The sequence below is a fragment of the Delphinus delphis genome, chromosome 8 (assembly GCF_949987515.2).
Source record: "Delphinus delphis chromosome 8, mDelDel1.2, whole genome shotgun sequence".
Classification (NCBI taxonomy): domain Eukaryota; kingdom Metazoa; phylum Chordata; class Mammalia; order Artiodactyla; family Delphinidae; genus Delphinus; species Delphinus delphis.
Genome location: NC_082690.1, coordinates 68,795,094 through 69,355,060, shown reverse-complemented (window position 1 = coordinate 69,355,060; position 559,967 = coordinate 68,795,094). Strand labels below are relative to the sequence as shown.

At 42.2% G+C, this 559,967-nt stretch overlaps 3 protein-coding genes and 1 long non-coding RNA gene across 4 annotated transcripts; 3 read left to right on the top strand and 1 right to left on the bottom strand.

The window, feature by feature from the left end:
* Positions 1 to 67,246: 67,246 nt before the first annotated feature.
* On the top strand, positions 67,247 to 141,258 carry RRAS2 (RAS related 2). Its single transcript, XM_060018541.1, has 6 exons — positions 67,247 to 67,642; positions 122,794 to 122,881; positions 123,796 to 123,898; positions 124,071 to 124,179; positions 134,494 to 134,612; positions 136,825 to 141,258. The coding sequence occupies exons 1-6, from the start codon at positions 67,535 to 67,537 to the stop codon at positions 136,910 to 136,912; spliced, it is 615 nt and encodes a 204-aa protein (XP_059874524.1). The 5' UTR covers positions 67,247 to 67,534; the 3' UTR covers positions 136,913 to 141,258.
* Positions 141,259 to 150,057: 8,799 nt separating this feature from the next.
* SPON1 (spondin 1) lies at positions 150,058 to 426,715 on the bottom strand. Its single transcript, XM_060018539.1, has 16 exons — positions 426,343 to 426,715; positions 406,587 to 406,693; positions 344,862 to 344,995; positions 310,537 to 310,610; positions 305,318 to 305,440; positions 264,521 to 264,669; positions 172,930 to 172,994; positions 165,167 to 165,368; positions 164,041 to 164,181; positions 163,514 to 163,589; positions 162,357 to 162,539; positions 159,916 to 160,086; positions 159,665 to 159,832; positions 158,641 to 158,805; positions 156,363 to 156,626; positions 150,058 to 154,502 (listed from the first exon to the last, which is right to left on the bottom strand). The coding sequence occupies exons 1-16, from the start codon at positions 426,578 to 426,580 to the stop codon at positions 154,339 to 154,341; spliced, it is 2,424 nt and encodes an 807-aa protein (XP_059874522.1). The 5' UTR covers positions 426,581 to 426,715; the 3' UTR covers positions 150,058 to 154,338.
* Positions 154,509 to 160,078, top strand: LOC132429792 (uncharacterized). The gene is made up of 3 exons (XR_009520393.1): positions 154,509 to 154,910; positions 155,770 to 155,898; positions 159,955 to 160,078. It is a non-coding gene; the product is annotated as an uncharacterized lncRNA (long non-coding RNA).
* On the top strand, positions 348,317 to 348,700 carry KANTR (KANTR integral membrane protein). Its single transcript, XM_060017315.1, is given in 2 exon segments — positions 348,317 to 348,369; positions 348,371 to 348,700. Coding segments are annotated over 2 exon segments (225 nt in total). The 3' UTR covers positions 348,543 to 348,700.
* Positions 426,716 to 559,967: the final 133,252 nt, after the last annotated feature.

The following is a 559,967-nucleotide window of genomic DNA, read 5'->3' as shown; positions in this document are numbered from 1 at the left end:
AGGCTTCTGTCCTCCCAAGTCCATCACTTCCCTTAATACTTCCCTTCCTTCCCTACTCTGCCTAGATTTTAGAGCACAGCATGAAAGCCAGCATTATCCTCCTTCTTCCATCATACCTCTTTTGAAAACTCTAAACTTTATATCAGTGCAACCTTCTGCTTTCTCCACCTCTATACCTGTGGTGCTGAGTTCAATCACACAGATTGGGTCTAAAGCAATTCTGTGGTCTTCATCCTTGACAAGACTCTCAGAGGTATTGCAACCTTGGTCATCTCGTCACAATAGATATGAATTCATTAATTAACAAAACTGGTTTATTTATCATCTGTTATACACCAGGCAATGTGCCACATGTTAAACATATAACAGTAGACAGAAACAGCAGACGCAGTGCCTGCCTTCATAGAATTATAGTCTAGAGGAAGAGAGAGACCTTGTCCACTATATACAAACATATAATTATGGTTGTGAAGAGTGCTGCAAAGGAAAAAACTCCAAGTACAAGAGCATACTATAGGAAGAGGTACCCTAGTCTGAAGGGTCAGGGAAGGTCTCCCTGAGAAAGTGACATTTAATTTCCGGCCTAAAGGAAGAGTTCAAATTAGCTCACTGAAAGGAGCAGAAGCAGAATGGAAGGGCTTTCCAAGTAGTGGGAAGGGTATCTGTGAAGGGCCTGAGACAAGAGGACGAAGTGAATGAAAGGGGACCTTGTGAGAGTGTACGAAGGGGATGGAGGGCAAGATTGGAAAAGTCAATGTGAGCCACATCTTTGGGCCATTTTAAGGATTTTTGAACCACTGTAGTGTTTTATGCAGAAGATGGCATCCTCTGATTTGTCGTGTCTTTTAAAAAATGTCAACCCACTAGTAGTATGTTAACAGGGTTGAGTGCAGGTAAGTAAACCAGATAAGAAGCTATTGTAATTGTCCACTCAAGGGCTGATGGAGATAGATTTAAGAGCCTCCAAACTCCAAAATGCTGATAACCTGCTTCTGATTCCTCCCACCAGTATCACCACTAGCACCACTTTTAGCAATTGACTTGCTTCCTACTTCTTAGGAAACTAAAAATATCAGGTGTGAACTTCCTCAGTTTCCTGCTCATGCACCCACATATAAGCTAATTATACTTCCTTCCCTTCCTTCCTGCCAATCTCAAAGAAAGAGGGCCAGGTCTTCTTTCTGAAGCCCATCATTCCCCCTTCCACCTTCTCCAGGACCAGTAGCAGGCTCCATTGCTTATCTACTCCTGTCCTGTCAACAAACTCAATTCTCTTGCAATCAGAAAAACAAAAAACAAAATCCACTCACCTCCTGCCACCCTAGCTACTACCTTATCTCTCTCCTTCCCTTTTATAACAAATTTTATATAGTCTACACTGCCTGTATCAGGGATAGTGGTGCTCACCCCATATTCCAGGTACTCCCCACATTCCCCAGCTCCTTTGACTAGGACTGGTATCTCATTCTGGACCAAAGCATAGAGTAGCTGGCATGTGACCTTCCAGTGAGCTCTTCAATGGCTGAGGCAATTGTGGAGGGGGTTCTGTCTTCCAAAAGTTACAACTGCAAGGTGATGGAGCCTTCATCACTCTGAGCTCCTAAGTGACAGTGTAGAGCAATCCGTCCAATATATAGGGTGTAAGAAAGAAACACCGTAAGGTGCTGAAATTTAAGGGTGGTTTGTCACTACGTCATAGCCTAGCCTAACTAATACATTTACTGCCTCTACCTCCTCACCTCCTGTGTGCTTTTTTTTAAAAGAATTACTTTTAGCTCTCAGACTTCTCCTCTCTATCCACATTTTAAAAATATATTTATCTGACATGCTTTTAGCTCTCAGACTTCTCCTCTCTATCCACATTTTAAAAATATATTTATCTATTTGTTTATTTATTTTGGCTGTGCTGGGTCTTAATTGCAGCATGTGGGATCTTTTAGTTGCGACATGCGGACTTCTTAGTGGCAGCATGTGGACTCAGTTGTGGCATGTGGACTTCCTAGTTGCGGTACGCTTGAGGGATCTAGTTCCCCGACCAGGGATCGAACCCGGGGTCCCTGCATTGGGAGGGCAGAGTCTTACCCACTGGACCACTAGGGAAGTCCCTCCACTGACAGTTTACTCAGACAAATGGCACAATTCTTTTATTGCTAAATCATGTAATTTGATTTCTCTGTATCATATGACCTAGTTGGCTACTCCCTTCTTGAAGCTTCTTCCCTTCTGGCTGCTATGATACTAGCATCTCTTGGTTTTCCTCCAGTTTCTCTAGAACATAGGCTTTGGAGGTCAGCTTTTTTCTCACACTATCAAAGTGAAATCGAACGGCTCTTATCAAGTCAAAACCCCACTTAAAAGGCTTCTATGGCTTTCCAAATCTAAGCTTAACAAACTGACATTTGAGACCGTCAGCGATTTAGCTGCAATCTATCTTTCCAGATTTACCTTCAAGTTTTCTTCTTTACACAGCTTACACTTTACTCAATACAAGATTGATGAGCTCTCCTCCTCTTTGACCTTCATCACGCGTCTGTCACGTGCCTCAGTCTTGGTTTCACCCATCAAGTAATTTAGGCGTGTATGCAAAGATGCTTGTACAAGGATTGCTTATAATAGCAAAATATTGGAAATGACCTAAATGTCTATCTCTAGGCAACCGCTTAAACAGACTGTGGTAAATTCATGCAATGTATACTATGAAGCAATAATGATGTACAGTCATGGAAATTGTTCACAATTTATTAAGTACATAAAGCAACGAAGTATACATCATCTCATACTTGTTCAAATACATAGAAAATATCTGGAAGAGTACATGTTGAAATGTTATTTATTACAAGTGACAAAAAAATAGACAAATTAGGCTTCTTCAAAACTTAAAACTTTTGTACCTCCAAGGTCACCATGAAGGAAGTGAAAGGCAACCCATGGAATGTGAGAAAATGTTTACAAATCATATATCTGATAGGGGACTTGTAACCCGAATATATAAAGAACTCTTACAACACAATAATGAAAAGGCAACCCAATTAAAAAATGGGCAAAGGATCTAAATAGACATTTCTCCAAAAAAGATACACAAATGGCCGATAAGCACATGAAAAGATGATCAACATCATTAGACATCAAGGAAATGCAAAACAAAACTACATTGAGACACCACTTCACACCCACTAAGATAACTGTAATCAAAAGGACAGATATAATAAGTGTTAACAAGGAATTAGAGAAACTGGAATCCTCATACACTGCTGGTAGGAATGTAAAATGGTGCTGCTGCTTTGGAAAAGTCTGGCAGTTCCCCAGAAAGTTAAACATCAAGTTACTATATGACCCAGTGATTCCATTCCTAGGTATAAATTCAAGAGAAATGAAAATACATTCACACAAACACTTGTACATGGATGTTCACAGCAACATTATTCATAATAGCCAAAAAGTAGAAAGAACCTAAGCATCCATCAACACAGATAAGCAAGGGACTTCCCTGGTGCCGCAGTCGTTAAGAATCCACCTGCCAATGCAGGGGACACAGGTTGGATCCCTGGTCCAGGAAGATCCCACATGCCTTGGAGCAGCTGAGCCCATGCACCACAACTACTGAGCCTGCGCTCTAGAGTCCGAGAGCCACAGCTACTGAGCCCGCATGCCACAACTACTGAAGCCTGCACACCTAGAGCCCATGCGCCGCAACAAAGAGTAGCCCCGCCTCACTGCAACTAGGGAAAATGCACTCACAGCAACGCTGCCAAAAATAAATAAATAAATAAAAACATAGATAAGCAAAATATGGTATATCCATACAATAGAATATTATTTGGCAATAAAAAGAAATGAAATCCTGACACAGAGTGCAGCTTGGCTGAACCTCGAAAACATTATGCAAAATGAAAGAAGCCAGTCACAAAATACCACTTATTGTATGATTCCATTTATATGAAAGGTCCAGAATAGGCAAATCTATAGAAACAGCAAGTAGATTCATGGTTACCTGGGGCTAAGTGTGGAGGGGCATTCAGGGGAAATAGGAAATGACTGCTAATGGGTACAAAGTTTCTTTTGGGGTGATGAAAATGTTCTACAATTGATTGTGATGATGGTTGCATCTCATTAAAACTGTTTTAATTAGAAGGTGTTAATGGTATTGCTTTTATAAAGCTTGGAAAGGGTGGTGGCATCAGTAGGGAAAAGGGGAGAAGGGTTTATAAGAAATGAGCATGCAACTCTGGCTTAAGCAAAAGAAAAAGAAATTTATTGGAAGGGGCTGTTCATTCATAGAAACTAATGAATTACTGAATAACCAAACCTTGTAGGGAAGGAATGAGGGCAGCTCTGGTAATTTTGATGGTCCAACTTTCAAATTCCCAGGAGAGTATTTGATTGTCTCAGGTTGGGTTAGGTGCCTATCCCTGGATCAGTCAGCTCTGGGTGAAGGGGAAAAAGGCTCAAGTAGCAAGGACCTGATTGCAGGAGGCCTTCACTTGTGTATCTGATTCATTTGCATAGTAAGAGGACAACAGCTGTAAGTGGGGCAGATAAACAGACAGTAAGCGGTACTTACTAAAATTAAGTGAAAATGCAAGATTCAGAACAGTTTGTCTAGTAAGACTCATCTTTTTTTTTTACTACAAATTTATAAAATGTGCAAATTAAAACAGGACCCAGGCAGGTAACATATATGAGTATAACAGTAAAGCCTAAGATGTGCTGGGACTGTAGCAAACTAGAGAGAGGGTCCCACATTTAAAGGGAGCAGATGCAACTCCATTCCATCTGATTTTGTCCTGCTGGAATGCAATCCACTGTTGCCAGATCTTTGGGTTTTTCTTTTTCCTTTCTTTTTTAAATTAAGTTATTTTATTCATTTATTTTTGGCTGCATTGGGTCTTTGTTGCTGCGCACAGGCTTTCTCTAGTTGTGGTGAGCGAGGGCTACTCTTCATTGAGGCACATGGGCTTCTCATTGCGGTGGCTTCTCTTGTTGTGGAGCATGGGCTCTAGGCGCGCGGGCTTCAGTAGTTGTGGCACGCGGGCTCAGTAGTTGTGGCTCAGGGGCTCTAGAGTGCAGACTCAGTAGTTGTGGCACACGGGCTTAGTTGTTCCATGGCATGTGGGATCTTCCTGCACCAGGGCTCGAACTCATGTCCCCTGCATTGGCAGGTGGATTCTTAACCACTGTGCCACAAGGAAAGTCCCGATCTTTGGGTTTTTCAAGCAAAGCCAAACACTTGATTTTTTTGCGAAATTTCCTGGGTTTAAAAATCCTCTGGGGGCCAAACAAAGATCTCTATAGGCTTTGTCTGTCTGCAGGTTTCCAGGTTGCAACTTCTGTTCTATATACTTGTATATATTTTATTTTATTCATTTTTTTTTTTGCGGTATGCGGGCCGCTCACTGTTGTGGCCTCTCCCGTTGTGGAGCACAGGCTCCGGATGCGCAGGCTCAGCGGCCATGGCTCACGGGGCCAGCCGCTCCGTGGCATGTGGGATCCTCCCGGACCGGGGCACGAACCCATGTCCCCTGCATCGGCAGGCGAACTCTCAACCACTGCGCCACCAGGGAAGCCCTATATACTTGTATATAAATAGAAAATGTTTAAGACAGACCCGAGTCTGTACCTGCTGTGTGATCTTGGATAAGTTATTTCTCTCTAACATGTAAAATGGGGACAATAATTCCAGCCTTCAGAGTTGCATCCATGAGTTAACATAAAGTGTTTACGAACTTTCAGTTAAAGATGGTGGATTGACTGCACACATATAATTTTACTCCCTCCTGAAAACCCATTAAAACCACAGTAAAGGGATTTATAATAACAGAGATTCACAAGGTTAGGGGGAAAGGAGACAGCAGGAATAAAAATTTGGAATCTGGAACGCAGATGGACAAGTAGTAAACTGACTTGGCAAATCTAAGAAACGAAATCCTACACATAGAGAGGGAAAAGCAGACAACTAACCTCGTCTATACCACAGAATCTTCAAAAAATTCAGGAACTGAGGACAAAGGAAGTGAGAGATAAATTTAAGAAAATTGATTGAACACTGCCTAAGAAATGGATTCTTACAGTCTCCTTCATGTTTTATCCCCCCGAGTAACTGCCTTTACTCCACTCTAGAGGAAGACTGCTGGGTTATTTCAGTCTAGAAAGGATTTTTTTAAAGAGAAGAAGAATGAGACTTCCCTGGTGGTTAGTAGTAAAGAATCTGCCTTCCAATGCAGGGGACATGGGTTCAATTCCTGGTTGGGGAACTAAGATCCCGCATGCTGCAGGGCAACTAAGCCCGCGCGCACCACAGCTACTGAGCTCTTGTGCCTCAGTGAGAGAGCCCACATGCCACAAACTACAGAAGCCCATGCTTCCTGGAGCCCATGTACCACAACTAGAGAAAACCCGCACGCCGCAGCTAGAGAGAAAACTGCATGCCTCAGCGAAGATCCTGTGTGCCTCAGCTAGGACCCGACGCAGACAAAAAAAAAAAGAAAAATTAAGAAAATAAAAAAAGAAGACTCCCTGTATTAAGGGCTGCATGGTACAGTTGTGGCCTAATAAATATATGTCTAGTGAAGCTGAATGCTGAGACCTCCTAGCTCTCTTTCCCTTCCTGGCTCCCAGAAGACAAGCAGCCAGGTATCTACCCTCTGAACAGACGATTAAAACGTTTTTTCTGAAGGATCTGATCAGCCAAAGGGGAAACAAATAGAGCATGCTGGCACTGGGGGGCTGCCCGACAAATGGCCTAGTCAGATCATTCCACAGTGTAACTCCAGCAAGCCTCACCCATGTGCTCAAAGCTTTGAATCTATCTTGTGTCCCTTCTTCAACCAGAGCAGACAGTCAAAAATTAACAAACATCTGAATGAAACCTCTAACAGGAAAGATAAAGACCAAAACGAACAAGCAGATAAAAGTAACTTAAAGGAAAGAAAGATAACACAGGAAAAGGAAAACTTCTAAATCACTATCATTAATATGCTCAAAGAGATAAGAGAAGAATTGCTATTTTTCAATAAAGGAACATTCAGAGAACAAAACAGGGCCTGTGGAAACTGAAACCATGATAGCAGAAATGAAAAATTCAATAGGAAGGCAGGAAGTTAAAACTGAAAAATCCTCCCAGAAAGTAAGGGGAAAATTCAGAGATGGATGGTGGGAGAGAAAAGATAAGAAAATTAAAGGACAAGTCCACAATTCTGACATTCAAATAATAGGCACTCAAAGAACAGGAGTAACTGAGGGAAAGAAATCATAAAAGAAATAATTCAAGAAATTTTCCCATAACTGAAGGTCTCATTTTTCCAGAATGAAAGGACTCACAGAGTATCTAGCACATTGACTGAAAATATATCCATATGTGGAAACTGGAAACTGGAAATTCAGAACATCATTGTGTACTTTCAGATTCTAAAAGCTTCCAGTAAGAAACAACAGGTTACATACACTCAGGAATCAGAATGGCTTCAGGATTCTTAACAGCAACATTGGAAGCCAGAACAGAATAGAGCAACGCCTTAAAAATTCTATAGGCAAATAGTTTCTGACTGAGAATTCTATACCCTGTGAAACTATAATCAAGTGTGAGGACAGAATGAAGACATTTTCACGCATGCCATGTCTGAAATCACCCTTTCTCATTAAAATAAGAAAATACTAGCCAAGAAAACAGAAGTTCCAACAAAGAAGAAGATTAAGAGCACCTGAGAGGTGACAGTGAAGAGAAGTCCTAGGATCACAGCTTTGCACTAGGTGTAGAGGACAACCAGTCCTGATGAGAGCAAGGTGATTCAAAAGAGCAACATTGTGGGCTCTCACTGGGCTAAAATTTGTGAAGCCATTGGTACCTGTGAGCTCCCAAATAGGGGTGTAACCCAAGAAAGAGGAAGATACCAATTCTAGGCAACAGGGACTCCAACTCAGGAAAAGTTAAAAAAAAAAAAAAAAGAATTCCCAGGATGACAGGGAAGGAAGGTCCCAGGAAGAGATCTGAGCATGAGGGCTAGAGTGCAAACAGTTCCCATAGGAAAATGAAGGTCTCCAAGAGGGCTGTCTTCAGGAGAAAAATTTGAACTGATAGACTACCTGATGACATTGACCACGAAGAATACTGTAGTGAAAGATTATTGGAATTTATCAGAAGAGTTAGCTATAGGTAATAATTACAAAGAAAATTAAGCATTTGAAAAAAACAAGGCAATTGTTAACTTAGGAAAAGCAAAAGTAGGAAGAAGTATATAATTTTGGTATACTTCAACAGTCAATTGTAAATAGCATTTGCATAGGCACAATGACAACTGATTTAACCAAAAATTGTAATAAAATTCTATTGGAAGGATGGGGGAGAAGAAACAGAAGGGATGGAGGTGAAGAGAGCTAAATCCTGTTAAAAAGGAGTCACTACCCTATGTCTAAAACTGATTAATCAAAAGGTAACAATAAGAACATATTATTTAGGAAAAACAGAGATTTATAAATGCCAGAAGAAACAGCTAAGGTCTAAAATTGTTACCTCTGGGGAAGGAGACTTAGGGGAATGGGGAGGGGAGAGGCAGGGCAAGGGATTATTGTTTTATATTAGGTGTCTCTCAAGAGTGGGATTGGCAGGGAAAGGGTTTTATTTACAACTTTATATTCTCTATTATTCAAAATTTTTATAATAAGCACATATTAGTTTTATAATTATAATAAAAAATAATAAAACCAACAAGTTCTCCTTATTTTCTGCCTTCTTGGAAATTTCATTTCCAAGCTGTTGGGACACCCAAGGATGTTCTCACCATCACTGGTGTCAAGACCTGTCTGTGGGTTTGTTTCCTTTAAGCTTGAATGACAGTAGGGCAATGGCTCTGTGGGTGCCACACTATGGTTTCTCTTGTCACACAAGGACCCATGGCAGCTTTTAGCATAATCCTATCTTCAGGTCATCTCCAAGGGACAGGAAGCTCTGGTTCCCTCAGCTAAGTTAGCCACAGTCTTGCACACCAAAGAGCCTTTATCAGACCATGTCCTGCTATGCAGTGTATTTCTCTACTTTGAAGTTCTCTCCTCCAACATTTACCCTTGCTCCCACTAGACAGTCTTTTCCATTTTTGTACCCCCCAGCTCCTGGGATAGGTATTTCTTGGAGCATAATAACATAATAGTAACTATTTAAGTTTGTGTTTAGAGCGCACAAGAAAAAACATCCTGAAATCAACTTTGACATTCATAGTGTATGGTTAAAAGCTGGAGGCTGCCAGCAAACCAGCTCAACCTTTGCCCAAGACAAAGACATTTTCTTATTAGATGGAACAAGAAAAAAATCTGCCCTCTGCCATGGAGGAAGACACCTTCTCCATCTTCCTAGGCTCTTTACTATACAAACATCCTTAAAAAGATAGTATGGAACAAAGTTGATACAAGATGTGCAGATATGCAATGGAGAATTGTCTCCCAAGACTGACCCATAGAGACAGTGAGATAAATGTTTGTTGTTTTAAGCCATTAAGGTTTGGAGTAATTTGTTACACAGCAATAGATAACTAATACACTCATATATTTTTATTTCTACTACTCTTTATTCCTTTATGTAGATCCAGATTTCCACCTGGTATGATTTTCCTTTTGCTGGAGTAGTTCCTTTAACCTTTTTTCTAGTGCTGGTTTGCTGATAATGACTTTTTTCCACTTTTTTATGTCCAAAAGTCTTTATTTCTTCTTTGTTTCTTTGAAACAGGTTTATTGAGGTGTAGTTTAAGTACCACAAAATTCACCCATTGGAAATGTAAAATTTCAGTGATTTGGTAAATTAGGGGAATAATCACCGTAATCCAATTTTAGAACATTTCCCATCACTTTAAAAAGTTCCCCAATGCCCATTTAATAATTAATCTATACTTCTACCTCAGACCTAGGCAACCATTTAATTTACTTTCTATCTCTTTAAGTTTGCTCTTTCTAGGTATTTCATATATATAGAATCATATAGGTAGTTTTTACTTCTGGCTTCTTTCACTTAGCATGTTTTTGAGGTTCATCCATGTTGTAGTATGTATTAATAGTTCATTCCTTTTAAATAATAATATTCCATTACATGGATATGCCACATTTTGTTTATTCACCAATTGATGAACATTTAGATTGTTTCCATTTTGGGCCTTATGAATAATACTGCTATGAAAATTTGCATACATGTCTTTGCGTGGACATAAGTTTTCATTTATCTTGGGTAGATTTATAGAAATAGAATTTCTGTGTTGTGTGGTAAGTTTGTGATTAACCTTTTTTTTTTTTTTTTTGTGGTATGCGGGCCTCTCACTGTTGTGGCCTCTCCCCTTGCGGAGCACAGGCTCCGGACGCGTAGGCCCAGTGGCCATGGCTCACGGGCCCAGCCGTTCTGTGGCATGTGGGATCTTCCCGGACCAGGGCACGAACCCGCGTCGCCTGCATCGGCAGGCGGACCCTCAACCACTGCGCCACCAGGGAAGCCCTGTGATTAACTTTTTGAGAAACAGAAAAACTGTTTTCCAAAGTGGTTGTACCATTTTATTGTACATTCCCACCAGCAATGCAGGGGGTTCCAATTTCTGCACATCTTCCCCAACACTTGGTGTTGCATATCTTTTTTATTATTGCCCTTTTGGTGAGTACATCATTGGCTTCTCATTGTGGTTTTAAGTTTTACACGATTGACAAATGATATAGAGCATCTTTTCATGTGCTCATCAGCCATTTGTTTATCTTCTTTGGTAAAATGTCTCTCAGAATTTTTTGCCAATTTCAAAATTGGTTTGTTTCTATTATTGAGTTCTAAGAGTTCTTTATATATATATATATATTTTAAATTTATTTATCTATTTATTTATTTTTGGTTGCCTTGGGTCTTCATTGCTGCATGCGGGCTTTCTTTTTAGTGGTAGCGAGCGGAGGAGGCTACTCTTCGTTGCGGTGTGCAGGCCTGTCATTAAGGTCGCTTCTCTTGTTGCAGAGCACAGGCTCTAGGCACACAGGCTTCAGTAGTTGTGGCACATGGGCTCAGTAGTTGTGGCTCACGGGTTCTAGAGCGGAAGCTCAGTAGTTGTGGCACACTGGCTTAGTTGCTCCGCGGCATGTGGGATCTTCCCGGACCAGGGCTTGAACCCATGTCCCCTGCATTGGCAGGCGGATTCTTAACCACTGCACCACCAGGGAAGCCCCGTTATATATTTTAGATACAAGTCCTTTATCAGATGTATTATTTGCAAGTATTTTATCCCAACCTATGGCTTGTCTTTTCATTTTCTTGATGGTGTCTTTGAGGCACAAAAGTTTTTTATTTTGATGGAGTCCAATTTATCAGTTTTTCGTTTAGGTTCATGATTTTAGTGTCGTTTCTAAAAACTCTTTACCCAACCCAAGGCCATGAAGATTTTCTCCTACATTTTCTCTTAGAAGTCTTATAATGTTAGCTCTTACATCTAGGTATACGATCCATTTGAATAAATTTTGTGTATAGTGTAAAGTAAGTGCCTGAGTTAATTTTTTTGCATGTGGATATTCAATTGTCTCAGCACCATTTGCTGAAAAGACTATCCTTTCCCCCACTGAATTGTTCTTGACCATAAATGTAAGGTTTTACTTCTGGACTATTATTTCAGTTCCATTGATCTAAATGCGTATCTTCGTGCCAATACCATCATCTTTTTTTTTTTTTAATTTATTTTATTCAGGTATAGTTGATTTACAACTAAATGTTTTATTAATTACTGTTGTGTTCATTTCTGCTGTACAGCAAAGTGATTCAGTTACACACACACACACACACACACACACACACACACACACACACACACACATATATATATATATATTCTTTTTCATATTCTTTTCGATTATGGTTTACCACAGGATATTGAATATAGTTCCCTGGGCTATACAGTAGGACCTTATGTTTATCCATTCTATATATAATAGTTTGCATCTGCTAATCCCAAATTCCCAATCCATCTCTCTCCCACCCCCTACCCCCTTGGCAACCACAAGTCTGTTCTCTATGTCTGTGAGTCCGTTTCATAGATAAGTTCATTTGTGTCATATTTTAGATTCCACATATAAGTGACATCATATGGCCAATACCACCATCTCTTGATAACTGTGGCTTCATAGTAAATGTTGATTTCCTTTATTTTTGAGAGATATTTTTTCTAGGTGTGGAAGTCTAGGTTGACACTTTTTTTTTAGCACATTAAAAATGTAATGTTACTCTCCTGTGGCTTGCATCATTTCACATGAGACATCTGTTGTCATTATCTTTATACCTCTGTATGCAACATTTTTTTTCTCTAGCCATTTGAAGACTTTTTTCTTTATCAGTGGTATAACTATTATGCTGTACCTTAGTGTGTTTTCTTTTTTTCTCCAGATTTATTATGGTAAAATTGACAAATGAAAATTGTAAATATTTAAGGTGTACAATGTGATGTTCTGATATGCATATATATTGTGAAATAATTACTACAATCAAGCTAATTAACAACTCCATCACCTCACATAGTTACCTTTTGTGTGTGTGTGTGTGAGAGTGATGACAACACTTTTAAGATCTACTCTCTTAGGAAATTTCAAATACACAATATAGTGTTATTAACTATAGTCACCATGCTGTACATTACATCCCAAAAACTTATTCATCCTGGTACACCTGAAACTTTGACCCACATCTCTTTTTTTTTTTTTTCAATTTTATTTATTTTATTTTTGACTGCGCTGGGTCTTTATCGCAGCACGCGGGCTTTCTCTAGTTGCGCAGAGCAGGGGCTACTCTTTGTTGCAGTGTGCCAGCTTCTCATTGCGGTGGCTTCTCTTGTTGCAGACCATGGGCTCTATGCGTACAGGCTTCAGTAGCTGTGGCACATGGGCTTAGTAGTCGTGGCTTGCGGGCTCTAGAGCGCAGGCTCAGTAGTTGTGGCCCACGGGCTTAGCTGCTCTGTGGCATGTGGGATCTTCCCCGACCAGGGATCAAACTGGTGTCCCCTGCATTGGCAGGCGGATTCTTAACCACTGTGCCACCAGGGAAGCCCCTGACCAACATCTCTTTATTTCCCCCTCTCTACTCTGCTTCTATGAGTTCAACTTTTTTAGATTCCACATGTAAGTGATATTATGCAGTATTTGTCTTTCTGTGTCTGGCTTATTTCACTTAGACTAATGTCCTCCAAGTTCATCCATATTGTCACAAATAGCAGAATTTCCTTCTTTTTTAAGGCCGAATAATATCCCATTAATGAACATTTTGGTTATTCCCATATCTTGGCTATTGTGAATAAAGCTGCAATGAATGTAAGAGTGCTGATATCATTTTTGAGATACTGATCCTTAGTGTGTTTTCTACATATTTCTTCTGCTTTGGGGTTCATGAAGCTTCTTGGATCTGTGTGTGGGTTTACAGCTTTCATCAAATGTGTAAAATTTGGGGCATTCATTCTTTAAATATTTCTTCTGTCCTCTTCTCATCCTTTTTCAGGATTTCAAATTATACATATATTTGGCCCCTGGAAGTTTTCTAGTAGCTCAACGATGCTCCATATTTTTTTCAGTGATTTTTCCTGTGTTTAATTTCTATTGTTATGTTTTCAAATTCACTCATACGTCATTTTATTGTGCTTCACTTTATTGTGCTTCACAGATATTGTGCATTTTACAAATTGAAGTTTTGTGGCAACCTTGCATGAAGAAATTCTATTGATGACATTTTTCCAACAGTATTTGCTCACTTCATGTCTGTGTGTCACATTTTGGTAATTATCACAATATTTCAAAGTTTTTCATAATTATGTTTGTTACGGTGATCTGTGATCAGTGATCTTTGATGTAACCAATATGACTTGCCAAAGGCTTGGATGATGGTTAACATTTTTTTAGCAATAAAGCGATTTTTAATTAAGGTATGTACATTGTTTTTTTAGACATAATGCTATTGCACACTTAGTAGACTGCAGTAGAGTGTAAACATAACTTTTATATGCACTGGGAAACCAAAAAATGCATGTGACTCGCTTTATTGAGATACTCGCTTTATTGTGGTGGTCTGGAACTGAACCTACAGTGTCTCTGAGGTATGTCTGTATTTTCTTCCTCAGTGTCTAATCTGTTAGTCCTATCTAGTATATATTTCTAGTATTAGGACTCCTTTTTTTCCTTCCACTTTCAGGAATCAGTGCCCTGCATTGCTTGTTGTCCAATATCTAAAAACAGTCATTTCATATATTTTGTCTTGTTTTATAATTATTTTAGGCAAGAGGTTAAATCCAGTGCCTGTTATGCCATCTTGGCTGGAAGTGGAAGTCATCTATTCCAATAGCCTCCAGAATTTCCCCCAGGTATTCTCTCTTATTGTGCAAATTTGGTACACACTCATTGGATTGGTCTGGGAATACTTAGATAACACATGTGAAAAAGAATATAAAAACTCCCATAATTCCCCTATAGTAATAACTCTGGTTAGTGTTTTGTGTATTTCATATTTCCTTATAGTTTTCTTTCTATCTTTTGATTTTGCATGATTTTAAATCAATCTTCCCCTTACTTGACTTGTTTCTAGCCCTTGACACTAATGATCACTTCCTCATTTAAAAAATTTTATTCACTGTTAGCCTCCAGGGAATCTCTCTCTCCTGGTTCTATTTCAACCCTTCCAGACCCTAAGCATTCTCCCTCCCAGAGAGGTCCACAATAGGCTTTGGAGGGCCCCTTGAGCTCTCTATATTATATGTGAAATTATATGTTTTGAGGATATTTTCCTTAAAAGGAGATCCATTCTAGTTAACAGATTTTCAGAGGGGGCCGGATTCACAAGAATTTAAGTACCTCTACCTTCGAGAGAAACCGTAGCCAGGAAGTTGTTTTCAGAAACCTGAAGCTCAGTTCAGAGCTTAAACTTCACCTTGGGAATGGGATGACTTCCCACTGCAACTCATGTCACTCAGTTCTGGGATGAGGAGAGAGCTGGAGGGGGCTGTGTGCAGGAGCTCTCCACTGAAAGCAGGGACGTTCAAAAGGCTGACTTCTCAAGGCATAGGACCGTCCTCTCTCTCTTTCTCTCCATCCCTCTCAACATTTCACGTTCTTGAGCACACATACCAGAATGAATGCAAACTCAAAATTCAAATGCACACACACACCTCTGCATACACACCCAGAAACATGCAGCCAGGCACACACATACCCATTCATCTGCATGCACACAGATACACATGCCCACACAAACCGGCCACATACAAATATGCAGCCTAGGTGGCACACAGCCTGGCCCACGCATGCTCCATATGTAACCACAGGCGCGCACACCAGCCACGCATGTGAGAATCACAGGACCTGGCGCCCACCCTCCCCCCTGCAGAGAGCGAGCGCTGCCCCTGGCATCGGGCCCGGGGAGACAGCCGAGTGGAGCCATCTGTCAGGCTGAGGTTCCTGCACCGCCCATTCTGCCTGAGCTCAGACGATGGGTATGCCAAGCATGCAGGCTCGCTATTCTCTCTGGCTGAATCATGCTGAGTGAGCTGGCCCGGCCAGAGTTTATCAAATCAGAACAGAATTTTGGCAAAACAGATGACTTGTGAGCTTGGCATTTGTGGGTTGGGGAGGTGGAGACCTGTAGGGGGAGGAAGGAGGAGTGGAAGTGAGGAGAGAGGAAAATTACTTGTCAACACACGGAGAGATGGTGGAGAGTGTAGTTCAAGAGGCAGTATAGCAGGGGGACTTCGGGACTGGCTGTAAAGTCAAAAAACCTAATTCAAATTCCAGCTCTGGCTTGTAATAGCCATGTGGCTTTGAACACATTAAAGCACCTCTTTGAGCTTTGGTTTCTTCTATAAAATTGACCTAATAAAATTATCTCATAGAGTTGACAACAGGATTTTATGAGATAGGACTTATCAACTAGCACAGTGCCTGGCAGCACTGTGGCACTTAATAAATGATGGCTATTATAGTTAGAGAACATGAGAGTTCAAAGAAATCAAGTAGAGCAGCAGCCCAGCCTGACCAGCCCTTTTAACTCACCATCCCATCCCCACTGGGCCTGGGTACCCCAGCGTTGTTTCCAGTCTTCATCTGAAAACCAAATGCCCTGATCCACCTTGCACCCCATTGGCTTCTTGTGTGGCTTCCTACTGCTCCTCACACTCCCCTCCTGAATCTGAGAATTGACACTGCCCCTCTGATACTTACCTTCACTTCTGCACACCCCCTCGGGCTGCTTCTGCCTCTGGCACCTCAGCCCATGTGGCTCCTACCACCCCTATTATCTCATTTGGGTAATAGTCATAAAGGTAGTAGCAATACATGGAATTTATTAAGCCCTCACTATGTGCCAGAAATTTGCAGAATAAATCTAATTTACCCCTCCTGACAACCTTGTAAATACTATTGTTATCCCCATTTTACAACTGAAAAAACTGAAGTACCGAAAGATTGTTATCTGCCCAATGTAAGATGTTGATTTTAAGTCTCACTATTGTCTCTTGTGCTGCTAAGAGACATTGGCAATTAAACCATGTTACAGTGCTAAGATGCTTTGATGCAGAGATGTTTAAAATAAGGGGGTGGGGGTGGGGAGCATACATTACAGAATTAATGAAATACAATAGTTGTACTGGAGCCAGGATTTGACCTCTGGAAGTCTGTCTGACTCTAGGGCCTACATCACATTGTACCACCCTCAAACTCACATTTATGGAACGCTCTCTGGAATAGACGTTGTGCTAAATTCTTTAATAAATTTATTTATTTATTTTTGGCTCTGTTGGGTCTTTGTTGCTGTGCACAAGCTTTCTTTAGTTGTGGTGAGTGGGGGTTACTCTTTGTTGCGGTGCGCGGGCTTCTCATTGTCATGGCTTCTCGTTGTGGAGCACGGGCTCTAGGCACGCAGGCTTCAGTAGTTGTGGCACGTGGGCTCAGCAGTTGTGGCTTGCGGGCTCTAGAGCGCAGGCTCAGTAATGGTAGCACACGGGCTTAGTTGCTCCACGGCATGTGGGATCTTCCCAGGCCAGGGCTCAAACCCATGTCCCTTGCATTGACAGGCAGATTCTTAACCACTGCACCACCAGGGAAGCCCTGTGCTAAATTCTTAATATGTATTACATGACCTCATTCAGACCTCATTAACCATCCTGTGAGGTAGGTACTGTTCTCCAGTTTGTTTTACAGATGAGGAAACTAAAGCTCTGAGAAGTTATTTAATTTGTCTAAGGTATCATCCGAGGTCATGAAACAGATTCAAAACCAGGCCTGTCTGACTCCAGAGTCTTTGCTCTTAGCCATCATGCAAGTCAGATACCTTCTCTCAGCCTGGATGGTTGTTCCCAGAGTTCCCTCCAAAGGTTTCCTTGGGGGCCGGCTATGCGGCTGAGTCACAGCTGTTGTCCTGGTGATTTCTAACCGTAGACTTGGTTTTGCTGTGGGTGGTTGCTCAGTCCGTGGGGGGCACAGTCCTTGGCAGAACACTGAGCGTTTTGTGCTGCTCTGTCTCTGGGTGGGATGACCCCTCTGCAGGTCCTTCTTGCACTGGACCTGGGTTACCCCACTGGTAACGTGGGGAGGATAATCCTACGCCTGGACCTATCAAAATTAGTATTCTCTTCTTTGAGTTCAAAAATGGAAAAAATCTGAGTAAAGGATTAGTGCTTCAGCAGACTGTCATCTATGGATCTAGCCCCCAGCTAAATTCCAGATTTAGTTCCCAAAAGTTCCCACCAAACGAGGAAAATCTCCAAAGGACCCTCATGTCCCTTCTTTTGTTCACCCCTTTCCATGTATTGGAAAGGCCTTCTTCTCCTCACCTAACATAATCACACCCATGCATCAAGGCCTAGTTCATAGGCTTCCTTCCAGGAGATGTTTCTGGACAGATGTCCTTGAAGTGATTCATTTCTCCCACCTAGTCGTTGACTATAAGCTCTTAAGACATGCATCACTCATAGCCTTGTCATGTAGTTATTAATGTGTAGTACATTTCCTCCATGGAGGACTTGTGTTGGTTTTTGCCTCTCCCCCTTTTGTTAGCAGCAACTTGATTTTCCCCTGCCTCTTCCTCCGGCTTCTTCACATAACCCTTCCTCTTTTTATTTCTCTGCCTTGCATATTGATTGAACTATCATAGTGATTATGAGTGCAGGCACTGAGCTGTGAAAAATTTTGCTTCTGCCACTTACTAACCATATGATCTTGGGGAAAGTCACATCTTACAAATAAGGACATAGTTTTATTTGCTTCATAAGATTGCTGAGAACATTAACTGAAACTACAAATTGAAGGACTGGGCCTGGCACAAGGTAATGCTCAAGAAATGCTAGCTGCTATTATTTTTATTGTCACAGTTAAGAAACCTTTAAGTACCAGGGAACAGAAAACTTAACTCAAACTGGCATAAACAGTAAGGAGATTCTTCATCTTCTATAATAGGAAGGCTTGAAGTAGAGCAGCCTCCAGGCATGGGATAATCAGGGCTCTGACTCTGGTTTCTCTGCAGTTCTAGCTCTGCTCTCTCCTTTGTATTGGCTTTGTCTGTAGCCTGGCTTCCCTCATTGTCTAGAGATGGCCGTGTCACCATGTCCTGAGCAACTGTGACAACATGCTTCCTTGTTCACATTCATCACAACAGAGAACAAACCTCCTTCCCCCCGCCCCCAACAGAAGTATAAATCCCTTCTTTCAATCTGTTTAGGCCAGCTTAGGTTATGTGCCTGCCCCTGGACCAATGACAGTGACCAGGGGGATTCCCTGTGTTAACTGGCTTAAGCCTGGCTTCTTGAACCGGTCACTGGTAAGTGAGGTTGAGTTGCCAGGATTGGCTTAGACTAACTGGGATCCACCTCTGGATTTAGAGATGGAGTCCAGCTTTCTCCCGATCATGAGGTTGCATCCTGGCAAGTGGGGAGGGGTTCTGTTAGAGAGAAGGGAGGAATATCTGGATGTTGGCTGGACAACCAACAGCATCCTCTGCAATGATAACTGTTTCATTGTTTGCATGCTAGCTCACAAGGGTCTCTTCAGGCCTTTGCTCAAAAGGCTCCTTACCAGTGAGGTCCTTCTTGACCATGAGACCAGTTACGTAAAAAAACACACACATTCCCACCTTACATAAAATAATACTCTTCCACTCCTCTCCTCTGCACTTCCTACCTCCCTCACCCTGCATTAGTTTTAGCTAAAGCACTTCTCACCACCTGATACATCCTATACTTCCGGCTTCATTTTTTTCTTGTGTCTCCTTCTTCTAGAAAATAGAGATTTTGGTTTGTTCAATGCTGTATTTCTAGTGCCTAGAAGAATCCTGGCCTGTAGTAGACACACAATAACAATTTGTTGAATGAATAAATCATTCTGGCCAGCCCAGATTTCTCTGCTCTTCCTCGGAGACTATCACCTGTTGGGGGTCCTAGGAATGGTTGCATCCTTCACAGATCCTCCTTTCTTTCTCCCCCTGTTCTTTCTCTCCTTCTATTCCGTCCTCATCTGACCCCCTGTCCCTCCAGTACCCATCCGCAGAGCAGGCTGGCATTTGTAATTTTGCTTTCCTTCTACACAGTGTTGATTGTAAATCTTTTCCTTCTCCCTTTCATGCTAAGGATTACCTCTTATTCACTACATGCAAAATTTTAAATAATTTGTGTTCAAACAAAATTAGAAAATCTGAGTGGTCTTTCCATCTGGCAAAGAATTAAGACATGGCATCTCAGTTTTTTGAGAACTACCTTTATGTTTTTACACATGTTGTAAATACACTGTGTATTTATAGAAATGCATATGGAGTGTTTCCCTATAGGTCTTTATGAGTGTACCACTCCATAGCTTCCTAAATTTGTATCCTCTCTAAAGTTTCTTTTGGTACAAATATTAAACAAATTTTTAAACCCCATTTGAATTTATTGATGATAGTCCTTAATGTACAAGGTTGAAGTGCTTGAATGCTTTAACTGAGTTACGACCTTACAAGTAAAACGCACATGGTGAAACACTGAAATAGGGAAAACTGTAATGAAATGAGAAAAGGAGAGCAGCTACCAACAAACTTGCCTGGTCTTTTGTGAAAAAAAAATTTTTCCACTATTCAAAGAACATTAGAAACATCTTGCACTGAATTATAGTAACAGTTTGGAGAACACTCTCTCCTCCATGATTGAATCTGCAGATCAAAGCATGTACTGAAAGCCATTTGCAAAATATTTTCCATTTTAGCTTCCTTGGGAGGTGTTTCCTACTATGCCTTGTCTTCAAAAGTTTAAAAGACTTAGGCTCTCAGGTTAACAGGTAAGACCTGCTATGTTGCATTCAAAATGATTCTTCTGTTTCCATCAAGCTCATCACACTTCCCCCAGGAGCGTCCATCAGCACTCCAGGACAGTGCTGCCGTAGTTCAGAGGGTCCAAATTATACCAAAGAAGTTTTAAAAAGTAATGCTTTCTAACACCAAAACAGGGCGTCAATGTCTGGGGTTAGGTGTAAAAGTCCTTTATTTTTTCTTTTCTTTTTGGAAGTGTGCTCTACAATATAGGTGTGTTCTATCTACATCTATGCCGAGCACATATGCCAATTATTTATCAATGAGCCATTTTCTGAAGAGTTTGGCTATAAGCAATCTTACGTTACTCAGAAACATCTCTAAATGCTGCCCCCAGTGTATATCAGGAATGGATGTCACACAGTAGGATCTCTCTACGTTTTCCTTTTTAATGTGAGGATCTGGTAAGAAATTCAGTTATCGCAGAAAAGGTGGGGTATTTCTCGTTAGCCAAGAGATAGTTCAGGTTGCAAAAAATTCCACGTGGGTCTGGACTCAGATTTGGGTTTGGATTCTGCTAGCTTCATGACAGTGAGCAAGTCACCTAACTTTAGAAAGAAGTTTTTTCCTAATTGAAGTATAGTTAATTTACAATGTTGTGTTACTTTCTGGTGTACAGCAAGGTGATTCAGTTTGATGTATCTCTATCTATCTATCTATCTATGATATGGAGTATAGTTCCCTGTGCTATACAATAGGTTAAACACATTTTTAAGGGAAAAAAACCTCTGATCTCCCCCATGCCACCCCTACCCTAACACCTGTCTGCCTCTAATGAAGGACATGTAAGAGGGGCCTTCTTTCCTTGTGTGGTATTTTCTGACTCTAGGACTGGACAAGAGAACAATAATAAATGTAACAACACATAACATGTATTTGCTCAGAAATTTCCAATGAACCTGCCCATCATCCTTTTCTTAATTATATAATTAATATGTGTTCATAAAATATTACTTGTTTAAAGTAAAAAGTGAAAGACTCTCCATCTTTTCTAATCTCCCTCCCCAGAGGTAATCGCTCTTAATAGGTTAGTGTATATTCCCCGAACTTTTTCTTTGCATACTTGGCGTTCCCTCCAGAATTTCAGTTCCTTCTCCTCGATACACATTGTTGCCAGGAGCAGCTACCTGGGCAGGGATTACATTTTCCAGCCATCCTTGCGCCCAGGTGTGACCATGCATATCATTCTTTGCCAGTGGAATGTAAGCAGAAAGGACGTGTGTCATTTCTGGGCCAGAGCTTTCAGGAAGGGAGCGTGACTCTTCCACACACCCTGTCCTCCTGCCTGCTGAAGCTCTGGGGGACCACAGAACCACAAAATGAAAGGAACGGGTCTTTGAATCACTGAGGGGAAAAGGGCCACCTGCCAAACAACCATGAATTTAACGTGAGTGAGAAATGAAATTCTATTATGTTTGGGTCTTTATACATTTGCGGATTTATTTGTTGCCACAGCTAGCGGTACGATAATTAATAGAGCATATACAAACACAAGTTTTTTAGGTTACATTATATTCACGTATACAAAAGTTTAAAAAATGGGATCACACATTCGAGCATGATATCATTTGGCTTTCACAGCTGAGAGAGGTCATCTGAGAAGTAGGGCCAGGAGGTGAAAGAGCCAGAGCTGGAACCTGGGCCTTGTAGCCCCAAAGTCTGTATTCTTTTCAGCACCCTCAAGCCAGCTATAAACTGGCCTTCACCGACCTCTTTGATGGTGTTAACATGCAAGAAGGTGTTATTTTTTAGGCTTCTTTGATGACTCAGAACAGCTGCGCTCCCCTCTGAGGTAGGGGGTGAGTAACCCAGGTAGGCTCTGCCCACCCAGAAGCCTGTGGCTTCCTGCCTTCCTCAGTTCAAGGGTTTCTCAGAGAAGGAGCCCTCAAGATGATCATATTTCTCAGAAGACGCAGTTTGATTTGACAAGCACAGGTTGCAAAGACTGCCCAGGGCGCAGGGGTGTGGGGTTGTAATGACCAGCAGTGAGAGAGGAAGAGCTGCAGCTGAAAGCCTCCTTCTCCAGCCCAGCACGAACACCCCCAGGGCCTCAGCATTTACAACTAGACAGGTTATGTCCCCAGAGGGGCCTCCCTCCTCCAGGTTCCAAAACACCACCAAAAAGCAATCTGTAGAACGCCAGATGGCCTCAGCTCTCATAGGCTTCCAGGAAACCTCGACGGTTCTAAGAAGCCCCTGTTTCCTGCCTCCCAGGAGTCAGGGAGGCCCTCACTGGCTGCCCCCTCCACCCCCAGAAACATTCCCTGGGGGATACATCCATGTGCACAGCTGCTCATAGAAGCAATGTGGGCAGCAGGATGGGGCAGGGAGGGAGGCCCCTCAGCTTATCCAGACTCTGGGTCCCCCACACCCTCCATACGCACGTCTCCCAGCTCAGCATCCATCTATCGCCTCCTGAGCTAAAGACAGGTCCAGAGGTGAGCCAAAGCAACAGATAACTAAAAAGGTACTTCACTGTGGTTGTGAAATTTTAAAAATTCAGTGTTTCCTAGTATGGTAGCCAGATAGCCTTGGTGGGACATAAAATGATTTAATGATTCCACATAAACACCAGTATTAAATAATATTTATTCCTCTTTTCACCCCTTTTCAACACTCTTGATTACACCAAAAAAGAATGTCTGTTGGGTGCTAGTAGGTCTTTAACACCTTTCTAACACCAGTAAGGCTCATCAGGAAAAAGAAAAAAAGAGAGAGAAGGCACAAATAAATGTTAAACATAAAAATGGGGTCATAACAATTGACACAACAGATATTAAAATGATATACCAGAAATAAACATTTTCTAATGTAATGTAATTTTTTTAAAAAAAGATACCCTTTACAAAAGCAACATAATTTTATGCATCTAGAAACAAATCTAACAAAAGCTGTGTTCCTGGACTTTATCAAGAAAATTGTAAAACTTTAATGAAAAAAATAAAATAAAACCTAAACAAATGAAGAGATATAGCATGATAGGAAGAAGACTCAATATTATAAAGGTGTCAGTTCTCCCAGATTACTCTAGAAATGTATGCAATCCCAAACAATATATGGACAGGGTTTTGTTTGCTTATTTGTTTGTGTGTATGTGTGTGAAATTTTTCTGACTGATTCTAAAATGTATTTGTAAGAGCAAAGAAGGCTGCAATTTTATAAATTTATTTATTTATTTATTTTTGGCTGCATTGGGTCTTCGTTGCTGCACACGGGTTTTCTCTAGCTGCGGTGAGCGGGGGCTACTCTTCATTGCGGTGCGTGTCTTCTCACTGCGGTGGCTTCTCGTTGAGAAGCACTGGCTCTAGGTGCGTGGGCTTCAGTAGTTGTGGCTCGTGAGCTCTAGAGGGCAGGTTCAGTAGTTGTGGCGCACAGGCTTAGTTGCTTCATGGCATGTGGGATCTTCCTGGGCCAGGGCTCGAACCCGGGTCTCCTGCATTGGCAGGCTGCTATTTTATATAAAGTGGTCAAGAAAGGCATTTCTGGGAGATGAGTGTGAGGAGTGAGGCTTCCTGGGGAGGTTGAGCAAAGGCTCTGAGGCAGCAGCTGGCTTGGAATGTTTGAGGAATAGGCGGGGGTCAATGTGGCTAGAGTGGACTGAATGAGTGGCAGAAATGAGGTCAGAGAAGGATCCAGGAGCGGGACTGCACGGTTCTTGTAGGCTGTGGTAAGAGCTCTAGAATTAACTCTGAGATGGGAAGTCACTGGAGTTTTTGAGCAAGGAGTGACCCAACCTAATTTAAACATGTTAAAGATTTTTTTAAATTTATTTTTACTTTAATTAATTAAATTTTTTTATTTTATATTATAGTTGATTAACAATGTTGTGTTAGTTTTAGGTGTACAGCAAAGTGATTCAGTTATGCAAAAACATGTAAGAGATTTTGAAAGGGTTGGAAATATTCAGTAAACATGTTTTCAGGTGGTATGTAAATGCAGTAAAAACTGCGAAGGAGGCACATGATTGAATGACTGAAATTTTGGAAAATTCTGCTTTGAGTAATCCCTTGGGTCACAGATTTAGTCTTTCTACTTCACTCAGTCCAAACAGAATGGGAAAGGATCTAAGTTGTTGGAGCCAACACTGACAAATGTACAGTAGGGCCAGACCAGGCCCAAGTCCTCTTCCTGCTCCTTTGGTTCGTGGCTGATGCCCCAGGGAATCTCCCCCATGGCTGGGCCTCTGATTACAGCCTTCCAGGGAGTGAGTCCAAAAAACGCTAACTCTTCCGGCTCCTGAAAAATATCACTGACTTCCAGACTAATGAGGCTTAAAGAAGGCTAAAGGTGAAAGGGACTCCAAAGAGAATAACAAAAATAAATTATAGTACAACTAGCATGTCCCTAAGGGAATTCATTATCTTCTCTAAAAAATTGTTCCTTCTCTGGTGTTCCCTAGTCCAGTAAAGGGCAATACATTATCCATTCATTCAGTCAACAAATATTAATTAAGCATGTGTTGTCAGTATGGAATTCACTGTGATGAGCAAAATAGACACAGTCTCTGCGCTTACCTCATGGAGTTTATAGTCTAATGTGGGGAGAAAGACAATTCAAAGCTAAAGTAATTCTTACAAAATGCTTAGTGCTGTGAAGCAAGCAAATAGGGTGACGTGGTAGATAGAACAAGGGTACTACAGGCAATGGGAGGGCCAAATGTGGCCCACTGCCTTTTCTTTGTAAATAAAGTTTCATTGGAACACAGCCATGGTCATTTGCTTACATTTTGTCTGGCTGCTTTCATGCTAAAGTGGCAGAGTTGAGTAGCTGCGACAGAGACCATATAGATTTCAAAGCTTAGAATGTTAACTATCTGACCCTTTATGGAAAAAGTTACCTACTCCTATGATAGAGGATAATGGACATCTCATACCAATGTCTTATGGAACTTTCTGCAATGATGGAAATGTCCTCTGTTTGTGCTAACATTGTAGCCACTAACCATGTGTAGCTATTGAGCACTTGAAATGTGGCTAGTAACTGAGGTACTTAAAGTTTACCTCATTTACTTAATTTAGATTTAAATTTAAGTAGCCACATGTGGCTAGAACAACATAGTTCTATATAATGACACAGGTCAGAAATGTAGAGGTCTTCCCTGAATCCTCATTTCTTCCTGATGCTTCTCCTAAATACCTCCTAAAGTCCCAATAAGCCAATAAAAGTCAAAATAAAAATGTATGTTCACCATAATTGCAGTTGTGTCCAAATGTGTACAAGGATATGCCGAAGTATGTGTCTAATACTTGAAAACTCCTACTATTAGTAGTAGTTACTTTATTAAGTGGAGAAGCATGGCAAGTGGTCTTATTTTGCTCCTTCAACATTGCCCTTCATTCTGTTGAATCATTCTATCTATTAAAAATCTGAGATCAGGCTGTGCTTCATTCTTTTGGTTGTTGGGAATAAAGAAACATTCAATTCATCTCAAGTAGTGTGTCTGACGTGAGTGTGAGAGACAGAAATGAAAAAGGAGACAGATTTCTTATTGACTCTAAGGAGAGGACCCCTGTTATGTCATTGGGCCATAAAGTCTGGAAAGTTGCTCTGGATCTAAAGAGGCTCAAGGGAACCTTAACAATAGGGTTTCCATGGCCCTTCATGGCTCTGGTCTGTGAATGTGACTCAGGTAGTCTGTACACCTACATGTCTGTTCCATTTTCTCAATACTATCGCCACTCATAGCTTCTTATTTAAAATTATCATTTATTTATTTTTGGCTGCATCAGGTCTTAGTTGTGGCACGTGGGATCTTTCATTGCGGTGCATGGGCTTCTCTCTAGTTATGGTGCACGGGCTCTCTAGTTGTGGCGCTCAGACTTAGTTTCCCAGTGGCATGTGGGATCTTAGTTCCCCAACCAGGGATCAAACCCACATCCCCTGCATCGGAAGGAGGATTCTTAACCACTGGACCACCAGGGAAGTCCCCACCACTCACACCTTCTTATTCTTCATAATTTCTGTTTTCTTACAACTTTTGCCTGCTCATCATAGTTGCCCCTGGTTCTCTCTAAATCAGAACCCCTGAACATCTGCTCCTGCTGCTAAATATCTCATTCTCTCAGCGTTTCTCTGTTTAAATTCCTAACTGGGGAAATGTAGTTATCCCAACTCCTCTTTTTGTGCCATCACATTCTGTAAGTCATTGGCCAGCCTGTGGATTTGTTATACTTGAGTTCAGCTTTCCGCTTCCCAGTCAGTTGTAGCCAAAGGGGGGGGGGGGTAGGATCAAGTGGTAAAAGTAGGGCTACCCTTGGCTGCAGCTACAATGAGCAGAGGGACTGTGGGTATAACAGTTAAGTGACACGTTGAATACCGTCCTATAAAGCCTGCACTAGCTGGGACCACCTCCAGGGGCCTGAATCTGTGGTACTATGATTCTCCCATGAGGTTTTGGGCCCTGGGGAGCTCGTTCTGTGACCTGAATTGACTCTTTTTACAGCCAGAAGTCCCAGATGGTTGCTTGGTTGAGGCAAACCCGTTCCTCTCTCTCCTCCCGTGCCCCTAACTCAGACTTCCCCTATCTGCTCCCCAATTTAGAAATGCTTCAGCAAGGGAGGGAAGGACAACACTTCCCCCGTGTGGGGCTCAGAGTCACAGAAAAAAACTGCTGTCCCTTGGGAGGAAGCCTGCTACGGAGGCTGCTGAAGAATTTCTGATTTTCTGCTTTGGGCCTTAGTAATTCAGGGATGATGTGGTTGGAGCCTGAGGGGAGAAGTTTGCAATTTCACCCCTAACAGCATTGGCTTGGGCTCTGAAGCTTCCTTGGGCCACCTCTGACTCAGGGCTGAGTTAAGGAATTAAATCTGCTGCCTCCCAAATTTGGCAGGGATGGTAATGGGCGGTGGCTGCATAGGCCCTGGGAATCTCCTAGGCAGGCAGAGTGGGCTTTACTGGGCCATATGTGGGTGGGAGTTAGAGGGGTCTAGAAACTTTTCATTCCCAGCACGCCTTCCCCAGCTGCTCTAAATGCCTAAAATAAGCCAGCAGATCTTTCCTTTACCTTTGGAGGCTTTGACGCCAATTAAAATGCAACTTTAATGCTCAAGACTATCCTCAAAGCTGACCTCAGTCCCATGAGCTTTATGGAAGACTGAGTTTCACATCCTTCCTTCTTATCTGGTTTGGAGAGGGAGACAGCGGGAGCAGTGGGAGCCTGAGGGAGGGAGCGTGTGTGTGTGTGTGTGTGTGTGTGTGTGTGTGTGTGTGTGTTTTGGAGGTAGATGTGGGAGGTGGAATTCACAAAGAAACATGCTCAGAATTGGGGCTGGAGCCCTCCTGAATGCAGATGTACCTCTATTAAAGACCTAGGTCTATCCCTGGCTGTGCCACTAATTCTCTGTATCCTTCAGCAAATTGCTTAACCTCTCTGGACCTCAGTTTCCTCATGTGTAAAATGAAGAGGTTGGGTAAGGAAGTCTCTAAGGGCGTTCCCGTTCTGAATCATTGGACCTGAAGCAAATGCCTTCTGGAGGAGAAAGCCAGTGAGAGGAGGAAGTTTCCACTGGAATCTCTCCTTTTAGGCTTTGAAATAGTAAGAGCAGCAGCAGTGGCTCATGCCCAGAAAGTTGGAAAATGGGGATGGTCTTACAGCTAAGCTCAGACTGCTCCAGCTTCCAACCTGAAATTCCAGAACCTGCCAGTTTCACCTCCAATCCAATTGGAAAAAAAATGTGTCCCTTCTTCAAGGTACTTGACTACTGTCTTCCAGGAAATTGTCTTAATAACTCTACAAATCTAGAATGTCTACAATGTGAAGGGCACTCTCTGGAGCTGTGCAAAACACATCCTGCATAGTCTTAAGCAGCAGGCTTCCACACCATCACGCATTCTGCCAGGAGCAGGGTGCAGGCTCTGGAGGCACTGGGTACCATAGAGACCAGACTATAGAACAGTGGTTCACAGACTGCTAGGCACCACCCCGGAGCTTCTGATTCAATGGGTCTGGGGTGGACCTTGAACATTTGCATTTATAACAAGTTCCCTGCTGCTTGACTGGGAACTAAACATTGAGAACCCCCACTATCAAGTATTAGAGCAGAAAGGGGTCTTAGAGGGGAAGCCCCCTCCCATTCTACATCCTTTCTTACAGATTAGGAAACTGAGGGAAAGTGATTTGTCAACATGATGGATCTATAACCAGATTTCCCATCCAGTTTTCATTCTACTGCATCATCTTGCTGTTCCCTGGATAGCGATATTGATGGAAAACCCACCAACCTCCTTAGCCTTCCTGGAGATTTTTGAGGAATGGTGAGGTTGAGTTGGGGCTTCCTGGAGGCTAGGGGAAAACCTACATGCAGCTGGCAGGCCCTGGGAAATTCTTTCTTAAACTCAGGCTGCACCAGCAGTGGTGAAGCCTGGGCTCATTAAGGGATGCTGATGGGGCACGTGGCAGCAGTTCTGGCCTCAGCCCAGAAGAGGGGAAGGTCTTAGCAAGGACAGCCAGTTCAGAATTAACTGTGTGAAGCTGCTGTTTCCTGCTCCACCTCTGCCACCCCTTGCTGACCTTGAGTGTATTGTTTGGCATTGAGGCCCCAAACCTTGGGTTCTATCCCTGAATTCCAAATCTAATTTCTCTATAAGGCAAAAACCCTGCTTCTGCTTGAACACCCTCAGTGAGCAGAAACTCATGCCTTCCCAGTTAAGTCCCCAGCCTTCACTGGAGAATTTCCCTTTTCCAAGGATTATGTACATTGATGCCTAAGGTTTTCCTAAGACCTAAGCACTTTGTCTTCCCAAGACCAGAAGGACTCCCTCATGCCTATCAGCTAATTAGGTGATTAATAAATACCTGTTAAGTGAATAAAATGGGATGAGGATGTGCGGGCAGAGTCAATCTGACCAGAAGACTGGCTTTATCAGCAGCTACTTTTTGGTGCAGACCACTCAGCCTTACCATGACCCATAAGACCTTGCATGGTCTGGCCACTGACTTCCTCTCCAATCTCCTCTAACATTACTTTCCCTCATACTCATTACTTTTGTAACTTTATATTTATTTGTGTGACTGTTTAAATAATGTGTCTCTTCCACCAGATTGGAAAGTCCAATGAGGGCAGTGACAGTGTTTGTTTTGCTCACCAGTGTATCCCTAGCACTTAGCAAAGTACCTATTATATAGTACGTGCTCAAAAATATTATAAAAAGAAGGAAGAAAGGGATTGCCTACTCTATGGAGGGTCCTTGCTTAGCCGTCTTAAGTTCTCTTAAACAGGCAGAATATATATAGTAAATAATTTGGCTTAAATACTGAGGGTAACACTCCAAGAAAGAGCCTATTTCTAAAAAGAATATTGGATGGATGTTAGAGTAAAGGCTAAGTTGCTCTAACAAAGGGGCCCAAAATATAATGACTCAGAGAAAATGGAAGCTCATTTCTCTCTCACAAAAGGACCCCAAGTTAAGCAAGCCAGGGTGGCAGAGCCCCTCCGATATGTATAAGCATTAAGGGTCCCAGTTCTTCCATCTTATTGTTCTGTCATCCTCAATGCCATTGTCTTCATCTGCATGGTCAAAGATGGGCCATGCATGATCCATACATGTTTCCATTTGTGAGAAGGGGATAGAGTTGAAGCCCAGAGCAAGTGATTTTTTTTAAACAAATGAGACAAAGTGGCATCCTTCACTTCCACTCACAGTCCATTGGTGATGACTTAGTCACAAGGCCACATCTAGCTGCGAACTAGCTAGAAAACAGGTGGCCATTTGTCTGGCTTACCCTCTACTGCTACGAAAGAAGGGGAGAATGGATTTGGGAGGATACCTGCCAGTATCTGTCACAATAATAAATAACCTTTACTCAGGAGATATAATGTTAACCCAAATGTTTAGGCCTAAGCCACTAAGTCCTACCAATTAATTGCCAGGAAAAAATTTTCTTTATGGGCTCTTCCAGTTATCTCTTTTTTAAAAAAATAAAAATTGGGGGCTTCCCTGGTGGTGCAATGGTTGAGAGTCCGCCTGCCGATACAGGGGATGCGGGTTCGTGCCCCGGTCCGGGAAGATCCCACATGCCGCGGAGTGGCTGGGCCCGTGAGCCATGGCCGCTGAGCCTGCACGTCTGGAGCCTATGCTCCGCAATGGGAGAAAAATTGATTGATTTATTGATTGAGCCATTGTCTTAGTTGCGGGATGTGGGATCTTTAGTTGTGGTGTGAGGACTTGTTAGTTATGGCATGCAGACTCTTAATTTAGGCATGTGAACTCTTAGTTGCAGCATGCAGGATCTGGTTCCCCAAGCAGGGATTGAACCCAGGCCCCTGCATTTGGAGCACAAAGTCTCACCCACTGGACCACCAGGGAAGTCCCCTCCCAATTATTTCTGAGAATGTTTCAGGGTGCTATTCCATATGTGGTCAAGAATAGGTCCCTCCTCGATTTGGTAACATATATTAAAATTACAAATGTTCATACCCTTTGAATCAGCAAGTCCACTTCTAGGAATTTCTCTGATAGATATATTTACCAACATGGGAAATTAAACATGCACTGTTGGTGAAAGGAAAAGATTAAATAAAATATAATGTTCCCATACAATGAAGTACCATCTAGCTTTTTTTTTTAATGAGGAAGCTTTTTATGTACTGCTATGCTACAATATCTAAGGTATATTGTTAAATGGATTTTTTAAAATACAGAACAGTAAGTAGATTATGCTACCATTTTTATAGAATAAGGAACAATATAGGTATTGCAGTTGACGCTTGAACAACACGGGTTGGAACCACACGGAGCCACTTACACAGGGATATTTTTTAATAGTAAAAAATACTACACAGTCTATTGTTGGTTGAAACCACGGATGTGGAGGAACTGTGGATGTGGAAGGACAACTATAAATTATATGAGGATTAACCCCTGCATTGTTCAAGGGTCAACTGTATGTATATTTATACTTGCTTTTGTGTTCATAGGATATCCCTGGAAGAATTGAAAAGACACTAGTAATGAGGGTGGGGAGGGGATTGGTTGACAAGATATCTGGGGTATATACTTTTTATACTTTTTTCATTTATACTTTTTCATTTAGGACCATGTGACTACATTGCCTATTTAAAAAGAAGGAGGGAAAGATGGAGGAGATGGGTAGAGGGAAAGGAGAGGAGAGGAGAGGAAAGGAGAGGACAGGAAGAGAAAAAAGGCAGAAAGAGGAGAAAAGGAAGAAAGAAAAGAGAGGGAAGGAAGACAAGAGGGAGAATTATTCCTATTCTTTCTCTCTGTCCTTCCCTCCATGCAACCAAACTGCTGACTCTCTTATAATGATCCCTGAGGTTGCTGCTCCGCGGGCCCAGCTGTCCGCTGCTGGCAACTCCGGTTGACAGTATTTGGGTTTCACAGAGGGCGTTGCTCTCCTTTTGGCTTCTCTGGCCCAAATGTGAGACAAAATCTTCTCTTCAGTGTCCCATACCCCAGCAGAGACCAGCCCATAACATTTAAAGAGTGATGACTGATGACTCCAGAATAAAGAAAGGCAAGAATAACAAAAGACCATCACTTCCCATGACTGCACAAACTCAGATTCTTCCTCAGGATCCTCTACTGGTCCATCTCCCTGCCATGTTCCAGACCTGGCCTCTCGGGAGGAGTCAATGTTCATCATCACCAGGACCTCTCCAGGAATATCCCCACTTCAGAGACCAAGCCAAACTCGCCCAGAGAGAGAAGGAAGTTTCTCCCTTACCCAGGTCTGTGGGGTTGCTCACCAGAACTTACTTCCGGCTAAAGGATTGAATTCCTTTTTTTTTTTTTTTTGGCGGTACGCGGGCCTCTCACTGTCGTGGCCTCTCCTGTTGCAGAGCACAGGCTCCGGACGCGCAGGCTCAGCTGCCATGGCTCGTGGGCCCAGCCACTCCGCAGCATGTGGGATCTTCCCAGACCAGGGCATGAACCCGCATCCCCTAGCATCGACAGGCGGACGCTCAACCACTGCGCCACCAGGGAAGCCCCCAAGGACTGAATTCTTGCCAGGAGGATTAACAGTGGCAATACCCATTCCCTGCAGGAGCTATTCCCTGCGTGCCCATAAGGGTGTATTTTGGCCTTATGGTCCTCCAAAGACAATTCCAAGAATCTGACTTGAATACAGTTCAAATACCTTGTCAGTGGGCTTCAGAAATCAAATTAAAATCAAATTAAGGTATGTAATCTGGGATATCAGTTGCTGACCCAGGCAGAAATATACCAAACTAAGTCCAGTTTCAGTTGGTCTCTCCTCAAGGGCTCAAAAATCCTGGGGTCCAGGGTTTTCCAGAATCAACTTATTACATAAAGAAACAACAACAGCCAGATCTTAGACACAGTATTAGAGAAAGGATAAGCGTAATGGTACCAAGAGCCTGGGATGACATCATTATGGCTATTGAGCTCTACACATAGCTCTAAGTTTCACCACTGTAAGAAAGAATGATGATGGATTGTATAATTGTCCTTGTGTGGTGAGAGGATATTTGTCCACAGATACAAACTTGTAATTCAAGGAGAAATTCAGCACAGATTCTTATATAAAGGATAGGGAGCAAAAACATAAGCAGTGTCTTCCATGGGAGTGTAGCAAAAACCTCAAGGGAAACACAAGCTGTGTCCCTGGGGCTGATTCCAGAACTCAGTGGGGAGGTGGGCAACAAGAAAGAGAGAGGGGAAATGTTTTGGGGGAGAAGTCCACATCGGAAGGGAGGGTAGTGAGAGCAGCCCATGTCTCTTACAGAGATTGCTGTCTGGCCCAGGCTAGCAGATTAGAATTGCAGTGTGCTATGCCGACAGCTCCATGGTGTGTGAACCCACAGAGGACACTGTGTTGCCTTCAGCTTCCATTTTAACAGAACCATGATTTTGTTCTGCCATCCACTTCTCCCTCATGCAGCTATGTGCATCAGGGGAAGTGAACTTTGCTCCCAGCTCCAAGGGAGAGGCCTGGCTGACCGGTCTAAAGGCAGTCTTACCCCTTGCCTGGGATGAGTGTAGCAATATGCATATGACCCAATTCTGGCCAATGAGAATGGAGAAGCCTGCTGGAGGATTCTGGGAAAAGTTTCTTTGTTTCAAAGAAAGAGCCGTAGAGAGTCGCTCTTTCTCCTTCCTCTGCATTTTGTGTGATGCCTGGAACTCATCTTGAAGTCATCTTGCAGCTTGAAGGATGAAGTCAACATCGAAGATGACATACTGAGAGCTGGAAAGAACCAGAATTCTTATGACATTGTTGAGCTTCTGTACCAACCAACCTGGGAACCTACCCTACCTCTAAATGTATTGGAAAGCAAATTTCAGTTGGGGCTTCAGTCACTTGCAATTGAAAGCACAAACTACACAAATATTTATTGGAATCCAACTATTTATTAGGTGCTGAGGAAACAGCTTTAGATGACAACACATCTGTACTTCATAGAGCTTATCTTATAGTGGAGGAGGGCTAGGCATCAGACAACTGACTTCACAGTTGTTTAATCGTGATATTGTAAAATGCTACACAGGAGAATGTTGTGTAAGAGAGGATCTGACCTTGTCTGAGAGTGCTGCATTTGTTTCTCAGTCTCTCTCATCTGGGCTTTTTTATTTCAACTGTGCTTCTTGTAAGAAGATAGTCTGCACTCAGTTCTAAGATTTGCTTCTTGGTAGGGGCTTGTGGCATCCATTTGATAACTATAGGGCTATCCACAGACTTAAATATAAAACCATCAGGACCAGAGCTGACATGCTTCTGTGAAAATTGTGGACCTGTAATGTGTTCCTTCTTGGATGGAAAGAGCCTAACCTGTGGTTTGCCTCGGATGAGCAAATCCCACTTCACGGGCCAGCAATGCCAGAGAAACCCTGGGAAATGAGAGACCTAGGAGAGCTGGGGACAATGCTTGGGAACTTCTTACAGCAGTGCAAGTATTGAATAAATTACAAGCATCAATTAGTAGACTTCTGATTACAAGATAGCAAAATCAAGGCCTTTTTCTTCTTCTTTACTCAGAAATTAGCCCACATAAACAATGAGGTCAATAAAAACAGAAACTGCATCTTTGATGACACAGTCTGAACTAGAGAAAGCAGGTGGCCTTTCCTTCTTCCCTTGACTTCTTTTTCTCCGCTTCCTTACTCCTTCTTCCTGGAATCATCTGCTAGATAAACTTCTGCACTCAGGTTCTTGCCTCGGGCTCTGCTTGTGGGAGAAGCCAAACTAAGGCAGAGGAACTTGTAGAGGGGACCCTGACAAAAAGTAAATTGATTTTCCCTGCCATATCATACAACGTACCCTCAGGAATTGGAAAGACACCAGGAGCTTTGGAAGGCAGGAATGAGATCCTCCAATGAACAAGCCAGTTTTCTGCCTATGGGGAAGCTACAGGGAAGTCCTCTATCAACAATCCTGCCCCTAGGCAGATTCTAATCAGCATTTTAGTGCCACATTCTTTTCTTCCTCCAGAAGAATAGTAATTTTTAAAAACAATCTCAAACTTACAGAAAGTTTGCAAGTATAATACCTATGTAGGTGTTGGTGGAAACTGATGAATTTCAATATACGTGGAATAACTTTTACTCCCCTGAACTATTTGAGAGGAAGGCACTGACATGATGAGTCAGCACCACTGAGTCTTTTAGTGTGTATTTCCTTAAAGCAAGAAAAGGGACTTCCCTGGTGGTCCAGTGGGTAAGACTCCACTTTCCCAGTGGACGGGGCCCAGGTTTGATCCCTGCTCAGAGAACTAGATCCTGCATTCATAACGCAACTAAGAAATCCACATGCTGCAACTAAGACCCTGCACAGCCTAAACAAATAAATAAATATTTAAAATTAAAATAAGATAAAAGCAAGAACAATCTCCTACTTAACCACAATGCAACCATCAAAATCAAGAACTCAGCATTGACACATTACACCCAGGCAAGTTTCACCAGTTGTCCCAATGAGATCATCTACAGAAAAGCATGCCAGGTCAGAATCACATGTTGCATTTTGTTGTCATGTCTCTTTAGTTTCCTTTAGTCTGACAATGTTCTTCCATCTTTCCTTGACATTCCTGACCTTGACACGTTTGAAGATTACGGTCCAGTTATTTTGTAAAATGTCCCTCAATTTAGATTTGCCCGAGATTCAGCTTTGGCATATATATCACAGGAATGATGCTGTGTTCCCATTGCATCCTATCAGGTGGTATAGGGTTTCAATTTGTTCCATCACTAATGATCACTTTGATCACTTGATTAAGGTGGTGTCTGCCAGACCTCTCCACTGAAAAAGTACTCTCTCCCTTCGTAACTAATAAGTATTTTTATTGTGGTTTTAAAAAACCACACATAACATAAAATTTAACATGTAACCATTTTTAAGTGTACAGTAAGGTGGCGTTAGCTATATGCACATTGTTGTGCAATAGAACTCTAGATATTTTTAATCTTGCAATACTGAAACTATCCATTGAGCAACAATTCTCCTTTTTGTAACTAATAAGTATTTTGTGGGAATGTGTTTTGTAACCATACAAATATACTATCCTTCATCAAGTTTTCAATTTACTTATTTATTTATATCAGTATGCACTCATTGTTTATATATTTTTTGTTTGTTTGTTTGTTTGTTTTTTGTTTATATTTTATATAGTGGATTATACTCCATTTTTTAAAAATAAATTTATTTATTTATTTTTGGCTGTGTTGGGTCTTCGTTGCTGTGCTCGGGCTTTCTCTAGTTGCAGCGACCGGGGGCTACTCTTCGTTGAGGTGCGCGGGCTTCTCATTGCAGTGGCTTCTCTTGTTGCGGAGCACGGGCTCTAGGTACACGGGTTTCAGTAGTTGTGGCATGCGGGCTCAGTAGTTGTGGCTCACGGGCTCTAGAGGGCAGGCTCAGTAGTTGTGGTGCATGGGCTCAGTTGCTCCATGGCATGTGAGATCTTCCTGGACCAGGGCTCAAACCCGTGTCCCCTGCATTGGCAGGCGAATTCTTAACCACTGTACCACCAGGGAAGCCCCCTATACTCCATTATTATCATTATTTATTTTGATGTGCAAATTATTCTAGATTTGCCTGGTGGGGGTCCCCTCAAGCTTGCTTCTATGTCCTTTTTACCTGTCCCCATTGTTTTTTGAGCATTTCTTTATTTTCCTTATACAAAAGGAGGTTCCAGGTTCATCTTGTATATTCCCTCATTGAGCCCTTCAATCAACCATTTCTCCAAGGAACCCTGTTTCCATTTGGTGGAGGATGGTTTTTAGAAACCAAAAACTGAGTGCTAGCTATGCTCATTGTGTTTGGGCTATCACTCCTTCCGGACCCTAAGAATGGGCAGTTAGGGAATATACTTATGTATATATGTGTGTGTGTGTGAGTGTAGGCACACATACAGACATTTATATGTACAGTATATTTATTTCTACATATGTTGAAATTCATCAGTTTCCACCAATCCTAATTCAACACTACATTCTGGTTTTCCCCCTTTCAATACTTTTTTTTTCTTTTTTTTTTCTTTTTTGTTTGGGGTACGCGGGCCTCTCGCTGCTGTGGCCTCTCCCGCTGCGGAGCACAGGCTCCGGTCGCGCAGGCTCAGCAGCCATGGCTCACGGGCGCAGCCGCTCCGTGGCATGTGGGATCTTCCCGGACCAGGGCACAAACCCGTGTCCCCTGCATCAGCAGGCGGACTCTCAACCACTGCTCCACCAGGGAAGCCCCCCCTTTCAATACTTTTAACTCCATACTCTGACAGTGAGAAAACTTATGAATGTCTAGGATACTCTGTTGAGTGAAAAACAGGAAGTTACAAAATAGTATTTGCACTATGAGATCCTGTTTTTTAAAGTTAATAAAGTTTATATGCATTGTAAAAAAAAAAGTCTAAAGGAATTTTATCAAACTGCTAGCACTGGTGTTTTTTCAGAGAACTGTGATTATGGGAGCTTTGTACTTTCTATATTACATCTATATTTACAGTATTTAAAATTTTGCCAAGAGCAGGAATTTACTTATTTTTTCTTTTTTTGGCCACACTGAGAGGCTTGTGGGATCTTAGTTCCCTGACCAGGGATCAAACCTGTGCCCTCTGCAGTGGAAGCGCAGAGTCCTAACCAGTGGACCGCCAGGGAATTCCCAGGAATTATTTTTTTAATAGGATGTTAGTAGTTATTTTCTTACTGCCCTGTAGTCACACTAAAGCTGAAAGCTGGAGGAAAAAAAAACAGAAAATAACTAAATATCTCACCTTCTAAAAAGAACAGCCTACATTTGGAGGTATACCCCCATACCTTTCAATCTTCTCCTGGTACAGAATTTGCCCTGCTGCCACCATCTATCACTCTCCACTACTATACCCTCCTTTCCAAAATATATTAAAATATAGAGTAGGGAAGACAGCAGAGATTTCTTGAGGATAGTTGGCCTGTGGAGACTGTAACATTTCTTCAAGGTGAGTGGGTTCTTTCTTGTCTGCCTGAAGCCTCATGCCGGGGCATGGAGGGGGAGCCCCAAAAGAATCATTTGTAAACATTACAGTTGCCTGCAAGAAGAGACCAGAATTCTATTCTACAGTTGGACATCTGCCTAGGCAGTAGATTACTGAACTATCTCATGTCTAACTGAGCAGGAGAGAATAAAATTGGAGAGGGATGGCAGGCCAGAGAGAAGAAGTGGGGCAGTGGAATAGTCTGCACACCCACTGCTCAGAGCTGAAAGTTTCTGTGAGTTCCTTGAAGGTCAAGTGAATATCACAGAGTAAAGGGGCTTGATCCTTTTTATTGTTGTTCTACCTAAGGGGGCCATCTTCCAGACAGGAAACCCCAGCATTAAGAAGCTGTAAAGTATGCTCAGGGTTGATATTCAAAGTTGGATGGCATGGCTGCTGCTTAATCAGAATATGCACTAGACATAAGCACTTTGACAGCAGTACTGCTGCTGTCACCCTGATAGTGGTAGCTGAGGGGTGTGGAAGAGCAGAGCCCCACCTCCCATGTCATATGTGCTGCGTTTTGTCCACTTGCCTCTCCAGCTCCATTCCCTACCCTTCCCTGCCCTGCTCTGTGACCTGGGAGGTTTACTTCTATGGACATTATCACAAGTCTCCTTTGCCCTCTGGTTTCCAGTTGGGTCTGGGCAATAGGAGACACTAGCAAGAGATGAGAGGATGGGAGGAAAGAAAGATATTTTCCCCCCTGTCCCAATGCCCTCCATGCTGGGCCACTGTTTTACAATAACTTCCCTCATCTTCCTATGGCCGCAGCATTCGGGTGTCCCCTCTCCCATGGTTAACAATTCCTTCCCCATATCCCTTCCCACCTAGTGGTGGTACAGGCTTCCCCCTGACTACCCTTGGGTGCTTCAGCAGTCCTGGTTGGCTCCCTTAACCTTGTCCACTCCTCTGCCAACAGTCTCTTCATTAAAGTCTCTTCAGTTACTCTTTTGAATGTGGGGTCTCTTTCCTGACTGGACTCTTGACTGATTTTTCAGACCACTCTCTAGTGGGGAGGTTCCTGCAGTTCCCTCCAAGAACTCCCACACATTCTCCATGAGAGAGCCTACTTTTAGAAATCTGTCTGACAGAGGTCATCAATGGACCATCACTGTCAGCCAGAGAAGCAACAATAACCAACAGAGGGAGGACTATAGCTAGGGCCAGTCAAATTAAGACAATCTCTCCTTCCTTCTTGCCCACCTCCCAATACTAGAGGCTTAAAGAGGGAAAAGGATTATTAGAGTCTCTGATGTGGCCCAATCAGAGAACCCGTCCCATTGTCTGGATTCTAAACAAATTGAGTAATTAAACAAAGAATAAGTTAGATAGATGGTAGGCAAAATATCACCTTTTTGGTGATAAAGGCTAAGTTGGGACATACAGCTGACAGTGAGAGCCAAATAAGTCTGCTAACTGAACTCCAAAATTATGCAGACTCACCATTCAGTGGAGGTAGTGCTGGACCACAGCTGCCTGCAGATATGGGGTGCTGCCCAGGTAAGACATACAACAGGGAGGAGCAGAGGAGAACTCCTGTTCCCTGCAGGCAGGCTCTCACCCAAGAAAAATGAGGAGAGAAGATGTCACTGAATCAAACATATCCAGATTATGAATCACTAAGTCATTCCACTTTCTGTGGACAGAATAAATAAATGGAGAATGTCACACTAACCAAACTCTCCCACTTTGAAAGAAAACACTGATGCTGGAGAAGCCTTCCCCCTATTCAGGAGAAGAGGTATCTTCACGCTAGATTTCACTCCCCTACTTATGCTCTAAATGATCAAGTTCCCAACCTATAATCTTAAATAATGAGTTTAAGATTAAACCTTTTTAACTCCAAATGGATTAGAGACTTGAACGTAAGAGTTAAAACTATAAAATTCCTGGAAGAAAACGTAAGAATAAATCTTCATGGGACTTCCCTGGTGGGCAGTGGTTAAGCATCCGCCTGCCAATGCACGGGACAGGGGTTTGAGCACTGGTCTGGGAAGTTCCCACATGCCACAGAGCAACTAACCCCGTGCACCACAACTACTGAGCCCGCGTGCCACAACTACTGAAGCCCACGTACCTAGAGCCCGTGCTCCGCAACAAGAGAAGCCACCACAATGAGAAGCCCACGCACCACAACAAAAAGTAGCCCCCACTGGTCGCAACTAGAGAAAGCCCATGCGCAACAACGAAGACCCAATGCAGCCTAAATAAATAAATTTATTTAAAAAAGAAAAGAAAACAGGGGCTGAATTTGAAAGATGGCCCTGGGTAATAAAGAATCTAACTCCATTTAAAAAAAAAAAAAGAGAATAAATCTTCATGACTTTAGGTTAGGTAAAGCCTTTCTAGATGCAACACCCAAAGCACAGGAAACCAAAGAAAAAGTAGATAAATTTGATTTCATCAAAATTTAAAACTTCTGTACCTCAAAAGACACCATCAAGCAAATGAAAAGACAACCCACAGAATGGGAGAAAATATTTGCAAAAATACATCTGATAAGAGACTTACATTCAGAACACATAAATAACACTTACAATTCAATAAGTGTTATCAAACACTTATTGAATGACAAATAACCCAGTTTAAAAAATGGGCAAAGGACTTGAATAGACATTTCTCCAAAGATATACAAATGGCCCATAAGCAAATGAATAGATACTTAACACCACTAATCATTAGGGCAATGCAAATCAAAACAACAATAATATACCACTTCTTTTTCACTAGGATGGCTATAATAAAAAAGATAATAATAAGTGTTGCCCGAGGATGTGGAGACTAGAACCCTCACACCCTGATGATAGGAATGTACATGGTACAGGGCTTTAGATAACAGTCTAGCAGTTTCTCAAAAGTTTAAACATAGAGTTACCATATGACCCAGCTATTCCAAGAGAAATGAAAATGTACATCCACACAAAAACTTGTACATGAATGTAAATAGCAGCATTATTCATAATAGCCAAAAAGCAAAAACGAGCTAAATGTCTATCAACTGAAGAATGAATAAATAAAATGCGTTATATTATTCAACAATAAAAAGAAATGAAGTACTGATACATCGTACAACATAGATGAGTCTCAAATACATTAGGTTGTATATCTATCTACCTACCTACCTACCTACCTACCTATATATCTACCTAGCTATCATTTATCTATCTAGAGAGAAAGAGAGGACAAAGTAGCAGATGAGCAAGAAAATATTTGCAATACAGAGTGCAAAATTCTACCTCAGAGATTAGCTCTGAATACTACAGTACAGATCAGAGGTGGGGAATCACTGAAGCTTTCATGGGGTTGATGATGTTTTGAGTGAACTTGGAAAGATGTGAAGGCATTAGCTAAATGAAAATGATAGAGAAAAATCCTTCCTGGTAAAGCAAATAAGTTAGATAGATGTGGTATAGGATGATAGATAGATAGATAGATAGATAGGATGTGGTAAATGCAAAGGTAAAAATGAATTCAGGAAATATTTGTCAAGCTCCTACTCTGTGCTAGGTACAGTGGTGAGCACTGGAATTCTACAATGAAAACGATTATGGGAAAAGTTCTTGGGCCCAATGTCCACCCTGGACCAATTACCCAATGATGGGGATGATGAATAGGATGATGCAGCAGTAACATGGCTTCTGGGAGTAAACTCCTAGAGTGAAGCAGATGGTTTCTCTAGAGACGCCAATACCTCAAAATATGTCCCACTGAGGCTGTGAAGGTAAGTGTTGGGTGTCCCAGGCTCTGATGGGATCTCTGCAGTGTTGACAGCTTTTCTGTGTCTCTTCCAGGTTACATACTCCTGATCCTCCCAAGGTACAGTCCCCTACTCTTTGCTTCTAGTCCAAGTTGTGCCACCAAGGGATGGACAGTGAGTGACTGGCCAGGGCAAAGGGCCCTCTGAGTCTGAAGGAAGCAGGGAAGCTGAGGGTGCAGCACCCCCCCACCCCGAGTCTGGCCTGGGGACAATTGATTCGGCTGGCCCCAAAGGAGGCAGAGAAGATCTAGAAGACAGATGCCTACCATAAAAGGCTCCCTGCTGGGCAGCCCAACTTTGCCTCAGAGTCATTTCCATGAAATTACCACCCCAAGGCACTAATGAGGTGATCTGGGAGACAGCTGGTATTTTGCATAATTCTCAGTAAGCCAGTATTAAGTGGAGACCATAATTGATTCCCGTGTATCTTCCAAGAACAATACAGGCATGTAGATGAATGTCATCGAAGGAACAGAAACTGAGGGACACCTGGCAGCCCCCTGTTGATTAGCCATCCCTAGGGACCCCTGGAATGGCCTTGGGAGAGGAGAAAACTCTAGCTTTTGGAATTCTGCTCCAAAATTGTCCTGTATCTGGGTCAGGCAGGGCAACGATAGCATCTCCCTGGCTCTAGGCTCCTATGCTGAGACTATAAACATGCTCAAGCCTCATTCCACGTTTATAAAATCCTCCCCCACCTGCCTCAGTCATCGCATTATCTCTCCACTCCCCTTCACAGCCAGACTTGTAGAAAGAGAATGTATCAGTGTTATTAAAGCTTAAACCAGTCCCCTATCTTCCTAGCTCCTCTGTAAGATGTTACACTCTTTTGGGGTCCTCTTCCTTTAGCTTCTATAACACCACCCTCTCTGCTTCTCTTTCTACCTCTCTGATTTCTCTGGATCCATCTTTTTCACTGAATTCCTGTCCATGGCCCTTTCCTTAAATGCTGTTCACTCAGGGTCTGTCCTTGGCACCCTTCCCTTTTTGCTCTGGGTGACCTCATCCATTCCTTTGATTTACACCAACCCCTCACATACTGGTGACCCCAGCTCCCTATCTCTTTTCTGAGCTTCCAGCCTCTGTATTGTCCTGCTACCTGGATATACTGTGGTCCCCCAACTCCATAGTTACACAATTGAGCTAATCATCAGTTCCCTCAAATTTGGTCCTGTGATGTTCTTCAGCTCAGTTGGTGGTAAGACTCTTTTACTCAGATACAAAAATAAGAAATCTAAGTAGCATTCTAGCCAATCAATCTGTGTCTAATATCATGATAATCTAACAGCTCCAACTCCCTCCGTTTATCTTCCTATCTCCCACCTCAATTGCTACCATCACTAACTTAGTTCAGACCTCATCATCTCCTATATGGATTTTGCAACAGTTTGCTAACAGGTCTCTCTGCTTCTCATCCATCCATCCCTCTATTGCATCCTCCATATGACTCTCTAAGTGATCTATCTATGACTCCATCACCTGGCTGAAAATCCTTTAATGGTTTCCCATTTTCTGCAGGATAAAAATCCAAATCCTTGACTTTGAATCCATGATGAAGTAATGCCATTAGGACCTGAGAGGAAGTCTGCAGGGCGAGTATTGGGAGAGGTTTTCCTCACTACACAAAAAAGATGCACGGGAGCAAATGCTCTTCTTCTTTGGAGATGAAATGTCTGCTTGTGATATCTAGAAATGCTTTGGTTATCTCTTAACCGTGAGGGGACATATTGCAGATATTGCAGACATGCTAAGGAAAGACAGAAAGCACTTGGATCCTGGTGATATTCCGGAGCCACTGAATTAACCAGCCCTGGAAAGGCTTACTGCTAGATTTTCTGGAGCGTGAAGATAACAAATATCATAATTATTTAAAATGCTCTAGTTAGGTTTTCTGCTACTTGCAGTTGAAAGCACCCTGATACATTTAGAGTACGTTTCTTTTTTTTTTTTTAAAGACCTCATTTTAACAAATGCCAAAGTTTTTGTTAAAATGAAGTCTTCTTCATTCCTCTTAGGGAGAATTAGGTCTGTATCTTTGTTTGGTTCACATAGCAATAGGTACCTTCCTCTGTTGTGGCATTTAGAACCCAATTTTTGTTTCAGATTTCTTTTAACTTATTACAGCCAAAGCATTTACTGCTGCAATGGATAGCCAAATGCATTCCCAAATTCAGTCTCTTACTTATGCAAACACAAACTTCGCCACCCCTCAGAGCCATATCTAGCCTGCTTTAGCCCTTAGATCAATGCAAGGAATATAATAATAGCTAGTCAGCTACATTCTGTGGGGAGCTGGGTGTAACAGCTCATCTCTGCTGCAACATCTAGTTATGCTGGACTGGTCGTCATGGAAACACAGCTGATGATGTGAGCATATGGCCTAGAGCCTCTGTCTCTTACATTCCCGGTGAGGGAGGGGAGCTGGTACTTGAGAACAACGTGACAATGTCCTGTATTATCTGTTGTGCTTGTTGAATGAAGGGGGAGAATAGATTGCTGCGGAGAGAGCTGAATTCAGGGTGCCGTGAGGAATTAGGACTTAGAGAGCTCTGGTTCTTCTGTAAGCAGACACTGCGTAAGGCCTGTGCACCTGAAATGTGTGCAGATGGATGTGTGGAGGGTGGAGGAATGGCGAGGAGGATGCGGGGGAACAAATGTAATGAATACTCACCGTGTGCCAGACAATCTATTACAGATAATAATAATAATTGGCATGTTTTGAGCACATAGTAAATGCAAGGTACTTTACATCATTATTTCATTTAATCCATGCAACAAACTCATGAAGCTGATTCCATTATTCTCCCAATTTTTCAGAAAAGGAAACTCAGTAAATAATTGCTCAAAGTCACGCAACTTGGAAGTGGTAAGTCCAGGCTTGAATCCGGGTTGTCTATCTCTAAAATAGCTGCGGAAACCTAAGCTATGCTCTCTCTCTACTGTGATAAGTGCTTTGGATATCTTATTTTGTTAAAAAAAGCATTGTTTGGGTATTAGAGTTCACACCAAGCTTTTAACATATAGTACAAGGTGCTTGTCTGAAATATCCTCACATATAGCAGATGAAAGTCTTTTGAACTGTTAATTGTATTATAGTGTAATTCTCATGATAATTTGGTGAGGATGCTAAAATCATTTCCATTTCACAAATGAGGAGTCTTATGCTCAGAGAGATGAAGCAATTTGCCCAAGGTCACATGGCTGATGGTAAAGAGGGAGTGGAAACCAGTGAGTGTCATTCAAAGCCTATGCTCTATCTACTCCCTATTCTGTGTTAGGGCCAGGCAGGCTGCCTCTCTCTGTCCATTGTGGCTTCTGTTGCCATATTGGGTTGACTCTGAAGCCCCCTCCTCTCTGACTGAGAGGCTTACATATCTAACTGCCTTCTCAATTTCACAGGCAAACTTAACAAAACAACCAGACCAAAACAAGCAAAACAACCACCATCACAACAGGAAAGCCCAACACCACCAAAGTTGAACTAAAGGTCTTCTCCCCCAAAAGCTGCCCCTCCTCTCATACCCCAATCCCAGTAGATGGCATCATCATTTACCCTATTGCTCATTCCAGTAACTCAGGGTACATCTTTAACATTTCTTCTCTCTTCCCTTTTTCATATCAAATCCGTTATTGAGTCCTGATGGTTCTACCACATTGGTCTATTGTCCTCACTACCCTAACCCATGCCATTACCATCTCTTGTCTGGATTATTGCAAGAGCCTCTTAACAGGTGTCCATGCCTCTACTGTTGTGTCTTTCCAATCCAGTCTTCACTGCAGCATACTCTCACCATCACTGTTTTGCTTAAATGATTTCCTATGACTCTTTGGAGAATGTCCAAAATCTTTAACATGGCTTCTTTGTCATGTTATAATCTGTTTCGTACTCTGGCAGCATCCTCTGTTTTTCATTCACAGCACCTATCACGTTTATAATTAATTATTCCATTAATTATTTGTATGATTATCTGTTAGATGTGTCTTTACATTAGAGTCCAGATCCTTCATTCTAGTCCTCACTCTGCTACTGACTGTCTATTCAGGCTTGAGCAAGAAGCAAGATTACTGCTTTTGTGCCAGTCTCTATTGTCTGTCTTTGTCTATGTCCTCTGCTGAACTCTGAGCTCCTTTGACTAGAAGAATTTGACTAGAAACCAAGTCCATCTGACCTCAGAACCTAGATTTCCTAATTCTTGCAACAGGACAAGAATTAAGAAAATAATCGTGCAGATGAGGAAACGGAAGCCCAGAGTGTCAAAGGGATTTGCCTGACATCACACAGAGCTGGAGCAAGAACTCTAGCCTGCTGGCTCCTAACCCAGGGCTTGTTCCTTCATCCCTCTGTCTCCCAAGAGCAACACCTGCCAGAGGCCAAGTAGAGCCGAAAAGGCACCTCCATGTCCACCTTGAGCGTTGGCAGCGTGATTACTAGACTTAGTGGAGTCTCTGTACCCCTCTTCCCAGCCCGAATCTGTATTAGAGCTGAGCTCTGGATGAGCTCAGCAGGTTGTTCTTACTAGTCTGATGCAGCACTGCTCACTGGCTCTGCAGGGGTCCTGGGGCGGGGGCATCTGAGTGAAGGGGACATGTCCCCATCTGGCCCCAGGGGACCTGCCTGGGTTTCATATCACCTTGCAGTCCTTGATAAAATTGTCCCTGGGACCCACATGGGGCTCTGCTAGCTCATATAGCACCGTAGGGCATATGACAGCAGGCATCCTCTCAGGTGGACAAATGGGGAAAGGGAACCATTCTGAGAGCCCAGGTTAAACAGCCTCCCTTTCTCAGCTAGCTCAGCCTCAGCTGGGGACCCTGGGCTGCCTCCTCTGCTGGGTGCTTTCCTTCGGGACACAAACTTCTGAGCCCCGGAAATCCTTCCCCTCCTCTGGCCATTTCTCTTCATCCTGTACGATTTGTTCCAAGCTCATTCACCACCCACTTGTCAAGAGGTCTAGAGGACTCCACCTCCACTCCTATTGTTCTGCACCAACCGCCTGAATCATGGCTGTTCCCCTCCTGGTTCTCATGATCTAGGGAAAGAGACCAGGAAAGAATCCCAGGTGGTTTTGGGAGTCACCGAAATTGCATCAACTCACCTTCTTTCAGAATCAGACATGGGCTCATTAATGGGACCTCATAGGCACAGACCCTGACTGAGGGGTCAGTTAGGATGGTGGGGGGAGGGACTCAGAGAAAGGCAGTGGGTAAAGGGGAGCCAAGGGCACTGGCCTGGAGGTCAGGAAGCCTCAACCTGTCCCTCCCACATATCAACCTGATATGTGACCTTGGGCAAGTCTGGTCCCTTTGCTGGACCTTGCTCTCCTCGGCATGGTCTGGGGAGTTATCTCCAGTGATCTTTGGGATCTAGGATCTTGGGCAGTGTGGACATGCCACGATGGGCTCTGTACAGTATATTAAGGAAAATATAAGGCAAGCACTTAAAGGAGTGTTATATGTTTTCTTAGGAAATTTTTTTGTTAGACTTGTTTAAAGTATTCATTTACTAAAAGTACAGGTGGCATACAGATACAGCAAAACATGGGAGAGTGGTACCTCAATGACTGCTACTTGAGCAATGTGGATTTAGGGAACATTCCATTTCCCCTAAATGGTTCCTTTTACATCTTCTCGATTGTAAAACTCAGAGCTGAATTCAAACCTCAGTCTCAGAAATTGTACTGATCTTTATATTAGCAGGTATGTGTTCTCCTTTGCTTGGGATCTGATTTCCTTTCTACGTCTAAATTATCGTTTCTCTGTGGAGCTTTCCATCGCAAGCTGTGGAAATTGGAAGGCAGTGAGGTACCATGATATATACAAATCACATTCAGAATTAGAGAACTAGAAGGCATACATCTGATGAACAGGGATTGACATTAGCTTAGTCCTTCATAATTTACAAAGCAGTTTTCACATATCCTTTCTTACACCATTTCTTTGTCTTCATTAATAACATGCAGAGTTACCTGTTGGGGTAAATATTATCATTATTCCCATGTCATAGATGGGAAACTGAGGCATGAAGCAGCAAGAGGACCTGCTCATGGTTGAATGAGTTGAGAGTCAGACCTAAATCTGACTTCTGTTTCCATATTTCTTCAGTGTGTGGATGAAAAATTGTCACTCATCATCTTCTTCTACGAGGATTAGTCACTAGCCACTGCAGTCGCTGACCTTCAACGCATCCTGAAAGGAGTTCAGGGCTCAGATCAAGAGTGAGGCACTCTGTGCTCTGGGAAAAACTGGCAGAACAGGCCTTCAGATAGATATTTTCAGGAGAAGAATTTATGAGCTCAATTCTTGCATCTTGTCATACCTAGAAAAGCACTAAGATCATTAATGAAGACATCTGCTCCTCATGAGTCGCAGCAACTCTCTGCCCAAATGCATGCTTGACTGCACGTAACCTTATTCACAAAAATCACATACATACTGATCTCCACCCCTGCCTCCTCCCAGCAGTTCCTCAGAGCTCTCTGAGAGGCTGTTTCCCAGGCTATATTCTTCATTTTGCCCCAAATAAAATTTAACTCACAACCCTCATGCTGTGCTTTTTTTTTTTTTTCAGTTGACAAGTGTCACCATAATTGCTTTGCTTTTGTGTTTGTAAAACTAGACAGATACCCGCCTTGGTGGGGAAGGAGGGGACGACAGTAGGGAGTGAGGCATGCCCCAGGCTCTGAGCTTGCAGCACATGGTTCCCACCTCCCAGGCTCACACCTGCCTTACCAGGGGCCTGGCCGGAGCCCCACTGGGTTTACAGCTCTTATTCGGGCTCTGAGCGCTCAAGACCATCTTCAGCAGGTTGGGGCGCTTGCAGAGCCGCCTCCCCTAGTTGGCTGGGCTTTTCACAGACTTAAAGCATCATACCTCTGTGAGCACAGCCTGTTAATAGCCCAGGTCAGCAGCCCTGAGTCCTTCCAGAGCCACCCTTCCAAGTGCATCCCCGCCATCCTGCGGCCTGCGTTTCCTCTGACTTGCCCAGCCTCTGTCTCTGTCGTCTGTTCCTCTCTCCTTGTCATTACCTGCGCTCTTGGCTCTGGGAGCAGTTCCCTAGGTTTCCCCAAGCTCGAGAGCTGTGGAGAACGTTGGGAATTGTGGCAATGGTTTCCTAGGCATATGGGCAGTCAGCAGGTTTTTCTTAAAAAAAAAAATGGGGGAAATAAAACCCACCTCCCTAATCCTCCATAATATTTAAGGGAGGAAAACATGAGAAAAGCATGAAGGAAACATACAGAAATTTCTTCTAATTATCCCTGCCTCCCAACCTGAGGACCGACCACTGTTAACATGTTAGCATCTGTCTTTCCATATTAATATATTTTATGCTTATAATAGCATACATTGTTTTCTCTACAGAAAAAAAAGTCACCAAAATAGTTACTATTTTGTAGGGTTCTTTGGTTTTTGTTTTTGCTTGTTTGTTTTTCTTCTTCTTAGCAGTAGATCATGAATATTTTCTATGTCAACCAATATTCTTCTACAATATGATTTTTAATGATTGTACAGCATCCCATTATGGATATATCATAATTTATTTAATCAATACTCTTGTTTGGCATTTTAGTGGTTTACATTTCTTTTTTCTGCCATGCTGTGATGAGTATTCAAGAACTTAACATTCTGATGCATTATCTCTGATTATATTCTTACATTCTTGGAAGTAGTATTGCAGGGTCAGACAGCACGCACACATATAAAGCTTTACTCCAGTTCTACAGTGCTTTTAAAACTCAATTTTATTTACTGTAAAAACAATATTAGAGCAGTAATAATGAATTCCTCAAAAGAAACATCACCCACAAACTTCCTTCTCTGACAAATCAGTTGCTTTTTTTTGCTCACGTTCCTGTCCATATTCAGAGAGGAGTTTTACATGATTGTGTTTATGCCTGTGTTAGGCTATTATAATTCCCAGGAATGCACACTCATCCAGGCTTCAGGGTCTAATTGAAACCATTTAGCTAAAAGGGAAAAGAGTCCCACCAAAATTCAGCAAAAGGGGTTGGAATCTGGTAAGTCTGTTGGACTGGAGCTGGAGAAGCTGTTCTAGATCTCAGGCAGTTTTCCAGAACTTGGTCGGACCTCCTGATATCCATGCCAACACTCTGTCATTTACCTCAGTTAGCTACTCTTTGTGCTTTTGCTTCTTTTTGCGTCTCTTTCTCTCCTTCCCCCCCCGCTGACTTCCTTACACTCTGCTCTGTATCTTTTCTCAGCCTAATATTTTCCAGTTCCAGACAACACACATGTTCACAGCCTTTCATTCCCATACTTGACCTCGTGATCTACATGTCCTTTAAGCTTCAGCCCCTGATGTGGTTTGCCTGATTCTCTTAGTATTCCCCCGATTCCAACTCCAAAGGATGAGAAACCTGGACAGAGACAAGATGGCGGAGTAGAAGGACGTGAGCTCACCCTTCTTACAAAAACACCAAAATCACAACAAACTGCTGAACAACCATAGACAAAAATACGCTGGAACCTACCAAAAAAGATACCCTACATCCAAAGACAAAGAAGCAGCCACAACGAGATGGTAGGAGGGGCACAATCGCAATAAAATCAAATCCCATACCTGCAGGGTGGGCAACACACAAACTGGAAATTAATTACACCACAGAAGTGAAGGTTCTGAGCCCCACGTCAGGCTCCCCAGCCTGGGGGTCCGGCCACGGGAAGAGGAGCCCCCAGAGAATCTGGCTTTGAAGGCCAGGGAGGTTTGATCGCAGGAATTCCACAGGACTGGGGGAAACAGAAACTGCACTCTTGGAGGGCGCACACAGGGTCTCATGCGCACCAGGACCCAGGGATGAGAAACCTATTGGTCCAGTTTACTCCTGTTTGAGCAGAGTTTTACACAAAGTATCTCAGTGGATGTTGGCCCCTTCCCCGCCTCCAGCCATTGGGCTGTATGGAGAGGAGGGGTCATAGAGCCAAATGGCACAGAACATGGTTGTTGGGCTACTCTGCTCAGCAGGTGCTGTGGGTGATCCAGTTCCTTAAAAAGTGATAGCGGTAATGGAAAATAATCTGAAAAAGAATATATATATATATATATAAATGAATCACTTTGCTGTACATCTGAAACATTGTAAATCAACTGTACTTTAATTAAAAGTAAAAAAGGTAAGGAACCTGAGCTCCAGTGAGACTAAAAAAAAAAAAAAGTGATAGCAGCTATTATAGGTAGCTGGGTTTTTATGTATAGTACAATAACATAGATAAATTATGTGTTCTAGTGTTTGAATTATTTTGTCATAAGCATATAAAGACTTCATATTTATCCAGCTTAACATGGGCATAATAGTTCATCCAGTGGGTAGACTGCAGTTTGTTTAAACTATCTCCTATAGTTAAATATTTAAATTTACTGGCTTTTCTAAAAAAAAAAAACAGTTTGGAAAATTCTGTAATGAACAGCTTATCAGCATATATATTTAGTTTTTTTAGATTTTTCTCTTCGGTGTTCAATTAGTAATGTTTTTAGCAGCAAGGAAAAGAAGGCTTCTCTAAATGGCCTTTCAAATAAGGGGTTATCGTTCTCATATAATAAGTTACTCAAAGGCAAAATACTGCTGGCTTTGGTTCCCTTGGCCTTTTTCTCATGTCAGTGTTCTCAAAATGGCTGCTGAAGCTCTAATCATAAAATCAGTATACAAGGCAGAAAGGAGGGAGAGGTAACGCTGGTTCAGGTCTGCATTTTGTTTTTATCATTCCAGAATCACCACCAGTAGACATAGACTTAGGTCTGTCTGGCTAGAATTGTGTTACAAGGTCACCCCTACCTGCAAGGGAGACTACAAAAGCATCTTTCCAACCTCTTTATTTGGAGGCAGCAAAGAAGAAAAGAGACAGTAATGTGCCTTAAACCAGCCTTCCTGGTGTTGTCACAAGGGCTTCTCAAATGTGCTGAAGCTTCAGAAAGCTTCCTGCAAATAACATCTTGCCTGGAAGCCTATTCGGAAAGCAGATAAATGTGGAGTTGCTTTAGTTGAAGTGAGGATGGGGGCTTAGAGCTTTATGTGGTCAACACCCCATCACCCAGTAGAAGGTATTTCCTGCTTTCCAACTGTCCAGCACCTATATCATCTTGCAATTCATACCCAAGTTTTCTGTTTGGGGAGACTCCCCATATGTGTGGAGACTTGGGAGAGAATTCCCATCTCCCACTGGTAAGCCAAAGACGGATATTCTTCACCCCCACCTCCTGCTTTCTTGCAAAACCCAAGGCATGTGATTCAGGCTCAATTAGGCATTCTTTTCTATGTCTTTGAATCAGGAGCATGTGACAGTATGGGGGTGATTGAGGTCATTTTCCTCTCAGCAGCAGGGCCGCATGCACCAGACTCTGCTCGCTCTGAGACGTGTAGTGTGGTTCCAGCTCCCTAGCCTGCTGGAATTGTCTTGTTTTCTGCCTGCTTTCGGAACCTGCTTGTATAGCTTCCCACTGATTCTGTGAACCTCTGAGTTTTTTCAGTGCATTGACTTTAGGCTTAAGATAGCCAGGGTTAATTTCTCTTGCTTATAGATCCAAACCCTGCCTGAAACATACCTTTCCTAGCAGTCCCATGGACAATTCTGTGGAATTTCTAGGGTTGCAAGGAGCATAGTTTAAAATCTGCTGCCTTAGGAGTAACCCCTTGGAATGGAATTAAGGGACAAAGGTACAAACAGTTTAAAGTTTCTTGATAATTATTGCCAAAGAGCGTTCCAAAAGAATCGTGTAACTTTACTTAACCACAAGCACTGGGTATTCTCATTGTTTTAATTTTTGCTAGTATAATGGCAGGGAAATGGTTCCTATTAGCGTTTTAATTTGCACATACTTGAAAATATGAAGCTAAACACATTTCCTTATGTTGATTTATGGTTGTATTTCTATTTATGGAAGGGATCTGTTTATTCAAGATTTAATTTTTCTTTTTAATGATATCAACTTCATATAATTTATATATTAATTCTTTGAATATTTACTGCAAACATTATTCTATTTTATCTTCCTTTTGTTACTTTTCTTTGCACAGAAGCTTCACATTTTTACATAGTAAAATCTGTTCACCTTTTCCTTTGTGATTTCTTCTTTGCTTCAATGCTTGAAAAGTTATTATTCCTCCAAAGGTCTGATAAATAGGGAATTCAATTTCCTGCCAGTTTTTCTGTGATTTGGCTTTCATCTATTTAACTCTTTTATCCATCTGAGATATATTTTTGAGTATTGTATAAAGGTATGAATCTAAATGATCACACTGAGTTTTAGATTGATATGCTTTTGTAAATAAGCCAAGCCTCTGCATCTTTGATTTGAGTTTTAGTAATACAAAGAATATTGTGCAGGGAGCCGGGGCTTGTGATTGAGACAAATGTGAGTAAAATGGAGAAAGAACTTTAGACAATTGAGTTAGAAACAGAGGGAGAGGGAACGACTGAAACAGAGACAGAAAAGCTGAAATAGATACTGAAATAGAAACAAAGAGAAGTGAAGACTCATGGAGAAAGGACAGTCTCTTCAACAAGTGGTGTAGGGAAAGTTGGACAGCCACAAATAAATCAATGATGTTAGAACACACCCTCACACCATACACAAAAATAAACTCAAAATGGCTTAAAGACTTAAATATAAGACATGACACCGTAAAACTCCTAGAAGAGAATATAGGCAAAACTTTCTCTGACATAAATTGTACCAATGTTTTCTTAGGTCAGTCTCCCAAGGCAATAGAAATAAAAGCAAAAATAAACAAATGGGACCTAATCAAACTAATAAGCCTTTGCACAGCAAAGGAAATCATAAACAAAACAAAAAGACAACCAACGGACTGGGAGAAAATATCTGCAAACGATGCAACCAACAAGGGTTTGATTTCCAAAATATACAAACAGCTCATACAACTCAATAACAAAAAAATAACCCAATCAAAGAATGACAGAAGACCTAAATAGACATTTCTCCAAAGAAGTCGTACAGATGGCCAATAGACAAGTGAAAAGATGCTCAACATCCCTAATTATTAGAGAAATGCAAATCAAAACTACAATGAGGTATCACCTCACACCAGGCAGAATGGCCATCATTAAAGTCTACAAATAACAAATGCTGGAGAGGGTGTAGAGTAAAGAGAACCCTCCTACACTGTTGGTGGGAATGTAAATTGGTGCAGCCGCCATGGAAAACAGTATGGAGGTTCCTTAAAAACCTGAAAATAGAGTTGCCGCATGACCCAGCAATCCCACTCCTGGGCATATATCCAGAGAAACCTATACTTCAAAAAGATACATGCATCCCAGTGTTCATAGCAGCTCTATTTACAATAGCCAAGACATGGAAGCAACCTAAATGTTCATCTACAGATGAATTGATAAAGAGGATATATATATATATATGTAATGGAATACTATTCAGCTATAAAAAAGAATAAAATAATGCCATTTGCAGTAACATGGGTGGACCTAGAAATTATCATGCTAAGTGAAGTAAGTCAGGAAGAGAAAGACTAATACCATATATCACTTATATGTGGAATCTAAAATATGATACAAAAGAACTTATTTACAAAACAGTAATAGACAGACATGGAAAACAAACTTATGTTTACCAAAGGGGAAAGGGGGTGGGGGAGGGATAATTAGGAGTTTGGAATTAGCAGATACACAATATTATATATAAAATAGGTAAACGACAAGGTCCTACTGTATAGTGCAGGGAACTATATTCAATATCCTGTAATAAACCATAATGGAAAAGAATATGAAAAAAAATGTATATATATATATATATATATATATATATATATATATATATATATATAAAACTGAGTCACTTCGCTATATGCCAGAAACTAATACAACATTGTAAATCAACTTGCTTTATTAAAAAAAAAAAAAAGAGTGAAAAAGGAAAAGAAGTAGAGACTCAAAGGGAAAGATGACAAGGAAAAGAAACGGAGGTCCAGTGCAGGAGAGGGTTTGGGTGTCTCAGGCCAGGCCTGGAGCTTGGCTTGGTGACCCCTGGGGCTGGGGAACTGACTGGCAGAGGCTCAGATGATGTCAAGGAGCAGCAATGGGGGATTTCCTTCTGCTACAGCTGCTCCATCCAGCTTGAGTCTGTCCATTGAGAACGCCAATTCCCATTCATTCTCCAGTTGGCTCCAGGTCTGGGGGATCTCAGGGGCCTAGAGGAAAATATCTTTCCTTTCTCCTATTCATAGTCTTCCTTCTCTCTGGTCTGGCTTTAGGCAAGCATTCAAGGAAGGACAAGATCCTGAAGACCAGTCATCTAAAATGACCACCTGTGGGGGCTGTATTGTCTGAATGTCTCTGCCTGGTCCTGAAGCCCATTATTATCCTTATTAGAGGGGTTGAGCAATTGTACCCATCAATAAAAGATAGATGTGGGATTTGAACCCTGGTCTTATCTAATTCCAAATCTTATGCTTCTTTCCCGTGCATCAAGATATTGGGCTTATCCCACATCTCCACTAAAAATTGTCTTCTCCAGAACGCCCTTTGTCTCTGCTTATCTATATATGTCATCTTCCCATCACATCAGCCTAAAGGGCTGTTTCCCACCTCTGATCTCCTATAGCTCAGGCTTCCTTTGGCACTGAGGCCTTACTTTTAGGCCTGTCTTCTACTCTTACCTAAATATTGCGGTATTTTTGTCTTGTCTCCTCAACTGAGTTATAACTTGGAACTGTATTTTACCCCTTTAGACTTCCTTGCATCACTTCACACTATGCTGTCCAGTTAGTGGTTCATCCATTCACTCAACAAGTATTTTATCAGAAACTTCTATGTGCCAGGCACTGTGTGAAGGACTGAGAAGGCAAAACTAATTGTCAAAAAATATTTTCCAAATTAGTTTTAATACATTGCTGCCCTGTAGTATGGCCCCAGATGCTGGCATGCTCCAGTCACAGAAAGGTATGAATCAACAACCCCCTTGCTGGTCCCTATGCTCTGGCTCTGGCATGAAAATCTGTGCAGAAAGGCCAAAGAGGAAACGGCTTTCCCTATTGCTCACTAGGGTCTTTTCAAGCCTGGACCTTGGGGTATTATGACTCTAAAATATGATTCCTTTTTTCAAAGCTCTTATCAAGGTTTGCATCTTTAATAGGTAGCACTGAGAGGATGTTGGCATATATCTTTCCCTAGGGTCAGAGAGACCTGGGATCAAATTCAGGTTCTACTTATGTGGCCCTTAACCAGTCCCTTCAGTTCCCCAAGCCTTAGTCTCCTCATCTGTAAAACTAGGGTGATAGTAGCTGCAGTGAACACAAGAGAATGTGCATATAAAGCTCCCAGCTCATAACAAGTTTGAAGGATAGGGGAGATGTTATTTATAAAGAGAGCTTCAAAATCCCCAAGTGTGACTTAGGGTTCTTCAGTACCTTCCCTGTCTTTCCTTTCCTTTTTTTAAAAAAAATATCTCCCTGGCTAATTGACACATTGTCTATACATTTTAAAGCTCTAGGTGGTTGTTGATAAACATTTTCTAGACATATTGCAATTTGTAGTGTTTGTAGTTAGAGTATCTAACTCTAAAAATAAATGTGTTTCTGAAACGAGTAATAAGTAATTTTCTGAGTGTAAAACTCTTTTTCCACATTCATTTTAAAGAAGTTTTTAACTAATTAATTTGTTTTTCTGAATAGATAATATAAGAATAGTCTCCCAGTTTCTTGTTTATCCTTCTAGAAATAAAAAAGTCAATGATACAACTAACTACACATTTATATACGCTCTCGTTGTACACAGATGGTGGTGCATTATACGTACTGTCCGTTATTTCATTTAAGTAAATCTTGAAGATTGTTACAAGTTAGTATGAATTCCTTTTTCTTTTTTTTCTGCATAGTATCTCCTTGTATGAATGTACCTTGATTTATTTGACCAGTCTTGAATTAATGGACATTTAAATTGTGTCAATCTCTTGCTATCTGCTATCACAAATAGTGCTTCAGTAAACAGCCTCATGTATGTTATTTTCTACATGCATATACCCATTAAATAAGTTATTAGAATCAGATTTGCTAGGTCAAAGGGCATGTAAATTTGTAATTTTGCTAGATATTGCCCACTCCCAAAGAATGTTTACGTCTTGGTTGGGGTTCCCCCAGAAAAGCATATCTCTGTGACAATAATTCTAGTGCAAGTAGTGTATTTGGAAGGCTCAGGAAACACCAGAAAGCTGAGGGGAAGGGGAGTGAAATAGGGAAAGGAAGGCAACCATTGAAGGGAGGTATCATGAAACCAGCTAATACAGTATGTGACTGAAACTTAATCCCACTTGGAAATGATGAGAAATGGTGCAGAATACTTGCTTCTGGATTTTCCTAAACAAAGGTGAGGAAGCTGCATCTCCCCAGAGTCATTGGCTGAAGGCTGCTCTGGGAGCATGGGGGTGTGAGATACGAATAGCGAATAGCGGGGTAGGTGTTAATTCCCTGGTCTGGCCTTCTGGTGGCCAGAACGGACTTCCACAGTTCAGAAAAATTCCTCAGGCAAAGAGATGAAATTTGGGGGGCATTGAGTCCCTGAGTACATTGAAAGTACAGGCTATGGACTGGACTCAACTAACAATGAATGAAAATTACTGTTTCCCCTGACTTTTGCTCCATGAAGTGTTATCAAATATTTGATCTTGCCAATTGTATAAGGGAAAAATAGTACTAATAACACAAAAAATAGTGACTCCATGTAGTTTTAATTTTCAGGTCTATTATAATCCACATTGATTTTTAAAATAAAATAATTTAAAACTCACCGTCTATCTAACACTTCTCTAAATATAAAGGACTCTTACATGTTCCAGTAAATCAACACACCCTCATCCTACCCTATGAATAGGTGTCACAGTTATTCCCATTTTAAAACAATAAAGAGAGGAGTAAAGAGGTTTAGTAACCTGCCCTAAACTACTCAGTTTATCAGTAGGGATTTGATGTCAGATTTTCTTGTTTCAAAACCAATGTATCCTTGGAAAAACTGTTCTCTTCTAAATGGGATAAAACAGACCAGCCACATAACCTCTCGGTTTCTTGATCTGTAAAATAAAGAGTAGTGAACATCTATTGTTTGAGTCTTTCCAGCATCCATTCTCCATTCTTGAGATAGCATCAATATTATCACCTGGGAATCTGTTAGAATTGCCAATTCTTGGGCTTTACCCCAGACCTACTGAATCAGAAACTCCTGGGTTGGAGCCCAGCAATCTGTGGTTTAACAAGCCCTCCAGGTGATTCTGATTCATGCTGAAGTTTGAGAAACACTGACTCAGGGGAAGAGAAATAAGTGGAGCCATCTTGCCAACACCAGGGCAAATCCAGCTTGAGACTTGAGTCATATGGGACAAACACAGCTGAGAGATACAGACAGTGAAAGAGTCCTGACGATACCATCTGCGTCTCTGAGTCTAGCCGTCCTTAAAGTTAGATCAACAGCTGTATCATTTAGTTACATGAACCAATAAGTTCTTTTTATTTCAGTTTGAGTTGGGTTTCTGTCACCGGCAACCAAACAAGTCCTTATGGTCAAGGGAATCATTTATTCCTCCTTATATTTCCAAGTGGAGAGATTCTCTCTGAGCACTGGTTCTCAAAGTGTGGTCCCAAGATAAGCAGCATCAGCATCACCAGGGAACTTGTTAAAAAATAAGACTTATCAGACCATACCAGAGACCCAGTGAATCAGGGTTCTGGGGGTGGAGCCCAGAAATCTGTGTTGTAATAAGCTCTGCAGGTGATTCTGATGCCCACTAAAATTGAAAATCACCAGAGTAGCCTCTCTCCGCATCCCTTATTCATCCTTCTCCACAAAGAAGGTATGACTTCTACTTGACTATCCACTTGAGTTTGGAAGAATGGTGTGGGCATGCTCTGTTTAACTCCTTCCTTTGTTTTCTTTGGGAGTCAGCCTGACTAAAAGGGGCAGTTATTCTGTGTTCCTCTATGTGCTACAAGTTTTACGGAGGTAGAGCCCCATAAGATGAGGCCTGCAGTTTTTCCAGCCCTGCCTATAACTCAATGGTACATTTATTCTGGGAACAGTGTAAGCAAGCCTACTTGGCCTCACGTCTAAGCCATATCCTCCAGTCTGTGTCTTATCAGCAACAAAGCTGACCTTTGGATCTCCATCTATTGGTTTTCTGTGTCCTATTTCCCAATTGGTTCAAAACTTGGGTGGGGAGGAGGGCTGTTATTTATTGGGTCCCCTAACGCCCCCACACTGACTAATATAGGAGGTAGAGTAGACCTGTCAAGTCCCTTCCCTTTCTAGCATTTAGGATGCCATGTCTCACACTCTCACTCCAGGGCTCCTGAGTTTTCCAAAAAGAAAACCTTGTTTGTTCTGACCAGACCACTGGTGTTGCAGCTGCAGGAGACAGAAGTATCCCATGTCCCATGGGGCACAGGAGGGAAGATTGCAATCACAAAGCATTTCCTTTCAGTTCTCTCCTGAAACAGTGTAATTCTGTGGGGACAGGAACAGGGCTTAGAAACCACTGCATTTTAAAAAGCTTCCTAGGCGCTGTCTACCTTGCCTTATTATCAGGTTCTACCAGCTGTCTAACCTAAATCCATATAGCTGCATTTGAAGTTGTATCTTTTTGTTCTGGAAGCTAGAGATGTCTTAGCTTATTCAAAAGAAGAAAGGACTTCGCTCTTCTCTCTGCCACTCTTTCGGTCTTTCCTGAGTTCTTCACAAGTCTTTAAAATAGCCATAGTCACAGTCCTGGTAAGGGGTGTAGGTGAAAGAGAGAGCTGTTTGGAGCCCTATAAACCAGGCCTGGGTGCTAGAGGAAGCTCAATTTTCAGGACTCAGTCCCCATAGAGCAGCAGGCATGTCTCTCTTTGGAAAGCTGCTGCGGGGAAGAAAGAGAGAAAGCAGCCATCACTGTTCAACCTGACTGATGGAGAATGACATAAGTAGTTTCTATATATTGACTCTGATTCTCAATCTTCCTGGAATAGTTAAGTCTCCCAGATTATCTAACTACCACTTATTTTTACATAGTTCAATCATATAGGTACAATTTTGGCTTCTGCTTTGCCCATATCATTAAAAATTGTTCATAAACATAATCTTATATTTTTCTTGACTAAAAAGAAATAGAGGTTGGACTTCATTAAATTAAAAAACTTGTACATCAAAGAATACTATCGAGAGGATGAAGAGCCACAGAAAATATATTTGCAAATGACATATCTGACAAGGGTTTAATATCCAGAATATATAAAGAACTCCTACAACTCAACAACAAAAAGGCAAACAAACCAGTTAAAAAATAGGCAAAGGGACTTCCCTGGTGGCACAGTGGTTAAGAATCTGCCTGCCAATGTGGGGGACACGGGTTTAAGCCCTGGTCCGGGAAGATCCCACATGCCGCGGAGCAACTAAGCCCGTGCGCCACAACTACTGAGCCTGTGCTCTAGAGCCCGCGAGCCACAACTACTGAGCCCACGTGCCACAGCTACTGAAGCCTGCGTGCCTACAGTCCGTGCTCTGCAACAAGAGAAACCACTGCAATGAGAAACCCGTGCACTGCAACGAAGAGTAGCCCCCGCTCACCGCAAATAGAGAAAGCCCGCATGCAGCAACGAAGAGTCAACACAGCCAAAAATAAATAAATTTATTTAAAAAAAATAGGCAAAGGACTTGAATAAACATTTCACCAAAGAAGATATATAAATGGCAAATAGGCATATGAAAATATGCTCAACATCATTAGTCATTAGGAAATGCAAACCAAAACTATAATCAGATACCACTTCATACCTTTCAGGATGGCTATTATAAAAAAGGGAAGATAGCAAATGTTGATGAAGATGTAAGGAAATTGGAGCCCTCTCACATTGCTGGTGGAAATGTAAAATGGTGTAGCTGCTATGGAAAACAATTGGGCAGTTTCTCAAAGAGACATAACATTACCATTTGACCCAACAATTCCATTCCTAGGCATATACCCCAAAGGTCTGAAAACAGGAACTCAGGTACTTGTACACAAATGTTCATAGCGGGTGGTATTATTCACAATAGCCGAATAGTGGAAACAACCTAAATGTTCATCAACAGAGATGAATGGATAAACAAATAGTAGTATATCCATACAATAGGATACTATTCAGCCATAAAAAGGAATGAAGCATGCATATGTGCTATAACATGGAAGAACCTTGAAACATTATGCTAAATGAAATAAAACAGACACCAAAGAACACATGTATACTTACACTTATATGAGATATCTAAAATAGGAAAATTCATAGAGACAGAAAGTAGACTAGAGGTTATCAGGGGCTGGGGGTAGGAGGGAATGTGAAATTGCAGGAAAAAAAGGTAAAAAATACAGAAAAATGAAAAGTGGCAAATAACCTAAGATAACTGAATATCCTGCCTTTCTTTTTTAAAAAAATCTATTAATAATGATTAAATACAAAGCTTTGGAGCTCAGACCTCATGGGTTTAAATATGTACTCTTCAATTTACTAGCTATAGGACACCTCTGTGCCGAAGCTTTTCTTTGTAAAATACAAACAAAAATAGAATCCACTTCAGTTGGTTGATTTGTGGATTAAATTGGATAATACGTTTTAAGTGATTAGCACGGTGCCAGGTTCATGGTAACTGCTCAGTAAATGGTAGCTATTTTATATATATATATATATATATATATATATATATATGTAACACTGGAATCATACTGTATATACTGATTTGTATCCCACTCTTTTCATTTTCCTATATAAATAAAAAATATTTTTAATGGCCACATAGTGTTCTATACTATGGCTATAGCATTATTTATTTCATCAAGTCCCCATTGTTGAATATTTAGGTGGTTTTTGATTTTTCATTATTTAAAAAAATGCAATAATGGACACCCTTGCTAGATTCTTCCTGGCAGTTATGCCTGAGAAGGGTGGTGTGACTTTGGCCCTTCTGGACTCTTGGGCTCCCAAGGCAGTGTACTACATTAAGTCAGGCCACAGGCTGGGAGACAGAATCTGAGTTCCAGTCATGCTTCTGCTCTATCTCTAGGCAATGGTGAGGAGTGCTCTTTTCTCTCTGGGCCTTTGCTTCCCCATCTATAAAAGGAGAGCATTAGAGGGAATGACTTCAGGGTCCCTTTTCTGCTTTAAGGCTCTGATTCTCTGATGATCCTCCACTAAGCTGTGGATTCCTCCAGCTCTGTTGTGGCCTTCCTTAGGGCTGTGTGTGCACACGCTCCAGCCTGTGTTTCAGCTTCTATTCTTAGCAGCATGATCTTTAAACAAGGAATAGACTTGTGCGTCTGTCTCATCTCAGATGCATGCAGCTCCTGCTGGGTTGTTTCATTCTCCACCAGCCATTCATTCACATTAGAAGCAGGGGCCTATTAAGGAAATAAGTGGATGGTGCTCTTCCATTAACTGTGATGAGATTCGAATGCTCTCTGATCTGGGAGTTTGGCCCTCTTTGGTCACCAGGCCTGGGTTCTGTCTGACTCAGCTGTAGATGAGGTCAGGGGAATCTTAGTTTCAGCACCTCCCTCCCCACTCCACCCCCAAATCCTTTCTCTGGGATGGGCCAGGAATGGTATTTCGGCAATGGTAATTTTTAGAGATGATGAGTAACCAACATTCCAGATGAGAGGGTCATTGTTTGTCCTGAAAAAAAAAAAGAGTGGACATGCGTGAGTCTACTCTCCTCCAAGAGTTCCCAACTGTGGTGGTGTCTCAGAGTCACTTTGGGTATTTGTTTATTTATTTTGAATTTTATTTTATTTATTTTTTTATACAGCAGGTTCTTATTAGTTATCCATTTTATACATATTAGTGTATACATGTCAATCTCAATCTCCCAATTCATCACACCACCATCCCCACCCCCCCCCCACTTCCCCCCTTGGTGTCCATACGTTTGTTCTCTACATCTGTGTCTCTATATCTGCACTGCAAACCGGTCCATCTGTACCATTTTTCTAGGTTCCACATATATGCGTTAATATACGACATTTGTTTTTCTCTTTCTGACTTACTTTACTCTGTATGACAGTCTCTGGATCCATCCACGTCTCTACAAATGACCCAATTTCGTTCCTTTTTATGGCTGAGTAATATTTCATTGTATATATATACCACATCTTCTTTATCCATTTGTCTGTCAATGGGTGTTTAGGTTGCTTCCATGACCTGGCTATTGTAAATAGTGCTGCAATGAACATTGGGGTGCATGTGTCTTTTGGAATTATGGTTTTCTCTGGACATATGCCCTGTAGTGGGATTGCTGGGTCATATGGTAATTCTATTTTTAGTTTTTTAAGGAACCTCCATACTGTTGTCCATAGTGGCTGTATCAATTTACATTCCCACCAACAGTGCAAGATGGTTCCCTTTTCTCCACACCCTCTCCAGCATTTGCTGTTTGTAGATTTTCTGGTGATGCCCATTCTAACTGGTGTGAGGTGATACCTCACTGTAGTTTTGATTTGCATTTCTCTAATAATTTCGTTTTGGGTATTTAAATACACAAATTCACATTCTTGGTCTGCAAATAGAGATTTCTATTTACTAAGTCTGGGGTGGAGCCTAGGTTCTTCATTTTAAGATACTACAGGGGACTCAAATGTGCATTCTAGGTGGAGAACATTGGCATATAGTAGTAGGATTTGCAAACTCTTAAAGCCCACAGAGGCCAGACAGGTAACATCAAATGGGTGGGGTGTGATACAAGGGTGCTGATTACTTTGAGGAGCAGGAACATCCATACTCTTCTCAAGGGCAGCCTGTACTTACCTTTAGCCATTGTCCTATGATAATGCTGGCCCAGTGTTGGTAGATGTTCCATTTAATTTTTTCAGGAAGAGTTAGAAATCTAGATTTGTTTGTGAAATATTCTAAATTAAAATATCAGCAACCAATTCAAAAATTGTATTCAAAACATATCTTTTGGCCAAATCTGACCCTGAATCTGCCCACTGAAGTCTCTTGACACCCCTTTAGCCAGACCATCACTCCACTGAAATCAAAATGGTACATTCAACATCTCTTTTGATGGGCAGCATCATGCTGTCTCTGTGCTATGAGGCTTTGTGGGATTCTGGGTAACACCCAGCTTGGCATGGGGCATAGTGCTCTGAGCATAGGAGTCAGGAGACCTGTATCCTGCTAACAACTTGCTAGGTGACATTGGGAGAGAAATTCCTTCCCTAGTCACAGGATTTCTTTCGGTAAGATTAGGGGCATGATCTCTAGTGTCCTTTCCAAGGTTCTGGGTCATTCTTCTGATGAAGATTTTTGTACTTCCCTGTTATCTCTTAGCTACTTGAGAAAGAAACTTTTTAGATTAAGATGAAAATTCATCTTTAATTGGCATGAATGACAACTAGTTCTTTCTCTGCCAGATACTCCTGTCTTCAGTGGTTTGTTTTGCAGGAGAATTTCTTTTTGCTGTAGGCTTTTGGGATATTTTGTAAGGGCAAGAAAGCATTTTGGGACAGAATGTCTACGTGGAGTTGAACATGTGGGCTTCTTCCTTGCTGAACACTTGACTTTGAGTTAAATTTTTTAAAAATAAAGGAGTAGAGTTGACATGAGGAATATCTTGAAGTAAAAAGACATTTCCTTAGTAGCTCAAATAAAACCCTGCAATTGAATCTTTCATCCTCACAGCTTTGAGATTTGATTCATATGCCATAAAACTCACTTTAAGAAGTATATAGTTCAATGGTTTTTAGTATATTTACAGAACTGTGCAACCATCATAGATATCTAATTCCAGAACATTTTCATATCTCCAAAAAGAAACCCCATACCCATTATCAGTCACAGAGCATTTCCCCCTCAGTCCTGGCAACCACTAATCTACTTTCTGTCTCTATAGATTTTCCTATCCTGGACCTTTCATACAGTGGGAAACATATAATATGTTGTCTTCTGTGACTGGCTTCTTTCACTTAGCCTAATGTTTTCAAGATTCATCCATGTTGCAGCATATATCAGTACTTTATCCCTTTTTATTGCAAAATAATATTCCATTGTATGAATACCCTATATTTTATTTATCTGTTCATCAGGTGATGGATAATTGAGTTAATTCCACTTTTTGGCTATTATAAATAATGCTGCTATAAACTTGCACTTTCAGGTTTTTATATGGACATGTTTTAATTTATCTTGGGTATATACTTAAGGCTGGAACTTCCAGGTCGTATGGTAACTCTATGTTTAACTTTTTTGAGGAAATGTCAGATTGTTTTCCAAAGCAGGAACGCCATTTTACATTCCTACCAGCAGTGTATGAGGGGTTTAGTTTCTCCAAATCCTTGTCAACGTTTGTTATTATCTGTCTTTTTGATTCTAGTTATCCTAGTGGGTGTGAAGTGGTATCTCATTGTAGTTTTGATTCTGTAGTTGAATCTGTCCTTGATTGGCTTCACCTAGGTCATACGCCCATCTATCAGCTAATTACTGTGGCCAGTGGGGGCTGATAATCTTCAGTGAATTAGGGTAAATCCCTGGAGCTGCAGGTGGGAGTCAGTCACTCTCAAACCACCGAGAGAAAATTAGGAGGCACTGTATGAAAGGAAGGAGAAACGGATGCCTGGGAGGCAACCAACACATGGTTTCTACAGCATGGGTTTGCTTGCTTGGCTGCAGTGTTGGAATTGTCCTGTACACAGAGATTGCAGTGGTACAGAGTAGGAAGGAAAGAAAATCTTGGTCAGGACTCAGGCAGAGAAGAAGCTCAGCAAATAAGGATTGAAATAGGTTCTACTGAAAATAAGTTTCTCCCTGAAAACTCTAGTCACTGAATATATATGTGCACACAAGCTTGTATTCATTACCACCTTATCCTCTTTTTCTTTTACTGATCAAACTATCATCAGGCTCAGAACCCCCTGAGTGCTCTTATACCAGACGCAGAGGCACAGAATACTAAGGAATTCATTATAATTGCTTTAGGACCAATACCTTATTCCCCCAGTCTAAATAGTCAGTCTTTATACTTTATAGATTGAAATTATTCCCAAAGAAAAAGTTTAAAAAAGCACAACCAGTTTACTGTTTTATTTTGCTCATGATTTTGTAGGTCAGGAAGGGCTGACCTGGGTAGCTCTTGCTTGGGGTCTTTCATGCAGTTGCAGCCAGATACCAGCAGGGGCTGCAGTCATCTGAAGGCTGGACAGAGCTCCGTGTCCAAGGTGTCGCACATGGCTGGCAGTTGATTCTGGCAGTCAGCTAGGAGCTCAGCTAGACCTTTGACTGGCATGCTTACATGTGGCCTCTCTAGCATGGCAGTCTCAGGGTAGCCAAACTTCTTACGATGTTTCTCCCAGAGTGAGAATCCCAAGAGAACAGGTGGAAGCCACGTGGCCTCTTCTGACCTAGACTTGGAAGTTATACAGCATCTCTTCTGCTGCATTCTACTGGTTCCAAGAGAGTCACTAAGCTGTTTCCAAGAGCTTGCAGTCATGTTCCAAAACTGCCATAAATGCTTACTACATGCCAGGCACTGTTTTATGTGCTTTATATGTATTAACTCATTTGATTCTTACTAAAAACCCCCTTAAGGTAGGTAGTCTTACGGTCTTTATTTTAGAGAAGAGAAAACTGAGGCACATGTCAGTAAGCTTCCAACAGGATACCAGTAGTGAGAGAGCTAGGATTTGAATCCAGTCTGGCCCCAGAGCCCATGGTCTTATCTACTGCCCTACACTGCCTCAGTATACAGCTGTGATTCCTGCTACATTTGGTTAAACTGCTATACACATAGATAATCACTTTTAATTTACAAGCACACTCCCCCAACACAATCAAAATCATGTGACACATGGCTTACCTTCTCCGCTCTGACTTCTTCATATGCGGTTTGCTTTCCCTGGAATACTTTTCTTCCAGTTATTCATCTCTCTATATTATTTATTCTTCAGGTCTTTTAGGAAGCCTTCCCTGACCACCCAGCTCTGTAGTGAGTGCTTCTCCCATGGCCACACGGAGCTATTAGTTATAGCCCTTATCATTATGCCTGACAACTTGCCTGTTGTCCTGGCCGTTTCCCCATTGGATTCTTAGTTCCCTGAGGGCAGGGAACTGTTCATAAAAGGATCGGTAGCACTGAGTACAGTGCCTGGTATGTAGTGTGTAAAAAAGCATAAATTAATCTCTCACACTCACACCCCTCAAATACAATTACCGCACATGTTTCACATATACACACAGCCACTAAGACACTCTCCTGATACAACATATGCCACATATACTCTTGTCCACTCACCCTCAATCACTGTGATTAAGTCTCTGTGACATCCCTCACACACCGCAAGCATATCACACACACAATTATTGTGACAGCTCTAATCTTCAAGCACTGTCATATACTGTTTTTCATACAGTCATGGTCACCATCTGTACTCTTAAAACAGGATATTTACCCTCCCACAAACTGAATTAAGATGACAACAGCTCTATTTCTCACACACGCCTTCACATACTGTATTTTTTATCCACACAATCCCTGACCATCCCTGACATATACAATTATGGTCACACACTGTCTACCATCTTCTTCCCACTCCCACACTCTTTGTCACACACACTCACTCGCACACGCACACGCGTGCACACACGCACTCACAGTCAAGGGATTGCAGGGGCACATCTGAGGGGGTCTGAGCCCTCCGTCAGCGCCCGAATCTCAGCCCAGGCCAGCGCGGCCCCGCCCCTCCCCGCCCCCTCATGCATATGCAGCACCTCAGCCTGGCGGCCCGGCCCCCAGACGGCCATTTGTAGCTGCGCTGGAGGCTGCGTTCGGCAGGCGCTGCGAAGACGTGTGCAGGAGTGCGCCCCCCGGACGCTGCAGCCCCTCGCCGCTGCGGTCACCTCGCTTCTCCGCGCCTCGGTTGGGACCCGGCCAGCCCGGGCGCCGCGCTGCCGCCCGGACCGGCCCTCCAGCAGCTCCCGGCGCCCGGGACCCCCGCCCGGCCGCTCGCCCGCAGCCCGCCGGCCGCACAAGTCCCCGGAGCCGGGCCTAGGGCGGGCGGCGGCTCGGCGTGGCCGGGCTGGGCTCGGCGGCGTCCCCATGGCCGCGGCCGGCTGGCGGGACGGCTCCGGCCAAGAGAAGTACCGGCTCGTGGTGGTCGGCGGGGGCGGCGTGGGCAAGTCGGCGCTCACCATCCAGTTCATCCAGGTGCCTGGAGCGGGCCTTCCCCGGGGCGCCGGGGCGGCGGCGGGCGGGGGCTCGCGCTACCTGTGGCGGGGCGGCCGCGGGGACCCCGCCCCGGAGGTGCCGCGCGGGCCGGGGGTGGGCGGGAGGCGGGCGGGGGGCTCCGGCCGGCTCTGCCCTACTGCCCTGCGGTCGGGGCGCCCCGCTCCTGCCTGCTGGGCGCCCAGCTCGGCGTCCCGGGAGTCGGGCTTCTCAGGAATGTGTCCGGGAGGGCGGAGCTGGCGGGGTGGGAAGCGCAGATCCACCTTCTCGCTGCGGCCGCGGCCCGAGCCCTTCGGGAGAGGCAGCGCTGCCGCGCCGGGCTTCCTGCCCCGAGGCTGGGGCGCCGGGCGTAGGGCGTGGGGCTGGAGCCCCGCGCGCTGGGTTTCCAGCCGCCCCGGCCGCCTCCTGCACCGTGGGTGCAATCCCGGTGGCAACTTGGCCGCGGCTCCGCGTGATCTTCGGGCTTCTTCGCGCACGCCGAGCCGGAGCTGCCCGCTTCAAGCAGTGTTTCTCTTTGTGTGTGTTTGTGCTTTTCTTTTAAGTAATCTCTTAGGTAATGCGTCCGGGTGGGAGTGTGTGATAATGCCCCAGGGAAATGGTGGCCTCGAGGAAGTTAAGAATGTTTTCCGATAGGGGTGAGACCATTTCCTAGGTATTCCTGGTGCCTTCCTGCCTCTCGCTGTGCCAAGGTGAAGTTTGGGGTGGGCTAGGCTGGGAGATGACCGACCGAGTCGTGCGTTCTGTGTCCGTTCCAACCTCTCTCTCCCCCACCCCCAATCCTCTCTGGTAGCTGGAGGCGGAAAGTCGGGTTGTAAAGGAAAGGGCGGTGGAATTCTTGATTCTTAGGATTTGCTCTTGGTAGGAGGTTTGAGTGATCTTTTTTGGGACTATTAAAAGAGAGAAACCCAGCTATCTCTCTGCTTTTGTCAACCTGCAAGGTGTGGCATATGCTGGGAGAGAATGAAGGTATCGCGTTATAACAGGTAACAAAGATACTCTCAGTATTGTTTAAGATGCTTTGGTGAAATATTTTTGTTTGACCCATTTGTTATCAGTTGGCATACTTGAATAGCGTATTTCGTTTCACTTACTGTTTCTAGTGACATTAAAATACCAAGTACTGTAACATAAATGTGATTGTTACCTTTCACATTGACTAAATGAGCAATAATTGCTGTTATACTATTTCAAAGTATTAAAAACTGCTGCTAAAACCTTTGTATCCAGGAAGAGATGTTTATGTAGTGAGCATTTACAGTATGCTCATTAGTGGGTTAAAAAAAAAAATCACACTAAGAGGTGAGATGGTCAACTTGTCCTTTCAGTTTAGCTGCAGTTTAGCTGCAGAATCAGAGATGCCCGTCATGTTGCTATTTCTCATAGGGCCAAGAGATACTTTAAGTAACTGATGGCAAAGCAAAACAATTTATAGCCAAGTCTTTCTTTGGAAACTGTAGTTAGAGGGAGGTGGGAGGTTGGTGAGGAGTGAGAGAATAATCCTGGGTTCCAGTATTAATAAATAGTGTTCAAAAAAAACATAGTGTTACCTAAAAGATTTAAACCACAAATATTTCTTTAGTGTTTTGGGGGGAGGGACCATCGAAATGTATTTGAATCTGTAAGTTAATTATTTAGTTAAGGTATTGGAACCTTTTGTTTTTGGAAATAGTATTAGAAACCATTAAGATAACCGTAATTTCTGTCTGCTTAATGATTTTCTAGAATTCATTTGTTAAAGAAACACCTTTATGAATAGTGTTGTATCTAGGTACTCTAGATTTAAAAGAAGTAAAAGAGGCGTGTGTGCATGAGAGACGTGTATTTATACATAGAGAAAGAGTGTGAGCTTTGAGTCATACAGACTTGAGTGTTAGATCTTCCTGTGTTATTTATTTACTGGGAGAACATTGCGAAAATATTATTTAGCTTCTCTGAACCTCAATTTTCTTTTCAGTAAAATGGGTCTGATCGCAGTCTTCATAATCCTTTAAATTATGGGAACATCCTTAGCATGTGTCTAGTATGTAGTATGTGCTCCATTAATGATGGCTATTATAAGCTTATGTGTACACTTCTGTTAACACGTTTAAATGCAAAGGGAATTCAGAATCGAGGAAAAGTCAGTTTGGGAAGGATTGATGAGAGTACTGTGTAGACGTGATGGCAGGAAGAGAGGACATGTCTTACCTGAGTATGGGGAGTGGGGGAGTCATTATGCTAGCTTGGAGAGAGGAAGCAGGCAAGGAGGGGAGTGGGATAGGCCCGTGACCTGGGGCCGGTGAAAGGGAGGAACATGCCTCTGGCTTTGAGGAGGCTTTCTGGAGAGGTAGGAACCAGACCTGGATCGAGTCTCATCTCTACCACTTGCTGCCTGTGTAATCTTAGGTAAATTACTTAACTTCTCGGTACCTTAGTTTTTCCCATCTGTGAACTGGGGACATACAAAGTACCACATACAGTTGTGAGAATTAAATGAGTTAACATATGTTCAGGGCCTAGAACAGTGTCTGGTACATAGTAAGGCTACAAACATTATTATTATTGTTGTTACTATATTAATCTTAGCTTATGGAGCTAAAGTGACTATCATCTACACTTAATAGAGCTGCTGTTTATTGTCTGACTCCTGGGAAATTAAAATTCATTCTGTTATGATTGTCTCGCAGTAGTAATTGGAAGGAGAGGAGACTGCAGAAGGATAGTAACCTTAATGAGCGGAAGCTAGTTCTCTCTGTAGGAGATCAGGATGGTACAAATTGGTTTTATTTATTTTGTAAGACTCCTGAGATATGACACTTTCTTACAGTGTTCAGTATGTATTTTTCTATTATGTAATCTTGAGTAGAAAAAATATAATGAACACATTTGGGAGTGGAGAACTTGAAAAACAACTTTGCCTTTAACCCTGACTTTCCTTCACCTTAAATTTACTTGTTGCCTTTTATGCATATGAAGAGCTACAAAATTAGGAAATTAAGGCTATAATTACTTAATTGAGATGGCTTTTTCTCTTTAAAAATGAATGTAACACATCATAAAACATCCATGATTAAAAATGTAAAATATTATTAAGAGTATATGTGTGTGCATGACCTCCTCGTTTCTGTTCATAGTTTTTTGAAAGACGTCTTAAGTTTTATTGGTGAATACAGCCCCTAAACGATGAGTGGATTCTGTCATTAGGAAATGATCTTAACATTGTACAAAGTGAAATGGAAAGAGCCTTGACTATCTGGGTTCTAGGTCCCCCTACTCAGGTGATGCTGGGGAATCTTTTAATTGTCTGTAATCTCTTAAGGGCTTAATTTCCTCCATAAAATGTTGGGTTTGGGTGAACAAATCTCTGCACCTTTGAAATTCTAGGTTCTTTCTTACTCAGTTAACAAACTAGGTATGTGTCTTAGGTCAAGTTTCTTAAGTTCTCAGAGCCTCAGTTTCCTGTATGGAAAGGGAGACTAATATTAGTACCTTTAGGGTTTCTGGAGTAAATAAAATAATTTATCCAAATCATTCAGCACAGTGCCATCTAAGAATAAGTAAAATAATAAATTTGCTGCTTTTACTTCTGTGTCTTGTTCCTCTAAAACTAAATTTGTAATTTATTCATTTTTTCTTGACATGTAATCTGATCTGTTTTAAGTCTTCAGCCCCTTTTCCCCTCAGCCTCATACTCCTCTCTCACATTTGTGTGATATTTAGGTAATGAATGTTGATCCCATTTTGAGTTGGGGAAATTTTATCAGTTGAGCGTTGATTTTTGGAAATAATGGAGTAACCATTGGGGTTTCTGGCAGCTCTGAGAAAAGACCATACGTGTTTTACAGAATTAAGGAGAGGAATTTCCCAGCCTCTGTTCTTCATTTATTTAGCATCCTGACTTATTATTCAGCAGTTTGTCAGATTTTGAGCTATGTAGGGGGTAGCTGATTTCTCAATTATTGAGTTTTAGTCAATCTTACAACCTGTTAGCCTGGAGCTGACTCAGACATTGCTTTTTACCTAATTTGCATTTTGGTGAATGTTTTTCCATTGCCTTTTCCTGGGGCAGAGATCCTAGAAGAGATTTCAAGGCACATGCATTTGTGTTAAAGTTAGTTGATCTTTGTGTGAAGTTTGTGAGTTTAGATTCCTGAATTTCTCTTCTGTGGCTACATCTTGAACATGTGCCCTGCATTAGAAATCACTTAAAATAAATTTTATCTGTGAATTTGAAACTATACTGTAGACTTATTTTTAGTGTGCAAATTACTGTTTTATATTTTCGGAGTAATTTACAAATGAATTCTTAGCATTGAAAAATAAGGTACCCCTCCTAGTGGTGGTACATACTAGAGATTTCCTCATTTTGGTAGGAGTTGAAATGGTTCTTGTAATGATTTTTTTTTTCCCTAGTCTTTTGGGCGCACTGTGTGTCCTATGGGATCTTAGTTCCCTGACTAGGGATTGAACCCACGCCCCCTGCATTGGCAGGGCGGAGTCTTAACCACTGGACCACCAGGGAAGTCCCAAGGAGCTGAAGTGTTTCTGATGACTCAGACATTGTAATTCCTAGATACAAATGTTAGGCACTCAAGGAAGAACACTTTCTTTTAGAGGATGACTGCTTTTGTCAGAGGAGAAATTCTAACCTAGGGTTTCTTAAAACTCATTCGTTTTTAACGTGTGTGTGTGTGTGTGTGTGTGTGTGTGTGTGTGTGTGTGTGTGTGTGTGTGTGTCTTGGGATGCAGAAGTTGCAGGAGTTTAGTGGGGATACTTCTATTGAGTAGATTAAGAATTCTGCTTTCCCTTGGTACAATACCATTTGAAGGCAAAGTGATGACAGGCAGCTACCTACTGGGATGGGATTTTTAATTCATCTGTATTGCTGAAATGTCAAGGGTCATTCCTAAGCTTTGAAATGAAACTAGTCTGTTTAATTCAGTGAGGAAAGTAAATTGCTAACTTTAAAGTGGGGGAGGAGTGCAGAAAGAGACTTTCTTAAAGCTGTATTATTTAAAAAATTTTAAAGTTTCCTTTTTCAAATTAAAATTGATCTCATAAAATAGAAACAGATTTTGTGATGCTGCATGAACGTTTATTTATTTACTTATTTGCCCCTTTTGGTGAGGAGAAATATTAGTGTCTTTAGGGTATTAGTTCCTTGCTGAAAAGTGATAATGAGTAAAAGACTCTGCTTGTAAACAATGTAGAGTTAATTGTCATTGAATCTTCTTGAAAGGCCTTGATCTTGAATTACTTTGGGTAGAGCCGTGAAGTCTGAGTTTGGGATTGAAACTTAGTGTAAAGTGATGTCCTTGGTAGCCATTTGATTTATTTCTATTTCGCAAAGAATAATGTCTCTCAGGCCTTTATGAAATAGACAAAGATTTTATATATATATATATATATATATATATATATATATTTATTTACTGTGTGGTTCTGAAAGAAGCAAAGAAATAGAAGTTGACTAAAATTGTGCTACTGGAGCTATATTGGACTTGAGTTCCTTCTAAATTATATTTTAGATTTAGTATTTTATAAGATCAATGTGATAAACCAGTTGTTTATTGGTTACATAACATTAAATCATAGTTTAATTAAAAATATTATAGTTACAGAATTGGTTGTTTGTATATATTAGTAGTTTAATATTGCCAGCCAATTTATCTTGTCACCTCATATGATGGTGTTTTTCCTAGGAGAAAGAATTTATATACAAGTTAGTAAATGTTCAGTACTGAAAGTACGGATATACATGCCAACATGATATCTGATGTTGCTTTTTAAAAAAACTTTACCCAGATTTCCCACATGCTACCATTTTACTGTATTTGTTTTATTCCTCCCCCTCCATGTATAGGCACTGTTTTTTTCCTCAATCATCTGAGTGTAAGTTGAAAACAATGCTGCCTTATTTTTAAATACTTCCATGTATATTTCCTAAACACAAGGGTACTTGCTTACATAAACATAGTGTATAACCAAAATCAGAAATTAATATATTACTAATGTAATATGCAGAACTTTTTCAGATTTTGCCAATTGTCCCAATAATGCCCTTTATAGCAAAAGAAAATCTCAGATTATGCAGTGCACTTTGTTTCCATGTCTTCTTTAATTTGGAACAGTTCTTTAGTCTTCGTGTTTTATGACATTGACATCTTTGAGTACAAGTTAGTTATTTGTAGAGTTCCCTCAATTTGAGTTTGTTTCTTCATGGTTAGATTCATTTTGGGGGCAGGAATAGCACAGAAATGATGTGTTCTTCTCAGTGCATTATATCAGGAGACATAAAATGGATTTTGATTTGACTACATAGGTGCTTACCTTTTGACTCGGTAATCCCAGATCTAGGAATTTACCCTGAAAATGTACTTCCAACAGTATGAAAATACATGTGCATGAGGTCACAGCATTAGAAACAACCTACCGGATAGAGAGAAGTTGAATAGAATATGGTACATTCACCCAGTGGTGCAGCTATAAAAAGAATAAGAACCATCTCTATGAACTGATGGGAAATGCATTCCAGGATAAATTGTTCAGTGAAGAATACAAAGTGCAAAAGTATCTACTGTATTATTGATATACTACTTTTAGTGTAAGAAAGAAGAGGAAATGAGAAAATAGGACTGTAATCATTGGGGCAAAAACAGCACAGAATGGATGAATTTGAGATTAAAGAGATTATTGGTTAGCTATGGGGGTAGGGATATATATATCCCTACCTATACCTACCCTATAGGTAGGGATAAGGAGAAAGCGATGGAATAGGGATAGTGACTCTTCTGAGGATACTTTTCTGACTTGTGGAACCATGTTTAATGTTTCACATACTCAGTATATAAACAGCAAGCACCAATAAAATCAAAAGGTGGAATACAAACAAAACAAATGAACTGAACTTTATATCGGATGACTAACATAACCACACTGAAGGAGGGAGAGAAAAAAAAACTAATGTAAGTAATTTTTGAACCCGGTATTTGGACTATGTCCTCAGGATAAAGACAAAAAGAATTCGAAATAAACACTGAACTCTGGTTAACAGGCTTTTTTTTTCGCCCCTCCTTCATCACAGAGGCATGGGTTTGTAATTCTGAAACAGTTTTCTATACTAGGATTAAGTAAATTAGTAAATGTGTTGTGGAAAATGGGAGCCAAGTTCCTCACTATTGGAGAAGGGAGTTATAATTGTGGAAAGGGTGAAGGCTAGGAAGAACTCTTGATGCTTGATTGGAATTGAGCATACTGGCATGAACTCATGGTTTAAAAAGAATAAAGATAGATCTAGAAATAGGTGTATGTGGATACTCATAAACACATCTATCCATACATCTTTTTTTCCAGCTCTGTCTGTTGAGAGTGCATAGAAACAGTGACACCCTATTAACAGTGAGAACACCCAGTGCTGGATCTTGGTTTCTAAATACCATTCTTTACTAAAAGGAACCTTGGAGAAATGACTGATCCCCGGGCTGGGGCAAGGAAAAAATAGAAGATGAGCTTGGAGCATCTTATAGTGCCAGAAAGTAAAGAGCTGCTCAGAAAACAAAATGATGGTGACATGTCAAAGAGACACAGCCAGCCTGGAAGAACTCCCATTGGCTAACTCTGGGACAGTATCATCATCAAAATAAATAATGACAGTAATTGATTATTGCCCATAAATAATGTAAGAATCTAAGAATCCATAAGGATAAATAAATGAAGGAGGAAGGGAAGTTCTTCCTTAATGTAGAATTCTGACTAATAAACATAGAGGAAATGGTAGAATTAGAAAATCACCATTTGGCAGTCAAGCAACTGATTGAAGTAACAATCATAAATGGATGTTAAAAGTAGTATGTAAAAGTTTGAGAGTAGCTGGATATTAACATAGTCTCAAAGTATCTGCCCGTAACGTATTGTTATCAAATTGGGAGTGCATAATCTTAACCACTGGACCACCAGGGAAGTCCCAAATATCCTTATTTAAAGCAACCAAAAGTGTGTGTGACTGCAGTGTTTTTAAGAGATTGTTTTTTGTCTTTTGCATTTGATTTTGTTATTATAATTGTAAATGCACTCAGTGGTATTAACCCCTTTCTCATTAGGAGCTGTTGCTTTTATTTGCCATTTCTTTCATTCTAACTGGTTTCAGTGCTTACAAGCAGTCCTCATGAGCAGCTAGTTTTTACTTTGAATTGTTATTTAGAGAACACTTTCGAGTACCTTTTTAGTCTAAGATTAAAATTTTACTTTTGCATGATACATGATGACTTGGCTGAGTATAAAATTATTGGATCCCGAGACTTGTATTACAGCAGTTGGAGGTACTGCTTTATTTATCTTCCGTGTCTTTGCCTTTATCTAACCGGCCTCAAGTTTCTATTCTGCAGGAATAACTAGTTTTCTATTTGTATGCTTGTAGCCTTCTCTTATCACTGGAAATGGAAACATTTATCAGGATATGACTAGAAGTTTTTCTCTGATCACCAGTTTTCTCTGAGAAATGATGAAACACTCTCAGGTCTAGGAAGGTTTTCTTCTTCATTTTTGAAGTCATTTTCCCAATTATCTTCTGAAATACCTACTTGTGCATTGATTCTTTGAAATCATTGTTCCATATTTTCTTAAGTTAATCAGTGAGAAGGCTAAGATAGACTCCATTCAAGGATTTGTCAAATTTGCCTTCTGTATCACTGATGAAATTTTCTGGATGTCAAATCAAATTACTCTCTTAAACAGATTTAATGCCCTTGATATCTCAGTCTAATATTAATCAGTGGTGATGTTCTCTTGTCTTTTCTTAAGGCCACAAAACTGGTATTTTCTAAAGCTTGGTACTGCTTAAGGAAACAACTCCAGCCAGGGAAGGGTTTTTTCTTGAGTGGCAGAATGTAGTTTTTAAATTTATCCTCTTATGATGAGTTGATCTTAGCCATTCTTGGTGCTGGAAGTAAAGAACTGGCTGTCCCTCAGAATTACTGCAGACACTGAGATTCCAGTTGATCTTAGCCATTCTTGGTGTTGGAAATAAAGAACTGGCCGTCCCTCAGGCAGGACACTGAGATTCCCATTTTTTTTTTGATGCTGATGGGCAAGTTGATACTAGGGAGCTTTGATATTTGGAGTATCAACAAATATGAAATTCTGTGAAATCTGCTAAGACATTCAGCCAAATTTATGTTTTGGTTTTTTTTTTTTTTGCTGAGAGGTATAATTTTGGAGAATTAGAGGTGGTTAAAAGGGATAGTTTCCAAGTTTATTAGTACTTCAAATCTAAGCTTTCTGAATTGAGCCAAGTAGAAGAGGCTAGGGAAGATAGTGGAGGGAGAGTGTGTGTGTGAAGCTGTAAAATGCAGATCAATGCAAAGATTTTTCTTGTAGGTATAGAAATTAGAAGGGCCTAGAATCAAAAGTTGGAGTCCTTTCTTTAGCGTGTGTGTGTGTGTGTGTGTGTGTGTGTGTGTGTGTGTGTGTGTGTAATCTGAAGTATGCTTATTTTATGCTGTATTTTACGATTTCATATATAAAATTTATTGTGCTTTCTCCTTTCTTTAAAAAATGGGATTGATCGCCATTTATTTCTCACAGTAGTGCTTTAAGTAACTTATCTGCTATAATTTATATTTGAAAGGTATTTGAAAGGATTTCTAGTAAGAGGTTTTCTAGAATGTTTCTTACATTACCATCATCACAAAGTCTGTAGTATCCTTAATGACTTTTGTAAAAGCATTGTAAAACTGATTTTGATTTCTTTTGTTATGAAATCTTGTACTTTTTATTAATTCTTAGATAATTTTAATTTCAGTTTGGATATGCCCTTAATTTTTTTTTTTTTCGCGGTACGTGGGCCTCTCACAGTTGTGGCCTCTCCCGATGCGGAGCACAGGCTCCAGACGCGCAGGCTCAGCAGCCATGGCCCACGGGCCCAGCAGCCCCGCGGCACGTGGGATCCTCCCGGACCGGGGCACGAATCCGCATCCCCTGCATTGGCAGGCAGACTCTCAACCACTGCGCCACCAGGGAAGCCCTATTCCCTTAATTTTTACATGATTTAAATTTGAGGAAGGATTGAGTGGCTGTCTTTGTAGATTTCTAGCTTTGTTGGGCTATGGTCAAAGAATGTGACCTGTAAATTCCCTGTTTCGGAACATTAAGAATTTTTAATGGCTAAACATACCATTGATTTTTATAAATACTCCAAGAACATGAGAAAAGAATGAGTATTTATTTGTAGCTTATAAGGTGCAAAGTTTTACATAAATCTGTTAAAATGGAATTTGTTGATTGTATTATTCAAATCTTCTGTATCCTTTTTTCTCGTGTATTTTTAATCTGTGAAGCTCTGAAATTTTTATTAAATTTGTTTTAATTTTTTCCTTGCATTTCTAATTTTGCTTTGTTTTGATGTTGTATAATTTGGTGTATAAAATGTTATGATGATTACATCTTTCTTATGATTAAGTAGTACCAGTCTTGTGCAGAATTCTACTTTGAATTTCAACCTGTGATAGTAGTGTTACCTTTTCTATTTTTTGTTTGTATGCATTTATTTCATTTATGTTTTACTCTTTTTTTTTTGGTCATTTTATGGTAAGCTTTTCTAAATAATACTAATGTGATCTTTAAAAATCAAGCCTGAGAGTCTTTGTCTTTTAGCAGTGGAATTCACCCCATTCACATTTATTGTATAATATGATTATGTATTTATGAAGTAATCTAGATAAATTTGCTTTGATCCTTTTTACTCTTTTTATATTTTATATTCTTTGCTTTTAACCTTTGTTTTTGCAGACTTAATTTTGTTTTTGTTGCTTTATTTCCCCTGCATTGAGAGTAAAACAATAAGAGATTATTTTAAAAGTAGAGGTTGTGTCTGAGAAGCTTATTCCTTGTGGTTGCCTTTGTCATAGTCATAAGTAGTCTGTGAAATTAAACTCCACAGCTGCCATGTTTTTGTTTTTTAAAAAACAAAATGTTTTTCTAGATGTTCTAGACCTGGAAAAACTCACACTGCTTATCTGAGAACAGGCAGTTTGACGTAGTATAAAGAATCCTTCTTGCAAGTTAAGATATTTCTATAGATCTTGATTTAGCCACTATGTGACTGTGGCTTTGGATAAGATAACCATTCTGTTTGATTCACTTTGGCACTATTTTAAACTCTAAACAGTAGAATGTTTACAAGTAAAACAAGTATTTTAATAGAGAATTTTTATAGGCTTGGAATTTTTGCCTGAATGTCTGCTCCTTGGTTATACTTGTTTGTACATTTTATTCTTCATATTTAGATTTTGAGTGTCATAGACCAGGAATACTTTTGTTACATAGAAGTAAGCATATAGCAAAATATTTATTAGTATTTATTAATTGCTAGTATTGGGTCTTGAGCAGGGCACAATAAATAATTGGAAAAAAGAGGTCTTAGGAAACATGAGTTGTATCTATTATGGTTCCATAGCTGCTGGTCACTGAAGAGGATGTAGAACTAAACTGTTTTTGATTTTGGATTTCAGAGTTTCTCTGTAATTAAAAGATTGTTTATATGTGACATATGCACATTTGAATCTTGAGTTTTAGAAGTTTTAGCAGTTGATCCCACAGCATTCAGTTTTATTCAAAATAATCTTTGGAGAAGATTGTCCTATTTTAATTTCTCTCTGGAAATTCTGACTCAGGAAATGTAAAACAGCTTGAGAGTAAGGTCTTAAAGATTTATTACTTTTGTCTTGTTTCCTGGTGGGTTTTCTCTTAATGCCTTGGTTAAATGATGACATGTGGTTGAGATTACAACAGTCAGCAATTTGTTAGCTGAAAGGAAAAGAACAGTAAGCAAGTAGTTGAGTCAAACTGCAAAGGAAGATTTGTGATAGATATAACATTTAAGTTTCAAAAATCTTGTGGAAAAGATATGTAAATATTAAATTTATAATTTTGTCTCTTTTGCCTCTGAAATTAAGATATATCAATTAAATAAGGTAGGGAAATTTGCCTTATGTATGTATATGCATGTGCGCAAGTGCACACAGGTGTGTATCTTACTTAAAATGAGAAAGGAGTGAATTTAGGTGAGAGAAAGGTTCATTGTTTTTGGAATCAGAAAATGGAGATAAAATATAAAACAAAGGTGTAGGTCTGTGATAATTTAATGACTTGCAGACGTTTAAATGAATAATAATAGTAGCTTAATTGAGTACTACATGAATTTATTATTTTCAGATATTGCCATGGTCCATGCTAACAAGTTGGTTTGAATTAGCTTCTTTTTAATTGTTAAGTTACTTAATGTTAAAAATTTCTTATAACCATTGCAGTGTTTTATGGTAAACATAAATCAAAAGTGCAAAGTTGAAAGTTAAGAATGGAGTAGAAATTGGTGAGCTTGCATGTTAGTAATTCATACTTCATCAAATGTTGGGTTTTGGGCTTATTTCCTTACCATCATGAAGTCTGATAGGTTCTATGGTCATAATTTTAGCAGGTGGTAAAATAGTATGGAAAACGTTGTCTTCTGTTACATTGTTACAGTGTGATTCTCAATTTTTAATTTTACATTTTAAAGACACAGACTGATGTTTTGTTTATTTTTTTTCCTTCCTCAAATTGCAAATTATGTATTTAGATTTCTTTATAGCAGATAGTTTCAGGAAGGAGCCATTGGCTGAGCTGATTAGTCAAATGAAGTTGTCTGACATGGGTTACTTTAGTTTGTGGTTTTAGATGAGAACAGTACATGGTGCACAGCTGTTGCTCCAACAGCTTTGTTCCAGCTGTCTTACTGGCCTGTCACAAAATACCCCACATTCCTTTTTTTTTTTTAATGGAACCCCTTGTAATATTCTATACTTTATTACTTAAAATGGATCCTGCCAATTGCTTTAATGACTTTTCTTCACGTTTATGCCTATCAATAGCTATTTATTTAGAATGATGCTAAAATGGATTATGAGTAACAGATTTAAACTTTGTCACCTTTGTAATTTTTTGTTGTGAATTAAAGTTGGAGATGTAAAATATTTATACAAGTTGTGTTAAACATTGAAAAAGGCACCAAACTTAAATAATGCCCCCAAATAAGTAGTTGCATCTGGATGATGAGACTGGCATCTTCTAATTTCTTTTTTTAACCTTGTGTTTGTATTAATAAGCTTCAATAGAATTATAAGATGAAAAGCTGTGATTTTGTGTTTTATAAAGTTTGTACAGAACCTATATAGGTAGACTTCAGTTTATGTTTTTTTGAGCAGATGGTTGTACTTCAATTCATTTTACTATCTTACACAGTAACTGAATTATAATACTAAGGGCTTCAAGATTTGTTTTTTAATAAGGAACAAGGACCTATGAAGAGTAGTTTGAATCAGTAATGACTAATATATATTGAACATTTTCTCTGTTAGATACCATGCTAAAAGCTTTACACACATTGCCTTAATCTTTACAATTGTTTCTTTTTTGCAGACATGGAAACTGAGGCTCAGAAGTTAAATAAATTGCTCAAGATCCCACAATAATGACTGAGATGGGACTTGAAGCCATATTTTCTTGATTACATAGCACCTAAGGGGACTATGCTCTATTACATTGCCCAGATAAAACATGTTTTATTAAGTGAGTTACCTTAACAATGAAGTCTTTGCTGAAGTTTTTCTTTGATTAGGTTCATGAAGCACTTTCCATTTAGTTGAAATTAGGAAACCTGGGATTGAATAGGCAGTGAAGGGTTGTTAATAGTATCTATTGGCCTCCCTCTCTGCTCCCTCCTGCCTGTCTGTGATCAGTCTCCTGTTACTCCTGCGCTTGCTGTTTTGGCTACTGCTCTCCCCTGACCTGGCAACCCCCAGACACCTGCCCCACACCTATTTGAAATTCCTGCTCTCACGTAGTGCATTATGACTGGAGAAACACAGTCTGATCACACTTAGTCACGATCTGTGTGAAGTGTACATCCATGACTCTAGCTGTATCCTTTACCAAGTAGGCCCTTTTAATCTAATTGTTAGTCATTTTTCTAGATGTGACTCAGGGTTCATCTGAGCCTTTCCTGAGGGAATATTCAGATTGGATGAGGTGTCCCTCCCGTGTGCTTCCATAGTATCCTGTGCATTTTTTTCCTGAACCTTTTCAGAGTAAGTTGTGGAAGTAATGCCCCGTTAGTGTTTGTTTCCTGAAGAACAAAAAAGAGAGTCTTTTATGTAACCTTTGTACAGTTATCAAAATCAGGATATTATCTAACTTACATTATTCAAACTTCACCAACTGTTCCAATAATGTCCTTTATAACAAAAGAAAAACAGTGTTTTTTGCCCAGGATCCAATCCAGGATTGCATGTTGCGCTTATTTTTCATGTCTTTTAGTCTTAAAAGTTATCTGTAAAATATCCCACAATTTGGGTTGTCTTGTGTTTTCTTATCATTAGAATCAAATTGTGTAGTTTTGGCATAAATATCACAAAAGAAAAGTCTTTCTCCAGTACATCATATTTAGGAGGCAACATTTCTCCATAACCTTTGATGTGAAATCTGATGCCTTAGTTAATTGCTGAAAAATTGCTACTGTTCCCTTTGTAATTAACATCTTATGGGTAGAGATCCTGAGGCCAGGTTAATAACTAGTTATTTTTGAGCTTTTGGGGTTGTGTCTCTTACTCTTTATTGAATGCCCCTCCTTTCTCCCTTCCTTGTTTCCTTCTTCATTTCTTATTTAAACTTGCTATCTCCAATTTGTGTTTTGTGACAAGAGTTTTTTTTTTTAATGCTCAAAGAATGCTTGTGTCATACTTATATTTTCTTTAGGGGCAAAAGCCCCCAGTTACTACATTTTCTTTATTCTTTAGAAAGATCTATACTTTCTTGGCCTTGATTTTTTTTCATCTATAAAATGAAGTGGCTGAAACAGATTATATCTAAGATCCTTTCAGATTCTAAAGCACATGAGTTTATGAGTTTTAAAAAATTAGATTGTTACATGCTGTTTGACCTTTTCCACCCTAAGTTTTCTAAAAAATTGTTTTCCTACTTCTTTCTGTATAATATATAAATGTCTCATTGCTTTGGATTATAATCGACCTGTTCCTACTTTGGGGCCATGATATTCTTCACACGTAGATAATGCCTCTTGCCAGACTGAAAGACAAAGTGGTATTCTTCTTTTTTTGATAGGGTGAGAGTGGGAGTGGGGGACTCATTCCCAGAACAGTCAATAAATAAATCTGTCATTCCTTGGAGTTTTCTAAATTACTTAGAAGAGAAGAAAAAACCAATTCGGTACAATAGTGTTTATTACCTTTAAAAACATGATTTATGTATACTTCCTTTTAGAGGGTTTTACAGAGTTTCTAATCATTATATCATGATTTCTAAAGAAGTGAGAATCTTGATTCATTGTGGAATTTAGAACAAATTATTTAGTTGTAGAAGTTACTGTGCTATAAACAGACTGAAAGAATCGAGCCTTATTTCAACATTGTTAGTAATTTTAAGTTCTGTAGTAAAAGTAATAGGTTATTTAGTGAATTATTAAAAATTAATTGGCCACATTTTAACTTTTAAAAATAATTCTTCCTTAAGAATTTTGTCATAACTAGCATTTACCTTTTGTGATGATTTACATTTATGTAATATTTGTTTTCAGAGGACTTTTACGTACATGATTTCCTTTTATACCAGCACCAACCCTTTATGATTGGAAGGCGGCATGACATTGTCATGGGCATCATTATTTCCATTCTGTAGTTGAGGAAATGGAGGCTTGGGAAGAAGTGATTTGCTCAAGGTCCTATAGCAGGTAAACAGTGAAGTTGGGATTTAAGTTGGTTTTCCTGATTCCTAAGATACAGTGGTCTTTCTACAGAACTAGGAATGTTAAGTTGGAACAAAAATGCCAACACTTTCTAGAGGGGAACTGAATAGAGTGATACATATTCATTTAATGAATGGAATTCTGTTACGTGACTGTTACCAGTATGAATCTTGGAGGAGCACTGAATAGCGGAAGGGTGGAGAAAGGGAAGAGTAAGTGAGGTTTCAACCAGAAGCACACTTGATGACTTGATATTTCTGCTAAAACTGCTCATGATGGCACCGATGAAAGCTAGTGTGGGGCCCAAGCTGTGTAATGGCATCCTCTCTCTAACGTGTAGCTTCACGAGACTGAGGTATCTGTTTTACGAGTATCACTGTGGTATAAATGCGTGAAAATGGCAAACACCAAATTTAGGTATTTATTACCTTTTGGGGTGAGGAAGGAGAGGAGAGGGGAGTATGATTGTGGAGGGACATATAAGGGTCTACAGTCATATTGCTAATGTTTTATTACCTAAGTTGGGAAGCAGGTATAAATAGTCTTAATATTTTTTCTTCATAACATTTTCTGAGATATTTTATAGTTAATTAAGAACAAAAATTTGCTCTAAATTGACTTAACTATGTAGTCAAATGGAAACTTTGAGCCTTTCATTTGGTGTTCAAGGTATCATGACTTGGTTGACAAGACACAAGTGTGTTCTTTAGGGGTTTTCCTTCAGGGTGGGAAACTATTTTCTTCCCTGTCTATTCAAACAACAAATAAGACTTTAAGTGCGATTCTAATTACGTTAAAAAGTTGATAATTGAGTTTGTGAGTAAAACTTTTGTATGAATGTGTGTGTATAAGAGTATTTGTTGTGATTTGCTTTTAAAACTACTATACCCAGTTTCTGAAGATTTCTCCAAAGCACAGTATCTGATTTCATCATGGTGGTTACAGGAACTGATGATTCATTTTGCCTTAAATTTCCTGTATGAAGAACTGATACCTTTACCTTTTCCCAGAATAAAATTCTTAGACTATTAGTAGATATAAAAATGAATGCTCACGTAATGTGGTTTTAGATAGGTGTGAGTAAGGATTAAAAGAAAATCTAGAGTATTATATACTAGACCTGTGCTGTGTGCTATACTGTTAAACATTTTTGCTTATGAAATTCACTCATTTATAAAATGGATAATTCCTGGAGTATTATCATCAAAAATTGATAATTTTGGGGGGACAGGATTATCTATTTATTTAAAAATATGCTACCCATTTGATGGCCTTGTGAATGAAAAGGAATCATATTTCCAAGTTTGGGTGATTATAGGATTAGAAAAAATGCTGTTGGTGGTTGTTCATATGAAAGCTTTTTATTTGCCTTTATTTGGGTACTTCTGCATTTTGGAGAGGTAAGATGGGAGAGAAAAGGAATTCTTTGTTCTTCGGTGTGAAAGTATGTACGGTTAGATGTTGCTAATTCCCACAATAAAGAAATGGATTGAAAACGTGATTAAAGGGCATCTTTAGATTTAAAGATTATAATGTGTGCTTAAGAGGAAGTGGGTGGGGTAGAGTGGGTAAGAGGTAGAAGGTTGGGGAAGGTGGAGTAAAAATGCTCTTGTTCTTGAGTTTAGAGGTTTGAATGATCTCTTTTGGGGGGGTGTGTTACCTACAAATGAACTCATGATGTAAGTTGCAGGGGTCTCTTGGTGATTTTGGATGGATTCTGAATGTCATGGAAGGACTGGACTCTTGTGGTATTGATTTTTGGAAACTTGAAAAAGTGTTTTGCTTCTAGCATGGTTTACTTTTATAGGTTTTTTTCTTCTGGTGTCTTCTCATAAGGAGAGCCATTCTTCCCATTCCAGTGGCAAGTAGAAGCTGTGATCCATTAAGACTTTTGTAGTAGACAGAATTTGGAAAATGTTCTACATGCAGGGGTTCTTTGACCTTTTCTTTGGTACAGAGGACTCTTGGGATTCTGGTAAAGCCTCTGGACTCCTCAGAATACTGTTTTTTAAAATGTATACCACATAGGTTTATAAAAGAACCAATTACATTTGATACAGTTATCAAATGTTAAAAACAGAAGTCTTTTTTTTAACACATGTTGAGTGTAAATGCTATTCTGATTTATCTGCAACAGCTGCTATATGAAATACCTGTGATTTCTATTGGTGACAGTCACAGGTACTGTTACAGTGGTTTATTGAAGGAAATGCTAAATTTCTGGTTAGCGGTTAGTGAAAAAAATTTTCCCCATCCACGTTTTTGAAGTTTTAATCCCAAGAAACTCTTTTTAATGCAGAATGAATGAATGAATGAATACAGTAAGGATTTGGATCCAGATGACTGTTGGATTGAGTCTCGTTCACTACTTACTAGTATCTGCATACTTTCTCAACTCTGAGCCTTTTATATCCTCATCAATATAATGGAGATGGTAATAGTACTTGTGGGAACACCTACAAAACTAAAATCCTAGAAGTACTGTTACCATTTCCATCTACCATCACAGTCGACTGGTATTGTCATTCTACCAGTTTGAGTGAAGTATAAAAACCTTACCTCCCTTTATGTCCCTTTACTCTCCCCTGTTGATAATATACTTTTTAAAAAAATTTCTTCTGCATACGTATAGAACTGCATCAGACCATATATAATTTTTGCTTCAACTTTCAGGAATACTTTAGAAAACTCAAGAGAAGGAAAACCTGTTGCATTTATCCATATTTTTGCTAACTGTTCTTCCTTCCTGAGGTTCCTTCTTTTATTGTTTCTTTTCTGTTTAGAGAACTTCTTTAGTCATCCTTTAAGAGTAAGTCTGCTGGTGACAGATTCTTTATACTTACTTTATCTTTTTGCCATAAGACAGTATTTTTTCTGGGTGTAGGATTCTGGATTGATAATTCAGCACTTGAAAAATTGTGCCACTTCTGGTCTTCATGTTTTCTGATGAGATATCTGCTGTCATTCTGTTTTTCCCCTATAGATAGGTGTTTTTCTCTGACTGCCTTCAAGATTTTTTCTTTGTTTTTAGAAGTTTAATTATGTGTCTTGGTGTGGATTTCTTCAGGTTTTTTACCTTTTTAGGGTTTGCTCATCTTCCTGAATGTATAGCTTTATGTCTTGCCAAATTTGGGAGTTTTTCAGCTATTATTTCTTCAAGTACTTTTTAAGCCCTACTCTTTTTGTCCTCTCCTTCTTGTATGCTGATAATATGAATGTTTAATCTTTTGTTACCCTCTCACAGGACCTTGAGGCATCATTCTTTTTTTTTTGCCTATTTCTCTCTGTTTTTCAGATTAGGTAGCTTCTACCTACTGTCTTCCAGTCCGTTGATTATTTCTGTTCTTCCATTCTGGTTATTTTGGTTATTCTATTTTTCAGTTTTAAGTTCCCATTTGGTCCTTTATAACATATTTGTTTGCTGACTCTTTGATTTCTTTGCTGACACTTCTTTTTTTTTTTTCCCATTTATTTCAAGCATACTTGTAATTGTTGAATCATTTTTGTCCAGACTGCTTTAATGTCTTTGTCAGATGATTCTAACATCTCTGTCATCTTGACGTGGGTGTCTGTTGATTGCGCTTTTATCATTCAGTTTGAGGTCCTCCTGGTTCTTGGATTTTTTTCTTTCTTTTTTTTTAAATATTTATTTGGCAGTGTTGGGTCTTAGTTGCCGTGTGCGGGATCTTTAGTTGCGGCATGTGGGATCTTTAGTTGCATGCAGGATCTAGTTCCCTGACCAGGGATCGAACCCAGGCCCCCTGCATTGGGAGTGCAGAGTCTTAACCCCTGGACCACCAGGGAAGTCCCGGTTCTTGGATTTTCTGTTGAAACCAGAACACATTTTGTTCTGAGGCTTTGGATCTTACTCAAACCATCTGTGTTAGCTGACTCTTTGATGCTGCTCTGGCAGAAGGAAGGTGGAGGTGCTGCCTTATTACTGCCAGGTGGAGGTAGACATTCCAGATGCTTCACCAAGGTTCCACTGGAACATGAGGTGAGGGGAGACACTCCTTATTACTGCTGGGTGGGGTGGAAGTCCAGACTCCCCTCATGTTCTTCAGTGATGCTCCTGGGTGAGAGAGGTTCGTTATTGGTCGGTGGGGATGAAAGTCCTGGCTTCCTACTTGGCCTTCTCTGATACTATCCAGTGGGGTGTTGGGGTGCCTCTTTATGGCCTTGAGAGTGTGGGGTTAATTATAGGCATCTCACGGTTGCATATTTTTAAAACATTGGCTGATGATACAAACAATTCCTATGTTTCAGAAGAAAAATGGCAACAGGTGAGCAACAGACAATTAAAAAACAAAGTATGATAAATGTTTTAAATTGTCACCCCTTACTGATAGCAAAAAAAAGCCATTTTAAGAAACGAAATTGAGTTATTTGTAGTGAGGTGGATGGATCTACAGTCTGTCATACAGAGTGAAGTAAGTCAGAAAGAGAAAAATACTGTATTTTAACACATACATATGGAATCTTAAAAAAAAAAAAAGGTTCTGAAGAACCTAGGGGCAGGACAGGAATAAAGACGCAGACATAGAGAATGGACTTGAGGACACGGGGGGAGGGGGGAAGGGTAAGCTGGGACGAAGTGAGAGAGTGGCATGAACTTATATATACTACCCAATGTAAAATAGATAGTGGGAAGCAGCCTCATAGCACGGGGAGATTAGCTTGGTGCTTTGTGACCACCTAGAGGGGTGGGATAGGGAGGGTGGGAGGGAGACATAAGAGGGAGGAGATATGGGGATGTATGTATATCTATAGCTGATTCACTTTGTTACACAGCAGAAACTAACACCATTGTAAAGCAATTACACTCCAATAAAGATGTTAAAAAATAATAAAACAATAAAAACCTAGTTAACTTTTTTTAAAAGCCATTTTAAAAATTATCAATTGACAAAGATTAATAAAAGGTTATCTGTTGTAGGTTAAAGATATAAGGATATGGGTACTCTCACATTGCTACTGAAATTGTAAATCAAAAATCTGAATTAGTCTTAAATGTCATAAATTTTGACATAGTAGTTAATTTTCAAGGCATTTTTCCTGATGAAGTAATTTGCTATAAGGTGCAAAGATTTATATACAAAGTTTTGAGACAGTGTTACTTATAATAACAAGATTTTGGAAATAGCCTATATCAGGGCTCCCAAACACCTGGGCTGTGGACCGGTACCAGTCCGAGGCCTGTTAGGAACCAGGCCGCACAGCACAAGGTGAGCAGCGGGCAAGTGAGCGAAGCTTCATCTGCTGCTCCCCATCGCTCGCATTACCGCCTGAACCATCTCCCCCCACCACTGCCCCCGGAAAAGTTGTCTTCCATGAAACCAGTCCCTGGTGCCAAAAAGGTTGAGGATCGCTGGCCTATATGATGAATAATAAAGATGGATTAAATAATTGTCCATGTCATTAAAATTAATTTTTAAGAGAGTATTTGGCAAGGAGGAAATACGCATTAAGTAGGAGGTAAATGCAGAGTATAAAACTGGACATTCAGTACAATAGATTTAATTATATTTTGCTTTGTTTTTGGCATTGTGGCTAGGGACCTGGTTTTTGTTTTGTGTTGTTTTGTTTTGTTTTAGCTGCACGCGGGCCTCTCACCACTGTGGCCTCTCCCGTTGCGGAGCACAGGCTCTGGACGCGCAGGCTCAGTGGCCGTGGCTCACGGGCCCAGCCGCTCCGCGGCATGCGGGATCTTCCCGGACTGGGGCACGAACCCGTGTCCCCTGCATCGGCAGGCGGACTCTCAACCACTGCGCCACCAGGGAAGCCCGGGACCTGGTATTTTTAGACATTAGAGACGATATTTTTCTTTAGTGTAGGGACAGATCCAAGTGTTGAGGGGCCTGAAGCCTATGTGATTTTGGGGACCCTCTTTAAGAAAGAATACAGAATTATGTACACAGATGAATATTTTTTAGAATGAGAAAAGAGGCATTTGTGTAAATGAAGGGCCTCAAAACCCAACATTCATTTTGTGGTGAATCTGCCTCTGCTCTAAAGTATAAAATTTGGTATATGTACACTGAAACTTCATTAATTTTATTCATATCTTTTGTGTTCTATTTTTGATTACATGCTGTAATGTTTTCCTAAACTTCCCATGTTTCTAATAGTTTTTGCATTGACTTACATACTTTTTATGTAAATAATTTTGTTTCCATTATTGCATAAAGACATTATAAAATCTCATTATAGCTCTTGCCAAATAAATTTTACCATGTTTGATAATGATGTTTTCATCGTTGCTTTCCTTTATTGACTAAATTTGATACATTTTTTTTGCTCACCCTTTTATTGTTAGCCTTCTATTTTTTTGAGCACTGTGTTGTTCAGTTTTATTTAAAAAGAACTCCTGTTGAGCCTCTTCTTTTTTAAGGAAGCCTCTTAATTTTATTACGATTATTTTGGTCTCAGTTTGGCCTCTTTGTATTTTTCCCTCCTTACTTCTGTTTGACGTGTGTTGTAGTTTCTTTATTTTACAGAGACTTTTAAGGAGTAACATCTATTTTTATTACTGGCTGTGTGTGTGTGTGTGTGTGTGTGTGTGTGTGTGTGTGTTGGGTGAGGGGAGAGTAAATAAAATTTTCATCCGTGAAATTCTTACTCTAACAAGCTGTGGTAGTGAGTATATATGAATATGTGAAGAGTCGGTTGGAAGAGATTAAAATTATGTACTGCACATTTTCTTTTTCCTTAAAGCATTTAGAGGTTCCTTAAGTAGGGGAGAATTTATGTGGCTTGGATTCTGTTGCGTGAATTTATATTGTTATAATTCTAGTTGCAATTTGATAACTTGTCTTTCAAATGAAATCAAGTGAATTTTAAGATAACTGGTTATTCTCTGGGTTTTATAATCCCCACATCCTTGTGGGGTCCTTTTAGGTCGAGTGTTTGTGTGTGTGTGTGTGTGTTTGTGTGTGTACACTCAAGCAACGCAAACTTAGTTTGCTTACTTTTTAGTATATTAGTGTAAATTAAAAGGCAGTTTTTCTAGTACTGATAAAAATACTTCTGAACCTAATACAACACTGCTTGCCTTTTCTAGTGTTAGTAATGACAATTTGTATTTGCTCTTTAAACATTTAGGAAGGCCCTGGAACTGATCCCTGCCCCCCAAGTTGAATAAAGTTAGTGTATAGAATGAGACTCTCTTCCCCCCCCCCTTAACTCTGAAGAAGACAACTTCCTTTATTTTGCATTTTTGGGTGGTGGTTATAGCACTTGTTTTGAGGTTTGACCACCTTTTGTTTCAGCTATTTTTATTTTTACATGTCACTTTGAGTATACTCAGTAGTGTTTTAACTACAGTATCTTCTGTAATGAAATTCATGCATGCATATTATGTCTTAAAACACCACTGTTGTTTTGACTTAATTTGGCTTAATTGTTTTATGCTATTTCTGCTTTATCTGAGTTTTTTTTTTTAACCAGTGAATGCCTGTTTTTCCACAGCCGAACTCATATTCTTAATAGATTTGTAATGTTTGTTTTAAGATATGACATGAATTTCAGCTGCTTGGTTTGCTAAGTGTCCCCACCCTTCCAACCCCCAGCAACTCAGTAGAGGACAGACTTTTTGCTTTTATTGGAAGCTGTGTCCTAAATTGAATTGGAACTCCTGATTTATATGCCAACGTCAGCTGGCATATAGGTATAGGAGAACTTTTACCCCTTAAATTTGTTTTTCTTACCCACTATTTAGCTTTCACAGGGCTTACTAAACAGTGAAACTTAATATATTATTTTATGTTGAATATTTACAGTCTTTTCCAAAGCTTTATTAGCATTGGAAAGCATATATTCCCTGAAATAAGTTTCAATCTCATAACAATTGGTGTAGTTTAATCTAGTATGTGCCATAACCTTTTTTTAAAATTAATTAATTAATTAATTTAGTTTTGGGTGTGTTGGGTCTTCGTTTCTGTGCAAGGGCTTTCTCTAGTTGCGGCGAGCGGGGGCCACTCTTCGTTGCGGTGCGCGGGCCTTTCACTGTCGCGGCCTCTCTTGTTGCGGAGCACAGGCTTCAGACGCACAGGCTCAGTAGTTGTGGCTCACGGGCCTAGTTGCTCCGTGGCATGTGGGATCTTCCCAGACCAGGGCTCGAACCCGTGTCCCCTGCATTGGCAGGCAGATTCTCAACCACTGCGCCACCAGGGAAGCCCCATAACTTTTTATTTAAAATAGAAGCATCGGGACGTCCCTCGTGGTCCAGTGGCTAAGACTCTGCGCTCCCAATGCAGGGGGCCCAGGTTTGATCCCTGATCAAGGAACTAGATCCCACATGCCGCAACTGAGAGTTCATATGCTGCAACTGAAGTTCGTGTGCCACGACTGAAGATCCTGCATGCAGCAACGAAGACTCTGTACAGCCAAATAAACAAATATTTTAAAAAATAGAAGCATCACGTAAAATATTAACAATTGCATACTTCCTGGCACAGAAATTCAATATACAGAATTACTTAGTAGCAGCAGCGTTTTAGAAGGTATATAATCTAGTTACTTGTAGTTTTAAGTTATTACTGTTTCTGGTTTTATGAAAAATAAGTAAAGCATTAGGTATATGCCCTGAGCTTTTTAGATTTGCACATATTCTTTTGAAGCCTTCACTAATGTTTTCATGTTCCATGCCATGGGATAATGAGGTCATTTTTAGTGCTATTGAAGGAAAGAAAACCAAACTCTCTTGAAGAGATTCTAATATGTCTGTGTTTTGCCTAATGCTTTCCTGTAATAGTCCCAGACAGAAGGTCTCAAATTTGAGGAAGTAGTCGGGAGATGCCTAGTGAGATTCTAAACTCCATCTTCTCTCACAATGGGATCAATTGCTGCTTCTTCCCCAGCCCCCACTCCATTTCATAATTGGACAGTGGTATTTTATGCAAAAATTATCATTTTCCAAACCAAATAGAAGTTATGTTGGAAGAAGAGATCTGTTGTACAACAGCGAACAAAGAGACAATTCTTCCACATACTTAAAAAATGTATAACATCTATATCAGGAAACCTGAGAATGCTACCACATTTCACATAGAAGACCTAATAGAAAAGCACACTATAGTCTTGGATTTGAAGATTCAGGTTCTTAACTGTGTCAATTCTAGAAGTCAATCTACAAGTTTAATGGCATTCTAAAAAAAAACAAAAACAAAACTCCACCAGACAGTTAACTCTGTTGAGGTAAGTATTAGTGTAAGCTCATTTTGTAGATGAATAAAATGAAGCTCAGAAATCAAGTAACCTCTCCAAGGTCAGAAAGCTAGGAAGTAGTTGAAGCAAGGCATCACAAGAAGGTGTTGGAGGGCTCAGATGTAATAATAGCTAATATGTAGTAAGCACTTACATTACTAAGCACTACTGTTCCAGGCAAAGTACTATGTATTTTCTATTTAGAATAGCATCTAAATATATTTAGAAAATCAAAATTGTGAGGCCTCTAGGGTGGTTCTAGAGCTAAAGCGTGCTGTATTTATAGATTTTATAGGTCTTTTATAATCTCCTCCTCCCAATTTCACTTTTCCCCATATGCATGAGCAGTTGTTCCAGCATCATTTATTGATTATTCTAACTTCCCCTATGATTTGTTATTCTGCTTCTTTATATATCAAATTTCATATATGTGGAATTTTTCTTTTTTGGCCTTCTGTTTTATTAATCTTTTTGCCTATTCCTGTATCAGTTCCACTCTATCTTAATTTCATGAATGGTTAGGATGAGCTTCACTGCTGTGTTCATTCAATGCAAGTTTTTTTTTTTTTTTTAACATTTTTATTGGAGTATAATTGCTTTACAATGGTGTGTTAGTTTATTCCTTATAACAAAGTGCATCAGCTATACATATACAATGCAAGTTTCATTGAACAAATACTTATAGGGCAACTTCTTTGTGCCAGGAATTGTGTAGGTGTTGGGAAAATAGCACTGAACAAAACAAAAAATTTTCATGGAGATCACTCCTGTAAAGAATTTCTTGGGTATTTGTCTTGCTTATAAGTTTTAGAATCAGCTTGCAAGTTCCATGAAAAACCTGAGAGCTTTTTCAACTTTAAATTGTATCAGATAAGGAAAAATTGACACTTTGTCAATTCTATCCATGAACATAGAATGCTTTTCCATTCATGTGTATCTCCCTCCCTCCCTCCCTCCTCTGTTTTGACCTTTGTTTGGCTTTATAGTTTCTTTTCATATTTTATTAGGTTTATTCCCAGTTATCATATATTTGCTGTTGCTATTGTAAATGGATCTTCTATTTGACTTAAGTTTTCTAATGGCTTGTATACAGAAATGGCTTATTTTTGGCTGGGGGTTATGTAGATTTAGTTTTGGGTATTCAAGTATCCAGATACCTTGCAAGGTATCCATATACCTTGCAGAGCTCTATTTCCCATAATTATTTTGTGTATTCTGTAGGGTTTTCTACGTAGATAATCATATCATCAAATACAGTTGACCCTTGAACAATGAAGGGGTTAGGGGTGCTGACCCTTCTTGCAGTGGAAAAATCCAGGTATAACTTAGTTGGCATTCCGTAAAGGTGGTTCCTCCATCAACCAACCATGGATCATGTAGTACTGTAGTATTTACTATTAAAAAAAATTCACACATAAGTGGATGCATGCAGCTCAAACCTGTGTTATTCAAGGGTCAACCGTTTGTGTGTGTGTGTTTAAGAAAGAAATGGAAAATTTTATTCGCACCAATCTGAGGATTATAGCCTGAGAGAGAGTCTTTTCAGGAAACTCTAAGGACATTTCTAACTGTAATCTGTTTTTAATTCTCATATCATTTTGTTTTCTTGACTTATTGCATTGGTTAGGATCACCAATATAATGTAGTAACAGTGGACATTCTTTTTTTTTTTTTTGGCGGTTCGCGGGCCTCTCACTGTTGTGGCCTCTCCTGTTGCGGAGCACAGGCTCCAGACGTGCAGGCTCAGCGGCCATGGCTCACGGGCCTAGCCACTCTGCAGCATGTGGGATCTCCCCGGACCGGGGCACGAACCCATGTCCCCTGCATTTGCAGGCGAACTCTCAACCACTGTGCCACCAGGGAAGCCCTCTTCCTTTTTTTTAATTGAAGTATAGTTGATGTACAATATCATGTAAATTACAGGTGTACAGCATAGTGATTCACAATCTCTAAAGGTTATACTCCATTTATAGTTATTCTAAAATATTGGCCATATTCCATGTGTTGTACAGTATATCCTTGTAGCTTATTTTATACCTAATAGTTTGTACCTCTTAATCCCCATCCTTAAAGCCCCTCCCCCCTTTCCTTTCCCCATTGGTAACCACTAGTTTGTTCTCTGTGTCTGCTTCTTTTTTGTTGTATTCAATAGTTTTATTTTTTAGATTCCACATATAAGTGATATACAGTATTTGTCTTTCTCTGTCTTACTTCACTTACCATAATACCCTCCAAGTCCATCCATGTTGCTGCAGATGGCAAAATTTCATTCTTTTTTTATAGCTGAGTAGTATTCCATTGTATGTATATACCATATCTTCTTTATCTATTCATCTGTTCATGGACACTTAGATTGCTTCCATATCTTGGCAATTGTAAATAATGCTGCTGTGAACACTGGGGTGTATGCATCTTTTTGAATTAGTGTTTTTGTTTTTTTGGATATATACCCTGAAGTGGAATTGCTGGGTCATATGGTAGTTCTACTTTTAGTTTTCTTTTTTTTTTGGCCACACTGCGTGGCTTGCGGTATCTTAGTTCCCCGACCAGGGATTGAACCTGGGTCCTGGCCGTGAAAGTGCCGAGTCCTAACCACTAGACCGCCAGGGAATTCCCTACTTTTAGTTTTTTTAAGAAACCTCCATTATAGTGGACATTCTTATTCTTGATTTTAAAGAGTTTCACTGTTAAAAAAAAATGTTTGCTGTAGGTCTTTGGTTCCCTTCTAGTCCCCCTTGCTATGAATTTTTAAGATAAATGTGACATTTTCTCATGCTTTTCCTGTATTTCTTATGATCATATTGTTTTTCCTTTAATCTGCTCATGTGGTGAATTATGTTTGTAATTTTTTCAAAAAGTCTGTGTATCCTTATATTCCTGGATTCTTGGGATACATCTGTCATCAGTCATAATGTATATTCTCGTTTATGTACTGTTGGATTGATTCTGCTTGCGAATATTTTGTTTACAGACTTTTAATTTTTTTTGTATCTATGGTTTTTTTTCTGAAGTTGGCCTATAATTTTCATTTTTCTTAATGTACTCATCTGGTTTTGGTATCTAGGTTATACTGGCCTCATGAGTTGGCAAGTATTTCCTCCTTTTCTGTTCTCTGGAAGAATTTGTGTAATACTGGAATTACCTGCTCCCTCAAAGTTTGGTAGAACTGGCTTTTACAACTTCTGGACCTGTTTTCTTGTGTCTATGTGTAACAAGGTTCTTTTGTTTCTTAATTTTTCCTTCTTTATTGGTCCTAGAATTATTCACGCTTCCTAATTACCCTGTCCCCAAGCTAGGGTGAGCTCAAGTAAGAGAAGGGAGCATTTATTGATAAGAAAACAGGAAATGCAGAATTTCAGGAAGGAGTCAGAATTCCAATTAGGAGCAAGCTGGAGGGTGGAAAGGGAGCTAAATCTGAGACTTCCCTCATGAAGAGGGGTCCCTCCAGCCAGGCCGAAGTGGTCATAGGTGGGCTAAAGTGGTCTTAGCAGGTTGACGGCCCCCTGCTCTCTCTACTCCCACTCGCTTCCGAATGATCAAGCAAATGTGCACTAACAGAAGACAAGACAGGGCAGAAATAACAAATAACAGATTTAGGCTCCACCCACACCCTGAGCAGGGACATCAGGTATTTTGATACTTTTTGATAATTCTTCAGAGTGTCAATATAAAGAATGAGGGACTCCACTGCCATCCTTGCAGAGTTCCCGGCCACATTCCACCACCCTTCCATGAAGGGAAATTAATTGAGAGAAAATTTAGGTTATCTCATTAGTCATGCTAGCAGAAGGAGAGATGGTATGGACATTCCCTAAAGATTTTAAAGTATCGACGTTGCATTTACTTGTTTACAATCAGTTTATCTTTTATCATTAAGTTGCTTAAGTTACTACAAACATTAACTCACATTTTCAAAGTATTTTTCTATTTTATATCATGCTTCTTTTCATGATTGGTTGTCAGGGTCATGAGAGATGAATTTTAAAATAAATTTAAATCATTTGGTATTTTTATTTTTGCTAATCCATGATACTTTATATAAACTGACAGTATATTTAGTGCCTTTTAGAAAAGTTCCATTCCTGTGCTTTTATCTTAAGCCATTCTTAGCTAATGTTTTTGCATAACTTTTTCTGAAAACAAAAATTTGATTAAGGGGAATCTCTGGGGAATGGGGAATCTCTTTTAACTATGAAAGCTAAGGTCTACAGAAAAAAAAACTTTCTGATACTTTTATTTTATTTACAGATTGAAATTAGCTAAATGTTGTAAGTAAATAAGCAAGAATTGCTTAAAAGTCCATTTAAAATTTTTAACTGGATTAATTTCCAGTCTCAGTGTCAATTGACTTCTGACTTTTGGTAGAGAGCATGTGACTCTAGACAAGCCTGCAGTCATTCTAGGTATATTGCCACTTAAGAAAAGGGCTTTTTAAAAATCTGTTAGAACATGGGAAAAAAAGCTCTTTCTCTCTTGTGGTTTTACAGGGTGCCAGAGGTTTAGTTGCTTGTATGTTTCACTCAGTTGCTTTCTGTTCAATGAGTAGGATCACCACCATGCATCACAACTTTGCAGACTCACTGCAAAGGAAATAGCAAGAGATAAAATGACTTCAGATGAGTGTGGCTTTTTTGTGGGATGGGGTGGGTGGGCAATGCTACAACTAAATAAATTGAATTATGCAAGAAGGCCTTTATTTAACTCATCTTTATATTCTTCTCACACTGACTCTTTTTTGGGTATCATTTCTTAAAACATTTTCACAATGACCAGTTCATTGTAAATATATAACAATTACAATGAGGTGTTTAGTATTTTTATAGTCGTATTTTGTTATCATTTCTCTAGTGAGCTCTTCGTTTTTCTCTTTTGGGCGGATAGCTTACGTATTTTGAGCGCCTTAAGGTAAGAGATCTTAGGCCTCACAATGTGGAACTAACCCCCTTTATCGTGTCATGTTGGATTCTTTTACATCTGTTTTTGTTAGTTTATCCAGCAAGTTTCATTGTTTTACTCACACAGTTATTTTGCAGTAGGAAAAATAAAACTAATACTTGCATCTCTCTACCATAAGCCTTTTGGATAGGATCATGGCCTTTTATCTGTTAAGTGTTGGGTGTGAGATATTTTGATAATACTTTAAAGGGGAAGGAGAAATCCTTCAATATGTGTGGTAAGCTTGCAGTTTTCTGTGCTCTTTCTTAGAAGGCAGAAGGGCGTCTGGATAGTTTATATCTGTGTTTATTGCAATGCAGGTCATACTTACGTACCTAGGAAAAACTTCGCCTGTTTGCCAGCTTATTGCCAATGTCAGGGTTCACTGAGGTCTGTGGGGAGAAGAATATGAGGTCTGGACATTTTACTCCATAAATATAGAGAAAATAGGGGTAATACATTTGTTTTCTGCAGGTAGCTCTCAGTGTAACGTAGTGGTTTGGGACATAGAATCGAGCCAGACTGCTTGGAATCAATCTCCACCCTACCACTTACTGTCCTGTGGCTTTGGGCAAGTTACTTAACCTCTTATGTCTCCCTTTCCTCACCTGTAAGATGGAGACAGTAATAAGAGTACCTGCCTACTTCATGGACTTATTGTGAGGTTTCAGTTAACATATTTGTAAAGCACCTAGTGCCTGGCACATAATAAACTCTATAGAGGTATTGTGACTTAAGGTGTACAGATGTGTTTCCCTGAAGGAGTTGGAAGTGTGAAACTTAATTTTTCTAAAAGTCTGATTTAAAGTTACTTTTGAATAGCCCCCAAAGTGGGGAATGTAAGAATCAATAAAATGTCTGCTTCGGTTATCTTTACTGTACACTGTCTGCCTTCCTCTGGAAACATTGCTTCTGTCTTAGCTGCTCCATGGCCTGGCTGAGCTGGGCTCTTTGCTGGGATAACCACAGGAGGGGAGACTGAGTGAGGGCCTCACCTGGCGGGATACAGGAGTCCTGCTATGAAAGAAGGGTTTTTACTTCTCTCATTAGGGCACCTAATTGAACAGGTGCTATCTCATCTCTGGGCGCTTTAGTGTTAAAAAGAAGTAAACATCCAAATAGGACTTATTGGGCTAGTGATTTCACTCATTCAGCAAATACTTCTCCAGGATTTATGTGCATAACCTTAAAGGAGTTTTTGCAAAAACGGTTTTCCTGTCCTAAAGTAGAGCTTTAGTCCTAACTGAAGGGAAAAACATCATGAAAATGTTTTGTTCTTTCTGCTATCTCTGAAAAGAACCCAGTTCTCTTTTAGAAATGTAGTTTATTTTATGGTTGTCTCCCTTCATACGCTAAAAGCTTTACTGTGATTTGTTTTATAGCGGAAGATCAAGAGGAACAACTGTTAACTTCTCTCATCTTCTAAGTATCTCGTTGATAAAAAGGCTTTTCTTCTTAGGTAAAGAAATTACCTGTGAATTTTGTTTCCCAAATAATTTAGTGAAATGTCAGTATGAATTTACTCATGTTGGCTTTAATAATTTTTATTAATAAAGGTATTCTGCATCTTTACAGGTCTGTCTTGCCTTTTATAAATAAAGCTCTTCCTGGCAAGATGTATAAATTTTGAATTCTATTTTTCCCATTGATTTATAGGACTAAGAATCTGTGGAACTGCTTATACCTAACCCCCTCCCCCCTGCCCCCATAAAGATAGCAATGTCAGGTGGTAGAACATTCATATCTGTGCTCCCATATAGTTTCTTATGCTAACCTACCTAAGGCTTATCATTCAGAAACTATAGTATCTTATCCATTCTAAGACACATTAAAAAATTCTTATTTTAATATCCTTGTAAGTAGGATGCATCTTCCAATTGATGGCATCCTTGAGTCAAGAAAAGATTGTACTTGTTTTCTTGTCTTGCCTCCTACTTGAGGATGAGTAGACTCCTTGAGGGTAAGAACTGATACTCATTTATTTCTGTTATCTCCAATGTCTGATTTGCATTTAGAGCCTCTGCTTTTGCTGAACTACAGTGTAGCAATTTTTAAGATCATCTCAATAAACATTAGTTAAAATGAGACTTTCACTAGGACACTTTTGCAGGGAGAAACATCTAAAAGGAGGGCCTGGTAATTGCTGATAAGTAGTTAAATGCTACTTCTACTTCCCCTCCTTTGCACCCCTTCTCTTTTGGTTGATTCCCTTGCTTAGTACTGATGCATACCTCACAGACAAAGTATTACATACATTTTACCTGAATTGGTTGCTTTTAGCAGATGCCAGTGATGTGTAAGAGTAAGAATGTTATATTTTTATGATATACTGTTATTTTTTGAGCATCCTTTGGACATTGCATGGTGTCAAAATCACTTTCCATTATGTACATGAGGAAACGGTGGGGGGAGAGGGGGAGGGGGAGTTAGTTGCTTAGGGACATAATGTGTAGTCCCTGGTGATGGAAGGCCAGACTTCTTGCTCAAGGCTTGTGCTTTAGAAGAATCCTCTTCTGAATACCTTTCTTTTGTTATTTTCATTAGTTTAAAATTATCTGATTTACAAATAGCTCTGTGATTATGAGACTTCCGGGTTTTCATATCCTTACCATAAAAAACCAAACGTTTGGGCTTCCCTGGTGGCCCAGTGGTTGAGAGTCCGCCTGCCGGTGCAGGGGACATGGGTTCGTGTCCTGGTCCGGGAAGATCCCACATGCCCTGGAATGACTGGGCCCGTGAGCCATGGCCGTTGAGCCTGCGCGTCTGGAGCCTGTGCTCCGCAACGGGAGAGGTCACAGCAGTGAGAGGCCCGTGTAACGCAAAAACAAAAAAACAAAAACTAACCAAACGTTTGCTTGAGAAGGTGGGGTAGATCTAGCCTCCCTTTATCTTGCCCCTGAGCACCTTAATTATCAGTCTTGCAAAATCTAGATGTAATCTTGGTGCTAGAAGAAACTGCTGGGACTTCAGTGGTGACACAGTGGTTAAGACTCTGCCTGCCAATTCAGGGGACACAGGTTCGATCCTTAGTCCAGGAAGATCCCACATGCCGTGGAGCAACTAAGTCCATGTGCCACAACTACCGAACCTGCGCTCTAGAGCCCCTGTGCCACAACTACTGAAGCCTGCGCACCTAGAGCCAGTTGTTCCACAAGAGAAGCCACTGCAGTGAGAAGCCCGCGCATCACAGTAAAGAGTAGCCCCAGGGCACTGCAACTAGAGAAAGCCCATGCATAGCAAGGAAGACCCAACGCAGCCATAAATCAATCAATCAATCAATCTACTCATGCTTCTTCCGTTAAAAAAAAAAAGAAACTGCTTAGTGGATCTAGTTGTTTCCTTAGGTTAAGCTTTTATGTGTGAGGGATTAGAAAAATCTGATCTAGGACCTTTATTAGTATTTTTTCTGGAAAAGACTGCCATGTAAAATTTTAAAATTAGGCTTTATTTTTTTAAGAAGAGTTTTAGATTTACAGAAAAATTGAAAAGATAAAACAGAAAGTTTCCATATACTGGCGGTCCCCCGGTCCCCCATTGTTAACATCTTATATGGAACATTTGTTGTAATTATTGAACCAACATTGATACATTTTTATTAACTAGAGTCCATACTTCATTCAGGTTTCCATAGTTTTTATCTGATATCCCTTTTCTGTTCCAGGATCCCACCAAGACACCATGTTACATTTAGTTGTTGTGTTTCATTAGGCTCCTCTTAACTGACCTTGCTTGTTTTTTGGTGACCCTGACCATTGTTTTTTTTTTTTTTTTTTTTTTTGCGGTACGCGGGCCTCTCACTGTTGTGGCCTCTCCCACTGCGGAGCACAGGCTCCAGACGTGCAGGCTCAGCGGCCATGGCTCACGGTCCCAGCTGCTCCGCGGCATGTGGGATCTTCCCGGACCGGGGCACCTGCATCAGCAGGCGGACTCTCAACCACTGCGCCACCAGGGAAGCCCAACCCTGACCATTTTGAGGAGTACTTGTCAAGTGTTTTGTAGAATGCCCCTCTATTGGAATTTGTCTGATGTTTTCCTCATAACTAGACTAGGGTTATGGGTTTTGGGGAGGACGACCACAGAGGTAAAGTGCCATTTTCATCACGTCGCATCGCATCAAGCGTACATACCATCAGCTCGGTTTATGACTGTTGACGTTGACCTTGATCATCTGGCTGAGGTAGCATTTGTTTGGTTTCTCCACTGTAAAGTTACTCGTCTCCTCTTGCTTTTTTTCCGTATTCTTTGGAGGGAAATCATTATGTGCAGCCCACACTTAGGGTGTGGGGATGCTGTGTGATATTGAATAAACGTATTTTAATGGCACAACAGTTTAAAAACGTTCCTGGAGTTAGTGAAATTTTTGTTTTTAACAAAAACATCACTGTTTAAATAAAACATTAAGGAATGTGCCTGCATTCAGAGATTTGGTTTGGCAAAAAGTTTCAAGCTTATTTTCATTCTCAGTGTTTCAGCCTTTGCTATCGCATGGCAGCTGTTAGGTGTTCCTCTTTACCTGCTTTTTGTGTTGTCTCTTTGATACTTTTGAGAAAATAATATGAAAGGGAAATACGGGAGATCATTAGTCAGAAACTCTTGAATAAAATTTGTTGATATTTTGATCTTCATCTATTGCTTTTCTGCACATGAAAATATTATTTCTAAAATTGAGGGCTTAGTTGATATGTAAATTATGATTAGAGACCAGAACAGTTCAGGACCCAAAATGATCAAGGGAAAGCACCTTGTTGGAAACCCCCATGACAATAAAGCTCTCCTTGTAGTTCCCATTTGTGTGTTTCAATTATAAGACTTATGTTAAAATTAGATCAGAATTTCCATTGTAGACTCTCAATTTCATAGTTGTGTAACTGCCATACAAACTTGATTGTAAACAAAGGCCTTTAATGATGGGCCTTATTCGAGCAATTTAAGAAAGGGTTATTCAACTTGCAGGGTAGAAAATACATGTCTGGTTTCACATTTTAAGTTGAGAAATCGTGAAGACAGGCTTTGATTTTAAAGAGGAACTTAAAATTCTTTTTCATATACTTTTCCAAATTTTCTACAATGAGGATGTATTATTTTATAATAAGGAAAAACTTAACTGTTAAATCTTGGCTTATATTTTTAAAAATAAATTTATTTATATTTATTTTTGGCTGAGTTGGGTCTTTGTTGCTGCATGCAGGCTTTCTCTGGTTGCGGCGAGTGGGGCTACTCTTCGTTGTGGTGTGTGGGCTTCTCACTGCGGTGACTTCTCGTTGCGGAGCTTGGGCTCTGGGCGCACGGGTTTTAGTAGTTGTGGCACGTGGGCTCGGTAGTTGTGGTGCATGGGCTTAGTTGCTCTGCGGCATGTGAGATCCTCCCGGACCAGGGATCCAACCTGTGTCCCCTGCATTGGCAAGCGGATTCTTAACCACTGTGCCACCAGGGAAGTCCCATTGGTTTATTATATTTTAAAAGAAAGTATTATTTTGACTGCTTTCCCAAAACTACTAGAAATTTGGAACTATTTAACTTAACTCCATTTACCTTCATTCACTTTTTGTGTTTTTGTTAAATAACTGAGTCTCTCAAGTTTAGAGAATGAAAAATAGTTATTACATGTGTCTGTGTATATATCTTTGTATGTATCTTTGTAGTAAGTTGTAGTGCCAGTACTGTGAAGACGGCTCAATATTTGAGTTCCAATAGCTTGTGAGTAGAAAAAAATTCTCTTTTGTCATCCACCCCTCTTGGGTTTATAAGCTACATACAGAAAATAATTAGGAAGATTGGGGAGGTCAGATTTTATAGGTCAGTGTATTTCTTTCCTAGGTCTGCTATAACAAATTACCACAAAGTTCATAGTTTTAAATAACAGAAATTTATTCTCTCACAGTTCTGGAGGACAAAATCCCCAAATCAAATTGTCTAACAGGGTTGGTTCCCTCGAGGCTCTGAGGAAGAATCTCTTCCATCCTGTCTCCCAGCTTCTGGTGATTGTTGGCTACTCTTGGCTGCTCTTGGCTTGTGGACGCATCACTCTAATCTCTGTCTCCACCTTCACGTGGTCTTCCCTTCTGGGTCTGCCCTTCTGTGTCTCAAATCTTCCACTCTTTTCTCTTATAAAGACACAGCCATTGCATTTAAGTCCTGGATGATCTCATCTGGAGATCCTTAACTTAATTGCAGCTGCAAAGACCTATTTCCAAATAAGGTCATGTTCACAGGTACCAGGGGTTAGGAGTTAAACATATCCTTTTGGGTGCCACAATTTAACCCACTACAGTGAGTAAACCCCTTCCTGAATTTGCTAATAAGCACTATGAAGCACTAAATTTGCTAATAAGCACTGTACTTTTACTAAATGGAATAATAGTTATAGAATCTGACTTATATGTATATAAATGTGATTCAGAATTTAGTTGCATGTTTACTTTCTCTTCATGTGGTTTGCAATTGATGTGGCATTCTTTCACTGTGAAATTAGGCTGTACACATACAGACAAGTTATAATTTGTGACTTTAAATGGTGTGAGCAAAGTCTTGAATTCTGTGAGCATAGGCCATTTAGCTCTTGGCTTTTTAAACCTTCCTAGTTGGGTATTTTTGTAAGATGAATGTTTATATGGTTCTTTTTGATATGAATCATGTCTGTCTCCACTTAAAAGAGTTTAAATTTATCCAGTGATCTAGTCTGATTTAAATTTGTGTGCCACAAGGAGGGACTTTACAGAAACTACTGAGAATTGCTGGGTGGATAAATGGGATTAGATAATCAGAAGTAAGCAAGGTGGTTCTTGGTGTGAAGAGACAGAGCCACTTTCTGAGAAGTGCTGGCCCAGCCTCCTGGCATGTGGTTTGTTTGGAGAGACACTCTGGTGAGAGCATTCTCTCCTTCTTCTCTCCCATTTTGAGATATGAAGGTCATGAGGAATTAAGTCCTTATTGTTTTTAGGATGAAACAACAGCAATATAGGCTCTTTCAGGTAGTTTTTTAAAGTTTAGTTGTGCTATAAACCCATAGCTATAATATTTGACGATGTAATTTCTAAAAGCCCCTGCCCGCATTCTCTATCCAGAAGAGTCTGGTTTTTTGGTAGCACTTATTTCAAAAATTGTCACCTTCATTCTGCTTGCTTATGTATTGTCTCCTCCACTAAAAAGTAAGTTCTGCAAGTGCCAGAACCATGTCAAGTTTTATTCTCATTCAGGACTATGTTCCAGTTTCAAAGTGGCAAAATACTTGTTGAATAAGTGAACTTAATGTATCATGGACACTTAAAAAACAATTATTTATTTATTTAGTTTATTTTTTAAATTTTTATTTATTTTTGGCTGTGTAGGGTCTTCGTTGCTGTGCACAGGCTTTCTCTAGTTGCCGTGAGCGGGGGCTACTTTTCGTTGTGGTGCTTGGGCTTCTCATTGTGGTGGCTTCTCTTGTTGTGGAACATGGACTCTAGGCGCGTGGGCTTCAGTAGTTGTGGCTCATGGGCTCTAGAGCGCAGACTCAGTAGCTGTGACCCTCAGGTTTAGGTGCTCCATGGCATGTGGGATCTTCCTGGACCAGGGTTCAAACCCATGTCCCCTGCATTGGCAGGTGGATTCTTAACCACTGTGCCACCAGGGAAGTCCCTAAATTTTATTTTTTATACATCAGGTTCTTATTAGTTATCAGTTTTATACTTCTTAATGTATATATGTCAATCGCAATCTCCCAATTCATCCCACCACCACACCCACCTTTTTAAAAATATTTATTTCTTTGGTTGTGCTGGGTATTAGCTACGGCAGGTGGGTTCCTTAGTTGTGGCTCACCAGCTCCTTAGTTGCAGCACTTGGGCTCCTTAGTTGTGGCATGGGAACTCTTAGTTGCGGCATGCATGTGGGATCTAGTTCCCTGGATCAAACCTGGGCCCCCTGCATTGGGAGCGCGGAGTCTTATCCACTGAACCACCAGGAAGTCCCTCATGGACGCTCTTGAAATTCATACATAGAGACTTACCTCATTCCCTTTAATGGCTGTTCACTATACTATTCTATAATGTACAGACTGTAATTCATTTAACTGTTCCCTATTATGGATATTTAAGTTATCAGTAGTTTTTCACGATAACAAACAAACCTGCCTGAACGTCTTGTTTGTGTGTATGCGTATCTGCATGTGTATCTGTGGTAGCTTACGATGTTGCTTTCCTCCATTTATAGTATGTTCCTATAAAACAATTTAGCACATTTTAAAATATACTATTGAAATAATTTTCAGGCATAATTGACCCTCTGTGGGACGGATCTTGGCTTAATCTCTTTGAAACAAAGTATCATAACCGTTCTGTCCATTATGTATAGTAAGACTGGGAAGGAAAGCAACAGCCAATAGAGGATGAGATTAGAGCATCAAACTCTCTAGTAGTTTTCATTTCATTTAGAATAAAATCCAAAATCCTTACCAAGACTTTCAAGGTTCTGCCCGCCTCCCTGTGAACTTTCTGAACTTGTTTGCTTGTTGTGTTGTAGTCATGCTGACCTCCTTGCTGGTCCTCTGACGTGTTACACATCCTCTCACCTCACTGCCTTTAACTTCGTGTCCTCTCTGCCTGGCATGGTCTGCCCCCAGGTAGCAGCATGGCTCACTCCCTCAACTGATGCAAGATTCTCTCAGATGTCACACTGTCTCTGACGCCTTCTTGGCCATCTTTTGCATTATCACATCCTCCCCTCTAGATCCTGCTGCTGTCAGCTCCCTTGGTTTTTATTCAGAGTTTTCATCATCTCTGATACATTATGTTTGCTGATTTGTTGATGGTCAACCGCCAAAAAACTGCAGGGTCTGTGAGAGCGGGGATTCCATCCTTAGCTCCTGACACATTGTAGGTACTCCATTAGCATCTGTAGACGGAGTGCGTTAGTGAGTGAACCTAAGGAAGATTCATGTGGAAGTTTTAAAAGTTTAGTAGGATGTGGGCTGGGAAAGTCATCACCCTCCTTTACTTCTGGTTTTTCTTCTATAGGCCCCTTTTCTGATCTAGAAGAGATGAGAAATGAAAATGGGGTATAGGATATTTGTAGGTAGCAGTGGATAGAGGGGAAAGGAAGTGAAAAAGGAAGTAACAACCCAGGCTCTGGGGAGCAAAAGTTACAGCCAGAGTGAGTTGGTCAGCTCCCTGCTTGCAGGGCAGCCTTTTGTTTCTAAGTCTGGAGAGGAAGAGAACCAATTTTCAAATGCCCATTTTGAGCTAAGCAGGGTACTGGGTACTTTACAGTGTCGTTTCACCTGCACAGTAGCTCTTTCAAATAAGAATCATTATGGCCATGTTACAAGTCAGGAAATTGAGATTTAGGAGATTAAATAACCTTCCCCAGATCACATAGGTATCATCTCAGCTTTACGGGTAGTAGAACTTGGTGTCAGTGATGTGATTTGCTACAAATCCTACAGCTACAAAGTAGCAGGAGCTAGGGCTTTAAGCAAACCATCCTGACTCAAGATCTGATATTCTATTATGTGACAAACTTAAAACAAAGACATTTTCAATAGCACCTACAAATTATATTTGACACACTGTGGGAGCTAAATATGTCATAATAAAATTAGAGAGCTGGAAAGAATCTTTTGAAAGATCATGAAGAGGAAATTGCTCATTTACAGCTAAAAGCCAAGAAAGAGGTTGACTCATCCAGGAACACTCATCTAGGTGTCGAACTGGGACTAGAATCTAGGTTTCCTCACACTCCTGTGCTCTGCTTTCATTACTAAAGGGCTTATATTTAATCTGTCTGGGTCTTTTCCCTTAGTTCCTTCTTTTATTCACATGTTTCAGATTTCAAAACCTGCAAATTAATTTTCCCTCCCACTCATGTCTCCCAGCAACCCAGTTCTTTCCACAGGTAATCGAAGTTAAATAAGTTTCTTGTGTATCTTTCCAGAGATATTTTATGTATACAAAGCAAATATTTAAACTGTGTGTGTATATTTAATGACGTATCATGTGGACTATTCCATATTAGCATGTGAAGTCATTCTTCTACTTCTTTATTGGCTGCACGTGAAGTCATTCTTCTTCTTAATTTTTTTTATTGGCTGCATTCATATTGAATGAATGTTTCATAATTTAACCAGTCAATTATTGAAGAACATTTTAAGTCCTTCCAGTTTTTTATTTATTTTTTAATTTTTTATTTATTTATGTTTTTTGCGGTACACGGACCTCTCACTGTTTTGGCCTCTCCCGTTGCGGAGCACAGGCTCCGGACGCGCAGGCTCAGTGACCATGGCTCACGGTCCTAGCCGCTCCGCGGCATGTGGGATCTTCCTGGACCAGGGCACGAACCCGTGTCCCCTGCCTTGGCAGGCGGACTCTCAACCACTGCGCTACCAGGGAAGCCCCTTCCAGTTTTTTAAAATTAAGAACAGTTCAGTAATGAATGACCTTGCACAGGTCATTTCTTTCATGCACAGGTGTATCAATAGAATAAATTTCTAGAGGTAAAATTGCTAGATCAAAGAGTATATGTTTTTGTATTTATTTTTTTATATTGCCATACTTAGACCTTTATTTATTTTTTAAAATATATTCTTTCAATCTGTGGCTTGCCTTTATTTATTTATGGCCGCGCTGCTAGGCATGTGGGATCTTAGTTCCCCTACCAGGGATCGAACCTGTGCCCCCTGCAGTGGAAGGAAGTGCAGAGTCTTAACCACTGGACCGCCAGGGAAGTCCCATTAGACCTTTATTCTTTTTTTTTAATAATAAATTTATTTATTTATTTATGGCTGCGTTGGGTCTTTGTTGCTGCGCGCGGGCTTTCTCTGGTTGTGGCGAGTGGGGGCTGCTCTTCGTTGCGATGTGCAGGCTTCTCATTGCAGTGGCTTCTCTTGTTGTGGAGCATGGGCTCTAGGCACGTGGGCTTCAGTAATTATGGCACATGGGCTCAGTAGTTGTGGCGCACAGGCTTAGTTGCTCCGTGGCATGTGGGATCTTCCCGGACCAGGGCTCAAACCCGTGTCCCCTGCATTGGCAGGCAGATTCTTAACCACTGCGCCACCAGGGAAGTCCCTAGACCTTTCTTCTTCTTTTTTTTTTTTTAATGTATATTTATTTTTGGCTGTATTGGGTCTTTGTTTCTGTGCAAGGGCCTTCTCTAGTTGTGGCAAGCGGGGGCCACTCTTCATCGCGGTGCGCGGGCCTCTCACTATCGCGGCCTCTCTTGTTGCGGAGCACAGGCTCCAGACGTGCAGGCTCAGTATTGTGGCTCACGGGCCCAGTTGCTCCGCGGCATGTGGGATCTTCCCGGACCAGGGCTCGAACCCGTGTCCCCTGCTTTGGCAGGCAGATTCTCAACCACTGCGCCACCAGGGAAGCCCTAGACCTTTATTCTTAATGTAGAAATGGAGTGTTTTCATTTTGAATAAAGCTGTTTTTAACTGTCTTTCCTATTTGGCAATAGCAGTTTACAGTTAAAAAAATAACTTAAGAGTAATAGGATTTCTTTTTTAAACTGATGTATGCTGATGCTTTGATGTTAATATGGTGGGTTAAAGAAAATGTAATGGAAGCAGTATTGCTTTGGAGCCAGACCTGGATTTGGATCTCACTTCCACCAGCCTACTGACCTTGTGACGTTTGGCAGGTCACTTAACTGCTGAGTCTAAATGATCTTATCTGCAAAACGGGAATAATAACATCAGCCTTATAAAGTTGTTGTCTAGAACTACCGTCTTTCATTGATTCTAACCCACATTTTTTCTCCTCTACATTTTAGTGTCTCTGACATTAAGCTGCTTCATAATCAAAGATGTGCCGTAGTTGTTTTGGCATATAAGATGATGATGGTCTTCAGATTGATGGCATCTTGGATTTGATGAAGTAGGGCAACTCCAAATACTTGCACAAGGGAACTTTGCTAGGGCATTTCATAGGCAGAGGAAGTTCAGTGTGATGGGGAAAGTTCAGGGTTGGGGTAGGTGTGGATGGGTGTTAGGGAGGTGGGTATGGCAATGGAAATTTTGTTCTAGGCAAACATCACAGCAGATCCACTACACAGTGGGAGGATAGTACAAATGACTGATGGAACACAGGAGCAGATATTACCCAGAAATGTGGGTGTATGGAAGTTGGAATTACGGCAATTTGTTGGTGGGTAACAGGACTTTGGCTCATGGTTGAGATTTAGGAACTGTGTATTAATTTTTGGCAGGAAGACTTTATAAAATAATGGGACTGTTGGAGAAAATATTTGCAAGTTGTACGTATGACAAAGGATTTGTATGAAGAATATATTAAGAACTCTTACACTCAACAATAAAATGACAACCCACTTTAAAAGTGGGCTAAGATTTGAATAGACATTTCTCCAAAGAGGACATACAAATGACAAATAAGCATGTGTAAAAGATGCCCAACATTCTATTAGGGAAATGCCAGTCAAAACTGCAAAGAAATAACTGCTTTATACTAGGATGGCTAGAATCAAAAAGACAGATGTTCAGTAACAAGTGTTGGTGAGGATATTGAGAAGTGAGAGCCCTTGAACACTGCTGATGGGAATGTAAAATAGAACAGCCACTTTGGGAAACAGTTTGGCAGTTCCTCAAAAAGTTAAACATAGAGTTACCATATGATCCAGCCATTCCACTACTAGTTAGTTATAGACCCAAGAAAAACAAATGTTCACACAAAAGATTGTACATGAATGGTCATGGCAGCATTGTTCATAATAGCCAAAATGTGGAAACAACCCGAATGTCCATTACCTGATGAATGGATAAATATAGTATGGTATATCCATATGATGGCATATCATAAAAAGGAATGAGAAATGAAGTACTGCTACATGCTACAACATGGATGAATATTGAAAACATTATGTTAAGTGGAAAAAGCCAGAGACAAAAGGTCACATATATTGTATGATTCCATTTATATAAAATGTCCCTAACAGGCAAGCCTATAGAGACAGAAAGTAGATTAGTCGTTTAGTGGCCATAGGAATGGGAGGGGATGGGGGAAATGGGAAATTACTGCTAGTGGGTATAGGATTCCTTTTTGGGGCGGTGAAAGTGTTCTGGAATTAGATAGTGATGGCAGCTGCATAACCTTGTAAGTTAATAAAAACTATTGAATAGTCTACCTTAAATGGGTGAATTTTATGGTATGTGAATTATATCCCAATAACACTCTTAAAGGCAAACAAACAAACAAAAATGAGGCCCTGGTTCTAGGAAGGGCCTGAGTTACTTAGCAGATTATCAGTATAAGAAAAGAGTTCAGAGTAGAAGAAACCCAATTATAAGAGCTGGAACACATGTTGATTGGGAAAGTCTATTAAAAGGGAGGAGAAATGGTGAGATTGGGGTTTGGGAGCAAAATAGAAGCAGTTATCAGCATTGTAGTATCGTGCCAAGGCCAGACGAGTAACAGAGCTAACAATGCTGAGACTCTGAATGTGGATCTTGTAACAGTTGAAAATGTTTCTTGCGTAAAGCTGGTCCTGAGGTCTGTGTGGTGGGGCTGAGCCTGCAGAGAGGACCTAAGGGACTCCAGTGTGGGGAGGACCCTGATATGAAGAGGAAGGATGCAGAGATGGGACCCAGGTTAAGCCTGGACAGTTTTGTGCCCCTAGAGGTTAGGCGCAGCCTCGTTCATCTAAAGTGTCCCACTGAGGGCAGCATAACGTTGTTTAGGCAGCTGTGGTGCGCATGAGGTAGAGGTAAGAAAGGCTAACTTAACTAAGGTAATAGCTATGGGGATGAAAAAGATGGGGTGGGTGTGGAAACTCCCTAGGAGTGCAAGGTTCAGTCAAGGCAAGAACTGAAAGACACAAGACTTGTGCCTTGGTGTGAAAAAGGGAATGTCTGAGATTTACTCAGATTTCCCATGGGGATGGTGTGAGGTACATATGATACACAGGCTTATATGGCCCTCTTTGTTTATCTGTTACTCTTTCTGTGCCAGTTATCGTTGTGCTTTTAAAAAATTGTTAATTCTTATCCTTAAAACTTCCTGTAGGCTTTATATGTTATCTGTATAAGACTACAGTAATTGGAGGATGAGAGCAAACAACTATTAAGTTCAAGGAAGTGAAATAAACTTTATCATGTTACATGATAGAGGCCACTGGCTTATTGTTGCTCAATGGTTTGTAAATATGATGCCAACACTAAAGGATGACTGTCCAGTTACGTCAGGTAGCTCCTGAGTCAAGCTTGACTTACATGCAAATGGTTTATATATATGAATCGTGGCTGTAGCTGTGGTAGCCCTTTTCCTCTTGCTGACAGTTTTCAAAATCACTCACTGGCATTGTGAATGGAAAATGTTGGATGATCTTGTCTACCCTATAGGTTAGCTTTACACGTTGTAGGGTGTGGAGGGCAGGGAAAGTGGAAAGAGGACAACCTTTCTCTTTTCTTCTCCCCTTTTAAAGCCTGTGGGTTTGGAAGGATGAAAGCTGTGAAGAATACAGGGAGCTGGCATCATGAAATGGCGGTTTACCCCCCGGAATAATTTTCCCTTCACAGAGTCTGAAGCTTTTCTTTTTCTTTTTGAACCGGAGGTAAAAATGTTACTGAAGATTCATTTTGGTTTAGAATTTTGCTTTTGAAAAAGAGCAAGCATTAGCAGGGTTGGGGTGAGCTGTCTCATACTGCAGTGTGCTCTAATTTGGACTGATAGTTGTCTATCTAGCGCCTCTGGGTGAGAGCTAGCTTTCCTGAGGGAATTGCTAGTTTTACTTTGAGAGTAGAAGGAACAGTGGGGAGAGAGGTAAGTGGTTTCGTGCCTAGAATGTGTTCAGGAAGAGGCTAAAGCTAGGGTAAGAGTGTAGTAGTGGGGAGTTGGGGCAGAATGAGGAGTCTGGGTGTACAAGGGGTGCCCCAAGACAAGCTTTTCCTCCTTATAAGTGTGGCTTCAGCTGGCTCTGTACTCTGGGAAAGGAACCAAAACTCTTCCCATTTCTTCTTGGGCCAGACGACTCTGCTTCAGAGGTTAGACTCAGGGTTAATACTGGCTCAGGACCAAATTTCAACGTTAGTTTTTGTGGTCTGGCCTATGGACCTAAACACAGATTAGAACAGTTTTTCCCTGGGAAAATGAGCACCAAATAACTGACTTTAGAAACAAACTTTTGTAATAGAACCAGTTTGTAAGTTGACTTCCTACTGTACTTTTCTTAGTGCATACTGGACCCATTGATTTGCAAGCAGTTACTTTGCTTGAGGTATGTATATTATCGCTGAGATTGCACAGAAGTCACATGAAAGGCACATGGTGGCTTTAGACAGTCTGAGACAGCAACATTGAAGGCCTAAGTTTTGTTAAAAAGAAGCTAAAAGATTACAGGGTTTAGGGTAGCTTTTATTATTCTGCATTTGAGTTCTGGAGGATAAATTATGGAGATCTCTGTAATTATACATGTTAGATTAAATGAAATACTCATTTCAATCAGGAAAAAAATATGTACTTGAGTGAAGGAATATCAAGCATATTGGAAACATTTGACAGGAAAGTAAGGGAGGGTGTTGCAGGGAACAAAGGTTCTCTGTGACTTGACAGCTGCTCTTAAAAAGTGACACCAGGAAGCGCCCGACTCTGGCTCACAGCTGCCTGAAGTTGCTGTAGTCTTCTCTAGTGTTACCAGAGGAATTTGCACTGCTCCTGTTTTAGCAAACAGAGGCTACTGATAGCTACCCAGGTCCTTATAGTGCTCTGGGAAATTAATTCCTAACTCCTCATTATGATCTTCCTAATTACTGGGTTTTCCAACAGAAAATATTTTGAGGCTCCAAGTATGTTTGTGCAGAGTACCTTGCTTAATGCCAAAGAAATTCTGAAAGGCGTGAGGTAGACCTTGGATTCATCAAATCTAGTTGGACATATATAACAGGATTTTAACTGGAACTCTAACCTATTTTAGTTTCTCTTGAAGCCCCAAAGGCTGGGAATAAAGCAGTAGTTGCCAAGTGACTCTCATATTTCAAGGACTTGCATAGAAGGTGGCCGTAAGTTGCTATTGCACATTTAGCCCATACTTTATCTCCAGGAAGTGAAAGTGTGGAGAGTTAAGGGTTCTGAGACAAGGATGTTTTTGGAGAGAGCTGTCAGTAGGCTGTGTGTTCTTTATCCTTTCCCGCCTCCACACTCTGCAGAGAGGAGAGGATGCTTCTCTTAAGCCCCCTTCATTGAAGCCTAATGATGGGGGAAGCTCTAATAGAATCATTCTAAGAACTTGACATGTATCCCCAGGTGTTTGGAGAGCATAAGGATTAGTATGTGAATCTGTGGATTGATAGCAGAGAGAAAGGAAGAGGGCTCTTTAGTTAGCAATATGCACTTTGAAAGACAGTAGGTTTCCCTGAGTTTCTGGATGGAACCAGCTTAAAAAGCCTTCTAAAAAGAGACACTGTGCATGGTTACCTAGAAGAGGCTGTGAATCAGGAGGTGCCCATGGGAACCCCAAGGATTGAGAGTTGGAAGTGTAAATGGCCAGGACTCACTCATGTCCTGGGAATTGCACGTGGAGGGTCTCACTGGTGTACTCTTCCAGGAAGCCTGTAGGCCCTCATGAGAAAGTTAGCATGGACATCAGATTTCATTGGCGTGGTCTTTTCAACCACCCTTACTTCTCCCCATTCCTTCAGCTCCAGCCCTTAAGGAGCCAGAGCAGAGGCAGCCTTGCTGAGGGTAGAAAAGATGCATAATAAGATGGGGAAACTGAGAAGATGACTGGTCTTAACTATCCCCCCACCCCTGTCCTATCGCAGACGTCTCAGCTGTGTAGAAAGGGGAGAAAGAAACTTTAATTTAGATGAGTATTGACTAATGCAATTAAGATGCTGTACTAGAAATCTTAATTATTATGTTTTTTCTTGTTTTTCAGTTTTTAAAAATAGAAGTATAGTTGATTTACAATGCTGTGCCAATCTCTGCTGTACAGCAAAGTGACTCAGTTATACACATACATACGTTTTTATATTCTTTTCCATTATGGCTTATCACAGGATATTGAATATAGTTCCCTGTGCTATACATTAGAACCTTGTTGTTTATCCATTCTAAATGTAATAGTTTGCATCTACCAACCCCAAACTCCCAGTCCATCCCTCTCTTTACCCCCCTCCCCCTCCCCCTTGGCAACCACAAGTCTGATCCCTGTGTCTACAAGTCTGTTTCTGATTTGTAGATAGGTTCCTTTGTACCATATTTTAGCTTACACATATAATTGATATCATATGGTATTTGTCTTTCTCTTTCTTACTTCACTTAGTATGATAATCTCTAGTTGCATCCATGTTGCTGCAAATGGCATTATTTCATTCTTTTTTTATGGCTGAGTAGTATTCCTTTGTATATATGTACCACATCTTTTTTATCCATTCATCTGTTGATGGACATTTAGGTTTGTTTCTATGTTTATTTGCATTTGTTATTCATAGACTTTTTAATGGTGGCCATTCTGACCTGTGTGAGGTGGTACCTCATTGTGGATTCGATTTGCATTTCTCTAATAATTAGTGACGTTGAGCATCTTTTCATGTGCCTACTGGCCATCTGTATAGACATCTTAATTATTAAAATCACAATGTTCTTGGGGTTAAAAGTAATTGAACAACTATTTATAATTGAAGAATGATTGGAAAAAATTAGGAGATTTGCCTTAGATTTCATTCAGGCGCAAGGAAGAACTTGCACACAGAAGGGCTTTGAAGGAATGTTTTATGTGTATAACCTGTTGAGTTTATTAGCTCAGTGTTTCATTTATATCTTCATATATGCACATACATGAAAAGATGAGCAATTATAAAAGGAAATTGTTAAGTACCAATTACATGGTATACATAAAGCTTGATATACGTATTTTCCAAAGTCACAACTTTTAATGATAAGGTAGAATATTTGAAGTTGGGAAAATCCAGACTATCATCACCTTAAGGGTAAGAGGAATTTATTTTATTTTATTGATTTATTTATTTTTTAATATGATATCACTTTTATGTAAAATCTAAAAAACAATACAAATGAATCTATATACAAAACAGAAACAGACTCAAAGATGTAGAAAACAAACTTATGGTTACCAAAGGTGGGGGGCGGATAAACTCAGAGTATGTAATTAACAAACTACTATACATAAAATAGGTAAGCAACGAGGATTTACTGTATAAAACAGGGAACAATATTCAATATCTTGTAATAACCTATAATGGGAAATAATCTGAAAAATATATGTATATAACTGAATCACTTTACTGTACACCTGAAACTAACAGAATACTATAAATCAACTACACTTCAATTAAAAAAGATAAAATAGAGTTGTTGAGAAATGAATACCTTTTTGCAAAAACAAAAATTGAGTCTAGGGCTTCCCTGGTGGCGCAGTGGTTGAGAGTCCGCCTGCCGAGGCAGGGGACGCGGGTTCGTGCCCCGGTCCGGGAAGATCCCACATGCCGCGGAGCGGCTGGGCCCGTGAGCCATGGCCGCTGAGCCTGTGCGATCGGAGCCTGTGCTCCGCAACGGGAGAGGCCACAACAGTGAGAGGCCCGTGTACTGCAAATAAATAAATAAATAAATAAATGAGTCTAACCTGGTGAAGAAAAAAGGAAGGTATACCCTGGGTTTAGCCAGTGCTTAACTACTCTGACTTCCTTTATGTCCGGTCTCCCAGTGCTGGACCTCTCCTCTTCTAATCAATATGGATTCTTGTCCCTCCTGCTCATTTCCACTCACCAGTAAACTGTGACCCTACACTACCCACTGGTCTGCAGTGGAGGGAACAGCCTGAGTTACTGACGGCAGGCATGGCTCAAACAGCTTGCTGAGAGTGAGCCATGCCTACCAGACCCACAGCGCTCCACTTGGCCCTCCCCCATTTCACTCACTTGCTGGTTTCTGCTAAACAAGGGTAAGAGGAATTTAGAGCATACCGAGATCATTTTCTGGTTGGAGTACTGGAGGCCTTGCAAAGAAAGTAAGATGTGGTTTGGGCTTCATTAGCTATAACTTAAGGCTTACTGTGTATCATAGGCTGTGCTGTAAAAATACTCCTCATATATTATTTTTACTTTTTACAACAATCCGGCAAGGTTAGTATTATTTCCATCTTACAGACAAGGAAACTGAGGTTCAGGCAGGTTAAATGAGGTGCTCCAGTTTCCCACATCTGGTAAAGGTGGTAGAGTTGTATCCTGGTCGGTGACTCACACCTCAGGCTCTTCCCACTTCACTCTGCTGCCTCCCTGGCGGCTGCACGCCAAGATCCAGTGGTGGGATGGGCCGGGATGAGCAGGAAGAGGAGTGGTGCACACAGCATCACTGGTGATCTGAGCTGTTCAGTCCCTCGGGGCAGCTCTGTGAGCAGCCCTAACCCTTCACCGTCCCCCTTCCTTGTGCCCGCTTTCTGCCTTCTGACTTTCCTTTTCCCTTATCCTTCAATGCCACATCTGAAGTGGGCACTGGAACATGCCCTCCTTAAATTAGCCCTGTTCTCACTCTTTTCTGTTGAGAAAATGGGCTTTAGAGATGTTAATCAAACTAAGAGGAAGTAGAATGGCATCTGTGTTTGAATTTCAGTTCTCTCAAACTCCGTAGCCCATCCGTTTTCTTCTCATCCTGCTGCTTCTGGTGAAGACTTTATAAATGCATGTATTAATAGAAAGCAAGCCCTCCTAAAACCTCCTGTTTGGGTTTATTTTATCATAATTTAAAAAACAATACAGGTTTTGTGGCTAGAAGTAATAATAGGAAAATACTGACTTAAAGTGGAGGGGAGCCAGAGAACCACAGAATTTTGTGTCTAGAATGTTTCATGACCTGGGTTCTGTGTGTCGCTTGGGGGAAAAGGGAGAGGTGAGCAGGATCTCAAGGAAGGTAAGAAAGGAACATGAAGTTGTTAGTCTTAGTTTTCCTTGTTTCTTATTTTTCATGGTACTTTTACTCCTTATTTATAGGCCAATAAAGGAATGAAAGATTTGAAATTTTATGAATTATATTAAACAGCAGGAATTCTGAAACATTCATGAGGATAAGACCTGAACTTAAATTGTAGTTCTCTTCCTTATTAGCTGTGTGACCTGGAAGAGGTAACTTAATTCTGTGCCTCATTTAAAAAAAAAAAATCTGTTAAGAGGGAAATATATATCTAAAGGACCATTGTGAAAATTAATTGGGAAAATTTTATATGTATCAGTTATAAACTGTTTGTCCCATAACAAATGCTCTATAAATGATGACTCCTGTTATTGTGATTGAGAATATTTCATTTTTTAAAATGGGAGCAATGGAAGCAGGAATGGAGGATGCGTGTGAGTGTGCTTTAACTCCGAGAGTCAGGGTGAGTAGAGCAGAAGGAACATTGGCCAAAAGCCTGGAAACTTTGCTTTTAGCGCTGGATCTGCCGCTGATTTGCTCTTTAAACATTAGGCAAGTCATTCTACCTCTGACAAAAATCTCTGTCCTCATGGATCTTATAGTCTAGTCGGGTTGGGGGAAGCATGGACAATAAAAGTGAAAAGATAAAGCATAAAGAGAGCTGCAAAATAGTCTGGCCAAGAAAAAAAATTCAAGTTTCTAGGTGAGTTAGTTGGTCTTGAGTAGAGTGAGGAGAAAGCTCAGGACTAAAAAGGATCCAGTATATTCTTCCCTTGATTTGACCCTTCCTGTAGTATTTAATGTGCTACCACCAGATTTAAATTCTTTTAAATAATATATGCAAAAGTAGAGAGAATAGTATAATATACACTCGTATACACATTACCCAGATTCAGTAGTTGTCAAGGTTTTCCCATACTGTTTAACCAGTTTCCTTCCTCTGCTCTCTCCCTTTCCCCTCTTCTTTTTGCACCCTATGTGTTTAGAGGACTCCTAAGAATCGTGCTATGCTCAGAAATGCCCTGTCATTTGTTTACAGCTCCCCAGTGCCACCTTAGGTCTAATCTCCTGTCCTTTTTGTATGCAAGCGTGGTGGACTTTAACCAGTGAGCTGGATTTACTGAGTTTCCCAGAATCTCCAGTAAATTACCCATCCCAAAGTGTAGACCACGCACCGCTCTGTGGCAGTGCTTGGGAACTACACTTTCACCAGCAGCTCGGTGTCTGGAGAGAGTGACTTGTCACTCCTGCCCACTAAATGCAGAAGTTGCCTCAGCTCCTCCCTGGGCTCCTCCTTAGCTTCCTTAAGGCAACTTCTTTGAATGGGAAGAGAACGAAGTGGGAATTCTCTTAAGCCAAGCGGAGCTCCTGTTGTGCAACCTAGTGGCATATATGCAGGAATAACATTCCCAGCTATCACTATTCTGTTACTGAGAGCTTTGGACAACCCTACTCAGACCAGAGTTTATCAGGGAAAAGTCTCCCTGTCTGAATGGGAAACTTCCCTAATCTTAAACTTTTCTCCAATAAATCCTAACAACCTTAAAGAGACTTAGGTCCACATTTGCCCTTCTTACTACCTGGAAGGCATCCCGCTCATTGAAAGGAGGCATTCCATTTCTTTCTGGCTGAGATTCTTCTCCATGTATCTTTTCCTGTGTTTTCAAGAAAGCACATTACTTTCTCCACCCCCGACCCTCATTCCCCCTTTCAGTGGACTGAACTCTAGTCCACTGTGCTTTCCTACCCTTGCCTGAGCCTCTACTGTCTTCCACAATGCAGTGCTGTGTTTTGTTTTGTTTTTCTTGCTTTCTGCTACAAAATATCCTTTCTGGGCTGTGGTTGGTAACTATTTTCAGTTTCAGGAGAGAGGCTGTTTTCAGGCACATTGCTGGGGCTCTGTGTTCATAAGTGAATTGTACACATAGTTCCTATATGTGACTGCAGTATTAACTGCTTAAATTTTGTTGCCTTCCGAACAAGCATGTTACTCGCATTTCATACTGTTTCTGTTCTTTGGCCAATGCAAGTAATACTCCCCATTCCCCTTGCCCCCAGTCACAGCACAATTGCTAGATGTGTAAAAAGCAGTGGGTTCTGTGAAAGTAAGGACCTTGTCCCTGTGATGCCCCATAAATAATTGTTGAACAAATGAATGAAACCAAGAGCAAGAGCAATCAGCAGAAGGGTTTCAGGTAGTGAAAAATAACACTTTGAATGGTGAACGACACACATCAAACTGGAGGGCTTTGTGAACTGTGTAAAGAAAGAGCTGGGGCTTCCCTGGTGGCGCAGTGGTTGAGAGTCCGCCTGCCGAGGCAGGGGACGCGGGTTCGTGTCCCGGTATGGGAAGATCCCACATGCCGCGGAGCGGCTGGGCCCATGAGCCATGGCCGCTGAGCCTGCGCGTCCGGAGCCTGTGCTCCGCAACGGGAGAGGCCACCACAGTGAGAGGCCCGCGTACCGCAAAAAAAAAAAAGGGCTGGATCCTATAAGCAGTGGGGAACCATTTATGCATTTTATAGAGGTATAATTTGTATATGTACAAAAAAGTGCACACATCTTAAATGTACTGCTTGATGAGGTTTTTACATATGTATATACTTGTGTAATTACTGCTCAAACCCAAAAAATATTTCCAGAACTCCAGATGGGGAGCTTTATCTTGATACACAACATTTTGGATACCAAGTTTGGTCTGTGGTATAACTAGGGTTGGAATTATAACAGCTGTTCGTGGTATTAGCACATCTTTTTGCTTGAATAAAAATGTTAGTTCATACCATTTAATTACATGACCAAAACAATGCACTGACTAACATTTATTAATCATCAGCATGTCTTGGTGCTTTATATTCATTACTTCATTTTATCTGTTCCATGGGGTTTTGTTACTATCCTGTTTTACAGATGCTGAAGGTTAAAGAGGTAAAGTAACTTGCCTTAGGTTCTACAGCTAGAAGGTAGCAGAGTTAGAATTAAATCCAGGACTGCCCATTGTCAGAGACTGATTTCTTGTTGGTGATCTGCTGCCTCAAATGTCTGGGGCCCAGGTTTAAGTAACAAAAATGTTATGTCTTTGTGGTAGGAGGTAATGATTATCTTTCTTACCTGCACACGATGATTGCTGTTTTTAGGCACATTATAACCTGTGCCTTATTAGAATTTTGAGAGGGAAAGGGATCTTTGATTCTGTGACAGTCAGGCCTCAGAGTAATGTTCCTTAAGATGGATCTTCATGAGGGAGGATGATGCTCTGAGGATGGCTCTTTATATGTAGCAAGGCCTCTACAAATTTTGAAAATAGGACACAACAAAGATGAAACGTAGACCTAAATATCTAGAAATTCCAACAATTAATTTGTCTTAAAAATTAATGACTGGAATAAATGCATGCCAGTGGTAGTGAAGTGGCAAAATTCTTATAACATTAAGATTGTATTTCAAGAGCTAAGACATCCAAAGAAAATATGAAACTTCCACAGTCACAGAAAGGAAAAACAGTTTATTTTAACTGCCCTCAAAGTTGCTCAAACCAACCATCCTCTGTACGTGTTATTTTTTTAAATTTGGTATCACAATGCAAAAAAACCCATCACATTGCAAGAGTTCTAGCTATTATACATGACTTGGACATTTGAAAATATATATTCAATATTTGTCCGTTGTGTTTTCAGACACAATGGGAGGGACATTTTGGCACGTTTAGGCATAACTTGGGGGTAGTCAATGAAACTTAGGTTTTACAAGATGAAAGCATGGCAAGAAGTGTCAGATTACTATGGAGAAACATGTTGCAGGAAACTAATCTTAAGATATAAATAGCATGCTCTATCCAGCTTGCTTGGTGAAAGACTGCTGTTTTGTGTTGTTTAGAGTAGTGAATACAAAGAATATTGTTATTGCCAGTTGTATTTACTTTTTGAAGAGGTGTGGGTGCCGGAAAGTCAGTTCAGGATTGTTTTGATATCTGTGTATTTTTAACTGGGGCTGGGGTGGTGATGGAGATGGCTTTCTACTCGAAGCTGCTCCTGTTGGTAAATGTTTCTGTTTTTAATAGACGTTGTTTAATAAATCATGCATTTAAATGAAGCCATCAAAAGGGAAATAGGATTATGGATACCGAATTCTGTAATCGAAGTTAATCCAAAAATATAAATAAAAAATAGAAAGTGTCATTCACAAATAAAATAAATATGTAGAGTCATGGTAGGGAGCAGATCAGTCTCCCTCCCCCCGCCAGACCAGGAGTTTCTTAGCTGTCCTGTTCAGAGTGCCTACTTCTGAGTAGCTTTCTGGTGTTTGTACAGCTCACCATGCAGACAGAGGTTGTCACTTAAGAATGATGTATTCCTGGAGCCAGCAGGTCCGGCTTCCAGGAGCCCTTGCCTGAAGAGTGACTGAGCACCTTTGGTGCGTGTTCCTAGCATCAAGCTGCCTTCTTCCAAGTCATCCCTCAGATTTTGTAATGAGCCTAGTGGCAAAACAGGCTGTGAGGAAGTGAGAGAGAGAGAGAGAGAGAGAGAGAGAGAGAGAGAGAGAGAGAGAGAGAAGGAGACACTCAGAACTGATGTCAGTGTCCTAGTTAGTGCCCTTTTGTATGAAGGGGGAAATAAGTTGTCTTTCAGATTCTTTTTAAAACCTTTAAAAAAAGATTGTGAAATGTAATATACAAACATTAAGTGGTTCGCTAAGACTCTTCCCTTCTTACTCTGCTACCTTAACTGCCCTCCTTCTGGTGATGATATCATAAGATAACAGTGGGGTGGCTTTGCTAACAGAAGAAGAAATAGAAGTTAAGATGAAAAACTAACAAAAATATTAGTGAAAGAATAAGTTTGAGATCCACAAAGATGAAAAAAAATCGTGAAATCATTTCCTTAGGATAATACACAAGGCAGCTGAAAGGGAACTCTAAGACAAGGTGTGCGAAAAGTGGAGAAAAGAAGATGAGGCATTGAATCAGGCAGACTTTGTGTTATCCTGTTTGTTTCAAACTACTTTGTTCTAAGGACTGATGCCTGCCATCGGGTTGCAGATAGACCTGAATTATAGCTTACTGTGTTTTTCTAGTTTTTCTGGAATTAGAGATCTAGAGTCTTAGGTGTATATAAGTTATTATGAAAAAAAACAGATCTACTGCAGTAGATCTTTTACAGTCTTCTTGCATATTTCACGTATGAAAATTCAGAGATACTTAGTACCCTTTCTCTACTTGAAACCTGCTCGGAATAGACTTCATTTAATGGGGAATTGACATAGTAGGATAAACCTTAATACAATGAAATTATTTTGATTAATTCTGGATAAAGTTACATTGGTACTTGGGCAGGTAAACATAAATTTTAAAATAAGGTTCTTTTTCTTACAGTCCTATTTTGTAACGGATTATGATCCAACCATTGAGGACTCCTACACAAAGCAGTGCGTGATAGATGACCGGGCAGCCCGGCTAGATAGTAAGTAATCTTCCTTTATTTGATGGTTCACGTATCATATTTTTAAAAGTAAGCTTTGATGTTTTGCTAGGTTAAATACTACAATTGAAATGTTAGATGATCTTGAATATAAGCCCATCTCTTTCATTAGTTTTGATTGATGAATCTGCATACTAGGCAATTTAAATATTCCTCAGTAAATGTTATGTAAAATAATTGGATTGAGCTTGTCCTGGTGAAATTGGTCATGTCACTGTAACTTGCTGAAGTTGTGTTTGTTGGGACATTTGGAAAAAACATGAGGTTTCGGCTCTTCCTACCTTTTGATGAAGGCTGAAATGGGTGAAGTAAATATAGAAAGGCTTCAACATTTGCTAACTTGCCTAGAGTTTATAGCACAGAGGCCTTAGCAAATAGTGTTTTGTGCTTGGCTAAACTTTCCACCTCTCCACAAAAGAAAGCCCTTTTCTTTTAACTTGTATGATTCTTTTATTCACAGAGATCAAGAAATACATTAGCATCTGTACATTCAGTATGGTATTTGGGGGGTGGGGTGGACCAGCATTTCTTTCTTGAATTTACAGGTATCTTTTTCAGTTCTTTTCATGGAGGAGGTAAACATCCAAGAGACTTCAGAGGTTATCTGACTGTCTGCCTAGGTGTATTTGATATTCTTGACCTTGTAATTGCTATGCTAATATAGTCTAAGTACAAAATCAACCTGCACTGATGAAGATAACTCTGAAACTGTCTGCCATTAGAATATATTTGTCTTTAGCATTGAATAAAGTACTAAAAGGAGAATGCCATTTTTTAAATTATACTAAGTATGGTGTGCTCCAGAGGACCCAGTTTAACTGGGCCTGCCCTTGTAAGGAAGCCATTTTTGTAAGATGAAAACACGAACATAATTACATTTCTTGTTTTTTCTTTAGTTCTGGATACAGCGGGACAAGAGGAGTTTGGAGCTATGAGAGAACAGTATATGAGAACTGGCGAGGGTTTCTTGTTGGTCTTTTCAGTCACAGATAGAGGCAGGTTTGTATCAATATTCAATTGTAGGTCTCCTGTTCATGTCTAGATCACTGTTTCATTGAATTTGCATTCTTATTTTTATAGAAAAAGGAAAAGTAATAAAGTAGTAAATGGAGCATGGGACTCTGAATTCTGATAGTTGACCAAATTGATTAATTTGTTTTTGTGTTTTTAGTTTTGAAGAAATCTATAAGTTTCAAAGACAGATTCTCAGAGTAAAGGATCGTGATGAGTTTCCAATGATTTTAATTGGTAATAAAGCAGATCTGGATCATCAGAGACAGGTGAGAAGGAATTTTGCTATTGGGAAGCCAATTATTTGTAATCATGTGAGTGAACAGATATGTTTAATGAGAAAGTGCCGTGATCAAAAACACTGTGCTGAGTGTGGCACACTGGATTTCATAGAGGTCCTATGATAGGTGACAGATAAAAAGGAAGTAGATCTGGGGGCGTTACATTTTTACATAGTATACAGAACTTCAGTGGACTCTATAAGCCAGCAAGTATTTGCACCAGCTCCATTCACATGTTGTAATTTCTTAGGTAACACCCACAGCTCTAATTTAGTTCGATACTCCTAAACTTACCTGTAATTCAGTATTAATGCTAAATTACCTCATTTAGAGAATGACTTTGATTTAAATTACAGTATTTGGATTTTTCCTAAGTCCCATTAATGACTGAATTTTCCGTTAATTCTTCACATGGGCAGCTCTAACACCAGTAACCTGCAGGAAAATAATATTTTTAGTATTTAGTTGCAGGCTTGTTTATACTCACTTGTTCTTTACCCACTTATTTCACATACAATTTAAAAAATTTTGGGTAAATATTGGCCTCCTCTTTCTGTGAGGGAGGGGAGCAAGTTCAGATATAAATTAATGGAGGCTCTGCATTATTTGGGGGTTCTTTTGGTGTCTTCATTTCTTTTAGGTCTTTAGTCTCTATCCCACATCTGGAATACAATTGTTTAAATACTTAATTTTTGCCAGTATTTAAGTTCTCTTGTTTCTATATAACCTTGTGTTAACAGATTTTTGTGTTAACAGATTTTGATTGAAAGTGCAAACATCAGGAAAAATTGGTTGATAAACAGCATTGAGGATAGCCTTCCATTTTGTAGTTAACTATTATTTAAAATATAATCTTTGATTTGTGTGCTCTATTTGTAAATTTTGTTGAAGGTATACCAAGTTTAAAGCATGAACTTAAGAGAATGATATTGTTCTAATGCTAAGGTTTAGAAATGTTTACCTGTTGTAGAATGAATTTTACTGTCAGACCTCTTTCAAATCTGAATTATTATAAACTTAAGGTGAAAACATTCAGTCTTCATTTCAAACCAGTATAAGCTGTTGGAAGTAATTTAGGATATGACATTGCTCACATATTAAAACCTGGAGTAGACAGTCCCATTTTTTTTTCTCATTTATATTTTATTTTTGGGGGACCATTTCCTTCAGTGTTTCTGAATCTAATTATGTTTATTAAATATTGCCCAGTAGAACCTTTTTACTGCTCTTCTCAGTCCTTTCTAGTACTAGAAACACTTTTAGATGTCGTTGGATCTGGGGAATAATGGCAAAGTAACTCTGCAGGGAGCAAGCAGTTCTTGCCCTATCTAATGCTAGATAGATATGTTTCCTGCTGTGATTTTTTTCAAACTTTTTTACGGTGGTAACTCCAGTAAAGGAATAAGTGGTAGGCCTGGGGTGAGGTGGGAGCCTTCTATAGTTTAGGCAAGATTAGGGAGAACAGAGGAAAGGGAGTATGTCCATCAGAACTAAACAAGCCTTGCTATGATTAGCTTGGGGGCAAGGGGTCTGTATGAGTTACTTTTAAGTCATTTATATATTGAAGATTGCCAGTATTTGGAGTGTGGTTTCCATCTGTCTGCAGATATTAACATATTGTGGCACTTTGGCTTTGTTTTTACCATAGATTTATAAATTTTTCTTCTAAGTTTTTTCTTTTTATAAAAGTAATAGATTTCAGAGTAAAGTAAGAACAAGGTGGTAAAAGAAGCAATATAGGGGATGATAAGTGTAATATTTCCATCACCTTAAAGATAGGCAATTAGCTTGGGGTAAGTTCTTAATTTCTCTGCTTTAAAACATATACATAGACAGTAAGTACTATGTACATGCTGAAAAGTTGAAATGTATATATATCCAAGGGAGAAAAGCAAATGGCGGAAAACTGACTGCTTACTTTTCTGCTCCTTCCTATAGATTCTCCTCTCTGAAGGATAGGCACAAAGAAACATTTTATTCCTCCCATGCTTTGTCTTCTCTTTTCTAGGTTCCTTCACCCTGCACTCAGGCGTAAAGGTCATCATCATTACTCTTATGTGAGAGCCTTTAGTGCTGACTGGAAATCCTACTACATTTCTCTAGTCTATTCATTTCCCACTTGTTTGGATGATTATTACTTACTTTCTATTTTTAAATTAATAACACTTTCTTCCCCTTCCTCATCCTCAGCAGATTGATGATGAGTGGTATTTTCCTAGTTCACTGAGATATTTTTACATGTTCCCACTTCCACATGCACTAACCTAAGGGCACGTATGTCCCATTAATTCTGCTTCTTCCCACTTGCATGGATAAACTTCACCTCCCTGACCAGCCTCTCTGATAGGCACTGAAGCCCATCCATTGCTCCTCGTGGGCATCACCCCAGCAATTGTTCCATCCAGGTGTTCCATTTCTCTCCTGCATGATTATTCCCATCAGCTTGCGACATGCTACAATGCTCTCACCTTTAAAACAAAAAGTAATAACCACGGCAAAAGCTAATCTCACATTCCTCCCTGAGAACCTTTTTTGCTGCTCCTCCTAGTAAGCAGAACTCCTTAGAAGCGTTATCTACACTCTACTTCCTTTCCTTTCTTTTTCTTGTTTGCACTGACTGCAGGCATAGCACCTGGTCAAGGTCACCACTTGCACAGATGTAACATTTGACACAGTTGCCCACACTTTCCTTTTGGAAACACTTTGTTTACTTAGCTCTGGAACTCCATTCCCTATGCATCCTCCCCCCTCCCCTCTCCTTTTGTTGGTACTTCCTTGTCTTTCTCAGGTGTCTTAGGGCTCAGGCACACTCTCTTCTGTGTACATTCTGTGTCCTGGATGTACAAAGACAAACATGCCTTACCCCTCCAAGCCTTGAGGGCCATATTTGGTGCAGTTGAAATTGAGATGCTGTACTAAAGGTTTTTACCTTTTAGAAGTCTCTTCAGAATTAAAGATGATGTTCTGTAATGCCTTGGCACCCTTACTTGCTCTACCAACTGATCCTGGACAGGCCACAGGCACCTCATAATAACTTCTTCTACTTGTTTGGAAATGCTGACTTTTTGGTCATCTCTTTAGGTCAGTGACCAGTCTGGCTTGCTCTTAGTTGCTGATCAGCTTGTTCTTTTCTGCCTTTGTCTTAGGCTCTACCCTTTGGACTTTCTCTAGCTTCTAGCCCGTTTTCTCTTACATAGCAAATGCCAGTTCCCCATGTTCTTTGAATTTGTGGGTCAGCCCTGGGCATTCCTACTACTGCTCCTGAGATTCTGAACACATCAGGGACGGGAGATCAGCCAGAAGAGACTGCCTATTTCCTTTTGACTTCTGTATCTATGTGGACTTGCTTCTTCCACCCACCTATTCATCCAGTTTTTTTATAGAACATTTTCTAGGCACTTATGACAGAGCAGTAGAAAAAACAAGGTCACCGAAATAAAGAGAGATCTGTAGAATTTGAATGGCAGTGTTACCACATACCTGGGCCCTTAGAGATACATTGATCATTTTGTTTATTCTGTCAGAGGTATAGGAAGAAAATATGGGTAAATGATTTACTTGCCCTTGCTAAAATGTAAACGTAGGTAAATATGACAACATATTGATTCTGAAATTTCATACAGCAGCTGTGTGTGGGCTTGGACTGTGGACTTCATGATAGCTCTGATTTCAAGTTCCTTGTCCTTGACTCAGCCTCGTCTAGAAGTCAATGGTTTTTTGCCTTTTTTAAAAAATTTGTTTTTGCTTTTCCCCCTTTTACCTCTCCTGGCTTGCCTCAGTTTCTCCCTTTCCTGTCCCCCTTGTTAGGTACTTAATTTCTACTGGCCACCATTAATTCGAGAAAGGAGCCCATTACACTTATAACAATAGATTACTTAAGTGTATTAATCCCCACTCCTCTTATCTGTCAGTACCTCGACCACAATGTGCCCTGCAGCCTCCCAGGAAAAAGAAGCCCCTCCCCCCAACAATAGAGTAAGGGTCTTCTCTGGCCTCACCTGTTTGTGCCTTGTCTGCAACTGATTCACTTTGTTACAAAGCAGAAACTAACACTCCATTGTAAAGCAATTATACTCCAATAAAGATGTAAAAAAAAAAAAAAAAAAAAAAAAAGAAAAGATTTGTAAGCGCCATGATGGCTTCTCAGTTTTGACCACTTAGTTTTGTTCATGTTTTGTCCTTAGCACAGAGAACAAAGGTATGCACTCAGTATACAGTTGCTGAATGAATGAATCAAGGCATCAGTGAATCAAGATGTGGTATTAATATGTTGACTCTTTCTACATAATAGATATTTTTGAAAAACAAAACAAGTTTTGCTTCTGTAAACTTAGGTTATTCATTAACTCAACGCATCCCTAAGTGACTATTGCAGATGTTGTACTCTATTCTTATTAAACTTAGTTTGTTTAATAAAGCTGCCCTCATCATTCCCATTTTGCTCTTCTCTATTTAGAAATAGGTAGTATTAGATAAACCCATGTTATTGTGGATTTTCACAGATATTCATTTGTGCCTTAGAACTGAGTCCCACTGGAGGTTCCAAAATGTAAATCTGAATTTCTTGCATCAGGTTCACCTTTGTTGTTGAAAACAAAACATTTCTGGTAGCACTCAGACCTACTAAACCAGAATATCCAGGCTTAGGATTTGGTATCTTTGTAAAATTCTCTGGGTTGGGGAACCTCTGGGAAATCCTTGTTTGTGTAGCTTTCAATCTATTGTTGATTTCTGGCTTCACAGTGTTTTGGCTTTGGTACATGTGGTGTTCTTTTTGTCATATTTTTTTCCTTTGGTGGTAGTGATGCTATCTTCGTTAAAAGTGCTACACCAGTAAGCTCATAAGCAGCTTTATGTGTGGTTAGAGATTTCTTGACCAGAAATGTGTGTATGAACTTTGCTGACCTCGATTCCTGGAAGACTGATGTAAGACCGTGCTTTAAAAATAAATAAATGAAGCACATAGACAGTCTTAGCCGTGGGATTGTTTTGTCATCTAGACCATTAATTCATTAATTTTTCTCAATTGTATAAAGATAGGTCATTTGCTGTTTCCCTCTGGCCGAATTGCATTATGTAGGTGGGATAGGGCAAGGTAGCTTTCTAAAGAATAATTGAGCAGAAATACAAGGAACAAAATTCTTAAGGATATATATTTCCCTCCCCCAATCAAATTATATTAGTAAAGTAAATAATTGATTAAGACTGACATGTCACAAAAATTTATTTTTACTTTTCTTCTTTTATATCTCTTTCACTTCAAGATGTAATTTTACTTCAAGGAATTTTATGTCAACTTTTTTTTTTTTTTTTTTTATGTCAACTTTTCTTAGAAAGAATTGTCCTTTCTAAATTGGTGGCTCTGTAAAGATTTACTTTCCTACTTGGCTTCCTTACTTATTGTTAATTGCTTGCTTGATTTGATTGATTGATATTTCAAACCATAGGCCTTATGGTACCTGTGCTGTTTTGAAGAGAGGCAGGGTAGATTTTAAAGTTACATAAACTTGGGTATACTAATACTATGTAGAACCTGCCTGCCACTCTTTCAGAATACAACAGAGTATAAACTGTTATGAAGTAATTGTTAGATGTATATGCATTAATGTAATGGCCTAATGATATTGCATTGAAGGTGCTGAATTTTGAGAATATAAAATTAAATTAGGAGAACAAGCTACCTGAAAGGATTAGAGGGAATAATACCTTGAGCTAAAACAGGGCCCAGGAATATTCTAATCAGCCAGAGTGTCAAACCTGATAATCCCTGGGGTATTGAATAGTGCATTGAGAAGGGTTTTGTTCTAGTAGTGGGGCAAAATCAGCCTTAGATGTAATGCTGTTCTGGTACTGTACAATAGAAAGGATCAAACTTTCCGAATAATTGCATCCCAGAAGAAAGCTCAGGAATATTTATAGGAATACAAATTATCCAGAACTCAATAGATAAAAATCTAGTAGCCACGCATCCACTCAAAACTTACCCAGCATGTAAAGCAGCAGGAAAATATGACCCATAATAAGGAGAAAAGACAGTGAATAGAAACAGATCCAGAGATGACACAGATGATAGAGTTGGTGAGCAGAGAAATTAAAATGGTTATTATTACCATATACCATATGTTCAAGAAGCTAGAGAAAAGACTGAATATTGACTATGTTAAGTAGAGACATGGAAGATGTAAAAAGATCAAAATCAAACTTCTGGAAATTAAAACTACAATGTCTGAGATGAAAAATACACTGGATGGGATTAACAGCAGAAGTAACGGCTGAAAAATTTCTAAATTTGATGAAAACTTACAAAGCTCAACAAACCCTGAGCACAAGAAATATGAAGTAAACTACAAGGCACATTATAATGAAATTGCTTAAAAGCAGTGATAACGAGAAAAAACTGAAAAGTAGCCAGAGGGGGAGAAACATTGCATACAGAGGATCAAAGATAAGGATGACAGCAATCACACTGTTTCTCACAGGAGACGATGCAAAGAAGATAGTGGCACAGCATCTTCCAGGTACTGAGAGAAAAAACTCATCTGATAATTTACTTCAAAAACAAAGGTGAGGGCCTCCCTGGTGGCGCAGTGGTTGAGAGTCTGCCTGCCGATGCAGGGGACACGGGTTCGTGCCCCGGTCTGGAAAGATCCCACATGCCGTGGAGCGGCTGGGCCCGTGAGCCATGGCCGCTGAGCTTGTGCGTCCGGAGCCTGTGCTCCGCAACGGGAGAGGCCACAACAGTGAGAGGCCTGCGTACCACAAAAAAAACAAAAACAAAGGTGAAGTAAAGACTTCTCCTAGATAAACAAAAAGTGAAAGAATTTATTACCAGCAGACCTACATTAAAAGAAATGCAAAAAAGAAGGAAAACCATACCGAATGGAAATCTGGATCTATACAAAGAAATGAAGAACACCTTTACCCATTTATGTGGGTAAATATAAATTACTTTTATTGTTATTTAAATCTCCTGAAAACGTAATTGGATGTTTAAAGCAAAAATAATAACAATGTATTCTAAAGTAATAGGTAACAGTAATAAAAAGAGAAGGAGGGAGAAACATACTATTGTTATAAGGTTCTTAAACTATACATGGATTGACATAATATCATTTGAATTAGACAGTGATGAGTGAAACATGTATATTATAAACTCTAAAGCAATTATAAAAATAACATAATAGGTACATAGTTTATTAGCCAACAAAGAAGATCAAATGGAATCATAAAAACAATACAGTTAACCAAAAAGAAGGCAACTTTTGATAAGTAGAACAAAGAATAAATGGGATGGTTAGGAAACAAATTTCAAGATGACCCAACTATAGCAATAATCACATTAAACTTAAATAGTGTGAACACCTCAATTAAAAGGCAGACATTGTCAGATTGGATAAAAAGCAAGACCCTACAAGAAATCTACTTTCAACGTAAAGATACAAATAGGTGAAAAGTACAAAGGATGGGATAAGGTATACCATGCTAATACTAATGAAAGAAAAGTTGAAGTGGCAATATAAATATCAGACTAAGTAGATTTCGGAGCAAATATTATTACTAGGAATAAAGAGGATCATTTCACAATGATAAAGAGATTAATTCATCAAGAGAACTTAACAATCCTAAACATTCATGTAATGAATAACAGCTTCAAAATTCTTAAAGCAAAAATGGGAAGAACAGTTATAGTCAGAAGTTTCAGCACCTCTCTCAATAATTGAGCAAGTAGAAAGAAAATCAGTAAGGATATAGATGGTTTGAAGAACACTGTTGGGCAACTTATCCTAACTGACGTTTAGTAAAAACTCCACTGAACAACAGCAGAATATACATCTTTTGAAATGAGAATGGGTCATAGAACAAGTCTCAATACAGTTAAGGGGATTCTAGTCAGATGGTGTATGTTCTTTGACCACAGTGGAATTAAATTGGAAATAACAAAGATATCTAGGAGATCTCCAAATATGAGGAAATTAAGATACTTTTAATTTACCCTCAGTACAAAGAAAACACAGGACATTACAAAGTATTATGAGCTGAATGATAACTAAAACAGCATATCAAAATTTGTGGGGTGCTATTAAAGAAGTACCTATAGAGAAATTTATAGCATTAAATATTTGTATTAGGAAAGAAAAAAGGTTTCAATTCAGTGACTAGCTTCTACCTTAAGAACTGTAAGGAAAAGAGCAAATTAAAACCATAGTAATCAGAAGTAAAATAATAAAGATAAGAATGGAAACCAATGAAATTGAAAATAGGAAAAACATAGAGAAGTAAAGAAAAACCAAAAAGGGAGAGATAACCATCATTTCAAATCTTAGTAGATATTTAAAAGATAATAAGGAAATACTATAAACAACTTTATGCCAATAAATTTAGCAGGTTAGATGAAATAGACCTATTCCTTGAAAGGCACAAACTCAAGAAAAAAATAGATAAGCTGAGAAGTACTATATGTATAAGATAAGTCCAATTTATTGTAAAAACCTTTCCTCAAAACTCCAGGCCCAGATGGATTCACTAAATTTTACTAAACTGATTTTGCTGAAACTATTCCAGAAAATTGAAGAGAGAATTCTTTCCAACTCATTATATGAAGCCAGTATTACTCTGATACCAAATCAGACAAAGATATAAGAAAACTACAGTTCAATATTTCTCATAAACATAGATGTAAAAATTTTTTTTGATGTAAAATTTTTTAATTAAAATTTTAGTAAATAGAATTCAATATATGAAAAGAACAATGCATTATCACTCAAGTGGAGTTAATTCCAGGAATGCCATGTTGATTTAACAGGCGAAAGTGAATCAGTATAATTTATCATATTAACAGACTTTAAAAAGGAAAAATCATATGATCTCAACAGATGCAGAAGAAAAAAATTTGACAAAATCCAGCATCGGTTCCTGATAAAAATTCTTTATAAATGGAATAGTGAGGAACTTTATTAACCTGATAAAGGGCATCTGTAATAAAACCCTACAACCAACAGCTTACTTAATGGTGAAAGACCAAATGCTTTCTCCCTAAGATCAGAAACAAGTCAGGAGTACCACCTCACCACTGCTGTCTTGGAGCTTCCAGGCAGTGAGGTAAGGCCAGAAAATGAATGAAAAAACCTCCACATCAGAAAGGAAGCAACAAAACTGTCTTTATTAGCAAATGACATGATTGCTTATATAGAAAAGCCTATGGAATTTACAAAAACAAAACAAAACAAACCTAGATAAGTGAGTTTAGCATAGTTCCAGGTTCTAAGATAAAGATACAAAAGTTATGATTCTGTTTTGCAGAGAAAAATATATATCATTGAAAAAAGATGAGAAGAATGTGGTTCTGTATGGATGATAAGTTCCTAAATTTTCTTTTTTTTCCTTTTTGCCCATCTGTAATTTTCTAACCTTGTATAAGTGTTTACTTTCGTGGTAATGACAGCAGTGAGAGTCACTTTTTCAGAAATATGAATTTTCAGGCCCACTATATAAATATAAATGTAATATAGTTTAATAGTTGTAGGTAATTATCACTATTCCAACCCTCTACATTTAAAATATTTATAGGGCATCTACTATATAGGGCTAATATTCAATTAGCCTTTTCTTACTCTGGCCTACCATTTATATGTCATCAGCAATGCCACCCTTCCCTGCCTACCTTCCTTCATTTCTTCATGTAAGGAAGGCATTGTGAGGGCTTGTGGTTCTATTCATTATTTTTTTCCCACATATTTATTGAGAGTCTTCCAAGTACCAGGTACTGGGGAATGCAGACGTGAAGAAGACCCCATGGCTTCTTGAGGCCTGCCCCGCTCTCCAGCCTCATCTCTTGCCATTTTCTCTCTTAGCTTATTGTATTCCAGCCACTCTAGGCTTCTTTCAGTTTCTGGAACTTGGAGTGCCCTCATGCCTGCTGTTTCGATTGTCAGGGATACTTCTTCACCCTGACCCAACTCCATACACTTTACCTAAATATCACTTCCTCAGGGAAGCTTTCCCTGACCTGCTCAGCAGGGTTATACACTCCCATAGCACCTTGTACTTCCCAGAATTTATCACTGTTGTATTTAATACTTTTTGAGTAATCACTAGACTGACATCTTGCTTCTGTCATGTTCTGAGTTTTTCTGCGGAGGTGGGCTTCAGCACTATGAGTTAAGCTATTAAGTGTTTTGGTTCGTCTTAAGGCAAACCAGCTTGGTCTCTGGCTGGATTAACAGTGCAGTGTGTGGCCAAGCAGTAGATGGAGCAGATCTAATCGTTAATACTGTACCTCAAACACACCTCTTGAAATTTCAGGTAACGCAGGAAGAAGGACAGCAGTTAGCACGACAACTTAAGGTAACATACATGGAGGCATCAGCAAAGATTAGGATGAATGTAGATCAAGCTTTCCATGAACTTGTCCGGGTTATAAGGTAAGCAAAACACATCCCAGAAGTTTGTTTTAGTTTATTGAATTTGATGGTTAGTCACATTATGCTTTTTAAAAAAATTAAGAAAAAAAATTGCCATTAAATGTTTTTCGTAAGAAAGAGGAAATTGTATGTAGGAGTGATTCTTTTCTGGGAATCATTTTTGACATGGTATGTTAAAAATTTTAATTACGTACATAATTCTGGTTACTTCCTACATAAAAAGCCTAATTTTATTATATTGAAGTAGAGTACACATAGAGATTTTGAAAAGAATTGGTGCACCTTCCAAAGGTGGCAGTGGTGTGAAGATAGTGACGACAGCAGCTAACACTTGAGTGGTAGGTAGCCTCTGCCAGATCCTGTGCTGACTGCTTCCCGTGCATTACTACATTTAATCCCCACCACAGCCCAATAACGCCCCTACTCTCTGATGAGAAAACAGATACAGAGAGGTGAGATAATTTGAACATATTAAATGGCAGAGCTGGGACTTAAATCCAGGTCTCTGATTCCAGAGCCTGTGCTCTTAGCTTTGCTTCCTACCCACTCCTCCCAGGCCACGAGGAAGCCAGGCAGTAGGGATTCAGCAGTCCCACAGCATATGAAGTATGATATCCAGACTTCATAGAGGTTTTCTGTTCGCTGGCCTAGGAGGCCTCTGTGGTTCAGAAAGTACTACTGGGTTCCAAGAAGCTGGAGGCGGTGAGTGAGGTTGGCTGGAGTTGGTGTGTGTGAGAAAGAGTGAGTTGCTTTAGCAGGTGGAGTTTTGTGAGATTATTTTGGGTCTTGGTGGCTTGGCCTCTGTTTCATCCTCTGTTCTTAGTTCTGCTGGTTTCCCTGCTAGTTAGTTTGACAGGTATATGCAGTTAGTTCCTGTTAGTTGTACGTCTAAGGTGAATTGACATTTTGAGCTATGGGCTTCTACTTGTACTTTTTCTTAGCCCGTTACTAGGGCATTCTCTTTGTGGGTTGGAAAGAAGATTGCTTTTTTTTTTTTAGTAGTTTGTTAAAAATGCAAATTCGGTTATTTTTTAATGAATACAGAGTTTCAGTTTTGCAAGATGAAAAGATTTGGGAGGTGGATAGTAGTGCACAACATTGTAAATATACGTAAAGCACTGAACTGTACACTTAAAAATGGTTAAGATGGTAAATTTTATGTGTATTTTACCTGCCCCCCACCCCCACCCCGAAACCAATGCCTTTTTTTTTTTTTGGCCATGTTGGGTCTTCATTGCTGCATGCGGGCTTTCTCTAGTTGCGGCGAGCGGGGGCTACTCTTCCTTGTGGTGGGCATGCTTCTCATTGCGGTGGCTTATCTTGTTGCAGAGCACGGGCTCTAGGCACGCGGGCTTTAGTAGTTGTGGCATGTGGGCCCTAGAGTGCGTGGGCTTCAGAAGTTGTGGCACGTGGGCTCGGTAGTTGCGGCATGTGGGCTCTAGAGCACAGGTTCAGTAGTTGTGGCGCACAGGCTTAGTAGCTACGTGGCATGTGGAATCTTCCCAGACCAGGGATTGAACCTGTGTCCCCTGCATTGGCGGGCGGATTCTTAACCATTGTGCCACCAGGAAGTCCCACCAGTGCTTTTTAAAAATAATTTTTATTGCTTTTTTGAAATATTTAATCCTTGGTTTTGATCCTCAGAATTGATCCACATCCATCAGTCAGTCAGGAGTGAGGAAGGGGGTACATGAGACTTTTTTGTGCCAGAGGCTGTTAGACATTTGAACATAACAAAATCTTCTTTAATCCTCGTAGCAACTGTGAAAGGTAGGGTTTTATTATCCCTCCTAAAAAAACACCCCTCAGAGAGGTCAACTAACTTGTTTAATACAGATTTGTAGTTACGAAGTGGCAAAACCAGGATAGGAATGGCATACCTCATAAGGGCAGGTACTTTAGTGATGGATGTTCATTCCTAAGGATACCTTAGAGTCATGGAATTTCAAACTGGGAAGGGAATTTAGAGGTTGTTGAATTCAGCATCTCACCTAATTGAATACTCACCCATAAATGAAACTCAGACAGCTTTGCTTATGCTCATGTTGAAGCATTTGTACCTCCCTGCCCCCAAAGATTTGCTTTGACTCCCTAGCTGAAATTTAACATTGAAAAGCATATGCACATAAACCAGACTCATCCAACAATAACCTGCATTTATAATAATGTATTACCAAAAAGTCAATTATCTATAGGTTTTTCTATCTTACAGGAAATTTCAAGAGCAGGAATGTCCTCCTTCACCAGAACCAACACGGAAAGAAAAAGACAAGAAAGGCTGCCACTGTGTCATTTTCTAAGAATCCCTTGAATTTTAGCTACCAACTGCCAGGAAAAGCCCTCATCTTCTCCTTCTCTCCTTACAGTTTACATCATGTTGGTACCTTTCTAGCCTTAGATAAATGATCACCGTGGTAGCCTTAGACCAAGAAGCTGGCTAATCCTTTCCATGAAGCTGATCCAATGGTCAGTCAAGACAGATTTAAAGGAAACACTAAGGCTGCTTCAAAGATTATCTGATTCCTTTAAAATGGATATCTATATACATAGACACATTCTTTTTTTAAGGGCTTACTTTTAATAGGGATGGATCAGTTTTGGAACCTAAGCTGTTTGCCAAGCTGAAGTCATAGGTTGTGAAATAACTTTTAACTTCTGGAATCATATTGCCTACTGTTACTCTAAATAGAAACATAGGGAGTTTTAAAAAAATGTGAATTTTTGCCTATCTCTAAAAATTTTGATGTCAACTTTAGTTAACCTTAAATACACTGAATTGAATCCACAAAAGTGAGACATCTCAGACCTTTACTGATGCTATAGCCTTTTGTTTTCCAGTGGCCAAAATACCAAAATGCCTACTGTATTTATAGGTTAAAAACTGCGTGTGAAGCCTTTACTATTATTCCTAAAGATAATATTCTGTGTGGCCAAATATTTGGACTCATTCTGGACTTAGGCATTTTAGTGTTCTTGGTTTTTTAATTTAACTCTTTTCACAGCCATGTTGAGAGTAAAAATAAATAATTTCTGTCTGTCTTCCTTTTCAAGTATTTCTGGATAAGGGATTCAAAAAAACTAAAACTGTTTTTGTTTGTAATATAAAATATGGAATTGATCTTTCCAGGGTCAGAGATGATTAATGTTTTGCTATATACTTTTATACATTATTTTCTTATCAAACTAGTTAACAAGTATTTTTATATGTTTGTAAGCAAATATGCTTTCACAGCATACCTTGTGTATATGTAAAGATAAGTATTTAATTCTCACTTCACTTTTAGCTGACAAAGGAAAAAAAGTGAAAACTACAGAAACTGTGGTAGAACCTTACATGCTGTTCTGGTCCTGGTTGTACCCACCTTTGGCCAGTCACATAGCTACTCAAGAAACCTTCCCAATAGAGTACAACAGGATGAGAATCTGAAATCACTTCCGATATCCCCTACTAGATATTGACTGCTATATCAAGTAGTAAATGGTAAAACTTTTAATTGACAATTAGTATAACTGTGGGTGACTTCTGATTTTGTTTTTAATTCTGTGGATTGTGTTTAAACAATTCAAAAGTATGTTCCTGATTTTGAGATACTAAGTGGTATTGCACAGTTGTCACTTTATTGAATGTGTACAACAGTTCCATGAAGATTATAAAGCATACCCTTGTATAGCTTCAGGTGCTAGAATTAAAATCGATCTGTTATCACAAGATGATGCTTGATGACTTGTTATTTTGGTGGTTTATTGAAGGAATGAGTGTTGGAGGAAACTTATTTTCATAGCTCTATGCCTTTTCCTGAGGATTTGAATCTAAGATCAATACTGGATATTTAGTAGGTGAACTTGAAGTGAATTGGCTTGGTGTTTTTAGTGATTTCCTGAATATTTTCTTAAGTCATTGTTTCTTTAACTTTTTCTATGAAGTGCTCCTGACAGAGATTTCTCACTGTAGAGGGGAGAGGAGGGTGAATACATACACATATACTCTCTCTGAGTATGATGCCTAAAACAGCTGAAGCAAAGCACACAAATTTATTTGAATGTTAATTAAAATTACTGCCCAGGAAGATACCACATTTATCCCCTGGCTTTTGGTGCTATAGCACTATCTTGTATCCTTGTTAGTACTTTCAGTTGGGGAAGTTTTTTTTATTTATCGTTGGTAACTTCAGATAATAAGAGATAGTCTATACAACATTCATATTTAGTGGGAAACCTTTTATTTTGTTCTGAGTAGATGATTTATAACAAAGCAGCCTAAAAGTTAAATTTTGTTATCTCAGTTTACTTTTTTTCTCTCTATGCTTTACTTTGGATAATTTTTATTCCTACATCTTCAAGTTCCCTAACGTTTTCTTCTGCAGTTATTCAATCTGCTGTTAATCCCATCCAATGAATTTTTCATTTCAGACCTGACGTTTTTTCCTCCTGTAGAAGTCCTGGTTTTTAAAAAATATATCTTCTGTTTCTTTCCTCATTATGTTCATGTATTTCTCTTATCCAGCCCCTCTCAATTGAGTTCCCAGAGAATTGGGTCTAATGCCTTATCTGTTGTATGTAGTGAATTAACTTCTGTGCATCTGGAATGGTTCTAGCTGTGTACCATCCTTGGGAGAATTGAGAAAATAATCCCTCAAATAACTTTTTGTACTGCTTAATTCTCTCGCAGAACCCTGGTTGAGAAAGGCTGCTTTGAATATTTGAACATGGTTACAATAGCTGTTTAACATCCTTGTCTGCTGATCATGTCTGTAAGTTTTGGATCTATTTCTATTGACTGATTTTTCTCTAGTTATGGTCTCATTTTCCTGCTCGTTCACATGTCTAGTAAGTTTTTATTGATATTAGATGCTGGACATTGTGTATTTTATGTTGTTGGGTGCCTAGATTTTGTTGCCTTCATCTAAAGATTCTTGGGCTTTGTTCTGGTAGTCAGTTAATTTATTTGTAGTTGTTTGATCCTTTCAAGGCTTGTTTTTTAAGCTTCATGCAGACTCAAGTAGCTTTTTTCCCAGGATAGTTTAGCTCCACTACTAAGGTGTGGCCTTTTTGGGGTCTCTGCTGAATGCCCTGTGTAATCACTGAGGACTCCAGTTTGGCTCATGGGAACTCAGACAATTCCCAGCCTCATATGAGCTCTGGGGAAACCATTCTATTCGCAGCTCCTGTGTCATTCTTTCCCTAGCCTCCTGGAGTTTCACCCTATACATGCATATGTTAATATTTAGCAAAGCCTCGTTGACCCTCTGCATATTTTTGGAGCTCTTTCTCTGTTTGGCTCTCTCTCCTCCAGAACTTTGTCCTGCAGCTTTCAGCTGCTGCAAACTCCCTGATCTCCAGTGTCTGTCTTTTTAGCTCAGGGAAACATTTGTGACCTGCTTGGAATCCCCTATCCCCTCTGCAATCTGGAATGTGTCTCTAGGCAGAGAGCCAGGACAGTCTTAAGGTTTAGTTTATTTGTTTTTCTTCCATCAGGGATTGTGGTCCTGTGCTGCCTGGTGTATAATGTTTGAAAACAGTTGTTTCACATATTTACTCTAGTTTTCTGATTGTCTAAGGTAGGAGGATAAAATGTGGTTCATGCTACTCCACAACCGGAAGCTGAGGTCGTTCGCATTTGATTTCCATCATATAATCAGAGGTACCTTGTAGCCATCAATCTATGACTTGAAATCTTTTCTCACAGAGAATGGCCAGTCTTGTGACACGAATAGTCCTTGTCTGTGTGGCCATTGTGTTTTCCTCTCTAGCTTGGGGGCCGGCAAACTTTTTCTCTAAAGGGCCGGTTCGTAAATAGCACCTTGGGCTTTGCAGGCCATGTGGTTTTTGTCCCAGCCCCTTAGCTCTACCATTGTAGTGCCAAAGCAGCCATGAACAATGTATAAATGAAAGAATGTGGCTGTGTTCCAATGAAACCTTATTTGTGGACACTGAAGTTGGTATTTCGTATAATTTTCTTTCTTCTTCCTTTTTTTTTAAAATTATTTATTTGGCCGCACCAGGTCTTAGTTGCGGCATGCAGGATCTTCCTTGCGGCACGTAGGATCTTTCAGTTGGGGCCCACGGGCCCACACGATTGCACATGCGATCTTTTAGTCGCGGCCTGCAGGATCTAGCTCCCTGACCAAGGTTTGAACCTGGGCCCCCAGCATTAGGAGCACGGAGTCTTAGCCACTGGACCACCAGGGAAGTCGCCATGTCATTTTCGTGTGTCATGAAATATTAATCTTTTGAATTCTTTTCAAAAATTCATTTAAAATTGTAAAGATAATTCTGTACAAAAACAGATGGCAGACTGGATATGATCTGTGGGCCATGGTTTGCCAATCCTGCTCTTTAGCACATTTAGCATTTGAAATTACACTCCCAACTTCAGACTCTCTTATGAATGTGGAAATTCTTTCAAGCAGGATTTCCTGAATTAACAGTCATGAATTTCTGTCCTAGGAATTTTCTCCCTATATTGTTTGTTTAGGGCTTTACAGTGTTTCAGAGTTGAACATTATGCCCTATTGACACACCTCTTACACTGATGATTCTCTAAATTTGGGACTTCAGAGTTTTGTTTTATATATATATATACTTTATCCTTTGACTATTAAAATTCAGTGTAACAGGGCTTCCTTGGTGGCGCACTGGTTCAGAGTCCGCCTGCCAATGCAGTGGACACGGGTTCGTGCCCCAGTCCAGGAAGATCCCACATGCCGCGGAGCGGCTGGGCCCGTGAGCCATGGCCGCTGAGCCTGCGCGTCCGGAGCCTGGGCTCCGCAACGGGAGGGGTCACGACAGTGAGAGGCCCACGTACCGCAAAAAAAAAAAAAAAAATTCAGTGTAACAAAGTTGTATATACTTAAGGTCTAACTTGTTTCTCCTCTAACTGTTCGTCACCACTTGGTTTAATTTCTTTCTTTCCCATTCCTATACATAGTGATGCCATTGAACAGGTAACTGGCAGGTAAATGGGAGATGATGATAAAGTGATCACTTTTCAATATCATTCAAACACTTAAAGGTACTTAACCAGTGACTGCTTATAAAGTTTCAAAGTACGTTTTAGAAAAAAGGCATTTTAATTTTTTTTTAATTTTATTGGAGTATAGTTGATTTACAATGTTGTGTTAGTTTCAGATGTACAGCAAAGTGATTCAGTTACACATACATTTATTCTTTTTTAGATTCTTTTCTCATATAGGTTATCACAGAATACTGAGTAGAGTTCCCTGTGCTATACAGTAGGTCCTTGTTGGTTATCCATCTTACATATATCTTACACAGTGTGTATATGTTCATCCCGAGCTCCTGATTTGTATCTCCCCACCAAGTTTCCCCTTTGGTAGTCATAAGTTTATTCTTGATACCTGTAAGTCTGTTTCTGTTTTATAAGTAAGTTCATTTGTATCATTTTTAAAAAATGAGATTCCACATATGAGTGATATCATATGATATTTGTCTTTCTCTGTCTGAATTACTTCTCTTAGCATGATAATCTCTAGGTCTATCCATGTTGCTGCAAACGGCATGATTTCATTCTTTTTTATGCCTGAATAATATTCCATTGTACATATGTACCACATCTTCTTTATCCATTACTCTGTCAATGGACATATAGGTTGCTTCCATGTCTTGGCTTGTAAAATAGTGCTGCAGTGAACATTGGGGTGCATGTATCTTTTCGGATTATGGTTTTCTCTGCGTATATGCCCAGGAGTGGGATTGCTGGATCATATGGTAGTTCTGTTTTTAGTTTTTTAAGGAACCTCCATAGTGTTCTCCATAGTGGTTGCACCAATTTACATTCCCACCAGCAGTATAGGAGGGTTCCCTTTTCTCCACATCCTCTCCAGCATTTATTGTTTGTAGACTTTTTGATGATGGCCATTCTGACTGGTGTGAGGTGATACCTCATTGTAGTGTTGATTTGCATTTCTCTAATAATTAGTGATGTTGAGCATCTTTTCATGTGCTTTTGGCCATCTGTATGTCTTCTTTGGAGAAATGTCTACTTAGATCTTCTGCCCATTTCTTGATTGGGTTGTTTGTGTATTTTTTGACTTGGAGCAGGATGAGCTGTCTGTATATTTTGGAGATTAATCCCTTGTCGGTTGCTTCATTTGCAGATATTTTCAACTCATTCTGTGGGTTGTCTTTTCATTTTGTTTATGGTTTCCTTTGCTTTTAAGTCTAATTAGGTCCCATTTGTTTATTTTTGTTTTTATTTTCATTACTCTAGGAGGTGGGTCAAAAAAGATGTTGCTGCGATTTATGTCAGAGTGTTCTGCATATGTTTTCCTCCAAGAGTTTTATATTTTTATAGTGTCTGACCTTACATTTAGGTCTTTGATCCATTTTGAGTTTATTTTTGTGTTTGGTGTCAGGGAGTGTTCTAATTTCATTCTTTCACATGTAGCTGTCCAGTTTTCCCAGCACCACTTATTGAAGAGACTGTCTTTTCTCCATTGTATATTCTTGTCTCCTTTGTCGTAGATTAATTGACCATACATGTGTGGATTTATTCCTGGGCTTTCTATCCTGTTCCATTGATCTAATATATTTCTGTTTTTGTGCCACTACCATACTATTCTGATGACTGTAGATTTGTAGTATAGTCTGAAGTCAGGGAGCCTAATTCCTCCAGCTCCGTTTTTCTTTCTCAAGATTGTTTTAGCTATTTGGAGTTTTTTGTGTCTCCATATAAATTTAAAAATTTCTTCATTCTAGTTCTGTGGAAAATACCATTGTAATTTGATAGGGATTGCATTGAATCTGTAGATCGCCTTGGGTAGTATAGTAATTTTGACATTATTGATTCTACCAATCCAAGAACATGGTGTATCTTTCCATATGTTTGTGTCATCTTCGATTTCTTTCACCAGCGTTTTACAGTTTTCAGAGTGCAGGTCTTTTGTCTCCTTAGGTAGGTTTATTCCTGGGTATTTTATTCTTTTTGATGCAGTGGTAGATGGGATTGTTTCCTTAATTTGTCCTTCTTATCTTTTGTTGTTAGTGTATAGGAAGATGCAACAGATTTCTGTGTATTAATTTTGTATCCTGAAACTTTGCTGAAATCGATGAGCTCTAGTAGTTTTCTGGTAGCATCTTTAGATTTTCTATGGGTAGTATCATGTCATCTGCAAACAGTGACTGCTTTACTTGTTCTCCAATTTGGATTCTTTTTATTTCTTCTCTGATTGCCATGGCTAGGACTTCCAAAACTGTGTTGAATAGAAGTGGTGACAATGGACATCCTTGCCTTGTTCCTGATCTTAGAGGGAATGCTTTCAGCTTTTCGTCGTTGAGAATGGTGTTAGCTTTGGGTTTGTCATATACGGTCTTTATTATGTTAAGGTAGGTTCCCTCTGTGCCCACTTTCTGGAGAGTTTTTTCATAAATGAGTGTTGAATTTTGTCAAAAGCTTTTCCTGCATCTATTGAGATGACCATATGGTTTTTATTCTTCAGTTTGTTAATGTGGTGTATCACACTGATTGATTTGCGGATATGGAAGAATCCTTGCATCCCTGGGATAAATCCCACTTGATCTTAGTGTATGATCCTTTTAATGTATTGTTGGATTTGGTTTGCTAATATTTTGGTCAGTATTTTTATGTCTGTGTTCATCAGTGATATTGGCCTGTACTTTTCCTTTTTTGTGGTATCTTTTGTTGTGGTATCAGGGTAATGGTGGCCTCATAGAATGAGTTCAGAAGTGGTCCTTCCTCTGCAGTTTTTGAAAGAGTTTCAGAAGGATAAGTGTTAACCCTTCTCTAAATGTTTGATAGAATTCACCTGTGAAGCCATCTGGTCCTGGACTTTTGTTTGTTGGGAGTTTTTATTTTTAATTAATTAATTAATTATTTTTTTGGCTGTGTTGGGTTTTCACTGCTGTGCGCGGGCTTTCTCTAGTTGCAGCGAGTGGGGACTACTCTTCATTGTGGTGTGTGGCCTTCTCATTGTGGTGGCTTCTGTTGTTGTGGAGCATGGGCTCTAGGCACGTGGGCTTCAGTAGTTGCAGCACGTGGGCTCAGCTGTTCTCAGTAGTTGCAGCACGTGGGCTCAGCTTGTGGGCTCTAGAGTGCGGGCTCAGCTGTTCTGCAGCATGTGAGATCTTCCCGGACCAGGGCTCAAACCTGTGTCCCCTGCATTGGCAGGCAGATTCTTAACCACTGAGCCACCAGGGAAGTCCCTCTTGGGAGTTTTTTAATCACGGTTTCAGTTTCAGTATTATGATTGGTCTGTTCATATATTCTTCCTGGTTCAGTCTTGGGAGATTGTTCCTTTCTAAGAAATTGTCCATTTCTTCTAACTTGTCCATTTTATTGGCATAGAGTTGTTTGCAGTAGTCTCTTATGATGTTTTGTGTTTCTGTGGTGTCAGTTGTAACTTTTCCTTTTTCATTTCTAACTTTATTGATTTGAGTCCTCTCCCTTTTTTTCTTGATGAGTCTGGCTGAAGGTTTATCTATTTTGTTTGTCTTCTCAAAGAACCAGCTTTTAGTTTCATTGATCTTTGCTATTGTTCTCTTCATCTTTATTTCATTTGTTTCTGCTCTGATCTTTATGATTTCTTTCCTTTCAAAACTTTGGGTTTTGCTTGTTCCTTTCTCTAGTTACTTTAGGTACAGGGTTAGGTTGTTTATTTGAAGTTTCTTTTGTTTCCTGAGGTAAGATTGTATTTCTATAAACTTCCTTCTTAGAACTGCTTTTCCTGTGTTCCATAGGTTTTGGATCGTTGTGATTTTTCTCTGGTATTTTGTGATATCTTCTTTGATTTCTTCAGTGATCCACTGACTGTTTAGTAACATATTGTGTAGCCTCCATGTGTTTGTGTTTCTTACAGCTTTTTTCCTGTAGTTGACTTCTGATCTCATAGCATTGTGGTCAGAAAAGATACTTGATGTGATTTCAATTTTCTTAAATTTATTGAGGCTTGATTTGTGGCCCACGATGTAATCTGACTTGGAGAATGTTCCATGTGCTCTTGAGAAGAAAGTGGATTCTGCTGTTTTTGGATGGAATGTTCTATAAATATAAATTAAGTCCATTCAGTCTAATGTATCTTTTAAGGCCTGTGTTTCCTTATTGATTTTCTGTCTGGATGATCTGTCCATTGATGAAAGTGGGGTGTTAAAGTCACCCACTATTATTGTGTTACTGTTGATTTCTCCTTTTATGGCTGTCAGCATTTGCCTTATATATTGAGGTGCTCCTGTGTTGGGTGCATATGTATTTACAATTGTCATATCTTGTTCTTGGCTTGATCCCAGGATCTTTATGTATTGTTCTTTTTTGTCTGTTGCAACATTCTTTATTTTAAAGTCTATTTTGTCTGATAATGAGTATTGCCACTCCAGCTTTCTTTTGATTTACATTTGCATAGACACCTTTTTCCCATCCCCTCACTTTCAGTCTGTATGTGTCCCTTGATCTGAAGTGGGTCTCTTATAGACAGCATATATATGGGTTTGGTTTTGTATCCATTCAGCCAGTCTGTGTGTTTTGGTTGGAGCATTTAATCCATTTACATTAAAGATAATTATCGATATGAAGGTTCTTTTTGCCATTTTGTTAATTGTTTTGGATTTGTTTTGGAAGTCTTTTTCTTCTCCTCTGTTTTTGTGATTTGGTGTCTGTCTTCAGTGATGTGTTTAGATTGCTTTTTCTTTTTTGTGTGTGTATTTAACATAGATTTTTGGTTTGTGGTTCCCTTGAGGTTTTGATATAGCAGTCTATACATAAACAAGACTGTTTCAAGTTGTTGATCTCTTCATTTCAAACGCATTTCCAATATCCTGCATTGGTACTCTCCTCACGATTGCTGGTTTTGAAACTATATTTGTGTGTGGATGATTTCCTACCTTTACTTTATATTTGCCTTTACCAGTGAGCTTTCTCATTCATAATATTCTTGACTCTAGTTTTGGCTTTTTATTTTCCGCCTAGAGAAGTTCCTTTAGTATTTGTTGTAATGCTGGTTTGGTGGTGCTGAATGCTCTTAGCTTTTGCTTGTCTGCAAAACTTTTGATTCTCCATCGAATCTGAATCAGAGTCTTGCTGGATAGAGGATTGTTGGTTGTAGTTTCTTCCCTTTCATCACTTTAATCGTTCACTCCCTTCTGGCTTGTAGAGTTTCTGCTGAAAAATCAGCTGATAACCTTATGGGGGTTCCCTTGTATGTTATTTGTTGCTTTTCCCTTGTTGATTTTAATACTTTTTTCTTTGTCTTTAATTTTTGTCAATTTGATTAATATGTGTCTTGGCATGTTCCTCCTTGGGTTTATCTTGTGTGGAACTCTCTGCACTTCCTGGACTTGAGTGAGTGATTCCTTTCTTATGTTAGGGAAGTTTTCGACTCTAATCTCTTCAAATATTTTCTCAGGCCCCCCCCCCTCTTTTCTGGGACCCCTATAATGCGAATGTTGGTGTGTTTAATGCTGTCCTAAAGGTCTCTGAGACTGTCCTCATTTCTTTTCATTCTTTTTTCCTTATTCTTTTCTGTGGAAATGATTTACACCATTCTGTCTTTCAGCTCACTTATTTTCTGCCTCAGTTACTCTGCTATTGACTCCTTCTAGTGTATTTTTGATTCCAGTTATTGTATTGTTCATCTCTGTTAGTTCTTTAAATCTTCTAGCTCTTTGATAAACACTGCTTGTAATTTCTCAGCCTGTGCCTCCATTCTTTTTCCAAGATCTTGGATCATCTTTACTATCATTACTGTAAATTATTTTTCAGGTAGGTTGCCTGTCTCCACCTCATTTAGTTGTTCTTGTGAGTTTTTATCTTGTTCCTTCGTCTGGAATATATTTCTCTGTCGTCTCATTTTGTCTGAGTTTCTTTGTTTGTGGTCTCCTTTCCGCTGGCTGGAGGATCATAGTTCCTCTTGCTTCTGGTGTCTGCCCTTTGGTGGGTGAGGTTGGTCTAGGGGCTTGTGCAGGCTTCCTGGTGGGAGGGACTGCTGCCTGTGGGCAGAGCTGTGTTAAGGGATGTGTTTATAGGTAGCTGTGAGCTCAGTGTGGCATTAGGCACCCTGTCTGCTGATGGGTGGGGCTGTGTTCCTATCCTGTTGGTTGTTTGGCCTGAGATCTTGCAGCACTGGAACCTGAGTAGGGCCAGGTCTTGACGCCAAAATGGCAACCTTCAGGAGCGCTCACACCTATCAGTATTCTCTGGGGCTTCTGCCACTGGTGTCCTTGCCCCCCGCAGTGAGCCACAGTGGATCCCTGCCTCCCCAGGATACCCTCCAAGACTCGTAAGTAGGTCCAGCGTCGGCTTCTATGGAGTTACTGCTTTGTGCTGGGTCCCAGTGTACGTGAAACCTTGTGTGTGCCCTCCAAGAGTGGAGTCTGTGTTTCCCCCAGTCCTGTGGGCCTCCTGCACTCAAGTCCTGCCTGGGCTTCAAAGCTAAATGCCTTGGGAATTCCTCCTCCTGATGCCAGACCCTTAGGCTGGGGAGCCTGATGTGGGGCTCAGGACTCTCACTCTTGTGGGAGAATCTCTGTGATATGATTATTTTCCAGTTTGTGGGTCGCCCATCCAGCAGGCATGGGATTTGATTATGTCATGAAAGTGCCCCTCCTGCTGTGGCTTCTAAAAGCATTTTAATTTGAACAGATTTCTTTGTGTAAGGCTTTATTGGGTGTTCTGGGGAATGGATAGATTTCCTTCCTACAAATTACTCAGTGTCTAGTGGAGGAAGATGCAGAGTGACAGAAACAAATGCCGAGAGGGTAGAGTTAAGGCAGAGTTTGAGGAGTGTGCAGAAAGTTCTCAGGTCCAGCAGAAGTGATACTTTATATTCCTCCTAGAAAATCTGAGGGAGCTTTGCTTCTTAATTAGAAGTGATGTTTTCGCTGGAGCTTGACAGATTGGTAGGCTTTGAGGTGGGAAGAGAGGAGAAGAGTGAGGTGTGGAATGGCTGGGAAAAGCCTGGGCAGAAGCACAGAGCTGGCAGCATGCAGGGTGTATTCTGGGATTGGAACCTTAATCTAAAAGGATTTTAATGCAGTGGGGAAAAAATTACAGAGTAGACTGGGCTTGGGTTGTGGAGGGCTTTAAATATGACGGCCCTTCTGTATATAATGGGAACCTGCCAAGGTTTCTGAACAGGGAGTGCCCGAATTCAGTCTAGTGTAGTACGCATGATGGACAGGTATGGAGTTAAGGAGGGGTGGTTAGATGAGAGGTTATTGGAATTACGGAGTCTGTTCTCTTTCCATTTGTTCTGCTACTTTTGTCTAACCCCTCTGTCTCACACCCATGTTATTGCAGTAGTCTGTGAAGTAGTCTTTATTTCCACTTTGCCCCCACAAAGCCGTTCCTTCAGTAGTCAAAGGGATCTTTTTTAGACCATAAATTAAATGTTACACTGCTGCTTAAAATCTGTCATCATCTCAATGCACTTGGACTAACATCTGAATCCCTCCCCATAGTGTACAAGGAAACCTTCTGCAGGATGTGTCATCTTCCTGCCTCTCACATTCAAGCTGACTTGCTCTCTCACACCCTAGCACTGGCGGAGTATTTTCCAAGTCACTTGCTTCCCTTGACTGTTGCCATTAGCTGTTTCACCCTTTTGCTCCTGGCTTAGGTGCCACCTCAGAGAGCCCTCTTTGACCACCCCATTCTAATTCCACACTGCCCTGTATTTACTTCATGACACTTACCCACCTGTGATTATTTTGTCTGTCTTGTCTGACCTGTACCTTAATATCATAAGCTCTGTGAGGGCAGAACTGTGTCTTTTGGGTTTACTGCTTTACCCACTTTGCCTGGCGTGTGCAGAAAACCATTTGATGAATGGATAAGGAGCACAGGCAACCTTCTGGTGATAGAAATAAAATATATGGTGATTGTGGCAGTTACATACAGCGTTAGTCCAGAAGGCACTGGGGAATGGGGACTGGAGCATGAAAGAAGAGGCAGGGGGTAAAAATGCAGATTTGGAATTGATCTATTTTGAGCTAATGATTGAGGAGGTGGGAGTGGATTGAGATAGAAGGTGTGTTTGAGAGGTCCAGGGTAACACTTTTGGGGAGAATGAACACTTAGGAAATTAAAAGATGAAAAGGCAGGAAAAAGCCAAGAGAAGCAGCCCATAATTGGAAAGACCCAGGAGACTATTGTCAAGGAAGCTGAGGGGTGGTAAAGAGCTTTGAGTGCTGTGCAAGGACTGGGGGGTAAGGGGCAGCAGTGCAGGTTTAGAGGTTGCTGATGAGTTCGAGAGATTTGTTTTGGTCAGTCTGCTTGGGGGACCAGATCATAGTGGGTTGTGGTGTGATTGGAGGAAAAGGAAGTGGGGGAAGTAAGTTTGGGTTACTACTCATAGAAATTCTGTGGCAAAGTCAGAGGGTGATGGGGCAGTTGAATTGCTTGATAGGGTAGGATGTTAGAGGCATAAGAAGAAGAGCCAGTGCAGGGCACTCGGTCATAGACACGTAGGTATGCGAGTCTGGAAGCAGCTATTACTGTTTAGGTACAGAAGCATTTGAGAGATTCAGAAGCTTGTGGTTCGCAGGCTTTCTGACTGGTGTGGCGTCGTGCAGTGCCGCTCAGACTGAGGTAAAGGGCCCGTTTAAAAAATGTTTAACCTTCACCATCGTGGAATGATACAATTTCCTAATGTAATACAAAACATGAACTGTTAGAAAAATAATCATACTCTCGGATATTATGGCAATATCAAATTACTATAAAAGTTTCTGAATGCTTTTAATTTCTGTCTCTCATTGTAGGATGGTAACGAACAGTTTGTGGATGCTCCCAGGCTGCGGTCTCTCTTTCAGTAGCACTAATGTAGTAGGTGAGGGAGCAGGAGATCCAGGTGTTTTTCTTGAGTGGCCCACCTGAGTTCTTAGATGGGCTAGTGAGTTCCAGGTTAAGATCACCCAGTAGGAGTCACATGCTAACACTAGTAAAAAGTAGAGACTCTACTTTTATAAACTCCAAGTGGAGTAAACAAGTCAGTAGCCTTGAATAAGATGTTGGCCCCTTTCCCTTCTAATACTTAAAATTACTTGAAGTAAAAGAAAACTGTATAAACACATAACAGTTAAACTATGAGGATTATTACCTTGAATAGGAGTACTGTTAAAATACGAGAACTTTTACCAATCAGTTCTAAAGCCAGGAAGTAGTTAAAGCACACATTCTGAGTTTTATGAAGAATTCAGAGCAATATGAGAAAGTGATAATGATAGATAACGAATGCTATCTTCCGTTACGACATTACGTCGAGTGAAAAGTCTGGCATCGCGTTTTGCTCTGATGATGGCTGGGTAGAAGTACTGCATGTGTATTTTATTGGTCAGGACACTTAGAGTCGTAAGTGATAGAAATGCAGCTCAAGCCAGCTTTAGCACAAAGTGGGCATTTCTCGGTTTATGAGGAAGCAGGGGACTGGCGGGGTAAAACACATTCAGTGAAACTACTGCCAGGTTACCATCAGAACTCACTCTCAGGATGGGAACTGGCTAATTGTGGAGGTGGGGGAGAGAAACCCTTCAGTGTAAGAAGGCTTGTGACCAAGCCTGAGGCCAGAAAAGGTAAAACAACAGTAGTGGTTTGAAGCCAGGCTACCCGTGCTTAACCGTTGTACAACTCCTTCCTCGGCCCGACAGAGCGTACTGACAGTATTTCTAAAGCAGGGATGCCATCATTTAAATTTGGCATTTTAGTACAGACCTTTTGCTCACAGATTTGAAAATATTTAAATTGGAAAATTGTCTTCATGCTCACTAGCATTCAGCTGCTGTTTATAGTTTGTTACGGTATCTCACTCTTTTTCAAAAGGGACTATTTTCATTCATTCTCCCTGCTTTGGGCAATATGAAAACAAAATGAATTGTCTGTTATGAAAATTAATAGCACCAAAGAGTGCAATGTCTTGTCTTCCGTGACTCTGTGTTGTGATTAGAGATTAAACATTTATATTTAGTCTTATTTGGACAATACTGTCCATTTCTTTAGGATATAAATATTTAACTCGGGGGAAAAAGGACTGCACAGTCCTACTACAGTTTAATATTTAACTCCTTTAAACTGAAACATGGGCTGTTAGGTCACAGAAGTAATTTGACATTGCGAATTTTTGTCTTGCCGTTTTAGCCATGGACTTGACCTGGACTAAGTTTCTGGAGAATTGTTGTCATGTGAGAATGTGTACGTATCCTTACTTCCTGGACGAAGTACACAGACCTTGACTATGCCTAAAACACGTTTCGTACACAAAGTTCAAATTAAAAAAAGCACAAAATTGTTTAAATTTTTTCAGTTCTGGGTCTGAAGAAGCCCAGGCTTTATTCTTATTTGCTACAACAGATTTCCTTCAAATCATGCATTGGCAAGGTGACAGGTGAGTGACCCCATGTGTGGTGGGGAATATATTGCTGAACTTATTTTCATCTTAAAAATGTGGATGTAAATTGGAGTCCAAGTGGTTTGGCATTGATAAAAAAAAATATACACAACAATTATAGTTCTTTATATGGCAATTTTAAACTGGGTGTCTTATGATCTGTTTACTATCTCAGGTATCTCAAGTCCAAACAAATTTCATTTTTGTAGTAAAAAGTCTTTATTTCCAAAATGATTGGTTAGCCGGAGAAACTATAAACCACCTAACACAAGACTTTGGTAAGAAAGATCTGATGTTTCTTAAAAATTCCCCCTTGCAAACAAAAAAAGAGTTAACACTTATGTAACAAGAAACATGTTACCCATTCTCAGCCATTAACCAGGTGCCTGGTTTTAAGTCTCCAAAATTTGGATTAAAAATGGGACCAAATAAGAACATGAGATACTAGGGTGGCTTGTCCTTAGAGTTACTTAGGAATTGCCATTATATGGAACTTTGATGATTTTCATGGGTTGAGAGGAAGGATGCGTCTGGGTAGCTAAGAGTAGTGTTGCAAAAGCGAGCAGATTCTGTATCGGGACTTTTTTTTGTCCAAGTAGAACTTAAACTTCTTAGTTCTTTAAATTTTGTGCTGCTTTGTGGGAGGAGAAAGCAGTTCACTTAAGGATTTAAAAAATAACGTTGGAAACAACTCAAACCTCCAGAGAGCTCAGGAATTGGTAAGAGTGGTCCCTCCAGAATGAGGGTGCAAAAGGCATATCCTTTGCTGACTGTGATTGAAATGGAAACAATTGTTAAAAAGACCCAACCCTCTGAACACTGAATTAGTTTAAAACTAAAACACAAAAGACAGACCCAATGAGTTTTTTATTGAACAGTCTCTCTTGTGTTAAAGAAAATAGTACAGATTCAAGGCTATAGCATATATATATGTCGTGTTTGGAATGTCCTGATGTGTTTAATGCAGAGTCTTAAAGTAGTGTATTCAAAGCAATGTATGCATCTCATCCATGGTACATATTTGGATTAAGCACGATAAAGGCGGCCGGCAACAGAAATGAAACGGTAATTTCAACAATGAATGAGTAACAACTGCTGATGGACGCAACTCGGTAAAATGACCTTTTACACTAATGCTTGATAGTCAGTCTCCCTGAATTTGGTGTGCTTATGAGTGCTCGGAAGGGGATGGAAAACCATGATCTTTCCCTATGGTTGTGTCAGAGGACCAGACCCCTGGTGTGGAGGGCTGACATAGGTTTGACTTCCCACCAGATTTTACGGCCAAGCTTGATTCTGCAACATTCCTTCCTCCCTAGATTTGTCGTCTTTCTTGGCCTCTGAAACACTTTTTCTAAGAAGCCCTCTCAAGTACAGAGATAGTATTTCTGTTGAAGGACTGGCTTGGTGGGCTGCAGACAGATTTAACAAAATGTTTGCATAACTGAAAAAATGTTTTCTTGTTAAAAACCGGTTTGAGAACTTAAAAGTCTGTGTTGGAAGATTTTAAAAACTCAGGTTTGGGACTGCTATAGAGGCTAGTTTTGCTGCCTTGGCCTTGGTTCTAATCAGGATCTAATATCAGAAGGTTCGTAAGGCTGGCTTCCTAAGAGAATTGTGTCCAAAAAAACCCCAAAAAGAAGGGAAAAATGATTTCTAGACTTAGTACCTTTTACCTCAGGTGTAAGAACTGGTTACCTTATGTTCAAATAAAGCAGCCATCATTTCTTTCCTCTGGGGCATCAAGAACCAATATTAGGGGTTGAGATACATACGCATTTCTCGGTGAAAGAAGAAAAGCCACCCACCATCAGTGCTTCTCTTCATGTCTGCCAGCTGTTTTCCCCAAGAACTGTTGATGACTGAGGAGACTCAACAACAGGCCCTAAAGTTCCACTAAATGAGAAGAGACGAGCAAACAATAGTTTCCTGCAAGAGGGAGCAGGCCAGACGAGAATGAGGGGAATCTGCACTCCACCTGACGGGGACTGTCTCCCCCATGCTGCGCCCCGGCACCAGGCACAGAGTCATCTGCAGACAGTTGCCTCTCCGTGTGCAGGAGGCCAGGGTCTCTTTCCTGCCACCCAGGTGGGTGCTCCAGAGGGACACGTTTCCATTCAGTACAGGTGGCTGACACTACTCGTGCTGGATGAGGGCTGGCTGAGGATGAGGGAGCACCCCCTCAGTCTGTGCCCACCAAGAAGTGTACAGAAGGATGTCCCTGGCATCCACAAGACTACTGGGCAGACCACACTGCAGAAATGAAAACTAGTGTACACGATTTAAATTGCCTTAAACAAACAAGCAAACAAACAATCCAGCCGTTGGTGACTCTGAGGGGTCTAGAGTGCAGCCCTGGGAAACGTGTACCCTTGTTAACACGGGTGGACATGGCATGCTCTGATCTCCTTCTTGTCTTTGCAGCTGGTAAACTGGGAGCTTTTGAACCTTTTCTTGACAGTCATGTAGCGTTCCTGGATCCCGCCTCCACACAGCTTGGTGCATTCTGACCAGGCAGTCCATGGGCGCATCCTGCAGCCTGAAAGCATGAGAAGACCTGGTTAGGCCAGCAGACATGAGGAAAGAACAAGGAAGCTGAACTCTAGTAAACAGCTGTCAAACTTAGTTGGTTGTCTGGGCTTTTCTGCTCTTGTATGTAACGATTTGTTGAATTAAATAATGGCTAGAGTCCTTATTAGGGACTGTTAGCTTATACGTGACAGACTGCAGAAATTGGCCATAAATACTTTGCAGCTTTTCCCCATCGAGGGGCAGAGTCTGCTTCTCCACCTCTTGAATCTGGGCTTGGCTCTATGACTTGCTTTTGGCCAATGGGACATGAGCAAACATGGCTTGAAAAAAGTTGTCGGGAACCTTTCCACCACTATGTGAGCAAGCCTGGCTATCTGCTGGAGAGACCGAGTGGAGAGAGACTCCAGAAACACAGGTGAGGCCAATCTAGACCTTCCAGCCCCAGCTGAGCCACCACCTGACAGTAGCGACTTGTTTGTTTTGGGGTGGCTTGTTAATGCTGCAGCCACTCACGGAGCAGTTAACCACTCTCTCTTACGCTTTGCTCCCCCAGGTACTTAGCCTCTCAAGTACTAAGTTAACTCAGGTACAATTGATTATTTTTCCTGTGTAAATAGACATGACTTTCTCAAAGAAAACTTCCCTGACCCCAAGGTTAGATCTTTAAAAAAAAAAAAAACAGTGCTTCCATAGCACTCTATACATTACTCCATTGTAGATCCAATTAATTACATTTATGATTATCCAGTCAATACTACGCTGAGTTTTATGTCATACTGCCTGCCTGGAACATAGTTGGGCATAATGTTTGTTGACTGGCCAACTGACTGCCATGTGTAATAGACAACTTTTTTTTTTTTTTTTTTGCGGTACGCAGGCCTCTCACTGTTGTGGCCTCTCCCGTTGCGGAGCACAGCCTCCGGACGCGCAGGCTCAGCGGCCATGGCTCACGGGCCCAGCCGCTCCGCGGCATGTGGGATCTTCCTGGACCGGGGCACGAACCCGTGTCCCCCGCATCGGCAGGAGGACTCTCAACCACTGCGCCACCAGGGAAGCCCTAGACAACATTTTGATATGGGAACTGCTCCCTAGTGGAAAGATAGTGAACTTCAGGTAGCTCCGCATATCTGCACTTCTCTAGTCCTAGATGGAGCTGTAATGTCTTAAGGAAGAGAAGAGAAAAGAAAAAAAAAAGGGGTAATTTGAGCTGCACCTTTAAAAATAGAAACCCATTAACCTTCACTTATATGCGGCACCTTCCTTACCCACTCCAGGGAATCCAAAGACCATCAACTGGCCTGGACCCAAGACTGAGCGCGGATCTCCCCAGCTACCATTTCACCATTTTGCTGATGACGTTGCACTCTTGGCTTGGATCAGCTTATTCAGCAGTGAAGCTCTAGGTGGGATCTTTTTTTTTTTTTAAAGTCCTGGAACTCCTTCAGTTATGCAGGAGGAGGGGGACACACAATCTCTCTCCTGGGCTACAGAGAAAACTTAACCAGCCTCTGTGCCTCTGTTTTTGCCACCTCCAAACCACTCAGCACAGGCCTGTTAAAGTCACGCTGTTGCTTAAAACCTTCACCTACAGAATCAAGTCATCAGCAGGCCTTTCATGGTCTGGTCCCTACCCTACCTCTCCAGCTTGGTTTCCTGCCCCCCCCCCCCCCCCCCCGCCATACTCTGTGTTCCTTCTGCCTTCCACTTACTACTTGAACATATCTTGTTCTTTGGTATCTCAGTGCCATTGTAATGACTACTCCTGCTGCCTGGGATGCCCTTGTTTTACTGGCAAACTCCTACAAGTTCTTCCAGACCCACTCTGCTTTGACATCTCCCTGAACGCCAGCCTCACACTTGGCAGTACCTGGAAACTGGTCCCCATCGGACTCCTCCCTCAGCTGCTCACTCCTCCGGCTCTCTCGGGCCTCCCTCCAGCGCAGCTTCTGGATGGATGGATTTCGGAGGCATTTCCGGATGCGGCACTTTTTCCGCTGCACAGTCTCCGGGCAGGGTGCACCTCCAAACTGAGGCTCCATTTGGATCATGCGGGTTCGAATCATGTGGCCTTTCCCACATGACTTGTTACATTCCGACCATTGGGACCACTCGGTGAGCTCACAGTCAATGGCTGGCAAGACACAGATGGGCGTGAGTATATCTCATGTCTGAAACAAGATATGGTCACTTATACTCTCCTTTGAACATCTCAACTAAAGCCTATGGGAAATGCAAAGCAGGTGCTGTTACCCCATTTTACAGAAGAAGAAACTGAGGCTCCAAGAGGCAGACTGACTTTATCCAGCCCACACGGTTGGTAAGCAGTAGATGCAGGATTGGTAAGCAGTAGATGCAGATCAAAACCCACATGCTATGCCCTCTTTATGATTTGAGGAGGCTTTTGGGGGGACCTTGAAGATTAGTTCAAAGCCTCTTGCCTTGCTCTCTAAGCTTCTAGAATATTGTCAAATTAGCCTCAAGTGGCACAGACTAGCTTCCCACAGCCAAGGACCCTGATTTTCTGAGGGAAGGCACAGTTCACTGGTGCCATTTTCCAGAGCTGCCCCCGTGGACTAATACTAAGGACATTGTGACTTCTGCAGTAAGACCCAGGCAGTGTTTCTTGTTCTCGATATCATCCTGGGTCTTATATATGGCAGTCTGCAAAAACCACAGGAGTCAGAAATAGGAAATTCAGTAGAGAAGAGGGGCAGTAGCAAGTGGTGTCATGGTTTATCATGGAAGAGATCCAGCAGAGTCTTCTCATTAAGCCAGCATCTCACAAATGTGGACAAAAGATAACCCATTAGAGTGATTCTCAGGATGCTTCCTAGGGAGGCAAATGATTTTCAAACTCTGCTTCCCTTGCAAAGTGAGGGCCCGGCTGGATGGATCTAGGAAAAACTCATTTTGTTCATGGTCTTAGGCCTTTTCTCCCTGTGGGAGCTCAGGCAGCTTTCCCATCTGCAGCATGGGGATAATGTTATTTTTCTCATTAGGTTGTGAGAATTAAGTAATGCTCTCAGCCCAGTTTCTGGCCCACAGTAAGTGTTCCATAAATGTTCTTTTTCTTCTCCCTTCATTCACTGGACCCTGTGGATATAGAGTTTTGTTTAAGTCAGTAACAGTGTCTCAGAACATTCTGGAGCCCCAGCTCTGGTGAGCTGTGTTGAACACGGGGTAGATCTTAGTAAAAGCCCAAGGCTTTGTTTAGTTTGATGGTCTGGGTCATCTCCACACATGACTTTGGCTAAAACAGCTCAGGAACTGTAATATGTAACATTGGTGGAGGTCTGCACTTCCCAAGTCCAGTGCTCGGCACTTTGTACCAATTATGTGGTTTAATTCCCAGAGCAACCTAGGAAGTTTTTCTCACTATTTTACAGATGAGGGACAGGGATGCTAAGTAGTGTGCTGAAGTTTATGCAGCCAGTAAGGGACAGAGCTAGGACCTGTCCCCAGGCATGCAGCCTGAGTAAGGGGAGGAAGCACAGAAGGCTGCAAGTGCATTTCAGAGAAAGCCCGAAAACAGATCTTAGCAAGTGTGTCTGACTTTCCACCACCTGAAAGGGAAGCTCTCATGGAAGACTAGCCAGAAAAATGGGCTCTCTCCTTGGAAATTAGTCCCCAGATAATAAACTCACCCTCATCTCCTCTCAAATCTCTGTGAGATTTGAGAGGAGATGAGGGTGGGCATGGAGCTTTTGAGCTTGTTGACTTGCTGGCCTGTCTTCTTATCAAGGCTGCAGAGGTGCAGGAGTCACTGGTTTAAAGTCTACCCTTTGGTCATGGGTAAATAAACTGGTCACAGGGAGGAGGAATAGAATTAAAAAGCTTGGAAAACCCCATGGGCCAGACAAGCCTCTAACTTGGAGGGGTGGAGAACTATGAAATACATTTTATCGAGCGTGTACTGTTTTCCATCTAAGCCTCCTGTTTTGACTTCACAGCCATTTACAATTTGGGTGTTTTGTAGATGGTTAGTGGGATCCCCTTTTACTACTGAGAAGATTGAGAGTTTAAATAACTTTGCTAACACAGAGATGCAGGGCCCAGCAAACAGTCATAACTGTACGAGCTAGCACAGGGCTGGTTAGCAGGAGGAGAGGAGGGGAGAGGTGGCTTCCAGAAGCTCCAGGACTTACGGCACTCGGGCAGCATGCACTTTTCCACTTGCTCCAGCGCCTCATTACAGTCCCCAAGTTCGGCTAGAGACTTGAGCATCCGCTGGCGGGTCCGCATGCCCTTCCCACAGGTCACGCTGCAGTCGCTCCACTCGGACCACGGGGAGAGCAAGCAGGGGATGGTGTCTAGACCAAGAGCCAGGTTTGCCACTGAGAACAGGCTCCCTTTGCTTTCTTTGATCTGGTGCCCTGTATCCTTTGTCCCCCACTCAAGCCCCTTGAGTAAAGTGAAATTGACCAATGGGTTCGGATAACCGAAGTGACCCCCCCACCGGAACCAGGAGTGGCTCCACAGGCCACTAACTGCTGCTCTTGTCACTCTCCTGCATCTCCTCTGATCCAGCTGGTGCTCATGATGTGGCATCAGATGTGGCTCAGTAATAGGAATACAAGTCCCACCTGAAACACCCGTGAGGGTCTGAGTAGGATCTCACTAGAGACAGAAACATCCCACGTGCCCCAAGAACCATGCACTAAAAGATAGGCTCAATGATGTGTTTTTGGACACTTTGGTGCTGAAATCGCTAGAATGTGTATGTACTTGGCTATGTGTGTACATCTGTGTAGTGATGTGTGGGCCTGTGTGCATCTGTGCATAGAGGAGGGGTTGTAATGCTTTATGAGGCCACAGGCAAGTCCCCACATAGAACAAGAATGAGGGGGTCTGTGATGACTTGAGGAATGCACAACCTGCCTACATGTATTCCCCCCCCTCCAAGAAAAAGATACTATGGGGCCCTATAAAACACAGCTACAGGTGAATTCTATCCAGAGGCCACCAGTTTGCCACCCCAGCATTGCTCAGAATGCCTCTCAAAGGAGGCCACTCTCTGGGTCTGGATGATGTCCTCACACCTATAGCTCTCGCTCCTAGAAGTGCCCTGCAAGGATGGGGGGGGGGTCCATATTTCCTCTTGCACCTGCCCAGCCTTGACAGTGGTAAGGGCTCCTGTGGTCCTCTGTCCCCTCTCCCACGCCCACTCACGGCACTCGGGCATCATGCACTTCTCTGCCTGAGACGTCTCCGCCTTGCACATGGAGCCGTCCGCCGGGCTCATCTTGACCATGCGGTGCCGCTTCTTCATGCCCATCCCGCAGGTGGCGCTGCACTCGTCCCACTCGCCCCACTCGGTCACCAGGCAGCTGCTGGGAGCTGGGAAGTCCGGCGGTGTTTAGCGTCACCTTGGCAGCCTCGGGAGCCCCGCGCCCGCCCCTCCCGCCCGGCCCCCCACTCACAGCACTCCTCGTTGACCGTGCACTTCTCCGTCTCCTCAGTGGGCAGCGTGCACACGGAGCCATCCTCCGGGAACTGCTTCACGTACCTCTCCCGGGACCGCATGCCAGTGCCGCAGGAGATGCTGCAGGGCGACCAGGTGATCCACTCGGACATGGTGCAGGTGGAGCCGTCTGCAACACAGGAGCAGATACTGCAGACCGGGCGCCACGACGCCGGGATCCGCACGACCAACGGAACTCCCCCAAAGGCGGGTGTCAAGAAGGCCAGCTGGCATTCAGGGGCAGTTAGGCAGTTGAGGATGGAAGTCGACATAAAAGGCACACATCTTTAAACTAGGAATTGTTCTTTAAAGGAAGTGCTTTTTTCCAGGTGCACGGAGCACTCGTGATTACTCCTTGTCTCATGATGACACATTTGAAAGATGGTTGGATGGATAGGAGTGTGTGTGTATGTGTGTTTGCCTGTTCTAAAGAAGAAGAGGGAAATGAAGTCATCCATCCACCCATCCATTTACTCACGTCAGTAACTCTTTACTGACTGCTTAGTGGTATGTACTGAGGTTGAAGAGATGTGTAAGGTACGGATTTTGATCTACTCCAGAACGAGAGATGGGCACGTGAACTGCAAAACAGACATAAGCCCAGTGGATTGGAATGGGGATGCTCCTTGGAGTTCTGGGTGAGATTTCACAGAAGAGGGCACATCTGAGTGCACTTTTGTTGGGTAGAGAATATCTGTATTTAAGGTGAAGGGAACAGCTCCTGCAATAACCTGTACTGAGTGTATTGTGTGTGGCACTGGGAGATGAAGCTAGAAAGGACTGAAGTCAGAGTGTGAAGCCTCCTGCACATGTCTGCAGGCTGTCACGTGCACATGGGTGATGCCTACACATTGTTATTGAACCTATGGACAGTGTTGCTAGACAGTGCTTGCTGGCAGTGCAGTGATAAAGATGGCTGGAACCCACATTAGACACAGGGAAATTCTGACACGTCCTACAATGTGGATGAACCTGAGGACATTATGCTGAGTGAAATAAGCCAGTCACAAAAAGACAAATACTGTATGATTCCACTTATATGAGATACCTAGAATGGTCAGTTCTTAGAAAGTAGAACGGTGGTTGCTAGGGGTTGGGGGAATGGAGAGTTAGTGGTTAATGGGTCTACAGTTTGTTTTGCGAGATGAAAGGAGTTCTGGAGATAGAGGGTGGTGATAGTTGCGTGTGTGTGTGTGTACACAATACCACTGAACTGTACAATTAAAACTAGTTAAGTTGGTAAACTTGATGCTGTGTACCACCAAAACTACACCACCAGGCAGAGCCCAACATGTTTCAGAATTGTCATTACCTCCTGGGAGCCACCTGAACTCCACCCCTGTAGAGGGGATGGTTAAAGATCTCATTTCCCACTGCAGGCCACAGACAGCCCAACCATCTGCCTCCCCTCAACCCCAAGAAAGAGAAAGCCTCCAGCGTTGTCAGTCCTGTCACAACTTCCTGCCTGCCTGTTCGTAGGAATGGCCTGTGCATGCAGGGTTCACTCCTTTCTGAAGTGCCTTATCATGGGCACAAACAGCAATAAACCACTGTGGAGTGCAGCCAGGAGAGGTATTTAAGACTGTGCCCCAGGAAGAGCCAGAAAGTCAAGGACCTGCAGTGGTGGTGAGCTTTCTTCAGGTATCCTCAGCTTGGAAATGGTTTTCTTCCTGCCATAAACCAGCCCAGCCTATACATCCCTTCCTATTGCCTTGTTACACCTCTGAGACAGTTAAGATCAGAGCACAGAGTATAGATCTGTTCGGTCAGAGAGAGGAAGTGTACCCTGGGAAGTAGGCAGCTGGCCTTTGCACAGCAATCAGAGTAGTGCCATGCTGAAGCCTGAGCCATCATGACATGGGTGGTTCAAGCTTATAGTTCAAGCCTGACCTTTGACCAGTTACAGAATTGCTGCAGTCAGTCCAAAGGTCCTGACGCAAGGAACTGAGGGCTCTGACCCAGGCTGAGCTAGGACATGCACGGGGGTCCATGAATGACACAGAATTAGGGCAATGATTTAGATTCAATCTTGGCCAAGCTGTTCACCTGCTTCTTAAAAAGAGGTTGAAGTTAAGGCCCAGAAGCAGGCAGCTTGCTATCTGTTGTTTGTCATAAGTGAGATGTGTGCTAGCTCTTCGGTAACTTGTGTCTATTTTCTTCCATGGCTGGGGGGTATGGGGGGGGTCAGTTAAACTCAAGAATTCTTTTGATGTCATAAGACATGTCTGTGTTCACAGCCCTCAAGATACTGTTGGACATGGGAGTCTGCCCTTGGTGGTTCCCACTGACAAATACAGTCAGGGTCCTAGTGCCCCACTGGGGGGGTGCTACCTGACCAGGTATGAGAGGCTGGCACGGCCAGGCAGGACCCTCCCTTCCTGAGCCTGGGTGTCTCGTCACCTTCATCGCTGCAGCCCGGGCCCGTGCAGGGCTGGAAGTCCTGGGTGTCGGGACAGGGGACACTGAGGTCCAGCTGCGCCTTCAGCATGCGCTGCCGCATCCTCTTGCCTTTGTCGCAGGTGGAAGAGCTGCAGGCGGACCACGGGGACCAGTTGGAGTAGATGCAGGTTTCGGGGGTGTCATCTGGGAAGAGTATGTGACATGGTTTTCCTGGGAGCCTGTGGAAGCTGTGACTGGCCCTCTCTCCCCAGACGAGCTCACGCGGGGACAAGAAAATCCCCACTGTCTGCCCAGCCTCCGGGAGCCTGGGTGCTCCGGGGATGCAAGCAGCCATTCACTTGCCTTCCAAAATTATAGTTTGGGCATTCCAGTAATAAAAATCTAAGTAACTTAATAATAAGGAAAGATTCTCTTACTGTCCCTTCCCCTCAACACATGAACACAAACGATGGCAGACATCGTTTCCACACAGGTGCAGGCAAATCACAGGCAATTTGGGGGAAACACAGGTTTTTTCGTGTGGTGTTGCTCATCTTCCCAGTGAGCCAGACAGTGTCATGATGAGAATAAGGGTGGCCATCGTTCACTGAGCACTTATCATGTGGCAGCATCATTCTAAGAACCGTATTTGCCTTATCCCATTAGCTCCTTACCACAGCTCTCTACAAGGCGGGTTCTTCTATTGTCCCCATTTTACAGTTGAGGAAACTGGTAGAAAGGTGGGCCTCTTGCCCAGGGCCACAGGAGGAGAGCCCAGCTTGTCTGGCTCCAGACCCTATGAGAGAACTTGAGCTGAAGTCAGGGCTCTGCCACTGCCTCCTGACTGTAGGGTCTGGGCTCACTTTCCTTGCTGGGGAAGTGGATGGACCCACTCCTGCCTCACAGGATAGTGTGAGAATCAAAGCAGAGAGTCATCTGCTGCAAATGCCATTTGCCTGATACTAGTGTCATACCTTCACCAATTCCCTTAGACTTTGTGCCTAGCCTTGGCCTTGTTTTGAATTATATTTCAAGCAGAAATCCGCAAAGAAGGGGTTACCAAATCAAAGGATATATTTGTGGCTTTTAAAACATGTTAGCAAATTGCTTTCCCAAAAGGTAGTTTATGTTTAGTTCCCAATTTATGTTGCCACCTGCAACAAAGGAAGATGACTCACCTTCATCTTTCTCTTCTGGAGCCAGGTCTGCTACAATATCGTCAACATTGTCAGGTACAATATTGCACTGTTCCCCCTGCAAAAGGAATTTTACTTGGAGGGCTCACATTAAAGAACGGAATGTGTGGGGGAAAGATGAAAGAGGATATAAAACCAAATGCCCACCCTGTATACAAATCCTAGGCCATGGCGGAGTTCTGGCTCACTTTTACAACCTGACCGGTAAAAGAAATGGCAGTAAAGCCACAACTTCCCACTTCCTGACCCATGACAGACATTAGCAATTGATTATGGCATTCATGATGAAGCCCAGTTACCTAGAGCAAATCATTTGGTTGAGCGTCAAACTGTACCACCATGTTCATTTTGCTCATTTATATCTTATGAATAATTTGCATTCTAGAAACTCTGGTAGGCCCAGGAATTCCACATCCTGAATATGCCAGGGACCGCATGATTCAAGAGCTGAAAGGGGTCTGGTCTCCTGATGGGAAGGGTCTGTGCCAGGGTGAGCTCTAACCCAGTACCTTCCGAGCGATTCTCTCAATGACAACTCTGGCTACTTGAGTGATGGACCCGCCCTCTGGATCGTAAAAAGGACTCTGAGGATGGTCCAGGCTGGTCAGGGGTCGGATTTTCTCCTGGGGAATTGTGGGCTTGTTGGGTGACTGCAGTGGAGAAAACACAGATACAGAGAGTGGGAAATAAAACTGGTTAAAAACCACAAAGATTTGATATATGATCAGAACAAAAACCTTGAAAGGAATTTAACAAGTATAACTGCTATTTATATTTACAGAATTTTATTCATGCCATGTGTTGTGCATGAACATTTGTAGATCTATACTTTCAAATTCTCCCATGTACACAGTAGGATTATGCCCAGATGAAGATGCCGAGTTTTAGAGAGCCATTTCCAGCTAGGAAATTGCTGAACCAGGTTGGTCTGAATCCAGAGTTCTTCCCACTAGACCAGGAGTTGGCAAACTTGTCTGAGGAGGGTCAGATGGTAAATATTTTAGTCTTTGTGGGCCAACTGTGTCTGTTGCAACGACTCAACTCAGTTGTAGTGAGAAAGCAGCCCCAGACAACATGCGGTCGAATACGTGAGGCTGGGTTAGAAAACTCCAGGTTGCCCCCAAACCATAGTTTACCAACATCTGTTCTAGAATGTTCTACCACTGGTTTTCTGATGATTCCAGATTTCGATGCAGTTGCTGTGCCGACCATATCTGGAAAATATTGATATTCACAGGAGACTCCAAACTTCTTAGCCTGGCCATCCGGAAACCTTCGGAATCTGGCCCAGCTTAACACACGTCAACTTCCTGCAGTTCCCCATTCTCTCTCTCTCTTTTTGCCTCCATGCCTTTTGCCTGCTGTTCCTTAATGCTTATCTCTGAACTGCTCTTCAGCAGAGTCCCTTCCTGTACTCTCCTGACCAGCTGCATGGACACTTCCCGGAGCCCGAGTCACACAGCATGTGAGTATGTGATGATGGGACTGTGCTGGGCTCCCCTACCAGACTGTGAGTTCATCTGGTACAGAGCCTGGGCCAGACTCACCTCCATGGCCAGGGCATCCAGAACAGGGCCAGACAAGGAGCAGACGCTCGGGAAGGTTTGTCACTCACCACTCCAGGCGCACACGTACCTCATAGGTCACCCCACTGTCAGTGCCAGCGTCCCAGGGAATCAGGTCCTGCACCACTTTCTGGACCCAGCCGCACTCTTTGGTGCACAGATCCTCTGCGGACAGGCCCACGTTCCAGTCGGGACTGGGGCCCATCATGGTCAGGAAGGACATTAAGTGGCGTGTCCTGTCCACTGAAAATTCAGCCGAGGGTGCTGCTCTCCTGGAAACCAAATACAGAGACCTTTACCTTTGGGGCCCTGGGGGTGCATGCTCTGAGGGACATTTGGCCAGACGATGGCTAAAGGATGAGAGGGAGAGAAAGAAGGGGGATTCTCCCACTCGTCTCTGCCTTTGGCTATTACTGGTTTCTCTCTCCAAGCCCATCCATTGGCCACATGTGGAAACCATATGCTACCACACTATCCTTTTTTTTTGTGGTACGCGGGCCTCCCACTGTTGTGGCCTCTCCCGTTGCGGAGCACAGGCTCCGGACGCGCAGGCTCAGCGGCCATGGCCCACGGGCCCAGCCACTCCACGGCGTGTAGGATCTTCCCGGACCGGGGCACGAACCCGTGTCCCCTGCATCGGCAGGCGGACTCTCAACCACCGCGCCACCAGGGAAGCCCATGCTATCCATTTTTAATGTGTCTTCAGCACTTACTGTTATTTTGTGTTTTCTTATTTATTTGTTTAGCTGTTTACTGACTCTCATTTCTCACTGGAGCGTAAGCTCTGGGAAAGCAGGGGTTCTGTTTGCCTTCTTCACGGCTTTATTTCCAGTGCCTGGCACATCGTAGATGCTAAGCCAATGTTTCTGAATAAGCGAATGAACAAATACTACGGGCTACCTGTGCGCCCAGCCGTATCGGAAGTGACAAAACTGCTTAATGATGCCCCAAGCCTTTCCTTATACATTTTCCCAGATGCCTCAGAGCAGACCTGGGGTAAGGATTATTGACTCCAATTTATGGATGAGGACACTGAGGCTCAGAAGGGTTATGTGATGTAACTTGTCTAGAGTCACAAAGTGAAGTGGCAGAACGGAGACCACAACCGAAGTCAATCTTAAATTCAAGGTCCAAGTTCTTTTCGTCAGCAGTTTCTAAGTCCCCGCCACCCCCAGCCCCACGTCACTCTCTAGAGCAACACTGTGCCATCAGAGGGATTATCTGCCCAGCCTGCTGCCTCCTGTGCCCCCAGAGGCTGCTCAGAGCAACGCCCCGCCCTGGCAGCAGAGCTCACCCATCGCCTCACAGCTGGTTCCTTGGCCGTTTCCTCCAGTAGGCGAGCAGGGACCCAGCTGTAGAGCCAGACACCTTTGGCTGACGGCCCCCAAGCTGTGAGAGGCAGTTCTTCAACCTCTGTGTCCTCGTGTTGCTAAGACAAGGTCCTAGGAGTGGCCAGAGCTGTATGGGATCAGCGGCAGCAGCCCACTGAGAGGCGTGGTGGGAGAGCTACAGTCAGCCACACCTGGTGGCATTACCTGCGTTATTTTATTTTCTCTTCATGATACTCCTGTGGGGGTTAGAATTATCATCTCATTTTGTAAAGAAGAAAGCGTATAGAAGTTAATAAACTTTGAGACGCAGCTGGTGAGGCTGAGGCATGAAGACGGCTCTGCCTGACTCTCCGCCCAGGCTGCCCATCATGGGGAATCCTTAGCTGGGGACCAACGCGTCTGTTCAGTCCGGTTGGCAGTTGTTTGGGAGTCTCTGTGCCTGTCTGTTGGGACCAGCTGCTTCCGGCTGCCCTCATCTGTCCCCAGAAAGCGATGACTCCAGGCTTGCTTGGGCCCTGTGGAACTGGGCCCCTTGGGCAGGCCGGATGGGATCGGGCAACAAGCAGAGAAGGCGGGAAGCCTGGGTGTGCACCATCCCATACCACCTCTTAGAGCTGCGTATCCTTGGACAAATGACTAAACCTTTCTGTGCCTCAGTATCCAAATCTACAGAATGGGGATCCCCATAACTCCTACCCCAAAGGGTTACTGTTAGCATTTAATGACAGAACTCGCATCCAGTACTTAGCTCAGTGTCTGGCACCTGACCAGTTATTCTACAGTAAGTCCCCAACATATGAACCTTTAAGTTGCGAACTTTCAAAGATGCGAATGTGCATTCCATTAGCGTCAGGTGTGAGTGAAACTGCAGCTCGCCCTCCGTCTCCTATTGCTGACGATCCTTCAGCTCTGCCATCTCCCACCTCCTCTCCCTCCTCCAGGCAGTAACTCTCCTTGCCTGTTCACTCGATGCCAGTCCCTGTATGCCAGCTGTTGTACTGTACTACTGTACTTTTCAAGGTACTGTACTATAAGATTAAAAATGTTTTCTTTATTTTTTTGTTTGTTTTTTATGTATTATTTGTCTGAAAACTATTATAAACCTATTACAGTACAGTACTATATAGCCGATTGTGTTAGTTGGGTACCTAGGCTAACTTTGTTGGACTTATGAACAAACTGGACTTTAGAACACAGGAACGGAACTCATTCGTATGTAGGGGACTTACTGTATTACTGTTACTGACTAAAGCAGCACTGAAGGGTCATATGGAGATCAGAAAAGAGAGGCAAGGGGAGGGAGGCCTTCCTGAAAGCACTTCTCACTTCAGCCTGATGCCAGTGTAGGTTCTGGAACCTGAGTGGAGGAAGAGCCCGGCCTGAACCTGGCTTTGGCATCAGGACCCACGTGCACGTGCATCTGCTGGGAAGGCTCTCCTTCAGCGGCCTTCGAAGTGTGGTCGTTGGACCAGAAACATCGGCGTCCTCTGGGAACTTGTTGGAAATGCAAATTATTGGGCCTCACCCCAGATTTACTTACAGACTGGGGGTAGGACCCAGCATTTTGTTTTAATAATCCCTCCAGGTGATTCTAATGTGCCTCATATTTGAGAATCACTGGTCTACTCATCTTCCAAGCCTCAGGTCATGAGTCACCTCATCCAGGAGCCTTTCTGATCCCCTGCACTGAGACCACTGCCTTTGGTCTGTATTTCCACACACTCTGTGTAGGTCTCTGAGCTGTACCCTTCGATTGTAATCTCTTCCTCACTGTTTGGTCTCCCCCACTAGACTAGGAGCCCTTTGAGGGCAAAAACCTGTTTCACAGCCATATCCCAATACCAGGTTTCCAGTGGGCCAGCTGAACAAGTAGATGTAGGATGACTTGAGCTCCACTACTTACTAGATCTTGGGCAAGTAACTCTCACTCATCCTCTTCCAGTCTCAATTTCCTCATCTGACATTACCCTCCTGCCGTGTTGCTGTGAGGCTCAGATGATATGTTAGGAGGCCTTTATAAACTGCTAAAGTCCCACACTTACATAGTCTGCTATTTAGTTAGGTACAAATTGGGGGATTTCATTTCCTTTTCCCATGCATGCAGTTTCTGGCATGTAGGTCATTGCTTTTAGCAGCTTCTTTAAAGACCTGGCTTCTACAACAATTGCAGTCTGGGGAGCTGCAGCATTGCTCACCTAGGGATTAACAGGACACCGTCTGGGGTCTGCCTTCCAGTAACTGCCTGGCAGAGAGCACGGGCGTGTGGGCAGAGCGGGGCTGCTTGGCTCTGGACCCCTCGGGAGTCCAGCAGTGCCTTGGAGGAAGGCTTCTCTTCCGTTGCCATAGAGACCAACCACTACACCTGTTACCTGCCCGTCTCCCTGAGCATATGGTTGTGGGTCTGGTGGTCTTTCATATCCTGTACCCCATGGATGAAGCTATTCATCATGACAACCTAAGAGGACTAAACCAGCTCTAACAGCTGGAGAAACGAAACCAACCCCCATCCAACACACCACCCTGCTACTCTGCCCAGCTGAAGGATGTAACCATCTGAGAACGTCCTGTGTTTTACAAGGCTTACACAAATCATTTTCTGCTAATGCATTTTGGCCAAATCTGTAACCTGAGTGAGGTTATCCCCCAGACCTTGGTAAGTGTTTCAAGGGGTAGAAAATTTGGGGCAGCTGATCCCTGCACAAAACGCCTGACCTTAGGTTGGGTGATATGGTAAATTTGGCTGTAAAAGCCTGGGAACGATTTTATAACATGTTCAGTTACGTGCTGCTCTTTTCTCGTACCCTTGACTGGAAAATTCATCCTCAGGCCCCCCAGCTTCAGGGGAGGAAATGTTTCCTGCCCTCACCTCTAATTGCTTAGGACCCCTGGTGTACCTTCCCAGAGCATGTTGAACTCACTCTTTCCTTGGAGTTCCTTGTTTAATTTCCATCTTCCCTGTTAGTTTCCAAAAGAACAGGGACCATTTTTGTCCTGTTTACAGCTATATCCCGGTGCCTGGCTTAGAATTTGGCATGCTTTAGATTCTCCTCAAGTATTTGTTGAAATAAATGAGTTAATCTAGGAAATGAATATGGAGCTCTTAACACTTCCTTTGGCCTTCAGACCTAATTTTAAAATTACCTCAAAGTATTTATTACTTCTATAATAAAAATGCTATTTAAAATAATGAAATGGATAAGAATATATGTGAGTTTTCTTTAGGAAATGCTAGCTATGACTGGAATTCTTTAATTTGTCCAAACCATAATAAAAATTCTTATTCATGCCTTTCTTATATGCCATGTCTTCCCATATAAAGCATTTTATTAATTTGATCTTATTTTTCTATCTCAGATTTAAATTTTTATCACTTTTCTGGCAAAGAGAATTGATCTGGCCATACCATATAACAATGTACTATAACGTATGATAATGAAAATGGTGTAATATCCAGGATAAGATAGAAATAAAGATCAGTGGCACAGGCTGAAGATTCCAGAAACTTTAGATAAGGACTCATATAAAATTGAGGGGGAGAGGAAAGATCATGCAACAAGTGGGGTTGGGCTAACTTAATTGCAGTTTAAAAAAATACGGTATTCACACGTAATATCACACACACTCACACACACACACACACACACACACACATCCCCCCAAACAGCAAAAACTCAGAGTTAAGTAAAAAACAACCAGATCATAGGGAAAAAAAGTCAAGTTTTTGATCTGTTAGAGAAACGTTAATTTTCTCAGCTTTGAAACAATAAAAGCAATCACAAAAGTCATTGAATTATATACCAACTAAAAACATCTGCATAATGGAAACAACAGTGTTGAATTAGAAAGGAAAAATGACATGTTAGCAAAAATGTATCCCTCTAGTTTGACTGACAAATGTTAATATCTATAGTATGTACAGAGCTAGTCCAAATCTGTAAAAAAAAAAAAAAAACCAACAAAAACCACCACAATCCCAATAGGTAAAGGAAAGTTATGAACAGACAATTCATACCAGAAAAATGAAAACCAAATGAAGACACAGAGATATCTTGTGCCTTTTTTCATTCAGAGAGGCAGCGTGATGTGGGAGAGAACAAAGGGGACTGGAAGAGACAGCTGGATTTGAGCCCTGGTTCAGTCACTTATTAGCTATGTGACAGCAGCTTTGACCTCGTCTCCCTTTACAATTACTAATCTGCAAAATGGGAGCATCCTCAGACCCACCCCAGGGCTTTTAGTGAGGAAATGGCTTATCATCGTGACTGGCACCATAAAAGGACTTGGTAAATGTTGATTTCCTTCTCACTCCGCTTTTCTAAACAAAGCTTTCAAAACACGACGAAAGAAAAGAGGCAATAAAGGATTTTTATGGTCCTTCTAGAGACTTACTATACCATTCTAAGTTACAGATCCATATCTGTGAGACTCAGGTCATTCATATGCTGAGTTCTGTCCCTCCTGTTCGTTTCAAATCATCCTCAATAAAGAGCTTTCAAAGTTGCAGAAACTCAATCTCGACACTAGGCGGTGCTAGAGCCATTCACTAGGCTGAAGTCTGTGTGGCTGGAGGAAGGTTTCCGAGAGGTCTCCGCCTTGGACAACTCTGTTTATAACCTGGAGGCATCTAGGGCTCCGAGTCCATCTGGCCTGTTAGACTTCTGCGTTCTCTAGTCCAAGGCAAGTCTTCCTCTATAGTCCTGGGGACATCAACGGACCTGAGCAGGTTCTACAGGAGACCAGGAGCACCCTGAAACTTCCAGCCCTGGTTTGACAGAAAGATGCCTCTGGCCCCCTGGGAACCATGGCTGGGATGATTAAGGGGGCACAGCCCCTCCAGAGGCATGATTTCTGGAAAGGGTGACCATGTCTCTATTTCACCTGCCTCTCATCTGTCTCACAAACAGATCTGTCTAAACAAAGGTTAATTAATCAGAATGGCTGGGAATAATTAAGGAGACTACAGTCCTTTAGAGGATTCATCATAAGGAAAGGAATAAAATTTATTTTTAAAAGTTCCAGTAATTCCTAACAGTCAGACTTAACTGGAGGAACTAACTGAGTGGTGGAAATTCAGCATTGATTTGCAGGAACCCTGGGCATTTTCTACTCAGGCGCCGGAAGAACTTGTGGAGGATGTGGCTTTTGCTCCGAATTTGTCTTTCCTGTCTCTACCTGTACTCTGGGCTTTTGGAGCCACAACTTGATTTATTGAGCTAAACAAGTCAGCAGCTAATTTGTTCATTCATGGCTGTCCTTTGAGAAGTGGTCCTGGGGATAAAGATGGAAGATCATTGAAAAACAAGTCAGTTTCTCTGGGCAGGACCTCACAAAGTAGGTCACCCTGGCTTTCCACTGGCCTGAGGGAGGCTGGAATCCCATTAACCTCAATAGAGCAGGCTCACAAGGAGGGGCAGGGCTGTTTCTGCAAAACAAAACTTGGCTGCATGTAGGCTTCCTAATTTGACTTCCTAATGAGATTTGGAAGAGGAAAGGGGAGACTGGGGTATGGGAAAACCAAAGGAAAATTCCTTTCCCTTAACAAGCTGATAGCACTCAGTGGAGAGGCTTTGGGAATTTGGGAAATCTGATTGTTTGCCATGGATGAATTCTGTTCCACTGGGGTCTCAAGATATCTGAGGGATGGGTGAAGGGTGGGAAGGTGTCCCCAGATATTTTTTTCAAATCTTCAGAAAAAAAAAAAAAGCTCCATTGACTCTTTCATCCTCTTGGAGCTACTGTCCAGTCTCTCTTCTTTCACATCAAACTTCACAGAAGAGTTGTCTGTACTCACTGACTCCATAACCTCACTTTCTGTTCACATTTCACCCTGCTGCAGGCTGTTTACCCTCCCCCCATAACTCAGCAGAAAGGATTCCTAATAAGGTCACTGATGATCTTCATGTTGATCAATCCAACTGGCATCGTGCAACTCTGGTCTTCCTTGATCTCTCAGCTGCCCTGGACACAGCTATCCTTCTTGAATGCTTTCTTCCCTTGGCTTCCCTGTTACCAAGCTTCCTTCCCCAATCTCCTTGCTATTCCATTTTGCTTCCTATGCAGGCAACTCCTCCTCAGCATTAGATGTTGGAGCTCCTCGGGACTCAGTCCCAAGCCCTTGACTCTCATTCTCAAGCTGTCTCTCAACCATGTCCTTGGTGTTGATTGTCTCCCATTCCTTGGTGACCCTCAATTTTATATCTCAGTTTAGAATTCTCCCCCTGATTTTCAAAGCTTTATAGTTAACCGTGTTCTCAACACCTCCAGTGTCTGAGTGGGGTCCTCTGCAATGTTAAAGCCATGGGGGACACAGAGACCAAGCCTGCATTCCCCGAGGAGGTAGGGGCGCTTGGTACTGCACGCATGAGCAGTGCACCTCACCTGCTCAGCCACCTGAGAGGCAGTGCTGACTTTTACGACATGACTGGCATGCGGCGGCCAGGAGGCGGGTGGCTCCACGTACAAGGCCAGGCCGGGGGCTGGACAGGGCCCTGTTGCTACTTACACGTTGAGAGGCTGCCAGGCTGGCCACTGAGCTTTGGCTTTGATGACAGTGAGGACCTCATCGCTCTGTAAAAAAGGACCACAGGTATTTAGTGAGGAGAGCTGGGCTCAGGGAGCACGAGGGTTCTGACATAGTGACGCTGTCCACCCCCCATGCCATTACCTGCTGCTGAGACTCTACCTGCCCCCGGGTGAAGAGCCCTGGAGTCTCGGCAGTCCCAGGAGGTGGGGCTGCGTCCAGGGTGCCTGGTGTGTGCTGGACACCGAGGGGCCCACTGAGCCACACTTCAGGGTTCCAGCGCAGACCCTTCTCCACAGGAGCCAGGCTTTAACTTGCCCTCCCCCTGGGATGGCCAGACCTGCACCATCATGTCCAGCCTGGAGGGCAGGTCATGCTGTGTCCAGGCTTCCACTGGGGCCTGCTCCAGCCACACTGCAGCCACCATCTGACCCCAAGGGTTGTCACCCCCGAGGCCTCTCCTGCTGTCGAGACTCACATACTGGATCAGACTCCCTTGGAACAAGGAGGGCAAGATGAAGCCTGGGGCCCACACTCCTGGGCCACTCATGTAATCCTGCTCTAGTTTGCTTTGGACAGTGTGTAGGGCACCCTTAAAGCCTGGGGACCTAAAAGAATTTTTTGAGGAAGAATTTGATAATTAACATTTAGAAGGAAAGCCTTAAGTCACCATCATGGGGAAAAATCAGAATTTTGTTAATCTTGCTTAACTTTCCTTCGAGATTTGTTTGGGTTTTTATTTTCAATTACACATTGGGGCTGAGGGCTACCATAGGCTTTTCAAGGCTTAAGCTTCCACAGGTCCAAATTCACTTTTGGCTGGGGTTTCCCCAGAGTGGATTCAGCTGGTCCTGGAGCTCCCCTTCCCCGGGGCCGGGGCCCAGCAGTGCTCAGACACCACTGTCCATGCTGCACGGAAAAGCCCAGGATGTCACCAGCAGGGGCAGCAAGAGCTCTGTTGCCGAATGAACAGGTTTCTGAGTTCCCGAAGGGCAGAGACTGGCTTGGATGGCCCACAGCTCTGCCCCAGTCCTTAGACTTGTTCCTGGCAGTAGGTACCTAGCATATATTTGGGATGAATCGATGAACTTCTCCTTAGTTGGTGGGTACCTTGCCCAGAAAATCCCATGCAAGGAGGAGGTCAGAGGTGCCTCCAGGCTCAGGCCGCAAGATTAGAAAAAGCCCCTGGTCTGGAGCACCTCGTCTGCAGCCGGGGAATGGGTTGCTGGAGCAGGGTGGGGAGCTCAGAGGGGACAGGAGCTTAGCCAGACCCTGCTTGGCCTGGGCACCTACTGATGGTCCTGGTGGGGCGAGGGTAGAAGTGAGGCCCACAGAGCACCCCATCCCCCAAGACGCTCGCAGCCTGCTCTGAGCTCAGGCTTCCTTGGGGGTTCCCCCTTTTGATCACAGGAAAGAATCTGTGGATGCACAGACACCCCCCAGCTCACATGTCTGCAGGGAGAGCGTTTCCAAGTCCCAACAGAGCGCTTTACATTTCTCATGGGAGATTTTTTTATTTGTTGAGACTGTATCCCTGACTCACTCCTAATACGCATCTGCTGAGTGACTGAGAGAAGCTGCCTGACATGAAGTCACATGTAAGACTCGAGCTGGTCTCCTGTGACCTGGGTTTCCTGTACTTAGCTCATACGTTCCATGTCCCACAACGAGTTCTTCATCTGCCCCTAGAGCACTGCTCTTCCTCAGTGGACCCCGTCGGGCACATCCACCAGCTGCCTGCATTCCTCCATCTCTTACCCCTCACAGCCGTTGGGCCCCAAGATCCACTGCATTCACAGCCTTACTATCTCGAGTCCTACACAGTCTCCTCACCAGTGGCCCCGGGCTCTAGTATCTTCTCGCTTTTCCCCAGTCCACCCTTGACATTGCTGCAAACCTGACCATACCTATTGCCCGCCTAAACCCTGCAACAGCTCCCCACAACTTCCAGGGTGATTTCTTAATCCCTGAGTTTTGCCTACGTGGCCCGCATCAGCTAGCTTTTTTCTTTGATTTTTAATTTCAGAATAATACATGCTTTTTGTGGAAAAATTTAGCATCACAGAAGCACACAACGTAAATGTTGAGCATTCTGCTTTAGCATGCACCCTGGCTTCTCCCACCTCCTTCTCCAGAGTGTTACAGTTCAGTACATATCCTTCCAGACCTTTTACTATACTTAGGTATTATGTGTGTGTGCGCACATACATTATATAGAGCTTTTCCCACAAAAACTGCATCGTATTGAATATCTTATTCTGCACCACGATTTTTACATTTTCCCCTTACTATCATATCATGGGAAACTTTCCATGTCAGTACCTATGCCAATATAACTCCCCTTTTCTTGATTTTTAAAGTGTTAGAGATCTTCAAATTAGGGTAAGCCAGGTCAAGACTTAGAAAAAAAGAAATCCAAGTATGAGATCCAAGTAATGAGGTACTGTCTGAAGACAGTCCTTTTGCCCTTGAAGAAATACTTTACTAGAAAATAAAATCAATGTGGGTGGAGTTAAGGGGGCCACCAAGTTAGCTGGCCCTGCAGATGCACCTTGTATTACAATTAAATCTTGGTTTTCAAGTCCCAACTAATGACATTGATTTTGCTTTTGCAGCATATAACTCAACAGAAATTGTTGGGGCCCTCCACTAGTGTTTGTGGTGCTGGCATTCCATCTGTATTTTTTAGAGCCATGGAGGCTCCAAGGATGGTGGTTCCACGTCTGCAGGCACTAGAACAACTTCTTCCTGTAAACTGTTTCATCTCAAGGTTACGCACCATCTGCATGATCGACAGTTCCTTGTTGTGATCTTTTATGGTAGCCAATGAAATAACACAGGAACATTCTGGAAAATATATTTAAAAAACTAAACATTTTTCTTGAAGCATCAAAATTCTCTAGTAGAACCAAAGCTCTATAGGATTGGAGAGGGTCTGGCTTGTTCATGGCCATATCCAAGTGCCGTGGATACTCAGTCAATTGGTGAAAAAGCAAAGCCACACCATTTGTTGATGTATGTGTAGAATTCCATAGCGTGCACGTTCTCTTATTTAACTGGCATTATTGCTGGATATTTAATTGTTGATATAAATGATGCTATAATGAACACTTGTGTACATATTTCTTTGTTTACACGTTCCCGTGTCATAGACTTCCAGGAATGATCAAACGATGAAGCAAATTGACAATTTTGGTAGTGCCTACCAGATTGTCCTCCAAATGTCTGTACCAGTTGGTACTTCAGCAAGAATGTGTATGTGCCTATGTCTTTACAACTTTGGGCACACTGGATACTATCAATCTTTTTCGTCTTTACTAATCCAGCAGGCAGGAAAGTAGCATGGTTGAGAGCCTAAGCCCTAGAGTCACACCTGATTTCAAATCCTGACCGCACCGTGACCAGCTCTGTGTCCTTTGGCAAGTCTCTGACTGCCCCTAGCTTTTTCATCTCTGAAATAGGGTTAAAAAGTATATCTACCACATGGTGTTATTAGGGGGACAAAATGACATAATTCAAGTAACGTGCTAATAACCGTGCCTGTATCAGCATCAATACTAGCTACTACTCTTATTCTTATTCACATTCAGGCCAAGATGGGATTTGTACTGCCTGAGTGCAGAGAATGGAGCACACAGTGGCATCAACAAAGCCACAAGGCCTCAGGAGGATGTCCCCTTATTTAAAGGTTAATGTAGCCGGGTGAGCTTTGGATGGGGGCACTGGGGTTCCAGGTACTTCACATTCTGAAGACTGAAGAATTTAAATTCAGAGTAAGCAACCCAACCTTCAGACTTAAATGAAAATCTGTTTTAACAAGTCTCTAAAGCCCAGAAAGGATCTTTCAAGATCCTTAAAGCCCTTATCCATCCATCTCCCATAGGACTGTTTTCAAAGTATTTCAGGGCACTCAGTTCACGCCTTGTTTGCATGACGTTAGCACTTTCCCAGAGATATGCCAATTAAAATAAAAAACCTCCAAGAAACTACAGGGTACTCATGTCCGTCTTCCCGGGGATGAGTTCTTCCATTTTGCTTTTGGTAAACATATTGTGAAGATGTTACAACTGTACTCAGACTTCCTCAGGTAGCAAATGAAAATTGCACAGCCTACTAAATCAGGCCATGGGCTGAGGTCAGGTCCAGAGGAAGGAGGACTCCTGTGGAGTGGAAACAAGTCTGGGACAGGTCAGGGGCAGAAATCACATGGATATCAGGAGATGTCACGTCTAAGCAGAGCAGAGGGGCAGAATGTGAGTCTGGGGGGCCGGGTGAGGGCTGGTGTCTGAACATCCTTACCCCACACTGACCCTCCCATGCCCCCCCAGAGCCAGCTCCCAAGGCAGGAGAGCTCCGGCATCTCAGCTGTGCTCACGGCAACAGGCAGTCTGTCCCCTCCTCCCTGCCTTGCTTCTCGCCTCTTCTCTGTTCCTGCACCTTCCTGGCTCTTGAGCTTTCGCCTTTGTCTCGCAGTCCTGAACCACAACCTGTTTCTTCATCCGAAGGCCCCTTTTGCTCCGCGTGGCACTGAAGCTGAGCTTCATAGCACGTCCTGCCCCAGACCAGCAGTCTGGGAGTCAGCCCAGCCAACTTGCCTCCTGCCCCCCAAGGAGAGAAATGAGATGCAATCCATGAGGGGAAGGAATCAAAACAAGTTGAAACAACAGCAGCAACAATCCACTGTTTTCATGTGCTGGGCACCTTGCTAATTACCTTATATATAGTATCTGATTAAATCCTTACGAGGCGTCTGAAAGGTCGGTATATACTTTTTAATCCTCAGCAATACATTTCTTTGGCGAAATTAGTTACACCGTTAGTCAAACGGCATGTCTAGAGTTTAAACCTCAGTCTGGAGACCACGTTTGTCAGCCTGTGAACCCAGGTGGAGGGGGCTGGGAGGGTAAGCCGTGGGACAGGAGGGAGGGGTCTCCTGAAAGGTTGGGCCCCACCCCTCCCCAACCCGTGCTTCCGCTGTCCTTCAGGGCGTGTCCTAGCCTACCCTGAGTTCTGAATATTACAGCCATGCCGGGGGGATTATCATACAGTGTTCACGATACTGCTAATGGTAATGCTGTCCTGAGAACTGGTTTTGATAAAGAGGGGGGAGCACAGGGTCCTTGAATTGGAGAGAAACTGCTGCTACTAAAGAGAAGGCAAGCCGATGACACTAAATGCAGGGGCAGTGATCCATGTGTGTGCACACAGAGACCCCCCACCCCACCGTGCATTTCCCCATTTATCAGCTTGTTTCTCAGGAAAACCTTGGGAATAGCTGCCATTTCGTTTTGCAGATGAGGAAACTGAGGGTCAAAGAGGTCAAGTGCCTTGTGAAGACTGCGCAGTAACCATGGTTCCAATACAGATGTGTCTGACCCCAGAGCTCATGCTCTTTCCACTTTCCCTGACGATTCTTCTTCTCCATCTCCCTCTTGTCCCTCCCCTATTTTGCTTGTTTTTCAGCAAGACCACGGCTGCCCCTGGCTGACAGTTTTCTCCAAGGAGCCCTTGCTTTGAGGCACAGGGTCACCCAATTCCCTCTGGAAGGGCAGCACCTGTCATCCTGTGTAAAGACCCCAGTGAGCAGTGTCTGGTTCCATTATTTGCTCCTACCGTTTCCCAGAATTCCCACTGACCACCCATAAAAAATATCAGCCCTGATGGCTTCCACCTCGGAAGGGGACTTTTTCATCCCTCGGTGAGTGTCCTGGTGACGAGCAGCAGGAAATGAGACACTTTATGAGGCGATGATGGAGATTAAGCATCTTTAACATCAATTGTGCCCAGGATGCCTCCCCTCATTTCAACAGCCTCTGGTCAGAAATAAAAACAGCTCACATTTAGTGGTGCTCTACAGTTTGCCCGTGGTCTCAAGTGGGCTGCACCGTAGCCCTCTGAGGCAGGCAGCAAATGGTCCTCCTTTCCCAGACGTAGTAACTGAGACTCACCTCTCTCTGTGCCAATGGTCAGCGCCCAGCTCTTAGCTTCCGGACCATTTAATGCAGCTGGTCACTCCCTCTGCCTTGAATCACTTTCCGCCTGGCTCTGGCACTCGCCGCCTCTTAATTTTCTCCTCACCTCATTCTTCTTCAGTCTCCCTTGCTGACCCACTTCATCTTCCTCCAAACATTGGAGTGCCCCTGTACGCAAGCCCTTGGTGCTCTGCTCTTTTCTATTCACACTGCCTTGGCGATTTCCTCTTGTCCCATGCCTTAAAATACAAGCTGCGCATACACCGATGACTCCTAAATTGTCATCTTCACCTCAAGCCCGCCTCTGAACTCCAGCCTGTACGTTAACGGTCTTAACACTTTCATCTGGATGTCGAATTGGTATCTCAAACTCAACATGTCTGAAACCAAACTCCTGATCGTCTCCTCCCCAAACCTGGCCTCTCTCATTCTTCCCACTCCATGAAATGGCCATGCTGTCCTTCTAGTTTCTCATCCTTGATGTTTCTCTCTCTCATACTCCACCTTGGATCCTTCAGCACATCTATCAACTCCACTTCTAAAATGTATTTATGAGCCAACCACTGTCTGTCACCATCATTAGAACAGGGCCTGAACTGTATCCTCCCTGTGTCTTCAGCACCATCTTGGTCCAAGCCACCATCATCGTTTGCCTAGATTATTGCAACTGCTTCCTGGCCGGTCTCTCTGCCTCTTCCCTCGCCCTCCTCCAGGCTCCTTCTCACACAGCAGCCACATCATGCCATCCCTCTGGTCAAAATCCTCTAATGGCATCACACCGCACAGCCAATGGGGACCTCGCCATGGCCCCCTTGGCCCTTCATGATCTGCTCTGCCCCCCGTTACCTCACTAGCTTCATCCCTAACTTCTCTCCCCCTTGCTCACTTTGCTCCCAGCCGCCCTGGATGTCTTCTCCTCAGACGTGCCAGGCACACTTAGCACTTGCTGCCCCCTGAGCCTGGGGTGCTGTCCTCCCAGACACCAGAGCATGCATTCCTCTGTCTCCTCCAGGTCTTTGCTCAAATGTCACCTGCTCAGTGAGGCCTCTGCTGACCACACTGTGCAAAAGAGCAATTCCCTGCCCCTTCCTCGACCTGGCACACCCGCACTACTTTATCTGGTTATTGTTTCCCCGTAACATTTGTCCCCATCCGACATACTATGTACTTTGCTTTCTTTTTATCATTGATCTCCCCCTGCTGGAATAGGCATTCCACGCGGGCAAAGGCTTTTGTCTGTTTTGCTCACTCACTGCTGTACTATCAGTGTTTAGAACGTGCTTGATCGATCTTTGCTGTTTGAATGACAGGCTGTGCTGAGGAAGGGGCTGGCGTCCTTCTGAGCCCCAGGCCACCAGGACTCCACAGCGCAGGATGGAGCCACAGCTGGGTAAAGTGACACTGACGGACCTGCGCGCTGAGCTGGCGGGCACTGGAAGAGCCAGTGGAGAGTGCCAGCCAGAGAACTCTGCTAGACCTGCCTGATAGTAGAAGGAGGGGGAAGGGACAGGACGTGGAGGCCACCTTAGGAACCATGGTGAGGCTCACAGGCTCTGAGCCTGCCTCCGATGGACACCCCAGTGACCTGGGCTGGCTGTTTATAGGTGCCTATGCCCCACCTTGCTCCTAGGAAGCAGATGCCATCTCAAGTGGCCGTCTGATCAGCTATTTCAAAGCCAGAGAGCGTATCTGAAGCCCATTAACAGATCCACAAGAAGACGATGTGGTTTCACAGAAGCATTTCAAATTCAATTTCTTTTTATTTCTTTTCAAACACAGCCTGTAATCCTGATGGGAAAATTGCATAATGCCCGTAGATAATAATTTTCCCATGAGATGGTTTTGTGAAAGCAGCTTGACGTTTCTGAAGCTGGAGAGGAAGAGGGCGCATCAGAGCTGCCTGGGCCTGCCCTGCTGCCCCTGCACCCACACTTGTCTCTGGCAGGTGGAGAGCTCTGAGACGGGCATCATGCCATGACCTCACAGAGAGGGCCAGCCTTCTGTGTGCCTCTGTTACCCCAGGCATTGGTTTAGCTCGTTTGGTAACCAGCGTGCCAATCCTGGGCTTAATCTCATTTTCTGGACTTTCATCGTATCCTTCAGAATGCTTATGGAAGTCTGCGTCTCTTCGGAGTCAAACAGGGAGCTGAAGGGGTGGATGGGGCACGTCTCTGCCTCCCAGCCCAGCCCCTCATGACCCGATCTTCCCACGCTCTCCTCCCCACCTTCTGCCCTATCTCCAGCAATTAGAAAGACGTTAGTGCTGGGGTCAGAGCAGAGAAGTGAAAGAGGGGCCAGGCCAGGCGAGATTCTGACATCACACAGGAGAGGGCACGCTAAGCCGGGCCGTCTGCCTCCCAACAGGCGAGGGCTGCAAGGAAGCCCAGCTGGAGCCAGGGAGGGAGGATGAGCCAGGCCAGGTCTGGCTGAAGGTGCCTGCAAGGCAACCTGTAGGGGCAGCACCCCTAACCCTGCCCCTTGGGAGCATCTCTGGGGGTCTTTTTTTTTTTTTAAGCTTATTTAATTAATTAATTTATTTTTGGCTGCGTTGGCTCTTTGTTGCTGCGCGCAGGCTTTCTCTAGTTGCGGTGAGCGGGGGCTGCTCTTCTTTGCGGTGGCTTCTCTTGTTGCGGAGCACAGGCTCTAGGCATGTGGGCTTCCGTAGTTGTGGCACACGGGCTCCAGAGCACAGGCTCAGTAATTGTGGTGCACGGGCTTAGTTGCTCCGTGGCACGTGGGATCTTCCCGGACCAGGGCTTGAACCTGTGTACCCTGCGTTGGCAGGCAGATTCTTAACCACTGCGCCAACAGGGAAGCCCATCTCTGGGGGGTCTTAAAGGCGCAGCATTCGACACCCCTTACCCCTCTTCCCTGTCTCCCCCTCCCCACCTTCCTCCGAGGGCAGATTCCATCCAGTCCTGGAAGCCATTGTTAGGGCAGGGGTTGGACTGTGTCCCCCCTGTCTCGCCAGCACTGGCCTGGTCTGGGGAGGTATACAGGGAATGATTAAGGAATGAATCATGGGTTAGTTAATTAAAGAATGAATTCATGACAAGCTGGAGGAAGCCTCTGGCCTTCACTGCCCTCCCAGGGAGTCTTAGGGGAACTCTTGCGAGTGCTACGGGACTCAGATGCTGCTGAAGCGCTTGTGAGTAGCAGTGTGAGGACCTGATTTATGTATTTAGAGGGTTCTGCTGACTGCAGTGGGGGAGTAAAGTGCAGGAGGGCAGGGGGAAGCGGGAGACCAGACACTGGACCACGAGAGAGCAATGGAGCGGGTGGAAAGATGTCGGACGCAAGACATTATTTTAAAGGGAGAAGCAACAGGATCTTCTGATGGATTGAATGTGGGGTGTAAAACAAAGAGGGGTCAAGGATGACTCTGAGGGGAGGTGTCATATAGGCAGTTGGATAGATGAGACTGGAGTTCAAGGGAAAAGTCCAGGCAGGAGATAAATTTGAAAGTCATTGGTGTATAGGTGCTAGTTAAAGCCACAGGCGGAGTACCTGGGCAGTGAGTGGAGACAGACAAGAGGGCGGGGGAGAGGGAACAGCCAGCAAGACAGGAGGACGCTAGGACCTGCCCCCAGGACCTCTTCAGAGCCCTTGTGCTGCCCCACTGTCCCCTGCTGCGCCCCCCTCCATCCACACGGTCCCCTGCTGTCCCCATTGTCCCTGTCTGTTCCCACTGTCCCCCCCTCACTGCCTGTACAGCCCCCGACTGCTGCCAGCCCTGCTACTTGCTCACTGCTGCCAGCACTGCCCTGCTGGTCACTGCTGAAAATTCAACTGAAGCTGGTTTAGGAAGGACAAGAAAGCAAGGTGGTGGAGCCAGCAAGCCCAGACAGCTATTTCTGAGGAGTCGGCTGGGAAGGGGAGTCGAGAAAAATACCAGCGGCAGGAAGGACATGCGACTGTTTCTTAGAAGATGAGCGACATTAGGGCGAGTTTGTTTGGAGAAAGGTATAAACCAGTAAAGAAGGAGAAATTGCTGTTGCAGGAGAGAGAGGAGGTGCGCTTGCAGGACTAAGGTCCTTGAAAAGATGGGAAGAGGTGAGATCCAGACCCACGATGGAGGGAGGGCAAGAGGACGGAAGAGGAAGGCAGAGGACAGTAGCTACTGATGCTCCATTACAGGCATTGCTGGGCCCACGTGAGGATCCATTCATCCAGCAAATAACAACTGAGCCCCTACTCTGTGCCAGGCGCGGCTCTGAGTGCTGGAGATAGAGCCCTGAACAAAAGAGACACCAATCAATCCCTGTCCTCGTGGAGCTCTCCTCTTAGAGCAGGAGGCAGACCGAAACAAAGGAACGGTGACGGGTGTGCAAGACTTGAGTGGGTCTCTGGGGAAAACAATGTGGGGGGGTGGGGGGGCGGTGAGAGGGGGGCCAGAGTCGGATGGGGAGGGATGTGGCAATTTCCAATAGAAGTATAAGTGCTAGTGCATATGTAAAGGACCAGGAAAGAATTCTAATAAGATGAAAATATACCTTACATACTCAAGTAAGGTCTTCAAAATTTAAAAAATAACGTAACCATATTATAGGAAGTTAGAGAGAGACAGAGAGAGACAAGCAAAAAAGAAATACCCATAATCCCACCATCCTAACCCAGCAGCTGTCATCAATTAGTATGTTTATTTCTATATTTGTGTGTCTTCATCACATAGTTGAGATCATAGCTTACACACAAACACACACACACACACACACACACGCACATTTTCTTTATCCCTGCCATTTCCTTGTAACAAGGGAGCTAGACTATTATACAAACAGATTATTAAACAAACCATTCCGTACCTTGCTTTCTAATTTAGTTATGTTTTAGAGATAATCTCATTACTGATATAGCTCTTTTAATGATGAACCCAAAGACCACACAGCAATATAAAAGTACACATGTATATACTTTTGTATCTTTATTTTTTACATTCCTATATAATCTTTTGGGCTCATCATCTATTTGTATAATAATCTAGCCATCACGTTACAAAGAAATGGTAGAGATAAAGAAAATGTGTATGCGTGTGCGTGTGTGCTTTTATTTCTATTTGCCTGAAGTGTCTCTGGAAGGAACATAAGAACTTCACAAAGACGGGGTGCCTCGGGGGAGAGGAACTGGGCAACCAGGGAGCAAAGAAAACAAGACTTTTCACTGTATAACTCTGCATTGCTTTTGAATTTTGAGCCACGCAAATATATTGCCATTAAAAAAAATGGGAAGAAAAAGCCACTCCAAGGCTGTTCCCCATGGTTTTCTCATCTGGAGAAATATCCACGAAGGCTTTGGAGGAAGTGTCTGTGAGGCCTGCACTGTGGGCGAAGAGGGGCAGAGCAAACAGCTAGAGGTAATGGGCTGGGAGCCAGAGCAGCGGCTGAAAAGGTGGGGAGAAGGGACAGAAGCCCAGGGGCAGAATTGATAAGACATCTGATGGATTCTTTACTTGACAATTTTAAAGCCTGTTAGGCTTCGTTAGGTTTTATTTTCTTTGAAATAAAAGCCGTTTCAAAAAGAAACCAGAACTCCTCTGCACACCAGCATCCCCCTCCTCCTTCTCTCTTTTCCCCAAAGAAGCTTCTGACCCAGGTATTCTACTGTCAGCCTGTTTTTCTGGGTCCTTATATATAATAACATTTCGCTTCATCATCTCCCTCCATCCACTGATTTCCATAAAAAGCTTTCAAATTATTAAGTAATGAGGCTCTAAATGACCTGGACGAGGGAGAAGTAAGCAGGCCTCAAGGTGCTCAGCACGTTAGCATCAAATAAGGTTCCAGAAGTGCTGCTTTCTTCAATGGTGCCATTTAAATGCAAAGGAACCGCTTAATAAACTGTAAAAGCTTAACTCTTCTCATTCCTGAGACTCCCAGATACCCACGGAGGTTTGGGGAGAGACTGGGAAGGGAAAAGGAGAAATTGTGTGTCCAGATGACCCTGAAGAGGTGTCCCTACCAGGAAGTTAAGGTCACACACACACAGGCTGGTCTCTTGCCAGGCTTCCCCTGGTAACAGAAGGCCCCCGGACTGCGAAACTCCCCTTCTAGTTATTATTGTGGCATCACGGAGCAGGGGATAAAGAGTGGTGTGCTGGAATAAGGCAGACCCAAGTTCAAATCTTGACTCTGTCATTTATGTGCTGTGTACGTTTGGGGAAGTCACTCATCCTTTCTGAGCAGATTCCTCAGTGTGTAAAACATGTATTTATGGAGCTTCTTCTAAGGTCAGAGACTGTGCTAGGCAAAGGGCATAGGGCAGTGAGTGGACAAGGTGACATGGCCTCAGCTCTTGTGCGGTATGTCCACTAGCGGGTGTGGAGGATGACAGGAGTGGACCCATTTAAAATACAGCCATTCCAGGGAATTCCCTGGCGGTCCAGTGACTGAGCTTCCACTGCAGGAGGCGTGGGTTTGATCACTGGTCAAGGAACTAAGATCCCGCAAGCCGTGCCGTGTGGCCAAAAATTTAAAAAAAACAACAAAAAAACAGATATTTCAGAGGAACTGTCCTGCACGTCTTATGTCTCAACCTCTGAACTGGACCAAACCGCCCTGCCTACATTCCAAGAAGTCAGCAAGAATGAGACTCTCCTGTTGAAAGGCCTCGTTCATTTTTACCTAGTGACCACTTCACCTGAACTAGGAATCTAGCTTTGCTTGTCAGCCCCAATGAACTCTTCTTAAAAATAACTTACCTCTTCTTCTTTTTTCCAGTAAAAACCCTGATTCTCTCGCATGTAATCAGGACACAACTGGGGTTTCTACCTGAATCTGTGTACCCCAAATTACAATTCTTTAATCCTAAATAAATGCTCTGCCTCTTGAACGGGTTTCTTGTTTTTGAGGTTGACACTGGGCACGGGGCATAGGGCAGCAGACACAGCAACACAGTCCCTGCTCTTGTGGGGCGTGTCCTCTAGTGGGTTACTAATAACACGTGAGGAATGAACGAGATAAATGTAAGTAAAGGGCCAGGTGAATGGAAAGGAAAAGGGAAGCTGTGATTACTTAGTTATATTCGAATGTCGCCACCCCCCTTCTTTCAGTGTAATCTCCCACTTCTGCCTGACCTACCTTTCAGCCTAATCTCCTAGTTCCCTGCCATGCCCAGGGACGTCTCAAGACTTTCGAGTCCCTTTGCCTGGAATGTTCTTTTCCCAGCCCCCTGAAGTAACTCCTTGAAAAAGCCTTCCTTCCTTTTTTGAATAGAAATTTATATATTTAAAGTGTACAACATGACATTTGTACATAGTAAAACAAGATATACATAGTAAAACGATCACTACAGTTAAGCTAATTAACATGTCCATCTCCTCACATAGATGCCTTTCTTCTTTGTCATGAAAGCACCCGGAATCTACTCTCTTAGCAAATTTCCATTATACAAAACAGTACTGTTAACAACAGTCATCGTGTGGTACATTAGACCTCTAGATTTATTCATGCTACCCATTTGTACATCCAACTGCAACTCTGTGCCCTTGGACCAACATCTCCCCATTTCCCCACCTCCCTGCCTCTGGTAATGCCTTCTTGATGGCCCAAGGTTCTCAGACTATCCTCTTTCATGACTTCAATCATGTTGCATGATTTGGCCGCCTGGCTTGCAGGATCTTAGTTGTCTGACCAGAGATCGAACCCGTGCCCCCTGCAGTGGAAGCGTGGAGTCTTAACCACTGGACCACGAGGAAAGTCCCCATGTTGCATGATTACCTGCTCACTTCGTTTGTTCACTTATGTGTCTTTTCCTCCAGAAGGTGTCTAGTAAAGCACCCATCTTATAGTAGATACTTGATGAAATATACTGAAGGAATGTTCAGTAAATCGAAGTGTTTATTCCCAAATGTTACGTGTGAATTATGAGAAGATCTGGAAATTATTACTGCCCCCTAAAGAAGCATTCATAGAACTTTGTGATTTTCACGCCATGGACATATTACAGGTTTACACAGTAATTCACAGCAGAGGTAAGTGGACGCCTCCTGATGCTTTTCTTTCTCAGAGTGAGGTCTGAGGAGCCCTAGGGTCTGTGAAGACATTGTTAGGGTCTCTTAGTTCTCTGTGAGATTGTAAACATTTTATATTTTTATGACAATTTTAAAAATCAATTTAAGCGTATTATAGATGACCTTGAAGATCTTATAATCGAGCACCGCCAGGCAATTTCAGTGGCCGGGATGCATTTGTGTTTACATCCTATTGCTGCTCTCTACAACTTTACTGTGCGCTAGTGTGGTGGACTGTCTTTCTCTGCCCAGATCCCTCTTCAGCTGCTGAAAAAGATGCTAAAAGTTGGCCCTTAGCTGTCAGTTCTTTTGGGGGGATTGTGTTGCCTGGATAAAACCACCGCATGTGATGTTGGCAGATGCCTTCTTTGAGCCTGCAACCAGCTCAACTTCTCCCTCTATCTGTTTCTCCTTCCTCCTGCTTCGTTCCACAGGAGTGGCTCCTGAGAGCATTCCCCAATTACTTTGGCTAATCTTCACTCAGTCTACTGCCCAGAGACCTCAGCTGCTATAGTTAGTGGATAGAAAGAGAGGCAGAGTTAACAAATCAATGACATTCTCACCAGGTAAAGCCCAAATGCTATGTGTGATGTCGGTGGATGGAAGAACAGTGGGAGAAGTGAGTGAGGCCCAAGGACCACGGTGCATGGCCTCACCAAACCCTGAAGGACCACGGCAGGGCAGTCAGCATCGAATCTAGATTGTGAACAGTCATTTAATTTCAGCAAAACAGTATCACCCACCACATTAAAGCAATGCTCCTAATTAGCATTTTAAAAGGTTTGTAGTTTTATTTGTTGTTATTATTATCGTTAGTTTGCTTTTATGGTCACAGGAGAGCTATAAGCATAAGGAGTTAATATCTAGTTATCTTTTCACATATTTAAACAATAATATGATGAAAATAATTATAATTCAACCCTGAGGGTTTGTGAGCTTATTATATGTGCTCTTTAAAAGAGGTCCATACACTACTCCAGTTTGGGAATTATCCAGTTTTGCAACAGCATGGTATGAAGAGCTTGGGTTTTGGAGGCTCTGTGGCTTAACTGTGCAACCCCGGACATGTTACTTAATTCTGTGAGCCTTAATTTTCTCATCTCTAAAATGGGCTAATGAGATCAACTTTATAAGCTTGTTGCAAGATATAAATGTGCTATCACTGAATGTGGAATGCTTGCACAATTCCTGACACACAGTAAATGCTCAATAAAAAGCGGCAGGCAGGAGAGGCCTAACAGTAAAGAATGCACCTCTTTCCAAGCCCTTTCCAACCTGGAAAAACTCTTGCTGTCTGCCTCCATCCCTGCAAGACAGCTGGAGGATCTGGTTTTAGGTAAGTGACTTCCAATAGGGAGTCAGAGTTAAATTTGCTTAAAAGCTAGCAAGCAAACAAACACTAAAGCCCCAAGGCCTTCAAGTAAAAGGTTAAAAATAAAGAACTAAGAAGAGCTATGGCCTAAATTGAAATTCAGAGAATTTTACATTCAAGGACCACTTAATTGATGAAATAAATATTCCTGTGGTAGGCTAAATAATGGCCCCCAAAGATACCCACGTTCCTGTGAATGATACCCGGAAACCCGTGAATGCTGCTTTTTATGTCCAAAAGAACTTCACAGGTGTGATTAAGTTAGTGATCATGAGATGGGGAGATTATCCTGGATTTTCTGGGTGGGCCCTAAATCTAAGTGTCCTTATTAGAGGGAAGCACAGGGAGATTTGACTACAGAAGACGAGGTGGCAATGTGAGGACAGAAGCAGCGACGGGAGTGATGTGGCCATAAGCCAAGGAATACCAGCAGCCACTGACGTCCTAGAAGGGATGAAAAGCCTCCTGGAACCTCCTGAAGGAGCTAGTCTGGCCAACACCTTAATTTTAACCCTGTAAGCCTCATTTTGGACTTCTGCCCTCCAGAACTGGAAGAGAATAAATTTGTGTTGTCTTAAGCCACTAAATCTGTGGTAATTTGTTATAACAGCAATCAGAACTGATACAATCCTATGGGCCCTACTTGCCCTTTCAATTAGTGAATCTAGTGAAAATGAAATAACTAAGACCAGTCGTTGGATGGGAGGAGTGGAGGGGCATAGCTGTTGGATTCTGAAGAGCTGATCTGCATCCTGTCTCTCCACATTCTGGCTGTGTGACCTCAGGCCTGTCAGTTAGCTTTTCTGAGCCTCACTTTCCTCCTCTGTAAAACGGGACTAATGGTAACTCATGTTGTGAAGATTAAATATTTATTAACCATAAAACCATGTGAACAGTTTTCATTATTATTATTACTGTTTCAAAAAAAAAAGTCCAAAATGAAGATTGTAATCAAGATTCCACCTCTTAGGAAGATGGCCTAATGAAGCCTAAAATGTATATCTACGGAGACCCCGTGCACGTTGGATTTAGGCCTGGTTTTGGAGCACAGTGCTGAAAAACTCAGTTTTTAGACCCCTGTCTGTAGTTCCTGCTGCACTTCACCCACAGCCCACCTGCAATTCCTTACTTTTGCAACCCAGGCTGTGTGTGGAGAGAATGCCACTTAGACTTCTCTCTGATGTGATGCTTTCTTTAAAAAGAAAATATCAATAATCCAATCATCTCTAACTATTAGGCAATTTTTCTGTAGTTTTCGTTTCCTGAAGGATAAATCATGGAAATAATCCATGCTTGAAGCTATAACAATAAAAACAACTATTATTTTTCAAACTCAAGACCATTCGCATGTATCCAGTCTATCTTCCAATCTCCCAAAGCAAAAGGGAGAAAATAAATAGCTGAGCAGTTTGAAGTTGGAGCCTATCAACAATTTTTTTTTCCCCATTTGTATTCAGTTGAGCATTTCCTTACTCAGGTAGTAAGAAAAGAATTGCTGTTTTGATTGAAACTATGTGTAGTTTTGATATAAAAAAAAACTTTATGATTGATTTTTCCATATTACAAAAGTGTGTTCATTGTAGATCATTTACAAAATAGAGACGGGGAAAAAAGAATAAAAACAACCTGTAATCCCACCACCCACAGATAACCACTGCTACTTTTTCCATTTTAAGCCGATAAAAAAACCCACTTCAGTGTACCTGAGTGTGACATTTACGGAATCACCAAAGCAGCTTAATTCCAATGATAATAGGAGCCTGGATTCTATCTTCTTCCATGTCATTGGGCCTGCTGCGAGTGAGTAGACCTGGCTAATTAAACTCACAGCCTGTAGTCTGAACAATCATGGGGAGGAGCTTCTATCAGTTGCACTCTGAAGAACCTCACCCCCACCCCAGTCCACCATGCTTTTAGATTAGTGCAAGAGCCTTCTAACTCCCGTTTTTTTCTCCCACTCCCCGCTCCAGCCCATCATGGCGCCCTTTCTAAAGCATTCATTTGACAGGCCACTCCACGAAATTCTCCCTCTGGCCTTAGGGATAAAGTCCAAATTTTTTAGCATGGAACACAAGGCTTCATTCTTTGGCACTACCTACTTTTTCAGCCTCATATCTACCCTTCGTCCCATTCACCACCATCCTCATCTTCATCCTCATCACCAAACCAGTCACCAAGTACTGGGTGTGGTCTATGCGCTAGGTACCATATTGGGCATGTTCCATATGTTATCTCATCTCTATGCCAACAGTCCTATAAGGTGGGGTTAATGGATGAGAAAACTGAGGCTCGGAGAAGCCCAACAATTCTCTCCTGTGCACACAGCTAATAATCAGAGGAGCCAGAATCTGAGCCCAGGTTCCTCTGATGTCAAAGCATAATTATCAGGATACCTGTCTCCCTACTGAACTGCTTGCAGTTTCTAAACTAGATATGCTTTATTTCAAACTTCCATACCTGTGCATAAACCACCATCTCCCTGAGGTGTCTTTAGCCCTTTCTCACCTAGATAATGCCTCCCTGTCGTTTAGAATGCAGCTCAAGCCTTTGGTTTAGCGTAGCTGCCCCCTCCCTGTGCTTCGAGGGTATCCTATGTTGACTTCAGTCATGGGACCTACCTCACTGAACTGCAGTTACCCTTTTCCATATCAAGTATTCCCTCCCTCCCCTTTCCCCCACGGAGAGTGCCTCAGGGGGGAGCAACTGTGTCTTATTCATCCGTATATCCCTCTTCCCCCCTTCTCTAGCCCAAGATTTGGCACAAGGAAGATAATAAATGTTCGATTAATAAATGAATGAACGAGCAGCAGCTCCTAGAGCCTTCAAACAGGCTTCAAGTGATCAAAATCTGCTTATATAATAATGTTCCTGTCGGAAGGGGCTCAGAGATATAAGGAAAATGAAACCCAGAAAAAATTCTCTGCCAGATCCCTTGCTGGATGAAAGAGCCCATCGTTTGTAACTAATTGCTGATCCTCAGTTGTGCGGAAGGGAGCTGCACAGATCTTTTTTTGTTACGCTTAATCCTTGTCACCTATCTATTCTGTGATCCAGATAAGGTCCAGTGGCAGGTGAAGTACAACTGAATATGCCACCCCGAAATACGCCTCTTTGGCATAAGGATTATTTTGAGCTGATTATTTTGAGAAACTGCAGACACGGGAGAAGCTCTAAAAACAGAGTAGAGGTTACCCTTTTGTAAGAGAAATCTACATTATAAAGGGAAGAGCTCCATTACTAGAGATCACTTTTTTATCTGAGGACTGATCTGCATGGCAGGGCTGATTTTGTTTACCATACATTTCCTCTTCTCATCTTCCAGTGAATTGTCTCCGCCGCTTTGAAGCCCCAGACCCTTATCCTTTTCCCTAGCTCAGGATAGTATATAATCCTCAATCACCTGGCTGCCTTCTGAGTCTCATATCTTTGTGGGACTCCTTTTATGTATATACTTGTATATGTATGTATGTAATTACAATTTTTTTTTTGCTCCTGCTAATCTGTCTTTTATTATGGAAAGTGGGGAGGGTATGGGCCAAGAACTAGAAAAGTAGAGGGAAAATGATTTTCCTCCCTTACAAAGGGAAACTGGCTTTAGGCAGCATCTGGATCCCTGGGCAGGGGCTGTCAGTGCTCCCCAAACTGGTTGTGCTTCAGAATCCGTTGAAGACTTTTCAAGTCTATTTATGTTCAAGTCTGACCTCAGAGCTACTGAATTCGAATCTCTGGGTGGGGCACAGGAGGTTTCTAAATGTTCTCAAAATGATTCTGGTCCATAGAATGCCACATGGGATTCTCTGTCATGTGTCTCAAGACATTAAGAAACCTCAAAAAGATGATGATGAGGTGCAATCTCTGAAGACACATTTCCTAAACAGGTTCCCTGTCTCTTCATGTAATGCCTCTGTCACCTGTCACAGGTTGGTTGGATCTGGGTTATGAGGGTGATGGAGAGAGTGGTGCAGGGCCTGAACAAGGAAGAGATTGGGAATGTTATAGTGGGAAAAGGTGTGCTTTGAAAAGGTTCTTTTGTGCTTACATAAAGCTTTACCAGACATACTCCTTTGATTTGGGTTTAGGCCATTGTATCACCTGCTGAGTTCCCAACAGACTTCACGGGGCAATAAAATATCTTATGGGACTCATATGACTCCAGCACCCATTGCAGCTGAAAGTGATCCAAATCCCAGCAAAAGCGGCTGACTTGGGTTGGAGAAGACAGTGATCCCAGGGCCAAAACCTTCAGTGAGGGCTGGCAGTGATCAGAAGGCTGGTAGGTGGCAGAGACTGGGTGGATAGAGGCTGGTATGGCTGGGTGTGAGTGGCATGGGTCTTTCCATAAGATGGGGTGTGAGGAGGTGATGGAAACGAAGTAGAGCCTGACGCCTCCTGTTGCCTTGTGTTATGTGGGATGTGAGTGGACAAATGCCCTTCCCTTGGAAGGGTGGGGAGGGGCTCATAGAGACCAGGTGTTTCATAAGGGGGAGATGGAGAGAGAGCTGTGTGATGGGCTTAGGGATGTAGAAGAGCTTTGGAGGACACATTAGGACCATCCAGATATTTTCCACTGCCCTGAAATGTCAGTAAGTCCCCCCAGAGCGGGGATCTGCCTTTCCCCACCATGGCTGTCCTGCTACATATGATTGTGTATCAGTTGCATCGTTTATCACACTGTACTGTAATGTTAAAAAACTGTGTTTATGTTCTATGTCCAAATTCCAGGTGTGGTGAAAACAGCCTAGGCCTTGAAATGTGACAGGCCTAGGTCTGAATTCTGACTCTTTCCTTTTCTAGCAGTGAGGTCTTTGGCAAGTCATTTCACCTGTCTGACCCTCAGTTTCTTCATGTGTAAAATGGGTACAGTAGCTCTACCTACCTTTTGGGTTGCAGTGAAGAATAAATCAGATATTGTCTGGAAGTTCCCACTATATTGTCTGAGATATGGTAGGATCTCAATAATACTTGACCCTCCCTCTTTAACTGAATCATCTTTGTTTCTTCATGATCTGACACCATTCACGGTTTCATGAAGGTGCACAAAATATGTTGGCTGATGAATGAGTTGGTTGAAGGAATGAATGGGGTAAGTGAATAAATGAATGAATGAATGCTAATTTGCAGAAAGATAGGTTGAGAACATTTAAGGCACTCATCCATGGCTGAAAGGACTTCTCTTGCAATTCTTTTAAGTATTTAGCCAGGCCAGATCCTCTGTCCTGTTTAGAGGTCAAGGCCATTCCTTTGTCCTGACCTTGGCATAAAGAGCCGTGAAAAGCTTGTAGTTTTTTTTTCTATTTTAATCCTTCTCTCCATTTAAAGGACTCTATTTTCTCTGGAAACAGTGGGGTGAACATCTCCAAGATAATGGGTGGTAACATTAACATTACCACCACGGGCATGATCCAGATATTATTCAATTAAAGTAATAACTCCTAATGCAGGATGGATTGTTTTTATCTTAAGAATCCAATTCAGCCATTGGCTCACCATCATATTCAGATGCCAGAAATTACCTTTAAGTCAGAGATCTATAATGTGATGTTGAAATGGATTTGTAATTATACTTTATGATGCTATATTATAGACTTTTTAAGGTCGGAGTGTCTAGCTTGTTGTGTTTTCATTTTCTATCACCAGGCAATTTGAAATCCTTTTCAAATACATAATGAACAAAAATTAGAAATTTGGGGAGCAAAGTCACTTCAAAGGAGTGCTTAAAAAACCTAACAATGTCACCTCAGTAAGGGTAATAATAAAAGACTATCACTGTTACTTAACTTTAATACTGCCTTCTGAAGACAGATATGGGAAAGAAAAATCACCTTCCCCTAGTGGAATTCAAGAGCTTTGTCACCTAGGTTGTTGGCTGGACCATGTCCAGCCCTCTCCTTTCCTGGCTCAGGACCTTGATTTTGGTGGTGTGTGCAGGGGGGTCAACCAGAGGAACTGGCTCCTACTACCCAAATTCTCAAGGTGTAGAAGAAATGCTCAACAGTGAGAAATAGAAAAGTCAAGTGGACTTTATGTAAACCCATGAGTGCTTGGGTAGCATGACCTCCACATGTTGGAAAGTCCTTTTGAGAAGCCATAATCCTAACAGAATATTGACTGGGAAGCACAGAGTTGAGGCAAGGGGTAGAGCTGAATGGTTTTAATGGACAGAGTCATGGAGCTCTCTCAGGCAAACGCATTCACCCCCATCAGGAGGATAGACCTGCCTTGTAGATCAAACATCATGTCAGCTAGCCACTCTCTCTAGACACACAGACCTTCACAAACTTCTTCTCTTTGACCACCCTCTTTCTAGAGGCCTTGCTGACCACTCCCTCTCATGTACATCTTCTTCCTTCAGCCAGGCTACAATACGATACAAATAGCCAGCAGTTCTACAACAAATATTTGACTTTAGAGGACACATCCTAGTTGTGATGACTGGAATTTGGCCATCACCCACTCATAACCAGATCTCAGGGATACTTTTTTTTTTTTTTTGGCTGTGCCGCATGGCATGTAGGATTTTAGTACCCCGATCAGGGACCGAACCCGTGCCCCCTGCAGTGGGAGTAAGGAGTCTTAACCACTGGACTGCCAGGGAAGTCCCTTAACAGCACTTCTGCACATGGTTTAACCATGACCTTCTGCACTGGTTCATCCTCCTTCGGCTCTTAGGGAACGCCTGCCTGCTCTCCCCATGGCCGTGTCCCCTCGACATTGCCCAGCACATACCGTCCACCCTTTCATTTAGGGAGAGTGACTAGGAATAGGAGAAATTCAGACTGAAGGCAAAGCTATAACTGTTCAAGTTTTCTAGCGAAGGATGAATTTCCTTCTGCTTTTTAATAAAGCTGAATGCAACCGCAGAAGGCAGGCACATTGCAGTGGGAAAGAAATAGCGAAGTGCCATAAATTAATATGTGGAAGATGAAATCTATATTTTTTCGGATTCTTCTAAATGCGCTAGATGGATGGCATCCAGCACAGGTGGCAGTGGGTTGGGGACAGGATGGGGAGCAGGACGGCTTTCTGCACCCACCCAGCACGAAAAGCCCTAGCAGGCAGTAACAATTCAGGAAAAGCCCCAGAGGAGGGCAAATTCCTCCTCAGCTGAGATGGGGCTCAGTTGCCACCCATCCCACCGAGTGCTTCGTTCCCTTTCCACAGCCCAGAGCAGAATTCAGTCCTCCACTGCCGAGAATTCATGAAACAGAAAAGTTATTCTATCCAAATTGCCAACAGACAGAGCTCATTTCAACCTCGCCTGCAACTGGGAAAACAAATTACGATAGAGAGAAGAAATGGATATTTGCAGTTTGCTTTGCTAGGCTGTTCCTAATGTGGTTCTGATCTGCCCTGAGACCGTCACACAGCCTTCTTTGTGGCAGTGAACCGAGCTGGTAGATGGAGGAGGCGTGGTTCAGGTAACATTTCACAGGTCCCTAGGCCACCCTGTTGCCCACTTGTCACCAGGGCCAGAAATAAATTGGTCGTAAGGGCACGCCTACCACCCGAATGCTCCCAGAACAAATGCCCCCATCCATCCAACAAATGGATCTGGGACTGACACTTCACTCATTCACCACCCATTTATTAGATGTCTATTAGGTGGACCAGGTCCTGAGAACACAGAGATGATTAAGATGTGGTTCCTGGGCTTCCCTGGTGGCACAGTGGTTAAGAATCCGCCTGCCAATGCAGGGGACATGGGTTTGAGCCCCGGTCCGGGAAGATTCCGCATGCCGTGGAGCAATTAAGCCCGTGTACCATAACTACCAAGCCTGCGCTTTAGAGCCCACATGCCACAACTACTGAAGCCCACGCGCCTAGAGCAAGTGCTCCGCAACGAGAAGCCACTACAATGAGAAGCCCGCGCACCGCAAGGAAGAGTAGCCCCCGCTCGCTGCAACCAGAGAAAGCCTGCGTGCAGCAACAAAGATCTAATGCAGCCAAAAATAAATAAATAAAATAAATTTATTTTAGAAAATTAAAAAAAATAAAGATGTGGTTCCTGCCCTCAAGGAGCTCGTATTTTATCAGGGGACAGACGGAACACATAATGACAAGTCAGGGAGATATGGGCCCCTGGCACTGGGGCTGCAGTAAGGAGGAAGTATTCGTTCTTTCTGGAGTGGCTGAGTTCTCACCAGGTATTTCACAGACTGCTTGACATAAGATGCAAACCCTCTCGCGGAAGAAGAGAGGACCTGGGAGGGAGGAGGATGTCAAATAATTGGCTATCCCAAGTCTCCTACCTTCCATCTCCTTGTAAGGAATGGTTCTGAGAGTCATAAATGTCACAGATGTGACTAAGTCAGGAAGACTCTGGGGCTATCATCAAACAAAACGGAAGAGGGCATGTCTGTATTTCTTTCAATACAAATTGTTAGCTGTAGTGCAATGTGGATGAGAAAAATTATATTTTTCATTTCTTGAACATCTAGGCCAGTGCTTTGCAAACTGTAGTGTGTCAGAGTCACCAGAGGGCTTGTTAAAACAAACTGCTAGACTCCCACCCCCTGAATTTCTGACTCAATGCGTCTGGGGTGGGGCCTGGAGAGAACCTGAACTTCTAACAAGTTCCCAAGGGCCAACCACTGACCTAGATAGCACCTGTCACATAGAAAGGGTTTAATAAATGATAGTTATGAATAGTATTAGGCACTGTGCTTAGTGCTTTTCATAAACTAGCTAACCTAACCCTCATAATGGCACTATATTGCAGAAATTATTACTACATTCTTCTGTTACACATGAGAAAACGGAGACTCAGAGGTTCAGAGGTCTCAATATTTTGCCTAGGGTCACAGAACTAATAAGTGGCAGGGATGAGATTTAAACCCCCGTATTGTTGAGTGGAGAACCCACGTTTTTCCTGTCATTCTATTCTGCCTCTTAACTAGAGAAATTTCTTTTCCTTTTTTTTTTAATACAGAAACTAAAGAGATTAGACTATATATAACTGAATTCTAGAGTCATAATGCCCTTATTCCATTTCAGATACGTCCCCAAATATATTATTAAAATTGTCGCTCAAGAGCCAGTGAAAAGACCATTTATTTCTTGAAAGTAGTTGTGAAAATACATGAGAGAGCATGAGCTGGCAGTGCCCTGAGCCCAAGGAGCCTCATAAGCCAGTAGTTATCAATCCTTTTTTAAAAGTAATGGAGCACATTTTGTTAAATAAAAGTATATTCAGAACCCCAATATATAAGCAGACAGGAACTTTCAGGATTGTGAAATAGGTGTTGTGCTGGCAGAAATGACTAAACCTTGAGCACTATGGGCAGAAACTGAGATCTCTTCCCATAGAAGCATCAGATCTGATACCAACAAGAGAATCATCCGACCTGCTTTGGAGTGGGATGCAAAAGTCAATCCGTGAGTTTCTCAAAACAAGGAAGAAGGCATAAGAAATCCCAGTGGGGCTTCCCTGGTGGCGCAGTGGTTGAGAGTCTGCCTGCTGAGGCAGGGGACATGGGTTCGTGCCCCGGTCCGGGAAGATCTCACATGCCGCGGAGCCATGGTCTGTGAGCCATGGCTGCTGAGCCTGTGCGTCTGGAGCCTGTGCTCCGCAACGGGAGAGGCCACAACAGTGAGAGACCCGTGTACCGCAAAAAAAAAAAAAAGAAATCCCAGTGGACCCAGGACACGTGCCCCCTTCTCCTAGGAAGGGCTTCACAAATACTCTAGGGAGGTGGGGTTGGTTGGTTAGATGGGGCTGTTGTTAGGCCTGTCTCATAGGAATGGTTTTAACACTAGCTAGATCTGTTTCAATATTTACGGTTGATAAACCATTTAGTGAACTCCTTAGCTCATTCCTTGTCAGTTAATTCTTTTGTGGTCTTTGTGAAGTTAAGATACCACATCAGATATGTCTAAAAAAACAGGGTTCACCACCAAGCAAGCCCAACTGATAATTACCATTTCTAGTCTATGAGAGATTCTAGCAAGCAACCACTCCTAACAGGGGTGTATCTGCACATTATTTGCTTCTGCTTGGATGAGTGGCCCAATACTCACAGGTGTGTTCACTACCCAGTCCTGGATGTGAAGATCCTCTGCACTTACAGGACTGAGTCAGAAGCCACCTCCAGATATTAACTTTATTATTTAGAGCTGAATCTCATCCACCACTTCTATTTGAGCCATCAAGAGAGACCAAGAGCTAATTGTTTCCCAATATCCATTCGCTCCATCTTCCATTTGGTAATAACTTGCAGTCAGGTGTGGCCATGTGGCTAATATCTTAGACAATGTGATACAAACTTTTGGATCACTTTTTTTTTTTTTTGAGGCACACGGGCCTCTCACTGTTGTGGCCTCTCCCGTTGTGGAGCACAGGCTCGGGACATGCGGCGGCCATGGCTCACAGGCCCAGCCGCTCCGCGGCACGTGGGATCCTCCCGGACCGGGGCATGAACCCACGTCCCCTGCATTGGCAGGCAGACTCTCAACCACTGCGCCACCACTGAGGATCCCTGGATCACCTTTTTAAGGAAGCTTTTTGCTACCTGTTTTCATTCCCCTCTTCCTTTCCTGCTGCTTGGGAAGAAGTAGCAGCTAGAGCACCTGTCTTGAATCCAGATGTGGGAGCCATGTGCAGAGCCTGGCTGAAACAGACCCCAGCCTTGTGCTCCTCACCTCTGCACTCTTATGTGTGAGGGAAGGAAACTTCTATCTGATTTAAATCTCCATATCTTTGGTCCCTTTATTATTACAACAGCTTAGGTTTTATCCTATATGTGGCTCTAAGATGAACACGAATCTTACACTCCTCCCAGTAAATAAGATGTGGCGCTCTACTCCCTTCCCCTTGAATGTAGGAAGATTTGTGACTGCTTTGGCCAAACTTCTGGGTCCAGGCCTTAAGAAACTGGCAGCTTCTTTCTGTCTCTTGGAACACTCTTTTTGGGAACCCTGAACCATCACGTAGGAAGTCTGACTCCCTGAGACCACCATGCTGGAGGCCACATGCAGGCACTGCAGTTGACAGTCCCAGGCTTCTGCACACCCCTCTAAGGTCCCAGACATACGCCTGATACCATCTTGGACCCTTTAGACCAGTGTATTTGTTGGCTGAAGACCATGAATAACCTGATCAGCAGCACTCTGAGCAGAAGAAACCACCCAGGTTGTCACATGAGGAGGACAACATATGGAACTGCTATACTGATTTTGCGGCTGTGAAGACAGCCATTGGGGACATATTAAAAATGGAATTATTTACAATAGCCAAGATATGGAAGCAACCTAAGTGTCCATCAACAGATGAATGGGTACGGTGTGGTATATATATATTACCATGTATATATCCATATACACACACACACACACACACACACACACACACACACAATGGAATGCTACTTAGCCATAAAAAAAGAATGAAGTTTTGCCATTGCAATAACATGGGTGGACCTGGAGGGTATTATGCTTAGTGAAGTAAGACGTACAGAGAAAGGCAAATACTGTATGTTATCACTTATAAGTGGAATCTAAAAAAATAAAACAAACTAGTGAATATAACAAAATGGAGACACACTCACAAATACAGAGAACAAATCAGTGGTTACCAGTGTGGAGAGGGAAGGGGGAGGGGACTATGAGGTACACAGTACTATGTATAAAATAAGTAAGCTACAAGGATATATTGAACAGCACAAGGAATATAGCCAAAATTTTATAATAACTATAATTGGAGTACAGCCTTTAAAAATTGTGAATCACTATGTTGTACAGCTGAAACATATAATATTGTAAGTCAACTCTACCTCAGTTTAAAAAAAAAAAGAAAAAAATTAGCAGAGTGGAAAGATGGAAGCGTCTAGTCTCTGATGACATCAATGAGCCCCTGCCCAACCACCTATCTCCAAACTTCTCATTTAGTGGGATACTAAAAGAAGATGTGGTACATATATACAATGGAATATTACTCAGCCATAAAAAGGAATGAAATTGGGTCATTTGTAGAGATATGGATGGACCTAGAGTCTGTCATACAGAGTGAAATAAGCCAGAAAGAGAAAAACAATTGTCGTATATTAACGCATATATGTGGAATCTAGAAAAATGGTACAGATGAACCTATGTGCAGCGCAGGAATAGAGACACAGACATAGAGAACGGACATGTGGACACAGGGTGGGAAGGGGATGGTGGGACGAATCAGGAGATTATTCTCGACATATGTACACTACCGTGCGTAAAATGGATAGGTAGCGGGATCATGTTATAAAGCACAGGAAGCTCAGCTCGGTGCTCTGTGACAACCTAGCTGGGTGGGATTGGGGGGCTGTGGTGGGAAGTAGGTCCATGAGGGAGGGGATATAGGTATACATATAGCTGATTCACCTCATTGTACAGCAGAAACTAACAAAATATTGTAAAGCAATCATACTCCAATAAAAAAAAAAGCTCATCTCGTTTAAGCCACTCTCAGTTTTCTGTTACTTATGGCTGATTGCATTCTAACAAATATATCCCCCCACATTTACAGGGGCAAGAGGATTTGGCTGGGCTTGAAACTATACTCTGACTTCTTTACTAAATTTACCAGCTGGGAATGGTGCAAAGCTTCAACCACCATGACTGATTTATCCTGAGGTAGCCTTCTGAGGTTCTCTTGGAACTTAATGTACAGCCTCCAGCTATTCCAGCCTGGTGGTTGGCAGAGAAGATAGAATTCCATGGCATGCCATCTCACCTGCCTCCCCTTCCTCTTCCTTCCCCTCACCTGGGGCCAGAGAGTGAAGGAGAAGCTGGACTCTACCTCCATGACTCCTGGATGGATGGAGATATATATATATATATATATATATATATATATATATATATATATATATATATATTAACATCTTTATTGGAGTATAATTGCTCTACAATGGTGTGTTAATTTCTGCTTTATAACAAAGTGAATCAGCCATACATCAGTATACATATATCCCCATATCTCCTCCCTCTTGCGTCTCCCTCCTACCCTCCCTATCCCATCCCTCTAGGTTGTCACAAAGCACTGAGCTGATCTCCCTGTGCTATGCAGCTGCTTCCCACTAGCTATCTATTTTACATTTGGCAGTGTATATGTGTACATGCCACTCTCTCACTTCGTCCCAGCTTACCCTTCCCCCTCCCCGTGTCCTCAAGTCCATTCTCTACGTCTGCGTCTTTATTCCTGTCCTGCCCCTAGGTTCTTCATGACATTTTTTTTTTTCTTAGATTCCATATATATGTGTTAGGATACGGTATTTGTCTTTCTCTTTCTGACTTACTTCACTCTGTATGACAGACTCTAGGTCCATCTACCTCACTACAAATAACTCAGTTTCATTTCTTTTTATGGCCGAGTAATATTCCATTGTATATATGTGCCACATCTTCTTTATCCACTCATCTGTCGATGGACACTCAGGTTGCTTCCATGTCCTGGCTATTGTAAATAGAGCTGCAATGAACATTGTGGTACATGACTCTTTTTGAATTATGGTTTTCTCAGGGTATATGCCTAGGAGAGGGATTCCTGGGTCGTATGGTAGTTCTATTTTTAGTTTTTTAAGGAACTTCCATACTGTTCTCCACAGTGGTTGTATCAATTTACATTCCCACCAACAGTGCAAGAGGGTTCCCTCTACTCCACACCCTCTCCAGCATTTATTGTTAGTAGATTTTTTGATGATGGCCTTTCTGACCGGTGTGAGGTGATACCTCATTGTTTTGATTTGCATTTCTCTAATAATTAGTGATGTTTAGCCTCCTTTCATGTGTTTGTTGGCAATCTGTATATCTTCTTTGGAGAAATGTCTATTTAGGTCTTCTGCCCATTTTTGGATTGCATTGTTTGTTTTTTTGATATTGAGCTGCATGAACTGCTTGTAAATTTTGGAGATTAATCCTTTGTCCATTGTTTCATTTGCAGATATTTTCTCCCATTCTGAGGGTTGTCTTTTCGTCTTGTTTATGGTTTCCTTTGCTGCGCAAAAGCTTTTAAGTTTCATTAGGTCTCATTTGTTTATTTTTGTTTTTATTTCCATTTCTCTAGGAGGTGGGTCAAAAAGGATCTTGCTGTGATTTATGTCATAGAGAGTTCTGCCTCTGTTTTCCTCTAAGAGTTTTATAGTGTCTGGCCTTACATTTAGGTCTTTAATCCATTTTGAGCTTATTTTTGTGTATGGTGTTAGGGAGTGTTCTAATTTCCTTCTTTTACATGTAGCCGTCCAGTTTTCCCAGCACCACTGATTGAAGAGGCTGTCTTTTCTCCATTGTATATTCTTGCCTCCCTTATCAAAAATAAGGTGATCATATGTGTGTGGGTTTATCTCTGGGCTTTCTATCCTGTTCCCTTGATCTGTATTTCTGTTTTTGTGCCAGTACCATACTGTCTTGATTACTGTAGCTTTGTAGTATAGTCTGAATCTGGGAGCCTGAATTCTCCAGCTCCGTTTTTCTTTCTCAAGATTGCTTTGGTTATTCGGGGTCTTTTGTGTTTCTATACAAATTGTGAAATTTTTTTGTTCTAGTTCTGTGAACCGGATGGATAATGAACGGAGTTCTTCCAACACCTTCCTCAGTATAAGGTTGGTCTGGCTAGGGACTGGGGCTCTATAGGCAGAGGTTTGGAGCTGAGAGTTCCTCCCTCAAGGCAACATGGAGGAAAAGCCTAAAACTCAAGGAACAGAACAGAACCAAAATGTAGAAAAGATTAGTTCTAAGCCAATCTTTGGAATTCGTCAAATTGAGGGAGGCCAGAGGCCATCTGGGAGTGAGGACTTGGGGCTGGAAAAATGCAGTGAGGGATAGGCAAGCCAACACAGGTGAATTGGAAACATGTTTGTGTGCTTGTGTGCACACATGGGGCCAGTGGAATAGCTGAGGATAGCTGCCTGTGTTTGCTGATATCTGGACATAGTGCATGGGTACATTGGCGGGCTCACCTAAAAGTCTCTGAAGGAACACATGCTCCTAGGTAGCCTATTTACACTCCAAGATGCAACCTAAATGCAACTTGATCGTAAGTCCTTGCAGATCCATCCAATGGATCTGTGCTCCTCCAGGGTGTGGCTTATGACCCGATGATAGCATTTATTTCAATTTCCATTGCATTACAGCCAGTCAATTATTTGGCCATTTCCTCAACTGGATGGAAGGACTTTTGAGGGTAGGGATTATTCCTTAATTCTTCCCTCATAGCATATGTCACAGTGCTTTGTACATAGGAAGTGCTCAATAAATTTCTTTTGGTTAATTACTATTGTCAACCTTCCAGCTTATTTTTCTGTTGACATATATAAACAGATTAGAAATGTTTTTTATAGTACATTTTTTCTAAATGACAGAATAAACACAGAAATCCATCACCAAGGGGCCAAAATAAATCTTAAGCAGAAGAGTTAAACATATTTAAGAAAAAAAGAAGAAAAGAGAAGGATTTGGAGACTGAAAATTTCTCTCTTAGAACAGCTCCAGGCAAATGAATGCCCTCTGAAAACTTTATCAGCCTTTTCTACACAAAGTGGTTTCTGACCACTTCTTTACAGTGTCTCTCTTATTTGGACACAGAGTTTCATTTATTAATCAGACATAATTGGGCCCCATTTCAGAAGGATGAACAAAGCCTGTTTTGTGGTCCCATTCAAAAGCTGGGTTTAGTCTGGGTCACAGTGTTTGTCAGCGTCTGTTTCCAGGCCCTGAAGGGTTGGATGCTGCAGCAGGACAATTGGGGGTCCGTTGGTCAATTTCCCACTCCCAGGAGCCCTTGAAAGGGCCTCTCCCCAGCTCTGGAGCCTTTGCTCACTGACTAAGAATATAAGGCCTGCACTTCCACACCCACTCAGCACGAAGGGTCTAGCTGGCCCTTTATCAACTATGTCATTTCTCACAGCTTGGCCTTTCTTCTGATGATCTGGCCTCAAACCCAGCTCAGACACTCGATTACCAGGACTGGTGTTCTTTCTTCAAAAACCTTCAGTGGCTCCTCACTGCTTATATGTTGTTTCTGAAAATACTAAAGAGACTATGAAAAATAGCCCATGCGTATATAGCTAAGAACAAGCAAGAAAGGAGACACATAAACAATATTAGAAAAAAGAACACCGTAATATCTTCCATTTATTGAGGACAGGCACTGTGCTAAGAACTTTACATACATTATCTGTAACCCTCACAGCAACCCTGGGATGTGAGTAACTTGACACATACTTACAGGGAAAATGATGTCAGAAGTCAAGTCACTGGGTCAGTCACAGAGCTAAATTAATGGTGGAAGCTGATGAGAGTTCAGGTCTGATTTCATATATGAAATACCAAGAGATCAAACTACTTACATGGGAATACTATATCTAATTACATGCTAATTGACTAAAAGCCTCAATAAATAGGTGATGTTTTGTAATACAAGTATAAAATACCCCAAGTGAAACAATGAGGTAGGAAACCCTATTAAATCAGTAACAGAGAAGGAAATTTCAAAAAAATTTCACAATACCCCCCCCAAAAGCAAGGCACACAAGACTTAATGAATTCCTTCAAATCAAGGATGACGCTACCAGGATTTCCCTGGTGGTCCAGTGGGTAGGACTCCACGCTCCCAATGCAGGGGGCCCAGGTTTGATCCCTGGTCGGGGAACTAGATCCCGCATGCACGCCGCAACGGAGTCTGCATGCCACAGCTAAGAAGTCCACATGCTGCGACGAAGATCCTGAGTGCCGAAACTAAGGCCCGGCGCAACCAAAATAAACACATACATACATACATAAATATTAAAAAAAATACCACTACCAGCATAACTAATATTGCTTTAGACAAATTGCAAAATATATAATTGGAAAAGAAGAGAAAACTGTTTATAAAAACTTTGCTGTAGACTTGGAACTAAATCAACAAATGTAGAAAGAGGGCAGATTTGGTATTCAAATAAAAAAATCAGTAGCATTACTATATGCAATATATTATTGTACACTGTGCACACGTATTATTATACACAAGCAGTAGACAGCTAGAAATCATACATATATAATAATATAGAATATAAGATGCTTAGAATGTATGCAATGACTTAAGGAGTTAAGTATAAAGACGATGCATTTTATATCTAAATCACCACTTTTCTTAGAATTTGGCAAAATGATTCTAACGTTTATTAGGCAAACAAAATGTCAAGAACATGAGAGGATATTTTGAAAAAGAAGACCTCTGACTGGGGAAGACTAGCACTACAAATTCTATACACCGCACAAAACAAGAATAATTAAAACAGTATAGTACTGTGCAAAACCAGACATACATAACAGCAGAGGAGAATTAGGAGCTCTGAAAAAAAAAACTATGCCTCTATGACAATTTGATATATGATGAAGCAACGTAGAAGTTATTTAATAAGTGATATCAGGCGCTTCCCTCGTGGCGCAGTGGTTGAGAGTCTGCCTGCCGATGCAGGGGGACACGGGTTCGTGCCCCGGTCCGGGAAGATCCCACATGCCGCGGAGCGGCTGGGCCCATGGGCCATGGCCGCTGAGCCTGTGCGTCCGGAGCCTGTGCTCCACAACGGGAGAGGCCACAACAGTGAGAGGCCCGCGTACCGCAAAAAAAAAAAAAAAAAAGTAAAAAAGTAAGTGATATCAATTTAAATATCATCGATATCTAAACATGTATCAAATATGCTCAAATGAATTAAAGAGTCAAATATACATTTTAAAATCCACAGCACAACCAAAAGAAAGATGACCCAAGGTTGCAACAGTTCTTGGGAACTACAGAAACCTTTCAAAGGCTTGAAGCAATAGGAGAAATAACAGTGGAAGAGACCAAAAGATTCAACTGGATAATGCTTAACATATTTTAATCATAAAAATGTAAGAAATAAAAGAGAAAGAACATAGTGAGAAAATATCTGTATCAAAATAGTATAATCAAAAACAGATAAGGAACTTGTTAAAATCAATAAGAGGATGTTTATTTCTAGAAAAAAGGTCATCGGTAGGATATTCAATGCAGCATTATTTCTAAGAGTATAAAATAAAAAGTTGTTTTAACAGTATTGGAAGTAAATTATTAAAAGTTTTTCATTTAAAAAGGTAACCATGAAAGATGTGTCTCGCATGATGGAAAAATATTCATGATCTGGTGTTAAGTGAAGAAAGGAAATATAAAATGGCGTGTGCAGCATGACTACGACTGCATAAAATCAAGGATGCGTGTGCTCCAGACCTGGAAAGGAGCTCATAAAAATGAAAACAGCTGTTAGAGGGCTGGGTTGGGGGGTGAGTTTTGAGTTGCAAACTCAAATGACAACAGGAATGAGGCAGGTGAGGATGAATAGAAAAAATACCAAGTTGGGGGGACTATGGTGAACTGAACAGAGGCTCAGTCAAAGGCACTGAGATACAAAACACTGAAACGAAAACCACTTAAACACTGAGATTTTATGGAACCTCTTTGATTGCAGCAAAGGGTGTGGGGCCCAGGGCCGCATCCCTCCCAGCCAGACTCCTTGGAGACTTTTCCTTTAGGGGTGCCCTAGGAACCCCCAAAGCTCCATGGTGGAGTTTGAAAGCCCTGGGCAACAGGGAGCTGCACAAGGATATTAAGTGGGGAAGTGGCTCAATCAGATTAGCAGGGTCAAACCATGCATATTTAAGAGACTACTATTATCCATGGGCTTTCAGCATGGGACCTCCGTACAACATTTCCGTTAATGTTGCTGTAATGATTAGCTTTACAAAAATGAAATTCAGATCCAAACAGAAGTATTGATATTTAAGGAAGTTGTAATCTTTGTTAACATAGAGGTCCTAGATTATGGCTCTGTGTCTTTGAGTTCCTTCTGAATAAAGCTGTTTGGGAGAATGCCAAGGTGCTATCTAGTGGTGAGTTACATAGCTACGCCTCCATCCATCAAATATTTATTGAGCGCCCACTGCATGCCAGTCCCCAGAGGAAGATGGAGGACGAAAGAAATCAGACCTGGACTCTATCTTCCATGAGTGTGCAGACCGGTTCAAGATTCAGACACACATGATAATTCCACGTGCACCAACACATACGCAAATGGCTGCGGGAATAGGGCTGATTGCCGCGAACACGGGAAAAGCAGCACTCAAAACTTTGAATCGAATCTTAAAACAAGAGTCCAGATCTACCAGGCAGAGAAGAGGGAAGAGAGAACATTCCAGGCAGAAGGGAGTCTTGACAAAGGAAGAGAAAGGGAAGTCGTCAGGCGTGACTGGACTATAGGGGTGTCCTGGGGGATGTCCAAGAGGTAGACAGGATAAAGAACATGGAGGATTTGTCTAGATTTTTATCCTCTAGGCCTTAGAAACTTTGTTTCTAGGTCACAAGACTCTTTGTTGAAAGTCCTACTTGGAAGCCTAACTTGCAGAACAGATGAAAGAAGAACTCTGACAGAGCAGAGGAGAACCACACCTCTGCCCCTCAGACCCCCAAGCCTTAGCCTGATGCCCCACAGAGCAATTTGAAAACCACAGCTGTAGACAGTAGGAGCCACACAAGAATTTTAGACAGGGAATGACTCAATCAGATTTGCTGGGGTTGAGCTGTGAGAAATTTAAAAGACGGCTATTATACTGAAGGTATAAGCCCTTGGCAGTAGCAGCAAAACACCCTGGATTTCCGATTTCATTTTCTTTGTACCGGAGCTGCTAAGTATTATGGATTTTGGCCTTCCCTGCTCCCACTGCTGGAATGACTGTTCTAATTTCTGAAAAGTAGAGAGGAAAAGGCCCCTATGTTAATGTCTCCTTAATGCCAGGGAATCAACAGTAATGTGTTGACGGACCAATGCTCTGCTCAATCTTTTCTTTTAATTCAGTTCATAAAAATCTCTGGGCTGAGGTAGTATATTCCACATCCATTCATAGCATCTGGGCAACAAGGGACCTGAACGTCATCTTCTTCCCCAACCTTCTCTGAGGTGTGACTCTCTTCTTGGAGCCAGTGGGCACTACTCAAATTACCTGAGTTTATGTTGGCCGGGAGCAGGCTTAGGAGTTTACAAATCTGCTTTCTTGAAAAGCTCAAATTCACCATCGGCCACCTGCATGCTGGGTGACTGTGTGTGATCGGGTGTCTGGTCTGATATTTTTGGAATGGACGTCTTGATGTATGAGAATCATCTCTTAAGGACATCGACATTGCACACTCCTCTTTCAGAGGATAAAAGATGACGATGTCTTTCAATAAAGCAGCAGCTACTGCTGCTTCTTGCCAAATCCTGCCTTGGGTATTAAAAGCAGCCCACCTAACCACAAGACCCAGTAAGTGCCGGCAGCTCTGTCTGTGTGGGGGGCTGACAGAGGCAAAGCAAGTGTCTTGCTAGAGAGGTGATTAGGTGGTATTAAACGTCAAACTCGCAATGAATTACTCTCAGAGGTTTCATAAAAGAGAAACATGGTCTTGTTTCTATTGCCGCTGTGTCAAACGAAAACCTTTCTTTGTCTGCTTCTTTGCAGAGAAATATAACCATTGGCTTTTAATTTTGGAATACATTCTAAGGAGGAATTAGGGGCGAACTCAACCTCCTAATCAGGAGTTCTTGGGCCCTGGCAGAGTGGATGAGGAGAGTTTCTGGGCCTTGGGGGCTGCCTTTAGTTTGTTTCCTGTAGCCTGGCATTTATCTTTTTGGCACGGTGAAGGGTAGATCGAGGCTGGTTAGAGACAGACACTATTAGCGCAAACACAGCAGGGAGTTAACAGCACCACAGCGTGCAGATGAATCGGTAGACAGCAGTGCCCACACCTCTGCTTGACTCTGCCCGGTGTAATCAGTGATACATCGGAGCCCACGGTGAGATGGCCTTGAAACTTGCATTAAAGAAAAGATTACCCTCTGAGAGTTGAATGAGTCAAATAATCGATGATATTAGCCACCTGCAGAAATCGTGGTGCCAGACGATGTTTCCCTAAGGGTAAAGCAGGAGGAACAGGATCTGGCATGATTCAAAGTGAAAGAAGCTGAAGACTAATCAGTGAGTTTGGCTCAAAAGAAGAATAGATTAGTCGAGGGCCGTGGGGGAAGTTGCGGGGTGGGGGCAGCTGAATAAACTTGGCAAACAGAGTCCCAGAGACAGACCTTGGTGGAGTGTGACCCAGTCTGGGCAACCAAGCACCCAGACTCTGGGAGCGTGAGAATCCTCACCATTAGAGGATGTCATCCCCCTCCCTTCCCCACCCTCCTTCCTTATTTCCATTCAACACATATTCACTGAGCACCGCTCTGGCCCACACACCATCCTAGGCATGGGATGGGTGCAATGAGCAGGACAGAAAGGTCCTTGTGCTCATGGAAGCCGCACGACACTAAAAAAATAAACCAAGGTGCAAGGTAATTTCAGAGAGTAATACGTACTAAGAAGAAAATCTAGAGGATGACTGGGGAACGAGAGAGAGGGACTTTTGCAGAAAGAACACGAAGCAGATAGCTTTCCAAGTCTGGAAAGGTGAATAGCTTTCCTGGGCTGGATGACGGAGGCTTGGAGAGCTCCTCCCTTTGCTGGGATCCAGGCTGATGACAGAGGCTGCTGTGCAGGTCCTCAGATCCTGAGAAAAAGATGCTCTGGAGAGCAGATGGGAGTGCTTGGCTCACTAGCTGGAGAATTCCCTCACTGTGAATGGAAAATCAGCGTCTGGTGCAAGCATGAGGCTTGGGGAGGTTGGGCTGCCTGACACAGCAAGCATTCTGTTAAAGTCATTTATGATCATTCTTGTTGTATGATGCTCTGAGAGCCCTCTGACACACCACTGGGTGTCTTTTCATCGACTGACATTTGTAAAGGGATGATATCTTTGACTCATGCTTGATTCTTGCACTGTTCAATCAGAGCTCTCAATTTAGGGTTATTCCATATTAGAATCTAATCTTCCTAGAAAATCATATTAAAGGGAAAGTTATTCCATTTAAACTAAGATATCTTTTCAAACAAGTCAAGCCAATGAAGAATTTACCCTTTTTGTAGGTGAAGGAATAATCTTGTAGCTTAATGATAAGAAAATGAGCTAAACATGTTAGAAAAAATGGTTTCTTTATTATCTCATTATCTCTCTAAGTTCTCAGTGAATTTTCTGGTCTCTTCTTTATTAGAAACCACTATTTGATAGTCATCTACTAATGAAGTCATAAATTAAGATTGGGTATATTAGATTTTGTCCTTATAATAATCATCATTTCTTGAACACTTATGTATATTTACTCAACTGTATGTATCTTTTCATTTAAATTTCAAACTAATGGTAGGGAATGGGTAGTTTTATTAGCTCCATTTTATCGATGAGGAAATTGAGGCTCAGAGAAGGTAGGTAACTTGTCAAAGCCACACAGATAATAAGTGGCCAAGAGAGATTCAAGCACAGATCTGTTTCATTTCAGAGCCCACACTCTCAGCCAGCCATCCTGTAGAGGACTCTCTTTTAGAATCTGGGAGCACTACAGGTTCCCATGAATCCTTTATATAACTTTAAGACAAATCACCAAAAGTGAGAACAAAAAAATCAGCCAGAAGCTCTTTTACATAAAGACTTCAAATGTATGAAGTCAACAATAAAACCTCACAGAAGTTATTAAATGGATGCTAAAAATGTTTTCTATAGTTTTGATGGAAAGGAAACGATTATAGCTCCAGTTTTCCACCTTTTCTTTCTTCTTCCCTTCTTTCCACAAACATCAAATACTGGCAAATTCCCAAGATGCAAAACACTACGCAAGGCACTGACGTCTTAAAAATTAATAATTCAAAGTCCCAGGTCTCAAAGAGCTAATACTTTAGTACACAAGACAAGTTATACACTTGAGTCCTCTATTAAATGGAGATAAACACGGGGAGGAACTTAGGGGAGGAACATATAAGATAGAGATAGAGACTATCTATATAAGATATATACAGAGATATATATCTATATATCTATCTATATATCTATATAGATATATCTATATATCTATATAGATACATCTATATAGATATATAGATATATCTATATAGACATATAGATATAAGATAGAGACTAGGGATGTGGATGGAGCACGGAAGACTCCCTGGAAGTGATGGTTCTTGAGCTGTGTCTTGAAGTTGCTAACTGCATAATGAGAGGTGGGGGAAAGCATTCAAGGAAAAGAGAGCAGCATATGCAAAGGCATGGGGCCGCGATCTCTTTAGGAAGGCTATAAGCAGCCTGGAGGCTGGTGCACAGGGCACATGTTGATGACTGAGAGGGAATGAGGCTGGAGATGTGGATAGGACAGACCAGGGAGGGCCATGTAGGCAGGGTCAGGGAGCTTAGGTTTTATGCTCTAAGTCAGAGTTCTCCACCGACAGCTTGCACACGCCACAGTGGTGAGGTTGGCAGCATCGAAGGTGTGGGAGCGAGCTTACCGCGGACATGATGGGAATCATGCAGAACCCAGCTGAGTAAATGAACCTCAAAATCCCGCAGGCATGTGAGCAAGCACACTAGCAGGAGAAAGAGGTGAACAGTCACTGCTGAGAATAATGGGGAAGCAGCGATGAATTTAAGCAGGAGAGTGACACAATCAGACTTGTGTTTAGAAAGCCCTTTCTAGCAGAAGTATGGCACATGAATTATGAGGGGAGCAGAGCAGGGCAAGGGACGCAAGAAGTGAGGATGGAGGAAGGGGAGAAACTAGCAGGTTGTTGCAATAGTCCAGGCAGGAGGTGATGAGGTCCCAACCAGGGCAGAGGCAGAGGAGGAAGAGGAAGAGATGGATTCAAGAAACAGTTTAAGTAGGACTTCCCTGGTGGCGCAGTGGTTGAGAATCCGCCTGCCAGTGCAGGGGACACGCGTTCAAACCCTGGTCCGGGAAGATCCCACATGCCGCAAAGCAACAAAGCCCGTGCGCCAAAACTACTGAGCCCGCGTGCCACAAGTACTGAAGCCTGTGCACCTAGAGCCTGTGCTCCACAACAAGAGAAGCCACTGCAATGAGAAGCCCGCGTAACGCAACGAAGAGTAGCCCCCGCTCGCCGCAACTAGAGAAAGCTCACGCACAAAAACGAAGACCCAATGCAGCTAAAGATAAATAAATGAATTAAAAAAAGAGAAGAGGGACATAAACTATAAAAAAAAAAAAGAAGAAGAAATAGTTTAGGATTTAGAGCTACCGTCCCAAGGTGGTCAGCTGTTGCAGGCGTGAAGGAGAGGAGTGGTTTGGAGTGAAAAGCTGGTGTCTGGATTGAACACCTGGGTGGGGGCAGTGCTATTATGAAGGGAATTTTTGTATAGAGCAGAATTAACTGTACAAAGTTATCCTATCCGCCCCAAAAGGTATGCTGAAAGCTAGCACCTGTCTATCTTCTTAAAGTGTCTAAGGGAACCGAATATTTTCAGACAATTGTGACCTTTAGGTCAAGGCTGTGCACTGTTTATTTTTGTATCTCACATGCCCAGCCCTGGGCTGACACTTAGGTTTGCAGTAAATCCATATGAAAGGGACTCTTTTTTTTCCCCCAGAAAGTAGTAGATCATGCTATGAGTTTTTATGTTGGAACAGTTATTACTGATACCGGTGAGATATTTGATTAAGTGTGAAAGCAGAAACAAAGTTCACTGAAGTCTTGAGACCAGTTTTAGCTAGATTCCTGGTTGCCTTTTGGAAATGACCTTATTGGCTTGCTTGTGACAGTTTTAAAAACACAAACAAAACAGAGCATCTTTTCTCCTCTAAGTTTCAGCTTTCAAAAGAAGTGAAAAAAAGCAGATGTAACAAACAAATTACCAAATAAACAATTTCATTTCGAAACAGGCTTCGTGTACACAAAGTTACATAAAGTACCTTTAGAGAACAACTGTCTTTAAATGGAGACTTGATGTTACTCCATCGGTACCAAGAATCCTAGAGCTGCAGCATGCTCACCCTGTGATGCTGTGCCCAGGGCCCACCGGCCTGAGAGTGATGGGCATGTGGTGGAGCCCATTCCAGGAATGCTAGTAGAAGACACCATCTTTACATAGAGCCATGTGTATGGGGACCTGCTCAAACAAGACTAGATTTCAATCCAGCAGACATCCACAAAGCACCTATCATGCCAGGTCCTGGCTTGTTAGCTTTCATATGTATCATCTTTTTTTTTTTTTGCAGTACACGGGCCTCTCACTGTTGTGGCCTCTCCCGTTGTGGAGCACAGGCTCCAGACGCGCAGGCTCAGCGGCCATGGCTCATGGGCCCAGCTGCTCCACGGCATGTGGGATCTTCCTGGACCGGGGCACAAACCCGTGTCCCCTGCATCAGCAGGCGGACTCTCAACCACTGCGCCACCAGGGAAGCCCCATATGTATCATCTTTTAAACAAATCTGTTAACATTAATCAAACTTATAAAGACTCAGTATTAAAATAGGATGGAGTACAATGGAATATTATACAATGGAATATTACTCAGCCATATAAAAGAATGAAATAACGCAATTTGCAGCAACATGGATGGACCTAGAGATTATCATACTGTTAGGGAACTGCTGACCGAAACCACCTGCCCTGGCCAGGTCCCCTTGCCTGAGTTGTCTCACAACAGGAGGTCCCAATAAGGAACATGGTGCTACCACCAAAAACTAACCAGGAGAATTCAGGAGGGGTCCAAAGAAGGAGGAGACGACCAGCCTCCCGGAGTCCTTCTTGCTAGAATCCACCTTGGCTGAGAAATGCATGCGCCACCAGGATGGACTGTGAGGCAGACTATGGGCAAAGCAAGAGGACTGGCCAGAGACAACCCGGAAACTAACCCCATTACCATAAAACCCGAGACTGCGAGCCACGTGGCAGAGCAGTTCTCCTGGTTCCCTCACCCTGCTGCTCTCCACCCGGGCTCCCCTTCCCAATAAAGTCTCTTGCTTTGTCAGCACGTATGTCTCCTCAGACAATTCATTTCTGAGTGTTAGACAAGAGCCCACTCTGGGGCCCTGGAAGGGGTCCCCCTTCCTGCAACGATATTAAGTGGAGTATTCCAGACAGAGAAAAACAAATATCATATGATATCACTTATATGTGGAATCTAAAAAAAATGATACAAATGAACTTATTTACAAGACAGAAATAGACTCACAGACATAGAAAACAAATTTATGGTTAACAAAGAGGAAAGGGGAGAGGAGGGATAAATTAGGAGTTTGGGATTAACAGATACACACTACTATATATAAAATTGCTAAACAAAAAGGACCTTCTATATAGCACAGAGAACTATATCTTGTAGTAACCTATAATGAAAAAGAATCTGAAAAAGAATATATATATGTATATATATATATAACTGAATAAATTTGCTGTGTACCTGAAACGTAAATCAACTATACTTCAATAAAATAAAATAAAATAGGATGGCGTAAACACCCTAGTTGAGCACCCACCTTTGGCTGCAGCTAGAAATTGAGAGTTGTAAAGCCAAGAGTTTTTTTTTTTTTTTAAAGTTATCAGAACAGGAAGTAAAATTTCTGCTCTTGCTTTATTAGCTATATTACCAAAAGGAATCACTCCTACTTGCAACCCTCATTCACAGCCCTGTATTAAAATGATTTTACTGCTCTTTCAAACATAACCAGTAAATTCTAGATATCATGTTGATTTGAAGCTAGCCATTATTCAAGTAAGTCAGACATAGAAAGACAAATATCATAGGATATCAGTTATATGTGGAATCTAAAAATAGATGATACAAATGAACTTATTTACAAAACAGAAAGACTTTCAGACATAGAAAACAAATTTATGGTTACCAAAGGGGATGGAAGGGAGAGATAAATTAGGAATTTGGGATTAACATATACATACTATTATGTATAAAATAAACAACAAGGACCTACTGTACAGCACAGGAAACTATATTCAATATCTTGTAATAACCTATAATGGGAGAGACTCTAAGAAAGAATATATATATATAGAATATATAATATTCTTAAGAATATTAAAGAGACTCCCCTGGTGGTCCAGTAGGTAAGACTCCATGCTCCCAATGCAGGGGGCCCGAGTTCAATCCCTGGTCAGGAAACTAGATCCGCATTAATGCCACAACTAAGAGTCTACATGCCGCAACTAAGTAGTCTGCATGCTGCAACTAAGAGGCCACACGCTGCAACCAAGAGGCCACATGCCGAAACGAAGATCCCACGTGTGGCGACAAAGACGCTTGTGATCACGTGGCTGGCTGGGAACTGCAGTGGCTGCTGCTGTCCAGCATGAGAGTAGTGCACCACACAGTGCTAGCTTGTGGGGTGGCCCCAGATACTCCAGCTTGTCCTTCTGCCAGCGTTCACTGGGGCCACCAGATCTCTCCACTACCAGTGCTGATCACGAGCTTCATGCCGGAGGTCATCCCTGAAGATCTGCTGGTTTGGGAGGGTCTCCTGGAGAGGCAGGGGGCAGCTGAGGCTCACACTGGGGGTAACAGGCGGCAGCCATATTTGGGAGCTTCCTATGCTGGTCTGGGTGGGCCCCATCGTGGGACCCTCCCTCTAGCTCATTCGAGCCAAGAGGTTTTTAAATCCAGTCATCTGCATTTGGACTTTCCTTCCTTCCACCCAGCTTAGTGATTTTCAAACTTGAGTGTGCATAAGAACTCAAGGTCATACACATAAAACCACATATTCTGTACTTAATAGGCGATTTCAGGGACTTTAAGGACAATTACGACTATGTGTGATTTTTTTACATTATGCACTGATTTTAGAGCCTGACCTTCACCCACGATGGGATGCTCCTGTCATCATTATAATTATCTTCGGCGGCATGGGAAGTTAATTAAACAATTGCTTAAACTCTATTTTTAAACAGAATTGGAAGGCTAGGAGGCTTGTGATGCTAAACTGCTCTAACAATGGACATTTAACACAAAAGCAAAATAAAATGCAATGGAAAGGACTTGAGAAATTAATCTGGCCAGAGGCAGACTTACCAGGAGGCTAAGGAAGCTTTACTTTCAGAGCCTTCCTTACACAAGCTTCCAAGGACCTATATTTATTCATAATTTTGTATTCTTGTTTCTTAAAAAGGACCCCCTGCCAAACTGAGTAAGCTTTAAGCCCCATGGATCCTGGATTCACCCCTGCATGTAGCAGTCACTACTCTTTTTTTTTACATCTTTATTGGAGTATAATTGCTTTACAATGGTGTGTTAGTTTCTGCTTTATAACGAAGTGAATCAGTTATACGTATACATATGTTCCCATATCTCTTCCCTCTTGCGTCTCCCTCCCTCCCACCCTCCCTATCCCACCCCTCTGGTGGTCACAAAGCACCGAGCTGATCTCTCTGTGCTATGCGGCTGCTTCCCACTAGCTATCTACCTTACGTTTGGTAGTGTATATATGTCCATGACTCTCTCTCGCTTTGTCACAGCTTCCCCTTCCCCTTCCCCATTTCCTCAAGTCCATTCTCTAGTAGGTCTGTGTCTTTATTCCTGTCTTACCCCTAGGTTCTTCATGACATTTTTCTTTTCTTAGATTCCATATATATGTGTTAGCATACGGTATTTGTCTTTCTCTTTCTGACTTACTTCACTCTGTATGACAGACTCTAGGTCCATCCACCTCACTACAAATAACTCAATTTCGTTTCTTTTTATGGCTGAGTAATATTCCATTGTATATATGTGCCACATCTTCTTTATCCATTCACCTGATGATGGACACTTAGGTTGTTTCCATCTCCTGGCTATTGTAAATAGAGCTGCAATGAACATTGCGGTACATGACTCTTTTTGAATTATGGTTTTCTCAGGGTATATGCCCAGTAGTGGGATTGCTGGGTCATATGGTAGTTCCATTTGTAGTTTTTTAAGGAACCTCCATACCGTTCTCCATAGTGGCTGTACCAATTCACATTCCCACCAGCAGTGCAAGAGTGTTCCCTTTCCTCCACACCCTCTCTAGCACTTATTGTTTGTAGATTTTTTGATGATGGCCATTCTGACCGGTATGAGATGATATCTCATTGTAGTTTTGATTTGCATTTCTCTAATGATTAATGATGTTGAGCACTCTTTCATGTGTTTGTTGGCAGTCTGTATATCTTCTTTGGAGAAATGTCTGTTTAGGTCTTCTGCCCACAGCCACTACCCTTGAGCCCTTAATTTAGTCTGTGCTTTCAGGCATCGAGGCAAAATAGGACCAGGACTACCATGTGCAGAGAAATGTCAGGAGGGAAATCAGCATGTCTGAAATGCCAAACTGTGTCACTGCCGACCTAATTTACAGAGCCTGAGCTGACAGCTGCAGAAAATTTGGCATCAATGTTAGGAAATGATACGATGTCTTTGCCTTTTTAATACTCAATTTACTTACAGTTCACCAGCAATTCAGTAAACAGACATTTATCAAGTTCCTAATTTGCAACCATCCTGAGTGAGATTAGGATGAAGCTCAGATCCCCTTTAATTTTTTTACTCATAAGTTCTGAGAAGAGGCAGATCAGTGTATACTGAGAACAGGGAAATACCTAATAGAGAAAACTCAAAACGGATGCTGGGATCAACTACAGACAAGCTCTACTTTCATAAAATGAAGAAAGTGGAACCACCATTGGTTAGAAATCAGGAAACGGGGATGTTTGAGCTCTTTTCCTCCCTCTTTTCCTTCCTACCACAAACGTTTACCGAGTGCCTTCTCTCTTTTTTTTTAAATACTAGCTCTGTTGAGATATATTTTACATACTATACAATTTACCTATCTAAAGTGTGCAATTCAATGGTCCTTAGTGTATTCACGGTGTTGTGCAGCCATCGCCACATCAACAGAGAACATTTCCATCGCTCCCCTCCCCCAACCCCCCATACAGGCATTAGCAGTCACTCCCCATCTCCCTTCCCCTCCCCAGCCCTAAGCAACTGCTAATCTACTTTCATTTTCTACAGATTTGTCTGTGTGGACATTTCCAAGGACCTGTTCCTATCAGGCCCAAGGCCAAGAAGGGGGCAGGGGGGCTACAGACACCAGTATCTCCCCCCAACCCATGAAGCTCTGCAATTACCTTGGAGAAAACATCACCTATCCCCACAATGGGCTTCCATTTTTTAATTTTTTTCTCCTGAAACTGAAAGGGATGAAATTCAGGTTCCCTTCTATTCTAAATACTCTAAAATTCAGTCCCAGAGAAAAGCAGGAGGCAAATGGGACTAGGTGGGGAAATGAAACTTTCAAATGCTCTTCTTAAGAACAGAGATTGTACAGTCTTCCTAGATGCCCATTTGGTAATAATGTATTCAAAGCACTAAAAATGTATATACCCTTAGACTCAGAAATTCCACGCAGGAATTCATCAAGGATGATTGCAGAGACGCATGGAGAAGGATGATCATGACAATGTTGCAGTACTATTGAAAACTGTGAAATAAATGTCTGACAGTAGAGGGTATGACCTCTAAATCCCGCACACGGAGCCCCACTTAAGGACCCTTATTCTGGGTACCATTTGCCAATGCTGTCCACACTCACCCTGGCCTTTCTTCAGCCTCTGCCTGCCGTTGACTCTGACTGACTTCACAGCCCACTAAAACCTGCAAGTTATTTTTATGCCCAATACTGTTCTCTGATCTTGTAATTGTGCTCTCGTTTTCGGGCCCAAGTGTGAGGTTTTACCCTCAACCATAAGGCATTATAATCACGAGAACTGACTTGACCTGCATTATAAAGAAATCCATGGTATCAGCGTTTTTGATTGTGGGCTTTTGTTGTATTATCCTTAATGATTCCAGCTTTTGTCCTTTGACTCCAGGCTTTTTCCACTCATTTTTGTCTTCACTGTTAATAGCCCACACTCTTTTAACTCATAAATAAGTTTTATCGCAGGGTATCTTCAGACCTATTCGTGATCAAATAGAAGTGACTTCATTAAGGGCTCTGCAAAACCGATTGATCAGAAACAGCCATTTTTTGAACTTTGTACATCATCTATTAGAAGTGTAATTTAGCACTTGAATATAAATTTTTATGTTTGTAATTTTAAAGAGGGCAGAGTACATACTTTAGAAGAAGGCAGTATTTCTAGCTACTTAGTAGTGGCATGTGGTGAAGCAGCTAAGTCAAATGATAACATGTACAGCAAGCATCATTAATTTCCAGCCCTCTTGTTCACCACTGAAGACATTGCAATATCTCAGTGACCTTGGCTGACAAGGGCCATCATGTAAGCATTTCACGTAGACTGCCCCCTCTAGTGTTTTCAAGGATTCAAACATGCTTTCCTCTCTTTTGTCATTCATTAAAGGTAGAATAAATATTTATTTTAGGAGTATCTTTAAACGTAGGATTTCCCTCTAAAATAATACATACACTAATAAAAGAAAGAAAATAGTTCTCAATCTGGAATTATCATTCGAATCAATGTTTCATCCTAAATAATTTCTAGAAGAATGCCTTTACTTTCAGTTTATTAACAACTAATTTATTTGGTAGCTAATTTAATTATTTTGTAATCAGCTTACCAGAGGAGGAAAGAAGACAAAATAAGTATCTTTGCGCTTGGTGCTTTGTAATGAACTAGGTGGGTAAGTAAACACACACATTTATTGTGCTGGCCAAGGCAGCCCCTATTTTTATGGAATAGGCCTGCATTCTCTTTCTTTCCCACTGCTTTTTAGCAGTCTTCCACTTGAAAGTTGGCTGTAGGTTTTTCCCCTTCGAAATCCATCCTGAAGCTTTGAGCTGCCCCTAAGCTTTAAACTTTAGTGGCTGACATTTTGCCACTCAAGTTAGAGTCATAATGAAGTTTCAGTTGGCATTCATTGCTGAAGAAGCTGAAGGATACTTAAGACTGTCTGATTACTCAGTTACATGCCCAAAGGTGTATGCTTCATCAAGACCCATATGGGGAGGGATCTAGAGCTTTGACCAAATACCCTAGAGATTAGATCCTAGATACCAATGGGAAGATTTAATAGGCGTATTCTGCCTCACCAATGAGGGGTGAGTGGGGAGACAAAAACTTGGGGGAGGTGAAGTTCATCCTTAACCCAAAGGGCTGGAACCATTGATCTGTGCTGGGCACCGGCATGAGGGGCCTCAGGGTTGGCTACAAGTGCAGGCTCGTCTTCCTTGAGCAGTCTCAACAGGCCTGAGGAACTTTCTAAAGAAGGATGTTCCTTGGGTAACTCAGCTTCAGTAGGGGCTCAACAGGGTTCCTTTTGTAAACTGCTGCCTTTTAGAAGCACTGCTGTGAGTCTTACAGCCACCAAAGTGCCACACGGCTAAGCAGGAAAGCCGGAAAGCCACTAATGGCCATTGCTGTCTAAAGACTTTTTGTGGGAATCCTCGGCAAAGGTCCTGTGATGGGCGAGGTCTCACAGTCTGGGCTGCCCTTCTGTGGGCCTCCCTGAGTATCAGAGGGGAGAGGACAGACTGATGGGATATTTTAGAATCTCCTCATCAGGAAGACAGAATAACAGTTTTCCAGCAGGACATGGATGTGGCTGGAAACTCAGGTGGCGCCCAGCTTGGGACATATACCTTGAATTATAACCCAGCTTGTAGATTCCTACTTGAGGACATTGCCTGAGAAGCAGTGAGATTCTGGACATGCATTTCCCCCTATTTACCACCTTCCCATACGGACACTGACCAATCCCCTGCCTCTCCCTTGGGCCATCTAGGCAATCCCCATGCTTTGGAGACAGTGTCCCAGCTCTGCTTGTCTGAGGAAGACCAGCTTGGGGGAAGGCAGAGCTGTGGCAGGCTGAACAATGAGAGGACTCTCCTCCCCAAGCATCTCAGAGAGCAGCCTTTTGAAGGAAAGACACACTGAATGTGAGTTCACTTAAAGTAAACATTAAGGTCACTTAAAGTGAAACGAATCACCATCCCTTTCATTTCTGGGACAAGCAGGGCCTACCATCCTCAAAAACCCTGGAGCAGGATAACATGCATGTATGTATGCATGCATGCATGTAGGTATTTTAACCACGATGCCTCCTCGGCCTTGCACATGTTCACAAGCTATCGCTGATGAAGTTCAGAGTGTGATGTCTATAAGATTGGGGTGGTGTGGCAATGGGGGTGAGGTTAGGCCCTTCTAACCAGGCCCCATCCTTGCAGAGCCATCCTGATCATCTCCTCGGCCTTGTTGCCAGCCCTTCTGGCTCTAATCTTAGCATCTCAGCTCCCGCCCCACCCCCCACCCCGCTCTTGCATGTTCTTGACCTCACATGTTGCTGACACTGCTTTTCCTCTATGCTTGCGGCGCTGGCACCACTGAAATACCTCTCCAATGTCTGACCTCAACTGTGTCGTTTTTGGCTTCACTATTCTTTGGAGCCAACAGTCCAGAGGCTTCCTCTGCTGGGGCACGAGTTTAGACTTTGTTTCTCATGTTGTCATTTATCCATCTTCTGTTCAGCAGCCACATGTATTCTGCTCCGGTTTCTTCAAATGCACATAACGAGTTGGTAGGAAATGTCAGTTTGGATGCCTTCAGTCGACTTTGAGAATTCCTCAAGACTCATCCACTTGAATACTCTTCAACCACTAGCACCTCTGGTCTGATTCTTTACCTTGACCATGAATTTTCATTTTCTCCCTTGGCTTGCATAATTGGCCTGGATCTTGACGTTGCATCTCCCTCCTCCTGGGCACAACATCCAGTCCCACCCACTGTCCAAACACCATACCCTCTGATGAGAAGCACTTCTGTCCCGAGCCCTGCCTTTGCCCTTCAGACACATGTCCTGGCCGGGTCTGTGACCTGCCTGGCTTTGGCCAGCTGTCTGTGTGACCTGGAGGAAGGGGTGCAGTGCGAGAAAGTATCTGGACAACAGTGTAACAGAAGGACTTCATTATCACCCTTTCTGCTCAAGTCCTCTGTGCTCCTATAAGCTGCTGGCCCATCCTAAGGCACAGTAATAGAGCAGCCTTGGGAATCCTTTCTTTCCTGCTTCCCTTTCTATATCTAGGGACCAGAAAACATACCTTACGCTTGTGCACAGTGAGGTCCTTAAAATGTTGAACCTGCAACTGATCGTATCTATTATGGGCAAGGAAGGCACTGGGACAGGATAGCGAATAAGAGAGACCCTGCCCTAGCAGAGTCCCAGGTGAGAGAAGGTTCCATTTTCAGTAACCCCCCAAGAAATAATAATAATTCAACTCCCTAATGACACACTGTATTTTACCCTCAATTTGTTACCAACATTTTATCCACACCGCTACCTAGCAGGGTCCCAAGTAGGAGAAGGCTATTTTTAAAGCCTATTTTTAGCCTCCTATTTTTAATCAGCTACAAGAAATGTGTAATCTCCCAATGATACCTTGTCTTTTATCCACAGTTTGCTACCAACCTTTTCAAGACATGTTCTTTAATTCTGCTGTTCTTCTTCACAACTGAACACATGGTTAACTGGCTTAAGCCCAATGACCTCTGAGATTCATGTTACTCTGTTTTCAGCACGCCCCATAATTTCTTCTACTTTTTCAAGTAGCAGTATAACGTGAGCTTATAAGACCCTTGCTTCTTATTATTTTTGTTCTTTTAGTTTCCCACTCTTTTTATTAAGCCAATAAGGGCAAAATACAATAAAATCCTCAAATAACGATACAAACACTGCTGTATGAACTGTGCGGCTGGCTGGCATTTGGTGTTCAAAAGGCAGTTTAGAGGGGTCGGTGTTTAATGTACGCGAGGGAAGGTTACTTGAAATCTGAATATACGAAAAATACAGGATGGCTTGCATGTGACTGCGTCTTGTCCGACCATTATGGCATTCGTAATCGGCATAATTTTGGCAGAAAAGTAAACTTCCAGCTGTTGCGAGTCACAGATGTATCCTTTTCTGGGTTGTTCTAAAAATATGTAAAGGCTGTTTTCTTAAGTTTTAAATCAGAATTCTCTTGATAGATTTTTGCTTTGATTTGGACTCTCTTGGCTCAGGACTATTTGCAAGACTGAAATGGATGCTAACTTACTCTGGAAGAAAATTCCTGGAGCCCAAAATTCACGCAGCCCTTGCTGTTTCTTCCCTTCCATTTATTATTTCACAATGTGTGCCCTGTGCTGAATGTTCATGAAGAACAAAATGTGCCCGACTGTTTTAAGCGTCTGGGGCGGGAAGAAAGCAATTCCTCTATGTTACAGGAGTCCTACTTCAGGGAAGGTGGGAGTGGGAAGGTCTGGGGAAGAGGCAGAAAGCTCAGGTACAAGGTTGTGAATTCAGGAGGAAATGAAACTGTCAATGCACCGTCTATAAACTTAATCTGTGAGCTCTTCCAAGGTAGAGACTGGTTCTTATTTTGTCCAAGTTCTGTTGCTTCAGGGGCCAGTTGGTGCAGAGTTGGATTCCTAGTCCATGGCTACTGCCATCAGATGGGAGATGAACAAAATCAGCTAACGAAAAAAGCTAAGACTCGAAGCCTGGGAGAGCACAGAGGAGGACAGACTTGTGAGAAGTGGCCTAGGATAGTGGGAAGAATACAAACTCTGGAGCCAGTGGACCTGCATTCAAATCCCAGCTACACGGCTTGGATTCTGATGTTGGACAAGTAAGTTGCTTACCTACCCTGAGCCTCAGGTGTTTCTTGTCAGTCATATGGAGATGGTAATAGCACCTACCTCATACCAGGGTTATTGGATTAAACACAACAATGCACGTCAGGTGTCTAGTGTGGTGCTGGCTGCCTAGTTGGCCTGCAGTGAGACAGAATTAATAGTGCCAACAACACCAAAGCCCGTGGAGAAGTAATTAAAAAATAAGTGCTAATGGACAAGAAACATACACAAATGTGAGATACTCAACATTTTGATGAATCAGGGGAATGTGAAATAAAACAGTAATAGCTTTGTCTACAAGACTGGCAAAGATAAAAAAGATGGGAACCTCTAGCACTGGTGAGGAAGAAGGGAGAAAGGCATCGTGACACATGGCTGGTTGGTGTGGGAATGAATGCCATCTTTTGGGAAGCTATTTGGTGATATCTATTACAGTTGAAGAGGAAACACACTCTTTGACTCACTAATGCCACTTCTGGGAATCCATTATAAATAAATAATAACACAGCTATGTAAGCATATATATATATATATTCCATATAGCTGTAGATGTTTACTACATAATTGTTTATAACAACAATAGCACAAAAATTGAAAACAACCTAAATGTCTACCAGTAGGGGAATGTTTGAATAAATTATGGACCTTTCATTGAATGGAATACTAATCAACCATTAAAAATAATGAAGTAGGTTTACTTAATAATAATTTATTAAGTAAAATAAGAAAATTGTGAGGACTAATAACTATAGCATCATTCTGTTTCTCTTAGAAACGTCTGGGTATACAGATGGACAGACAGATAGCTTCATTTGAATGCACTGAAGGAAAAGTTGGGAAGGACAAACACCAATCTGTTAAGGCTCCTTACCACCTCTGGGGTTTAGAAGGTGGGATGGGAAAGGAGAGACGTTCATTTTTTTTCTTTACATATGAAGTGGTGGGACGGTTTTTTTTTTTTTTTTGCAGTACGCGGGCCTCTCACTGTTGTGGCCTCTCCAGTTGCGGAGCACAGGCTCTGGACGCGCAGGCTCAGCGGCCATGGCTCACGGGCCCAGCCGCTCCGCGGCATGTGGGATCTTCCTGGACCGGGGCACGAACCCACGTCCCCTGCATCAGCAGGCGGACTCTCAACCACTGCGCCACCAGGGAAGCCCCGGGACTGTGTTGTTTTCCTTTTCGTTTTTCAGCATTCATTAAACGATGCCTCAGAAAGGAAAGATGGGAGGAGGGAGTGAGGGAGAAAGATGCCAGAATGGACTAACGCGAGCTATCTTCCTATCTCTAGTGCTCAGTACGGGACTCCAACACAGTAGGTGCTCAGTAAATATTGAGTTGAAATATTGACTGATTATTGTTCAACCAGAAAAACAACATTAAAAAGAGGTTATTACCCTATTTACTTAAAAAAATGCCCGTTAACTCGTGTCGCAATGGTGAGAGGCCTGCCCCCGAGGCTGTTGGGAGTGAGGGAAGGACAGGGCTGGGTACAGCTTGTTCTGTGCTCTGCTGTGGAGGTTCACAGAGGGTCTCACCATATGGTGGACCGGGGCCACTCAGGGTCCAGATGTGGGAGCTATCAAGAAAAGTCCAGCTGCGAAATTGTCCTTAGAGTTGAAAGCATTGAAGTCAAATGCTCCCTGGTGTCTGCCAAAAAGCTAAGAAATTGCAAAATGCACATAATTATACAAACTCGAGAGGAACTAAATGCTCTCCCTCCTAGTCATTATCAAAAGAAGTTCCAGCTTACAAGATAAAGGCAGAACAAGAGATTTTACTGAGCTTTTTTTCTTTTTAACCAGAGAAATGTCTGTGTTTCTAACTTCATGGATGCCAGCTTTGAAATGATGTGGTTTAATAAAATTTCAGTCCTCTCTTGAGGGATTTCACAAAGCATTCAAGGCTCCAAGACTCAGATTCAAGTGTACATGGGCTTCTAAATAACTTTAACATCTAAGTCCATGTTTTTCTCCCCTTCGTTAAGTTTATTTGGATGAACAAATTTTGGACACTCGAGAAAAGACTTTCTCTAGCTTAGAAGGACACAACAAACTGTGTTGGAAATAATGGAAAAGAAGTTGGAAGTGGGACCACATCAGGGATGTGAGGCGGGGTTGCCAGGGAGGGGGTGGGGGGCAGGCGGAGGACGATGCATTTGCAAGGCAGCCGTGGGAGATGCTAAGAGAGCCGAGCCCAAGGACACCAGTTAGTCGCGGAGAGAACTTCTGTATCTGTGAGGGAAAGAGCTAAGGGGCTGGGGCAGCTGGGTGAGGAGCTGAAGGCTGAGTGGTGGGTTCTGGCATGAAGCCCCCGTGTGCCCAGATGGCAGACTGTAGGAGAAGAGGCGATAGAATTGCTGGTCTGTGGGCCACAGGGGAGCCCTGCAGAGGAGACGACTTGGTTAATGAGATGAAGAAAAGAATATGCTTGCTCCTTGATGTACTTGACTCATTTTAAAACATTGTTCTGAGCTCTGGATTTAATACTGATGTAAAGCATTTTGAGAGCATGAGCTGACTGCAAAAGAACTCCTCAGTCATCCGCTTCTCGATGTTCCTTTTGCTTCTAATTTTTCACTGTTGTAGCTACCTGTGCGGTGAACCTCTGTGTGTTATGCTTTTCCCGCATCAAGGACAATTTCCTAAGAATAGATTCTGAGAAGTGGAACAACTGGGTCAAAGGATCTGAACATTTTTCTGTGTCTTAATACACAGTGGAATCCATCTGGGAAGCCAAATTGCTTTCCAAAGGGTCGGCTGAACCCAATCACTCTTATTTCAAACCAGATTTTATGGGTGATTATGCAGGGCCTTTAATGAGATGTTTGGATAAGAAATGATAAGTACAAAAACCGACATTTATTCTGTGCTAATCATAGCCTTTCTATCCACTGTCTTCTTTAATCCCCACAGCAACCCTCTGAGGCACACATTATTATCCCTATTTGGCAGATGAGACAGGTTCAGAGAGATTAAATACTGTCCCAAGGCCACGTGGTTACTTGGGTGGTGGAGCCACTATCTGAACACAGGCCCGTCTGACTTCTGGGCAGTGCCCAGAAGCTCGGGGCCCGAAGCTTCCCGCCACAGCATGCAGCCTCCGCTGGTTTCGAGAACACAGTCCAAGGAAGGATGATATACCTGAGATGTATTCTGAGCCCCAAAGATCTATGAGGCCATAAGGTGATTCCTTACCCATAATACAACACTGTTGTTGGGAACGTTTATTTCAGAGGAAACACATTTTATTTCACGATGAAATGAATTCATTCTTTATTATCATATTCTGTCTATTTCCATCATCATTACCTTCATTCAGACCCTTGTTGCCTTGCCTTGAACCACAAAATAGGCTTCAAATTGTACCCTCTACCTGTAACCTCTCCACAGTCCAAGATGGAACAGGCAGGACTGTCCTGAACTGGGTGCCAGAATTCACCTTCTGAAAACATGGGTTTGATCATATTATTCTTCATGATTATAAGCATCTTGAAACCCTCATTGGCTCCCTTTGTCAATAGGATCAAATACAATAAATGTGGGTGTTGAAGTCTTCTAGGACTCTAACCTGACGGCTCCACCAACGATCCCTGTGTCACAACCCTGGCACCCAAGGTTTGTTGCAGGATGGCAGCGTGTGGCAGGGTCTAGGTTTCTAAGGGTTGACTGGAGTAAGCCACCCTATCCAAGGATGACCAAAGAGGAAAGAACCAATGGGGTGGGTTAGGCAATAAGAGGCGGTATCATCTGCCTAGTGGTTGGGAATCATGCTATGGGGTCAGGCAGCTTGGGGTTCAAATCCTGACGCTACCATTTATGGGTGATGCCACGTCGGACCTTCTCATCTCAAGCACCGATACCCTCACAAAGGCCTATGTACGTGTTAGCTTTGATTCTATAGGTTTGAGCTGGAGTTGAGAAGTGAACCTCTGAGGTCAAACATTAGAATCAAGTTCTCAGGGTCTGAGCAGGGGTGTAAACGGAAACGGAGGCAAGCTTAGGCATCTAGCTGAGCTGGGATGGCAAAGGGTGGGTAAGGAGCAAGCAGGAGGAGGTGGTGGGCAAACGACACGGCCAGGATTGGAGCTTATCTTTCAGGTGGTTAGAGTATGTGGCATAAGTGTGTCGGCCTCATTTAAAGGCACAGAGTCAGAGCAAACATCACTCACAATTTCCCACTACATCCATGCTCTGCTCTTCCCACTGTCCCCCACCTCCAACTTTCCCTGAATAGCCCATTGCCTAACTGTCCACTCTGCTCTATATAACTTATCTTCCCTGGAATGCCTCCCCACCCCCCAACCCCCTGACTCACCAGCCCAAATCCCATCTGTCCTATAAGACCCAGAACAAATCTCTATTATTCTCTACAGGCTCTCCAAAGCCTCATTCTCCCCTTCCCCGACCAGCCAGAGCCAAACCCTCCGTCCTTCATATGCTTCCGGCAATTATTCTTTTCACAATTCACTTGGCAATTAATCACATACTGTCTTGTGATGCGTTTACTGTTGTTGGCTTAAACAGATAAAAATATCTTCTATGCCTGTTTAACTTGTCACATGTGTCTGGCTTGCCTTTCCGAAGGGGAGTCCAAAGAACAAACCAGGAATCACTAAGCAGGGGAGAGCTCCTTGCAGAAAGAAATAATAATAACAACCAGAGAGAAATAAGATGCTTTTCAAACTCATTTTGCATGTATTATTTCATGTGATCCTCATACAACCTGGGGAGGTGCATATCCTTATTAGGATTTATTCCCCAGCTCAATAATCTTTGTTGACTATAAGATCAAATGCAAAATCTGGCATTGAAAACCCCCTAGTCTTTTGCCTGTCATGTCAGATCCATTGGACTGACATAAAGAATAAGAACGCTTTGCAATGTGAACCTCAGCGCTGAACTAAGGAAGTGGTTCAGATGAGAAAGGGTACTCATTAGCCTGGGTCCAGACGTTGATCAGCAGAAACCACAGAACCACCACAAAGACAGAGGTGGATTGGGGAGGACCAGGACAGCTCTATCTGGCTGGCCGAGGCCAAGGGCTTGCCCAGTGCCCTGATTTGGAGGGACTGATATTTAATCCAACTTCTCCTTGTAGTGATTTCTGTATGCTGTTTGCAGTAGCTCTGTACACATTTTAATCTCCTGGGTAAACTGTATAGAATTCATTCTGCCTTATAGTTTCAGGTTTCACCAATACCTTCTGTTGTTACCCTCTGTGTTGTAAGGAATCTCTCCAGTTGTGGATCACGACTGTTAACTCCCTCACTGATTGGTCAGCATCCTGGTGTCTGTGACGGGCAGGTCACAAAACACATCTCCTTACAGATGAGTCTGTACAGAACATGCTGTTTACAGGGCCCACCACTGAAACACATACACACTTCCACAGACATTGTTCCAGGAAGGCAGTATCCATCAGCATGACTGCCATGACACCATCCCCAAAGAAATATCACCCAAGGAAGAATGAATGGGATTCATGAAAACCAAAGCTCTAAGCACTTACAGAGAGTTAAATCAAAAGCAGCAGAATGCGAGATTCAAACCCAGAGCTGAACTTGGAACCAAGCCCCGGGTCTGTTCCCATTATTCCTTCCGGAAAATGGCTGCAAGATTCCACAGGTGAATTACGAGATCAGCCAAGTCTGGCTGAGAAAGTCTTTAAGAGAAAGGGGTGGGGCACAGGGGTTGCCCAGCAGTCAGGGCTGATAGTAAAGGGAGGTAAACTGTTCATTTAGATGTTAGATGGTAAAGGGTGGTATGCCATGGGCAAAACTGACAGCTAAACTCTGCAGCCAACAGTAAGGAGTAATGGCTACAATATTTAAGAGAAAATGATTGGTGATGGGGCTGGGGGGTGTGCTTTCCAGGTAGACCCTGTGATAAAGGGAGTGTGCGATACTTGTTTGCTTGATGGGAATAATTCAGCAAAAGTGTGTAATTTGCATTGGCATGACTCTTATGTCGAAGTGGAAATGCCTCAGGGCTAAGAGAATTGCAGAAGAGATTCATGTGACCCTTCAAGGACTGCCTTCCTCACGTATGAGAGCTAGGTGTGAATGGGGGTAGGGTAGCGTGGGCTGATGGAGGGTCTGGGCTCTCTCTGGTGTGCCCCTCTGCTGACCCAAGCATCTGCAGCTTTTGTCTTCCATGGGCGCTGAGTGCTGGAGGACGGGTGCCCTCTCAGAGAGGGCGCGACAAGATTGCAGCTACGTGCTGCCTTGATCAGAGCCTGCAGAGACCCCAGAGGCTGTCAGGACAAACAGTCTCATTGTTTTCTCATCGTGCCTGGCTGGCTCTCAGGAATTCCTGGGTGGAGAGTGGTCCTGGGGTGAGGGAAGCGCCCGCAGTGCAAGGCTGCTGTGTGACATTGAGAGAATCCCAGCAGTTTCGGGAAAAGCCCGATCAGAGCCTGGGAACGCAAAGGAATGGAGTGGTGCCGCTGTGGTTTGTGCCACAACGGCCTTAACACACTAGTACTCACAAGATGACGTTCACTCTCTCTACCTGGCTGGTGACAGCTCTCATGTTTCCCATGAGAGGAAGAAGCATTCCTTGAGCCTAGCTCTCAACCCCTCAACCGTGTAATGCTTAAAGGTAACGGCAATTAATAATGATTGGAAAAGTCATGAGTCATTACTCTCTCAATTAATAAATTAATGTCTTGTCTCATTCCACAAAGGGTCTGAGGCAGGAAGTATCAGTAACATTTATCATGGTGACCAAGAGAAAACGATGACAGCATCGCAAGAACCTGGACAAACGGTAATTGCAATCATGATGGTAAGAGCTGTAAGTTAGGAGATCGATGCCAAGTACAATGACAATTTGGAGAAAGAGTTTATGTTAATAGATCAATGAGGAAAGAGACTTGGAAGAGGGAATCTGTAAGTGGGCAGGGATTACATATGTGGAAGATTGCCAGGGACTAAGATGGGTTGACATGACTGATAAATGAAATTATTAGTCTGTTGAGTGTTTCAGTTCTGGGCAACGTGCTTAATGCTTCACATAACACCATCTCATCTAATCCACAGATCAGCCTGCACACTCCCTGTTGACAGATGGGGAAACAGTCACCTCAAGAGTTGCAGAGCCATTAAATCACCTTTGTATTAATTCTTTCTTTTCTTTTTTTAAATTATTATCTTTTAATTTATTTTTGGCTGCGTCAGGTCTTAGTTGTGGTGCACGGGCTCTTCGTGGCAGCGTGTGGGCTTCTCTCTAGTTGCGGCACGCAGGTTTTCTCTCTCTAGTTGTGGCGCACAGGTTCCAGAGCACATGGGCTCTATAGTTTGCGGCACCCAGGCTCTCTAGTTGAGGCGTGTGAGCTCAGTAGTTCTGGTGTGCAGGCTTAGTTGCCCCGCAGGATGTGGGATCTTAGTTCCCCAACCCGGGATTGAACCCGCGTCCCCTGCTTTGAAAGGAGGATTCTTTACCACTGGACCACCAGGGAAGTCCCTAAATCACCTTTGGAACCGTGAATAACTCACGGTGTTGTCTTTTGTTCCTTTTGGATCTAATTTATCTTGAGTTAAGGTTTAACTCGTGCTCTCTCTAACCTTCTTGTAGCAGTGGATATGTGGTTTCAGGCCCACAGAAGAAAGGCAGATTCCACCCAAGACCTTATGGCAATGTCAGGGGACACCAACTATTATCCCACCTGTAGAGCACATCTTCTTCTGCAAGGGCCAATTACATTTATTACTGTATTTGATCCACACAATGAACTGTGAGCAGGTAAGTACTATTACAATCCCTGTTTATAGATGAGGAGTCTGATGATCAGAGTATTCAAGTTCCCAGAACCAGTAAGTGGCAAAGAGAGGCTGACAGTTGAAACCCCAACTCTAGAACTTGGCAGCTGTGTGACCTTGGGCACTTTACTAACCCTCTCTGAGCCAACGTTTCCCCATCTGTAAGTGATATAATAAGCCACTGTTCACGGGGTTGTTACAGGCATTAAGTATCTTACCCAGAACTTAGCAGATGGTGTCTAATAAATGTTCATTCCTTCTCTCTACCCTTCTTTCAACTTTGAAGTTAGAGGGCTGGGACAGAACAAACACTAACTATGATACACAGAAGAACAGGAGAGAAAACTTACTGGCTCTAATTAGATCTTAAAAACATTCCAACAATGGTGTCATATTAACCAGACGTTGTGTCTGCTAGCAATACTTAATGGTTCAAGTGAGAATTTGTGCAGTAAAGGGTCTATACCTCTAACTGCACAGAAAGCTGTGTTCCATGAACATTGCTAAGCAGGAGAGGGGAAAAAAAAATAGCTCTTCTTTGGCTTCTTCTGCAGGGAACACTGAGACGATCTAATTTGCATGCCTGGTGTCTCCAAAATTGAATTCAACCTAAGGCTCCCACATTAGACAGGAAAGTAATTTGAAATGACTGAGCTATCTGCACAAACACCTTAATGTTACTCTAATGGGCCCAGATAAAGGATGACATCAAATATAGTTAAAAGGAATTTAAGTTTAATTGCTGCCTAATACAATTATTAGTACATTTTCCTAACCATAAAGCCATTTCACAGTCATGGGTAAGATTTTGCAATCTGATAAATGATCAAGCATAGCTGTTACAGGTCCTTGTTTATTTTGGTATAGTCTTCCCTTGCCGAAACATTAGCTCGGATGCCGACTAACTGCTGGTCTCTCCACATCTGGACTCATTTGGGGACTTGGCCCTTGCCAAGAGGAGCCAAAGGACACGAAGTTTTACTCCCCACTTGGCATCTGAAATGACACCTTCAAGATGGAGACTGAAGTCTCTTCCACTTTTTAGCGAGTGGTACCCCCTTCTAAGAGTGCTGGAGCGTGTCAGCCTGACAGGGTCACTGCTAGTCTATATGATGCCTTTGTGAAAAGTAAAAAAATGAGTCCCCTATGGATGGTCAAATTAAAAAAAGGAGTCCCTTTGGGGGCACTCAGCTTGACAAGAAGAAAGGAGACTAGATTTTTAGCTCCCATTTCCTTCCTCAGCTGAGCGCCTTTGTGCAGGGCACATGCTGCACAACCATGTAAGTTCAGAAAAATGAGGTCCCTGACACGGGAGGCATTCAAGCAGAGGTAGGGCGACTATCTGCTAAGCATGGGATGCAGTGGTTTCTAGCATTGGATGAAAACTTGGACTGAGTAACAGGTGTTTAGAGATTTTACCTGATGGCTGATAAGCATGGATCATGTGTAAGGATGAAGAGGCCAGGATTAGAACCTGGGACTCAGATTCTGAAACCCTTTATGATTTAGTCTTGCTGAGCTGTCTTCTACATCTCCCTGTGGGAAGATTTTGGCTTGAAAGGGAGTAAGTTTCCCTCACACATGCTGATTCAAATGCAATTTTAAAGGATTAGTGAACTTGGAAGGTGAATGAATAGCTATCACAAACAACAGTGTATGGAAATAAGGAGTCTAACGGACAGACAGCAAGGGGTACAGAAAAGGGAGACAAGAGAGCAAGTGTGAGAGTCAAAGCAGAACACAGATGTTTCTAGACCTTTCCAGAGACTCACAGCAAGTTACAAACCACCATTTTTTAGCGTTCATGGTTGGCTCATGGATAGAACCACCACATTTCCCAGACACCCCTTGACAGTCCCAATTTTCTCCTGTTCAACACACCACTGCCCTTCTTTTCAAAAGTAATTTTGTATATTAAACACCTAAATGAAAGACCGGACGCTATAAAACTCCTAGAGGGAAACACAGGCAGGACACTCTTTGACATAAATCACAGCAGTACTTTTTTGGATCCATCTCCTAAAGCAAGGGAAATAAAAGCAAATATAAACAAATGGGACATATTAAACGTAAAGGCTTTTGCACAGCAAAAGAAACCATCCAGTAAATGAAAAGACAACCTACGGAACAGGAGAAAATATTTGCAAATGATTTGACCGATAAGGGGTTAATATCCAATATATGTAAACAGCCCATAGAGCTCAACATCAAAAAAACAAACATGTTTAAAAAAATGGGCAGAAGAACTGAGTAGAGATTTTACCAGAGAGGAAATGCAGATGATCAGCAGACGCACTACAAGATGCTCAATGCTGCTAATCATCAGGGAAATACAAATCAAAACCACGATGAGATGTCACCTCTGTCAGAATGGCTATCATCAAAAAGAACCCAACAAATGCTGGCGAGGGTGTGGAGAAAAGGGAATCCTCCTACATTGTTTGTGGGAATCTAAACTGGTACGGCCACTGTGGAAATCTGCATGGAGGTTTCTCAAAAAACTAAAAATAGAACTACCATATGACCCAGCAATTCTACTCCTGGATATATATCCGAAAAAAACAGAAACACTAATTTGAAAAGATGCACGCACCCTAATGTTCACAGCAGCATTATTTACAATAGCCAAGATATGGAAACAACCTAAGTGTCCATCAACATATGAATGTATAAAGAAGATGTGATAGATATATAGATATATAGATAGAGCTATACCTATCTATATATCTATATGGCCACACACGATGGAATACTTCTCAGCCATAAAAAAGAATGAAATTTTGCCATTTGCAGCAACATTATGCTAAGTGAAATAAGTCAGACAGAGAAAGAGAAATACTGTATGGTATCAGTTATATATGGAGTCTAAAAAATACACCAAACTAGTGAATAAAACAACAAAGAAGCAGACTTACAGATATAGAGAACAAGCTAGTGGTTACCCGTGGGGAGATTCCCCACGGAATCTCCACGGGCAAGATAAGAGTAGGGGATGAAGAGGTACAAACTATTAGGTATAAGATAAGCTACAAGGATATATTGCACAACATGAGGAACACAGCCAACATTTTATAACTATAAAGGGAGTATAACCTTTAAAAATTGTGAATCACTATACTGTACACCTGTAACATATAATATTGCACAGCAACTATACTTCAATAAAGCAAACAAACAAGGGAAAAAGACAAAAAATTAAGTACTTTTGAAAACGAATAAATCTAAACTTGATTTCATTTAAAACAATCTCTATGAGCGTTATCATTGTAAAGAAACACAAATGAGGAGAAAAACCCTTTGTCAGACAAGAAGTATCATTTTAGCAAATACATTGGAATCAAGAGAGGGGAAGAGCGTTAATGTGTATTGAACACACCCTGTGCCAAGCAGGTTCTGTTATTCTCATTGTCGGGATCAGAAAATTGAAGCCAGTTAACTGGGATCATTCAGCTCTTACGTGGAAGAACTAGGTTCTGATCCCAGGTCTGTGAGACTACAGGCCCTTTTCCATTGCACACTTATTTCCAGGAACAATTACTCATGTTCTAATTTGTTCTCACTTTCTCCACCCTGCCAACCCCCTGAGGTCTTAATCCCTGTTAGGATTTCTACTCAACTTGCCATAAAACTTTTACAGGGGAGAAAGTTATAGCTTTCTGGCTGGAAAGGTGGCTGGCGGAAACGGACGGACCCTGCCTGCTACCTGACTTCTTGCCATCAGGCAGTGGAACCTGCACTGTCAAAAGGGCTCCCAGCTGTTTAATGCTGAGCTCCAAAAAGACCAAACCACTCCAGAAGTGGAAATGACACATACTTCAGCTCTCTGTACTGGGAAAGCCATCTCTTCCCTATCTGCTAGTGGCCTTTATACTCAATGGTGTAGGGAATCCAGTGGAGAATTTTCTTAGATCTGATATCAGCCTTTAGACAGAAACCATTTTTCTTCTGGACTTTGTGTCTATATGAGAGGTCATGACCCCAGTGATTTCCAGCTGATAGCTACCTGGGGACAGCGTGGGGCCATGTTTAGTTCTGACAAGCGGTGCCTTGTCCAGGGCACATGGCTGGGGGAGGGCTTGAACTGAAGGGAAGTTTATTTCACCATGAATGCTCATTGCCTGGCCCATACCTAAAGAAAGATGTACTTGTTCGTTCAGTTATTTATTCATTGATTCAAAATATGCATTAAGCCCTGCCGTGCACCAAGTGCTAGGGGAAAAAATAAAGAAATCAAAGAAAATCAAGACACATGTCCTTTCTGCTTCTGAGGAGTTCACACAGTCATGGGGGTAGGGAGGCAAATGTGTGCATCTCATTTGTTCATTCATTCAACAGTGAGTACTTACTGTGTGTCAGCTCCTAGAGTTACAAAGATAGAGAAGACACAGTCCCTGCCCTTGGGGTCTCTCAGTCTATTAGGGTAGACATAGTGAAATGTAGGAGGCATCAGTTCAGAGGCAAAATCAGGATGCTATGGGAGCACGGTGGAGGAGCATCTATGTTAGGCAGGTGCTAAGAGGAGGCTTCTTAGGGGAGGCGAGGCATTAGGATTTGAAGGAGTTAGCCAGATGGAAGGAGTAGGGGAATGGGCATTCCACATAGAAGGAACTGCAAAGGCAAAGACAAAAAAGAGGCTGGGGTAGAGCATGAAACATCTTTGAAAGAAGTTCCAGAAGCCTAGTATTTCCGATGCAAAGGGCATGGCTAATAAGGGGTGGGTGGTAAAGATGAAGGTGGAGAGGAAGGCAGGGCTGATTACAAACGGCTTTGTGTATTACACTGATTAATTTCAGTTCATCTTGAAACCTTTGAGGAACCGGTGAGAGATTTTTAAGTAGGAGATTTAGCATGACCAGCTCATCCTGGTTTGCCCAGGACTGTCCTGACTTTAAAACTCAAAGTCCCACATCCTGGGAACCTCTTCAGTCCTGGGCAAACTGGGATGCTTGGTCACCCTATAGGAGAAGGACAGGAAAGATCACTCTAGAAGCCTCATGGAGATGCAATGGAGGGGGTAAGATGGGAGGGGGTAAAGTTGCATTAATTGCATCCATGAAGAAACCATGCGTGAATCAAGGCAGTTAGCAGTAAGGACCAAAAGGAGGGAATGGATCTGAAACGGGAAGTAGAGACAACTAAATTGAATCACATTTTTACTCGGGCAGTGGGAGTTAGAAAGAACAGAGTCTAATTTGAATCCCTGTTTTCTGACTTGTTGATCAATTAGCATCAGGAGATTTTTTAAAAAAAAAACGCTACTGAATGTGCAAAGAAAAGTAAATTACACCTATGATGCTCCTTCTATGGCTAGGCAACATCCTGAGTGCTTTATATAACGTATCTCATTTAATATGCATAACAAGTATGACCTAGGAGAATGTTAATTCTCCTCCAGGGTCCAGATGAGAAAACTGGGGCTCAGAAAGCCTAAGGAACCTCTTCAAGGTCACACAACACGGGCATTCCCAGGCAGACATGTCTCACCTAAGGTCTTCTTTTCAATCCCTACCCCCAACCCCCAATACTCCCACTGCAGGGCAGGGCAGAGGAAGTGGCAACTGTGCTGAGCCTTGCTGGAAGATGCTATTTATCCAAATGGAAAAGGAGAGAGAAGAAAACAGCTTGGGCTGTCTTTGGCTCTGTCTCCCTGGGACAATAAATAAATAAACTCAGACATGTTTATTTGAGTTAATTTTCAGAGTTAATTTTCTTGACCCTTTTATGCAGAACACATACAATGATGGAGAGATGCTATCTCATATCTTGACCAGCTCAATACATTTTAATTGCCCAAGTAAAATAAACAAAAATAAACTGAATGACCTTTCTTCCTATCTTCCAATCTGTTTGCAAACCCCAACGGCTTGCCAGTATTTCCCAGTACAGAGCTAAATTGTGGTGCCACGGACTGAAAAAAGGAGATCTTTGTAAGTAGAGACCACCACACCCTGGATTTTTTTAATCTGCCTTTCAGGAAGTCTTTTGTTTCAGGACAATGAACTGGGGTGAAAGTGTTGCACTCTTGTAATTAAAATGGAAGCGGCTTCCCCCTTCTTCAGTGATTCAAGTCATTGAAATTAATCATCATTGGGCCAGTCTAGCAGGCTGCCATGGTCTCTATAGGAAATGCATCTCAACGTGTCCACTGCAGCAGCTGCAATTGAAATCTATTTAATTTTTTACTCTGGGATAAAATGAACCAGACACTTGCCACAATAGCAGAGGCAATGGAATAAAAGAGGGATGTGTAATTAACAGATAACTTGAAATGGGGCCGGAGGCTTCACGCAGATTGACACTTTAGCGCTTTTTTACTGGGAACCGTCTGATGGTGAAAAATTACTTTATCAACTCTAGCTGTAATTTATGTAGGCATTTATTTTATATATTACCGACTTCTTGTGGATGATGGTTCAATCTCGGAAATATCTATTCTTATTTCCTTGCAGGGTATGCAACAATTGAATCCAAGTAATAAAATAAGTGGGCTTATTTCATTTGTTTTCCCACTTGTGGGGTGGGCGTGGGGATTGCTTGTAGGATGAGACCAAGTTTGTGTAGGATTCTGTATTGTTTCTGACTTCTCAACTCTCATTTAATTGAAAAATTGTGTCTAGAAGACAGTAACCAATGAGAACAAATGACTCTTCCCCAGTCACTTGAAACCAAAATATGTGTGTGCTTTAAGACAGTGTAGTCAAGAAAAAGAAAGTCAGAGACTCTTCCATGTAAATATCCTTCACATGACAGTCACCTTGAAAGGGAATAAGAAACAAGTATCTCAATCTCAGAAACACTTTTGGAATTCTTACCTATGTCAGGAATAGATTTGACTGCATATAATTTAGAGCCCTCAAATGTCTAGCTTAAAACAAGAATAAAAGTCTATTTTTCTCTTATGTAAAAAAAAGTTTGTAGGTGGGGAGTCTGAGGGACAGAAAGGGACCTGCTTTCTCCTTTTAACTTCTCTTCCAGGAAATTGCACACATTTTTTTCCTTACATCTCCTTGGTCAGAGTTTAGTTTCATGGCTATGGCTAATGAAAGGGAAGCTGGGAAATGTAGTCTTTATTCTGGGTGGCGATGTGTCCAGCTAACAATTGGTATTGTGATACTAAAAGGTGAAGGATGACAGACAATTAGGTTACCTGATAGTGGCAGTTTAAGCTTATCCTTGGGCTTTTTCTGAGTTTTTGCCATTTCAGGACAAGCAGTAAGTCCTTCTTGGGTGACAGTTATTCCAATGAACAAATCTGTTTCCAGAGTTAATGGTTAACAGTGGCTGAAGTTGTGGCTCTCCTGCCCACTGTCCACTCAACCCCATGGGTGCCAGGTAAAATACCGACATTTTAACAAAGCTTTTCCAAAAGCCATGCTATTTAGCCCTAAACAGCGATCATTAGGTAATGCCCAGAGGACTCGTTACTGCTGTCATGTGTAAGGCGCAGAGTTCCCGGGAAACAGCTGCCTCCCAGTCTGAAGGGCTTTACAGTACAAGCTCCCCTTCCCCCAAACAAGGGGGCATCTGTGCTGGGAAAAGGAGTCTTTATGGGTGTGGGGATAACCAGGGCTGTTGCTAAAGGAGCAGAGGGAATTGGGGAGCCCCATTCTCAGGATTAAATCTGCAGGGCAACAGCTCAAGGGAATATTTGGTTCCCATCACAGCATGGACATGAAGAACGGTAGCTCAGGAACCAGAATTCAAATACGTTGTTTCTGGAACCTCTGTCGTTTTTCTTCCCGCATGGGTTTTTCTATTACCCTATGTCACCATAGTGATCACAGTAAAATCCTTAAATCACAAAGAGCTCACAAGGATGTCCTCAGGATCAATGAATAAAGAGGGAGCTTAGGATGACAGAACCCTGCACTCTGCCAGGTTTGGGGGATGGGGAGAATTTAGAGGACTAGAGAAAGGGAAAGCATCAAGTCCTGAAGGAAAGGAAAGTGGGCTGAATTTAAAGAAGCTGACCGGAGCATAAGAAGGAAAATGACAGCATGGGGAGCCGGCCTCAGCCTTAGAGGCAGGCAGTAGGCTACAACAGAAAGGCCTCATCACCAACTTCCAAGTTCTGTGACAAGGGATGCAGTGTGTGTAAAAATGTGGGTTCTGGATTCTGATGACCTGGACTTGAATTCTGCATCTACCATTACTATGGATAACACTTTGGGCAAGTCGTTTCACTCCTCTGAGTCTACCTGACATTTTCCTCAAGTATAAAACGAGGCTAACAGTATAACTGAATAGAGCTGTGCAGATTCAATGAGATGATCCACGTCAAGTGTTTATAGCATGTGGCCCTTGGTAACACACACAAAGTTCACTGTCATTAATACATTTACAGATTTACATTACAGATTGGTGAAAAGGCTATTTTCAATCATTCTGAAATGATGCCAGTGAATGTGAGGGGTGGTAGCAAGGAAGGTGACTTCCAAGAGACATAGATTCAACCCAAGCCTGAACAAACTGAGTTGTACTCCTTGCAGTACTGTAGAATCTTTCTCGACTGTCTGCCACATAAGCTCCTTGCAGGACTAACCAATGCCTGTCATCCCCTCTGGAGTAGTACTGACGGAGCCCATGGCGTTCTGAGCGCTTCCGCTGCGTGCCGCTCTTTGCTACAGCAGCACACTTATGCTCTTGCACTAGAGCTGTATGTTTACTAAGAGTAAGTTGGGTCTGTTCCCAAACCTCCTTATGTCACTTACCCTTATACTGTATTTTTTTTTGAAATTGATAAGAAATGAGTGAGAAAAGGAAGATGTTACTTTATGACTGCTTTGGAAGGCCAGTTGCTAAAAATACTGTATAGCTAGGTGACAGCAAGATAACGGTTAAAGATTGGGAAAGGTTGCAGAAGCTGGGGATTCTGCACTCAGATTGCTTTGCAGGTATCTTTAAGTTCTAGAGTCACTTTCATAAAGTCTCAACTGGAAATCCAGGCTGATGAGTTTCTGGAGTGATGTATCTTTGAGACTGAAGATACATTTGTGTGACGTGATTTAAGTTAAACTATGTCACATATTCATTTTTAATTTTTAAAATTCTCTGCCTTAACACAGTCTGTTTTAGATTATAGTAATCAACTACTGCTCTCAACTGAGTTGAATCGGAGGGCGTCTACCACACTGGACATTCCTATCTATGCATTGGTTGGTGATCAACATCTAGCCAACAGTCTATTCTTTATAGTCAGCAAAATGTTCATTACTTTAATATAATTCCTTTTCAAAAACATCAAGGAAATCTTTAATAATTCCTGACTCATATCTAATATCACAAACATTGAGAAGTGACACAATTTCACAACTTCTTAGAAGTAAGAATAAATCAGAGTCCTACTAGTTGACTACTGTAAAATATTATTTATTTTAAATCCATAGCGGTTTTAAAAATTTCTTAAGAGTTTAAATATTTGGAAAAATCAAAACCCAATTGTCTTTGCAATTATCACGACATACTTAGCAAGTCTGTCCCTCACAGGCACTGGGTATCAATAAATTGGGAAGCAAAGCTCCAAGGCAGCTAGGTTCAGTTCAAACTCAGGGGCAGGTGGTTCCTTTGTAGTGTGTTTATGGGAGTGAGACGCTGGACACAGAAAAATGGCGCTTCGATTAGCAGGAGAAAGACATCAACTCAGAGGGAAGTCTGCCAATCAAAGTACCAGAGCATTATAAGCCCCTTCCACACCACAGAATTTTGCCAAGACACTCACATTGAAGGAAGTCACACCTGGTATAATACAGTATTTTGCAATATAAGTGAGGAATGGAAACAAATAGCAAATATAACTTATGTAACAAATATAACTTAAAGGAGAGTTCTGAACAACTGCAGATGAAAAGACATAGAGTTCCCCACCTTAGCACACTAGTACTGACACCAGAAAGCGAGACTGGGTCGAAGACAAAGGATCAGAATGATGTTAGAGACACAGCTTACGCTGGAGATGAACCCAAAGTCTTAAAGAAATTCTAGGTTCACCTCCAATGATGATGAACTAACTTGTATCAGACCAACAACCTGCCAAGAACAACTAGAAAAGATGGATAAGACACAACAAAACAATTTGATTTAATGTACTGGAGAGCTCTCAGTGCAGCCAGGACTTGAAGGCTGAGGTCCTGGAGAGAAGGGGAATGCACATAAGTGAGTCAGATATTCCAAGCTACTTTTCCCCTCCAGACACTGGCTGTTTCATCAGCCACACAAGGCCAAGAGGCTGAGAGGCTGAGCATAGCTTTTGGCAGTCTCACAGGACTGGGGAGAAAAAAATGACTTGAGCCAAGATCCTGAAGAGAAAGGAAGGACAGAGGAGGGAGCCCCACACTTGGCACTGCCTTCCTTCTGTGGCAGTTGCTGATTTGTAAGCGTCACAGGATAGAGAGCTTGCAAATCTGAGTAGCGGTGAGTAGCTAAGAGGCTGAACAGAGCTTTCAGCAGCCTCACATTTTGAGAAGATTAAAGCTGTAAGTCAGAAACCAGAAGAAGACACTAAGGTCCCCAGGCTTTCACTTAGGACCTCAGAAGAGCCACACTCTTGGAGTTGGGGTGAACCATAAATAAAGTAGCTCTCACGAAGACTGAAATTCAACCTCACACCTGTCCAGCTCAAGATTTGATTAAAGTGATCTGCCCTGCTCTAACTGCCTGCTAGAAGTAAATCTGTGAAGGAAGGTAATGTCATCTAGAGCCTCTACAATTTTCCATACACAATGTCTGGCATTCAATAAAAAATTATCAGACACACAAGGAAACTGGACCAAGGAAAAAAGACAATAGACTCAGTCTCACAGGGAATCCAGATATTGTAGTCCTCAAACCTGTATTTAAATAAAAGCAGTGATTAACTCTTTATTCACTGTGTGATTTTTGCAGAAACTAACGCCTGTGACCAGCGATTTTTATTTTGGCTGGCCCAAAATTAATTCTGTTATTTCACTAACACTTTGCGGGTTATTAAATTCAATAGTTACACCTGACACACCTGTAAAGGCTTCTAATTTTCGTGAAATGTTGTCTTCAATCCACTGTTCTGTAGAAGCAAAGGAGCATTCTCCAGCACCGTGAGTTTCATTTTTACTTTCCGTATCAGAATCAATCACTAAGGGTTTTTGTCTTTTTGTTGGTCTACTATTCACATCATCTGAATCAGAACTATATTCTGAAGAACTACCATCTTCTGAGACACTAGTATATATGTCGCTTGGACAATCAGAGAAAGTATCTGCATAAAATTCACCAAAAAAATTCTTCTTCACTCAAAATTTTGCAATGCATCATTTTTGAAAATTTTACTTTTATAATATACACAAGGTTGAAACAAAAACCTAACAGAGCAAAATGTGAATGATAACGACAATCATAAGTCGTATAATGAACCCTTGATCAATTTTAAGCTCTAACAACTTCACACGGTGATGTTAATTGTATCATTCTCTAAAAACGTATTGATACATCTCTGGTCAATAATGTTCAGGTAACAAAAAACGTATTGATACATCTCTGGTCAATAATGTTCAGGTAACAAAAGACGTATTAATACATCTCGGTCAGTAATGTGTTAAATATGTTCCAGGAAGCAGAAATCATAAAGGAGAACTTTGCAACAAACTGAAATTTGTAAAAAGGAATCAAGTGAAAATTCTAGAACTGACAAATAGGATAACTGGAATTAAGAACTAACAGGTTTAACAGTACTAGTTTAGGCCAGCAGAAGAGAGGATTAGGGAATATCCAGACTAAAGTATGGAAGGAAAAGTGATGGAGAATATAGGGGAAAAAAGCATAAGAAACATATGAGAAATGATGGCAAAACTTAACATGTATGTAATTGGAGTCCCACATAAAGAGGAGAGAGAAAATTCGGGTAGAACCAATCTTTGAAGAAATACTGGCCAGAATTTTCTAAAACTGACAAAAGATATAAAGCCATGGATTCAAGAAATGCTACAAAACCCTCAAAGGAACAAATTAAATGTATACAAACAAAACCACATATCAGTATACAGTAAAAACTGCTGAAAGCCAGAGACAAAGACAAAATCTTAAATGCAGCCATAGAAAAAGACACGTTATCTTCATAAGAGTAAAGTCAGACTGACACAGGACTTCTCAACGAAACAATGGAAGTCAGAGGCAGAGGAACCATGTCTTTTAAATACTGAAAGAAAATAATTGCCAACTTACTTATTAAAAAATAACCTTTAAAAACAAAGGCAAAATAAAGACATTTCCAGAAAAACACAAACTGAGAGAATTTTTGCCTGCAAATTCTCAGTAAAAGCAATGCTAAAGGAATTCTTCAGGTGTAAAGAAACGGTCCCTGAACGGAAATGGAAACGCAAAAAGGAAGGAAGAGCAACAGAAAGGGTTAATATAGGGGTGACGCTAAGTGAATATTGACTGTACAAAACAATATGAATTTAGCCTTGCAGGGCTAAATATATGTAAAATTTCATTACTTGGCAACAATAATACTTAAGGTATCATTGGAGTGAGAGGAATTAAAGTGTTCTAAGGTCCTTGCATTGTCCCGGAAGTAGTAAAAGTATATTAGATGCTAATATATTAGACTCCAGTAAGTCAGGATGCATGTTGTAAAGAATGCAAAACCTCCATGGGGTCTGGGATAATAAAATAAATCCCTAACCCAGGCCAGACACCCACCCTGCAACAAACACTGCTGCTGTCTTAGGCCCTAGTTTGAAAGCTTTGGAGTTAACCTTAGGCCCACTTCTTTGTGGTTAGGATTGTACATTCTATGTACTTGATATATAAATATAAACCTTTATATGTTTATACATATATGTGCTTAAATTTGGGGTCACTAATCTGCATGCAGATAATTCAAAGGGGTGAGTTTTAGATGAACAGCAAACCGATCTGAGAAAGAAAACCCTTTGGACACCAGTATAGAGGAAAACCTCATTTCGAAAGCCCCAGTCATGTTTGCAGTCATGATCCGAGATCGTCAGCCAGATGAGCACACCCTTTATATTTGCACTGATTCTTGAATATAGTCTGTGGAGAGCTCATTACATTTTAAAGAATAATTTTGCTCCAGATATCACATACATATCTGTCAGTGCTTGTTGGTTAAACGTATGCATCTATGAAATACTTAGTCTCTACACAAAGCAAATAATCTCCCCTTCCCTATTCCCCTCCCCCGCACACACAAAACTCCCAATAAGAATCCAATGCGTTTCTATGTATTTAAAAGCTATTTCAGAAAAGATTCCAGTTCCTCCGGCATCTCCCCAGAGGGCTGCTCTCAGGAGCTGTGGTTACCAATGAACAGGCTGCCCACAGCATACATGGATCAATTTCCTTTGGGACAGCATTGACTTGCCAGTTAACAGACTTTTGATTTTCTTTACCCATTGATTAATGAAACATTAATTTTGCTTTTGAACAGGAAGATAATTAAGAATTGCTATAACTGGAGCCTGCTGAGAATGGGTTGTAGTTTGGAGAACTGGTGGCAGCTGTGGAGACAAAAAGGTCAGATGACCGGCTTTGCTTATAGCAGTCTTTCTGTCAGGGAACCAAGAGCTAAAGTATTCAGCTTAATTCAACAGACACTTATTAATGTATTGTGAGCCCTATGTAAAGCCCTACTAGGGAGAGGAAGGGGTGGGTCCAGAGCACAGCCTGGCTCAGATGGACGCCTGCATTGTGCTGGTTCTTCCATAGGCACACGCAGACACCCATCATATGAGGCAGGGAAGGGGCCAAAGTGGGATACAAGATGCTGTGGAAGATTGGAGGAGCAGAAACAACATGTACTTGGAACCAGGAAAGGCATCATAGCAGAGTGGAATATGGGAGGCTGGGTGGAATTCTGATAGATGCAGACGAGGAATGAAAGTCATAGGAATGGAGAGTCAACAGAAGGAAAAGCAAAGAACCAGTGAAAAGGAAAGAACTCAAAATTCCAGTACTCTGATTTTTAGCTGTGTGACCTTGGGCTATTTACCTAACTTTTCTGGGCTTTGGTTTTCTCATCTGGAAAACGAAATCAGTAATAACCACATTTACAGAGTTGTTGTGAAGATTCACTGAAATAGGTTAGTGTGTAAGGAATCTATCATAGCGCCTGGCACAGTGTAGACACTCAGTAAATGGAGGCTATAAGCCACGTGAGGATGAAAAACAATAGCAAGACTGAAAGAATCATCTGCCTTCCTTCCTTAAGCCTTCCTCTTCTGAGAAAAAGCACTGCTTTGTGGGTTTTCTGCCAAACTGAACTCTGAGTCCTCGAGCCCTTTCAGGGTGAGATCTGTGTCTTATGCACTTCTGTGTGCCTTCCTGCTTCCCTCAGGGCACAGTCCATAACAGGTGCACAGGAAACCTTCGAGGAAAAAATGAGTGAATGAATGTGTCTGTCCTACTCCCTCTCCTAGCGCTCTCCCATCACTTACAGTTTCATGAAGATATTTCACACCTCCGTGCAGCCTGGTGTGCCCTTCCCTTTTGTATACCCAGCAAACTCTCTCTGTCCTACAAAATTCAGCTCATGATTTTGTGAGGTCCTTCATTCAGGATGGAATTGGACAGAACTGATACTTTCTCCTTAGTGCTCTTTAGTACATAACTCTATCATAACACGCAGCATGGCAGTCTGTAATTGCTTGCTCTTTCCTCATTCTCCCTTAGCCTGCGAAGCCAGGCCTTGTAAACCTCATTGGCTACACAGTGTCAAGGAGACGAAACGTTATAATGCAGGGGCAGAATCTGAGGAGTAGCAGAATATCTCTCCGTGAGATGGGGCTCCTGTTTCTTCTTTTGTTTGCTTATCTATTTCTATCCTGAAATAGATAAGCAAACAAAAATTAAGATGTTTACATAGTTACAGAACAATTGGAAGCATGACTTATGGCTTTACAATTTCGGTAGCTAAGTTCCTATACTATGAAGTTTCACAGACAATTTGATTTCTTTCCTTCTCTGAGATAAGGACTTGAAGTTGTTGCATGGGGTAGAGAGTGTGTTATAACCCAGGGGGATGTGATGTGTCTCCCACACTGGGTCTTATTCATCTCTGTGCTTCTAGGGCCCAGCACAGAGTCTCACTCAGTGCCTTGCACACAACAGATGTCAATAATTATTGGCTGAATGAACGAATACCCTTGTCTCTGGTCACTTCCCTCTCAGAAACACTCAATGGCCGCCCTGTTCCTACTGGTCTATGTGTAACCTCAGCAGCCTGGTATTCAGGCTGTTCATGAGATGACCCCAATCTCCCTTTATAGGCCTGTCCCCTACCCCCTTATGTTAAGCATCGCTCATTGCAGGCAAGCTGGACACCTTGGCTCAAGGGAGGGCAGCTCTGACAGACTGGGAGAACTTGTTTGCATGGGAATACATTCAGGATGAGAGAGCTGAAGAACTAAACAGACAGGAGTGACAGCCCACGGATGCCCTGACCAGGCGCTGGAAATGAACAACACTTTCTCAAAACAGACCCGAAGACCAGATGTAGAGGTGGCTGGGGATACAGCGCTTGGGACAGATACCCCATTCAGCCAAAGGGTATGCACTGGCTGCATTCCTAACACGCTCAGCTCATGAGTCCATCCTCACCCAGAGAAGAGGCGGCAACAAAAACTGCTATCCTGGTCCTGATGGTCCAGCAAGAGCAAGACAAGAAAGGAGCTAATACTTTTTGAGCATTAAAATATTGAGTTTAATACTGCTCATGAAATCTCAGCTTCCTGAGCCAGGGGAAGGCTCTGCTCTGTGCTCCTGTGTGCCCTGGACTTGACTTTCCCGGCCCAAGTTGCACTGTGTTGTAATCACCTATTTCTACGTGATTCTTTCCCAAGAGACCATGAGCCTCTTAAGGACAAGTGATTTCTCGAATATGGTGTTTGACACTGAATGAATGAATGAATGAATGAAGTCTATACGAGGTGCATACACCTTTGTTTTACCACTAGGTGGCAAATATTCATTGGAAAATCTACTCTAAACTGTCTCAGGGCTTCCTTGGTGGCACAGTGGTTAAGAATCCGCCTGCCAGTGCAGGGGACACAGGTTCGAGCCCTGGCCCAGGAAGATCCCACATACCGCGGAGCAAATAAGCCCGTGTGCCACAACTACTGAGCCCGCGCTCTAGAGCCCGCGAGCCACAACTACTGAAGCCCGTGTGCCACAACTACTGAGCCTGCGCTCTAGAGCCCGCGAGCCACAACTACTGAAGCCCACATGCCTAGAGCCCGTGCTCCGCAACAAGAGAGGCCACTGTGATGAGAAGCCCGCGCACCGCAACAAAGAGTAGCCACTGCTCACAGGAACTAGAGAAAGCCCGCGCATAGCAGTGAAGACCCAATGCAGCCAAAAATAAATAAATTTATATAAAAAAATAAACTGTCTCAGACACAGAGTCTGGTGAAGACTGGGTAAGTTTTTTAGTGTATACAACAGGATGAAATTTTCAGGGCTGCCTATGTCTCTTCTCTCTTAGCAGAGAGAGGAGAAAGCTCTAGAAAGGAAGTCAGGAGTCCTGGGCTGAGGATCTGTGCTGCCGTTAGCATTTGGGCAAGTCACATATGTTTTCCAAGCCTCAGTCTTATTATTTAAAAAAAAACCTTGTGGACTGGGGTAACTTCAGATAAGCATCTGTGATATCCCAGACCCTGACTCAGGTATTGGAGGTAAAGATGACTCAAGAAATACTCCTTGCCTCTAGAACAATGATTCTCAACTCTAGTAGAAGACCAGTTTGTTTTCACTTTAAAATATCAAATCTGTTGCAGGCTGTATCCAAGTTCTGATTTTTTTTGTTAGTAGAGTCACTGGACATTGTTAAACTGCTATTTCTAAACACTTATTCTTAACTTCTGGATTTAGCGCATCGTGGACTGGTTGCAAATGGCCTGTGAACAGGCCCCTGTCCACAGGGCACACTCTCAGGAGGGAAGCTCACACTGGCCCCTGCAGAACTCAGGCCCATGAATGTGGGACAAGCCACAGACAAGGTCCCGTCTTCTGCAGGGCATTAAACACCTGAAGCGTGAAGGACCACTGCCTGGTAGTTTTGGAGGTGAAGAGGGGGTAGTTGTGATCACTTCTGGAGCCTTTCTGGAGAAAGTTCTGGCCAGTCCTCTCTAATTCTTTATGACATCAGGTCCTCCTAGGCCATGTGGCTGCCAACACACCGGGAGGGGCTTCGGGCACTTTTTGGCCCTTCCCATACTATGTGGGCTTCCGGGGTCTTCCTGTTTGTGGCCTCACCCCTCAGACCTAAGGCCAAGCACCGACTCTGACCTTTGCTTTCCTCCTTGGAAAAATTAAATTATACTCTTTCTCTGAGCCAACTGCTTTTGGTCACCTGGATTATAAATCTCTACTTTGGCCCAGCCCATTCCTGGGGACCATGTCCTCAGGGGCGTTTCAGGGCAAACTGGTACCACATGGGCCTGACTCCATGAACAGAGTCTAGATGAGGTCTGTTGTTCACCAGGTTGAGAACAACTCATCAAGAACACACAATGTGCTTTCTTAAAGATTCCTAAGCTTGAGTGTTTGGCTTATTTCTTTTTTATTTCAACTGTAAAATAATCACTTTCTTGAACAGCTTTGCAAAGACATTGTACAACATTCAAAAGGCACCAGAGGCAACACAATGAAAGACTCCCCGGCCCTTCCCATCCCACAGTCTCTCAGGTCCCTACCCCAGAGGCAACCACTATTCATATTCTTATATGCCCTTCAAGAAATGTAAGTGTGCATCTTTAATGATAACACAAGTGGCGTACACTACAAATACTCTGCTGCACTTTCTTTGTTAACCAAATGATTTGTCTTGGCAATGTTTAATCTCAAATTCTTATTTTTTTAAAACTGGTCCCCTACTAATAGATATTTAAGTTTTTGTACTCTTTCTGTCACACAGTGTTCAATCAATAGCATGTGCTTATGTGTGAGTATATCTGTGTATATGAGTTTCTGGATAGGAGCTATAAGTCAGAGAAATGTGCCCTCCACAAAGCTGTGCCAGTCAGCACTGCCACAATTAGCGTATTACAGTGTGTGTTTTTCTACACCTCTGTCAACATATAGTTATCAAAAGTCCAATAGATCTAAAAATTATAGCTCTGTGGAATGAATTTCCATAACTGTAGATGAGGTTAAGCATCTTTTAAAATATCTGAAAACCTGTCTATGTGTTTTGATCATTTTTAAAATTGGTTTATTGTTCTTTAAAAAACTGACCCATAAGAGCTCTTTATATATTAAAGAAATTAGCCCTTTGCTTATTGTATGGGCTACAAACATTTCCCCCCACTTTCTCTTTCACCTTTAAAATGTTTAAATATTTTCCACAATTAAAAAGATGCTTTTAGTTTATCAGTTATTTCTTTTATGACCTCTGGGGTTTGTGACATGCTTGGAAGGGATTTTGCTCTAGAGTATAAAATGATTCTATCATGTTTTCTTCTAATGCGTTTATGCCTTCATTTTTAAATATTTAAATCTTTGACATACTTGGAGTTTATTTTGGTTTAAGGATTGAACTATGGAGCAAATTGTGTTTTTCCACGACTTCCAGTTGTGCCATTACCATCTTTCCTCAAGTGACAGGAAATTATATTTTTTCCTTACACTTAATTTGAAATAAATTTGGGTCTTTTACTGGACTTCCGATTATACACTATTGATCTGCTTATTCATACGCTAGTGTCACACAGTCTTATTTAATGTAGTTTTTAATATCTGGTTTGGCTAGTCTTTTCTCTTTACTGCCCCCCTTCCCCCCAACACCTCCCTCCCCCGCCATCATTACTGTCTTTCAGATACTTTCTGGCTATTCTCGACTATTTAGTTTTTCATTTCCATAGAATCAGCCTGTAGAATTGTTTAGATTATGTGCCGGGGGAAATCTTAAACTTACAGATTAAGTTTGGAGTCCTGATCTTTTTGCAATATTCACTTTCTAATCAAACTTTTCTTTATTTAAATACCATTCTTTTAAAAAGGTAACATGTATACATACAAACAGTACAAAAGGGCATACAGTGAAATGTGAATACATCTTTCAGTTCTGACCCCTACTCTCCCGGTTTGCTCTAGAGACATTGAGTTTCTGGTATGTGTACATAGAGATGTTCTATGCATATAATATTCTATACATGCATACAAGCATTTGACTCTGACCCAACTGTCTTTTTCCCCAGATGGCAGCTAGCTAGAGATACTCTTCTGTTTTTTCCTACCTAGTAATATATACCAGGAAGCATTCTATATCAGTACATACAGATCTGCCTTATTCTTTTTTTTTTTTTTTTTTTTGCGGTACGTGGGCCTCTCACTGCTGTGGCCTCTCCTGCTGCGGAGCACAGGCTCTGGACGCGCAGGCTCAGTGGCCATGGCCCACGGGCCCAGCCACTCCGTGGCATGCGGGATCCTCCCGGACCGGGGCACGAACCTGCGTCCCCTGCATCGGCAGGTGGACTCTCAACCACTGCGCCACCAGGGAAGCCCATGCCTTATTCTTTTTAATTGTTGCGTGGTATTTAATTACATAAAAGCAGCCAGAGTTTTTAAATATGTCCCCTATTGATAAAAAATCACTTCTTTCCATCTCTTATTTTTATAAACAATGTTTATAAAAACAATTTTATAAAACAATGTTTATAAAACAATGTAATGGGTATTCTTCCTCATATACCTTTGTGTGAGAATATTTCTGAAAAACAAATTCCTAGATACAGGATTACTATGTCAAGGTATAAAGAAAATGTACACACAATAGTGTAAATATACTCAGCACTACACAACTGTACACTTAAAAATGGTTAAGATGGCGGCTTCCCTGGTGGTGCAGTGGTTGAGAATCTGCCTGCCAATGCAGGGGACACGGATTCGAGCCCTGGTCTGGGAAGATCCCACATGCCGTGGAGCAGCCTGCCCCGTGAGCCACAATTACTGAGCCTGAGTGTCTGGAGCCTGTGCTCCGCAACAAGAGAGGCCGCAATAGTGAGAGGCCCGCGCACTGCGATGAAGAGTGGCCCCCACTCGCCGCAGCTAGAGAGAGCCCTCGCACAGAAACGAAGGGCCAACACAGCCATAAATAAATAAATTTTAAAAATTTAAAAAAAAAAGCAAAATCCCTTAAAAAAAATGGTTAAGATGGTAAGTATTATGTTATGTGGGTGGTTTTTTTGCCACAATAAAAAAAGAAAATGTACAATTTTGATAGATATTGCCAAATTGCCTCTAAATCTTGACAATTTATTATTTCCCCATTTAAATTTGCCTTCTGTTTGCAATATTTTGGCTCAGTTGCTGTAAAAATAGATTTTTAGGGCGTTAAATAACCTATAAGTTCTGAATAAAACTGTCCCCCATTTCGTCCATGGAGAGATTCAGAAAACTTTCCCAGGACTGATGATGCTCTGATGTAAAACTGTGGAGGTCAGGAATTGCAGCTAAGAGCAGGGCTCTGCTTCCTTCCAGCAACAGCAGCCTGTGCCAGTTTTATTAAAGAACAGGCATCACTGATTCGCTTTGGCTGTTTGTCCTGCTGTGATTTAGATTTGTTTGAAGATGCAGCTGAAAGCAAACAAAAGGTTTCATATGACTGAAATCACACCTCTCAACTGATGCTCTAATTTCTGTATCAAATGTTTGTGACTGAGAATCTTTCTTTAACTTCTTTTCCACCCCCACTGCTGGTATCACTTTATTTCTATCAACCACAAGTACCCACTTACACACTCCATGGAGTTAAGCCTTGAATGAGGTGGTGAAGGACAAAAGAGGTATGGATAACAATATTAATGTAACACCAATAAAACTGGGCACCCCTGGGGACTGTGTGTAGCAGCGTGACAAAATCTAAAATTTCTACCCAGTCTGACTCCAAGAAGCCCTGAAAAGCACTGTAGGTGTTTACTGAATGTTTCTTGAGGAGGCAGCAGAGGGTTAACGACATCACACCGTGCTCTGCAAAGTGCGCTGCTAAAAAGTCCTCTTCGGATGTCTCTTCTTTTAGAAATCAAATTTACTAAAAATCTTCTTTGGACCTTTCTTTTTCTCCAGTCCAAAGGGCAGCTGCTCATATATGTCTCTTCTCATGCCTTAAAATTCTAATACTGTCCCAGCTTCCTGGCCTTACTCCTCCCCTCACTTCTTTTTCCTGGTCTACTTTCTCTAGCAGTTTTTTTCTTCTTTCAATTGCACTCCCACCCAATGAAACCAAAGCGTCTTCTTAGAATATGGGAGGACAAGGGGATTACAAATCCTTCAAATTTAATTTTTTGTCCTAATACTAAGAGTAATAATGGGTCATCCTTCAAGCCAGGCACTCTATGTGTATTATTTCATAACCAACATACGAAATTCATATTCTCGTTATCACCATTTTGCAAATGAAAAATCTAAGGCTCAGTGAGGTTAGGTGACCTACTCAAGGTCAAAGACTTAGGAAGCTTACCTACTTGCCCTGTACTGTTTTCATGGTTCTTAAGTAACAATGCAAGGCAGTAGATAAGTGCAATGCAATGCAAGAGCAAATAAGTGGTCTTGATTGTACCCTTGGCTCCTATATACTTTCTCTGATCTCTGCCTTTCCAAGTCCTTCTGCTAGGTCTAGTGATATCCCTGGCCCCACCTCAGTAGCTGAACCAATCTCTAGACCCAGCATTTCTCACCCAACTGGCTTAGCTCTGAATCCTGGGGTTCCATTGCTCTCCTCTCTTTTTTGTGCTGAGCCTTTGTTCTCTTTAGTGCCCCATCCCCAATATCCTGCCCTGAATTCTGGCTCTCTGCCTGGGTTTCTATCACTTGGTCTACTTCTTGCCAATCCACTGCTGCCCTGAAATGTCAATCAATTTACCTTCTACCTTCATTTCCTTTTTTTAGTATAAATTGCCCTACCCACAGCCCCTGTATGGACTCATAGGCTCTATGGTTCTTTACATGGGGATAACTGCTGATTGGATTAGAAGTAGATACCTGATGCAGGGGGCACCCATGCACAGACTGTCTAATGATCAGTCTGTCTTCCCAGTATTTCAACTAAGAGCCACCAACACTGCTCAGTTGGCTATGGGAAGCCAAGGAAGAAAGTCACAGAGCCACCATTTGGGGCCATGCGCAACGTAAGTAAGAAGAGACAACAGATCTATTGAGAAAGGATGCTGGAAGAGAGTCACACAGAAGAGCATAGAAAAGACCATGTGACTCTGGGGTGGTGGGGTTGGGTGGGGAGGGGAGAGTGTAAGTGGTTGTCTCAGCCCGATGCCTTCTGGTTACAGTTCTCATGAGGCTCTTTTGCGCTCGGTATTAACTTGTGTTCTCCTGAGTTCTGTTTTCTCCCTACAATAAAGCCTCCTTTGTTCTTAAGTTAGTTTGAGCAGGTTTCTGTTACTTACAATTAAGAGACTTCCCCAGACTCACAGATACAGAGAACAAACTAGTGGTTACCAGTGGGGAGAGGGAGAGGGGGAGAGGCAATATAGGGGTGGCGGAGTGGGAGGTACAAACTATTGCGTGAAAGATAGGCTCAAGGATGTACTGTGCAACATGGGGAACAGAGCCAATATTTTGTAATAGCTGTAAATGGAAGGCAACCTTTAAAATTGCATTAAAATTTTTTTTAAAAAGAGGCTTCACTAGACTACCTCCTTTCTTGGGTTGGAAGCCTTGTCTGCATTTCTACCCCCAGCAAGTGTCCCGCTGTATGTGGGAAGATCTCCTGTTTTGGGCTGCCTCTAGGCCTTGCTCTGGAGGTGGCGTTGAACTAGCTCCTGTGGGCATCCGGATAAAGCTATTCCAAGGAAGGGGAAGAACACATGCACAGGAATAGATTTGGAATGGGCATGGAGTTTCGTTGTGGCTCCATTTTTACATGAGGATGTGGTTACTGCCTCCAAATTGTTTAGGGTCAACTTTGGGACAGAGGGCTAGGGCCATCAGGAAATGACACTGCTAAGCAGGGGTGGGAGGGGCAGGCTGAGGCAGAGCCTGGGCGATGGCAAAGGAGGGGTGTCCTCATCCTGTGGCGTTCTCAGGCTGGGGACTGACATGATGAACTTGAACCTTTAGAATCATTAACTTTTCTAGCTCCTTCAGGGGCTCTTCGGTCTTAGGACAGACCCCTCACTTTACAGATGAGGAAATGGAGACCAAGAATGAAAACATGGTAATGATAGGTAACAATTAGCGAGCACTTTCTACAGGGCAGGCTTTGCTCCAAGCACTTTTCATGCAACAGCTCCATTAGTCCTCACGGTAACTCTGTGAGGTTGGCATATTACCACCCTCATCTCATAGAAGAGGAAACCAAGGCACAGAGGGGTTGAGCAATTTGTCCAAAGTCACAAAATAAGTAAGAGCTGGAATTAGCATTTGCACCCAGGAGTCTTGATTCAGAGCCAATGCTTTTAGCTGTTATATGGTACTACTTCTCACAAGCACTGAAGATCATTGGAACTTTATTATTATGAATAAAAGCTGATTGTGTGTGTGTGTGTGTGTGTGTGTGTGTGTGTGTGTGAGAGAGAGAGAGAGAGACAGAGAGAGAGAGAGAGAGACAGAGAGAGACAGAGAGAGAGACTTTCTCAATCAGATGAGGCAGCATGTCACAATTCATGGAGAACATCAGAAATCCGCCAATGATTTTAATTTCATTTAGAGGAAAGGGATCACAAGTTTAGAAAATCAAAAATCAGGAAAAATAAAAGTTTAGTAGACATCTGTTATCTCTAATGATTTAACGGAGATGAGAAAAGAAAATTCTCCAACTCTTTCTACCAGTTTCCAGAGGCTTATAAACTGTTTCAGCTTTAAAGAACATCTGCTTGTTTATTGATTCTTGTGCCATAGGTGGTGGGATAATCCTGGCAGCAGGTTTAAGGAATCCGCCAAAGTGAGGCCTCCTGAAGGTGAAATAATCAATGTCTGTGTTAGGGTCCACCACTGTCTGACCTCTTATGGTCAGGGAAGACTTGAATCTAGAAAAGTATAAAAGTTGGAGTGTTCTTTTCCCTGTATTTCTAAAAATATAAAAGTTGGAGTGTTTTTTCTAGCATTTTTTCATAAGTGAGTACCCATTCACAGTTCATGATTTATGCAAGAGACTGTTGCCGGAGCTGCTCCAGGTCTTTGCTCACAACCCTCTAACCTTCACCTTCAGCAGGAATGTCCTTGCTCAAATCCTGCCAATCCCCCACCTTTAGCAGGAGTGAACATAAATCTTTAAGTTAAAGGGCCCAGAAAGGAAGCTACAAACAAACAAAACAACCCAGTGGAAACAGCCGGGACCAAGAGAGCAATGAATCTGACCTCCAACAGACCCTGAGTCTCATTACAAGTTAATTTTACTATATTGGCATATGAAATAACACACCTACCAGGGGCTGTAACTGAACATTAAGGACCAAAAAAGGATAAAAAGGGGATGGCACCCCCCTCCCTCGAAACAGCCTTGCCCCTTCCTCAGCAGACTAATGCATATACCTCCCCATCAGTAGCCTCACTCCTCCTCCCTTTGTCTTTACCCTTTAAAATTAGATCCCTCTGGCCAGGTGGGCGAGAAGTTCATCTGTGAACCTTAGTTCCCACTTCTCCGTTCTTTGGCCCCTGAATTAAGCTTGTGCTGTGTCGAACTCAGCATAGGTTTTGTTATTCACTGATCTGAACCAGAGCAACCAGAATGGAAAAAGAGTCCTCCCCGCCAAGGCAGAGCGCCTCAGCCACGCTAGGGCCCAAGCAGGGTCCATACGACTTAATTTGGCCACAAGACATTTATAGCTTGTGTGTCAATTCACCAATTCAGACATGGGTTGAGCAGCTCCTGTGTGTGAGACAGCGTATGAAGTGCTGGAGACGCTAGGTGGACATCAGGAAACATGAAGGACTGAGCTGATGCAAAAGGGTCTCCCTCCTGCTACAAACATGTAGAAATGCTAGACAAAAGAGAGCAGGACAAAGTTTCAAAAATGCTTAAGGGAGTTTAGAAAAATTCCCTGGATGCCAGAAAGGAGGAGGAAAGTCTAACCCAAAACTGTGAGTAGGAGCTGATGCATGGGGCCAGGCCTGGCATATGGCCCCTGGAGCTAGAGACGGAGGTTTTAAAGCCATGCAGAAGAGAAGGGGAGGTCTCAAGTTGCTGTTAGGTGAGATGTGGGAAGACACCCCTGCATCAAGCTGGACATTTTGAAGGGCTGAATGGGGATAAGAAAACCCTCCATCAGTCACTTGGGGAGGTGGCAAGGAAACTTGTCCTTTGTCCAGGCCCTTGAATGAAAATTCACCTTCAAGAAATAGAAGCCCCAGACTCTCCCCTGTGTAAGTGCAGAGTCCATATTTACATTGGCCTGGCAGTGGGGAGCTCTAAGCTGAGAAATGCCATCAAAACTTGGGTGGAAAGACAAAAATACAATCTCCCCCTCAGGGGACAACACAACTTGGGCACAGAGGACTCCCACAGGGAACAAAGAAAAAGACCCACTGAAGATGAGCAAACAATCCAAAATCAAATGAGGAAACTAGTGATGGGGAGAGAGGGCAAGTTCATCAAATGAACATTAGTCCCTAAGACCCTGAGATAATAGAATAATCTGAATGACACAAGTAGATGTGTTTAAAATTGAAAACATTAAAAGTAACCATAATGAAGCAATAGAATAAGAACAGAGCCGTGAGGGAAATCAACAAGTGCTCACCTTCCAGGGACATAGAACATGCCTGGGAGATGGAAAAGGAAAGAAGCAGGAGAAAGTGGGCATAGAGGGAACCTACCTCAACATAAAAAAGGCCATATATGACAAACCCACAGCAAACATTATTCTCAATGGTGAAAAACTGAAAGCAATTCCTCTAAGATCAGGAACAAGACAAGGGTGCCCACTCTTGCCACTATATTCAACATAGTTTTGGAAGTCCTAGCCATGGCAGTTGGAGAAGAAAAACAAATAAAAGGAATCCAAATTGGAAAAGAAGAAGTAAAACTGTCACTGTTTGCAGATGACATGATACTATACATAGAAAATCCTAAAGATGCCACCAGAAAACTACTAGAGCTAATCAATGAATTTAGTAAAGTCACAGGATACAAAATTAACACAGAAATCTCTTGTATTCCTATATACTAACAACCAAAGATCAGAAAGAGAAATTAAGGAAACAATTCCATTCACCATTGCAACAAAAAGAATAAAATACCTAGGAATAAACCTACCTAAGGAGGCAAAAGACCTGTATGCAGAAAACTATAAGACACTGATGAAAGAAATCAAAGATGACACAAACAGATGGAGAGATATACCATGTTCTTGGATTGGAAGAATCAACATTGTGAAAATGACTATACTACCCCAAAGCAATCTACAGATTCAATGCAATCCCTATCAAATCACCAATGGCATTTTTCACAGATCTAGAACAAAAAATTTTACAATTTGTATGGAAACACAAAAGATTGCAAATAGCCAAAGCAACCTTGAGAAAGAAAAATGGAGCTTCTGACTTCAGATTATACTACAAAGCTACAGTAACCAAGACAATATGGCACTGGCACAAAAACAGAAATATACATCAATGGAACAGGATAGAAAGCCCAGAGATAAACCCACACACCTATGGTCACCTAATCTATGACAAAGGAGGCAAGGATATACAATGGAGAAAAGACAGCCTCTTCAATCAGTGGTGCTGGGAAAACTGGACGGCTACATGTAAAAGAAGGAAATTAGAACACTCCCTAACGCCATACACAAAAATAAGCTCAAAATGGATTAAAGACCTAAATGTAAGGCCAGACACTATAAAACTCTTAGAGGAAAACAGAGGCAGAACTCTCTATGACATAAATCACAGCAAGATCCTTTTTGACCCACCTCCTAGAGAAATGGAAATAAAAACAAAAATAAACAAATGAGACCTAATGAAACTTAAAAGCTTTTGCGCAGCAAAGGAAACCATGAACAAGACAAAAAGACAACCCTCAGAATGGGAGAAAATATTTGCAAATGGAACAATGGACAAAGAATTAATCTCCAAAATTTACAAGCAGCTCAATATCAAAAAAAACAAACAACTGAATCGAAAAATGGGCAGAAGACCTAAATAGACATTTCTCCAAAGAAGATATACAGATGGTCAAGAGGCACATGAAAAGATGCTCAACATCACTAATCATTAGAGAAATGCAAATCAAAACTACAATGATGTATCACCTCACACCAGTCAGAATGGCCATCATTAAAAAATCTACAAACAATAAATGCTGGAGAGGGTGTGGAGAAAAGGGAACCTTCTTGCACTGTTGGTGGGAATGTAAATTGATACAACCACTATGGAGAACAGTATGGAGGTTCCTTAAAAAACTAAAAATAGAACTACCATATGACCCAGCAATCCTACTAGTGGGCACATACCCAGAGAAAACCATAATTCAAAAAGACACATGCACCCCAATGTTCATTGCAGCACTATTTACAAGAGCCAGGACACGGAAGCAACCTAAATGTCCATTGACAGATGAATGGATAAAGAAGATGTGGTACACATATATAATGGAATATTACTCAGCCATAAAAGGAACGAAATTGGGTCATTTGTAGAGACGTGGATGGACCTAGAGACTGTCATACAGAGTGAAGTAAGTCAGAAAGAGAAAAACAAATATCAGATATTAATACATATTTGTGGAACCTAAAAAAAAAATGGTATAGATGATCTTATTTGCAAAGCAGAAACAGAGACACAGACGTAGAGAACAAAACAAACGTGTGGATACCAAGGGGGAAAAGGGGCAGCGGTGGGATGAATCGGGAGATTGGGATTGACATATATACGCTATTGATACTATGTATAAAATAGATAACTAATGAGAATCTACTGTAAAGCACAGGGAACTCTACTCACTGCTCTGCTGTGACCTAAATGGGAAGTAATAAAAAAAGAGGGGATGCCTATATACATACAGCTGATTCACTTTGCTGTACGGGAGAAACTAACACAACACCGTAAAGTAACTATGCTCCAATAATTTAAAAAAAAAAAGAAAAAGAAAAAGGAAGAAAGAAAGAAAAGAAAGAAAGAAAGAAGGAAGCAGGGACCATTCAGTCTAGGAGAGGGACCGCACAGGGAGCTGTGGTCACCCCAGGAAAGGGTACCACACCCAGCCTGCCCAGAGGAAGGGACAGGGAAACTAATATGTGTCTAACATGTGTCCTCAGGAAATAGGGGGGATGTTAAAGGCTGGGGGGGACCCAGAGAATGGCACTTTCAAGGGCTGCCACAGTCTAATGTTTGCATTTCCTCAGCTGCTGCAGAGATTCCCTTAAAGAAACTAAGTACATTATACGGAAATAGTTATTTATGTATCCACCTCTCCAGCCCAATCTGTGAATTCCTCCAGCGCGGAGACAGTGTGTCCTTCATTCACACAGAGCCACACTCCCCCTCACTGATTCCCCTCTTGCCACACCAGTCTTCTGTCAGTTCTTCAAGCATGATAAGCTCTTTTCTACTTCTGGGTCTCTGCACACGCTGTTGTCACCATCTAGAATGATCTTTTCCTTGTGCTTTTCTTTTGGGTCTCAGCTTAATGGTCTCATCAAGACCTTCCCTGACTACCTTATTAACAAGGTCCCACCCTACTGCTGTTTTCTAGCCACCTCTTGTTAGTTTCTTTCTCTTACCATAATTTATAATTATTTAACCCTTTTTTCTTCTTGTCTCCCCCATTAGAATGCAGACTCCATGAAGGCAGGGAATGATCTGTTCACTGTTGGATCTCTAACGCCTGGCATTTATTTAGTAGATGTTTAGTAAAGTTATCAAGTAAATTACTCATGCAAGTAACAATTATGAAGCAATTAAAACTATACCCAGCTAAGAGGATACAGAGATGGAAAACATGGATTTGAACTTTGCAGTTTGGTGAGGGAGAGACATCAAACAAGGACTTGCATCATTACGTGATGATGGTAATGATGGGGGAGGTACAGGGTGTTGTGGGAGCACATGGCAAGGGCATGGATTTTGTACAGAATTCAGGAAGGCTTCCAGGAAGAAGCAACATCTAAGCTGAGTCCTGAAGGAGAGATGGAGTTCACCAGTTCACCAGTTGATGGGGTGCTGGAAGATGTTCCAGGCTGACAGAAGGCCCAGATGCAAGAGGGACATGGCTCTGGAGAGTTTGAAAGAGGTTCTGCATGGGTATAGCTTAGAGCTGCAGCAAGAAATAAGATGGGGGAGGTAAACAAGGCCAGATCATAGAGGGTTTTCAAGCTAGGATAAGGAGTTTGGACTTTATCTTGCTGTCAGTCGGGAGCCATTCATTGGGAGAGTGGCATAATCCTATTGGTATTTTATAAAATGGCCGTGGGGCAGTGTGGAAAACAGGAAGAGGACTGGAGGCAGGGAGGTCAGATGGCTAGTGCAATAATTTAGGCAAGCGATGAGGATGGTTTAAATAGAGGTGCGGTAATGAGGAAGTGACCTGGAGGAATTTAGAAGAGAAGGCAGAAGATGGGACAGGAGGCACAATCAAGGATGATGCCTAGCTTTCTAGCATGAATAACATGGTGAAGGGGGCACCATCTTTGGGCCACATTCAGCAGAGAACCAGACACCTAGTATACATGCCATAGATGTCTACTTAACAAAGTAGAAATGGTCTTAGTGAAACATTTTCATAAGATGAGCATACACCAGCTCACTTTCGGGTCCTGGGTCTACGTAGGATCTGCCATTCCCTACTGCGTCTACCTGCCTTGGGTTACTCATTTGTGACCTGCCAGGCCAGCCTCAGTTCAGTATTTCTAATCCACAGTCCCCACCAGGACCCATTTGCCTCTGTCCCCTACTAAGAAGTGTGCCTTGTGCCCTTCCCCCACCCTCTCTGGCCACCAGTGTCATTATTGCCAATAATGCTGCTGTAATTTTTCATTAATTTTCTTGGTGTTTTGAAGTTATAGTAATATTAAAATTTATACTCAATAATATTATTACAGTTTTCCACCACTAATGCGATTATTATTTTTGTTCATTTGTGTTTGAAAGCCATTAGCATAAGATTTACCTCCAACAATATCTGCTGTGATTTTTAATGCCCTTGAAACTTGCAGCAAGCGATAAGTCTATAATAACAGAAGGCTGGGAAGCATATAAATGTCTTTCTTGGGAAAATAGGGCTTTTATTTTCATCCTGGTTGGACTCGGGTTCTTTGATAGAGCAGCTGGTAGGATGTAATGTATTAAAGGCTGAGAACACCGTGTTAGTTTGTAGATGTGTTCAAGCAGGTCCCTGGTTATTCAGAGGACACTTTCATATTCCAGGAGGATTCATATTCTTGTTCCTTTTTTATGCTGCTTCTTACCTGACTTCCAGAAAAATATAATGAATTGTGTGCTTGCAGGGAACAATATTTAGAACCATGAATTATTTGGAAGAGAAGGGACCCTGAAATCACTCTATCCTCCTGACTTTCTGAGGACCTGGGGAGCTGGATGCGTGGCTTAGCAGAGCTCTGGAAACAGGCTTATTTCAGAGGCTGGAGAGGGGAGTTTCTCTGTGGGGCAGGGAAGGAGGATGAGCAGGACCGGCCTCACGAGTGTGTGACCTGTTCAGACTCTCAGGGCCCCGTGCTGTGAAATTCAGTGTCACCATCTTGAAATTCTTAAGTTTTGAACAAGGGACCCCACATTTTCACCAGGCTCTGCAAATTATGTATCTGGTACTACATACAGGTTTTGGAGTCAGACAGGCTTGGGTTCAAGTTCTGGAATTCTCTAACTATTGACTGTGCCTCAGTTTCCTTATCAGGGAAAAACAGGAAATTTAATATTGTCTTCTCCAAGTAGAGGTGAGAGCTAAAAGTACATGTTCAGCATCTAGAGGGACTGACAGGTGGTGACAAACCCTAGGACATGCTCAGTGGGATTTTTTTTTTGCGGTACGCGGGCCTCTCACTGTTGTGGCCTCTCCCGTTGCAGAGCACAGGCTCCAGACGCACAGGCCCAGTGGCCACGGCTCACGGGCCCAGCTGCTCCGCGGCGTGTGGGATCTTCCCGGACCAGGCCACGAACCCGTGTCCCCTGCATCGGCAGGCGGACTCTCAACCACTGCGCCACCAGGGAAGCCCTCAGTGGGATTTTTAACTCCCATGTGCAAAACCCGTAATTAAACATTGTTATGACTTAATGTCAAGAACACTAGCCAGCTGGGAGAGCCAGACATCATCCGTGTGTAAGAAGCTAATCCAAGGTGTGCTAATCAGGAACACACCGAGCAAAGAACATTTTCCTAAGGGGGGCATAAGGTGGGGGGGTTCCATCCATCAGTTTTCAGCCTTTTTATTGCTATGACACATGACAGATAACGCTTGCTGGTACAATGTGGTCTCAGTTTCTCACAATTCATACATGCTTCCCTTCTCACCAGAAACCTCTCAAGATAGCCAATGAGTGACACAGGCATTATTATGAAGATGCCCTTGACCTTGATCTAATTAATTTGCAAACTTTGGTATTTCAACTATTATTTGTAATAGATGGTTTTCAACATACGACACAACAGAACAGATACAGCCAGTGTATCACAATTACATGTTTGAGAACCAGGAACCCAAACAAGGGATACCGCCTCCATGATAGGCTGGAGAGACCAGGACCAATATGAAGCCCTTCATGACTTTGCAGATGAACATGGTTGTGCTGTAGCCCGAATGAGTGATGCCAGTTACGAGGCATGGCAGCCAGAGTTAGAGAAACACGAAGTTGTTCGTAAGATAAACTTGTGATGAATGACATGCTGTCTCAAAACACTGGGTTAAACATTTTTTCTGAGAATGGAGAAAGGTTTTAAATCAAACTAATGAGAAACATAAGCTAATTCCTGGGCGTTTTTGGACTCTGGTCCAAAAGAATTCCTCAGGGGATTATAGTAGGAATCAGGTGACCTTTGCTGCATTCACTTTAGGGTTTGTGGGAGCTTGGAGTCCAGATGGTAGACGTCAGGAGGAAGGGCTAGGGGCCTCAGCTCTGCTCGCCCTGCTGCAATACACATCGTGAGACACCGGGCCCAGTGTCTTCAGGGGCCCTGCACTGTCTCAGGAGATGTGGGCAGGAGCCTGAGCAGGCAGCAGCCCCTCAGTGACCTGTGCTGGAAATGACCACACTCCAAGCACAGTTTGCTCTTTCCTTACTTCCTCCTGCGCACTTGTGAGCAGTGAGATGTGGGTGCCTACCCAGCTCTCTCAGGCCCAAAGGGCTTTCGTGGGTAGTGATGGCCAAAGCTGGGCCACCTCTTCCCCACAGTGCAGCCTGTGAATGACCTTCGAAAAACCATAGCTCTTCTTTCAAGATCCCTCATCAGCCTCCTTCTAGTGCTTTTGATGAGGGATGATGGTACTTCCCAACAGACAGAAAAGAATGACGGACGATTGCTCCCTTATCTCTCATTGGTATGAATGGGGTCCTAGATAATAGTCCGGCTCCTGGGCCCACATGACACAGTACATGGTACATAAAAGATGCTTCAGTCTATAATGATTATGATTAATCACTGACTAATTTATCAAACACCTCAAGACATAGATGCAAAAAGCATGTGTCGATAAATAAATGTTTCTCTTTGGAAATGGTGATTTTAGCTTAGAGTGAACGTCACTCCCCCCAGCCCTCTCATGGATCAGAGTAAGAAAACCGTAATCCACCGCACGGACCCTTGGGAGAACAGAGACATGGTACCCCAACAATGCAGCCACAGTAGCGGCTTTTAGCACAAGCTGAAGAAAGCACAAATGCAGTTAGGGAAAATCTGAGACGACAAGATGGACATTTGTGCCTCTGTCCTCTACTGAACATAAACCCCCTCAAACTCAGCAAATAGATTTCACTTCCTATGGTACCAATTTTCCAGCACATTGTACTGTAAATTTCGAGCCCCTGGGAAAGAAAGCTAAAGGATGCTTGACTGCATTTCTGGGCTTTGGTCCTTCTGTGATTGTTTTTCTTACCTGTTGTCGAATTTCCTCCTCCATTTTCACTGGTGAGCCCAATTCTGCAACTTGTTTGACGCCTTCGCTCGCATATCCTCCATACTCCCATAGTACGTAATTCTTGGAGTGGGATCCGCCGATGATTGCAGACCAGTGATTTGCCCGACCTGGGAAAGCCAATCAGGATACAGGTCAGTGTGTATGTGGCTAGAACACAAGTCCCTTAAAGGATGGGGAGGAGGTGTAATTGAACAATGATTCAAGCAGCGTTGGCTAAGCACCTGCCCTGTGTTAGGTCCTGCACTGTTCTGGGATGAATAAGACAGTCCCTGTAAGCAAGTATGTCTTGGGGATATATGATAGGGCAATGGGTAGATGTCTAAACAAGACACAGAGGTGGCCCAGAATAATGACTCCTGTCTGGAAGGATCTTAGAGAAGAAGAAAGTTGAGAGAATTTTTAAATGCTGAGCAGATTTGTAAGACAGAACAGAGAGGAAAGGCTATTTCTGGCAGACTCAGAAACATTAAATAACATTGTGTGTTTGGGGAGCCATAAGTAATTTAGCATTGCTGTGTCACAAACTGTCAACGGGAGAGGCAGGAAATGATGCCAGGGAGGTAGAAGGGACCTGCTCAAATGAGTTTGGATGTCATTTGAAAGGGTCTGAAACCACTGAAGGGTTTTGGGCAGGGGAACGAAACAATCACATTTGAATTTTAGATAAATCATCCAGGCAGCAGCATGAAGAATGCATTAGAGGGAGCAAAATTGGAGTGTGGAGCTGGGGAGGTCAGCATGGAGCAAAAGGTAAAGGGAGTGAGTGGGGAATTAGGCTTGACAGCTCCTGGGAAAAAGCACTGCTGTTTTTAGCTGGCTTTTTAAAAAAAAAAAAAAAATCTTTATTGGAGTATAATTGCTTTTTAGCTGGCTTTTACGTACCTTCCAGGGTGAGGGGCAGGCAGGCTAGCCATGTGAAAGCATGGGAAAGGTGGTTTGGATACAAGGACATGACCAGTCTACTGCGGTTTGGCGAGGATCATGCGGGATGATGACTGCAGTGGGATGTAGCAGGGAATTAATGGATGACACAAAGGGAGAACAGAATAAGATCTGGACAGGACCAAGACAGAACTCAGCCTGAAGATTCTTCCATCTCAAGAGGGAGGAAGGAGAGGAGAGAGTCAACCCCAGCACCTCCCTGGATTTGTTTTTGCATGTGATGAATATAGATGCATATATACTGATTACTAAGTTCATACAATCCATCATAGGGTTGGCTCAGCTGTCCGCAATCCTATGGTTGGTTTTATAAAGTCTTAAGTTAAGGAACATTTTCAGGCATAGCGAAGAGGAAAACTTGAACTGGGTGGACTCAGCTGACATTTGCAGTTTATCACCCTGTGGCCCAGAGTGGGCAGAACTCTCCACGCTACCCCAACACTTAAGAAAGTGATTCTGAACAGGCCCTGATCTTGTTTACATCTGCCACCTGCTACCCAGGGTGCTCTGACCCAGAGGCACATCAAGAACATGGGCACAAAGCCACCTGCCCAGCCTGCTGAGGGATGACATGATCCAGGCAGATGACATCACCATGTGGGTCCACCCAACTGCTGGATCATTATTTCCCACGTATCAGGGAAATGCAAGCTCCACGTCATGTCCCTAGAGAAGACAGATGGAGATGTTGCCAGCTATTTCTCTAACTCACTTCCTGAGTAGGGAGAATGTCCTGGCTATCATCTAGGCCAAGAGCACTGCTTGGTAGGGGCAAGGGTAAGAACCAGTCATGACCTTTGGTTCATGATGTGAACACAGGGAGACCAGTTTCAGCATCTCTTATTCCTCCGGCTCTGTTCCACCAAAATGTCCCCTCGTTCCAGACCCAACCTACCTGCAACTTCATACTTCAGTGGCTCAGCCCATGCTGCTCCCTCTGTGCTTTCCTCCTCTTGTCATGGCTGACTCACTCCTCCTTTATAATCTACCCAGAAGCCTCCCAAGACCACCACAGAATGACTTAGGCCCTTGTCTTCTGATCACATTTTTTAAAAAATTGAAATATAGGTGATTTACAATATTATATTAATTTCAGGTATACAACACAGTGATTCAATATTTTTATAAAGTTAAAGTTATTACAAAATAATGGCTATATTTCTCTGTGCTGTACAATATATCCTTGTTGCTTATCTATTTTATACTTAGTAGTCTGTATATCTTAATCCCATACCCCTAGCTTGCCCCTCCCCTGCCCCTTTCCCCACTGGTAACTACTAGTTTGTCCTATCAGCATAGATCACATTTACGATCCCTGCCGCACGTCTGTTTTCTCACTAGACTGTAAGCTCCCTGAGGAAGCCTGTCTTCAGACTGTATTCCCAGTGGCCAGCACTGAGCTTGCTGCATTGGGAATGCTTAGTACATGTTTCCTGAAGCATTCATCCAGTCAAATGCAAAGGTGGCAGTATATGTGCTCGAAGTGTTTGGGAACAGGCTGGCACAGATTCCATTCAATGTGATTAAATTCAAATCTCAGTTCAGCAGAGTTCCTAACTCCTACTGGGCTAAAGCACTCAGCTATTCTGCATGCTGTTAAAAATAAACACCAAACAGCAACAAAAAGGAAAGGCATGGGTCTCAGAGCCAGCAGACAGGGATTCAAATCCCGGCATTACTAGCTGTGTAAACGTGGTCAAATTCCAATTATTTTATTTCCCTGAGTCCCATCTCCCTCTTTTGTAATTCAGGGGTGATAATGCCTACCTTATTGACCTGTTATAAGAATTAAATTCAATTTTTAAAATAATGACATAATATATGTGCAATCACTGACACACAATAGACCCTCAATAATTATAGTTTCCTCCTTTGCCGGTTGTTTGGGAGGCTACAAAAATGAGTAAAACATGAACCTGCCTTTAATTCAATATAGAAGATAAGAGATACATAATATGAACTAAGATAAGAGAACAGGAACAAGCACAATCACAGGGGGATTAGGGGATGGACCCAGATGGCCCCTTCTGGTTTATTCATTCAACTTCCATTTACTATGTGCCAAGCACAGTGGCAGGCCCTGGGCACCGACAGGAATTGGATATGGTACTTGTCCTGGAGAGACTCATGGTCTGGGGGTGGAGAAACAGATGGATAAGCAGATTACCTATAATCGAGCATGTTCAGAGTTCTAGAAACAAGAACACAGAGCAAAGGGGATGGAGCAGCTAATTCCAAATTCAAGGACTCAAACATACCACATTTATTCAAACTTCAATACATTGAATGACATCAACCACATAATAGATACCTGCAAGGCCCTAGGCTAAGGTGTGGGAGCAGACCACATCCTCCCTGGGGGACAAGGTAGGCACTCATGGAACAACAGTCTGCAATGTTAGAAATAACAATGAATTCAGGTGAGTGGCAGTCACTCATGCGCAGAATGGTATGGGGGGAGGGGGCATGGTGACGGAGAGCCAGAAGACCTGGGCTCCAGGCCTCCATTCGTGACCATGAATCAGTCATTCCAGCTCGGAAAGCCCCAGTTCACCTTTTAAAAATAGAGATAATAATTACTAGTCTGGACTATCTCCCAGAGTTGTGCAAATTAATTGGGCTGGTTTGGGAGAGAACTACAAAAACTTTAAAGAACTGTGCAAAAGAAAGTCTCTGCAGTTTTACAGACAGAAAGCACTATGGGAATCCACAAGAAGGCAGAGGAAGAAGGACATGTTCCCCTGGGAAGGAGACTCCCATGGGAAAACTGGCAGGACAGTAGGAGTGGGAATTCTATTAAAAATAGCTAAGAGGATTAAACACCTGTTAGGTGTTAGGCATAATACTTTCCTAGGTGTAACTCTCACTACAACCTCATTGTCATCTTATAGATGAGGAAATCAAGGTCCAGAGATGTTAAGGAACCCACCCAAGCTCACAGAGCTAGCAAGGGGGCAAAGCTGGGGTTCAAACCCAGATCCGCCTGACCCCAGAACACATGTTCTTTTCCCACATCCCACTGAGAGGTCAGGAAATGGAGACCGTTTGGTGGACTGGAGAGTTAGAAGACAAAGAGATAAGATGAAAAAGAAAGTCAGGGCCAGGTTGCAGAGGGTTCTGAGTGTCCACTGTGGTAAATGGCATCGGAAGAGAGAGAAACATGATGGAAGTTTCCTTCTGGGAAGAATGACATGACGATAGTTAACATGCATGGCGTTGTTACTACGTGCCAGGCACTGTGTCAAGGACTTGATCTATATTATTACATTAAATACTCAAAAAAGAAAATTCCTTTTTTTCAAACCCGATTGTTTAGTGTGTGAGCTTGCCTTATAATCTTCTGTTTTACTGTAACACTGTATCAATGGGGAAAAATGCCTTCTGAGATTCAAACAATTAACTTATAAAAGAATGTCCAGATCAGAAATTTAACAAAGAACTCCCTTCATGGCAAATGCTTATTTAAAAGAACTTTTATGAAATATTCAGACATTAAGAAATACTTATATGTAGCATATGCCTTTAAAATTAATCAGAAAATTCTTTTGATATAGATGCTATCATAATTTCCACCTTTCACATGAGGAAACTAACCTGAGATTACCAAAGCAAATGATTGAAGATGCTGGGATTCAAAGTCAGGTCTGTCTGGTGTTACAGCCCAGCTTTCCTCCAGCCCACTGCACCACATCTCTGGCAGGACACGCCAGCTGTAGGAGGGGAGAGGGCTCAAGTGTGAGGAGACCAAACGGGAGATCCACCAACATCCCCTGGATGAGTTGTGTAGAGCCTGACTTAGGGCAGTGGAGAGGAAATGGGAACATGGAACCAGAGGTATGAGCCAGTAAGATCAGGGAGGATCCGACAGTCTGTGGGAGTCAGTTTAGTGAAGTCGTTAAAACTCGGGGTTTTGGAGCAGACCAACATGCATTCTGGTCTCCAATTTGAAACTTCCTAGATTGAATATGTTAGTCACTCTCAACTCAGTTTCCTCATCTGTAAAGTAGGGATATTGACATGACCAGCCTCGTGGTGTTTTTCTGAGGCTGATGTCCATGAAGTAATGACTAGTTAACACACGAAATGGGCTCAGTAAATACCAGCCAGTCAAATTAAATCTGAATGGGGCAGGGCAAAGCCAGACAAGCTTCTGGAAGGCATGGGACCAAAGGGAATCTGATTCGGTGACTGGGTGCAGTCTGACTTAGAATTGGGGGGCAGAGATGACAGGAATGTCAGATGCAAGAACCTGAGTCTGAAGAAAATGGTAGGGAGTCATCTAAACAGGACTCAGTGGTTTAGAGCTGGCAGAATGAGGTGCCAAGCAGACCCCAATTAGTTGGGGCACAGAGTTTAGCCCCGGGCCCCACCATCCTCCAGGAAATAAGGGATGAGAGGAAGAGAAGCCCCAGGTAACAGGAGGCCTGGGGAGAAGGGGACAAAGTAAATGCTCGTGACTTTCTTAAGTGAATACTCTGGGACTACCACCGGGGTCCTCGGTAAAACACTTGGGTTTCAGCCTCAGGGTAAAGACAGAGAAACAAACACTACTGCCAGCTCTCTGGCTCTCAGGTAAGGCCACAGCTCTTCGGGTTAGCATGCCTCTCTGACTCCAGCAGTGTTTAAGTGGCTCACACATAGCTGGGTCTAGATGGTTACTCCCAGTAGCTTGGATGAGGCATAGATGAGATGAGACAAGTGGGAAGCTGGGAGGAAGAAATGATTAGATATGTGACTTTGAGACACTGCTAGCCAACCAGGTGTGCATCCATCTGAAAAGCCACTCCAGGGGGACATCCTGAATATATGTGTACTCGCCTCATTTTTGAAATCTCTTCTTTGTCATCACTGGTGATAAATTACCGGGGTTCACGATGGTGCCTAGAAGGCTAGTGCTGATGAAAGAGGAACCATGTCTTGCCTTTGTCTGGTGTAGGAGGAAGCATGGTGCACAGCAGATGGATTCTCTGAGGTGTTCTGCGTATGGCAGGTATTCAGTAACAGCCAGATTTCCTGGACTGCTTTGCCAGTGGCTGTATTTCCCTGCCCATCCCAATCCTGCAGAAGCCACCCATTCATTTCCTTGACACCCACGCGTAGCGCTTCACTGGAGAACATTCTACAGCCTTGGGGACTAGTTTGCTACAACCTCCTGCTACCCAACCTTAGCCTCAACCATCATATCGCAGCAAATCTTTGTCTGGGGATGTGGTTGGGCCCTTATGGAATTGGTTATAGTAGCTACACCAGAGCTCCTCCAGTCTCTGAGTCCTAGCCTCCTCTCCCCTTCTCTCTTAGTAGATGACTCTGTTACTTAACTTTTCTAAGAAAACAAAGGTCAACACACCCACAGACGTACCTGGGCACCACATGGCCAGTGATCAACAGAAAAACGCTGTGGACCTGCCAGCCCTGTCTTGGCTCTCACTTTTCCTTCTTGCCCTGGTTATTCTTACCCTAAGCTCAATTCCAGAATCTGCCTGATTTCGGACTCTTCGGATTTGGGCACAGAACTTGGCTCCTCTGGGTTTGCCCCTGGGTGCTGCCCAGGACACAGCTTGTACTCGCCCTCTGGCTTTTCCTGCTCCTGGCTGCTTCAGGAACTCACTCTGACCGAGCTCTTCTGGTTTTTAGGATCCCGTCCCAGTAGAGTCTACTGGAAAAAGCCTTGCATGGGGAGATCTGTCATTTAGGCCAGAAATTCCTCAACTTTCTATCATTCTGCCTTCTTTACTCAGCTAGCTTTTTTTTCCTTCCTTAAGGTCTCAAGATAAGTGTCACTTTTCCATTCCAGGAAAACACTCAGGCAATTGATCACAGTCTTTTGCATCTCCCTGAGGCCTCCCATAATAATATTCTATTCTATTAACTAATTAATCAAATGAACATTTACTAGGCAACTACTATGTACTAAGCCAGGGATCAGTAAGCTATGCCCACTCCCTGTTTGTGTTCCAATAAAGTTTTATAGTTTACATATGATTTATGTATTGTTTATGGCTGCTTTCATGCTACAGCGGTAGAGTCAAGTAGTTACAGCAGAGACCGTTTGGCCTGCAAACCCTAAAACAGTTATTATCTGGCCCTTTATTAAAAAAAGTTTCTTAAAATGTGTGACTCTGAAAAGAATCAGATTTTGTCCCTATCCTTGAAATGTTCAGATTTTGTCCCTGTCCTTGAAATGTTCAGTGTGGAGGGTAGGGTGGAGGGCGTGAAGGATAGGTCATAACAGGCAATTACAATAAAATGTGACCAATACAGCTTTGATAAAGGCAAAACCAGAGTGATAAAAAAGCATAAATAAGGGGACATTTAACCCAGACTATACCAGAGAAGGCTTCCTGGAGGAGATGGCAGTTGAGCTGCATTCTGAAGGATAACTAGGAATTAGAAAGGCAATTAGGGGGTATTTAGGCAATTAGGAAGGGTATGTTTTGCAGAGAGATCTGTATGTGCAAAAGCAGAGCATAAGAAAAGCCAGAGGTACATGGAAAACCAAAAGTAGGTCAAGGAGTGTGTGTGTGTGTGTGTGTGCGTGCGCGCGTGCGTGAGTGCGTGCGTGCGTGTGTGTGTAAGAAAGGGATTATTGGTAATGAAGCCAGTCAGCGAGGCAGACCATGGAGAGAGATGAATGTCTTCACAGTAAGTTTTTATTTTATCTTGAAGGCAATGTGAAGAAGAGAATAAGATATTCCTGTCTACAGACAACTCCCATATCTATATATGCTCATGCAACTTCTGCTTCTGACTCTGATGTAGTAAATGGCACTGGACTAGCCCTCTGAACATAAGTAACTATAAAACTGGGCAAAATACATGAAGTACCAGTTTTCAGAAGTTGGAAAACAGATGGCAAAGGACGATGATCCCTGAGAGAAGGGAAACACAAGAGACGAGCCCCAGGTTTGTCCTGGACATTTTCTGGTTTGTGGTGCAGGAAAGTGGAGCACAACGGAGAATGGCAATCTGGCTAAACTGATGATGTAGAGATAGGAATTTGAGGCTGCTGAGATAGATAGGATTTACTAGTAAAAATGCCAGAGAGGAGAGAGCTGCCCAGAGACGTTCAGAAATATGCATAAAACTCCCCTTAAATCTGTGACCAAACACTAAGCTGCATATGTGCAGGGTGGGACTCCACAGGCAGGCCTAGGAGAGAATAGTTACTGGAGAGCTAAGAGCTGAATGGAAATTCCAGAGATCCCACAATGCTAGAGATGTAGGACTTCCAACCATCCATATTAAAGAGACTTTGCTGACCATTCTGGAGTTCAACTGAGACCCTAGAAAAGCCACATATTAGGAGTAAAATGACAGAGCCCCAGAGCAAGGGATACTCTAGACTCACCCTAACAAAACTTAGAAAACAAGCCCTGAAAGTGAATCAAGCAAATCTACCACTAAATCTGCCAGATCAAAACTCCATATCTTTAAAGGAAGACAACAAATCCAGACACTCAACAATGTAGCATCTATGATGTCTGTCATACAATCAAAAATTGTTCAGAAGCAGGAAAATATGATCTATAACCATGAAAAAAAAAAAGTCAACAAAGTTCCTGAGATGATGGATACATTGGGATTATCATATGAGGACTTTAAAACACCTATTATCAACATGTCCGAGAATTTAAAGGAAAAGATAGACTTAATGAGTAAACAGATGGGGATGCTCAGCAGAGAAACAGAAACTGTTTTTAAAAACCCAATGGAAATTCTAGAATTGAAGAATACTTCTGTATTAGGACATGGCAAAGCAAAAGGTCTGTAAACTAAAAGATAGGATAATAGGAAATATTCAAAATGAAGCACAGAGAAAAGAAGTTTGAAAAACAGTAAGCTGGAGTCTCAGTGACCTTTAGAACAATAACAAGTTGTTTAACACAGAGGCATTTGGAGTCTCAGAAGGAGATGATAGAAAAATTGGATGATAGAGTATTTTAAAATACTTTAAAAAGTATTTTAAAAAATAATGCCTGAAGGACTTCCTGGTGGTCCAGTGATAAAGAATCCACCTTTCAATGCAGGGGACACGGGTTCAATCCCTGGTCGGGGAACTAAGATCCCACATGCTGTGGGGCAACTAAGCCCACACACCACAACTACTGAGCTCACACGCCTCAACAAGAGAGCCCACATGCTGCAAACTACAGAGCCCACGTGCTCTGGAGCCTGTGCGGCACGACTAGAGAGAGAAAACCCACACACAACAACTAGAGAGAAGCCTGTGCACTGCAACGAAGATGTAACGCATCCAAAAAATTTTTTAAAGAAAATAAATAAAATAAAAATAACAACCATAAAAAAAAGCCTGAAAATTTCACAAATTTGATGAAAAATATCAACCTACAGATCCAAGAAGCTCAATAAACTCCAAACACAATTAAAACAAAGAAAATTACACCTAGGTACATCACAATCAATTGATGATACCTAGAGATAAACAGAAAATCTTAAAAGAGTCAGAGGCAATAAAAGATGGACTACAATCAGGAAAACAAAGGTAAGAATGACTGCTTGCTTTAAAAAACAAGACAAACCACAAGATAAGAAAATAATACCTCTAAAGTTCTAAAAGAAATAAAAAACTGTCAACCTAGAATTCTATATCCTGCAAAAATATCCTTTAAAAATGCAGGTGAAATAAAACACTCTTTTGATAAATAAGGGCTGAGTGAACTTATCACTAGAATATCTGCAGTATATGAAATATTAAAAAAAGTTCTTCAGGCTGAAGGGAAATGAAAACAGATGGTAACTCAGAACTACATGAAAGGATGTACCAGAGAAACTAAATATGCAGATAAGGTCAACACTTTATCTCTTTTTCACTGAAGATCTTCTCCCTTGAAGTAAAGAGGTTCAAGTTTTCTCATTCTGGGTGAAAAAAATCTTCCATCAATGCTCTCTTCCCACAAAGCCTACTTGTTGTCTTTCCTACACCTCCAGGCTTTTTGGGAAAGTTAAGCTTACTGTTTCACTTCCTCTCCTTGAATTTTTTCTCAAATCCTTGAAATCTGATCCTGAGCTCCCACCTGAGCTCATTACTCCACCAAGTCTTTGAAACTTTGATTTTTGCTCCCCTCTATTCCCACAGCTGGACAACTGCTAGAGGCAATCAGAGAAAAATTACTGTCTGCTTTATTTTCCATTTAAAAATAAAACTACACTTTATATTCAACAAATTTCATCCTTTTTAATGTATAGCTTAGCAAGCTTTGACAAATGCATGCAATCATGTAACCACTACCATAGTCAAAATATAGATAGTTCCATTACCTAAAAAAATTACTACATGCCCCTTTGTAGTCAACCCCATTCCTCCACCCCTCTGATCCCTACAGTTTTTCCTTTTCTGGAATATAGTATAAATGAAGTCATATAATATGCAGCCTTTTGGGTCTGACTTCTTTAACTTAGCATAATACATTTGAAATTCATTCATGTTGTTGTATGTATCAGCTCATCCTTCTTTCAAATGTCTTGAAAGAAAAAGGAGACCTCCTACTGGTTTAAGGTCATCACCACATTCCTGTTTCCACCATTTACTAGCTATGTGACTTTGAAGAAACTACCTAAGTTTTCCAAGACTCAGTGTTCTTATCTGTGAAATGGAAATAACAATGGTACTACCTTCTAGGTATTACTATGATAATATAGAAGGAAATCTTATGGGTATTATAGAAGGGAATCTACATAGAGACAGACTAGTTCCTGTTATATAATAAACACTCAATAAATATTACTTTTCATATTTTCTCCAGGGAAGGTGGGGGTTGGAAGCAAACTAGAACATGCACAGGACCTGTCCATTAGGGTAAGGCAAGGTCCTGGAGGACAGCTGGATTTTCCAAGTGGTGTGGGCAGCTTAGTTGTGGTTCAAGTGGCAGTCAACACTGGGAGGGTATAGATTCTCAACAGGTGGGTGGAGCAAGTGGTGAGAAAATGGCAGCAGAATGAGTCAGGCATCCAGACAGAAGTTCTCAGAAGCAGGCAGTAAAGCCCCTGACATTAGTTTGTAGCCAGGGTTCAGGTTCCATCTTCTAGAGTCAGGGTGGGAGACTTAAAAGAGGCTGAGAGGGAAGCAGTGACCGAAAAGACATCTCTGTTCTGAGACTTGGGGGCACATGGCAGGGACATTTTGAGTATGGGGACAACTTAGGAGCCCAGAGATGAGTCCCAAGAGACCTGGGGCCTGGATTGGGACAGAAGGCTCTTTAGCAACTGCCTGCCTCACATAGGAATTGCCTTAGGAAGTGGGAAATAATAATAATCATTAATATCTAGTAAGACTTTACTATGTGCTTTATATATGGTTATTTATTTAATCTTTGAGACAAACCCGTTTTACAGATTAGGAAGTTAAACCACAGAAACATTAAATGACTTGCTCAGAGTTATCCAGCTAGTAAGTAGTAGAACCAGGATTTGGACCCAGGCAGGCTCACTTTAGAGAAGCTCTAAATGATTTTTTTCTGTGAAGGTGGAATTGTTCTATAGTTTGCTGTCCAATATGGTAGCCGCTCCCTTGCCATATGTGGCGATCGAACACTTGAAATTTTAATCCACTTAAATTTAAATAGCTACATATGTCTAGTGGCTATCATATCAGAAGCACAGCTGGAGAATCTTGGATAGGTCTGAGCACTGCTAAATGTAAGAACCAACTGCGCAGGTAGACCCTCTGGCAAGTGGAGATGGAAGAGAATAGGTCTTACTGGGGACTGGGGTCTCTCACAGCAGTAAATCACATGTGGCGGGTAGACAGCATGCAGGAAGAACTAAGATTTGGCCTGAGGCAGTTGCATTTGATGCTCTGTATCACGTACCCTCCATCTACCTCTGACTTCAGCCACAATGGTAGGCAGATGTGAGCACACATCCATGCTGTCAGTGAGTGTCTACCTTAAGTATATACTGTGTTTCTTTCCATTTTCTGCCTCATGGTCTTCTCTGACGCTTTTGAGTGCCTGTCTGGACAGCAAGCAAGTGTCTGGGAGTTCAGGGAAGTTAGTGCTCCTGGAGACAATACTTAGCCTACAGAGTGATGGGTGCTAGTGGACAATTCTGGAAGGTGGATAATTCTGGAAGGCATTCTGTACACTTCTCAGAGGTACACTGAGAAGTGTATCTCTTTTTTTCTTTTCAATATTTCACATTGTTTATTAATTCAGTACACATTAGATCCAAAATCTGCATTTTCTAAGCATACCGTGTTTGGATCTTTCAGATTCTTCTGCAGTCTTAGGCTATGTCTACAGATGTACCCTTAAGTGGATGAACAACACATTCTATAATTATTGAAAATGTAGTACAGAGTGAAATGATTTAAATATAATTTAGGCATATACTGATTATGAAAATAGATATCTCTCAATACAGTACTTCTCTGCCTTGGTAAAAATAATAAAGCAAAGAAAATAATTCATTTCTGAAGTTGCTTTCCTTCACCTGTAAAGGTCTGATCTCCTCCCACTATGCATATGTACCCTTTACTGTTAAGGAAAGCTTTGCATATATATATAAAGATACCAATGACCTCAAAATGCACTTTTTAAACATCTTTATTGGAGTATAATTGCTTTACAATGGTGTGTTCGTTTCTGCTGTATAACAAAGTAAATCAGCTATACATATACATATATCCCCATATCTCCTCCCTCTTGTGTCTCCTTCCCACCCTCCCTATCTCACCCCTCTAGGTGGCCACAAAGCACCGAGCTGATCTCCCTGTGCTATGCGGCTGCTTCCCACTAGCTATCTATTTTACATTTGGTAGTGCATATATGTCCATGCCACTCACTCACTTCGTCCCAGCTTACCCTTCCCCCTCCCCGTGTCCTCAAGTCCATTCTCTACGTCTGTGTCTTTATTCCTGTCCTCCCCCTAGGTTCTTCAGAACCAATTTTTTTTTTAGATTCCATATATATGTGTTAGCATACAGTATTTGTTTTTCTCTTTCTGACTTACTTCACTCTGTATGATAGAATCTAGGTCCATCCACCTCACTACAAATAACTCAATTTCATTTTTTTATGGCTGAGTAATATTCCATTGTATATATGTGCCACATCTTCTTTATCCACTCATCTGTTGATGGACACTTAGGTTGCTTCCATGTCCTGGCTATTGTAAATAGAGCTGCAATGAACATTGCGGTACATGACTCTTTTTGAATTATGGTTTTCTCAGGGTATATGCCCAGTAGTGGGATTGCTGGGTCATATGGTAGTTCTATTTTTAGTTTTTTAAGGAACCTCCATATTGTTCTCCATAGTGGCTGTTATCAATTTACATTCCCACCAACAGTGCAAGAGGGTTCCCCTTTCTCCACACCCTCTCCAGCAACAAAATGCACTCTTAAGTAGATTCCTTCCCCTCCCTTATCATTCTCCCCCAATTCTTTCATTCCTGTTTCCTGGATCACCTTCTACATAAACTATCTGCACCAAAGTCCTTGCCTCAGGCTCTGCTTTTGGGGAAGTTGAGACCATGGTTCTTTCAACTAAGATCATGTGTCTGGGCCCAGAGATCCATACAAGTCTGGAGATGAGACAAGAGCTAGCTAGGGCTGCTCCTCTTATTTCTGTAAGCAGAGTAGTTTTATAGATACAGAGGATCCTCCAGCACCCCCCCACCTAAAGCTACAGATGTTGTAACCATCGTCAATGTTATCATCATTGTTGCCATTGTTACCATTATCAATATCATTATCATCAAAACCACTACCATTTATTGAGCACATTCCCTGCATCATGCACGTCACAGGTATTAGCTAACATCCTTCTGTTCTCACAATGGTCATACTAGGTAGGTCAATTACCATCCCCATGTTATGATTGAGGGAACTGAGCTGCTGGTAAGTGGCACAGCTGAGATTATCACCTGGTCTACCAAGGCCATGCCCTTTCTACTCCACTGCGGGTCCACAGTCTGAGCCAAGTCCAGAGTTATTCAGGAGGTCATTCTGATGTCACCCATGGCTGCCACCAGGGGAACAAATAGGACAGTGCCCCTGACAACATTGGGGTCTTGGCTCTTGAAACTCATAAGTTTTAGCCTTCCCAACCCAATTTTTCTGATTCCTGATTTATTTGGACATCTCTAAAGCCTAGCCAATCACCTGATTTTCATCTCAGAGGTAAATAATCTCAGGGCACCCCCAAACTCCTATCCCCATTGCTACTCTAGAGGCTGGTTAAAGGTTTATTGTGCATTGACAAATAGCAGTGGGGTTAAATTTCTAGAAAGAAGAACTTTATTTAAAAGTGTCCTTCCAAGCTGTCTTTTCTACATAAACATTGTCATATATGGGAGAGAGGCTATATTCCTGGACAACTTCCAAATGTTTAATACACCACTTACACCTGAGTTTGAAGCCCAGGGAAGGAATTATAGCACTTTGGATGATAAATTTTAGCCATGTTTATCTAATTTTAAAATTTTAGGCACTTGTATTTAAAAACTTAGCTGGAGCGGTAAATAACTTTGCTTTGTTTTTTAGAGTGTAAACAAAAAAATGGAGTTCTCCCATACCCATTAGTTCATTTTTCAGATTTAAATCTCAACTGTCAGCTAAGCCCTATAAATAAGTAAGCTGATGCTCTTCTGTGTTTGAAAAGTTTTTAGGCAGCAGAGAGAACAGGAAGTGAGAAATTGGAATTACTGAGCATACACTTGTACCAGGTACTTTCATATGTATCATCTAATTTACTTTTCAATTCCATTTCATTGATGAGGAAACAGGCTCAGAGAGGATCTCTAACTTGCCAATGGACATATCACCTGTAACTGGTTAAACAGGATTTGGACTGTGATTGCTTTGTCTTTGGGAAGGGTTTTTTCTTCTGCCAGAGAGAGGGAGGTTGGAGGCTCTGGAGAAAGCTTGTTAAGCTAATAACAGAAGCAAAATCTATTGAACCAAGTTTATACATAGGATGAAAGATGAATCTGGATGCGGTAAAAAAAAAAATTCCACCTCAAAAATGAAGGTTAAAGTGAAGATAGGAGCCCAGTTTCTTTCATGACCATAGATGCGGATATCTCAAACAAAATATTAGCAAATCCTATTTCCAGGTATTTAGAAAAAGGATACCATATCACAACCATGTAAGGTTTATTCCAGGAATACCAGGGTAATTTAACATTCAATATAATTCATCACATTAACAGAAAAAAAAAGAAAAATTTTACGAATATTTTCATAGATACAGAAACATTTAATTACATTCAACAGCCATTCATGATAAATAAAAATCTCAGCAAACTAAGAATAGAAGGGAACTTTCTTTACCTGATAAAAAATAAACAACAACAACAAAAAAGATATGACAAAAATAATACTTAATAATGAGACAGTAAAGCTTTCTCCACTAGATTGGGAACAAAGCAAGAATGCCCACTATCACCACTTCTATTCAACATTGTACTGGCAGTTCTAGCCAGTGCAATAAGGCAAGAAAGAAATAGAAGGCATAAGGATTGGAAAGGAATTGTTGGTAGAAGATAAAATTGTGTATGTAAACATTTCAAAATAGTCTATCTATAAACAAATAGAATTAATAAGTGCATTTAGCAAGGTCTCTGGATATTAGTTAAATACACAGAATCAATTTAATTTCTATATACCAGTGACAAACAAAAAATAAAAAAATTTTAAATCTATTACTTGCAATATCATAAAATATCTAAAAATAAATATAGTGAAAAGTGAACAAGACCTCTTCTCCACAGGGAGATATAAAACATTACTGAGTGAATTTAGAGTAAATCTAAATAGAGTAATTTAACATATTTGATGATTAGAAGAGTCGATAATGCAAAGTTGTCATATCTCCCTTAATTTGTCCAGAAATTCAATATGAACTCAATAAAAGTACTAGCAGGTTTTTACAAAATGAAAATTGAGATCATGATACTAAAATTTACGCAAAGGACCAAAAGCAGCCAAAATAAACTTGAAGAAGATCAAAGCTGGAGAACTAACACTTCCAGATATGAAAGACAGACAAATAGACCAATGAACAGAGCCCAGAAATAGATCCACAGATATACAGTCCCTTAATATATGACAAAGGTGACACTAATGCAGAAAGAAAAGGATAGGCATTCCAATAAATGACTCTGGGGAAAAAAAAAAAAGAATCTTGACCCCCTACCTCACACCATACACAAATTCAATTACAGATCAATTCAACATCTAGACACAAAAGGTAAAAACCATAAAGCTTTTAGAAGAGAACACAGAACAAAGTCTTCATGACTTTGAGGAAGGCAAAGATTTCTTAAATGAGACACAAAAAGTGTTAACCATGAAGAAAAAAAAATCATTTGGATTACATTAAAATTAAAACCTTCGGTTGATCAAAGGATTAGCAAAGTAAGAAGGCAAGCCACAGAATGTATTACATATACTTGACAAAGGACCCATATCTATTATATATATATATACATATATATATATATGTATATATATATATAAAATCCCTGCATAGCAATAAGAAAAAGGCAGATAACTCAAGAGAAAAGAGTGATCAAAAGACCTGAACAGGCACTTTAGATTATCCAAATGACCAATAACACAGTAGTCAAAATCAAAGAGTTCAAACTAAAATTACAGAGTGATAATGCTACATACACCAGATAGCTAAAATGAAAAAAGACCAACAATATTGAGTGTTGGCAAAGATACAGGGTCACCAGACCTCTCTAGTTGTGAAAAATTGTTTAATAGTATCTGCTAAAACTAGGCTACATATCTTATGACCTACCAATTTCATTCCTAGAATATAACCAACAGAAATACATATATATATTTGCTAGAAGACACGCACTAGAATGCTTATACAGCACTATTCATAACAGCCCCACACTTGAACCTACCCATGGTTTGCTCATCCATAGCAAGATGGCTAAATGAAATGTAGTATATATTCATACAATGGAATATTATACAGCCACGAGAAGGAACAAACCAAAATTACACACCACCACGTGGATGAATCTCACAAACTATAAAGCTGAACAAAAGAAACCAGGCACAAAAGATCACACTGTAAAAGTCTAATTATAAAAAGTTTAAATACAGGCAAAATTAATCTATGATATAAGTCAAGATGGTGGTTGCCCTTTCTTGGTGGAGTAGTGACTGGAAGGGGACAAAAAGGATGCTTCAGGAATCCTAGTGATTTTCTGAGTTTCATGCTGATACCATGAATGTGTTCAAATAAATGGGAAACTGTGACCTGTACACTTAGGATTTACCCACTTTTCTGTATGGATGTTATGTTTCAATAGAACGTTCACTTTTAAAAAAGAAAATGTGGAGGTAGAAGCAATGTTACTTTCCTTTCTTGTCTCTCTGAGGCTTGAGCTGCGTAGTACGGAAACCAGAAGTTTAATTCTCATGTAATAGGGATGGTGAAAGAGAAATGACAGAGATGAGCTGTGAATCTGTCAGCGGTGCAGGTGGGAGGTCAAAGGTTACCCCAGCACATTTTCAAGATCAGAGGTCACATGCTCTGGGCCAGGAGCTCAGGCTGCAAGGAGCCATGAGCCAGGAATTGCAAAGCTAGTATCTTTCTTTTAGGATTTGACCAGTCAGGGAGGCAGCTTGGTAGAAAGAGAGCTTGGTTCATCTTAATTCAACAAATACTCACTGGTTCCGTGTTATGCTCTAAATCCTATGCAAGGTCCTGGGGATCCTGAGCCAAACCAGACAAGGGCCCTGCCCTGTCTCAGCATATTAGGGGGATCAATCATGTAAACAGGCAATTACAATGCAGCATAGGACTGTCATGATAGGATAACCACAAGGCTGGAGCAGAAAGGAGGAGGGCTGCTAATCTAGTTTGGGGAATTGAAAAAGGCTTTTCGAGGCGGTGGAGTTTATGCTGAGAACAAAAGGGTGGCCAGCATTCAGCCAGGTGAAGGGGGTGGGGGCAAACAGAGTCGCAAGCCCATGAAACAGCCTGTGCGAAGTCCCGGCGATCACACTGAGCAGGGTGCTGTCTGGAAACAGAAGATGGATGTGGAGCCAAGAGAAAAATTGCAGAGGGGCAAGAGACGAGACTGGTATGAGCCAGGTCCCAGTGAATTGAGTCCCGTTGAAGGATCTGTGTTTTAACCCAGGGTGATGTAATTAAATCCTGGATCTAGCTGGGCTGGGATCTGTGACCTTGGGCAAGTCTCTTCCTTTTGGTAGTATAGAACTTTGTTAGTTCCGCCTTGAATACTAGCTTTCTCACCAGCGGTTTTAAAAAATACATAAAGAGGTGACTTTTTTTGGTTCTAAAGGCCTGCACATAGTAGGTGCATGCAGGAAAGTTCACTGATTGATGAGCGTCCAGGGCTCTGTAATGAAGGAGGACAGCGTCTTAGCTTTATTATTGAGAACACAAAAGCTGGCTCCGACCCACACCCACCACCATGTCCTGGCAGCTGAGAACACTGCAAAGGAAATAATCAGGCTGGAAAATTCTCCCTTCCAAGTTCCTGAAACCTGCAGCCCAAGGTGGCAGCTGGTGGCCTATTATTCCCTGGAGCTCTAGCGAAATGGAAGAATTGTGTTTGTGCAGTTCTAAGCAGGAGAAGTCTGTTTTCTCTTGATGAAGAGGGATAGTTTATGATTAGAGGGATATTTCCTTAGTGGTGGTGGTAGTTTTTCTTTTCTTTTTTTGTTTTTTAACTCTTAGAGATTAAATTATTGCAGTAAGGGGGCAGCAGGAATTCCACCTTGATAAGATCTGGTTTGCTGGTTCTTCCTTGGAGGGAATAAAGGGTTGAATAATTTATTCATTGCTTGAACGAATTTCAAGGGTGCTGTCAGAATCAAGACCAGAGCAGACAGATGAGCTTAAAGATGAGACAGAGAGGGGCTTCCCTGGTGGCGCAGTGGTTAAGAATCCGCCTGCCAATGCAGGGGACATGGGTTTGAGCCCTGGTCCGGTAAGATCGCACATGCCACGGAGCAAATAAGCCCGTGCGCCACAGCTACTGAGCCTGCGCTTTTGAGCCTGTGAGCCACAACTACTGAGCCCATGTGCCACAACTACTGAAGCCGATGCTCCACAACAAGAGAAGCCACCACAATGAGGAGCCTGCACACAGCAGCGAAGACCCAACACAGACAAAAATTAATTAATTAATTAATTAATTTAAAAAAAAAAAAAAAAGATGAGACAGACTGCTAGTGGGGGTGAGCCAGCCGGCCAAGGACCTCCTGGTGTTAGGAGAAGCCAGGGACACTGGGTATTGGGCAGGTCTGGCAGGTCTAAGAGGCAGAATTCCAGGGTTTGGAAGGATTGGTAGGAACAAGGATTGGAGGGGCAGATAGGGCTTCCCCATGGGTCTCACCGGGGAACAGGGCAACATTAAGGGCAAGGTCAGCTGGAGAGTAGTCAGTCCTTAGATATCTATGGAATCAATAAATGCCTGATAATTGAGGCCCAGTTATGAGACCTGGCGGCCAAGGCAAGAACTGGATCGCAGAAAATGAATTATAATAATAGCTAACAATTATATAACACAATATATGCCAGGCACTCTTCTAAGTTCTTTACATATATTAATTCGTTTCGTCCTCACAACAGTCCTGTGAAGTTGGCACTGTTATCATTCCCACATTATAGATGAGAAAAATGAGGCACAGAGAGGCCAGGTGACTTGCCTGACATCTCATAGATAGTAAGTGGTAAAGGCAGGATTCAGTCTGGCTCCAGAGTCCACGTGCTTAACCATTAGATGTGATGGCCTTGTTAGAACTGGGACAATGGGTTGCTAAGCTCTTCCAAAATTCTTCCAACAAGTAAAATCACTGGTTCCAGAACCCAGGGGTTGGACTGAGTCTTAAACAGGGCCTGAAGGCCCTCAGCAGGCTCACTTTTCAGGAGCACTTTTGTCAGTAAGTTCTTCTTGTTGTGAATTATTCTCCAAGCTTATCATTTCTAATAGCGGTGATAAGCAAATCTAAGACCTTGGTCTGCCAGCATTTTGCTTTTTGCCTTTTTCTGCTAGTTCCGGCCCAACAGCCATCAGGATGGGCAGCTGATGTCTTGCTTTGGCTGATAGAAATATCTGACTGGTGACCTCTCAGTTGGTGCCTCTGGCATAGAGGGAGCATAAGCCATTTTCCCAGTGTTGTGTGTTCAGAACTCAAACTGACATCACAATTCTATTAACTTGTTTCCATGTCTTTTGGTTGAAAATCCATGTCACTTTGTCAGCCAAAACAAGAATTTCAAGACAGAGTTAAAATGCTGCTGTAATCCATGGAGCCTAAGTAAGTACTAATGAAGAAGAAGACCAGCAGCAGTTGGGTGGAAGAGGCATTTTAGCTGCTTTATTTCCAACATGAAACCCAAGAATTCTTGCAAATTGGGAGGATGTTTGGCAGGAATGCAGCAGCTGGCACAAAACATGCAGCAATACCAGTCACGATCATGAATAGTCAGCCTTATGTGGCATAAACAAGTCTTCAGGATATATTTTCAACTCATTGGAAAACTTAAGCATGTAAATGCTATTAGCTTCAGTGGAGTTCTGTGTGTACAATTCTGGTAAATTTATTAAGATTTTTAGAACGTAGACATTCTCCCTTCGCATGATTATTTTAAGTAGTTAGAATACTTCCTTAAAAATGGAGACTTTTTTTCAGCAAGCCCACTGTGAAACATGTATTGAGCACTAGTTCCATATCAAATACTATGCTGGAGCTAGGGATACAGTGATCGTCCCAATTAATTCCATTGTCTTTCTCCAAGGTCTATCATAAAACCATTATAGAAGACGAGAAAAAAGCAAAGAGGATGCAGGAAATAGAGGATAAGGAAAAGGATCATATAGGAAGTTTGTCCAGTGATTTTCTAATATTCATAGTACCTTGAAGACACTAATTATAATTGCATGCCCTATGGTTGAAAAATGTGAGAGATTTTTTTCCACATCTTACAGATTAAAGGAAGCAGAATGCATTTAACTTAGATTTTAGAGAGGGTTTAGATTCTGTCCTATGTGACATTCATTACAAGGGATGGAGTGGACCCCAGGAGCCAGGTTCATCCATCTGATACTCGTAAATGTCTACTCTGTTTTGCGTAGGCTGGGAGATCGTGGTACAGTTCTGAACCAGACATTGTCCCTGACCCCAGGGAACTAAGTGTCTAGTGCAAGAGACAGACTGATAAATAATTTTTGCCAGTTAGGATCTGCTCCATGATGTAGGAGTGGAGAGAATGTTGTTGGAGCCCAGAGAAAGAGATAAGTCTTTCCTCGGTCTTTAAGACAGAAGACCTGACTGTCCTTCCTGCCCACAGAGAAAAGAAAATTGTTCCTATGTTTAGATTCTCAGAAGAGGTCAATTTCTACCCTCCTCAGCCCCTCCCAGGTTTTTTGAGTGTCTACCACGTGCCAGGCATTTTGTTGGTCACTGGATGTATTGCAATGAGCAGTGGGTAGTGACAGCTCCTGGAAGCTATCCTTTAGAGGGAAAGACAGCTAATTTAATTAAACAAATAATTACAGAGCAGCCTCATTTTATGCAGATGTGAATCACAGGGCATAGAAATGCATACATATATTAATAAAAACATATAAAAATAGGAATAAAACCCCTCTGTACACAAAATGTAAAACAATGCAAATTCCACCTCCCCCAAGTTAAAAAGAATTGTCAAGAACCGTAATTTCAAAGCTGGTGACTGAGTGAGTTTTAAACTGTGTTTCTGTGATTGGTGCACAGCTGTACCACTTCGTAGCTGGTTTAAAAAAGCAGTCTTAATCCTCTGTCAGGATGAATCTTGAATTCTGTAAAACTTTAAATTATACGGATATCTAGAAGAACATAACTCTAGGGAAACCTGTAGCAGTACTACTAAACAATGAACAGTTAGAAGAGTACAAAGGGTTGTAAAGGGGCTTTGAGAACCAGATGCAGTCTAGTGTTGGGTATCAGGAAAGACTTCCTTGAAGAAGTGATGGTTTAGGCTGCAATAAGAAGGCTGAGTAAGAGCTGGCTTGGCGAAGAGAAAAAGGAACAGGACTCAGCTCAACAATTAGGTTGGTTTCCTTGTCTCATCCCAGCTTTGCCTCTTCTTTAGTTGGTTGTTGCTCAGGCCCTAGTATAATCTGAGGCAGATTCCACCTAAGAAGTGCTTATGTGTGTTCGGGGAGGTGGGAGGAGGAGAGGGAAACAGTGGAGAGAAACCACGTAAAACTGATCTTGGTCAACAGAAATCACAGAGCACATAAATCCCAAACTCTGTTTACTTCCCTTAGCTTATTTACAAAAATACAAGTCAGTAAACACTAAACTGTCATTAGAATTAGCTGACTAGTTCCATGTGTTTGCCTGGCTGATTGTGAAATGTGTGTTGCATTTGTTATTAAATTCCTTTCTGAGGGGGAAAAAGTCACAAATGCAAACTCTATTTCCTCATTGCTGGTTAGGCTGTCTGTAGAATGAGATCTTTTGTAAAATGGTTTTTAATTTTAAAATTAAGGGACTTCCCTGGTGACTCAGTGGTTGAAAATCTGCCTGCCAATGCAGGGGACACAGGTTCGAGCCCTGGTCCGGGAGGATCCCACATGTCGCAGAGCAACTAAGCCCATGCGCCACAACTACTTAGCCTGCGCTTTAGAGCCCGCAAACCACAACTACTGAGCCTGCATGCCACGACTACTGAAGCCAGCGCGCCTAGAGCCTGTGCTCTGCAACAAAGAGAAGCCACTGCAATGAGAAGCCCTCACACTGCAACGAAGAGTAGCCCCCGCTCACCGCAACTAGAGAAAGCCCACGTGCAGCAACAAAGACCCAACACAGCCAAAAATAAATAAATAAAATTAAAAAAAATATATATATATATATAAAATTTTTTTAAAAAATAAAATTAGGGCCATCCATCTTCTGTGGTGTTTGTAAAGTTAAAAATAATAAAATATACCTGAAACTCAGCCCTCTGTCCATTTGGGACATGAAGGAAATTCAGGTGCTATAACGGAACTTCAGCAAATTCTCACTGCATGGTGGAAGCCAATCAGATGAGAGGACTTGTCCAAGATATCCACCCAAGATCAGAGACAAATCCTTACTTAAAGGTTGAGAATTTGGGTGGGTGTAACGACAAGGCTAGAAATAAGCACATTACAGCCACAGCTAACACAGCACTTGCTGTGTGCCTACTACTGAGCTAGGACCCATTTATGCATCTTCTCATTTTAAAGAAAAAATGACTAACACTTTGTGAGCTCTCCCTATACGTCAAGCCTGTTTCAAGAACTGTAAGAATATTAACTCATCTAACCCTACAATAACCCAGATGTGTAGATTTTGGTTTTGCTATGAAAAATCAGAGCTCACAGGTAAGTTGATGTCTTTTCCGAGGTCTTACAACTAGTAAATGAAGAAGTTAGCTTTGAACCCAGGCTGCCTTCAAAGCAGCTTCATGAGGTAGGTGCTTTGATTATCCCAGGTTTGCAGAGAAGGAGACTGAGGCACAGAGGTTAAGCAACTTTCACAAGGCCCTATAACAAGTCTCAGAGTCCAGACTTCAAGTTGGATCTAACTTCCAAGGCCATGATCATTCAGGCTGTACATGTACGTTTTGCCTTTCTGTAGAGTGCTCACCACTGGCCACTCCGCTTTCTCGGAGCAAGAGAAACCTGGACTATAGTTTCTCTCACCTCAGAAATGCTCTCTTTCAGCTCTCAAATTGCTCAGATATTTGGTGTTGAGATTCGGTATTCCAGTAAGAACCTGGTTTCTCCCACCTTCCTTGCTTTAGCATATTTTTCTGGCTTTTAGCCTCCACTTTAAAAGCTGACCACCTTTCATTTTTTATCTGCTGAGCTCACCTTCAAAACACAGATAAAAGTTTAAGAGGGAGGCAGAATTAGCCCAGGAGCTAGGTAGCCACTCAGGTCTGCAGGCAAGAAATGTTTACCTAAAACTTCAGTCAATGGAGCAAAGATGGAAGCACAGACTTGAAAAGCAAAGTCAAATGAATCCATGTCCGCTGCAGTAGGGAGAGCCGGACAGATGTACAGCTCTCTTCAAAGGTTGCTTAGGGACCCTGAAAAGGCTGTGCCCTGAATCTCAATGTGGGTGGGCGGATAAAGGAACATTATTCCTCTTCTTCCTCTTGGTTTTCCCAGGGTATGCGCAACAAAGCAAACGCAATTTGCATTCAATGACTGAAAGCCACTCACATCTGTAAATGCTAACTGTCCCAGGCAGCAACACCCTCCAAAAGCCTCTTAGCCCCATTTCAAGGAGCCAGATGTGAAGAGAAAGCCTTCTGCTTTCCATTGTTTTTTCCACTTGAGCTGCAAGACCCTGGGAAGCTCCATGTGTGGGGAAAACATGGCACATTTTGCTTTTAAATTGAACCAAGCTTATTATGTTAGAGAGAGTTTAATTAAACTCTTGCTGGCGGTTGTGAAAAAGGTTAGCTTCCTCCCAGGCCTTTCTTCACGGGTTCTCTGCAGGTAGTGCACACTTTTCCCTTCCAACAGAAGGTCATTAGGACCATATGATTATGCACAGACTCTGGAATTTTCCGAGATGTTCTGGGAGCATTTGACTTATAACTTTCAATTTAATCCATCAACTCAGTGGTAATAGTAAAGGGATTATAACTATCCTACTCCCTGATCACAGGCGATTGGCTTTACTGCAGGGCCACCCGTACTAATCCTTTTCACTAAAATAAGGCAGGGCTGCCTGTGTTGTGATTTCCTATACCCTTTGTCCTCTTACATGTTTGTTCTTTCACTCTGAATTGAACTGAGGCTAGGAAATACCCTGCAAGTATTTCTTTGTACTCATGCTTCACTTCTAGCCCAAAACAGTAGAGTTCTTGCAAATTGGGAGGGATGTTTGCCAGGACTGTAGTGCCTAGCACAGACCTTTGCAGAAACTACACTTGGGATTATAAACAGTTGGCCTTTCTTGGCATAAACGATTCTTGAGGGTATATTTTTCAACTCATTGTTTGGAAAACTTAAGTACATAAATGCCATTAGGTTAAGCAGAGTTTTGTGTGCACATTCCTGGATAACCACGCATAATGCTGTTGTTTAATGGACTTTGTATACTCCCTCTCCTACAATTTCATAAAGCTTTTTGGAGTTTAGCATACTTTCATGCGAGGGGAAAATTAAGTCTTTATTATTAAAGTAGGCCTTTCTTGGAAGCACAACACAGGAACTGGCAAACGGGTTTGAAGGAAATAGTAAATGAAAACTGCATGGGTTGGTGTCACGCTTAAATGTTAATCACATCCATTTTGCCAGGGAAACTGGTAGCCTTAGAGCTTACGTAATAATTGATCCGTGACTCGCCAATGAATCCAATCTTTCTTCCTCCTCAAATCAGTTCAAAACAGGTGACTATTTAAGCTACACGGATGACATGCAAGAACCATGTGTTCTTTAAACTGCCATTCAGCCGGCAAAATGGCAAGCAAGTTACCAATAAATTAACTTACCCTTTCAGTGGTAATGGGACTTTACCTTGATAGATAAAAAGAAAGTTATACTTTATATAATACATAATTTTGAATGGTCAATCCAGTAGGCATGCTTATTTAAGAAAGGATATGCCCAAGAAATATAGTTTCTGGACTTCCAGGAGGAGGGCAGAATGAGAGGCTGTGAACCTTCTGATTTCAAGACCATTTAAATGCCAGTGAAATAGTCTGAAGCAAAGGTTTCAGAAATAGCAGTCATAATAATCCCAAGAGATGCAAGGAAAAATGAGTAAAAGGGGGAAAAAGCGATTTTGAACTATTAAGAATGTTTGACAGCATGAGAGATGTACGAATTAAGAAGCTGGGTGCAGGGTGAGGTGGGGTTAGGGACTGTGGAATCAGTAAACCACAAAATGAAATGAAAATCAAAATAGGATTTAGAGAATAGTTGCAATCTAATTTTTAAACGTGGGAAGATATTATACTTATTTCAGAAGAGCTCATTATGGGAGGAAGGTATAAGAAGAAGTCAACAATGAAAATACAGGTAAAATGGGGAATTGAGTGCTATTGGAAACTAAACAGAAAATGAACTGGGGGAAATATGCAAAGCATGAAAGAGATATGAAACGATGATGAAGATGGACCTAGAGAATGGAGCACTCTGGGAGAGATAAGAGTCCCTAAAGAAAGGGAAGGAATAAGCAGGGTAAACTGAGCACATGCCTATACACAACAGATGCTCTAAATAGATATGTGGAATGAATGAGCAAACAACAGAGAACAAAAAATAAAGATGAAGAAAAAAGATCCACTAGAAGAAAAATATCACCACAAATAAAATATGAAGGTATAAATAAAGCCCTATTTAAGATCCCATTTAAAAAATGAGATCAACATGCATCATCAAATATTTTATCTATAAAAGAAAAAGAAAGTATTCTGTAAGGAGCTAGGTTACAGATTTCATGCAAAGGAGTAGAACTCATAAGTGAATAAGGACTACGTTTTCTTTCATTGTAATAGAAAACCATGTACAAACCACAGAGTTAAAAGTTGTATAATTTGGGTGGTTTTTTTTTAAAACAACTTTATTGGAGTATAACTGCTTTACAATGGTGTGTTAGTTTCTGCTTTATAACAAAGTGAATCAGTTATACATATACATATATCCCCATATCTCTTCCTTCTTACGTCTCCCTCCCTCCCACCCCTCTAGGTGGTCACAAAGCACCGAGCTGATTACCCTGTGCTATGTGGCTGCTTCCCACTAGCTATCTGTTTTACAGATATATGTCATGCCACTCTCTCACTTTGTCCCATCTTACCCTTCCCCCTCCCCATATCCTCAAGTCCATTCTCTAGTAGGTCTGTGTCTTTATTCCCATCTTGCCCCTAGGTTCTTCATGACCATTTTTTTGTTTGTTTTTTAGATTCCATATATATGTGTTGGCATACGGTATTTGTCTTTCTCTTTCTGACTTACTTCACTCTGTATGACAGACTCTAGGTCCATCGACCTCACTACAAATAACTCAATTTCGTTTCTTTTTATGGCTGGGTAATATTCCATTGTATATATGTGCCACATCTTCTTTATCCATTCATCTGTTGATGGACACTTAGGTTGCTTCCATGTCCTGGCTATTGTAAATAGAGCTGCAATGAACATTTTGGTACATGACTCTTTTTGAATTATGGTTTTCTCAGGGTATATGCCCAGTAGTGGGATTGCTGGGTCGTATGATAGTTCTATTTTTAGTTTTTTAAGGAACCTCCATAGTGTTCTCCATAGTGGCTGTATCAATTTACATTCCCACCAGCAGTGCAAGAGGGTTCCCTTTTCTCCACACCCTCTCCAGCATTTATTGTTTGTAGATTTTTTGATGATGGTATAATTTGGGTTTTTATCCAAGTTGTTATCCAAATGCAAAGACTTTCACACATTTTTGAGTCTTAAGGAGTTTAATCACCAACTAATGAACAATTGTTGGCTTCAAATTTTACTTCAAAAAGAAATCTGATCTTAGAAGACAGACATGAAAAACATGATGCTGTTAAATATAGTAAGAAATCCTGAATTAGTAAGAATTTATGGAAGAGATAAGTAAATAAGAACAATAATTGGGAAGAATTATTTCTGATAGGAGTTGGGAATTAGGAGAATTGTTACAATAAATGTAAATTAAAATAAGTAAGTTGAGTAGTAAGTTAAATCAATGGAGAATGCAAGTGAGGAAAAAGTTGAGAAAAACAAAAATGGCAAAGGTTTCCAGTAAAAGTGAATCAAAAGATATTTTTCTATTAAAATGTGGATATATAGATAAAATAGAATATCTTTGTTGTTTATATTAAGTTGATAGCTAATTGAATTATCAATAAGAAGAAAGTTGTTGCCAAAAGGAATAAACAAAAGCAAAACCAAGCAAATGTACTGTCTATATAACAACAAGAAAGTCTAGAAAAAAAATTAATTGTAAAAACTGAGAGGTAAAAAGTTAGAATGGCAGAACATAAACTGAATAGGACTAAAATAATTAAAAGTTTAAACAATCATGTGGGAAGTAAAACAAAACAGAGAAACAAACAAATACCCCCCCAACCACCCGCCCTGCCCCCACCACAAACAGAACACTTCCAATTGGATTAATGCAATAATTTACTGGGAATCCTTTAGAAAGGCTTAGAAAGTCTAAAAATAAGAAAAAATAAATTTAAAAAACACTGAAAAGATAAATTAATCAAAGTGAAGGAAAAGCAGGTAGGGTGTCAGATACAGTTTAATTTAAAGCAAATGTTATTAAAGGAAGCTAATTATGTTAATTATGTGATGATAGAAGTCAGTTAATAATTAGAGCTATGATATTATGTCTATAGGACACAAAGAACATAGCAACAAACAGAAAGCAATGACTGTTAAAAATCAAAGAGAAATTATAGGTACACAGTTTAAAATCAAGGTGTTAATACCCCATTACCAGAATATAAAAAGTCAAGAAGAAAATGATAAAGTAATAGAATAAAGAGCCTGAAAAACATATGTAAATTTACCATAATACAGCAGTAAGGATAGATATTGCCAAGAATTAAACGGAATGAACAACAAAAAACAACAAAAAACTTTGAAAGTTTATTGCTGGTTCCTGAAGAGATGGTAAATTAGCACACACTCCTCATTCCTTTAAATTCAACCCTGGGAAACTTCAGAAACAGGGAAGCAGAGATCCATGGAACTAACAGAGACATTGAAATAAAGGGGAGCTCAAAGGCTATCCTGACGGGGGGCGGTGATGGGGTAGAAGCAGCCAGAGGTGGAAGGTGACCTGACCCGAGAGTAAGAGAATGGATGGAGGAGGAGTGAGGAGTCCTCTTCTTGCCTCTGACCCACTGGTTGGGGGATGGATTTGGGAGGACTGTTGGAGTTCTCCTATTTCACCCCTTCTGACATTGCCAACAGAGGGCCGTTACTTGTCCTGCAATCCAGATGTCTGCAGCACCGTGCAGCCCTATTCCTGTCCCCAGGCATAGTACTCTCAGGGCAGCAGAAACCTCTTCTAAAGGGTAGAGGAGATGAAGGGAACTCGGGCACCTTTGGGTGTACATTTCTCTAGCCCTTCCCTCTCCAGATTCACAGAGCTGGGAATTAGAACCTAAAGAGATCCTCTCTTCCTATTCCTGCTTCGTGTCGAGCGTCCGGATGAATCCCTGATTGGAGAAGATACCCAGTGGAATGGAAGCAAGTGGAGGAGTTGATAGCAGTGATGTGATGCCTGAGCTTTCTTCCCTGGTCTCATCCTTTTTCTTTCCCTTAAACACATCTGAAGGGATACCACTTAGGATTTGGCCCTTTCATCACATACTAACAGGCCTAATGGTTAAATCATCAGAGAAACGTTAAGACCATCTGCCAGAATAACTAGATATCAAAGGGTACAACTAGTAAAAGTGAAAGCAAACTAAACACGAAGCAGATTAATTGCAACAGATGGACCGAAAATTTAACGTAAGCATAATACATACCCTCAAAGACATAGGGGGTATGTGGTAATAGAAAGCAAGAACAAGAAGTAAAGAAAAAGAACCAAATGTAAATTGTGTGTTTAACAAATATTTATAACAAATATTTACTGGTATCCCTGCCAAAGATGCACGACCTGAATCTAATCACGAGGAAACATCAGATAACTCCAAACTGAGAGCGTCTACAACTGCTTAGACCTCTCAAAAAATGTCACTGTCATGAAATTAAAAGAAGGACTAAGGAACTGCTCCAGATTAAAGGAGGCTAAAGAGACATGACAGGTAAATGCAGTGTGTGATCCTGGATTGGATCCAGGACCAGATTTTGTATTTTTCATTTGCTACAGAGCAGTGCTGTCCACTGTGCGAACCACTGGCCGCATGCAGCTAATGAATAATTGAAATGAGGCTAGTCTGAATTGAGATGTGCTCTAATTATAAAATACACACTGGGTTTTAGAATGAAAAGAAGAATGTAAAATATCTCGATTATAAATTTTTATATTAATTACATGTAGGAATGATAATATTTTGGCGATATTGGCTTAAATACAATTTATTATTAAGATTAATTTCACTTGCTTCTTTCTACTTTTTTAATGTAGGCACTAGAACGTTTAAATTACATTTCTGGTTCTTTTTTTTTTTGCGGTACGCAGGCCTCTCACTGTTGTGGCCTCTCCTGCTGCGGAGCACAGGCTCCGGACGTGCAGGCTCAGCGGCCATGGCTCACGGGCCCAGCCGCTCCGCGGCATGGGGGATCTTCCCGGACCGGGGCACGAACCCGTGTCCCCTGCATCAGCAGGTGGACTCTCAACCACTGTGCCACCAGGGAAGCCCTTCTGGTTCAATTTTATGGCTTGCATTATACTGGTACTGCCATAAAGAACACTACAATTAGTGTACTTTGAACAAGGTATGTAGATTAGATAGTAGTATTTTATCAATGCTAATGATGAATGTATGGTAATTTTGTAAGAGAATGTCCTTATTCTTAGGAAATATATACTGAAGTATATAGAGGTAATGGAGCAGGCATGATTCTACTCACTCTCAGAAGTTTAGAAAAACATAAAATGTATATATATTTATGGAGAGAGAATGATAAAGCAAATGTAAACCGTTGGCAATTACAGAGTCTGGGTGAAAGATAATAAGGGGTTCTGTGTACCGTCTTTCCAACTTTTACATCAACCTGAAATGATTTCAAAACAAAAGTTTACAAAAACCACCCCCACACAATGGTTAAGACAAGCAGCACAGTAGTGGGGATAAAAAGCAGGGTGGTTAGCACTGAAGAAGGGAGTGATGTGGCGAAGAAAAGTGAGGAACTCGCTCCCAGAAGGTGGCAGAAAGTATGAAGAGAGAGAACATTTAAAGTAAAACCTAGATGATATGGAGATGAGTAGAAGCGACATCTTGGTCACTGGAGGCTCAGAAAGAGAGAAAAAAGGAAAGAAAATATTTGGAGGAAAAGAAATCCCCCAGAATTAAAGGAAGAGGCAAGACATCATATTTAAAGGATTCATAGAGTAGAAAAGTATTTTTCAAAAAGAAAAAATCCACACTTGGTCACATTAATGGTGAAAATTAAGAATTAATTAAGACCATCAAAGATATAATTTTAAAAACTGAAATGCAGGGCTTCCCTGGTGGTGCAGTGGTTGAGAGTCCACCTGCCGATGCAGGGGACATGGGTTCGTGCCCCGGTCCGGGAAGATCCCACATGCCGCAGAGCGGCTGGGCCCGTGAGCCATGGCCGCTGAGCCTGCGCATCCAGAGCCTGTGCTGCACAATGGGAGAGGCCACAGCAGTGAGAGCCCTGTGTACCACAAAAAAAAAAAAAAAAACCTGAAATGCAGAAAGAGTAGATCACCTGGATAAAAACCAAAAATCAGATTGACACTGGACTTCTTAACAGCTGAATATAAGAATCCAATGTATGAAAGAAAAGCTTTTTGAACCTAGGTCTCATATTCTGACTCATGCTATTTAAATGTGACAGCACGATACAAATATTCTCAGGCACGTCAGGCCTTAGGGGGTTTGCCTTTCCAAAGACCTGCTATGGAAATACTCTTGTAAGAAGTACTCAATATGAAAAATACTAAAAAGCCATGGGCGATCAAAACTTCAGTGAAGCTTATGGTTGTGTAAAAAAGCAAAGACTAAAGAAAGGACAAAGAAAATATCCATATGATATCACTTATATGTAGAATCTAAAATATGACCCAAATGAAGCTATCTATGAAACAGAAACAGAATCGTGGACATAGAGAACAGACTGGTGGTTGCCAAGGGGGAGGGGGTTGGGGGAGGGGTGGAGTGGGAGGCTGGGGTTAGCAGAGGTAAGCTTTTATACATAGAATGGATAAACAACAAGGTCCTACTGTATAGAACAGAGAACTTTATTCAATACCCTATGATAAACCATAACGGAAGAGAATATAAAAGAAGAATGTATATACATATAACTGAATCACTTTGCCGTACAGCTGTAATTAACACAACATAGTAAATCAACTTCCTGCAATAAGAAAAGAAAATATCCATAACAAGTCAGAAGTAAAGTTCTAGCAAATAATCAATACGAAGTGTATATTTGGGTACAGGGATCATAGAGACCACAGGAATGAAAGCATGCTAATGTTCTTGTTTTTTGTTCAGGGAAGATATAAATATTAAAATGCTTATGAAATCAGTAGAGGTAAATAAACACAAGCATGTGTCTTAAATTAAAGGCAACCACCATAAGAACAAAAAAAATGAGTCAAGTAACTTTAAGCCAGCAGGATAAAACTTAACTCAGTGGAAAGAAAGGAAGTAGTTTCAAAAAATATAAAATAAGATGGCAGAAAAAAGTTTTTAACATGACTGTAATCACAATAAATGTGGGATAGATGGAATGAAACAAAACAAAGCCAGAGGGACCTTACATGGACCAATGATGCTCGTGTGCCATAAATTAAGGAACATATCCTTTGGCACCTGGCGTGGAAGAAGATAAAAGGCTTTCTAAAGTAAACATATGTGAGGTTATTAAAAACAAAACAAAACAAAACTCTGTAAATACAGAAAAGCAGAAATTACACACACTCTTATCAAAACAAAATAAACTTTCAGTGAAAAAGTGATCCAGAAAGAAACTGAACTAGCACATGGAGATGACAAGAGGGCTTCTCTGTCTCCACCTAGACTCTGAGCTGAACAAAAGATCTCCCCTGAGAATTTATAACCACGAGCTTGGAGTTTGATATTATTCCATTGTTGTGTACCTTTGTGTTGCTCTAAAGAGGTCTGATCCTTTGTTACCCGTTTTTCTGAATGCTTTTAGGGTTGTCCCTCTCCCCATTATTCTAAACTTTCATGATGTTGTGTTGAGCACTTTTTCATTCATTGTGCCGAGCATGTGGTTCTGTTCCTGTGTTCTGTACAATGAACAGGTTCAGTCCTTCTACACTACCCTCTGTGCAGGTACTTAGGATTCATCTTCTCTTGCTCTGCTAGGCAGCTGCCGCTTGTCCATCTGTCTTTCATCTTCCCAGATCTGACGATATCTCTTGTATGATGTGGCCTTCTTTCCTCTTTTCTTGTCTTTGTGGATACATATATATTCCTCTAGTGTTATTTTTATGGAATTTGAGGAAAGATCAGTGATTAATGTGTGTATTCAATCTGCATGTTTAACGGGAAGACCAGATTGTTGATTTGTCCTTCTCCGATCTCAATCCATACAATGGTGAGTTGTTGCCATGAGACTTCCCAGAGAGATGGAGAGAAGGGAGGAGAAAAGGGAGAAGAAACTATTTAATCTGTTCTCTTTGCTCCTTCTTTCATTGAAACGGGGTGTCATGACACATGTGCTTGGTAACAAATTCTATTTCCTGGCAACATACTCTGTTTGTGACTCAGCCTGGTGGTGGCACAGCTGGGAAACTCTGATGGGCACCATTACTCAGCTTGGAAAGAGATTTCCCAGTGCTGATGGGAAGAAGTAGAATTATTGTTTGTTGCATGTTTAATTGTTTCTGAAGTTACATCAAGAGAAGGGGGCTGTGGTCCACATGTGGGCTCATCACTGTTCTAGGAACTGGACTAACGAAACCCACAAATGGTCTTATTCTTAAATGGGAAGAAACTCTGCAAGCTAAATATTATAAAGCTAACAATTCTTCCCAAAGTAATTTGAGGATTTAATGCAATCCCACTTAAAATTCTGGCAGGATCCTTTACAGAACTTGATAAAAACGATTTCACAATCATTTATAAAATAGACAGACAATATCGAGGAATATTTTAAGAAGAAAGAGTACCTCCATCTCCAAGCCAGAAACCTGGCTTCTCAGCTTTGATGCTTCTCTCTCTCTCTCTCACTCCTCCACATCTAATCCATGACAGAATCTCCCTCTACAAGGCATCTCAAAACTATCCATTCTCTCCATCACCACATCCACTGCCTTAGTTGGAGCTACCGTCATCATTGCAATATCTTCCTAACCCATCTTCCCTTACACTACCTGCCCCTTCCAATGTGGTCCCACTCAGCAGCCACATAAGGTCCTCTCTCTCTCCTGCCCCAACCTCTTCAGTGTTTTTTCATTGTTCATCTCCCTCCAGTTTCTTCCTTGCTCATTTCATAACTGCTTCTCATCATTCATTCATTCATCAACACTATTTATTGAGAGGCTTTCAATGTGCCAGACAATGAGCTAGGGCCTGGAGAGGTAAATGAGCAAAATCAAGCTTGATTCTTGCCAACACTCTAGTGGCTTTAAAGACAAAACATGAAAAAAGGTTCAAGTGTGTTAGTAATTAAACCAATGCCAATTTAAAATAATAAGATTAATTTTTTATAACCATGAATTGGCCAAACCCAAATGAAAGAAGTTATATTGGATGCTAAAGAGGCTGGGAGAAACAGATGTACTTATTCATTATTTTTAACATTGTGAAATCGATACAAATGTTTTGGAGAAGCATCTGGCAAAATGTCTCAAGAGCCAAAAAAAAAAGTCCATATCCTTTGATCCAGCAGTCTTATTCTTGGGAAATTATTTCAAGGAAAGAATTCAAAGGAAGGTGGAAGAATGGAGGAAGACTTGAAGAAGAAGGAAGTTTTTTTTTTTTTTTTTTTTTTTCCCCAGTATGCGGACCTCTCACTGCCATGGCCTCTCCCGTTGCGGAGCACAGGCTCCAGACGCGCAGGCTCAGCGGCCATGGCTCACGGGCCCAACCGCTCCGCGGCATGTGGGATCCTCCCAGACCGGGACATGAACCCGTGTCCCCTGCATCGGCAGGCGGACTCTCAACCACTGCGCCACCAGGGAAGCCTTTTTTTTTTTTTAGAAGGAAGGTTTTTATTGCAGTGCTTTCTGTGTTAGCAAAAGACCTAACATCACCTAAACGTTCAATAAAAGAACAGTTAGATAAGTGGTTCAGAGAAAGCTGATGTAATAAATGACTATGGAAACAAAATCAAATGCAAAAAGTAGGACATGATGTGTTCAAATGTGATGTAGAAACTCTGTACACAGTTGAATATATGAAGAAATGAAAGCAGTGGCCAAGTATTAGAATGGTAGTCTTTCATGTGACTGAATTTAAGAATTAATAATTTTTAGAAATTAAGTGACCCAATGGAAAAGATGGCTGAATTCATGGTAAAACTAACTGATTCTATAGAGTATTCCAGTGGCCATGTTTATATTCTAGGCAATGTATTGCCAAATGAAAAAAATAATTGGCTCCTGGAAAAAAATGTCCCTTTCGTCATGTGTATTTGTCAAATGGTGTTAAAATCGACGCTATATCAAAAATGGGGGAAGTTATGCAGTTGACATTGTCATGGGAGATTACAGAGTCTCTGTGGGGTAGAAGCATTTGTCAAAAACTCAGACGCTGTGTTCAGAGTAAGAGAGCAAAGAGACTCAGCATCTGTTAGGCAACTCCCAATCTCCTGGTGAAGACTGGGCATATCTCCAGCCCCTGGGACATCCCTATGCGGTAACACTGCCTGGTCACCATGTTCTTGTAAAGAACAAAAGCTCCTGGAGCACAACAGACTCGCAGTACCAAGGACAGACCCTGGGGGGCATGCCCTTCTCCTAACACTGCAGGGTTCCGGAGCTCAGCTCAGGCTCAGCGAATCCAGACCTCTGATTTCTTAAGTTATGCTCTCCACAGCCCAGGTCTTCGTAGAGTGCGGCCAAGCTATTCAGAATTTGGTAGCAGTTGAGACCATGGTGGTATAGCAGGGCCTTATTAAAAGATGCTTTGTGAATGAGAGATTTAATTTTACTGCAGAGGAGAGAAGACTGCCTTGTGACAGCCCCCAGAGGAAGGCAAAAGGGAAACAGAAGATCTGAGCTTTGATTTTGGTTCTGAATTCTCTCTGGCTACGTGACCTGAGCCCTTAATTTTTTTGTGTTTTTTTTGGTGCTTGGGTTTTTTTTTTTTTTTACTTATAAAATTAGGAGGTAAAACTTGCATGATCCAGCCTTCAAATGGATTTCTAGATACTACTCACTTAGTAGTGTTTTAAAAAGATTTCCCTGGGCTTCCCTGGTGGCGCAGTGGTTAAGAGTCCGCCTGCCGAGGCAGGGGACATGGGTTCGTGTCCCAGTCCGGGAAGATCCCACATGCCGCAGAGCAGCTGGGCCCGTGAGCCATGGCCGCTGAGCCTGCGCGTCCGGAACCTGTGCTCCGCAACGGGAGGGGCCGCAACAGTGAGAGGCCCACATACCGCAAAAAAAAAAAAAAAAAGAAGATTTCACTTAGCAAATAAATGAATTAATGATTGAATGAATAAAAAAAAAGATTTCAGTATTTCCAGATGGCCAGCAGTGATTTATGGCATTACAATCGGAGGGAATGCCAGAGGTCATTTATACCATCTTCCTGCCTTCCTTACCTCAGGCCTAGCTCCTCCAAGAGAGAGGGGTATCATGGATACAGAGAATACTTTGTTTTCCAAGAGAGGGAACCCCAGAAACAGCATCTGGAATAGACCAGTTTGTATAATGATTGAGAAGAGCCACCTGCAGATGTGACCCACCACAAGACAGGGCTGAAAGCACAGGGTGCAGAGTCCAATGTGAATTCTCAAGGGCAAGTTCCCAAAGATGACTGAAGGACAGACCCCTTAGGCTGCTACCTTATCCTATTGCAGAGGTTCTCAAGCGTGGTTACAGACCCTTGGGACCACCCCCCCCACACCGCCCCGCCCCGCCCCCAGCCCTTCCAGAGGGACCTACGAGGTGAAAACTATTTTCATAATAATACTAAGACAAAATTTGCCTTTTGTAATGTGTCGACATCAACACTGACGGGGCAAAAGCAATCATGAGTCAAACTGCTGGCACTCAGTGCGGGTCAAGGCAATGGCCTTGCACTGTATTAGTCATTAATGTATTCCTCACTGCCAGGGACTTGCTGCAAACAAAAACCCCAAAAGTCAGTTTCACTTACGAATGGCCTTGATGAAACAATAAACATTATTAATGTTATTAACTCTCTACCTTTGAGTCCACATGTTTTTATTATTCTGCGTGACTAATTGGGAAATACACATAAAGCCCTTCTGCTATATACTGAGTACTGGGACTGTCTTGAAGAAAAGCACTTGTGCAATTCCTTGAGGTGCAAGCTGGACAATTTCATTGTCATAAAACATCATTTTTACTGGAAAGAACAAATGACAGATTATGGTTATTCAGCCTTAAGAATTTGGCATACATTTTCTTAAAAATTGAAATAAGCCTGTCACTTCAAGAAAAACACCTGACGGTATTTGCTGTCAATGATAAAATTTGAGCTTTCAAGCAAAACTTGGGATCTTGGGAAACTTGTATCCACCGCCATGAATTTGATAGCTTTTCAATACTTAAACACTTTACTGATGAAATTGGAAGTGATCTTAATGAATACGATTTTTTTAAACGAGTATGATTTTTGATGTTGCATAATGAAATGTCTCAATATCTGGATGATCTGCATAACTCAGTAAACCAATATTTTCCAAATGACCAATAGATGATGTTATAAAATCATTCATTTGTGAAAGATGCATTCAAAGGGCAAGCGGAAAGCAACGCATTTTAATGTAACAGAGTATAAGTTCGTTGATACCGTTTCACATTCTATATTGTAATTCTCCTTTAAGAAACTACCATTTGCAGAGTTTTGGTGTAGCATCAAAGAAGATTATCTGTAATTATCTGAAAAGGTTATTTAAATATTCTTCCCATTTCCAATTACATATCTGTGTGAGACAGAATTTTCTCATATACTTAAGCCAAAAAAAAAAAAATGCCGCAACATGTTAAATGCAGAGGCAAATATGAGGATCCAGGTGTCTTCCATTAAACCAGGCATTAAAGAGATTTACAAAAATGTAAAACAATGATGCCCTTTTTACTAAATTTCTTTCGTTTGGACAATATAGTTATTTTCATAAAATATGTTAACATGTAATAATTTAATCACTGCTAATTCATTATATGTTACTTTTAAAGTTAAATAATAAGTGATATTTAAAATGTTCTGTTTTAATTTCTGAGATGGTGAAATATTGAGAGATACAATCCATATTAACAAAAGCATATTGGAGTTCTCAATAATTCTTAAGCCCATAAAAAGGGCCCTGCTCTGAGATGCTTGCAGAGAAAGTGGAATTTGGGACGAGTAATTAATAAGAGGAGGACCTGTCATGTTATCAGCTTGCACTACCGTTGAGAAGTGTCATGACTTAATTGGGCTAAATGGCCAGGGTTGGTTATCAAGACAGAATCATCCCTGGAGGGGTAAAATGAAAGTCGTCTATTACCTAAGATTGGCAGAAATCACTTTTGTGAATATTGAATTCTCACGGTCCTGATTAGACCTTGAAGGGCACCTTTTTGTGCCCTTCCAATTGTCTCCAGTGCCCCTAGTGCCCAAGTCCATCCCTTTCCCTCCAGGGAAAGTCTGGTCCTGTCCCTGCTTGATACTGACCATCGTGACTAATGTGGGCTAAAAATCTGCCTCCCGGGTCATGGTGAATGCCACTCTGAGTCCAACAATCAGTACCCAGTACTTGGGAAGGCCCCAGGCACTTGCAGGCGCTAAGAATGAAAGATGAGCATGTCGTGGCTTTTGTCCTGGAGGACTTCTCAGTCTGGTGGAGAAGAAAGGCTCCTGAAGAAATAATTACAGTATGATGTGATAAATGCTCTTCTGAACATAGTGACCAACTTTTTTCCAACCAAAAATTAGGACACACTCTGACATCTGACAATGAAACAATTTTGAGGTACTTGAAACACAGGTCTGCTACACATATTAAGAAACTCCCAACAACTCCGCAGAAATTCTGTATAGCTTTGTACTTGATTTGGCCTAAAGACCCAGAAACAATGGTCTGTACCCTTAAAAAAATTCTGGGAAATAACAGTGTCAGAACAGAAAAGAGCAAGAAACGCCTTAGGATTACAAAAGATGAGTAATAGGCCCCTAACATTTTCTTTCCTCTGGGTTAGTGGATGGGAGGCACTAGAGGAAATTTTTTCCATCATGCTTGTTCCAAGTGGTTTTTTCCTCTCCAGGCAGAGAGTCCAAGTTTGTTCACACAGGTCTCCCACATCAGCTGAAGTAGATCAAGCTGAATACCAGAGTCAGAAGAATGAACTAATATGAGGCTTCTAAGATCTCCAGCCTTGATTACATGTGGCTAAAATTAAACAATAAGGTTCTTGATCTGCCAAGAAATGGAGTCTCCTCTGGGTGGGCTGTTTGGGGACCATGGAGGTTATGGTCTAGACTGGGTCTTCTTAAGTCCCAACCACGTACCCTTTGCCCCCCTCCCTTTGGGGCTGACCCAAAACCCTCTTTTTAGTTTCTTTCTCCAGCCTCCCCGTTCTCTCCCAGCTGCGGCAACTCCAAAGTGAAGTGAACAAGACTAAAACACACAATGAACCAAAACACGCTCAGTGCCACACATGGACATCCTGCCACCCACAGTTAGAAAGAATGGGCTACACTGGGTCTCAAAGGCAATCCAAATGAAAGGCAGGACAAGGAGCCTGACAAACCCCTTCTGCCCCTTGGATCCACTACCATTAGCCATTCATTCTGAGGGTTCTGCATCCGCAGATTCAACCAACAACGGGTCATAAATATTTGAAAAAAAAATTCCATAAAGTCTCAAAAAACAAAACTTGAATTTTCCACACAATAACTACTGACCTAACATTTACACTGTATTTACAACTATTTACATGGTACTAGGTATTATAAATAATCTAGAGATGACAAAGTATACGGGAGGATCTACCTATGTTTTATGCAAACACTACGTCATTTCACATACACGGGATTGAGCATCCACGGATTTTGGTATCTGCAGGAGTCCTGGAACCAATCCCCCTCGAACGCCAAGGGACGATTGTACTTACGTTGGACTAGGGGCAAATCGTGATGTCTCTGTGATCTCCAGTGAGCTCATTCACAAAAGCCCACAAAAGGTTATTTTGAGGATGAAATGACAACCTATGTAAAACTGCTTACCACTCAGTAAGCTCACTATTCACAGTTATAATTTTCATATCATTTGTGTGATTATTTAATTAGTGTCTGTCTCCCCATTAATCTCTGAGTTGCATGAGAACATGGGTTGTGTCTTTTTTATTCACTCTCATATCCCTAGTGTTTAGCACAGTGTCTGCCACATGTTAGGCATCTGATGAGACAACTGTTTGATAAAAGGGGGTTGGTAGGGTTGGTTAAGGATTTACTGATTGATTAAGGATTTAGGGTTGGTTAAGGATTTACTGACTGATTAAGGATTTACTCTAAAACAGCAAGTTTGGGGCTGCCTGACAACTCTCCTGGATTCGTACTGGCTACCTGGAGCATGGTGTAATAAGGATTCTAAGGCGGTACCTGATATATTACCAATACACGCTATGGTTGAGGACGTTGAGTATTTGTTGACCTTGGCCTGCGCAGTCAAGAGCAGGTGGTCCCTTTTGCCAGTTCTTTCCAGAACAAATAGGCTGGTTGTATGGACAGAGCCACTTCAGGAGCACTGAGGTTACCAAATACCTGACCTGAAGAGAAGCAGCATGACCTCAGGAATATTTTTTAAAATCACAGATAAGAAAACACTTAGACCAATACTCTGCAAAGAAGCTGAAAGCATCCGACTATTATATCTGCCTGTCTCGATGAATTCGCTTTCTTGGAATGTGTTTCATGAAGGCATTGATTGGTAAGAAGGAGAAGCTAGTATATCCCACAACCAGAACTTTGCAATACCCTCTCCCCCAACCCATAAGGAAGCTGTTCTACTCACGAGGGTAATCCTTTGGGTGTGTCTTCTCAGACCAGTTCCCATAAAATGTGAGCCTGTACTTGGCAGTTCCACAGGCGCAGCAGTCTAGGATTGGCTTGTCAGTCACCCCATCAAACGTGGAGTCTGAAAGAGTCAGGAAAGTCACCAAGTTAGGAAGCAGCGGTGAGTCATTTATAGGACAGCACCATCTCGGTCTCGTTCTGTCTTGAAGGCTTGGGAAAAGAAGATGAGGTACAGTTTTCACCGATTAATAACTCAGAACCAGGTCCAGCTATAAAGGATTTTATATACCTCTAAGGGTGATAACTATATATTTTGCAAATTAAAAAAACATCAGAACTTTTGTTCTAATAATGTGAGGAGACCTATGGGACCAATAAGGTAGAATATTTGGGATGGGGGTCCATCTTGATATATTTTCTGGGTCCAAATCTCCTTCCCCACCCCTCCCACAACAGGATTTCTCCACCAAATTTTAAGAGGAATATGCCTGTGTGTGTTTTCTCTAAGGAATATTCTCTGGGGCCAAATTGCCAGGACCAGAAAAAGCTTTGAAGGAGAGAAATGAGAACAAGCAGAGGGATGTGAAGAACTGCTGAAAATTATTTCTAAAAAGATATGCATGTATAGTCACGTCACTTCTTATCAAGCTTTCAGAGAGTTTACTGGGAGCGTTGGGGGTTTGGGAATATGTCCATAAATTCAGGTTTACTTCTGAGCATAGAAGCAGCCGGGAAAAACTCAAGATTCCCAATCCGCCCCCACTTTTAACTGCGAATAGCTGATAAGTGGAGAAAGATTACATGAATAAATTCAGTATTTCCGACTGTCAAGCCCACACCCCTAACTGTGCATTGTTGCTTTTGGTCTGTTCTGCTTCCTGCAAGATGAAACAATGTCTACAGATGCAACTTGCTGCAATTGCTTTTTCTTTGCTTCCTCTGGAAGTATTAACATAAATGTTCTCTCTCTTTTTGCAAGTTGGACATTTATTCTTAACTATTATATAAAGAGCAGCAACAAAGAGTATAAAAATCTTTTTGAGTGTTAGGAAGAGCATTTTACAAGTCTTCCTTATGGAATTCACTGGGTTCATTTGGTTTGAATATGCAAAACCAGTGATGGGTGGAAGAAGCGAATTCTGGGTTTGAGGATGGAGACAAAAGTATGGGATATTGTAATAAGAACTATATTGTATAGAGTCTTCATACGTGCTGATCCCTTTCCATATATTGTCCCATTTGATCCTGACAAACCTAGGAGGTCAGGACTTTGGTTAACCCCATTTTATAGATCATGAAACTGAGGCACATTAGGTGACCAGTCCAAGGCCACAGGGTTAGTAAGTGGTGTAGGCAGAACTGGAGCTCAGGTCTTTTTGAGTCCACAGCCCATGCTCTTAACCTCTACACTATATCACTGCGGGAGAGACCTCCTGCTGGATAGGTCTGCATAAACACCAATGAGAGAAATTGGTGTGTGTTTCTCTTTTTGCTTTTTCAAATGAAGAATGGTACATTTGAAAAATTACCTCCCTACATGGCTCCAGAATCTCTAAAGAAGAGATCTGACGGCACCCCAAACAGAGATCATTGTTTGCCTACTTTTTGTACACTAGGAAGAGGCTAGAGCGTTGTTTGTGTTAGGAGAAATCTTCCCACTGCCTCATGTACACGAAGTCCAGATCTGATGCCTGTGTGAGCCACTTTGATACTTAAGGGACAAGCCCTGTTGACTATATTTCAGGAAAGGTAGCGTATATGAGTAACTCCTGAAGGTTCTTCCTTTTCACATTTCCATTATGATCACCTACATTGTTAAAAAAAAACTAAATTAGTTTTGAGAAAGGAATTCAGAGCTAAGAGATACATGCTGGGGTTTCAATTGTAACTACTCAGTGCTGTAAAGGAGGCAGCAATAATCTCTCAAAAAACCAAAATAAGGCAAACTGGTAGCTTTACCTTATCAAAAGGGCTCTCAGATATAAGTAGTGAACTTAAAGATGCGCCCAGGGGTTCAAGGGAATGCACTTATAATAAACCTTTTGGAATTCCAAAGGAAAATAAGCTTCCATTTAAAAAATAAATTTCTAAGTTTGAAAATAAAAACAGACATAACTGTTTCCTACTGAGAAAAAGCCCACTGAAAATGAATCAGGTTTTCAAAGGGAAGTGATAACAAGTGTTAACTTACCCCTCTTCTCCTAACAGTGCAGGGCTTGCCCAATACAGGTAATTGCAGGCCCTGCAGCATCTCCCAAGCTGTCCCCTCCCCCTCATTTCTACTCTTAATCCATCAGTTTTCTTTTCTACTGTCATCCTTTATTCTTTGCTCCTCTTCCCTTGTCTTCTTTTTCTCATGATCCCTTCTCTGCCCACATTTTCCTCTCATCTCTGATTTTCCCTTCATCTTTTCCTCTCTTTGTCTCTCTCCCTTAATTGTCTATGACATGGTATTAAAGTGAGTATATGTGTGCATTTGTTTATTATAGGTCACCTTTTGGAATATTTTATGTTCCTCTGTTTTTAAATGTAAGTAGCTTAATGTTTTATGTTGCTTTTAAAAAATAACGATTGCCATTGCTTTTAATCTGTGCAATTCTTAATTTTCCCCTATGGATAAATAGCTTCAACGGGGGAAAAAAAAATAGACACTAGTTTCTCTCTTCCTTTCCTTGATAGATTTGATTTGACTTAACAAAGAGTATGAATACCTTAATGAAAGAGCTGGAGATAATCAAGTGGGCATACACATTTAAGAAAAATCCCTTTGCTCTATGCTTATATCTTAAAGACTTTCTGTACAGGATCTGCTTTGCTAACTGATGGATTTCCTCATGGGTCTGCTGTCTCCAGGGATCATATACAACAGCACCTAATGATCCTATCGCCCAGGTCCTGCCGGGTCTTTTTTTGTCCACAAAGTTGCTGTTGGAAAGAGGTCTTCTTATACAGATTCGTGCTTAGTCATTTTGATAGGATCTCTGCTTCAGAAGTGGTAACCAATAGAGATTTGCAAGGTCATTTTATTGACACTGTATCCGCAGAATGTTAGCATATTCATAGCTTAGACAAGGCTTTCACAACATTAGGACTGAGGCTTTGGAAAGTGCAATTTAGCTGATGGTTGCTGTCAGTACATGGGGCTGACAGTGAAGCGTCTTCTAGGTACCCTCGAATCTGGGAAATAAGGCTGTCCTCTGACAGTCAAACTAACAAAACCTCACCACAGTGGCCATGATTAGCCAACCAAGAGGTGAGCTAGAATAGCCACAACTCTAACCCACAGGAACTGGATGTCATCTCATGGAGGCTGGGCAGGGATGGGATTTGTCCATTAGGAACCAAGAGCCTCAAGAGTTGAGAAGTTCTGGATCTGGGGAAAGGCTAAGTGAATCTGTGGACTATGAAATACAGGAAAGCCTCAACAGCCATGCATGGTGATGCCCACCTGGAAACTGCCCAGGGCGCTGGCCCACAGGTTGCAGCTCTCTGGCGCCTTTGGCAGGCATGACACTAATGCAGGGCAGCCAACTCTCTCCCCTTTAGCTCCTTCCATGCTCTCCAAGAAGTCCTCCACATAGGACCTAGTTTCTGCTCCAGCTCATCTATAGGGAGACCTATGCTTTGATCTACTCAAAGTAACAATCCAAGCTACTGAATTGGGAGGTAGACACTCTGATAGAAAGGCAGTGGTTAGGGCAATGGCTCCTAGGTCCAAACTCTGACCTCCCCCACTAGGTGTATCATGCTGAGTGAGCTCTTTAAACTTTTCATGTCTCAGGCTTCTCATTTATAAAATAGGTATGATATAATAGTCTTTACCATATAGGATTGTTATGCAGATTACATGATTAAGGCATGTGAAGTGCTTAGAATGGTGCCTGGCATGTAGCGGGCACTAAAAGAAAATAGCTCTTATTATTATTTTCCCAGAAGACCTTTATCAACTTTTCTTTTTCTTAGTAGCTTACAATTTGCTGGAAACAGAATGATTTCTTCTGAAAACGCAAATTGATCTAAATGTAAAAAAAAAAGTCTGCACAAATTAATAGAAATGAAAGAGTGAAGATGTATAATTTCAGAACATTTTCCATATTTATTTAGTTCTCTAATGACTTCTAAACACATTTGGATGTTTCAAACTTTAATTTTTCATGGTAGATTAATAAATAAGCTTTGGGCTGTAGATAACAATAGCTAACACATACACATATATAATATATATATGTATGTGTATATATGTATGTATGTGTGTATATAAGTGTGTATATATGTATGTGTACATATCAATATACATATCAATATATATATTTACTATGTACCAAGGAGGCACGGTACTATTTTACATACATTAAGTTGCATGATGAGGGCTTCCCTGGTGGCGCAGTGGTTGAGAGTCCGCCTGCCGACGCAGGGGACATGGGTTCGTGCCCCGGTCCGGGAAGATCCCACATGCCGCGGAGCGGCTGGGCCCGTGAGCCGTGGCCGCTGAGCCTGCGCGTCCAGAGCCTGTGCTCCGCAACCGGAGAGGCCACAACAGTGAGAGGCCCGCGTACCGCAAAAAAAAAAAAAAAAAAAAAAAAGTTGCATGACAAGGAAGGGCAGAGGCAGGATTTGAAAGTCAGCTGAATCTGAATCCAGGACTCTGCTCCAACCTCCTCCATCTACTTGGTCCCTATAAGCTTTGTTAGAACACGTTCAAGGAGAGGGAGTTGATGAGCCTGCACATCCAAGGACGAGATCCTTGAATGAGGTGAGATCACAACGTCAATGACCCCTGGACATCCCCATTTCCCTAGAGAAAATCCCCCCCTTCCTGCCTGGGTGCCCCAAAAGTTCCTGCTGGTGATTACTCCAGACAACTGTTAACAGACTTTTTAAAGGTACACAATGGTGCGTTCCTTAATTAAGTCCTGTGAATTATTCCAAGGAACCTCTTCAGAATAATCACTGTTTCACAAAAATAAGGAGACGACGACACCAATATAAGGTACATATCTCCTACCCAGGGAATCAAGCGGAGTAATTAGAGTTTAAGGCAGATCCAATTACCCACAGCACACAGCCAGATTAAAAACTGGAGCTACGTGAGGACACAAAACCCAGAGGAGCTCAGAAAGCCCAACTGCCTTAATTCCTGCAGCTGAATGCTTGGACTCAATGAGCCACCTTCCATGTCTCTAGCCCTCTCTCACCCACACGTCCACAAATCCTTACCTTGTTCACAAAGTTTCTTGGTCAGAGAGCCCTCATCTTGAAAATAAATGATGCGTTTCTGTACGATGCTAGCCCTGTGGGGAGAGAGGACACAAGCACATGGTGAGGAGGGCAAGTCTGGAGGATGTCAGATCCCAGCTTGTCCACCTACAGCTGTGTGGCTTTGGGGGAGTGCCCCCAACACTCTGTGACTCAGTTTCCTCATTGGAAAACTGGCATTAAGAATAATATCTACCTCCCAGGATTGCTATGAGAACTAAATAAGAAAATGTACGTCAAGAGTTCAGCATACAGCTAGAAACCACTCAATAAATATTAGTCATGGCGGTGGTGTTGGTGGCGCTCATATTATTATTAAGGTAGGGAGGTGAACTAACAGCATTTTCAATAACTTTTCTCAGTGGTTCATTTACTCTAGTTTCGTATCAAATTATTGAGGCCATTTATAGATCAAATAAATTCAAATCAGGAAAGCATGTCAATTTCTCTTCCTGAAGGGGAAAATAAAACCCTAAAAATATATTTTGATTTGTTCTGAAAATGTCATTCTCTATCTTTCCTGAAAGACTAGACGAAACTATCTCCTACGCTCTGAACAAAGACAACTTCAGCTGTTATGTCTCCCTCTTAAACATGTCAAACATAGGATCTTAGAATTTGGAAAGAATATTTTGAGGTTGAAAAATGACTTGCTTTTGGCCAGCATATATTTTCTCTTTAATCTAGGATTGCACAGACATACGACTCTGCAGTTTATTTTCAGCTGGCCTTGAAGAGGCCTGAAACCCAGTGTTCCAGCAATTTGAAAGTCCACACCACAACACTGAGATGGTGCCGGCGGATCCTGAGCCATTTCTATTGATTTTCTTCAGCAATGTTATCCAATCAAAAGGTAATTTTCACTTTGATTTTCCCTGTTTAACAGATAAAGGGAGCCCTCGACGTTATCACAGCTGACCACACTGAACCAGGGATAGTCACACAAGCTGCCCTGTGTCACATGATCGCAGACCCAGGAATGGGCCCAAGTGTGCATAGATCTGCATGCAGAGCACAGAGGTGGCTCTCTCGATGGTCTGGGCCTAGGCCAAAACGACTTTCCAAAGAAATGTCTACTGTACACTCAGTCTTTCACAAAAAAGTAAAATTGAGGCCAGCCTATTAATGTCTTTTACAGTCTTTCCCCACCCAAGAGAGAAGAGATGTTGAAATAACTGAATGAAATGTACTTCCTATTGACACAAGCTACTATGATTATTTATCCGTTCTGTTGACCATCAAGCAGAATGTTTCTTTGGGCCAAGAGAACACTCTGGAGAACACTCGCCTCAAAGCCAAATAACAAAGCCTTCTGTTAGTTGGAGTATCCCATCACCCACCACAGTGCTTCCAGAATGTTCCCCAGTGAAATTGCCTCAGGGACCCCTGTGGAGGGCAAGGAGTAGGCCTAGTGGGAAGTATCCCAGGCCCCACGTTCTTGCTTCAAACAAAGGTTCCAACCTCATTTCAACCCAAAGCAGCCCCCTCTCCCATTTGTCTTCCTGTTGTATTTGCTGGTGTATTTTCAACAAATAATTGCTGGAGGTGTGCTTAGCGACCAGGCATTGGCCAGGGACACTGTCATGAACAAGACAAACGGGGCCACTTCCCATTCTCAAAGTTGACAGAATAGTGGGGAGAAAGCATCAAACAACTAAACCCTCAGTTAATGAATGGAGACATCCACAGGGTGTGGGAGAGTGTATCACAAGGGTTCCTGACAAAGCCAGGAAAGGTTCCTCCCAGAAAAGGTGGCTGAGCTTAGATTTGAATGACTAGAAGCTAATTAGGCAAGTGGGATGGAGAAGCAAAGGAGAGGGCATGCTTTGTAAGATCCTTGAGGTGGGGAGGGCTGCAGCTCACTGGAGAACCCACGAGTGCTAAGCCAGGGAGGTGTGAGATGAGCTGGGGAGGTGGGCAGGGCCACATCGCCCAGAGCCTGCAGGGAGATGGCATTTTACTCCCAGCTTGATGAGAAGTCCTTGGGGAATGTGCCATGAGGAGTGAGACGATCAGTTCTGCCCTTTTAAAAGAGCCTTTGGGGGCTTCCCTGGTGGCGCAGTGGTTGGGAGTCCACCTGCCGATGCAGGGGACGCAGGTTCGTGCCCCGGTCCGGGAAGATCCCACATGCCGTGGAGCGGCTGGGCCCGTGAGCCATGGCCGCTGAGCCTGCACGTCCGGAGCCTGTGCTCCGCAACAGGAGAGGCCACAACAGTGAGAGGCCCGCGTACCGCAAAAAAAAAAAAAAGAAAGAGCCTTTGGACCACAGAATACAAACGGATTGCTATGTGGCTGCAGCACACGGAGCTCCCACGCAAATTAAATTTTGTTTCAATAAAAGTCTCTTGATAAAATGGTTTGAAAACACCTGATCTGGGACTTCTCTGGCGGTCCAGCGGTTGGGACTCCGTGCTTCCACTGCAGGGGGCATGGGTTCAATCCCTGGTCGGGGAACTAGGATCCTGCATGCCAGGTGACCAAAAAACAAACAAACAAAACACCTGAACTACAGGATAAAGTACAAACTTACCATGGTATTCAAGGCTCTTCATAAAAACCTCCCCCAAACACTACCCTGGCTTTGTTGGCATTTTGTGCCATGCTCCCTGGGTTCTAGGCTATGCAAAGTTTATCCCCCTTGTCTGAACACCTCTTTCACTCCACCACTCCCTTACCTGTGCTGTTTCCTCTCCCAGAATCTCCCATCACCTGTCTTTGCTAGCACTGGTAACAAATACTCTGAATTTTCTTCCTCCTGCTGTGAGTGGGAGAATAATGGCAAACCCTATGATATAAAGGCATGACGATGCTTAGAAAAATTAAATCACCCCCAGATTTTCCAAAACTATCATTATAAATATTTGAGGGGCCATATTTCCTTTAAGATATTTCTATTTCTTTCATGCCTTGTTTTATAAAGTCAAGTTGGCCCTCTTTTTGATAACAGTTTTAATTTCTGAGCCCTTATTACATGCTAGTCACTGTGCTAGGGAGGCCCTTCATGTACATTATCTTACATACCTTCTGCTTTACATGTACTACACATCCTCAAGCTCTTTATCAAAACACTTGGGCTAGATGTGTTTTTGAATTCAGAGTTTTTCAAATATTAGGAAGTTAAGATGGGCCATTAACATCCATTAACCATTAACAATAGGCCATTAACATCCCCATGATCAAACATATCTATATTCTGCCACAAAATGTAACAATATTCATACTACGAGAGTAAACAGAACTTATAAATAGCTTCACGTCAGTTTAGGTCAAGTTCAGCAAACTTATCAAAATGCTCTTGTTTTCAGAGGGATTAAGATGAGGGTTTGTGGCTATTTTCACCCTAATCTTACAGGTGACGATGACTGAGATGCAGGGAGGTTAAGTAACATGCTCAAGGTTTGACGCCTCCCACCTACTGCCAAAGTCCACGGTCTGTCTGAGGCTCAGAGTGCTTGTAAGGACTAAACACGATTACCTATAAAGAGTATAACTGCACTGTGAGGAACGTATTGTTATAAAATGTAACCTCGAATTGATTTGGGGGGGATCTATTTTAGCATCTCACGGAGCACACAGTGGAGAGCTGAGACTTCCGTGGGTCTCCCCGGAGCCTGGGTCATGATCACCTGAAGCTCTCCATGAAAAGACGAGCATATATCCCCATGTCCAAGCTTGGCCAACCCTCTAGACCGTGCCCTTTGGATTTCAAACTCTGCGCAGATCCAGTGTGGCATACAAGGCTTGTTCTGATCTGGCCCTGGTGATCAGGCTTTATCTCTATCCAGTCCCTCCTGAGCACCCTACCCAAACCATATCCTATATCTTCATGATCTCACACCCTTGCGCTCCTGTCCATGGGATTCCTTCTGTCCTTCCTTGTGATTCCTCAATATACACCACACACACACACACACACACACACTCTCTCTCTCTCTCTCTCTCTCTCTCTCTCAGTCCTAACTCATACTCAACTAAGACGTTACTTCCTTCAGATTGATGTCTTGCCTAGATGTTCTTCCTTATGAGAGCCATAGCCACTTGGGCTTTTCCTACCCAGCACTTATTAACCTGTATTATAATTGCCTGTTTACTTTTCTATCTCCTGTGCTAGATTATAAGCTTCCTGAGAGCAGGAACTGTACCTTACTTATTTCTATAGATGTTAGTATCATTGCAATCCTGGGATTCAAGTAGAAGGAACAGAGTTTGGAAAGGAAAGAGTTTGAGATTGAGCTATCTGTAGGGCATGATGGTGGTCGTAGGGGGTAGTTAGACACAGGGACCTGTAACTCAGGAGAGACTTGAGGGGTGGGGAGGATGGATATGGCAGTCACTGGGGCAGAAGTCAGGATCAAAGCTTTTAGAGTGGCCGATGTCACCCAGGGAAAGTGTGTGGCATGAGAAGAGAGTCTAGCTGAGCCCAGAACTCTGAATGCCAACATTCACCCACAGATATGCCAGCAGAGACCAAGACTTTGGAACACTTGGTTGCAGAAGATGTTTCTTTTTACTCCTCATTTGGTCAACTCCTGAGAGAATTTTATATTCTGAAAAAATACATTTCATTTCGAGTCTGTTCCCCTCAGAAGTATAAAACTCAGCAGAGATTTATAAATCATATTATAGTTCAGAAAAATAATAGCTTTACAAGATGAGAATGCTGTTAGTAAGAATTCCCTCAGCATTTCAAAATGACAAATTTCTCCCATTCTGTGTTGCAATTTGGCAGTCCTGTTGCATAGCATTTATATACTGATATACTGAATGCTCTCTTATCATGAAAGAACGTGTTAAGGAAATCTAAATTAAATTTCTCAGTATGTTAGCTTCTCAAACTTCAGAATTTTGAGGTTCTAAATAACTTACTAATCATTTCAAAAGTTTCCTTTTAAACCTAAAGTGGAACATTTCCAGAAACACCATCCTGAATCTCTTAGATGCTCTGCTCTTTTCTGTCTGATGAGTTTCTTCATTTGCTGTTCTTTTTCCTTGGGGAGTTTGCCTGTTGGAAGAAAGTTAGAGCTGGCTAAGTTGTAGGTTTGCTGTCTAGCGCTGAAAAGGCCTGGGATCCCTGTTCTCACTGAAAAGGGACAAGGAGACCTCAGAAACTGAAGGACTTGGGAGAGATCAGGCCACGAAATGAATTAAGAATACACATGGGTCCTCAGGGGCTGGGTCACTGCCACGTAGGGATAATTCATGTAAGGTCCTTACGACATGCATCTTGCACAGAGTAAATACTCAGTAGTGGTAGTCATTATTGTTGCTGGTGTTAAATCACCAGCCCCTAACAAAGTGCCTGACACATAAAAGTACTTAATAAATAAAAGCTATTATTATGATTGATGTCAGGTCTGTCTCCTTTGCTTACGGAGGGAGGAGTGAGGGCGTTATCTTGATCAACTGCTTCAGGCAGAGATAATGAATGACTAAAATGAAGTTCAGGTTTGCGGTCTCCAGACTACTTCTGCCAACCTTCTTCCCAATTCCAGTAAAATCCCTATTACTGAACATTTCTTGGAATACTTTACAAAATTTGTCTCTGATCTCAGGGATGTTTTCCAAAGGAGTGATCCAGTTTATAACAAATAACATCTATTTCCTTTTCCCAATGAAAGAACAATTCTGTGGGAGGATGCAGGAATAAAATATTAAAGTCATAGCAATGGTAACATCATCAGGAACTGAGGCTATCTGCCTTATTTTACTTTGCAAGGATGCCAAGTGCTAATCTGATCACGGTCTCATGTTACTCAGCAAATATTTACAGAAGCTGGGTGCATTCCATGATCCAGACTCTTAACCAATCTTTTATATGGTTTTATGTGGATCTCAGGAAATGGAGCTGTGTCCAGGAGTTAACAGGCTTCCTGGCAGCTCATGGTAATGTGCCCATGGGAGAAGAAAAGTGAAAGCTTATCTGCAGGGCTTTATCTCCGGGACTCACAAGAATTCCACGGCTGTCCAACAGTAAGGTCACAAAACTATAGGTTCAGAGACTGGTACAGTTGTCTACCATTACTGCAAAGAAGCAAATCTAGTAAATTCTAAAAAATCTAGCTGCCAGGAGATTATTTCTGCTCAATTATCACTCATTCATGAAACACTCACTGAGCACTTACTTTGTGTCAGGCACTTTGCTAGGAGCTGAAGATTCAAAGACAAGTAAGAGATGGTGCCTTCCAGGAAGGACCTTCTAGTCCAACAGGGAAAAAGAGAGACGGAAAAAGGAAACAGGAAATCAATGTTGAGTGCAATAAAGGAGAAGCCACAGGATGCAGAAGGGCAGACACTAACTTCACCTTGGCAAAGCTCCAAGAGGAGGCAATGACCCCGAAGGTCTGAATTGGCAGAGGGGCAGTGGAAATAGAGGATCCAAGAGAAACGTCGTAGAAAAATTTATAAGCACTTAGTAACTTACTGGATCCAGACCAGAAAGACAAGGTTGAGTACAAGATCTTTTATTTATTTTCTGTTTATTTAACAGTTAAACACACTTCTAAGTGCTTCATAGATATTAATTCATTGAATCCTCCCAACAACCCCATGAGGTAGACGCTAATATTATCCCTGTTTTACAGATGAGAAAACTGACAAAGAGGGAGGTAAGTTAACTGATTCCGCATCTGAAACTCCCCGTCTGACGCCCCGTGACTGAAACAAAAGACAGAAGGGGCAAGGAAGAATTTTATCTTTTAAGTTTTGGAATTTCTATTGAGATAATTGTAGCTGCACATGCAATTGTAAGAAATAATACAGGGAGGCTGTACATTTTTTGCCTAGTTTCCCCAATGCTAACAATTTGCAAAACTTCAGTGTAATGTGACAACTAGGATATTGGCATTAATGCAATCCACCAGGCTTGAGACTGGACACAAAATTGGTGCCAAAGGGTTAGATGAGGGCCAGGTCATGCCATTCTAAAGAAACTGTGCTTATGATACGCTGCCACACTCTAAGACAGAACAATCCCAAATGACTCTGGAAATCCATAAATTCATGTTAGAACCCCAACTGGAGAACCATCTACAAGTGTGATCCTGACTCAGGCAGGTGGCCATTTCTGACTGGGATGAGGTGGTGGCCAGAGGTGGAGTTGGGGGAAATATTGGTAGGAATGATAACTTCTTGGAAAGATGGCACTGAAACTGGACTTGGAGTCCCAGAGGCTGAGTCTGTAACCAGGGATGAGTTCTTTGCAGGAGTTAGAGCTGCACACCTAAGAGTTCCTCGGAAGGTCCACCATCCACGGGCCTTGGAAGCAATGCCACCATCTTTGGGCAGACTTCTCAACCTGAATCAGGGGAATCAGCTCTATGCAGCACTGTACATACACTTATAGCCTAGGTCATGACCAGAATCTGGCTAAGAGGTCAGTTAGGTTCTTAATAAGACTACAATCCATCCCCAACCTTGTATGGTCATTGGATTTCTGGAGTTTTTGATTCACATTATTGAACAAAGTTGATCTACAAAACTCTGGTTTTGATTTTAACAAAAATTAGAGGAAAACTAGTTTTAGCACTTAGTTTATTTCTTCTTAGAATGACCCTGAGGATAACAAGCTTATTATGATTCCATTTTCTCTTATTATTGTCCAATCTTAGACCTCATCTTTATCATATGTCTTTTCAATACTATTACTCTATAACTTTAAATTTTACCCCCTAAAAATCCAATGGAAAATTAATAATGAGGAATTGACTTTCATACCATAAGAGAAATGTAAAAAGAAAAGGATAAAACTGGGTTATGTTTTTAAAGAACTAATTTAGATGTGAGAGTCATTAAAATCAGACAGACATTCATCTACTCATGTTTGTATTTAACAGAGTAGATGCCATGAAGCTGTGTTAGGAGTTGGAGGTAAAAGATGAACAAGACAGGGCTTCCCTGGTGGCACAGTGGTTGAGAATCCGCCTGCCAATGCAGGGGACACGGTTTAATCCCTGGTCCGGGAAGATCCCACATGCTGCGGAGCAACTAAGCCCGTGTGCCACAACTACGGAGCCTGCGCTCTAGAGCCTGTGAGCCACAGCTACTGAGCCTGTGAGCTGCAACTGCTGAAGCCCACGTGCCGAGAGCCCGTGTTCCGCAACAAGAGAAGCCACCGCAATGAGAAGCCTGCACACTGCAATGAAGAGCAGCCCCCACTCACCACAACTAGAGAAAGCCCATGCACAGCAACAAAGACCCAACTCAGCCAAAAATAAATTAAAAAAAAAAAGATGAACAAGATATAATATGTGTGACACTGAGTAATGGACAGCCTGAGAGATATGAATCAGAATACTGCATAGCAAGTAGTAGAGTCTACCCAATATCTACTCCTTCCATCTGCCATGCTTGTAGAACACTCATTTTTCGAGGGGTAGTACCAGCTAAGCCGATCAGGATAATCCTGTTCCCACTTTCCCATCCTTCCTTGCAGCTGGGGAAGGGAGCATGTGATTCATATGTGGTCCCATTAACATAAGGGAAGGTTGACAGCATGGAGGAGAGAACTTCTGAGAAAGCTTTGCTTTCCAGATAAAAGAAATTAATGACCCACCCTGTCCTGTCCTTCTTTTTCCAGCCTTGATTACAACCACAATGTGTGAAACAAGGCAGCCATTTTGTGACCATGAGGAAAAGAAAAAGAAAACTCAGAGACACTGGTTCTGGCATCATTTAACTGCTGTCACTTGTCAATGACATCATTTAGGTAGCAGTCACCTACCTCCAGCCTTCCTGTTATATGAGATAAATAAACCTTTATTTGTTGAAACCATCGTTGGTCAAGTTTTCTAATGAATGCTCCTCTCAAAAGCATGACTACCTGATGGAAAGAGGAATGAAGAAAGTATTGTGGGAGTACAGAAGAGGACAGTTCAAAAGGTAAGGCGGAGCAGGTTCTGCTGACCAGGATATTGCCTTGGGGAGCCACGGAAGGGCTTAGGTAGGATTGAGGGCAAGGATGCCTTGGTCAGAAGAGTCTGGGAGAAGAACACTCCAGATGAGGCCTTAAAAGAGGGCTTGGATTTGGTTGGTGGGAGGTTATGCTGCCCTTTTGTAGAACTTTCAATGGGGTGCAGGGGACAGTGTTCGCAGTGACTAGGAAGAAAGCAACAGGCCTGCCAGTACACTCCAGTCTGAAGAGAGATATGGCTGCAAAGGGGTAGGCATGGGGGGCAGCGCAGTGGGAGTTTGACGGGAAAACACAGGCAAGGGAAATATTCTTTTTTCTCTGGAGGGGGCTTTGCCGTGCCTATAAGCTGCAACTGAGGCAACAGTAGAAACCCTTAGGGGTACCTGCTGGGTCACGGGCTGGAAATTTGTCATCTGTTGGAAAAATCTTAAATAAACTCACATGGACAAAATAAATAGACTGCAGGATATAGTCCCAGTTGTGGAAGCTCTGACAAGCCATTCTGGGTAATGATCAGGACCATTTCTCATTTCCTTTAATTGTTTTATACAAAACTATCAATTTTTTTCAGGATCTTTTGAACCTTGACGGGTTCCTCCCTCTGGCTTAAATTGTCCATGGCATTTCTTAACCTTGCAAAAAGATGTATGTCTAATCCTTGAGCCTGGGGTGAAGGCAATACCTCACAATACATCTTTAGGCCAAAAAAAATCATTTTCTCTTAAGGACACAAAAACACAGGGTTTGATATTCCTGAAAAATTACTCTTTGTTTTTCCCAGTAAGTCTTAGCATGTTTTTCAGCATTTTGTAATACGATTACTGGCACCTGGTATTAGTACTCAAGGGACAACCGACAGTTCACTGTTTCTGTAATATTGTTGGGTCCATGATTCTACTGTATAATGCCTCATACGTTTAAACTGCTAATCAGTGCCTGCCTCGCTTTCCCCTCTAACTTCTTCACGTCTATAAACTCTCACCAGACTATGAGCCCCTCTGGCCCCGGGACTGTGTCTTATACATCACTGCACGCCTGGAATCTAAGAGGATCTGGCCAAGGCTTGAACCTAGGATTCTTAATCTTGGGTCTGCAGACAGGATTCAGGATGATGAAATTTTGTGTGGTGTGCACATTTCTGGTTAAGAGTTCATAGCTTTCATCTGCTTCTCAAAGGGGTTCCTGACCTTGAAACCTTTAAGAAACTCTATGAGGTCTGAAATGAATGATAGTAGATATGTGAAATGGCATAACTGTCATTCCATTTCATAAAATCTCCAACTAAGATATATGCTTTTTTTCCCTAAAGATGAAGGTTAAATTTTTACTCCAAGCACCAAGGCTTCAACTGCTTTCTCTCCAAACTATGCTCTGATCTGAAATAGAATCTGTCTTGGTTGGAAAACAAGAAATAGAAAGTGAAGCATTGCTCCTGGGTTTCCCAGGTGTTCCTTGCAGAGTTCTGCCTGCTCCGTGCAGGGCGTTCGTGTAACCATAAAATCACCGCAGCCTGAGCTAGAGGAAATGCTGCCACACTGAAAGCTCCCTCCTGGCTGGTTCACACAGGTCACTATTCTCTGTAGTTGGCTCCACTCTGCCATGGCCACAGCTGCCTCCCCTTTCTGGGGGTTCCTATAAGCCAGGGCAGGCAGCGTCGTTTCTCAGGTGTAAGGAAACAATCCGGGCGACACAGCAGAGTCCTTAAGTACAGGCTACCTGTCCTCCTTTCTGTTCCTCAGGGAGCCTCCCCATCACCCTGGGTTTTCCTGTACAGTGGCAGACCTATGTGTTGGGAGACGCTCCCTCCTCTAGATGGGGTCAGGGAGCGTGTGGGGCGTGGTTACGGTTCTCAGCTAGGGATTCACAGTCCATGAAGGGGTTGCAAAGGATTCTCGGACCCCTAGAAAAAAAGTTTGCTTTGGGGAGAGATTTTACAAGAACCACTGCTCTGAGTTAGGAGTAATGATTTTCATGCCCGTTAGTACTCATCGAGGACCCCCCACCCTGACCTGTCCCACCTCCCCCCCACCCCAGCAAGGACACGCATGGAAAAGTAAATGCATTCCCTGTACAATTCCCGCAGAAACCTCCTAACAGGTTTCCTCTCCTTACCAACCCATCGAATTTACCTACACTCGACTAGGGGATTAATCGTCACCTCTAGCACATTATCAGGCACCGGTGGTACCACAGTCCTAATGATCCCGTCTCCATCTCCTCCCTGTCCCACCCCACCCCAGCACAGGGTCTGGCACACAGTAGGTCCTCTCTAAACCAAGGTTCCTCTCTCACTTATAGAGCACAGTCCAAGCTCTTGGCTAAACGTCCACAGTCCCGAGCACCAGGACCCGAGCTGCCTGACATGACCACCAGCACTTTCCCCGGCCACCTGAGCTCAGCACTGCCTTTTCACCGTGTGTCACACAACCCCTCCTGGCTTCCGCCCATGCCACTCAAACCAGGAATTCACTTCTGGCTCCACTCTGCCCAGTCACAGTCCGCTCATCTGTCACCATCTCACAGCCTCTTCAGAGTCTCATTGACCAGGATCTTCAGAACTGACCTCCTCTGGGTTCCTAGAACACCGTTGATCCTGACCATTCATTTGGCATTCGGGCGTTGGGTACTCTTGACGTGTGCTTGCACTTTAACATCTTGTATTACCATTTAACTCGTTGTGAGTTTACGCTTGGGGCTTCTGACTAAGTTCTGAGCTTCTTCAGGGAAGGGGTCTTGCTGTACCCTCGTGGCCCCTCTAGCACGTGGCACAATGCCTTTCATGCAGGACACACTGAAGGTGGGTTGATCTGATCTGTTTTCATGGACTGCCTTGACCTGGCATTCAACTCTTTTACAGTCGAGTGTCTACCCTATGTCCACAATCGGGCAAGAAGCACAAACTCTCCTATATTACCAGAGCCACCCAGCATGCTGAGTGAACAGCAAACAATGACTGGTCTGAGTCATGAAACATTTCCCACTGCGTGAAGACCAACTGAGTCTGCTTTGCTTTGTTCAAGCTATGCTGATGGCAACTGTTGGTCTCAAAAGGAACCATCTGGGTTGAATTCAAAATGCCTTCACAAAGCTGGGAATCAGTAGGATGATGGTACGTCTGCCAGGAGGAGGTTAAACCCAGGACAGAGCTTTCTTTATGGAGAAGACAGTTGCTGATTACACTATGCACCCCTCTTCGCTCATCCCATGAGTTGACTCTTTGAAAAAAAGACACCCCTAGGTCTTATATTTTGACTCACTCCAGACTTGTCCCATGTTTCTTCTTTTCAACATCTGCACCCCTCTTGTAGCATCTGACCTCATTCTTATGTCACATGAGCTCATCAGAGGTAAGCCACAATCATTTGGATCCCCACAGAACTCTGGAGCAACAACATGGGACCACATGAGGCCACAAAATCTGGGCATGATTTGTCCTGTTTCCTAGCCTTTGTCATGGAAAATATTTTCAGAGGTAAGTAAAAGGAAGAAAGGAACGGAGGGAGAAAGGGATGGAAAGAAAGAAAGAAACAAAAGTAAAGAAAGAAAGGAAGTAAGGAAGGAAGGGAGGGAGGGAGGGAGGGCGGGCAAGAGTTTTGACTTTCCGAGTAAAAAATGTGGAAGAGAAATTAATGGCATCTCGTTTTAATGCAGAGTAGAATACAAGTGACCAATTCTTTCTTTAAAAAAATATGGCAAATTAAAAAAATTCTACCAACGCTTGATATGGGGGACTTAGGAGTGATCCTGGAGCCTCTTATTCATGTTAAACAAGGTACTGAAAATCTTTTTTTCTTCAAGCAGGCAAGAAATAAATTAAAACCCAACAAATTAATAAAAATATCTATCCTAAAGGTGACAGCGCAACCACATCTATATGTTGCATGTCTTGGAGAGATAAGGAAGTTGGACTTGACAGGATGTGTTCCTGGGAAATGCTTAGATCTTCACAAAGTATAGATAAAAGTCACAGTGGAGATGGAGAGGAAAAAGAGGGAGGGAGGGAGGGGGAGGCTTCAATTTCCTCACCTTTATAAGGGAACAAGATTAAAACCAAATGGTCACCGTCTCCGGAGGGCAGCACAACAGATGTCCTAGAAACTGGACCCTCACAGTGTGGTGGACCCAAAGATCAAACTTTTTCTAGGGTCTGTGCCCTGGTCAATGCTTCATTTTGTTTTTGCAACAGAGTGAGTTTGTACCATCAGATTGGGGATGTACATTTCCCTGTTTTTCTGGATGGCTCCATGTCAAGGATGTTTCTGATACAAAGTAAGATACATTTCAAGAAAGTGAACGAGCAGAATCCTTATCCTAGGAGGATATTCGGTGATGATCTTTTGGAAATGACACTTTGCACTGTATTTATTTCCCCCTGCATCCAAATGTATCAAGATGCATAGTGTTTCTTTGGGTTGACATAGCTAGTCTTGAAAATCTGTAATTCAACTTCCTGCTTCCTTGGATTCTTCTCTGTTCAAGCTGCCCTAGAGATGACCAGGAGTCCCTCATGGCCCGAGGTCTAATGTCACTGACTGGCCCAGTTCGGGATGATATTGTACCAGATTGCCTGTAGAAAAAGCTAATAAATCCTGGCCTTCCACGTGCCTGGTAACCTCCTTAGGAAGGCCAAACCAGTCCTTTGATCCATAAACTTCTATGATTTGTGCAATGTATTTTGTTGAAAGCAATAAACTGCAACTGATTGGGCTGGGGATCAGCACACGAGCCAAAGGCAACCACAGATGCGTTAAACAAGAGGGATGCTGGCTACTTTTGAGTTGCCTTCCTGCTAATTCTGCCAAGTAGTTCCACATATTGAATAGTGCAAACTGGCCTCCTTGAATTGTCTTTTGCAAAAAAAAGTCAGGTAAGTTAAGAGAAGATGGGTCACTTACATAGGTCTAGGTACAGAGCAATGGACAACATGTTCAGAGCACTTTTCTGCTCCTCTCTGGAGCCTGTGGCATAATCCCATTGTGACCCAACATGGCTGTAGCTGATGTGATGACGTGACTTGCCATGCTATATCCCCGACATCCCTGTATTTGTGTGATAAACTGCCGGCATTGAGGGTCGGCTGTGCCTGAGGAACGCTACATGGAAACCGGCAGTTATAGCAACATTTCCATTTGGATCCTGTTGGGCTCTTCTGGTTGTTGTCAGGGCTCATCAGCATGAACATGAAGTTGTTTTGATTTGCTGCTGTCTCTCTGCTCTCAGAAAACTGTTATCAGGAAAATCGCATTAATTAGCAACAGCTGAGGGGAGGACCAACTATTTCGGAGCTGCAGCTGCAAGTCTCTTTGCAATCTGTTGCCTAAATTTTAACAATTAACAGAATAAATAGACTCTGAATGTATTTAATCACGTTAATTTTGTTTCCCCTCTATTTGTATTACTGTTTAGGACTGGTAGTTAATTTACATTAAATACTCTGATACCATTAGCACGCTTTAAAGCATAACCTCAGCTTTCCTAATCCTGTATGATTTACTGGAAGTGAGATATTGTTTAGCTTAATGCTAATTTTTTAACTTTATGAGGGAAAATTAAGAATTAATTAAAATTTACCCAAAAGGTTGGTCTATTAACCAAGATATTTGCTTGAACTGAAAGTCTTATTTTATAGCTATGCTGGGTAACAGAACTGGATAGATGGATACATGGATGGATGGATGGATGGTGGAAGGAGAATGGATAGAATAGAATGACAGAGATACAGAATAACAGACAGATACATACATACTAAGGACTTAGATTTAAACCTTCAAAATTCTAATCCCACTTATTCATTTCTTTTCTTTATAATCACCATGAAATCAGTATGATGAAGACATGGTATAATAGAGACACCTTTACAGTCAAGCAGATCAGGTTTGATCCTGGATCTACCTCTTTAGTGTGACCTAGGTGAATTACAGCCCTGAGACTCAGTTTTCTGCCCTACAAATTAGGGTTAATATCTACTCTTGTGAGCATTAATGAGCTAAGCCAGTGTGGAAAGTTCCCTGGCATGATGTAAATGCTTGAAAAATATGATCTTCCTTTCTTCTTTCTACTTTAAACCTCATGTTGCTATTTAACTTCTCATGTATTTATGCCTTTTCCAGCCAGCTAGAGAGTTAATGAAACCCTTATGAAGCAGAGGCCTTCTCTTGCTCATCCCTGAGCCTACCCACAGTGCACTGCATAGTGACTAGGGCCCACTGGATGTTGGTACCAATTCACCAGTGTTGGCCCACAAGCCTTGACGTTATCAGCTTGTGTAACAATAACAACTAACATCTACTGAGTGCTTACTATGGGCCAGGCACTCTGTGGTAAGCATTTTACATACTTCAAGTGTTCTCAGCCCTGGCTACTCATTAAAATCATTTGCGGGATCTTTTAAAAAGTACTGACATCCCAATTCCATCCTAGTCCAAAGAGATCAGATTTCCAGAGGTGGGGCCAGAACACAGGTGATTTTACAAAGCTGCTCAGGTGACTCCATTGGGCAGCCAGGGTCAAGAATCGCTGACATAGATTATCTCATTTAATTCTCCCACCTATGAGGTAGGGACGGTTATTATCCCCTTTGCAGATGGAAAAAGCCAAGGCACAGAGGGACCAAGTCTCTTGCCCATGTTTATACAAGTCTTAAGCAGTGGAGTCAGGATCGGGAACCCAACATGGTTGACTCCACAACCCATAGTTCTCTCCCAACTCCCATTTACAAGGAAATCTCAAGCTAAAACTATGGGGCAAAGACAGAATATGTAAGTGTCCTAAGTGTTATACAGCAATTTGATCATTTAAAAAGTGGGCACAAACACAGCAAATCTTTTCTATTTAAAAAGTGGGAACAGGTTTCCATCTTGACTTATACACTCAGGGTCTCTGTGACCCAGTTCAAATCACTTTACCTCTGGGAGCCTTAACCTCTCACAATGATAATGATGTCACCCTTGCAAGAGTATTGGGAAGGTGCTCTGTAAACCCTAAACTACTTTAAAAATGAAGAGAGATACTTCCCATACCTCAGCTCCTTACCCTCATTTTATAGGAAAGACACCAGAATCAGATTGGGTAGAGCCAGGACTCCAACCTTGACCTGTCTGACACCAGAGTCCATCTCAAGATGCAAACTGCCTAACGCAATGCTGTAATCAGTTGAGAACCAGCTTGAAAAGTGTTATTAGCAACAGAATCTGTAGTGATTGCGGAGGGATGTGGAAATTAGGTTTTTCTGTAAAGAGGTGCTTTTGAGAGGGCCATGGCAGCAGCCATGGGGGCTGGGGGGAGCCCTTCTCCTCTCCCACACTAACCCCCTACCTCACCGCTCCCAGCCAGTAACTGTCACTCTTGGCTTTGTTCCATGGGCTAAAGTGAACACAGAAATGCAGCCTCTTCCAAAAAGAGCTTGGCATCTCAAGTTCTCAGGTGAAATCCATGTGCCAGTCCCTCAGCCTTCTTTCTTCTTCCCTCCCACAACTCACACAAACCTGGCACATAGTAGGTGCTCACAAAATGTTTGTTGAATGAATAATTAATCCCTGGGAGTTAGTAGGAGGTGGAGGGTGGTGAAAGATACATCGACACTCCTTCCGTCTGAGGCCAAGTGCCACCTACAGCATCACATACAAACGGGCGTTTTATACCTTTGCCTCACTCGGTCACAGTTTCCACCTTAAACAGCTCACCTTGACTCAACTTTGTCTTTTTTCTTCCCTTATGACTGCCTTACCTACTGAGGACCCTTTGGGCCTGATCCTCAGCATTTTTTTGATTTGACCCTTTCTTGCCCTTCTCCATGAGCTGCTCTGGCTCTGTAGCCACGCAGAGTACAACCATCAGCTGGTTCAGCTTAGGCTCCAGGTTTACCTGGCCCCGTGGTAGGTCTCACATGGCTGCTGACAGTACAGGCATGGGAAGGCAGCGAGTGGGGTGAGAGGGGAGGGGACTTGAGTGGGTAAGATGCATCCACAGACCACAGTTCATAAGCATCTCCCCTGTTCACCCTCCCCAGTTAGAACACTATTGAGGCTTGCAAGCCCCCTTTATAAAAGACAGTCCTCACAAGAATTCAGCCTCATTAAAGATCTGCTCAGACACTGTGGCAGGTCAAAAGCTTGGGCTGTGGAGTTAGATTGTCTGGGGTTCAAATGCCCGTTTCACTACTTAAGATGTTGGGCAAGTTGTGCCTTAGCTTCCTCTCTGTAAGATGGGAGAGTAGTATCTGCATTATATATAGGGTGCTGCCACATGTTTCAGCTATTATTATTACTGTTATTAAAAAAATTAGAGCAACACCCGGCTGAATGCTTGAAGGGGGGGAAGGAAGGAAGGGAGGGAGGGAGGAAGGAAGGACGGAAGGAAGGGGAGAAAGAAAGAGAGAAGGGCTTCTCTGGTGGCGCAGTGGTTAAGAATCCGCCTGCCAATGCAGGGGACACTGGTTCGAGCCCTGGTCCGGGAAGATCCCACATGCCGCGGAGCAACTAAGCCCGTGCGCCACAACTACTGAGCCTGTGCTCTAGAGCCCACAAGCCACAACTACTGAGCCCGTGAGCCACAACTACCGAAGCCTGCGCGCCTAGATCCCGTGCTCCACAACAAGAGAAGCCACCACAATGAGAAGCCCGTGCACCGCAAGGAAGAGCAGCCCCCATTCGCCACAACTAGAGAAAGCCTGAGCGCGGCAACAAAGACCCGATGTAGCCAAAAATAAATAAAATAAAGTTATAAAAAAAAGAGAGAGAGAGAAAGACCAAAAAAAAAAAAAAAACAGTATAAAGAAGAGAAGAAAAGCAAAGAAAAACATCACATTTCTTGTGTGCCACCTTTGCCCCAAGAACATTCCGTCCGGCTCCACCATCAGGACGACTTGCAGGTCCTCACATGCTCCGTGCTTTATCTGGTCTAGGGCCACTCCCACACGCTGTTTCCTCTGCTCCTCCTCCCCTCTAGCCTTCTGTCAGCTCACAGGTTGATCTCTTTAGACACTCTGCACCACCCCAGACTAGGCTGGGTGCCCGCCCTCCCATCCCTCTTCCCACGAGTGCGGCCCTGTGACTGGTCCCCCCCTCACCCCACACCAAGAACGAAGGGACAGCCAGCCTCTCAGACCTAGTGAGTCCTGGCCTGTCTTTTTTTTTTTTTTTTTTTTTTGCCGTATGCAGGCCTCTCACTGCTGTGGCCCACCAGTTGCGGAGCACAGGCTCCGGACGCGCAGGTTCAGCGGCCATGGCTCACGGGCCCAACCGCTCCGCGGCATGTGGGATCTTCCCAGACCGGGGCACGAACCCGGGTCCCCTGCATCGACAGGCAGACTCTCAACCACTGCGTCACCAGGGAAGCCCTGGCCTGTCTTCTTGATTGAACCCAACCAATGTCTTCTCATCCCCACCGTAGCCCAACCTTCTGGTAGGAAGAAACCAGGAAGAAAACGGAAAAAGAAGAAAGAAGGAAAGATGCAAAGGCGGCTCTTCTCTTTCCTCTCCACCCCCTCCTGCCTTTGAACTGAGTCTGTTTAATTTGAAACCATTTCAACCTTAAAGAAAACATCCAAGAACAGCACAAAGAACTTTTTTCCCCTGGAGCATTTAAGAGTAAGTGGTTGACATGATATCCCATCACCTTGAACACTTCAGTGTTTTTTCTACAAACAAGGATATTCTATTATGTAACCACAATGTAACAATAAGACTTAGGAAATTAACATTAATACATCTAACCCTCAAACCCTATTCAAGCTTTGACAATTGTTCCTTTATGGCCAAAAGGTCTAGTTTAGAATCACAGCGTTTCCCTTAGATTTTATGTCTCATTGGCTTCCTTCAATCTGAATCAGTCCCTCAGGCTTTCCTTGACTTTTATGACTTTGAAAGCTCTGAAGATGACATGCCGGTGATTCTGTAAAATGTCTGAGTTTGTCTGATGTTTCCTCAGGATTAGATGCAGGTTATGCACCTTGAGCAGGAATATCACAGAAGTGATGCTGTATTCTTCTCATTGCGTCCTGTCAGGGGACACAGAATTTCAATTCAGATGTGTCCCATTACTGGTGTCTGCCAGGCTTCTCCAGTCTAACATTCCTGGTTTCCTCTTTGTTAAGTTATTAACTATTCGAGGGCAGGTACTTTGAGATTATATAAACATCCTGTTCTTTATCAAACTTTCCAATTATCCATTCATTTATTTAGTTAGCATAGGTATTTATTTATATCAGACGACCTCTAATTTCCCATTTTATTTAATGGGTTATAATCCACTACTGTTACAGCTCTATGGGAATTTAGATCCCTGTGTATTTGTGCTTGGTCTTCTTCTTGTCTTGATGTTATATTTGAGTTTTAATTTTCCCTGATTTTGATTTTTAAAATTTAACATGACTATTTTGTTTTATGTTTTTCTTAACACCACTTCATATTCTTTATGGGAATTGGCAAGGACCAAGCAAGCAAAAGGAAAGGCGATGCGGTGAGACTGAAACTTAAAGAGTTTTTGAAGCTTGAAAAACCATGTATAGTTTTTGCCCTAAGTTCCAGAAACTGGAATTCACTTCTGGGGGTGAACCACTTCTTTTGTCTTAGAAACATCTATGTGATGATTTTCATTGTACTGCAAATGTAAAGCAATAATAATAACAACAATAATGATACAGCCTTGTACAGAGCTGCTTCTGGGCCAGATGGTTCTAAACACTTTACATGTATTAACTCATCTAATCCTCACAGCAACCCTATAAGGTAGGTGCTATTATTTATCCCCATTTTACAGGGGAGACATCTGAGGTACCCGGAGTTTAATGACTTGCCTGACATCAGGAGTAAGTGGTGGAGCCAAAACTCAATCTCGGGCTGTCTGACCTGAATCCACCTTCATAACTACAATGCCAAACTAATCCAGAGGAGAACTGAGTCTGGATTTGGGTCAACTGGGACTCGTACAGGGCATTCTCTTGAGGGGGAACTAAAATGGCCCTTGAGGTTGGGAAGGGAGACTGATGCCCACCAAGTGTGAAAGCAGGGAACTAACAAGGATGAGTTTGGGCTTCTGGGCCCTGAGTGTAGCCAAACTTGAAAGCCAGTTAGGTAGGACCTCTGTGCTACGATTCCCTTCTCTAACTCCCCAAGCTTTCAACAACACCTTACGACCACTGTCACTTAGCCTAAGCTGTGATGTGGGGTATTAAGGGATAGGCTCCAAGCATGAAGCAAAGGTAGGGAAGCAGCTGCCTGAGGGAACAGATCCATCGTCTAGATCCAGGTAGCCAAGGTGGCAAGCAACAGCCAGGAGCTTCTGATACCATAATAATTGCCCGAGGATTCCCTCAGATTCTTAGGTGGTCAACCTGGCAGAAGCCTTGTCTTTCTGTAGTTAAGGAAAAATTAACTCCTCATTAATAATCTGCAAACAATGTTTTCCAATTAAAAAGACGGGGGGCACCCTTCGAGAAGTCAGACTTTAGAGCGTCCTGTGATTTCTAGCACTAGATGGACGAGGCTGTGGCTCCTTCCTCTACCCAACCATGACTTAAGAGCTGGGATCTGGGACATCTGCCAACTTTTTCCTTGGAGTGGATTCTTCTTTTGCATGGCACATATCACAATTGCTGGCAGAGGAAGAAGGCAAGGTGAATCTTTTCTCTCAGTGTACAAAGAAATGCAATAAGTGTGTCATTGCACCTAGAGTCCCCACAACAGAGGCCTTGTCAAAGAGGTAATGAGGGCCAGTGACTGGACACATAACAGACGGTACAGAGTAGGACCCAAGTGAGACCACTAAAAGCCAAACACAAAAAAGGCAAGGGTAGAGAAATCAGATCCGGGAAGTGGGTTTACCGAGCAACACAGCTGGTATGAAGGAAGATTCCTCCAAGCAACATGGACTGGAACAGCAGGGCCTGTTCAAGTACATTCTGACTCATCAGATTTCTACGTGGAGCCACAGATGTGTTTAATTGTATACACTGAGACCGATTTGCACACTGTGAGAATGCATGAACCCAGCTGCCTAAGCCCCATAAGCATGGTAGAGATGTAAGAGTGAGTGTGGGAGAACCTGGCTGCCGTTCCCGGGGCTCTGCTCTCACTGGTTTCCTGATTCCACAGCCGCAAGACAAGACTCAGTCCTGCAGCTTTCATCTGGGGTTGCAGCCCAGTCACCCATCATTCACCACTCCCTGATTTTTCTTCTGCACTATGGAGGGCTCTTCTGGGTAGCAGAGACTGTTGTTCAGAGTCTGGGTGTAATTATCACAGAACAGCCTCTGACTTTAGGGGAAAAAAATAATAAATGGACTTTGGACGATATAAGGAGATGATAGCTAACCAGTCCTGCACCCAAAACTGCAATCAGAGCAATTCTGATGTCACTGTTAATCATGCCGATTTATGTTTTGAAAGGAAACCAAATGATGAATATAATGATTATTCCTGTTTCTGCTTCCCCCCTCTTTCTCCTCAAAAACTGGCAATAACACTAAAGTCAAATTAAACATCTGTTTGAAAAATAAGCTGGAGTGCTGATGACAGCTGCGCTGGACTTACAAACGCACCACAGCTGTCAAACTCTAAATTAACAATGATTTTCATTTATGAATAGTATAGAACTAAGATATTATGGAGTTTTTTCTTCTCTACTTTCCTGGCTTCCAGGGGCTGTTAAATGCAAAATGTTGGGGAAATGCCCAAGGGAAAATGTAGCTGAAATCAGCCCGCAATGATTAATAATGGAAGGAGTGGGGGACATTCTTTCTTCTTACTTAATCTCATTTCTTCACTGGCTTTAGTTTGGGTAGTCTCTGTGGCAAGCAGGCTCGCAGGAAGGCAAATAGTTCAGGGACAATTCTTTCATTAGTGGTTGCAAATGAACGGTGATGGAGCTGTGAGCACCTCTGAAGGAATGTCATCTTCTACAGCGCTGAGGACCCTCTGCTCATCTTTCCAGCATCCTTTGTGTCTTCAGTGGACTTCCGCCCACTGTTCTACCAGATGAAGTAATGAATGACCAGCCAGGTATATGCCTCTGTTACCCTGTGGTTACATACTGGGTATAAAAAGATCTAATCAAGCCATTTTGGTGACAGGATAAAACATGCCAACCTGTTTTACACTTACTTTATGAGATCGGCCAAGATGGCAGAGTAGAAAGAACCTGAGTTCACCTCCTCCCATGGGCACACCAAAATCACAACTATTTGCAGAACAACCATCAATGAAAAAGACCAGAACCTACCAGAAAAGATCTTCTACAACTAAAGACATCAAGAAGGAACCACATGGGATGGGGGTAGGAGGGGTGGACTCACGATAGAGTCAGGTCCCATACCCCTGGGTGGGCGGATAATTATACTGGAGAATAATTACATTGCAGAGGTTCTCCCACAGGAGTGAGAGTTCTGAGCCCCATGTCAGGCTATCAAACCTGCGGGTCCTGCACTGAGTTGAGCCCCCAGAGCCTTTGGCTTTGAAGGTCAGTGAGGTTTGATTTCAGGAGCCCCGAAGGACTGGGGGGAACAGACTCCAGTCTTAAAGTGAGCACACAAAATACCATGAGCTCCAGGTCCCAGGGCAAAAGCAGCAATTTGATAGGGTCCTCCTACCTGCTGGCTTTGGAGTATCTCCTGGAGGGGGTGGAGGAAGGGTGTGGCTCACCCTGGGGACATAGACCCTGGCAGTAGCCATTCTTGGGAGCTACTTCTACCATGTGGATGCCGGTGCTGGTCGACGACGCTGGTGCTGGCGGGCGCCATTTTGAAAATCTCCCTCCAGCTCATTAGTGCCAAGACCTGGCCTCACGCAATAGCCTGCAGGCTCTGGTGCTGGGATGCCTCAGGCCAAGCAACTAACTGGGACACACACACACAGCCCCACCCATCAGCAGACAAGCGGCCTAAAGACTTCCTGAGCCCACAGCTGCCTCTGGACATGGCCCTGCCCACCAGAGGGCCCAGGACCCAGCTCCATCCATTGGTGGGCAGACACCAGTCCCAGAATCCCCTGGGCCCTGGCCCTGCCCTTAGGAAGACTCCACTAGCCTCTAGACCAGGCTCATCCAACAGGGAGCAGACACCAGATGCAAGAAAACCACAATCCTGCAGCCTGAGGACCCAGCCTGTAGCAGGCCAGACCCAGCCCTGGGTCCCAGCCCTGCCTACTAGCAGGCCAATGCACTTACTTCATGACCCTGAGAGACGAGGTAGGTGTGGAAACATCTCTTTGTCCTTTTCTACCCTTGTCCCAGGGCTGTCACTGTCCTACCTGGGGAAGGGGTGAGGCTCAGGAGTGGAGGAACACGTCTACTATATATTCCCTGGTTAAAAAAATATGTATATGGATTGAAAGGTTAATGTAGATATGATATCATCTGATGATTTTTCATTGTTGCATTTTTATCCTGTGACCATTTCATGTCAAAAATGTCCCGGGGCAGGGCTTCCCTGGTGGGGCAGGGCTTCCCTGGTGGCGCAGTGGTTGAGAGTCCGCCTGCCGATGCAGGGGACACGGGTTCGCGCCCCGGTCCGGGAGGATCCCACGTGCCGCGGAGCGGCTGGGCCCGTGAGCCATGGCCGCTGAGCCTGTGCGTCCGGAGCCTGTGCTCCGCAACGGGAGAGGCCACAACAGTGAGAGGCCTGCGTACCGCAAAAAAAAAAAGTCCCGGGGCAAACAAATTGTGGTGTATACATGTAATGGAATATTATTCAGATATAAAAAGGAATGAAGTATCAATACATGCTATAACATAGATGAACCTCAAAAACATTATGGTAAGTGAAAAAAGTCAGATGCAAAAGATCACATATTGTATGATTCCATTAATATGAAATATCAATAATAGGTAAATCCGTAGAGACAGAACGCAGATTGTGGTTGCTAGGGGCTGCAGGGAGAGGAAAATGGGGTTCCTGCTTATGAGTAAAGGGCTTTACTTTGGAGCAATGGAAATATTTTGGAATTAGACAGAGGTGGTGGTTGCACAACATTGTGAATGTACTAAGTGCTACCAAACTGATGGCTTTAAACTGGTTAATTTCATGTTATATGAATTTAATTTCAATGTTTTAAATGTCCACAGGATCTAACATCATGTTTTGATCCCACCACGATCAGGGCCTGGAATGTCTTGGCAATCCCTGCTCCATCACTGGGATAGGACTGGGACTGGTCTTGCTGCCAGGGCTCTGGGTCCCTGTGCACGACTGGGGTGGGCCATTCACTCGCACATGCCCACCGAGTTGTGGTCACACCGCTGCCCCTTGCAGTGTGGGTTTCAGTGTTCCATCTGAGCCTCAGTTTCCTGCTGTGCCTGGAGCGCCTCCACAGCACGTACTTCCTGTTAATTCTTCCCAGTTTTCTCCCCAGGGGCTGGATCCTACACCTGGGACTCCAGCTGCGGTACGAAACTCTGCCGCCATTGGACTGCTCCCTTGGAACTATGCCACTGCCAGCCTCCCAGGAAGCCCCGGCATCTGGATTCCACCTGTTGGATGACATGTCTTAGAGTATCTAAGTCTTCCTGAACCAAGCACATGCTGCCCTTTTTTTTTTTTTTTTTGTGGTACGCGGCCCTCTCACTGTTGTGGCCTCTCCCGTTGCGGAACGCAGGCTCTGGACGCGCAGGCTCACGTGCCCAGCTGCTCCGCGGCATGTGGGATCTTCCCGAACCAGGGCACGAAACCGTGTCCCCTTCATCGGCAGGCGGACTCTCAACCACTGCACCACCAGGGGAGCTCTCATGCTGCCCTTTTAACCATGGTCTTGGTTTCTCCAACTGCTCTCACAAGAACCAGCCTCTTCTACTGGTCTGGGGTTTCCCACCCCCTTTTCTGTAGATTCCTTGCTTCCACCCCTAGTTAGCATTGCTGAGGTTCTAGCCAGCCTCAAGGGAGAGCCACCCTGACTTACAACAAAGGAGCCTGTGGTTCTTCTCAATAGCTAATGCCAGAAAAATTGCAGGGTAAGCTGCACTTCAGCCACATCAGATCCTTCTAATCCTGCCAGATTCCTCTAAATCATACACAGAGTCATCAGATGTGGGTTTTCTGTGTTATTTCCTTCCAAGATAAAAAGAGTTGGTGAGCTCCATGAAGTTACAAAATCTTATGAGTTCTGGCTAATCCCTCCTAATACTCATCTCTATCCTCACTAACAACTCTTTCTCTTGCCAGGTCCTTGGCTTTGTTTTCCATTTTCTAAAGGACATTTAGTTTCCTCACTTGGGAGCAACACCTCCCCGACCCAGGCAGTCCCGTGCCTCTCCAGGCTTCACAGACCAAGTGAGGCAGAAGGTGGGGGTGTGCAGGTCAGTGTAGCTTAGTGGTGATTAGTTAACAACAAGGGCTTTGGAGTCAAGTGGAAGTGGGTTTAAGACCCAGCTCTACCACTAAACTGCTTTATTACCCTGAATACAAGCTCTCTAAACCTCAGTTTTCTCATCAAGAAAATGGGAAGAGTATAGTGAAGACCCTACAGGGCTTTTATGAAGATTAAGTGAAATAAGGCATGCAATGCACCTAGCATAGTTCTTGGCAATAAATGTAAGCTACTTATACTACTCTTCATACTAACTGATGCAAGCTACTTATACTACTACTCATACTAACTGATGCATTGAGCATCTCTGTACGCCTCTTCACATCCTCTCATCCCAACTCTGATTCCATCCACTGTTTCTATGAGCAGCTCTGTCCACTGTAATTAGATGATACACACCTTGTCTGTGTGGTGTACCTCTTGCTTCTTGTCCCAGAGCTTCTCTTGGTGCTGCAGTACATGTTCAGAACCTGATGAACATTCACACACGTGCAGCCCAGACTGCAGGGGCATTAATGCCTGTGGGGCTACCCTTGATCAATGGAGGATGAAAACCAATGGATAATGGCTTCCCCCTTCATTCCTGGGCACGCTGCTCTGAGACACATGTCATATGTCTTCTCCAAAGGTCCCAGCAGGGGCAAGCATCGACTGACTGCCTACGGTGATGACCAGGTCAATAACACTTGACCAAATAACCCCCATCCCCACTGCCCCCACCTTCTCCCTGGGCTCACTCCCCAAATAAACTCTCTGCACACAAGCCTTTGTCTAAGCTGGGCTTTTAGGAGAACCTAGGCCAAGAATCAGCAGTTATTGAGTTCCTGGCACCGGGGTATACATTAGAGCAGGGGTCAGTACATTTTTTTCTATAAGGTGCCAGATAAAATATATGTTAAGACTTTGTAGGCTATAAGGTCTCTACTGCAACTTCTCAATTCTGCTGCTGTAGCGTGAAAGGGGCCCTAAACAATCCAGAAATGAATGAACCTGGTTGTGTTCCAATAAAACCTTCTTTATAAAAACAGGCAGTGGGCCAGACGTGGCCCACAGACTGTGGTTTGCCAACCCCTACATTAGGGCCACACCGATGAGTAAAATTGATCCCCTCCTCCATGAAGCTTGCAGCCTTGGGTGGGAGGAGGAGCAACAAATGAGGCTGCAAAGGTGTCTGCAAACATCACTAAGGACCTTGGACCCCACGCTAAGGAATTTTGGCTTCATTCTTTGGTGATGGGGAACACTGAATACGTTCTCAGATCTAGTAGCAGCTGCAGCTGGGAACAGGTTATTTCACGTGCAAGAAATGAATTGCTCGTTTTTAATATTTCTGTGAATCCCAGTCCTGCCAGAGGGCTGCCTCCCCTGCAATCCATGACCAAACTTCCCATCAGATGGCCAAGTTCCCTTATCTGTTACCCTTGAGGCCAGAGGTATCTCAGAATTCAGAATATTTTTGGATTTCAGAAAGATAATACGGGGTACTTTGCATATATTTTGCAACATCCCCATCAGGGTCTGGGGCAGCATCGAACACATTAATATTTACAGTAAAAGACTATAAATAACTTCAAGTCAGTTCAAGGCAGGGTTGGGTCCTCAATGAGCTACGAAAATACCTTTTGGATTTTAGAGCTTCTTGGGTTTCAGAAATGCAGATGAAGGACTGTGGACTTGACTTGTTTTGTGTTTCAGCCCTAGACTGTGACATTCTCAGAGACAGTCTCTGAATCCTCATTGACTGCATACAGTAGGTGCTCCATAAATGTTATCAAGAGAGTGAGCAGACGAGAATGGCAAGAGAACATTGTTCACGGAGGGATTCAGAGGAAGAAGAGGCTGGTCGGGGACTCTGGTAAAGGACATAGGGAGACTTAAATGCTCCGATCAGGATTCTGGACTTGATCTGGAAGGTGATGCAGAGCCCCCTTCAAGTTTGTTATGTAAGCGGTATGACTCAGCTGCCTATGAGGACAGCAATTCTTATACCAGTAAGAGGCAGAATCACAGGGCAAGGAACTAGTGTGAGCAGTACAAGGTTCCTGCAATAGTGAGGCAAGAAGTGCCTGTGAGAAAGGCAGTGAATGTAAAGCAACTGAGAGAAAGAAGAGGCAGTTATGGCAACTAATCATGTTGGGGGAGAAGGAGAAGTTGCAGGTGAACCTGACCTGCCTGAGATGGTGGAGTACAGTACTAAGATCACAGACTCTGGAACCCAGAATGCTTCTCTGTTTAAATCCCAGCTCTGTCACTTACCCTGTGACCTTAGGGAAGTTACTTAACCTCTCTGTGCCTTAGCATCCCAATAGTATCCACTTCATAGGGTTGCTCTGGGGATTAAACGAGTATCTATAATGCACCTAGACCAGGGCTTGGCTCTGGGCTGTTATTACTGCCTGCAACCAATCATTGTTTCATACGGTTGAATTCCCCAAATGGTTCGCCAAGTGACTATCTCCTCCAGGGTAAGGCAACCCACATCTCAAAACCCTCCCAAGAAGTGACAAGTGGGTGTCAGAAGTCTAGTAATAAATGTATGCAATGAAGGTATGGAAAGACAAGATCACTTCCAGGGACAAAACTTTTATCAGACTTAAGGGGCTAGGACTTCCCTCTGATGGGGTCTGTAAACATCTATTCTATTCACAGAGGCTTTTTCTTTCAATCAGTCACCACTTTGCTGTAACAGTTTGCAGCGTTGAAGCATGCCACGGAAACTTTAAGTGCTGGGTCATTCATTTGTAGGGAGAAGGCTATAAGGAGGGATGTCTCAAAAGCCTGTAATTTAGAAATGTTCAAATCTTTGCATCCAAATGGAAAATGGAAATGGTGTCAGGTTTGTGCCAAAACGAAAGTTGTAATTGCGATGTGCTTCCCTTCCCAGCCCTCCTGGGCAAAGGAACATAACCAGCTACGTGGGCTTCAGAGCTGTCATCTACAGATATGTAGCAGACTCTGCAGCTTACACTACCAGTCTGCCTTCTCCCAGGAATATTACCCTAACACAGCAACACAAATGCCCATTTTTGAAAGTGAGGGCTCTGCAACAAAGTTAGTGTCTCCCCTTTCACCTTTCCTGGAATTTGCTGCCAGACGTAAGCACCCAGACTAACTTTTTAGTGAATCTTCCTTCTAGCATGTCAGTCCACTGTTTAATCCACTAATGGCTCCCTTGTTCCTCTTGAATCAAGTTCAACCTCTTCATCTTGACATTGGAGAACCTGCATGATTTAGCCATGGATTTCGGCCCCCAATGACCTTCTAATCTCACCAAGTCTGTCTGTTTACTGTCTCCCAGTGCCGCCATATTTACTCTCACCTCTAAGTTCTCACGTTCGTTTCACTCTGTTCACACCCTTCACCTGGAATGACCTCTTCCCTTCTGTCCATTTATCCACAGCCTACTACTGCCTTCAAGATATAAACTAACCTTTCTAAGGAGCTCTGGTGCTCCCATTATTACATTCTTCATTCATCTACTTTCTGACTAACCATGTTTAATCTGTCCCCAGTTCATGTCTGTCTTGGGTTGGCTAAGTTTTGCATACGTATTTTTATTTACACCACAACTAGACTTCAGGAAAGTGTCTTGAAAGTCAGGATCCTTGTTTATACTCTGAGTCTTTCTCAGTGATGGTCAGCTCTGGACACATGGAATACTGGTTGTGATTGGTTTCTCCAATACCACCTTCCACAAGAAAAACAAGGAAACTTTCTCATCTAGATAAAGGGTATTTCTCAACTTGATTCAAGGCATCAGTTTGATACCTGTACTTCCTGTTATACTTAAAAGTGAATTATAAGAGTATTCTCATTAAAATCAGGAATAAGCATGAATACCACTATTTAATATTGTACTAGAGGTGATAGATAATAAACTAAAACATGAAAAAGATACAAAGGTATATTTATTCATTATTTCCCCCCCAAATGAAAAATAAGCATTAGAACTATTAAGAGAGTTCAGCAGTGTCTGAACTCAAACTCAAGGTACAAGAATCAATAGCTTTCCTAAACACAAGCAATCAATGATTAGAAACTTTAACAGGAAAAAAGAACCCATTCACAAAAGCAATAAAAGTATAAAATACCTGTGGGGGAAGAAAAGCCTTACAAGAATGTTTAATTCAAATGAGGAAAAAGTACATGACTTTCCTGAAGGACATAAAAGACCTGAAGAGGGGATATTCCATATTTCTAACTGGGAAAACACATTGTAGGTTGCTACGATATAAAAACATATTGTAGGGTTTGCAACACCATTCAAAATCCCAATATACGTTTTTATTAAACACAACACAAACTCATTCTATGATTCGTCTGGAATTATGAATCTGCTTGAATGGCCATGAACATTTTGAACCAGAAGATTAATGAGCGATGACTTGCTATCAAAACATAAAATTTTGCTATAAAATGGTGTGAGTTTCGTGCAGGGATAAAAAGATCAACAGAACAGAACAGACATGTATAAAAATTTTATATTTGTTAAAGTAGCATTTCAAACAATAAGGGAAAGGACAGACTATGTGATAAATGGATGTGAAACAACTACCTAGCCATTTTGAGAAAAACAGGTAGATTTTCATTTCCCAGCTGTGTGGACAGCTCTGGTCTGTCCCTCCAGCTACTTCCTTCAACCTTCTGTACCCTGTTCTTTGCGGGAGAGGAGAATCTGTGTGAACTCTATCAACGAGGCTTCGTTGTCCTCGTGGTGGGAGTCAAGATCAAAAGGGAGAATCGACAGGGAATCAAGACTGGGATCCCTGTGGGTCACCTCAGGCTAGTAGCTTCCCTTAACTGAAGTTCTCAGCCCCTGGGAGGTGGTGGTCTTCTCTGCCCCGTCCTCTGCACGCTCCTTTCGCCCCTTCAGACATGGGTGCTAAAAGCTCCTCTCACTTTTATTTTGGCCACACCATCATAATCAGACCCCTGATTCAACGACCCTTTGGCACCTCGTGCGGAGCACGCCATCTATTTTTTCTTGAGGCTTATTGATACCATATTATTCACAAAATTAAATTCCAGGAAGATTAGAGACCTAAATTTATTTTTAAACCTATAAAAATATTAACAATATGGGAATATATTTATAACCTTGGGTGTAGGAAAATTATTTTTAGACAAGATACAAATCAAAATTCATAAGAGGAAGGATGGATACATTTGACTAAAACAAAATGCCAAATTTTTGGATGATTAGATACTCATAAGCAAAGTTAAGAGAAAGATGGAGAGGAATATTTGAAATTTATAACAAAGTGTTATTATCTGTACCATATAAGGATCAATTTTAAACATAAATATAGTTTAAATATATTAAATTATATATTTACATATGTTTATATATAAAATACATAATATAAAATATATTTTATACATATAATATACACATATATTTTATATATAAATATATGGAAATATATAAACATCAATTTTTAAAAGAAACATTATTAGAATAATGGACAAGAATATGAATGGGCCATTTACAAAGAGGAAATAAAAATGGAATAAATAGTTGAAAAGATTCTTAATATTACTAGTAAACAGGAAAATATAAATTACCACAAGACACCATTTTTAACCATCAGATGGGCAGAACTTTAAAGAATGATAAACATCAAGAGCTGTTGAGGAACTTCCCTGGTGGTCCAGTGGCTAAGACTCCACACTTCCAATGCAGGGGGCCCGGGTTCAATCCCTGGTCAGGGAACTAGATCTCACATGCCACAACTAAGAGTTCTCATGCCACAACTAAAGATCCCGCATGACACAACTAAAGATCCCACATGCCGCAACTAAGACCTGGTGCAGCCAAATTAAAAAAAAAAAAAAAAAAAAGTTGTTGAGCAAGTAAGGAAACAGGCTCTCTTGTTCACAGTCAGGGAGAGTGTTTAAGTTGGCAAGCTTTTTGGAGGAAAATCTGGCAGTGTCTATTAAAATTATAAATGTCCATCCCTTATGATCCTACTTCTTGGCAGCTACCATGGATAAAAACTTGCATATTTGCTCAAAGAGGTATGTATAAGGATGTTTATTATAGCACTATTGGTAATAGTCAAAAACTGGAAACAATCTAAATGTCTATCAACTGTGGAATAACTAACACATTTGCACAGTAGATTATATGCAACAGTTTAAAAACAGAGATAGATCCATATGTTCTGACCTGGAAATATCTCTAATACCTTTTATTTAGTGAAAACCTATTTAATTTCAGGACATCACGTAGACCATGATACCATTTGTGTAAAGGGTACTTGTATGTTTTTTTATATGTGTATAAACTCACAGATAAAAGTCTAACAAATACACGCCAAATTGATATCTATTGTTACTTTGGGGTAGAAGACTGTGGGATTTATTGGGAGAAATGTCAGGGATTTTTCACTTTTTTTGTGTTCTGTATTTTTCTGTATTTCACTATTTTCTGTATTGTTTGAAATTTTACAATGTGAATGTATTTACATCTTACCTATAAAATGATTTCTTTAGTGAATAATTATAGATTACATTTAATTCCTTCAGAAAAAGATAAAAGAAAGGAAGAACATGGGGCTTTAGCATAAAATGGAAGTATGACTTCAAGAAACTTGCCTAATTCACTGAGACTTGTCTCCTCCTGCATAAAAGGGGGAAGTTTGTCGTGAAGATTAAATTAGATAAAGCCCGCTAGATGTGCAGCTGACTTCATGGTAGACAGTACTGGTTGTCCCTTTCTTTCTCCTCCATTTAGCCTGTGAGAACCTTTAGGGCCAAGATCTTAACTTCAGTTGCCTGTACACTGTGGACGTCTGTGCAAATAGAAGCTCAGTTACATTTACTGAAAGAATGAGTGACTGAACAAGCCACATTTGTTTACTGTTAATGGATAAACATATGTTCACATATGTTCATTGTTAACAGTAAACAAGAGAAGCCTTTTTGGCTTCCGACAGGAAGATCAAAGGCTTCTGGTTTGTGAGAATAAGTCAAAGAAAACCAGAGATCTACACCAAAGGGATGAGGGTTTTAGAGCAGGAAGGTTCATCACACAGATCTGATATTGGAAAGCCCCTCTGTGGAGTGATAGGGCTGCCATGGGCAGGGGTGTGGGTACTGGAAAGCCAAGCTGAGAACCCGGTCTCCAGGCTGAGAGACTGAATATACTAATGGACCAAGGCTAGGCTGTATCTGACAGTGACGATAGAACTCTGACCCCCAACCTCTGCAGTAAATGGGAAGCCAAACCACAACGTCTGCAGCCATTAGTCCAGAACGGTTAGGACTTGGGCAACGATGTCAACTCTCTAATTTTGCCCCACTGCCTCCTCTATTTCCATCTCAGGACCAGTGAGAGAAAGCCTAATATGCTCTCCAAACCAATCACATCAGATGCTCCATTTCTAGTTAGCCTGCCCTCAGCTTCCCCATGCCAACAATCTCCAGTGAGAAAGTACCCACAATCTTCTCTTATTTTTCACGGCAAAGCTTTCCCACTCCTCTGCCTGCCTTTGAGTCTCTGTCAAATGCTAGTGATGGCAGCTGACTTCCTTGCTACATAGCAAGCTCTGAATAAATAGCCTCTTTTCTCAGTTCAGTGGTCTTCGTTTATTCCCACAAGGCCTTCTCCCACATTGCAACTAGATACTAGATACATGTTATATATTGGGATTTATACTTATACATAAATTCTACTTCTAAATTTAAAACAAATCACCAATGTAGATTAGTGCCAAAAGCCAAACTTCTCAAGGAATCTGAGGAAGGATGCTCAGCTGGCATTAAACTAAGAAAAAAATAAATGATGTCCATACAGATGGCAGCAAAAAGAGGCCAAAGACAAGACTGTGTCTGGACAATGGACAGAGGCTTCCAGAAATCTCTGCAAGCTTTCTTTTTCTCCCATAAGGCAGGCACAGCTGGGTCCAGAAACTGCAGGGACTGGAGAGCCTAGGTGGAATGCCTCCTTATCAGTCTCTCCTCAGGGCTGGGCTGTAGTTGTAAGTCTTTAGAAATGTCCACCTGCCACAGGTTCAGACAAATGAACCAAATATATACATAAGGCCTTAGGGGATTTAAAGAAGTAGAAGATGGTTGGGAAGTTCCCAGCCCCTAACTCCAGGAAAAAGGGTTTCTTGGATGCTGGCATTGGAGCCTTGCCTATCTATCTACCCATGACTATTTGCCTGTCTGAAATCCTAAAATTCTCAGCATCACTCTATAGAGCCTTAAAATGTATTTAAAACAGGTTATAGCCACATTTCTCAAACTACTTAATGTTAATAGATGTCTCAGCAAAAAAAGGAGCTTTGCAGTCAAGTCTGGGAAATGCTGGGTGAAACCAAGTTAAACAGACTTCTTTTTTGGCAGGACTTTGCAAAACCTTCAATATGCTAATATATGTTGTGAATCTGCAAGAAGGAGATATATAGCATACAGCATCTTCCAAAGTTATTTAACCATAGAAATTGATTTCCTGCCCACCTATTTACATCTCCCTGAACATCATTCTATAACATACAACTTTGGAAGCACAGGTTTGAGATAATGCTACCTTTCATGGGAAAACCATTGGCTGGCTCATACCTCTCACCATCTATTGTAACTCACCAAGATGAGGATCAAGATGCCCCATAGGAGGCGGTGCAAGAGGGCAATTTTGATGGGAGAAGGAAGAAGACAGGATCATAAAGCAGAGCCTGGGGCCAACGGAGGTTATAGTCAGGTCTCAGGTCAGCCTAGCACAGCTTAAGGACAGGGGGTGTATTCAAGATGAAGGAAGCCAAAAATTATCCTCGCCCGGGTCATAATTTTTCTTAACCAGCCATAGGGGTCATTATCTCTAGGAAGATAGAGAGTAACCAGCAGATCATTGCATGGGAAGAAAACAGAGATTCCGGTGATTGATTCTTTTCATAGCACTTTACAAAAGACCGCCCATAGTCCTGTTTTAGAGTCAAGATAAGGGAGGGCAGAGAGATGATACAACTTGTCTGATGCCCCAATAAAGGCACTTTTCCTTCTGCAACCGCACCACGGAGACTTCGAGAGAGCACAGGAAAGGGGAGTGAAGTGTTGCAAGGATTCCCTTGTTCACTTACTTTAGAATCACACAGCCGGTTCCTGCAGGGGGCGCTATCCAGAACACCTGGATCCGCGTCCTCCTCCGTGGGGTGCTTTCGGTGACCGCAACGGGGCAATTACTCATAAATTGTGTTTCTTCTTCATCTATGATCTGTGGAAAACCAGTGGAAAATAAACACATTAAAATGCAATGTCACTTTGGGAAGTTTCCGTGTTGACACTTCCTTAATTTTATTTTTAAATCTGTCATCTTCTGTTAGTAGTTCTACATCCCCAAGACACCAGAACAGTGCCTAGCCCAGAGTCCCACTTAATGCTTGTTGAATTAACGTAAGGGCAAGGATGTAGCACCTGTTCTCCGCTCTCTGGGACCAGGATCTTATGTCAGCACTTTGAGGGACAGGCCACTAGGTGATGATGTTGCTCATTTCACTACAACAACCTGTGTCCCACTTCAGGGAAGGAGGAGGGTGGGGGAAAGATGATCCAAAGCAAACACTATATACCTAGACGTTGTGATTCAATTTTATAGCTTGAAATTAAAATGTTAAAAGAAAACCCCCCTTTGGAGTAAGTATACCAAAGTACATAAAGTCGCCCAGCTCTATAGCACTGTTTACTCTTGCAGCCTCTCCTTTCTTAATTTGTGCCTTATACCAGTGTTCTCCCAAGTTAACCATCAAGATTTCCTATGACACTGCAAAAAAGCTGGTAGCCATTCCCATTCCACAAGGCTGTTTTCACCATTTCTCTGGCTTGCTTCTGGGTCTGCAGCCAGGACTTGCCTATCCCTCTCGTAGAACCACAGACTGTTAGACCTGAACGGATCTTTTGGGGGAAACCGTCTAAATCCAATGGGTCTTAAGTGCCAACTCCAACTGATTGGTAGTAGCTGTGTCATGAGTGGTGTTACTAACATTAACAGAGAACATTTATTGGGTGTTTAGTGTAGGCTAGGTACTAAGCTCAGTGCTTTATATGAATTACTCATTCAATTTTCAAATACAACTTAATGAGATCATTATATCCATATTGTATTTACTTTATTTAAAATGTTTTTTAATTCCTCTTTTTTTTAGGAAAGCAGGTAAAAAAATAAGTCACATCATATCCTTTCATCACTGTGCAAAGCAAAGGCAACGTTTTGTTTACCTCTATATTCTTTATACATCTCTCATTTCCTTCCTTTGTTTACTGCTCACTCCTAAGTATTTAATATATGTCCTTCTGACTATCTCTATATACATATATTACATATGTGTGTGTGTGTATAATTTACTTGAAGTTACATAGAGTTGTTTTGTATTTTAATATTTCTTTCACTTAATCTTATAATTTTGAGATATGTCAATGTTACTACATGTGAATGTAACACTGCTACTGTTGCTGCTTAGTACTCCACTGCATGCATGGACCACATTTTACTTATTCTCCCAGTGAGGAGCACTTAACTGACTTCCAGCTCTTTGCCTCGACAAACATTGCAGTAATACAAATCCTCATGCTGCTCGGCTTACGAACCTACCTGAGAGATTCTCAGCAATATAAACCATGTAGTGGGACTGCTTGGTTGTGAGGTTGTAGGTATAATCATATTAATTTCACTAAGTAGTTCCAGATTGTTCTGCAAAATAGCTTTACCTACTTTCATTCTATAAGCTATGCATAACTGTTCCCATTTCCCCATATCCTCACTAGTACTTGTGATTATTGGACTTTCTAATTGTTTCCAACCTGATGGATGTAAAGTAGTATCTTGTTTTCATTTAATACTAGCAAATTTGAGCATCTCCTTTACATGAACATCTTCACATGTTTCTCCTGTGAATTGCCTACTCAAAATATTTACCGGTGGATTTTTCTTTTTCTTGTCGATTTGTAGGACTTTCCAGATATGAAAAGCTCATCATTTACAAATATCTTTCTGTCACCCAGACGTTCATATTATCTTCAGAATTCTTCAATAATTTCCATCTAATCAAATTGATCAATTTCTCCCCTATGGCTTGCACTTTTTTGGTCTTGCTAAAAACACTGAGATCACAAAGATATTCTCTAGTATTTTCTTCCAGTAGCTTTATAATTTTATTTTCACATTTAGGCCTTCAATCCATTTAGAATTTACTTTTTAATGTGATGGAGTAGGGATCCAACTCTATTTTCTCCATACTGTGAGCTACTTCAAAACAAATTAGTAAACAGATTTTTTTAGAGCAGTTTTACACTCACAGCAAAATTAAGCAGAAAGTACAGCGAGTTCCCATATACCCCCGTTCCCACACATGCACAACCTTCCCCATTATCAACATCAGGCATCAGAGTGGTACATTTGTTACAACTGATAAACCTACAGAAACCTACACTGACACATCATCACCCAAAGTCCACAGTTTACATTAGAGTTCACTCTTGGTGTTCTATGGGGTTTTGACAAAGGTATAATAATATTGTATTGAGTAGTTTCACTGCCTTAAAAAATCCTCTGCTCTGCCGATTCATCCCTCCCTTCCCACAACCCCAGGCAATCGTCAAGCTTTTGCTGTAATTGCTTATTAGTTCCCTGAGGTTTTTTGTCGATTCAGATTTTCCTATGTAGACAACCATGTCATCTGTAAACAAAGATGGCTTTATTTCTTCCTTCCCAATCTGTATATCTTTTATTTCCTTATCTTGTCTTGTTGTATTAGCTAGGACATCCAGTATGATGTTGAAAAGTAGTGGTAAGAGGGGACATCCTTGCCTTGTTCTTGATCTTTGCAGCAAAGTCTCAAGTTTCCTACCAGTAAGTATGATGTTAAGTGTAGGTTTTTTGTACGCTCTTTACCAAGTTAAGGACCTTTATCTCTATTCATAGTTTGCTGAGAGTTAGGGTGTTGGATTCTGTCAAATGCTTTTTCTGCATCTATTTATATGATCATGTGATTTTTCTTCTTTCACCTGTTGATGTGATAGATTACATTAATTGATTTTCAAATGCTGAACCAGACTTGCATGACTGGGATAAATCCCACTTGGTTATGGTGTCTATTCTTTTTATACACTGTTGCATTTGATTTGCTAATATTTTGTTGAAGAATTTTACATCTATGTTCATGAGAGATATGGGTTTGCAGTTTTCCTTTCTTTGCAATGTCTTTGTCTACTTTTGGTAATAGGGTGGTGCTGGCCTCATAGAATGAGTTAGGAAGTAGAGAATCGGTATAATTTCTTCCTTAAAGAAGAAATTCACCAGTGAACCCATCTCGGTCTGGTTCTTTCTGTTTTGGAAGGATATTAATTATTGATTCAATTTCTTTAAAAGATATAGGTCTATTGATATTTTCTATTCCTTATTGTGTGAGTTTTGGTAGATTGTGTCTTTCAAGGAATTGGTCCATTTCATCTAGGTTATCAAATTTGTGAGCATAGAGTTGTTTGTAATACTCCTTATTATTCCTGTAATAAGGGATCTGTAGTGATGGGATCTGTAGTGATGTCCCTTATTTCATTTCTGATATTAGTAACTTGTGTCTCCTCTTTTTTTTTCAGTTAGCCTGGCTAAGGGCTTATCAATCTTACTTATCTTTTCAAACAACCAGCTCTTGGTTTTATTGATTTTCTCTATTGATTTCTTTCTTTTTTCAGTTTCATTGATTTCTGCTCTAATTTTTATTATTTTTCCGGTTTATTTTAGATATTATTTGCTTTTCTTTTTCTAGTTTCCTAAAGTAGAAGATTAGATTATTGATTTAAAGTTTTTCTTCTTTTCTAAAATGTACATTCAATGCTATAAATTTCCCTTAAGTGCTGCTTTCATTGCATCGCACAAATTTTGATAAGTTGTATTTTCACTTTCATTTAGTTCACAATATTTTAAAATTTCTTTCGAAATTCCTTCTTTGACCCATGTGTTGGTTAGAAATGTATTGTTTAATCTCCAACTATTTGGGGATTTTCCAGCTATCTTTCTATTACTGATTTCTAGTTCAATTCTATTGTGGTGTGAGAGCAGATATTGTATAATTTCTATCTTTTTAAATTTGTTAAGGTGTATTTTATGACCCAGAATGTGGTCCATCTTGTTGAATGTTCCATGTGAGCTTGAGAAGAACGTGTAATCTGTTGTTGAATGGAGTCTATAGATGTCAGTTAGATCCAGCTGATTGATGGCACTGCTGAGTTGAACTATGTCTTTACCGAATTTCTGCCTGCTACATCTGTCCATTTCTGATAGAGGGGAACTGAAGTCTACAACTATGACAATGGATTCATCTATTTCTCCTTGCAGTTCTACAAGTTTTCAGCTCACACTTTTTTTTTTTTTTTTTTTTTTGGCGCCACGCGGGCCTCTCACTGTTGTGGCCTCTCCCGTCGCGGAGCACAGGCTCCGGACGCGCAGGCTCAGCGGCCATGGCTCACGGGCCCAGCCGCTCCGCGGCATGTGGGATCTTCCCGGACCGGGGCACGAACCCGCGTCCCCTGCATCGGCAGGCGGACTCTCAACCACTGCGCCACCAGGGAAGCCCTCAGCTCACACGTTTTGATGGTCTGTCATTAGGTGCAAACATATTAAGGATTATTACATCTTCTTGGAGTATTGATCCCTTTATCATTATGTAATGCCTCTCTTTATTCCTGATAACTTTCATTGCTCTGAAGTCCACTCTGCCTGAAATTAATATAGCTATTCCTGCTTTCTTTTGATTAATGTTAACATTGTATATCTTTCTCGTCATCCTGCTTTTAATCTATTGATATATGTCTTTATATTTGAGGTGGGTTTCTTATAGACAACATATAAGGGTCTTGTTTTTGATTCACTGACAACCTTTTAATTGATCTGTTTAGACCACCGATGTTTAAACTGATTATTGATATAGGCAGATTAATATTTACCATATTTGTTGCCTTGTTCTTTGTTCCTATTTCTGTCTTTCACACTTTTTCTGTCTTTTTTGGTTCTAATTGAGAATTTTATATGATTCTATTTGTTTTCCTTTCTTAGCGTATCAATTATACTTTTTTTTTTTTGGCTTTTTAAAATGGTTGTCCTGGAGTTTTCAGTACACATTTACAACTAACCCAAGTCTGCCATCAAATAACACTAAACTGCTTCAAAGATAGTGCAAGTACCTTATAATAACAAAATATCCCTAATTCCTTCCTCCTTTCCCTTATATCATTGCTGTCATTCATTTCACTTACACATATATAAGCATATATAGACATAAGCATATATAATTGAATACACTGTTACTATTATTATTTTGAACAAAGTATTATCTGTTAGATTAAGAATAAGAAAAATCTAAAAATTTATTTTACCTTCCTTTATTCCTTCTTTAATACTCTTCCTTTTTTAAATGGAGATCTGACTTTCTGACCTATATTATTTTTCTTCTCTCTAAAGAACTTTGTAAACATTTTTTGCAAGACGGGTCTACTGGCGACAAATTCCCTCAATTTTTGTTTGTCTGAAGAAGTCTCTATATCTTTTTCACTTTTGAAGAATAATTTCACAGGGTACTGAGTTCTAAGTTGGTGGCTTTTTTCTCTCAACACATTAAATATTTCACCCCACTCTCTCCTTGTTTGCATGGTTTCTGAGAAGTTGTATATAATTCTTATCTTTGTTCTTCTGTAGGTAAGGTGTTTCTTTCCTCTGGCTTCTTTCAGGATTTTTAATTTATCTTTAATTTTCTGTAGTTTAAAAATGATATGATTTGGTACAGTTTTTTTGGCATTTATCTTTCTTGGCGTTCTCCGAGCTTCCTGGATCTTTGGTTTAGTGTCAGATATTAATTTGAGGAACTTCTCAGTCATTATTGTCTCAAGTATTTCTTCTGTTCCTTTCTCCCTTTCTTCTCCTGGTATTCCTATTATGCATATGTTATGCCTTTTGTAGTTGTCTCATAGGCCTTGTATATTCTGTTCTGTTTTTTTCAGTCTTTGTGTTTTTGCTTTTCAGTTTTAGTAGTTTTTGTTGATATATCCTCAAGCTCAGAGATTCCTCAGCTGTGTCCAGTCTACTGACAAGCCCATCAAAGGCATTCTTCATTTCTGTTACAAGGTTTTTGATCTGTAGCATTTCTTTTTGGTTTTTCCTTAGGATTTCCATCTCTGCTTACATTGCCCATCTGTTCTTACATGCTGTCCACTTTATCCATAAGAGCCCTTAGCATATTAATCATTGTTGTTTCAAATTCCCTGTCTGATAATTCCAACATCCCTGCCATGTCTGGTTCTGATGCTTTCTCTATCTCTTCAGATGTGTTTTTTGCCTTTTGGTTTGCCTTTTAATTTTTTGTTGCAAGGTGGACATGATATGCTGTAAAAGGAACTGAGGTAAATAGACCTTTAGTAACATGTAGACATACCTCAATTTATTGTGTCTTCATTTTATTGCATTTCACACACTGCATTTTTTAACAGTAAAGTATTTTTTAATTAAGGTATGTCCATTTTTTAGACATAATGCTACTGTGCACTTAATAGAGTACAGTACAATGTAAACATAACTTTTATATGTGCTGAGAAACCAAAAATTTCATGTGACTAGATTTATTGCAATTTTTGCTTTATTGCAGTGGTCTGAAACTGAACCAACAATATCTTTGAAGTATGCCTGTGGTAAGGGGTCAGGGAGAGGAAGTGTTCTATAGTCTTATGATTAGGTCTCCGTCTTTTGGTGACGTGTACCCCTGCACTGTGAATTTCACGTGTGCGTCTCAGTTTCCCCCCACCACTTAGGTGGGACTGGATGGCTGGAGGGGGCTGGAGTTGGGTATTTCCCTTCCCCTAGATAGGCTACGTTCTGATAAAACTCTAGGAGGTTAGGCTCTAGTAAGATAGCTCCTCCTGAGAGCAGACCTTGTTGAGAAGAACAGAATGCCTGGTGTGTTTAAAACTAGCTCCTTTCCTCCTCCCCTTGCCAGAAGCCCGAAGAGAATTTTTTCTCTGATATTCACTGTGAGGACGTGGTAGATCTCCTGGAGGTGAAGCCCACAAAAGTTATTCCCCCTCCCCGCCAATGACTGGGCGCCTCTGGAGTTTCTAACTCTCAGACTTGTCCACAATGAGCCTCAAGCAATCCATCTATTGTAGTTCAGGTTTTCCTACTCCGGCACATGGAAATTTCTGCTCTGTTAAGTTGTCATTCTCTGTATCCTCCTGTCTGCCTCTCCAATTTGGGGGCAGCAATGTGCCTGGTGATCTCATTTCTCTGATGGCTCTAGAAAGAACTGTTGCTTTTTTGGTTTGCTCAGCATTTCACTTGTTAGGATGGAGTGGTGACCTCTAAGCTCCTTACCCGGGGGCCTAGAAGCTAGACGTCCATACCGGGAGCTACTTTTAACACCACTCAATCCATCTTTCCTCCACTTTGTGATGCCACCTTTCTCATATGAAGAGTGACCATAAAATTTATTGTCCAGACAAGGATGAAAAAGTTTGTTATTAATGATCACAATATTCTGAGACAACTGGCAAAACAGACTTTTCCAGGCCAATGGGGCTTATGTATACCAGGTTCCCAAACACATTGTTACTGAGCTTTCTACTCAGGTTCCCACCCACCCCCACCATAGCACTGTAAATATATTTCAGTATCTGGAACGGCAAGTCCTCATTCCCTGCTCTTCTTCATCAACATTGTGTTATCTCTGTGGATCTTTATTTTTTCATCTATGGTATAAATACTCTAAAAACTCCCTTGCTTCTCTGTCATTTTATCTTCTTTTTTTTAAATTTAATTTAATTTATTTTTTTATACAGCATGTTCTTATTAGTTATCCATTTTATACATATTAGTGTATATATGTCAATCCCAATCTCCCAATTCATTTTATCTTCTTGATGTGATAAAATCCCAGCCACTCACACCTGTGGAGCTCGGTGCTACTGGACAAAGTCATGTGATGAGGCCAATTGTCTCCTATATTAATTGACTCCTAGCCTCAGGTCTGCCCGGCTACATTGCTGTACGTATCTGGCAAACCATTACCTTTCCACTGTCAACGATGATGATTTCAAATCTCCAATCTCTCCAAACTTCCAACATTAATCTCTTCTTTCACTCTTATTGTACTACCTTGCCACTTACTTCACAGAATAAACAGAAGTCAGCAGATTTAAAGTCCTTCACTTTCCCACCTGCATTCACCCTGTCCTCGTTCATTCTTATTATAACAGAGGAACCTTACTTCTCTTTCGTCTCTGCTCTGTTCCCATCCCTCTTCCTGACTCTAACAATTACCCCTTTTATCTCCTCCAGGTTCAACTTTTGCCCCAGTTGAATCATTCCCATTAATCTTGTAAGCACGGTTGAGTCTTTCCCATTGAAAAATAAAGACACCTTCAGTTAACCCTTCATCCCCCTCCAGATGTGGTGTTATCTCTCTTCTCTCTATCACTATCAAATACCTTGAATGAGTTGGCTATACTTCCAGTCTTCACATCCCACTCATCTTCATCCCAATCCCAGGTGTTTGGGGCGTACATCACACTATTAAAACAGTCCTAGCTAAGGCCATCAGTGGCTTCTGCAGTGCTTAACCTAATAGATCTACAGTCCTTCTTGAAGCACTCTCCTCCCACAGCTTCTGTGCCATAGCTCCTTCCTGTCCTCTCCCCACCTCCACTTTCCTGTCCTCTCTCCCTATTTTCTTTGGCTGCAGATCCTCCTCTACTGGCTTTTAAATTTGAAATTGCTCAAAGCTCACTCCTAAGCCCTCTCCTGTTCTGACTTTATTCCCTCTATGTAAGTGATCTCATTCAACTCACAGCATTAACTGCTACCTATGTGTGGATGATTCACAAGTTTACATTTCCAGTCTTGGCCACTTCTCAGAGCTCTAGGCATGCATCTCCAAACTTCTATCTTCTACTTGCACTTACTTCCTCTTGGATGAAACATACCTCAAAGACACCTGGTCAACAACTAATTTATCTTCCCTCTAACCTGGTCCTGCTCTAATTATGCAAGTCAGAAACGCCAGGTGTCATCCTTGGCTCTTCTCCCCCTCTCACCCTTTGTATCCGAATGCTGTCCATGTTACCTTCCAAACGTCTCTTGAATTCCTACTACCATAGACTAATATCCCTACTACTATTGTAGACTAAGCTACATCATTTTTAATCTGAACTAATATAAAATTATCCTAACTGGTCTTTGTACATCTTCTCTTGCCTTTCTTCATTTTCTTCTCTATACTGCAAACCAGAGTGATCTTTTAAAAGCACGAATATAATCTCCTTCCTTAGAACAATTCAACAGCTTTTCATTATTTCCAGAATCAAGACTGAAATCCTTAAGAGTCAAGTCCCTGCCTTCCCACCTCGCTAGCCTCATACTGTGCCATCTCCTCCCCACCTTGCTTTCTGTACTTTTCTCCTGCAAAAGCCTAGTCAATTCCCTTTTCCTTCTTCCCTCCCTTCCTCCTCTCCCTTCCTCCTTTCCTTCTTCCTTTTCTGCATCTCAGCTCACCCATCCTTCTCATTGAAAAGGCTTCCCTGTCCTCTTTCATTATGGCCATTTCCCCCGTTATGTGTTCTCATATATCCATCCCCCTTCCTTCAGACACTTTAGTCCTCTTTTAATTTTACAAGCATTTGTTTGAGTCCTTGATTAATGTCTACCTCTCTAATAATCTGTAGGCTACACGAGGGCAGACACTATGTCTCTCGCTTTTCTTCTCTTTGTTTCCTCAGCACTTAGCACAGAGCCTGAGAGCTAAGAGGTGTGCACTGAAGAACTAGATGTACATGCCCCCTCCCTTGGGTTGTGAGATTGCTGGCTCTACCTCCTGGATGCAATATCTGTCTTTATTCCCTATTTAGACAACGTCCTGGAGTTAGACAAAGTCCTTCTGACTTTGGATTTTGTTTTTCTAGATGATTATTAATAGCCTTGATAATAATAATAGCTTCCATTTTTGACCACTTTCTATTGCCTAAGGACTTGACATATATGATTTCCATTTCCTTCCAATAATTAAGCAGTATTAAGCCTGTCCTTGAGGAAACTACTGTGATGCAGATGGGTTAAATAACCTGTTCAAATTCCGCAGTGGTGGAACCAGGGTTTGACCTCAGCCCTATCTGCTCTAATGCCCGTGCTCCTTCCCCTTTACCATGCTCCCTCCTGACAGTGTCATTCCCTTATGTTAGGTAAGAATTTCTCTCTAGCCAAGATGAGTCCTATGGAACCACCTCCACTGGACCAGCCCACAACTAAACATCCCACTCCAACACACACACACAAGTACTTGGTAAATGTAAATAGTACTTCTGCTTCATATTTTCTTAAAGGGTACTTAGATTCCCTGCTGCAGCTTTACTGGTGTGAGGGTAGATTTCCAAACCATGTGATTTTCTTGGAGTGGCACACTTGGCCTCCATGAGGAACCCCTTTACTGGTGGTTACAGAGAACTTTTGCAGGTAATTTTAACCCTAAATCTTTAAAATCCTTGGGAGGGTTCTGGGTGACTATATTAGGAAAGCCAAAGAGAATTAATATTTAATTAGCACCTACTATGTGCCAGGTACTTAACATGGTCACATCTTTGAATGCTTGATGGGAATAATTATTCTCATAGATGAGGAAATAAAAGTCAAAGTGATCTGGTCTGGATTCTGACTCAGGGCTGTCTGAAACGAAAGCTTGTATCTCTGAAAAAGATCCCAGTGGGGGATAAGATTCAGACCCTTGGCCCAGCAGTGAAACAAAGAAGAATGTTTGCCAATTCACAGAGGCCACCTTAGGTAAATATGGTTGTTTATCCACAACCTCAGTTGCCAGATGGTAATTGAGCATTGAACAGAAGAAGGGGTTATTTCCTCCGATTCAGAGAATGCTCCCAAAGTTGTTTGTTTTCCAGAAAATGTCAGCTTCCTCCAACAAGCTTTGGGCCTATCAGAACTTGTTCTTGTCCCTTTCCCCACCCCCCAAACATCTCCACACTTGTCCTGGTCTACAGCAGACCCACCATGTTAGCCACCAACTAAATGAAAGTCACTTAAAAAGGCTTCAACACTCATTTCAATCTCTGGCTTCTTTTCTGAGTACCTGAGACTAAAAATTAAAACGTATTATGATGGGTGGTGGTGTCTGGTAGTAGTATTATGGGTGATTTTTACTTCCTGTCTATGCTTTTTGTGGTTTCTAAATTTTCTAAAATGACGATGTATTACTTTAAATGAAGAGGTTTCTAATTATTTTTAAGGGACTTCATTACAATATTCTATGGGTAACATTTCTTTTTTTTTTTTTTTAATGTAGGCTACAATAAACCTTCTCAGGTTAAGTTTAAGTTTAAAGTCACTTGGGGGAGATTTGCTGGCAAGGAGGCTGCTTGACTCCCTGTAAGAAGAGAGAGAAATTAAGGGACCTGAGACTGGTCCCCACCCAGTCAGGTGAGATAGCCAGGTAAGGCAGACCAAGTTAAGACAGGTGGACAAGGTTGGATTCCCAGAATGCCTGGCAACCTATCACTAAGGCAACTGGCTGGGCATCTGGTCATGAATAGACCTTTTCAAGTATTAGGGAATTTCTAAGCCACCTCATCAGCACGACTTTCAAAGTTTCCAAAACTTTCCATTGATCACAGTCCTGAATCGCCTACCATATCCACTTTGAAACCTGCATCATGGCCTACATTTACCCTCATCCTGTTTACGGCCTCACTTTCTCTTCAGACTTGAATACACAATACTTCTTCCCTAAGTCTAATTTTGGCTCCCCTCCTCAACCCTGATATGGATTCTCTCTTCTGCTATGTTTTCTCACCCTTTGGGATCCAACAGACATAAGCCTCAGGAGATGACCCTAAATAACATCAAGGTCCTGGATAGAGTCACAAGCTGTCTAACAAGTGGGTGGACCACGGCAGTGGGACATCCACAAGAATACTATCTGGAAGTCCCCATAGGTGCCATCTTGGACCTTTGTCTTCTGGTAGCAGAAAGCTAGTCACAGATAGAGAACAGAGCTTGTGGTCAGGGTCAGCGCTCCAGTTCCCACATGAGAACCATGGATAAGTCAGATAATTAGAACCGGAGCTTGGAATGACATCCACAGAAGAAAACTGGTCCCATGAGCATGGGCTTGGAATAGAGTTGGCAGGAGAGGTTAGATTTGGGCCTTGGGATTAGAAGGGACTTCTGCTGGGGGTGGGGTGGGGATGTGAGATGTGAGAAAGAAAATACCTCAGGAGCCCAGTGGTCAATGCAGGGCACCACGACCACGGATGCCTATCAGGGATAGTGATGGGGACAGTGGTTGCTTAAGAAGGCTGTCCTCAAGTCCTTATTGGTCTGGGTAGTGGGTGGTCTGAGTCTGAAGGAAAGGGCAACAGTACATCTAAATGTGGATTGTTGAGTCAGAGAGTGTAGGGGTCACTGATAGTTAGGGATCAAGTTAGAGAATGAGGGAATATATGTCCTACTGCATCATCTCGTACGTATTTCTTCTCTAGAGGTTTGTGAGAAGCAATGGGTCTTCAGTATATTGTAGCTACAGGGAAGTGTTCCCCCAACACCTTAGCCTGATTGTATTAATGCAGGAGAAAGACACCCTAAAGAGGAGAAGCAGGAATATAGGCATACTTTGGAGATACTGTGGGTTCGGTCCCAGACCTCTTTAATTTTTGCAGTAAAGTGAATCACATGAATATTTTGGTTTCCCAGTATGTATAAAAATTATGTTACAATGAAAAAATGCTCAACATCGCTAATTATTAGAGAAATGCAAATCAAAACTACAATGAGGTATCACCTCGCACTGTTCAGAATGGCCATCATCAAAAAGTCTACAAATAATAAATGCTGGACAGGGTGTAGAGAAAAGGGAATCCTCCTAAACCGTTGGTGGGAATGTAAATTGGTGCAGCCACTATGGAGAACAGTATGGAGGTTCCTTAAAAAACTAAAAATAGAGTAACCATATAATCCAGAAATCCTACTCCTGGGCATATATCCAGAAAGATGAAAACTCTAATTCATAAAGAGACATGCACCCCAGTGTTCATATCAGTACTATTTACAACAGCCAAGACATGGAAGCAAGCTAAATGTCCATCAACAGATGAATGGGTAAAGAAGATGTAATGTAATATATATATATATATATATATATATATATACACACATATATATGTTCCATTGTGGAATGGAATATTACTCAGCCAATAAAAAGAATGAAGTAATGCCATTTGCAGCAACATGGATGGACCTAGAGATGATCATACTAAGTGAAGTAAGTCAGAGAAAGACAAATACCATATGATATCACTTATATGTGGAATGGAAAAAAAAGGATACAAATGAACTTATTTACAAAACAGAAATAGACTCACAGACATAGAAAACAAACTTATGGTTACCAATGGGGAAAGTGGAGGAGAGGGATGGATAAGTTAGGAGTTTGGGATTAACATATACACACTACTAAATATAAAATAGATAGCCAACAATAACCAACTGTATAGCACAGGGAACTATACTCAATATCATGTAATAATCTATAAAGGAAAAGAATCTGACGAAGACCAGATGTATATATAACTGTCACTTTGCTGTACACCTGAAACTAACACAACATTGTAAATCAAATATACTTAAATTAAAAAAAAATTTTTTAAATAAAAAAAATTTTTTAAGGTTAAAATTAAAAGAAAAAAATTATGTTTACAGTATACTGTAATCTATTAAGTATGCTATAGCATCATATCAAAAAAACCAATCTACATATATTAATTAAAAATACTTTATTGCTAAAAAATCTAAACAGCTTCTGAGGCTTCAGCAAGTCAATCTTTTTGCAGCAGTTAACATCAAAGATCACTGAACAGATTGCCACAACAAATATAATAATAATGAAAAATTTGAAATATTGCGAGAATTACCAAAATGTGACACAGAGACATAAAGTGAGCAAATACTGCTAGAAAAATGGTGCCGATAGGCTTGCTCGACACAGGGTTGCCACAAACCTTCCATTTGTAAAAAACACAATGCCCGCTAAGTACGATAAAGCAAAGTGCAATAAAACGATGTATGCCTGTACATGTTCATTGTAGGAGAATCAGGAAACAAAGAGAAGCAAAAATTATAAAACAAACAATACTCACAATTCAACTATCCCCAAGATAGTTATTATGAACATTTTGACGTTTATCTTTTCAGATTATACATACATACGTGCATACTGCAATTCTAAAAAACAGAATTACACTATACTGTCTTTTTCACTCCACAATACATCATGAATATCTTTCCTTTCTACTCAATATATAACTCAACAAAATCGTCTATGGCTACAGAACAGCCCATGGTATGGATAGCCCACAGTTTACCTAACAAACTTCAGAGGGCGGAACATTGTGTTGTTCACAATTGGGGGATATTACGATTATCTCTTACAGCTAAATTCCACATCTTTACTTTTCTGAAATTAATTCAGGCTATTATTGCTGCATCTGTCCAGGAAAGGATTTTGAAACACTTCAGTAAGGTCTGAGAGAGAATCCAAAGAAAATAACCCCAGTCATTAAATCACCTCTTTCTAGTTTTCCATGTGTATTTTCTCCATCTGAAAGTCATGGAAAGAAAGACAGTTGCTTTGTCTTTTATGAAAGTGCTTTCAATACAGATTTTTAAAAATTAAATAAAGATTTTGCCTTTATTGTTCTAAAGAGTTCATTATAAAAACGTGTACATGGACAGAAAAGGGGGAAAAAAATCCTCCACTGTGTCAATAATTTTGGTTTGTTTCCTTTTAGAGTTTTCTCTGTTTATACTTTGAAATTTGTAGCCAGTTGTGTTCACATTGTGTGTATAATGTTGTCGTTTTCTCCATTTGTCCTAAGAGTCTTCACATTTTTCCAGGTTTTTCTAAATGCATTTGAACGTCTGCATTGGCTGCATTCCCCAGTGTAGCTTTTGACAGTCGTTCCCCTTCTAGGCTATAAAGATTTAGGCCCAAATCTTGTCCTACTTCCTTACAAAGACTTTCACCTCCCAGCCCCTCGTCAGTTGTTAGAATTCCTTTCCACTCTAGGATCTCTTAACAGATTCTCTTCATTGTGTTCATCATAACAGGTAACAGATTATCTTCATTGTATTCATCTTTTTTTTACCCTTTCTCTTTTATTTTTTCTTTCCCAGGGGCATGCCCTCCACCTCCCAGAACAGAGAAGCTTGTGAGAACCTGGGGGAAGAGCAGTGGGGAGGTGGCCATGAGCATCGCAGGGGGCCCCTCTGACATTGACCTGGGTACACAGCCTCTAACCCACGGAGGTCAAGTCCCGAGAGCTAATGGATTTGGTTCCCCTCAAAAAGCAGATTAATCCTGCATGCTATCTGGGTTGTTTCACATACTGAGAGCGAACACAGCAGGCCAAGCTTGGGAGCAGGGCTAGACCAGGACACGTGGGCGTCCTGAGCAGGCTAATAACCTGGCCTCCTTTCAAACGATATTCTCTAAGTATCTGCCCAACATTCATCCAGAGGAAAGGCTGGGTGCTGTGTATAAGGAGGGGGCAGGGAAGACTGCTGGCTCAGCACCCGCCCACTCACTGCTTGGCTCCCAGCCCTGAATTCGCACACCTCACCCAGCAACTAAGAGGCCTGGAAGGCAGCCGAGACACCATCTCTTGCCACTCTAGAGCTCCTGGGGGTTTTGCCTCCTACCAAGAGGCAATGGTGAAGGGCCTGGGAGAGCCTGACAGCCTATCTACTAGTGGTATGACTCTGGCAAATTCCTTAACCTTTCTGGAAGGAGTCTTCCTATCTGTAAAATGGGCAGTAATAATAGTACCTTCCTCAGTGGGCCGGAAGGGTTTACGTGAGTTATTCCATGTAACACAGTTAGAGAAGTTCCTGGCACGAAGCTATCTCAGTGTTTATTATAATCATGGAGTCTTATTTAAGATAATAAAATCATTATTATCATCATTCTCATGTCATGCTTGCTTTCAATAATTCTCGTAGAGAACATTTTCTCCATCTCATTACATTACAGTGACATTTCAGTGCTCCCTACAAAGTGGTATCCTGGTACCAGCCCAGCTGGCCTGCCAGCTTGCCTTGGGAGCCTTGAGTTCAATTGACAGGCCCAAGTGGAACTGGTGTGCGCATGTGTGTGTGTCTGTGTGTGTGTGTGGGGGGGGGGTCACTGCCCAATCACTCAACACAGTGTGGCCCTTGGTTGAAAAAGAGAACCTCACCTTCCATGTGAGAATTGGGAGATGCTAAGACAGGTAGAGATGGACGTGCAGGAAACTGGTCATTTACTGGGGGTAGGTAATCCTCAGTAAGAAAAGATATATCTCCTTTAGAAAATCCAGGAAGAGAAGGAAGAAGTCTCCTTCAAACCAGGTGAAATATGCCTCCTGGGATCCTGAGAGAAAGCATGGCCTAGTGGGGGAGTATGATGTGTGGGCTCTGGAGCTGGGCAGACCTGGATCCGATTTCTGTCTTAGTCACTGAATGACCCTGAAGAAAGTAACTAGCCTTTCTGTGCCTCAGTGTCCTTGTCTGAAATGCCTGAATCACGCTGATGAAGGGAGAGGCTCTGCCTCGCAGGGTGCCTGGAACAGTTAGGTGCTCCATAACTGTGACTTCTTTTGAGTTCTTAAAGTGACAATCAGAAAATGAACCCTGACAGCACCCTCCGTGTCCAGAGCCTAGTAGGTGAGTGATGCATGTGTGCGAATAACTGAGGATATTGTCACCTGCCGAATGTAAAACCCATCCCAGAATGCACAGTCATGGCAATACTACCTATTATTTACTGAGTCCATACTGTATGTTCTTGCTAACACTTCTTATCCATTATATCACACAATCATCCCCATAATCTTGTAAAGTATGAATTATCCCATTTTACAAATTCAGAACCTGGGACTAGGAAGCAGGAGCTTGGGCTCACGTCCCCCATGCCCCCAAAGCTAGTGCTTGTAACCGCTGGACCTAACTCATTTTCCTCATCTTCCACTTGGGGAGATGGCGTCAGTTTCAACTCGATGCTAGAAAATCACTCTGATAAACAGGTTTAAATCAATAGCACCATACCTTTGGGGAACATTATGCTAGGTTGTCTAATGCCTAGAAAATAAATCAGCCTTTGAAGTTTTATATCGCAATACAGCTGAAACGTTTAATAATTATTGCCAGAGAATGGTATAATGCAGTACTAAAAATGAGTAATTGAAAAGCCCATCAAGGCAAATGAGGTATCTTCTCACTGAATTGCTCTTGGATACTTTACATAATTATTTCATTCAGATTTATGGTCAGCTCAGCAGAATGTACAGCTCTCTAGGCTGCTTGGCCTGAGGTTGTTGAGGAAGCCTTTTTATATCATGCTGACATCTTCCAGGATGCACAGAATGTCTCTTGTACACTAATGGGGCTTTCAATGGTTCGACTTCATTTAGCAAAGGACAAAGTTAGGAGTAAAACCTGTTTGCTGAGGCCCCTCCACGTCCCAGTCACTGTGCTGGGGTTTACATGTATTAACCGTGTCGGCTCACTGCAAGTCCGAAACAGTCCTGAGAGGGGTCTGTTTTCCATCTCACAGAGGAAACCAAGGCTCAGAGAAATGGTGTCCCTTAATCAGATTCGCCAGATTCACAGTGAGCTCACACCAGGCAGTATGGTTCCAAACCAGTGGCCTTTCCACTATACCACAAGCCTCCAGGAAGACCCTGAGTGCCCAGAGAAGGCTTAGATTTTTGGAAAGACGATTCTAGAAACATCATATGCAGAAAAAAACTGATCCCAGCCAGATTTTATTTGCAGCTCTGGCTCCTTCAACATCTGAGTTGATCCTCCACCCTCACCCCACCCACCTCATTCCTTCATTCTTACAATGTCAGCACCTCCAGGCAGAGAGGGATCCAGACCAGTCTCCACAAGGGACGAAGCTTCCCATGGATTCAGCCTCCCCACCCTGCCCAGATCATCCGAAGCTGGGGCCTTTACCAGAGGCACAAGCTTATCAGCCTGCCTTTCCAGAGAGCCCGCAGAGTGGAGTTCTTGGCAGGTACAATTCACTGGAAATGTGGACAGATGGCTGGCTGGATGAGACGGCAACCTTTGTTTCTGGTCTCACCCATATGTCAAAGTGGCCCCAAATGAGGTAAAGTGGGGAAGGAGAAAGGAAGAAAAGGATGGGGCTATCTTACAAGCAGGAAAATAAGAATATAATCCTTTTTTTTTTTTTTACATTGCATTTAGAAGGTTTTAAATAGAAGAAGAGAATCTGTCCCCCACCCTAGCATAGGACAATGACATTTCTGGCAGAGGACTGAGTTTTCTCCTCCGTGTCCCAGTCTCCTTCCTACCCTGATGATTAGTTGTACCCTGCTTAAGTCAGCAGACATTAGCACAGGGTCCAAGCTGTGCTCCCCTCTCACCTACCCCTCACCTTGAGCATGAGGTAAGTTTCTGCTGAGGGTTATTTCAGAATAGGCTTAAAGAGATTCTTGAATGTCTTCATTCTCCAGGATATAGAAGCGTGTCAAATTTACCTCTCCTTTTAGCAAGAAAATGGCGGACATGACACATGGACTTAAATCTTATTAAACATGGTTCATGTCTGTGACCTTCTCCACACCCTGAAGAAATGCCAAACTTCGATCTAACTCTATTTTAACACTAAGAATCTGTCTTAAAGAAGTGGATTTAAGGTAACTCAGTGGCTATTTATCAAGGACATTCAATGTGGTTCCCAGCCAGGGGAGTACTGAGCTTTCGCAAAACAAACCAAATATCTGAGGGGAATGCATTTTGTCTTTGGGCTCTTGAAGGTGGAGGGTTGGGGGGAATACACTGATCAAATCATGAAGAAAAGCGTACGAGGCATCCCCCTCTGCTGTAATGAGGCAACACCGGGAAGGAGGGAGAGAGAGGCTGGCTCGTGCCTTGCTAAGAAGCAGGAAATGTGAGCCATTCACCAGCTGATGGATGACGGAAGGAGCTCTTCCAGATAATTATTAGAAGCCGAAGAATCAGCCGTTGTCCTGTCAACACCGTGTATTGCAGGATAAAAAGCATTACTGGGAAGGGAGCGGGGCTGGGAAGAACAAAGGAAGAGACAGAAACAAGCAAAGGAACCCTGAACTGAGTCCTGGCCACAGACTGTGTTCGTGTATGTTACCTCCTCAACCCTCACAGTGATTCTCTGAGGGCTCCTAGCCTTCCCAGACACTGTTTCCTCTTCTTGTTGCTAGACTAGCTTCTACGTTTGGTCTCTCTCTATTCGTCACTTCTTCTGGGAAACCCTCCTGAAATCTCAGAGCCTGAACCAGATGTGCTGCTCTCTGTACTGCAAAAGGAAAACCAACAAGGAGTCGGTATTTCTAAGAGAAACCCCTTAAATGGAGCTGGGAGACCATGAAACAAGTATGACTTACACACATCTCAGCCTGGATGGAATATGACCTTCAGGTCATCTGGATGTCCTGAGGAAGTCATCCAGAACACCCGTCAGAAACTCAAGATACTTATCAGACCCTTACCCTAAAACAACTGTGACAGCCTATCTACTTATCAGACCGCTATCCTAAAACTCTTGATTCCTTAAAGACAAATATTTTCTGTCCCATGCCAGAGTTGATCACAATTCTCATCAGGCAACTTTTAACAACCCTGTGGCTTTTTGTCTTTATAAGTCCCTGACTCTTTCTCTTTTTTGGAACACTCTTTAAGGGTTACCCAAATCTGTCTCCCCAACTGCAATTCTTAAAACCTCAAACTCTACTCCCATTTACCACTGCAACAAAAAGAATAAAATATCTAGGAATAAACCTACCTAAGGAGACAAAAGACCTGTATGCAGAAAATTATAAGACACTGATGAAAGGAATTAAAGATGATACAAATAGATGGAGAAATATACCATGTTCTTGGATTGGAAGAATCAACACTGTGAAAATGACTCTACTACCCAAAGCAATCTATAGATTCAATGCAATCCCTATCAAACTACCACTGGCATTTTTCACAGAACTACAACAAAAAATTTCGCAATTTGTATGGAAACACAAAAGACCCCGAATAGCCAAAGCAATCTTGAGAACAAAAAAAGGAGCTGGAGGAATCAGGCTCCCTGACTTCAGACTATACTACAAAGCTACAGTAATCAAGACAGTATGGTACTGGCACAAAAACAGAAAGATAGATCAATGGAACAGGATAGAAAGCCCAGAGATAAACCCACGCACATGGACACCTTATCTTTGATAAAGGTGGCAGGGATGTACAGTGGAGAAAGGACAGCCTCTTCAATAAGTGGTGCTGGGAAAACTGGACAGATACATGTAAAAGTATGAGATTAAATCACTCCCTAACACCATACACAAAAATAAGCTCAAAATGGATTCAAGACCTAAATGTAAGGCCAGAAACTATCAAACTCTTAGAGGAAAACATAGGCAGAACACTCTATGACATAAATCACAGCAAGATCCTTTCTGACCCACCTCCTAGAGTAATGGAAATAAAAACAAATATAAACAAATGGGACCTAATGAAACTTCAAAGCTTTTGCACAGCAAAGGAAACCATAAACAAGACCAAAAGACAACCCTCAGAATGGGAGAAAATATTTGCAAAGGAAGCAACTGACAAAGGATTAATCTCCAAAATTTACAAGCAGCTCATGCAGCTCAATAACAAAAAAACAAACAACCCAATCCAAAAATGGGCAGAAGACCTAGATAGACATTTCTCCAAAGAAGATATACAGACTACCAACAAACACATGAAAGAATGCTCAACATCATTAATCATTAGAGAAATGCAAATCAAAACTACAATGAGATATCATCTCACACCAGTCAGAATGGCCATCATCAAAAAATCTAGAAACAATAAATGCTGGAGAGGCTGTGGAGAAAAGGGAACACTCTTGCACTGCTGGTGGGAATGTGAATTGGTTCAGCCACTATGGAGAACAGTATGGAGGTTCCTTAAAAAACTACAAATAGAACTACCATATGACCCAGCAATCCCACTACTGGGCATATACCCTGAGAAAACCATAATTCAAAAAGAGTCATGTACCAAAATGTTCATTGCAGCTCTATTTACAATAGCCAGGACATGGAAACAACCTAAGTGCCCATCATCGGATGAATGGATAAAGAAGATGTGGCACATATATACAATGGAATATTACTCAGCCATAAAAAGAAACGAAATTGAGCTATTTGTAATGAGGTGGATAGACCTAGAGTCTGTCATACAGAGTGAAGTAAGTCAGAAAGAAAAAGACAAATACCGTATGCTAACACATATATATGGAATTTAAGAAGAAAAAAAATGTAATGAAGAACTTAGGGGTAAGACAGGAATAAAGACACAGACCTACTGGAGAACGGACTTGAGGATACGGGGAGGGGGAAGGGTGAGCTGTGACAGGGCGAGAGAGAGTCATGGACATATACACACTAACAAATGTAAGGTAGATAGCTAGTGGGAAGCAGCCGCATGGCACAGGGATATCGGCTCGGTGCTCTGTGAACGCCTGGAGGGGTGGGACAGGGAGGGTGACGCAAGAGGGAAGAGATATGGGAACATATGTATATGTATAACTGATTCACTTTGTTGTGGGGCAGAAACTAACACACCATTGTAAAGCAATTATACCCCAATAAAGATGTTAAAAAAAAAAAACCCTCAAACTCTTATTTTCAGCCTCCTGTATTTTTTTTTTTTTTTTTTGGTTGACATTTCATGGTGCCAGAAGTAAGCATACAGAAGGGCCTGCCCCCCAGAATGGCATCAACTTGGATCTGAGTAAGGTACCTACAAGAGTCTACTGAGCTTTGTCATCTCCTCAGTGGTTTGGTACACAGAAGGAAGTCTTCCTGCCCTGGAACCTCCTGCCTTGGTAGAGGTTCTGGTTTATCTGGGTGTCCTTTGTTGCTGGCTACTGTCCTTTGGGATTTTACTTCCTGTTTTGTGCATTTTGTTTAAGTGACCCTTGGAATTTCACTTCCCATTTTTGTTTATGTGGCCTTTGGCATTTTGCTTCCTGTTTTGTTTATGTTGTTTGAGTGGCATTAGGATTTTGCTTCCCATTTTCTTTGGGTTGCTGGCTTCTGGTCTTGGGATTTCATTTTCCTTTTTTTTTTCTTTTTTTCTGCTGAATAATTACTCTTGGAATATGGGAAGTTCACTCTCTAAGGGCAAGGCTACAGAGCAGCCTCCTGCTGGAACTTCTGCTGGTTTGATGTATAAGAACCATGGGCCCTAGTCCCACAAGTATTTGTCTTGCTGTATTATGATTATCCAGGATGATTTACAGTTAAACTGGTTGACCTGGGGCTCCTCTGAAATTCTTAGATTAGTTTATCTGCACAGTCATTTAGAAAAAGACTATAAGACAAGAATGAAAGCATATTTCAACTGCTATTTTGAGGCCTCAAAAATGTAATAAAGAATCCACCATTGCTTTCCTCAGAGAAACTCACTCCCGATTATCTCAGAGGATTCTGAACTGGAAAAACCTCTGAGGCTCCTGACAGCCTCTCCCTCCTGCCCCCCAGTTCCTCTGAACGTCCACCACAATGCTCTTCTCCTTGCTATCTATGAACTTCTTTTTTATAACACCAAGATTGATCACCTGCAGAAGGCAACAATAACTCTAAAGGTCTGTTGAAAATGTCTATGATTATTATGGCCATTTTGAAAAAAACACAAATTTTTTTTTTTTTTTTTCAAAATTCTGAACTTAAGGGAACAAAAGTCCTTCCAGGAGGAGCCTGCATTTCTCTCCCTGTGCCTTTGAGCTATAAGTATTCCACGTGGTCTTAAGGAACTCTTACTTAGACCATCTCCAATTCCTAAGACTGATTAGAAAAAAAAAAAAGAGGCTTTTTAAAACTCCAACTGCTAAAAAGACTCTCTTGCCCAATCAGCCTCCTAAAAATTGCTTATCGAGGGCAAATACAAATCTTAAAAGTCCTCTCCAAAATTATAAAATACTTTAGAGACCTGAGTAAACAATTTATTATCCCAACTGTTATTTATAAACTAGAGTGTTTTGCAACCCAATAGGAAAATGGGCAGAAGACCTAAATAGACATTTCTCCAGCGAAGAGATACAGATGGCCAATAGGCACATGAAAAGATGCTCAACACCGCTAATTATTAGAGAAATGCAAATCAAAACTACAACGAGGTATCACCTCCCACTGGTCAGAATGGCCAACATCAAAAAATCTACAAATAACAAATGCTGGAGATGGTGTGGAGAAAAGGGAACCCTCTTACACTGTTGGTAGGAATGTAAATTGGTGCAGCCACTATAGAGGACAGTATGGAGGTTCCTCAGAAACTAAAAATACAGTTACCATATGATCCAGCAGTCCCATTCCTGGGCATATATCTAGACAAAACTGTAATTCAAAAAGATACATATACCCCTATGTTCATAGCAGCACTCTTCACAATAGCCAAGACATGGAAACAACCTAAATGTCCATCAACAGAGGAATGGATAAAGAAGATGTGGTACATATATAAAATGGAATATTACTCAGCCATAAAAAAGAACAAAATAACACCATTTGCAGCAACCTGGATGGACATAGAGATTATCATACTAAGTGAAGTAAGCCAGACAGAGAAAGACAAATATATGATATCACTTATATGTGGAATCTAAAATATGACACAAATGAACTTATCTATGAAACAGAAACAGACTCACAGACTTCGAGAACAGATTTGTGGTTGCTCATGGGAAGGGGGGGGTGGGGGAGGGATGGACTGGGAGTTTGGGATTAGTAGATGCAAACTATTGTATATATGAATAAATAACAAGGTCCTACTCTATAGCACAGGAAACTATATTCAATATCCTGTGATAAACAATAATGGAAAAGAATATATATATGTATAACTGAATCATTTGCTGTACAGCAGAAATTAACACATCATAAATCAACTATACTTCAATAAAATAAATTAGAAAAAATAAACTAGTAAGTTTTGTATTGTACCTGATTTCATGATTAAAGTTTTAAAATGAAAACTCTGTCTGTGTCTATCTGGATGTATGTACATCTATGTACATACCTTATGGTATGTTTCTAGCTCTGGATGGTAGTGCCAAAATTAATTTGCAAAAGAGCTCTGTTTAATTGGCTTAAAGGAAATTAAGTCCTATATAAATTAACAGAAATATAATAAAAACAAATACAAATGAACTTCAGGTTCATGTGATCTGAGAAATATTCACTATTAAATTAATATTTGGTATTAAAACTAGTCTAAGTTTGTTGGTTTGATTAACACAGACATGTCTTTTAAAATTATCTACATTAAGTATAATACATTTATGGTACTTTTTAATAGTAAACCTAAAAGTCAAACAAGTTAACCTAAAAGTCGAACAAGTTATAAAATTTGTCAGCAAGAGGGGCTTCCCTGGTGGTGCAGTGGCTGAGGGTCCACCTGCCAATACAGGGGACACGGGTTCGTGCCCCGGTCCAGGAGGATCCCACATGCCACAGAGCGGCTTGGCCCGTGAGCCATGGCTGCTGAGCCTGTGCATCCGGAGCCTGTGCCCCGCAACAGGAGAGGCCACAACAGTGAGAGGTCCACGTACCAAAAAAAAAAAAAAATTTGTCAGCAAGAAATATAACTTGGTATGATGATATTTTTATAAGTAGATTAAATGTAAATGAGATAAGAGTTTTTAGGTGAACTCTTTAAGAATAACTATGTTTTATGATACGTCTACTTAAAAATAGTTTCCCCAAATCTTTTTGGTAACCTGAAACTTTAGAATTTTGCTAAATTAAGTTAAATTATGGAAATTTATTGAATATCTAGATCATTCTCAAATAAAATAAGTTGCTGAAACATTAATTATTGAACATAGGCTTCCTTTTACAGAGAAACTAAAGATATTTAAGACCAGTAGTAAATATGTTTGGTGCCATGTGGAGAAATTTTCTATGAGAAAGTACATGATTCTAGACATTCTAATTAATATATGTAATTAAAACTACTAAAATTAATAAGGAAAACATCTTCATATGCAAGGAATTTTTTAAAAAGGTATAAAGAAGAGAATGCGTTTTTCTTAAGGGAAAAGAAAGTAATTTTGTCCTAAAGCTGGATATTTCTAAATGGGAAATAAAACAAGGGACAAACTAAAATGCATATAGAAAGTTGTAGAATGTTTGTGGGGGGGGGCAAAAACCCAATCTTTAGAAAGGACTTTTATGTGTGGTTAGGACTGGCTAAAATTGGAATTAATTTAATTAAGTAATTGAGTTTTAATATTAAAAGTAAGCTGGTGCACAATTAAACTGTTTTTTCTCTCTGTTAATAGGACAAAATCTTGTAAGATTATTAGTCTGGTCTTAATGAGAAATTGTACACAAAAGTTTTGTTTACCTTCAATATAATCTGTATGGAATAAAAAAGATTCTATATTCTGTAGCTAAGGCTTTTTACAACTATATAAACTTTTACATTTGCTCATAAAGTCTTTAATTGTTATTCTGGTTAAATGGATAACTTAGAATTGTTTCACAGTGACCTATGATCCTATTTGGCCAAATGTTTTTTTAAACATTTGATATTTTTGATAAACTTCCCAAAATCTAATTCCATATGAAGTCTTTGACTTAGAACTAACTTCGAGGTATGAGATGTTTTAGAGGGCCTCTGAAATTTCTCAAAGATTTGTTCTCTCTCCTTATAAAAAGGGAGTTGTTAAATTAATTAGGATTATTTGATATGTCAAATTACATAGGAAGCATTGCCTAAGAAGAAATAAAACTAAGCCTTCTTTATGCTGTGTCTATACAGGTATATTTTAGAAGTGTTTCAGAAACTATGTGAAATTTCTCAAAATCTGCTATGCCCTGGTGTAATATTATCAGTCATAATTCCTGTTATTATCTTAAATTGTTTTGTGTCACAGAAATAACCAAATTTCCTTGTTAGTTCCATTTAATGAACTCTCAGATCTTCAGTAATGGGCATTTTAAAGTCTTTTGTCATTTATAGACAGTTATTGTTTTATTCTGATGCTTTTACAAGTATGTTTCATCTTCAGAGAGATTCATGGAAGGGACTCTGACACTAACTCTATAGGCTTCTGATAAACTTTCAGATCATACCACTGAACTGGGTAAGAATTACTGAATTCTAATGAAGAAACTGATGGCTTCTTAAAACTGCTGACAAGGTCAAAAATTAATTTCACGGGACTGATGAGGCTGGTTATAATTTTCATAATTTCTTGTTTTAATCATTGCAAGTTTTTTTATGTTTTACTTTCCCAGATTTAAGGAAACTTTTTCTCTCAACCTATGTACGACTTGAGGCAGTTTGATAAAGTATACCTTCGTAAACAAAGATGAAACACTTATCTTTTTCTCCCTACCTGATCCTTCTGGAATTTGGAAACTCTTAATGCCTATTCTTATTTTCATGGAAATATAGTCATTTGCGTAAGTTCAATAAGAATTTGTTCTCCTCGTCACAGGACACAATTGGAAACATTGGTTATATTTCCAAGGCTTTGACTAGAACATCATATTTGAGAGAAACATGCATAGACTCACATATGATGGGGCCCCTGCCAACTTCTTGGACATCATACCCTGGCACTCTTAGTCTCTTCCACCATGCTCCAGTCTCTTAAACACACTCCACTGGAGAGCCTTTGATGGTTCCCTTTGGTTGTCTCCATTCTACATGATCCCACCACAGATTTTAAAGAATTAAGAAGGAAAAGAGCAAGGAAGAGATTTAGATTTGTTTAAGACTTCCGTGGCAGCTGGCTGTCCAGATGAATCAACACTTTGCTTTCTCAGGGTGCTGCAGTACAGGGAAAAGAATCAACTCAAGCCATTCTATGGATAAAGTCAAGTGCATATGCAAAATGTGGTCAAGAACCAAATACACCTCTTTCTCTTCACCTATTGAAGGATTTCAGTAATTTATAATTTGATTTTTTAGATGGTCAGGAAACAGAAGTTTACCTTTGGGGGAAGAAAGCTAGAATGTATTGAGCTATGTGACAGGCCCTTTGAACCTGGTTTTGTTGCATCTGCAGAACAACCCTGTGAAATAGGTATTATGACCCTGTGTTACAGGGAAGGAAACTGAGATTCAGCAGAGTTAAGTGATTTCCTGAGGAACACACAGCATTCCTATGGACAGAACCAATATTCTCCTAGCTGTATCTGATCCCAGATCTCCTCTGCCACATCATCTTCCTTTACTAAGCACATCCTTTCTTTCCAGCAAAAACAATCCCAGAGTAAACAACAATGTATGGGTAAGTAATGATTAAGATATAAAAGTGAGAAAAGGCTATTTTCCAAGAACACATTTGAAACCTCCATGTACCTGTGCTAATTGTAATATCTCAACAACAAGTTGTTCATAAATATTCATTAAATTGGATCCCCTAGGGCCCTGTACTTGAGAACTCAGTTGCCTGATATTCTGAATTCCTAAACGTACTTGAAAAAAACCAAATGTCTTTTGTCCCAAAGCATTCTATAGTTTAGATTGGTGACCAATTCAAAATCACTGTCTGGTCAATTAGTGCTTTTTTGCCTTTTTCTCTTATTCTTCGGAACCATAACGTCAAACCTCAACAGTGTCACCTTCTGAGCCCCCCACTGGGCTCTCTTTCTGGATGTGTGTTGCCAAGAGAACAATCCCGCTTTCAACAATAGAAACACCGATCAATGCTTACACAAAAGATGTAAGGACAATGGAAGATGTGGGTGAGTTAATTATGCTCCTAGTCATTTTTGTTCTTTACAAATTAAGGGCATGGGTGATCAGTGAGCTTTAGAAAAGAAAGTCACACTACATAAGAGAAATGGGTTTCTTAGGAATCCAATGAATGTCCTCTCTCAACAATTTCATTTATACCTGAAATATCCACACAGTCGGGTCCCTGGAGGAAGGAGACGGCACCAGAGCAGGAATTGGGAGACACACATCCCAGGAGAGCTTGGGGAACTCACTTAACTTTTCTGGGTCTTTGTTTTCTCATGAAAAAATGACTCGATGACACCGAAATCCCCTGCAGTTCTAAATCCCCTGCTCTCAGATTCAGCCTGTTTGGGAAGTGCTGAACAGAAAGAGCCAGGGATTGGACTCCAGTGTTCTTGGGCCTGTTTTCCTCTCTTGCTGTCCATGTCCTGGGAAACTGCAGCATCCACGCTGACGACTGATAGACAGCCCTCAGGCCTGAGCTCTGCTCCTTTTTTGCCACTCCTCCCTGAGGTCTACCCTGGGCCTTGTCGGTACAGAACTGCGACATCTTTAAAATCTTGGTCTGTGCATCTTCCTAAACACAACTTCCTGTCTTTCATCCATTCATTTAAAAAATATTTATCACCTGCTTGCAATGTGCCAGATTCAATGATACCTAGTGGTGAAAAAAACCAAAAATGGTACCTGCCCTCATGTGGCTTACAGTCAGCCAGACATTAAATACTGCTGGGGAAGAAGAAATTTTCTTCCACTCTTCTAGGTCCTTCTGGCTGGTCTAAGAATTTAAACTAACATGAGACAGATTAACAGGAGAAAATCAAACAAAGTATAATAACATGTAGAACTGAGTGACTCACCAAAATGGCCAAAGCCTTCAACTTAAATACCACCTTCAGCTAAAGATAAAAGAGGATGGTGGGGGTAGTGGTTTGGGACTTCAAAGGGGAGGAAGGCGAAAGAGATGGAAAAGCAAATGTTTGGCAAATAAATGGGCCATGAAGAAACAATGGGACGCAGAGTGGACTCTGATCTTTAAGCCCTTCCTAGAGTTCCCCCCATCACCCCTAGCACGTATTCTTTGCAGATATCTCTGGTGATAGCTCTATTCCAGGACAGGCCCCCTGTGTAAATTCTTTTAGGTGATTAGTGGGAAGGTCAAGCTTTCTTCCTGAGTCTTTTGGGACTTGATTATTTTCATCTCGAAATAATCCGCATACCAAAAAGACATTTTGAGGTGGTGAATTTTGTTCCCCTATAATACCTTTGCTTTAAAGAAACACAGGAAAGTGCAAAGGAGAAAGTGAACTGTGCCCATGATTCCACCTCCCAGGAAAAAAGCACTGTTTAACTGTTGTGTCATATTATCTTGCTATTCTGTAACTTCATTTTTTCTCTTAGTATCTCATAAACAGCTTTCTATTTCCATACAGATAGATCTATTGCATATTTTAAGTGCCTGCATAATAATATGTGCCAGACATATTCTACATGTTTCATTTGTATCAAGTTCCATAATTCTTACCATAGCTTTATGAGTTAGTAATAGAATTATCCCATTTTACAGCCAGGGAAACTGAGAGTCCCAGAAAGTTTCCCAGAGACCTGAGGTCACACAGCTGGTGAATGGCAGAATTCAGACCCCGACTGTCAGATTCCAGAACTTCAGCTCTTAGCCACTGTGCCTAGTATTCCATTGCCAAGATGTACCATCATTTGTTTTAATTACTCCTGTATGATGGACATTTAGATCAATTACCCCCCCCCCTTTTTTTCCTATAATAAACAAGGCTGTAGTCAACACTCTTATACCTACATCAGCCTGCTCTAGTCTAATTCTGCCTGTTGGATTAATTCCGAAAAGTAGAATTTCAGAGTTAAAGGGTATGAGCATTTTACATTTTGTTACATGTTGCCAAACTGATGGAAATGTTGAATTAATTTGCACTCCCACCAACTGCATATGGGAGAGATTGTCATTCTCTTCTCAATCCTTGGCGCCACTGAATCTGCTCTGGCACTGGCCTCCACGGCCTCCCCACTGCCAAATCAGACAGCTCTTTACAGCCTCATCCTGCTCCAGGCTCTGCTACATGAATCCCTGTAGACAGGCCCTCCCAGAAATTCTTCCTGGGCTTCTCTCCGGACTCCTCTCTGGCTCTCCTCTCCTCCTATGTCTTTAGCACTTGAAATCTCTTTCCTGTATGAGTGCCACGAATCCCTGGAGTCCTGGGCTCTGCCTTTTTCTCTTCCTGTTCTAAAAGATCTCCTTCCCTAGTGGGGCAGACTTTTTTAGCTGCAGGCCCACCAGCCATTCCCTTCTTATTCCTCGCTAAAAGGACCCCCATTTTGTTCAAGGCTTAAAGTGTCCAGCCCCAAAGGATGAATCATGAACAGTCTAAGTCAATCACAGCTCCCCTGTTCCTGGTCCTTGAGCTACAGGTGGCCATGTGACCTGGTTCTGACCAATGAGACATAAGGGGAATCTGCCTGGGGGTTTCTGGGATTTTCCTCTACCACTGAAGGATGATAGAGGCCTATAGGGAGAGCAGTTTTTCCCCCACAAACCTCATTCCCTCCTATTTAGAACATGGGAGGCGAGGATTAAATGCTTTGAGTAGAGCAGCCACCTTACAGACCAGGAGAGAAAGGCCAAGTGACTCATAGGGACCTGACATCACAGAACTTCTGAAAGAATGCTGAAGCCATTTATCTCCAAGCTCCTTGGTAAATAATGAAAGAACCTAGGAGAAAAGCCTTGACTGGATTTTCTGTTTCTTATACCTCTAGCAGAGAGATATATAATGGTTACCTTAGCCTAATACTCCACGCTGGTGGTGCTAACCCCAGGCCCCTCTCTTGAGCCTCTGAACTACATATTATGATTAGTAGTAACAATGACTATTCATTAAGTACCTGCTCTGAGCTAAGAACTATTCTAAATTATATATATTTTAACATCATTACAACTCTATAAAGTAAATGCTAAAGGGCTATTATTATTCCCAGATTATTAATGAGAAAACTGAGGCATAGAAGGATTCTGTAACTTGCCCACAGTCATAAATCTCTTAAGTGCCAAGCTAGGATTCAAACCAGGGCAGTATGGATTCAGGGTCCATATGCTCAAATACAATATCATACTTCCTCTCAGTGACCTGGATGACTAAAAGGACCTCAAATTTAACATATCCCAACTGGAGCTCATCCTCCGCCTACCCCATAAATGGGCTCCCCCTTCAAACGCCCCCTTTAGGTCAAGGCAGAAACCTGCGAGTCTCCTTGGACTCTCTCCTCCACCCTAAGTCCAATCAGTTACCACATGCTGGCAGGCCCACCTTCTGAACATATTCTGAACTATTCCTCGGTGCCTGGCTTAACAGTAAAGGCTTAATAAATGCCGGCTGCTATTCCCAGCCTCTTCTCGTTAAGGCTGCTCCTGCTGTCCTGTCTTTCACCGTCCAAAACCCTCCAGCCCACTGACCTTGCCTGATCCACTGGCCATGCTTTTATTTTGGGCCTTTGAATATACTGTCCCCCTGCTTTGTATGCCCTGCACTACACTCCCTAATTATGTAATTCTTTTACAACTTAGCCCAAGTGTCATGTCCATGAGGAGGCCTTCTAATTCCCCCACCTCCAGGAAATGATCTCCCAGCATGCCCTGCAGCTCTTCATTGCTGCTTCTATCACACTGCAGTTTAATCACTGGTTTACTTATCTGACTCCTTCCCCTGTCAACCCCACACTCCCGTGCCAAGTTATAAGCTCCTCAGGAGTAGGAGTCAATATCTCAAACTCAGTTCCTCCCCTTCCCCCCAGTCCCTGCCCTTCCTTTGTTCTCTATCTCAATTACTGGTATCATTAAACTAGAAATTTCCATATCATCTTTAAACCCCACAGCAAACTTCCACCTCTAAAATGTCGTTTAAATCTGTCTTCTCCTCTCTATTCCCAGTGACTACCTGCGTGGTTTAAGATCTTAGCCTTAATGACTTTGGCAAAGCAGATCTCTTTTCCATTTGGGACCTAGTAAGCGTTTCCTGCAGAGCTGAGATGTAGAGTCAGTTGTCTGAAAGGTGGTTCAAGTTTGAACAAAGGCCCTCTGCCTATTTGTAGACTGAATAAAACCATGCATTGTAACATATCTTACCTCTTTCTATCCACAAATTAGCAACAAGACTCAACTACTCTAAACGGTACCTTGCCCCAGGGTTTTTTCCAAAAGAAAAGTGAGTTAAAGATTTGTTCAGTAGCTCTGGCAAAGCCTTCTTAAAAACCAAGTACAGTATAAGTTAATCAATCAGTCAAGCAATCAATAAAATATAAGACCAAACACAGCATTCAACAATAGTGAGCTGCTCATTCCAAATAGTGAGAGATTCGTGAGTTTGGTCAATCCATTACAAAGATGTAACAAGTATAAAAATACAAGGGGCCTAAAACACTTAGTTGATGTAATGCATTCATTATCAGAATGGATATATTTTCCCAGATACTTAGCTAGTCCTGCCTAGTCCAACAATTAACATTTGCAATATGCTAAGTAGCAGGCAGAGTTTTGGTGAAGGTCTTCCATTTGAGTGTCTAATTTTGTAAATATTTGATGGCTGCGTGAAACATGCCTGACCCTGCCACTTCCTGGCTTGGACACTTTAGGCAAGTTGCTCACCCCCTGATTCTTCATCTGTAAAATCAGGTAAGGAGCCAGTTCTGTCTCCATCACAGGGCTATTATGGAGTTCAAATGACAGGATGAATATGAACATGATTTAAGCACTACTAAGTTCTCTGAGATGCATTTTGCAGAAGGAACAGAACATATTCAAGCCAGGCAAAAGAGAAGAAAAGCTTTATTCACAGGTCATGAAACAAAAATAATGATAAGTAAGCTAATTTAAAAATCCTCCAGCTAATAGTCTAGAAACAAGGATACTAGTTTAAAGAAAACCACACATTGATGCTGATTTTTAAAATCAGTATGTGTCATTTATTTCATTATTGGTTCCCTCTATTAACTAAAGGGTTGAGAATTTTTTTAAATGAGTCTAACTGTTTTTATTTGTGACCTCATTGGCTTACAACTCAATGAAAATGTTTTAAAGAAATATCATTAATTTGGGGCCCTGAATCCAGTTACACTTGGCCGTTTGTTCAGTCTCAACTTGACAAGTGGTTTGTAATATTTTCCTTTATAATTAATCCTCCTGGAGAGTAAAATTAGATTTCTCGCCTGAACATAGGAAAATGTAACATGTGCCAATGAAAATGGGCCTGACACCAGCACCGGAATGTACAAAAGTCTCCCTCAACACCAGTAATCCATGGGCACCTGCAAAGGGGGTGGAAAGGCTGCCTTGCTAAGCTGCAATGCCCCCTGTGTCCGTTTCAGAAGCAAAAGTCAGCTGGTCTACTGTCAGCTGCTGCACAATGCACACAAGGCATGCTGGCCAAAGGCAGCCCCTGGCACCTACTAAGTGATCCAGAAGTGCTGCCTGAATTGAAATGAAAAAAAATGGCACACTACCTTCTGCGGAGATTAAAGCAATTGTGTAAGTCAACACCAAGTTTCCTTTCTTCCCCAGTTTAAGTCCCCAAAGCACTACTAAAATGAACATATTAAAAATTCTATTTTAAAAGCATTAATTTTAGATTAAACCAGATATGAGCTATCTTAGATTCTTTTTGAATGAGGTCGGATATCTATTTCTTTTTTAATATAAGTATAAAAATATAACAGAAAAAAAAAAACCTACACTGAGAACCTGCTTTAAAGCTTCCATTAGCAGTAAATGAATAGTATGTTCAGTTGACAGCTAATCGAATTTAGAGAAAACACTAACCAATGCTTTAGTTACATGGGCCTTTTCCAAATAAATGAATAAATAAGTTGGCTGTTATTTTGATATAAATGTCTACCTGGATGCATATAGTTGTGCCTTCTTGCTGAATATGCAGATAGTAATTGACTCTGTCTGGCAGACTGTTTCACTAGTTAAACCCTCTCATAGGTTAGTACAAGTGGAAAGTACACAGATTGTAGACTCTCCTTACTAGTTTCCTAAACCACTTAGTCTCTTGGTGGTTCAGTTAAATGAACTGTATTAAATGAGATAATGTGCGAAAAGTGCTTACAAAATTGTAAGTGTTCCCATGAAGAACAGGATTTCCTATTATACCCAATGAGAAAAGAAAATTCCTGCGGCATCGATGGTAGTAGGGTGCCCAGGAATTGTAGTAGGGTGCCCAGGAATAGTAGTGTCTGAAGCTGCTGTCAGAACCCCTCCCCTTCTCTGCCTTCCCTTCCCTGGCAAAAGAATAAAAGAAGAATCAGTCCCAAGATTGGATGACCCCAGGGGGTGAGTCATCAACTGCCCAGCCCATCTGCACTTGACCCATGAGAAAGAGAGGCAGTGACCTGACACTTCGAAGATCTCTCCTGGAGTTCTGGCAGGGTGGACATTTCCCCAGCTTGCTACGAGCAATTCAGCCGAGACAAGGAAAGCCAAAGGTGACCCAGAGCCCGCATACATCCCAAGAGGCAACCCTAAAACCCTGAACCCACGTCACACTGCACTGGGGCAGCCTTACTTGTTCCCCTCCTAGCAAGAGCTGTCGCTAACCAGCCAACATGGATGCACATTGAGACATTTCCAATATTCTCTTGTTCTTTGGCAGTGGAAACACAAAGGCTTTATTCCTGAGCTTAAATTTATCCATAGTTCCAAGTGTCAATCAACCAAGTCTTTGGAACATCAATTTACAAATTATCAAAACCTTTAAGCACGTTCATAACCTTTAATATCCTAATTCTAGTTCTGGGAAGCCATTTAATGAACTAATCTAAAACATAAGAAAAGCTTTTCTGGCCAAAGATTTTTTTTTGAGAATTTATACTAGTGAAAAAGAAGACATAATCTTCATGCTACACCTCAATGGGGAAAGGTGAAGTGGATGATTTTGTGCATATTAAAAATGATGCCTGCCCAGAATTCTACTTCTAAAATTTATTCTATAGATATGGTAGTGAGTGTGTGTGTACAAACACACACATATAAACATGCATGCTGGTCTGCAAGAGAAAAGTAAAAACAATTTATATCACCATTAAAAGTAACATTCATACAATGAAAATTTTAAATTTCAAATAATTCTATATGTATCTTTGTTTTACAACAAGCATGTACTAATTTTTATAATTAAACTAATACTTGAAAAAGTTATTTTAAAAGATCAAAGTAACAAATCTGTGTGTGAGGAGGCAGTCCTCTGACCTGGTCTTGGGAGGTGGAGATATTGAACAATATCCTCTGAACTGAGAAGGAACTTAGAGACTGAAAAACAAAGCGGCAACTCCGTAAGGTGGAATTATGAAGTTTCCTGTGGGTAACTTACACACAGGCGGGACCGACAGGTATTTACAGCTGCACTCTGCGCCTCCAAAAGGGATACAGGGGGACTTAAAGGGGCCAAAGCTAAAAACAGAATCTGACCACTAGGGGAGAAGCATGTCCACGCCAACGGGAACTGGTGGGGCGGGGGCTGTGGAGCTCCCCAGGGGTCTCAGGACCATTAACCATCTGTGTCAGCAAAAGGTATTCTTCCAGTTTTCAGTCAGATGAAGGCAAGGGTAAAAGTTGACACGGAATTTATCTGGCTTGGGCACATTCCTTGTGAGCAGGCTAAAGCTCGATCACACAGAGACAGGAGGGGGTAGGAAGAGTCAGGGTGGTTCAGCCACACACTGAAATTTCCCATTTCGGTCCCTGGGAAATGTCCCCTGTGCATTGTGCCCCTCCGTTTACAATTAAACTGTAAACTCAGTCTTTACGTGGCGGGTGTTCCTCCATTTACTCCCAAAGACTGAAGGCATGGGGTGCAAACGCCGGCACTTGCCAGGGTTCTATGCTCCCCCCCATGCACACTGAAGCCACCCCCACCATGCACACAGATGATCATTCTTCCCTGCTGCAATAGGACACAGCACCAGACCCTTCTCCCAGCCTCCAGAGTCTGCACCAATTGATCAGAGCTGACACAAGACTAAACCTGCCATAGTTCCTTGAATCTAGGATGCCATTGAGTTTAAGAGGCATTGATGATAACTGGAGAGAAGGAATCCTCCATTCCATGTGCAGATCAGTTGTAAGCTGCGTTCTGATTTCTGACTATCAAGTTTAAAATGGAAGTCTTAGGACCTGTGGAATCTGCTGCTGCCCTCTCTGGTCCATGGCGACCCGTCCCACTCATGGCCTTCTGTGCTTGCTGCCATCTCACTGACTGTCAAGAAGCCACAGCACAGATGTAAGTCACTGAGGTTGGGCCCACTAGTCTTTTATTCTTTCTATTTTTTCTTTTTGGCCCGCCACACAGCATACAGGATCTTAGTTCCCTGACCAGGGATGGAACCCATGAGTCTTAACTGCATTGGAAACCCAGTCTTAACCACTGGACCACCAGGGAAGTCCCTGGGCCCACTAGTCCACTCAGCTGAAAGGACAAGAGGAGCCGGGATCCAGAAGCTGCTGGCAAATTTGGTGGGGCGGGGGTGGGGGGGGGGGTGGGCCAGAGGCAGCTTGGGCAGGGAGAGGGGCAGCAGGACCTGATCTTACACACAGAGCTTCTCCCCAGAATTCACTTCTAATTGGTTTACAGTCAAAAGCTTCAAAAGAACCAGCCTTCCTAGATCGCTATGTTTATTGCTCCCCTTTCTCTTAAACTCACAGCATCTACAAACAGGATTTAACTTTCTTTCTCCTCTCTACAAAACACTCAAGAAAGAAAACACCCCTCCAGTTTGAGTCATGCTCTGTGGACTTGAGCAAGTAAATAACCTCTCTCAATCTGTTTCCTCATCTCTAAAATATTCGTAACACTTTTCTCAGAGACGGCTTGTGAAGATTAACGTAGATAGGGTACCCAGTGTACAGCCTGGCATACAGTGGGTGCTCAATAAATGCTGGCCATTAAGAGTAGATCGGTGGGGACTTCCCTGGTGGCGTAGTGGTTAAGAATCCGCCTGCCAATGCAGGGGACACGGGTTCGAGCCCTGGTCCGGGAAGGTCCCACATGGTCCGCGGAGAAACTAAGCCCGTGCACCACAACTACTGAGCCTGCGCTCTAGAGCCTGCGAGCCACAGCTACTGAGCCCGTGCGCCACAACTACTGAAGCCTGCACGCCTAGAGCCTGTACTCTGCAACAAGAGAAGCCACTGCAATGAGAAGCTCGTGCACTGCAACGAAGAGTAGCCCCCGCTTGCCGCAACTAGAGAAAGCCTGCGTGCAGCAACGAAGACCCAACGCAGCCAAAAAATAAATAAATAAATTTATAAAAAAAGAAAGAGTAGAATGGTGATGAACACAGTAGGAAACAGAAAGTAACACATCCTCTAGGGGGTGTACTTGACCTGAATGGAGCCTAAATATATATATAAACAAATAACTTTTTAAATTGTTGACATGTCCAGATGTTTCAGAATTGTTTCTTACAGTCTACCTTTCCTGAGAATAAGTGCACTGGGGTGCACTTAAAAATCTAATAACATCCCCCAGTTGGGTGACCTGGTTGCTCAAGAGGCAGATGTATTCAATAGTAGCAATATGGCCTGAACAAAATTCAAGCGGCTTCCAGAACTACATTCAAGCCACATATACCCCAGGAAGATCCTACTCACTATCCAGGCAACACAGTGAATGGAACTTCCGGCAACTGCGGTCACAGACTCATCAGTGGGTCAGAGAATCTGGGGAAACAATTGTTACAAAGCCCCTTAATTCCTCTTTTTTCCCCCAAAAAAGAATGGTCAAATTGGATTAATTTGCAAGTCTTATTAAGAGAGTAGCTCTAAAATGACTAATTATTACTCCTTTACTAATAGAATCAGACTTTTTTATTCCAAAATCTCATCCTAGGAGAAAAGCTGGCCAAATGGAAAGTAGAGTGGAGTGGGCTTGGTTTTCCCAGTCTCTGAGCCCTACCTCCCCAGCCCCCCGGGACCTTAACTGATAAAATAGACAAGGCTACAGAGAGAGAGTTTAGAGAACAAGAAGCAAAAGGACTATCTATTCAAGAACCTGCATAATCAGCTTAAGAATTAGCAGAAGGTGTTAGCATGGGCCTCTGGGACTGCCTGGATCCATCTTCCCAGGCTACAAATGATGCTGAAGGAGAAACAAGAACCTAGGTTCAGGCTGGAGCAAACTGATTCGGCAACATGTGTGAAATTACATCTGGAGGATGGGCTGCTGTTAGAAACAGACCCACAGGGAAAAGATGTAAGAAATATCAGATAAAGTCACGGGGGACCATTTTATGTCGGGATAAGCAACACCTCTCCAGTAAGGTAGGATGTATAAATAGATGCATTTAAAATTTAATAACTAGAGAAGATGACATACAATTTAGCCACCATTTTATCCAACAAACATTTATTAATTAACTACAAAGAACTAATTTTTGTGCTGGACCCTAGGGATTCCAAGATGATTAAAATATGCTTTGCCCTCAAGGGGCTTGCAGTCTAGAAGACTCAGGCTGAGAGGTGTAAACAAAAGGGAGATTCAGTTGAAGCAAGGACAGTGGAGGCCTCGGGGGGCTTGGCTTCCACTGGGGCTGGGGTTAAGGACGAGGTATAGGAGCGGCTTTACAGAGGAAGTGACCTTGAGCTGAGACTCAAAAGAGGAGTGTTTGCCAGGCCAACAGACAGACCAGGTAATCCTTGTTCCTACTTAGAAGGTTGCAGCTTGTGGAGGATGCACTTCTGGAGAAAAGCCTCTTTCTCAAGCACACGGGGTAAATGTGGTCTGCATGTCTCTGCAGTGAGAACAGGCTTGGCCCAGCTAAGTTGTTCTATAAAGGAGCAGGTGTTAGTCTGGTTCTTAGGTATACCTCAGGGTCAAAAGCTGACCCCCACTTGGGGTCACAGGAAACACAGCTGTGGCATGGCATCAACCTCCCCATCTGGGTCAAGTGGCCCTGGGTGAAACGCAAGGGTGGGTGAAGGCACCTGCCAGCCGGGCTGGATCTTCCGGGGCTGCAATCACATTGGCACCAGGAGGCTTTGTAGCAAGGAGTTACCAGGTGCAGGGGTCGGGAGCACTGAGCATCGGAGCTCCAGAAGGCTGACAGGCTGACCAGTGAGGAAGGGGAGAAGCAACAGCAAACTCCCTCCTGTGCCCCATAAGGCCTTTACGATCTGACCCTCGACTGCCTGAGGGAGTTGGTGCCCCACCGTCCTATATTCATCTACCGTTTACGGCCAGACTCTCCTAAGCACTTTCCAGACAGGATGCACTGCTGCCTCATACTTCACACCCTCAGAGAGCCAAGCGCTCGTTCCTGCGCTTCTCGAGCTGACTTCAAACCCACACAGAAGCAGAACGGGCTGAGACCTGCTCTGGGGCTACCTGTGCTCCACACATCCAGCTGCCCTGGACTGGAGTCACATTTCTGTGCATAATATTTTGGCCCTGGTCTGTCCCGATCACCCACATGAATTAGGAGAATGTAATTGGTCTTAAGGGCTCCCCATTAAAGAAAAAAATGGTCTGTTACAAGGGACATCAGGATTTCTTAAAGCCAAGATCCTCTTATAATGCCATTTACCAAGGCCATTCTATTTTCCCCTGGCTGGGGCAGGTTTCATCTGTGATAGACTGAAATGCTGGAAGATGAGAAGCCCAGACAGGGAGGCTAGAGAGATGGCTGTGGTTTAGTGGAAAGAGCACACTTAGTGGTGTAGGACATGACTCCAACTTAATACTGCAACTCACTGGCTTACCTGCATCAGTGAGTTTGGGTAGCTATGAACCGATGCAAGGTAATCTGTTGAGAAACAGGATCGAGTTGAGAATAGCGTGGTCATGTTTTCCCACACATGTGCTCACATGCACAGGCACACACACACACACACACACACATGCTCACATAGGTTACCTGCTTGGCCTGTGTCAGCAGGAACTTCCTCTTTTCAGAAAATCTAAACCTTCCCCATTCTCCCAAGCCCCCATTCTCCCTCTAGCTCTCCTTCACCTGCACCTGTCCTTACCTTCTGCTTCAGGTCCTTTTTATCCTCTTCCCCCTCTTCCATCTCCACACTTATCTCTGTCCACATCCATCCATCACATCTGTGCCTCTTCCTTTCTAAAATGAGCCCCGCTAATGCTCTTAATCTCATCCCCCTCTCATCTCCACGTGCTAATCCTCTTGTATCTCTAATCTTCCCGGTCTACCATGGTTTCATCAACTGCCTAAGTCTTAATAGCCAGCCTAAGCTCTGTCCTGAGCTTCCAATCCAAACTTCCAACTGACAGTGAACCTCTCCAACTACTTTATAGGCTGGGCCCTCCAACATGTGCAAAACTGAATGGTGACCTTTCCAGTGAACCCTGTCCTCTTCCTGTATCTGATCTCAGCCCCGACATGATTCCTTTATCTATTCATTTATTCCTGCAATACTTGTTTATTGAGCATCTGTGTGAAGACAACATACAAAGCAGTAGGAATATAATAGCCCTCATCCTCATCTCATGGGAAGGATGGACATTAATCAGTCATCAAACATGAACACAATTATAAATGAGGAATTTTCTACAAAGGAGAGATGTAAGTGTGATGAGAACATAAGAGTGCTAAGGAAAGCTTTTCCAAGAAGCAACTTGCAACATATATACTGAGAGCAAAAGACTGAGTAGGCATTAAGTAGGAAAAGATGGGCTGAGTGTCCCAAACAATGAAAACTGTTTATTTACAAAGGCCCTGGGCAGGAGGAAACTTGGAGTATTTATAGAAGACCAGTGCATCTGGAGCCCAGTGAGCAAGGGGGAGATGATATGAGAAGAGGTAAGTGGGGGCCAGACCTTGCTGGGCCTTATAGGCTGTTAGGAATTTTGTCTTCTTCCTAAAATTAGTAATAAATTGACTACCTTCAACATTTATTGAGCACCTACTATGTACCAGGCACTTTTCTATAGGCTGGGGACACAAGGAATACAGCAGATAATGAAACAAAGTCCTGACCCTCTGGAGCTGTCATACTGTTCATACAGGCCCCTGAAGGGTGCTCGGCAGAACCACTGTGAGGTGGCAAAATGAGTGCAAGGAGGTCACTGTGGTTGTCCAGGGGGACATGACAGCTGGACTAAGATTAGGCTGAGAAGGAAAGAAGCTGGTGAATTAGAAAGATACTTAGGAGGTACAAACAATAAGACCTAGTGCTGGATTGGCTGGGCACAGAGTTTTTGTTTATTGTGAGATTTTTCGTTGCTCTTGCTATTATTTTAAGAAAGGAGATTCAGGAAGGAAGAGTCATAAAACTTGAGCTGAAGGGAAGGATCTAATCAGGAAGAAACAATTGACTCTGCAAAACAGAAAAGAAGTTATTGGCCATTTAAGGCTCCTGAGAAGGTCGGCAAGGGTGGTACCCAGAGCCTAAGTAGAGAATTTGGCCTTAGGAGGAGGGAGAGAGCCCTTCCATTATTTTAGTAGAAGGGATGGTGAGGAAAGATGCAGATAGGTTTATTAATTTGGTACCAAAAAAGTTAAGGAGTTCTGCTTCATGGATTTCTTTTTTTTCCCCTACAGAACAAGAAACAAGGTCATTTGATAAAAGCAATGTGGAAAGAGGTAGAGAATGGTGAGAAATTAGAGGAAATCAGTGTTAGGGATGTGGGAAAGAGAACCTTTGAGAGGAATTTAGTCAGACTGCCAGGCAGGTCAGTGTTCCAAGGTCAGTGTTCCTGAGTGGATGCATATGGTAGGCAGAAAAATGCACCCCTCCTTAAAAATATATTCAATTCCTTATCTCCGGAACCTGCGAATATAAACTTATATGGTAAAATATGTGATTAACTCAAGGATCTTGAGCAGAGGAGCTTATCCTGGATTATCTGCGTGAACCCTAAATGTAATCACGTGTCCTTAACAGATAGAGGCAGAGGGAGTTCTGAGAGAGAGACACAGAAGAGAAGGCAACATGAAGACAGAGGCAAGGGCTGCAGTGGCATGGCTCTGGTGGCTGCCCAAAGAAAAGACTTTGAGCAGCCACCAGAACCCGGAAGAGACAAGGCACAGGTTCTCCCCCAGAGGTGTGGTGCTGTTGACACCTTGATTTGGGCCCAGTAAAACTGATTCTGGAATTTTGGACTCCAGAACTGTGAAAGAGTAAACTTCTGTTATTTTAAGCCACCAAGTTTGTAGCAATTTGTTACAGCAGTCCTAGGAAACTAATACCATGTCTGTTTACCAAACTGCACGGGAGTGTGACTTTTCCATGTACAGGGCTCAGGTGCAAGCACAAAGAAAGGGAAGAGATGTGTTCATCAGGGTTGCAGGTTTGCCAGTTGGGTGTAGAGATAAATGATAAGGAAATTCTGGGCTATGGCAGGAGTGTTACTGAGACGATAAGTTTAGATGAGGAGTGAAACTGAGCAGGACCTTGTGGGACCTTCCCAGATACAAAAGCTACTCCATGTCCCCCGTTTCTTGTTTGTAGAAAAAGGTTTTAGTCTCCTAGGCCTTCCCTGAGTTCCGAAGAGCAGACTCCAGCAGTTACTAACTAGAGAAGTGAGGGAATGCTGAGACAAACGAAAAGCAGTCAAGAAACTAGTTCATAAGAGACTACTCTGAGCAACAATATGCCAATAAAATGGACAACCTAGAAGAAATGGACAAATTCTTAGAAAGGTATAATCTCCCAAGGCTGAACCAGCAAGAAATAGAAAATATGAACAGACCAATTACCAGTAATGAAACTGAATCAGTAACTTAAAAGCTCCCAACAAACAGAAGTCCAGGACCAGAAGGCTTCATAGGTGAATTCTACCAAACATTTAGAGAAGAGTTAACACCTGTCCTTCTGAAACTATTCTTAAAAATTTCAGAGGAAGGAACACTCCCAAACTCATTCTATGAGGCCAGCTTCACCCTGATTCCAAAACCAGGTATCACACACAAAAAAGAAAATAACAGGCTAGTGTCACTGATGAACAGAAATGCAAAACTCCTCAACAAAATACTAGCAAATTGAATCCAACACTACATTAAAAGAAGCATACACCATGATCAGGTGGAATTTATCCCAGGGATGCAAAGATTTTCAATATCTGCAAGTCAATCTATATAATACGCCACATTAACAAATTGAAGAATAAAACCATATGAACAACTCAATAGATGCAGAAAAAACTTTTGATAAAATTCAACATCCATTTAGGATAAAAACTCTCCAAAAAGTGGGCACAGAGGGAACATACCTCAACATAATAAAGGCCATATATGACAAACCCATAGCTAACATCATAATCAACAGTAAAAAGCTGAAAGCATTTCCTCTAAGATCAGGAACAAGACAAGGATGCCCACTTTCGCCACTTTTATTCAATTTAGCTTTGGAAATTTTAGCTTCAGCAATCAAAGAAGAAAAACAAATAAAAGGAATCGAAATTGGAAAGGAAAATGTGAAACTGTCACTGTTTGCAGACGACATGATACTATACATAAAATTCTAAAGACAGCACCAGAAAACTACTAGAGCTCATCAACAAATTCATTAAAGTTGCAGGATACAAAATTAATATACAGAAATCTGTTGCATTTCTATATGCTAACAACAAAATATCAGAAAGATAAATTAAGGAAACAATCCCATTTTCCATTGCATCACAAAGAAGAAAACACCTAGGAATAAACCTACCTAAGGAGGCAAAATACCTGTACTCTGAAAACTATAAGATGCTGACGAAAGAAACTGAAGACAACACAAACAGATGGAAAGATATACCATGTTCTTGGATTAGACAAATCAATATTGTTAAAATGACCACACTACTCAAGGCAATCTATAGATTCAATGCAATCCCTCTTAAATTGTCAATGGCATTTTTCAAAGAACTAGAACAAACAATTTTAAAATTTGTATGGAAACAGAAAAGACCCCAAATAGCCAAAACACCCTTGAGAAGAAAGAATGGAGCTGGAAGAATCATGTTTCCTGATTTCAGACTATACTACAAAGCTATAGTCATCAAAAGAGTATGGTACTGGCACAGAAACAGATACATAGATCAATGGAATAGGGTAGAAAGCCCAGAAATAAGCCCACACATTTATGGGCAATTAGTCTATTACAAAGGAGGCAAGAATATACAATGGAGAAAAGACAGTCTCTTCAATAAGTGGTGCTGGAAAAACTACACAGCTACCATTAGAACATTTTCTAACACCATATACAAAAATAAACTCAAAATGGATTAAAGATCTAAGTGTAAGACCGGATACTATAAAACTCCTAGAGGCAAACATAGGCAGAACACTCTTTGACGTAAATCGCAGCAATATTTTTTTGGACCCGTCTCGTAGAGTAATGGAAACAAAAGCAAAAATAAACAAATGGGACCTAATGAACCTTAAAAGTTTGGCACAGCAAAGGAAACAAACAAAATGAAAAGACAACCTACGAAATGGGAGAAAATGTTTGCAAACAATGCAACCAAGGGCTGAATTTTCAAATATATACAAACAGCTCACACAGTTCAAAGTCAAAAAACCAAACAACCCAATCCAAAAATGGGCAGAAGACCTAAACAGACATTTATCCAAAGAAGACATACAGATGGCCAACAGGCACATGAAAAGATGCTCAACATAGTTCGGCAATAAAACAGAATCACAGGACTCCTAGTTCCTCCTCCAGGAATATACATAACAATCTGATACATATCTCTGAGTTGTTTTGTAGAAACTAAGACCCAGGTGGAAGATGCTGACCACAAGGCCATAGACCCTAGAATGGTTGGAACCAGAGACTGATGATTAAGATTCCTGAAATATCACCCTGTTACCTCAACACCGACCAATTAGAAGAAAGTACATGAGCTGATCAGGTACCCTGCAAACCTTACTCCTAATGTTGCCTTCAAAAACCTGTCCCTGAAAGCCAACAGGGTCTTTTGAGCACAAGCTGCCCATTCTCCTTGCTTGGTGCCCTGCAATAAATGCTGTACTTTTCTTCACCACAACCCAGTGAGATTAGATTGGCTTTGCTGTGCACCAGGTGGGCTGACACAAGTTCAGTTTGGTAACAAGAGGAGAGAGAAGAGAGGAAAGGGCAGTTAAATGGAGAGACAGTAAAGGGTTCAATGCACTCACCCATCTACCACCCAAGGTTGAGCATAAAGCCTCAGAGTCCTACTCAGCCCTTCATTTGTCCCCGTACTCAAGTGATCAAGAACCCTGGCTATGCTTCTCTATAATGTCTGTGGCATTCATCTCGTGATGGGTGGGCCTTGTAATCTCTCACTGATGCTCTTGCCACAATCTCCTAACCAGCTTTCTTGTATCTGATTTTACCTTCTCCAAACTCTTCTAGATTGACAAGAGCTTGCAAATGCAAATTTAACTAAGATTTTTTTCCCCTAGTCTAAAACTCTTCAGTATCCTTCTCCTTTGCCAACAGACATATTTCTGGTCACAGTTAGTAAAAGGATAAGTCTGTAGTCCTAAACTGGCAATGGAAGGGCATTTAGATTCTGCCTTTCATCAGTTTCATCTCATGCTCTAGCATCCTGGAATTTCTTGTCATTCCCAGATCACAGCACTCTTTTCCATGCCTCCAATCCTTTGCTCATGCTCTTCCCTCTGCCTGGGCTGCCCTTTCTTCAGGTTTTGAGATTCAGTTAAAGATTAGCTTCTCCTATGCTCCCCTAACAATAATTGCTAATGTTCATTAAGTCCCCACGTGTTAGTCATCACGTTACACCCTTTTCCTAGAATTACCTTATTTGAGTCACCCAATGAAGTAGGTACTATTATTCTTCCATTTCACGAGGAGGGAAAAACAGGTTTAGAGAGGCCACAGAGTGGAGATGTGGAATCAGAATTTGAACTTGGGTCTCTTAGGCTCTAGAATTGAACTCTCAATACTCTATAACCCAACAAGGCAAACAAGACCTTCCTTTGTGCTTCATAAGCCCATTGTGCATACCCTTAAGGTGCTGTGGTAATGACTATGAAAGTTATGACAGTTATGATAGCTAATGCTTAAGAACTTACTATGTGCCAAGGACTCTCATGATTGTCTTTACGGGTTTGAACTCTTTATTATTTCAGACAAAGAAATGGAAGCTAGGAGGGCTAAAGTCTTACAGGTAGCAAGAGTAGAACAGGGTTTGAAATCCACACTAACTTGAAAAGGCACAGTCTTAATTTATCCTGTATCTCAGCCCAAGGTCTAGAACATGGATGTGGGCAACAAAACGTTTAAGTGAAACATAAATGGGCATCATTATCATGAGATGGCACTGAGAGCCATAGCAATAGATGAGCCCGAGTGTAGAGAAAGGACAAAAAGGGTCATAGGACTGAGTTGGAAGAGTGCAACGTCTGGGCAGTGGTTCTCACTAAGGGTGATTTCATCCCCTAGGGGACATTTGACAATGTCTGGAAATATTTTTGGTTGTTGTTACTGGTTGGGTGGGGGGTGGGGAGGGCGTGCCACAGGCCTCTGGTGGGTAGAGGCCAGGGATGCTGCTAAACACCCTTCAATGCACAGCACAGCTGCTCACAACAAAGAATTATCTGGCCCCAAATGTCAAGTGCCAAGTTTGAGAAACAGAGATTTAGAGGTCATATAGAGGGGAGAAGCAAACAAAGGCACAGCCACAGCCAGAAAGATAAATAAATAAAACCACACCCCCAATCCTTCCCTCCCCCACACCTCTCCCCCTTGGCAGAGACTGGCACAACATGGTAAATCAACTATACTTCGATAAAAAAAAATAAATTCAGGGCTTCCCTGGTGGCGCAGTGCTTGAGTCCGCCTGCCGATGCAGGGGACACAGGTTCGTGCCCCGGTCTGGGAAGATCCCACATGCCGCGGAGCGGCTGGGCCCGTGAGCCACGGCCGCTGAGCCTGTGCGTCCGGAGCCTGTGCTCCACAACGGGAGAGGCCACAACAGTGAGAGGCCTGTGTACCGCAAAAAAAATAAAAATAAATACATAAAGAAATAAATAGATAAATAAATAAAACCAGAGAGGCATGAGGGGAGAGTGTCTTAAGAAGCAAGTAGTGGTGAGCCCTCTCCAATGGAGAAGGATGTGTAAGGAGGATGTGACAACATGGAGATCACTGAGGAACTGCCAAGAGCCATTCTGGTGGATAAAAGGGCTAAATGCAGCCTGGTGTGGGCTGAGAAGTGAATGGACAGTGAAGACATGGGAAAAACATGTGTAGGCACAGCTCTCTTGAGATGCTTGGTTCTGAAGGGGAGGCAGAGAAATGAGGAAGTGTTAGAAGAGATGTGGGGTATGGGGTCCTAGGACTTTTGGGGTTGTTTTATGATGGGAGATATTGGAGGCACTGCCGCCTCCCCAGCCTGGATTCTGACCAACCTTCTCAATGATACCCTGGTTTCCTCTCTCCACGGCTGGATACCTGTGCCTTCCCATCTTCCATTGTACCCCAGGGTCTGCCAGCCCTGGGAAAATCACACCACCTGCTCACCGACTCCTGTAACCAGGCTCTCGAGGGTTGATGGAGAGAATTACAAATCTAGTCTGAAGGTTCTTCCTAGGAATGTGTGTTTTCTAAACTGGGTCTCTCTGTCGTCAGGTAATCCTTGTGTCCATCTCTCATGAACTTCCTACCACATCCCTCCTGTAACTTGTTCCCAGCCTCTTCCATCTCCTGAGTCCTCACCTCTGTCCTTGCCCCTCTGCAGGTGAGTTTGCCTCTAACTACTTAAAAAAAAAACGTTTGTTGAGCATCTTTCAGGCCAAGCTACAATCAATATGCTTATATATTTATTAAAAGGTGGTCTGTGGAGTAGCTGTATCAAATTTACTCAGGTCCTCTGCTCCAACTCCTCAACCACTTAGATGCATAGAAGCAAATTCTCTGGGCTGGGGACCAGAGAGATGCATTATAAACAAGAACCTAGGAGATTCTGATGTTCACTACAATTTGAAAACCACTGTTATACATCATTTAATTTTCTCAATAATTCTGTGAAGGAGATATTATTATCAAAGTCAGAATTATATGGAGAGAATCCTATGTGAACTCTTACCTTCATTTCTTGTTCATACTCACAAATTGTTATGTATTTTCACCAGTTTCCCTTGCCTTTGTCCTGTCTCAAATAAAGAAATCTCCCTCCCATCCCTGATCAAGACTACATCCTCTTTAAAAGGTTCCTTTTGATCCAAACTCTTCCCTCTTCCTCCAGTACTTTGATCTATCAACTGATGATGATGATGACGACGACAGTGGTAGTTATAATGGCTAGCGTTTATTGATCGTTCAGTATTAGCCAGCTACTGACTTTGATAAGTCTTCCTTTTTTATTATTTCATCCGATCTTCAAATACTTCTACTTCTTTCTTTCATATTACCATTCATTATACGTATGCTACACCTTTGATTATTATCCCAGTTCTTGGATATTCTGTTCTGGTTTCTTTCATTCTTTTTTTCCTCTTTGCATTTCAGTTTGCAAAGTCTCTGCTGAGAAATCTTCAAGCTCACTGATTCTTTCCTTGACCATGTCCAATGTACTGGTGAGCTCATCAAAGGCGTTCTTCATGTCTGTTACGTTTTTTATTTCTAGCATTTCCTTTTGATTCTTTCTTAGAATTTCAAACTCTTCGCTTACATTACAATCTGTTCTTGCATGTTGTCCACTTTTAAAAATTAGAGTCCTTAGCATATTAATCATAGTTATTTAAATCCAGTCTGGTAATTCTGAAATCTATCATATCCAAGTCTGGTTCTGATGTTCGCTTTGTCTCTTTAGGCTGTGTTTTTTCTTGCCTTTTAGCATGCCTTGTTTTGTTGAAAGCCAGACATAATCCACAGGATAATAGGAACTGAGGCAAATAAGCCTTTAGTGTGAGGTTTTATGTTCATCTGGCTATAGAGTTTATGCCTTGAAGCTCTCTTGGTTATAATCCACTGTTATTATACTAAAGCCCTGTTAATGTGATGGTCAAGTATTGGGAAGGGGAAGCAGTCTAGAATCCTATGATTAAATCTCAGGGGTTTTTTTTCTTTTTTTAAAATCAGGCCATCATCTCTGGGCCGGAACCTTTAGAAGAGTTTCTTGGCCTTTTTTTTTTTTACTCCCTTTATGAGACAAGAATGCTAGAGCAGGCTGGAGCTGGCTAATTGCCCTTCCCCCGGGTCAGGTAAGGCTCTAGTAGTTTCCCTTGAGGGAAGATCTTTGTTAAGGAGAATGCTCTGGATATATTTCAAAATGGTTACTTTCCTCCTCCCTCTGCCTAAAACAGGAGAGGATTTTTCTCTGATCTTCACTGTGAGAACCTGGTAGGGATCCTGGAGGTAAAATTCACAGACATGTAGTGATCCCCTGACACTGGGTTCCTAAGGAGTTTGACTATGAAGCTAGTCCACGCTCAGCCTGTAGCTGTTCATCAATTACTGTGTAAGTATTCTGATCAGTTACTGTCTGCAGTAATTTCTGCTCCTGATAAGCTGTGATTCTCAGTGTTCCCTGTCTCTCCAGTTTGGGGGTGAGGAAGGGCAGTTTGCCTTGTGACCTCAACTCACTGATGGATCTAATTAGAGTTGTTGGTTTTCAATTTTTCAGTTTTTTTCTTGTGAGGACAGGAGCGGTGATTTCTAAGTTCTTAACATGTCATAGCAGAAACTGGCAATCCTTATCTAATCATTACAAATCTTTGAATTAGTATTATTCCAAATTGATAGGCAAGGTTAAATTAAGTGGCCCAAGCTTATGCAGTCAGTGAGAAGTGGAGTGACTATGTTGCCACTAAAATGATAACAATTATACTGGGATTCAGGCAACATCCTATACCAGGATCCAGAAAGACAGCTGCACAAGTCCAGGCTGCTTTGGAAACAGGCCAGGAGGTGTGGGTGAGCATGCATCCTCATATGGGCACATGCGAGGAAGCCCTGGGATGTCAACTGACTTTGGGAAGGAAAGGAGTGCAGCGCGTGGGCCAGAATCCTCGTCTTTACATAGAGCCAGTATCATTTCATTGTCAAAAAGAACAACGGCTTTTAGGGCTGAATTCAAAAAGGCAATGCTATTTATTAATTGCCTACTATGTGCCAGACACCATGATAGTGCTGAACACAGTGCTGAACAAAGCAATGTCCCTACTCTTGTGGAGTTGACATTGCAGTGAGGGAAAACAGCTAACACACCAGCAAGCACATACCAACCATGTCAGGTGGTGATCAGTCAAAAGAAGAAAACTAAACAGGGTAAATGGAATTAAGAGTTATGGGGGTATTGTTTGATAAAATATGGTCAGAAACAGACTCTTTGACAAAAGAGACCTCTGAGCAGGAACCTGAAAGAAGTGAGGTCGTGTGGATTTTAATGGCTATCTGGGGGAAGAGCATCCTGGGCAGACGGAAGAGGAAATACACAGTCCTTGAAGCATGCATTGATGGCTTAGCTGAGGATACAGGCTCATTCAGTCTGCAGGGACATAGGCTGTGAGGACAGTAATTACCTATGTTGGATAAAAGATGCCAAATTTGAAGAATCTTGAAATGTTGACGAGGTCTTGATTACAAGAAGGTAATTGCACAAGAATGGGATTTGCAAGCTGGGGGTTAGTAACCACATGGTAGATGGATGGGAACTTTTTCCAGCCAACACCTTGGCCTCCCCAAAATGAAGGACTAGGGGACAACATCGGATATCAGCTGGGGGTCAATGGGAGGGACAGTTTTGTGTCCAAGGGGAAAAACCAAGACCAAGTAACTTGACAAAGGTTACACATTCTCTCTAAAAGTAAGCTCTGAGCTAGGCTTCTACTCAAATTCCTACTTGATTAGCTGTGATAAACAGTGATATAACAATATATGTCAAGAGCCAAAAAACTATTTGATATAGAAACTTGGGACTCTATCCCATGGAAATAATCTAAAATCTAGAAACACAATGTCCTTAAGGGCAAGGGTTTTTGTCTGTTTTGTCACAGCTATATATGCACAGCCTAGAATAGGCCTTGTACATAATAGACTTTGTAAATATTTGTTGAAAATAAGTAAATGAATGAAAAGATTTTCTTCATAAAAATTATTTATAGTATTTAACAGATTTACCTAAATATGCTACAATAGGCTATTGTTTAAGTAAACTATGATCCATTTGCTCTTTGGATTTAACTATTTTAAGAAGCATACAGATGGCTTACAAGTTTGTAAAACCAGTTAAGATCTATCCTATAAGGTAGTTAGGTCTGGAATGAAGGCTCATCATTCTCATTCTAAAGATGAGGGGATTGCAAGGCCCTACAGTGACTTATTGACATTTTTAAGCTACTTAATACATACATGATAAAAGTGCTTTGGGAGCGGTAAACATTATATATTGTCTGCTAAACAATTCTGTCATGTATTTGCAAATGATTTCCAGAGCTTTAGAAAAATAGATGTGGAAACAACGCTAGTTCCCACGCAAGAAAGCATGAGACCAAGTAATGCCAGCAAACAAGGGGGTAGGGCCAGAAATTCCAGCAGCAGTCATCCACCAATTTGGAAAACATTTATCAACTGGCCAGTGCCAAGTCTTCGTGAGGCCGTGGGAATACAGAGATGGCTGTAGCCCAGATTCCTGCCTCTTTGCAGAATCTTGTAGGCAAATAGGGATTTAACACATCAGGGCTACACGGTGTCTGAAGAACTAGAATAAAGGTATGTACCAAGTGTTTGAGAGCTCGGAGATGGGTAGGGGGCACAGATTCTAAATAGGATGAAAGTAAGACATGAGTATCAGGAAACACAGAGGACATGGCATATGAAGTGCTGTGAGATGATAAACCTGGTGTGATCCCTGGAATGACCCAGAAAGGATTTTAGGGGACCAAGTAGTCAATTTATGTCTGTCTCTCCCATACAGCTGCCCCTGGAGCTACAAGAGTTGCTAATAGAGAAAATGGTACAGACTGCAGATGTTTTAATCCTTGCTCACTGCCATTTACTGGCTCTGTGCCTTTTGTCACATTTCTAATTCACTCAGTGTTACCTTGCCTGTAACATGGAGATGACAATAGTGCCTGCCTCATGGGATGGGTCTGAGACTGACGGGAAATTAATACATTTATTTCTTTTTGTGACAAATATTTACTGAGCACCTGATACTGCACCTGACAGTGTTGTGCAGTGGTGAAAGAGACAGACAGTCCCTGTTCTTGTGAAACTTACAGCCTGGAGTGAGAGAATGAAAATTAATGAAGCAACTAGACCGGTTAGTACCTGGAGGTGACAGTCGTGGTTTCCTCCATCTGCTCATTCCCTGAGGTGTAGAGACCTTGTCAAGGTACAATTTGAATCCCATTTTTGGTGAAGCTGTTGTGTGGAGTAGGTCACAAAGCCAGTCATTGAGCCCAGCCAAACAGCTAGCACCCATAGAATTTTGTTTTTTTTTTACTGGGTATCATGTATCCACTGAAATTTTTCACTTTATATTATAGCCTCCCAATCATATTACAGTGAAGATAGAAAGAATTGAAGAAGTCTGTCTCTCCCCTCACTTGGTAGAGGCACACAGACAGCTGGTGAGTTATACCTAAGATGAGCTGTCTGCCACATCTACAGAGGGATGGAGTTTGTGATTCACTGGACACAGAAAGGTAGAAAGGGCTCTGGGCTGCTGACTCAGAAGGAGAAGATATTGATTATGTCCAGGCACTGTGCTGGGCATTTTACATAAATTATCTCATCTGATACTCCAAACAATCTTTATCATGCCTATTTTATAGATGCAAGAACTAAGGTTCAGAGAAATTAAGTGACTTCTTCACCCAGTTGGTAGAGGCAGAATTTGAGCTCGCGTCTGCAAACTCCAAAACCCATGTTTTTTTTCAGACACCCACTGTACATTCTAAATAGAAAAGCGAAGCTCGAATTGGAAAATAATGAGATACATGATCCTTTTGGAGGAGGAAGATCAGCCTAAAAATAGCGATGCTTTTTACTGTCATAATAAACTGTGTGACCACCACTGATACTGTCAAATTCTAAATGGCCACCTCTAGAAAGAGAGGAGCTAATTTACACATATACACATATACCTGTGTGTGCTGTGTGTACACACTTAAAATCTAGAAGGAAAGATACCCAAATGCTAATAATGATTATCTCTAGATTATAAGATGACTAATTTTATCTCTTCTTTATCCTCTGTATTTACCATTTTCTGTATTTTCCATCACAAAACAAGGGTGTGCTCTGTCGAGAGGAATGATGCTCAAGTCCTGATTAGGCATCTGGTCCCCAGACTCAGGGCTTGCCTCCTTGGAAGGAAACTACTTGTTGTCCTTTCTGGTATCAGGCAACAGGGACCAGGGCTATGGCAGCCTGAGGACAGACATCCAGCCCAGGCACTCACATGCCACACTGCTTCTCATTTTAAATGATAAGCAGCAATGTTAAATGATTTTAAACATCAATTAAAAAAAGAAAACTAAGCGTTGAAGAAGAGGTCTTGACACTGATTTTTAAATATGTCCTTTTGATGGTTCCTTTAGGATCACAGCTCACAGAGGCATTTTACACCGAGTGAGTTCCTGAAGGGAAGGGGCCAGCATAGCATGTCATCCATCCCCTGGTTCATTCATTTGTTCATTCGTTCGTTCATTCATTCATTCGAGAAAACGTTTACTGTGCCTTCACTGGTCTCTATGTGTTTGTCAAAGTAGATACAATGAAACACTAAAATAGAGCAAGTTTTAAAATAGAGGAAAGATTGCTCTGTCATAGCATTTAGGTCTTTACCTAAATGCCATTTTTCTTAGCAACTCACCATAACCACCATTTTAAATTCCATCTATCCATTCCAGTTGCTTTATTTTTCCCATTACCCCTATTGCCTACCCCTATTACCTAGTTATGTTGTATATTGTCTCTAATTCCCTTATACTAAATTGTAAGCTCTAAGTGTGTATTAAGTTCTGCATTTGGTTAGGTGCTTTTCCACTTTAAACTAGTTGAGGGCAGAAATGAAATACTGTTCACTACAACCAAAAATTAAGTATTTTAAATGTAACTAATGTCTATTATTTTTTTCTCATATTAATTTTCTAAAACAAAATTTAGTGTTGGAAAGTAATAAACATGAAACATGGTTTAAATTTCAAAAAAAAAATAGAGGAAAGAGTATAGTGGTTTTCACACAAACCCTTTATCTTCACCCCTTGTCCACCTGCAAACTTTAAAACTACCCAAAAGACAACTCAAAAGTTATTGTCTCAAAGAGACAGAAGACACAGAGATGGCCAACAGGCACATGAGAAGATGCTCAACATCTCTAATTATTAGACAAATGCAAATCAAAACTACAGTGAGGTATCACCTCACACCAGGCAGAATGGCCATCATCAAAAAGTCCACAAATGATAAATGCTGGAGAGGGTCTGGAGAAAAGGGAACCCTCCTACACTGTTGGTGGGAAGGTAAATTGCTGCAGTCACTATGGAGAACAGTACGCAGGTTCCTTAAAAAACTAAAATAGAGTTGCCATATGATCCAGTGATCCCGCTCCTGGGCATATATCCAGAGAAAATTCTAATTCCAAAAGATACATGCACCCCAATGTTCACAGCAGCACTTTTTACAATAGCCAAGACATGGAAGCAAACTAAGTGTCCATCAACAGATGAATGGGTAAAGAAGGTGTGGGGTGTGTGTGTTTGTGTGTGTGTGTGTGTGTGTATATATACACACATACACAATGAAATATTACTCAGCCATAAAAAATAATAAGATAGTGCCATTTGCAGCAACATGGATGGACCTAGAGATGATCATACTAAGTGAAGTAAGCCAGACAGAAAAAGACAAATATCATATGCTATCACTTATATGTGGAATCTAAAAAAATGATACAAGTGAACTTATTTACAAAACAGAAACAGACTCACAGACATAGAAAACAAACTTATGGTTACCAAAGGGGAAGGGGGGGAGGGATAAATTAGGAGTTTGGAATTAATAGATACACACTACTATATATAAAATAGATAAAAAACAAGGACCTACTGTATAGCACAAGGAACTATATTTGATATCTTATAATAACCTATAATGGAAAAGAATCTGAAAGAGAATATATATATATCTGAATCACTTTGTTGTACACCTGAAACTAATACAACACTGTAAATCAACTATGCTTCAATTTAAAAAAAGTTATCATCTCTATAAATATCCTTTCTCTTCTCCCAAATCAGCTCTCACTCCTCGCTTCCTACGATTGCTTTCTTATTTGCACACATGCCGCAATTATAACACTTAGTGTGCTGCAATAGAGTTCTTTCTATACAAGTCTCTTTATGTCACAGGTAGGAAATGATCGCATTTCGAGTAAACAGACAAGACCACCCCAATACCCAAGGAAATAAATATCTAGGCTCTCCTATAATCCATTTTGTACTCGGCCAGTACACCTAGCATGCCAGGGTTGCGAAGTTCTATTGTAGATCTTAACCTCCTAATTAACACCATGGACCAGGCCTTAATTATTCATCTCGGTATGCTCAGAGCCTAGTATGTTGCCTTTCACATAGCTGGTAATTAGTGCTTTTATTAGATCATCCCAACTAATATTTATTGAGTGTCCACCATGTGCCAGGCACAGTGCTAGTTGATAGAAATACACTAGTGAACAAAATAGATACGGTTATGCCCTACAATTTGCCGTGGCAGAGCAATATTAAACGAATAATCCTACAAGCAAGTATATAAGTTGTAATAACCACCCTTAAGGAAAAGTAGGGTGCTATAAATGATATGGAAATATTTGAATAAACAAGTAAATGAATGAAAGAAAGCACTGTGTGTTTTATATGGTAATATCCATTCACTAGAAAGGTGTACTCTACAGGAAAAGAAAGAGAATATTATGGGCTATCTCAGGACGGATTAAGAATCCCATAAGACAATCTATGTGTTCATGCACCTATGATGCATACTGGGACCTCATTTGTGTTTTGTGGTCCTATCTCATGAATGACTCATTCTGAACTTACTTACAGGCAACTAAAAATCCTCAGATTCTTTTGTTGTTGTTTGTTTGTTTAACGTGCTACCATAAATCCAAATCGCTCTTCTTGTACAGGTGCAATAGGTTATTTGGATCTAAGTAGGTAACTTTCTGTTTTCTTCCATTAGCTTTCATCTTGCTAGATTTGGTCTATCAGTTTGACCTGCCCAGATCCTGTCATGCCCAGCCCTGATATGGGAATATATGTTTCCCTTCATATCAGTGGGTGTGGCTACTTCGATGGAATGCCCATATTCAGGTTGTTGAAAAGAGTGCTGAGTGAAAATTTGGGGGAGGGCTGGGGGATGGAAATCACCCTTGAAACACATATCAAAACTATAAAAATTTCCATATCCTTTGCATTTGTAATTACACTTCTGGGAATCTCTTCTAGCAAACTAATACCAAATAAGGAAAAAAACTTCATGCAAGAAACTTTTACTCCCTTATTTATAGTAGTGAATAGTAGATTGAAAAATTCTAATATCTTGTAAGGGTCACGATTAAGCTTAGGTGAGTGTAAAAAGAGGACGTTTTCCTATAAAGTAAGAGAGAATTCCTAAGAACAGGCTTGCAATAGCAGTTTATTTTTAGAAAAGTGTGTTGAAAACTCATTTAGCGTCTTATGTGGCTCAGAACTCATTAGGAGCTAACAAATATGTATTGTTAGTGAAGAGATAATGGAAATAATTTATAAACAGGTGATTAAGAATATGGAATAGGGCTTCCCTGGTGGTGCAGTAGTTGAGAGTTTGCCTGCTGATGCAGGGGACACGGGTTCGTGCCCCGGTCCGGGAAGATCCCACATGCCATGGAGAGGCTGGGCCCGTGAGCCATGGTCACTGAGCCTGTGCGTCCGGAGCCTGTGCTCCGCAGCAGGAGAGGCCACAACAGTGAGAGGTCCGCGTACCGCAAAAAAAAAAAAAAAAAAAGATAAAAAAAAGAAAATGGAATAATTAGTTATTAAAAGATGCTCGTTTGTATGGTATTGATAAGGAATCTTAGGCAAACATTCCTCTTTATAATGAAGCTTCCTTCTTTGATTGGCAGACTATCCCCTAAACTAGTTGATGCATGCAGGCCTTAAATTAAAAATAAAATAAAGTGATGGTGTTATAAACTAGCAGCTTGAATTTTAGTACAAATACTGTGCTTAAAATTCTGTCAAACTGGAGTGCCTACTCTGTGAGGCGCACAGGGCAAGGTGCTGGGAATATAGCAGCAAACGAGACAGGCAAAAATCCCTGCCCAAAAAAAAAAAAAAAACAACAACAACAAAAAAAAATCCCTGCCCCACGGAGCTTACAGTTTAGTGGAAGGGGGCAGATGATGCTCAACAAGTCAAACAGATAGCACGTCAGATGGCAATAAAGGCAATGGAAAAAAATTAAGTGGTGGAGAGGGATAGGGAATTCAGCTCAGGGACAGAAGCGGGGGAATGAAGTTTCAAATAGGGTGATGGGGCACGCCCCCTGGGAAAGGGACTTCTGAGAAGAGACCTGAAGGAGGAGGGAGAAAGAGCTGGGCAGTTGGCTGGGCCACGAGCATTCCTGGGAGCAACTCGTTTTGAACAATACAGTTATAAAGAATTGGTGGATTACTTCTGTACAGGCAGTCCAGCTGCTGCATTCCTTGTCACTTTCAATTAACCATGAGCACACCCAGCTAGCTCATCAGACTCCCGTGTCTCTCCCTTCTGGCAGCTGGGGACAGATGCCCTAGTCTGTGCCAAAGCTGCCACGCTGGACCCGCAGCTGGAAGCAGAGAAGGCAGCCCCACCCCTTTCTCCTGGGCCTCTGCCGGGGTGGTGAGAGCTGTAACCCTTACCCTCCCAGTCCCAAGCAGCCCCAGCCCCTCCCCACTGGGTCTAAAGGGGCATTAAAGTTTGCTTTAAAGTTTCTTTTGTACCTGGTGAGTCGGTGCTCTCTGAGTAAGGGCTCTCATTTAGAAGCAAAATCACTCGCTCGCAGAGTTACTTTTAGAATTAAGAATGTAATCTTCCACCAGATTTAAAGGGTATTAGAATTTTGTTGTTGATGTCAAGTCCTCAAAGCTGTCATATTTGGAGTGAGGGTGTTAACAAAGAAATATATCTAAATATTTGTTAACTGCCATGCATATATTTTTAAAATTACATAGGTATTTGCAGCTTCTGATCATCTGTTCATGTTCCAACTGATGACTTGCTGACTGTTTGCCATCCCTGTTGATATAAGGCACCATTACAAGGAAGATGCTGTAAGCTCCTTGAGGGCAGGACTATGTCTGTTTTTCTCACCATCGTAAACCCAGTGCCTACCTTAGCGCCTGGCACATCGGAGACCCTCAGTAAATGCAGATGCATAAATGAATGACTCCAAAGATGACAGCTTTGGTACAGAGAGAAAAGACGTTTATGCTAGAGTGGAGGGGCGCAAGCATAGAGAGCACAATGTCTGAAGCAGGAGAGGTAGGCTGGGGCATGAGTAATGATTCTTCCCCCTCTAACTTTGGAGATACTGGGCACCCAGGTGAAGTGTGCATTTAATGCACAGGGCAGGGCAGGGGTGGGGAGATGAGTGTGAGAAAATCACTGGCACAGAGTCCCTTCCCTCCCATTCCCCCACACTCCACCTCCATGGATGTTGGATTACTCTGGTCAATTTACTTAGCCCCTTGGAGACTCAGTTTCATCATCTGGAAAATGGGTATAACAATCCTGACTTCCCAAGGTTGCTATGAGAACTAAGTAGGATAACGAATATAAAGCTCTTGACCTAGAGACTACTACCATAAAAAAGTCATAAGACACTCTCATTTTTTCACTTAACATGTACACATTGAGAGGCAGTATACATGGCTGGGAGCAGGGATCTGGAGCCAGACTGCCCGCGTTTGAATCCCAGATTTATTGCTTAGAGCTGAATGGTCTTAAGAAAGTTATTGAATTGCTCTGTGCCACAATTTCCTCATCTGTGAAAAACAGGATAATAATGCTTATCTCATGGTGTTACTCTGAGGATTAAATCAGTTAAAAAATGTAAACCACTTAGAACAGTATCTGGCATACAAGCATTATTGTTGTATGCTAGGCATTTTTCATGTGTGCTTCCCACTTTGATTCCTCTAGGGCTCAAACAACAGATATGTTGATGTGATGGTGGAGAAGTTCATGTTGGATGGGCTGGATCCATGTCTCATGTCAACACTGGTTCTCAAACTCGAGTGGGCATTGGATTCACCCTGAGGGCTTGCTGAAACACAGGCTGTGGGAGCCCCACCCTCAGAGCTTCTGATTCAGAAGGTCTGGGTGAGGCTTGAGATTTTCTGTTTCTAACAAGTTCCCAGATGGTGCTGATGCTGCTGGTCCAGAGACCACACTCTGAGAACCACTGTGATGTAACAAGAAAGGATGTCAGAAGCTCTAAGAGAAGAAGGAAGGATGGATGCATAAAGAGATAGGAGTTCTGGAACAATCCCAAATAGGACTGAGTTATGGGCACTAGTAGAAAGAATAATTTGTTCATTTATTCATTCAACAAACATTTACCTACTGCCCACTGTGAGCAGGGCCCTGTATTCACCAACTGGTTGCAAGGACCAAGATTTGGCCAAGAAGAGACAACAGTGAGCTGGAGAGGACTGTCAATTTACTGAATTAAAATGGCATCAAAGAAAGAAGCCATGTCCCCACTGGCCTAACTCAGGCATCATTTTGTGTGTGTGTGTTTATCAGAAGATATATAAAATTTACCATTTTAATCATTTTTAAGTGTACAGTTCATGGCATTAAGTACATTCATCTGTTGAACAGGCATCACCACCACCTATCTCCCGAACTTTTTTCATCTTCCCAAACTGAAACTCCACATCTGTTCAATAATTCTGTTTCCCCCTGCCCCACATCCCCTGTACTTTCTGTCTCTATGAATTTGACGGCGTAGCTCATATAAGTGACATCAGACAATATTTGTCGTTTTGTGCCTACTTACTTCACTTAGCTTAATATCTTCAAGGGTCATCCACGTGATAACGTGTCAGAATTTCCTTCCTTCTTAAAGATGAATAATATTCCACTGTATGTATACACCACATTTTGTTTATCCATTCATCCATCAGTAGACATTTGGGTTGCTTCTGTCTTTCAGCTCTTGTAAATAATGCTGCTATGAACACGGCTATACACTATCTGTTCAAGTCCCTCCTTTCAACTCTTCTGCGTATATACATCTAAGTATCATTTTAAAGCAGATAAATTTTGCTTGGGTGAATATTAAGATCACATTTCTCATCTCCCACCCCCCACTTTTCCCTTCTTAGAACTTTATCCCTCCCGACACTCAGGTACCCAGATCTCTCAGCTGCCCCAATCTTATAAAGCATTCACACCTCCAGGTAAATTAGAACAACAAGAACAAGAGGAATATATTTTAGTGCTTTATGGGCTGAACGTATGCATGAATCTTCCTTTCCCTATAATAACAATCTTGCTGATGCACTGTCCAAACACACCTGGCCAGGAGCTTGTTCTGTACTATAGGGAAGACATTTAGTCACTGGAATCAGACACCTGAGACAGAAGCCTGGCCTTACTATTTACTATTAAATCACTTTAGGTAAGTGATTTAATCTCTCTAGCTTCAATTTCCTGATCTATAAAATAGGGATAATAGTTCCTATCTACTTGGTTGCTGTGAGAATCAAACTAAGATAAGGTAAACTAATTAAATTAAGATAAACCAAGATAAGGTAAAGCACTTAACCAAGTGTCTGGCATATGGTAAGTACCCAACAAATATTGGTTGTATCTGGGTAACTCCTTCAGATACATGCCAAGGAAGTTCCTGACATCTAGGTCCATAGAAGCACATTACAATCATCATGGAATTAACAGTTCCACTAGGCCAGAAGTCCAGAATCTTAAACGCTGGACATTTTTTTTAAATCACAGGATTCAAAATTACAACCTGCCCACAGGGGTTAAAGATATCTTTGGATGGGGAAGATATCTTGGGTGCTCTGTGGAACCCACAAATTGTACCAGAATCCCCAGCAGTCAGCTATGGGTGTAAGTATTCTTCCTGAGTTTTTTTTTTTCTTCTTCTGAGTCTGCAAATGCCAGATAAAAATGGATTGCAGAACAATGGAAATTTGAGATGAAAAATTGGTTACAGCAGATTTGGCCGCGCCTCCTCCTAGGATCGCCCCAGTCATTTTGGGACATGTTCTGACAACTTGCCGGCCTCTTTCTAAACCTCTGAGAGGGGGTGATGTTCCTGCCACTTCCCCTGGAAGAATATTCCACGGTGAAATATGACTCACTGGCAGGGCCCTTGTCTTTGAGATTCCCTTTCTTCTCCTGACCCACTTTCGTCTTGCTGTGCCCTTTTGTACAAAGTCAAACGAGGCCTCCCCTGGAAGAGGCTGCTCTGCAAGGACTGACATTTGAAGACCATTACCACCTCTTCAACTCGGCCCTGTTCATTTAGCCAAGCAAAGCATGTTTAGTTCTTTTAATCTTCCCTCATAAATCAATCGCTTCGTTCCCTTAATAGTCCTTCTCCCGTGCTTTGAACTCCCTCCAGTCTGGCCAGCCTAAGCTCTTGTTCCGTTTACACTTGAAAATTGCCAGTCGACTGAGAAATGGCTGCACAGGAAACACATCCGTGCCTCGGCAGGGTTCTCGGAGCTCCCACCACACTGTATTGTCTGCTGCCCAAGGTACTGTGAGCCCCAGAAGAGCCCTGCCTGGTGGCCAAGCCCCAAGGCCTTAAGGTAGACGCGAGGCATTTGCTGCCTACTCCGTTACAGGTCTTTCCATGGACGTGGCTCACCCGACCAATGGTCAAGGGAATTGCATGAGAAGCCCCCTCAGATACCTGCCCCATTCCTTACCCTCAGCCTCCTCGATCCGGCCCACCTTTCACTTGGCATCAACTAGAGCGACAGGGGTCCCTGGAAAAGCCCAGAAGGGGTCTTACCTGGAAGGTCCCGGCATGGTCTTCCTCCTTATCACCCTCTCTGTTCTCTTTGAGGGCGATCAATGTGAATCCTCTGAAGTAAGAGGGAGGGGCAGCTGAAAGTGTCACTGCAGAGACAGAAGACAGCAGATGATAAGCGTAAGAATCAGCTGCCTTCCATTCGTCAAACGGATAAACGTTGAGTTCCCCAACATCCCAGACCTGTGGGTAGCGGGGGCAGCTGTCAGTGGGAAAGGCTCATTCTGTAGAGTAGTGAAATTTCACCCTCTCCACCCAGCCCCCTCTCACATTTCAGAACCTGCTAAACGTCTGAACTACAATCTCACTTAGGAATTCTTGAATCAACCAAGGCTGAGGTGAGCTCTCTCTCAGTAACCACAATTTGACAAAAATAGTCCCTGGTCAGCAACTCTGGTCTTGACAGTTATCTAATGTTACACTTCCATAGATCAGCTCAAGAGAGATCCAGCTGCTCGCAGCACAAACTCCTGTAAGATGTGGCAAAACACATTTCCTATTTCTTGTGGGTACTCAGCTAGAACACCTTCCCAGCCTCCCTTGCAGTTTGGTCTGCTGGTGCCCCAGTCCTACCGGTGGAAAGTGTGAACAGACATGATGCATGCCACTTCCTGCCTGGCCCATCCAGACTTTCTACATGATTCTCCATTCCTCCTCTCCCATCTCTGCCTGCTGAATGCAGGAGATCCAGCAGAGGACTCTGATGCCCCAGGAGAAGGACGGAGAGCCACAAGATGTAAGGAAACTGGGTTTCTGGATAACCACACAGATAATCACTCAGGGACCAGAAACATCCATGTTATACTTGGCATAAACTGGAAATAAACTTATATTGTGGGCGATTGTTTGTTACAGCAGTTGGAATTATGAACCTACTTTAAACTCTTCCTTCCCACATTGACCCAGAGAACTAGGTATTCATTGAAATCTAGCTCAGGGATCTTAGCAATGGTGTTTGCCCCTCCCTTTGTATCTACAATCCCCTGAGATGGAAATCCTTTATTGCAATTTTTGCACTGGACTGCAATTCTATTTTTACCACCCTTTTCCACTGGACTGTGAGTTAATGCTGGAGAGGAACTGGGTTTTCATTTTCTTTGTATCCCTATCACCTAGCACAGAGCCTGGCATCTAAGAGATGCTCCATTCAAGCTTCTTGAAATTCATGTAAATTGAGGTCTAAATTACTGCCTACATTAAAATGCTAAGATTCTTTAAACATAAAATTATAGACTTTTAGTGCTATCCTAAGAATTCTCCATTCCAAGCCCTCTAATTTCACAAATAGGACACAAAGACACAGAAATGTCAACAGACACGCTGAAGGTAGTAAGACCACCCAGAGGCAGGCTTTGGGTCTGGCCCCCTCCCCAGTTTAACACTCCACTCATTGCTCTACATTCCTACATATATAGGAATATCTATAGTGTGTGTATTCCGTAAGCGTCGACTGTTTTCAAAATTTAAAATTCAATTCATTGAACCTATAGTATTTATGTGATTCTGATAAGCAACCCCCTGTTAAGGAGGGGCATTTAGTCTTCTAGTTTCAGTCCTGAAAATGAAACATTCCAAAAGTCCAAAACTTAAAACCACCATCTAGGAAAATTCAGCAATGGTCCGTGAGCCACCAACACAATGACATCTTAGAGAAGCACTTGGAGACAATGACTGCACATCTCATGCTGTGGTTAGCCAGTTCATCCCACAAAAGTGAAGGTGCATTCTGATTGGTGGCTACTGATGTCTATAAAAGGTCAGATAGAAAGGAAGGAAGAAAGGATGAGAAAAAAAGCACAAAGAAGTAAAGAAGAGTAAGAAATGTGGTTGCACAGCAGTGGCAGGCAGAAATTGATGCTTATGATGTCAGGAGAAAGAACTGAGATCTCTGAGGGATAGACAGACAGCCCCACAGCAGTGGGAGGTTATCTAGGGTGGGGTGGGAGGGCTTTCAAGGCTATTCTACACAATTCTGGAGGAAGGGGAGCAGAGAACAAGAAGCAGACAGTAAAGGTGCTCTGCCCACATCACCTCAAATTCCTCTGTACCATTGTAATGTGACCCTGGTGTTGATGTGCCTTTGCTTCCAGAGGCCAGCACCTGCAGCTCGTCCCTGGTCACTGGAGTCTGTTCTGCCTACTATGAAAGGCCCAGCTACTTTGCATCAGGTGATGACCATTCCGAAGGGTACCTGACACCTTGAAATGGCCCTGCAGAATCAGAGCTCACTGGGGTCATGGGCTGGCAAGGCTTCTTCCTCCCCGTCCCAGTTCCCCACTCCCTTATTGGCCTCCCCTGGGAGCACTTCCTTAATAAGTCAGTGGCACCCAAATCCTCACCTGAGGGTTTGTTATGGGGTTAAATTGTGTCCTCCCAAAATATATGTTAAAATCCTAATCCCAGGTTCCTGGAAATGTGATCTTATTTGGAAATAGTGTCTTTGCAGATGTAATTAGTTAAGATGAGATCATATTGGGTTAAGGTAATCCTAAGTCCAAGATGGCCAGTGTCCTTAGAAGAAGAGACATGGAGACACACAGGGAAGAATGCCAGGTGATGACAGAGGCAGAGATTGGAGTGAGGCATCTGCAGGCCAGTGAACAGCAAGGATTGTCACCAGAGGCTGGGAGAGGCATGGAAGAAACTCCCTAGGAGCCTCCAGAAAGAACCAACTCTGATGACATTTTTTATTTATTTATTTTTTTTGCGGTACACGGGCCTGTCACTGTTGTGGCCTCTCCCGTTGCGGAGCACAGGCTCCAGACGCGCAGGCTCAGCGGCCATGGCTCACGGGCCCAGCCGCTCCGCGGCATGTGGGATCCTCCCAGACCGGGGCACGAACCCGTGTCCCCTGCATCGGCAGGCGGACTCAGCCACTGCGCCACCAGGGAAGCCCTCTGATGACATTTTGATTTCAGATTTTTAGCCTCTAGAACCATGAGCAAATACATTTCTGTTGTTTTAAGCCACCGGTTTGTGGTTCTATATGTGGGAGCCCTAGAAAATGAATAATACCTGCTTCTGGGGAACCCAGCATAAGACAGACAGTCAACTTCTGCTGCACAGTCACTGCCTTCAGGCTACAGCTCAAACCCCATAGACTGATAGGCCCACAGACTCTGCCTTTCTGGAGAGCTTCATCAGCCACGTTTCCATTCCCTGCCACACTGCATTTCAGTCCTGGGACTCGCTCACTGGCAGTTTCCTGAAAAGCCATATATCATTTCACCCTACAATATTTTTTATTTCCATATGCTATTCATACGCTTGGAATGTTCTACCTCCTCCATTCTTAGCAAACTTCTTTAGAAATCAGCTAAATTTTCACCTTTTCTGTGATGTTTCCTGTTTCCTCTGACTTTCCCATCAAGGTGCTCTTTTTCCCTGGACTTTGTTAAGATTAAAAATACCTATATAATGGGCCTAATAACAGCATTTACCTCAAAGTATCAGTGTAAAACATAACTAATGCACTGAAGTCCTTAAAATCATGGTTGGCAGATAATAGGCACTTATTAAATATTAGCTCTTATTCTTATCAGTAATGAGATGATCACATTAAATCATATTTTGTGTGTAAGTATTTGTTTACCTATTTGTGAGTCCTTCAAAGGCAAGAACCACATCTTAGCTCAGCACAGTGATTAGCACAGAGTTGATATGTAATTACATTTACTGAATCGTGTTCATGGACTGCTAGACTCAGGGTTGTAAAGATGTCAATTCTTCTCAAATTGATTTATAGATTTAGTGCAACTTACATTAAATTCACAGCATGATTTCTGTGATATTGACAAGCCGTTTCTAAAATTGATGTGAAAATGCAAAGGGCCAAGAATACCTAAGGCAATCTGGAAAAAGAAGGGCAAGGTTGGATGGCTTCTATTCCCAGATATCGAGACCTATGCAGCTACAGAAATTAAGCCAGTGTACCATAATAAGGAAAGAAAAATAGGCCTGAATAGTTTGAGGTCCAGATAAAGTTCCACAAATATATGTGAACTTGATTTATCATTAAGGATATACTGCAGAGCAGTGGGGGAAAGAAGATATTTTCAATGACAACTAGGAAACCGTGTAAAAAAGGTGAATCTTGGTCTTTGCCTCACATCTTTCTTTTTTTTTTTTTTTTTTTTTTTTTTGGCGGTACGTGGGCCTCTCACTGTTGTGGCCTCTCCCGTTGCGAAGCGCAGGCTCCGCATGGACGCACAGGCTCAGCGGCCATGGCTCACGGGCCTAGCCCGTGCATGTGGGATCTTCCCGGACCGGGGCACAAACCTGCGTCCCCTGCATTGGCAGGCGGACTCTCAACCACTGCACCACCAGAGAAGCCCTGGTGCTTCACATGGACTGTAGAGCTAAATGTGAAAAGTAAAACAATAAGGTTTTAGAAAGTAGCATAAGATAAAATATGAATGACCTTGGAGTAGGAAAGAGTTTTTAAACAGGACATAAAAATAAAAATACTGATGATAAAGAAGATGTGTAAATGGAATGGTATCAAAATTTTGCTTATCAAAAGACACTGCTAAGAAAAAGTAAGCCATGGTGTGGAAGGAGGTATCTGCAATCCATTTAACCAGAAATGGACTTTTATCCAAAATATATAAATTGACTTTTACCCAAAATATATAAAGAACTCTCTAAGACCAATAAGGAAAAGATAGAGAACCCAAAGAAAAAAAATAGGGAAATCACATGAACTAATACTTCACAGAAGAAGGTGCCCAAATGGCCAATAAAGATACGAAAAGGCACTGAACCTCATCTGTCAACAGGGAAATAAGAATTAAATCCACAATAAAATACTACTGCATTTCCACTAGATTGACTAACCTTAAAAGGATTCACATTATCAAATGTTGTTAACTGGAACTCTCACACACGACTGATGAACTGAATATGAGCAATTTTCCCTGGAAAACTCTTCAGCAGCATTTACTGAAGCTGAGCTTATACATACCCTATGACTCAGTGCTGCCACCCTTAAATCAACAGAAATGCAGACATATGTGCATCAAATGACACCTATCAGATGTTCATAGTAACATTATTTGTTTCCAACTGGAAACACTCAAATGTCCATCAGCAGCCATGGATATATAAATTGTGGCCAGTCATAGAATTGAATGCCTTAGAGTAATGAAAATGAACAAATTACTTCTACCTACAACAACATGGGTAAATCTCACAAATATAATCTCAAGTGAAAGAAGACAGACACAAAAAAATACAAAAAGTATGAGGACATTTATATAAAGTTCAAAACCAGGCAAAGTAATCTATGATCCTAGAGGTCAGGTCAGTGCTTACAAGTGCGGGAAAGGGGAGGCAGTGCTGATTTGGGAGGGAACGGGGTGCTTCTGGAGTTCAGGTCATGTTCTATTTCTTGATCTGGGTGCCAGTTGCATGAGTGTATTCAACAAGTGATAATTCACCAAGATGCACGATTTGTGAGCTTTTCTGTACGTAAGCTTTATTTTGATAAGAATATTAGTAAACAATGTTTCTGAATGGTAAGTATGCATCTTTTTGTATATCTGCGCAGAGCACTTAAAGGGCTACCCATAAACTCGGCTTCCTGGAATGATGCGTTCCTGTAAATTCTAGAAAGCTAAAGTTCTACTCTACCTTATTAAATACAACACAGAAGATGGAGGCTCTGGGGGCTGAACTTGTGTGGTGTTTCAAGCCATAATTATCAGTGGTGATGACTGTGTTACACAGTATAATTTGAAGGAAGAGAGGAGACCCTATCTCTCTAGAGAAGCCCATTATATGAATCTCTCCTGAAAGGAACAAATGTGCACGTGTTCTGAGTCCCAGTAATGACTGAAGATGGCTACTTGGCACTAAATAATAGAATCTTCTCCCTAATGACTCCTCCCAAGTGCCTCCCAAAAGAGGCCATTAAGAGACCCAGAAAATTCAAGAAAAAAGCTTATGAAGGATTAAAATAAAATTTAAAAAAGGTCCAGGGCTTCCCTGGTGGCGCAGTGCTTGAGAGTCCGCCTGCCGATGCAGGGGACACGGGTTCGTGCCCCGGTCCGGGAGGATCCCACATGCCGCGGGGCGGCTGGGCCCGTGAGCCATGGCCGCTGAGCCTGCGCGTCCGGAGGCTGTGCTCCGCAACGGGAGAGGCCACAACAGTGAGAGGCCCGCGTACCGCAAAAAAAAAAAAAAAAAAAAAAAGGTCCGTTTGGAGCCATCCTGCGAGCACATACAGGGAACAGGTTAAAAGCAAAGATTTCAGATTAGAATCCTAGAGCCACCACTTATTAACTGTGTGACCTCTGGTGAGTTACCTGACCTCCCCGTTTCCTCATTTTTTAAAAAATGAGGTTCACGATATTACCTTTCTATAGGAATGTAGAGATGACTAAATAAACATTTACCACAGCGCCTGGCACATATAAAGGATCCAAAATTGTAAAGGATGATGATGGTGGTGCTGGTGATGTTGAGGATGAAGACGGTGATCAAAATGATGATGATGCTAAAGATCATGATGCTTAGCTAGCTCATTAACAGACAATGAGTTTCAAAAAGCTGGCCCTTGGGGACAGTGTCTGAACCTCCAGAGAAAAACTCTAGTAGGTGCCGATGTAGGACCACTGATGGGACTGCAGCAGAGATCACTGTCTTTGGGGATGATGGTCACAGGGCCAGGTTATGGGGAGATTTGGGTAAGTCCTTATAATGAACTGAGTATTCTCGCAGTGGCTCATACCACAGACAGTGAGCCCTGTGAGGGTGTCTCAGCCCCTCGCACCCCCACATGATATAGCTTTTCAACACGCCTTTCTTCTTCTTGAATACCTCTCACCAGTCTTAATTAAATATTTATTTGTGAATTACTTGTTAAATGCTGGTCTCCCCTAATCACTTGTAAGCTCTGTGAGAGCAGAGACCAAGTCTGTCTTGAACTACGCCTCTGGCGACACAGAGAGAAAACACCCAGCCTCTGCCTTCTGGGAGCACACAGCCTAACAGCTGGGAGAAAAGGACACATCGGCAGATACTTTTATAACATACAACGGGTGTTATGGAGGTATGAAGGAAGTGCTCTGGGATACCAGAGGAGAGAACATCTGAGTCTACTGGGGGAGTTAAAGGAGACTTCAAGGAGGAGGTGGCATTTCAGCTGCAAATTGAATGAGGTATAGGAGTTTGTCCAGTGGACAAGAGGAGCAATACCATCTCAGGCAGAGGGCAAGGCATGGTGGGCCAGTCTTGGCCTTGGAAACCAGAAGTAATTCTGTATTTCATTAGTTGCAAGCTGGGAGGGAAGTGTTATAAGAGGCTAGGGGAGGAAGGTGAGAAGGCGGGAGATAGCAGGGCTTTGAAGACGTTGCCTAAGAAGTGCAGATACCACCCTGGAGGTGATGAGGAGGCACTGAAGGGTTTGAGTTGGGGAGTGTCGTATTCAGATTTGTGTTTTAGGAAGATCAGGCTAGAAGCTGTGTGAATATTGGATTACAGCCTTTCCCTAAAAACCAGCTCAGTGGCAAGGGCCTCTCTGGCCTGTCTGTATGAGGACTGATGTTTCACACAGGAGCCTGACCTCAAATCTCCACCAAAGGTGGAGTTCTCCCCTCCTTATTATAGGAAAACACGAGTCCCACCTATTTCCCAAATAACTTTCTGAGCCCTTCAAATGCTGGTTTGTCAACCATCTAACATAAACTCCAGTGCCTCTGCTATGCCCACTGCCATCACTGGATCTTTTCTAGGGCCATCACCCTCCCCGCTCTACCTCTGGGTTTCGGACCCCTCCAGCCCCAGCCTCAAGGAGAAGGTCCTGAACCAGATCCCAGTTCCATTACAAGGCCAGCCCCTGCCATCCACCTGCTATATGTTACTGAGATGCCCAGTCTTCCCGCCCCACACATCAACCACAATGAACTTGAGCTTCTGCCTTCACTTGTAACATGGGATTAGTTATAAGGACTGCTGGAGCATTACATAAGCCATGGTGGTCCCCTCCCAACTCTGCTTAACTTGTGGAGATCTGGGCAGCTGCAACTCACTTGCATACCTTACTTAGAAATTGGCAGTTCAGCCCACCCAGCCAGGAGCAGGCAGGAGAAGATGCTGGTGACAGGCTGGCAGATAGGAAGGCAAGGCTAAAAGTCCAAGGGTGAGCAAGTGCATGTGGTGAGGGTGGATTATGCTGTTCGCCTGGATGAACTTCCTCAGTGAATGCTTCCAGCATTCCCCAGAAGAGATGAAATACCTCTCATTCCAGATTAAAGATCATGCATATTTAAAGTTGTAAGGGCTGTAGCTATAGACGTACAATGGATGTAGCTAACAGACCTGCGTTCAAATTCCTCTCTGTTTACTACGTGTTACCTCGGACTCATTATTTAACTTCTCATTATCTCAGTTGACAGAATCTCCTGTAAAATGGCGGTAACAGTACTTCTATTGTTATCCTAACAAGTAATGAAGTAATATTTGTAAGAGTAAGTATATATAAATTTGGCTAAATTAATAAAATATATTTAAAGATCACTGAGTCTCGGCTCTAAAATAGGGATCATCGTTAGCATTTCATGCATTTGTCATAAGGACTAAATAAGATAAGGTATATGGAGCACATTGCAACCATTCAATAGAAGTTCATTCTTTCCCCCATGTGCTCTCTCATCACGGACTAGCTGGGAACCAGGTGAACGGGTCCTGAGCTAACCAGTATGTGGCTGGGAAGAGGAATGGATGGGAAGAATACTCCTGAGGAATTGGAGATAGGTCAGCCAAGAGAATGTATCTGGGGGAGGGTAGGAATTTCTAAGGGACACATGCTGTCTAGGACCCCCACACCTTCCCTTACACTGACCATGTGATCTTTGGGGCTGCCAATCACAGTCCCCCTTCTCCCTCCTGAAATAGCAAGTCAGAGAAGTGACTGTGACCCAGATGCAGTCTATCTCCATATCGTAATGTACCCCATTCCCCTGGGTATGTCACCCAAGCTGGGCCAATCAGAATCCTTCCCTGGGATTTTTCAGCTTGGAAGTAAAGGGGGAAAGGCTTTTGTTTCAGTTACAGAACTGAAAGTCTTTTCACTGAAGGTTGTTGACAGCTATCTTCCCTGGCACTGGGAGAAAGTTTATCTGCAGTAAGAAAAATTGTGCCACCACATAAAAACACAGCCAAGAGGTAAAGGATGGAAGGAGAGACAGAAGGTAAAAGAAGTGAATGGAAAAGATGGAGAGGAAAGGAGAAAGGGAGAGGAAGAAAGAAAGGGGGGGGGAGGGAAGGGGGGAGGGAGGGAGGGAGAGAGACAGAGAGAGAGAGAACTTTGTTCAAGTCCCTAGATCCATTTATACCTGAAGCTGGCCAGATCCACCCGTGGGCTTTCCAAATATAGGACTCAATAATTCTATTTTTTGCTTTAGTTAGACTTTGTTCCTGTCACTTGCAGTGGAAAGACTCCTGACTAATTTTGGAACAAAGAAAATAATTCTGCCTAGACTGTAAGATTCATTATCAGGCTAAAGAAACAGTACTTGTGACTAAACTGAGGTGGCTGACCAGCAGGGTGGCCATTAGTATTTAAGTGCCACTGAGGTAACAGAAAATCGTTGACTTCAATACTATTTTAATTAGATGTCAGCTTTGGAGAAAGATTTTAAGGGATGTCAGAATGCTCTGTCCTAAGCCCTGACCTGCTCATCATTCTTACCAACTTCTTAGCTAAAGCCTTCTAAGGCTTGCTTGTCAAAACTGTGGATAATCCAAAATTAAGACTATGTGGATAGGTCATTCAGCGACAGAATCCAGATTCATGAATGGTTGACAGCTACCGTGATGGACCCAAATACGCTGGATTAAGTCTAATGGGGAATCATGTCAAAGCTTATGTCCTAGGACCAGTTTCACTAGTACAGGGAAAGGAGGGCGGCAAGCCTTCCCACCAAATCACAGGAATTTTTTGCTGGCTGCAAGCTCAGTGTGATTCCAGAGTACAACACAGCTGCCAAAACAGCGAGCACAAGACCTGGCAAGCTTAACACAAACACGGTGTCCAGAACAAGGGAGATAATCATCCTGCCATGTTCCACCCTGATCAGAGCACATCTGGAGTCCAAGGTGCAAAGGAATAAGGAAGAGAGTCCCACAAAGAATGGTTGAAGAAACAGAGCATTTTCATCAGAAGAGAAGTCATAGTACCTGTTTCTTCACAAACATCTCAAGGGCTGACATATGGCCAGGGGGAAACCTAATCTGCTGGACTCCAGAGGACAGAACCCGGAGTGATGAGTGGAAGTTACATGGGAGGCAGTCTTTGGCAGCAGAGATGCACAACAAGGTTGCCTTAGCTCAGGCTCCGATCTGCGAGGGTTGTCACCTAGAGGAAGCTCACAGCTCTTCCCTCCCCACCACTCCTCGGCCAAGGCAGGGGAATGTCACCACTGTGTTGGCTCTGAGGACATGCCATTGGCCACTGTGTTGACAGAAACAGGATAGGGCAGTGATATGACCAAGTATGTGGGACTAGGAGGCTGGGGGTGAGGCTGGGAGAGATGGGGGTGGGGAAGCACATTCACAGAAAAGTGGCCACCTTTTGGCCACCTTCTCTTTGTGTCTCACCATCTTGCTTTTGAAAAAAAAGAAAAAGAAAGAAAGCATATAGATTCCTGGAATCCAGCCCTTTGTTGCGGTGGAGCCAGTGAAGATATATATATATATTTTTTTTTTTTTTAAACTTTCCAAGTGATTCTTACACATAACTAGGTTTGGAAATCACACAAATGACTCCACAAAGAGCTGATTCCAGGGAAAGTCACTTTAATAACTGGTGTCTATGTCTGATGGATCAACAATCCCCTCTGCCCTATTCTCCATGTAATCAGAGTCAGTGTCTGAGGCTGGCAGCTCCTTCCCTTTGCTCTCTTGCCTGCTGTCCTTGTGCTCTTCACCTCTGAACCATCAACGATCCAGCTTCCCACCATGCATATGACTGCCGATCTCTTCGCTTCCAACAGCCTTCACCCTGGACCCGGACCATCTACCTGCCCTCAGCCTCCACCCAATGCCCCCAGGGCACTGAGTGAGCATCCTTTCTCTCTGCTGCCACCACATGGAGATCCTTGCCATCTGTCCCCATTCCTTGGCCTCACCTCCCTCTTGCAGAGGGAGAAATGTTTTCCCTTCCTTCCGTCCAGCTCCCTTAGAGGGAGATCTCACTTCTCTCTTTTAGAGGGGTTCTTGGGGTTTAAATGATACATTCACTTTTCGATAAATAATGATTCAGTGCCTGTGATGGCCACACGCTCTTTTGGGTGCTGGCAATAAAACGGCAAACAACAAAGGCAAAGTCCTTGCTCTCAGAAAGCTTGTATTCTAGCTCGAGGAGGCAGATGATAAAGATCATTTCAGAGAGTGGTTCAGGGGTATGAAGAAAATAAAACCAGGCAAAAGTAATGAGAAACATAAATTGGTGGTCAGATTTAAAGAAATAACATCTTTAAAGATGTTTAAAGAAATAACATCTGAGCTGAGACTCAAAAGACAAAGAGTGAGCCAAAGATCTGGGGGAGAGCATTCGAGGCATGGAGAAAAGCATATACAAAGGCCCTGGGGTGGGAATGGGCTCAGTGTGTTTGGAAAATTCAAAGGTCAGGGTTGCTGCTGTGAGGAGAAGGAGAAGAAAGAAAAGGAGGAAAAGAAAATGAAGAAGGAGAAGAAGAAAAGGAGGAAGGGGGGAAGACGAAGAGCATCAGAAGAGCTTCCTGTAGCACCCAGAATCCCCATTCAGTTCTTCCCGCCTGCCTGAGTCTGCCCACCTCCCCACACTCCCATCCCCCCCACACAATATTTTGGGCTCGCAGCCCTTCCCTGTCCTTCCCCCTCTCACCTAGTCTGTGTTTGCAAATATCTGAACCACAACTGTAGACAGGATTCAAGTTATTTCCCGTGGGTCTCCCAGACCTCAGCAAATCAGTGGATGTGAGCAGGCCCCTGTTTAAAGTTTCCCTCAACTTTTCATGGCAGTTTTGAATAGTCTGTGAAAGTTAGAAGCCTTGTCTATGTAGAGCTCACAAAGCTCTTCTTGTGGTGTTACCTAAATCCTTACCTTTCCTATCCTAGCCTCAACTCCAGCCCAGCCAAGACACCTAGTAAAAATGAGCTGGCTACCCACACAGAAAGCTTTACGTGACGTAGTGAGCTCTCTGCCACTGTAGGTGCTCCAGAGAGGTGCATATGACAGGAACCAGACACAACTGCACACCATCAGAGAAAAAACAGAGAAAGGAAATAATACTTGAGATCATATGGGCCACTTGCCACTGTATTCAATACACGCATGCATGTGCGAGCGTGACAGTCACGAGTTGTGACTCTGGGTTCCCCCTTAGTCCATCAGATAGTGAGTATTTCGTACTTGTCATGTCAGTGTTTAAGGACCAACAAACCAATGGTTTTATCTAGTATTCAACTGAGGAAACACTGGTCTCTTCCAATGCTGGGGGGAAAAATAGAAGTGCTGGACTTATTGAGAAATGTCAGTTTGTTTCTATTCCCCACTAACAAAACTATCTGCTGGGGCACATAAATAAGGCTAGATTGAATCTAGTATCCATGTGATTGTTTATGTAAAATTGCAAAGGATTTTTAAGGAATAATTTTGACTTATGTGATTTTTGCTTTCCATAGTGCCTCTTGACTCTAACCCTCAAGTAATGTGGGACTCCTCTCTTGAAAAAGAATATATATATGTGTGTATATATATATATACACACATATATATATTCAGTTAATATGTATTAACTGAATCACTTTGCTGTATACCTGAAACTAACACAACATTGTAAATCAACTATACTTCAATTTAAAAATTTTTGATCTCAGCAAATTTAGTAAATTCCACAGCAGATTAAGAGCACTTATTTTAAACTAATCTTAATAAAACAATGCATGATCAATGGGATCTGATTTGGGGGAACTTATCTATTCACTAAGAGAATGAGAATGATAGTCTTCATTAAGACTTTAAAACTAAAAAAGAATGGGACTCCTCTGTAAAATTATTTCTTTCTCATTCTAAATGTATATCCCAGTGAGGTTTTTTCTTTTCTCTTAATTTCTTTCTTCTCCTTCCCCTCCTTTCTCTCCTCCTCCTTCTTCCCTCTCTTTTCCTTTTTTCTCTCCCTCTCTTGCATTTTCTTGCTTTATCCACTTCTTCCTTCATTCCTTCCCTTCCTTGCTGCTTCCTTGAGGAAGGGTGAGACAGAGGAAGAGGGTGAGACAGAGCAGGCTACTCGGACACACTGGCCCCTTATTTCTCCTCAGTATGAACCCTATCAACACACCACACACGCGCGTGTGTGCACACACACCTACATCAACACTCCTTCCCCATTTAGCAGGAATATCAACTCACGTGCTGTTGAAAAGACCCACCTAGACCACCTATCACGGAGAAAGAGAACATGAAACATTTTTTTTACATGACTATGCATTAAAACATGTGACAGAGACGGCTAACTGCCCCTCCAAATCCATTTTCACCTCATCCTTTTGAAAAATCCCTCCCCAAAGTTTTCACTGGGCATGTGGCTGCCCAGCTAAATGCTATCTTTCCCAGGCTCCCTTGCATCTAGGTGTGGCCATGGGACCAAATTCTTAGCAAAGGAGTGTGTTTGAATGTGCTAGCTGTGATTTCTGGGTCACATCAGTAAAAGAAAGCTGCTTGCCTCCACTTCTTTTCCCCTCGGCATGCTGACTGGAACTCAGATGTGTTGGTAAGTGAGCTGGCTGTCACCATGCCGATGAGGACAACTCCCAAGAACAGTGCTGTCCAATAGAAATAAGCTCAAGCCAGGGGAAATTCATTTTAATTATTAACAAATAGCCGGTAGGAATAAATGTAAAACAAGTAAAATTAATTTTAACAATATATTTTATGTAGCCTACTATATACAATTATAACTTCAACATGTAATCAATGTAAAATATTATTAATGAGAAGCTTATTCTTTTTTCATACTAATTATTCAACAACCAGTGTGCATCTTACGCTTACAGCACAACTCAGTTTGGACGAGCCACATTTCAGGTACTGTGACTTGTCACTCTGTGACTGCAGAGTGCTAGAAGATGGTAGAGCAACAAGATGGAAGGAACCTGGGGTACTGATTGACCTTGTGGAACAAGCCACCCATCATCTTGGATTTCCCATTTATCTCTTGTTTAAAACACTGTATTTTGGGGTCTCTTGGTAACATGAGCTTAGCCTGTATCCTGACTAATACAAGATGGTAAGTGGTTTTTTTTTCCCTGCAGAAATTGGTATCGACCTACATCTGACATTCTGTATAACAAGCTAATGGCATGTTTGTAAACATATCAGCCATTATAGCCCATTGTTCCAGTTGAGTCAACCAGCTGGAATGGAACAACTTAACTGTGTATGGGAAGTACTCAAGTTTTAAACCTTGAAAAATTCCAACTTTTATGCTTTCATTTTATTGTATGTTCTGTTTATTTTTGGTTTCATAAAACTCAAAGCAACAATCCCCACAACTAATAAGCATGTAGATATGCATGCATCTTTTAATTTTTATTATCTATTTGAACTAAATACTTATGAAAAGGGAGCACAAGTTAAAAAATTAAAGTTACCTAATAAAAAAAGAAAAGAGGAGAGGTGGGGGGTGACTTATAATTAATTACAGTTAATCATCAGCAGTGCTTAATTTAAAAAAAAAACACTAGGTAAGAAATAGTTTATTTAAAAGACCTTATCCAGCCTAAATTTTTCAGATTCTACATGTATACTTTCCAAACATATAATTTTACAGGCATATAATATCTGCATATAAAAACAAAACAACAGTCAAATTAGGGTTTTTTATTTTCAATTTGTTTCTGTTTCCCCACAAACAAAAGGAATTGGCTAAAGATTGGCAAGGTTCTTCGTGTTTCTAAATTAATCTTCTGGTTTATGGGGAAATGCAACACTGAAGTCTATAAAAAGAAAATGTAAATACGGACCCATCACTTCATATTTTGTGTCCCAAGATATGTCAATTATTATTTTTTAAAAAAAAATTTATTTTATTTTTGGCTGCATTGGGTCTCCATTGCTGCGCGCGGGCTTTTCTCTAGTTGCGGCAAGCAGGGGCTTCTCATTGCGGTGGCTTCTCTTGTTGCGGAGCATGGGCTCTAAGCACATGGGCTCAGTAGTTGTGGCTCACGGGCTCTAAAGCACAGGCTCAGTAGTTGTGGAGCATGGGCTTAGTTGCTCCGTGGCATGTGGGATCTTCCCAGACCAGGGACGGAACCTGTGTCCCCTGCATTGGCAGGTGGATTCTTAACCATTGCGCCACCAGGGAAGCCCTGTCAGTTATTATCTTGATTTGCTATTGCTGTTTTCCTTCAACAAAGACTCAACATCTAGGAGGCTGAGGGTAGCTGGGTGAATTCAATCTACTCCTAATTTATTTTATTGAGTCAGTGTAGAAGATTGGTTAAGAGCAGAGATTTAGGAGTTAGACATCCCTAAGTTTGTATCCTGACTCCACTGATTATAGCTGTGTGACCATGGGCAAGTTACTAAACCTCTCTGAGATTTAGTGTCCTCATCTGTAAAATAAAAATAATAAACTGCCCCAAAGTACTGGAAGGAATAAGTGAGATGCGTAGGAAGTACTTAACACAATATCTCATCCAGTGCTAGCTGCCAAGTATTTTTCTGTTTCCAAAATAAATAATGATCTCATAACATTACATATATGTGTGTGTGTATGTGTGTGTATATATATATATATATATATATATCCTACTGTATGACAGTTTCTTTTGACATGGATTATTTCTAATTCTCATAGCTATGCTGTGGGCGGTGGGAGAAGCAGCCTCATTTTACAGTTGGAGCAACTGTAGCTCAGAGAGGTAAAGCTGCCTGCCTGAGGTCACACAGTGAATGTGTGACTGAGCTGAAGTGGAAACAGACCCAGCCAACATCAAAGCCTGTGTTCATTCTACCAGGCGGAGATGGGACACTCTGGAACACACATTCTTATGGCAGTGTGAGCCCCAAAGAGAGACAAAAAGAAGGCAAAGCAGCTTTGGAGTTCTCCAAACCTCCCGGTTTAGAATAAATCCCTCAGTTATGCTTGAAGTTGGACAAGTTTTTGTAATCTCAACTGGACATTCTTTTCCCATCAAGTTCCTTGAAATTTCCCTTCAAAGAGCATCTAGGAAAAGCCACTCTCATTAGCCAGGGTCTGGCTTTATTTTCCTAATAAACAGACCTTTGGACAGACAAAAGAGCCTCTTTTATTTTCAATCAATCCTTGAACATTTCAGCTGATTTTCTTCTATTTGGCTTGAAATTGGGATCTGGGAATGGCTGGTCCTGCAAATTGTCCTCTTATAAGGGAAGCCCCTTGAGAATCCTCAACTTGTTATTTTTAATCACTGTAATCTCTTTTTCAAAGGAGGCCATGGTCAGAAACAGAGCAGGCCTTTCAGAGCTTTCTAAAGCACAATTATTGCAGAGGGAGGGGTATTGGGGGGAAGAGGGAGGGAGAGTAGAGAGATGTGGTGGGAGAGAGAAGGCAGTCAATATAGTACTAACAACTTGGAAAAAGGCTGAATCATCATCTCAACTGGATCCTGGCTGTTGAGAAGAAACCCCATGTTTCAATATATTTCTTAATAGTGACCATTTTATTCCAGTCTAGAATACCTAAAGGATATGCTGGGGTGGGGGGCATGGAGAGCAGAAGCTCTTTGGGGATGAACTAGAATACTGAGGACAAAGGTTTGCGGCAGGAAAACAAGCCATTGATTCCAACGATTGTGAGGGGCCCTAATTCAGGAAAAAATAAAACAGCAAACAGAACACCAGGGGAATGTTAATTTCCACAGCCCTAAGTCAGAATGTATTAGATTTACTTCTAATGTAACTATGCTAAGAAAGTATAAGCCAACAGAAAATGTCACAAACTAGGCCAGTGCCCTTTTCTTCCTAACTTTGAGTGGCAGAATCAGGTTTGCTAATCGCAGAGAATTTACTCAGAGGACCTTAGCATGGTTCCTGTAAGATCTTTCGTTCAGGATCTCTTAGTCACCAGAAAGGAGATAAGATGATTGCCCACCAATGGCCTGAGTCGGATGTCACAGTCCAAAGGCTAACTTTTTAGGCTGGAATAACCTGTAAGGTGAAAGCCTAGTGTTCCCCTCCCTACTAGCCCCAGTTTCCACCTGCTGGCAGTGGATAGATACTTGGGCAGTCATGGAACCTCTCTGTCAATGTGAATCCCAGATGCATCTCTGTCTCAGTGCTTAGACAAACTGGGAGGATTCAAGTGGGAAAAGAAACCCAGAAGGACTCGTGGCCTGCACAGCAGACTAGCCTGAATTACCCAAAAAAGAAATCCTCCCAGGACTTCCCTGGCGGTCCAGTGGTTAAGACTGTGACTCCCCACTTCCACTGCAGGGGGCACAGGTTCAATCCCTGGTCGGGGAATTAAGATCCCACTTGCCATGCAGCGCAACCAAAAAATTTAAAAAAGGAAAAAAGAAATCCTCCTGGTCCTAAACGAGGAATAGTCTAAGGCAAGCCTCATGATATGGAGAAATTATTCATTCATTCATTCAATTTCATGAGGACCGAGGTAACTGGCATTCACTGGTAGACTGGCTGAAAGGAGTGCTGAATAAACCTTTTTAAACACACACACACACACACACACACACACACACACACACACACACACACACACACACACACACACACACACACACACACAGAAACCAATCTGACCAGGCACATCCCTCCATTATTAAACCATTAGGGCCCCATACCCAACTCAAACTAGCACATACTGGGGGCCCGCTGTAGCTCAGGCATGCTCATCTTTAGGCACTCATTCACTCCCTGCAACCGCCCAGGGTGGTTGGATAATGAGCTGTTTTCAATAGCTGGGAAACACGTTCAGAGAAATTAAAGGACTTGCACAAGGTCACACAGCTACTAAACCCTGGTCCACCTGACTCCAGAGCCACCTCTTTCCCTGCCACGTGGAGCTGGGACAGTTTTCCTAGGGAACCCAGGCCCTCGGGTTGGGGGAGGGCTGAAGAGGCCAGCGGGGTTACGCCCACTTCCCTCCAGTCCACGGAGAGGACTGGCTGCTTCCCAGCTCGGAGGAGAGGCTGCGGCCGCTCGTAGGTTCGGCTCTCAGGGCAGCCCGGCCAACCCGCCGCCAGCTCCCCGGGGCTGGGCCGGGTGCCCTCCACCTCACCCCCACCCTGCCCGTCTCCGCGGAGTACCCAGCATCCCGCCGACTCGTGCCGGCTTGCAGGGGTTGCCGGCCAGCTGCTGAGCGCATCCACGTGCAGGCTATGCCGGGAAGCCCGCTCTGGGTAGCTCCAGGTGGAGAAAGTCGGGAACACGAACGCGGGAAAACGGAGGAAGCGTTCTGAGAAGGTTCTGGTCTCCTGTGTGGCCCGGGCGCCCGCTGACACTGCCCCAAACTTTCTCCAGTATTGTTCCCATTGCTTCTTCCCGAGATGCTTAGGAACCGGGCAAGTGGGGATGGAAGAGCACCCCACTCGGTGCCCCAAAGCCCCTCTCTTCCTGCTTGACCCTAGAATTGACTTTTGAAGGGGCAGGGGTGAAGGGACACGCGCCCTGTCACTCCCCGCCCGCGGGGCCCCGGTGAGGCCAGGCAGGCTTCTTTCCCTGCCCGACATCCTGGCTCGCGACTGGAGAAGGGCAGCTGCAGCATGGGGAAAAGATGTCTGGGGAGATGACCCGGCTGAAGAGAGAGGCGGTGGGCCCTGGGGATGGCGTAAGTGATCTTCAGGTCTGTGCGGGTCGAGCTGCCTGTCCTGCTTGGGAGGCGCTCACTTGCTTGGACATCCCCTCTCTGCGCTCCCGAAAGCCGGCTCTCAGCTGAGGAGCGTAGGAACGGCATCCCTGGGGCACTGAGACTTGGGGTTGCGGGAGCCAAGGTCCCGGCCCCCAGGGAGCAGGCCTCGGGAATCCGGGCTTCCCTTCCGTTTTCATCGGATTCCCTTTCCCTGTCCAAAACTACCTAGAGCTCCCTGTCCACTGGGAGCCTGTCCTAGAAATCCAGGGTCTTCTCCCTCGCCTGGAACCATCGGAGAATAATTTGGAGTTCTTTTCAGGGACCCTTCCGAAAAGCATCTGGCTCTTCTCCCCTCCTCCTCGTGCCCTGGGACCAGCTAAGGTAGAAACCGAAGTCCCTTCTCCTGTAGGGATCTGCCCGGGGAAGCTGGAGTGACCATCCAACTGGGGACCGGTCAGCGAGAAGCTGGTTTCCTTTCTTTCAGGGATGGGAGTGGGGAAAGCCGGAGTCACCACCTTGCCTGGGACCCGACTAAGAGAAGCCAGGGTCCGCTCCACTCCAGAGACGGATCTGGAGAAAGGCGAGTCTCCACTTCTCTCCTGGAGCCGGCGGGGGAAGAAGCCAGGTTCCCTCCCAGCCAGGCCAGAGTGACGCGTCTCTCCGCTACAGCCCATGCCCGGGAACCGCGCGTCAGACGTGGGGGCTGCATCTCCTGGCTGTGGCCCGCGACGGCCCGGACACCGGCTCGGGTCTAAAAGGGCTGAGGGCATCCAGGACAGAAGGGCCCTTACCGGGCTGTGCCCGCACTGTGCGCCTGAGAACCGTGCGCCCTCCTCCCGCACCGCGCGGTCGGCGCCCTCCGGGGGCCGGGTCCCGCGCCCTCAACGCCACGCAGGGCCACTTACCGCGGTAGCTGGTTCCCGGCTTGTAGAAGTCAGGGTCGCCCTCCACACGGAGGCTGAACTCGGTGTAGCCCTCGCGCCGCGTGCCCTGGACGCGCAGGATGCGGCTGCAGTAGCCCTCCGACTTGGGCACTTTGTCCAGGGTCTCGTCGGAAAAGGCCAGCGCCGCGGCCAGAGGCAGCGCCAGGGCCAGCAGCGCTGGACTCCGGCTCAGTCTCAGGGACGCCGCGGATAGCCTCATCCTCGCGGGCCCCCAACTTTGTGCCTCGCCGCCGGCTCGCCACGCGACTCCTGCTCGAAGTGGTCCCCGCGGAAGCGCGACCTGGCAGAGCCCGGGCGGGGAGCGGAGCTCGGAGCCGGCGCTGGCGACCAGGAGACCTTGCCTCCTCGGCTTGGCGGCTGCCGAGCTGCGCTGCGCTGAGCTAAGCCGAGCAAGCCGAGCAGCGCGAGGAAGGGAGGGCGGCGGCGGAGGAGGAGGAAGAGGAGGAGGAAGAGGGAGGGCTGATTTTGCCCAGATCCCCGAGCGCAGCGCTGTTTTGTTTCCGCGCTGGCGATTAGCGGCGGGGCCGTGTTTATTTTGCGACGCTGGATTCCCAGGGTCTGGCGAGGAAATCATAGGGTACAGGGACACTGCGGACTCTGTCCCACCACCAAGGAGGCTGCTGCCCCAACCCCCTGGACCCTGTGGAGGAGGGTGCTCCAAGGAGGGAAAGACTGAGAACTTTTGCTGCACACCTACTCTGTGCCTGGCAATATTCTGGGCGGTTTACTTACTATATCTGCTCACATTTTCCACTCTCGCTTCACACAATAAACGTGACATTACTTTCACTCATTTTATAGATGAGCAAACTGAGGCTTTCGGCCAGTTAAGGCAGGGTCAGATGCCATGGCTATCTGACTCTATTGCCCTTCTCTGACCTGGAACAGGTCAGACTGGAGGATGGAAAGAACAGAATGATTCATCCATTGGGCCCAGTAGGCACAGTGCTATGGCCTGTAATACCTTCGGAGATTCCTGAAAATGTTTTCTTTAAAATCAGAAGGAAAAAAAAAAACTTTAGGTCCAATAAAATATTTCACTATATAATATTTATTAATATATTTGTCTTTATACCTACAGAGTCATAAAATATAATGTTTACTGTTGTTTTATGAAGGGAGGAGCCCACGAAGACAAAAGTGCCTAAAGCCCATGGGAGTCCTCATAGAGCCCTGGAAAGGGGTTTTGAAAGTTTCAGAGAAAAGCCTGTGTTTTCTTGGCTTAGATTTTAGTTCAGGTTCCCAGTCCCCAGTGACAGATGTTTGGAGAGGAGATGAACCTAAGGGCTCACTGGGCAGAGCCTCAGGCTCAACCCCAAAGCCAGACGGGAGAAGGCCAGGTGCAGGAATCTCTCCCACTGTTCCCCTGGGCACCGACTCGAATCAAACATTAGTCCTGTCGCTCACCCACTGTGAGACTTGAGCAGGTTATTTAAGCTCTCCAAGCTTCAGTTTCATGCTCAGAAAGGGTGCATGTGTGCCTCTGGGCTAATACACCCTTCCTCTAGAGGATGCTAGAGTTAAATGAAATGACCTATGTAAAGTACTGGGCCTGGTCTCCAGTGTCTCCCCACACCCACCCCCAAGCTCAACGGGTGGGTCTGGGCTGGCCCTGGGTAGCACAGTAACGGAGACCAAGCCCACTTTGGGGATGCCTTAATGCCTCTGCCTCCCCTCAGTGTGCACAAGCATCCCAAGTGCTCTCAGAAGCTTCGGTTACTGCACCCCCTCCTTCCCCTGGACTGTCAACACGCTTCAAGAGCCTGCATTTAAAAAGCAATCTCCTTTGCTTTCCTTTGACGTCACGAACAAACAGCCCAGAGGAGCCATCTGCATAGGAGGCCTCCGTTCCTCCTCGCCTGCCCTCAGTCCTTGTGCTGGGACTCTCACTGCCACTATTAACTGGGCGCCTTCTCTCAGAGGTCCTCTGACAGTGCCCCTTTGCAGAAGGCAATTATGCTCTTTTCTTGGCCTGACCCTCCTCGACGGTCAGCGGCACCTGCTCCAGCTACCAGCCTTCCTTTATGGAGGTGACATTCAGAGAGATTCACCTCTGTGTCCTGAGTGAATTATCTCCAGTATGACCAGACTGGCTCAGGGCTCACATAGACTCCATGGTGCACAGTCCCATGCACCCAGCAAGCTTTCCTTGAATATAGATTTGGGGCCAAGTCTGTGCTGAGTAGTGGGTACCAGAGGGAACAAACATTCATTCATTCATTCATTCATTCATGTCCAATGCCCTCCATGTGCTCAGCACTGGGACGCTGGACAAATAAACTACTTGCCTTAGTGGATCTTACAATCTGGGGCAGAGGCAAATATTAAATACATAGTTACACGAATCTTTTCCAATCATAACGGTGATATATATGCTACAAACTAAGCTGTTCATGAGAGTGTACCCGATCTTATCTCAGAGGACAGGAAACTAGAGATAAATAAAATGTGGCTCCTGTCTTCACGGAGCTTATTTTACATCCAATAGCTCAATTATGTGTTCTTGAAAGTCTTTTCATCTAAATCAGCGTATTCAAATCTAACAGGGAGGTGGGCAGAACACAGCAGGGAGGGACAGAATAGTTAATTCCTCATTCAACATTGACAGGAAAACCATGTGATGTAGGAGGCCCCCTCCTCTCTGCTATTTTCCAGATAAGGAACCTATAAAATTTACCTGTCTGGGTGCCACAGCTAGTAAGGGGAGAAAGAACCAGGATTCAAAACAGTCCACCAACACTAAAATAGGGTTCTTCCCTCTACGCAGTGGTGACCCCACCATCTGGGCCATGACAGCCCATGGATCTGTAATCCCACTACCGGAGTTAAACTTCCCTAACCCAGCTCTACTGTCACATCAGAATGCTGCTTTCTCTCCACACATCCAATCCGTCACGAAATCACCAGCTTCCAACTCCTTGAATCTGTTCACTTCTCCCCAACTCCTCTGCCACCACATCAGCCTGAGTTGTCATCATCTCTCAGCCTCCTAATTGGGCTGCCCACATCTACTCTTACTCTCCCTCCAATCTATCTTCTGAGCTGAAGACTGAGTGATCCTTTTTAAAATGCAGATTTGAATGTCAATCCCGAGGTTAAAATCCTTTTTCAGTGGCTTTTCAGAGCTCTCAGAACAAAGAATCTTTAACATGGCCTCTGAGGTCCTGTTTGACCCGCCTTTGAAGACCATGTACCCCTTTTCTCATGGGCTCCGGCCACCACGGCTTTTCCATTTTATGAACTTTTGCCTGTGTGGTTCTCTCTGCGTGGAATCCAGTGCTTTCGTCTCTGCCAACCCCCATCCTCTCCCAGCCAACTCCTATGCACCCTTCAGATCTCAGTGCAAAACTGCTTCCCCAGAGAAGTCCTTCCTGATTTCCAAGAATAGGTCCTGCCTCTCTTTATATGCTCTCCTGGAACTTGATATATTTCTCTTAATATTCTCAAGATTTATAACTACCTATTCACTTTTATGTCTGATTTTTACATTTTGTATTTGTTCAGTGTCTGTCTCCATCACTAGATTCCAAGCTCCATAAGGGGAGGGACTGTCTCTGGGGATCACCACTGTATCCTCCACGCATATCATGGTGCCTGGCTCCATAAGTATCTGTTCTATGAATAAAACGTCTTTAACAGCCTCCCAGGACCCTCTGATGCAGCCCAAGTTCTTCAAGTGACCTTCAAGGCCCTCTATAATGTGGTCATACATCCCAGACTGAGCTCCCAGTGCTTCCCAGCTGGGTTCCCTGTGTCCCGCACTTTCATACTTGACTTGGCACCTTTGTTTATAGCTTTCCCATCACCTAGGATGTCCTCCCTCCTTCTGCCCATTTAAATTCTCTTCTCCTCCGTGGGATGAGATCTTGCAGTCTCTCCTCTGGACTTCAGTAGAACTTGTGAGAAGAAAGTTTCTTATTTTGACTATTGTGTTTGGTGGACTGTCATGAACTGTCTTGTATGTCTGTTGTCTCATATCCTTAGTAATGAATCTAGTTTACTTTGTTTAACTTCCCGTTCAGATGTTTTGTTTTGTTGTAAAATACACCGGACTTCAAGAAATCTCTTTCCAGTTTTGTAGCCTAAGGCAGAGCTAATGTTAGTTGCTAGGGTGTTGCTAGGGAAAGTCAGTTAGCCAGGGCAGATAATTAACTTTATCAGTGTGTGTGGGTAGGTCACAGAAGAGAAGACCTGGGGGCTCCACTTCTCTAAGAAAAAAAAAATTCCTTTGATTGGTAAGAGGTGAGATCAGCCTTTTTTTTTTTTTTTTTTTTTTTGGTGGTTGTTTTTGTTGTTGTTGTTCTTTTAAGAGAGAAGGGAAAAAGAAGTTTCTAGATTATTGTTTTTGAGTATGGTCATTGAAACACAAGCATCAGATATTTGCCTCAAATGCAAATTCCAAAACCCCATCCAAGACCTATTGAATCTGCACTTTGAACAAATTCAAACTACAGTTTAGGGAACCACAGCTTATAATTCAGACTTGAGGTGCAAGGCTTCCGTCCGGCTTTCCCACTTTTTGGCTGTGAAGCTGAGAGGTCTTGGGAGCTCACAGGTGCTGTCTAAAGTGTTATGTACAAAATTGGGAACAGTAATACCCATCCTGCCTACCTCCTGGGGGTCTGAGAAATAAACAAGTAATTGAGATAACAATTTGTAAACTTCAGTGATTCACCAAAAAAAAAACTAGTTAGCATTGTTACTCTTATTTTATTAATTTAGAACAAGAATCCAGAAATGTTACGTCTTTGTTTCCATAACTCAGAGTTGTACTCCGAAGTTTTATGGGAAGGGGTTTTTAGAAAAAGAAAGCAGATGGACAATGAATGAAGTCGAATTGCACTGAACAATCTATCTGTGATCTGCCTGGAAGCTGTCCACCAGGGACCCAGTAAGCTCTGAGACTAAGTTATGGAAGGTGAATATAAAAGTACAATTTTTAAGAATTCTAAAAGCAAAAGACATTAATTAAGTGAAGAGATATTATCCAGCACCTGTTATACTCTAGGCATTGGCCAAATCATATATAATCACACTACCTTTGGAATTCTGAAGCTGACTGGGTCCATCCTACAACTCCACCCAAGGTATGAGTTCCTCCATTCACCTCATCTCTCCAGTCCTTTGGTCTCCATTCAGTTTTACCCTTCCCTCTACTCTCTGGAGCATTTCTCTACCTATTTTACACTGCCTCACCCAGATCAGCATCCTAGAATAGCCTTCAAAAGTCCCTCTTACCTGAAAGCTCACGGCACCCAATTTACACTCCTTCATCCTCCCTCATTCTATTTCCTTCATCTATAACCTCACGCCACTCCCTGCAGCCACAAAGAACTCTGCAAGTGGCTCACTGGCTTCCTGCCCATCCTAACTCATGCTGCAGTCTTGGGAGACTAGAGAGTCTGTACTGATACTCAGCCATCCCTCTAACCTCCTCTATTCCAGAGAGCTTGGGTCCTTCCATATCAGCAGCCCTCCCCTGCAGAAACCATCCTCAGCTTTGGAAATACTGGCTCCCAATGGTCCTCTCTCATTCCACTCCCAGCTGTCCCACTGCCTCACCCCCTTGCATTGACCCCTGTGTCATTGAGACCTGCAATTGCTTAGTCAGTTCGGATTTTCCCAGCCCATCTTGTCAGTTCCTTCCCCACCCAGTTTGGACACTATGCTTAACCATTTGAACCATACCCTCACGAACACTCTTCATTAGGTCGCCTCTTTTATTTTGCTACCTCCTCTCTAACTAACCCCCAACCCTGGATCAACTAAGCAGAACAATGGAACTATCCCGACTTCTGATTTCTGCTGCAGAAAACCTGGTCACTGCCAACTGCATTACTACAAACTCATGAATTCTACTCTTTTTTAAATTTTTTTATTTTTTTTTTTTTGCGGTATTTGGGCCTCTCACCGCTGTGGCCTCTCCCGTTGCGGAGCACAGGCTCCGGAGGCGCAGGCTCAGCGGCCATGGCTCACGGGCCCAGTCGCTCCGCGGCATGTGGGGTCTTCCCGGACCGGGGCCCAAACCCGTGTCCCCTGCATCGGCAGGCGGACTCTCAAACACTGCGCCACCAGGGAAGCCCTCTCCTGCTCTTACGTAGTCCAGTTTCCCTTCCTGTCCCCGTCCTCAGCCTACAGACCTGGGGAGTCTCCCCCATCCTGGGATGGGAGCAGGAGTGGGGGACTGGGGTTGAGGTGGCACTGGGCATGACACTGGACCTTTCCCCTCCCTCCTCGCCCTCTCCAGCTGTTCTCTCACTATGCTTCAGAGGCAGACTTTTGAAAGAGTTGTTCTCCCTTGTTGTCTTTGCCCCCTCAGTTTCCGTTCGTTTTTCCTTGCAGTAAACTTTGGGAACAGTTCACGAGTCTTTATTGAAACTGCTCCAACAGAGGTCACCTAAGACCTCTTAATCGTCATAGCCACTGTGTGAACTGAAATAGATAAAAGCCATCCGTAAGGTCCCTGTCATTGCACAGCTGAAAGGAAGCTCACCACTGGAAGAAGTGAAGGAGAATTGAGCAGTGGGAGCATCTTCTAAGATGTAGACCTGGTCCCAGACTGGAGATGTCTCAGTCTCCCTGCTTTGGGTTTATAGATTAGAGGGAGCATCGTGTCTGAATGCCATACAGCCTATGCCAGGTACAGATATGGACAGCTCCCAAGAACAAGCTCTTGCAAATCCAGCCATGTCCAGAATGTGGACACAGCCCACATTTCCCCTGTGGTTTGCTTGCTATTAATCTAGCAACCCCGACCAAACGCAGCCACCTTTTTGAAATTCTGGAACTTCACCACATGACCATGGCACACTACTGCCACCCAGTGACAGTAAACTGAATACGCAGTAATATTCAGTAAGGCACTCTCCAGGCACTCTTAAGGTCACCTCCTTGGGCCTATTATAGACTAGATTGTTTGTTCTTTGAAAAAGAGTCACTGAGTTTTCCACTGTGTTTAGAATACAGTGTCTGAAGGAACTATGTATTTAATGAATTTTTGTGATATTCAATCCTTTCATTCAACAAACATTTATTGATAAACTGGGAGGCAAGTTTTACAGAGACAAGACAGAGATAAAGCAGATATTTGTAAGTTGAAAAATCAGATAGTATTAATGAAAGCACAGAGCAGAGTGACTAATTCTGCTTGGGTGAGGGCCCAGGAAAAGGTAACATTTGAAAAGGCACTCAACACCTTCTTGAAAGACAGATAAGAACTTGCCAATTGGAAAAGGGGAATAGGTATTCTAGCAGGGGGAATAGCTAGTACAAAGGCAGAGAGGTGTGAAAAGGCAGGATGTGTCCTTGAGGTGATAGAATGACCTTTTCAGTGGCACCATATAAAGATGAACTGTCAGTGATGAGTCTGGGGGCACGGATATATGCTAAAAGGCTTTAACAGCAGTCCAGAGGAGGGCCATGCATTAAAGGTTCAAGAGGAAGGAATGACCTGGAGTGTTTTGAGGAAGTAGGGTGAATAGGGCTCCATGCACGGGGATGTGCAGGAGGGGAGAAGGGAGTCAACGATGACTTTGAGCGCTCTCACATGAGCCATGGGGGTGAGGGGTATCACTGGTGGTATAACTTCCTGAGATAATGAACTCAAGAAGAGAAGCCATGGGCGATGGTGTGAGATGATATACATTCAATTGTGGGTATGTTTCCATGTGCTGCAAATAAAAAAAGGCCTTCTTTGCCTTCCAATTATGTGTGGCCCAAGTTTTGCACCTCTCCAATCTGGAAAATATAATTGCTGAAGTGTCAGGTTTACGGATCGTGCTGTGGCTTTAAATAAGCTGCATCCAACTGTTACTTCATATACACAACCCAAAGAGCTAGGACCTGTAAAAAAAAAAAAAAAAAAAAGTCCCCAGGACATAATTCAGCTCCCAAATTATTTCTCTTAGAAAATTGGAACCAAGTCTGTTGGTCTGAGCATTAAGAGGGAGTAAGAATAAAATACATTTTATTCATTTATCAGATTGTGGCGACATTGACAATTCTGAGGCCTTTATTGAGTCCCTAAAGGACAGGAGGGCACACCTCTTACCTCTAAAGGGCCGTAATAATCACAGCAGACAGTCGTAACATGATTACTATGAGCCAGGGAGTGGTGATCTAAATGCTTCACATGTATAGACTCATGTAATCCTCATAACAACCTGGATAATTTTATTACCCCCATTTTGCAGATGAGTAAACTGAGGCACAGAGAGATTAGGCGACTAGCTTGCCCAAGGTCACAATCTATTTGAGAGCCCATGAAGATCTACAAGAGACATTTCAGGGCCAATTAAGAACCAAGACAAATGGTCTCTGTGTTCCTTGCCCAGTGGGAGAAATTCCCACAGGCTTGAGGGGTCCAAAAGTTTCAGGGAAACAGTGAGACCTGGTGGAGGGGTCAGATTTGTAGAGATGAGGGAGAAAGGCACCCTGAGTAGCACTGACTGTAAGAGCATGGAACAGTGGCGGAGTAATGAGGGGGCTACCTCGTCTGGAGCAGAAGGTTTGTGGCAGGGAATCACGGGGGAAGCTGCTGTGACAAGAGCAGAATTGTGATGAGCCTGTAGTATCGGAGTTTCTCCTGAGAAGTTTCAAATGTGAAATGAGTTTTCGTTGTCAGCCCAGTGCACTTAATACAGTGGTACAAGAGCCAGAATACAGAGTGCGTTCACTCCTCAAGCTCCATTAACTCGTTAAACTTACATTTCACTTTCGTCTCTGTTCCTTCATTCTTCTTAATAAGCCCTGGCATCTGGGATGCTGACCTTTTAGAAAGATTCTTGTGCTGTCAGTCCCCTTCCCCATCCGTAAAAGCCCAGCTCAAATGGTATCTCCAAGAAGCCTTCACCAACACCCCAGGAAGGGTTCTCTCTCCTGTGTGCCTCAGGTTCCATGTGCATAACCCCTGTAGCACTATCACATGGAATCATCATTAATGTATACGTCTTGTTATCTCTCACAAGACCCCAGGGTCCTTAAAAGGCAGAATTGTTTGCTTTGTATCCCTAGTACCTTGCCCAGTGCCTGGCACATAGTAGACGCTCAGTAAGTATCTGTTGAATGAATTAAAAAATGGATGAAGGAATGGATGAGTGACCACCACCATACTGGAAGGAATCTATAGGATTATCTTGTTCAAACATTTCTCTTTTGTGAACTCTATAAAACAAAGTATCTCCCGGGAACCTCAGTTGATATTACAGTAGCCTATTTATTTTTTGCCTTCATAACACTCATCACAACCTGTAATTATCTGATGTACTTGTTGATTCTCTTAGCACAGTGTAAATTTCATGAGCGCAGGCACCATCTCTGTCCTGCCCACGATTGCATCTACAGCTCTTCCACAGAGCGTGACTCATAGTAAATGCTCTACAGATATTTGTTGAATAACAGAATGAATGTCACATCTCCAGTTAACTGTTCAAATTCTTTTTGGATCTCTCAAGTGAAGAAAAAGCCCTTCCCATTCTTTTATGCAACTTTATTAGGAAAATTTTCTTTTTATTGAAATAAGAACTACTTCCCTAGGATCCTTCTAGAACAAGCCTAAGTCTCTTACAAGAAGCAGACCATGGTGAGTTTTAAATATGTCCACACATTTTTTGATATTTTTCTTCAGGAGGGAGAGTTTAATTTCCCTCCCTTTGAGGGTGAGCCAGACCCAGTGACCCGCTTCTAATGACTATAATAATACGGAAGTTATGGTATGTGGTTTCAGAAATGAGGTCATGAAAGGCACTGTGACTTTGTCCTTGCTCTCTTAATAGCTCATTCTGGAGGATGTTAACTGCCATGTCATGAGGACACTCGTGCAAGCCTATGGAGAGACCTACATAACAGGAACTGAAACCTCCTGCCCTGTGAGTGAGCTGTCTTGGAAGTGAATTCTCCAGCCCCAGTCAAGCCTTTAGATGACTGCAGCCCCTACTGATATTCTGCCTGCTACCTCACAAGAGACCCCAAGATAGAGCTACCCAGTTAAGCAACTTGTGAATTTCCAACCTACAGAAACCGTAAGATAATAAATGTTGTTTTAAGACACTGAGTTTTGGTACAATTTGTTACACATCAACTGATAACTAATACACAGCTTTTAAAGTATTTTCTGAGAACTACAATGTTGTACTCTTTTCTTCTCTTTTCCAGGTTAGACATGGTTTCTGAACCCCTCATCCTCCTATTCTCTCTCCCGAGGGCACATTACAGCTTGTCACAAACCATGAGAAAGGCTAGCACCCAAACTGAAAACAGGATTTAAGGTATGGCTGTGTTGCCCAAGAAGAATCTATATTCTCCCCATCTAAACATGGCCACTTCATGCTATCAATTTACATTGACTTTTCCCCTCATTAGGAAAATTTTCAAACATACAAAAAAGTTGAAAGAACTTTACAATTAACACCCATATATCCACTACTAGATTCCACAATGAACATTTTACTACACTTGCTTTATCACAAATCCATCTATCACTCTACCATTCCATTAGTGTTTCTTATTTGTTTAGTGCATTTCCAAGTAAGTTGAAGACATCCACATAGGTCTTTCAGCCAACCCAAATCTCCAAATCCTTTCTTACTTGCTCCCTCCCCCAACCTGCTTCATTCCCTATCTTGTGCTTGGACCTGAAATACAGTTCTTGTTTACATTTACTGGTGTGGAAAAGCAGAATGGCATAGGGAAAATAGAAGAGGTTTTGAAGGTAAATATGCCTGGGTAAGACTCTAGTTCTTTCACTTCCAGCTGTGTGATATTAGGCAAGTGACTCAACTTCTTGAACACTTGGTTCCTTTCATTTGTAAAATAAGGATGATAAGAAGACCTACATTGCAGGGCTTCCGTGGTGGCGCAGTGGTTGAGAGTCCGCCTGCCGATGCTGGGGAGACGGGTTCGTGCCCCGGTCCGGTCCGGGAGGATGCCACATGCCACAGAGCGGCTGGGCCAGCTAGCCATGGCCGCTAAGCCTGCGCGTCCGGAGCCTGTGCTCCGCGACGGGAGAGGCCAAAACAGTGAGAGGACCGCGTACCGCAAAAAAAAAAAAAAAAAAAAAAAAAAAAAGACTTACATTGCAGAGCTACTCAGAGGACAAGAGGTTACCTATGAAAAGCCTTTAGTGTATTATCTGGCATGATGTATTAGATGTTTAATAAATGATAGCTAATATTATTTAGTCCACCATTCCTGCCCATATGCATAATTTTGGATTCTTACTCTGTCACACAGATTTACATCCGCAAGTCAGTAGACTCTATATAGGTCTGCTAGAAAATCCTCATCCCAGAAATTGATGTGGAGCACGACTGGGACAAAGATTGAATCTTTTTTTTTTTTTAAACATCTTTATTGGAGTATAATTGCTTTACATTGTTGTGTTAGTTTCTGCTGTATAACAAAGTGAATCAGCTATGCATATACTTACATCCCCATATCCCCTCCCTCTTGAGTCTCCCTCCCTGCCCCCAATCCCACCCCTCTAGGTGGTCACAAAGCACGGAGCTGATCTCCCTGTGCTATGCGGCTGCTTCCCACTAGCTATCTATTTTACATTTAGTAGTGTATATATGTCGGTGCCACTCTAGAGAATGGACTTAAGGACACAGGGAGGGGGAAGGGTAAGCTGGGATGAAGACTGAATCTTCTACCAGTAATAAATATTGTTATTGTTAATGTCTGATATTAATTAGAATAATACAATATAGTACTAATAGCTATTGCTTAGAGAGCTGACGTGAACTATTCATTAGCAGTTTTTTGAGTCTTTTTTTTTTACTTAAATAATTTTTTATTGTGGTAAAATACACATAACATAAAATTCACCATCTTAGCCATTTTTACGTGTGCAGTCCATGGTATTAAATACATTCACGTTGCTGTGCAGCCGTCACCACCATCCATCACCATAACTCTTTTCATCTTGTAAATCTGAAACTCTGTACCCATTAAACGAGAATTTCCCATTCTCCCCTCCCCCCAGCCCCTGGCAACCACCATTCTGCATTCTGTCTCTACGGTTTTGACCACTCTGAGCACCTCATGTAAGTGGAATCATACACTATTTGTCTTTCTGGGACTGGCCTATTTCACTGAGCGTAATGTCCTCAAGGTTCATCCATGCTGTAGCATATTTTTTAAGGCTGAACATTGTATGCATGTACCACATTTTGTTTATCTATTCATCCTTCTATGGACAGGTGGGTCACTTCTACCTTTTGGCTGTTGTGAATCATGTTGCTATGAACATGGGTGTACAAATATCTCTTGGAGACCCTGCTTTCAGTTCTTTTAGACATATGTCCAGAAGTCTTTTGAGTCTTTTGACCAGTTATAAATCTACCCTACTCTACTGTCACACCAACCATATTTCTCCTTGTTATCTATAAGGACATTACAAGTGACTTCATTAAATGCCATGCTGACGATGAATGCATTTTCTACATCTCCCATCTTTCCTTTGTCTACCAGCCTAGTAATATTTTCGTTACAGCAAAGTTATCTGCGTGGAAGTTTCTTTGCAAACTCATGACGGTACCTAGTCATCAAGTCTCTTTTTTTTTTTTTTTTAAACATGCTTAAACCTGTTTCTTAGAAAATCTTTTTTTGGAGAAACTACTAGCTGTCTGACCAGTACCTTTCTCTCCTTCTTTACTGACAAATCCCTGGTCTTTTGGCGGGTGGGAGAAATGTGCCCAACTAAAAAACTACACTCTCCACTTGTTTCAGATACTAGTGGACCATCTGAGACATCCTGACCAATAAGATATAGGTGCAAGTTGCTGGGTAGAGTTTTGGGGGAAAGCCCCTTAAAGGTTTGGGCTGGGAGAGATGACAGAGTCAATCTGCTCTTGTCCTTCCCTTCCTTCTGCCTGGCACACAGAAACTTATGCTGGCCATGGAGGAGCCATCATGGAACCACAGAGTGACAATGAGGGAAAGGCCAAGAGAATCTCAGAGAGTAAGTCCTGACATCCTTGAGCAGCTAAAGCGATGCCCGCCTTAGGACTGCTCATGTAATGAGAAAACTAGGTCTCCAAATTGGTAAAACTACTCTTTTCGGGTTTCAATTACTAAGACAAATGTCATTCCTAGTGATACATCTGTCCTGGAATTCTGACCAAGATGAACACCACTGCTCTACAGTTTGAATACTCCATCTTCTTCCAAGATATAGAATCAAGATGCTATTTGATGATTTTCTGATTTCTACCACCACTGAATTCCCCACAATTCCACTGTCTAATGTGATCACTGCCAGTGATCTTGGTTGCAACTTATCTTCATGCCCAGGTAGGTAATTTGTTTAGTCCAGGAGAGTTGGTCTCATTTGGAGCAGGTCAGTTTTCCAATTTTTTCTTGGACTTCAGGTCTCTTGTGCCAATACTGTTTTCACCCTCTTCAGTCCAATTAGCATTCTCATTGACAAAGACGGAAGCCAAGCAGAAAAGCAGCTCTGTTTTCTCTCTGTTGTCCACACTCTCCCCACCCTTCCTTCAGCCACAAATGCTTGGGCCCTGCACTTATTATCCTTCCAGACAAAAGAAAAGCCTGTTTTGTTAATCTTGACATTTCCTGCACATCTCTGCTCAGTTGGGTCTCCAAACTTCCTTACACAATTCCCAATATATGTTTGCAGATGGAAAGAATGTATCTAAGATATGAACAAACTAATGAATTCAATCAACCATGGAAATACAACAGGGAATGCTCAGTCACTCAGAGTGCAGGCATGGTTTGGGGTTTTGTTTCTTCTACATGTACAGTGTGGGCTGACTGCACTTCCTGACCATATTTTTGCAGTCACTATTCAGAAAGCCTGGAGAGGAGGACATATTTGGAAAACAATTGACAAAAGCAGTGCCTGAATTTATTATTTCTTGGGACAAGCATCTCTCTGTCAGGCTAAATCCAAGTTCCTTCTCTGCTTTTGCCTTCTAACTAGTTTTCTAGGAGCAGAGGATGGTTCCCTCAAACCCAATCAGAAAACACTAAATGATCTGTTAAGCATTCTGTATTTTAAAGGTCCTCATAATCTCTAATTTCAGAAAGTACTTGTATTAAGCAGGGCTCTTTTTGTTGTGTGAAACAGAGCAGGGAATGACAAAACTTTTTCAGGTCATAAGTATTTTCAGCTTTACAGGTTGTATGGTCTCTGTAACAACTACTCAACTCTGCCATTATAGCATGAAAGCAGCAATGGACAATAAGAAAGCCAGTGAGTGTGGCTGTGTCCCAATAAAACTTTATTGATGGACACTAAAATTTGAATTTCATGTACAATTTCATGATTCATGAAATATTGTTCTTCTTTTGACTTTTCTCCTTTCTTTTTTTAATTAATTTTTATTGGGGTATAGTTGCTTTACAATGTTGTGTTAGTTTCTGCTGTACAGCAAAGTGAATCAGCTATACATATACATATATCCCCTCTCTTTCGGATTTCCTTCCCATTTAGGTCACCACAGAGCACTGAGTAGAGTTCCATGTGCTATACAGTATGTTCTCATTAGTTATCTATTTTATACACAGTATCAATAGTGTATATATGTCAATCCCAATCTCCCAATTCATCCCACCAGCCCCCATTCCCCCTTGGTATCCGTACGTTTGTTCTCTATGTCTGTGTCTCTATTTCTTCTTTGCAAATAGGACCGTCTATAACATTTTTCTAGATTCCACATATATGCATTAATATACGATATTTGTTTTTCTCTTTCTGACTTACTTCACTCTGTATGACAGTCTCTAGGTCCATCCACATCTCTGCAAGTGACCCAATTTCATTCCTTTTTATGGCTGAGTAATATTTCATTGTATATATGTACCAAATCTTCTTTATCCACTCCTCTGTTGATGGACATTTAGATTGCTTCCATGTCCTTGCTATTGTAAATAGTGCTGCAATGAACACTGGGGTGCATGTGTCTTTCTGAATTATGGTTTTCTCTGGGTATATGCCCAGTAGTGGGATTGCTAGGTTATATGGTAGTTTTATTTTTTAGCTTTTTAAGGAACCTCCATACTGTTCTTCACAGTGGCTGTATCAATTTACATTCCCACCAACAGTGCAAGAGGGTTCCCTTTTCTCCACAGCATTTGTTGTTTGTAAATTTTCTGATGATGGTCATTCTGACCAGTGTGAAGTGATACCTTATTGTAGTTTTGATTTGCATTTCTCTAATAATTAGTGATGTTGAGTCTTTGACTTTTTCCAACCATTTTAAGTTGCAAAAACTATTCTCAGCTTCTGAGGCAGGAGGTTGGATTTGACCCATAGGTCATAGTTTGCTGATCTCTGAAACAGAGATAACCTTAAGGCTCGTTCAAGAAAAGGGTTCCTTTCTACAAAGCTATAGCTAGAACTCATGGGAACTGGAAAAGAAAAGAGAAAGCGGTTAGGAACTCAGTCTACACTATACCAGAGGGTCTCCCTCGTGGTTTCTCTGCATCATTCAGCACTTCGACTCCTTCTCTAAGTCCAGCCAGCTACCCTTCTGCACTCAGAACTTCGACAGGTAAATCAATAGGCAATCCAATATGGTGGGACAAGTGCAATGAAATTGCTTTGCATGAGGTGTTACAGGGCACAAAAGGAAGTTAGGAGAGCTCAAAAGAAAACTGAAGAAGGACATTGGTGATCAGAGGTTTGAGGAAGGTGTGGAAGGTTTAGAATGGTCTGTGTGGAGAGTGAGTTAGGAATCAGAACAAAAAACCTCCTACATATCACTGAAGGCCCAAGTGATGCTGAGAGTTTTAGCATTTGATGGATGTATTAATTTGGTCGCCTTTGGCAACAAGTAATAGAGAACCTTCTCAAATCGGTTCAAGCACTGAGTTCACTAGAATGCAAGTGTCCTAAGTGCAGGAAATCTCTCCATCTTGTTCATCACTCTGGCCCCAGTTTCTAGGACAATAGCTGTTGCATAGTAGGCATCCAGTAAATATGTGTTGAATGAGCAAATGAATGACCTCTCATAGCAGGAAGTGAGCTCCAGGCTTGGTTAATGCAAGCTCATTGGCATCATAATGGATTCAAGTTCAAAAGTCTATCTTTCGGTGAGTGGGCTTTGGCTTCCGGCTAGTTTTTCATGGTTGCAAGATGGCCACTACAGTTCTGGTCATTATAACCTAGATCCCAAAATGCCCAACAGAATGAAAAGAAGCTATCTACTCCCTGAGTCTCTTTTTAAGAGTGGAAAAACCTTTTTCAGAAGTCTCAGCAAACTTCCCCTCAGTTCTGTTGGCCAGAAATGCGTCACATACCAATGTCTAAATTAATCACTGGCAGGGCTAATGGTACCTCTCTGATCAGCTTAGATCCCCGGTTCCCCACTGTGAGTGATTTTGTGCCCCTACTCCCTGCCCACAAGGGGACACTGGGAATGTTTTGAGACATATTTGATTGTCATGATTGGGGTGAGGGTTGCCAATGGCACTTAGTAGGTAGAAGCCAGAGATGCTGCTACACCACCCTAGAATGCAGAGGACAGACTCTACCATGAGAAAGAAGTATCCAACTCAAAATATCAGTAGCTCTGAGGTGGAGAAATTCTGGTTTAGGCCAATCAGAGTCTCCCCCTGGAACTGGGGTGGGAGCTACTTTCCTTAAAGCGTATGGCCAGGGAGGAGCAGGAAATCTGTATGAAGTCAGGGTTCTATAAGGCAGGAGGGAATAAAAAGGAGGTCGGGGAGAAATGGATGCTGGGTAGGCAATCAATTGAGTACACACCAGAGGGATTGATTGGACTTTCTAATTTAGCAGATGACCCACGGAGCCTTTGGAAAGACTTTTTTTTTTTTTTTTTAGAAATGCAGAACAAAGAGTTCCTGCCTTCTATAAACAAAATAGAGTTCCCACCTTTTTTGGACCAAATAAAAATTATAACCTGATGGCCATTCACCACTTCAATAAATATACATGTGGAAAATTAGGAGGAACTGATGTTCATAGATTGCCTACTGTGAGTGCCAGTGCCTGGAGCACCTAAGATGTACAGAAGCCACGCCAGACACTTACACAGCTCACTCCATGTCATCCTCGCAACTACACAGCAAGGCATGCATTGTCATCCGTGTTTTACAGATGAGGCCCAAGGTGATCCCCCTATAAGTCAGAGAGCTAGTATTCTCCATCTCATTCTGCACTTGAAACACCTTCTCTGAGTTTAGGACAGGGCAGAAGATGCAGCATTTCCAGAAGGAGCACAGCTACAGAGGATGTCATGTACTGACTCATGATCTCTGGTACCTTACAGGCTACAGCATCTTCCATGGGCAAACAAGCTGGGTGAGAACTGCTCTAGAGAAAAGGGCCTCTCTTGACAGAGATCTGCCTTTTTAATGGCTTACAAAGCCCAGGAGAACCTCTCAATCTCAAACTCTGTGAATTAAATGATTTCTTTGGAGACTTCTCCTCCTCCTCCCTCCTCAGCATATACTCAGCTTTTATATCACTCAGCTTTCTCATTCTGATGGGGGAAAAAAAAATCAGGAGTGATAGAAAATAGAACCAAAATTTTTCTAAAGTATTCCTTCAGAAATACAGAAGACAGTATATGGTCATTAGAGAGTGTTCACCTATTTGCTCTTGAAAATCTTCCCTGAGAAGCCCCCTTTGACCGCCTGGAATTAGGATTCAGCCTCGGTCTCCTGGAAAGCACACTGGGGAGAGAAGGGGCCCAGCCTCAGCTGTCCAAACAGAGGGGAATTGAATGCCTTTGTCCCGTATGAGACCACTGAGCACCATGGTAATTTTCTGCTCTCACCCAGGGGTGTCACAAAGGCTCTCTCCCTCCCTCTTTCTTCCCTTTGACTCTTGTGTTGGTTTGGAAGAAGGAGGGGTCTGTGGTAGGTAGATTGCAGGTTTGGGACTGGGTCTTAGAATGAACAAGAAAGGAAAAGGGACGTAACGATTATGCATGCTGAGTCCCATCAAGGCATGTGGTTCCACCCTCACAGTAAGCGCTACTGTGTGCTGCAAGATTTCTGGCACGTTCCTAAAACAAAAATTGGACTCAGTGGAAAACCAGGAGTTTTTGACAACTGTTTGGGCTTGAGTTATCTCGCCTACATAATACATCTGACTTCCCAGGGTCAGTGTGGGAAACCAAATGAGATATAAGTTCCAGGTTCAAAATATGCAGTTACATACGTTCATCGGCTAATTCATTTGTATCAAGCTCTCCTGACTGGGGTTCAGTGTCACACATCTCACCGAGATATTTTCCCGGCATGCCCCTGTGTTGGTGATCTTTTGCTGTATAACAAACCACCACATAATACAGCAGTCTACAACAACCACCGTTTTAATTACTTGTGATTCTATGCATCAGCAAATTAGGCTGGGCTCCGGTGGGTGGTTCCCACGTTGGTTTTGCCTGGGGTCACTTCATGCAGCTGCAGTCCTGTGGTGACAACATTCTGTGATTGGATGGTCTGAAATCGCTTCACTTGTGTTGTTGCTGGCTGTCAGCTGGGCCACATACCTCCAGAAGGCTAGCCTGGGCTTTGCTTGGTAGATAGGTTCCAAAGGCAGTGAGAGAGAGAGAGAGGGCAAGCACCAATGTACAAGCCCAAGCCTCAGTTTGCCTCATGTTTGCTAAGGTCTGTAGATGTAAGAAAGTCACAGGGAGGCAATGTGGGGGGAAGGAGGAAACACAGTTCACCGGAGCCATTCCTATCAGGATCGGCCAGTCCCCTCCCTCTCCTGGAAACATATTCCTTGCTTCTCACTGGATCTCCCAGAAGTAGACTAGTTGTTCAACGAACGTACACTTCAGTTACAAAACTCAATTTGGCTGAACTCTGTATCATTTTGTAGAAGCTCCCTTCCCCCTTCTTGCTGGATGGTAGAAATTTAAATTTAATTTTTAGTTGCCTGGCCCCTCCCCACTTCCTGAAAGTCCCATCCAAGTTCCAGAGTTGGGGAGGCATTATCTGCTCTGGGTGGTCATCTGTCCATGATGGCATCTGTGGGAGGTTCTGGCTCTTCAGTGAAAGATCCACGCAGTCCCCTTGAGGTCTGGCCACTGGCAGCTACTTTTCTGTCCCTCTGTAGTGCACTCAATTATTCCACTACTGTTACTCCCACTGGGCTGTGGGAATCTCTTAGGGACTGTTTGAGGTCCTCCCCATACACTAGGCGGCTGTTTCCTTTCTGACGTCTCTGGGTTCCACATAGGAAACAAGACAAGGGTGTTCCATCTCTCCATTCTCCCCAGCTTTTCTGGGGCATCTACTCTACCCTGAGCTCAGCCTGACTGAAGGAGAAACAAGCCCCTTCTTCAGAGATCCACGATGTCCGTGCTCTTATCTCTTCCCTCCTGGCTCCCTCTCCCCTCTTCAGGGACTCTTTCTAGTTGGAGGTAAGCTTAGCCTGGCTCTCACTCACCTGGTGTCTCCTGTCTACTGTTCAAACCCGAAGTTCTCCCTGTCACCCCTGAGGACTAGCTTTCTTTACTCATAAGGAGGTACTGGAATTGAGGGAATAGAGTTTTATTTTCGGAGAAGCAGTCATTTTCCAGAACTGATATCTTGGTCTATATGATCTTTCTTTGGGCCATAAGGCCCTGTTAAAACATAAGGGCCATGCCGAGACTGGGTTAAGTACTCTGGTCAATGACTGAAGAAGGAAAGCAATGGAAGCATTTACTGAATACATATGTACAAGACATTAGACTAGATTCTTTTATAGGATTCAACTTTTATATTATCATAGTCCTGCAAGTAGGTATCAGTAGCCCCATTTTGAAGGATAAGAAAAGTGGGGCTCAGAATGCTTATGTACCTTGCCTGAAGCCACAGAGACAGTCAATGGCAGAGACAGATCTTGACCTGAGACTGTCAGAGCAAACAAAACGTCTTTGCAACATCCTGAAACCAGTGTAGGTGGATGATAGTGTTCTCATGGTGCACAGATTCTGTAAGTTATAAATACCTCTGGGTCTCTGAGCCTTCTCTCTTTTCTGGGCTGGGGATGCAAAGCAGGGAGGGATGGAGACTTTGAGTCACATTGATCTGTGGGAGTCCCTGACGCTTGTGTTCAGCCTTGGGAAACAGAAGTGGTACAGCAGCCCCACTGTGAGTTATGCTTTTACTGGGGGAGAGAATTAGCCCATGGGGCTCCGGGGCTCCCATCAACTCTAAGACTGTCGGTAGCTGCACCCCTGCCAGTGTGCATGTCTCTCCAAACCCATCCTCCACACACAGCCCGCAGCAACACCAGCCTGTCCCTCTTTGTTTAAGGGGCACTTAACGACATTTCCACTCAGCACATCTTTCTTTTAGAAAATGTCCTGACAGCTTTACTACTTTGGCTTCTTTATGGGGCAGTGGAAGAGCGAGAGCAGGAGAAAAATCAATGGCTGGCGATGGAGGGCACAGGAGAATGCTTCGTGCCTGTGCTCGCTGACCCCATTCACCATCCCCTGCCCCAGTCGCAGTCCGAGCTAACGGTACTCGTGTTTAAAAGCATCTGCCCAAGACCGGAGGGTATCAAGAATGGAGCAGACCAGATCCATGGAGACTATAGTGAAAGGTCATGACCACAGACTTATTTGCTCAGGACCTCCAAGCTGTTTTGAAGGGAGTGGGCTTTGACCTGGGGTGATGAAGAAAGAGTTTTCGGAATGAAATGGTTGGCCCCTCCTTCCAGAAGGGACACTAGGAATAGAGTGAGGATGTAAGAGAGAAACCAGTATCCTTTGAGGGAGAAGTGATGGGGCGGCAGGTCAGCAAGAAGCCCTGAGGGGTGACAAAGTCAGGCTGTTACACTTCAGAGAGCTGAGAGGTCTGTTAAGAAGGAAGGCAGAGTTTCCTCATGCTGGCTGCCCACATTGGGAAGGGATTACCTTTCACTTAAGTAGCATCCTTGATGGACAAATGAACCCCTGGCTCCACACGGGTCTCCTCTGTAGCCCCAGCATCCTGGGGGCTAGGGTACTGAATGCAACCCTGAAGCTGAGCTGGCCTCTTCCGGCTAGCCCCAGGGGAGAGCTATTAAACTGACAGATGATTGGGAGAAGAGTAAATAGTAGCCTGCAATCCCTTCTTAAGCAGAACTCCCATGAGAAGAAAGTAATTTCCATCAAGGAGTTATGATAAATGCCCAAGCATTGTTGAAAGGATTGAATGATATTGCATTTAACTCAGAGTTTTGCCAGTGGAACTCAACAGAGGTTAATTTTAATACTAGCCATCTTAACAGCTGTATAATATTCCATTATATGGACGCACCGTGATCTGTTGAACCATTTACTTCCTGATAGACATTTAGTGTCCCCTCTTTTATGCGCAATAATAAACATAAAATGCCACACTGAACATCCTTTTACACACATAATTGACAACGTATACAATTATTTCCTTGGCATAAACTCTTAAATGGAATCGCTGGGGTACAGTGTATCTGCATTTTAAATGCACATATTAATGGATTTCTCCCTAAGAGATGCTGTAGCCATCTGAACTCCCCCAACCATTTTTCTTTCAATTTTTCCTAGTGTTATTTGCTATATAGAAGTCTGTTGCTGTTATTTTGTCATAAAGTTAAAACTGTCAGAAATTTCAAAAAAAAAAAAAAAAGCCCAAGCAGCTCTATTGCTGTGAGTAAATGACTGTTAAATGGAATTGCCCTTTTGTGGCTATCACTATCTAGTGCAAATTTCCTGCCAAAGGGCTGTTCCCGCTTACATTGTCACAGGAAATGGGGCCTGTTTCCCTGTAGACTTGGGTTTTCTTATTTTAAAGAATTTTGCCTGAGTTAATACCATTCTCATTTAAATTTGCATTTCTTTGCTTATTAGCGAGGGTAAATATTATTTTCCCAGATTTGTGTTCCTTTTTGAGTGAATCTCTAACCTGATTATGCAAATGGTGGAGAAGTGCCCTTGAGACACCAATGAGAAGGAAAAAAAGGTGAGAAGGAGGAAAAAGGAAAGAAAGAGACAGAAAACTCCTTAGACTAAGGTTGGAGTAGGACAAAATACACAGAATGTGGAGTCATTACCCCCCAATCTCCCATTTCAATCACAACTCTACCATTTAATAGATATGTAATCTTGGGCAAGTCACTTAATTTTACCCGGTAATGTGGAGATAATAGCTCTTGATTCATAAGATTATTATAAAGATTAAATGAGCTAATGTATGAAAAGTATCTAGGTTAGTGCCTAACCATTACTATGATAATAATTATTATAACTACATAATAATTGCTATATATGTAATAATATACAATTTATTTAAATATATTATTTATAAATAATATATTTATTTTGCTATTACTATAATTATTATTATCCAAGCACTAACCTAGGCAGTTTCCATAGGTATCTAAAATATATTTATAACAAAGCAGCAAGATAATGAACAGAGTGGAGTGTCTGAACTGGACACACCTGGAGATGAGTCCTGGATCTGCTAGATACTATGTTATTTAAACACTTAGAGATTCAATTTTCTCATTTATTAAGTCAGGATAAAAATAAATGGCTAGCAGAGTGTATGCAAAAATTAAGTAGCATAGACAAGAGCCCTCAGCCCAGTGCCTGGCAAGTAGGAGTTGAAGTCATTGTAGTTGGAATAGCAACGAATAGTCAGAGCGTGCTGTTATGCTGGCCGTGTGTTCAACAATCTACATGTATCTCATTTTAATCCTTACAAAACCTTATATCCACTTTACAGATGAGCCAATTGAAGCTTAAATAGGACTACATGACTTGTGCTAGGTCGTCTACCTTATAAATGACAAGAGTTAGAATTTGAACCCCAAACTCTCTCACTATCTGTGGATACTTTCAGTAACCTTCTTCCTCTGCCCTTTTAAAAATTATTGTAGGGACTTCCCTGGTGGAGCAGTGGTTAAGACTCCATGCCCCCAAAGCAGGGGGCCCAGGTTTGATCCCTGGTTGGAGAACTAGATCCCACATACATGCCACAACTAAGAGTTCGCATGCCACAACTAAGGAACTGGTGAGCCGCAACTAAGGAGCCCATGAGCCGCAACCAAGACCTGGCACAACCAAATAAATAAAATATTAAAAATATAAAAATTATTGTAATACTTTATTCCATCTTTAGTTTTCCCACTTGTCACATAGAATCACTATCGGCTATGTCTGTGTCTGTCTTCCTCTATAGATCGTGAACCCCTGGAGTTTCCTGGCCCGGCCACAGCCTCATGTTCTGTGGCTCAGCATCAACCTCACTACTGTCCCTTGGACTCTGAGGTGCCCCCCGGGCTCTGCTAACAGCTTCTGCCTCCATCCCTAGCTTCGGCTCACCTGCCTGGTGCTTTCTCTGTGTCCCCAGCCCACTTCCAGGGCAGAGGGGAAGAGATGGGCTTAATGCTGTGGGGAACTACTCTTCCACCTCACTGGCCCTTGGGTGTCCCCGTCCTGTGCCTGTGGCCAAGAGCTGCAATGCTAAACCCAAGAATATGCCAGCTAAGATGATTTTTCCAGGGCTTTCATCTCAAGTCCAGTGAAGTGAACATCCTGTAAGTCCTGGGGAAGCCAGCTAGGAGGATGCATTTGTTTGACTCTAATCCTATTGACATTTTGTATTTCAGACTGGATGGTTACATAGACTTTACACTTAAAATGGAATCCGTCTCAGCAGCACTTATTGGGTACCAGCTTTGCGCCCTGCATGTGCAGGGTGCTGGGATGACAGTGATTAAAAAGACCCAGTCCTTGCTCTTGGGGAGCTCTCTGGTCCATATTCAGATTGGTTCAAGTTCACTGTGGTGCTGGCTGTCTTCTTATATGTAATTATATTTTACTTATAGGTTTTTATTTTTAAAAATCCACTGGAGACCCATGCCATCTGCGTGGATTACCTTTTCCAGCACTTCACTCAGCGCCATGGGCCTGAAGCCAATTAATGTAAGCTCGTTGATGATACTGAACTTCCTCCAATCTTCAGGCATATTCTTTCATTCATCCTAGTTGGTGTCTTAATGTGATAATAGGTTGATTGATTTTTATGTGAGTCTTAATCACCTGTCAGATGTTCAACTTGAAATTCAACTCCAGCTCCACCAAACATATGACCTTGGGCAGTTATTTAACCTTTCTGAATCTCAGTTTCCTCATCTGTTAAAACAGGAATAATAAAACCAACTGCACAGGCTTGATGTGATAACTAAATTAAATAGAATTCCAGCCAAAAGGTTATATATACTCCTAACATTCTATCCGGTTATAATTTTTTCATTTTTTTCAACACGTACTGTGGTCTGGATTCTGCTCTAGTCCTTGGGAATTCCAAGAGAATGATACACAGTCCCTGTCCCCCCGCCCCCGCCCAAATCCACAAACTGGTGAACAGAGACAGACATAGGTGAGTAGTTATGATATAGACAGATCTCTAAGAAAAGTTCTTTAGGGACAGAAGGGAGGGAGGGAATAAATATTTATTAAGCATCAACTAGTTGAGTGTGAGGGACCCTCCGCAGTCACTGTGGTGTATATTTGTATGTGTGTATCCAGGAATTCATTCTCATTTTGGATTTTGCCTTCACCATGGCTGGGTTCCCTGGGTGTCTGACTTTCCTGTAACAAGTACAGAGAAGCCAATCTTGATTCTTCTTCCCTCCAGAGCAACCACGTCCCGAAGAACAGCAGGGAATGCTGATGACCACTTAACACACTCTGAAACCATCAGCCAAATCTGGGACCGGATAAATATGCAGAGAAGGGCTCCCTGTTGACCGTTCCCCTGAATGCTTTTCCCAGCCCTGCTGTCTCCTGCTGCCCAGTAACCCGTTGCCGTGGGAGACAAGTGTACTTAGTGTGACAAGTCACACTGCACCCTGAGCCTCCCCAATCCCATGTCAGGCTGACCCCAAGGCACCAGCAACTCCTCCAAGTTATGGAGGACAGTACACAATTATGTTGAAATGCATCACACGTTTCTATGAGCTCTTCTCTTGCATAATCGTATTGCCTCTCCCCCTCCTTGCAGGAACCTGCGGAGGAATTGATCTTGCCTGGCTGACGCCTCTATGGATGCCTGGGTTGACTCCTTTGCTGCTACCCCCATCTCCTGGGTGTCAGGTTCCAAACTCACCCAAAAATGAGCCTAGATGGGCCCCTTTCTTGATGAGACAAGAGACACTTATAGAATACAAATCACTACACTGCATTAGGCTTCCCAGCAGCACTGGAGATGGAGGCAGAAGAGATAAGCAGAAGCCAGCTTTTCAGACTTCAGTTGTTATTATCGATGGATAGAATGCAGGTAAAAGGAGGCAAACAAGTTGAGCTCTCTGCAGTTTTCCTTTCTAGCGGAGACAAATTGCAACATTTGGCAGTCTTTATATATCACATGCCCTTGTAATGGTTTGCTTATAGAGTTTATTACCGGTAATACAATAGCTAATATGTATTGAGCACTAACTACAAGTCAAGCACCTGATGTATGTTTGTTTCACTTAATGCTTGTTTCACTTAATGCTTACAGCAACTCTATGAAGTAGGCACTTGGATTAGCCCGCCTTTACAGATCAGACATTTGAGGTTTAGAAAGTGTGATTCTTTTTGCCCAAGGTCACGTGGTGAGTGGGGGAGGCAGCATTCAAACCCAGGATGTCAACTTCAGATGACACGCTCTTAACTCTTGCAGGATACTGATGCTAGAGAAACAACCCTGGAGCATGATACAGTGATAAAGACCACACAGCTCTGCCATTTACCACCTGCATGACCTTGAGCAGGTTACTTAAGTTTTCTATAAAATGATGATAATAATAATACCTACCTCATAGATAGTAGTAGTCAAGGATTTAATATACATAAAACATTGCGTACCATGCTTGGCACAGAGTAAGGATTCAATACATATTAGTTATTTTTATAAACAGTAAGTCCCTGCAAGTTAAGGGTTTCATCTTAATCCTCTTTGAATCTTTATTCCCAGTACAAAGCGCAGTGCAAAGTACATAATAGAAATGGATTCAACATTACTGGAATAAATTTTAAGAGATTAAATATTCTAGAAGATGGCTATAATTAAACATTATTTTTAATAAGTGCCTTATTATTTACAAAATGCTGTCATTTAATTTGATTTGGTATAAGGTTTGTGTTTGCGATAAAACAGCAGGAAAATTTGACCCAACAATTACACTCCTAGGTATGTACTCAAGAGAAATGAAAACATATGTCCACACAAAAACTTCTATGTGATTGTTCATGGCAGTATTAGTCATAACAGCCAAAAGGTAGAAAACCACCCAACTCTTCATATCAAAGGATGAATGGATAAACAAAATGTAGCAGAGCCATAAACTGGAATATCACTCAGGTATGTGTGAAGTACTATTAAGCGCTACAACAAGGATGAACCTTGAAAACATGCTAAGTCAAAGAACCAGTCACTAAAGACCACATATTATAAACTTCCATTTCTGTGATATGTCTAGGAAAGGCAAATCTATAGAGACATAAAGTAGATTAACCATTACCTAGGGCTAGGAGGATGAGGGTTTGGGGGAGAGTGATAACTAAAGGGTATGGAGTTTCTTTGTGGGGGGTATTAAGATGTCCTAAAATTGACTGTGGTAATGGTTGCACAACTCTGTGAACATACTAAAAACCACTGAATTGTACACTTTAAATGGGTGAATTGTACTGTATGTCAATTCTATCTTGATAAATAAAGCTGTTACCAAAAAAAAAAAGTCAATAAAGTGATGTCTCCAAATCAGAAGCTCAATACCGCTGAGTTCCTCAATCCTAACCAGATTTCCTGTTCTGCCTATGCATGGATTCAGGCATCTTCAGCCACCTGCACAACAGACATCCTCACCAAGGAAGACCAAGGGGAGATGAAAAGACTAACTGCCTATCATTTTCGAGGTGAGATGGGAAAATTTAACGATTATTCTTGCGTTCCAGTCCAACTGCCCCGCAAGTGCTTCTTTTTCATTTTGTCTCCTGTCTAGTTCTGAAAAGCTGGTGAGCTGCTCAATCCAAATCAGAAATGCGAGATGTAAAACGAAGGTGCAGCAACAGCCTGGTCTTTCTCAAAATTAAATGCAAGCTCCAAAGCTGGAAATCAAGGCCAGAAAGTCTAAATACCAAGTCCATTAATCATTCGCAAGCCACTTCCCTCCACGATCTTGTCTCAGAAACAAACAAAAGCCCAGTGGTCTGGTATACTCACTGCATCCTTTGTTTTAATGATGTTTTTCAAACTTAAGCAAATTGCTGATGGAAGACAGAGAAGTCAGGATTCTAATTAAGCTGTCCCCGTTTAAAAAGTTGTAGGAAATTGCCAACAGGATTCCAAAACCCACAGGTATTCAAAAGTGTAAGCAGAGGGGAAACGATGTTTGGAGGTCAGGAGAGTCGCTAGGAAGGTGTGTAATTATGACTGAGACTGAAATGTAATTTTATCACTTGGAGATCTGTTCTTTGTTCTACTTTTCACCAGTGATGCTATATATAGATATACTCAAAGGGAAATTCCTTAGGCAGAAGGCAAAAAAGAAAAATTACATTTTCCCCTTTCCTGATAAATGTTATTACTGTTAATTCAAACTCACATAAGTATTTATTTGGGTAATAGTATTGAGATTTACAGAGGAAACGCTGGTTTCACTAAATGATGAGTACTGACTTTTGTTGAGTGCTCTCAGCTCCTCGCGTGTTTCAGCTCATTTAATCCCTGCAGCTACCCTATGAGATTGGTACTATTTATTAGTGTATTTATTATTATTATTATATTTTGCAGATAAAGAAATAAGACACAGAGAAGTTAAGTAGCTTGCCCTGGGTCACACACCTACCATAAATGATAGAGCTGAGATTTAAACCCTGACTCCAGAGCCACGTTCGTAATCATTATATTCTGTCTCTACAATAAACTGATAGCCCTTAATTTTATTCTTGATAAAGAATAAAACTCTGAAGAGTTGACCATCCGGGAGGGGTAAGCTGTGACAAAGCGAGAGAGAGGCATGGACATATATACACTACCAGACGTAAGGTAGATAGCTAGTGGGAAGCAGCCACATAGCACAGGGAGATCAGCTCGGTGCTTTGTGACCACCTGGAGGGGTGGGATAGGGAAGGTGGGAGAGGGGGAGACGCAAGAGGGAGGAGATATGGGAACATATGTATATGTATAACTGATTCACTTTGTTATAAAGCAGAAACTAACACACCATTGTAAAGCAATTATACTCCAATAAAGATGTAAAAAAAAAAAGAGTTGACCATCTTAGAATGTTGGAAAGTATTATTGTATGCAATAATATCATTTTATTTAATATGTATTACCATTTTCTTTACTTAATACATGGGTGTTGGGTAGCTTGTGTGTGCAAGGCAGTGACTTTAGCCAGCAGGGTGGTGACATGGCCTCAAGGACTCTGTATATGCTATTCTCCTGCCCCACATTCCCTGCCCCGCCCCCCTCCACATTACCCAGCTGATGTCTACTCAGCCTTCAGATGAGTAGACAGGCTCTTTTTCACCTCCCCTTCACTCACTCCTCTGTTATGTATTCACTTCTCTCTTACACTTTTCCTTTGTAACATTTTCCAAGCTTGTAATCAACTGTGTCTCCCCTGCTAGAATGCAAGTTCCCTGAGGGTAGAGCTGGTGCCCGGCTTGTTCACTATGTTTCTCCCATGCTTGGCAGAGAATTTGCTGTGCTTCATTCATGACTGAACAGCAAATGAATAGAGGAATGAATGAGACATCGGTTGTGCCCTTGTGTTGCTTACATTTTGGTAGAGTTATATACAAGCACGTGTCTAGAAGGGGTAGATGGGTTTAGAAGGAGAAGGAGCTCATCAGAGAAGGGGCTTATCAAGCCCATGACTATTTTTTTTCTTAACATCTTTATTAGAGTATAATTGCTTTACAATGGTGTATTAGTTTCTGCTGTATAACAAAGTGAATCAGCTATACATATACATACATCCCCATATCTCCTCCCTCTTGCGTCTTCCTCCCACCCTCCCTATCCCACCCCTCTAGGTGGACACAAAGCACCAAGCTGATCTCCCTGTGCTATGCGAGCCCGTGACTATTGAGCTGACCCGTGGTGGAGGGGCTGGCATTTCAGATGGAAAAAAACCAAGAGCCAAGCTTGGAGCCCAGCAAGCACAGCCTTCTGAGTAAATTGCTGTGATGTATTATACTTATTTAGAAAATAAAGTAAGAAAAGAGTGAAACAGCAAATGTTGTTTTCCTTTCCCCTGAAAGCATTTAGGTATAGACTGTCTTTGGGGACCTAAAGATAAATGGAATTGCTTACCTTGAAGATGGCTGTCTTCACATACTGATGAAAATTATAAAAGCCAAGATACAACTTGTGTTTTTGACCCAGATACCATCCCTCACTGAGAAGGGAAAGAGCCATGAGTTCCCGAGAAGAGAGGGATAAGGTGTCTCTATGTTCCTCTGTCTCTCCGTTTCCTATTCTCAGTACGGAGCATGAGATTGCAGAATTTCTCAGCCAAGCCCCAAAGAATCTCTTAAAAACCAGTCCGTCACTTTTTAAGCTCAAAATCAATAGAGGAAATCACACAAAGATCAATAGATTTGACTCCATAAAAATTAAAAACTTGTCTGTCAAAATCCACACAACCTAAATGAAAGGCAAACAGTAAACTGAGAAAAATACCCCCACAACCATGACGGCAAATCCAGTCTAGTCCACTTCAACACACACCAACTGTGCGTTCTCGCTCTGGAGCTCAGTAAGACAGTGTAAGTTCTCATGGGGTTCTGCTGAGAGGGTAGGATGTAGCAATGGACCACTCCCATGCACTGTTGTAAGAGCACAAGGAGCTCTGGGAAAAGAGGAAGGATGGACACCTAGTGTGGCCTGAGGTTCATGGAAAACTTCCTGAAGGGTGGCCTCGGACTGATGAAAGTGGAAAAGAACTTATCCAAGGCAATGAGGGAGAGAGCGGGAGGGTATTGAAAGCAATGAGAAAAATAGATGAAGGCAATGAGATGTGAAACATATTGGGGGGTGTGTGTGTGTGTGTGTGTGTTGGAGGTGGTTACAAATTCTTCAGGGTTCTGGAATCAAAGGCAGAGAAATGGGGTGAGACTGGACAGATAAACAGGGATTACTTTATAAAAGTTTGTACTTTATCCTATAGCTGACAGGGAGCCATCGAAGAGTGTAACAAGGGCCCGGACAGGCTGATGTTAAAGCCAATCTCACAAGTCCCTTAGGAACTATTGATAGTTAGGATTGGGTAGAGTTCATGGCATAATAGCTTTAAATCAGTGAGTGCAGTGAGGTTGGGATTTTGAAGTGAGTTTTGAGCACGCTCCTAGTTTTGATGATTTAACTGCTGATTCACAGCCTTGCCTTGCAGGAGTTGGTGTTTCCTGGAGAAGGCAACTATGTTTTCTAGGTCTCATGATGGTTGATTACAGACACAGGAAAGTGTGCCTGATCCCAGCATTGTTTAATGCAGGGACAGGAAGTTAGGCTGGTTTCAGTGCAGAAACCTACTCAACACCCTCTTGCTTCAGCCCCCTACTCCCAACCGACCGTCTTCATGATGTGTTTGGGTGAATAAGTCTGATTTTTTTTTTTTTTTTTTTTTTTTTTTTTTGCGGTACACGGGCCTCTCACTGTTGTGGCCTCTGCCGTTGCGGAGCACAGGCTCCGGACGCGCAGGCTCAGTGGCCATGGCTCATGGGCCCAGCCGCTCCGCGGCATGTGGGATTTTCCCAGACCGGGGCACGAACCCGTGTCCCCTGCATCGGCAGGCAGACTCTCAACCACTGTGCCACCAGGGAAGCCCAAGTCTGATTTTTTTAAAAAATGCATTTGGGAAATGGGACTATTGTGACCCTGAGATGACACGGTTGCATGGAACAAGTGGATTCTAGAATCAAACCAACAGCTATGGATAGAGGATAAGGCTTCCTACATTATGAATGAGGTGGAGTTTCCACGTGTAGGGAGTTGAAGAAGAAGAGGGGTAATCTGGAGGGAAAGAGAGGAGAGCTGACCTCAAGATAAAGGGAGTAAACTGGTACCTTGGGGAGACACAGTGGGATCCTCTGGGAAAAGTTTAACTTTTTGTTCTTTTCCCATAGACTATTTGAGTCACTTTTGGTGTACAAGTAAACATTTTCTTCTCCTTTATTGAGATAATTTTTGGACATCCCAACACGGAGCAGTGAAAGTGAGGTGTTGGGGATTAGAGGTTTGAGCAGCAAAGGGAAAGGCAGCCTTTGCAACACGATCCATCCACCGATGCCAGGATGGGATGGCAGCATGAAGGTAGGAAAGGACCGGAGCACCAGCAGAGATGGGAGAGGCAGGAGGTGTGCACCAGGTACCAACAGCTGCCACATGATGCCAAGAACAGGCACCTCCCCTTCCCCCAAATATGTTACAGGAAGGTTGACTTTGAGGAAGGCAAGCTGACACTTGGGTTGCCTTTGTTTCACTGGAAAAACGAAACAATGTGAAAACCAAAAAGACCTTTCAAAGAAAAGAGTTATTCTAATTCTCCATACATTTTATGCAGGGAGGCAGAAAGAACTAGATGAAAAAGAGCAGGAATAGCCTACAAGATCCTTAACTGATAAAGAAGAACTCATTTAATTGGTGGTTGTCTTGAATAACATGCTCTGGAAAGTGTATAATCTGAAGTAGCACAGAAAGTAAGAAAAATAACCAAGGAAATAAAGAAGTAGTCAAGAAAAGTTCCATAAATTAAATCATAGTTTGAAAAGATAAAGTCATGTTAACACTCATTACCATATTTTAATTTCATGGTGATTAAAATTATAATGTAGCATGTATTACCACTTAATTGATCTGCCAGCATCAAGTATTTGCAACTTTCTTTTTTGTTCTCCGAAATCATAAACTATCTGTTCTTCGCTGCATAATTTCGGAAGTAATTTCAAACCATAAATATTTCCCTTTATTAAAATCCTCAGGAAATTAGAGCCTTGATAACTACTTATTTATATCTGCTTTGTCAAGAGGCCAGGAAATTCATTTTCTTACATTTTGACTTCTACACAATTAAAGTGCTAAAGAATATTATCTGTTGATCTTCATGCTTCCTTTTATGACAGCTTTACAGTTTAATAGCAATGTTCAGATATCCCAGGGTGACTAGCTAAGCTCTGTCTCTTTAAAATTGGGTATTTTTCTCTGATAGAAAGGCTTCCCTTGTTGAGGATGCAAACCCACCCCACTGAAAAGCCTTGTACCTTTTCAGCACCTGGCCAGCCTGCCCAGCACGAAGTTGTCCCCTGGTGATACTGATCTCCAGAGACCCGGCAGTTTTCAGGGCTTTTACCCGACTTGGGTACCCCTCCCCGCCACACACCCCTTGGACGAGATGATGTCCTTGTGTTGACCCATTGCTGCAGTCTGCCCTGACCCTCACGGTGCAGCCACGTCCAGCTGGATTTAGTTCATCCCTCACCAGTGCATCTGTGCTAGGCCACCCTGGTTCTGGTGGCGTAAATAGGACACATATGTCGCTGTGGAGCCTCATGAGTCTCTTTAGATAAAAATAAATTTGGAAAGTTGCAAAACCGTCCAGAGACGATACTTTCCTAATGATTCTTGACTGCTTGGCCCCCCACTGCACTGATTAATGGTCATTCAGGTTGACCACCTGGCATAGCTCACTGTCAAAATAAAAAAAGGGACGTATTTTCAAAAGTCAGGTGCTGTCTTTTGTGTGGTAAAATCCTGGTATGCATGCATGTGTGTGTGCATGTGTGTGTATGCAGGCATACAACAATTACAAACAGATTCAGCATCTGAATCCTAAAATTTATTAACCTCTACTCTACATGTATGTTCTCCAGTACAATTATTCTTAGGACTTATAAAATTAGTCATTATAATGACTTCTCATACCTTAGCAAAATGGTTAGACTAAGGCTTGCCGAATATTTTAAGCCAACTGGAGGTGGAGAAATGCTTTGTAGAGATCTTTGGCATGAACTAACCAGAGGTTTAAAAAAAGGGGGGTGACACAACAGAAACAGCCTGTTTTACATTGTTATAAGCTATGAGCAGTGAAATCTACTTTCAAATGCTGAGTCTCAGTATGGGTTTCATCACTCCCCCTGACATTTTTTCTTAATCTGGCTCTGATGGGGTTTAGAGCTGAGCACGCATAAAACTCATACAGGAGAATACCAGCCATGCTTATACAACAGTCAGGGAGTACGTGATTGTAAGAAACAGAAACCTATTGAAAATGACACAAACCCCAAAGGAGAGCTTATTGGAAGTAGACGGGGATATCTCAGATCCCAGGAGCAGAAAGTATAGCCAGAGGGTCAATGTAAATGAAAGTCAGGACCCAAGGTTAAGGGCTGCACTGGCCTTCAACTCTTGCCTGTGTAGTCCAGCTCTCCTGGGCTCATAAGCAGAACCCAAGCTCTACTCCCCCTGACCTCCAAGTTCCAGAATCTCAGTCTGAGTCTCTTAATGCAAGTTCAAGTGAGAGGGAGAAAGAGAATTGAAATGGTCACTGGCCAGCCAATGGACTGGACCGTTCTGGGCCAACTGGCTCACAACTTTGGGTAGGACAGCTGTAGGTAGTAGACTGGCATCTCAGCAACATTGATCAATATCTCTGTAACCAGCAAGATCTCTGGTCAAGAGGAGCCCTGTGGCATCCCACCTTGCGTACTTACTTAAGGGGGAAAGAGCAGGAATGGCTGTTTTGAAGAGGTTCAGATATTTCACAAAGCGCCAGTGGGAGGCACCTTTCATGAGAAGTCCTGGGAGAGTCTGTGTTTGGGCCTAGGATTAGAAAATCTAAAGACCACAGAGAGCAATTCTAGCTTCGGGGTGAAGGTAAATACTGAGCTGCAAGGGCCCATGTGAGACTCTGAAAAATGGGAAGTAACCAGGTTAAGGTCCCAGACCAGGAGGACAGACACAGGGAGAGGAGTAAGGAATCAAAAGGTTACTTATATCATCTCAGCATGAGACATACATCCTCTCATTTAATCCTTACAACAAACCTCTCTCTCAGTTAGAGGTGGCATAGAGTGGTAATAACACATCCAGCTTATGGAGTCCGAACACCTGGGTTCAAATTTCAATCTTGCCACTTACTAGTGTTAGAAATTTGGGCTGGGCTTCCCTGGTGGCGCAGTGGTTGAGAGTCTGTCTGCCGATGCAGGGGACACGGGTTCGAGCCCTGGTCTGGGAAGATCCCACATGCCGCGGAGCAACTGGGCCCGTGAGCCACAACTACTGAACCTGTGCGTCTGGAGCCTGTGCTCTGCAACAAGAGAGGCCGTGATAGTGAGAGGCCCACGCACCGCGATGAAGAGTGGCCCCCGCTTGCCACAACTAGAGAAAGCCCTCGCACAGAAACGAAGACCCAACACAGCCATAAATAAATAAAGCAAACTGTCAATATGTAAAAATAAACACTATAAAAAATAAAAAAAGATAATAAAAAAAAAATTTGGGCTCATCATTTTTCTTGTCACACCTAAATTCCTCATCTGTAAAATCCTGGCCAATGATTAGCTCCAGGTCAACTGCCCACCCTGGGGTTAAACAAGATTGGGAAGGGAAGGAACAGGAGATGAAAACAAGTGAACTTTAGCTGAGTAATCTAATTAGGAGCCAAAGCCTATACGTCTGTTTTTAGATCTTAGTAAATTCTCAAATCTTCGATATACTGAGCTCTTAGCTGTATCTCTCTACCTCCTTTCCCCCCAGTTCTTCCAATTATTCCCGTTGTTTACTTGGCAGCTCAGGGGAATATTCTAGCAGCAGATCTGATCATGCCTCTGCTTTAGGTTTGGTGGATCCTCTACAAGATCAAATCCTCACCCTTGAGTTAGGCACACATGGTCCTTCCTGAACAGCCCTGCCCTGCTTTCCTACCCTCATGCTGCGGTCCCTATCCTCTCTACCCTGTCCCTCTTCCAGCCACCCCAAAGGGCTTTTCTCAATGGCATTGCTCTCATACCTCCACTTGTATGTTTCCACATGTATAATTCTCTTTGCCTTAATTGTTCTCTCTCTCTTTTGGCAAAAGTTCTTCAGTTATTCAAGATCTAGATCAAATACCCGTGAATTCCTCAGGCCATTATTTGCTCCCTCCTAACACTCCAGATGTACCTCTGCTATAGCAATATACAGTGCGCCATTGTATGGGGGGGGCGGGGAGGAAGAGGGGGTTGGTTCTAGGACCCCCTGTGGATACCAAAATCCATGGACGCTCAACTTCTTTGTATAAAATGGCACAGTACAGTCGCCCCACCCCCCCAATTGACAAGAGTTCATTTCAAATGTACCCTCTAATTTTTGAAAATTACTCCTGATACCTGAGGCGCTTTGCCCCCAAAAGGTCAAATTTGCAACCTGTATTTTCAGGGGCCTCAGGATCTGCATCAGTATAATGCCTGTAGGCCTGAGAAATCCTTTCCAAAAAATTCAGAGGGGTCTTCTGGTTTTTGCTGAATTTCTTGAGTTTTATTCAAACTCTTTTGCTTTGGTTCCCCCTTTCAAAGCCCTGCCAAGAGCAATTGAGTGCAGTGCACTAATATGGGCCTTCTCCCTTCATTGGGGTCCCAATTTGGTTCAGCTGTGGGTATGGCCAATTGAGCTTCAGGTATACCCTTTAGGTCTATTAGGTGGAGCTGGTATGCTTCTTCCCTGGTCTCATCAATGACCATACTCCTTTCATCTCCTGTAAGCATCATATTGAGAAGAATGTGTATGCCTGCCCAGGAAGGGTGGTGGGTAGCAAAAATAGAAGAATTTGGAGGGGTTCCTCCCTATAAGGAGGATTGCAATCTTTCCAATTAAACAAGTCTGAGAAACCCAGCTGGCTGGCTGTTTATATTTAGACACCCTATTAGATAACCACATAAGGGAAATTGCCCTGCCCTGGGAGTGGCTCCTGGCCCAAACTGGATGCCCTGTCAGGTCTTAGATGGCAATACCAGACCAGGTCCCTGTGCCCCAGGAGCACAGGATTTTCTAATTGATCCCTATAAGGAACCTCCTTTGGCATTTCTTCACCCACCCCAATCCTGGCTTTTAAGATTTCATTGCCTCATTTTCTTTGCTTCCTGAGCCCCAGTGTCGGGAACTGGGGCTGGATAGGAATGGGAGGCGGGGGAAGGTGTCAATATATTGGCATAAAGGCAGAGAGATTGGGACAGCTAGCTCAGGCGGAGGAGTTAAGGTTTGAAGCAACATATCCTCACTCTCATTCCCTTCCTTTTCTCATTTTCCCTGATGTAACGGCACAAATGCTTGCACATAGAGGATTTCATCATTCTTCCCCACTTCTTCACGGAAACTCTAATTGCTGGATTGTATAGAGCCATTCAAAGGCCACCATCACTCAGCATTTTACTGTGAAACCACAAATAGCAACTGTTTCTCTCTAACCATTTTGCCTTGGCATCAACCAACCCGTCTGAATTCTGGGCTGGGGCTTTTGGTGATTTTAGGAACCAAGTGGAACCTTTCTCTTCTCCCTGGGAATGTCGCAGTCTGGGACAAGAGCAGACGGGTTTTTTTCCTCTTGTTCTTCCGTTTGACATCAGTAAAGAGTTTCAAATATCACAAAACTGATATGGCTGTAAATGGAGAAACGGTACCAAAACAAAATGAAACAAAAAACTCAAAGGACAAACAGAAAACCCTACGTAAACCCTCAAGTTTAGTCTCGGGATTTTACATATACCAACAACACAGGAGACCACAATCAACGTAATTAACACAGCATGGGTGGCAATACGTGGTACACAGAGTCCCCGACTAACCCCCTTGTGGAGATCCGAACAGGTACTGTGGCCACACACTGTTCATCTTCCTCTTAGTCATGAGCTCATAGCTGTAACCAGACCACTTATCCAAAACTCACCTCAGAGGACTTTCTTTACGGATAGTTGAAACATTCTCCAATTTTTAAAGACAGAATAAAAGACAAGCAAAACACAAACGGCGCACATAAAGGCTAGCATCCAAAGAAACTTGTTCACAAATCAGGTAAAAATTCAGCAACTACTTCCTCTCTCCAACAGGGTACCCCAAATACAAAACAATTGGCTTATTCCAGAGGAAAAGCCCCAAAGGTAGAGAAAATAAAGTTTCCAGTTGTACACACCAAAGTGACTTACCCCACTGTATTGAGCCCGTCGACTCCCAAATGTTGACTGCTTGCTCCAATTGCGATGCACTGGGGCAGCCAGGGCTGCTTCGGGGGAATTTCTAGGGGCAGATCCTCAGGACAAGTGGTCCCAGCAGCTGCTAGGGCCTTACCCAAGAATTCCCCAACCGGGGTCAGCTGGGCATGAGCAACTAGCCTCCTGGCTGGCTTTACCAATATTTGTTACTGAGTCCAAGCTCATACTGCTCACTGCACAACAGGCCAATAAATCAAGAGATGAGTTGTTCGAGCAAAGAGTAGCGACTTCAGTTGGAAACCAGCAGACGCAGAAAACGACGGCCTACCGCCCCAAAGAACCAGCTTTCCCGAGTTAGCGTTCAGGCTTCTTTTATACTAAAAGGGGAGGGCGTAAAGTTCTGGTTCCGGCCAGACCCCGGAAGGGGTGTGTTAATTTCGTCTTGCCTGCAGCCATTCACAGGTGGTCCTAGTCAGGATGTTTCCTGTGACCTAAACAACAGTTATTTAGCTTAATGCTCATTACCTGGGAGGCAGGGTTCCCAGAGATGGGCCATTATGTGTAATTTAAGCTTATAGGTAACAGCCCTTTAGTGATTAACTTATAAAAGAAAACAAAGATTCTTCCCTATTACACTCCCTCTAGTTGAAGCTTGTTCATGTTTAGACACAGAAGAAGAAAGTATGGAATATTGTTGCTGTGGAAACAAACTTAGAAAATGACTTTCTTTTCTCCTTTATATAAATGTAGGAGTCATATCTCATGGCTAAGATGAATATGAATAATTACACATTGGCATTGAAAGCTTGCTCCCAAGGTGCTCTGTGGCAGTCAGCTCTGAGGACCATGAAATGGGCTCCAAGTGCCATTCTAGCATATAATCTTTCTCACTTTGATGCACAGTCACTGGGTTAAATTTTATTTTCAGTGTATCCTACAATGAAATGACTGCATTTCAGTGGATTTCCGTTTGAGGATTTAAGATGTTTTAAAATCACACAGTGTAACAATTTTCAAGGGAAAAAAACCACTTACCCATTATTTTTAAAAGTTCCTTTCAAAAGTCTCTACTCTCTTTTATGTATTTGGAATCAGCCCGCATGAAAAGGTTTTCTGAAGATTCTACAGAAATATTTTCCCTTTCCTCCTATGAACTCCTACAAGAAAGGTAGTAAAAAGTAATAACAAAATACTTTATATTTTGTGATATTTCTCTTTGTGGAATGATTCTTTGTTTGACCACCTTTCCTCCTGACCAATTAATTACTTCACTGAAAGGAACATGTGGAAATGTTACTTTTTGTCACCTTAATTGACCAAAAGACTATTTTCATGTATTAAAACCTTCACATCCTAGCTGATTTCTGTGGTTCTATAGCTTGACTTTAACCATGTTGATAACTTTTGCTTCAAAAGTTGTAAAAATGGGGAGTTTCTCATTTTAACCCGTGTAAAACATTGCATTCTTCTAGGATTAAAAAAAGACTCCATGATAGCACTCAGACTTTCTCCACATGCCTTCATGTAGCAGGTGCTCCTCATGTAGTAAGCGTGTAACTCTCATGTAAGCAGATTTGACATAGAGTTCCACGCTGAGAGCTGGGAAATGCCTCTGGTTGTCTAACCAATCGGTTCTGGAGAAAACTGAAAAGAAAAAACTCAATTCACAGGGTCGTTAAACAGATAAACTAGATAGTGCATGTGGACACTGCAGGGTTCCTTGGGGTTCTGTGCCCTTCACTTTGCATGCTTTACACTAGCCCTGGGTGACCCCCATCCATTGTGTGTGTGTGTGTGTGTGTGTGTGTGTGTGTGTATGTGTATTCCAAATACATTTCAGATGTCACCCATGAGTTTCAGATCCACACACTCAACTGTTTACCGGGACTTTCCACAGCTACCTCAAACACAATACATGCAAAACTGAACTCACCTTTGGCCTTTCCAAGTCGGCTGCCCTTCCTAAGTCTCCATATTGGTAAGTGCACTGCCTTCTACCCACGTGCCCAAGCCAGAAACCTGGGCGTCCCAACTCCCTTCTCACCCTTGCCCACCCTTCGTTTCCAAACCTAACTGGACCCCACTCACTTTTCTCCATCTTTTGCCACTGCCTTGGTTAAGGCTGCCCATCTCTCTCACCTGGGCTCCTGCAGCAGATTCTGGGTGAGCCTCCTGCCTCCAGTCTTGCCCTTTTGTTCAGCATTCATTGCAGCCAGAGTTCTCTCTCTAAAGCACACAGCGTCTCTCCTTTCAATGCATGGTCCTCCTGTTCTCCTCTGAACAAAGTCCAACCTCCTTATGATCCTTTCCATCTTTTCTCTGGTCACTCTCCAGTCTCTTCTTTATCCGTCTCCCTCACATCGCACTCCAGCCGTACCGAGCATCTTTTAATTCTTCACACACACATTGTTTATCTAACCTCCAGGTCTTTGTACTCAGACTTTGCTGACAGGGTTGAGACTGGGAGTTATTAAACTACAAATACAGAGGGCTTCCCTGGTGGCGCAGTGGTTGAGAGTCCACCTGCCGATGCAGGGGACACAGGTTCGTGACCCGGTCCAGGAAGAGCCCACATGCCGCGGAGCGGCTGGGCCCGTGAGCCATGGCCGCTGAGCCTGCGCGTCCAGAGCCTGTGCTCCGCAACGGGAGAGGCCACAACAGTGAGAGGCCCGCATACCGCAAAAAAAACAAAAACAAAAACTACAAATACAGAAAATTCTAGGATTTCTCCTCTGACTCATTTTTTATAGTGAAGTATTTTCACTCACCTCTCCCTTGAACTCCAGACCCATATTTCCAACTGTCCCCACAGTTCATCCTTCATTTGCATATCTAACAGACATCTCAAAATTAAAAGTGTCCCAAACTGATCTTCTCTGTCAACTTATCCCACATATCACCACTTACACACTAGGTATTTTACTTACTTATTTTGTTTATTATCTGTCTTCCCCATTGGAAGGTAAGCTCCAACATTTGGAATAACTTTTCCTTTTCATTCAATAATGAATTCCCAGAGCCTAGTATGGTTCCTGACTGTTACGGACAGAATGGCTGTGCCCTTCCCCCAAAGTTCATATGTCGAGCTCTACTCCACCCCCACCTCCCACTGTGATGTTATTAGAAGGTAAGATCTTTGGGAGGTAATTAGGATTAGGTGAGGTCGTACTGGTGGAGCCCTCATGAATGGTATCAGTGCCCTTGTAAGAGGCACAAGAGAGCTTGCTTTCTCTGCTCTGTTCTTTGCCATGTGAGGATATAATAAGTTGGCAGTCTGCAACCTGGAAGGGCACCCTTACCAGATCTGACTGTGCTGGTACCCTGGGCTCAGATTTCTAGACTCCAAAACTGTGAGAAATAAATTTCTGTTGTTTATAAGGCACTAGGTTTGTGGTATTTTGTTATAGCAGCCAGAACAGACTAAGACATCAACACAAACACTCCCATTTACCATTGCAACAAAAAGAATAAAATATCTAGGAATAAACCTACCTAAGGAGACAAAAGACCTGTATACAGAAAATTATAAGACACTGATGAAAGAAATTAAAGATGATACAAATAGATGGAGAGGTATACCATGTTCTTGGATTGGAAGAATCAACATTGCGAAAATGACTATACTACCCAAAGCAATCTACAGATTCAATGCAATCCCTATCAAACTACCACTGGCATTTTTCACAGAACTAGAACAAAAAAATTCACATTTTGTATGGAAACACAAAAGACCCCGAATAGCCAAAGCAATCTTGAGAACGAAAAACAGAGCTGGAGGAATCAGGCTCCCTGACTTCAGACTATACTACAAAGCTACAGTAATCAAGACAGTATGGTACTGGCACAAAAACAGAAATATAGATCAATGGAAGAGGATAGAAAGCCCAGAGATAAACCCACACACATACGGTCACCTTATCTTTGATAAAGGAGGCAGGAATGTACAGTGGAGAAAGGACAGCCTCTTCAATAAGTGTTGCTGGGAAAACTGGACAGGTACATCTAAAAGTATGAGATTAGATCACTCCCCAACACCATACACAAAAATAAGCTCAAAATGGATTCAAGACCTAAATGTAAGGACAGAAACTATCAAACTCTTAGAGGAAAACATAGGCAGAACACTCTATGACATAAATCACAGCAAGATCCTTTTTGACCCACCTCCTAGAGAAATGGAAATAAAAACAAAAATAAACAAATGGGACCTAATGAAAGTTCTTGGATTGGAAGAATCAACATTGTGAAAATGACTATACTACCCAAAGCAATCTACAGATTCAATGCAATCCCTATCAAACTACCACTGGCATTTTTCACAGAACTAGAACAAAAAATTTCACATTTTGTATGGAAACACAGAAGACCCCGAATAGCCAAAGCAATCTTGAGAAAGAAAAACGGAACTGGAGGAATCAGGCTCCCTGACTTCAGACTATACTACAAAGCTACAGTAATCAAGACAGTATGGTACTGGCACAAAAACAGAAATATAGATCAATGGAACAGGATAGAAATCCCAGAGATAAACCCATGCACATATGGTCACGTTATCTTTGATAAAGGAGGCAAGAATATACAATGGAGAAAAGACAGCCTCTTCAATAAGTGGTGCTGGGAAAACTGAACAGCTACATGTAAAAGAAGGAAATTAGAACACTCCCTAACACCATACACAAAAATAAGCTCAAAATGGATTAAAGACCTAAATGTAAGGCCAGATACTTTAAAACTCTTAGAGGAAAACATAGGCAGAACACTCTATGACATAAATCACAGCAAGATCCTTTTTGACCCACCTCCTAGAGAAATGGAAATAAAAACAAAAATAAACAAATAGGACTGAATGAAACTTCAAAGCTTTTGCACAGCAAAGGAAACCATAAACAAGACAAAAAGACAACCCTCAGAATGGGAGAAAGTGTTTGCAAATGAAGCAACTGACAAAGGATTAATCACCAAAATTTACAAGCAGCTCATGCAGCTCAATATCAAAAAAAACAAACAACCCAATCCAAAAATGGGCAGAAGACCTAAACAGCCATTTCTCCAAAGATACACAGATTGCCAACAAACACATGAAAGAATGCTCAACATCATTAATCATTAGAGAAATGCAAATCAAAACTACAATGAGGTATCACCTCACACCAGCCAGAATGGCCATGATCAAAAAATCTACAAACAAGAAATGCTGGAGAGGGTGTGGAGAAAAGGGAACCCTCTTGCACTGTTGGTGGGAATGTAAATTGATACAGCCACTATGGAGAACACTATGGAGGTTCCTTAAAAAACTAAAAATAGAACTACCATATGACCCAGCAATCCCACTACTGTGCATATACCCTGAGAAAACCATAATTCAAAAAGAGTCATGTACCACAATGTTCATTGCAGCTCTATTTACAATAGCCAGAACATGGAAGCACCCTAAGTGTCCATCAACAGATGAGTGGATAAAGAAGATGTGGCACATATATACAATGGAATATTACTCAGCCACAAAAAGAAACGAAATTGAGTTATTTGTAGTGAGGTGGATGGACCTAGAGTCTGTCATACAGAGTGAAGTAAGTCAGAAAGAGAAAAACAAATACCGTATGCTAACACATATATATGGAATCTAAAAAAAAAAAAAAAATGGTCATGAAGAACCTAGGGGCAAGACAGGAATAAAGATGCAGACCTACTAGAGAATGGACTTGAGGATACAGGGAGGGGGAAGTGTAGGCTGGGACAAAGAGAGAGTGGCATGGATATATATACACTACCAAATGTAAAATAGATAGCTAGTAAGAAGCAGCCGCATGATACAGGGAGATCAGCTTGGTGCTTTGTGACCACCTAGAGGCATGGAATAGGGAGGGTGGGAGGGAGGGAGACGCAAGAGGGAAGAGATATGGGGATATATGTATATGTATAACTGATTCACTTTGTTATAAAGCAGAAACTAACACACCACTGTAAAGCGATTATACTCCAATAAAGATGTTAAAGAAAAAAACAAAACACAAACGGGGACACTCAGTCAATATTTGTTGAATGAATAAATGATCTTATAGCAACAGAATGAAGATGAACCAAACCCTACCCAGGATTCCCCAGATCTGGATAACCATGGTGCAGTCAAAAGATCACAGATTCTGTCAGGCAGATCTCTCTAGTTGTGTGACCTAGGGTGACTCGTTTAATCTCTGAGACATTTTTCTCCTTTGTAAAATACAGATACGATAGCTCACAAGATTGTTTGGGTTAACTGATACAATTGGCTTTAGCCATACTGTGGGTTGGCCCTCAATTAATATTCAGTTCCCAAATGGTAGTTTCGCAAAGACTACTGGAAGCCTTAAAAACTTGGCAAGGTTAGCAAGCCATATCTAAAACAGGTCTCAGATGAAGCAACTCACTAATTAATCAAACTGTGCTCTCTAAGGAGCCTGGTTTCATAAAAATGCTACAGGGTTTAGTGTGAGGGTCAATTGAAAAGCGTATTTTTGTAAATAGTTGCTCAAGGCATGGTCTCCTTGAGGAATTGGGAGCATGAACTCCCCTTTCCCCTTATTTCTCCTAACTCACTGGGAAGTGTTTGAGACATTGCTTATTGAGCTTGGAGTACCATGGCTCGCCCTCTTGCATAATGCCTAATAGCTGTACATTTATGTATAAAGTTCCTTTCACCGCAGTGTGGCCAAAAGTCTTTCAAGTGGGTTAGAGTGGCAAAGGAGTCAACATCAAAAACTGGGCCATGTAAGAGAGAGGTCCAAAGTTTCAAGAGAAATGAAATGAAAATGCAATTTTGCCCAGTGCTTACGATTGCCAGGGCAAAATAAAATATAGTCCTCTTCTAAGGTGAACTTGTGAAAGTACATTTGTGGGATGATGTTTGCAGACACACTGCAAGGGCGCTGATGTTTGTTGACATTGCAGCATATGGGACATGGAAGGAACTGATACGTCATCTAAGAATCACAGCCTAACACAGCTAAATGAAACCTTAGGAGTCTTTTGTCTTGAAGACCAGGAAAATGAAGGGCACGCAGATGAAGTGACTGTGAGGGTCACACTGCTGATAGGGAGCAGAAAGACAACTTAAACCCCAGTCTTTGGAATCTCAGGTCGGAGCCTTTTCTACCGCAGTGTGCTCACAGCAAGCAAAGAGGGGTCAAAAGAGGCTAAGTGACTTCAGTTTTCAGTGAAGTTTTTAAAGTTTTCTCCATGGTCAGAGATTAAAATGACCTAAAATAGCTCAGCATTTAATCAATGAGATAATGTATATGAAAGTGCATTGTAAATTATAAAATATTGCCTAACTATTGGGTGAATTTCTGATTAAATCTGCAAGGTTAATAAATAAAATGGTCAGACCAGATGGACATAATCGTACAGTATTACATGTCACATTTTGATGACAATCAAACACATCAAAGTGATTTTACCTGCTTTGTCAGCTGTTCCATTGATTCTTTGTTGCTGACTTCAGAGGAGGTAACACATGGATCACAAATTTATACAAGAAAAATGTGCAGGAAAATTAATTTGTACATGGTGTTTTTTAAGTTTTTTTCAATTATAAAAAGAATGCATAAATATATTATTGTAGAACACTGGGGAAATACAGCAAATACATATATAAATATAAAAGAAACAATGAAAATTACCTGCAAAACTACCCCTGGAAAAAATACTATTAAAATATTGGTATATTTTTTCTAAAAGATTAATATCCTGTAAGTATATACTGTACATGCAGCTTAAAATCCTACCTTCAAACAATATTATTTAGTGACTTTTTTTGATTAGTCTCGAAAGAATATTATAATTGGTGGTATATTATTTCTTTTTATAGAACTATTATAACTTATTTATCCATCCATTTATTATTGGACATTTATCTTGTTACCAAGTTTTCACTATTATAACTATTTCTGACATGAAAGCAATGCTTCTCTGGCCACACTTCTGATTTTTATCCTTCTTAGAATAGATTCCTAGAAGTTGGATTATTAGATCAAAGACTATGACAATTTTTAATATTCCTCATAAGGATCACTCAGTTGCTTTTCAGAGACTGTGACCTATTTATACTTGCACTGGCATTGTGAATAAACATACATCTCACCACATCCTTGTCAGCATTATCATATACAATATTTGACAATGGGTGAAAGTTTGATGAGAAACAGGGGTTTTGGATGGTCTCAAAATAAATTCCCACAGGTGCTTAATAACTACAAAGGAAAAAATAATAACTTTACAGAAGAGGAAACTTCCAGACACCACATTAACAGAGATACAAGTTAGTCTCATCAGTAATGGGACAATTGGCATCATGTTCCTCATAAGAGGATGCAAGAAGGAAGATAGAGCATCATTTCTGAGATATTCCTGCCCAAAATGCATAACCTGAGTCTAATCATGGGGAAACATCAGACAAACCCAAATTAGGAGACATTCAACAAAATAAATGATCTGTATTCATCAAAAAGGCCAGTGTCATGGAATTTAATGTTTTCTGGTTTCTATTGTTGTTGAATTCTGTTCCTCATTATATTTCATGAGGGGTATTGCTGGCATAGAGGAAAGCTTCTGGATTTTGCACATTTTTCTTGTATGCTACCATTTTACTTATTATGAATTAATGTTAAGAACTTTCAGTTAATTCCCCTGCAGTTTTTTAAAGATATATAATCATATTGTCTGAAAATAACAGTGATTTTGACTCTTCCTTTCCAATAATTTTACCTTTTATTTCTGCCTGATATCTTATTGCAGCAGATAAAATTTCTGGAACAGTGCCACATAATACAGACATCCAGCATTTCTGCCTCTTCCTGGTTTTAATGGGAATGTTTCTGGTGTTTCAATATTAAGGATGATACAGCTTGTCTATATGAGATATTGCAAGTTAAAGGGAGTATCTTCTTATTCCTAAATTTCTATGAGGATCTTTTTAATCAGGCATGAATGTGGAACTTTATCTGAACCTCTTTTTGCCATCTACTGAGATTATCATACAGCTTTTCTTATTGAGATTGTTGAACTGAAAACGTTTCTAATGTGAATCTATCCTTGCTTCCTGGACTAAACCTGATATAGCTGTGGTAAATAATTCTCGTAATACTTCATTTTGCCATTATGTTTTGTCCTTTTGCAACTCTGTGGTGGATTTGTACTGTATCAACTTAGTTTAGCTGGGAGTGTTTCTAGAATTCCCTTCTGTGCATAGTTCTGGGTTAGCTGGACCACAAGAGACAATCATGTGAGATTGGGAAAGGGAAGTGAAGCAGGAGCCATATTCTCATACACTCATAAGTCAGTGCCAGGCATGAGGCATTGATGCCAGTTAGAGTGTTGTCACTGCTCTGCGGGCTCTCCCACTGATTGTAGTGGGACACCAGCCAGGCCACAGCACCCCAAGTCCCTGGCAGCCAACATCTTCAGTTTCACTGACTCCTGGGCTGGGTACGTTTCAGCTCCATGAGAAGGGTGCCAATTTCTCCTGCAGATCCCCCTAGTATCAAAATTGGAGGCTTGGTGGGTGATGAGAGGCCGAGGTAGGGTCCAGTCGGTCTTTGCAGGCTCCAGTTCTTGCTGCCCCACTTCATGTCCATCCTTCTTTCCTCATTGCCTACTTTGCTGATTTTAGGCTCCAGCCCCAGACACAGAAGCAACAGCCATATAGAAATTGTTTAACCAGCTCCCACAATTGTATAAGGTCTATATAATATATCCCTATGTTATATATCTCCTGGGGGTTTTCCTTCTCTGACCAAATCCTGATTGAAACGCTGTCCGTAAGTGAGACGATCTAAATATGTTCTCATTATTCTTTGTTGGCTCCATAAGAGTCATCCTCTGACCTGCTCAGCCCTGCTCTGTGACACAGGCCTAATCTTTACAGTTGGGGGCTCACTTGCCCTCTAGCTTCTATTGGGCATGGTCAATATGTGCACTGGTAGAAGTTTGAAGGACAGGAGGAGAGAGAGCAGAAGGCTTTCTTCTGCCTCTCCCTCCCTCCCAGCCTGGGCCCGGTGGTCTGGCAACAGCCATATTCTCCATGGCTATCGTTCTTACCCTGAAGCCTCTTCTCCACAATTCAAATCTTCACCATCTCTAGGGGCATTATTTTCTCCATGCATAGTTCTCTACTGCAGCGTGAAAATTATCCCCCCCTGCCAATTTAACAGCAAACATTTACTCTCCCACATCGTTTCTGACAGCTGGGTAGTTCTGGCTCAGGGTCTCTCATGAAGCTGCATCAGGATGTGGGTTGAGCTGCAGTGATCTGAAGCTTGACTGGGACTGGAGGATCTGGTTCCGAGCTCTTGAACATGGTTGTTGGCAGGAGGCCCCAGGTCCTTACCCTGTGGGCTTCTCCAAAGTGTTGCTTGAGTGTCCTACGAAAAGGCAGCTGGCTTCCCTAAGAACAAGTGATCTGAGAGAGAGAACAAGGAAGAAGCACATGCTTTTCAGTCTCAGGAGTCACACCCCCTCACTTTCGCCACATTCTGTTCCTTTGAAGGGAGGTCTCTAAGTCTAACCCACACTCAAGCCGACGGGAATTCAGCTCTATTTCTTCAAGGAAGGAGTAGCAAAAAATTTGTGGCCATGCTTTAAAACCTCCACACTCTTTGCCCCTTTCAGGCCTGGGATGGTAATGGCTTCCCATTGTTGCTGGTTTTGGATACCTCAATATACATGAACTTCCTAAACCCTTGCCCACTTCTCTATAAATAATTCCTTCATTAAATTGTCTGTAGTTAAACACATTTGAACATAATCCTGCTTCCAGGATTGTAAGACAATATGTTACGGAGGGAGGGTATGCACAGTTATACAGCATGAGAATTTCATGGACATGTATATTTATGTAATTATTTGTATATTATATGTAATTTATATATTTTTATAATTCTTACATAAGTATACAAAATATATAATTATTATATACTCTATATATTATATCATATATATATATAGAGAGAGAGAGAAATATGGGGTTTTTGTTTTTTCCTAAGTAAAATATTCAATAATAAAATAAATAAACGTGCCCGGATGGCCGCTGGTACTTGGTACTTGGTACCATTCCCCTCTTCCCACCCCTTCTGTGCTCTCTCTACAGTACAGGGGCTGGAAACCTGAGAACTACATTTCTCAAAATCCTTTGCTGTCAGGTTTCTGACTCATGGTCTGTTAATGAGAGGCACTCACTGTGAGATTTAAAAGGCAGAAGGGAAAGCAGTGCAGTGGCCTCAGGGTCTTTGCTCCCAGAGATACCTATCTTGGTGCTGCAGGCAACTGTGACCATTGGCAGGGATTGGTTTCTTGCAGTTGCAGACTGGGGAGACATAGCAACTTCCAGATTTCCTGATGTCTAGAACCTGAGTGCTATCAGCCATCTTCCCTGGCTTTTGCTTCTCTGTTTCTTTCAAAGGGTGTGTGTGTGTGTGTGTGTGTGTGTGTGTGTGTTTCCCAATGTTTTCCCAATGTGTTTCCCAATGTGTTTCCCAATGTTCCCTGTCCTAAATCATGTTCTATCTAAAATACCCAGAGTACTTTATTTTCCTAACCAAGGTGTAACTAATACAATAATTAGAAGGAAATAAAAAACCTGAATGCGCAATAATTATTTTTCATTTATTTTTTCTATAGCAAAAGATTCATTTTGAGATTGTCAATTTCATTAGCATGACATTCTTAAAAATTTTTTAAATTCTTTCTGTATTTTTGATATATTGGACTAAATACTACTTTTATTTATATATTTGCTTTTTTCACTCTTTTTAAAAATTAGATTTGCCAGAGGTTTTGTTTTTATTTTCAAAATCTGTTCTTTGATTTTTATACCGTTAGAGGTGTGTATTTAGCTGCATGCATCAGAAAATCCAACTAACATTGGCTTCAACAAATAGGCATCGATTTTTTCCAACATAATAATGAGCTCAGAGGTAGATGGTTGCTAGCATTGTTTAACTACTCGGGGATCAGACTCATTCTGTTTTTTCAATTCACTATCCCTATCCATTGACTTCCCTCCTCATGTTTGTGACTTCCTGTTTACAAGATGGTTATTATGTCAGACATCAGAGGTACATTCAAGGCAGAAAATGTGGCCAGGGAAGGGGAAGAGAGAAAGCACTGAATCAGGTCTGACAGTACCCCTTTCTACCATTAAAGCAAGAGTGTTCCAGGAAGCCCCCTCAATCATCCTCCATTGGTATCTCAGTGATAAGATTTATTTCACATGGCCACTTGTACTTACAAGCAGTTCTAAGAAGTTATTTAATTCACTTCCCAGCTTCTGTAGAAGAAGACAAGAGGAAATAAGGTTACAGAAATCATCCTAGGGATACCCTGGTGGTCCAGCAGTTAAGACTCCACGCTCCCAATGCAAGGGGCCTGGGTTCGATCCCTGGTCAGGGAACTAGATCCCACATGCTGCAACTAAAGTTCCCACAAGCGGAAACGAGGATCCCGTGTGCCGCAAGTAAGACCCGGCACAGTCACATAAATAAATAAATATTTTTTTTTTAAAAAAAGAAAATCATCCTACAGTCTCCACCACATGTATCAATTTCATGATGCTTGTTTCTGCTTCTTTTTAATTTATCTTGCTGTTTATTTTCTAAGTTACTGAGTCAAAGAAGAAAGTTTATTTCATTTCGTTGTTGTTAAACAATGAGATCATTTTATGCTGTGAGTTTGCCTATGAGGATAGCTTTGACAACATCCCGTGAGTTTTGATTTAATGTGTTCTCATTGCAATTTTCTAAATGACCTACAATTGCACCATTGATTTCCTCTCTTACTGATAGTTTTTTTTTAGGAGAGTATTTTTCACTTCCATGAGGTTGAGGGCTTTATCCTTAAACTTTTTTCTTGATTTCTAGATTTATTGCATTTTAGGCAGAAAATGTAGTCATTACAATTTCTACTTTTTGAGATTTATTGAACTTTTCTTTGTGGTTTAGTGTAAGATCAGTTTTTGTAAATGTAAATGTTTCTCAAACATTTTAATAAAAGGTATATTTTTGTTTATATTATATATTATAATATGTATGTATTGTTCAAATTCTCTGTAACCCCAGTTTTGTGATGGGGTTTTTTGGTTCTCATTTGTCTGCAGAAGTCATTCCCAAATTAAACAACTATCAGTTTCTTCTTATGTTTGTAATCATAGTCTCTCTGTGCCTCAGTTTCCTCATCTGTAAAATGGAAGAAATAATAGTTCCTGCTTCACAGAGCTGTTGAGAGGGTTAAATAATTTAATTTTATGTGAAATGCTTATAACAGCGCCTTGTACATGGTCAGCATTCAATAAGGTTATGAAAGTAATCAAACACGGAGGCCATTAGACTGAGGTGTCTCTATTGCCTTGGTAGCCTGCATAAGAATACCGAAATGTTCGTCAGAGTCAGTTCCTATAAATGCCCCAAGGGTAAGAAGAAGAATCAATCACCAAAGAGCCAAAGACCCTTTCCCAAATAATGCAACTGCTGACGCTATAGCCAATCAAACAATGTCCTTGTTTTGCTTTGCATCTTCTCTGTAAAACTCTTGCCCATAGCTACTGTCATTGGATCACTCCTAACCACTTCTGGTTTGGCACTGCGCAATTCCAATCAACTTTTGCTCAAATAAACTCTTAAAATTTTTAATATGCCTCAGTTTATCTTTTAACAATGTTAACTAATATTATTATTGTTTTCAGTCTAGCAGACTTGCTCTGTTTCCAATAACAGAGCAAGAGTAGGACAGGATCTGTATTCTCCCGCCAATTCCATTGGCATAAAAGTTGGTGTTAATTGGTCCCAGATTCTGGCAGCAGTGCGTCTGTCCTAATCTGCAGTTGCGTAAATGCATTTTTGACATTTTCTCGGTTTCATAGACTTTTATTGGGAGGTTGCAAGAGGTTGTGTCAAGGGTTACTAGCCATCCACCTTTTAAACCAGAACACTTATATCTAATTTTTAAAATAACCTGCTTCAACGTGATTCAATTAGGTGGAGATTGATGCTATAATTCAATTGTCATAAAGAAATAACCATTAAGGTACTTCTCAGCCCTGGCTGGGCACATTCTTAATGGCCTCAGAAGACTTTGGTGAAATATTTCAGAGAATATTTTTGTTCTTACTAGGAGTTCATTTGAGAATTAAGTTCCCTTTTTCTTCACGTATCATGAATTTCAACACTATCTTTCTGAATTGTATCTGATCTATTCTCTAAAACCAATCATAGAATCATCTCTAAAATAGTACCCCTGCGTCGATGAGAGCTCCCTTTTAAAAATAAAAGTCTGACAGGCATCATGTACTTTAAATTGAACATAGACTGCAAAGCAGCCCTCGTCCATTCGTCCAACTGACATTTGAATAATCCAGATCAGAAAAGAATAAGACATAAATCGAAGAAGACTCTAATCCTGGCTGGGGCTTGGTGATCCTATCAACCCAGGAGTGAAGACAGCAATCATGCATAACATGGGAATTTTACATTTGCACATAAAGTCAACCTCCTATGATGGAGAGAGCACTTGAGTAGGGGTCAGAAGACAGGGGCTGAAGTGCTGATTTCAAAATGAACTGACTATGTCACTTAACTTTTCGTAGTCTCATTTCTCTCGTTTATAAAATGAGGATAGTGTCCTAGGCCATGCCTCCTTCACGACTATGTTTTTCCTGCCCTCAGGGAGCTCATGGTTAGTGGAGGGACAGTAGGAAGTAAATGGTAGCATGGGTGAGCTTTGGAAATTTAGGATTTGAATGCCAGCTCCACCCACTTATTAACTGTATAATTCTGAGCAAATTATTTGTGTTCTTGATGCCTCAGTTTCCTCATCTGTAAAATGGGGATGATAATAGTATCTATGTCATAGGGTATTTTGAGGATTAAATTAAAATAATAATGTTCATCAAACTCTTAGCCCAGTTCCTGGCACAAGGGAAGCACTCAATAAATGGTATATATAATACTCAAATGTGACTGGTTCTCTTTGGGTAGCCTTTGATTTATCCCCTAAGCCCACCACAAGGCCAGACTTAGTAGTTTGCCTCAGACTCCTGATATCTTCCCTTCCCGCCAAAAAGACCAGCTCCAAAGGATTGACAAAAAATGTTAATGTTAATGAAGATTTCATGGAGATTCAGAGGAAGGGGTAAAATGACAATAATAACAACAACAACTAAATGGTACTGATTCTTATTATGCTTTAGGCATGGTGCTGAATACTTCCCATGAATGATTTCATTTCATTCCATACAATACAGCAACATGTAAGCCAACTTTCTCTTGGATATTTTAATTTTTTTCTGTATAGCCTCTTTAGAGAAAGAACTACTTTCTGAGTAGTCTCTTTCTTCTGTCTTCTTTTTGTCAAGGCACTGAAAATTCCCTCCATTGCCCTAAACAATTCAGTTTTCCCATCAGGTTGCACATCCCATTCAGTAAAACCAATGTGTGATAGTGAGACTGACTGCTATTCTTCCCTAATTCATGCTGACCAGGAACGTCTCAGTTCATCCCACAGTGCCTACTGTTAGGGAGTTAGGACCAGTGGTCCCTATCACCCCATGCAGTCAAGAAGAGTATCTAGATTTCAATCTTGCTCCCTGTTTACCTCCTGTGCCTGATGCAGCGCCTGACACTCAGGAAGTCATTTAAAAATATTTATGGAATGAATAAGTGTGTGATCAAACTGACATAACAGAGGTCAGAATGAACTAGTGTTTAACAAAGGAGTGGCAAGGTACTGTGGGGAACAGACTGAGAGAATGTTTGAAACTTTCATGGAGAAGACAGGACTTGACCTTGAAAGCTGAGTAAAATGTTAATAGGCAGAGACTAGGAACAAGATAATTTCACGGTAAAGGGAGCTGAGCAATAGATACAAAAGAGTATGTGGTTTGTTCAGTGCAGAGAAGTCATGTGAACAGCCTGTATCGTGGAGGTTCAATGCCTGCGCCCCAGAGCTGCCTGAACCTTCAGGGCAGACAGAGAGGGTATAGTCAGAGATGGGGCTGGGAATCTTGTGGAAGGCAGCTCAAAGGAAGAGCTGGAACACCTTGTTCAGGAGTTTGCTTTATTTGTAGGCAACTCTACCACTGAAAGTTTCTGAGGAGATTGGCTTGCTCAGATGTGTCCTTTAAAAGATGACTCTGCTGAGGAGGGATTGGGGGTGGGCAGAGACTGGAGACAAGGACAGCCAGACTAGAGACAGGATGGCAGTGCACACAGGTGAGCACTTCCCTCCTTACGACTTTGAGGCCGCCTCCTCAAGGAAAGTTTGTCTGGAATGGTGCTTCTGCTCCCAAGAGATCTGGGAATATATTTGTCATATGAAAGAAGTAGAGTCGTGTTCTCCATGTTCTTTGGAAGTATTTTAAACCCAACGTCATAGAGAGAAAGTTAATTAACATAGAAAAATACCATAGATATTAAATCTTCTAATCAAGGCTAACAAGTCTGCTCTAACTGGAATGGGGAGGGATAAGCATATTCATAAATCCAAAGTAAGAAAAGAAGAGGGAGGAGAAAGGCAGTTTTCAAATCCTGGGAACCTCTCCATTGCTCTCTTCAGAGCTGCCACTTGTTCCAAGCAGGTGATTGTGTTATTAATTCTTTGACAGTCTCTAATATATTCCTAGAATGTGCAGAATTCCAAACAATAAAGCGACTCTATTACTTTGTGGGGTCAACCTCTCCTTCTGAAGCCATGGCCACCATCATGTGTCTGCTCATAGCCACCATCTTGTTTTCCTCCACAATCATTTTTTATTCACCATTGCTCTATACAAATTTAAATCTCTGGTTAATTCTGACATCACATAGTCACCATAAAAATTTCCCCTACTCCCATTGCAATTTTAAAAATTATTTCATGCCCAAAGGCATCAAGAGTGGAGGGTAGGAGGGGATCAACATTAAGGCACAAAACAGCAACGGTGCCTATAGCGATTTGAGATTCGTTGGGTATGGAGATAACAGATCAGGAAACAGCCAAGATGATTTACATGTTTTAGCTGGGGTCCCGGGAGGATGGTGATATTATTTGTTAGAAATAATACTGGGATTTGAGGTGTTATTATTTAGTATTTACCCAGAAAACCAGGGCCTACCACAATCCTTTCCCAAACCATTGCCACCTACTGTGAAGTTACCAAGAGAAAACACACACACACACACACACACACACACAGAGCAAATAAAAGAACAGGGTAAATCAGGTAAAAGATTCTGCTCAATTTTCCTGCTCCTTTCTCCCTCAAAGCCCAGACTCAGGTTTCAACTCTTGCCACACTGATCACATGGTTGAAAGAAGCCCAAAAGAGAGGAGAGAGTACAAGACAGCCAGGCTGGTTGGGGCCTTTATCACTTTAGACATGTAGAAAGAAGAGACAGATAAGAGACAGATGGTCAGATCTGCTTAGTTGGAGAAAGGCCTGGGTCAGCAAACTAGTTTGGCTCTACAGAGAAAGCAAAACAATTGAGAAAGTTCCGCCCATACCTCTTAATGTAGAGGTTGGCAAACTATGGAGCATGTGGCCCATTGATTGTTTTTGTATGACTCATAAGCTAAGAATGATTTTTTCATTTTTAAATGCCTGGAAAAAATTAAGAGAAGAGTGATATTTCATGGCAAGTGAAAATTGTATAAAATTTGAATTTTATTGTCCATACACAAAACTTTATTGGAACACAGCCATGCCCATTCATTTACCTATTGTCAATGACTGCTTTTAGCTTCAACAGAGAAGATATAGCCCACAAAGCCTAACACAGTTATCTGGCCCTTTATTGAAAAAGTTTGCCAGCCCCTGTTCTAAAGTATAGTGATGTCCCCCAAATAAATAGGGCCTGATTAGATTTAAAAATCTGACCCGTGCATATCAATTTCTCCTCTCTGGGAGAAGGAAGGAAGAGCTTGGAAAGAGAAGAGAGGAGCTCTGTCCTCCTTCCTTTAAAGGAAACTGTATCCCAAGATTGGAACACAGGAGGAGAAGCATGTTTTGAGATGGCAGACTGTATATTTAGTTTAAGGTGTTTGGAGACAACCAGGAGGTGACTGGACTTCTCAGTTTGAGTCTCAGGAAACAGAGTAAAAGATATGGACTTTAAGACATGTCTACCAAGGGAATAGTGAAGCCATGGAAAAACTATCCCAAGGAGAACATAGATGGGCAAGAAGAGAGCTGGCTAGGGTTACCAGGTAAAATATTTATTTACTTGCTAAATCTGGCCACCCTATTGGGGACAGAACTTTGAAATTTGAAGTTTGAATAGAAAAGGTGTGGCCAACAAAGGAAACAGAGAAGGGGAAGTCAGATGAGTAGGAGAAGAATCCTAAAAGTAGGAGCCGTTTGTAATCTTGGGTAGTTTGGTTGGAACAGTGCAGGCAGGTGTCATCAGAGTGAAAAAGAGAAACTAAGCATATACATTCTCCTTTCCAGAAATTTACTTGTGCTGCAAAGGACCATAGTAGGGGAGGTTGAGGGGAGACTGGGGTAACGGCTGAGTTTGGAGTTAAAGGGGCCACGTGAGCCTGTCTTTGGTGAAGGTGAGAAGACAGTGGGAAGTGGTTGAAGATGTGATGAAATGAGGTCTTTGCTGCTGTTAACATTTGTCTGGGTTACTAATCACACTAGTGTGTTCTCCTCGCCCCCAGCATGACCCCTATCACACCCACCACTAGAGAGGACAACAGTTAAATCTTGTCAAAAATTAAACACTGAAGAGTTCCACACCCAGACTTTTTCTCCACAGACTGTTCCCAGCACATCCTTCACAGATGGGTGAAGGAAATAACTCAGTAGTACCCTGGAAGCAAGGACAACTGGTCACTCAGACATCAACAATGAGAAATGAATGATTTCAAGAATTCACACAGCATTGATCGGTTGATGGGCAGTCGATTCTAAGCAGATTCTGTAACTCAATCAATTAAAATAGTGAGATGGAAAGGATCGGGCTAGTGGTTCTCAACCACGGCCACACATTGAGATCACCTGGGAGCTTTACAAAAACCTACTGATGTTTGACAGACCCACTCCAGAAGTGCTCAATTAATTGGTCTAAAGGGCCTGGTAGATTGGATTTTTTAAATCTTCCCAGGTGATTCTATTGTTCATCCCAGGTTAAGAAGCACTGGATAGGGGAATAAGCATGTTGATCTATTGATAATAGAGTTATTTAGTAATATATGTCTTAAAAAGATGCATTTCACTTGTTCCAGTTATGGAAAAACACAAACATATGTATATGTGTGTCTATGCATTGAAAAAAGAGGTTGGAAGAATAAAAAAATAAATAAAAATCTAAAGTTATATATCTTAGAAACTGTCATCAGAGCTTCTCATGTCTTATGAAATGATTTGGTTTTGTTTTTTAATTCCTCACGCTCATTGGGCATATGTCACTCTAGGAGTCAGCTTAAAGAACCCTTGGTAGAAATTTTACCCAGGTGGATAATAATAGTGATAATAACGATAATAATGATGATGATTAGAGGAGGAGGGGAAGGAGGATATTGATAGCAAACACTTGGATAGCAGTTACTCAGTGGCCATACTATTCTAAGTGGAAGGTATGGGCTGACCCACATGTGAAAAGTTTACTGGCATCTTCTTGGTGATAATAACCTTAGTCGTAGCCAACATGAATTGAATTCTTATGTCAGACACTATGCAAAGTGTCTTATTTGCATGACAATGGAGTACTTGATATGGCAAGAGTGCTAAGGAGATAAGAGGGAATTAAAAACACAGGTCAAAAGAAAAGAACCGATGAAATGCATTTGCTTTGGACAATAGGAGGGACACCCATTCCTCTTTGACAGGGGGCTGAGAAGAAAGGATGAGCACAGACACACCGTGGCGTGTCACAGAGGGGAGACTCAGAGAGTGTTGAGCTCAGAGGCTTCATCTCTCAGGAAATAAGGAGGTTTTCTCACCTGCTATGAGTGAGGGGGGCTTCCATGTCAGACAAAACTCAGGGACACTAATATATTCTAAGAAGAAATTACTGAAATTACTGATATGTTTTGCTTCTATAGACTTCAGCCGTGAACAAGGAATAATCACATAGACCGAAGGAAGGAATCTCTGGTGTTCAGTAACATATTACAAGGCCAGGCAGCTGCCACCCCTGCACTCACAGTTTGTGCCCAGCCCCTCACAGATGCAGCCAGCCAACTTCATGGACAATGTCTGCATCCCCAGATCAGTCCTGGTCTCCCGTCTGGCCTCATAAGCCTTTGACCCATTTCAGCATCCAGAAAGTTGGGGACATTAGGTTGGACACACTCAGCCTTGGAGTGGGCCAACTAAAAATGTGACAACACCCCCCCCGTTGGGTACCTGAAAGCTCTGATTCTCCCCATGGTCCCTCTCTCCTCCATGCACATCATAAAGTCAGTCAGTCTGAGACATGTTCAGTGGCAAAAGCAGCCCAAGGAGTGTCGGGCCCAACCTTTCCTTAGAAACAAACTGATGTCCTGAAACCCATCTTTACATCATGCTCTTTTTGTTGGGAACCTATCATGTAATTCATAATTTTGGGAAGATAATTACACCATGCTAGTGAGAGACAACTTGATGAATAACTGTTTATTTTCAAAGGAGACATATTTCATGCACTGGCTGCATAATGGTGTCAGGAGCACAGCAAGCTGTCACCGTATTTTCTATGGCATTTAACTGCCTGGCAGGGTTATACATGGGAAATGGAAAATCTCCTTGTGATACATAATATAATATCCTTTACCTTGCTCAGAAGCCATATTTTGGAGGCAGGATTTGTAAGTATCTTAATATCATTTGTCAAACAGTATCTGTCGGCTTTGTCTTGTTTCTGTTCTACCTTCAGACTCTGCTCCACCCCAGGTCCCAGCACAGCCCCCCACCTGACGGGTTATAACTGTTGACTACCTGGGCTTTTCCCCATGTTGTGTTGACTGCAGATCAGATCCAGGACCTAGAATCAATCCCCTCAATGCACAGAGGTTTTTGAAGACACTGAGAACATTATATACGATATAGCCACATAAATAATGAATTTAAAGTTTAGACCAGAAAATATAGGAACTAGCATAATATTAGCTAACATGTATTGAGTGCTGACTCTGAGGCAGCTATGGACTAAACCCTTTATATGGATTACTCAACGAATCCTTGCAAAAAAACTTATGAGGTAGATAATAACATTATCTATTTTATAGATGAGGAAATTCTGGAACTAGCCCAAACAATCATTCAGCTAGAATTCAAATTCAGAGAGCGTGAATCCGGAGTGTAAGTGCTTTACTGGGAGGTGTGTTTCTCCCTGTAATGGATGCTGTAGTATGCTGCCCAGATCTCGCACGTGCCTCACGGAAGTTATACCACCCATCCAGTGATTAGTGTATGCAGGAGTGTAAAGGCTCGGCCCCTTTCCCCAATTCAAGACAACTCCGAAGCACCATCCAAGACACAGGGCTCTCCAAGGACTGGCCGAGACTTTTGCTATGATTGCGCTGCAGTTCCCCTTCTCATCTGCCAGTCCTGCTTCTTTCCCACCCCTACAGGTCTTACTAACAAGACATCCCAATACATTTCCTGCACACAGACCTCCATCTCAGAGTCTGCTTCCCCAGGAAAACTGGCCTGCAACAGTCTCCTAGACATGATTCAGCAGAAAAATTAAAACACAGATGTACAGGCTGCAGGACTGCTACATGATTAAAAAGCGGAGCTGCGAATTTACTTCTGAACTTTCTGACAGCCAAAGAAGAGATGGACACAGGAAGAGAACTGAATCAAGGATCCAGGGACAATCTTATATGCATACATGCAGTGCCTGGGAAATCTAGAGGATGGAGAGACTAAGAGGCTGACCCCCTTGTTTTCCTGGTGGACCCAGGAGAGGTTGCTGCCTTCACCACAGATGTCTTGCCCTTCTAGAGACTGTCTGGCAAGGATAAGTATTTTCCCATGGAACACATGTGGGCTGAACTCAAGAAGAGCAGCCTGGGGTTCTAACATCTGACTGGAGGGCAAGGAGTTTACCACCCATAAAAAAAATGCATGTCCCTGAGTGAAGAGAAATTTAGGCAAGAGGGACCCAACAGCAAATTCCAGAGAGTCTGAGAGAACACCCCAGCAGGGAATAGGTCAGCTCAAACATCTATGAGGCGGAGAGAGCCTGACATCAGATAAGACCACACGTTTCAAGTAAGACCTCTCCTACTCCCACCAACTCCACCCTCCCTCCACCTGAGGAGATTGGATAGTGAGAAGCCCTGGGCAGAGAAGTGGGGACCCAGCCACACTACCACACTGTTTCCCATTGCAGTCTCCCACCCTAAAGTTGGCCTCAGCTGGGGGAAGGGAAGGAGAAGACACCAAGTTAAACCAAGATTAGAGTTTGGGACTGAACATAATTACTAAATTAGACTGTGTTTGCAAGTTAAAGTGACCTAGGCACATCTATTACCTGGGAGTGAGCAGAATAGTTGTGTGCTTGCTCGAGATTTCATCCCGGGCAGAGGCAGATTTATCCCTACTGAATAAATGGCAAAAGATTGCGGGAGAGAAAAATACAACTGTGTTTTGATTACACCACCAGCGGTGCTTGTCTAGCATCCCAGTTACATTCGTGCACATGACCTCATCTGAGCTGGCTTCAGGTACTTGCTGAGGAGGAGAGACACTTCCATATTTCCTGGGGAACTTGGGAAGTGAGGAAGGCCAAGTGAGCAGAACTGGGCAAGTAGAGTCCCTGAGGAGAGGGGCAAGAGGGGACAGGAATCCAATTGTCCTGCAGGGAGGAGCTTCAGAGATGAGCCATGGCACTGCCTTCTCTCTGGTCTGGCAATTGGAGCCAGCCTGGGGAGCATCTGAAGATGCCAGGGGTTAGCTCATGCCAGCCAAGGTCTGCAGAGGGGGCTTGGTGAGTCCTCACTTTTCATAGGGCTGGGAGAGAAAGCACTACGTGAGCTGAGATACGGCAACCCCCTCCGCATGTACACACACACACACACACACACACATACACACACATACACTTTAGCTTAACAACCACAATAACCCTTAGCCCTCCTGCCTCATTTAGCATCTCTCTCCACCTTATTTCCTACAACTAATGGCTTGCAGGAGAAATGAAAGGTATAAACAAAAAGAGGTGGTGTGTGTGTGTGTGTGTGTGTGTGTGTGTGTGTGTGTGTGTGTGTGTGTGTGTGTCTTTCACATGCTGTTCCTTCCGTCTGTAACACCTGCTGAACCAATCAGGGTCCTGACAAGAGACAGATGGCCTACTCAGAATAGTATAACTCAAGGAGGGTCTACTTGCAGGGGGCCCTTCACAAAGGTGTGGGTGCAGGGGAAGCACAGGGGATGCGTGCCTGCGGCATCCTACCCTTAGGTCCAAAGAGACAAGTGATGAGGGCGGGAGGGGTCCCTGGAAGCAGCTCAGCCCACACACTTGTGGGCGCAGGATAAGAACACTTGGAGGCCTCCCAAACCACATGTCTAAATATTTGAAAGTCATAACTCAAACTAACAAACTGCTAAATGAAATATAGCCAAGGTCAACTATTCTATCAGTTGACCTTGGCAAATAAACCTTTAGAACAACCTGTAAGACTGAGTTTGAATTTAGAAGTCTCCCACTGCTCAGAGTTCTGTGTGGGAACAACATGACAGAAGGAGAATATCTGGGCCCGAGCCCCTGGCTCACAACCCACCCCCTTCTCTTCCCATCCCTGCCTCTGCCTATAACCACATGTGATCTCATTCATACAGCTGGACACCCCAGCCTTCATGGCCATGCTGCCCCTAGAACCCACCACACATGCACCACGCAACCCTCTGGCCAACCCCTGAAGCCTAGGGCTCAGAACGCTACTGGTGTGGTCCATACTCTAGAAGAGAGATGGGGTGTGGGCACGAAAAACGGAAGGGCAGGGGCTCTCACACCATGGGCAGGTGGGCAGCTGGGGGAGGACCAGAGCACTAAAGCATGGTGCCCACGGCAGGGGCCCTCTCTCATGGGTCAAAGGGCAGCACAGCTGGGGAGAGAGAGCACAGGACCCAGCACAGGACTCCTGCCTCCCCAAGGCAATTCCACTGGGAAGAAGACAGGGTATAGGAGCCCTGAGCGCTGATCTCAGGCTCCTCCTTCCCTTTGATTCCCTAGGGAGCTAGGGCTCCCCAACAGAAAGCCCAAGGTGGCAGGGAAGCCTGTGGTGGACTCCCAGGTTGTCAGCCCCCAGGTGAACGGAGCAGGAAGGAGAAGGGTAGAGAGTGAGTCTGGAAGACGTCCAGCCCTCTGTCCTCTCTGTTCCTCTAGTTAACTTCTACTCAAGCTTTAAATACCAGCTCAAGTGTGAATCTCTCAGAAAATTCCTACCCGACCTCCAGAGCTAGAGCAAGTCTCTCTTTAGTTGGTCCGTGCTTCCCTGTCCTTTTCCTTCACAGCATTCACTAATGTTTCCATGATCTGTGCGGTTATTTTATTAATGGCAGTATGCCTACCAGACCACAAGTTCCACGAGGGCAGGGACTGGGTCTGTTTAGGTGGTTTCTGTATCTACTCCCTGACCTGGGCCTAGCAAATGGGGGGTTCCTGCTGTTCTATTTGTGGTCTTCCCCACTTTGCTGGGGTCAGGGAGAGCTACACTCAAGGGAACACAAAGAACATACATGACAGTAAGTAACACACACATATACACACACACATATGTACATACCCACACAGGGACTTGGAAGTGAGTCTCTGAGGGTTAAAATTCAGTTTCCCATACGACTGATCAGAACCATCATCAGCTTAACGAACCAGTATGACTTGCAGACCCAGAGAAGAATTGAGGAAAATTATGGTCACATCTGGAGAAAGCATGCATGAGCCACAGGACGGGGCAGCTGTGGAAGCACAAAGAGAAAAAGTGCTGCTCAAACAGTGCCCAGAGGAGCCAGTGCCCAGCCAGGCCGGGAGAGTGCCCAAGCCACTGGACAGGCCTGTCCTCCCTGGGGAAATGGAGGCATCAGTTTTTTAGGGCCTAATGCCATTAAAATTTCAAATTCTATAACTCCCTTGTTCTGCTCCCATACACACAAGCAGCCATCCAGTAATTTGGCTCCTAGGGAACTGGTCGGTCAGGTCCATGCAATGATGGATTCGTCTGCCAGGAGTATTGCTCCTTATAAATCAGTGAATCAGTGTTCTGATTTTATTTCCACTTCTTAGAGAGTTTGTTAGCACAGGTGGGCATTCCCAAGTGTGATCGTCTCTGGAAAGCTGGTGAACTCACAGGACAATACCCAACAGAGAACCAGCCCTGCAAACCCAGCCACGGAGAGTTCTTTTCTTTTGTGAAACAGAAATAATGGCATTTTCAAAGGATCAAACATTTATCAAGGGAAAGAGGGAAGCACATAGAGCTGCATGCAAATAGAAACAGTTTTGATTTTTCATTTTTCCTTTGACTTCTCCAGACCTAAATTGTCTTTTCAGCTAGAATACATAGTAGCAGAGAAATTCAGGGGAGGCTGGGGTGACGGTGCCCCTGAGGCTGGAGCATGGGTGAGAAGGTGCTGGGAATAGAACAGGGGACAGAGAGGGACATGACCCGAGGCCCCTGAGGCAGTTCAGTGCGAATGGAGAATAAAGTAATTATTAATAGAAGTTCTAAGGTCATAGTGTACATCAGATCTAAGGAGCAAGGAGAAAACTCAGGAGGAATTGAAAAATCAGAAGTGGGGGAAGTTGGGAATGAGACAGGGTGAGGTATGAGGAATGACCTCTTTTGAAAAGCTCAAATAGATAGCTCAGTGTTTTGGTCTCCCACTGCAATTCGATTTTTATAAAAATATAAAGGCTAAATGCAGTGTGGTGTCCTGGATTGAATCCTGGAACAGTAAAAGAATACTAGCGAAAAACCTGGTGAAAATCGCATAGTCTGTAGTTGACTGTCATGGGCCGATGTTAATTTCTTAGTTTTGGCAAATGCATCATGGTTACGGAAGGTGTTAACATTAGGGGGAACCTGGTAAAGGGTATACAAGAACTCTGTGTTTACAACTTTTCTATAAATCTAAAATCACTCAAAATAAAGTGTTTTAAAAATATAAAGACCTATTTGTTTTTGAGCTCAGGAAAGTTTTCTTCAATGTGTCTTTGATTATTGTTTCTATTCTAATTGTTTTTTAATCTAGAACTTCTATTATTCTTAGATTAGATCTCTTTTTTCTACTTTTCATAACTATCATATTGTTCCTTTTGTTTTCATCTCTTTTTTCTTTTTTCTCCAAATCCTGGGAGACCCTCTGAAATTTGTTCTCCACATCACTGATCTGATTTTCTGCAGTGCTGCTTCTGCTTGTCAGTCCTCTACTTCTGCATTTTTAATTTCTTTGTAATTCATTCTTATCTCAGTCATCTTTGTTTACATCTGCTCCAGCTGTATTTTAATCACAGACTATCTTCTCTGTCACTGTATGCTGTTGTTTCACAGAGACCATGGCTATTTACATTCTAGCAGACATCTATCTGGTGTGACTTTGCAGACAGAAGCGGGTACTGTCTCTTATTACCCTTTAATGACTGGTCCTTTGCTACCTGCTTATGGAGCACGTAAAAACACATTCATAGTACGAACACACACAGAACTCAAGCTGTGTCTGTGATATTTGCTTGTGAAATTGCTTTACTGACAGTTTGGAATTCTTGATCAAAATCCCAGAAAACTTGTATCTTCTGAGTAATGTATAAATCACAAATAAAGGACCCATCACTGCCTGGCTAAAGGTTGACACCCTATAATGTTGAAAAAACCCATCAGCAATGGGGCCTTATTATTAGAAGGTACTTTGTAAGAAATGAGAGTGTGATTATGCACCACCAGGAACTGAATCAGGAAAAAAATCTTTGCTATGATCATAATACTTCTTTGTAAAAAAAAGTATGTTTCTGTTATCCTGTGTCTGATAGAGAGGGTATTGTTTATTCCATTGGAATCTAAATGGAAAAAGCCTACCTTTGTGAGTAGGAAACAGGGTTCTCATCTGAGGAGTTTCTTTTCTGTGTGTGTATCAACCACCAGAGGCCTGCTCATCAGCTGGGGAGAGAACAAGGCCATCAGCTCCGACCAGAGACTAGACTACAGGGAGTGCTGGCGGGGAAGTAGTCATTTTCCCTGTAGGCTCAAGGATGTCTGAGCTGCAGGTTTGGGTATGGTGGAAACAGCCCAGCATGTGCATAGGAGGAAAGACACACAGGACATGTGAAATGAAGCAAACCTTCGGAGCCAGAAGTCATGTAGGTTAGAATAAAAGAAACAAATATAAAACATCATTTTCTAAGTCTATCTTTATGCTGCTTGCACTTTATATAATCTTCTCTTTTTTGTTCTTATTATTTAGTGAAGTTTATTTGGGAAGTCAGACTGTCGTAAAAGATATTTCCATTTCTGCAAGGCCAGTCGTCAAAGATGGTGGTGGCACCCCCAGGGGATTAGATAGTGGCAAAAACTGAAGCCAAGTGGGAGCCCTTCTAAAGGAAAGAGAATCTAGGAGTGATGGGAGGGCCACTCACTCACCAGACACCCTCACTGCCCTACCTGGTGCTTTGCTGCAACAAGGGGCCCATCCTGAGATGGCCCTCACGTAGACTTGTCATTTCCTGCCCAATTTCAGACTTTCTCTCCCTGCTGTTTCTGCCCTTTCCAGAACCTCAGAGGAACCCACGTGACTGCCAAGAAAGAGTCCATTTTGCTTCCTGAGCCACCAATAATGGAAATCACTGAGATCATCTGAAACTCGTGAACCTTCCTGTCCTTTGTTGGATAAAAGATTTGCTTAATTAAGAAAAGAGTTCAATAAGTTCTAGAACCTGCTTTGCATTATTAAAGCACTTAATCCACTGCATGCGTTCTGTTTTAGTGAAGTTGGATCTGAATGTTTTATTTTGCATAAATGAATCCGACAGGCCACTAATTTCTGAAATCCTTTCAGATTAAGGATTTCAGCCATAGGTGTGGAAATTTCCTTCACCCAGTCACAACTTCTAGGTTTCTATATTTTCCTCCAACAAAGTTGAATTACTGAAATTCAGACTCAGGAATTAGGGGGACCAACACTGACCTCACAGTAAAATCCCAGGAGGAGACACTACTGTTTATAGAACACTTGCTATTTGCCAGACATTGTTTTAAGTGCTCTCTGCACATCAATAAACAGGAGGGAGGATGTTATGATGAAGAGAGAGACAAGAGATAACCTTTGGAGTTTGATAAACTGGTTCAAATCCCCACTCTGCCACTTATACCACCTGTGTAATTCAGTCAGTTTTCTTAATCATTTTATATCTCAGTTTCCTTCTCTGTAAAAAAGGAGCTAATAGTAATACCTGCTCTCCAGGGGGTTTTGTGAAGATTAAGAGAAATAACATTTGGAAAGAATACCTAGCACGTGACCAGGGTCTTTCTCCTCTACTACTTCCTGATGGAAGCGTAAGTGGAGCAGAATGTGAGCAGTTTGACCTACAACACTACCAAATGCAGTGGTTAGCTTTCTACCTTCCAATAAATGGTCTCATTAATTTTTTGGCAAAGAAGGAAGAGAAAGGCTGGCCGCTTGCCAGGGCTAACAGAGTCATTTTGTAGGACTCTATGGCTTGTTATTAATGAGTGAAACCCTTACTCACCATTACTCTGCAGGGCAGCACAATCCAAATTAGGTGCAGTGATGAGAGTCCAGCACCCAAGGGTGTGGGGAAGTGTTGACCCTAGACGTGAGCCCGCTGAGGTGAGAGGTCTGCTTCTGCAAACATTGCCTCCAGATGCGGATGTCGGCTGCTGTAGGGGCAGCCCTTCTGTTCTATTGCTGATGCTGTTGCTACCACTTACTATTCCACATTGCTGCTCCATCCCACCTGCCTCTTGATGGCCAGAGATGGGTCAGGTCCACCACCAGAATTTCTCCAGGCTTCCCTCAACGTCTAGGCTCGGCTGCACCTGCCTGGTACAAGCGTGAGAGGGAAGGGAGAGGTTCTTCTCTCCGCTAGTCCAAAGACCATCTCATGAACATTTCCCAAGATAATTGGCTATGGGGATATTTACCTCTTCAGAGAAAATTCCCACCCCTCTACCAGACACTGGTCTGTTTTTATGGTCCCACAAGATACTCACAAGCCCTATGGAATGCATTTTCCATGGTCACATTCAGTCTCTTCCAGGATCACCTTGAGCCCGCACTCTGAAATGAGAACCACATGCCCTTTACTCTGAGTATATCCACCAGTCTCTAAGGACCCCCGGTCTCCAGTCTGTGTTCACTTGGTGCTAGTGATTAGGGTATCCAGGGCAACTTAGGAGATAATTCTGGTCTAACTGGGGTTTTCCTCTGTGGGTTCCATGTTCCTGTGCTATATTCATCTGCCAAGCTGGGATGTTTCAGTCTCCCTTTAAATATTAGACTGTTCATGCACTTGCTTAAAACTAAGCAAGTCTTTAGTGTTACTTTTTACAGAGGGCTTATCTTTTCCTTAGGGCATTGCTGTTTTATCATTCTATGCATCACACAACCTATTTTTTAAAATGATTTTCAAAAGTTTTTTCTATAAGTTCTATAAAATATTCAAACAAGACAAAAGTGAATATAGTACTTACCCCTCCCCTCCCCTAGCAAATGCTACTCCCTGGTATTAACTAACTTTAATTTGGTGTATATCTTTCCAGATCTTTTTCTAAGGGCTATAGTTTCATACTCCGAATTAAAGAGTATACATACATATGTACTTTATTGCATAAAACATAATAATTTTCAGTTTCCCTGAGCATTTTAAACTTCCTTATTTTAAACATTTGCATAATATTCTAATAAGTGGAAATACCATAATTAGCCATCTACCAAATGTCAGTGAATTGGTCCCTTCCAATTTTTCATGATTATGAATAATCCTGTGATAAACATCTTCATGCAATCGTTTTTCATTTAAGATAATTAACTTTGGTTAATTCCTATAAGTGGAATTACTTAGTAAAAGAGTATGAACAAGCTAAAGAAGCAATTTACAATCTAATGATAGGAAAAGAAGAAAAACATATGGCCAAGCAATGTGTTTGGTTGAGTAAATGATAGTTTATCTGTATAATTGAATACAATGAAGTCATTAAAAATAATGTTGCAGAAGAACATTTAATATCATGGCAAGATTTCCACTATATATTAAGTAATTTATAAAACAAATTACAGAACTTTCTATGTAATTTGTATAAGAACATTTTTATAATCAAAATATATCTGAATAGAATTTATGTGGGAATACCAAGGCTCAAGAATAGCCAGGACAATCTTGAAGAACAAAACTGGAAGGCTTACGCTACCAACAATCAAGATTGAGGGTAAAGCCACAGTGATTAAGTCAGAATAGCATTAGTGAAAGAATGATTTTTTTAAAAAAGGAACAGAATGCAGAGGTCATATAGTTTTTCGAAAAGCACCAGATAGTAAAAACTATTTAGGCTGTGCAAGTCACATGATCTCTCACAACAACCCAAACCTGCTGTTGTAGCCTGAAAGCAGCCAAGACAATACACATGGTATGGCTGTGTTACAATAGAACTTCATTTACAAAAAGAGGCAGCTGGCCTTAGTTTATCTATCTCTTGTCAGAGAATTCAGAAACGGAGCTGTGTGTGTGTGTGTGTGTGTGTGTGTGTGTGTGTGTGTGTGTGTGTGTGTGTGTGTGTGTGTGTGTGTGTGTGTGTGAGACGTGTGATAAAGGTGGTATTGAAATGCAATGGGAAAGAATAGTTTTTTTAAAAGATATTATATGCATCCAATTGACTCCCATATTGAAAAAGATGAAATTTGATTCCTACCTCACATCATATGTAAAAATAAATTCCATCTCAGTTATAGACATAAATGTGAAAAATGATAAAGCTTCTAGAAAATAATATAGGAGAATATAGTCATGACCTTGTGGTAGAGAAAGTTTCCTTAGATAAGACACAAAAAGCATTAACCATAAAGGAAAAGAAAAAGACTAGTACTTAGGGCTATATTAAAAATCATGAACTTTTTCATCAGCAAAAGGTGTTGGAAAGCTACAGTCTGAGAATACATGTAAGTGAAAGGGAGATTATATCCATAAAATATTAAAAATAACTACAAGCCAATTTTTTAAAAAGAGACTGAAAATCAATCCAATAGTAAAATAGGCAAGAGACTCAGACACTTGACAAAAAGAGAATATCCAAATAATCAATATCTAAAAAGATGTTAAACTTCATTAGTTATCGGGGAAATGCAAATTTAAAAGATAATGATGTAATTGTTAGCATATCAACACTTCTTCATCCCTAACTGGGGATGTGGAATACCTGCTGATACTCTCAAACTCTGCTGAGCATAAACTGGTACAATGTCCTTAGGAAGATCTAATAAGCTGAGCACATTCATACCTATGACCCAGAAGTTTCACTCCTAGGTTGGTACCTAACAGAGATGTGTAGGCATGCATATCAAAAGATATGGACAAGAATGTTCACAGCTACACGATTCATAATAGCCTCAAACTGGAAACAGCTCAAATGTCCCTAAATATTAGAATCAAGAAACTGTAGTAACATATTCATACGATGCAAACTACACAGCAATACTATTCCAATGAATGAATTCTCCGTCATATGATATGGATGATTTCCTCATTCATAATTTGCATAAAAGAAGCCAGATACTAAAGACTACAAACAGGCAAAACCAACTCAGGGCCGTAGAAGTTGGGATATTGAGAGAGTAGTTAGTAATTGGGGGCGAGCATGAGAGGGAGTTTGGGTTCCCTGTAATCTTTTTTTTTTTGGCCGCACCTGGGCTTTCTCTAGTTGCGGCGAGCAGAGGCTACCCTTCTTTGCGGTGCGCGGGCTTCTCGTTGCGGTGGCTTCCCTTGTTGTGGAGCACAGGCTCTAGGCACACGGGCTTCGGTAGTTGCGTCTCATGGGCTCAGCAGTTGCAGCGCATGGGCTCTAGAGTGCAGGCTCAGTAGTTGTGGCACACGGGCTTAGTTGCTCCGTGGTACGTGGGATCTTCCCGGACCAGGGCTCAAACCCGTGTCCCCTGCATTGGCAGGCGGATTCTTAACCACTGCGCCACCAGGGAAGTCTCTGTAACATTCTATTTATTGCTCTGGGGGGCAGTTACCTGGATTATTCACTCTGTGGTAAGTCCTTAAGGTTTATATTAATGACAGATAAGTTTTTCTGTATGTATGTTATACTTGAATTTTTCTTAAAAGTTTATTAAAAATATATCCGAGTAGAAACAGAATTGAGGCCATTACTACTGCCTAAAATTGACAAGTCAAGAGATAAAGGGAAAAGCGCATTTTTATTTTGAGCGTAACTGTCCAATAAAAGTTTCTGCGATAATGGCAATGTTCTATTCCTGCTCTGTCCAGCATGGTAACTTCTGGCGACATGTGGCCATGGAGTACTCGAATGTAGCTAGTGAGACTGAGAAGCTGACTTTTTATTTTTATGTAGTTTTAATGAATTTCCATTTAAAGAGCCACAGGTGGGTAGCGGTCAGCCTATTGGACAGCACAGAACGTGAGCCATGGAGGCGACCACCACGAGAAGCAGAATCCACTGAAGTATGTTCTTTCTGGGAAGTGGGACAGTATGAGGAGATTGAGATGGAGCCCACTTGCTTTCTGTCGTAAACTTTTCTGTACCATCTGACGTGTAACCGTATGTATTACTTAGATAGAGATTAAAATGTAATTTTAAAAAAGAAAGGAAGGTTGAAGCACATACTCAAAACTGCTAAAAATGTTTCTCTTTGGGTGGTGGGATTTATGGTGATTTTTCTCTTCCTCCCTTCAAAAAAATTATCCATTTTCTAAAACGCTTACCATAAGCACACAAGAAAAAAAGAACAAATTAATAAATCAAAAGCTAAAACTGAATACTGATGACAAATCAGAAAATTCTTCAGGGGCCTATCTGTACTTGTATTATTAAGGCAATAACGTGTGTAATGAGAATTTATGGCAGGTCATATTTTTTCTTTTCAGCATTTAATATCTCAACATGCTGGCTAAGCAGCGATTTCACGTAAAGCATGTTAGAATTCTGCTGCTCTCTACTTCCTCATGAGGTACACAGATGGTTGAACTGGGGCTGAATCAACCATGCAGAATTTGGTGTGATCCACCCTCAGGATGGCTTGAGCAGGTATCTCTGGAGGAACGGCTTCATTTTCCTGCTGCACTGTCTTACAGCTCAGCATCAAGGTCTTCTAAAGCCTAGATTAACAAGTTTGGGCTGAAGATTACTATAGGTTTCTAACTGTGCGTCTAGTTAGATACACAGTTACTGGACCCTCCCCATATAGATGTTCTATAGGCCCCTCAAACCCAGCATACCCAAACCAGCCGCATCCATCTTTCACACCCAAACTTATATTTCTCATAGAAGCACAATCTCATTGTACTTCCAATGGTATCCACCCAAGCAGCCAAGCTCGAAACGTGAAAGCCTACGTTCAGCTCACACCACCTGCCTTCTTATCTAGGACTCTGTGCTCCAGGCTCTCCAAACCACTCACTCTCTCTGCTCATTCCTATTTTGTGCACCTCTGCATTTGCACATGATGTTCCTTGGCTAGAATGTCTTTCTTCCCTTTTTTGCTTTTCACGTGTCCTTCAAGGCCCGTATCAAGTGTCATCTCCTCTTAAAACCCTTCTCTGTGAGACACATGAATATATAATAAAGGTCCACAATCCTAAGTGAAGCTGCTCAACCTTCAGCACCCACCCAAAGGACAGTCATATGACCCGTCCTCTGGTCACAGCTATTGGGCCGGGGGTGGGTACATGACATAGAGCTGAGCACTCAACCAAGGCAACCCATTCATAAGCTAGCCTACAGTCCGTTGCACAATTTAAATTAGGAAATGGGTGGCTCTTACGGCATGTAAATTCAACCTCAATAAAACTGTTTTAAAAATATTAAATAGAAACTTTGAAATACTGAGGCATCTGCTAGTGAAAATTGAAACTAAAAGCCTGGAAGTAGATTTGGGCCCTAAGGAACCATCCTGACTGTGCACAGGCCAGAGTTCTGAAGTGGAATCTCTGACTAAGCGCAGGAAGGCAGCCAGAAGTGAGAAGGGGAGATGCCGAGAGAGAGACCATGACTCTGGGGGAGAGATAGAGAGAGCAGTGTAGAGGAACCTCCACTCCCCACAGTTTTCCAACCATGATCCCAGTTCCTGGGTTTTCTTACGGTAACTGACTCCTTTTCTGATGAAGTAATTTGACCTGAAACTAAAGGAAGTTGGTGAGAACAACTTCCCAGGTTACACAAAGCAAAGCTCATCTCTCTCTCTCCTGTGTTCTCTCACAGCCTTTTTGATGTTGCAATTTTTGTATGTGTTTATGGAAAACGTGTTTTAATTGGAAAGAACATGGCTCTGGAGTCAGACAGACCTGGGTTTCATCCTTGACTCGTCACTTACAAACTCAAACCTTGGGCATATGACTTTTCTTTGGGTCTTAATTCTCTTATCTGTGAAACTGGAATAACCTTGATTGCGAAGATTTACTAAGATAACTTAGGAAACACTGGTGACGGTGCCCAGATCCTAACAGGTGCTCAGTAAATGTCAACCTATTTCCTCTCCATTCCTTCCGTCACTGGCCTGTGAGTTGGTGGCAGAAACTGTGTCTTGTTCCCTTGGGATGCCACCCTGGCATCCAGCACATTTCCCGACAGATAGAAAGTATTCACTAAATAGCTTTTTATTTAGTTTAATAGTTAAATCCATAGAGGCACATGTTCCATCTTGGTGGGATTGCCATATCTATCCAATAAAAATGCAGGATTCCCAGCTAAGTATGACTTTTAACAAACAACACATAATTTTTACAGTAAGTATGTCCACTGCATATTTACACTGAAAATTATTCGTTGCTTATCTGAAATTCAAATTTCACTGAACTTCCTGCATTTTCTCTGGCAGCTCTGCATCCTGACTATAACCCTCTCATCCATCGACACATTCTGTTTATAGGTACAGGCATTTGTTTCTCCAAACCCACCTTTTGTCAGAAGAAAAAAAGAATTCGATGAGTGCCTTTTCTATATGATCCCCCTTAAGGAACCCTAGGGATAGGGCCTGTTTACTTGAGAAATTACTTTGCCGAGACCACACAAAGCAGCCTGCCCTGCAGAGTCCTGATTTGCCCTGCTCTCCTACAGTAATTATATAATAGGTAATAGCTCCCCTTTCACTGGCACAAGTGACCCAGTGTGGATGATAATTAGAGGGCCTCCTGTGTACCAGGCACGGCACCTGGACATCAGCCCATGTTGTCTGAAACCAGGAGGTAGAAGCTGCTGCTTCATAAGGCATTGCACCCAGGCCTCTCCTCACCACGCTTCCCCACCATTTCACCCCTAAGGAAACTGACGCTTGGGAACTGACACACCTTGCTGGCAGTGATCACCCCTGTCCAGTTTTCCAGTGCCACCGTCCCTGTGTTACAGGACTGTTTGCCTTCACTCTCTCCTTGCCCCCCATTTTCTCTGTATTTCTATACTATATGAGTCCCTCTTTTTCTCTTTCTGTGCTTGTGTCATCAGTCTTCTCTTAAGCCCAGTCTTCCCACTTCTTGATTAGCTCTTGACACCGCTGGGCTCCCCACTCAAATACCTATCCCACCAAGCCAAGACCTGCCATTCATTGGCTGAGGTCCAGGAAAACCACTTTATATGCATCGCTTTGTTTAACCTTCACCAGAACCTGCAGGAGGTACCGTCCTCCTCCCCACTGCCCAGGGTCAGGTTCAGCCCCAAATCTGAGTTCTCGACTGCAACAGGCGGCAAGGGCCCATGTTCTTAACACGGCATATGCCCCTGGTGTTGTGCCATTGTTTTGTGCAAATGTGAATTCTGTCAGTGCAACCCTGTGGGTTCACTTGGAGGATGCGGCAGATGCAGGAGGGGGTGGTCAGAGTGAATAACGATAACAATTGTCCACACTGCACTGGGACAACTGTTCTCAGAGCCTTCACACACGACCTCACCTAATTCTCTCAGCCACCCCAGGATAAACAACTTGGTGCTGCTCATTTTACGAACAAGGACACGAGGGCTTGGATTTGGGACCAGGCTCAGGTCTTTTGTCACTGAAGCCTATGTACTTCCTAAGGTGCTGCAGGGGATTCTCCAAATGATGTTGCTTTTGGAACGCACCCCCTGGGCACGAAGGAAAGATCACTGCCTGGTGAAAATGGGAAGGATCCTGATAAGAACACTTAGAAATGCTCCTTCAAGACACCTCTAGGCCTGGAAAGACTCCTGGGAGGGGTGCATCTGCAGACACGCACCTCCTTTACCAGGAGGATCTGTCCCCCAAACTAACACCATCACAGATTGTCCTCTTGTTCACTTGGTTTTCTTCCAACTTTGTAAATATTCAGAACAGGTGGACCTAAATAAGAACAAATGCCATTTAATTTGAACCTGAACTTCTGCCTCACAGACCAATGCTTCAGTCAGTCCATGAGGAAAAACAATTATTACACTCCAGCTAGCACAGGCACTGGCTTATGAAGGACCATCAGTGGCACAATAGTCTGTTGGCAAAGAGATGGGAGGTTTGAAAAAATTCAATTTTGTTAAAAATAAACAAACTATAATTCTACCTTCCTGATGAGAGAACAGTTATTTCCAAGGCAAATGAATAATGGCATGGCATTTTAGTCCCTAGAAATGATTCCAGAATCATCTTAACAATGCATTACCTAATACCAGATGTCTTGGCATGACATTCAAGACACCCTGAGGTCCACCCCTGTCAACCTTTCCTCTCTTACTACCTGCCTCTCCCCTGCGGGAACTTTGGCTCCAGCAGTGATAAGCCATATCCCAGTGTCCACTTTCCTGATTATTCTTCAAGACTTGGTACAGACACCACCATGTCCATGAGATCTTGCAGACACTCCTTCAGTGCTCTCATGGAATCTGGTACATCATTCCATCAATACTGTGTGTACCACATTAATCAAATGGGTTTGCTTCTGTATACTGTCTTAGTCCATTCAGGCTGCTACAACAAAAATACCATAAACTAGGTGGCTTATAACAACCAACATTTATTTCTCACAGTTCTGAAGGCTGGGAAGTCCAGGACTGAGGTGCTGACAGATTCGGTGTCTGGTGAGGGCGGGCTTCCTCATAGGTGGCTGTCTTTTTACTGTAACTTCACATGGCAGGAGGAGTAAGGGAACTTTATGGGGGCTCTTTTGCAAGGGCACTAATCCCATTCATGAAGTTCTGCCCTTATGACCTAATCAACGTTCAAAGGCCCCATCTCCTATTACCATTCCCTTGGGCATTATGTTTTCAACATATGGATTAGGAGGGCCACACACATTCATACCATAGCATATACTAACATTTCGGGGGCACTTGCAGTGTGCCAGGATGATGATGTAAGAGCTTCTACATGTATCAGAACCCTTAGTCTTTACAATAATCTCAGGAAGTAGGTACAATTTTTATATCCAAATTTTATAAATAAGGAAATTGGGGCACAAAGAAGGGAGGCAAGTTTTTCAAGGTCAGTAGCTTGTAAATGATGGAGCCAGACTTAAACCCAAGAGGCCTGACTCCAGAGTCTACACACCGAACACTGTCCTCTATTTTCCTGTCTCTCTTATAAAACAATCAGACACAGGGCCAGATGTATAGAAAGTGCTTAATAGGGCTTCCCTGGTGGCGCAGTGGTTGGGAGTCTGCCTGCCGGTGCAGGGGACGCGGGTTCGTGCCCTGGTCCGGGAGGATCCCACGTGCCGCGGAGCGGCTGGGCTCGTGAGCCATGGCCGCTGGGCCTGCGCGTACGGAGACTGTGCTCTGCAGTGGGAGGGGCCACAGCAGTGAGAGGCCCGCGTACCGCAAAAAAAAAAAAAAAAAAAAAGTGCTTAATAAATGCAAAATGAATCAACAATTGAACGAAACCTATTTCTTGGCTCCCAGTGGCCCTGGGCTGCTGATGTGTAACATCTCCTTTTCGGACGTGGCCACCAGCATCCAAAGCCCTTAGACTAGAGGCAGAGGAGAGAGTCAGCGGCTTCCATGCTTGGTTCTAAGAAAGGCACCTTTTCTGGTGCATGGGCAGTTCCTGGTTTGGCACAGATGCCCCTTGATCTTTAAAAGAACGTCCACTTCCACTGAAACGGGTAAATTGCCTGAGGGAATGACAGGTTACTCCTCATTCTCAAGAAACTGTTCCTCCTGCCCAGGGTGAGTTAGTTGGAAAAAACTGATTTCACGCTCTGCTGAGTCTGATTGTCCTTGAACGTGAGCGCATTACCTGCCTGCCTGCCTGCGCCAGCTAAGTGCAGGGCTGCTGTGCTGCGGTTCAGGGGCACAGCGGGGCCCTTCGTACGGGGGGGTCTTGGATCTCAAGCCTTCTCTGGTCCCCAGGGAGGTCAGGAAGAGCTGAGCCATCCAGCAGGCGGTTTTTCTGGCGATAACACTACTTTCTGGCCCTCAATTCCCCCATACCCTCCTTTTTTTCCCTGTTTTTCTTCAGGAGCTGCAGACCTGTTTTCCCAGATGTCTGACTTAAGGCCTTTCACCCTTGTTTGTTCCACAGGCCCATCAGCCTTAATAATACGCCTGAAAGGGACCTTTCCTCCCCAAATCTGCTTTCCTTGTATTCCGATTAATGTCACCTTCAGACAGCCAGGGCCTAAGCCATGAGCTGCCTAGATTCTATCCTCCGTTTTATGGATTTCCTGGTCACCCCTGTGTCCCCCTAGGTGTGAACATTCTAACTTTAGAAGGTGGCTCCAGGTTCCCCACCTCCAGCCTCCGTGAACAGGATGACATTTGTCCTCACAGAACAAACCGGCCCCCTCCAGAGAGCAAGCATGTGACACAGGGCCTGGCTGGAGTGTACGCCTGGTCTGGGCCGCAGAGTGTGTGGTCAAGGACAGTTAGGCAAGAAAGTAAAGTCAAATCCAGGCAATCTAATGGTCAACCCAGGGTTAAGTGGGGCTGAGGAATCCACCTAAGGTACGGAGAGGGAAGTGGGGAAGCAGATGGAGGAGGAAAAACAAACAAAGAAAAGTCCAACCTCCCCTGGGGAGGTGCAGGGAGGGGGCACATGGGGGGTGAGTTCCTTTCTAATGAACTTGGCATGTTAAAAGGAACCCTGATTTCAGAGCTTCTTTGGGTGCCTTTGGATGAAGTTCATGAAAAGATGGCAAAATTCAACAGTGCCCCTTAATGAATTTCAGATGTGCAAAGGGATGGGCAAAGTGAGTCCAAGTTTTGTGGGTAGAAGGTGGATGGCCGAAGTGTTCTCAGTATGAAATTAATAGGACTTTGGGGATTTGGGCAGGGACTTGGCAGTATGGGAGGGGAGGGGAAGGTTCTCAAGGCTGAGAGCAGAGAAGGTGACAGCAAGGCCTAGTGAGAAACTGGCCAGCAGGACATTTCCCAGGACAGGAAAGCTTAGTGACCTGGATGCTGACAAGTAAGACATGATTGTAGGTTGTGATCTCTAATGTGGGGTGCTCAGATCTACCTGGTACCCCAAACCCTCCAGAAAGGTCTACTCTGTAAGAGGCCATGTGTTGGTAGTAACTTGGAGAGAAATGGAGAAAATTGAGGTGATGCATGAAGTGGAGCAAAGAGATGTCAGAGGAGTTAAGAATTCAAAATAGGTAGAAACTGAAGATAATAGTGGATGCTGTGCTTCTCCTCATATATGGGATAAGGCTGGGGTCATCTTCACCCATTAAAGGATGAAGATAGCCCAGCATCTTGGAGGACTGGGGACACCCAGCCAGCTAACATCTGCATTAGATGAATGACCAGAAGAAGAAGGCTTGAAGCAGAGAACAGCAGAAGAAAGTTAGGCCTGGAGGAGATTTTTAAAAATTAGGTGTCCCCTCCCTTAATTCAGAATCTGTTAGATCAAGTTTCTTTCATATTTCTTATGTTGCTTATGGAAAACACTGACCACTTTCTACCAGAAGATATGTTACAGTCCTTAACAAATTTCTTATTTAAATTTAAAATAACTGAAATGTATTTTGGCCCTTAACAAATTGCTCTTCGATTTTATATCTGCCTCCACTGCTGCACTCTTAGCTAGGAGAACAGGGACCAAGTCCAATTCATCTGTGTAACTTTCAAAATGCTTGATCCAGAGACTGGGGCACTAGGGACATTCGGGTGACGCTTCTGAGTAAAGGGCAACAGCAGAGTATAGAGCACGGGCTCCACAGACAGATAGTCCCGGGTCTGATTCTACTCTATCACATCCAGCTCTGTGACCTTGAGCAAGAAGTTCACCTTTCTGAATCGCAGCTTTCAAAATGAGGAGAATGATAGTCCCCACTGAATGCTATATGAGAAATGCACGTAAAGGGGTTAGCACACTACCATCACAGTAAGTGCTAAATATATGGTGGCCATTGGTGGTGGTGAAGGTGGTGATGGTGTGATTCATACAAGTCTCTGACCTTTCTTTGATCCTTTATGATCATCCAACCTAACCACCCAAACCTCCCAGACCTGTTAGTGGCAAATCGTTTTGACCTTTCTGATTGTTCCCACCCGGCTGTCACCCTAAGCCCATTCCCCAACTGTATTCTCTGGTCTCTGTATTCAGCCTTCTGACAACAGTCTTGCCTTGCCCTTGGCAAGGCAAGGCACATGGATTTTGTGTTTGGTTTCCAGTGTTTGACTTATGGACGCTCCCTCATGGCCTGAGGCTTGGATGGGTCCTTTGGTTCTTCCCGAAGCTTGGGATCTGATCCTGCCCTAGATCCAACCAGAGGCCATCTAATCAGCCTTGACTCTTCCAATTCCCTGGTCACACTCATCCCACCAAAAAAGAGAAAGAAGGAAGGAATAAGGGCAGGTGAGAGGGAGGGAGGGAGGAAGAAGGGAGAAAAGCAAGAAAGAAGAAAGGGCTTCAGGTAGACTCCTCTAACTCTTTGGACTTTTTCACTAATGCCTGAACTGGTATTGCTGCTTCTAACCTCATTTTCATCCAATTCACCATCCATGTAGTTATTAGGATAATAACAAAAATAACAACAGCTAGCAGGTATTAATCATATATTACGTATGTGACAAGTACAATTCAAAGCACATCACGTACATTAATTCATTTAACTCTCACTACCAACAAGTAAACAGTAATAGTAACTTCATTTTAAAGATGAAGAAGCTCACATTCACTTGCCCGCTTGCTTGAGCACCTTGCCCAAGCTTGCGCAGCTAGTAAAGTAGCAGAGCCGAGATTCCCAACAGGATGGTCTCTCAAGGCAAACCCAGCAGCTATCTTTGCACGAGACTGTAAGCACATCGAGGTGTAGGCAGTTTTTGAGGCAACCTATTCAGGTTTGGCTACTCCCTGGGATTGGTGGATTTGGGATGGGAGCAATATTTGTGTGGAAGTGTCCCCTACTCCCTTGCACAAATTTTCCCCCAAAGAACATCTAAAACCTGAGAGGCCCTTGAGTGAGGAGAGACTCAGAAGGCCTGTCTGTCTTCCCCAACCTGACACACACTCTGAACAGTGGGTTCCCCCCACAGGTCAGGACTCTCACCCATCTTTATGTCTTCCTTACCCTTCTACCCAGCACTGTGCCTGACCCAATACACGCTTTGCAACCTGATCGCTCCAGGTTGTACTGAGAATTGCATGAAATGATATTTGTAAAAGTGTCTCATAAAGTGTTAAGCACTTCTCAAATAAAATTCATCTTCATTATTATGATTGCTTCTCAAAAAAAATCTAACTGCTGAAAGGCTATTGAAGAACTTTCATGCCTTTGGCAAAGGTAAGGAGGTAGAGACACGCAGTTTCTTTGGAAAGGGTCAAATTGTGGTTTGAAGATCTCTTTATAGTCTAAACCTGCTTCTCGTGCTCAGACTGTGTGAAGAAAGAGCAGCCTGGGGGGTCCCACCTCTGCCCCTTCACCACCTGTTTGTGGCAGAGCTGTCTGGAGCCCGCCCTCTGGACCGGGTCTCATTCCTTGACTTTGGTCGATAAACAAACCCGGGAGACTAAGTAGCCAGTATGGGTGTTTGTATAGAGCAGTTGAGGAAACATTCCCAGCCCAGAAGACACAGCTGGGACGGCTGTCAGAACAATCCAGGCCTCTGGGAAAAGGCGAGGCTTTAGCCCAGCAAACATGGCTTCGGCCTGGGCCTGACCTCCGGATGCCACGTGTCACCTTTGGTGGGAAAATAAATAGTCCCCTTGTCTGGAATGTGCAGCCATTCTCTTGTGGAACATGGGAAACAGGCAGCAATCGTGCAGGAGGAAAAGCCTGTCTGCAAGCTGTCCTCGGAGCATGCGGACAGGTTGCCTTCTAGCAGGATGGCTATTGTCTCCTGATGGGCATGCTTGTCACTCAGCCTCCCAAGATTCAGGCTCTAGGCTTCCGGATGGGCCAAGGCTACCGGCCATGCAGTTCTGTAAGGTGGGGTTTGGTGGGGACGGGGGGAGCAAAGGGACACACTTCACTTTAGTTAAAAGAAGCTGCTTGACTTGTATGGAGAGAGACTACAGACAGGCAGAGAAAGACAAACATATGCCATCACTTACATGTGGAATCGAAGAAACGATACAAAGGAACTTACTTGCAAAACAGAAACAGACTCACAGACCGAGAAAACAAACTTACGGTTACCAAAGGGGAAGGGGAGGAGGGATAAATCAGGAATTTGGAATTAACAGATACACACTACTATCTATAAAATAGATAAACAACAAGGACCTACTGTATAGCACAGGGAACTAACTATATTCAATATCTTATAATAACCTATAATGGAAAAGAATTTGAAGAAGAATATCTACCTATTTATCTATCTATATATAGCTGAATCACTTTGCTATATACCTGAAACATTGTAAATCAACTGTAGTTCAATTAAAAAAAAAAAACAACTATGAACAGGGACACAGCCCAGGTCAGGGTGGCGCAATGCTCATCTTTAGATCCTGACTGCTGACACCAGTAGCTAGGAGCTCTCAGAGGTGCCAAGAAAAGGCAGAGTCTCGAGGTGGGAGTGAGGAGGCTGGCCTGGGTGGCAGTGAGTTTGCTAAGCAGGCACTGAGTGGTGGTGAGGGTGCAGATTTCTTACCCATAAGCTGGGCTCCTAAACCTCTAGGACTATAAGAGGAAGCAAACAGCTTTCATCTCCAGAACGAAGTTTAATGAACTAATAATGACTTCCAGGAGCCATTACGTCACTAAATGTTCTGATGCTACATCCAAGCTCCATGGGAAAGAGTGGCACAACTGATGAGTAATTTCTGCCCCAAGGTTCGATTGTGAAGGGTTGGGACTGTCAGCATGTCCACCCCTCTCTGCCATCCGTGTGCCCTAACCCCCCTTCCACATGCATCCTAATGGCTGTCAGGGTCTCTCCCTTCCCCGGACCCCTTCCAGGGCTGACAATTTTCCACCTTCATCCACCTCTATTCCCATGGAAAATGCACTCCATGGCCCAAGCCAGAAACCTAGATCTTACCGTGAACTTCTCCTTTCTCATTTCCCTCCAGATATGGGTAATTTACAAATCCTTCCAATTCTACTTTCTTGAGGTCTTTTTAATCCCTCCTCCTCCTCCCCTCTCAATCCATGCAGCCTTTGTCTTAGCTCATCTCTCACCTTGATAAGAACAGCACCCTTCCAAAAGGTCTACCTGACTGGAACCTCTTCCCATCTGGTTCATCACCCAAACCCATCACAAGAGGAATGCTAGGAAAGCTTATGTCAAAACTTAGAGGCTATAAGACTTCAACACAGAGAGGAAGGACTCTTCAAATGATGAAAGAGCTATCTGAGATGGCTCCAGGCAAAAAAACCATAACTCCTTGGACGTCCAGTGGCTAAAATTCAAGATAGTTCTCTTGTTTCCTTGCTCCGTGCACACTGTTCACTTCTTTCTCTCTCTCTCCATCTCTCCCTCCATCTCTCTCTCTCTCTCCCTCTCTCACTTCCCCCCCCTCTCTCTCCCCCTCTCATTCTCCCTCTCTCTCTCTCTCCCTCTCTCTCTCTCTCTTTCCCATCCTACCTCCCTTCCTCCCCCATTTGCCTTATTAACTGATCTCTTAAATGCCTTCAAAAGCATCTTTATTCAAGTATGTTTAGTAGCCAGTTCAAAAATCATGATTCTTCAAGCTCCAAAGTCTAGGAAAGCTAATCATTTTCTCCTGTTCTTCCAGTAGCCTCATTATATTTCCTGGTCATTTTCTCCTGTCTCCAGAGGAGTCAGGTGCCCAGAGGAAAGCTTGAGGCAAAATATGGATGACCACTGGCCAGTGAGTGGGAAGCTCATAGAACTCAGGAGATTCTTTTCTTGAAGAGCCAGTCCTCAGCAGAGCGTCTGCTCTCAGTAGTAGAAAGCAGTTGTAGCTTGTTTCAACCAGCTACACAGGGATGATTTGTTCCCTGGAGCAGTACAATGTTCTTTATAGGCATGGAAGGGGAACACAGCATTCTATAATAAACCCAACAGATGCCCTTGCCCAAGAGGAAGGGAAGCTCAGTGACTCAGACATTAAGCTGTCAGAGTATAGCTGGACAGGCCAAATGAAGATAACCCTTGCAGAGGGCCAGGTTCTCAGATGCTGGGGGAGAGTTGAGCCGCCTACTGATGAAGGATAAATAAGACAGCTTCCAAAGAGCCTTGTGGGGAGAGAGCCAAGGAGCCAATGCACCACTTTTAATAGCAAAATGAAAAGTGCTGATTTTTAATTAGCAGACATGGGCCATTGTACCTGAGCACTGCACATGGCAGGAAAGGTAACAATTACTTACAGGGTTTCCAAAGGACTTATGGTCTGTTTTGATTATTTTTACTGGTATCTCCAGAAGCAGGCGAAGGCAGGAGGAGAAAGAGAAAATGTGGACACCAAGAGATGCCTAGGAAGGGTGATATACCCCGAAGGGTGTGGGGAAAGACTGGAAGTACTGGGATCGGTTAGAAGGCAATCATCAGTGCTTTTACTAGGTAGAAGTTGAGTGGATTTTTGAGATAATTAAAAATTAACCTTTAAAGTGCAGAAATACTTTTCCTCCTTTTAAAAACAAAAAGAAATTATTTTTATTTTTTTTTTTAATTGGGGTATTGTTGTTTTACAATGTTGTGTTAGTTTCTACTGTACAGCGAAGCGGAGTTCCCTGTGCTATACGGCAGGTTCTTATTAGTTATCTATTTTATACATATTGGTGTATATATGTCAATCCCAATCTCCCAGTTCATCCCACCCCCCCACCCTGCTTTCCCCTCTTGATATCCATATATTTGTTCTCTACATCTCTGTCTCCATTTCTGCCTTGCAAACAGGTTCATCTGTACCATTTTCTAGATTCCACATATAGGCATTAATATACGATATTTGCTTTTCTCTTTCTGACTTACTTCACTCTGTATGACAGTCTCTAGGTCCATCCATGTCTCTACAAATGACCGAATTTCGTTCCCTTTTATGGCTGAGTAATATTCCATTGTATATATGTACCACATCATCTTTATCCATTCGTCTGTTAATGGGCATTTAGGTTGCTTCCATGACCTGACTATTGTAAATAGTGCTGCAATGAACATTGGGATGCATGTGTCTTTCTTTCTGAATTATGGTTTTCTCTGGGTATGTGCCCAGGAGTGGGATAGCTGGCTCATATGGTAATTCTATTTTTAATTTTTTAAGGAACCTCCATACTGTTCTCCATAGTGGCTGTATCAATTTACATTTCCACCAACAGTGCAAGAGGGTTCCCTTTTCTCCACACCCTCTCCAGCATTTGTTGTTTGCAGATTTTCTGATGACGCCCATTCTAACCAGTGTGAGGAGATACCTCACTGTAGTTTTGATTTGCATTTCTCTAATAATTAGTGATGTTGAGAATCTTCTCATGTGCCTCTTGGCCATCTATATCTTCTTTGGAGATATGTCTATTTAGGTCTTCCACCCATTCTTGGATTGGGTTATTTATTTTTTTGGTATTGAGCTGCATGAGCTGTTTACATATTTTGGAGATTAATCCTCTGTCCGTTGACTCACTGGCAAATATTTTCTCCCGTTCTGAGGGTTGTCTTTTCATATTGTTTATGGTTTCCTTTGCTGTGCAAAAGCTTTTAAGTTTCATTAGGTCCCATTTGTTTATTTTTGTTTCTATTTCTATTACTCTAGGAGGTGGGTCAAAAAAGATCTTGCTGTGATTTATGTCAAAGAGTGGTCTTCCTATGTTTTCCTCTAAGAGTTCTATAGTGTCTGGTCTTACATTTAGGTATTTAATCCATTTTGAGTTTATTTTCATGTACGGTGTTAGGGAGTGTTCTAATTACATTCTTTTACGTGTAGCTGTCCAGTTTTCCCAGCACCACTTATTGAAGAGAATGTCTTTTCTCCATTGTATATCCTAGCCTTCTTTGTCATTGATTAGTTGACCATAGGTGTATGGGTTTATCTCTGGGCTTTCTATCTTGTTCCAGTGATCTGCATTTCTGTTTTTGTGCCAGTACCATATTGTCTTGATTACCGTAGCTTTGTAGTATAGTCTGAAGTCAGGGAGTCTGACTCCTCCAGCTCTGTTTTTTTTTTTCCTCAAGATTGTTTTGGCTATTTAGGGTCTTTTGTGTCTCCATACAAATTGTAAAATCTTTTGTTCTAGTTTTGTGAAAAATGTCATCGGTAATTTGATAGGGATTGCATTGACTCTGTAGATTGCTTTGAGCAGTATAGGCATTTTCACAATACTGACTCTTCCAGTCCAAGAACATGGTATATCTCTCCATTTGTTTGTGTCATCTTTGATTTCTTTCATCACTGTCTTATAGTTTTCTGAAAACAGGTCTTTTACCTCTGTAGATTGGTTTATTCCTAGGTATTTCCTTCTTTTTGTTGCAATGGTGAAAGGGATTGTTTCCTTAGTTTCTCTTTCTGTTCTTTTGTTGTTAGTATTTCGTGCATTAATTTTGTATCCTGCAAGTTTACCAGATTCACTGATTAGCTCTAGTAGTTTTCTGGTGGCATCTTTAGGGTTCTCTATGTATACTATTATGTCATTTGCAAACAGTGACAGTTTTACTTCTTCTTTTTCAATTTGTATTCCTTTTATTTCTTTTTCTTCTCTGATTGCCGTGACTAGGACTTCCAAAACTATGTTGAATAATAGTGGCAAGAGTGGACATCCTTGTCTTCTTCCTTATCTTAGAGGAAATGCTTTCAGTGTTTCACCATTGAGAATGATGTTTGCTGTGGGTTTTTCATACACAGCCTTTATTATGTTGAGGTAGGTTCCCTCTATGCCCACTTTCTGGAGAGTTTTTATCATAAATCAGTGTTGAATTTTGTCAAAAGCTTTTTCTGCATCTATTGAGATGATCATATGGTTTTTATTCTTCACTTTGTTCATATGGTGTATCACATTAACTGATTTGCATATATTGAAGAATCCTTGCATCCCTGGGATAAATCCCACTTGATCATGGTGTATGATCCTTTTAATGTGTTGTTACATTCTGTTTGCTAGTATTTTGTTGAGGATTTTTGCATCTATATTCATTAGTGATATTGGTCTGTAATTTTCTTTTTTTGTAGTATCTTTGTCTGGTTTTGGTATCAGGGTGATGGTGGCCTCATAGAAGGAGTTTGAGATGTTCCTTCCTCTGCAGTTTTTTGGAAGTGTTTGAGAAGGATGGGTGTTAGCTCTTCTCTAAATGTTTGATAGAATTCACCTGTGAAGCCATCTGGTCCTGGACTTTTGTTTGTTGGAAGATTTTTAAGCACAGTTTCAATTTCATTACTTGTGATTAGTCTGTTCATATTTTCTATTTCTTCCTGGTTCAGTCTTGGAAGGTTATACCTTTCTAAGAATTTGTCCATTTCTTCCAGGTTGTCCATTTTATTGGCATACAGTTGCTTGTAATAGTCTCTTATGATGCTTTGTATTTCTGTGGTGTCTGTTATAACTTCTCCTCTCTCATTTTTAATTTTACTGATTTGAGTCCTCTCCCTCTTTTTCTTGATGAGTCTGGCTAAAGGTTTATCAATTTTGTTTACCTTCTCAAAGAACCAGCTTTTACTTTTATTGCTCTTTGCTATAGTTTTCTTTGTTTCTATTTCATTTATTTCTGCTCTGATCTTTATGATTTCTTCCCTTCTACTAACTTTGGGTTTTGTTTGTTCTTCTTTCTCTAGTTCCTTTAGGTGTAAGGTTAGATTGAGATTTTTCTTGTTTCTTAAGGTAGAATTGTATTGCTATAAACTTCCCCCTTAGAACTGCTTTTGCTGCATCCCATCGGTTTTGGATCATTGTGTTTTCGTTGTCATTTGTCTCTAGGTATTTTTTTATTTCCTCTTTGATTTCTTCAGTGACCTCTTGGTTATTTAGTACTGTATTGTTTAGCTCCATGTGTTTGTGTTTTTTACGGTTTCTTTTCCTGTAATTTATTTCTAATCTTATAGTGTTGTGGTCGGAAAAGATGCTTGATACGATTTATCAAGGCTTGATTTGTGACCCAAGATGTGATCTATCCTGGAGAATGTTCCATGTGCACATGAGAACAAAGCATAATCTGCTGTTTTCGGATGGAATGTCCTGTAAATATCAATTAAATCTATCTGGTCTATTGTGTCATTTAAAGCTTCTGTTTCCTTATTAATTTTCTGACTGGATGATGCCCATCAGTGTAAGTGAGGTGTTAAAGTCCCCCACTATTATTGTGTTACTGTCAATTTCCTCTTTTATAGCTGTTAGCATTTGCCTTATGTGTTGAGGTGCTCCTATGTTGGGTGCATATATATTTATAATTGTTATATCTTCTTCTTGGATTGATCCCTTGATCATTATGTAATGCCCTTCCTTGTCTCTTACAACATTCTTTATTTTAAAGTCTATTTTATCTGATATGAGTATTACTTCTCCATCTTTCTTTTGATTTCCATTTGCATGGAATATCTTTTTCCATGCCCTCACTTTCAGTCTGTATGTGTCCCTAGGTCTGAAGTGGGTCTCTTGTAGATAGCATATATACGGGTCTTGTTTTTCTATCCATTCAGCCAGTCTGTCTCTTTTGGTTGGAGCTTTTAATCCATTTACATTTAAGGTACTTATTGATATGTATGTTCCTATTATCATTTTCTTTATTGTTTTGGGTTTGTTTTTGTAGGTCCTTTTCTTCTCTTGTGTCTCTCACTTAGAGAAGTTCCTTTAGCATTTGTTGTAGAGCTAGTTTGGTGGTGCTGAATTCTCTTAGCTTTTGCTTTTCTGTAAAGCTTTTGATTTCTCTGTCAAATCTGAATGAGATCCTTGCTGGGTAGAGGATTCTTGATTGTAGGTTCTTCCCTTTCCTCACTTTAAATATATCGTGCCACTCCCTGGCTTGCAGTTTCTGCTGAGAAATCAGCTGTTCACCTTATGGGAGTTCCCTTGTATGTTATTTTTCCCTTGTTGGTTTTAATAATTTTTCTTTGCCTTTAATTTTTGTCAGTTTGATTACTATGTGTCTCAGCATATTTCTCCTTGGGTTTATCCTGCCTGGGACTCTCTGTGCTTCCTTGACTTGGATGGCTATTTCCTTTCCCATGTTAGGGAAGTTTTCGACTATAATCTCTTCAAATATTTTCTTGGGTCCTTTCTCTCTCTCTTCTCCTTCCGGGACACCTATAATGCAAATGTTGGTGTGTTTAATGTTGTCCCAGAGGTCTCTTAGGCTGTCTTCATTTCTTTTCATTCTTTTTTCTTTATTGTGTTCCATGGCAGTGATTTCCACCATTCTGTCTTCCAGGTCACTTGTCCATTCTTCTGCCTCAGTTATTCTGCCATTGATTCCTTCTAGTGTATTTTTCATTTCAGTTATTGTATTGTTCATCTCTGTTTGTTTGTTATTTAATTCTTCTAGGTCTTTGTTAAACATTTCTTGCATCTTCTCAATCCTTGCCTCATTCTTTATCTGAGGTCCTGGATCATCTTCACTATCACTATTCTAAATTCATTTTCTGGAAGGTTGCCTATCTCCACTTCATTTAGTTGGTTTTTCTGGGGTTCTATCTTGTTCCTTCATCTGGGACATAGTCCTCTGCCTTTTCATTTGTCTATCTTTCTGTGATTGTGGTTTTCATTCTGCAGGCTGCAGGATTGTAGTTCTTCTTCCTTCTGCTGTCTGCCCTCTAGTGGATGAAGCTATCTAAGAGGCTTGTGCAAGCTTCCTGATGGGAGGGACTGGTGGTGGGTAGAGCTGGGTGTTGTTCTGGGGGGCAGAGCTCAGCAAAACTTTAATCCGCTTGTCTGCTGATGGGTGGGGCTGAGTTCCCTCCCTGTTGGTTGTTTGGCCTGAGGCAACCCAGCACTGGAGCCTACAGGCTCTTTGGTGGGGTTAATGGCAGACTCCAGGAGAGCCAATGAGTACTTCCCAGAACTTCTGCTGCCAGTGTCCTTGTCCTCACGATGAGCCACAGCCACCCCCCACCTCTGCAGGAGACCCTCCAACACTAGCAGGTAGGTCTGCTTCAGTCTCCTCTGGGGTCACTGCTCCTTCACCCTGGGTCCTGGTATGCACACTACTTTGTGTGTGCCATCCAAGAGTGGAGTGTCTGTTTCCCCCAGTCCTATCAAAGTCCTGCAATCAAATCCTGCTGGCCTTCAAAGTCTGATTCTCTGGGGATTCCTCCTCCTGTTGCCAGACCCCCAGGTTGGGAAGCCTGAGATGGGGCTCAGAACCTTCACTCCAGTTGGTGGATTTCTGTGGTATAATTTTTCTCCAGTTTGTGAGTCACCCACCCAGTGGCTACGGGATTTGATTTTATTGTGATTGTGCCCCTCCTACCATCTCATTGTGGCTTCTCCTTTGTCTTTGGATGTGGGGTATCTTTTATCGTAAGTTCCCGTGTCTTCCTGTCGATGACTGTTCAGCAGTTAGTTAGTGATTCTGGTGCTCTCGCAAGAGGGAGAAGAAATTCTTTTTAATATTCTTCAGGAAAGCCTTCCCTGTCTCCAGAGACTGGATTAGACGATCCTATTATGCAAACTCATTACCTCCTGTACTTTCCTTTCCAAGCACTTCTCAAACTGCTTAATCATACATCTGTATGTTTCTTCATGTATTTAATATCTATTTCCCCACCAGACTGTAAATTCTGGGAGTGCAGAACCTGCTTGTTCTTCCCTGCTTTATCCCCAGCAGCTAGCACTTGCCTGAGACATAATCTAAACTCAAAGGGACTGATGATAATGATGGACTCTAAGGTGGGTAGGGTTAAGATAAGGACACAAGGGCATAATAAAGAGTACAAAATGATAGTGTCTATAGACTGAAGTTCTAAATGAAGATGAAGAATTATTACAGTGTGGTTCTACAAGGTTGACAGAAGGTTATGGGAGACATGGAATTGAGATTTTGAGAGGAGGTGTAGCTACTGGTGATGATAAGACCTAGAGTAGGGTATTGCATAGGAGTTGGTAGCTGAAGTGGGGTGGAGAATTCATCATGAGAATGAGGAGCTGAATGTCTGGGGCCAGCTGTTGGCTGTGTCTTCTCCATAGATGCTGACACTAACAAAATGATTGTTAATGTCAGGAGTGCTGTGAAAAGCTGAAGCCTACAGTGAATGATGGTTAGACAGGGGGATCAATGAATGACAACAAGAAGGAGAGGTAGAAGGTGGCATAGTTTGATGGCATATGTTTCCTCCATCCAACTTTTAGACAAATATTTACTAAATGCATACTATATATGAAGTACAGTGCATGCTGTGAGTGATATAAATAAGAGGAAAATATTGTCCCTCCTTCAAAGAGCTTATAATTTATTGCCTATAAATGTAAATAACATTGAAAGGCATTTATTGATTCAAGCATCATTCATGATCTTAGTCTGTGATGAGTGTAATACTAGGCCTTGAAGGACACAAAGACTCATGGATCTTGCCTTCAAGGAGTTTATTGTATGGGGAAGAGACAAAGAGCAACATAGAAAATTGTAACCCAATAGGATAAATGCTAATATTGAGATTTACACATGATGTAAAGGGGGCTTGAGGAGGTTTCCTAATGTGGACTAAGGAAAGGGAATCAGAGAAAATTTCTTAGAAGAGAATATGGCTGATTTCAATTTTGAAGAGAGTAAGAGGAAGCATTGTGAGGCAGACTAGAGATTCTTCTAGAGAGAGGAAATTGTGAGTGCAAAGCATGATGGTGAATGGAAGGATGACAAACTCGGAGACCTATAGGAAGCTATGTGTGATGGGAGCTTAACGGGAGATGTGGGGAGTGGCCGAAGATGAAGCTTAAAAGGTAAGCAGGTACTAGATCATAAAGATTTTTATGACAGTCTAGGGACTTTGAACTTCATCCTGAAGAATACTGGGAAACCATGAAGTAGAGGAATGATAAGAGTCTGGATTATTAGTAGTAAATGATGAAAAGAAACAAATAAAAACCTCAACCCAAAGGAGCATAAGCAAAAACATGAATCTTTCGGTCACATAACTTAAGCGTGAAGGGTAAAGTTGGCTTCAGTCAAATCTTGACGTAGGGCTTAAATTATGTTATTAGTATGGTTCTACTCCATCTTTTGGTTCTGCTTTCCTAAATGTTGGTTTCATTTTCTAGCTCTGTGGGATGGCGGTCCTATGCCTATGTCTACCCAGAGTTAAATCCAGTAGTAAGAGAGCTTTTCTTCCTGGCAGTTCTCCCTCAAGTCACAGGACTCATTCTGATTGAACCAATTTGGTCACAAGCTCTCTCTGAACCAATCACTGTGCCGAGGGCTCAGTGTGCTGATTGGCCAGGATGATCTCAAACTCCACCCCCTGAACCAGGATCAGTGCCCCATTCAAACTCCCTAGAGGGGGAAGGGGGAAGGTGGTTCCTCCACATCAGGGTACTGTCACCAGAATAATGGTGAATGGATGTTGAGCAGGTAAGAACAACAAACGTGTGCTCTGGTTTTAAGAAAGATCACTCTTGGTAACTGTGCAGAAAAAGGATTTAACCGGGAAGACTGGAGGCAAGGATACTTGTTAGTCAGTTAGTACTAGTCAGATAAAGGCTGATGAGGACCTGAACTAAGGGAACGGAAGTATGAGAAAATTTTAAGTCAAAGCAATAGAATTTGGAAGATGGCTGAGAGTCAAGGGGAAGTGAGGAGTCAGGGTGACTCTCAGGTTTCTAGCTTAGACAACTGGACAGCGCCATTCAACAGAGGGAGAAACTATTGGGAGAGTAACGGTTTGGGTGGTGGCTGAGATTAATAAGTTTAGTTTTTACATCTTAAGTTTCAAGTGCCTATGACACACTCAAGAGGAGGTTTCTGAGACGTAGTTTGATTTAAGAGTCTGGAACTTGAGAAAGAAGTCTGAACCAGAAACATGGATTCAAGAGTCTTCAGGTTATAGATGAAGATTGAATCTGTGGGGTGGGGGTGAATTAGATTAAACCAGGAAAAGAGTATAAAGTAAGAAGGAAAGGGAGTCCAGGAAAGAATCACGAGCACCCAAAAACTTAAGGGGCTGGGGGAAATAAACAAAGATGACTTGGAAGAAACTGCCAGACAGATACGTTGTAAAACCGAATAGAGCATCATCAAGGAAGGCAAGAGTGAGGCAGCAGGATGTGGAAGCAGCCATGTGGAGGAAAGAGGGTGCCCACTGTCCACCCATGCCCTCAGGAGAACAAGCTGGTGACGCTCAGGAGGAATGAAGAAAACAGCGCGTCCATTGAGCGCATCCATTGAAACATTTCTTGATGGCATATCACATACACACCCAGAAAAGGGTTTTTCAGTTACTGCCCAGCTATGAGGGTGTTTATTTAAGCTGTACATCTTGGGTACCAGGAAAAAGCCCTTTGCTGTACCTGGCTTAAGTCTCTCTACTCAACAATACCAGTTTAATTTCTAATAATTCAATGTTGATTGGGGCTGGGGGGTAGACTACAGTAGCCAAATAGGAAATGCAGACAAGGTTTTCTTTTATATGACTCAAAATTATATTGCCAATCCTAAAGATAATAAAGATGCCAAAGAAGTCAAAAGTGTTTTTTGTGAAAATCAATAAATCGTGTGATGGTAAGCATCACTATTGGCCAAAAATAATTCAGAAAAATATTTGAATTCAGTGTTTGGAAAAATCTTAGACTTAAGATTTGATTGTCTTTCTTTAGAAAAGAAAGTACCGTGTAATTATACAGATAAAGCTGAGCAGAAATTTTTTGAATTGCATTCCTTAAAGTAGTGTTTGTTTCTCCTGAGCTGTTTCTAAATTAATGGTAGGTTATAATTGAAGATGTGTTAAAATATAGGAATTCTGATATTATCTGATTTAGGTCCAGATCTCCTTTCTTTGTCATATGCACTGTCCCCATGCTGATCTACACCCATTCACGTGACCCCAGCCACACCCTTGTACCAAAATCAGTCTACTTCTCCCTTTCTCTCTCTGCAATTGCACAAATCTCAGTCTTCAAGGATTCAAGTTGCCACTATTGCATTTTAATTCTAGCTTTTGAGGTATCTCTTGGCTATTTCACTCATCTGTATTTACCATGTGACTAGCCTGCATAAAATCTCCTACTATAGGTGTCGTTTCCCTCTGTAGTACTATAGTTATTGGCTTCAGTATTGGATTGAGGAGGAAGAATAATAATTTCTGTGTTAATTATGACTAAGAGAGGTTTCCCTCCATCACTTAGAAGCCCTTTCTGTTTATATTTAATACTTTCTATGTCCTGCTTTCAAATGTCTCTCTGTAGAATCTAGGGTTAAAAATTCTTCATATTTACCCACAAAGAAACAAAAATACGGTTTGCTTCAGATATGTTTTCTCAGAAGTTCTCTGTATATATGAGTTTCCTCTCTTAATTTTTTAAATTAGACTTTGTTTTTAAGGCTTGTACCTTCATCTATATATACACATGATTTTCTTTATATTTATAATGCAACTGTTTTATTATATATAGAGAGAATATATATAGAAATGTACATTGTATGTGAATCTGTAGCTACCTGACTTATGAACTGAACACCTTTTTAAAAAAGGGCTATATCTTATTCATTCTGTATCTCCAGCACCTGGTAGAATGTCTGTATAATGAGGCACTCAGCAAATATTTGCTTATTGTGACTGAAATAAAACTAATTTATTTCCAAACCTATACTTAAGGTTTTTTCGTTAAAGGGCTATACTCAACATAAGTCTGAATTTATAAAAAGAAACTTTTTTAAAGGTGCCAATGTAGGAGCTCAAGTTGTTCCTGAGAAGTACGATTCTTACATCGGTTCAAGTCACATTTAGAACACTTAAAATACCTCTTGTGAGGGAACATGCTTCACTCTGCTTCAGGAGACAAGGGAATAACCACTTCCTTTTATTCAGGGAGTCTGAGAGATTCAAAAGTCAGAGGGTTCCTCCTACTTCCAGAAGCATTCCAATTTGACATGACAGTTTAATTTTTCATTCCTGTCATGTAGGAAAAACCACCCAGGAAACTGTAGAAAGGCAAACTCACAACTTTCCATTGAATAGGTCTGAGAGTGCCTGCTGAATAATTAAATCAGTTTCAGGAAAAACAAAAACAAAAACAAAACCTTCAGGGTTTCAATGCAGAAGTCAGAATGCCTGATAACTGCGCCAAAAGGAGGAAGTACTGAGGGTCGCGTATCTAAGAGTTTATTTTGTTTTAGAAGAGCTGACACAATACAAGTAACATATAGAAATTGTGCTTTGTTCACATCACTTGTTTCCCTGTTTCAATAAAACTTCTGTTTCTAAGTGGAAAATTGTGTTTACAATCAGAATATGAGATAAAGAACATGCCTTGCAGTTTAAGTCCAAGAAACTTACTACCAGCCTGGGGTCAGAGCTCCACATGCCAGAACAGTTCTCCAGTCAGAAGAAGAGGAGAAAGAACAAAGAACAGTCCTGGAAATATTTAATTTGCAAACTTTGATTACAAAGTCATGGAAAGCATCAAAATAACAATGGACGTATTTCCACAAGGGCATAAGACAACGTCCTATAAGTAATTTTAAATACTCCACAAAATTAAGTTGACAGCATTATTCCTTCTGATTTACTTCTACCCTGTCTCTACCCCCATCCCCTAGATGTCTATGGCACTCTTTTCTTTTTTCTTTTTTTCTTTGGCCCCGCCGCACAGCATGTGGGATCTTAGTTCCCCGACCAGTGATCAAACCCACAGCCCCTGCACTGGAAGCGTGTAGTCTTAACCATTGGACCACCAGGGAAGTCCCCATGGCATCCTTTTCTTTTGATAAAATGCACATCTTTTAAGGCCCCACACAAGTGGCCCTCCTCTGTTTCCCCACAGCACCTATGTACACCCCTGTGCACTATGGTTATTAGTTGTTGTGTCTGCACCTCCCCTTAGATTATAAGTTCCTCCAGGGTAGAGACTGCTCCTCCCTTGCCCTGGGGCCTTCACATCTCCTCTGAGACTTGACACAGCATGACGGTTCAATTAACATTTGCTGGCTTGGACTGAGTTCTGGGAAAGACAGAGGAGGAATGAAATACAGAAGGAAAAGAAAACCTCGTCAAAATCACAGCTGTAGAGCCACAGGACAGAAGGAAGAAATAGGAGTTCATACTTTCTTTCAGTAAGTATTTTCTGAACACCCCATATGTGAAAAACATTGTCCCGGCAATACATCAATGAACAAAACAAACAAGAATCTTTACCTTGGAAGAGCTTTCCTTCTAGTTTCATGAGACAGACAACAAATAATAAATAGGTAAATTGCATAGTATTTTGAAGGTGACAAGTGATTTGGAAAAAGAAAATAGGCACTGGGAAAGCCAACCAGGTGCAGCTGCAGGTTGAAATTTTAAACAGAGAGGTCAAAAGATGACATGGAGTGGAGACGCGAAGGAGGTAGGGAATTGGCCATGTGGATATCTGGGGGAAGAGTGTTCTAAGCAGAAGGAACAGCCAGTGCAGAGGCCTTACAGGAGAAGTGTGCCTGGTATGTGCAAGGAAACACAAAGGGGCCGATGTGACTGGAGCAGGGGAAAGGAAGGCAAGCAGGAAGAGATGATACAAGAGAGTCTGGGGATCCAGATCTCATAGGGGTTTTAGACTGTCGTAACTCTGTATCAGGCTCTCGTACTCTGATCACTCTGGTATCAGGCTGCTCCTTTGTCCTTTAGCAGCAGAGAGGGGGCTGCAGCAGGAAGCTCCCAGGGCAGTACAGAAAGGTTGTGTTGAAAGACATGGTGGCCATGCTCTGTGTGCCTCCCCTAAAGCTGGCCCTTTCCCTCCCCCTAACCTCACTTCTTCCTGGAGCCTTAACTACTTCCCTCTGTGCCGCCTTCAGCTTTGTGCCTGCTTCTCTCATTTTGCCTTGACATTTAAATTTTTTTTACAGGTCATAGACTTGTGTCATGTCATCCAAACCCATCTGTATTTTGTTGACTTGCCCAGTATTTTAAACCTGGGAATTTAAAATCAAGATTCCATGCTTTTCTTTAAAAATGGGAAGATCTGGTGATACTGGACCAGCATTCCTTCATGGTCACAATCTACTGGATCTGAGGAGAGTCAGCGTCCCTCAGGCAGAGGCACTTAGCTTCCAGTTTGACGCAGTCCTCACCAGTCCCTATTGCCTTACACCCTTCCCTCTGCCCTCATTTCATTCACCAGCTGGACCTTCATGGGCATTGAACTATATATATCATCTTGCTCTATAGGCCTACCAATGCCCAACACCGCCCACCCCCTTTCCAACAGCTCCCTGACTTTCATTCTTTGCTTGGATAGTTTGTTTCTGACATTGGCCTGGCAAGCCTTGGCCCTGCCTGCCTCAGCTGGGCCAGTTCTTGACTTCCAACCGTCTGAGGCTTTGCCCTCAGACTCAGTCGACTGCTGGCTCAGTCCTGTTGAGACTCTCTGTATCCAAGTACCTGGGCTGGAAGTTCTCTGGGAAATCTGCCAGCCGAGACAACCCCAGATCTCCTGTTTGAGCACAAAAAAAAAAAAGTAGAGAAGACGGGTGTTCAGCTTTCGTCTAATAGATGCACTTTTCACTCCCTTGTTCTTTAAATCTGCATGAGGATGAAAGGCGGCAACGCTCTGTTCTTGGTTAACTCTGCCAGAATTCTACACAGGGCCTCGCTGGTTCCAAAAGGAAACGTTGCAGAAAAGACAGTTTTTCTATTTCCTTTCTTCGTAAGTAATGTGTCGTTTTGCCAATAGTAAATCTACAGGAACTGAATGACTAAGCAGAGCAAGGTAGGTTTCTGAAGTGGGGTGTGGAAGCCTTGTCTCTTTCATGTATTTTGCTCTCACCTAATTAGACTTTTGAAAAGTAAGCAGAAGGAAGGAAAGGAGAAAGGAAGGGAGGGAGGGAGAGAGCCGGTGGTCACCCTTCTTCCACCCTCGGCTCCTCAGCAGCCCCCTGTGCCGTACTCTTCCTCTGTGACCCCCGGAGGTCTGTCCTAGGCAAACCTCAGGTTCAGGGTGAGGTCGTGGTAACGCTATTTCCGCCCCTTTCCACTCTCCCTCCTCCTCCCCCTTTATGATGCATTGCTAATTGCCAGACCGGAGTCTGGGGAGGCCTTCTGCATGGGAGGTCCCTTTGGCTCTGGAGGGCTGACTGGGGTCCAGCAAGGCCCGAGGAGGAGAGGCAGGAGCTGGCTGCTTGGATTAAAGCTGCCCTAGGCCTCAGTGAGGGTGCAAAGGGGCCTTGCCGGACGGCCCTGCTCACAAGGGGGGAAAAACAGGACGGCAGTGGGGATGCATTTGAGGCTGACTCCAAGTCAGGAGCAAAGAGTGAGAATTTGGTTCTGTGCCCCCTACGTGGCACTTCCCGGGTACCTAGGAGGGGAAAAGGTGACTGGAGGAGAGGACATCCTAACATTAGGATAATTAAATGATTCCCAGTTCCTGGCCAGGTGTTGAGTGAATAACATAGTAATCCTTTGGTGACCCATTCAGTAGCTCAAAGACAACCCAGGAGGCTTTATCTGTGATGTTCTTTTTAAAATTGCTTCAATCACGAGCCATTATAAAGCCCATAATGCTTGCTGGGTATCCCTGACTGGAGAGAATTGGCCTTCTCTAAAGAAGCCAAGACAATGAAAATCTTTTCTCTTGATTTGCGAGACCCTGGGTTGCACGAATGCTTCTCTTCAAAGATTCTATTTCCCATTTCATGCCCGTCGTTTTATTTTCTGATACCTGCTTAGAAATAACCTGGTCTTTCTGGTACTTAGTTATCCCACATAAATCCTTTGGCCGTTTCTAAGAAACCACAGAACTCTGCTCTGACAGCCTTCCTCGAGAGCACGGAGCCCCACCAGCGCAGCCCAGCACTGCCACCTAGGCTGGCTTGGTGTGAAAAATTTTAATGAGCTTTCTCCTGTGGAAGAGTCGGATGGAATTTGTAAAACAGGATTTAATTGGGGCTGAACAAACTCCACTTTACAATTCCTCACACATCGGCCTTCTGTTCATGGATGACAACCGTCTGCATTTGCTGTGATTTGTTAACAGAATCCTAGTCCTGCAGCCCGGGCCTCCACAAGAGGCAGCGATGGGTCCCCGCATCAACTTTTGGAGCTGTCAAAGCTCCAGCTGCTCGCCCTGGGAGAAGCTCCAAACCCTGAGCCCTCACTCCTCTCTCCTAACAAAGGAAATCGGAACTACCGGGGAGCCCAGACGGAACTGTTGGGCAGAATCGTAAGCTCTCATTTAATGAAGCGCTGTGCTGGTCAATGGCTACATCATGCCCACTGACTTCATGCTGCCTTTATCCCACTTTGGAAAATGGGCTCTACCATTTGATATTGATGGAGGGAGGAAAATGAGACCTCTGATTAGTGAAAGTCCAAGAGAGCTTAGCGGGAAAGCCTGATTCCAAGCCAGAGGTTTACCATAGCACAGGACCTCTGAGAAAGCCACAGATGCTATTGGTCTTAGAGTGGGTGAGGATTTGTCCTCTGGGGATTTGGCAATGGGAGAGGGTGAGTGCATGACTAGCCTTGGAGGGTTATTTGTATATAGATCCCTGGAGCAAGGAGGGGGCGGGAGGATTGATTGGGGCTACCTGGATGACAGGATCTCTCTCTATTTATGGAAATGGCAGACAAGCCTAGAATCAGGATGGCGGATAGATTTTATCTCATGTGCCAAGCCAGTGCATCGGTAGTGGCTGCCTGGGAGACTCCATAGAAAAGAATTTCAGTCCTCTGTCTAGGCTCTGGGGAGGAGAAGTTCCTGTGATTGATTAGTTGTCATAGAGAGTGATTCCGTTTGGAGAAGACGTTTTACCCCATTCCATAGATGTTGAGTTAGGGAATTTGGGGGTGATACCCAATGAATTAGTTGTCTTCAGAGACAGTAGAATAACATAACATGATACATAAAATTCTTCATGATATGGTCCTAGTGGCTTCTCCAGCACTTTGTTCCATCGTACTCCCACCTCTCACTTTATAAACCCATCGTGGTTCTCTGAACACAGTCTTGGGCAGACAGGAAATCCGTGGCAGAGACTCTTGGAGCTCTGCTCCTTCAGAGACCAGGGCAGAAGCCCCAGTGGCACACCGCAGATGCTGGGGGCCCAATGCTTGGAGCTGCAGATCTTCCGGGGGAAGCAGCTGCAGGGGGGAGTGCTGGGGCGGGGGGGGGTGGTGGGGGGGCGTGGTGGTGGTGGTGTGTGGCCCAAGGCAGTAATACAAAGTGAGCCATGTTCAACCAGATCCCAGCAAAGCCTTCAGACCAGAAAGACCATCAGAAGAGAAGAGTTACCAGGCAATGAGGAGAGTCAGCTCTGCCACTCGAGAAAAGCCACCAGTCAGGAAGGGAAGGGATGTGGCTAGATTGAGTTTCTTTGGTGAAGGACAGAGGACACCAGGTATTTCCCGGAGCAGTGCCCCTGGTAGAGAGGAATGGGATCTGTAGATGTGTAGTATAGCAGAGGGCACGAAGGTTTAGTCCTCAACCCACCCATCATGGTACTCCGCCGAAAGACGACACTGAGCTCGGCTCTGCAGTCCACACCTTAGCTGTGAGGTCCACAGGCACATCATCTAAACTCTGAGTTTCAGTCTCCTCATCTATAAAATGGGAATAAGATCAATGCCACAGGGTTACTGGCCACCAGTTTATCCGCTCATTGCCCATTGATCACGTGCCTGCCAAGTGCGAAGCGCTCAGTGGCTGGATGAACAAGACACGACCTCTGCCCTCTAGCCAGGAATTCAGGCAAGACTGAAAATCATAAAGCAAATGCTTGGCTGCTTTTCCTGTTTTACGTGTGTATTTTCTAACACCCGATTCCACATGAATGGTAATGACAATAAAGGAGACTAACGCTGAGCTTGGAATACAGTAAGCATTAGAGAAAGAGGAGACGAATCTGAATCTGATGAGGGCAGCCCGAGGGCAGCATGGAAGTTAGTGGGGAGGGGGAGAAAAGGAGGGGAGACTTGCCCATGCCACCTTGGAGGGAAGGCTTTGGAGCCCCATCCTTATCTAAGAGACCCGGCTGCCCTGACATCAGCTTGTGAGCCATCTCCATCACCCCTCACTGTCTCCCCGAGACCCCAGCAGTTCAGGTCTCTGGGGCCAACCGCCTGGCTCACCCACAAAAGGAGCAGGTCTTGCCCACCACCCCCGAATATGCCAATCTGGATCCAATTTGCCCTTCCCTCTCCTTTGACAGTATACTCCAGGTAGATTCCTGCTTGGTGTAGGCTCAGGTGTGATGGCTCTGAGACTGAGCTGAACCTACAAATATTAGAGCCCTCTTTCAACCACTGCTCTGCTACAATCACGATTGACCCAAAATGCAAAATAAACAAATGACATGGAAATAGCAGGCAAAGCGTTCAAATTAACTACCCAGACAGGATTGATAAATCAACTTTTTCACTAGCAGAAAGAACAATACTTAGTGTTGCTAACGGCTACTAAATGCATAAGAAAAAACTTGGCCAATAGGTGGATGATCAAATTGTTCTGAATAATCCAATTGAGTGTTTTCCTCCTTCTTCTTCATGCTAATTTACTCTGACATGGCTTTTCAATAACAAAAATCTGTTCTTTCAGAATCCATTTCATCGAGATTTTCCATATGACAATGGAGATGGAAGTGTCGTGGAGAATTAGATTACTTGTCCTCACCCCAGTGCCTGGTGTTCCTTGGGAGGTCTGTTTGCGTCGCCGTGGATAACCAGATGGCATTAATTTGAGAGGTGCAAGTATACCTTCCTTAGAGGCCGGGTGATTGTTTTTAAAGTGCTGTTTCCATCTAATCGAAGCCTCTTGCCTGCACAAACTTAATTTGTTCCTTTCCTTGTGAAATTTGTAAAGTTTCAAAGCGTTCTCAGCCCTAATAATTACCACCGGGGGGAAAAACTAGTTTAAATAAATGCCTCAGTGACTAGAACATGTGTTGGTGTCTCATCCCAGAGAAACACTTCGCAGGCTAACATCAGAAATGAAAGGATGAACTGATAAATAGACATTTGGGGAGCACCTATGAGGCACGGGTCAGTTCTGGGTGGAGGTGGAGGCACAGTAGGGAACAAGGTACAATTTCTATCCACCAGGAGCCAAGGTCTAGTTGGGCTTCTCAGACTTCAGTGAGTGTAACATGTTAATGGTGTGGGTTTCTGGGATTCACTCTCAGAGATTCTGAATCAGTTGGCAGTCAAGAGGTGTTGGTTGCCAAAGGCAAAATGGAAGTAGTGCATTCTTCATGTCTTCATGTGGTTTACTTCATGTAATAGGGTCGGGTTGGCATCAGCCCCCTTTCTCGAGCACTCTTGGGAAGATCTTAAATATGATGTTTAATTCACATCAAATAATCTATCTTAGTTTGGTTATCGCTACAGAGAGTAGGCATCTCCATGGCTCCCAAGTTCTGATCTTGTTCATTTTATCTAGTGGAACATTAGTTTTCACTGATTCTTCAGCACCGTTTCCTAAACTCTCCTACAGGGTTATACTAATTTGCCTCTTCTAGGATATGGGTCTAAATAACAATATTAATAATATTAACACCACCACCCATCATAAGTATTTATTGACAACTTACTACAAGGCAGTAAGTACTTGGTGTGTTCTCTTTCACTGACTTCTCAAAACTACCCAATGTGACAGAAGCAATTGTTGTCTCTCATCTTGCAGGTGAGATGTTGCATCAGGGGATTATGCAGGTTTCCTCAGCTGCACGTAGGGGTGGGGGCATTAGCCTGGCCATCTGGGTTTTCTGAAGATCTCCAAACTAGTGACTAACTACGCTGGTTTGTCCAGGACCGAAGTGTTTTCAGGGAATCAAGAATTTCCAGTTTAAAACTGGGCAAACTAGGAGGAGTTGGTAACGTTCCTTCTAGACAAGGTTTTGGGGGAGACACCAAAATCCAAAGAAAGAGTGGTTCCAAATTCTGAGTGGAAAGTTGAGTCCTTATGAGCCAAAGGGGAGTCCAAATGGTTTGTCTAAACTAAAAAGCAGCAGCCGAAAGCTGCGGCACCGAGGTCTGGAAAATGAATGTGAGAATGCCAGGTTTGAGTATTTGGCTGTGGTTTGGGACAGTTACTTAGAACAAGTGGACTTGACTTGCCAGCTAGAGCGTGATACATGGTGCGTCAGGCATATTTAAGAGGCCAGATGCAAGGCAGGCATCTCTGTCCTCCTGGTCTCTTTTCTCAGGGTGCGGTCCTGAGGCTTCTCCAGAAATGTCTGTGGTACATTGTGTTCCAGGGCATTCCAGTGCCGTCCCCAGTCCCACCTCTTAATCTCACCTCTCTGAATCTCTTAGGAAAAGCAGTGGCAAGAGTGGCAGCTTAATTCATGTTGCCTGGGAGCATATGGAAAACAGCTTCTTTCTCATCTTTCCAATGGAAGAGAGAAAATTGTCATAGAGCCCCTTGGTCTGTAGCAGTGCAGCGCACCCTAGGTGGTGGTGGGGTGTGGGGCTGTCTACAATATATGGTAATTCTATGTTATAATATTACCCTCTTCTGGATTTTTTCCCCTCTAACTCTTTTTTTCTTAAACCACTTTATTGAGACATAATTCACATTCCATACAATTCATCCATTTAAAGCATACACTTCACTGCTTCTTAGTAAATCCACACAGTTGTGCAGTCATCACCACAATCTAATTTTAGAGCATTTTCTTCTCCTCTAAAAGAAGCCCTGCACCCATTAGAAGTCGCTTCCTGTTTTCCCCTCCCTTGCCCAACTCTTGATTGGTGGTTAAGGAAAGAAAAGGTCTGTCAAAATTCACTGGAGAACAAAGGCAAACAGTGCTAGAATTAAAAACAAAGTAGAAAGATACACAGAGAAACCTCATCTTAGATTTGTTCTGACTGCCCCCGTTCCCCGCTAGCCGTGAACTTGGCCAGTCTGGACTTTAAGAAGAACGGCAGGTTGTATTCATTCATCTTTTCAGTGAGCTTTTTACTGGGCCAGGCCCTGGGAATGCAGCTGAAGGTACAGACTTTGCTCTCAAGGAGCTCAGACAGAGATGGAAGCTTGGAGCTGGGATGAGGAGGTGCAAGGTGGGCAGTGTCAGTAGGACAGTGTGGCCTAGAGATGCAGGGGTCGCTGCCGTGCAGAGACACCTGCCTTTTGATCAGCCAACACCCAGGGGAATCAAGCCTGGACAGAGTGGGGAGCAGCTACATGCTGATGACACTGTTAAAGCTCTGTATCCAAACATCCCACAAATGTACCTCGGATTTCCTAGGTACTCGATACAACAATTTCCTTTTTTTATTTTTCTTTATCTTAAGCTGGTTTCTATCCCTTGCAATCAAAATCCAATGTGTTCAAACTAATACACAGTCCCAGACCCTTCTTGTCTCCTTTGCCGAGGATCATCAGAGAGTTTTAAAGTTTGGGGAACCTCTCCCCCTTGTTATCTGCAGAGTCCAACCCAAATCCTGCCTCTTCCTAAAGTGCTTCTACCAACACCAACTGTTCATAAACTCCCTTGGTTATTAGAGAAATTGAAGAGATAAAGATGAAAGGGCAGGTGGGAAGTTAGATAGCAAAAGCACGGAAAATGCATGAGCTGTGGAATTAGATGAATGTGGGCCGCTTGCTTTTCTGTACATGCAACATGGAAATAGTGTCTACCTCACAGACTTGGGTGAGGATTACATGAGATAATATATGTAAAAGTGCTGATCACAGGGCTTAGAAAATGGTCTTGTGCTCAATTTAAATTAGTCTCCCTGCCCTTCCTCCTTGATTAGGTTTCATGGGAGAGAGGAATGAATTTGTGGGAACCTGGGTTAAACAGTTTTAGTCTGCTTTCCCATTGCAATCATTTATTCAACCCATTATTGCCACAAATGCAAACAAGACATGATCCCTACCTTCAAGGAGCTCAGAATTTTAACTTAGAAGCCTGCTGCGAGAATCGGAGTGGGTAGGGAGAGGGGATAGGAGTGATGGCTGATCCCAGGGACAGTGGAAGAACTTCAGGTCGGTCCCTGAGGGGGTGAATGTGAGGGGAGATCACCCAGGATGACTTTTTATTGCTAAGCTGTGTTGAGAGCTCTGCTAAAGCTTGAAATGTGACTGTCTGAATTGTAGCACCTGGGTGTGTGAATTTTCTCCAGGAAGGCTTAGCGGCTGATGAGCAGAGGCAGGGAAGCTGATTGGCAAGGTGGGTGCAATGGACAAACAAGGGGCTGAGAATCTAGAAGATGTTAGGGAGGCTATAGAGTGGACAACAGGGGATGCTGGGCTGTGGATAGAGATAAGAATGTCATTCACAATATTACACTTTCTCCAGAAGCTGTCACAGGGTATCACACAGGGTGACCTGCTGGACTGTGGGGGCAGTTGGGTGACCAGGCATGCTAGCCTCTCTGAAATGGGCCAGAAAAACAGTTACAGTTTTGGTTGATTACAAAGAAGTCATCTTGATTGTGGAAAAGGCTCGAGATTTTTCTCTGCCATGGAACACAGATACCCACCAAGGCGGCTGCTTAAATAACTTTGAACTCAGGACAGCTTGCAGGAGGAACTGCTCCCTGGCTTCTTCCCATAAGCACCAACCAGTGCCAAGGGTTTAAGCAGAGCTTGGAAGAGCTGCAAGACCACGGTGCCCTCTGATAGGTCGCCAACCAAGGAGACTACAACTTGACTTTCTACAAAAGGTAGAGAGAGTGGGTTTCAGCTTGAAAAACATTCATTCAGACTTTGATGTCCCTTCGGAGGTGGCAAACGGTGGACCAGCCAGTCACCTAGGGATCAACGATGTCATCCAGGAGGAATGAATTCCTTCAGAACGTGTTGAGGTGGAAGCTTCCCATACATTTCCGGGGGCTGTGTGGGTGCACAGGGCATGAGTCACTACTTATGACCTTCCCACTCACAACTCAGACGATCACACAGGGATTTCTGGGTAAACTGTGGGCAGAGTGAAGGAGCTGTCTATATATTGGTGACAGGCAGAATCCTCCATCCTCCATTCTGTAGTCACTCAAAGGGCTCCAGTTGCTTGAGGCATCGTTTTCTGGCCTCCTTTGATGGCTTTTTTGAGCAGGGGCATGCAGGCATCCAAGAAGGGTTTGGAGTTCCACTGAGCTGGGGTTCAGGCCTGGCTCACTTACCAGCTGGGTCAGCTTGCCTGAGTTTCACAGGCTCTCTGAGCTTTACTCTCCCCCCCCTGGAAAGTGGGGATAACAAAATCCTCTTGGAATTGTTAGGAGGGTTGAGCTTGGCCTTAGCAGGCTCATAATAAGTGCTGATTCCCTCCCTCTTTGGGGGGTTTCCTGAGTTCCTACCCCTTTAGGGGAGAAGCAGCCGTACTTCCCACACCCCAGGCACAGACAAGAACAGTGTTAATCAACTCAGTAAACAGAAGGAGGGGATTGATTTGTTCCCCTTCTCACACGAAGCTGAGCACGTAGAAGGTTATGGTTTTGAATATTAATGCATTCGAAGTGAGACGAACCACTTAGAACAGAAACTGTCTTGCTTGCAAAGATTTATTCCCCTGTAGGTTTTCATGGCTCATAAAACGTGATGGATGAATGTAATTTTTAGTTTAATTTCTTGCCATGCAGTTCAGTAATTTTTGAGATAAACTCAAATTACTAAGGATCTGGAACTGTTTAAAGCAATGAGGAGCCATGCACATCTGGTTATACACAGGACACGGCATGCTTAAGTTTTTCAAGCCAGCCAAAGAAGGGGTGATTAGAAATCCCAGCACACACGTAAACCATGTTATCTTTAAAGTTCACTTCTGCTGTCTCTAAATGCAAACCAAACTCGGTTTAAGAAAATTTTTGTTGGCTCTTTGCGGGGAGGGGGTAGGGACACGGATAGATAGGAGGAGCATATAGGTTTTTTCCCTTAGATATTTTGTATCTTTTATGAAAATATATATTTGAATGTTTATAAACATGGGAAAGCAGTACTGAAGCTTATGAAAATATATGTTTGGATTTTAAAATTTATTTTGCTTTGATTTCTCCTGTAGGTTTTAAATGTTCATAAGGCAGTTGAGAGCCTGAGTCCTTTAAGAAATTAGCAATGTAGTACAGTGAGAAAAATCTGAGTTTTAGAGTTAATCAGAACTAAGAACACACAAGGTCAAATGATCAGGATGCAAACCAGCTCCTGAAGCGATTGTTACAGGCAGTAACGGGCCAAAGGGTAAATCTTTACAGACCAGTTTTCTTTGCAAGTAGTAAATAAATAAAAGTGAAATAAATACAGGCGAGAGAGTAAGGTACTGACCAAATGCAATTAACATTGTGACAAAGGTCAATTTTTTAGTGAAGATTTATATTCTTTTTTTTTTTTTTTTGTGGTACACGGGCCTCTCACTGCTGTGGCCTCTCCCGTTGCAGAGCACAGGCTCCGGACGCACAGGCTCAGCGGCCATGGCTCACGGGCCCAGCCGCTCTGCGGCATGTGGGATCTTCCCGGACCGGGGCACAAATCCGTGTCCCCTGCATCGGCAGGCAGACTCTCAACCACTGCGCCACCAGGAAAGCCCTATATTCATTTTTTTTTAAAAAAACAAATATTGCTCTAGGTTGTATCTTACCTTAAATGTGTTCTTATTTATTAAACAGTGTTCGGTTAAATAAAATATGCTACTATCCTAAATGAAGATCTTTTTGTTCTTATAATCTTCCTAACAACAAAGAAAGATTAATGTTCGAACAAGCACATGTTTTGCCCTCTATCACGGACAATAACCTAAACAGAATTCTTCAGTATTACCAATTTCACCGTGGTCACACTGTACACACCCAGAATTACAATTTTAGTGTGGTGGGTAAGATCTTTGCGCATGCCAGGCAAAGCCAGAGCATTGGAAATAAAGGGGGAAAAATCTCAATTCAGTGATAAGTCTGGTTCCATGCTTGGAACAGTCTTCAGAAGTTGGAAAATTATGCCTGCAATAAAATTTAAAAGATAGAAGGTAATGATTTAAGAGAAAACTCTGGTGACAGTTCAAAGTGTCTGTGAGTCCCATGTATAGGCTTCACTTTGGGGATGTTGGCTGCTCGCTAACACTTCATTGGTAGGAAAAGAGCTACCGTCTATAAACTCTCAAAAGGGTAGTAGAAACAAGAGGCTAAGACACAAAATAAAAGGAGCTACAGTCTTACCAATCTCCATTTACTTATTTATCACTCGCATACTACTGGTTTAGCAAAAGAATTTGAAGTAACTTTTAATGAAAAATTCAAAGGCATTATCATCCTAAAATAAAATAACAATGCCAAAAAGCCATGTAACAAAGGGAAAGACACTTGGTCCTTTGTGGGAACTTGAACCTCTCAGGTTTGCCCTCACACTGGGCAACAGAAGCACCTAAAGCCGGGTCTTCAATGCCTCCAAGGTCTTTGTCCTGAAGCCCCAGCCCTGACCTGCTCCTCCAGGCCTTCCACCTCCCCTCCCCTGCAGCCCTGTTCACACCACACTGGCCTCATCTCAGGCCCTCAGCTCGGCACCACTCCTTTCCTTTGACCTTTGATCTCTCTGTCAGGTTATCCCTCTGGCTTGTTATGCAGGAGGAAATTGATCCAAGATCAAGGAGAGAGATTTAATACAAACTGCTACTGACAAGGTATACCAATTTGAACATTTATTGACTCTAACCAACTATGTTTAGCCAGGCCAAAGCTGCAGGCTCATTTAAACTGCCCCCTCGCCTTCATGCTTGGGAAGGCCCAGATCACTCAGAAGTCAGTGGTACTATCATGGGTATTAGCTTCATAATGTCTGGTTCACCCATCATTTGGTATCACCCAGCTTTAGTTTCTCAATGTTACTGGTCTGCCTCTGTCCTCATAGAATAGATTTAGGTTCTGTATATCTCTAGACCAGTGGCTTTCAAATAGTTTTGACCCAGAACCCACAGTAAGAAATACATTCTTGATTACAACCCAGGACACGTGCATGCATGGGCACGCGCACGCACGCGCACGCGCGCACGCGCACGCACACACGCACACACACACACACACACACACACACACACTTCAACAGAAGTTCCATTTAGAAAGAAAAAAATCCCCTTACTTTTACTACATGGGATACATGCTTACGTTTTCTATTCCATTTTATTTTATTGTTAAAAGCTTGAGTTGAGATGCTCTAAAATCAATTTCGTAATCCTCTAAAAATACTTGACGAGCAGTTTCAAAAAATCTGATCTTGAAATAGAATTACAAATGTAGAAAACAAACTTATGTTTACCGGGGGTAAGAGCGGGGAGAGATAAATTGGGAGATTGGGGTTGACATATACACACTACTATATATAAAATAGATAACTAATAACCTACTGTACAGCACAGGGAACTCTACTCAATACTCTGTAATGGCCTATATGGGAAAAGAAGCTAAAAAAGAGTGGATGTATGTATATGTATAACTGATTCACTTTGCTGTATACCTGAAACTAACAGAACATTGTAAATCAATTATATTCTAATAAAAAATTTTTTTAAATTCTGATCTTGAGAAGTAGATAGTCCTGGTCTTATCTGCTCGTCCTTATCAGCATTGTTTTCTACCTTCAGACTGTCCAACTACAGCTGAATCATTCTCAAGATGTTGCTGGATCTTACTAGTTATGTGACTACTGGTTTAAGGGCCATCCTCAATAAAATACAAACACCCCACATGTGCATGCACACGCGTGCGCGCACACACACACACACACACTCCCTTCCTCAATTCTGTTGCTCCCATAGAATTTCAGCTGGGTCTATTCCAGTTGCAGAATATCCCAAACTGTCTTGGCCACAATCAGTAACAGAGCCTTTTTCAGCCACCCTGGGTGGTCTAGGTCCTCCAGATCTTCTGACACGACCCCCTGCCTCATGCTCTGTTCCACAAGCTAGACCCTAAGAGGAGAGAGTTGTACCAAACAGTCCAGGTAAAAGATAATCTTTTAACTCCCTGGCAATCAAGACAAGAAAGGAACAGGGCACAAGGGTTTTGTAGGGATACTGACATAGTTCTCATTAACCAATAAAAGGAAACATATTTCATCTGGAGAAATAAAATTTTTTCCTAGAACTAAATGCTGAGGAATTTATTGTGTGATATTCTTATATCTTCAGTACACACTGAGATGCATAAAAGCTGCTGAAATCTTATTCTATATATAAAGAATTCTACATTATATGTCTTGATTTTGTCATTATTTATGCAGTTTATGTTTCTTGGTTTATTTTTCAAGTGTTCTAGAATTATTCCTAGATTTCCCCAAAGAGCATTTTTTAACTAATTGGCAGAACTGGATTCTGATAGCCCCTAAGCAGTCTTGAAGGGAACTCAACACTTGCTACTTACACTTCCTCACTACATACCCCACTCTTTACCCCCCTGAGCTACAATTTAGTTATTTTTTAACCCCCTCAAGATCAGATTTCAGGATTTCTCAACTGAACCTCTTCTCTAGGTGACTGTATCAGTCAGAATGGGCTACATTATGCTAAAGAAACAAACAACCCTAAAACCTTAGTGACTTAAAACAATAAGGTTTAAATCTCATTCATGCTACATGTGTCTATCTCACATTAGTTTGGAGGTAAGGGGGGTGCTCTGCCTTATGTCATCCTCACTCAGGGACTCCGGTTTATGGAATATCCATATCTGGAATGTCACCTGTCGCTCTGATAGGGAGAAAGAGACATGGAACATTGAGCACCAGGAGCTCTTAAAGTCTTCTACCTCATAGCGACACGTCACTTCTGCATTCATTTCACTCACTAGAACATGTCACATGGCCATTCCTAACATCAAGAGAATGGAAGAAGTACCATCTCACCTTGTGCCCAGGAGAGACACATAAGACATTTCATGCACAGTCCTCCCCATCATTAGAAGCTATGCCTCTCCACAGCATCTAACTCTGTTGAGCACTTCTCTTTCTTTAAATTCTCTTCTCCTTTGGCCCTGATCCCCTCTTCTCTGACTCCTTCTATTATCCTTCTTTTCTCCTTCAAAATGTATGTGTCCTCCATTGTCAGACCTAAAATTTCATCCAGAATGGACCAAAAAAGAACCTAGAAAAAATGGTCCTAAAAAAAATGGTCATCTCAGAGAACTATAGCCAAAGTAAATATGCACGAATTTATAAAAAGCTCACTTTTTCCTCCAAGTTCTTTCTTTTCTAATAGACAATACAACCAACTGTCCAGAAATCCCATTTGGGAAAATTTATGTAACAGAATAAAAGCTCTACTATATAAGGATACATGTACTAAGATATTTATCTTATTACCGCTTAGAAAAGCAAAAACGTGGGAAGAACCTAAGTGAGGAATTAGGGATGTTCCTTATTCAGCTGTGATATATCCATACCATGAACTATTATGCAACTGTTAAAAAGACTGAAATGGGGGAGAGCAGCCAAGATGGTGGAGTAGAAAGACGCTGAGCTCACCTCCTCTCATGAGCACACCAAAATCACAATTGTCTGAAGAACAACCATCAATGAAAAAAAACCTCCAAAAAACCAGAACCTACCAGAAAAGATCTTCTACAACTAAAAATATAAAGAAGGAACCACGACAAGATGGGTAGGAGAGGGACTTCCCTGGTGGTGCAGTGGTTAAGAATCTGCCTGCCAATGCAGGGGACATGGGTTCGATCCCTGGTCTGGGAAGATCCCACATGCCATGGAGCAACTAAGCCCATGAGCCACAATTTCTGAAGCCCACGTGCCACAGCTATTGAAGCCCGAACACCTAGAGCCTGTGCTCCACAACCAGAGAAGCCACCGCATGGAGAAGCACACGCACTGCAACAAAGAGTAGCCCCCGCTTGTCACAACTAGAGAAAGCCTACACACAGCAATGACAACCCAAAGCAGTCAAAAATAAATAAATAAAATAAATAAATTTATTTTAAAAAAAAAGATGAGTAGCAGAGAGGCAGACTTGCAATATAATCACAAGTGGGTGGGCAACCCACGAACTGGAAAATAATTATATTGCAGAGGTTCTCCCACAGGAGTTAGAGTTCTGAGCCCCACATCAGGCTTCCCAGACTGAGGATCCTGCACCAGGAAGATGAGCCCTCAGAGCATTTGGCTTTGAAGGCCAGAGATGTTTAACTGCAGGAGACCCACAAGACTGGGGGAAATAGAGACTCCACTCTAAAAGGACAAACACAAAATCCCATGCACACCAGGACCCAGGGCAAAAGCAGTAATTTGATAGGATCCTGGGCCAGACCTACCTGCTGGTCTTGCAGAGTCTCTTGGAGAGGTGGGGCTGTGGGGAGGAGGCTGCAGCTCACCCTGGGTACATAGACACTGGTGGTAAACATATTGGCCACCAACTATATGAACACTCATGGCAGCTGCCATATTGGCTCACTAGTGCCAAGACCTGGCCTCACCCAATAGTCTGTAGGCTCCAGTGCTGAGATGCCTCAGGCAAAACAGCTAACTGGGCAGAGACACAGCCTGACCCATCAAGAGACAGGCTGCCTAAAGACTAAAGAGCCCATAGCCAGCAACAGATATGTCCCTATTCATGGCCAGCCCACCAGAGAGCCAAGACCCAGCTCCACCCACCAGTGGGCAAGCACCGGCCACCCCTGCCAGGAAGCCTGCACAAACCTCTTGAGCAGCCTCACCCACCAGGAGGAAGCCATCAGACGCAAGAAAACTATGACCCCAGAATGCAGACCAGACCCTCACGGGGACCAGCTGGGCCCTGGCCCTGCCCACTAGCAGACAAATGCAACCTTTGGGATACCCTGGACCTTATACCGAACTGTGTCAGGAACCGCACCCTCCCACCCCAAATATCTGAAACAAGCTCTGGGACCCCTGGGCTCTGCATTCAGATGCCAGGAACAAGCTCTGCCTGCCAGTAGTTTGACATTAACCCCAGGATCTGGCTTCACCTGCCAGTGGTTGGGAATCAGCCCCAGGGTCTTCAGGACCCTGGCTCTGCCCACCAGTGAGCCAGCACTAGCCCCAGGACCCCCTAGGATTCCACAACCAGCCACCTTGTGACCAGGCCCTGCTAAACAGCAGCCAGCAGCATCCTCACAAGGCAGGGCCTGGCAACCAACCAGACAAGGGGCCAACCAAGCCCACCAGACCACCCACACAGTCAGCCCGCCACAACAGAAGGACACACACAACCCTCTTAGGGGGAACCACTACAGCATACAGCTTGGGTGATGAGAAGCGAGTGCACTGCTGGTACACATAGGATGTCTCCTACAGAGGGCGACTTCTCCAAGGTTGAGAAATGTAACTAACCTACCACACTCATAAAAATACAAATAGCAACTTAGACAGACTGAGGCAGCAGAGGAACATGCTCCAGATAAAGGAATAAGATAAAACTCTAGAAGAAGAACTAAGTGAAGTGGAGACAGGCAATATACCCGAGAAAGAGTTCAGAGTAATGATTGTAAAGATGATCAGAGAACTCAGGAGGACAATGGATATACAGAGCAAGAAGTTAGAAGGTTTAAAAAAAGAGTTAGAAAACATAAAGAATAACCAAACAGAACTGAAGAATACAATAACCGAAATGAAAAATACACTAGAAGGAATAAATAGTAGACCAAATGAGGCAGAAGAACAGATCACTGAGCTGCAAGACAGAGTAGTGAAAATCACTGCCAATGAACAGGAAAAAAAAAGGATGAAAATAAATGTGGACAGTTTAAGGGACCTCTTGGACAACATCAGGTACACTAATATTTGCATTATAGGGGTCCCAGAAGGAGAAGAGAGAAAGAAACTGTCCAAGAAAATATTTGAAGAGATAATAGCTGAAAAATTCCTTAACCTTGGAAAGGTAATAGTCATCCAAGTCCAGGAAGCACAGACTGCCCCACACAGAATTAACCCAAGGAGGAACACAACAAGATATATTGTAATCAAAATGACAAAAATTAAAGATAAAGAGAGAATACTAAAAGCAGCAAGGGAAAAACAACAAATAACATACAGGGGAACTCCCATAAGGCTATCAGTTGATTTTTCAGCAGAAACTCCACAGTCCAGAAGGGAGTGGTGCAATGTATTTAAACTTATGGAAGGGAAAAACCTACAACCAAGAATACTCTATCCAGCAAGGTTTTCATTCAGATTTGATGAAGTCAAAAGCTTTTCAGACAGGCAAAAGCTAAAAGAATTCAGCACCACTAGACCAGCTTTACAACAAATGTTAAAGGAACTTCTCTAGGTGAAAAAGAAAAGGCCACAACTAGACACAAGAAAATTACAAAGTGAAAAAGCTCACTGGTAAAGGCAAACATACAGTAAAGGTAGGAAATCATTCACACACAAAGCTAGTAGGGAGGTTAAAAGACAAAGTAGTAAAATCATCTGTATCCACAATAAGCAGTTAAGGGATACACAAAACAATTAGGTGTAAAATATAATATCAGAAACAATAATTATGAGGGGAGAAGAGTATTTAAAATGCATTTGAAATTTAGAGATGAGCAACTTAAAACAATCACATATGTACAGACAGATGGATACAAAGGCAAGACCTGTATATATGCTGCCTACAAGAGACTCACTTCAGATCTAGAGACACATACAGACTGAAAGTGGGGAGATGGAAAAATGTATTCCATGCAAATGGAAATCAAAAGAAAGCCAAAGTAGCAATACTTATATTAGGCAAAATAGACTTTAAAATAAAAACTGTTATAAGAGACAAAGGAGGACACTACATAATTATCAAAGGATTAATCCAAGAAGAAGATATAAGAAGTGTAAATATATATGCACCCGACATAGGAGCACCTCAATATATAAGGCAAATATTAACAGACATAAAAGGAGAAATCGACGGTAACACAACACAGTAATAGTAAGGAAATTTAACACCCCACTTATATCAATGGACAGATCATCCAGACAGAAAATCAACAAGGAAACACAGGCCTTAAATAACACATTAGACCAAATGAACTTAACTGATATTTATAGAGCATTCCATCCAAAAGCAGTAGAATACACATTCTTTTCAAGTGCACATAGACCATTCCTCAGAATAGATCACATGTTAGGCCACAAAACAAGCCTCAGTAAATTTAAGAAAACTGAAGTCATATCAAGCATCTTTTCCAAACACAACAGTATGAGACTAGAAATTAACTACAAGAAAGAAACTGAAAAAAAAACCAAACACGTGGAGGCTAAACAATATGCTACTAAACAACAAATGGATCACTGACAAAATCAAAGAGGAAATCAAAAAATACCTAGAGACAAATGAAAACAAAAATATGATTATCCAAAACCTGTGGGACACAACAAAAGGAGTTCTAAGAGGAAAGTTTATAGTGATACAAGTTTACCTTAGGAAACAAGAAAAATCTCAGATTAAACAACCTAACCTTACACCTGAAGCAACTAGAGAAAGAAGAACAAACAAAATCCAAAGTTAGTAGAGGAAAGAAATTATAAAGATCAGAGCAAAAATAAATGAAATAGAGACTAAAAAAGCAATAGAAAAGATCAATGAAACTAAAAGCTGGTTCTTTGAAAAGATAAACCAAATTGATAAAACTTTAGCCAGACTCATGAAGAAAAAGTGGGAGAGGGCCCAAATCAATAAAATCAGAAATGAAAAAGGAGAAGTTACAAACAACAGAACAGAAATACAAAGGATCATGAGACTGATACAAGCAACTATACACTAATAAAATGGACAATCTAGAAGGAATGAACAAAGTTTTAGAAAGGTACAATCTCCCAAGACTGAACCAGGAAGAGATAGAAAATATGAAAAGACAAATTACCAGTACTGAAATTGAATCAGTAATTTAAAAACTCCCGACAAACAAAAGTCCAGGACCAGATGGCTTCACAGGTGAATTCTACCAAACATTTAGAGAAGAGTTAACGCCTATACTTCTGAAACTATTCCAAAAAATTGCAGAGGAAAGAACACATCCGAACTCATTCTGTGAGGCCACCATCACCATGATACCAAAAGGAGACAAAGGTGTCACTAAAAAAGAAAATTACAGGCCAATATCACTGATAAACATAGATGCAAAAATCCTCAACAAAATACTAGCAAACCAAATCCAACAATACATTAAAAGGATCATACACCATGATCAAGAGGGATTGATCCCAGGGATGCAAGGACTTTTCAACATCCCCAAATCAGTCAATGTGATACACCACATTAACAAATTGAAGAATAAAAGGCATATGATCATCTCAATAGATGCAGAAAAAGCTTTTGATAAAAATCAACATCCATTTATGATAAAAAAAAAAACTTCATAAAGTGGGCATAGAGGGAACATATCTCAACATAAAAAAGGCCATATATGACAAACCCACAGCTAATATCATACTCAATGGTGAAAAACTGAAAGCATTCCCTCTAAGATCAGGAACAAGACAAGGATGCCCACTCTTGCCATTTTTATCCAATATAGTTTTGGAAGTCCTAACCATAGCAATCAGAGAAGCAAAACAAATAAAAGGAACCCAAATTGGAAAGGAGGAAGTAAAACTGTCACTGTTTGCAGATGACATGACACTATACATAGAAAATCCTAAAGATGTCGCCAGAAAACTACTAGAGCTCATCAACAAATTTGGTAAAGTAGCAGGATACAAAATTAATATACAGAAATCTGTTGCATTTCTATACACTTACAATAAAATATCAGAAGGAAAAATTAAGAAAACAATCCCATTTACCATCACATCGAAAAGAATAAAATACCTAGGAATAAACCTACCTAAGGAGGCAAAAGACCTGTACTCCGAAAACTATAAGGCATTGATGGAAGAAATCGAAGATGACGCAAACAGATGGAAAGATATACCATGTTCTTGGATTGGAAAAATCAGTACTGTTAAAATGACCACAATACCCAAGGCAATCTACAGATTGAATGCAATCTCTATCAAATTACCAGTGGCATTTTTCACAGAACTAAAATTTAAAAATATTAAATATGATTTTGTGTTTCTTTTGTATAGAAACACAAAAGACACTGAATAGCCAAAACAATCTTGAAAATAAAGGATGGAGCTGGGGGAAATCCCTGACTTCAGACTATACTACAAAGCTACAGTAACCAAAACAGTATGGTACTGGCACAAAGACAGACACATAGATCAGTGGAACAGAATAGAAAGCCAAGAAATAAACCCGTGCATGTATGGTCAATTAATCTATGACAAAGGAGGCAAGAATATAAAATGGATAAAGACAGTCTTTTCAATAAGTGATGCTGGGGAAACTGGACAGCTACATGTAAAAGAATGAAATTAGAACTTTCTCTAACACCATATACAAAAATAAACTAAAAATGGATTAAAGATCTAAACGTAAGACCAGATACTATACAAATCCTAGAGGAAAATATAGGCAGAACACTCCTTGACATAAATTGCAGCAATATGTTTTTGGATCCATCTCCTAGAGTAATGGAAACAAAAGCAAAAATAAACAAATTGAACTTAATTAAACTTAAAAGTTTTTGCATAGCAAAGGAAACCATAAGCAAAACAAAAAGACAACCTACAGACTGGGAGAAAATATTTGCAAATGATGTGACCAACAAGGGATTAATTTCCAAAATATACAAACAAATTATACAGCCCAATACCAAAAAAACAAACAACCCAATTAAAAAATGGGCAGAAGACCTAATTAGACATTTCTCCAAAGAAGATATACAAATGGCCAACAGGCACATGAAAACATGCTCAATATTGCTAATTATTACAGAAATGCAAATCAAAACTACAATGAGGTATCACCTCACACTGGTCAGAATGGCCATCATCAAAAAGACTACAAATAATAAATGCTGGAGAGGCTGTGGAGAAAAGGGAACCCTCTTATACTGTTGATGGGAATATAAATTGGTGCATCCACTATGGAAAACAGCATGGATGTTCCTTGAAAAACTAAAAATAGGCTTACCATATGATACAGCAATCCCACTCCTGGGCATATAACCAGAAAAGATGCAAACTCTAATTCAAAAAGATCCATGCACCCCAGTGTTCATAGCAGCACTGTTTACAATAGCCAAGACATAGAAACAACCTAAATATCCACCAACAGGTGAAGGGAATGGATAAAGATGGTATGGTAGATATATATGCAATGGAATATTACTCAGCCATAAAAGAGAAAGAAATAATGCCATTTGGACCTAAAGATTATCATACTGAGTGAAGTAATCAGACAGAGAAAGACAAATGTCATATGATATCACTCATATGTGGATTCTAAAGAAATGATACAAATGAACTTATTTACAAAACAGAAATAGACCCACAAACATGGAAAACAAACTTATAGCTACCAAAGAGGAAAGGCTGGGGGAGAGATAAATTAGGAATTTGAGATTAACAGATACATGCTACTATATATAAAATGGATAAACAATAAGGATCTACTGTATAGCACTGGGAACTATATTCAATACCTTGTAATAACCTATAATGGAAAAGAATCTGAAAAAAGAATCTATCTATCTATCTATCTATCTATATATCTATATATCTATATCTCTCTCTCTCTCTCTCTTTCTATATATATATATATATATATATATATATATATATATATATATATATATATAACAGAATCACTTTGCTATATACCTAAACATTGTAAATCAACTATACTTCAAAAAAAGATTGAAATAGAGTTACCCCTCATTGTCCATAGTGTGTATTGTTAAATAAGAAAGGCAATTTGGGGCTTCCCTGGTGGCGCAGTGGTTGAGAGTCCGCCTGCTGATGCAGGGGATACGGGTTCATGCCCCGGTCCGGGAAGATTCCCACATGCCGCGGAGCGGCTGGGCCTGTGAGCCATGGCCACTGAGCCTGCGCGTCCAGAGCCTGTGCTCCGCAGCGGGAGAGGCCACAACAGTGAGAGGCCCCCGTAACGCAAAAAAAAAAAAAAAAAAAAAAGAAAGGCAATTTGCAGAGTTACATTTATATTACAATTCCAAAATGGCAACCAGCAAACACCAAAACACCAACACCAACCAAAAGGTCCTAACTATGTGTTTTTGTGTTTCAGCATAAAGGAAATACAGAAAGATATACAACAGGTTGTTAATGTTGATAATCTCAGAAGGATTAGAATGGAGGGCAGTGGGAAGAGATTTTTAACCTTCTAAAAATATAGTTTAGGATGGTTTCATAGATTATAATCATTGATACTGTAATTTTTAATTTAATAAAGGATAAAGTAATACAAAAAGAAAACTAAAGGAAATTTTAATTAAGGAAAACAATAACAAAAATAAATCCTGTAATTTCAACACTTCCACCCTGCCACGTGACCCTCCACCTGTCCACATTTATTTCATAGCTGTGGTCTCAATGCACGTACCAGCTTTTCACTTAACTTCACATCTTAAATGCTTTTTCTGATCACCCCTCAGTCCTTGCAAAGATTTCCTTTATCTTCATCATCCTGTAAAGGGCTAATAAACTACAATTTATCAAACCACTATTTCAAAGTGGATAGCATGATGATCATTGCAATACTAGGTCTGTCATCCTAGTTTATGCCTTTAAACATTATTTTTCCTTGAGGGCCATTTTCTATTATGAATTTTTGATGTAGGAGCAACATTAGTTTCTTTTTGTATTCTAGTATGATTTAGAAGGTAAATACTCTGTTTCAACATTACTCGTCATTAACTTCAGACCTTCCATAAATATCCCGTGCACCATAACCATCAATTTATATCTATCTATTCCAGCATAACTTTAGAATTTCTTTTATGGCAGATAAGGAGTTAAGTCCTTTTTGGATTTTCTTCCTTCTTTCATGCTTTCTCATTAGTCATTAGCTTAATCTGAGAGCTAATATATCTCTTTTTGTGTCTTCTACACCCTGTTTTCATTCCAACCAATTAAAATAAATACTTCCTCTCCTTCCCCTTCTGCTTGCTTTGTAAAGGGGGGGGGGGAGTAAGAATATATATTTATATTTATTTGTTGGTGCATAAGAAACTTCTTTTAGTGGTTCTATCTATTAGCTAGATATGGAAATAGTCTTACCTGTGGTGAGATGGGGGTGGGAGCCAGGTTGGATGGGAGTAGGAATGGGGGAATATAGATATTTCACAATATCTATCTACCATCTCTCAGTTATGCATTTATCTCTTCAAGATGTGGTACTATCTATAAAAATTTCCAGTGGGACCAAATTAGGATAGTTTCACATTCCTCTACCACAACTTACAGTGTCTAAAGATAATGAATTCTATTTACAGAATTTTTAAAGAAAAAGAGATTGATATAAGATGGCTATGTCCATTCAATCTATTATTTTTTTCATGAAAGACATTCTACGACCTGAAAAATTTTCAGAAACTATACAACTCAAATAGTTATTCTGTTGAAATCATTGGAGGGTCTTATCTAGAATAATGAGTGTTAAATAGAGAAATTTTCGCTACAAAAAATGCATAAATAATGAGCAGTGAACTCAATTATTCCACATAAAATATAACTAGTATTTCAACCACCTGTTTAGAAAATAAGTAAAAATAACCTAAGTGGGAAAAGGTGGTTTCTTATAGAACCAAGAGTAAATAATAAAGGACTGACTTCACAGTAAACACGTTTATTTCTCGTTTACGTGAAGTCCAGCAGACAATGGTGGGAGACAGGAAGCATCCTAGATATCTCTTTATACACTTTGTTTTGGGGACTATGTATATTTGGATGATCTCTATCTGGTGTTTCACTATTATAATCTCCTATAGTCACCATTTTATCTTTTAACAGTTTTCTATGATTGTAATCATTGCAGAGCAGAATTTTAAGCTGTTCTGTTTCTATTCACAACTGCCCATTCCTTGAGATTGACTTGTGGATTTTGTTTTATTTCATGCAGGTCATGGGATACACAATTTTATGCAGGAAAATGGTCCTAGAAAAGAAAATTATCTCTGTCACTAAAGGTCTCACAATCTAGAAAAAGAGGCATACAAACACACCACTGCAGCAGTTTAAAAAAAAAAAAAAAAGCAGCACTTGAGAGAGGTGTGTGAGAACATAAAAGAGGGAGCAATTCACTCTGCGTAGAGTTGAGAAAGATGACATCTGATCCTAGCTGAATATGACCTGGTCCCCCATAAGGACATGGGTGGGGAGCATTCTAAGCAGAGGGAACAGCATCTGCAAAGATATGGTGGCTTGTCTAGGGAGAGCCTGCTAGAAATTGGCAAGAATTATATGTGTGAGGAAAGAGACTGGGGGTTTTTGTATAATTCAATTCGAAATGATCTCTAGTTGATTGTTCATTCCTTCCAGAAAGATGTCATTTTGTAAGTAAATCAATTCAAAATCAGTATGCCTTAAATTCTAAAAAGACTCTGCAAATCCTGAGCTCTCTAAGCATGGCTGCAGGGTGCTTCGAAAACACACCAGCATAACATTAACATCCCAGTATTATAAGAGGTGGAAGATGGATTTTTAACTGTCAGAACTGTGATGCAACTGTCAAAGTACATGAAATCAGTCACATAAATATGACAGGCCTACCCACTCTGGGACAGCAGAGAACCTCAAACTTTTTAGCAAGTGAGGACATAAAAATAAAGGAAGACTCTGCATGTATCTTCTCATGGAGGATCCAGCCACTTCCATGTCCAGATTTTCTGTACTTCCTCTCCCCAAACATTTTCTTTTAATGCCAAATGAAATTCTTTCACTAAACAATTTCTCTCCTCTGGGTCTGCACTTAGTGCTCAAGTTTTGCTTTTTTGAAATGCTAAAAATGTGAAAAGAAAAAATAATAAATTTGAGCTGGACTTGCATGAAAAACCCAGTATTCCTGCCAGAGCTTCTATGAGAGGTAACTGTGAGAACTTTGGTTCGGTGATTGGCAATGCTGAGCTAACCTCGCTGGGGCCAGCACGTGCTGATGGGGAGAGAGAACAGATCTTCTGAAATGTAAATTTGCCCAGCCCATACCACTGTCCTGCTTCCTCTGACAGTGGACCAAGAAACAAGGACATTGAGGGTAATTTTGCATGAATAATGCGTCATGGCCTGGGATGGCTGTGGCTCTTAAGACTGCCATTTCTCAGAATAACAATGGGATCAGGTTATGTCAGACATTTCAATTAAACTCAACAAATGTTTATTGAATACTTTGAGTATGGCTGCAAGTCACTCCTCTGTAGCACTTTCTGAAGAGGCTAAGATAAAGACAACTCCAGGCTTGCCCTCAAAAGCTTAAAACCTGGGGCTTCCCTGGTGGTGCAGTGGCTGAGAGTCCGCCTGCCGATGCAGGGGACACGGGTTCGTGCCCCAGTCCGGGAAGATCCCACATGCCACGCAGCGGCTAGGCCCGTGAGCCATGGCCCCTGAGCCTGCACGTCCGGAGCCTGTGCTCCGCAACGGGAGAGGCCACAACAGTGAGAGGCCTGCGTACGGCAAAAAAAAAAAAAAAAAAAAAAAAAGCTTAAAACCTAAAGAGGGAGATGGAACAAGTGCACAGATACTCAGTGAACCTCAGAAAATGCAAGTGCCACGAAGAGTTACCAGTAAGTATCTGTGGAGGTTGAGGATGCCGGAAGGAAATGTCAACAGAGACGGATTTGAAGTATGGGACAGCAACAGTTTTGAGCACCAACTATGTGCCAGACACTAGCATGTAACTTTAGAGTTAATCCCCCCAACAGCCCTACCAAATAGGTACTGCCATCCGCATTTACCTAATGAGTAAAGTGGGGCTCTGGAAGGTTAAACAGCATACTCCAAACCACAACCATCAGAGGGTAGACCCAAAACTGAATCCTAGATATGGCTTTCCCTACTGTACCGAGCTGACTTTTCTAGGAGTGAAAATGGGAAGGCCTTCAAGAGTAAGGAAACAGCCAAATCAAAGGCATGAAGGCAGCAAAGGATAAAATATATTATGAAAACCTGTGAAACTTGTTATCTAGTTAAACTTGTTGATCCAGTTAAACCGGCAAGAAAGAGTGGAGGTTAGGCTTTGAATGCAGAGTGAGAAGTTTCCATTTTTGCTGGCAGTAGGAGTCATGGAAAGTGTAGCCAAAATGATGGTTGGATTAGTGCTTTAGCAAGTGGACCTAGATAAATTGCTCAGATGAGATGAGAGTGAGAAGAAATTAAAGTTTATTTTAAGAGTCCAGAGTTGAGAAGATATCAAACTCAGGTGTAGGATGAATCTGCCTGGCTTCCTCCTTCACATCACACACACTTATTCTATAGTTGAAGCCACTTGGTGTCTATTTGCAAACTTAGAGACCCATCTTGTTCTTACAAGAGTCAATGACCCAGCGGACCCCTTCTAGTACCAAGACAGAGGGTGACCCAGAGGTCAGGCAAACATTCTTGGGGAAAGCTCAAAAATACTTCTTGAGAAAAATCTTATGAACGGCCAGAATATCTGAAATCACCAAGGAGGAAATCTTGAATCATTTTGGTTTAATATTTTAAAAAAGGATGACTCTGTAGGTTAGAGAGCTTGAGGAAGCCTAAAAGATATACATATTTATTTACTTATTTAAAGCCTTGTTTTTCATTTGGTTAATTCTGCATCTCAGTTGAATGTACTAAGATAGCTCCTGGGCCAGACATATATTTATTTATTCATTCATTCAGCACATTTACTTAATATTATAAGAGGATGAAAACAGACACAGTAGAAGCCCCCTAGATCTCCATGCCTTGTCCCCTTTCCTCATTTTACCTCTTTCCTCTTTTTTTCCTTCTACCTTATCCTCCCCAATCCTTGATTAGCAGAGAAGCTGCAATGTTTAAAAAAGCAAAACAATGAGAAGATAAACAAAATTGATAAACCATTAGCCAGACTCATCGAGAAAAAGAGGGAGAGAACTCGAATCAATAAAATTAGAAATGAAAAAGGAGAAGTTACGACAGACACCACAGAAATACAAAGCATCCTAAGAGACTACTCCAAGCAACTCTATGCCAATAAAATGGAAAACCTGGAAGAAACGGACAAATTCTTAGAAAGCTATAACCTTCCAAGACTGAACCAGGAGGAAACAGAAAATATGAACAGGCCAATCACAAGTAATGAAATTGAAACTATGATTAAAAATCTTCCAACAAACAAAAGTCCAGGACCAGATGGCTTTACAGGTGAATTCTATCAAACAGTTGGAGAAGAGCTAACACCCATCATTCTCAAACTCTTTCAAAAAATTGCAGAGGAAGGAACACTCCCAAACTCATTCTATGAGGCCACAATCACCCTGATACCAAAACCAGACAAAGATACTACAAAGAAAAAAAATTACAGACAAATATCACTGATGAATATACATGCAAAAATCCTCAACAAAATACTAGCAAACAGAATCCAACAACACATTAAAAGGATCATACACCATGATCAAGTGGGATTTATCCCAGGGATGCAAGGATTCTTCAATATATGAAAATCAATCAATGTGATATACCATATTAACAAATTGAAGAATAAAAACCATATGATCATCTCAATAGATGTAGAAAAAGTTTTTGACAAAATTCAACACCCATTTATGATAAAAACTCTCCAGAAAGTGGACATAGAGGGAAGCTACCTCAACATAATAAAGGCCATATATGACAAACCCACAGCAAACATAATTCTCAATGGTGAAACACTGAAAGCATTTCCTCTAAGATCAGGAACAAGACAAGGAGGTCCACTCTCATCACTATTATTCAACATAGTTTTGGAAGTCCTAGTCACGGCAATCAGAGAAGAAAAAGAAATAAAAGGAATACAAATTAGAAAAGAAGAAATAAAGCTGTCACTGTTTGCAGATGACATGATACTATACATAGAAAACCCTAAAGATGCCACCAGAAAACTACTAGAGCTAATCAATGAATTTGGTAAAATTGCAGGATACAAAATTAATGCACAGAAATCTCTTGAATTCCTATACACTAATGATGAAAAATTTGAAAGAGAAATGAAGGAAACACTCCCATTTACCATTGCAACAAAAATAATAAAATACCTAGGAATAAACCTACCTAGGGAGACAAAAGACCTACATGCAGAAAACTATAAGACACTGTTGAAAGAAATGAAAGATGATACCAACAGATGGAGAGATACATCATGTTCTTGTATTGGAAGAATCAACATTGCGAAAATGACTATACTACCCAAAGCAATCTACAGATTCAATGCAATCCCTATCAAATTACCAGTGGTATTTTTTACAGAAGTAGAACAAAAAATCTTAAAATTTGTATGGAGACACAAAAGACCCCGAATAGCCAAAGCAGTCTTGAGGGAAAAAAATGGAGCTGGAGGAATCAGACTCCCTGACTTCAGACTACACTACAAAACTACAGTAATCAAGACAATATGGTACTGGCACAAAAACAGAAATATAGATCAATGGAACAGGATAGAAAGCCCAGAGATAAACCCACGCACCTGTGGTCAACTAATCAATGACAAAGGAGGCAAGGATATACAATGGAGAAAAGACAGTCTCTTCAATGAGTGGTGCTGGGAAAACTGGACAACTACATGTAAAAGAATGAAATTAGAACACTCCCTAACACCATACACAAAAATAAACTCAAAATGGGTTAGAGACCTAAATGTAAGACCAGACACTATAAAACTCTTAGAGGAAAACATAGGAAGAACACTCTTTGACATAAATCCCAGCAAGATCTTTTTTGATCCACCTCTTAGAGTAATGGAAATAAAAACAAAAATAAACAAATGGGACCTAATGAAACTTAAAAGCTTTTGCGAAGCAAAGGAAACTACACACAAGATGAAAAGACAACCCTCAGAATGGGAGAAAAGGTTTGCAAATGAATCAATAGACAAAGGATTAGTCTCCAAAATATATAAACAGGTCATGCAGCTCAATATTAAAAAAAAAAAACAACCCAATCCAAAAATGGGCAGAAGACCCATTTCTGGATAGACATTTCTAAATAGACATTTCTCCGAAGAGGACATACAGATGGCCAAAAGCACATGAAAAGCTGCTCAACGTCACTAATTATTAGAGAAATGCAAATCAAAACTACAATGAGGTATCACCTCACACCAGTTAGAATGGGCATCATCAGAAAATCTACAAACAACAAATGCTGGAGAGGGTGTGGAGAAAAGGGAACCCTCTTACACTGTTGGTGGGAATGTAAATTGATACAGCCACTATCGAGAACAGTATGGAGGTTCCTTAAAAAACTAAAAATAGAATTACCATATGACCCAGCAATCCCACTACTGGGCATATACCCTGAGAAAACTGTAATTCAAAAAGACACATGCACCCCAATGTTCATTGCAGCACTATTTACAATAGCCAGGTCATGGAAGCAACCTAAATGCCCATCGACAGATGAACGGATAAAGAAGATGTGGTGCATATATACAATGGAATATTACTCAGCCATAAAAAGGAACAATATTGGGTCCTTTGTAGAGATAAATCTTATACCTCGTCCCCCCACGCTCAAGCTACTTCCTTACGTCCATTCTAGAAAAAATACTTTTACCTTTACCACCTTCACTTCCTCACCTTCCAGCAACTCATTTCAGCCTGGCTCTGCCCCCGCCACTCCTCTGAAACTGATCTAAAGCCATGTATCAGTCAAGATACTCCTGGGCAACAAAGTCAATAGGCTATAGATGGAGAAAAAGAAAATTGTTCTAAGGAATTGACTCACGTGATTATGGAAGCTGAGTTCCCATGATCTGCCATCAGCAAGTTGGAGATCCAGGAAAGCCAGGGGTGCAGCTCCAGTCTGAGTCTGAAGGAATGAGAACCAGGGGAGCCGAGGGTGAAAGTCCCTGTCCCGGGCCAGGAGAAGACTGATGTCCCAGCTCAGCACACAGGCAGAGACTGAGCTTCTCCTTCCTCTCCTTTTCGTTCTAGTCAGGTTGTCAGTGAGCTGGGTGACGCCCACCCACACTGGGGAGGACAATTAGCTTTACCAATTCAAGTGTTAACATCATCCAGAAACACCCTCACAGATACACCCAGAATAACATTTAATTGAATATCCGGGCGCCCTGTAGCCCGATCAAGCTGACCCATAAAATTAACCACACAAACCACTAAAGGTTCCTTAATGGTCAAATCTAGTGGTTGCTTCTCAGCCCCCATCCTTGCTGAGGCTCATACGAATTTGATAGTGTCTATGTAGTTTACACATAAAATATATGCAGGTGGAGCTAACCTGATTGTAGCAGGGGAGGGGGCCTGACCCAGCTTCCCTTCTTTCTTCTCCCTCCCTGCAATTCTCCCTGAAGCGTCTCAGGGAAGCCCTGGAGTTCTGAGGGGCAGAGACTGGATGCCACTCTAGGGAGAAAAGAGCTCAGGACTTGAAAATCAGCTGACAGGGGTTAGATGCTTGACATCCCCCAAATCCACCTCTGTAACCCTAAGGGGTAAAGGAAGCCAATGGTTGGATTAATCCAGGGTGGGGTTCTGGCTGGGTAGTTCACGGGAGTTGACTGATGGATAAAGGAAAAAGAGACTTAAGAGGCTGACGCCACCACAAACTTGGAACTAGGAACGTGGGTAAGAAAAACCTTTAGGATTTACTCTCAACCCCAACCCATAAAAGAAAGGCCACACAAAACAGAAATAGAGTCACAGATGTAGAAAACAAACTTATGGTTACCAGGGGGTAAGATGGAGGAAGGGATAGGTTGGGAGATTGGGATTGACATATACACATTACTATATATAAAATAGATAACTAATAAGGACCTACTGTATAGCACAGGGAACTCTACTCAATTCTCTGTAATGGCCTACGTGGGAAAAGAATCTAAAAAAGAGTGGATATCTGTATAACTGATTCACTTTGCTATACAGCAGAAACTAATACAACATTGTAAATCAACAATACTTCAATTAAAAAAAAAGCCCACACATCAGAGTAAATTACATCCCCTATGGGCTGTGAGCTCTTTGAGAGCAGGGACCAGGGATTCTCAGGGGAAGTTTCATAAACACTTGATGGGTGGACATAAAACTGAAATCCACCCACACGTCACACGCATTTTTCTTCTTCGGTGAAATCACACAGAGCTCTGAGACGGCAGCTCTCCATGGGTCTGGAGAGCAGCTAGAAAAATTTCCAGCCAGTTGCCACAGATATCCAGAAGGTAAGCAAGGTGCCCACAAAGAGTGAAATTCAACTTTGAAAAATCTCACACGATTGTAGGAAAGTTTGCTTGTTTGTTGGATGGTTGTTAAAACGTTAAAGTTTTTCACAGCAGGTACTCCGTTTTGCTGTCAGAGGAATGAATAAATGAACAGAACGTGCGCTTGGCCTGGGAATTCAGAAAAGACCTTGCGGTTTTCGCTTTTTTCCTCTTACAGATCTCAGCACCTGTCAACTTAATTCACACAAATTCAGAGTGAGGCACCTTCTCTCCATTTTACACATTTCATGACAATGCTATCTATTTCCTGTCAAATTAGTGTACTTCCCCTTTTTACTAGTTTTTTGTTACGTAGATCTATAGATAATTTTAATTCTAGTGTCCTTGTCTTTATTAAACCGATATCCTCTACTGGATTAAGTTGGGTCATAAAAAATGTATCACATTATTTTATGTAGCAGAAATATAATGGTGTGTCTTCAGTGTACCGTCAGGTCTTTGGTGGTAATGAATAACCGACTTTCGCTGCCCGCTGAGAATGCTGACTTTCCCTCCCACTCCACAGCTGTGGCTGATACTAGATTATTTTCAAGCTGCACCATCTCTTCTTTCCCCTAAGAATCACCTGGTGAGACAATCACCTATTGTATTCCAACCTAATTGCATTGTCTCCCCACTGAAGAAAAGAAAAAGAAATTTACAGCCATCCCCTTCTTTGTTCGTGACTGATTCCCTTATGAGATTTTTCTTAGGCAATAAGAAATTGAATACTTTAAATTCTGAGAAAATGTGTGGTCTCTTGGTGAGTGACCAGGCTGATGCGCCGTACTTCTTCGGTCTTCGGTGTCCTGTGACGCCTTCTGAGACCAGTGTCCTGGTCTCAGAAGCAGCTCCCCATTCACTTAGCCAGGGTCCTCCTGGCCTCCAAGGATTGGGGCCAAGAATCAATGAGACAGCGTCCCCAGGAGGACAAGTTGGGAACGGCAGAAGCCAGGAAATTGAGTGATTCCCAGTCTGGAAGCCTCCAGAGAGGCAAACTGCCCAGGTGAGGCAAGAAATGCCCAGCCTGGCTGGAGTCTTTTGACCAGGGAGAAGTTTCCTAAAAGAAAGAAGCATCCCTGCATTCATCCCTAAGCCGGGGGGGGGGGGGGGACAGTGGGAAGAGAGGGGCGCTAGTGAGCTCCACTTTCTGAAATAAAAATGGATGTTCAGGGGCTTCCCTGGTGGCGCAGTGGTTGAGAGGCCGCCTGCCGATGCAGGGGACACGGCTTCGTGCCCCGGTCCGGGAGGATCCCACATGCTGCGGAGTGGCTGGGCCCATGAGCCATGGCCGCTGAGCCTGCGCGTCCAGAGCCTGTGCTCTGCAACGGGAGAGGCCACAACAGTGAGAGGCCCGCGTACAGCAAAAAAAAAAAAAAAAAAAAGGATGTTTAAAGGTCACCAAGGCTTTCCTTACCCACCTCAAGAGGGAGTCAGGGACACTGGACCCGAGACCAGGACTATAAAGGTGCTGCAGAGCTCTTATTTCTGTAACTGCCGTTCTGCATCGCTGTTGAGACCTGCAGCGAGAGCCTTTAAACACAGAAGGTGTGTTTGTCTTTGACAGCAGGGAGGAAGCAGGGAATTGGATACACTGCAGCCCACTGTGCAGCTGAGACTGGGAAGAGAAGACCAGGGGGAGGCAGTGATGGAGCTCCAGAGGAGAGGAAAGCGGCCAAGTCTCTGAGGTTTGTTGTCAGGGAAAGGAAAAGGAGAGAGCGGGGGAGATGGCCAGGCCTGGGAAAGCAGCCTGGGGCAGAGCAGCGGGAAGGCCAAGCCTAGAGCTCCCGGTAGTTCATCCCTTCTAATCGGGGAGCGGAGGCCATCCAGGGCCGAAGAGTTTGGGATTCAAATTTCTGCCACTGTTGGCTGTGTCAGTGTGGACCAGTGTCTGCATCACCCCGTGCCTCTGTAAAATGGGCATATTAATTTCAACCTCTTACAGTTGCAGTGATTCTTTTTTCCCGGCTTGATGCCAAAATTTCTCAGAAATGTTTAGTTCTCAAAACACATCTGGGGAAAAAACAAACACAAAAACAAAAAAACATTTGGACCCCCGGGACTTCCCTGGCAGTCCAGTTGTTAAGACTTCACCTTCCAATGCAGGGGGTGCGAGTTCAATACCTGGTCAGGGAACTAAGATCCCATATGCCTCGCGGCCAAAAACCAAAACATAAAACAGAAGCAATACTGTAACAAATTCAATAAAGACTTTAAAAATGGTCCACATCAAAAAAATCTTAAAAAAAAAAAAATTTGGAGCCCCTAGATAGGGGGAGTCAGCTTGGTCCTATCTCCTTTCTGAACAACCTATTCCAAGGGCAACAGTGATGTCCTGACCTGCTCGGACCCCTGACAGGGAGGAGGGTTGTGGAGCTCATAGTTCATGCTCTTAATTTCCAAGTTAACCTCTGTTTCATTGGGGCAACAAACTGTCATCCCATTTGTCTTTAGATTGGATGTGGTGGCATCTGGATTCTGAAGTTGCAGTGTGTTCCCAGACATGCCCCCCATCTGACTTGAGTGGCTGTTTTAGATGGTGATAATGAAAGAAGGCAGCTCCCAGGCAGAGGGTTACTCTCAGGCAGAGCTGTCAGTGCCCTGAAAAAGTGCAGGGATCCAACAGGATGGGAAAACAAGCTGCTGTGCACACAAAGCAGAAACAGCTGCATCAGCCAGGCAGGGGTGTCCAAGTGTGTGTGTGTGTATGTGTGTGTGTGTGTGTGTGTGTGTGAGAGAGAGAGAGAGAGAGAGAGAGAGAGAGAGAGAGAGAGAGAGAGAGAGAGATGGAAAGTAGTCATGGGCAGGGATGCCTGGCCACCTCTCCCGAACACACTAGCTTAGTTCAGACCCTCCATGTCTACCTGGACTTTAGCAACCGTCTCCTATAAAGAAATGAATGTAAAACACAGAACCTCCCATTTTGAGAAGAGGAGAGGACTCTGGCAAAGTAAAGGCATCCGGCCAGAGAGCCCCACCAAAGTCTCTGATCTCCCACTTGAAAGCACTCTCCCTGCTTTTCCTGCCGCTGCCACCATACAGGCCATGAGAGGTGGGGGGAGGGGAGAAGTACAGCTTTATGGTTCTGGCCCAAGTATGGGTTTAAACCTCTACCCATAGCTTCACTTAGCACAGCTGGGAAAGACAGAAATACCAAGGAAACTTCACTAAATCCAGAGAGAGAACAGTAAAGAAGTAATCCCCCAAATGCAAACTGCACAGAAATAGCATGATTTCTAGAGTTTTTAAGGCTACAGAAATGAGCTGCTAGTCCCATAGGAACAGACATTGCCAGGTTTCCAGGGTCCACATTTCCATAAAGGCAGCAGGAAACTCCTGGCCCCAGAGAGCCGGCAGGCCTCACCAGCCATGGCCACATCACTTTCCGCACAACTCTCAGCCTGGCTCCTTCAACAAGCACCATTTTGTGGTCCCTCATATAAATTGGGCTCCTAGTATATCCTGTATTCTCTCCAGTTTCCTCTCCAGGGGGGACCAAAAGAGGCCAAGTGTTCATCATTCTCCCTGAGCCCACAGGAACCCTTCTCTCACCACTACTTTGCTTCGGCGAGGCATACCTCTTCTTCAGGTTATTGACAAGTTTGGTATTGACTGGGGTATGTCACAAGAGGAAAAAAAAGGAATGCCAGGAACATGGAGAGAAAAACTGTGGGTCAAGCTAATCAAAAGAAAGGCCTAGTATGGCCAATAGATTCTTTATCACATTTCAAATGCTATTCTCCAAGGCTTATCTTTACACCCGATGTGAATCATGCTTGATTCTCTGGGCGATGGGGTGGGGAGTGGTAAGAGTTAGTGAGGACAGGAAGTCCTTATTCGTAGGGGCCAAAAGAATAAGTGAGTTTATGCTTGGATAATTTTTCCTGTCCCAATTCAATCACTTCTTTACAATGCTTTCCCTGACCTTTTCTCCTTGGTAATCTCCAGAGATGGCTGCTGTAAATGCCTTCCCTCCGTGTACACGCATAGCGCTTCACTCATTAAGAAATGAACTTTGTCTCCTCCCATTGAATCTGGTCTGAACTTATGATCTGTTTTGACAATAGAATGTAGTGAAAGTGACATTCTAGGGCTTTCAAACCCAGGCCTTAAGACAACTAGGAGCTTTCGTGTCCTCTCTCTTAGAAGCTATCTGATGAAAAAAAGGCTGACTACCGTGAGAGAGCCATGCTATGAGGAAGTCCAAGCAAGCCAGATAGAGATGCCACATGGAGGGTGAGAGATGCTTGGCCAGCACCCATTCATCCCAGATAAATAAGCAGACATACAAGTGAAGAAGCCATCATGGACTTTCTGCCCCAGCAGACAACACATAACGCAGGACAGTTTCCCAGCTAAGCCAAGCCAGATTATAGAATCATGAGAAATCATAAATTACTGTTGTTTTAAGCCACTAAATTTGGGAGTGGCTTGTAGCAACAGAAAACTGAAACACTACCCTATACCACATTAAGTCATCATCACCTCTGTCTATCTAGGTAGTATTTTTGTACACACTTTTGTAATTGTTGTTTTGCTAATTGGTTCATCTTCTTTTCAAGTTGTTAATAACAAGGTCAGTGTCTTAAGCATCTCTGATTCCCCAAAATAGCAGATGCTCAATAATTAATTTTAGTCATTAGACTGGCTAGATTGTATGGATGCATGAGAGATAATGAACATAGGAGCCCCTTTTCTCAAGGAGCCAAAAGGAATGGTTTAGCTTAAGAGTACATTCCTACAATGCTTTCCTCTGACATTTGTGGGAAAATGAAAGAATTTAACACAGAGATACAGAGAATTTGGAACCTGAGTCTGACTGAGGCAACTCCCTCATATCAGTCAGCTTGCACGTCATCAGTGATGAAGAATGTACAATCATTTATTGATGACAATGATGGGAAAGCTTGACGATAGGCGTGCAGGTAGAGAAAGGGCCTGAGACAGACACTACAAGGAAGGTATTAGCATGACTACAAAGGAGAAAATATTTCCGGGCATAACAGTCTTAGGCAAAGCTTGTTGAAAGAAGCTTCTAAGAAGGAGAATCACCTTCCTATCTAGGAAGAAATAAATAGATCCAAATAAATAAATGAAAGCCTTTCACCTACTAGATAGAGATGTTGAGATTCAGAATTGAGAAAAATCAGTAGGTTGGCAGAAAGGTCAAATTGAAATGCCAATGAAGTGAACTCGTGATTAAATTTACAAAAGTAATTGCACAATATTTTTGAAATAATAAGACTCAAAGTACTTGGCAAATTTTGTAGATGAGGTGAGGAGTGCACCATCTGTGTAACAAAAATTGTTACCAAATGCTTTCACACGTCCTAGTGTTTAATTGTATCATGAGGTCAAATGGGGGAGATGGTAGAGGCTGGAGATTTTTAAAAATAAATCTTTGTAAATTACTTTGAAAATTTAAACCAACAAATGAATAGAAATAACTGCTTATCAAGTTTATCACAGATTGTTCTAAAAACAAAATTTATATGTGGCAGACATTAATTTGTACTCAGTGCACTCAGGTAAAGAAGTATCATGTTATTTATTTTCCTAACATTTTCTTAAAACTATATTAAATCTGACTCTACCTCAACTAGCCGGTCCCTGCCCCCTACTTTCCCTTACGGTCTTACATTTCTCAGCAGAATGCTGAGAAAGGGACAATACTGGTCACAGCTGATACACCTCTCATCTTCATCCACATGGTCCCTTGAAGGTGGGAAGTTCCATGGATTGTGTCCCTGATTTAAAATATAGAAATAGTCTTAATAAAAAATTTGAGGTAGAGTAAGGTCAAAAGGTCAGGAGACTATTGCCATTGAAAATACACATTGTTACTCACAGTTCCCAAGAGGAGCATGCCAGGGCATGCAAGGGCCACACAGGGAAACACCAAGTTTGGTCAGGAGGCAGAGGGAGAGGGGAGAACTGTGTGCAGGAGCCTTTATCATAGTTTCCTTGGGAAGGACAGGTGAGGCATGGTGAGCAGGTTTAGGATTGGCAAGTTTGAATAATTTCCACAGGCTCTGGAGCATAGAGGCTGTCCCTAGTTGCCTGAGACCTGGCCCTAGATGATAATTAGCACAGGTGGAGAGTGGCCCAAGGTGTGAGAGCCCCATAATAGAGGTGGTTGTTGGTGGGCTCTGGATTGATTGGTTTGTAGGTGAAAAGTGTTCTCGTGGGTGAGTTGTTCACTATCTCTAGGAAACTAACCATGGAAGGGGCAGTCTCTGCAGAGTGAGCAGGGCCCCAGATGTCAAACCATCAGACTACAGAAAATAAAAGACATGATTAGTGCCGTGCCAGGGCCCATGGATCCTTGGGGAGGCTGGGAGCCCCAGTGTAGAAGATCCAGTCTCCCTAGGAGCTGCCATTTCCCCTTTTCTCTTTGAGAACCTATCACCTCATAAGAGACAATCTCCTTCCCAGTTTTGAAATGTTATCCTCTCCTGAATCAGCTACTTCAGCTTATAGCCTTCTACAACCATTAGAATGTTTTCAGCCACAAGTATTAGAAAACTCAACTCAAATTGGCTTTACAACTAAAGGAAAGTTATTGGCTCACTTACTCGTAGGAGAGGCTTCAGGTGTGGTTATATAAGAGCTCTAACACCATGTGGGGTAGTTTTAAAATAATGTCTACAAATTCTTTGATGTTTCTCTTTTGAAAAAGTGAAGTCTGATTCCCCTCCTGTTAAGTGTGGGCTGGACTCAGTGGCTTGCTTCTAATGGATAGAATGTGGCAACTTTTGTTATGGTGTGCAACTTTTGAGACTAGACCATGAAAGGCACTGCAGTTTCCTTCCTGTTCTCTCTTGGGTCACGTACTCTGGAGAAGTCAGCTACTATGTTGTGAGGACATTTAGGCAGCCCTATGGAGAGGGTTCTACCTACAGCCATCACAAACCTGCCGTCTACGTGAAAGGTCCATCTTAGAAAAGATCCTTCAGCCCCAGACAAGCCCTCAGATGGGTGCAGCCCTATCTGACATCTTGACCGTAACCTCATGAAAGACCCTAAGAACCAGGACCACCCAGTTAAGCCATTTCCAAATTCCTCATCCAACAAGACCATATGAACTAATAACTGTTTGTTGTTTTAAACCATTTAGTTTTGGGAAAATTTGTTATATTGTAATAGATAATTGATATGCCCCATTTCTGCTATTTTTTTTTTTTTATGCCCTTTCCATATGACATCTTAGTCCTTAAACTTACTTCTCCCATGGGGTAAAATGGCTGTATCAGTTCCAGGTCCAACAACCATACACCACACTGTCTAAGAGGAGAGTCTGCATGGATATCTTAGAATCCCTCGCATATGTCTTAAGCTTCTGGCAGATTGGGCCACCCCTGAATTAATCCCTGCAGTTAGAAGAACGTCATATGCTGACTATGGAAGTATCGGGTTTCCTGAACTGTGACAAGGAGGATGAACTTTACTCAGACTACCTACCTGCTGCACACACCTCCCTGGGAGGCCCTTTTCAGAAATTCTAAGCTTTGGAAGACAAAAGCAAAGAAAGGGCTTTTCCTTCATGCACTGGATGCTTTCCATCGCCAAACAAACTCCCCTTGAGATAAAAGGAAGAAAAAGCCTGGCTTTCCTTTTTTTTTTCTGTCATGGGAATGGGGATACAAAGGGAAAAATGTAATGACAACAAAATAATGATGGTGTGGAGAAAAGGGAAGCCTTCTACACTGTTGGCGGGAAGGTAAATTGGAGCAGTCACTATGGAGAACAGTATGGAGGTTCCTTAAAAAA

What these genes read in the sequence shown, in the direction of transcription:
- RRAS2 (XM_060018541.1), top strand. Translation starts at nt 67,535, where the DNA reads ATGGCCGCGGCCGGCTGGCGGGACGGCTCCGGCCAAGAGAAGTACCGG. An exon ending in TCAGTCACAGATAGAGGCAG is followed by an intron (nt 123,899 to 124,070) that starts GTTTGTATCAAT and finishes TTGTGTTTTTAG; the next exon opens with TTTTGAAGAAATCTATAAGT. An exon ending in GAACTTGTCCGGGTTATAAG is followed by an intron (nt 134,613 to 136,824) that starts GTAAGCAAAACA and finishes TCTATCTTACAG; the next exon opens with GAAATTTCAAGAGCAGGAAT.
- SPON1 (XM_060018539.1), bottom strand. Translation starts at nt 426,580, where the DNA reads ATGAGGCTATCCGCGGCGTCCCTGAGACTGAGCCGGAGTCCAGCGCTG. An exon ending in GCCGGGAACCAGCTACCGCG is followed by an intron (nt 406,694 to 426,342) that starts GTAAGTGGCCCT and finishes CTGTCTCTGCAG; the next exon opens with TGACACTTTCAGCTGCCCCT. An exon ending in CGATGGGGACCAGTTTCCAG is followed by an intron (nt 154,503 to 156,362) that starts GTACTGCCAAGT and finishes TCATGCTTTCAG; the next exon opens with GCTGCAGGATGCGCCCATGG.